This window comes from Carcharodon carcharias, chromosome 2, assembly GCF_017639515.1.
Source record: "Carcharodon carcharias isolate sCarCar2 chromosome 2, sCarCar2.pri, whole genome shotgun sequence".
Taxonomy (NCBI): domain Eukaryota; kingdom Metazoa; phylum Chordata; class Chondrichthyes; order Lamniformes; family Lamnidae; genus Carcharodon; species Carcharodon carcharias.
Window position 1 is genome coordinate 76,914,307 of NC_054468.1, and position 576,716 is coordinate 77,491,022.

The 576,716-nt window shown below is 43.4% G+C and overlaps 1 protein-coding gene across 3 annotated transcripts; it reads right to left on the bottom strand.

The window, feature by feature from the left end:
* Window positions 1-26,703: 26,703 nt before the first annotated feature.
* Window positions 26,704-447,842, bottom strand: ppp2r3a (protein phosphatase 2, regulatory subunit B'', alpha). Of its 3 annotated transcripts, XM_041173201.1 has the most exons (15): window positions 447,525-447,842; window positions 339,395-339,451; window positions 224,127-226,825; window positions 102,994-103,248; window positions 95,393-95,496; window positions 91,836-91,938; window positions 62,131-62,205; window positions 51,039-51,125; window positions 43,287-43,443; window positions 38,733-38,781; window positions 37,454-37,543; window positions 35,623-35,798; window positions 32,181-32,299; window positions 30,533-30,639; window positions 26,704-26,908 (listed from the first exon to the last, which is right to left on the bottom strand). In XM_041173201.1, exons 3-15 carry the CDS (start codon window positions 226,251-226,253, stop codon window positions 26,815-26,817), a joined length of 3,543 nt encoding a protein of 1,180 aa, XP_041029135.1. In that variant the 5' UTR covers window positions 226,254-226,825; window positions 339,395-339,451; window positions 447,525-447,842; the 3' UTR covers window positions 26,704-26,814. The 3 variants fall into 3 exon arrangements, with proteins under 3 accessions (XP_041029135.1, XP_041029145.1, XP_041029155.1); XM_041173211.1 differs by lacking the exons at window positions 339,395-339,451; window positions 447,525-447,842 and adding an exon at window positions 278,749-278,858; XM_041173221.1 differs by lacking the exons at window positions 224,127-226,825; window positions 339,395-339,451; window positions 447,525-447,842 and adding an exon at window positions 137,223-137,650.
* Window positions 447,843-576,716: the final 128,874 nt, after the last annotated feature.

Genomic DNA, 576,716 nt, shown 5'->3' on the forward strand with positions numbered 1-576,716 from the left:
GTTGTGAAGAGGACATAAGGAGGCTACAAAAGGATATAGATAGGTCAGGTGAGTGGGCAAAGTTCTGGCAAATGGAGTACAAGTTGGGAAAATGTGAAATTGTCCATATTGGCAGGAAGGATAAAAAAGCATACTATCTAAATGGTGAGAGATTGCAGAGCTCTGAGATGCAGAGAAATCTGGATGTCCTTGTGCATGAATTGCAAAAGGTTAGTATGCAGGTGCAGCAGGTAATTAGGAAAGCTAACAGAATGTTATTATTTATTATGAGGGGAATTGAATTCGAGGGTAGTGAGGTTATACTTCAGTTATACAGGGGATTGGTAAGACCACATCTGGAGTACTGTGTACAGTAGAGGTCTCCTTATTTAAGGAAGGGTGTAAATGCATTGGAAGCAGTTCAGAGAAGGTTTACCAGACTAATACCTGGAATGGGTGGATTGTCTTATGAGGAAAGGCTGAACAAACTAGGTTTTTATCCCTGGAGTTTAGAAGGCTAAGAAGCAACTTGATTGAAACAAATAAGATCCTGAGGGGATTTAAAAGGGTGGAGGTGGAAAGGATGTTTCCTCTTGTGGGAGTATCTAGAACTGGGGTTCATTGAGGAGTCACCCTTTTAAGACAGATGAGGCGAATATTTTTCTCTGAGGGTCATGAGCCTTCGGAACTCTTCCTCAAGAAGTGGTTGAGGCAGAATCTTTGAATGTCTTTAAGGCAGAGGTAGATAGATTCTTGATAAGCAAGGGCTGAAAGGTTATTGTGGGTAGGCAGGGGTTAAGGTTAAAATCGATCAGCCATGATCTTATTGAATAGCAGAGCAGACTCAAAGGGCTGATGTTCAACTCAACATGTTCTCTCTCTTCTGAGTTCATTGGCCTCTTATCCTCCCTAAATCGCCCCCTCCTTATAAACTCTCCTACCCATATTCACGTCAGCCTCCTGGACCTTGCCATCTCCTATAGTCTTGCTAGTCCCATCGCAATCTGTTGGGAAGGTGTTGATTACAGAACAGTATGTCTTGAGGAAGCCTCGGCCGTCTTCTGTAGGTTAACTGTAAGTCTTTACTAGAACTATTCACACATGTACAGTGAAGGATACGAGTTAGGAGCTGCCTCCATGCTTATGTCCATACATGTGTCCACTCGACACCATACTGACCCTGGGTCTTGGTCATGTGCCTTCTTACGTCACTCTGGGAGCGGTACTGTACACAGCCCCACATTAACTCTATATGTGCCAGACTTATCACTTCCATGTATCACTCACCACCCGTCATCCCCATTCCATGCCCCAACCCTACCTCCTTCTGTATCCATCCCAGGAATTAAACTGTGCCCCAAAGCACTTTCAATTTCACTTTCAAAATCCCAACTATCTAGTCTTTGGCCTCCCATTTGCAACATTTCTGCAGCTACTGATTTACTCATCAGCACCCTCACCTCTTAGTCCCAATAACCATTACTGTCCCTCATCCTGGGCATTACTACTTGTACAGCCCTCATAGTCGCTCCCTTAAGTGTAAGGGATGCAGTCTTGAAATGTTGTGGTGGATAACTGGTTTATCCATCCACTGCCAGATCTGGCTGAACCATTGAAAACACTATCAGGTCCTGTTCTCGTTTGCTAAAACTGATTACTATTCCAGGATCACCCTGAAATGCAAAGATAACCCCTGGCTTCTTTACTGCAAATATCTCCCCTGTCCCATTCACCCTCATCTCCAACAACAAATGCTCATGGACTTCTTTGTCACTAAGATTGAGACAATTTTCTGACCTGCTGCCTTTACCACATACCTCCCTTCCACTAGCCTACCTGGCTAAACTTCCTTCATTGCTCCCCCTGTCCTACTCCTGAAGGTTGTACCTTTCTCTCTCTTCTCTCCTCTTATGCCCTGTCTGAGTTCAGCTTTGTCCCCGAGACCCATGTACTGTTCCCTCAATTCTATTCCCACTAAGTTACTGATCACTCAACTTCCACACCTGGCCCCCATGCTGGCGGCTATTGTTATTGGTTCTCTTTCTTCAGGTGTTGTCCCTCTCTCTTTTCAATCTACCATCCCCTTCTCATAAATACCAATCCTCGACCACGCTCTACGCTCTCAAAGTCCTTTAGCTTATCGTCACCTCCCAAATCCATTCCCATTTTACCAGAACTATTGTGGTTTTTTTTTTATGGAGCCCAGAGGAATGGGAAACGGTGTGTGTGGGGTGACTTAATTGGGCGGGATGTGAAATTTCGATTTCCCATTGGCGGGTTGAGATACAGAGATAGTCAGAGGCATTTTGCAGTGTGGCAAGTTCGTACTCGTAACACATTGGAACGCCATCAATACTTATTAACGTGAAACAGTTTTCAATTAAGTTTTACCCTCAGGATAAATTTAGCGGCATACGAGAATCTCATGGCACCTGGCCCACGATCATTTGTTTGGGTGGGGGGGGCGTGGTGGTTCCAGGCAGGGTTTGAAAGATGGATGATGGGTCTGAAGGGCGGGGTTGGTGCTATCAATGTAGGGCTGCTGAGGGTCAAATTGAGGGTGCTGGGTAATGGAGGGAATAATCACAATCAAAGGGGGTGTTGTATTTCGTACGGGGGCAGGTCCAGAGTCAGGGTCGGATATTCAAAAGTCTCATGGAACAAAAAAAAGCATTGAGGAGGGTAATGGGAGGGTTCAGGGTCAGAGTGGGCATTTGGATGGTCACGGGTGTAGTAACAGGCAGGAAAGATGGAATGTCAGGGAAATGGTGATAGGATCCAGGGTAATGGGAGGACATTCAAGGGTAAGAGACGGAAGAGGAATTGTTATATTGGGTGGGTCAAGGGTGATGGGGACAAGTGTGAGGGTGACAGGAGGAGGGTGGAAGCTATAGGAATGAATTTGGAAGATTACACGAACCATCTTTTCTTGTTCACTTCAAACGCACCTGGAGATGCCAAGATTGCAGATTGAAGTGAGGGGAGGATTGTTTTGGATGGGTAGAGTTAAGGTTGTGCACAATTGGCCCATTAAAGGGACTCCCTAATAATTAGGTAAATGGATACAAACCATGGATGATCATGCTCTCACATGTAAGTTTGCCCTCTTCACACAGTGCCATTACTGCCATAACCATGGGTCTCATCCGATTTCCTTACAATCTCAGGAGCAGGAAGAAAGAATACAAAGAAGGAGAGCTCTTACTGTCTAGCAACGGAGGCCTCAATGTCAACAGCAGGCAGGCTGGCCCGTATGCAAACATCCGGGGTAGGTATCAGCGAAGATGGGCAATGTTGCATCAACGCATCCAGAGGATATTACTGCATTTATAAATTATAAATGGTTTCACTGCTTTAACTTACAACAGGTGTGTGAGAACAGGAGAACAATAATGCACTTCTGTGCTCGTTTTCCAGGGAGCTGTCATATCCTGCACAACTCATGTCTCTCAGAGCTTTTTTAAGGTTAATGGAAGGACCCTTGGTGCCAAGGGCTATCCCCTGTGCACATAGCTGATGATGCCAGTGAGGCATCCCGTGGATGAGGCAGAAGAGCACTACAATCAAGCTCATGTGCCCACCAGAGCTATCATAGAGCACAACACTGGGTTTCGTAAAATGTGCTCCTGCTGCCTTGACCAATCTGGAGGTGCTCTGCATACGCACCCCAGAGTGTGTCACTAATAATAGTAGTCTGCTGGTGTCAATCTGGTGCTGCACCACAGAAAGTTATTGCAAGGGGAATTTCGCAGGGGACATCAGCCCTCTGATGTTAAGGATTTGTCAAAGGCCTTAATCTAAATGAGCTTCTCATGGATGCTAGGACAACCTGATCTAACAAGGTTCACACAATGATGCGACTGCATGACCATTGCTCCGTCTCCTTACCTCCATCGCTTTCCTGGGGTGTATACCTAGCCCTGCCATCCTCCTTTGCCAAACTAGCTTATAAACCTGCATCCTCTAACACTAGAATAGAACGCAGAGCTGAGCTTTGTCACACAGGCTCGTTAGTAAGTGCTGGCACTAAGGACATCTTAGGGACACATGGGCATCCATGTAACAGTCTGCCTTGCCTAATTATACTGATCCAGCACCATCTTTAACTTTGATTTAATTGTACCTATCTCATTTATGTACATAAGCCTATAAGAGTAAAGTGTGCTAATGTCCTCTAGAGTGCATAGATGGGGGAGGCCATTTGTACCTGCATTTTAAGCCATATTCCACAGCTTGATCATCACAGAAGTAACAATTCACATGAACATTCAATAAAGAATGCACAAAAATGAAACTCATCTCATTCAAGAATAATGTCGATGTCCCTATCGCCTCTCTAGCCATCACATTGTGAGAAACATGGGATGTGCCATGATCGTTATGTTTGATACTTATGATAGTCCCCAACACTTCTCAATAATTGTGAATGATTACAGAAAACAAATTATATTGTCATTTTTTTTACAAGTTGGAGAGACATGGATAAATCACCCATGCCACATTAGTGCTCATACTTTTCTCAATTTTCTTTTTCTAAGATTACTTCTAGGTGCAACCCCAACATTAGCTGAGGTGGAAGCAGTTTGCTCATTTGTCCTGATGACTCTGCTGGGTGTCATCTGAAGGCTTGGGGCCTTGAGAGCTTCAGCATACCGAACATACTGGAGGTCTCCTGCACTGGTGCAGAGGCATTCCCCTCGGCCTCACCTGCTGAACTGCTGGGGTCAATGGCGGAGGGATGAGGAGATGCCAATAACTCTGGGGGTATCCTGAAGTGAAGCATCAGATATGAGGAAAGAACTGGGGTGTGGGACAAACTGGATTGGTCTTCAAAACAGCTGGCACAGGCTTGATGGGCTGAATGGCCTCCTTGTGTGCTGTACATGATCCCATGAACAGAAGATGCTGACCACTACAGGAGTGCCCAGGATTGCTTGTCTAAGAGGATTAACTTAACAGGACAAAGTTGCATAGGTCATGCTTGTTCCTTTGAATATAGAAAAGTAAGAGGTTTTATTGAGGTGTTTTAGATGATCAAAGGATTTGATAGGGAAGATAGAGAGAGACTATTACCTATTTGGGAGAGTGTAGAAGAAATGGGACCATAACCTTTTATTTCTTTCGTCTTTCATGGGATGAGGGCAGTGCTGGCAAGGACAACATTTGTTGCCCATCCCTAATTGCCCTTGAACTAAGTGGCTTGCTTGGTAGTTAAGTGTCAGCCACATTGCTGTAGGTTTTAAGTCACATGCAGGTAAGGACAGCAGATTTCCTCCCCTAAAGGGCATTAGTGAACCAGATGAGTTTTTACAACAGTAGATTCATGGTCACCATTACTGAGACTAGCTTTAATTCCAGATTTATTAATTGAATTTAAATTCCACCAGCAGCCATGGTGGGATTTGAATCCATGTATCCAGAGCATTAGCCTGGGTCCCTCTGAATTACTAGTCCTGACATTACCACTACACCACCATCTCCCCTCTTGTAAAATTAGAGATAAGCCTATTAGGAATCATGTCAGGAAGCACTTCTGCACACAAAAGTTTGTGGAAATCTGGAACTCCTTCCATCCAAAAGAAGCTGTTAAGGCTAGGTCGACTGATATTTTTGTTAGGCAGGGTATTAACGGTGAACATAAGAAATGGGAACAATAATAGGCTTTATGGCCTTCAAAACTGCTTCTCCATTTCATAAGACATGGCTGATCTTTTACCTCAAAATAACTGTCCCACCCTATCCTGATCCAAATTGATTTTGTTTAGAGATGCCAACTGTGATTAAATGTATTCCTGGAGGTTTCAACACATAACTTGCACCCACGCGCCAGCCATTATTGAGCCAACACATCCATCCTTGTGAAACACTATTTCTACAACAATTGAAAAGCAAAAAGACTCATTACCAAATTGGATGATGCTTTAATGTCAACCAAACAGCCTTTTTTTCCCCATTTGCAATATTTTTATATCTGGTAAAGAGAAATGTTCAAAGAAAATGACAAAAAAAAATCTTTTTTAGTGTACATCTGATTTTTCTCCAGGGTTGCACACAGCAGTGCCCTGGAGATTGATCGTCATTTCCAGGCTCCAGACCAATCCTGGAGAATTGGCAACCATAATTTAGTTACTGCCCAAAAAATCAACAACTCAGTCTTGAACGTACTTAATGACTAAGCATCCACAGTCCTCCGCGGTAGAGAATTACAAAGATTCCCAATCCTCTGAATGAAGAGATTCCTCCACATTTCAGTCCTAAATGGTTTACTCCTTATTCAGAGACAATAGCTCAAAGCTCTCGGGTGGAATTTTCCAGCAGGCATGATAGGTGGCGCAGACAATATGGCATGATTGGTTTCACAACGGCGGGAAGGCAGGTTGCGATCGTCCGCTCAATCCGCAGACAGGCTGCGTTTCCCACCAACAGTCGTCGGGGAAGTCATTGTAATACATCAGAATATCATTAAAAGGCCATCCTGCCAGGCTTTTGGATTCCAGCCGGATCGTCCCTTCATGTCGGCAGGAAAGCACATCGACGTGTTTCACAACAGCACACAGGCGATGTCCACTTGACGGCCTTCACTGGGGGAACTGGAGATGTGTGATCAGCATCGTTCTGCAGAGCTCACCAGGGTCGCCTGTTGCTTCGCAGGCTTCAGGGAACCGAGGTGAAGTGTTGCCCTGCCACGGAGGCGACTGTTGTGTAGGCGAGGGAAGTGGCCACGCAGTAGGGTCACCTGTATAAACTGACCATTCCTTTGCAACTGAGACAGTTCAGGTGCAGCCACAATGATATGATTGGGGTCAGGGTCCTAGACTGCTTGCCCATGCAAGCAACGAGGAGGCATCAAAGTGTCACCAAGTGCTCCAGACCTTACCAACCCCCAGCTGGCACAGACTGCGAGTCCACCACCACTTTAATGGACTGCACACGTATACAATCACCTCGCCAACGCTGACCATCTAGTAGTCTTTGCTGGAGGTGCTTTCAGCCCTTTGTTATCTCAGCGTCCCGGTTAAGAGTAGTCTCCTGCATGTCACAAGTTGAAAGGGCAGCCATGCAACACACTCATCTGTGGCCATCTGAGGGTGGCCAGCACTCTCCGGGAAGCGTTAAGCGGCTGTCACACAGGCAAGGAAAGTTGCTAAGTACACCAATTCTAACCACGTCTCTCTCTCTCTCTCATACCGCAGGAGGACCACATCAGGATCATGGAGGCTGGTGACCTAGCTGTATGCCTGATGGCCTACAGAGAGCAAAGAAGATAGAGGAGAGAGCGACTGAGGCACCTGGCCGGGCAAATGCAGAAGCAGTAACCTCAGGAAGGAGGGGCTGCTGGGGCTCCCGCACATGCTGCCCAGGAGCGATAGCGAACCGTGACTGGTCAGCGCCTAGCGACACCCAGGATCTATAGACGCCTCCTGTCATTCCTGCAGATGACCGAGAACCTGTGATGCTGACAACTGAGCATGCCTAGGGACCTGGTCGCTCACATCTGCCACTTACTGCAGGACTTGGCACCAAGGTGACATGGAGGGTATCCACTGCCAGTGGCTGTGAAAGTGACTGGTGCTCAATTTTTATGCTAGTGGCTCCTTTCATGGGTCCACAGGTGACCTCTGTGGGATATCACAAGCCACCTCCCACAAATGCATCCATGAGGTCATGGATGCCATCTTCTTGAGGGCACACAACTTTGTGCATTTTGCCCGGGACCGGGACAGCCAGGATGCAAGGGCCATTGGATTTTCCAGATCTCGAGATTCCCACAGGTGCAGGGTGTGAATGACTGCACTCATGTGGTGCTCAGGTCTCCGTTGCTACACAAGGTGGACTACATCAACCGCAAGGGCTTCCACTCACTGAATATGCAGCTGGTATGCGACTACCAGAAATGCATCCTGCAGGCGTGCACACCGTTTCTAGGGAGCGTACATGACTGGTACATTCTCAGTTGGCCACAGGTCCCTGCAGTCTTCCAGGGTCCACAGAAGCTGCAGGGCTGACTCCTCGGGGACAAGGGCTACCCAGAGAGGACATGGCTGATGACACCTGTGCGGCGGCCTCCAACTGCAGCAGAGCAACGATATAACAAGGCTCATGCAGCAGTTTGCAGCTTGAAGATGAGGTTCCAGTGCCTGGACTGTTCTGGTGGAGCCCTGCAATACAGTCCACAGAGGGTGTCACGCAGCATCGTCGTCTGCTGCGCCCTTTACAACCTGCCACTCCAACGGGGAGATGAGCTAGCTGAGGAGGAGATGAAGGTGCTTCATATCTCCTCCAATGAGGAGCACGCTGACGGTGATGAAGGTGAAGAGGTCCTAGGAAGCAATGGCGATGAGGCCCTTACATTGGCCAGACGAGGCAGGCACACTCGGGAGGCCCTCATAGCTGCTAGATTTGTGGAGGATGATGACGACATGCAGTGAGGTGACCCCTTAGACCCTCACATTGCATTTGTGAACGTTTGACTCCAGTCTGGCTTATGGCAATGCAAATACGCTCTGTGAGAATGTTTCTGTCATGGAGAGGCAGTGGAGGTCCTAATAGTCCCTTGATTGCAGGAAGATGATGACGACATGCAGTGAGGACACTCCATAAACCTTCACGTAGCCTCTGGGAATGTCTGACTCCTGTCTGGCTGAGGGCAGCTGGCTAGCACTCCATGATCAGGGTCATATAGAAACACAGCCATGAAACTATAGAAGTTCTTATGCTTTGTCCACCTTCAGTGCCTGAGCTTTTCAGGAGCTGGAGCACAGAATCAGTGGTCACAGATGCTAAAGAGATGGAGGACAACCTTAAAGGTGCTGACAGCACACAGATTGAGACAATTCTGTGGCGCCTGCCCACTACATTCTGGCAGCAATGACTAGTACCGCTGAGGTGCAGGCGTCAGTAATGTGTCCAGGGCGTGTGAGGCCGGACCATCACTTTGGTCTGAAGGCTGCACAGGGCACAGGGAAGAGGCCCTGGACTGAGACACCTGCTTTTATCTTGTGCAGAAAGGTTTCACATTTGAGTGACAAGAACGCTGCCCATCAGAACAAGGAGCCATGGGTAGGGAGACATTCTTGGGAGTTTATTTACAATAGTGAACATTATGTACAAGTGATTAACACCCGTGCCCAGGCTGTGCAACTAATTCTCCGTAACTTTCCTATCCCTGCCGCTACGTCTTGGCGCTCCCCAGACATCCACAACAGAGGTGGAGGCAGCCTGCTGACTGTGACTTTGGCGGACGTCCTCTGGAAGGCCAAGACTTGAAGGGCCCCAACCTGCTTTCGGGGTCATGCTGTGTGGCAGTGACACCCTCATTGGCTTGTGGAGCTGGAACTGCTGAGGTCGCAGGAAGAGGGGAATCGGATGGGCCGGACATTTTCGGAGTCACTGGGATGGATGGCCCTGGGGTGTTCACCTGCTAATCCTCCTCCCTATGAGTGCCCGGGGACCCCAGGCTGACTCCTTGAGGAGCAGGGGTAGCTGGATTGAGATTGAGCTGCCCTGCACCCCTCTTGCGTACACACGGTTGAAGGCTATAAGCGATGGAGTTGAGCCCGTGCAGCAGTGCAGGAGCAATGTCCTGGACCAAGGTCTTCATAGCGGCCACCATCCTATCAGTGTTGATCTTGGTGCATTGGCATGCCGGCGTTATCACCTCAACCTGAAGGCGGACGGACTCCACCATCGTGCCTTGCAATCTGAGAAGTGCAGCAGACATCCCTTCCTGATGTTCCTGAGCTTGCCTTTGCAGCTCCAGCAACTGTGACATGACCGAGTCCAGAGGCTCGTCAGCTGCCTCCGACTCAGCAACGTTCTGGCCTCCAGCAGTCCTCCGAGTGCCAGACACCGGGGAAGCTCCTGCCTCCGCCTGCTGTGGATCAGACAGTGCGATGTGCTCATCAGATTGTGACCCTGAGGCTACTATAAAGCTTGGTCCCACTGAGGTGTGTGCCTCTGCACTGGTGGAGGGTGTGGGTGAGCGCTGTGATGGGAGTTCAGGGAGGGTGCCTCCAGATTCTTCTCCAGAGGTTTCTTCAGCACTTGATTGGAGGCCCTGGGTCATGGACTCTGTCACCTGTTTGGCAGATGTGCCTGTGACAGCAAGGGGAGATAATTAATGCATGGCAGTGACCTGTGAAAGAGGACACATCACTCATGACATGGCTGTCTGATGGATGTTGCACTGCTGGATCCTCAGTTGGTAGAGCAGCGTCAACCTTACCATCAGCACAGGACCGGTCCAGATTGTGGCGGGCTAGCTGAATGGCTCTGTTTTCAAAGTCCGTGAGGACCTTGCTTTCGAACATTCCACCACTGGCCTGTGACCTCTCTCTGTTATCCTGCATGGATAGAGATGGAGAAAGTGTAAGCAAGTTGCCTGCCAGGCAAGATGCTAAGTATGCCTGGCCTGTGTGGGTGGTGAATGGTCCCATGGACGGGATGAGGATAATGACGGTGTGTGTGAGAAAGAGTGAATGGTATTGTCCCTTAAACTGGCAGTGAGTGAGGGCCCTGTGGATGTGTGCTGGGTTTGTGAGTATGTGAGTTGAGAGTGATGAGAAGAGTGACTTAGCCTGGTGGAACAGAGGAGATCATTCATCCTTTGGTGGCACTGGCTGGCTGTCCTCTTCTGAAGGGTGTTGGTGCTGACCAACACTGCCACCACCTCCCTAGCTGGATTGGTCACGTTATTGCCCATCGTGTGTCCAGAGCGGTAGTTCAGGACATCCCAGCAGACCTCCACGGCATCCAGCAGTCGCCCAAGGTACCCATCGTTGAAGCGGGGGGCTGCGGTCTTTTTTCCTTTGCTGGTCATGTTTTTCGTGCAGCAGTGGTGAGCTGGAAGCAATGAGAGCTGGACTTTAAACATGGCACCCAGTGTGATGGAGCGGCGGGGTGATGGCGGGCAGGTGAATTAGAGCCCACCCACCATGGAAACGGCGTGTTTCCCAGGAGTGCATAAATAAGAGGACGGTTTGGGACAATATAGCGTGAAAACCCGCCATCACAGCCAGCGGATAAAACGTCATTTTACCCGCCCATTACCGCACTTAGTGCAAATCTGAGAAAATTCCGCCCCTAGACTCTTCAGCCAAGGGAAGCAGCCTCTCAGCATATACCCTGAGGAGCTAAAAACACAAATTAACGTTGGGATTAATATATGGCTCCAACTCAACCACCAACTGCATGCGTTTTATTGTGATTTGATGACCTCTCTGAATGATATATATATAAATATTTAATTAAATTTGTTATTGAATAGAAAGAACAGAAATACTACCAGATTGATTTGTTTTATAACAAAGATATTGCACTTGGAAATGAAGATAAATATTCATACTGTGAAGCCAACATTTAATTAGAAAAGCTTCTTGAACTGTTGTGTTTTGTATCAAGCAATGGAGCTAAATATTCCTGTTTGAACCATGACACACTGGTTAAACAATACTGTTACATGAATTATTCCTGCAAATTTAAAACTTAATCCATCTTTAGGGGATTTTCCAGGTTCTGACCACATTACAAAGAATTAGAGATACATTTGAAAGATTAATAGTAATTACAGTAACCAAGTGACTTTTGTTCTCATGAACTTGTAAAAAATGGGAATTAATTTAATAGAAATTCCAGTGAAGCATGGTAATACCTTCCCTGGCAAAACTCCCAAGTGGCTACGTCTTTACAACACAATTGACAAGAGGCAGGTGCAATGAGATTTATTTTTAAGCAATTGGAAATTGTTTGAAGATGCAACCCATTAAATAACCAATCAATTTCCTCAATCCTTAGAGGCTTTCATTACTTTTACAAACTTGCAGGATGAATGGGGTAAAGATCCAAATAAATAGTTTTAAAAGTTACTTTATCTAAAGAATATATATTTTAGCAATCCAATTTTTTTAAAGAGAAATCTTACTACAGAATTGGGTAAGAAATTTATAATAAATGTTCTTGATATTCTTTGAGAAATATAATTATCCACGCCAGTACTACCTAGTAGATGTTCATCTGCTTTTTTGTAAATTACTAGAAAATTGACTCGATTTTTAAATTAATTAGTGTTCAATCGTACAAATTGAGTTATAATCAGCTAATGTTTCCCTCCTTCAGAAATTGGCAAATATGACACAAACCTGCTAATTTATGCCAGGGACTAGTTTGAATCCAGATAAGATCATAAATGGTGGAACACAAGTCCACCAGTGTTGTGATGGCCACTTGATGTGACACTGCATGCAATAGAAACTAAACAGTTTGTGTGCCTCTATTTACATCAGGGGAAATAAAAGATTGCACAGAATTATCCATTTTCATGTAAATCCAACATGTCTCTCTCTGCTCCGGTGTAATTTAACTCAGGAATGATATATGGACATAAGAAAAGTAAAGGTTGAGAATAGGTCATTTAGCCTATCAAAGTACATTGTTCTAGTACTTTGAATTTCTTACTAAAGCATGCCCCTATTTTTTCCCATCAATAGCATATTATTTAAAGGGCAATACATGTTTGGATTTTAAGCAGTTAAAAAAACTATCCATACAACATTGGAAAACCCTCTTTGTTTAATATTTATATAAAGCTTTATGCAATTTGTGTGTGACACGAAGGATGCAGCTTGTGTGGGGAGCTGGAGACCTATTAGTAGCTTATGCCTGGAGAGTGTAATCAGATAATTCTTGTTTACATAGCTGGAAGCTTGACCAATCCGAAGAGTACAGAGATAGATCTGTCTAATGCTTTCCTTGTTGCTATGACAACAGCCTGCTGCTGTCAACTCAGGGTTGGCAGGCCAGTGTACAGAATGTTATTAATGGTTAACATTAGCTGTACTTACAGTGTTATAAGTGAAAACAACAGCAATATTTCAAAGCATGTAACAAATGACTTTTATTACTATAAAGCTGGATTACTGCATTAAACAATAAGCTAGTAAAAAAATTTCCCTGTCTGAGAATAATTGTTTATTAATATCTAATTTGCAACTGCAGGACCATATCTCATGGGAGATTTCAATTTAATGAATGCACACATACAGATACATACTTATCCTGTACTTGCTCTGCTGTCAGTTGTCCCTAAAATATAACATAAACATAATCAAAATATTGAGGAAAGGACATTGGAAGCCGAATATAATTTTTGGAGTACCAAGAATTCTAACACGTACCCAAAAAAATAAAGTAAAATATGCTTCATAAAAAGTTCCATACAATGTTGTGTTGTTACATCTAGTATAAATGCATAGTTATTTAACATAAATAGGATAGCATGTTGGAGCCCAAAAATGCTGTAAGACAGAGAGACTGGAGTGAATTCACGCCTGTAATTTATAGTGGAGACTTCCTGATCTCATTCCTGTTGCTATGGTGAAGCATATGTGGTGAATCTATTTTATGTCTTTGCAGGAAATTCAGAGACAGTCACATCTGAGCTGTTTTCATGCAACTCCGAAAAATTAGTTTGAGAGAATGGATGGTAGAAAGTTTCTAATTCATTCGTGTTCCCTTCATTTAAATGGACAAAAGTGTCAAGAAAATGACCCAAACTACCGCTACAATGCTATAATATTTGGACTTACTATATGGTTAGGAAAAAGAAGTGGTAACGGCACCTAGTGTAAATGCATGACATTTTGTTAGTGATAGTACATTAGATATTTTTCTGAGTATTGAAGACTTGTTAATATACATCTTAACGTATGAAAGAACATCTGTTAAAGTATTATTTAAATATAACACTGATATCTTGCTTAGGGGAAAGTTTCTGTAATGCTGAAACATGTTATATCACACCATCATGGGATATGGAAGTGCAGCATAAGTTTCTTGCAGCAGGAACCCCTTTAGTACTCCATTATCAGTGTGAGGGAAAGCACTTGATAAAGAAGCTTTAGGCCTAATAGTTCTAATAGAATTCTTCCAATCACACTATTTGTGCTGGAAGAATTTGATCACATTGGATCGTTTACTCAAATGCCTTCTCTTTTAGGACAATGATAGAGAATTCCAGTGCTGTTAATCTCATAGCTGGACAAACCATGAATAGAACTTCAGAGGCACAAACGCATGAAGTCTGCTGACAGCTACAGATGAAGGAAAGGGAGTGATCACCATAATTGGCCCTCAGGCTGATATTGCAGCATTAGAGTTCAGTTTCTGTTCAATATGAAGATCTTCATTTATATGGACCTTGGATTCAATCCAATCTAGTCCAGTTTACATGTTGATGATGGCAGTGAATTCTTTCATGATTACTGTTTATGGCTGTTAAATAATCTTTAGTGATCTTAAACCTTATTTATACCATATATTACAGCCATGTTAATGTACCTCATAAAAATGGTTAATTCAGTGTAAAAACAAAACTTTAATGATGGTTTAATACTTCTTTGGTAAACAGATTTGAATCACAGGTTCTTGTCCCACTTAGGTAAAAACAAAATACTGCTGATACTGGAAATTTGAAATAAAAACAGAAAATACTGGAAAAAATCAGTAGACCTGGCAACATTTGTGGAGATGTCTCCATAGATGCTGCCAGACTGCTGAGATTTTCCAGCATTTTCTGCTTTTATTCCTTGTCCCACTTATATTGACAGAAATCGGATTTATCTTGAACTTTGTCCTACACTTGGTACTGTGAACGACTGCGCTGCATTTAGAGAAGTTAAGAAAAACCTGAATTGCTTGTGAGAAGGGTCCACACTATTGATAATCTAAACATGCAGAATATTGTCAGTACAAGATACCATTGGAATCCAATCCCGATCCAAATCTGTCCAGATCTGCCAAAAGTTCTGATATGTAGCATGTTAATATATATATTTAATAGTGGTAGATATGCATAGATGTTTAAAATAAATGGGATAACATGGTGAAGCCTGAGGAAGCAGAACTGGATGGTAATGGAGGTGGGGGCTGTAAAGTTTTTTGAGATGGCATCAGGTTGGGCTCCAGCATAAACTGGGTCCCAATTTGATGAGCAACAAGACAGCAAGCCGTGTGGGGACACTACTCGCCTTTCCAGAATGAGCAATGGAGAGGCACTTGAGATTTTTAAGGAGGCAATGAAACTGAATTCTAGGGCCCTTCTGCATTTTACAATGAGTGCACAGTGGGTGGGGTTGTGGCCTCGGCAGCTTTTAAAGGGCAGCAGCTCTTGTTATTGCTGTACTAGGAAGGCTTTTTACTTTCTGTCCTAGAAAGGAGCTGGGGAGACATTGCCTTGGGGTCAAGACCCCTTTTTTGAGATCATTCCCCATGTCAGGGGACTCACCGGGAGGGGTGGAGGTTCCTGTTTGCTGGATCCTAGCAGGCCTTAGCCTTCTCAGGATGTTTGCCAGTGGGATCATTCGGATCAAGGCTCAGGTGCTGATGGCCCTTAAAGTGCTGGCTCAAGCTATTGAGTGGCCAGCCACCCTGTCTGCTGGCCTCTAATTGGCCTGCCAGCGCAAGATTGCAACACAAACCGGAGTTGGTCAGGGAGGGTCTTTGCCACCCTACTTCTGTTTCTGCCTTCCCTTTCCTACTGTGTCCTGGAAAAGCTTGGCCAAATGTCAAAGTGGATTTCTTGTTCTTGCCCTCTTGTTCTCACTCATGTTCCTGATCTCATTCCTGTTATAATGGCTCAATGCTGAGGTGAGGCCAAGAGTCTCCTAGTCAGAGAGCAAAATTAGATTGTCTCTTTTGTCACAGATGCTTTCATACAACTCTTGGAATACAGTTTCACGGATTGATTGGTAAGAGGACCAGTTTGGCCTTTTCTTACCAGGGATGTTGTTGTAGAGAACACAGAAATCAAAGAAAGTGCAAGGTTAGAAAATACTGCAACAAGGCAGATTCTCACCCTAGAGAATCTCTTTCGAATTTTTCTCCTATCTCCCTTCACGCCCAAGCTCATCTTGTCCATGCGACCCATCTCTTTCTCTCTAGATCCTACTCCTACTAAATTATTGACAGCTCAACTTTCCTTTCTTGCTATAGAACTTCCCCCAACCTCCTGCCCCCATCCCTCCTCATCCTTCTTAACCTGTCTGCAGTCTTTGACCTGGTTCACCATGAAATTATGCTCCATTGCCTCTCCACCCTCATTCAGTTGGGTGGGACTGCACTCGCCTGGCTTCATTCTTATCTAGATAGTCATATCCAGACAATGGCTTCTCTTCTGGACCCTGTTAACTTTGCTGTCCCCCAAGGATCTATCCTTGATCCCCTTCTTTTCCTCATCTGTATGCTTCCACTTGGTGACATCATCTGAATACACAGCATCTGTTTTCACATGTACACTGACTTGTACTGGATGAGCAGAAACTTCTTCAGCCAAATATTGGGAGGACAGAATAATTTTGGTCCCCACTCCAAACTCTGCTCCCTAGCTATGGACTCTATCCCTCCCTCGAGTCTCAGATTAAGCTAATCTTTTTGCAACATTGATGTCACATTTGAACCTGAGATGAGCTTAATTTCCACCTCGTATTTGTGCCATCCCTAAGACCTCCCATTTCCACCTTCGATTTCACTTTTGCATAGCTTATCTGCTGCTGAAACCTTCAACAATGCCTTTGTTACTGTAGACTTGATTATTCCAGTACACTCCAATGTTTTATCCTCTACAAATTTGAGATCATTCAAAACTTTGCTGCCTATGCCTTAACTTGCTCACCCATTTCCCCTATGCTCACAGTGGCATATAGTCAAGCACCAGCTCAATTTAAAAATTCTCATCCTTGTTTTCAAATCCATCAAAGACCTCACCACTTCCTATGTCTGTAATCTCCTACAGCTCTACAACCCTTCTAGACCTCTGTGCTCTGCCAGTTATGATCTCTGGAACATTCCCTATTTTAATCCCTCCACCATTGGCTGTCATGCCTTCAGCTGTCTAGACCTTAAGCTCAAAAATTCCCTCCCTAAACTTCTCCACCTCTCCTTCCTTCTTAAGATGCTGCTTAGAACCTATCTCTTTGACTAAGCTTTTGCTGTCTGGCCTAATATCTCCTTATATACTTTGGGTGTCAAATTTATTCTATAACTTAGCCATAAAGTAAAAAATGAAAAAAAGTCACACCAGCAGAGATGAAATTGTCACAATTATTGTATAAATTGATTATTCCAGCTTGATTTGAATTCTCTATGGATTCAGACAGAATGCAACAACAAAAGGAGTTGGGTTGCACCCTAATGTGATCCAGAAACCTGCGAAATGTGGTTAAAGCTGACCCACATAAACTGAACCTAAGAGGACTAATTTTGATTTTTTTTTGAATATGAAAACATCTTTTCCATGATTGAAGTTAAGACAACTACATTAGTTGAATCATGAAACTCAAGAGGACCATGGCACTGTTCAGCATTAGACTCAATTATACAGGTCAGAAGATCTCAGATTTGACTTAGCTGATTCTGGCTAGGGCACCACTGGAGTTACTGTAATTGCCTCACAGTGCTTCAAGCTAGGGGGAGGAAATGGGCCAAGGTTCCTATTCTCATCGCTACCCAAAACAAAGTGTATGCACCAAGGCAGGATTTAGCTCAGCTGTGATGCCTCCTGCTGTCAAATGCAGAAACTTGGAAGATGAAATGGGAAAATTGAGAAAAAGGGTACTAAATTAGAAAAAAACTTATAACCTCTTTAAAGTCTTTATTTAATTTCAAAATTCCAAAGCAAATTCAGCGAATGTAAAGCCATGCTAACACAAGCAACCAGCATATTTCACACCACATGATTATTTTCAGTAATCAAAAAAGCACATCATAACAACAAACACAGCTTCCATGTATGACATTTCTATAATGGTTTTTATCATTAACAGTTATAATACTTTAAAAAAAAAACTTTGAGCAGTTTTTAAATTGCTATACAGTAGCTCACACTTTTCATAGGTGTCCCCGATGTGTTTGCATAGAGCTAGAATTACTGTGGGAAAAAAATGGCAGTTTTTCATCTCAAATCTTCATTCATTTGGTACAGGTTGTGTCACATCTGAATAATGAGTGTTTTAACAATAAAAAACAGAAGACCTATTGCTATAAATAATCAACACGGGAAAAAGTGTTACTCAACTACGCTGGAGCTTTTCATATTTAATATATAAATCTGTCCAGTTTATCATCAAGAATAAATTGAATATTAATCTCAATCTCAAACTCTGAAGTCGCTTTCCATTGCGCTTTTTTATAAAAAGAAAACCCTAACAAGGGAAGGTAGTTATAAATTTACAGATATTCTAATGCTGAGGTTTCTATATTGGCAAACCACACAGAATAGACAAAACAAATTTCACACTTTTTGGCTGACTTTTTTTTACATACTTACAGAGATAATCAAATTCTTCTACACACATGTATACATTAATTATCTAAAATATTAAGGTTATAAATAAGGCACAGTTTCAAAATATTTAGTGTTAACATGAAATAAATGACAATTGCAGAAATGTTGTACCATATTTGTACATTTTACAGAGTTTCATAGACTGTGTGACAGAAAAAAAGAATACAGATGTAGGTTTTCAAATTAGTTTGAAACATATCTCTCAAACTGCAGTGTGTTCAAAGGGCAGACTTGGCTGGCAGTGGAACTTTTTTCTGTAGACGCAACAAGTTGGCTGATTTTGTCAGCTTAGGTGTCTCTCATTGCCACTGCTGCTTTCTTCAAAAACATTCTTTATACTCTTTTAATGTCCCACTTAGAATGAGACAGTTGAGAGGTACAGTCTGAACTGATTAATGGTGTAAGTCAGTGGGAACAAACAAGAAACAGAGCAAAAGGGAGAAATTTCTATTCAGTGCAAAGTGGTACCTTATTTTTAAGAAAGAAATGGATATGAATCTCAGGTCATGTATTTCATATTTGGCTATGTGACTTTCCTCCTATTTAAAAAAAAATGTCCCAAGGGTGGTTCAAACATCCTGGTTTATGGAAGCATAAGGTTCATTAAGGAGTTACAAAAAGATATTACGCTTTCTCTTGGAATTTTACTTGGACATTGGAAGGAAAATGAGGATCAGCGAAGAGCTATGTCGAAGGAGTTCTTGAGTGCAATCTCATCCCAGCTATGGCTTCATTGAACACAAATGCAGGCCCACAGCACTACCAGTGTTAGTGCAATCAAAACTCCCAAATGTGTTTACTTTAGAAACTATAATCCAAGTCACAATCCAAGAAAGCTGCCAGTTCAAGGTGCTACATAATTGGTAATCAAAAGGAAAATAAGTTGTGCTTGGAATCGTAAATCTCCTTGTGCTGCTTTGGTGAGACACTGTGATTGCTGCTTCTGACCTCTTTGAACTGGGGAGGGTTAAAATTACACCCATGATAGTGGGTTCAAGAAGGCACAATTTATTGCAGTGCAGAGTTCAAAGGACAAAGTCTTCAGGGGAAACAGTTTTGCTTAATGGGTATGAGACTGAGGACAGAAAAAAAAGAGGCCTCTTTAAATAAGTTGGTAATTATGCTTTAGCCAATTCTGTTCAAGATCCCAGTTCAAAGACGAAATATTCATTCCGCATCCATACAAGATATTAACCCATAACAATCAAAATTTCAGTGTGCTGGTGTGGGTTCATACCCTGCATGAACTGGTGACCACTTCATCTCACTAGCGATGAGGAGAAAAAAAATGTTTTGTTCATTTTAAATAAGCATACATAAAACCAGGCTGATTTTTATAGTTACCTATCCATGGAAGAATATCAGCACATCTCATCTGTGCTTTCATGTGACTAATTCTCAGTCACAACGGTCAAAATTTGAAAAGATACCTTCTGAATAACATGATTATCACATTCAAATTTTGAGGATTTTTCACAACTAGGTAAAGGTACTTCTGTTATATTACACCTTTTTAAATTTTAAGACTATTTGATTTGGGATCTAATTGAAAAGTTTTCATACTGCTTGCAATTCACTTCAAACAGACAAGTTTTTAATAAGTGACATTGGAACAAAGGTCAACCCCTGCCTGATAGCATGCAACTAAGACCACCATCACTCACTGTGCAGAAAAACCAGTGCATAACCATTTGTGTCTCTATATTTTGGATAACAGAACAAAACAAATCATCTTTTTTGTGCAAGATACTCAAATGTCTCTCTTACTTTCTAGCTTCATGTATTATAATACTGGTTCTAGTCACCTTTTAACAAACAAGCTATTTCTAAGTTCCTTCAAATAATATTTTTAATATTTTACCTGCTAATATTTAGTCATGAAAGGCAATTTAATTATGAACAAATCAGAAGTGTCTACATGGGAGGGAGATTTCCTTTGTCTGCTCGGGATAGCAATTGTAAATGTATTTATAATTTTGTCACACCACTACACAGAGGAAGCCATTTTTCATTGTTACCAAAGTGCAGTAGATGCTTTAACATTGCCAAGCCAATAGTAAACTTCAATTTTATAATAACAGCACTTTTTGCACTTTGACTCTGATGTATATCCAGTAAATAGTGGCTCTATTTTTTTTCCTTTTAAAAATAATTTTAATGAGTTTTTTAATGAACAAAAGGCTGAAAAATGGAAGACTTTTCCACTTCTGGTGCTACTGGCCAAATGCACAGTAACTTCCTCTACATTGTCCCAGCAATGTGCATTAACCTCCAAACTTGCAATAGTAACATGAATTCTTCCAGTTCCTGGACATCATCATTATCACCAAGTGCGCCAAATTGTGAAGCGCTCGTGCTGTAAACACCAACCAATTACAAGCTGCCCAATACTATTTAAAAAGGACCTTTACAGTTGATTTTTAAATAAGCTTTCTGTCCTATTAGTCGCAGTTCAATTTGAACCCATGCTTCAGTGGTGACTGTACAGTATGCTCCTCTCTTGTAATTAATTTCTTATATGTCAATAAATCTGCTGTGATTATGTCAAAATTATTTATTCTACAGTGTAGATGTCATCATCCATCAACTGTATGGTTTGTACTGGTCATTAGTTTCTCCACTGCAAGCTGCTCTCATCCTAAATGAATTGCTAAGCTAAATAAAAACGCCCATGATATTTACAGTACATATTCTAAAAGAAACAGACGCCCTGATTTTTATTTTAAAGCTGTCATCACATTTAGGGGATATACAGACCACTCAAAATTTGTTTTGGGAGCTTCTGATTCCAAATGATTCCTCGTGACTAGATTAATGCACTGTAATCTTTCCCAGAAATCTATTATTCTTTATGTCAAAGTCAGAGGGCCTGAAATTACCCAGCATAAATGCTTTATGCGGTTGTCCAAAACTCCTCCCTCTGTTAATTTAGCGGAGGTATTAATCTACTTATTTTATAAGCACTAAGATGGCAAAGTGAGGTCGTTCATTCCAAAGCATTAATCTTTTGCAGATTAGTATCCCACAGGATTGTTTTAGGGCCAGATATAAATTCTACCACTATCTTGGCGTCTTCGAATATAATTGAGAGTTTCAAAAGTTGGAATTCCTTGGCTTGCAAGGCAATATTGTTCAAGGAAGGTGGAATTTGGAATGTGGTGTGCTCATAGTTTATCCTACATGTGTGAAGTTTACATACAGTAAGTTTGTGTGTATACATGGAAATAAACACAAAAATCTGTGATACAAAGAAAAGTTTGGAGGTTTCAGTCCATCAAACCCATTCTTCCCGCAGACTGTACATGTTCTAAATTGTCATGGGCTTTACCCCTTCCCAATTTAATATCTTGATGGAAAGTTTTATGTAAATACTCCATAATCTCCAAAGGCCAACAAGCATACATCCTGGATCCAGAATTCAACCTTGGCTTCAGATGTAGGGAACCACCACATCATGTGCACCACTTGATATAAATCAGAACTTCCAATCTCAGAGAATATTTGCACACGACTCCCAATTTCAAGGTAAGAGGGCGAGGTGCTCACTGGATGTCATTGAATCTGTAAGAATTAAAGTTGTCAGTGATTTTATGTGTTCATAATCCAAATCTCTGCTCTTGGGTACAGTGTTACTCAAGCACGTGTTTCTTAGTGAACCACTGCTCACTATATTCCTCTCCCCCTTCATGATTAGGTTATACTGACATAGGACCAAATTTGGTTCAATGGGGATCTGCTCTGCAACTGAAGTTAACAGGGTGTCCTTCTTTATAAAATTACTGTAAGAGGGAAATGAATTTTACCAAACTGCAACATATGAAAGAAAATGAGCATAGCATTTTTAACAAAAGCAATTTAGATTTTTTAAGGGAATATCAAAACATCCCAATGCACAGAGCATAAGATATACACATACAGAAATTTACACTCCACCCCATATATTCATACCTGATCAGAATGACCAGATATTGAAATAATTTCTGGAAGTTGAGCTGAACTTTTGTGGTCTTTGACTAAAATGGAAATATACTGTAACCTCTGCGCAACCATCTCTGATACTGCTCTAACCTATTCAGAATTGCAGTAATGCTATAGATATTGTGGTTTCCTATACACGGTAAGTAATTCACTACATGTTAATGTTGGCATCAAACTTTGCCAGCTAGTTAGGTTTTCACATTGTAGTCTGAATAGAAATTTCTGGTTAGATGAAGCAGTAAATTGGAGCACACAAATAGCAAAAACTGACTTGGATTAAACTACTCACACACCCCATCCCCACCAAAATATTCCAGTCCTACCTGGGGAAGCGACATTAAGTAATAAACTATGTATACGGAACAAATGTTTACATTTAATCTGGAAAGGGTCCTTCTACTTCTGCAGCATAAGTTAAAATCTAACCCAATATATGATGTGAATTTGCTGCAAAGGAACTTGTCAGGGGCAGAATTTTATGACCCACTGGTGGGTGCGCGGCCGACTCAATTGGGCTTAAAATAGTGCACAATGACGTCAGGTGAGCGACCCCACATGATCACACACTCGTGCGGTACTTCAGTCGGCGAGTGCGCGCGAGAGTCAGCAGCGCGCCTGCCGACAATTAAGAGGCCTATTAAGGCCATTAAAGTGTCAATTAGTGGTGATTTTTCACTGCCCGTCTAATGTTATGGCTCGCAGGCAGGCGAATCGGCCAGACAGCCTTCGGATTTTTGAGGAAACCTTGTTCAAGTGTAGGATGAGGTTTCCGATATCAATTTAAAAAAAATAAAAATGTTTGGGGCAGAATTTTTGTTATCTGCATGTTTAGGTGAGTGAGTCTGACTTGTGGACATTTTTTCTGCATTTTTACATACTTTTTTCTTGGTTTTAAATTCTTCAGCTCCCTGAGGCAGCTCTCTGCCTTCAGGGAGCTTTCATTGCGCGCTCCACTGTGCCCGAGCTGACATCAGTGCTCGCTCTCTTCCTGCCTCCACCCCGGTAGCAGTGAGCCTTTCAGCGCGCCTTTCACCCTGGCAGCCCATTAGTTGGCCAGCTAGCGTGAAATCGCGGTTGGGGGTTGAATGCGGGCAGCGGGCAGTTTCTCAGTTGCTGTCAGGCCCACCCACCGCACCTTCCCAACAACTTGAAAATCCTGGCCAGGGAGATTTCACTGTGCTGAAATACTGAACTAACCTATGTGGCAAATCTCACAGATAGGCTTCATCAGAAACTAAACCTGCTGAAGCACAAAGTTTAGATACAGCAATCTCATCTTCCTCTGTTTATACAGGAAGTGAACGGTCTCACACAAGACATAAGGCAGCCTTTTAACTAAAATGTTTTTGGACAGTGTCATATCATAAAACGCCCTTTTCTTTGTACAACACGCGCAAATATGGCAACATAGATCATAGGGCAGACTTTGTGGGAAACGGAGGTGGCTATGTTGGGGAATACAAGAGTTGTTCTTTTGAAATTATGTTTTAGTGCTTGTTCCATGGATGCAAAGTGAGGTAATGCTCCACTTCAGAATTGTGTAATCCTTCATTTCAATGGATAGATACCGAGGCAAAGAGTAATTAATTCTGGTGGTCTGCGATGACATTGGCATCAAATCTACTATCAAGCCAGGAAAAAGCAAATTTCAGGGTAAAGGAAAGCTCAATTGTGATTCCTGACAGTAATTACTTTTATTTCTCACCATGTTCATATTACCATCTCTCTGGAGTTCACTTATGTAGTGACATGGGAATGTTATTTTTAAGATGTAGCAAAATAAATATTATGGGATAGATTTTCAACTTGCTGCCCAGACATAAGATTGGCATTGCGGTTTGGTGGTACATGATAAAAACTGCACGTTATTGATTTCCAAAATTATAGGAAATCTAACCCCATGAGCTAAAATTGGCGTGATTGTTTTGGGCTGAGTGATCCTCTGTATATGCAGAACTTTTTGCATATTCAGAAGAGGCACAACGTCTAAGCAGCAACGATATGAAAGCACTGCAGTCTCAGATAGAAAATAGTCTTGAGTGGTATTCATGTTCAGGCAAAGGGAGGATAAAATAGCCTGGAGAAAGAGGAGAGGTTTCTGTCAGGTTATAATCAAGAGTAAGTATGAATAGTCATCAAAGCTGAATGATAAGGAATCTTTAGTATGGGAAGAAATAAGTTGGGGGGTGGGGAGGGGAGTGTGGAGAACTATTCAATCACAAATGGACATTAATGGGTTGATTCTAAAGGATCTGCTGTATACTTCCATTCATATCAGGAATACAGCAATTGATTGAGGCTATACAGGGTTATAGGGAGAACAAAAAGTACAAGTGAGGCATAGTATCAAGCTAACTCAGTGATGTCATATTGATAGTTATGTTTTTTTTTAAAACTAGACAACATCCTAATTATAGGTCTCTCTTCATTTCACTATATTTTTGATAAATGACAGAAGAGAGAACATTTCGAGCTAGAATTAATTTCTATCTAATAGCATTATGCCATTGCCTTCAATCAGTTTTTATACTCTTGCCTGTATACTGTGAAAATACCATTTGGAAATCAAAATGTCTTTCCCTATTTGGTATTGTGTCGTAAAGTTGCTTCTTTCTTCATTGTCATTTATTGAAACAGATGCCCTACATTGGAGTGCGACATAGGCTGCAAAAAAATCTTCAGAGTGTGACACCAAAACGATTTTCTGTTGAAGGAGAAATTGAAAAAAACCACAGGGAGCTGTGAGTTCTTTGAACTGGATTTTGAGTGAAAGATTGGAACCCCCCCATCCCCAATAGGAGCAATTGAAGTGCATCAAAAGTGCAGGCTCAACAGCTCAATATCAGGTGGAAATTTGAATAGAATAACAAATGGAAAAATGCCAAAGATCAGAAATAACAAACTCATGCATGAAACAGAAAACTGACTAGACAAATGAGCCTGCAAAACTGGTTATGATAGCTTAGCTGATATTATCAAAATGTAGAGAACAGAAAAAAAGTTAATTGTATTGATAGAAAAATTTCTATGCGCTTCCCTATATTAACTTTTAATATTAATACCTGCACTCTTCTGGATTAACTGTTTAATATTAGTGACCTAGAATTTGCTTTATTTACAGATTTCCTTTAACATTCAGAAACAGAAGGCATCTTTATATGTTTCCATGCTGAATTAAGCTTCTACATTCTGTGGCTGGCAATTTTTTTTACAATTTTGAGGACTTTGGTCTCTGAAGGGATAAAATTCTTGTTCAAACCTTTAGGGTGAGTGCAGAGTAGATTTCAAATGGCTTTTAAGACCGATTGCAGTAAGATAATAATTACAGACTTTATTGAAAGTTGAAGTGGATTGTTAATGCCACAAAATGCTGAAACTATGTCATCTATTTTTCTTTGTATTTTGCACCTCCAACATGAAATTATGTATTTGACGCTGACCTGAGCCACTTGCTTCTGTAATATGCAGCTGGAAAATGAAAGCTACTTACGTGATTGGCAAAAGGGAACTCTTTAATAAATATTATTTAAACTGCATCTAGTGTTGAAGTAAAGAATGGATCCCCACAGTAACAGCAATTGGAGTGCATCAGAGGTGTAGACTCAACGATCAGGCAAATATTTGAATGGAATAGCAAGTGGAAGCAAGCAGTACAGGTGCCTAACAAGAGTCTAAGGTACAGGCTCAGTCAGGAAGGTCTCTTGGGGATGCTTGTGCATAGTGCAAGCTATTGATTGGCTCTTAGAGAAAAAAATGCATTTTTAAATTTGTAGAAACTACCATAAATGAGAAAATATAGTACATGTAAGGAAAATGGAAAATTAGCCATCTCCTTTATGCCAACCATATCAGAGTTCAGGTTGGTCTAATTCTGTGCACTTCATTACATATTGCCAGAATGATGGAGCTAGCCCTTTGGGGATGTTTTACTATGTTAAAGAGCTTTATAAATGCAAAACGTTTTGGCGTTCCTGCAGACAACCAGCCCATCATTTTATCCAGCTGGGTCTTTAAGTCAGGCTTCTCAGCTCATTCAGCTACACTGTCTTTGGATAGTGAGAGTAAATTTTTAAAAATCACAGCGTGTGAGTACTAATAGGAGGAAAGGAACTTTACCAAGCCTTGATAAGGCACTGAGTAAAGGGCGGTTCATACTGGAAAGAAGATGACCCTGAATGTGAACAAAAAGAAAAATTCAGAGGAATTAGAAAAACAAGCAATAACTAAACATGGACAAATGCAGCAGTGGGCAGCTAGTAGGAATCCATATACATAACACTGCATTTTAAGACATATTGCACAAACAGACAGTATTTTTGATTTTGAATAAATCATTGCACACAGTAAGCATGTACTTCTTTTGTTCTGATATAAAATCTAGCATAATCTCTTCAACAAAAAAAACAAAAAAAGATATAAACAATTTATTTTCTCTACATGTCTGACCGGGTAGTGGTCAGTCCTTAAAGTTGGTGTCTACTGGTCACTCTGACTGTCCAGCAGCTGAGCTAGCTTTGAATTTATGTCGGAAGGTCAGAAATGACAAGTTTGTCCATCTTGTTGCTGAGTTCTGGGGTGGATAGTTCATCTGATTCATAGTCTTCCTCAAATGAGCTGCAAGGAAGAAGCAAAAGAATGTACCAGAATCCAATCAAAACCTACCGCTGTTTAAAAACTGTGATTGTTTTATCAGTCACCACAGAATTAAATAAGGGTCAGTTTTAATCCTGCACACCAGGCAGAAACTGAGCATCGAAATGGATGAAGCAAATTATCTCCCCAATCCCACTTCTTCCCCATGGATTGTAATTTTGACCTGTTCTTTTCACTTAAAGACTTGTGATTTTTTGGAACTCTCTTCTCCAGAGAGCTCCAGATGCTCAATTGTTGAGTAAATTCAAGACAGAGATTAGTAGATTTTTGGGCACCATGGGAATGTAGGGATTTGGGGTTGATGCCTGAAGGTGAAGTTCAGGTAGAAAATCAGCCTTCATTGTTTTGGAAGGCATATCCGACTTGGAGTGCTGAATGGCCTATTCCTGCACATGAGGGCATGTGTTCTCATGATGCCTGCTGCAAGGCAGGGGAGTCCTTCTTCAACGATGTAGATCGGGCTCTTATCATGTCAACTTTAACTCGAGGTCGGTGTGGGGAAGCCAATGTGGCTTTGCTGGGGACCAGCTTGGGGGCACGTGATCCAGGCCCAGAAGAGGCCCGGAAAGGCACTTAATATTTTTGAGTTTCTTTGTGGGCCAGGAGAAGCAAGATGTGTCCTCCGAGCACATGGAAACTTTGGGCCTCTCTTGCCTTAGAAACTCTCCCAGGACACCCTCCCACCTTCCCTTCTAGCAGTTACTTATCACGAACTGTTCTTTCAGCCACCAGCAATGTTATCTTGCTGTGTAAAATCCTGCTCCTACTAACCTGCCAGCAAGCCCTTCCAACCAGGATTAGGCAGGAGGCTGATGGGGTGCACGTGTAAGTGAAGCTCAGGAATTAAAATCTCCAGAGGGCTGGATGGTGTCATGTCTGCAGGACTCCCATCAGGAGTTAAAATCAAAACTAGAATCCTTTGCTTTTTTTTTGAAAAAGAAAAATTCTCTCCTTTCGAGCAGGCACTAACTTTATGCAGTATTGTTCCAAGGGCATTTTTCAGTACATCATCCTAGTAACCATTCATTACATGTATTAGCAGGGTATTTAACCTTGGGGACACTTCTTGTCTTCACCCGATGCAGGGAAATGCTAAACCATATTCATATTTGCTTAAATCACCTTTGATCCACAAGTCTTGCATATATAAATCTTTGTATAGGCCTGCAGGGAATCTGAACTGCAGAGCCCTTGTCCATTTGTCTGTATGCTGGGCTGTAATGGATATTTGTTGCTGACCTGGGAGTGCTTGATGCTGACACTGGGTGTCCAAAATGGGAAGGTTTTGCATTTCCTAGTCCTAACGTCCTTTACCTTGGTGAGCTCAAACAAAATTCAGCTTTGCAGTAAGACATACGTATCATTCTACCCTGCAGGAAGGAAGGCAACATTGATGGGATGAATGGTCTTTCTATTGCTGTAAGATTCTATGATTCTATCATCTTGCTTTCCTCAATGGGCTGTGCCATGTTCTATATCTCTCCCCTCCTCCTATCATTCCCCTCCCCTCTCCTATCCTACCCGTAGTTTCCACACTGGTAGTTTTACAAATTTTTCACATTTTCTCATCTGGTTGAAATTTATGAAATTACACTCGAGTTTATAAACAGGACTAATTACTGTGCTGATTGTAGGGGACCTACAGATCTGCACTATGATGTAGATTCTCTGGGCAGAACATAATGGCCACTAATGAAAGGAATTCAATTTGTTTTTTTCTGATTGAGTAACAAAACCCTCATTATTGAGGAAGGGATTCTGCTTTCGCAATGTCTCTATTTCAACAACAGGTGGCAGCACTCTGACATTAACACTTCGATTCACAGCAGTAACTTGCCTCTGCAACAGCCTTATTATTATATTACATGGTAATCGTAGCACAGAAATATGTTAATCTCTTTATTACTTCGCATCTGCAAACTGAAAGTCAATCTTTGGAATGGTAATTTCAATTTTTATACTTTAAACTGGCTTCCCTAGATTTGTCAATTATGAGTTCTGCAAGTGACCTTAATTAACATTAGGTGGCGCTACTTTTAGTTAAAAACACTAATCTACATAAGGCTAAGTTTTGGTTAAAAATAACCCTATAGTTTAATTCTGAATCACTCTTGACAGTACTATGAAGCGGATATAGGAGCAGAAGCAGGGGCAGGTCAATCACCATTAAAGTGCTAACTTAAGCAACATCATGTTTACAAATGGTCCATTAGTGCACATGCCATGAGATTGGTTCTGATAACACCATTTTGAAAAAGCTTAATGTGACACTATTCTATCAGCCTGTTTTATCTGCTTGTGCACACAATAATTCATGACCCCTGAGCCCATGTTCTGAGTCGTCCAAACAACTGCTGAGCTTCAATTTTTACTGAGATCGTTGCCACAGCATTTGGGGCCATTTCTGGTGATTCCTCCCCAGCATTCCACCTAAACTACAGTAGCTGCAGTTCAACAGCATGGTTGGGCTAAATGTGAAGAAACTGAATAATCATTAGTGATTGTTCCTCCACTTTGCCCTTACCACAATTGTTTTCAAAGGAGTTGTTGTCCTTCAAATTTTCTCCTCATCTGTCCTGCGCACAGACTGCGCTATTTGGTCCAAGTAACCAGGCTCTATATTTGGTCCCTGAGAGTAAGTGCCGGCAGGCTATTTGATCACGGCTAATCCTCTTCTGACAGAAAGTCCATGCAAACTCTCTTTCCACAACAATCACTGGATGTTAATACTTGTTGCTCTTTCCTCACCTAATGGCGTTGAAGCCAAGTTGGTGACCCTAATGCACAAACCAAGGATTAATCCTGAGACTTTCTTGACCTGTCAATCTCAGTTATACCTGAGGCAGTTCACTGAGCCATCAAGATGCTAAAAATACATATTTTTAACAGACTAGTTCGAGTACTATCAAGTGGATATAGTGCTATAGATTTTGCAGATACTGAGTAACATGTAGGTCACATTATCTGTTTTACTTTGGATAATCTTGTTTGAACTAATTTCCTGGCCAATAAAAACAATTATTTATATATAGCATCGAAGTAAACAAATTATTTTTTCTCCAGGTAATATACTGCGTAATCAAAGTGATGAATCCTCTGACTATCAGATATTGTACAAGGTCTTACTGATAGTTATGCTAAATCAGATGCGAGAATTTCTGTGCTCATTTGAACAAAAAGACCTTGATATTTTAACATTTTTGGCTTAATGGACACACAATCTGGGCCCTGAAGGTTCTCAGAGACTCTGTCCCTCTCCTGTCGTTATTTAGGCAGAACATTCCTGAGGAAACTATGTAAATGGCTATCTCTGCACCATTTCCAACAGTATCCACTGTTCTTCCACTGCAGTTATGGAAGGAGACCAACAAAATCCATGCAGGACATCAGGGACCTCGTATGGTTTTTTAAAATTGAGAATCCTTGTGAAGAACCAAGGGGGTTTGATCCACCGTGGTCCTGTTGTTGTAGTCAGGAAACGTGTCCAATCGAAGACCCAAAAACAATGAACTGAGGCCACTGGTGAACTATTAACTATGCTGCATGGTAAAAATAAATGTCTAATGTCACTTTGCAGCTGCTTACCCTTCCTGTAACTGCTCATTGGCTGATTCCTCAGCAACCAAAATCTCATATTCTTCAGCTGCGTACTTGTCCCAGTCGGAAGGCTCTGGACCTTCACTGTCAATATCCTACAAGACACCAAAAACAATGGTCAGCAAGAATGTGGTGACTTCAATCTTCATTTTTTTATATATATTTAAAATGGATTCCTTATCCAAATCTACAAGGCCAAAAATTCACACAAGTCAAATAGCCCTTAAATTACTGAAGTTTTAATCCCACTTGAAATTTCAGATAACTATATCTTTGAATCTTTGAGTTAGAAAAAAGCATGTACACTTTAACCAGCAAGATATAAGACATCATTAACTACGTAGGGGTATAAATTTGACCTGGGTGCTATTGTATTAGTTACTTGTTATACCCTTTGCCCAATATTCAATTCAAGCAATGTCAATGGGTCTGAATATCGGACATGGCGTTTAATGGTTGACCACTGATATTGCCCGTCTGCACCGCCACACACATTGAATTTATACTCCTTAGAGTGAAAGGTATAGGAGAATTTTCTCCGTGTTGAGCGGGCCGGTGTCGGGCGGGCCGGTCTGGAGCGGGTGCAAAGCCGATCGCCACCCACGATCGGTTCTGCGCCACCATTTTAAGGCAGCAATTAAGGCCCACCCAGCTCAGGGCTACCTGTGCGGGCTGGGGAGGAGGGAGAGTCGGGGCCTGTGAACACAGAGCTGCCTCAGGGAGATTAATTTCATTATCAAAATTTGAAAATTGTCACATGAGCTGGGACATGTTTATGAATTTTCTTGAAACATTTTACTGAATTAATAAACCCTTCATGAAACCTCATCCCGCCCGTGGATGAGGTTCCATGAGAAATGCGAAGGCCGCCTGGGCTCTTCACCTGCCCGCCAACCTTAAGGTTGGATGGGCAGCCCTGACAATTACTTCAATTAGATTATTAACAGCCTTAACAAGCCTTTGTCAGTTCGGTGGGCACGAGCCGACTCTGGTGTGCGCCCGCTGAACTGAAGATTGGAATGACGTGCGGTAACATCGGACACATGCCCGACGTCACCGTGTGTCATTTTATGCATCGGTGGACGAGGCCCACCCCCGCACACCGAATAGAAAATTCTGGCCATAGTTTTGAAGGTGTGATGTTTACAGTCCTTTCTTTTCTCTGTTGTTGACAAGCATTTGAAAACTCCATTGTCTCTATTCGAAAAACCTTCCTCAGCAGAAAAGGATTTGATCGAGTTGAATTAAATAGTTAATCAAAATGCTGATCAATTCTAGACAAACAAAATCAATCCATGGTAAAAACAGAGTATATTGCAGGATGTTCTGTATAGTGTTGGTTTATGTTCCACTTGTATCCTCTATTTTTACCCTTTCAATTTTCCAGCTTGTTCCAGGTTCTAATATGTGGTTCTAAGGGTGCATACCCTCCTCTCGATGGATATATTAATATTATAAGATATTTGACTTTGCAGTTTATTTTGAGACTGACACACCCCATCACTGTTAGATTGGCACATTCAGGTCAGAGGCAGCCCTGACACATAGACCCATTAACTCTGCCTTAAACTGAAAGTAAATGTTTCAGCTCCTGTGCTGTTAAACGACACTGCTTGTCTGCCCCATCTTTGATTACCTTTTGTACAGCAAATGGATCCCTCTGCTCGTGGTCCAGATACTTCTCCAAGTTGAAGCAGGTATCATAAAAAATATGAGCCATTCTGCATCGCTTTAGATCCCGCATGGTTATTTTACCTGAAATGAAGAACAGGAATAAAAGTAAATGATGAAGACAAGAACTAAAATTGCAAATGTCATTTCATAGACAAATTATTTGCTGTCACTTCCCAACTTGGTCCTGCCTATTTTAACCTGTTGTTCAGAAATTTGCCAACAAACCAGGTTGCTGAAAATATGGATTTGCTGTGTGTGTATTTGGGTGGAATAATGGGAGGATTTAGGAGGAGAATGTCCTTTATCATGTGTAAACTCTGACAGAAAATGTCAGAAGGCTGTTGAACTAAGGCAATTATCACAGCCGTGCCTATTCTTGGCCTCATCCACTGTCCACATATGCGTCTCCAACATTGCTGATCTTTGGATGGTGGTCAGCAGTAGGGACCATGTTGATTTTTCATTGTAAGCGCGATATCAGCCATCTCAATTTTTCTGCTTCCCTCACTGGCTCTAAGCTACCTTCTTGGAGCATTCCAATTCTCTCACGTCAAACCCTAATGTTGCTACTAATCCTGCTGACAATGGTGGTGCTGATGTCATTTGGTGACCCAACCTCCACACAGTTCTGTTGAAGGGTCATGAGGAGTCGAAACGTCAACTTTGTTCTTCTCCGCCGATGCTGCTAGACCTGCTGAGTTTTTCCAGGTATTTCTGTTTTTGAACAGGATTTCCTTGGTTGACTCATTGGGTAGAATTTTCGGCTCGGTGAGCAGGGACGAGGCCTGCTCACCGAGGCGTAAGGTGACGAGGGGTGATGTCGGGCATGCGTCCTGACGTCACCGTGAGTCATTTAGATTTTCAGTTTGGCCTGTTAAGGCCATTAATTAATTAATTAAGGCTATTGAGAAAGCTGCCCGTCCAACCTTAAGGTTAGCGGGCCAGCGAAGAGCCCAGGCGGCCTTCGCATTTTTCATAGAACCTCATCCACAGGCAGGATGAGGTTTCAAAAAGGGTTTATTAAATTAAATACATTTTTTCATTAAAGTTCATTGACATGCCCCAGCTCATGTGACACTGTCACATGAGGGGACATGTCTTAAATTTTTTTTTTCTTCATTAAAACTTTTAAAACTTAAAACTTATCTCCCTTAGGCCCAAAACACTCCTTCCAAGTGAAATGACGATTTACATGTTTTTTTCAGTTTAGCATACTATATTCGCTGCTCACAATGTGGTCTCCTCTACACCGGGGAGAACAAGTGCAAATTGGGTACCATTTTGCAAAATATCTCTGTTCAGGCTGCAAGCATGACCTTGAGCTTCTGGCCACCTGCCACTTTAATTCTCTGCCCCTCTCTTATTCTGATCTCTCTGCCCTCAGATTCTTCACTGTTCCAATGAAGCTCAACATAAGCTTGAGGAACAGCACCTCAGGTTTCAATTTACAGCCTCTGGACTCAACATTCAGTTCAAAAATTGCAGACCATAACGACTGACCCACTGGGGAGAATTTTCTCCCCGTCGGGGGAGTTGGGCGGGAGCAGCCACGATCGGCTGCACGCCACCATTTTAGGTGGGCGGGCCAATTAAGACCCACCCAGCGTGACGCGCACCCGGAAGCGGGTGGGCAAGGGGAGTAGGCTGAGTCAGGGCCTGCTCTCTTTTGCGCATGTGCACGAAAGTGTGCAGAAATCTCCTTGAGGCAAAGAGCTGCCTCAGGGAGAGTAGTTTGAGTTTCAAAAATTTTAATAAAGAAAAAAAAAGTTAGGACATGTCTCCTCATGTGAAAGTGTCACATGAGCTGGGACATGTCTACGATTTTTAATGAGTCCTTATTTCACTTATAAATCATTCATGAAACCTCATCCCACCTGTGGATGAGGTTTCATGAAAAATGGGAAAGCCGCCTGGGCTCTTTGCCTGCCCGCCAACCTTAAGGTTGGACAGGCAGCTATGTTAAGTGGTTTAATTAGGTTTTAAATGGCCTTAATAGGCCTTTGACAATTCGGCAGGCGCGCAGCCGTCTCTGGTGTGCGCCCACCAAACTGAAGATTGGAATGACATGCAGTGACGTTGGGACGCACACCTGACACCACCGCGCGTCAGTTTGCGTGTTGGTGAGTGGGCCCCGCCCCTGCTAGCCGAGCCAAAGATTCTGGCCATAATTTTGGATGCAGCTGTTGCTGATGATTCTGTTATAAATGGAGTTCTAAAAAGTGGGATCAATGTTACATTTGCAGTCTGTGCTGAAGACAAATTCTTCCTTATTTTCATATCATCTGTTGGTATGGTAAAACAATGGTTACATTAATGGAATAGTAAACCCAGTGGTCGTAAGTTCAGATCCCGCCAAGGTAATTTATGAAATTTTATTGAATAAATATATTAATCAAAAGACCATTGTTGGATTATTGTAAGACTTCAACTGATTCGCAAATACCCTTGAGGGAAAGGAAATTGCGATCCAGTCTGACTCCAGTCCACACCATGTGGTTGATGCCTGTGTCAGTGTCGCCCACATCTCAAATACAAACAAAAAAAGTTGTTCACCTTTCCTCCATCTCTCTCTTTAAGGTGTTGACTCATGAGATTTGTTCCCACAGGTGTTAGCCATCTTCATTTGCTTCATCAAAGCAGCCATTCCTCAGGTGCTTAAATAATAAGTACTAACCATGGGGGAGGTGGGGGAAACTAAGACAAATGGTTGAATCTACACAGAATAAGCTTTCTGGTTATCAATGACCAGTTGTTAAAACATTGATTTAAGAGCAGGCTTACTATCCCAAAAGTTGAGCGCTCTTGACAACTCCCTGAAAGGGCAATATAGTCTTCTCAAAGATACAAAGCAAAAGAGCACAATACTTATCTGCTATAAGGCATGGATATTCTTAGTTCCTCTCCAATGAACTAACATTTAGATTGTTTAGAAATAAAAATTGAACTCAAAAATTATTGTGAGTGGTGTTATCTTCAAGTGCTTGATGTACTTTCAACAAATTCCAATCTCTGCTATTTTAGCAGAGGCAGTAACTTGTTTATTTTAAAATAGCAGAGGCAGAATCAGCATAGTGTGATACAAGGGTAATATATTTTAAAATAGCAGAGAGGTGTGTGATACAAGGGTGCCAAATTTTAAAATAGCAGAGAGCAAGGAGTATGATGCAGGATGCTAATTGTTCATTGCCATTTCCAGGTTAGTCGTTGCCTGTTCTCATAAGAGCTGATTTTGATTTCCAGCATCCCAAGTGGAGGTGGACATCAATAGGGAGCACATCTTGAAAATTGCATATGCACAATCCATGGCTTTTGACCATTAATTTTCTGAAATGTGCTTTCTTGCTCCCTGCTGGAAGAACTGGATTGGGGAATCACTCTTGTAATATGTTACTACATTTATTTACCTTCACATTCCGGTTTCACTAAATCCAACAGCTGACAGAGGAGGTCATGGAATGGCAATGGCTCAATGCCCATTCCTTCCATGCGTTCACATTGTTCTTCATAGAAGTACTCTAGCTCATACATAGAGAGTACTCCATCCCCATCAATGTCCATGGCCCGAAACCAGTACTCCATGCTAAAAAAGGGAACCAAATGCTTATTACTTTACAATTATTATCCATGAAAAATAATAAAAAAGGATAAATTACTGACAATTAGCAAAAAATAACCTTTGCCCTGCTGTGAATCACAATCATATACTTGTCCTGAGCTTCAAACTTTGAGCAAGGAATTGCATTTCTGGCAATTCAAGGTGATTTAATCTTTAGTAAATATTAATTTTTTTTAGGTCGCAACCCCTCACACAATTACTGAAAGTGCTTTGTCTATTTTGTACCAGTCTGTGGTCTTTTAGAAAATGAATGACTAGATGTAAGGCTAAGATGCCCATGACCCCTGGGTGACCGAGGATAACATATTATAAATCACCCCTAAGTCATTTCCTGGTTAACAAAGGGCACTTATAGTGCAATCCTCATTTATTGCTTGATAGAATCTTGCAAAGCAACCTGAGCTTTATTTTGAAAAAGCTGGAGATCACATGTGTTAAAGCGCTGGTAGATCAATTATTAAGAGAAAACACTGCACTTCTCCTGATATAATCTTGTGTATAAAACTTTCAAAATGAAAACCAGAACCATAAATGGCTTGTCCTTACAGAACAAGAACTTTGAATTCCTCCAAAAAGATTCCTGTTGCAGCCACTGATTCTTACCTCTTATAACAGATATTGTAGTTATTGTAGATATTGTAGAAACACTCACTCTATTGATGAAGAACAGGTTTGCTATACCTGCTACACAGATGAAATCTTCTCCCACATGGGCCGCTAATCAGGCACTAAAGGGGAGCCATCAATGAAGTGTTTCATTTTACATTTTCCTTATTGTTAAACCTTCCGCTCTCTGCGTCTCCTGGTTCTCCCTCTCTCTCCCAGTTCCCCCCGACTCCACTCAGCTTGAAAAATTTAAATGTACAGCTGACAGCACTTCATGGGCTGATGGTGGCCAAAATCGTGGCCCCACCAGCTATAATCCTTATGGCTCTTCTCTGCATTGCCTTCATGGATTGAATTTTCTCTTTTGTGTTGGTGACAGTACTCAAGCTGCATTCTGACTGTGGCACTGTACAATTTGGCGCGATACCTTCGGGCTAATCCTCAACTGAATTAGTAGTAAAATATAGCATGCTGTTCACCTTATTTACTGCTGCATCGCAATGATTTAACACCTTAACGAACAAATCTGCTAAACCACCCTCAAATCGGGGAAATAGGGACAGGCAATTCAAGCCTTGCCAGTGATGCCCACATTCTGAGAATGAATAAAATAAGAGAGAGTGGTGGTCTTCAATTTTTCTGCTGACATTAGGTTTCAATTTAATTCATATTTCACACAGGGTGGTGACTCACTGGTTTGCATGCAAGCTTTTCTTCACAGTTACCTGATTTCGGCACAGTATTGGGGAAATGCTGAAGAGGGAGAGAAAACTGTCAAAAGAGCCAAGCAATGGGGCATTACAACAGTATCCAGATTCACATAGCTTACCTGCCCTCTCACCTGGTGAATGGTGAAAGCAGATCTAGAAGAAGGAAGAGTGGATTCTACAGAAGTGCAGCTGTCCACTGCTGACAGGGGCATTTAGATTATGCTGCAGAACAGGGGGTAAGGTTCACGTATAAAGTGACAGAGGGGGTGGAATTGCCGTTCACAATCTCATTAGAAAAACTACCTGGTGGGATTCTTCTTATCTTCTTCAGAAAGCAGAAACCAGACAAAATCAGCATAGCTCATCCGACCTTCTTTCTGTACACAGTTACCCCTGAAAATGGAGGTGTTATATTGACCAGATTAGAGCAGAAAGAATTCTTTTTCAAATGACAAATGGCAAATGGGCTTAACAAAAATACTAAACTCTCCAATGCGTGCAAAGCTAATTGAAGGTCATGTTTCATGACTAGCCAGCAGACCCGCATGCTCTGCCCACATTGTGGTTGGGGAAGGAGAGCCAGATCACTGCCTTGTGTGGACATACTGACTGCCAGGCAAATTGGGCGTCTTTCCCAGTGTTGCCAAAATTTCTCATTTCTATTCTGACGAAGCCCATCACTTTATTTGGGAGGCAGTGGTATGATTTGATTTCCTTTGTCAGTGATAACTTTTAAGTCAGGGCGGTAGGTAGCACAATATTGTAAAACTCTGCCTCTCTTTTTAAAGTCCTCACATAAATCAGTGAAACTGCACTGTGTAAAGCAAGTGTATATATTCTAAATGTATTTGTGTGGAAACTCTTTGTCCATTATTTTAAATAAGTTAACGCCTCTGTTAAAATAAGCATATGAGAAATAGGAGCATGAGTAGGCCATTCAGCCCATTAGTCATGCTATTCTACACAATCATGCTGATCTTCTACCTCAATTCCACCTTTCCCCATTATTCCCATGTCCCGTAATTCCCTTAGTATCCAAAAATGTATCGGTCTCGGTCTTGAATATATTTAATGACAGCACAGCCCTCTGGAGTTGAGATTCACAACCCTTTGAGTGAAGAAATTTCATCTCATCTCAGTCCTAAATGACCAACCCCTTATTCTGAGTCTGTGACCCTCTAGTTCTGGACACTCCAGCCAGGGGAAACCACCTCCCTGCATCTACTCTATCAAGCCCTTTATGAGTTTCATATCCTTCAATGAGATTATCTCTCATTCTTCTAAATTCCAGGGAATATAGTGCCAGTCTACCTCAAACTCTCCTCATAGGACAAACCCTTATCCCAGGAATCAGTCTAGTGAACCTTTGTTGCACTCCCTCCAACACTAGTATATCCTTCCTTAGGTAAATAAAAGAGTTAATGCCTCCCTTCAACTAGAGAGAGGAGTTTGCTACCAGTGTGTTAATCCTAACTGTCTGCTCATATATAAAATACCACTTCACCCCAGAAACATTTCCACTTCTAAATCAATTTTATGGAAAACATTTTCAGTTATATAAAAATTAAGATCTTTGACGTACCTTGTGACTGCTCCAGAGAATATCCTTTCAATAATTCTATTCGAGATAGCTGTGGAGAAAGAAATAAAGTAAAAGTGGAACATCTCATATTCCAAATATGACTCTGCAAGTGAGGATGGATATTAAATACTGAGGCTCTGCACACAGGCTGAGAGATTGAAAAACATCACATTACAACTGCTTTTGCCAACATATGCTACCCAGTGGTTAGTTGGGTGTCGGAAGTTGGAGAGGATAGGCTACAGAACATTCACACCTGCATTGTAAATCTTGTACAGATGCAAGAAAATTTATGTGGGGCTACTCAGTAGAACAGGTTAAAATTGGAATAAATGATTCCTGGTGGTGATTTTAACTGTCCACCCATTGGTTTCTGCTGCTGGGTGGGGTGGGGAATAAGATGAAAATTGCCTCATATGTTACACACATTTGTGATGTAAGCACATCCATAATAATGATAATGTGACCCAATGGGGGTAATATTATTAACAAAGGGCTGAATTTTACGTCCTGTGGGGCAAGCACATACTTGGCCCGATCGGGTGAGCACCCGGGTGCCGTCGCGCACTCGGCCTGATCGGGCGAGCACCCGGGGGCGCCGTCGCGCACTCGGCCCGATCGGGCGAGCACCCGGGGGCGCCATCGCGCACTCGGCCCGATCGGGCGAGCACCCGGGGGCGCCGTCGCGCACTCGTGCAATATTTCACTCGGCAGGCGTGCGCAAAAGTCGGAAATGCACCCGCCGACAATTAAGAGGGCAATTAATGCCGTCCGTTATGAAATAAAATAAAAATAAATATCTGTGGACAGCACCTTCTATCAGCTATATTTTCAGGTGATTGATTGTGATGCACGGACATTTTTTTGCAGCTTTTTAAACCTTCATTTTAGCTTTTTCAGGTCTGCAGCTTCCTGAGGCAGCTGTCTGCCTTCAGGGAGCTTTCTCACAGAGCTCGCCCGCACCTGCGGAAACATCATCACCTGCCCAGTTCCCGCTCCCACCCTGGCAGCGCTGGCTTTTCAGAGTGCGTTTCACATTGGGTGGCCGTTAATTGGCCAGCCAGCGTGAAATCACAGCCGGCGGCCGATTGTAGTCGGGGGCCCTTTCCTGACCACTCCCGGGCCTGCCAATTGCGCACAACCACCAAAAGTAAAATTCAAGCCAAAGTTTTTGTTTTACAGTGAGACACTCTTTACCCCCTTTACTGCAAGACATCTAACTTTGAAGCATAATGATTAAACAGGGACTATGTGATAAATGGAGAACACTGACAGAAAGCCACTGTAAGATCTGTTTGGTCTCTTCAGGTATCACCTGATAACACAGAAGAAAGAACAGAAGGCAAGAGATATAGGTCAATGATCACAATATTTGGGCAAAGCTTTCACGGAGACCTCTGCTAAAAGCCAAAATAAACTGAGTCCAAAATGTTAGTCTTGATGCTGTATCATTAAGATTAAATGTGAGGATTTATGTGAGACAGCCTATGCAATCAAGATCAATTAGAGTCAGAACTGTAACTACTGATTGCTTGATTAATTGCTACTTGTTGAAGTTAAAATGCAATAAAACTGGGAAAGAAAAATCATGTTTCTTTATGTAAAGAAATACAGACTAATGTGGCGATGTTCTATTTTTATTTTTCCTTTATTTGGATACTTTAGACTCAGTCATTATGCTGTAAATTATTTGTCTTTGTATTCTCTTTCGCAAATTTCCTCCAAGAAGAATTTTTTTTTGGATGCACTAAAGACTCAGAGTGATGGTAGGGGCAACTTGATCTTAGTACCATGGATTCTTCTATCTTATGTATTTAGGCACATGGTGAGTAACACATGAATTAGGCTTCTAACCATGGAATAAGCTCGTGTTCTGCCTAGGATGCACCTAATCCCATGACATAGCCCAGAATTACAACAATAAGAGAGGTTTTTTTTATTCATTCATGGAATGTGGGCATCACTGGCTAAGCCAGCATTTATTGCCCATCCCTAATTGCCCTTGAGAAGGTGGTGGTGAGCTGCCTTCTTGAACCTCTGCAGTCCACGTGGTGCAGGTACACCCACTGTGCTGTTAGGGAGGAAGTTCCAGGACCCTGACACAGCGACATTGAAGGAACAGCGATATATTTCCAAGTCAGGATGGGGAGTGGCTTGGAGGGGAACTTCTGGGTGGTGGTGTTCCCACATCTGCTGCTCTTGTCCTTCTAGATGGTAGTGGTCGTGGGTTTGGAATATGCTGTTTAAGGAGGCTTGGTCAGTTCCTGCAGTGCATCTTGTAGGTGCCACTGTGCGTTAATGGTGGAGGGAGTGGATGTTTGTGGATGGGATGCCAATCAAACGGGCTGCTTTGTCCTGGATGGTGTCGAGCTTCTTGAACGTTGTTAGAGCTTCACTCATCCAGGTAAGCAGGGAGTATTCCATCACACTTCTGACTTGTACCTTGTAAGATGGTGGTCAGGGTTTGGGGAGTCAGGAGGTGAGTTACTTGCTGCAGGATTCCTAGCCCCTGACCTGCTCTTTTAGTTCCAGTATTTATATGGCTAGTCCAGTTCAGTTTCTGGTTAATGGTAACCCCCTGGATGTTGATAGTGGGGGATTCAGTGACAGTAATGCCATTAACTATCAAGGGGCGATGGTTGGATTCTCTCTTGTTGAAGATGGTCATTGCCTGATACTTGTGTGGCGCGAAAGTTACTTGCCACTTGTCAGCCCAAGCCTGGATATTATTCAGGTCTTGCTGCATTTGGACATGGACTGCTTCAGTATTTGAGGAGTCGCGAATGGTGCTGAACATTGTGCAATCACCAGAAAACATCCCCACTTCTGACCTTACGATGGAAGGAAGGTCATTGATGAAGCAGCTGAAGATGGTTGTGCTGTGGACACTACCCTGAGGAACTCCTGCAGTGATGTCCTGGAGCTGAGATGACTGACCTCCAACAACCGCAACCATCGTCCTTTGTGCTAAGTATGACTCCAACCAGTGGACAGTTTTCACCCCGATTCCCATTGACTCCAATTTTGCTAGGGCTCCTTGATGCCACACTCGGCCAAATGCTGCCTTGATGTCAAGTGCCGTCACTCTCACCTCAACTCTGGAGCCAGCTCTTTGCCCATGTTTGAACCAAGGCCGTAATGAGATCAGGAACTGAGTGGACCTGGCAGACCCCAAATTGTGTGTCAGTGAGCAGGTAATTGCTAAGTCAGAAGCTTTTATTCCCCGGGTGGAAGAGTCAATTACTAGGGGACATAGATTTAAGGTGAGAGGAGAAAACTATAGAGGAGATGTGTGGGGCACATCTTGGCGGAGTGTCTGGAATTTGCTGCCAAAGGAGGTGGTGGAAGCAGGTACAATAATGGTGTTTAAGAGGTAGCTTGACAAATACATGAATAGGATGGGAATAGAGGGTTACGGACCCCGGAAGTGCAAAATGTTTTAGTTGACGGGCAATATGATCAGCGCAGGCTTGGAGGGCCAAACGGCCTGTTCCTGTGCTGTACTTTTCTTTGTTCTTTGTTCAATTGCCACTTGATAGCACTGTTGAAGACCCCTTCCATCACTTCACTGATGATTGAAAGTGGGCTGAAGGGGCAGTAATTGGCCGGTTTGGATTTGTCCTGCTTTTTGTGTACAGGACATACCTGGGCAATTTTCCACATAACCGGGTAGATGCCAGTGTTTTAGCTGTATTGGAACAGCTTGGCTAGGGACACAGCAAGTTCATGAGCACAAGTCTTCAGTACTATGCCAGAATGTTGTCGGGGCCCATAGTCTTTGCAGTAACCAGTGCCTTCAGCCACTTCTTGATATCACATGGAGTGAATCAAATTGGCTGAAGACTGGCATCTATGATGGAGGGGACCACGAGAGGAGGCTGAGATGGATCATCCACTCGGCACTTCTGGCTGAAGATTGTTGCAAATGCTTACGTCTTATCTTTTGCACTGATGTGCTGGGCTTCCCCATCTTTGAGGATGGGGATATTTATGGAGCCTCCTTCTCCAGTGAGTTGCTTAATTGTCCATCATCATTCACGACTGGATGTAGCAGGACTTCAGAACTTAGATCTGATCAGAATGTTGTGTAATCGCTTAGCTCTGTCTATCGCATGCTCCTTACGCTGTTTGGCATGCAAGTAGTCCTGAGGTAATAATCTAAAAATGGAGGTTACCCGATAATCCAATTATTGTCTAAAAAGTGCTAGTTGGCGGGTAGGATCAAGCTCAGCTGTGATATTGCTCCTGGGTGAAGCCAAGCTGACATCCACTGTCTGACCTCAGACAGAAAGAATGATCTCGGGTGAGGTTCTGATGGGCTGTGTTTGTGTGAGCAGCCACACGCTGAGCACGACTCACTGTCCCCAGCTTTGGAGCAGAGAAAAGGCAAGTCAAATGATTAGAAATAAAATGGAGACTGCAGCAATTAAATTAATCAGTTAACATGTTCCTCAGTGAGATTTAGAAGCAACAGGAAAATACAACATTATTACAGGGAAATTAAAATGTACAAAACTCGTGACACATTGATATATAATTTGTAGAGTTACTCACCATGGTCATTGTGTCTGGCCAAGTCCTTCTGGTCAATGAAGAGGTCATGGTCAGTGTCTAGTTCCCAGAACTTACAGTAAATAACATAGAAATGCTCATAGGAGAAGTAGTCTGTAATTTGGTTTATATCGTCCTCTTCCTCCAGGAGGACAAGAGTCTGAGGAAATCAAGGAGTGATGATTGGCAAGTGTTAGAAAGTAACAGGAACATCTGTTGTGTCAAGCTGATTATTCTCTTGCTATTACATTGGGATCAGATGCTGCATAGCTAGGAAACTAAGTTCTATCAACTAAAAAATGGAATTGATGACAACTGGCAAGACAGACCTGTCTGCTTTTGCTGGACAACCATTTCACAATCTTATTGCTGTTATAATTTTTGGGTCTCTAACTTTTGCTGATTGGTTGTTTTTCATTTCTCATACGTAGGAAAGTATATTGTGAAGAGGACATGAGGAGGTTGCACATGGATATAGACAGGTTGAGTGATTGGGCAAAGATCTGGCAAATGGAGTTTAATGTGGGAAAATGTGAAGTTGTTCACTTTGGCAGGAAGAACAAAAAAGCAGAGTATTACTTAAAAGGAGAATGGCTGCATAATTCTGAGGTGCAGAGGGATCTAGGTGTTCTAGTACGAGTCACAAAAAGTTAGTATGCAGGTAAAGCAAGTAATTAAGAAGGCTAATGGAATGCTATCCTTTATTATGAAATGGATTGAACATAAAAGTAAGAATGTTATGCTTCAGTTATACAGGGCGTTGGTGCCACCGCACCTTGAATACTGTGTGCAGTTTTGGTCTCCTTATTTAAGGAAGATGTAAATGCATTGGAGGTGGTTCAGGGAAGGTATACTAGACTGATACCTGGAATGAGTGGGTTGTCTTATGAGGAAAGGTTGGATAGACTGGAGTTTAGAAGAGTGAGGGGTGATTTGATTGAAGTACATGAGATCCTGAAGTGCCTTGACAAGATGGACGTCGAAAGGATGTTTCCTCTTCTAGGCGAGTTCAGAACTAGGGGGCACTGTTTTTAAATTAGGGGTTGCCCTTTTAGGACAGAGATGAGGAGAGTTTTTTTCTCTCAGAGGGTTGTGCAACTTTGGAATTCTCTGCCTCAGAAGGTGGTGGAAGTGATGTCATTAAATATTTTTAAGGCAGGGGTGGATAGATTTTTGTTAGGCAAGGGAATCAAAGGTTATTGGGAGATCAAAACACAAGAATATTAGCCATGATCTTATTGAATGGCAGAGCAGGCTCGAGAGGCCGAATGGTCTACTCCTGTTCCTATTTTAGATGTTCTTATGTAAACTCACTCATGTCTACCACCTACGCACAGTAGCAGCAATGTGTACCCTCTACAAGATGTACTGCAGGAACTGACCAAGCCTCCTTAGGAAGCACCTTCCAAACCTACGACCACTACCATCTAGAAGGACAAGGGCAGCAGACACGGGGGAACACCACCACATGGAAGTTCCCCTCCAAGCCACTCACCATCCTGACTTGAAACTATATCATTGTTCCGTCACTGTCGCTGTGTCAAAATCCTGGAACTCTCCCTCTACTAACAGCACTGTGGGTGTACCTATGTCACATGGACTGCAGCAGTTCAAGAAGACAGCTCACACCACCTTCTTGAGGGCAATTAGGGATGGGAAATAAATGCAGGCCTAGCCAGCGATGCCCACATCCCATGAATGAATAAACAAAGCTAAGTCTAGTAATTAACAGTGTTATTAACTTTTCACTACATGAAAATTGTTGGTGACTGCCAATCAACCTCTTGCTCAGGGAATGAATAATTAAAAGTATGAAGTCTCATTCTTTCAGATTGTGAATTTTTAGAGATTTTGAAAATGTCAAAATATATGATTTTATATTTTTTTCTTACTTTTCCTTTCTGTTTCTTTTAGTTTTCTCTTAATCCAATCTTTCTTTCAATCCCTCTATTCCTCTTTCTGATTCATAAGATCATAAGAGACAGGAGCGAGAGTAGGCCATTCGACCCTACGAGCCTGTTCTGCCATTCAATAAGATCATGGCTGATACAATTGTAGCCTTAACTCCGCTTTCCTGCCTGCTCCCCATTACCCTTGACTCACTTGTCAATCAAAAATTTGTCTAACTCAGCCTTGAATATATTCAATGATTCAGCTTCCGTTGCTCTCTGTGGAAGAGAATTCCAAAGACTAATGACCCTTTGAGAGAGGAAATTCTCCACATCTCATGCTTAAATGCGAGACCTGTTATTGTGAAACTCTTCCCCCTGGTTCTAGAATCCCCCACGAGGGGAAATAATCTCTCAGCATCTACCCTGTCAAGCTCCCTCAGAACCTTATATGTTTCAAAAAGATCAACTCTCATTCTTCTAAACCCCAATGATTACAGCCTTTCCTCATAACTCAAATCCTGCATCTCAGCAATCAGCTTAGTGAACTTTTTCTGACCGCTTCAAAAGTAAGGATATCCTTCCTTACTAAGCAGACCAAAACTGTACAGCGTACTTTAGGTGTGGCCTCACCAATACCCTGTACATCTGCAGCAAAACTTTTCTACCTCAACACTCTGTCCCCCTTGCAACACTCCATTTGCTTTCTTAATTACTTGCTGTACCTGCATATTAACTTTTTGTGATTCATGTACCAGGACACCCAGATCCCTCTATACTTCAGAATTCCACAATCTCTCTCCATTTAAATATTGGGCCATAACTTCCAGTGTAACTGGGGGGTTATCTCAAAGATGTACTGGGGAATCTGCCTCAGATGTTCCCAGGTAAGCATTGCATGGCAATTGCTCAGGAAGTGTAAACTTCTAATGGGAAATTGCCCTGCACTGGGAACCATCCGAAAAAGCGATCTAAATCGCAAACCTCGGATGGCTCCAACTGTGTTACATCAATAGTTACGCAGAAAAGTTAGAAAGATTAAAAGCACTTCTAGCTTCTGGGACTCCCACTCTCCCCACAGGACTCCCGCCCCCGGGATTCCTCCCAACCTCCCACTGAATTCCACCCAGCCCCAGAACCCACAAGGTCTCCCACACCCACCGCCCCCCCCACCCCCCACCCCGAGTCACCGGCCTGAATTTTTTGTTCGTCAGGCGTGCGCGATCGGCAGGCAGGCCCAGAAGCAGACGGGAAATGGGCCTCCAGCTGCAATCGGCCCTCGACTGCAATTTCACACTGGCTGGCTAATTAATGGCTGCCCAGCGTGAAATGCACACTGAAATGCTGAGCGCTGCTGGGGGTGGGGGCGGGAAGAGGGTGGGCGCCAACCTAACCGAGGGTGCGGGTGAGCGCTTCTAGTGAGCTCACTTAAGGAAGACAGCTGCCTCAGGGAGCTGCAGACCTCCACAGAATACACAGAACAACAAAAATGCTGCAAAATATGTCCATACAGCACAATCAAAATCCTGAAAGCATACTTCACAAAAAAAAAATCCCCAGATACCTCTTTTCTTTTCTCCAGAGATTTCATCCTGGCCTGGATCGAGATTTTCTCAAAAATGTGAATGCGGCATGGCCGATTGGCCCATCTGCCAACAGTAAATGTGGACGGGCCATGTAAAATTGTTGTTAATTGCATTATTAATGCGCTTAATTGCCTGTTTAATTGTTGGCAGGCACCCTTCCGACCGTCATGTGTGCCCTGCAAGTGAAATATCGCGTGCATGCCCAATGATGTCGAGACACTGGCCCGACGTCATCTCATGCTATTTCATGTCCGTTCGGATTGGACACGCGCCTGCCCGCAGGACGTAAAATGTGGCCCCTCTCCCCACAGGACTCTCGACCCGCTCCCCAACCCCACATCGTGGGACTCCTCCCAACCCCAAAACCCCCAGGGGACTCCTCCAAATCCCCGACTACCTCCTCCCATGCATGACCTGACCTGTCCCCCACCCACTGACTGTATGACCTCTCCCCCACTGGCTGTCCAACTCCTCCTCCTGACTGCTTGATCCCTGTCTGCCTGTTTAAACACCACCCCCCCCCCACCTCCAACCCTGGCTGTCCAATTTCCCCTCCCCCCGACTGCCAGCACCCCTACCCCTGACTGTCCGATCCCCTCCATCTCAGCTGTCCGATCCCTCTGTCCCGATTGTCGGTGCCCCCCTGGTAACCCCTGACTGTCTAATCCCCTTCCTCGACTTTTCCGATCCCATTTCTATATTTCCTTAGTTCTGATGAAGAGTCATACGGATTCGAAACGTTAATTGTGTTCCTCTCTGCAGATGCTGTCAGACCTGCTGAGTTTTTCCAGCTATGTTTATTTTTGTTTCCCATTCCTCAACACTCTGATTACCTCCCCCTCTGCTAAAATCTAACCACTTATCTGACAAACCTACCTTCTCCCTGGCTTGAAAGTGGCCAGACCTTTAAGCCAGCAGCTAGTTCCCTAAAAAAGGGGGCTTGGTCGTCTTCCATCCGATTTTGCAGCGCTTGACTGAAGCCCTCAGGAACGCGCTGCCCTGCACGGTTCTCCCCTGGTCTGAGTCGGAAGGTTGGGCGAGACAGGGTTGAGAAGATTTCCAGGTAAGAAAGTGGGAGTGGAGTGACGATCCGACTCTGATTGTCACTCCGCTGAAGTTCAGGCCCAATATTCTGCTTTTCTATTATTCCTGCCAAAGTGAACAACCTTACGTTTTCCTGCATTATACTCCATCTGCCAATTTTTTTGCCCACTCACTTAACGTTTATATATCCATTTGTAGATTCGGTGGGCTGCATTTTAAATGCCCCAGCCAGGCATGTTTTTAGTGAGGGGACATGTAAAATAGGGTAGCTACCCTCCTTCCCAGCCACCCCCGAACTCACCTCCATAAAACGGAGGGGTGGGAGGGTGCTGAAATCAGCAGACCGCCCGTCATATTTAAATAGGTAATCAAGGGTCAATTAGGCGCATTACCAAGCCAATTGACCCTGAAAATACGCTGCCTTTGCCATAAAATGTTTGGCGTGGGCAGTCGGGCAGGAGTGTGCAGCCACTCAGCCCTTGTTTAGTCCACCCACAGCGCATTTTGGCTGAGGGGCGGGCCAGCTCCACGCTGACTTTGATTGCTTGGGGATGTGGGTTGTGGGGGGGGAGGGGGGTTGAGCAGGGGCGAGCCGACCCCCCTCCAATAATTAGCATCCTCCTGAAAACTTGTTTTCCTAACTTTGTTGCACCAGCAAACGTGGCTACAATAAAGTTGTTCCCTTTGTCCTAGTCATTAATATATATCGTAAATAGTTGAGGCCTCAGCACTGATCCCAGTGGCACTCCACTAGTTAGTTTGCCAACCTGAAAATGACCCACTTATCCTGAATCTGTTTCCTGTTCATTAACCAATCCTCTATCCATGTTAATTATATATATCACCCCCAACATCATGAGCTCTTGTGCAGTAACTTTTTATGAGGCCTTATCAAATGCCTTTCGGAAATCCAAATACACTACATCTACGGGGATGCATTATTCATCCTGTTGTTGCATCTTGAAAGAGCTCTAATAAATTTGTCAAAGCAATTTCCACTTCAAACCATGTTGACTCTGCCTGATTGTATTATGATTTTCTAAATGTCATTTCTAAATTCACTCTCCTTTTCAATTTTTCCTTTGTTTATTTCTCAATTCTTAAACTTAATTGGTTAAGGAAATAAAAGGCCAGAATCTTAACACCTTAGTTTTTAAATGCAGGCCAGGAATATATCTGGGACCTGATCCTGATGGCCCTGAGGTCCGCCCATCATCCTGGAGGCAGCCAATTAACAGACCGCCACTGGGAGCCCTGTCCAATTAAGGATGGCAGGTGGGCTTCACCTGCAGATGCCCTTGACGATTTGAAAACTTGGCATAAGCAAGTGTGGCCTCAACTGCCAGGCCATCAGTATGGAGTGGGATCCTTTCCACAGGATGACCTGTGGCCTCCTCTCTAGTCCTCCGGCACTTGGGTCTCTGGAGGTTGTGGGGGGAGGTTGCTGATTAAGGGGGCCTCAATGGCTCTGGCCTGCCACCAGGAGGCCACCTCCAGGCATTCGCTTGGGTTGGGGACCAGTCCGCTGGTACCAAGATTCTGACAGCATCATCAATTTGCCATTAAGTGGGCACTTAATTGCTGATAATTAGCTACCGACCTCTGCAAGGCAGGTGATCAGCGCCATTCAGACCCCACCTCTGGCAAGATTGCTCAGAGGTGGGAACTCATCGGAGAGCTGCCCTCATGCGAGATTTTCTGAAAATCTCTGTCCTCCTGCCTTCAAAGCCACCTCTACATGCATGATAAGATTCTGTCTACAATGTTCATCAAGATTCCAGATGTCCTGTTGCCTCTGTAATCAGCTCGCACTTCCAGCAGTGGGAAAACATTTTCAAACCGAAAACTCTGGGAACAAGTTTGATTAATGGAACTTGCTGTGAGATATCTGGTTCCAGCAGAATCTTGCCCAACTTGTTTTCAATTGGAATTTGAAATATTAGACTGCATCAAGATCTTTAAACTTAATGGGCTGAATCTTCTGGTCAGCGTGTGGGGTCGGGCCCAACATGCCCAGGCGTAAAATGACACGCGATGACATCGGGCATGTGTCCTGATGTCATTGCGCACCATCGCAAGATTTTGTTTGGTGGGCACACGCTGGAGTCGGCTGTGCGTGCGCCAAAACGTCAATGGCCTTTTAAGGTCATTAAGAAAGTAATTAAACTAGTTAAGAACGCTGCCTGTCCAACCTTAAGGTTGGCAGGCAGCCGAAAAGCCCAAGCAGTCTTCGTGTTTTTCAGGAAACCTCATCCATGGGTGAGATGAGGTTTCCTGAAGCTTTTATAAAATCAATAAATTAATTTTCCCACCTTTACAAACATGCCCCAACTCATGCGATACTGTCACATGAAGGGGCATGTTTAAATAAATTTTCACATCATTTACTAAACTCTTTCATTATCTATTCAGCTCCGTGCCTCAGGGAGATTTCTGTGCTCTTTCACGTGCTTGCGCAAATGAGTGCAGGCCCGACTCTCCCTCCTCCCCCCACCCAGATGGATAACACTGAGCGCTACTGGCCACGCATTGCATTGAGCAGGCCTTAATTGGCCTGCCCGTGTAAAATGGCGGCACGCAGCCGATCGCAGGTGGCGATCAGCTCCGCACCCACCCCTGCCCAGCTCGCCCACCGTAGGAAAAATCCAGGCCAATAATCCCACACTAATATGGACAATAATATTGTCCAATGCTGATTTCTGTAGCTAATGACTTTGTTAGCATAGAACGGTATAATATTTCTAATTGTGACCACTCAGAAGTAGCAAAAGGGAACTTAACATTGAGGAAAATTTTCTTCATGACCTATATATCTAGTTATGAATAGGATGCAAAGTCAAAAGGACAAATCTGGACATAGAGGATCAAAAGCTGTATGTTGTTGGAGCCATTGCACTGTCAAAATGTAACTAGGTAAATTATAATATTAGAATTTAATAGTGGAATTACCATTGGGGTTTTGTCTTCATGAATTTATTTTATTTGACAAGACTTAAGTCACTTTGCTCACATGCTTGGATAAATATGGTAGGGCCCATGATTGGGCAATTGTATCTAGCCAGCTAATGTAGTAAATGGCCACTTTTCTAATTTAAAGAATTTGCTAAAGTTATTGGAAGTATCTTGTGGAAGAAAATGTATTGCTACATCTTCTTAACCATGTACTCCTTAAGTACATTTGTAGAATTCTGCATGTTTGACATATTTCTGTAGCCTCTGGCAGAAGATTTACATACTTGCAGGAAGTTGCTCTTCCTCAGCTCTGTCAGAGTTATCTTGCCAGACCAGGATCTGTTGACTGTGTAGAATATTCTCTGTATGACCTATGGAAGTAAACAGTAGGCAAACCATAAATAACCCTCATTACAGAACTGTATACAAATCAGACACTCCTTATTACCAGGAGATAAGGGAAAGGGAAAATTGGCAGCAGAGTTACATGCTGCAGTTTATAGACAGACATCCTATAAAATTGACAGCATAGTCTTGCCAGCCTCAAGCGTCATTCAATATGCCTGGCCTCCAAGGAGAAATTACCATTCTATTTTAAATCACCTCACTATGACTTGTTAACAAACAAAGGGATTAACATTATTCACAATCAAGGAAACGAATGACAAACTACCTACCTAATAAGGAGAGTCATAGGATAGAGATCACCTTGGAGCGCTCTCACTCTTTCCATGACATGTTAATTTGGAAATCCTTAGTACTTACTCATCCATACACAAGTGGTTACTGTTGTCAGCTCTTTTCTTTTTGGAGATAGTCATGTGAATCTGATTTTTTTTGATCTGGGATCTCAAAATCCTTCCCCACCTTCCATTATTGGGGTTGGTGTGTTGTGTCACTGAGGTGGATTTCATTACATTTTATGGGATATTGGGATGCATTCATGACATTTGAATGAAACTAATACAATGGGCAAAGAAGCAACTTTTAATGAGTCTTGTCATTATAAAGGCAAGGGAGAGAGAGGAGAAATCAAGTCATGGAATATTGGCGACCCAAGCTGTGTGGTCAATTCCTTATGACTGGCATACTGGAAAGGGGGCAAGTAGAAAAAAACCTATAGAAACTTCTATCTATAACCAACAGGTGGGAAACTATTTTGCCATATACCATTTAAATATAAGGTTAAAAAAAGGCATAGGAGAAATCAAACCCCAACTATGAATTCTTTTAAAAATTCATTTGCTGGATGTGGCTGGGCCAGCATTTATTGCCCATCCCTAATTGCCCTTGAGAAGATGGTGGTGAGTTGCCTTCTTGAACCGCTGCAGTCCCTGAGGTGTAGGTACATCCACAGTGCTGTTAGGAAGGGAGTTCCAGGAGTTGACAGCGATATGTTTCCAAGTCAGGGTGGTCAGGGTGGTGAATGATTTGGAGGGGAACTTCCAGGTGGTGTTCCCATCTATCTGCTCCCCTTGTCCTTCTAGATGGTAGTAGTCCTGAGTTTGCAAGGTGCTGTCTAAGGAGCCTTGGTGAATTCCTGCAGTGCATCTTGTAGATGGTGCACACTGCTGCTACTTTGCATCCATGTTGGAGGAAGTGAATGTCTGTGGATGGGGTGCCAATCAAGCGGGCTGCTCTGACCTGGATGGTGTCAAGCTTCTTGAATGTTGTTGGAGTTGCACTGATCCAGGCAATTGGGGAGTATTCCATCACACTCCTGACTTGTGCCTTGTAGATGGTGGACAAACTTTGGGGAGTCAGGAGGTGAGTTACCCATCGCATAATTCCTAGACTCTGACCTGCTCTTGTAGCCACAGTATTTATATGGCTAGTCTAGTTCAGTTTCTGGTCAATGGTAACCCCCAGGATGTTAATAGCGGGGGATTCAGTGATGGTAATGCCATTGAACATCAAGGGTGATGGTTGGTTCTCTCTTGTTGGAGATAGTCATTGCCTGACACTTCTGTGGCATGAATGTTACTTACCACTTGTTAGCCCAAGCCTAGACATAGACTGCTTCAGTATCTGAGGGATTGCGAATGGTGCTAACATTGTGCAATCATCAGCGAACATCCCCACTTCTGACCTTATGATGGAAGGAAGGTCATTGATGAAGCAGCTGAAGATGGTTGAGCCAAGGACACTACCCTGAGGAACTCCTGCAGTGATGTCCTGCAGCTGAGATGACTGACCTTCAACAATCACAACCATCTTCCTTTGTGCTAAGTGTGACTCCAACCAGCGGACAGTTTCCCCCCTGATTCCCATTGACTCCAGTTTTGCTAGGGCTCCTTGATGCCACACTCGGTCAAATGCTGCCTTGATGTCAAGGGCAATCACTCTCACCTCACCTCGGGAGTTCAGCTCTTTTGTCCATATTTGAAGCAAGGCTGTAATGAGGTCAGGAGCCGCATGGACCTGGCGGAACCCAAACTGGGCATCAGTGAGCAGGTTATTGCTAAGCAAGTGCCGCTTGATAACACTGTTAATGATCCCTTCCATCACTTTACCGATGATCGAGAGTAGGCTGATGGGACGGTAATTGGCCGGGTTGGATTTGTCCTGCTTTTTGTGTACAGGACAGACCTGGGCAATTTTCCACGTAGCTGGGTAGATGCCAGTGTTGTAGCCGTACTGGAACAGCTTGGCTAGGGACACAGCAAGTTCTGGAGCACAAGTCTTCAATACTATTGCCAGAATATTGTCAGGGCCCATAGCCTTTGCAGTAACCAGTGCCTTCAGTTATTTTTTGATATCTTGTGGAGTAAATCAAGTTGGCTGAAGACTGACATCTGTGATGCTGGGCACCTCCAGAGGAGGCCGAGATGGATCATCCACTCAGCACTTCTGACTGAAGATTATAGCAAATGCTTCAACCTTATCTTTTGTACTGCTGTGCTGGGCTCCTTCATCATTGAGGATGGGAATATTTGTGGAGCCTCCTCCTCCAGTGGGTTGTTTGATTGTCTACCACTATTCACGACTGGATGTGGCAGGACTGCAGAGCTTAAATGGCCCAATCTTCTTCAGCTGCTTCATCAATGACCTTCCTTCCATCATAAGTTCAGAAGTGGGGATGTTCACTGATGATTGCACAATGTTCAGCACCATTCGCGACTCCTCAGATACTGAAGCAGTCCATGTCCAAATGCAGTAAGACCTGGACAATATCCAGACTTGGGCTGACAAGTGGCAAGTAACATTTGCGCCACACAAGTGTCAGGCAATGACCATCTCCAACAAGAGAGAATCCAACCATCGCCCCTTGATGTTCAATGGCATTACCGTCAATGAATCCTCCGCTATCAACATCCTGGGGGTTACCATTGACCAGAAACTGAACTGAACTAGCAATATAAATACAGTGGCTACAAGAGCAGGTCAGAGGCTAGGAATTGTGCGAAGAGTAACTCGCCTCCTGACTCCCCAAATCTTGTCCACCATCTACAAGGCACAAGTCAGGATTGTGATGGAATACTCCCCAATTGCTTGGATGAGTGCAGCTCCTACAACACTGAAGAAGCTGGACACCTTCCAGGACAAAGCAGTCCACTTGACTGGCAACACATTCACAAACATTCACTCCCTCTATCACCGATGCACAGTAGCAGCACAGGAGGTGCACTGCAGAAATTCACCAAGCCTCCTTAGACAGCACCTTCCAAACCCATGACCACTATCGCGTAGAAGGACAAGGGCAGCAGATAGATGGGAACACCGCCACCTGGAAGTTCCCCTCCAAGTCAGTCACCATCCTGACTTGGAAATATATCGCTGTTCCTTCACTGTCGCTGGGTCAAAATCCTGGAACTCCCTTCCTAGCAGCATTGTGGGTGCACCTACACCATATGGACTGCAGTGGTTCAAGAAGGCAGCTCACCACCACCTTCTCAAGGGCAACCCAGGATGGGCAATAAATGCTGGCCCAGCCTGTGAAGCCCCATCCCGTGAATGAATAAAAGAAAAAAAATCTGATCCATTGATTGTGGGATCGCTTGGCCCTGTCTATCACTCCCTGCTTATGCTGTTAGGCAGGCAAGTATTCTTGTGTTACAGCTTCACTAGGTTGACTCCTCATTTTTAGGTATGCCTGTTGCTGCTCCAGGCATTGCCTCCTACACTCTTCATTGAATCAGGATTGATCCTCTGGCTTGATGGTAATGGTAGAATGGAGGATATGCTGGGCCATGAGGTTACAGATTGTGTTTGAGTACAATTCTGCTGCTGCTGATGGCCCACAGCACCTCATGGATGCCCAGTCTTGAGTTGCTAGATCTGTTTGAAATCTATCCCATTTAGCACAGTAGTAGTGCCACACAACACGATGGAGGGTATCCTCAAATAATCTACAGGTTGACCCAGGCCCACACTGGACTGTGGTGAAGTTTGTGTTTGACTCTTCTGTCCAGTAATATCCTCATCACCTACAGGAGTCAAACTGAAATATGTCAGTAACTTTTCCCCCCGCCCGCAAGCTTGCAAAGTTATTCACTTCAAATGTTATGCTGCAATGGCACTCTGTTGTAGCTAAGTTAAAGTGTAGGGGAAGTAAGGTTTGGCAATGCCAATTCATAAATAGTTACACTTGAGTTAATGCCACAGAATGCCATTAATGTGACCTGCATTCATCAATTGTAGTCATCTGGCTGAAAGTTACAGACAGAGACTGAACGTACAACGAACGCACAGCTCAAAAAAGGAATATTATTTATGTTAGGCAGGACTTGGATGAAGTTTAATTTTTAACCTTCAGAGGATCTTGGAAGGGTAGACTACTTAGGAACAATGTTAGTTTAAACAATATGTCACAAACCTGCAGGATAAATCTTCGAATACCAATGTACACAAGGCAGTACCAAATATTTCCCCGATTTAGAACGTGAGAGAAAAATGTCATGGAAAATAATCAGAACAGTGGTAGAGAAAAATTACATTGGTTATCGCACTCTACCAAATTATGTGTCCCAGTTTCTGTGTAACAATAATCAACACTGTACTTTGCTTGACTGTAGTATTTATTTTTGACTGTATATGCCTATTATGGATTTTTTCTTCTATTTTCTCTCCTCTTGCTGGTGCACACACCCGATCAATCTCTATAAAACACTAGTGTCATGAAACTAACATTTTTTTCATAATATTTTTCTGGTTTATTGTAAAGTAGGTTTATGGGGGTAAGTATAGCTGGGTCTGTGTGTGATTTAGTTACATTTGGAGTCAAGTAGGCTGCAAGTTTAAATCATCAGAAGGAAACTAGGCGCTTGACATGCCAATGAGTAGGCATGGATCCCAATCTATTTATAACTAGCCAGGCAAGCAAGGCTAAGGAATTTGTTTATTGTTCCCAAAGCTTACTGACAATATATAGTGACAACATGAAAGTTTTTATATTATGAGGGAGATACAGTTTCAAAGACATATGGAGAGATAGAACTAACATATTAAAAAGAGAGAAACATATATAAAGGAGGATTAAAGGCTATGGGTCACGAGAAGGCTATGTAAGATCTAACGGGAGTGTGTGAAATAGCCTTAATGAAGCCTCCAGCATTTGTGCATAAGTCTCCTGTCTTACAAAACTGAAGCTGGAGAAAAGCCATTTGGAATTCCAGTGTCCAGGGTATTGTTAACTTGCTGAGTTTGTTTAAAATATAAAATCTATTTTTGGGCCTTTGCTGGAAGGGTTGAGAATCAGGGGAAACAAAGTTAAAGTGATTGGCAAATGGACCAAAAGTGACATGAAGAAAAACTACCTTACGCAGTGAGTGGTCATGATCTGGAATGCAATGCCTGAAAGGGTGGTGGAAGCCAGAATCACAGAATCTTAACGGCACAGAAGGAGGCCCACTGTGTCTGCACCAGGACTTCAGATCAGCATTATGAACTAGTGCCATTGCCCTGCCTTTTCCCTGTACCCCTTCACCTTGTTTCTATTTAAATAATCATCTAATGCCCTCGATTGAACCTGCCTCCACCACACTTCCAGGCAGTGCATTTCAGACCCGAGCCACTCGCTGTGTGAAAAAGTTTTTTCTCACATCACATTTGCTTCTTTTGCAAATCACTTTAAATCTGTGCCCTCTCGTTCTTGATCGTTTTATGAGCAGGAAAAGCTTCTCCCCATCTACTCATGATTTTGAAAACCTCTATCAAGTCTCCTCTCAGGCTTCTCCTCTCCAAGGAAAACAGTCCCAACTTCTCCAATCTATCCTCATAGCTGAAGTTTCCCATCCCTGAGACCATTGTTGTGAACCTCTTCTGCACTCTCTCCAATGTGTTCACATCCTTCCTATAAAATGGTGCTCAAAACTATACATAATATTCCAGCTGAGGTCTAGCGAGGGTCTTATACAAATTTAGCATAACCTCCCTGCTCTTGTACTCTATGCCCCTATTAATAAAGCCTATATGCTTTATTAACTGCTCTCTCCACCTGTTCTGCCACCTTCAATGATCTATACACATATACACCAAGTCTTCCTGCTCCTGCACTCCCTTCAAAATTTCACCCCTTATCTTATATCGTCTGTCCATGTTCTTCCTACTAAAATGCATCACCTCACACTTCTTCGCATTCAACTTCATCTGCCACTTATCTGCCCACTCCACCAACTTGTCTATGTCCTCTTGAAGTTCCACACCGTCCTCCTTGCAGTTCACAACACTCTCAAGCTTCGTACCATCTGAAAACTTTGAAATTGTCCCCTGCACATCAAGATCTAGATCTACCAGCTCAATATTCCAGGATATAGGGTCTTCAGGTGAGACAGGGAAGGAGGTAAAAGAGGAGGGTGTATCGCAATATTGAACAAGGAATCAATTACAGCAGTAAGGAGGGATGACATCTTAGAAGGCTCCTCAAATGAAGCCATATGGGTAGAACTTAAAAACAAAAAAGGAGCAATCACATTGCTGGGAGTCTACTATAGGCCCCCAAACAGTCAAAGAGAAATAGAACAGCACATATGTAGGCAAATTTTGGAGAAACATAAAAATAATTGAGTAGTCATTGGGGGATTTCAACTTCCCCAACATTAACTGGATTAGTCATAGTGTGATAGGTTTAGAGCAGAATTCTTAAAATGCATCCAGGAGAGCTTTTTAAGCCAGTACTTAGAAGGTCCTACAAAAGAGGGGGCGGTCCTAGATTTAATTTTAGGGAATGAAGTAGGGCAAGTGGCAGAGGTATCAGTGGGGGAGCATTTTGCAAATTGTGATCATAACTCCGTTAGATTCAAGATTGTTATGGAAAAGGACAAGGATGGGCCAGAAATCAGAGTTCTAAATTGGGGGAAGGCCGATTTTAATAAGATCAGATATGATTTGGCCAGAGTGGACTGGGAGCAGCTACTTTTAGGTAAATCCTCATCAAAGCAGTGGGACTCATTCAAGAAGGAAATAGGGAGAGTACAGGGCCAACATATTCTAGTAAAGATAAAGGGTGGGACCAACAAATCCAGGGAACCTTGGATGTCGAGGGATATACAGGATTGGATAAAGAGAAAAAGGGAGGCTTATGGCAGATACCGAGGGCTCAAAACAGCGGAAGCCCTAGAGGAGTATAGAATGTGTAGGGGGGAACTTAAAAAGGAAATTAGAGCAAAAAGGGGACATGAAAAAACATTGGCAGGTAAAATAAAGGAAAATCTAAAGTTATTTTACAAGTACTTTAAGAATGAGAGGATAACTAGGGAAAGAGTAGGGCCAATTAAGGACCATAGTGGTAATTTGTGTGTGGAGCTGGAAGCTGTAGGTAGGGTTCTAAATGAATACTTTGTGTCGGTGTTCACAATTGAGGAGGACAATGTGGGTATGGAAATCAGGCAGGACTGTGATATAATTAAATAAATTAACATAGAAAGGGAGGAGGTTCTAAGTGGTCTGGCAGGCTCAAAAGTAGATAAATCGCCAGGCCTGGATGAAATGTAAGCCAGGCTGTTGAGTGAGGCAAGGGAGGAGATAGCAGGGGCGCTGGCAATAATTTTCAACACCTCTCTGGCCACAGGAGAGGTGCCAGAGCACTGGAGGACAGCCAATATGATACCATTATTCAAGAAGGGAGGAAGGGATAAACCAGAGAACTACAGGCCAGTCAGTCTGACCTCAGTGGTGGGGAAACTATTGGAAGCAACTCTGAGGAACAGAATTAATCTACACTTGGAGAGGCAGGGATTAATCAAGGACAGTCAGCATGGTTTTGTTAAGGGGGGTTCATGTCTGACCAATTTGATTGAATTTTTTGAAGAGGTGACCAGGTGTGTAAATGAGGGCATTGCATTTTACATAGTCTACTTGGACTTCAGCAAGGCTTTTGATAAGGTCCCGCAAGGGAGACTGATAACAAAGGTGAGAGCCCACAGGATCCAAGGTAATTTGGCAAATTGGGTCCAGAACTGGGCTGAGTGGCAGGACGCAGAGTGATGGTGGAGGGGTGTTTTTGTGACTGAATGCCTGTGTCGAGTGGGGTTCCACAGGGTCCCTTGCTGTCTGATTTATTTAAATGATTTAGACTTGAATGTAGGAGGGTTGATCAGTAAGTTTGCGGATGACACAAAAATTGGTGGGGTGGTAAATAGTGAGGAGGATAGCTTTAGATTACAGGAGGATATAGACGGCAGGTCAGATGGCTGATCAGTGGCAAATGGAATTTAATCTGGATAAGTGTGAGGTGATGCACTTGGGCAGGACAAACATGGCATGGGAATACATGATGAATGGTAGGACCCTGGGAGGTACCAAGGATAAGAGGGGCCTTGGTGTGCATGTCCACTGGTCCCTTAAGGTAGCGGGACAGCTAGATAAGGTGGTTAAGAAGGCATTTGGGATATTTGCCTTTATTAACTGAGGCATAGAATATAAGAGCAGAAAGATTATGCTGGAACTGTATAAAATGCTGGTTAGGCACAGCTAGAGTATTGTGTGCAGTTCTGCATTATAGGAAGAATGTGATTGCACTAGAGAGAGTGCAGAGGAGATTTACCAGGATGTTGCCTGGGCTGGAGAGTTTTAGTTATAAGGAGTGATTGGATAGATTGGGGTTATTTTCCCTGGAGCAGAGGAGATTGAGGGGGGAAATGATTGAGGTGTATAAAATTATGAGGCACATAGATAAGGTAGACAGGAAGGAACTTTTCCCCTTGGTGGAGGGATCAATAACCAGGGGGCATAGATTTAAAGTAAGGGACAGGAGGGTTAGAGGGGATGTGAGGAAGAATTTTTTCACCCAGAGGATGGTGGGAATCTGGAACTCACTGCCTGAAAGGGTGGTAAGTAGTATTTGGATGTGCACTTGCAATGCCATGGCATAAAAGGCAATGGGCCTAATGCTGGAAAATGGGATTGGAATAGTTAGGTACTTGTTTGACCAGTGCAGACTCGATGGACCAAAGGGCCTTTCTCTGTGCTGTAGACCTCTATGACTCAACGACTCTACCTATCAGGAAAAACAAGGGTCCCAATACCGACACCTGCGGAACTCCACTACAAACCTTCCTCCAGCCCAAAAAACATCCATTGACCATTACTCTCTGCTTCCTATCTTTCAGCCAATTTTGTATCCAGAGTGCTACTGTCCCTTTTATTCCATGAGCAATAACTTTTCCCACAGGTCTGTTGTGTGGCACTGTGTCAAATGCCTTTTCAAAGTTCATGTACACCACATCAACAGCATTACTGTCATCGACCTTTTCTGTTACCTCTTCAAAAAACTCCAACAAGTTAGTTAAACATGATTCCCCCTTTAGAAATCCATGCTGGTTCTTCCTTATCAACCATATTTTTTCATATGACTACTAATTCTATCCCGAATAATTGTTTCTACAATCTTGCCCACCACTGAAGTTAAACTGACTGATCTGTAATTGCTGGGCTTATCCTTGCAACCTTTAATGAACAAGGGTGTAATGTTTGCAATCCTCCAGTCCTCTGGCACCTCCCCTGAGTCTAGGGAAGACTGAAAGATTATGGCCGGTGCCCCTGCAATTTTTACTCTCTCTTCGTTCAATGTCCTTGGATGCATCTCATCTGGTCCCGGTGCCTTTTAACTTTAAGTACCGACAGTCTAATCAACACTTCCTTCTAGTGACAGAGTTTCCTCGTCTGTCACCATGGCCTGGGCAGCATCTAGTCAATACATTCAAGCCTTTCAAAAGGGAGATATACAGTACAGGAAGGGGAAAAAATTGCAGGGCTATGTGGGAAGGGTGGGCGTGTTGGAGTGCTTTTGCAGAGAGCCTGCAAAGGCTTGATAGGCCGACTGTCCTTCTATGCTGTGACCATTCCATAATCTCTCATTCCCAAAGGTCTAATGTGGACAGGCTGCTCTCACCAGTACTACCTTTGATTAGTTACTAGGAGGTGCGTGTGTGCAGCCGGATAAAGACTGTTCTACCGTGAAAACTGGAATCTTTGTGGAGTTGGGGGTTGAATTTGTACCCACTTGGTGCCTTTAGATCCACAATGAAACACTAAGTTTAGACTCAAGGAAATGTGTGAACCAAAAGAAAATACATTATAGGTATTTAAATTAAAATGACCACCCCTTTGGAGAGCACACATTGGAAAAGTGAATTATATCAACCCATAAAGTCGATCTCTTTTTAGACATGAAAGGGTCAAAACTCTGGTCGTGTTCCAATCGTGTTATCCAGGGACTTGAGGCTGCTCTCGTAAAATTTTCTGCAGATTTCACAGAAAGAAGTTTCTTTGTTCAGTTTTAAAAGTAACAACATCATGATAAAAGCATTTTTACCAAGTTTGCAAACAAGGGTCATGATGTGATGCAAACCTACTTTAATCATCGTGTAAAACAGCACAATTGAATAACCAGGGCAGTACCATTTAATACATTGTGACCACACAGCATTAAAGGACTTGGAGTAGATTATTCCTCTAAAAGCTCCCCACTGAATCACTAATATTTCTTTCAAATCTTTCTGAGCAATGGCACGGAAGACTTCTTTCAGACTGTTTCCAAAAAATAGACTCACTATATCGTGAAGCGGCAATACAATTAAAAATTAATAATCAGACTATACTTCAGCATGCAGGAACTATTTCTGGTATGAGATTCTAAAAAACAACAGTTCTCAAACCTTTATGGGGAAATTCCCTGCAAATACTGACACACTTTTGGGAACCTAGCTTCTGAAGGTCAATGTCTGATATCCAAAGATACCAAAATATTATCATTGCAGAAAACTATTTTTATTGCCTACAGCAACTGAAATAAATTAAAAACGTAGAGAAAACAGTTGTCAGCGAGGCAGATGTTGACCTTGGGGACATAGATTCCCTAAGGGACTGCCCTTGGGTTCAGGGGCCCCAGCTTGAAACCCATGTTTTTAAAGTGCAGCATATCCAACCTCATCTTACCGTGGTAATGTATCGTGAATGGAATTCTGGCGCATCCTTCAAAAACGTTAGACCTGGATGTGTATCCACGATATCCTGGGTAAGACATTTAAAACATGGAGTTAACCTTAATGCCTGGACATCGACCAACTGGCAAAATCAACATTGCCTTCACTCAGCATTGTGTAGGTAAAGACCCCAGATCATGGAATCACGACATAGGGACAGAAGGAGCAGGAGTCTGCCATTCAGTTACTTGAGCTCACTCTACCGTGGCCGGCCTGCACCTTGAATCCATTTACCTGCCATTGATCCTGATCTCTTGATGCCTTTACTCAACAAAAATCCATTGACCTCAGTTTTGAAAGCTCCAATTAACTAAACACCAAAATGTGGGCACAAGAGTTCCAGATACTACCATTTGTGTGAAAAACTGCTTCCTGATTTCACTCCTGAATAACCTGGCTCTAATTTTAAGGTTATGTCCCTTTGTTCTTGAACTTCCCCACCAGTAAGGATAATTTCTCTTTATCCACCCTATATGACGCCATGTCCAAATGAAAAAGCAGATTGCTGTGGAACAGAAAGCACTTCCTTGATTGAGAGAGAAGTGACAGAAAGAGGAGCATAAACAAGTGAACTTCTGCAAAATTCACTGCAGCATTTCACAGCTAGGGAAGAGACTTTGAGATGTTCTTGTTGAGTTTTGTACATGTGAATATCTCAGAAACGAATATTTTATTGCTGTAAGAACAGGTGAATTAAGTTTCATTGATCAGATCCTACCAGATGATTAGAACAGCAGATGAAATTACTAAATTGCTTCTGGTGACATGTACAGAGAAGCACAAACTTTCTGAATTCATGCTAAGGAGATTGGGAGTTCTTTGGCATTCACCCTTTGTTTGTTTCTACTTCACTTTACCACTCCTTGGTACACGCTGAACCGCATACATCTCCATATTGTGTTTCCAAACTAAAAATTCCAAAATCTTTTTCAGGAAGTATTAGTGCAGTAGAGTAGGAATCAAATCCTGGAAGGTTAAATCTTTGGGGTGGACGCCCTGAAACTAGTTGCTTTGAGATCTGGGGTATAATCGAAGAAAAAATTAAAGGCTGCAAAAAATATTTTCATTCCCTGCCAGGGTTAAATGGCATTTATTGTCTAGGTGCTTCCACCTCTTTTGCCTCAGATGAATATTGGGCATCTTCTGGCATGACAGAGTACTGAATACGGAAGTACATCAATGTGCAGGGATCCCCAGCGTGTTTGCCCTCTTGAGTCAGCGCCGAATCCTATGGCTGGGTCACGTGAGCCGAATGGATATTGGCCACATCACAAAAGACATGCTCTGTGGCAAGCTTGCTTTTGGCACGAGACCAACAGGTTGCCCACATCTGCGAAGCAAGGATGTCTGCAAGCAACACTTAAAGTTAACCAGGATTGGAGTTGATGCATGGGAAGACCTCACTGCTGACTGGAGTGCCTGAAGACAAGCAGGAAAAGTGTGGAAAAAGCAGAGGACAAAAGAAATGACCAGATGGTGAAGTAGGAAAAAACGTCAGTCAACCTCAGACCAAGGCTATTCGTTAGTGCCAGCTGTAGAAGGGGCTGCCACTCATGAATTGGTCTCTTCGGCCACAATAAATGATGTTCAATACAGAATTGGCGGACTCCCTGGGCGCAGACCATCATCTCCCAAGACTGACAGATGCCAATAATTATAGGTGCTTCTAATTGTTGGAGTTTTCAGGAGCCTCAGAATGGAAGAGAAAACTAGTTTTCACTTGTCCTAACAGGTCTGAGCCAGGTGGAAGATTGCTTGGGAAGCCCATTGGTGTTCTCCTCGGATATAACAGGGGTGGTTTATTCCTGTTTTTTTGTGGGAGTAAAATTAAGTGGAGAAGATACATGGGGTTGAAACACAGGGGAATTGAGTTCCACCCTAAGGTGCACCAGTCCTCCAACTCCCCCATAGCTCCTGTGGGACCACCACCCTGCAAAACCGCACCCCCCCCCCCCCCCCCCCCCCCCCCCCCCCCACTAACCCCCAAACTGGAATTTCTAACATTCTTTTATTTTAGTTAACGAGTCTGCAAGGAGACATTGTGTAGAAATTGGATCTTGATGCACCTATTTTCTGGGTGGAAAAGGAACCAACTTTGATGCGCAAAATCCTGCGGCCTACATTAAGGGACATACCATCAGGTCACTGCTGGTGAGTCAAGGGCCCGATATTAATTTTTTCAAATATAACAGCTGTTTGTCTGTGTGTGAGAGGTGAGGTAGCTTGTCTAAATTATTGAAATCTGGGACCCAATTTTGAGGATCCTGGCTGGGGTTCATCTTGAGTGCGGAGCAGGAAATATCAACTTGATTGGTTCCTTTACATCACTCTTAAAGTGCTTGTATTAGGTTATCAGATTGACACTCATGGGTGAATCCAAAATTTGCCTTCAGATCCAGATATGTTTCTGAATGCCCTACTATGACAAATGAAATATTGGATTGTGTTCTATTCTGACAGCTTTTGCAGCACAACTTTATTTTTATTTGTTCGTAAGATGTCAGGGTCTCAAGCAAGGCCAACATTGTTTCCATCCTACTTGTCCTTGAGAAGGTGGTGGTGAACCACTTTCTTGAACTGCTGCAGTTCATCTATTGTGGGTATTCCCACCATACTGCTAGGTAGGAAGTTCTGGGATTTTGACCTACTCCAATAAAAGAACAGAGATATAGTTCAGAGCCAGGATAGTTTATGAGTTGGAGGGAGCTTAAAGCTGGTAGCATTCCCATGTGCCTTGCTGCCCTCATCATTTTAGAGCTTGGAGGTCGCAGAGTTGTAAGATGCTGTCAAAGGAGCCTTGGTGAGTTGCTGCAGAGCATCTTGTAGATGGTATGCAATACTGTGACTGTGTGCTGGTGTTGGATGGAGTGAATGTTTAAGGTGATGATTAGGGTGCCAATCAAGTGGGCTGGTTTGTCATGGATGGTATCAAGCTTGTTGAGTGCTGTTGGAGCTGCACTCATCCAGGCAGGTGGAGAGTATTCCATCACACTCCTGACTTGTGCTTGTAAATGGCAGAAAGACTTTGGGGACTCAGGAAGTGAGCTACTTGCTGCAAATTCCCTGCCTTGATGTCACTGCTCTTGCAGCCACTGTATTTATATGGCAGGTCCAATTAGGACCAACATCCCCTAGATGTTGATGATTGGGGACTCAGCCATGGTTGTGATTGAATGTCAAGGAGATAATGGTTAGACATTCTCTTACTGGAGATGGTCATTGTCTAGTACGTATGTTACTTCCCCTATTCAGCCCAAACTTGAATGTTGTCCAGGTTTTGCTGCATGTGAGTAAGGGGCTACTTCATTATCTGTGCAGTTGTGAAGTGGAACTGAACACTGTGCAATCATCAGCAAACATCCCCATTTCTGACATTGTGATGGTCACCGATGATGTAGCTGAAGATGTTTGGGCCTAGGGCACAATGCCAAAGAACTATGCCCAACCATCTTCAGCTGCCTCATCAATGACCTTCCTTCAATCTTTAAGTCAGAAGTGGGGATGTTCGCTGATGATTGTACAATGTTCAGCACTGCTTGCGACTCCTCAGATATTGGAGCAGGCCATGTACAAATGCAGCAAGACCTGGACAATATCCAGGTTTCGGCTGACAAGTGGCAAGTAACATTCGTGCCACACAAGTGCCAGGCAATGACCATCCCCAACAAGAGAGAATCTAACTATCGCCTCTTGACATTCAATGGCATTACCATCACTGAATCCCCCACTATCAACATCCTGGGGGTTACCATTGACCTGAAAACTGAATGCACTAGCCATATCAATACTGTGACTACAAGAGAAGATCAAAGGCTAGGAATCCTGCGGCGAGTAACTCACGTCCCAACTCCCCAAAGCCTGCCCACCATCTACAAGGCACGAGTCAGGAGTGTGATGAAACACTCTCCACTTTTCTGGATGAGTGCAGCTCCAACAACATTCAAGAAGCTTGACACCATCCAGGACAATGCAGCCCGCTTAATTGGCATCCTATCCACAAATGTTCAGTCCCTCCACCACTGACACACAGTGGCAGCAGTGTGTACCAGCTACAAGATGAACTCACTAAGCCACCTTAGACAGCATTTCCCAAACCCATTACTACCATCTAGAAGGACAAGGGCAGCAGGCACATGGGAACACCACCAACTGGAAGTTCCCCTCCCAGTCACACACCATCCTGACTTTGAACTGTATCGTGTTCCTTCACTGTTGCTGGGGAAAAATCCTGGAACTCTCTCTCTAGCAGCACTGTGGGTGTACCTACACCACATGGGCTGTAGCAGTTCAAGAAGACAGCTCACCTCTACCTTCTCAAGGGCAATTAAGGATGGGCAATAAGTGCTGGCCAAGCTCGCAACACCCACATCCCATGAATGAATAAAAAGAAAACTCCCACAGTGATGTTGTGGGCCTGAGGTGACTGGCTTTCAACAACCACAGCCAGCTTTCTTTGTACTAGGTATGACTCCAGCCAGTGGAGAGTCACCCCCAGGAGGAGGCTGAGATGGATCATCCACTTCGCACTTCTAGATGAAAATGCAAATACATCAGCCTTGCCTTTTGCACTGATGTGCTGGGCTCCACCTTTAATGGATGGGGATGCTTATGGAGCCTCCACCTCATGTTAGTCGTTTGAATGTGCACCGTCATTCATGACTAGATGTGACAGGACTGCGGAGCTTTGATCTGGTCTGTTGCCTGTGGGATCACTTAGAATGTAGAATGCACATAGTCCGATGTTGTAGCTTCACTAAGTTGGCACTTCTTTTATAGGTATACCTGGTGCTGCTTCTGATGTGCTCTTTTTTAACATCCTCATTGAACATAGATAAAAGCAAAATAGTGTGGATGCTGGAAATCTGGAACAAAAACAAAAATTGCTGGAAAAACTCAGCTGGTCTGACAGTATCTGTGAAGTTCTGAAGAAGAGTCATCTGGACTCGAAACATTAACTCTTTCTCTCCACAGATGCTGTCAGACCTGCTGAGTTTTTCCAGCAATTTTTGTTTTTGTCTCATTGAACATAGGTTGGCCCCTTGGCTTAGTGGTACAGGCAGAATGAGGGATATGCTGGGCTTTGATGTTACAGATTGCAGTGAAATATAATTCTGCTGCTGTTGATAGCCCACAGCACCTTCTGTGCTGCTAGATATGGTCTGAACCTATCCCATTTAGCATAGTGGTAAGGTCACACAACATGATAGAGGATGTCCTCAGTGTGATCATGACAATTTTGTAGTTTTAATGGTCACCATTACTGATGCTACTATTTTTTAAATTCTGGATTTATTTAATTAAATAAGTGTTATTCCTCCAGCTGCTGTGGTGGGATTTGAACCTCTAGGTCAGTAGTCCAGCCCTCTGGATTACTAGTTCAGTAATGTAACCACTTTACTACTGTACTCTTAAACAGACTACAAGGACTGTGATAAAATCCTGAAGCTAAAGATAGCAAGCTGGCATGAAAAAACGATGTGACAAGAAATAACAGAACATGGGCTCATATCATAATTCCCCTGTGACCTCTTGATCTCAGGCAAGTTGCTGTTGAGAGTTGTGCTAGTGATCCCAGGGGCTGCACAGCAATGGCTCAGAGGGAAATTCTGGAATGCACAGCTCTTGCTTGCCTCAGTACTGAGGTTTAGAGTATTGGTGGCACAGGCCTAGGATAAGCGCATCCTTCAACTCGGAAATAAGACACGGCCAACAAGTCCCTGGAAAAAGGAAGGCAAGAGGAAAGAAATATCCTGAGGTTGCACTTGCCTAAACTGACCAGCAGGTGTCAGCTGAAATCTAAAGTGAGCAAATTCAGGACAATGAACTGATCTGAATTTAACCCAACGTGAATTATTCAGATTCAGACAAAATTCAGTGCCAACATCCTAATTTTATACTTAACTATGTCAGGTCTCAATTTCCATTTTAATCACAGCAACTTTTCCTCTTTATTTAATGTTTCTGTCAATAACACATGATACAACAATATAGGGATGGGGTGGACTGGAATGTGATAAATATTTTGGTAATTGTGAATGTTTTATTCTAGTTCCAGCAAAAGCTGAACAGCCTCCTCTTTGCAATGTGCTGTAACATGATCAGTGGAAAATTCTACCAGTCCGCAGAGTTTTATTTAACACACTTCACAGCAACATTGTGGAAGATGATCTGTTGTCTGTCGCTGCAGTTAAAGCCCTATTGAAGGACTACTTATAAAAGACCATTTGCTTAACTACATTAAAGCACTCTAGAACCAGTGATAATGGTCTGCTAGCATTAGCAGTCAATCACATGCCTGCCTGTAGCAGTTGCATATTTCTAGCTCCGACGCCATGCCAATTGATGGATATCTAGTCACATTTGTACAAGTCATCAGAAACACCATTCTCAAGTTGACATGCTGAATAATTTACTTGTAAATGTTTTGCAACATATTTAACAGGTGGGGGGATGGTAGTGTTGGGGGAGGGAAGCAGGCAAGTTTTAGCAAAGTAAAATTATGAAGGAGGAGAAAAATGTCAGAGAAACCAAAACAAAAAAAAATTAGCCTGTGTCACTTAATATAAAAGAAACCTTCGAGTGGAATAATGAGGGTCGGACAGCTCAATAAACTACAAGGAAAAACCTTGTGCAGCAATCTGTGCTTCAACAGGTGGAAGAATTTCATATCAGCAGGAATTTTCTTACAGTTTTCACATTTAGCAAAGATATGAGCGCCGGCAGGTGGGCACAGAGCATTTCTCTGACTCTTCTGGCATCCTTCTGTAGGCCCAGGTTTTCTTCCAGCCACATCAGATGGTGGTTGTGGTGGGGGTGGGGGTGGGGCCGATGCTTTACCACTGGAAAACCTTTTGGTGCCATCACTGGTGTGGGGGGGGGAAGCATTCTAACTCTAAATTCCAATTCTAAAACTGACACTTCAGTTCAGTGCTACATTGTTGAAGGTGCTGCCATTCAGGTGGAATATTAAACTCAGCCTTTGTCTCTCTGGGCAGGTGACTGCAAACAATGCAATATTAGAAGAAAAGCAGGGCAGGTCTCCTGGTGAACTGGCCTGAACTTCCTATCAACCAACAAAACTGATTACCTGATCACTGTGGTTTGTAGGTCCTTGCTGTGTATAAATTGGCTGTCATGTTCAAAAGTAACTAATGAGATGTGAAGCGCTTTGGGATGTTCTGAGGCGATAAAAGTGCTACGTCAATGCGAATACTTTCTTTATTACCAGCTCAACCAGCTGAGACAACCTGTTACGCATCAGACTACAACCCATACTGTAACAGTGTATGCATTCTTGAGAGATTGCCCCACTGTGATTAGAAGCTGTATTACAAGGGCCTCCGCTACTAATAGTCATAGTTTCTAAGGATTCTACAGTAAGACTGCAGTCTAGTAAAATTGGTGGACTCCACCACAATCCACACCCATTGCTGGACTGAGATTGATTTTTTTGCATAGATTAACTATAATCCACACCTGGTGGGGCTGAGGGAGGAAGTGAGCTGGCTTTTTTCTCCAAAGTCACCAACACTTGCGTGACCTCACAAGCTCTCTCAAACTCATTATTTGAATCCTCCGGGGTGGATGTAGCTGCGTTAGTGTTTCCAATAATGTCAGGTGCTGGTCTCCCTGTGCTTTTGGAACTGTTAGCTGGTTGAGGTTGTTCAGCTACAAACACAGAGGAGTGACACACGTTACAATGTGCAAGATATGCTTAGAAACAGCGATAACGTTGTTTTTGGGAGTATGCCCACGTAAGAGTTAGTGGGTGAGTAGAGGGAAAGGGCAAAGCAAAAGCAGGATGGTGCTCATTTTGGAGACCTCTGGTTTCAGTCTACCCAACTTCAAAGGCAGCAAAGGACAAAACATTTTTTAGCTTTTCTGCAGTTGGCCCTACTCCCTCTGGTTGTAAACCAGCTTATCCTGTAGGTGGAGGAATTGTTGTTTAGATGTTTAAGCTTCAAGAACACATGCAGCAATATCCAGAATTACCTGGAAAAACTCAGCAGGTCTGGCAGCATCGGCGGAGAAGAAAAGAGTTGACGTTTCGAGTCCTCATGACCCTTCGACAGAACTTGTTCTGTCGAAGGGTCATGAGGACTCGAAACGTCAACTCTTTTCTTCTCCGCCGATGCTGCCAGACCTGCTGAGTTTTTCCAGGTAATTCTGTTTTTGTTTTGGATTTCCAGCATCCGCAGTTTTTTTGTTTTTATGCAGCAATATCCAGTTCATCTTGCAGTTCATTCAATGCATTTGGTAAAAGAGCATGTTTGTTGAAGATGAGTTTTGTTAGCAGGGTGAGAAACTATATTAAAATCTATGTGACATAAAGTTGAGTTATAAATTGCAGCTTGAATGGGTGCAATGCTTCCAGTGGGATTGTGCATGGCAAACATGGAATAAACTTCGGCTCATCCGACGCCTCAACAAGAAACTTTTTCTCTTTCTCTCAAGTGCTAAGGAACGCAAGCTCCAACAACTCATCGACACCAACACCCATCTAGGACCCTCCACCCCTGCCTGTCCCTCCGTCCCCACCCCATCTTCCAATCCCAACCCCAGCCGTGTATTCACTATACCCCCTGACCTTCCCCTCTCCGATGCTGAACGTTCAGTGCTCAGCAAAGGACTTAGTTTCATACCCTTACGCCCTCACCTCAATGAATTTCGGGCTCGGCATGATACTGAACTCTTCTTCCGCCGTCTTCGTCTCCGGGCTCACTTCTTTGGGCAGGAGTCCTCTCCCAGTTCAACGGATCCTTTTACCCATCTTCAATATTCTCCCTCCACCTGGACCCCTCCCTCTGGATTCTTACCTTCTCTCGATCTTTTCATTGAGAACTGTCGGCGCGACATTAGTCGTCTCAATTTCTCTGCTCCTCTCACCCATTCTAACCTGTCTCTCTCTGAACTTACTGCACTCCATTCTCTCAGGTCCAACCCTGACATTGTCATCAAACCCGCTGACAAGGGTGGTGCTGTTGTTGTCTGGCGCACTGACCTCTACCACGCGGAGGCTGAGCGTCAACTCGCAGACACTTCCTCCTACCTCTCCCTGGACCATGACCCCACCACTGAACATCAAGCCATTGTTTCCAGGACTGTCACTGACCTCATCTCCTCTGGGGATCTCCCTCCCACAGCTTCCAACCTGATAGTTGCCCAACCTCGGACGGCCCGCTTCTATCTCCTACCCAAAATCCACAAACAGAACTGCCCCGGTAGACCGATCGTCTCAGCTTGCTCCTGCCCCACAGAACTCATTTCTCGTTATCTTGACTCCCTTCTCTCTCCCCTTGTCCAGTCCCTTCCCACCTACATCCGTGATTCCTCTGACACCTTACGTCACATCAACAATTTCCAGTTCCCTGGCCCCTACCGCTTCCTCTTCACCATGGACGTCCAATCCCTCTACACCTCCATCCCCCACCAGGATGGTCTGAGGGCCCTTAGCTTCTTCCTCGAACAGAGGCCCGAACAATCCCCATCCACCACTACTCTCCTCCGTCTGGCTGAACTTGTTCTCACGCTGAACAATTTCTCCTTCAACTCCTCTCACTTCCTCCAAATAAAAGGTGTGGCTATGGGTACCCGCATGGGCCCCAGCTATGCCTGTCTCTTTATGGGGTATGTGGAACATTCCTTGTTGCAGTCCTACTCCGGCCCCCTTCCACAACTCTTTCTCCGGTACATCGATGATTATTTCGGTGCTGCTTCATGCTCTCGTCAGGACTTGGAAAAATTTATTAATTTTGCTTCCAATCTCCACCCCTCCATCATTTTCACGTGGTCCATCTCTGACACTTCCCTTCCCTTCCTTGACCTCTCTGTCTCAATCTCTGGTGATAGACTGTCCACCAATATCCATTACAAACCCACCGACACCCACAGCTATCTCGACTACAGCTCCTCACACCCCACTTCCTGTAAGGACTCCATCCCATTCTCTCAGTTCCTTCGCCTCCGTCGCATCTGTTCCGATGATGCTACATTCAAAAACAGTTCCTCTGACATGTCCTCCTTCTTCCTTAACCGAGGTTTTCCACCCACGGTCGTTGACAGGGCCCTCAACCGTGTCCGGCCCATCTCCCGCGCATCCGCCCTCACTCCTTCTCCTCCCTCCCAGAAACATGATAGGGTCCCCCTTGTCCTCACTTATCACCCCACCAGCCTCCGCATTCAAAGGATCATCCTCCGCCATTTCCGCCAACTCCAGCATGATGCCACTACCAAACACATCTTCCCTTCACCCCCCTTATCGGCATTCCGTAGGGATCGCTCCCTCCGGGACACCCTGGTCCACTCCTCCATCACCCCCTACTCCTCAACCCCCTCCTATGGCACAACCCCTTGCCCACGCAAAAGATGCAACACCTGCCCCTTCACTTCCTCTCTCCTCACCGTCCAAGGACCCAAACACTCCTTTCAAGTGAAGCAGCATTTCACTTGCATTTCCCCCAACTTAGTCTACTGCATTCGTTGCTCCCAATGTGGTCTCCTCTACATTGGAGAGACCAAACGTAAACTGGGCGACCGCTTTGCAGAACACCTGCGGTCTGTCCGCAAGAATGACCCAAACCTCCCTGTCGCTTGCCATTTTAACACTCCACCCTGCTCTCTTGCCCACATGTCTGTCCTTGGCTTGCTGCATTGTTCCAGTGAAGCCCAACGCAAACTGGAGGAACAACACCTCATCTTCCGACTAGGGACTTTACAGCCTTCCGGACTGAATATTGAATTCAACAACTTTAGGTCGTGAGTCCCCTCCCCCATCCCCACCCCCTTTCTGTTTCCCCCTTCTCTTTTTTTTTTTCCCAATAAATTATAAAGATTTTCCTTTTCCCACCTATTTCCATTATATAAAATAAAAAAAAAAAAACCCACTAGAGCTATACCTTGAGTGCCCTACCATCCATTCTTAATTAGCACATTCGTTTAGATAATATCACCAACTTTATCTTTAACACCTATGTGTTCTATTGTACTATTGTTGTTGACATCTTTTGATATTCTGCTTCTATCACTGCTTGTTTGTCGCTACAACCACACCAACCCCCTCCACCTCTCTGTCTCTCTATCTCTCCGCCCCCCACACACACACCTTAAACCAGCTTATATTTCAGCTCTTTCCTGGACTCGAACTCAAGTTCTGTCGAAGGGTCATGAGGACTCGAAACGTCAACTCTTTTCTTCTCCGCCGATGCTGCCAGACCTGCTGAGTTTTTCCAGGTAATTCTGTTTTTGTTTTGGATTTCCAGCATCCGCAGTTTTTTTGTTTTTATCTCTGTGTTTAATTGACTGCCACTGCTCTTCAAGAAATGCCTACCTCCTTGAAGAAGTTCTGTTCCTCTCTGCGACAAGATTTCCGGATTTCTCTGTTGCCTTGTTCACCTTCATTGCTTTCCATTTCTCTCCTAGTGTTTGACAAGGTGTTTACTAAAACCCGCTTTCACAGCCATATCTCCTTTCTCAGTGACTGTCTCCGTCTCCGACTTACCCCACATGGATTTCAACTGAAATTCCACCCCTCATGTTTCGAACCCACCCAGGATTACAGGTATCTCCGGGACATAAAACGTTTCTCGGACTGCTGTTCCCGTCACATTCTGAAATCCACTCTCAGTGCCATGCGCCGCCATATGAACACACTCGACCTCTCCCTCCAGCAGCACCGCCGTACCCTTTTTCAAAGCTGCGCGTGCCCCCAGTTTCATTTTATCCTTCGGCTCATCCGACGCCTCAACAAGAAACTTTTTCTCTTTCTCTCAAGTGCTAAGGAACGCAAGCTCCAACAACTCATCGACACCAACACCCATCTAGGACCCTCCACCCCTGCCTGTCCCTCCGTCCCCACCCCATCTTCCAATCCCAACCCCAGCCGTGTATTCACTATACCCCCTGACCTTCCCCTCTCCGATGCTGAACGTTCAGTGCTCAGCAAAGGACTTAGTTTCATACCCTTACGCCCTCACCTCAATGAATTTCGGGCTCGGCATGATACTGAACTCTTCTTCCGCCGTCTTCGTCTCCGGGCTCACTTCTTTGGGCAGGAGTCCTCTCCCAGTTCAACGGATCCTTTTACCCATCTTCAATATTCTCCCTCCACCTGGACCCCTCCCTCTGGATTCTTACCTTCTCTCGATCTTTTCATTGAGAACTGTCGGCGCGACATTAGTCGTCTCAATTTCTCTGCTCCTCTCACCCATTCTAACCTGTCTCTCTCTGAACTTACTGCACTCCATTCTCTCAGGTCCAACCCTGACATTGTCATCAAACCCGCTGACAAGGGTGGTGCTGTTGTTGTCTGGCGCACTGACCTCTACCACGCGGAGGCTGAGCGTCAACTCGCAGACACTTCCTCCTACCTCTCCCTGGACCATGACCCCACCACTGAACATCAAGCCATTGTTTCCAGGACTGTCACTGACCTCATCTCCTCTGGGGATCTCCCTCCCACAGCTTCCAACCTGATAGTTGCCCAACCTCGGACGGCCCGCTTCTATCTCCTACCCAAAATCCACAAACAGAACTGCCCCGGTAGACCGATCGTCTCAGCTTGCTCCTGCCCCACAGAACTCATTTCTCGTTATCTTGACTCCCTTCTCTCTCCCCTTGTCCAGTCCCTTCCCACCTACATCCGTGATTCCTCTGACACCTTACGTCACATCAACAATTTCCAGTTCCCTGGCCCCTACCGCTTCCTCTTCACCATGGACGTCCAATCCCTCTACACCTCCATCCCCCACCAGGATGGTCTGAGGGCCCTTAGCTTCTTCCTCGAACAGAGGCCCGAACAATCCCCATCCACCACTACTCTCCTCCGTCTGGCTGAACTTGTTCTCACGCTGAACAATTTCTCCTTCAACTCCTCTCACTTCCTCCAAATAAAAGGTGTGGCTATGGGTACCCGCATGGGCCCCAGCTATGCCTGTCTCTTTATGGGGTATGTGGAACATTCCTTGTTGCAGTCCTACTCCGGCCCCCTTCCACAACTCTTTCTCCGGTACATCGATGATTATTTCGGTGCTGCTTCATGCTCTCGTCAGGACTTGGAAAAATTTATTAATTTTGCTTCCAATCTCCACCCCTCCATCATTTTCACGTGGTCCATCTCTGACACTTCCCTTCCCTTCCTTGACCTCTCTGTCTCAATCTCTGGTGATAGACTGTCCACCAATATCCATTACAAACCCACCGACACCCACAGCTATCTCGACTACAGCTCCTCACACCCCACTTCCTGTAAGGACTCCATCCCATTCTCTCAGTTCCTTCGCCTCCGTCGCATCTGTTCCGATGATGCTACATTCAAAAACAGTTCCTCTGACATGTCCTCCTTCTTCCTTAACCGAGGTTTTCCACCCACGGTCGTTGACAGGGCCCTCAACCGTGTCCGGCCCATCTCCCGCGCATCCGCCCTCACTCCTTCTCCTCCCTCCCAGAAACATGATAGGGTCCCCCTTGTCCTCACTTATCACCCCACCAGCCTCCGCATTCAAAGGATCATCCTCCGCCATTTCCGCCAACTCCAGCATGATGCCACTACCAAACACATCTTCCCTTCACCCCCCTTATCGGCATTCCGTAGGGATCGCTCCCTCCGGGACACCCTGGTCCACTCCTCCATCACCCCCTACTCCTCAACCCCCTCCTATGGCACAACCCCTTGCCCACGCAAAAGATGCAACACCTGCCCCTTCACTTCCTCTCTCCTCACCGTCCAAGGACCCAAACACTCCTTTCAAGTGAAGCAGCATTTCACTTGCATTTCCCCCAACTTAGTCTACTGCATTCGTTGCTCCCAATGTGGTCTCCTCTACATTGGAGAGACCAAACGTAAACTGGGCGACCGCTTTGCAGAACACCTGCGGTCTGTCCGCAAGAATGACCCAAACCTCCCTGTCGCTTGCCATTTTAACACTCCACCCTGCTCTCTTGCCCACATGTCTGTCCTTGGCTTGCTGCATTGTTCCAGTGAAGCCCAACGCAAACTGGAGGAACAACACCTCATCTTCCGACTAGGGACTTTACAGCCTTCCGGACTGAATATTGAATTCAACAACTTTAGGTCGTGAGTCCCCTCCCCCATCCCCACCCCCTTTCTGTTTCCCCCTTCTCTTTTTTTTTTTCCCAATAAATTATAAAGATTTTCCTTTTCCCACCTATTTCCATTATATAAAATAAAAAAAAACCCACTAGAGCTATACCTTGAGTGCCCTACCATCCATTCTTAATTAGCACATTCGTTTAGATAATATCACCAACTTTATCTTTAACACCTATGTGTTCTATTGTACTATTGTTGTTGACATCTTTTGATATTCTGCTTCTATCACTGCTTGTTTGTCGCTACAACCACACCAACCCCCTCCACCTCTCTGTCTCTCTATCTCTCCGCCCCCCACACACACACCTTAAACCAGCTTATATTTCAGCTCTTTCCTGGACTCGAACTCAAGTTCTGTCGAAGGGTCATGAGGACTCGAAACGTCAACTCTTTTCTTCTCCGCCGATGCTGCCAGACCTGCTGAGTTTTTCCAGGTAATTCTGTTTTTGTTTTGGATTTCCAGCATCCGCAGTTTTTTTGTTTTTATCTCTGTGTTTAATTGACTGCCACTGCTCTTCAAGAAATGCCTACCTCCTTGAAGAAGTTCTGTTCCTCTCTGCGACAAGATTTCCGGATTTCTCTGTTGCCTTGTTCACCTTCATTGCTTTCCATTTCTCTCCTAGTGTTTGACAAGGTGTTTACTAAAACCCGCTTTCACAGCCATATCTCCTTTCTCAGTGACTGTCTCCGTCTCCGACTTACCCCACATGGATTTCAACTGAAATTCCACCCCTCATGTTTCGAACCCACCCAGGATTACAGGTATCTCCGGGACATAAAACGTTTCTCGGACTGCTGTTCCCGTCACATTCTGAAATCCACTCTCAGTGCCATGCGCCGCCATATGAACACACTCGACCTCTCCCTCCAGCAGCACCGCCGTACCCTTTTTCAAAGCTGCGCGTGCCCCCAGTTTCATTTTATCCTTCGGCTCATCCGACGCCTCAACAAGAAACTTTTTCTCTTTCTCTCAAGTGCTAAGGAACGCAAGCTCCAACAACTCATCGACACCAACACCCATCTAGGACCCTCCACCCCTGCCTGTCCCTCCGTCCCCACCCCATCTTCCAATCCCAACCCCAGCCGTGTATTCACTATACCCCCTGACCTTCCCCTCTCCGATGCTGAACGTTCAGTGCTCAGCAAAGGACTTAGTTTCATACCCTTACGCCCTCACCTCAATGAATTTCGGGCTCGGCATGATACTGAACTCTTCTTCCGCCGTCTTCGTCTCCGGGCTCACTTCTTTGGGCAGGAGTCCTCTCCCAGTTCAACGGATCCTTTTACCCATCTTCAATATTCTCCCTCCACCTGGACCCCTCCCTCTGGATTCTTACCTTCTCTCGATCTTTTCATTGAGAACTGTCGGCGCGACATTAGTCGTCTCAATTTCTCTGCTCCTCTCACCCATTCTAACCTGTCTCTCTCTGAACTTACTGCACTCCATTCTCTCAGGTCCAACCCTGACATTGTCATCAAACCCGCTGACAAGGGTGGTGCTGTTGTTGTCTGGCGCACTGACCTCTACCACGCGGAGGCTGAGCGTCAACTCGCAGACACTTCCTCCTACCTCTCCCTGGACCATGACCCCACCACTGAACATCAAGCCATTGTTTCCAGGACTGTCACTGACCTCATCTCCTCTGGGGATCTCCCTCCCACAGCTTCCAACCTGATAGTTGCCCAACCTCGGACGGCCCGCTTCTATCTCCTACCCAAAATCCACAAACAGAACTGCCCCGGTAGACCGATCGTCTCAGCTTGCTCCTGCCCCACAGAACTCATTTCTCGTTATCTTGACTCCCTTCTCTCTCCCCTTGTCCAGTCCCTTCCCACCTACATCCGTGATTCCTCTGACACCTTACGTCACATCAACAATTTCCAGTTCCCTGGCCCCTACCGCTTCCTCTTCACCATGGACGTCCAATCCCTCTACACCTCCATCCCCCACCAGGATGGTCTGAGGGCCCTTAGCTTCTTCCTCGAACAGAGGCCCGAACAATCCCCATCCACCACTACTCTCCTCCGTCTGGCTGAACTTGTTCTCACGCTGAACAATTTCTCCTTCAACTCCTCTCACTTCCTCCAAATAAAAGGTGTGGCTATGGGTACCCGCATGGGCCCCAGCTATGCCTGTCTCTTTATGGGGTATGTGGAACATTCCTTGTTGCAGTCCTACTCCGGCCCCCTTCCACAACTCTTTCTCCGGTACATCGATGATTATTTCGGTGCTGCTTCATGCTCTCGTCAGGACTTGGAAAAATTTATTAATTTTGCTTCCAATCTCCACCCCTCCATCATTTTCACGTGGTCCATCTCTGACACTTCCCTTCCCTTCCTGTCTCAATCTCTGGTGATAGACTGTCCACCAATATCCATTACAAACCCACCGACACCCACAGCTATCTCGACTACAGCTCCTCACACCCCACTTCCTGTAAGGACTCCATCCCATTCTCTCAGTTCCTTCGCCTCCGTCGCATCTGTTCCGATGATGCTACATTCAAAAACAGTTCCTCTGACATGTCCTCCTTCTTCCTTAACCGAGGTTTTCCACCCACGGTCGTTGACAGGGCCCTCAACCGTGTCCGGCCCATCTCCCGCGCATCCGCCCTCACTCCTTCTCCTCCCTCCCAGAAACATGATAGGGTCCCCCTTGTCCTCACTTATCACCCCACCAGCCTCCGCATTCAAAGGATCATCCTCCGCCATTTCCGCCAACTCCAGCATGATGCCACTACCAAACACATCTTCCCTTCACCCCCCTTATCGGCATTCCGTAGGGATCGCTCCCTCCGGGACACCCTGGTCCACTCCTCCATCACCCCCTACTCCTCAACCCCCTCCTATGGCACAACCCCTTGCCCACGCAAAAGATGCAACACCTGCCCCTTCACTTCCTCTCTCCTCACCGTCCAAGGACCCAAACACTCCTTTCAAGTGAAGCAGCATTTCACTTGCATTTCCCCCAACTTAGTCTACTGCATTCGTTGCTCCCAATGTGGTCTCCTCTACATTGGAGAGACCAAACGTAAACTGGGCGACCGCTTTGCAGAACACCTGCGGTCTGTCCGCAAGAATGACCCAAACCTCCCTGTCGCTTGCCATTTTAACACTCCACCCTGCTCTCTTGCCCACATGTCTGTCCTTGGCTTGCTGCATTGTTCCAGTGAAGCCCAACGCAAACTGGAGGAACAACACCTCATCTTCCGACTAGGGACTTTACAGCCTTCCGGACTGAATATTGAATTCAACAACTTTAGGTCGTGAGTCCCCTCCCCCATCCCCACCCCCTTTCTGTTTCCCCCTTCTCTTTTTTTTTTTTCCCAATAAATTATAAAGATTTTCCTTTTCCCACCTATTTCCATTATATAAAATAAAAAAAAAAAACCACTAGAGCTATACCTTGAGTGCCCTACCATCCATTCTTAATTAGCACATTCGTTTAGATAATATCACCAACTTTATCTTTAACACCTATGTGTTCTATTGTACTATTGTTGTTGACATCTTTTGATATTCTGCTTCTATCACTGCTTGTTTGTCGCTACAACCACACCAACCCCCTCCACCTCTCTGTCTCTCTATCTCTCCGCCCCCCACACACACACCTTAAACCAGCTTATATTTCAGCTCTTTCCTGGACTCGAACTCAAGTTCTGTCGAAGGGTCATGAGGACTCGAAACGTCAACTCTTTTCTTCTCCGCCGATGCTGCCAGACCTGCTGAGTTTTTCCAGGTAATTCTGTTTTTGTTATGGAATAAACTATCTGGCTATCTGAAGGAGGCAACTATAAAAAATGAGGATTTGTAAGATGCATATAAGACAATAAGACGTAGGAGCAGAAGCAGACCATTCAGCCCCTTGAGTCTGCCCTGCCATTCAATGAGACCATGGCTGATCTGATAATCCTCAACTCCGCTTTCCTGCCTTTTCCCCATAACCCTTGATTCCCTTACTGATTAAAAATCTGTCTAACTCAGTCTTGTATATACCTAAAGACCCAGTCTCTACAGCCCTCTGCGGTAAAGAATTCCGCAGATTCACGACCCTCAGAGAAGAAGTTCCTCCTCATCTGTCTTAAATAGGCAACCCATACTCTGGGATTAAGCTGTCTGGTCCTAGACTCTCCCAAAAGGGGAAACAACCTCTCAGCATCTACCCTGTCAAGCTCCCTGAGAATCTTATATGTTTCAATAAGGTAGCCTCTCATTTTTCTAAACTCCAATGAGAACAGGCTTAACCTACTTAACCTCTCCTCATAAGAAAATCCCTCCATTCTCAGGATCAACCTAGAGCAGCTTTTTCTGGTCGGCGAGCGGGGGCGGAGCCCGCTCATCGACGCGTAAAATGACGCGGGGTAACGTTGAGCATATGTCCCAACTCTCCCTGTGTCATTTAGATTTTCAGTTTGACGGGTGCGCAACCGACTCAGCTGTGCGCCCGCCAACCTGTCATCAGCCTATTAAGGCCATTAAAAAAGTAATTGAAATGATTAATGGATCTGCCAGTCCAACCTTAAGGTTGTCGGGCAGGCAAAGAGCCCAGGCGGCCTTCAGAAAAAGCAGGAAACCTCATCCATGGGCGGGATGAGGTTTCATGAGGGATTTAAAATTTTCGGAATATTTTTAAATAAAAGTAATGGACATGTCAGGAAAATTTTTCCTAACCTTTAAAAATTTTTATAACTTCAACCGATCTCCCTGAGGCGGCACTTTGCCTCAGGGAGATCTGTGCGCTCTTTCACATGCAGGCGCAAAAGAGCTAACTCCCAGCTCAGGGAATCCCTCCCCCCGGCCCGCACAGGTAGTGCTCAGCGCTTCCAAGCAGACATCACACTGGGCAGGCCTTAACTGGCCCGCCCACATAAAATGACGGCGCACCCCCAACTGGGGGCGCCGATCGGGAACCCACCTGCCCGCGCCTGCACCTGCACAACCCCCCTGACGGGGGAAAATGCTGCCTCTTGTGAACCTTCTCTGAACTGCCTCCAATGCCAGCATACCTGTCCTTAGATTAGGGGACCAAAACTGTTCACCTTATTCTAGGTGTGGTCTAAGTAGTGCCTTGCATAGTTTTAGCAAGATGTCCCAATTTTTATACTTCATTCCCTTTGAAATAAAGACCAACATTCCTTTTGCATTCCCTATTACCTGCTGAATTACCTTTGTTGTTAGCTTTTTGGGATTCATGCATGACGACTCTCAAATCCCTCTGTGCTGCAGCTTTCCACAGTCTTTCTCCATTTAAATAATATTCAGCTCCTTTATTCTTCTTGCCAAAGTGCATAACCTCATATTTTCCCACATTATATTCTATCTGCCAAGTTTTTGCCCACTCACTTAACCTGTCTATATCCCTCTGTAGACTCTTTGTGTCATCCTCACCACTTGCCTTCCCACCTATTTTTGTGTCATCCGTAAACTTGGCTATAGTACATTCATTTCCCTCATCCAAGTCATTAATATATATTGTTACTAACTGTGGCCCCCGCACTGATCCCTGTGGCACTCCACTAGTTACAGCTTGCAATCCTGAACATGCCCCCCTTATCCCAACCCTCTGTCTTTTATTAATTAGCCAATCCTCTATCCATGCTAAGATACAATACTATGGGCTCTTATCTTATTAAGTTGCCTTATGTCAGGTACCTTATCAAATGCCTTTTGGAAATCCAAATATATTATACCTACTGGTTCCCCTTTACCTATCCTGCTTGTTACTTCCTCAAAGAATTCTAATAAATTTGTCAGGCATGGTTTCCCCTCCATGAAGCCATGCTGACTCTGTTTGATTATATTATGCATTTCTAAATGCTCTGCTATTACATCCTTTATAATAGACTCTGACATTTTGCCAATGATGGAGGTTAAGCTAACTGGCCTCTGGTTACCTGTCTTTTGTCTCCCTCTCTTTTTGAATAAGGGCAGTTTTCCAATCTTCTGGGACTTTTCCAAAATCTAAGGATTCTTGGGAGATTACTACCAGTGCATCCACTATCTGTGTAGTTACTTCCTTAAATTTCCTAGGATGCAACCCCCATCAGGTCCAGAGCACTTATCGGTCTTTAGCCCCATTAGTTTCCCTAGTACTTTTTCTTTAGTGAAAATGTATTTATTTCCTCCCCCCTCCATTTGCCCCTTGATTATTTAGTATTTTTGGAATGCTATTAGTGTCTTCTACCATGAAGACGGATGCAAAGTATTTATTCAACTCCTCTGCCATTTCCTGGTTCCCCATTATTATTTCCCCAGCCTTGTTCTCTAAGGGGCCTATGTTCACTTTGGCCTCTCCCTCCCTTTTTATATATTTAAAGAAGCTCTTACTTTCTGTTTTTATATTACTTGCTAGTTTACCCTCAAAGTTTTTTTTCTCCCTGTTTACTATTTTTTGGGTCACCTTTCATTGGTTTTTAAAACTTTCCCAATCCTCTGGCTTACCACTAATCTTTGCCACATTGTATGTTTTTCCTTTCAATTTGATTCTATCCTTAACTTCCTTGGTTAACCATAGTTCGTTTATCCCCTTCCTAGATTCCTTCTTCCTCACTGGGATATATCTTTGTTGTGAATCATGAACTATTTTCTTAAATGTTTACCATTGTTCATCAACTGTCTTTTCTGCTAAACTCCTTTCCCAGTCCACTCCAGCCAACTCTCTCCTCATTCCATTGTAATTACCCTGATTTAAGTTTAGCACAGTTGTTTCCAACCCAAGTTTCTCATTCTCAAACTGAATGCTAAATTCAACCATGTTATGGTCACTGTTTCCTCGGGGGTCTTTTACTCTGAGATCATTTATTAAACCTGCCTCATTACACATTACCAGATCCAAAATAGCCCGATCCCTGGTTGGATCTTACTACTGTTCTAGGAAACTGTCCGGAAAACACTCTATGAATTCTTGCTCATGGCTACCACTGCCAATTTGATTTTCCCAATCTACATGAAGATTAAAGTCACCCATGATTAATGTTCTGCCTTTTTTACATGACCTTAGTACCTCCTGATTTATTCTCTGTCCTACAGTATAGCTACTGTCAAGGGGCCTATAGACTACTCCCACCAGTGTCTTCCCTTTGTGACTTCTTACCTCCACTCATATGGATTCTACATCCTGCGATCCAGGATCATTTCTTGCTATCGTACTTATTCCATCTTGTATTAACAAAGCTACCCTGCCACCCTTTCCTTCCTGCCTGTCCTTTCAAAAAGTCACATACCCCTGAATATTTAGTTCCCAGCTTTGATCTCCTTGTAATCATCTCTCCGTAATGGCTATAAGATCATACCTAATAACCTCTATTTATGCCATTAATTCATCTATTTTGTTCCAAATACTATGTTCATTTAAGTAAAGAGCCATTAATTTTGCCTTTTTACCGTTTCTCCCCCCTTTGACCCAATCTGCTGCTTTTATTTATGTTTGTACATCCTGTCCCTTCCTGTCACACTCTGGGTATCATTACCTAAATAGCTGCCCTGCAAGGCTGCCATATTCTTTTGCTTTGTAAGCCTATGCATCCTCTCTCCAGAACCCTCCCCTCTCTATTTAATTTAAAGCCCTCTCTACAGCCCTAGTTATTTGGTTCGCCAGGACACTGGTCCCACCGGAACAGCTCCCTTCTACCCCAGTACTGGTGCTAGTGCCCCATGAACTGAAACCCATTCCTACCACACCAATCTCTGAGCCACGCATTTAACTCCTTGACTTTATTTACCCTATGCCAGTTTGCCTGCGGCTCAGGTAGTAATCCTGAGATTATTGCCTTGGAGGTTCTGCTTTTTAATTTAGCTCGTAACTGTTCAAATTCTTTCAGCAGAACCTCCTTTCTAGTCCTATCAATGTCATTGGTACCAACATGGACAACGTCAACTGGATCCCTCCCCTCCCACCCCAAGTTCCTTTCTACTCCTGAGGAGATGTCCTTAACCTTCCACTGGGAAGGCAACACAGCCTTTGGGACTCACGCTCATGGCTGCAAAGAAGAGTATCTATCCCCCTTATTATACTGTGCCCTACCACAACTATGTTCTTATTTCCTCCCCCCACTTGAATCGCTCCCTGTACCATGGCGCTGTGATCAGTTCGCACATCCTCCCTGCAGTCCCCACTCTATCCATACAGCTTGTAAAAACCTCATAACTGTTGGACAGTTGCAGGGGTTGAGGCTTATCGAATGCTACCTCCTGGGTCCCCATACCTGCTTCACTTGCAATCACACGCTCCTGTCTGTGATCAGAGACCAAATTTGAATGACCTAATCCTGGAGTGAAGTGTGCAGGTAACTTTCCCCTCCCTGATCTGGTGCAATGTCTGCAGCTCAGACTCCAGCTGCTCAACTTGGACTTGAAGTTCCTCGAGCTGCAAACCCTTACTACAGAAGTGTTGCTCTGGATCACCTTGGTGTCCAGCAGTCTCCACATGCTGCAGCAGCAACACATCACTATCGTATTTAATTTATTAATTAATTGCTCTAGTATCCCAGCTCTTTACACTTTAAGAATCACCTGCTCTTTACACTTTATTGTAATTATTTTTTTACACCAGTATCCATTCTATACTTAACAAGCTTTTTTCAATAAAAAGAGCAATAAAAGACTAGAGACCTAAACACAAACTAAAGACCTTACTTTTACTTTAAAGCCTAGAAACACTCACCAATCAGCTCCTCTCCACGCCCTTTTCCCTCTTGTGCTCTTTAATGGACTCTTATCTCTCTCTCTCTGCACTCTTTAATGGCCTTGCGCCTCTCTCTCCATGCTCTTTAGTGGCTTCTTGCCTTTTACTCCCGTGCTCTTTAATGGCCTCTCATCTCTCTCTCTCTCTTTTTCTCTCAGTGCTCTTTAATGGCCTCCCACCTCTCTCTCTCTGCACTCTTTAATGGTCTCTCACCTCCCTCTCCACAGTCTTTACCGGCCTCTCGTTTCCCTCTTTCTCTCTGCAGTCTGTAATCGCCTCTTTCCTCTTTCTCCATGTTCTTTAATGGCCTCTTGCCTCTCTCTCTGCACTTTTTAATGGCCTCTCACCTCTCTCTCTGCATTCTTTAATGGTCTCTTTCCTCTCTCTCCATGCTCTTTAATGGCCCCTTTCCTCTCTCTCTGTGCTCTTTAATGGTCTCTTTCCTCTCTCTCCATGCTCTTTAATGGTCTCTCACCTCTCTCCCTATATTCTTTAATGGTCTCTTGCCTCTCTGTCTGTGCTCTTTAATGGTATCTCCTCTCTCCCCGTGCTCTTTGATGGCTTCTCCCCTCTCTCTCTGCATTCTGTAATGGCCTCTTCCCTCTCTCTCCACGCTCTTTAATATTTTGAATACCTACTTAGCATGGGAAGTGATTGGGTGGCCTTACTTTGGCAGCTTTCCAAAGGTCTCCCATTTTCTTTCTCATTTTGGAGCCATAGGGGAGATTTTCTGATTTAGATAGAAAATCACAGAGTTGAGGTGTGCAATTATCCAAAATGCACTCCGGGGGGTTGCTTAAATGTAAATACTTCCCCCATAGATTCTTGACTAACGAGGGATTCAAAGGTTATCAGGGGTAGGCAGGAATGTGGAGTTGAGTCCACAACTTGATCAGTCATTATCTTCCTGAACGGCGGCGCAGGTTTGAAGGGTCGAATGGCCTATTCCTGCTGCTAATTCATATGTTCATATGCCCTCAGTACAATGGATTCAACCTTTAACCAGGGAGAGCATTTGAAGGCCAAATACAGCAGCCATCCTTTGGTTATATTCAAGCAGCTGTACTTTAGCTTCTGCATCTCTAAACCTTGAGCTTAATAATGCATCTTCTTGAATGCTGTCATCGTGGCCACACTGCTTTCAGTTCACAATGCTTTCTGCTGGCCGAACCAACCAAGTGGGCACTTAAATTCCTGTTGCAGCCCTTTACAAGGCAGCAGCTGTACAGCAAAGGTCTTTCAACTGTCTAAATGCTCCTGCAAGCATACAGATGGGAGTTCATGATTGGTTCAAGCCCAGAAATCCTGGTGGATTGGCTGCATGTAAAATGTCTACTCTCTTCCTATAGCACTAAGCAAAAATAAGATTTATCCAATGGAGACAGATGTCTTTTATTGAGTCCCTTAATTCCAGTTTATGCCTAAATTCGCTCAATTGCTTTATTAGGACACTAGGTGGCACACCTGGCCCAGGTCAGGTGGAACATGACTTAACTCCGCACTGAATAATCAAATGTTAGGAATAAGACTTATCATGAATAAACCTATTTAAATAATTTGCTCTCTGATTAACTTAAAGGATATGGTATAAAAGACGATCCTTGCAAATCAAAATGAATTTCATTTCAAATGAGTTGGTAGAATTGCATACGGCTTTTATTGTGACCATCCTTTGAAGTGTTTACATTATCTCATTTGTTGTGGGAGCATATTGTTTAAACCTCTGAGTTAAGTTCAATTCAAACATTCTTTTCTAATAATTCATGGAAATACTTGCTGCACCTTCTCCTTGACATCATATTCTCACATGTATCTAAACTAACAGACATCAGGTTAGAATCTGAGGCACTACACTTTCAAAAAGGAACAGTCTCTTCAAAAATAGCTACAAAGTATTTGTAATAAAAATAATGTAAGTGTTTTCTGTGTTTTTTTTTCAATCTGCTGCTTCCTTCAGTCTCCTATGCTCTCATGTACGATTTATGGGTTAAAAGTCAGTACTAGCAGGAAGGAAGGTGAACGCATACCCAAGAATTTTCTGTACAGTGAGGTAGCTGGAGACAGAAAACCAGTAGAACGCCCAATGCTCTGGTTGAAAATGCTTGCAAGCATGACTTGAAAGCCCTAAACATTGATTTTCACGCCTGGTAGACACTAGCTTCAGGCAGAGGAAAATGCCAACATCACCTGTGGGCTCGTGTGCGCCACCATCAGGATCGGCAGCCAAAGCAGCTTGACAACAGCCACCAACACTGAGAACAACAACTCACAATGATACCTGAAAAGCACTTCATATGCAGCACTTGTGGCAAAACCTGTCTCTCATGGATTGATCTCTTCAGCCATCAAGTGCACCATATGAAGGTACCCCATCCCCAACAGATTTGATTTGCTGCATGTTCATCATCTTACGTTGATGGAGGGATGCTAACACCTGCAGCACCTGCAAGCTTCCAGTGCCTCATACTGGTGGTCATATTAGATTTTTGAGGCTAGAAAATGCATAATGGAAGGCTACTCAACCACAGGTAGCATCACCTCAAAGCCTGACATTATCCTGTTCAGCCCATGCAGCTCTGATGTCTGCTGCTAGGAGGCTATCCGGTTAATTTTTGCAATAATTTTCCACCCCCAATCTGGTTGACAATGCCTTGTAGAGAATCTCAGGTGTGAGCTCACCTCACACCTCTGTGAGTCAGCGTACTGACACCACAGTATGTTGCTTCTCACAACCTATTATCTTCCCTTATGTGGTTAAAGTTTTTAGAGGCTTAATCAAAACAAACTTTTTCTCCAAAAAGAACAGACTTGTCTTCAACTGGATAAGATTTCTGTGGGAAATCAGTGCAAAGTAAAATTAAAGACATACCATTGGTTCCAATATGGAAGGCTAGTCTCTGTGCTAAGGGTCAACATGGATATGTTTGTCACCGAATGCAGGGTAGTGATTTTGCAAATCTGTGCACCTTTGACATTGCACAAATGCTCAAGGTTGCACTTATTTACGCTCAATTGTAAGACAGTTGACTGTTAACAATTTTGTCAGTTGATAAAAAAAGATTTCTGAGTTATCTCAATAACTTCAAATTATGCTAATCATCTTATAAAAGTATCTTTCAATCACAACCATAAGTCAACTGTAGCCAAAGGCTATAATGTTACCACTTTCTTTGGCTAATGTATATTTCAGCTGAACCCAGCTAAAGTTGGCCAATTAATCACTGTAGGCAGCACTTTGGGCATTTTTGGCTCCTGGCATTCTTTACATAGCCATAGCATGTAAACGAAGTACTTCACAGATCATATTTAATTTGCATCCCAAATGCAACATGATTCCTCAAGAGGTTATAAAGAGAGTTGTTTGAATTAGCTCATGCAGTGGGATTAGAGCTATTAACTCGTTTTCCTGATGCACATGCCAAGCTTTTTTTTATTAAAGCTATATTGATTACGACACTTATCATTCCTGAATGTCAATTTTCCCATTTTGCAGTCCCAAATGTCCTAGGGAAAATAGAAGCAGGCAGCAATTTTATATATAGTTGACTATGAAGTGCATAAAGGGTTTATATTCAACAAGTAGCTCCAACTCAGGATGGAAATCTAAACCAAATTCCTAAACTCAGGTACAAAAATTTGATAATAATAGGTGGAGGTGATAGATTGACTTTAATCTCCTGATGGTAGCATTTTTTAACATTGAAAATTGGATGTAGTTTGGCTATGCCCCTGAGCTTTCACACCTATAGGCTGTCACAAAGGGGTCAATTGAGAATATAGGGAAGTATACAATAAGAAGAGGCATTCAGCTTATCAAACTTAATGTCTCAACAGATTATTGAAAACTTGCCCCATCACCAACTCCTCTCAAGGAGAGCAAATAACAGCACACAGAAACCTAGTATAAAATCCTATAGACTCCTGCATCTTAGAACTGAGAATAACCTTTATGAACGTTCCTCACAGTCCACACATAAATTACAATATACAGGGAAATTTATCTACAATATTGTCAATTTTTAACTCCAACATAAATCTTCAGGATGCAGCTAATTCCAGTTTGTAAATGGTTTCACTAAGATAAAAGTAAAATAGTACGGATGCTGGAAATCTGAAACAAAAACAAAAAGCGCTGGAAAAATTCAACAGGTAAAACAAGCATCTGTGGAGAGAAAGACTGAGTTAATGTTTTGACTCCATATGACTCTTCTTCAGAACTATCACTGGCCTTCTATACAGCTTCACCTGTCCCACCACCCTTAAACAGTATATATTTCACCATTTTTACTTCTCTTTAGATCTGAAGAAGTCATACGGACTCGAAACGTTAATTGTCTTTCTCTCCACAGACGCTCTCAGACCTGCTGAGTTTTTCCAGCACATTTTGTTTTTGTTGCAAATGGTTTCTTTTTGGTGTCAGACACTTAACAGGCAGCATCTGTGGGGACAGAAACAGTGCTAACTTTTCAGGTCAGAACTGACATCAACATGAAACCTTAACCCTATTTCTCTCTCCATGGATGCTGCTGGACCTGCTGAGTGACACAAGCATTTTCTGTTTTTATTTCCTATTCCCAGCATCCACAGCATTTTTCCTTCCCATTGTTTCAGTCGATTTCTCACGTTCAAGACTTTAAGGAGAAGTTGAATCATCGACTTCAACATATAATGAACACAGGTACATAGGTGTAGAAATAGTCCATTTAACACTCTGAACTTGTTCCGCCAATCAATGACATCATGGCTGATCTATGAAATAACTCCATGGACCCACTTTGCCCCATGTCCCTTAATTCCTTTGGTTCATGAATAAGATTTTGAGGGGGCTAGACAGGGTAGATGCTGAGAGGCTGTTTCCCCTGGCTGCAGAGTCTAAAACAAGGGGCCATAGTCTCAGGATAAGGGATCGTTTAGTACCGAGATGAGGAGAAATTTCTTCACTCAGGATTGTGAATCTTTGGACTTCTCTATCCTAGGGACCTGAGGATCCTCAGTCAGTGAGTATATTCAAGGCTGAGATAGATGGAATTTTAGACATTAAGGAAATCAAGGGATATGGTTTTTGGGCAGGAGAGCAGAACTGAGGTCTAAGATCAGCAATGAACGGTGAAGCAGGTTTGAGGGGATCTTTGGTCTATTCCTGTTCCTTTTCTTATGTTCTTAACAGAAATATATCAATCTCAGATTTAAAATTATTAATTGCCTCCTCATCTATTTGCAGAAAAAAGTTCAAAGCTCCTTTGCACAAAGAAGTGTTTCCTAATTTCACTCCTGTCCCCTAGTACTAGATTCCCCAACCAGTGGAAATAGTTGCTTTTCATCACTTCAGCCAGAGTTTTCTGGCTCTGTTGGGATTGGGTGTCATGACAAGCAGGGGGGACTAATATGGAGAAAAGACCAAAAATCAGTTTTACACTGTCATGAAACCAGTTTGCAATTGTCTGCTCCACCCGTCAATGGCAGGCTGCATTTCCCACTGCTGCACATCAGGCATGTCATTTTAATATATTTGCATCTAATTATAAGTGCTGCTCACCAGAATCATCCCCCCACATCAAACTTACCGCCCACTTTGGTGTGACTTCAGGACAGCATGCTTCACGAGTGCCTTTAAAAGGCGTCCACCCGTGCAGTGCCGGGGCAAGGGCTCCAGTGTGGGGTAGGTTAGGGGTGGGGGTGGGCGGGGGAAAGGCAGCACAGACTGAAGGAAATACTCAAGCACATGGTGAGGAGGGGTGGGGGGAGGACGGGGTGGTGAAGGAAGCGTTTACACTGTTCAGCAGCAGCTCCATTAACCTGCATAGAGTTGGGCCTCTGAAGCTTTTCTGCCCACTCAAGTAAAGCAAAAGCATGGAAGTGCAACCAGATGCTCCAGAACATTTCACCCCTCGGGTGGAGACTGCAAATTAATGTGTGTTTTAGGGAGCAGCAGAGCAATTGGCCGACTGGGCAAGTTGTACAATCCCTTTGCAATAGGTGGCTATGGAGCACTCACTGGTGGAGGCTCTCATAGCCCCATGCAATGTCTTTATTAGGGTTTGGATCAGTACCCAATGGTTCAAACTAACAGCACAGCCTTGCAGCGTGGGTTAGGAGAATGCCTGTGCCTGAGCTGAGAGCACAGCATGCAGTCCAGTGGCCAAGGCTGCCGCCAATCAGTCAAGTGGAGTGGGGCGGAGGTGGATGGGGTTTTGGACAGTCAATGAGCGCACTACACATTGACCATCTAAGTGGTGGCCAGCACTTTCCTGAATGTGTGAAGGGGCTTCAGACCCTAACCAAGCGAGGTTCTTAGTACATCTGTGCTAACCCATGCATCCCTCTCTTTGATCCTGCAGGAGTAGAACATCAAGATCACGGAACCTGGTGATTTAGTGGTATGCCTCATGGCTTACAGAGACCAGAGAAGAAAAAAGAAGAGCGGTGGAGTCGCCTGGCTTGGCAAAGGGAGGAGCACCTCCCTCAAGATGAAGGGGCGACAGGGCCTGCTGTGCACATAACTGAAGATCCACACTAGAACCTCATTTTCAAAATGCCTATTCTTTGCTTCACCAAAGTCTGGGTCATGGCATGAGCCTCGTTCTCCTGTGTCTCTGCTGTATTCTGAGGCAGCCACATAGGCATCATCAGCCAAGTCCTCTGTAGGTGGACTTGCCCCTGAGTTAACATTGCGTTCTGTGGTTATGTCCTGTGCCTCTTTAATGGGTGGTTAAAGGCTGGCATTCTGAGTGTATAATGTATTCTAAACCAGTTTCACAGAATAAAAAAAAAATCCTCATAGACATTAATAAATAGATAAGGATTTAGCTTCGTAAAATAGTAGATTGCATTGAAATATTCACTAGAGGAGAAAAGAGTGGGTGCAGACCTGCAGCAGTGGGATAAAGTCTTCCTGCTCTAGGTAGTTACAGCCTGGTTTGGCAAGAAGATAAACAAACTTAGATGCATCATCGTGGCAGCTCTGCAGCACTCTGTGAAAGATACAACCATTGCATTTATTACTTTGGGACAGTAAAAGAACTCACACCATTGTAAAGATAAACAAATGATACTGTCCTAGATTTTTTAAAGTTTAATCTTATACTTATGTCCTCATACTACACCATAAAAATAGTCTATTTCTATCTAATAGGTCCCAGAAGAAATCTTGCATGGCTCTGGGAATGAGCAGGTGTGGGATCTAGTGTGATATCTCTTTTAAGGATCTGACACAGACACGATGGGCTTAATGCCCTCCTTCTGTGCCATGTGATTCTATGATCCCTTCATAATTTTTAAACAGCTCTATCAAATCACCCCATAATCTTGATCCTCTGTTCTGACAAAAACAGCCCTTGTTTTTGGTTTTCCTTTGTGTTTGTATTTTCTCACAGGCTAGTGAATCTGCTCTGTACTTTTGCTGCTCTCTGAGGTAATGATAAATTATATCAATGCAAGTTCTTTCTTATCATCGAATCTTGGCTCTCAATTAACCAAAAAACAAGTTTAACGTTAAGGTGAGGTGAAAAATCGAACCTCATCTGCCTGCTCGGGTGTTTGTGAAAGATCCCATGATAGTATTTCAAAAAAGAGCAGGGGAGTTAACCCCGGTGTCCTAGCCAATATTTATTCCTCGATCATCATTATAAAAAATAGAATATCTGGTTATTATCACATTGCGGTCGGTGGGAATTTGCTGTGTGAATATTGGCTGTTGCGTTTCCTACATTACAACAGTGACTACATTTCAAAAATAAAGTGCTTCATTGAGAGGTCTAGTGGTCATAAAAAACAGTATATAAATGGAAGCCTTTATTTTTCTTTTATTTTTACACAGTTGTCACTTATTGAGGCTATCAGTTAAATTGGTAAAGTTAATATGTAAGGCAAAGCTGCCTACATTGTTCCCTAACGGTATGCCTTAGAGACAACTTCAAAAATCTAACAATCCTCTACTGCACCAGTGTAAATTTTTCCATTTCTCATTTCAGCCTTGTAGCTTTTTTGAATGAGGTTAACAAGAATTATGGCCATTTATTACAATGAAATGGATTTAAGGTACAGTTCCACTCAGTTGGAGCACCTACATCTGTCAGATAGTAAAACCTGTCATCCTATAGGTCCAAAGCAGATTCAAACAAGGTCCCAGAAGTAAAAGAGAAGTTTTATATCCATGGTAGCCTGTCTGTCAAGTGAAATTTGCATTTACACCTCAGTCTGTAAAGGTATATAAAGCAGTTTGACTTATACTAAGTAGCATGGTTTAGAATTTGCTGTGTGCTTCTGAGAGTAGGTTAAACTACTCAAATTGCTATTAGATCTATTTGACCTGTATGAAGGACATGGGAAGGTCATATTACAAGTGCAGTTGACACATCACTGCTTGGTGACAATAGGCTGTAACCAAATTCCCAGAACCTTTTATAGTTGCATTGGGCCAGCGGAAAACATTCATAACAAAGCCAAAAATATGAAAAGGCCATATTGCCCATTGCACCTTATCTGCCTTGTACCTTCCACGCCCCCAGGACACTGACTTTTACAATTAGAGAACACAGCCTGTGTCTCTGCCTCTACTAGCCAATCTGCAAGATTGTTGCAAACATACATAACTTTGAATAAAAATAATTACTTTCTAATGTCAGTGTGAAAATCATTTTGCATTAATTAAAATTTGTGCATTCCTTGACTAATCAAGTAATAACTTTGACAAACTGTAACTTTAAGGTAAAACTTGGAAACAGAAGGTAGAAATGTATACTGAGGGAGGAAGCTCTGAGAAATCCTTTGAAGGAGCTATGTTTGATATTGTATCAACTGGGGTTGGCAGGAAGTCCTAAAGACTAAAAGATAAATCAAAAGAAAAATACAAAAAAAAATCACTGCATAAGGAAAACCTCCAGATTTACTCAGTACAGATTGGCGGTTGAACTGACAAGAGACTTCCAGGATCATAGGACTCAGTACCACCAGTCCTTTGTTCTAGGATGGGGTTCCAATCCAGCCCAAATTGATAGCATGAAAGTCTTTCTCAGACAGCTGTAAGGGTACTGTAAAGCCACATTTAGGGCCAAGGGCAGGGTTAACTAAAAAAAATGAATGTGAATAGTAAAAATCTTTTGTCCACCCCCCACTCCCTTCACTTCATCTCTGGTGGCTGTGCCTTCAACTATCTAAAGCTTGACTTCTGGAACTCACTCCCTCTGCCTCTCTTCCTCTCCACTTCCATTTCTTCCTTGAAGGCTCATCTCAACAACAACAACCTCCATTTATATAGCACCTTTGGCATGTTCCAAGTGTTTCACGGAAGTGTTAGCATACAAAATTTAAGACCAATCCGCATAAGGAGATATTAGGACAGATGACCAAAAGCTTGGTCAAAGAGATAGGTTTTAAGGAGTATATTAAAGGAGGAGACAGAATTATAGAGACACAGAGGGTAAGGGAGGGAATTCCAGAGCTTAGTGCCTAGCTAACTGAAAGCATGGCTGCCAATGGTGGAGTGAGTAAAATCAAGGCACAAGAGGAGCAGGGCAAGTTTTTATTCACCCCTCCTAATATCTCCTTCTTTGTTTTGGAATCCATTTTTGTCTAATTAAGCTTCGGTGGAGCACCTTGGGATGTTTCTCTCTATTAATGACGCTACATAAATGCAAATTGTTGTTAGCCAACATAGCTGTGTTGAAATGATCTTTTCAACATAACTGAATCCTTATTGCAATAACTGAGCCTGCCTTAAAGCTTTGTGGAAAAGACTAGTTTGATGCCCCTCTAGGATAAATCTCTTTTAGGATTATTTGTCTTTTCTAAACAAAATGAAGGCAATTTCATTATATCTCAGTGCAAAAGCACCACCATGTAAAAATGGTAATTTATATTTTATACAACAAAATAAAACTAGTAAAAAATTTATTTGACTAGGTTAGCTGTGGTTCAGGGGTATTACTCTTGCCACGGGTTCAGAAGGTCATGACCTCAAACCCATTCCAGAGAGGGACATGAGCACATAATCCAGATTTACACATCTGTGCAGATGAGTGAGCACTGCGCTGGCCAAAATGCCATATTTCATTAAGCCTCGTCTGCTCTCTCTCAGGTGGGCTTAAATGATCCCCAGGTATTTTTCCAAGAACAGCGGGGTTCTCCTGGTATCCTGGCTTTATTTATCTCTCATTCAAGATCCCAAAACAGATTATTTGGTCATCTATCTCATTGCTGTTTGTGGAACCTTGCTGTGCGCAAATTGGAAGTCGCATTTCTACATTACAACACCTCAAAAAAAAAGCTTAATTAGCTGTAAAGGACTTGGGGATGTCCTGAGGTTGTGAAAGGCACTATAGGTGGTGCTAGTCTTTTCATTGTGTTTGTAGGGGGAAGTGTATGTATCTTTGTACAATTGCTGCTGGTGATTGTAATAGTGAAATGCAGGACACAGTAAATACTCACTTTCTCCACATCGCTACACAAGAGTGCACAGACGCAAATCCTGTCCGCTCCCCACCAGCAGATATGAACATGGGGGCTTTCCAGTATAAAGGACAGCCACATGCCTGGAAAAACAAAATCAAGTTTCAAATATCAATTCCTCATCATGGAGGCCTGCAGGGAACAATTAATCTTTGAATAAAACAGTCACAGCTATACTTAAAACAAAATGGGGCTTCCATTGGGATCCAGCTGATATTGGGTGTGGTAGAATAATGCTTTATTTCCCCAACTGCTCAACATTTTGAAATCTTCACCACATATACTGTCCTCTCACTTCTCTAATTTGGATCCAAATATGGCCCAAACAGTGGATTCTTTACAATGACAAGGTACTTTAAAAAAATACCATTTATTCACCAAGTTAACACAAGGGATTCTGGATTATATATAAGTCTGACATTGACGTGATGGTTTTTATGAAGCTGACTATTCCCAAATGAATATGTAGTGGCAGTAACAAAAGACATGGTACAGGTCTCAGCCCGGAGCTTCAATAAACCATTTCACTTTATTCATAGTTTATTATGATGTCTGGTAGAGAAGGAAGACAAGTTATAGTCAAAAACATAGGACTGCAGTTGAAGAAGATTTATGAAACATTTTGGCTTGTGGTAATACCCCCATTATGCTGTATCACTGGGTCACCTCACACCAATGTCAAGGGTTAAAAAGAAGCTCTTCTTCTAAATATTGCTTGCAATAGATTACTACTTGTTAAATGACAGATTCTGAGGGCAGAATTTTCAGTTCGACATGCGGGGGCAGGCCCTGAATGTCCACATGTAAAATGATGCACAGTGACGTCGAGTGAGCGTCCCAATGTCACCGCGTGCCATCGCGATATTTCACTGGGTGGGTGCATGATGAAGTCCAACACGCGCCTACCATTAATTAACGGGCCAGTTAAACCCCTTTAGTCTTCAATTGACGGCGATTTTTAGGTGCCCGTGCGATCTTTGGGTTGGCACACGGGTACAATAGGCAGGCGGGTAAGAGACTTTTCTATGAACCTCATCCACCGGCGGGATAAGAGGGCTCAGTGGGGTCGTCAATCTGCTTTGTGGAGTATTTATTGGAGAAAGTATTTTAAACTTGCCTGTATGATCTGCAGTAGTTCAGAGCGAATTCCAGCAGCTTTCTGTGTACTTTGAACCTTCAGGTCAGCACTCTGCAGTCAGGAATCTTTTGCAGGCCTGTAGCTTTCAGGAAGCCTCCCCTTAGCCTGGGTATGGGATCTGACATGTCCACTGGAGGAGGAAGGGAGGGCTAGAAGGAGAAGGAGGCCAGGAGTGCACATTTAGCCACCAGGGGAGCCACCTTTGGGAGGACAGGCATATGCACAAGGGGCGTAGGGCCAAGATGTAGTCCAAGGTGGAAGGGGCTGCAGAAGACGCCACTATCCTGCTGCCAGGGTATACAGGCAGCGAAGTAGTTACCTCAATATGTCTGAGGTGCAGTGCCGAAGTAAGCTCCAACTGTCAAGGGAGACAATGAACTATATCTGTCAGATGATAGGGCCTGCCTGAGATCTCCCCTAACTGTGTGGGCGGACACCCCATGCCAGCGACTCTGAGGGTCACAGCTGCCCTTAACTTCTATGCCTGTGGCTCCTTCCAGGGCTTGGTGGGTGATCTTTGCGTTGTCTCCCAATCAGCTGTCCACACTCATATCAAGCTGACGCTCTGTTCAGTCGTGCATTGACCTTCATCCACTTCCGTTGGGACCAGGCAAGCCAGACACAGCGAGCCAAAGGCTTCGCAGCCATTGCTGGCTTCCCCCGCACCCAGGGTGCTATAGACTGTACACATGTGGCCATCAAGGCACCAGCAGGTGAGCCCGTCAACAGGAAGCGCTTCCACTCCATGAACGTGCAGATAGTGTGTGATCACAGGATGCAGATTCTACAAGTTTGTGCTAGGTTCCCAGGCAGCTCCCACGTGCCTACATCCTCAGACACTCCCAGGTGCTGGGGCTCCTCAGTGCTCCGGCTCGGCTGGATGGATGGCTGCTGGGTGACAAGGGCTATCCCCTCAGAAGGTGGCTCATGACGTCATTCCGCTATCCAAAATCAGAAGCTGAGCATCGGTACAATAGGAGCCACGCCTCCACAAGGGCTGTGGTGGAGAGAACCATCGGTCTTCTCAAGATGTGCTTCCGATGCCTGGACCGCTCAGGGGGCGCACTCCAGTACCCTCCAGATCATGTCTCGGTGAGCGTAGTTGCATGCTGCGCTCTCCACAATCTTGCGCTGGAAAGGGGGGACGCAGTGGATGAAGATGTCGATGCAGTGGCTGTGGCTGCACATGATGAGTCCAGCACTGATTCTGAGGATGAACATACACAGGGAAATACTGAAGGGGTAGATGCTGACCTGGGACTACACCAAGGAGGCAGGGACACCCGGGAGGCTTTAATCCAACAAACCTTCAGCTAGCTCCACACAAATGGATCAGCAGGACCAGCCTTGCCTGGTACTTCCATACCCGACACCTAAGTGCAAAATCTGCCAGGTCATATGCAGGAACTAAGGGCCTTGTACATAAATTTGAATGTCCAAACAAACACTCATGACAGTTTTCTTAAACATACACATGCAGAACAAACGAGCCACCCTCAGCCATGGTCACACATCTGAATTTTAATTTTCAAATCAGATGTTTTCCCAATTATTAAACAATACTGTAATCAAGCAAAAAGAAATCCTAAATCCCTAATCTCAGGCCAACACAAAAACACCAGTGAGAAACCCCTGGTGTGCCTAATGTGCCTTATGTTTACGTTTCTGGTGCTACGTCTTGGTGCTGCCACATCACTGGAAGTGGCTTGTGAGACAGCCTGCTGACTCTGCTGTCCTGTTGGTCTCGATGACCTTGGCGGCCGTCCTCTGGCCCGTGGAGCCTGTGCTGGCCCTGCCTGAGAGGGATCTGCCAGTTCCACAGCTGGCATCTCCCCAGTCGCCGCAGCCTCACCGGATGATACGGTCACTGGATGAGGGGCGGAGGAGCTGCCGCCCTCATCCGGAGCGCCCTGAGAGGAGCTTGCAGAGACAACAGACAGCTGCTGCACCAATGTGAGGTTGCTCTGGACCTCCCTGCTCACCGTCGATGGATGGGCAACGAGCTGGGAAGCTTGATGCCTACACCATCTTCCACATTGGCACTGACCAGCTGAGGCCAATGCCAGTGTGAGGGCTTGCTGGTCAGAGTGCATTCCCAGGAAGCCCTGATGGGTCTCCTGGAAGAGCCTCTCCACGAGAGTCATCACTCTCTCCATGGAGGATGCATGGCACTCGGACATGAGGCTCATTGCTTCAGCGAGCATCTGCATAGACTCCTCCACCACGGAGACCAAGTAAAGCATAGCCTCATGTATCTCTCCCAGATGCTCCTGAACACCTGGCTGCATTTCCTGCAGCTGCTGCTTCGTGGACAACTCCAGAACCACATCATCAGGCACCGACTGAGCATGTGCCTGGTCCCCTGCAGTCCTCCGACTGCTGGTGTCATGGGCACTATCTGTCTCTGCCAGCTCCTCCAGCAACTGTGAAGTGCCCTCACTGCTGTGCCCTGGGACACTAGCCGATGTTCCAATTCCCACTGAGGTGCTAGTATCTGCGCTGGTGCCTGCCTCGCAGAAATCGTGTGATGCTGGTGAGACTTGAGGGCCCTCAGGTGTGAGAGGGGGCATCAGCTGCTCCTCCTGCCGGCCATGCTCTAATGGTGATGAAATGAACAACAAGGACAGTGGATCAGTTAGCGGGTACACACTGACAAACTTCATCCCTGTTCCCCTGGCTCATTATGCGCTCAACCTTCCAGAACCTATTGACATGAACATTGGTGGGGTGGTAAATAGTGAGGAGTATAGCCTTACATTATAGAAGGATATAGACGGGCTGGTCAGATGGGCTGATGAGTGCCAAATGGAATTTAATGTGGATAAGTGTGAGGTGATGCACTTGGACAGGACAGACAAGGCACGGGAATACACGATGAATGGTATGACCCTGGGAAGTAACAAGGATCAGAGGAACCTTGGTGTGCATGTCGACTGGTCCCTTAAGGTAGCGGGACAGGTACATAAGGTGTTTAAGAAGCCATATGCCATTTTTGCCTTTATTAGCCGAGGCATAGAATATAGCAGCAGGGAGGTCGTGTTCGAAGTGTAGAAAACTCTGCTTAGGCCACAGCTACAGTACTGCGTGCAGTTCTGAAATGCGCTTTATGGGAGGGATGTGATTGCAGTGGAGGGAGTGCAGAGGACATTTACCAGGATGTTGCCTGGCCTGGAGAGTTTCAGTTATGAGGAGAGATTGTGTAGACTGGGGTTATTTTCCCTGGAGCAGAGGAGATTGAGGGGGGACATGATTGAGGTGTATAGACTTATGAGATAGGGAAGACAGAAAGGAACTTTTCCCCTTGGCGGAGGGATCAATAACCAGGGGGCATAGATTTAAGGTAAGGGGCAGGAGGTTTAGAGGGGATGTGATAAGCAACTTTTGCACACAGAGTGTGGTAGGAATCTGGAACTGACTGCCTGAAAGGGTGGTAGACGCAGAAACCCTCATAACATGTAATAAGTATTTGGATGTGCACTTGTAATACCATGGCATACAAGGCTATGGGCCTAATGCTGGAAAACGGGATTAGAATAGTTAGGTACGTGTTTGACCTGCGCATCCTCGATGGGCCGAAGGGCCTTTTTCTGTGCTGCACACCTCTGACTATCACTCTGTGACCGAGCAATGTTGCAACAGTAACAAATTAAACAATCATCAGTGCTATGGATGTTGGGAGGATATTGCGGATCTCACTGTTGGCCTCAAATACCTGGCCATTCCACCCCAGCCTCACTGACACCGTGGACCTGGGTGTATGGCGCCTCTCCAGTTCAAGGACCTCCTGCTCGAATCTGCTTAAGATGAGGAGGTGTGCCTGGCCGCCTCCATTCCTCGCATGCTATAAGGCATTTTGAGCATTCTTCTCCTGAGAAAGAGAGAACATCATTCATTACGGCAAATTGCATGTGGACTCTGCACACGCATGCCGCACCCCAACCACAGTGGGCCACATCAGGCCTCCAGTGCCTCCTCTCCCTGCTACTGCTGTTCACTCACACAAAGATAGTACGCCTGCTCCCCACACCCCGAACGGCCCCTTGGACACATGCTGCATACATCACTTTAGGAACCACACAGTATTTGCTCCCATAGCAAGGAGGCGCAACTACGTGCAGCGTCGAGGGCAACAGATGATTCTTGGCCACGACACCTTGAGGCTCCCCTTCCACCATCTCATCACCCTGAATAGGACATGTGTTGGAGTTCTGAGTATGCGCCTAGCTGCAGCTCCTGCAGATTGCCCCCAGACTAGTCATGTGTGACTAAGAGCAACACATGGTGTGGGGGAGAACTCATCTCCTCATGAACCACTCAGGCTGATGTAAGCATGGGCACTATCTGCTTGCCCACCCAGTACGAGAAATGCCCAACATGATTCAATGCAGTTACGGCCGTAAGACTTGGTGGGGGGGGGGGGGAGGTGTTGGTGGTGGTGGTGATGTCCTCAAAGGCTAAGGCTACCTGCTGGGTTAAGCGCCCAATGCCAACATGGTACTCACCCTGCCAAAGCCCAAAAAATCGTTGAAGCGCTTACAGCACTGGATCCAGGTGCACCGCACTACGTCGCGAGAGCTCACCACCTCCGCCACCTCCTCCCAGGCATGCTTCGTCATGTGGGGGGGGTCTCCTCCTCCCATCATGAGGGACCAACACCTCCCACCGTGCTGCCTCCTAGAGGAGGGCAGCAAGGCAGTCATCAGTAAAACGAGGGGTGCATTGGCCCCCCGCTGGCCTACCCTTCAGCCTGGCCTGCTCCTGTGGCAGACCCTGCAGCCTGCCCTGCTCCTGTGGCAGACCCTGCAGCTGGCCCTGCTCCTGTGGCAGACCCTGCAGCCTGCCCTGCTCCTGTGGCAGACCCTGCAGCTTGCCCTGCTCCTGTGACAGACCCTGCAGCCTGCCCTGCTCCTGTGACAGACTCTGCACCTGCCCTGCTCCTGTGACAGACCCTGCAGCCTGCCCTGCTCCTGGGGCAGACCCTGCAGCCTGCTCTGCTCCTGGGGCAGACTCTGCAGCCTGCCCTGCTCCTGTGTCAGACTCTGCAGCCTGCCCTGCTCCTGTGACAGACCCTGCAGCCTGCCCTGCTCCTCTGCCCATCCCTCCAATGTGCCCTGCTCACCCGACCCTCTGTGGTGCGCCCTCGAGCTGGTCATTATCACCAGCCTACAGGAGACTGCCAGGCCTCCTTTTAAACAAACTGCTGGGTCGCCATTGGACCCAGCGATCTGTGCATTCCCACCGCTGCCCGCACACTCCCGCTATCCACGGGAGTCAGCAAATACCCTGGGTGGCGATCAGGTCCACGCCCGCCCACGCCCACACCTGCTCTCCCCCCCTCCCTGCAATGGAAACTTCTGCCTTTAAAGTTCATAAAGTCAATATTACTCTCCCCCTTGTTCTGACAAAGAGTCTCGACCCAAACCTACCTTTTCTCTTTTCAGATCACGACAGGCTCATTGTGTACTTGCTGGTTTCACCTTCGCTCACCAATATATAGTAGTTGCTATGTCACAGGTGGAAATTCAGACCCACCTGCACTTGACTCAGATCTCTGTGCTTACTCGTACTATGGTGTCACAATGCTATCAATACTGTTTTGCCTTTGGTGAAAATTAGTGAAACAGGAGTGAGGAGCAAAAACAGTAAATTACTTCCTTCACTATGTGCAATGACTGAAATATAATGGGGCTAACTCAGTTAATAGCACTTACAACTGAATCAGAAGGCTGTGGTTTAATTCTTACTCTGGAAACTTTAGTGCAAAATCTAGGCATTTAATGCTGTCACCTTATCAAAGAGATAAACCATTGGGCACAACATTTGTGAGATTGCAGATGTGACATTGACCTTGGATTGATGTTGCAGCAATTTACAGCACAGATGTAGTGCAATGTCAATGGCAAACATAAGTCCACTTGCCAAACCTGCCACTGCAGCAATATAAGATTTTTTGAAATGTGAGTTTTCATAATTCATTGATCTGCTCTATTAGAGGGGAGAAACTTTCAAAGGGCCAATCAATATTGTAACCCTATCATCATCCCTTTCAGCACAGCTCCCTACAGAGGGAACAGGATAAATTAATTTATCTCCCATTTATATGAAAATATGGTTGAGGTGGGTGGCAAACTGAAGTCCAGTGATGGAAGACTCTTCAATCTGATAAAACAATTTGGCGGAAGGTCGAAATTCCACCTCACAACTAGTACTTAAAATAGTTCCAGTTGGCAATATTTTGCTTTGGAGGCCAGTGACAGTATGCACTGCAGGATTCCTGATGATTTCTATGATCAGTAACCGAGCAATCACAACAATAGCATCACTGCCAGAACTCTAGGTGGAATGGTTACAAGGGAAAAAGTGCATTTTTACAAAAAAAGACAAAGGCTTTTCTTGTCACATACTTAAGCATTATTTATGATGAAAACGTGTTTTCCTCTACCTTTGTGATTTTGCCCATTTCGTATATATCGGCCTTTTCATCCTCAAATTCGGCAAAGGCTGCTTGAACCTTGGCAACAATTTCTTCGTGATTGTTGGTAGCACTTGGAAGTCCTTTAGGGAAGTAGAAGCGTGGAATGTTTATGGATACAGGAGTGCTGACAACAACTTTGTTTGAAGGGGGAGGAGGACTGGGAGTAGTGTTTGTCACAGTGGGGGGTGGAGTTCCAGGTTTTTTTTCTTTATTGCTTTGGACCTGTAAAAGACAACAGAACATGAAACATAAATTATGCACTGGTTCTTTTCAAATGGCACAATAGCCATTGTTTTACATTGCACTAGTTCTTTACAAATGGTGCAACGGGCATTGTTTTACACTACACATACATTAATTTGTATGCTTCCTTAATGATTTAACGGAAAATGCATCAACTAGTGTGGTACCAAGTAACATAGTCAAGGAGGCCTTCCACACTGATGAGCATCGTAGGACACTTCACTGCTTAATCGGCAGAGATAATGACGTATGATTTAGGATTAAGTCAAGCTTCTTCAGTTTTCATTGTACATCAAGCTCAAAATATTTTGTAAATGGTACCTCTTTGAAAGAGTGGACACTTGCAGAGCTGTCTTTTTGGTAACTTCATTGGTTAAATCAAAAATAGCCACACAATCGGATGGTTGTGAAGGAGATGGGAAGCATGGCTCAGGGAAGAACCTGCCCCCGCAAACACATCTTCAAGAGGTCTCTGCCCGCCATGTTTTCATTCAGGGGAGCTGGGGACAAGATAGAGTCGAGCCTGCCACCTCCAAAGGCAGGCCTGGGCAGCAACAGAGGCGGGTAGGTGGCAAGGCTGGTGGGCTAGAAGAGTGGCCTCCATTTACTAGGATATCAGCCCAGTTGTAATCATGACTGTCAGGCCCGCAAGCCATCACACGCCCCATCCAACCCATCACGCCCTCCTATATCTCCGATACGCCTTCCATGCCTCTTGCATATTCTTTCCATTACCCCCCATGCCTCTTCCCTTCCCCCATGCATCTACCATACCTACTCTCCCAGTATCCAACATGTACAGGCATGCATTCATAATAAGGCCATCTGGAAACTGCATCATTAGAAGCTCACACTTGTTCTTTCAAATGGCTTCAATAAGCATGCTTGGTTGAGCTCCAAGAATGACCACACCACTTAGGTCAGCAGGCAATGTTGACACAGCTGCAGAGGGGAGGAAAGCTTTGTTTGACTGACACCTCTATTACCTTGTAATAAGTTATCTTCCTTTGACATGGTTTTTCAATGACTGCATGTGTTTATTTTCACAAAATTAAGAAGTTTAAAGTGAAAAATGCTATTTTAAATTGAAACTATGAATGGCTGGCGTAGATTGGCAACTTTATGATATATAAGAAGGGCAATGTATTTCAAAAGAAAAATTGAGTGGCTAATTATTTTCTGGTTGCTGACTCAGGACTGGGGTTCCCTCATGGTTCACGACTCCTTTAAGGTGCCATGAACCATGTCTTCTAACAGAACAGGCTTGACTGCATCAAAATTGCGGGGGACAGGGTGGAGAGGGGAGGGGATGGTTTGAAATGGCCACCCCCGCAATGGAGCCGGCAAGGAGGGGAGTGCTCTGTAGGCCTGGCTGCCTACATCCTTATCCTGCACTGGCTAAAATTACGGAAAGCAGGAATGGGGACAGGAATCCTGGCATCAGGTCCTACCTGCCATTTTTAAAGGCCTCCCCACTCAGCCCATTTCAGTGAAAATCCGGACCACATACCAACTCTTGGTCTATGCTTACCTAACTGAACTGACTGGGAATAGCAGTTAGACCCCTTTAATTAGTCTCAGGATCCTTGGTTAAGGGGGGAGAAGTGAGTCTGGGCTCTTACTCTGAACTGTTAATTAGTTACTCCTATTGGAAAACGGATATCAAGTGAGGACAACATTGAGCTCGGCTGTGATTGTCAAAAAAACCTCCTGGCACTCACTAAACTGACACAAGATGAATGGGCATTTAGATATCCGAGTCTGCCAGTATCTGTGAAACATTTGGGGCAACAAAAAAAAAGGATTTCAGATAGAGCTGCTAAGATTTCACAGTAGATGCAATGAGAAAGATGTTTAAAATTATATAGATATGTTCTTGTGTAAAAGGAATCCCTCTGTTACTCCCAAATTCTCTACCAATTTTTAATTCACATAATAGGGGAGGGGGGAATCTTTTCTCTGCTTGTATAATGGTGTTATATCTCCATAGCAGACGTTAAAACTGGCAAAAAATTGGAGAGATAAATTGAAGCCACCTGCCTTTTTTTGCCCATTCCAGACTACTCTTGCCCATAAGCACATCCTTGTCCTTGCCTTCCACTCCACCAGCCAACAACAAACCATCCTCCACCATTTCTGCCACCTCCAATGTGATGACATCTCTAAGCACATCTTTCCCTCCCCTCCCCCTTCAACATTCTGAAGCGACTGTTCCCTCCCCGACAACCTGGTCTACTATTCAATCACCCCCTCCATCTTTCCATACTTGTACATGAGATGCAACAACTGCCTTTCACCTACCGCTGCCCCCCCACAACTTCCCACCATCCAGTGCCCCAAACACTCCTTCAAGGTGTAATAATGATTTACTTCAATTTCTTTCAATTTAGCAGTTTCAATATGCTGTTCATGATTGACTCCTCTACAGTGGGGGGACCAAATGCAGTTGGGTGACTGCTTTGTGGAACACCTTCATTCAGTCCACCAGTGTGATCCCAAGCTCCCAATCATTTTCCTGCCATTTCAGTCATCTGCCACACTCATACTCTGACCTCTCAGTCCTCAGCCTGCCACACTGTTCTGATGAGGCTCAGCGCAAGTCTGAGGAGCAGCACCTCATCTTAAAATTACACACTTTACAGCCTTCTAGGCTCAACACTGAGTTCAGCAATTTCAGACCATAATCTCTGTCCCTATATCTTATAGTATAGCAGCTTTTGGCAATGATTCTGCTATTTCCACTTATATCTCCTCAAGACGTATCTTTTGTTTCTCTCTTTGTCTCAATACCGCTTCCGTTTCTGGCAGGAATTGCCCACGTTGGTAAGATGCAACAACTTTATACTGATAACTATTTGCAGGCTTTCTAATTTATTTAATGGAATATATCTTATTATTAACTATTCACATGATTTAGTATACTGCATTTTTATTCTAGTATACTGTACTTTTTTTTTGGTATACTGCACATTGAAACTGCACTGGTATACTGCATATTCATCGTTTATGTGCTAAATAACCAGGCTGGTGATTGGTCTGTAAAATATATTTTATTCTTTCATGGTATTGGGAATTGCTAGCAAGGTCAGCATTTGTTGCCCATCCCTAATTGCCATTAAGAAGGTAATGGTGAGTCATCTTCTTGGACTGCTGCAGTCCATGTTGTGAAGATGGATGTTATTTTAAAAAAAAATATTTTTGCGAACATGGTGGTATTCTGTAAAGAAGGCTGTGAGTGTGTGTGTGAATAATTAAACTAGGGGAAGGTTAATAAAGCTAATTTGTCTGTGGGAGCAGAGAGATGAAAGATAAAAGTGATAGATGCATGCATTTGTAATGAGACGCTATGGTGAAGTTGAATGTGTGAGTAAATAGGTTGGGTTTTAAAATTTTCATTAGATGATAGGCAAGGACTTGACTTTTCAGCTGTTAAATTTCAAAGAGAGTTTAGAAGTGATAAGTGACTTTTACAACTTACAAAAGATTCATAAGTAAACAAGGGAAGGTTATTAAATTTTATTTGACCTGAAAGTGGAAGCAACAGGAAAACTTGAAAGATTTTTATATTTTGGAAAAATTGAGTTCAAAGAGGTGCTTAGAACAATGGAGTCTAAAATCAAAGGGGAGAATTATATTTAAAGAAAAATGTTTAGTTGAGTTGAGTTGGCTGTGTGGGGCAGATGTCCTCAGAGCAGCTCTGCGCTGAGAAAAGTAATGAATTTGAAGCAGCCATCCAGTTTCAAACCAGAAAACCCTTGTTTTCAGAAAGCAGTCCATTTCTGAACTTCCTTCCGTTCCACAAAAGAGTGGAAGAGAGTGAGAAGTTGCGTGGTATACCTTTTACTAAGTGACAGTAGTTTTGCCTTGGGTAATATTACTGGATTTTTATGGTTAAAAATCTATAAGGAAGCTGTACCAAGCAGTTTACTTGTGTGCTCTGACCAAGTGGGTTTTTTGGGGGAATGCTTTGTAAGACTGCTTAACTGTATAATCTTAATCTTGTGCATATAAGTTTTTTTTCTTCTTGTCAATAAATCTTTTAATTTTAGAATATTAGAAGTGTTACTGGATTCTATGCTTCTGGGATTAGTAGTTTTCCCCTTGTTTTAAAAAAAAAATTATGATCAGTAAGAGAAGTTTCTCTCTGGGATCTGGCTTGCTCAGCGAGTAACATTGGCTGCGGTCATAACAATATGGTGTCAGATTTCACACAGATGAAGAGTCCCTCCATCTCGATGATGGCAGAGACACAAATCCAGAAGTCCATTCCCCAAAACCAGTCCCCAACATTTTTGTGGGGGGGGGACAGGTTCTAAATTGCACATCCACGGTTCATAGAGGCAACTACACATGCTAAATTGCAGCTGCCTCAGGCAGATCTGATTTTAGCTGGTGGGCTGTCCAAAGCATGACTTTAGACCTGGTAGGAGAAGGTCTAAAGCTGCTGGAGTTCTTTGGGGAGGAAGGGCACCCTTTTGGAAATGGGACACCTTTGGGAGAGGTAAGGTGCCCATTGGGAGCGCTAAGGTGCTCTTTGGGATTGTTTAAAGTAGACATGAATGTGCATGAAAATACATAAGCTCACTGGAACTGTTAAGCTCATTGGAACTGTCAAGCTGTGAATGGATTTAAGTATTTGGAAAAACTGTCTGTAGTGTTGAAAAAAAAATGCTTGCTATTTCACTCTGTCTGTTGACATAAGCCAAAGGGCCGGCATTACAGGAGTGATGCTGCATAATATATTTCACAGCCTTTCATTATCACAATGGGGTGCCTGTCAGTTCATTATTTGACTGACAGCTCTGAGTGCTTACAAAGTGTTTGAGGTAGGATTAGGAATACAAATGCTTGTTTTTATAAGAGATTTAAAGGAGATTAAATGTAGTGAATTGGTTTTTATCATTGAAAGTGTTTTTCTCTAAAATAGCGAATTCATCAATGTACTTAAGAACTTTATTTAATTGCAGCATGCTCCTGAGGTTTGCCCATGGTGAATACTGGGTGAGCTGGCATTGTAGATGTAAGGGCAAAGAGGGACTGTTGGTCGGGCATGGATTGGCATAGTTGGCATGAAGTTGTCATAGGGGCCAAAAAGGGCCATGCAGTGGGTAGAGGGGCATAAGTTGGCATAGGGACCCATGAGGGTGGATAGAGGAAAATGTGGTGGCATGGAGGGTATGAGGGGCCATGGGGTGGGTGGGGAACATGAGATGGCATGGAGAATGTATGGGGGAGCGGTGGTGAGAGATGAGGGCTGTTTTTTGTCTTATTCATTTTGTCATATCTTCGACAAAGTGCTGGGGCATCGGGGCCAGCCTTCCGCATGGCCTGCCTCCACACCCAGCAGCCTCTGAACTCTTTCAGGGGCACCCGCCATGATTCACATTTTCACTCACCTCCCCCTCCACTGCCCCAACCACACCACCCCCACCCCCACCCCCGGCACCTCACACTCCCCCACCACCACCACCCCCACCTGCCGCCGCCACCCCCCTCCCAGCCACTCCCCGACTGAAAATCCAAACTTCTGGGTTACTTTGTCCTGGGTCAGATTTGCGGAGCCAGGAGTTGTCTGACTCTGCCCTCCTGACTCGGGAGCGAAAATTCAGGCCGTAGGGCTAGAAATATAAAATAGTCATCAATAAATCCAGTAAGGGATTTAGGAGAAACTGCTTTACTCAGCAAATTGTTAGGGTGTGGAACTCACTATTATGTGGGTTAGCTCAGGTTATTAGGATGGATGCATTTAAGAGGAAGCTAGATCAGTGCATGAGGGAGAAAGGAATAGAAGAATATATTGATAGAGTAAGATGAAATAAGGTGTGAGGAGGCTTGTGTGGAACATTAACACTAGCACACCTATTTACTTGTCACTGTGCTTTAAGTATTACACAAGACCAATGTTAAGTTGTATTACATAAGAGTTTAAAGTAACGATAAACTTTATGATTGGCAATCTATTTGTCTTTGTTTGCAAAAGCACAAAGCAATGAAACAAGTCATTACAAATCATCCCATCACTGGTTAATATCACTGCAGTGAAAGTGAGCCATTGCTGTTCTCCCTCCCACTTAAAAAGTTTTGATATGCACTTTCCTAATAAAGATACTGCTTCTTTAATCACAGCTGTAGCATGTAGCATTAACCTGGTTGGAAATCTGAAACTCAGATTGCAGATGATTCAGTTAAAACATTCCATGATTTAAACATAAAGAGTGAAGTTCTCTGGTACCAGTATGGGATAACAATGCAGCAATGGAGGTAGGCGGCTTTGCAAATGATAAATCCTCCTGTTTTGAAAGTGAATGCTTGTATGAGTTCGGTGTTAAATGAGAGCTAAACCCAGAAAAACCCCGGACAGTTCAGCCTGCGCTGCAAACCAGTGTGAGGACTGTGATCCCAGCATCAGGCTGCTGATTGTCCATCCAACCTGGATACTGAGAGATACCCAGAGTAACAATCTACACTGTTTTACTGCACAAAGAACAAAGCTACTGATTTTAGGTTTTCATGGAAGAATGGATGGAAGCACGGAAAATAATATATGGATCTAAAACCCGCTTCATAAAGAAATGGACTCTGTTTATCCAATCATTGGAAATCGATGAGCCCAATGTTAAAAGGGTCAAAAGTCATTCCCATACCCACAGTAAAGAATCCCAGGACTCCACATAATAAAATAATTCAACTTATACAGGCATCGTAAATCAGTGCCCCTGAATATAAGACAACAGAGTAAGCTTTACAGATTCCTTCAAACCTTAACCCTTTGAGAACTTTTAAAATACTGTCACACACCTTTTTTCTTTCATATAGCATCTGCAGAAGTGACTTTCTGTAAATTTCGAAAGACAGACATCATGAAGAATAACTAAGAAAATGCACAGAAACCATCGACAATCCTTGCAATGAAGAGCCAATGTCGCAGCCTGGTGAGATCTTGGGAGCAGAAAATGCTACTGCTGTCCTCAAAGGGTTAAAAATTTAAAACCAAGGCCCTGGACCAGGTACAAGATGAATCCTGGCTGTGAGATTTGAGTTTCCAATTTCCACAAGCCTTGGAACTAAGCGCCTTCTATCTCCTAACACATTACTCACTGCTCCATTCATTGCCTAGGAAAGATTGAACAAAGAAGCTGAGACCCCCCTCCCTTTCCTCTCAGGACCCCAGTGTACCACAAAGATGCCTGCGCTGAAATAAACTTATCTGTACCTAGAAGTAGTTAACTGTAAACAGGAATTGGAATTAAACACGTTGCAACATTCAGCAGAAAAAAACAGTTAAAATAAAAGTGTCAGGCATTTTAGCATTCTCTAATAACACTGCCCTTACCTTTTAAAACTCCAGCTTGGCATGCCTAACCACTACTGCTTTAATCTCTCCTTTGATGTTGTCCTGATCTGTGGATATAATCCTCCAATATACATGCTATTCGGTCCACAGATAAAGGGTAATGTGTTTGAAATGTGACATTTAAAATGTTTAATTGTAAAATGTTGGCATGTGAGTGATGATTTCTCTTCTGGATTTTGCTCCAATTTTGTCTGTTGTAATGAGGGATGGTAGGGTAAGATTTTTAAAGCATTCAAAAGAGAATTTTAATGTGCCCCTGACAAGGTTTCCCAATTTGCTTAAAAAGAAACTGAAACTTGCCTTTCGAGGATTACTTTCAAGGAATTTCACAGTTGGACAAACATAGCGGAGAATTTTCCGCTCATCGGGCAGGCGTGCACCTGACCCAACCGAACTTAAAATGACACACGATGATGTCGGGTGAGCGTACCGATGTCATTGCGCACTCGGGCGATATTTCAGTCGGCACACCTGCCAACAATTAAAAGGCCTATTAAGGCCATTAAAAGGATAACTGACTGGAATTTTTCACTGCCCGTCCAACCCTGCGGTTGGTGGGCAGGCGAAAAGGCCAAAGTGGCCTTTGTATTTTTTAGGAAACCTCATCTAACAGCAATTAAAAATAAAATAAAATTTTTAAAATCTAATTAATAATATGTCCCTGCTAAGGGGACATGTTTTATAACATGTTAGAAATATTTATTTTTAGGGCAGAATTTTCCCCCCATTGGGGGAGGGGAAGTCGAAGAGTGGGCACGCAGAGGCGCGATTCCGATTGGCGCTCCCCCCCGCCATTTTACGTGGACGGGCCAATTAAGGCCCACCCAGCGTGACATCCACATGGAAGCGCTATGCACCCCCTGTGCAGGCGGGGGAGAATCCCTAAACCTGAGAGTGCGTTCTTTTGCGCATGTGCACGATAGAGCGCACTCGTCTCCCTGAGGCTAAGTGCTGCCTCAGGGAGATTGGCTGTACATTAAAAAATATTAAAAATAGAAAAAAAAATTCCCTGACATGTCCCCTCATGTGACACTGTCACATGTGTTGGGACATGTCCATAACCTTTAAGTACACTTCAATTAAATTTTTAAAAACCCACATGAAACCTCATCCCACCCGTGGATGAAGTTTCATGCTTTTTCTAATGCCAGCCAGGGCTCCTGGCCTGCCCGCCAACCTTAAGGTTGGACGGGCATGTCCATTAATTACTTTAATGACTCTGTCAATGGCCTCAATTGGCCATTGACAGGTCGGCAGACGCACAGCTGATTTTGCTGAGCACGCACCTACCTGAAAATTTAAATGGGCGTGATGATGTTAGGAGTTCTGCCTGACATCACCACGTATCATTTTACATGTCGGCGAGCCCGCCCCCCCCCGACTCGCCGACGGGAAAATCCTGGCCTTAATGTTTTAAACTGTTCATCTCCCTGAGGCAGCTATGTGCCTCACAGAGATGCGTGAAACTTGCACTCGCCCTCCCCCAACACCCCAAACACAGGCAGTGCTGCCGCTCGAGTTTCATGCTGGGCGGGCCTTAATTGGCTCGCCAACGTGAAATTGCAGTCTGGCCTCGATTGCGGGCAGTGGTCGGCTTCCTGACCGCCCCTGCCTGCCTCTGCTGAGCCTGCCCAACGAGAGAAAAATCCTCCCCATAAAGTACGTGTCTGGTATTGCTGAACTGTGCTGTAATGGTAGTGAACTGTCCATTTTAGGACCAGGTTTATTATAAATTGATGTTCCTTTTGATATATACTTGTTAAAAAATTCATTTTTTAAAATTCATTCATGGGATGTGGGCTTCACTGGCTGGGCCAGCATTTATTGCCCCTCCCTATTTGCCCTAGAGAAGGTGGTGGTGAGCTGTCTTCTAAGGGATTTATGGGATTTTGACCCAGCAACAGTGAAGGAACGGTGATATGTTTCCAAGTCAGGATGGTGAGTGACTTGTGGCGAACTTCCAGGTGGTGGTATTCCCATGTGCCTGCTGCCCTTGTCCTTCTAGATTGTAGTGGTCATGGGTTTGGAAGGTGCTGTTGAAGGAGCCTGCAGTGCATCTTGTAGATGGTATACACTGCTGCTACTGTGCTTTGGCGGTGGAGTATATCCATTGATGGGTAACACTCATGCAATTTAAACATCCTTCAAATTGTGTGACTGCTCACACAAAGGCCAAAAATTTACTGGCCTTTTGGAGTTGGAGTAGGAAGCTGGAGCGCTGAAGCAGTCATGATGGAAGGTGTCGGGCAGGATTATGCCTGATATCTTTCCGTTGACATGGCAGATTGTGAAAGGCAGGAACAGCAACGATTTGGCTGCCCACCGACCAGAAGTAGGTACCCAATGATCCAATTATTAGATATTAATAGCCATCTCACACGTCCGCTGGCATTTTAGTGCTGTTGACATGCTCTTCCTGCCCCCTCCCTGTGCTCCCCCCCTCCCACCACATGGGGCGACTGCCAGGTACATCGTTGCGGCCTCCCAGCAGCTTCCGGTGATTGGTGGCCCTCCCTTCAATGGTGTTCAATGGCCTATGAGGGGCTCTTCGTTGGAAATGGCTGCCCCATGGCTCCAACACTGCTACTAGAGGGTTCACCCCTTGGATGACTGGGGCCTGCCTGCCTGACCCTGGCACATCCTTCCAGGGCAGCTAACATGGAAGCACCCTCTCCTTCCCCTTGCTGCTTCAGCGGCAGCCCTGCCCTGTCCTGCCGCACCTCTGACTGGGCAGTCTTGGCAGAAGCCTCTTAATTAGCCACCTCCAGTAAAATACTGTACACTTCACAGTCCCACCATTGGCCCACATGGACTCACGACCCGGCTTTTGGTTCCAGAGACAGAACTCACAGCATACCAGTAATATTCCAGCGTTTGTGCATGGAGTGCACTTGTATGAAAGAAACCACAACTGAATCCTACTTCTCCCACTTCTAACCTATAAAGCTCTTATATCCATACTTCAGACGAGGCTTGAAACCAAGGCTCCTCTGCCCTCACAGGTGATGGTAAAGGATCCCATTGCACTATCTCAAGGAAGAGTAGAGGAGCTCTGCTGGGTGTCTGAACCAATCAACATCACTAAAACAAGGATCTGAAGAAGGGTCATACAGACTCGAAACGTCAAATCTGTTTCTCTCTCCACAGATGTTGTCGGGCCTGCTGAGTTTTCCCAGCATTTTCTGTTATTGTTTTTGTATCACTAAAACAGTGTTATTTTGTGGGATTATTGTGTGCTGTGTTGGCAGCTGCGCTTTCTATATTACAACAGCGACTATGCTTTGAAATTACTTCATTTGCTGTAAAACCGGAAGGGGGCGTTCTGAGATTGTGAAAGGTGCACATAAGTGCAAAGTTATTTCTTTCTTTGCACTTGAGAGAGGATTGCCAAAATGTACCACTACATTGTTCTAGATTTACTTATTGTTGCTATTAATTTAGGATTAAATCCCCCCTTTCCCCATTCCCCACCCAATGTATCTGGATGTGGCTATTCAACATGTGTGATGTATTGAAAATGCCTATAATTACAGTGATTGTGCAGCCTCCACATTTGCTGGTTCCTCCAGGATAGCTCAGACTCTTTAAAAATTGTGGCAATTGTTAATATAATGAAATGCTAATAATATAGTTTTGTTCCTTATAGCCTTCATTGAAAAGAAAATCACAAGTGAGAAATTCTTGCCCATAATCCACATGTTAGCAAGATGTCTGTCCATTGTCTTGTTATTATTTATTAACTGATCGTAATGTTTCTGACGGTATTTTGGGATAAATGTGCTTTTTCCTGAGGGTAAGACAGCTCATTATGAACAAACGTACTATAGGCTAAATTCTCTGGCCCCAGCACTAAAATTTGTGAGGTCAGCTTAATTAATTAAGCATAGCCAGCTCCTGGCTTGGACTGAGGCTATCAATAGGAGCTTAATGTTAATGTGGGTTGTTGGGGGAGGGCGGGGTGGTGGAGAGAAATATCATGTAGCTATAACCGTAACTGCTATTTAAAAAGAGCTTCTTAGTTTTGGCTAGGTCCAAAGTTGGATACTAACTGGTTTAGGGTGCAATTCACTTTTAATCTTTGACATTACTTCTGACACATTCATGAGAGAAGTAGAGCAAAGAAGCTTTTTTTTTGTTTTGGGAGCCTCGGGCAGTCTCCCAAGCAGAATCCAGTCTGATTGGTGATGGACATAATGCTCTCTCTGACAGCCAAAGGGCACCGGAACAGATGACGAAGAGGTTTAACAACATGATGTAGTTTGCCAAAGTAGGGCTGGCCAGCATTGCACTAGACTAGATCTAGTAGATGGGCATATTTTGCATGGCAGAGCTTCCTCTTGCCCTGTTAAATAAAGAGTGGTTTAGTATGCTCTCTCCAAGCTTCTCATGCATGCCTGTACTGCATCAGGGTAGACCTTATTGCTGCCATGTGGATTGGAATTGTTGACACAATGCTGTTTGGAAAGATAAGCCCATAAATCAACCTTGCACGCCACCTGCAGATAAGCTAGATAAAGACCAACATTATGGCTCTAACTGGCAATGGAAAAGTCAAGATTGGAAGCAGTGAGTTGTAGGCAGCAGACAAATTAAAATATCTTAGCTCGATGATAAGCACCAAAGTTACATCCAAGAATGGAATCCAGGTTAGATTAGTTAGAGCATAAAGCATAACCAGTGACTTAAGTAGTGTCCAGGAGTCCAAAAGCATCAAAATGAAGCTGAAAGATTGTTTAGTACAGTCACTAGTATGGAGTGCTGCACTCTATGGGCGGAACTTTCCGTGCCTGCTGGCGTCGGGAGTGTTCAGTGTTGTGAGTGGACAATATGGCAAGAAGGCCAAAAATCGGTTTCATGATGTTGTGAAACCAGTTTGTGATCGTCTGTTCAGCCCATCAATGGCATTTCCCACCGTCGGACATTGGGAACCTCATTGTAATACATCTGCATATCATTATAAGGCCAGCCTGCTGGCATCATCCCCCCATGCTGGATCATCTGCCCACATTGACGTGTTTCACAACAGCACATATAAGGCGTACATTTGGCGGGTTGCATTTGAGGGGAACTCGGAGGCGAGTGCACAGTAACGTTGTGCAGCACTCACAAGGGATGCCTGCTGGACTTCAACATTGTGGCAACTTTGGGGAGGGGGCAAGGGCTGCCTTGCTGTTGAGGCGACTTGGGAGAGGGGAAACAAGGGCTGCCCTGCGGTTGAGGTGCATTAGGGGGTTGGGGAAAGGGCTGCCCTGCGGTTGAAGGTAGTGCATGAGCACGTGCAGGGTTGGAGGGAGGCAAGTAGCCACGCATTAGGGAAATCTTGTATAAAGTGACCATTCCTCTGCAGCTGAGACAGTTCAAGTGCAGCCACATTGACACATGTGGAGTCGGGCCTCTAGCTTATCTTCCCACTCAAGCAATGCAGAGGCATGAAAGTGCCACCAAGTGTTACAGCGCTTTTCATCCCTTTGGCACAGAATGCAAACTAACGAGCATTTTAGTGGATTGCAGAACAATTGGATGACTGGGCACGTTGTACAATCTCCTTACTAAAGTTGGCCATGGAGCAGTCATTGGTGGAGGTGCTCACTGCCTTTTGCAAAGCCATCACCCGGTTAGGACCAGTCTCCCCCATGGTTCAAGCTAACAGTGCAGCCTTGCAGTGTGGGTTAGGAGAATGCCTGCACCTGAGCTGAGAGCAAAGCTGCCGCCAATCGGTCAGGTGGAGTGGGGCGGAGGATGGGGTATAGGGCAGCCACATTGTGCACTATACTCTGGCCATCCAAGTGGTAGTCAGCACTCTGGAATGCTTTAAGGGGCCTTCAGATTTAACCAAGAGAGGTTCTTAGGACATCCAAGCTAACCCACGCACCTCTCTTTTTCATCCTGCAGGAGGAGTACATCAGGAGCATGGAGCTTGGTGAACTAGCTGTATACCTTTTGGCATACAGAGAGCAGAGACGATGCAGAAGAGAGCAATGGAGGTACCTGACTGCGCAGAGGGAGGAGCAGCACCCTCTGGATGAAGGGGCGGTAGGGGCTTCTGCACATGCCACCGAGGAGCCACAGCGAGTCGTCACTGGTCAGTACCCGGGGTCTGTAGATGATGCCATTCATTCCTGCAGGTGACCAAGAACCAGTGTCACCAAAGACTGCATATGTCTAGGGAACTGGTCAGTCACTTCTGCCAGCTACTGCAGGATTTGGCGCCACGAGGACATGGAGGGCATCCATTGCCAGTGGATGTGAAAGTGACCATGGTGCTCAATTTCTACATCAGTGGCTCCTTTCAGGGCGCCAAAGGTGGCCTCTGTGGAATATCACAAGCCTCCACCCACAAATGCATCCATGAGGTCACGGATGCCATTTCATGAGGGCACACAACTTTGTGCATTTTGCCTGGGACCAGGACAGCCAGGATCCAAGTGGACTGGATTTTCCCAGGTCTCGGGTTTCCCACAGGTGCAGGGTGCCATCGACTGCACTCACATGGCGCTCAGATCTCTGTTGCAACACATGATCAACTATGTCAGCCGCAAGGGATTCTGAATGTACTGAATGTGCAGCTAATGTGCGACCACCACAAATGCATCCTGCAGGTCTGCACATGGTTTCCAGGGAGTGTCCATGACTCCTACATTCTCAGTCGGTCACAGATCCCTGACGTCTTCCAGGGTCCACAGAGGCTGGACGGTTAGCTTCTCAGGAACAAGGGCTACTCACAGAGGTTGTGGCTGATTACACTGTGCAGCGACCTCAGGCTGCATCAGAGCGAAGATATAATGGGGCTCATGCTGCAACTCACAACTTGGTGGAGCAAACCATCGCGATGCTGAAAATGAGGTTCCGGTGCCTGGACTGGTCTGGTGGGGCCCTGCAATATAGTCCACAGAAGGTGTCACACATCCTCTTCATCTGCTGTGCCGTCTACAACCTGGCACAGCAACAGGGAGAGGAGCTGGCTGAGGAGGAGATGGAAGTCTCCTCCGATGAGGAGGATGTCTACAAGAATGAGGGCGAGTAGGTCCTCCAAGGCGACGATGACGGCAATGAGGCCCTTGCACTGGCCAGATGAGGCAGGCGCACTGTGAGGCCCTCATAGCTGCTATATTTGCGGAGGATGATGACGACATTCAGTGAGGAGACACCATAGATCCTCACAGTGCATCTGTGAACATTTGACTCCTGTCTGGCTCAAAGCAGTACACATACCCTCTGTGATAATGCTTCTGTCATGGAGGTACTTTGGAGAGTTTAATTGTCACTCAATTTCAGCAGGATGATGACAACATGCAGTGAGGACACTCCACAGATCTTCACACAGCCTCTGTGAATGTCTGACTCCTGTCTGGCTGGGGGCAGCTCGCTTGCGCTCTGTGATCAGGGTCATATCATGGAGCCACAGCCATGAAACTTTAAAAGTACCTGATCCTTTGTCCACCTTCAGCAGCTGATCCCTTCAGGAGCTTGGTGTCACCGGTCACAGATGCTGAAGAGATGGGGGCCAACCCCACCTCAAAGGTGCTGAGAGCACACAGAGAGAATGACGGAACTCTGTGATGCCTGCCTACAACATTATGGCAGCAATGACAAGCACCATCAAGGTGCAGGCATTAATAATGTGCCCAGGGAGTGTGAGGCTGGACCATCACTTTGGTCTGAAGGTTGCAGAAAGCACAAGGAAGAGGCCCTGGACTGAGACACCTGACTTTATCTTGTGCAGAAAGGTTTCACATCTGAGTGACACGAACACTGCTTGTCAGAACAAGGAGCCATAGGCAGGGAGACATTGTTGAGGATTTATTTACAATAGTGAACATTATGCACAAGTGATTAACACCCGTCTCCAGGCTGTGCAAATTCTTAAATTCCCTAACACTGCTGCTATGTCTTGGTGCAACCCAGGCATCCACAGCGGAGGTGGAGTCAGCCTTGACTACTATGCCCTGACTGTGTTGACCTTAGTGGGCATTCTCTGGAGGGCCAAGTGTCCTCAGCCCAACCATCTTCAGCTGCTTCATCAATGACCTTCCTTCCATCATAAGGTCAGAAGTGGGGATGTTCGCTGATGACTGCACAATGTTCAGCGCCATTCACAACTCCTCAGATACTGAAGCAGTCCATGTAGAAACACAGCAAGACTTGGACAATATCCAGGCTTGGGCTGACAAGTGGCAAGTAACATCCGTGCCATACAAATGCCAGGCAATGACCATCTCCAACAAGAGAACCTAACGATCACCCCTTGACATTCAATGGCATTACCATCATGGAATCTCCCACTGTCAACATCCTGGGGTTACCATTGACCAGAAACTGAACTGGTTATCCATATAAATACTCTGGCTACAAATACAGGTCAGAGGCAAGGAACCATGCAGTAAGTAACTCACCTCCTGACTCCCCAAAGCCTGCCCACTATCTACAAGGCACAAGTCAGGAGTGTGATGGAATACTCCCCACTTGCCTGGATGAGTGCAGCTCCCACAACACTCAAGAAGCTCAATAATGTCCAGGACAAACCAGTTTGATTAGCACCCCTTCCACAAACATTCACCCTCTCCATCACCGATGAAGTGTGGGAGCAGTGTGTACCATTTACAAGATGCATGGCAGGAATTCACCAAGGTTCCTTTGGCAGCACCTTTCAAATCCACGGTCGCTAACATCTAGAAGGACAAGGGCAGCAGACACATGGGAACACCACCACCTGGATGTTCACCTCCAAGTCACCCACTATTCTGACTTGGAAATATATTACCATTCCTTCACTATCATTGAGTCAAAATCCTGGAGCTCCCTCCCTAACAGCACTGTGGGTGTACCTCACCACACGGGTTACAGCGATTCAAGAAAGGCAGATCCTTACTGGCCAGCTGGATGGCTCTGTTTTCAAAGTCCATGAGGACCTTGATTTCACACATTCCTCCACCGGTCTGTGACCTCTCCCTCTTGTTGTGTGCCAGCTTGTCCTGCATGAATAGAGATGGAGAGAATGTAAGCAGGGTGCTGCCAGACCAGATGATAAGTATGCTTGGCATGTGTGGGTGGTGAGTGGTCCCATGGATGGGATGAGGACAATGAAGGTATGTGTGAGAGAATGGATGGTGATGTCCCTTGAAATGGCAGTGAGTGAGGGCCCTGTGGATGTGTGAAGGGTTAGTGAGTATGTGAGTTGAGAGTGATGAGAAGAGAGACTTACCCTGGTGGAACGGAGAAGATCATTCATCCTCTTGCAGCACTAGGTGGCTGTCGTCTTTTGCAGGCCATTGGCACTGACTACCACTGTCACCACCTCCCCAGCCAGACTGGTGATGTTGCTGCTCATCCCACGGCCAGATCAGGGGTAGAGGACATCATGATGGGCCTCCACTGTGTCCAAAAGCAGTTGAGGGACATGTCATTTCACCGGGGGGGCTGCAGTACTTTTGCCTTTCAGGGCCATGTCTTCCGTGCAGCAGCAGTGGGCTGGAAGCACTGAGAGGTGGGCACTCGGCTGCGCTTCAAAATGGCACCTGGCGTGATGAAGCGGCAAGGTGATGGTGTGGTGGGCAAATGAAAACCCGCCCACCATTGAAATGGTGTGTTTTCCAGGAATGTATAATTCATGTGGCGGGATTGGGATGATATGGCATGAGAAGTCATCACTGCGACCATCAAACTTCATTCTTTCCCACCCGCTAACATACTTTATGCAAATCAGCGATGATTAATTGAAGGAGAAGTTGAGAGTAAGCACAGAAGAGGAAGAAGAAAAATCGGATGCTTGGATAACATTGAGATGTGGACTGAGGGAGGCTTGAAGAAAGCCAGAGAAGAAGCAAGACAATGTCAATGGCCTCACAAGGGCTGTGGTAAAAATGAACAAACAAAGCCAGGATGTAGGATGGGCACTTGGGTCTCACTCTACAGGTGTTCCTCTAACTCCCAACGTCTGAATGCTTGTTCTCTGCATGCATAACTAGAAAGTGTATAACAGAAGGGAGGAAACTTGTACTGGAAAAGACCGTCCTAATTTTAGACCATTTGAATAGTTTATGAACAGGTTATCCTGGAGTCCAAGGACATAATGAGAGTAGACCAGCACGAAGCTTTGGGATATAAAATATATTTCCTATTATTCATCAAAGAAAGTAGTGAGATCCTTAAGGATTTGAGATATTTGTTTTCGAAGATTTATGTTTGGTACAGGCTAAATACTGCAGTCTTCAAAGGGTTAAACATTTTCAGTGGCTTCACACGGACACCGTTTTGTCTTGATGCAAGGGATTTTTTTGGATTAAGCCAGTGTATGGAGTGCAGGATGGTGATTGCTGTAATATACTTTTAAGGAATAGCAGCATGCCATCACTCAAAGGAAGTCTGTCATGTGATCCACCCTCAGTTTCACTTTGGCTTTTGAGCAGAACATAGCACACACAGCTCTGTTGCTGATGTCTTCAAGATTTCTCTTGTATCGAGTTCAAATAAATGAATCCACAACAATCCTTTATGAATGAGTGGTGCCTTTATATCATCATAAAAACATGACAGTGATTTTCCCTCCAATTTTCCATCCTTTCCTGTGGGGGACTGCTTATTCTCTGCTGAGCACCTCCTCAGAACAATATGGCTGAAATTGGAAAATCATTTTTTGACATTGGTTCGTAGAAATCTGGAATTCTTCCAACACTCACATGAACATCAGGCTCAAAATGTTGTGGACACTGGAGCAAATGGAGACTGCAGTCAACAGATATCTGTTACGCAAGGGTATTGGGAGCTAAGGCAGGAAATAGAGGCCAGGCACAGGACAGCCATGGTCTGATTGAATAGTGGAGGAGCTGAAAGGCCCACTTCTGTTTCTATGGGCAGAATTTTTCGCTTGACTTACAGACACGTGCCTGACACGCCTGAGCATAAAATAGCGCGTGATGATATCGGGCGAGCATCCCGACGTCATCCTGCACTCACACGATATTCCGGTCAGTGGGCACGCGCAAGAGGTGGCAGTGTGCCCACCGACAATTAAGAGGCCTATTAAGGCCATTAATGTATTAATTAACCTGGATTTTTCGCTGCCCATCCAATGTTACAGTTAGCAGGCAGGTGAGTCGTCCAGCTGGCCTTTGGAATTTTGAGGAAACCTCATCCAAGGGCGGGATGAGGTTTCCAATATGAATTTTTAAAAAGGTTTGGGCAGAATTGTTATAACCTCTATGTTTAGGTGAGTGTCAGATGTGTGGACATTTTTTTCGCAATTTAAGATCTTTATTTGATGGTTTTAAATTCTTCAGCTCTCTGAGGCAGCTCTCTGCCTTCAGGGAGCTTTCCTTCCACGCTCCCCTGCGCGCCCGCGCTGAGTTCAGTGCTCGCCCTCTTCCCGCCCTCAAACCAGCAGCGCTGAGCCTTTCAGCGCATGTTTCGGGCAGGCTGTCTGTTAATTGGCCAGCCAGTGTGAAATCACGATTAGGGGACGATTGCAGGCGATGGGCAATTTCCCAGCTGCTCCTGGGCCCGCTCACAGCACCCGCCCAAAAACCTCAAAATCAAGCCGTTTATTACCAGCTGCAGAAATATTCCATTCTGTTGAGAATCTGAAGAATTGGGTGGGGATGCGAAGGGATCTGAGAGGAACAAGGAAGAAAGAAAAGCAGGAGAAATGAAAGAAATATCCGAGGAATAAAACAGGCACAGTAGAAAACTAATAAAAACCTAGAGCAGAATTTTCCACTTTGCATGCGGAGGCTGGCCCGACATGCCGGAATGCTAAATGACGCACGATGACATTGGGTGTGCATCCCGATGCCATCGCGAAGTTGCGCGATATTTCATTCGGCCGGTGCATGCCAGAGACGGCTGCGCGCCAGCTGATGGTTGATAGGCCTATTAAGGCCATTAACCAGGTAATTAACCTGAATTTTACACTGCCCGTCCAACCTTACGGTTGGTGGGCAGGCGAAAAGGCCAAGCGGCCTTTATGTTTTTTAGGAAACCTCATCTACAAGCGGGGTGAGGTTTCTTAAACCTTTTACAAATTGAATAAAAACTTTTTTTTGAAAAATAAAAACACGTCCCATCTCATCGTGACACAGTCACATGAGGTGACTTGTTTCATTAAATTGTTATCGTGTTCATTTATTTTGTAAAAAGCGCTTCAATCTCCCTGAAGCAGCTCCAGGCCTCAGGGAGATTGAAGCGCTCTTTCACGTGCATGCTCACTGGACCTGACTTTCCCTCCTCCCCCCACTCACACAGGTAGCGCTCAGTGTTATCGCTCGCGATCCCCGCAGGGTGGGCCTCAATTGGCCCGCCGGCGTGAAATTGTGGTGCGGAGCTGATCACGGGTGGCGGTTTGCTCTGCGACTGCCCCCGCCCACTCCCACTGAGCCTGCCCGACGAATGGAAAATTCTGACACTAAAGAACTGCAGAGACAAGAACCAGCAAGCAGCTGTAGAGACTAAAAGAAGGGAAGCATTGAATGCGTGACAATAAACTGTACATATTTTAAATAGCAAATTTCTATATGTACACAAATCGAAAACAAAGGAGAAAACATTGAAGATGTTGAAGGGAAAATATTATTTTGGCTGCACTGTTTCAAACTGAGCACGTGAGTTTCTCCATTGATATCATTGAAGAGATCCGCATGGGCTTCCGAGGTAGTAGCCTGTGGGAGCCCAGGGGAATCCATGCAGCCTGTGTAGCATTGCTCTAAAGCAGTGTTATGATAATTAATTTTTCCGCCATTATGCCTGTACTTGATATGTTGAAAGTTTGTGCTCACAAGCAGTTAGATCAGAAAAAAATGAATACTACAAGCAAAACACAGGGGTCATTGTGTTCTGGAGAAAGAGTCTGATCAGGATGTGAAAGTGCAATGCTCACAGACCCAGTGTAATTTTTTTTAAAGTCTTAGAAGTATGTATATATACAGGAGCACACGCTAAAATAGATACACCTGAGTTAAAAAGCGCATCCAATCAGAAGTACGAGTATCAATGTATTTTACCTATGAAGAGCAATTCTGGCTGAATGCACTTACGTAGTGATTTTGTGTGGAACGCCTGACTTAATTTTTTTATGTCGAATGTCTTTAAATACCAGCTAACTGTACTCAGCCACTTGTACACCTGCTATTTTGTACTTGTAACCACTGTGTAACTTTGTAACATGATTTATCTAGATTGAAAATGCAATAAAATAATTTAACACTGATCTCAAATTGCAATCAAACTTGACCTGAGAAATGACTGCAGATTGTGCACAGCAACTGTGAGTAAAATGGTCACAATGTAATCCTGCTGATATGGGGCTATGTATAGGACCATGACCCAGTTTTAATTTTAAGACACTGGAGCAACATTGGGTAAGTATTTATCACTGATTCTAAAGTTACCAAGTTAGTGGCTTAAAATTTCTATGAATGTAAATTATTTTACACTTATAAGGATGTGATTGGTTGGTTCTCTTATTTTCCTAGTTCTGAGCTCCTCTGTCTCTTACCTTTGAACAGCCATTTTCTTCTAGAACCATTCATGTTCCACAGTAATGTCTCTGATCAGTCAGAGAACTGGAGCAATTCCCCCATTGACACGGCAACACACAATAGTATCAGCCAGAGCTTGGCTTCTTTTTCTTGTTATTATGTTTGGGCATAAACTGAAATGGAAAGAAGTGCTGGAAAGAAAGAAAATCATTCAGCTCCTCATGCCTATTCAATCCTTCTAGTCTGGGAACTATTGACTCCATGGCTTTTCTCTGGACTGAAGGGTCCATGACTTTTAAGAGGAGAAAACCAGCTTGCATTGCATAATGCAATAGGAAGACACCTTTACAATGGACTGTGAACAATATGCTCCATTACTAATTCCATTCAACTCACTTATTCTCCTGCAAAGTTTCACAGGGTTTGTTTTTTTCCAAATCAAAGCAAATCTTCAGGGCGGTCACCCAGCATTAACCCAATTGCTTTTCTTGACATGATAGGGGCAAAGGCCCCCAGCCTGCACCCACGACTATGGGTCCCCTGGGAACAGCAGATGCAGTTAGTGGAGTGCACAAGAGGAACCTACTTGGTTTCCCTCCATCTTAAAATAATCCATAGTTTGAACAGCACAGGAAGCATTATTATTCCCAACACCAATCAGTTTCTGCAACATTACGAACAATACTAAATATCGCTGGTGCTCTTCTTCTCAACTTCACTCTTTTGCTCTTTTCTAAGTTTTAACTATTCCACCCTGCATGCACTTCCTGCTCTCCACATCCTTACAGTCTCCTGTTCCAATGTATTTTTTTCAAGTCCCTTATAACTGTGAAACTTGATCCTCCTGTTCCAATTTCCATCCTTTTTAAAACCCAAGCTTAGCAAAACTTTGTTGCTGATTTTAGATTTACCTTGTTCTCTGACTTTTTTTTGACATTGCCACTGTCCTGCACCAGGGTCTTTGGGTCCTTCAGCTTGCTTTTTAATTAAAGAAACTTGTGCTTATTCTTAGCACTCTCCATGCTGCTCCTAACCCAAGATTCAAATGGCTCTTTTTGATGTTGTCAATCATTGCGCTATTTACCCTAATATCCATATTGTACCCCATGGCACCAGCGGAGAAAAACCTTTCTAATCTGAATTGGTATTGCCCAATCCATTTCAAAGAGTTATGGAGCTATCTGATCTGCAGGATAAAGATGAGTCTGATCCAAGTGTACCTGACCTTAGTGTGCTTTCAACTGCACAGAGTGCGATGGGGTGAGCACTGTAAGTAATTGTTTTTACAGGTAGCGGGCAATCTGAATTAGAATCTGAAGCAATCTATCATCTCAATGTTCAGCTCTGGAATACCTCTCAGATCCTTACCTTTATAGAAGGATGAGGCTCTCCTGTAGGGCTTATTGGAGCACATGTTTTCCTCTCTCTTCTAGCAATCCGTTTTCTTGTACTAGTTACAATCTGCAGCTGAGATCACTGATACCAGGCCACAGCCAATACAACTCTAAAACTGTGTCCTGGGAGTTAAGTGATGCTACCATGGCTGACCCAACCTCCCAAGGTCAAAGTTGATGGAAAGACAAAAAGTGCACTTAATGGAGGTCCACCCTCAGTAATAACTCAAAGTAAGTCCAGATGACATACGGGGAATTGACTGAGTGATGCTTGGGTCAATCAGTGTCAGAGTTGTGTTAATGAGCAGAGTTAAATCACAAGGATGTTTAGAAGTGTTTTTAGCAATTATAGTATCTGTTGATATAATTCTGCTCGTTCCCACTGTCAAGTTCAGTAACTCCTTCTATGGGTCATGTTGTCCCCTCATGATGTTGGATTTGGGGAGAGGAGGAATCCAGATGAGGTCAGTGTAAAGTTTTCACTTTGTTGATCTGTGCAAGGATTGCAATCATGGCCAGGATTTTCAGCTCGGCAAGCGGGGGTGGGGCCTGCTTGCCAAGGCGTAAAATGACAGGGTGATGTCGGGTGTGCGTCCCGACGTCACCGCGCGTCATTTAGATTTTCATTGCGGCGGCGACCTGTCAAAGGCCATTTGAAAACTAATTAAACCAATAAACTGAGCTGCCCGTCCAACTCAGGCGGACTTTGCATTTTTCATGGAACCTCATCTGCGGGTGGGATGAGGTTTCATGAAGTGTTTATAAATTGAATAAAAATTTTTATAAAAATTCATTGACATGTCCCAGCTCATGTGACACTGTCTTAAATTTTTTTCTTTTCTGTATTTAGCTTTTTAAAACTTAAACTAATTAGAGGTGCCTCAGGGAGATTTCTGTGCCCTTTCGTGCGCATGTGCGAAGGTGTGCAGGCCCTGATACAGGGAACCATCCCCCCCCACCGCCCGCAGAGGGAGTGATCAGCGCTTCTGGGTGCACATTACGCTGGGTGGGCCTTAATAGGCCCACCCACGTAAAATGGCGGTGCGGACGGGGGCGCCGATCGGGTCCGCGCCCACCCCCACGCAACCCAACCCCCCCCCCCAACGGGGGGAAAATTCTCCCCTATGTTTTGCCATGTTATGATATAAATCAAATTGAAATATTAACATTGCCAAATGTGTTACTAAGCACATTTGGAAAGTATGTCAAGAATTTTCCATATAAGGTAACAATCATTTATCATGGCTATGATTACACCCTGAACAGAACAGTTTGTCAAATTAATAAGAGGAATTTGGGTTTTAATGAATGAACAAAAATTAGAGAGTAGAAGAAACTTAACTTGTCACTTAAATGGAAGTAGACAAGAAGGTACAAATTACATTGCACAGTGGACCTGCTTGTATGAAAAAAAGCTCTGCTAACTTAACAAAGGCATTAATAGGGACATAGGAGCAGGTGTAGGCCATTCAGCCCCTCAAGCTTGCTCCACCATTCAACTAAATCACAGCTGATCTTCAACTTCAAAGCCATTTCCCACACTCAAAATATCCCTTGATATTTTAATATGTAGATATTTATCGATCTCTGTCTTGAACATACTCAATGACTGAGCCTGCATAGTCTGCTGGGGTAAAGAATTCCAAAGATTCTCCACACTCTGAGTGAAAAAATTCCTCCTCATCTAAGTCCTAAATGGCCTATCTCTTATTTTGTGTTCCCTGGTTCTAGACCCTCCAGCCAGGGGAAACATCCTTTCTGCATCTACCCTATCAAGCCCTGTAAGAATTTTGTATGTTTCAGTGAGATCACCATTCATTCTTCTAAATTCCAGTGAATATAGGCCTAGTCTCCTCAACCTCTCCTCTCCAATCCCATCATCCCATGAATCAGTCTGATGAACCTTTGTTGCACTACCTATGCGGCAAGTACATTCAGGTAATGAGACCAAAACTGTGCACAATACTCCAGTTGGGGGCTCACAAAGGCTCTATACAACTGCAGCAAGACTTCCTTACTCCTGAGCTCAAATCAATAAAGGCCAACATACCATTTGCCTTCCTACTTGCTTGCTGCACCTACATGTTTGCTTTCAGTGAGTTATGAACAAGGATACTTATCTCCCTTTGGACATCAACACTTGATAATCTCTCACCATTTAAGAAATACTCTCTGGCCTGAATCTTCTGGTTGTTGTGTGGGAGCGGGCCCCCCTCACCGATGCGTAAATTGGTGCTTGGTGACTTTGGGCGTGCATCCCAATGTCACCTCACGTCATTCAGAACTTCAGTTCGGCGGGTGCACACCGGAGTCGGATGTGCATGAACTGTCACAAGCCTAATAAGGCCATTTAAGTCTCAATTAAAATAATTAACAAGGCTGCCTGTCCAATCTTAAGTTTGGCAGGCAGGTGAAGAGCCCAGGCGGCCTTCGCATTTTTCATGGAACCTCATCTACGGGCAGGATGAGGTTTCATGAAGGTTTTTTAAACTTTTATAACATTCTTTAATAAAATTCATAGACATGTCCCAGCTCATGTGGCACTGTCACATGAGGGGACATGTCCGAATAATTCTTCAAAATCTTTTATTAACTTTTTCACAATTAAATTAAATTCCCTGAGGCAGCTCCGTGCATCAGGGAGATTTCTGTGCTCTTTTGCATGCATGTGACTCAGTCTCCTCCCCCAGATCGCATAGGGAGCACTCAGCACTTCCGGGTGCGCGCCACTCTGGGTGGGCCTTAATTGGCCTGCCCACCTAAAATGGCAGCGCCCGCTCAGCCTCCCTGATGGGAGAAAATTCTTCCCTCTATTTCTGTTTTTACTGCAGAAGAGGGTAATATTTCCACCTTATATTCCATCTGCCATGTTCTTGCCGACTCACTTAGCCTTCCTGAATCCCCTTGAAGCCTCTTTTCATCCTCCTTACAACTCATATTCCTGCTCAGTTTTGTGTCATCAGCAAACTTGAAAATATTACAAGTGGACCCACATCCAAATTATTGATATAGAGTGTGAATGGCTGGAGCTCAAGTACTGACCCTGCGGTATCCCACTAGGTACAGTCTGCCATCCTGAGAATGACCCTTTTATTCCTACTCTCTGCTTTTGGCAAAACTAATCTTCAATCCATGCCAGTATATTACCCCCAATCCCATGTCCTCTAATTTTGTTTACTAGCCTCTTGTGTGGGACTATATCAAAAGCCTTCTGAAAATCTAAATACACCACATCCACTTGTTCTCCCTTATCTGCTCTGCTAGTCACATCCTCAAAAACTCTAACAGACTTGTCAAATATGATTTCAAATGCACTTAAATAAATAGGTTCATGTTTTTGTCAAAATAAATGAAGGAATTCCATCTAACGGTGCAAATATGTTCATTTATTAATGTCTATCAGCACAGTTTCAATCTCACATTTGGTGATGATCATAGCTAATTGACCTGAGTTATTTTTTAAAATATGGTTGGAAGGCTGCTGATTTCGGCACCCACCCACCCCGTGTCTTTTCGGGGTGAACTTGGGGGTAGGCGGGAGGGTGGTGGGGTTGGCACCCGTCCTATTTTACGTGCCCCCCTGCCGAAAACACGCCCAGTGGGGGCATGTAAAATGCAGCCAAGGAAAGATGATTAAATATAATTTGTAACAAGGAAAATAGGATCTTGATCTTTGTCTCTGAATTTCATGTCACTTGTGATGCAGACATGTAGCAAATGATGTGGTACATAGGCTAATGAAGCCATATAGAATAGAAGGTTTGATATTTGGTCTGTATGGCATCAGCTGCATCCAACTTACACAGCAGCTGGAGGACCACAGTTGGCTTCAATGTTTCTGGGTTAGATAGGGAGGTGAAAAATAAGCTAAGGTTGTGTGTGTGTGTGTGTGTGTGTGTGTGTATGTGTGTGTGATATGAAACACCCCTTGATCAAATACTACCTTGTTGACAGATTTTACGATCGTAATGCCAATAACCCATTCATTATAAGACCATAAGACATAGGAGCAGAAATTAGGCCATTCGGCCCATCCAGTCTGCTCTGCCATTCAATCATGGCTGATAAGTTTCTCAACCCCATTCTCCCGCCTTCTCCCCGTAACCTTTCATCCCATTACCAATCAAGAACCTATCTATCATGGTCTTAAATACACATAATGACCTGGCCTCCACAGCCTTCTGTGGCAATGAATTCCAAAGATTCACCATTCTCTAGTTATTGAAGTTTCTCCTCATCTCTGTTCCAAAAGGTTTTCCCTTTACTCTGAGGCTGTGCCCTTGGGTCCTAGTCTCTCCTACTAATGGAAACATCTTCCCCACGTCTACTCTATCCAGGCCTTTCAGTATTCTATAAGTTTCAATCAGATCCCCCCTCATCCTTCTAAACTCCATCGAGTATAGACCCAGAGTCCTCAAACGTTCCTCATATGTTAAGCCTTTCATTCCTGGGATTGTTCTCGTGAACCTCCTCTGGACCCTCTCCAGGGCCAGAACATCCTTCCTGAGATATGGGGCCCAAAATTGCTCACAATATTTTAAATGTGGTCTGACCAGAGCCTTATAAAGCCTCAGCAGCACATCCCTGCTTTTATATTCTAGTCCTCTCGAAATAGATGTCAACATTGCATTTGCCTTCCTAACTACTGATTCAACCTGCAAATTAAGAGAATCCTGGACTAGGACTCCCAAGTTCCTTTGCATTCCAGATTTCTGAATTCTCTCCCCATTTAGAAATTATCAATGGATTACTGCTGGTGGGTAGGAGACAATGAGTGTTACATGCTTGATTGACAATCTTGTATTTTTTCTGACATTTATGTATATTTGTATACATAAATGTATATTTGTATGCTAGTTTCAATGTTAGAATTGGGAAATGCAGTCCTTACTTGTTATATGGAAATAAACCATGGACAAGGCCATTTGGCTCAGTCAGTCCATGTCAGTGATTATGCTTCGTGTAAGCAAACAGCCCTAAGCATATGTATCCAACCAGCTCCCACATACCTTTATTCCCAGTTCCTTTATCCACCTGTTCAACTGAACCTTGAATGTTGATATAATTTCTGCCTCAACCACTAATTCTGTTAGTGATTCCACCACCTCACAAATCTGTGTAAAGAAGTTTCTCATGCACTCTCCTCCAAATATTCTACATTTAATCATTTAACTATGACCCCTCATTCTATACTCTACAACTATTGGAAACCATTAGGTTCTGTCTACCCTTTCAGAATTTTTAGCACCCCACTATATCACCTGATAATTTGTGCTGTTCTAACAAAGAAAGTCTTAAAGTTCAAATATTCAAATTTTATTTCCTCTGTTTAGATACTTTTATGAAGAATGCCTACTTGGGTGAGCAATGGTGGGGTGGATTTTAATCCCAGAACTGGTGGGTTTGGGTTGAATGAGATGTAAAACTGTTAAAAATCTGATTCCCAACTCCAAACTGTGCACTTTCTATTTTAAGTGGTGTGTGGCAACCAACCCTCATCCAGGAGGCTGGTTGTCCATTTCAATGTTAAAAGAAGGTTGCCTGCCTCATGTTTAAACACCATTTTAAATTTAACCCTAGCCAGTCAGAGTTCCCATGTCTAGGGAAACCTGATTGTTGCAGAGGGGTAAAAACTGCTGGATCCAAGAGGTAAATGCCTTTCCACTTACCTGCTGGATCCAGCTTATCTACTTCATCTAACCCTATGATCAGACCTCCCTCCTGCTCATTACCAGTTGACCTGATCTGCTTTCTAGCCTCCGATTTTCCTCAATCTCTGATTTTCCCTCTGGTCTCCAATTATTTCCACCCCTCCTCTCCCAGTCATTAATTTTACTGGGTAAAGTTGCCAATGAGCATTTAAGTGGTGGTTTGTCACACAGATGAAACAAAAACATTTTAATGTTATGCCTGCTCCATGTAGATGCACTGAAGATCGTACGTTAGAATCTGGGCTGAGGTACTAAATAACTACTTTGCACCTGTCTTTACGAAGGAAGAAGCCAAATTCATAGAGAAAGTGGAGGTAGTTGAGATATTGGATGGCTAAAAATTGAAAAAGAAGAGGTATTAGAAAGGCTACCTGTACTTAAAATTGATAAATCATTGAGACTGGATGAAATACATCTAAGGATGCAGAAAAAAGCAAGGATGGAAATTGCATAATATTTCACTCTTCCTTAGTTTCGGGTGTGATGCCAGAGGATTAGAGAATTGCACATGTTACACTCTTGATCAGAAAAGGGTATAAGGATAAACCCAGCAATTACAGTTTAACATTGATGCTGGGAAAGCTTTTAGAGACAATAATCTGGGACAAAAGTTACAGTCACTTGGACAAGTGCGGATTAATTAGGGAAAGGTAGCATGGATTTGTTAAAGGCAAATCAAAGCATGCTTTAACAGTCAAGTTTTGAAGAGTTAACAGAGAGGGTTAATAAGGACAATACGGTTGATATGGTCTATTTGGACTTCCGACAGGTGCTTGATTAAGTGCCACTTTATTGACTTGTCAACAAAGTTGAAGCCCATGAAATGAATAAGATAGTGGCAGCATGGATATAAAGTTGGGTGAATGACAGGAAACAAAGACTACTGGTGAATGTTTGTTTTTGGACTAGAGGAAGGTTTATAGTGGGGTGTTTAGGGTTACCAGGATCATGTTTTCTTGATATATTTTAATGATCTAGACCTTGGTGTAAAGGGCACAATTTCAAAATTTGTAGATGACACAAACCTGGAAGCTTTGTGAACTGTGGGGAGGATAATGATAGATTTTAAGAGTATGTAGATAGGCTGGTGGAATGGGCAAACATGCGGCAAATGAAATTCAATGCAGAGTAGTGTGAAGTGGTTGATTTCAGTAGGAAGAATGAGGAGTGGCAAGATAAAATTAAGGACACGGTTCTAAAGTGGATGGAGGAACAAATCATGTGCACAATCATTGAAGGTGGCAGGATGGGTTGGGAAAGTGGTCAAAAAGGCAGACAGGACCCTGGGCTTTATAAATAGAGGCATAAGACAGAAAAGTGAGGAAGTTATGATAAACCTTTATAAAACCCTGATTCAGCCTCAACTCGAGTGGTGTGTTCAATTATGGGCACCACACTTTAGGAAGTCTGTGAGAGGGTGCAGGAAAGATTTAATGTTTTAAGAGCTTCAGTTACATAGATAGATTAGACAAGCTGGGCTTGTTCTCCCTAGAGCAGAAAAGGTTGAGAGGAGATTAGATAGAAGTGTTCAAAATCATGAGGGATCTAGAAGTGGTTAGAGAAAAACTGTTCCCATTTACAGAAGGGTCAAGAGCCAGAGGAGACTGATTTAATAGCAAAAGAACCAAAATCGACATGAGGAAAATCTTCTGAAGTGGTTAGGATCTGGAATTCACTGCCTGAGAGTGTGCAGGAGGCAGATAGGGGCTTTCAAAAGGGAATTGGATGAACACCTGAAGAGAAAAAATTTGCAGGGCTACGGGGAAAGCATATTGGAGAGTGACTCATTGAGTTGCTCTTGAAGAAGGCCCGCATGGACACAACAGGCTGAATGGTCTCCTTCTGTGCTGTAATCATTCTATGATTCTAATCATTGTGAGCAATGTACGTAGTCAGTGCTTTACGCTTATTTGAGGTAAGTTACGCGAGGCTACAGATATTGGTTTATTCTGCCGCTGTCATTTAATTAATAAGATACAGCTGTCTTCTTATATGTCAAATAGCATAATGGAAAAAAATATACATGTGTATGTGGGTGCAAAAACTGTCTGTAGCAGAGTCAAGTAGTTAGGAGGATTCAATAAATACTTTCATCCTAATCTAATTTAGGGATTCTGTTTGGTGCCTCGAAGCTGTGTCTATGGACATATTCAGTTTTAGTTTTGGGCAGAATGCTGGTTCTGCTCTATGTTACTATAAAACTGTCACAGCAACACAATTTGTTTGGACATTAGTCTTTACATTCACCCTTGAGACACATGACATACTTTAATCTATTTGCTTTACCTAAAAGGATGAAGATCTTAACAGCCAATTCACAGTTAGACATGCCAGATGATGTTTATATGAACTGCAGACTGAATATTTGAGGAAACAAGGGACAAATTAGGAATTTCAAATGGTTGTAATGATAGGTAACTGTCCAATTATGCACTAAATTAATCACTGAATGTTTCACCATAGAACTGCAACTAGAGATATACATTTCCCAGTAGGTTGAGACGGACATTTTTTCATCCGCTCATGCCTCAATGGGAAAGTGCATCTGTGGTGCAACACTGAATTGTGCAGAGCAGGAATGGTCTAAAGTTTGATCTCTGCTGTGTGTCGAATTAGCTAATCTCAGTCAGAATGGTCCTGGCAGAAAAGGACAACATTTAAAAAGACAAACAATCAATTGCGCCTCTGCTTCTTAAGATGGAGAAGGAAAAAAAATCAGGCAGTGATTCTGTTACTATTAAAATGTCCCACACAAAGAATCACAGTTGAAGTCCAGTGATGGTTGGTATTAGGGCAACAACAGCAAGGAAAAATTCTGATTTTCCTTCACTAGTGCCATGGAATCATTACTGCCTATCTTAACCCCAAAATCAGCAAGATAAGATCGTGGATTAAACAGCTCATCTGGGGGACAGAATCTCCGGCAGTACTTTCCCGGAAAATTGACATCAATAAAGAGCTCAAATTTGGGAATGTGGCTTGAACCCATAACTTTCTGACCGAGAGGTGAGAATGCTACAAACTAAACCAAGCTGACATTGCTACCTCTACAAAATGGCAATGATTACCTTTTAAAGTATGTTGCAAATAGTCAAAAAAAAGTTATGTTCCTGGTGGCTTCATGGGTACGTTTGTGAGCTGAAACAGAATTGCATCTGTCTGTCTGAGTACCAAACCATTGCACTTGTCACTAGAAGCCATGGAAGTGCAAAATAAAATTAGCTTTAATCACACCATTTAAACTTGTAGCGAGGATGGAGATGGATGATTTAGCAGTAAGCATCTGCTGAATTTAAATTTCAAATAGAATAAAAATTCTGCTTTGTTGAAGATCAAGGTGTACAGCACTGTCATTCATTCTTCATTGCTCCCCTAGTAACCTTGAGCAATTTGCTCTTAATGAGCAGTGATTTTGTTTTACGTCGATTTAGGATTACGTTTATATCAGCAGACCCCTGTTGACCTGACTGGGCCCTAGGTAGATAATAAAGAGCGATTAGGGATAAGAAATGAATTCTGGGGAATGTGCACCAATCTGATTTGCCATACACTGACATGATACATAGGAGTTGCTGGATGAAGAAAGACAAAGATCCACCAACTATTCTAATAGTAATCCTTCCTTTATACCAGACTGAAGCTGGGTGGCAGTAAAATATTGTCTACCTTTCCTTGAACTTAAACTTTGCATTCAGAAGTTCACATTGTATTCAGTGCCCTACCTGCCCCACATTTGGCAAAGCCCATTCAAAAATCCCTCCATTAGACATTCCAAATAGAGTGGAGCACCAACAGATTTAGTCTGTTCCAATTTCCATCTGGAGTGGAACTCCCACTGGATTCAGTCTGTTGTATGTTCCTTATGGAGCTTACAATGGATTTACTGTATTACACATTCTACACTGTATGAAGCCTATACTGGGTTAATTTAGTCAAATTGCAAAGGAGTGAAGCCCAGAAATGATCTGTGGTGTTACACATTCTTTATAGAGTGGGGCGTGCACTGGATTCATTCTGTCACACATTCAATGTGGAATACAGAATATACTGCATTTATGTGTTACACATTGGATTAATGTGACATATTCCATATGGTGTGGCGTCCACACTGGAATTAGTTTGTTGCATACTGCACTCCTATCATGACACACATTATCCAATGTCATTCTATTATTAATTGTGTATCCTACTGCCTCTTCTGGTAGGAGCAGCAATTTTCCACTGTATAGGCAATGCCTCCATGTTGGAAAACCAAATGTTTGAAGGCCCAAACCTAAAGCAAATTTGTGACATTTCAATTTATCAACCTGGCTGAATTCTGGTCACAAATCCAATGATCCTGCTCTTGTGGTCTCTATCTTGTGCATGTCAGCTGTTATATTTGGAAGAGTAAAAGGCTATTTTTGCTCTACTCGTCACTAAGTTGTGTACTAAGCTGAAAGCTCTTATCTGAACATGTTTTTCCATTGTAAAGGAATACTAGTCAGGAGAAAGAAAATTGTTTTCACTAGCAATCTAAGTCCAACTGATGTGGCAGGAACTTACATTTCTGTTCACAGTGATGACTTGACATTTAAGCTTGCAAATGTGAAGTTTTTGAATTAAATTTGTCATGGGGTATGGCAGCATAGTGGTTATTTAATAATCCAGAGGCCTAGACTAAAGATCCAGAGCTGTGAGTTCAAATCCCACAATGGCAACAAGGGGAATTTAAATTTAAGTAAATCTGGTAACAGTAATGGTGACCAAGAGATTCCCAGATTGTTGGAAAACCCATCTGTCCACTAATGCACCTTCAGGGAAGAAAAGCTGCCAGCCTAGCCTATGTGACTCCTGACCCACAGCAACACAGTTGACTATTAACTGCCCTCTGAAATGGCCTAGCATATCAAAACTGCTATAAGGGCAATTAGGGATGGGTACTAAATGTTGGCCCACATGATGCCCACATCCCATATGTTTGAATAAATAAAAAATGACAAATTAACTCCACTGGCAGGAGGGTCAGTAACTAGAGCACACAAATTTACGTAATTAGCAATTAAGAGCCAGAGGAAAGATGAAGTGAATTTCATTTGTGCAGCACATTGATATGATGTGGAACACACTGTTTGAAAGGATGGTGGAAGCTATTCATTAATAACTTTCAAAAGGCAATTAGATATGTACTTGAAAAGATATAACATATATAGGGCAACGGGGAAAGAGCAGAGAAGTGGGACCTGATGCATAGCTCTTTCAATGAGCAGCACAGACATGATGAACCAAATGGCTTCCTTCTGTAAAATATGAATCTGTAATGTTGTTAGTGATATGGAAGAGAAAGCCCCAGCAAATATACAGTAACTTAACAGACAAAAAGTAACAGTAAGGGGTAATATACAGACCACCAGAACTGACTACTGTTGTGTGTCTCTGTTAGAGCAAAATCAGCTTGTAAAACGGTTAAGAAAGTTATATGAAACTTCAAAAGCATAGAGGTAGCTACTGCTGCACATTTGCTTTAAATTTTCAATATATGAAATTAGTTTATTAATTTGCTTTAGATTGCCAGTAACATTGTTGTTTTGATTCCTCTGATCTAGTTTAAACGTGTCAACCTTGGACTGAATGGTTTTACAAAGTGGGATATATGACAACGTAAGTATTTCAATTCACCAAATCTCAATGTACAAGGCAGCATCCATACCAGTGTAAGGAGATACAGAGCCCAACCCTCCCTCCCTCCCTCCCTGCACTATCTAAGGATAAGTCTATATATGGTTAAAGTTAAAACTGACAAAAGAAACTGTAAAATATAGCAATCAAAATACTCTCTCGCCCTCTTTCTGTTCTCAGCCCCCTTTTGAAGGATGAATCAGTCTCAGCATTTTTAACCAGATCCTAGGAGTCTATTTATAAACCCGTTGGTACAAGTGCAAATAACTGTCTTTAAAGGCGTTCATGCACTGATCGCAACCAGCAGAGAGGACACTGTCTAAACAGCAATAGAACTAAGATTCAAGGCATTGAGAACATTTCAAACCTGTGCTTGCTGGAACGATTTCAACCTCTTCTTGAATCGTGATGGCAAAACAAAATCACATCCACGGGCGAGGAAAGCAAACTCCCCTCGTAAGTCGGGGTCCCTCCGCAGAGAAGTTTCCTTGATCATCATCTTGAAAAGCCTTGCTCAGCAATGCTTCTGTGTGTTTGTGTGTGTGTCTTTTTGTAACGTGGTAAATATAGACTGAAAAGCACTCAGGGTCCCAGTTTACAGAGAGGAGTGAGATTATCCTTCTTGAAAGACCACACTGTTTCCTGTATTCTCACAGACTGACAATGTCCATGCATTGTACCTCACCACCGAGGTCAGAGTCCAGTATTGACATTCACTCTAGTCTTGACTCTCAACGTTTAACTGCTGTGTTGTACCCAGCAACATACTCTGCAATGCGATCTGTTTGATCGAAGGGCCTCACGACAATTGATCTGTCTAGGACTGTCCAGTGCATTGTGGGAAAGGAAGAACCCTCTACCAGAAGAGCTAAAGTTAGCACTGGCTGAAGAAGATCCGAGAATACTCTTACCTGCTATGACGCTGTTTACACTAATAGTCTAACTTAAAATGTGAGGCACGGACTTTAAGAAATCACATGGCTTTTTCAGAATGCAAAAAAAAGACTAATCACTGCCCAAGAAGGCATGTGGAACAAATCATCACACAGAGCAGAAGCAGGAAAAGAAAATAGTTTTCCAATAAGTAAAGCAAAGAAAAAGTTATGGAAAAATTGTCAGGGTTGTTTTTCAGTCATAGATTTGACCAGGTGAATCTATTTGATTTCATAGATGTCCTTTTACAAATAGTTGTTTCACTGTAGGAGACTAACATCCTAATGCACCCTGTCTTCCCCCTCCCTCCCTCTTTTGCTCTGCTTCATCCCCAGCCCAGTTTATAAATAACTTCCACACTTGCTGTTGGCACAGTATCCTGACATTTCAGTTCAACTGCAGACCCAGATTACTCCACCAATCAACAGCAGCTGTTTGGAGAATATCAAACACATCAAGATTCCTAACACCAATGTGTTTGGCCCCAGCCATATCCCTCCATCCCCTTCTGCCCCTGCGAGCAGCTTTGTGACATGGAAGCCTGTACATTTGATCTTGGCTTTTGAGAGATATTCACGTAAAGATGAGCAGTAATCTGTTTCCAACACACAGGGATAGACATTCAACTGAGTGCTGTGATGTTGTACTCAATGGAAATTAAAAAGCAGGCAGTTTTTGCAATCAGTGGCTGATCTGCAAGGCCAGCTTTACTCCACTGTGCCAAGTTGAAAGTGTTTTCCTGGATGTTATGCAGACTGCATTTAACAGGTACTTGTCCAACTCCTTTCAATCATGCTTTTCCAAAGATTATTTTAGCATTGGGTTTTCCCGTGCTCCATTTTCAGTTTGAATTACAATGTTCCTGAATAATTTCAAGAATCTGATCTGCTTCCATAACTATTTCTTTATCACTTTGTGATGGGCCCAGTTTACCCGACAGCCACCACACTGGGCTGAACTTAGCAATGGATTTAATTTCTGAATCAATGTGCTGTGATGTATGCACTCAGGCATTACAATCTCACCAAGACTCTTACAAAGTAGGAATAACTGGTATGATTCGGGAGTCAGAGGCAGATAATCAGTTACCCAAAGAATCTCTAGCATGGGCTTTGGACTTACTGACATCCAGTGGTACTGGGAGACCCCACTCCACCCCCATTACTTCTTAAATATAACTGCATGCACACAACGAGTCAAAGCTACGCAGCTGTGATGCAAATTTACTAGAATGGTACCAGAGATGGGGGACTTCCATTTTATGAAGAACCCAGAGGAGCTGGAATTGATTTTAGAGCAGAGAAGGTTCAGGGGAGAGTTAAAAATTATAAGGGTTTTGATGGCATAAATAAGGAGATACTGGCAGCAAAATTCAACTCCTAGTACTTGGTTTTTTGGCGCTACGTGTATTGATTTGCCTCCAAAATGGCACCTGCAGCATGCGCACACTCTTCTGGTGCTAGCTTTGAAAAATGCCATTTTGGTGAAGGCATTAGCAAGCAGACGCAGGGAGTTAAAGAATTTCATGGGCAGTATCTCCTTATCCACTACATCAAAACCTTTCATAACTTCAACACCATTATTAAATCTTCTCTTAACTGTTCTATTCTAGACAGCCAGGTGGTGAAGGATAGAACTGGAGCCAATCTTTAAACATTTTTATATTTATATTTACAGAGGTACACATCACAAAGATGCACCACCTCACCTAGCCACCACACCTTCAGACTGTTCCTATTTATAGGAATAAAAATGAATTATTTTGATCCCAGCTGATGTTACTCCTGGACAAGTCAGATCCCGGGGAGGAACCTGGTTGATAGATCCTAACTTTTATTTTTTATTTAGAAACATGGAGAGTAGCTACTGAACAGAGTCACAAGAGTCAGCTGAAAAACTTTTAACAAAAGAATAAAACATTTATTAAACAAGAAACCATGAACTATATTACAATACTCCTTCACCCACAACTATACCTTTATAGATGTATACAGATTTGTAGGGATAACACAAGTTACAAAAGCTATTTTATACTCTAATGTTCACGTAGTCTATGTAAACCAATAGGCAACCTGTGGTCAGACACATCGCACTCTGAAACCAAGTGACAGATGCCATCCCAAACAGATGCTATGATCTCCCATCAACTCCCCCAGATGTTTGTCATGCCATGAGCCAACCAGTCTCACTGAACTCCGTCTTTCACATGGGGGCTTCCAATCTCCACTCTTCAAGAACTTGCTTTGGAATTTTCTCCCAAACGATGCTTTCTCTCAGGTGCCTTCCACAAGGGTCCACCTCCAGGGTTTCAAACCCTCCTTCTGATGTTCCTTCCTTCCTCAGGAGTGCCACATACATTCAAGCTTTGCCTTCCATGCATTCTCTCTCAGGTACTCAGCCGTGCCAACATAACATCACTGCTTCACATGCCCATAGTAAGGAGTCACTAACCTTTGGCTGCCTCCTTGGATCTTCTGGCTTCTCGCAAGCCCACTTTGCCTTGAGTCTGCTTCCTGCAACTTTCTCTCTTTAATTCAGAGCCTTTCCCTCTGTTCCTTACTTTAACTTCACTGAATAGGATCTTGTTCCAGATTCCTGTCCTTGTCCTTTGACTTAACTTAAAGTCTTCTTGGGGCCTTTCTCTTTTTCCTTTAGGACCTGCTCCCCGCAGTTCCCTCTCCCAGTAGACTGCTGACAATTTGGTATCTCCCTTGAAATCTAGAACTCACTCGACATTCACTGTCACTTTAACTTTGGAGCAACTCACCTAAAGTTCTTAGACTTATTTTCCTCAGCAATCTGCTAGTATGGCTTGCTAGAGAGAGATTGAAACTGCTTCCTTCAATTTAGAGCATAATCACTAACTGAACTCAAACTATTTTCTGTTTCTCTGGGCAGATTGACCTGGTGGCCGGTGGACAGCTGATCGCTGCCGCCGAAATGGACCCCGCCGCCATTTTAAGTGGGCAGGTCAATTAAGGCCTGCCCAGCGGGCCGCCTGACGGGAAGTGTTATTTCCAACTGCCAAAGTGCACTCTTTCATGCATGTGCGCGAAAGAGTGCACATCTCCCTGAGGCAAAGTGCTGCCTCAGGGAGATTGCTGAAAGGCACTGAAACATTAAAAATAGAAAATTAAAAAAATCATTAACATGTCCCCCTCATGTGAAAATGTCACACGAGATGGGACATGTTAACAAAATACACAAAAACTTTATTACAATTGAGGTTTGTAAAAAAAAATCATTTACCCACCTGCCCGTTGGGCCTGCGCGCCGAGCTGAAGTTCACATGGGCCCCTCAAAATCCTGGTCGATTGAAGAGTTAATGGCCTTAACAAGGCCTTTAATTAATGGAGGCGCGTGTCCCACTGCATAGCGCGCCCGTCGACCGAAACATCGCAAGGCTGCGCGCTGACGTTGGGACGCTCGCGTGATGTCAGCGTGTGACATTTTAAGCGCTGATGTGCGGACTCCGCCACCTGCACATCAGTCAGAAAATTCTGCCCTCTGTGTCTGTGGGCCCCCTGTTGCTAGGCAACAGCCCAGTTTTTCTACTTCAAGAGTTATAAAATCTCATTAGACCACAGGTATATAAACAACCCTGTAGACTTGCAGGTAGCATTCTTTAAGGTGAAATTAGACCAGGTTTCGCCCTTTTAACCCACAATAAAATATAAACTTACTTAAGCTTACTTTTAAGCTTAAAACTATAGCTTGTTCCTAATGCCCACAAATACAAATACAACTTACTGAACTATATCTTGTTCCTAACCTGAATCCCCAGTTAATGCCCACTACCTGCATACGATTAAACACAATTAATATACAATTAACATTTAACTTCTCTGCTCCAAAATCAATTCCAGCTTTTCTAGAATCTTAAATTAACTGAAGCCCCCATCCCCGGTACCATTCTAGTAAATTTGCATCACAGCTCCATAGCTTTGACTGACAAATACAACTGTACGTTCACAATGAGGGAACATTGATTTAATACTAGTGCTGCCATTTTGGAGCTCAACACTCAGCTAACAGCTTCCCTTAGCATTGCACAGCTGAACACTCAGCAGCAAGAAGCACTATTAAAAGAGACAATCAGCTACTTTCAGGTTGGTTGCTGATTGATTCCTACTGGCTCTTGGTGTGATTGAAGACATTTTGGATGTTTCTCAGAGTTGTTTAGTGTTGATAAAGTCTATAGGGAGTGATGTAGCACATGCTAAAGGACTTTATCCAGTCTTCAAAGATTCTACAAAAAAAATATTTCTCCCAGACATGTAGGCATTCCCCTTTGAATACAGCATGATTGGGGGCATGAACAGAAGTGACACAGAGCAGGTCAAGCTGCTGGAAGAAGGAGGAGGAGGAGAGGGGTTTTCAGCAGGATGCCACACCTGGATGCCCAGGGAGCAATTCTCTGAGCTGATCCTCAGCAAGAAACAACATGTCAAGTGTGAGATTCACTAAAACCTTCTTCAAAAAATCTGCCATCTGCTGCAGCCACAACTACAGCCTCAGAGCAAGGTGAAGACTGCATTATCAGTGGCCATGAAAGTAACTTTGGCTATGAACTTTTGTGTGTCTAGATTCTTCTAAGCTAGAGCTGGTGATATTTGCAACCTCTTCATGTCTTCCATCCACTGTTGCCTAAGGGAGGTAAATGTATTGAGGAAAACTGAATACATTTCATTCTCCCTCACCACAGAAAAGCAGATGGATTGAGCATGCAGCTTTGTGGGGATTGGAGGCTGGTACATGTGCCATTGACTGTACACATGCCACTTTCCAGGTGTCAAATACAAACTCTGAAATGTACCACAACTGAAAGAGAGTTCACTCCTTCAACATGCAGCTGGTATATAAACACACTCAGTGTTTTAATGCAGGTCAGTGCCTGGAATCTTGGCAGCCATCATGATGTCTTCATGATGTGGCAGGTCTGCTGTGCCATCTGAGCCATCATGACAAACCAACCAGTGGGTGACTACAGGGTGACAAGCACTACCCTTTGGGGCTCATGATTCTGGTGCACAGGCAGCATACATGCAATGAAAGCCATAAAGCCACATGAAACATGATAGCGGAGACTATAGGGATGCTTCAACAATGCTTCCACTGACTTGGCTGCTCTGGAGGAGCCCTACAGTACTTGACAGGGTGTGTCAAGATTTATGATAGTCCTACACAAACTGAACCAAGTTCGTCATCATGAGGGCACAACCCTTGCCACCAGGTGTATGACGACCAGCAGATGAGGTCAAGGAAGAGGAAGGGAGGGAGGGGGCCACCAACACAATTCCTTTCAGGCCGGGTTATCCATGATCGACTCATCTGAGTACAATTCCAGTAAATGCAACTCCAATTCGCCATTCAGCAACAATCCCAAATCTTACTTTGCCTCTGTCACTGGCCATCACAGTGTTTGCTTGGTTACAATGCAAAAGTAAAAGCCACTACAAAGTAAACATTCCAAATCAAATTTATAAGTCAAACCATTCCATACTGCACGCAAATGTCAATTAATCAACTTTGTGTATTCCCTTCCTATCTGTTTTCCAAGTGCCTTTGTCTGTGCTAGTGCTCCCATGCAGACTCTCTCATGCAGGACAAGGTGGAGCATAATTAGAGGCAATTGCAGCAAATGGTGGGGGAAGGGCACAGCGGCAACCAGTGTGTTGTCCTTGAGGCTGAGGAAATGCAGCATACAGCATAGAAGGAGACCATTATGTCCATCGGGCTTGAGTCTTGAAAGAGCTATCCAATTAAAAGAACTAAAGGGGAGATAAGGAAGATTATTTTTTACCAATGAGTTGCTTTGATTGGTAATGCAGTGCCTGAAAGGTGGAAGGACCTTTAATAGGAACATTCTAAAGGAAATTGGATAGATAGGTGAACAGGAAAATAAAAAGGGGCTGTGGTGAAATGGCAAGAGAGCAAGACTAATTGGATAGCTCGTTCGAGGTACAAACCTGATGGACTAAATGGTCTCCCTGTGCTGTCAGATTCTAGGTAAACTGTAGCCTTTATTGTGTCCATGCGTCCATGACATCTTCATCAATCTATCTTTAGCCCCCACCTATCGCTGACCTTCTATCTTGCTTCACCTGGTCCATCATTCTTAAACAATATAAATTCCATTACATTTCTACTTCTCTTTTACTCTAAAGAAGAGTCATATGGACTTGAAATGTTAACTCTTTTTCTCTCTCCACAGATGCTGCCAGACCTGCTGAGATTTTCCAGCATTTTCTGATTTTGTTCTGGCCTTTATTATTTGCACTAGCTGCACTGAGTTGTGGTGACATTTCTCCACTTTGTTGAGGCTCACCTTTGTGGTGCCTAATACCAGGGCCATTAAACAAATCAAATTCAATATTTATTTGGTATGACTCCAGAATTTTTAGGCTATGCTTTGAGGATTATAGTCTACAATTCTGTTTATTTTCCTCAGAGAATGAAAATCAGGAACTTTGCCAATTACCTTCAGTCAGTTAATTGTATATTAACTTATTAATTGTATGCAGGTGATGCACATTAACTGGACGTTTGTTTGAGCCTCCTATTAATAGACATAGATTAAAACTGTGGTTGTTGGGTTGGGAGGCGTATGCTTTTAGTGTGTAACTCTGTGAATAAATATTAAAGTGTTTAAGGGGCTTCAGTTCACCACTGGCTTTATGTAATAGAACACAGTGTCTTTCTGGTATCTGAATGGAATGACAAAGCCTCTGGTCTTATCCAACAGCTTTGATCTGTTTCTCACATCTCTCGTGTTGAGACTGCATGAGTGGAAATTCAAGTTATCAATAATTGGTTTGAAGTCCTTCAACCTTTTGACAGTAAATCACCCTTTTGCAGCACAGCAGAGAAACAATAATGGTGCAGATGTGCTGTTTGTACACTGTTACCATTACCCACATCAAGACTTAACATCCTACATCTGATATCCAGCAGTCCTTTCTGGGAAAGACTCCAGGCTAGGTTCAGTATTTGTTGGGAGAGTGTTGGTTGCAGAATGGTGTCTCTCAATGAAGTCTTCATAGTCTTCAGTATGTTAACTGCAAATCTTTATTAACTACTTGTAACTATATACATATATGCAGTAAAGGGTACAGGCAAGGAGATATCTCCATGTCTAGGTCTTCACATATTTCTGCTCAACACCACACTGAACCTAGGTCGAGGTCATGTGCCTTCTTACATCACTATGTGGACGGTATTGTACTTAGCCCCACATTAACCCTGTATGTACCAGACCCTTATACTACACCTCTCCCAAGTCTTTATCCATTGCATATGAAGTTACACTATTTACTTCATGTCTTACATTGTTATCAGTCTCATGCATTTTCATTGTTGTGACCACATTATTGCTATTACGACATTATCACTACCACAATATTATCAATACCCCATCTTCCCCCTTCAAGCCCTTGAATTTAAAGGTTCAGGCAGTCTGGAGGCCTTATAGCCCTTCCATATTTCATTCACCATTCTGTGGGAGGAGTGGTAGGCTCTGTTAGTTCGGGTTCTTGCTGTTGGGAGGTTGGACTGGCCTAACATCAGTTGTAGGGAAAATGCTAGAGTCTATTATAAAAGATGTGATAACAGGACACTTAGAACATATCAACGGGCTTAGACAAAGTCAACATGGATTTAAGAAAGGGAAATCTGTTTGACAAACCTACTGGAGTTTTTTGAGGACATAGCTAGCAGAATAGATAAGGGAGAACCAGTGGATGTGGTGTATTTGGATTTTCAGAAAGCTTTCGATAAAGACCCACATAAGAAGTTAATGTGCAAAATTAAAGTACATGAGATTGGGGGTATTATATTGGCATGGATTGAGAATTGGTTAACAGACAGAAAACAGGCAGTAGGAATTAATGGGCCTTTTTTGGTGTGGCAGGCAGTGACTTGTGGGATACCTCAGGGATCAGTGCTTGGGCCCCAGCTATTCACAATATATATCAATGACTTGGATGAGGGAACCAAATGTAATATTTCCAAGTTTGCTGACAACACGAAATTGGTGGGAATGTGAGTGGTGAGGAGAATGTTAAGAGGCTTCAAGGTGACTTAGACAAGTTGAGTGAGTGGGCAAATGCATGGCAGATGCAGTGTAATGTGGATAAGTGTGAAGTTATCCATTTCGGTAGGAAAAACAGAATGGCAGAGTATTATTTAAATGGTGATAGATTGGGAAATGTTGATGTACAAAGGCACCTGAGTGTTCTTGTACATCAATCACTGAAAACATGTGCAGCAAACAGTTAAGAAGGCAAATGGTATGTTGGCCTTCATTGCGAGCAGACTTGAATACAGGAGCAAGGATGTCTTATTGCAGCTGATCAGGGCCTTGGTGAGACTACATCTGGGGTATTATGTGCAGCTTGATGTCCTTACCTAAGAAAGGATATAATGGGGGAGTGCACTGAAGGTTCACCAGACTAATTCCTGGGATGGCAGGATTGTTGTATGAGGAGGGATTGGGTTGACTAGGCCTGCTTTCACTGGATGAATGAGGGGGTTCTCATTGAAATATACAGAATTCTGACAGGGAAGGACAGACTGGTTGCGGGTGTGATGCTCCCTCTGGCTGGGGGGTGTCTAGAACAAGGGACCACAGTCTCAGGATACACGGTAGGCCATTTAGGACTGAGCTGAGGAGAAACTTCTTCACTCAGAGGGTGGTGAGCCTGTGGAATTCTCTACCACAGAAGGCTGTGGAGGCCAAGTCACTGAATATATTTAAGAAGGAAATAGATGGATTTCTAAAGTCATTAAGGGGTATGGGGAGAGAGCAGGAGTATGGCATTGAAATAGAGGGTCAGCCATGATCATATTGAATGGTGCAGCAGGCTCGAAAGGCCGAATGACCTACCCCTGCCCCTGCCCCTGCCCCTGTTTTCTATGTTTCTATTTGGCTATGCTTTTATTCTTTTCTTCCATTGCTTCATGTTGAACCGCAGTTGGTCGGTTCACTGACTGCGCTGATCAGTGGTTGCTGCTATTCTGAATTGTTTCTTGCAGGGTGGGCGAGCATTAAATTTGTCTCCTTGGCACTTCTTTCTCTTCTTCCTTCATTGTGTGGGCTGTCATGATGTATATGGATGCTCAGGTTTCAATAATGGAATCTTCATTTACAGCTGTTTCACAATTTTAGCCAATTTTTCAATTGCTTTCATCTTACTCAGTTTTTTTTCGAGCTCATGAGTCTGTTCATTCAGCTTGGCAACTACCCTGGCAAGTTGAGTTTTCTTTGTCTCAGAGTTATCTGCGGACTCTTATACAAGTTTGACAGCTTCACACCTGGACATGACATTCTGTTAGGAGTGTTTCTTGCATGATCATTGACTGCTGTTTAGACTGTTCCAGTTCCTTCATTAAATCCTCAGTTTTTCTTAGGATTCTCCTTGGCTGCTATGAAAGTCTAGATTTGCGCTTCCATACTACACATCTCATCCATCATGTTGTTCAGGTTGGATCAGTGTTCAACAATTCCATCAGTTTTGGTTATTAGTTCTGCATTCAAGCAACTGTTCTGTGTCTTCAGCAATTCCTTCTTCTGTTCCAGGCATTTCTTACGATGTTATTAGAGATGTCTGATGTTTGACGTTCATCAAGTTTAAACTGAAGGTCTATCTTTGTATTTGTGTGTCCAAGTTCATCATTTAAACATTTCAAGACCTTTTTATGTGTTCTGCTTCCTGTGAGCGACACTCCAGTCTCTCATCACTTCTTATTTTCCCTTAACAAACTCATCATTTGTTTGTGAAAGTTGATTCTCAACACTGATCAGTTTTTCCTTGGCAGAGTATAATTCCTCTGTGCTATCCTTCAAGCTCGCATTCTGTAATTGCATTCTGCCAATTTTTTTGAAACACCTCACAGTCTTTAGTGAGAACTTCTACCTTCGCTTGCCATTCTATATTCTTGATTTTTGTCTTTTCATATATTTCTTTGGATATGTAATGTTTTTCCAAAGTTCCCTCCAAATGTGCAACTGTTTCCTTCAGTGCTGCGGTCTCTTGCTTGGACCTCTTGGCTTCCTCCCAGAATACTGAATATTCCCTGAAAACTGGTTCATCAGTTCTTTCAGAGTGGCATAAGATTCATTTTGTTTCACTTTGTAATGTTCCAGAGGAACAAACTCTGACCTGAGGGACCATTGTAGCTTGTGAAGGTCCTTCAACAGGTTTTCCTTTTTGTTGCAAAACTCAATTACTTCAGCATGAGTTTTCTTGTAATTTACCAGCGTCTCATTGAGTTACTTCTGCTATTCTGTCATGCTGTTGCTTAAGGTATTCCTTATTCCATCATGTTGCCGAAGGGTTATGTACTGTTTTTGAATTTGTTTCTGAAGGGCAATTAGCTGTTCTTTCAGCTGTTTATTTTCTTGTTCAACTCTTGTCTTTTCACTCTGCATCTCAGTTTATTGCTTTATCACAACTGATAGTTCTGACACAGCTTTTTCTGAAGTTGTATTTAACACCTTTTTTAACTCCTCGTCTTTTTCCAGGGGCATGTATTGGTTCTTCAAAGAATCTTTCAAGGCCGCAACATTTTTGTGTACGTTTTCTGCCTACTGTTATGCCTAGATGTATTTTCTGGTTGAATTTTCCCAACTCCCACTTTGATTTGCCAACCATGGAATTGAGGGTTGTTATTTCCTCCTGGGACCTTTGTGTCGTATCTTAACTTTGTTTGTTCAGATCTTGAACAGCATGATTAATTGAAGACTTTACTTTATCGTGCGTTTTCAAAGGTATATAAATAACTTGAATCTTGTGCTTCAAATCTTCCAGTTCAGCTTTGATATGAACATTTTCCAACTTGACTTCTGCTTTTTCTTGCTCTATCTGTCACAGGGCTTTTTCCTTGGGGTTTACTACCAGCCACTGGTACAGTTGTGGATACGTGTACAGGTCCTCGAAAATGAATTCATTTGGGACTCCTGGCTCGGCCTTCCCAAAAAGATATATTCCTGGGACTTCCAGAAAGTTCTGTGGCTTGCTGGCGCCCTCATGTGGTTTGTTCAGGTGCTAACTTTCGCTCTTTCATTGCTTTGCTGGGGGTTTTCTATGCCTCTTTTTAAGCTCTGCCGTCTCTTCAACTTGAAATATTGCTCAAAGGTTGTTCATCGTTCCTTGAAGGTGGTTGTGGATCCGTCATGCCTTGCATGAGGATAACATGGGTTAGCAAGATAACTGAACCAGTATAAAAAGACAATAATCAGGGCTTCCTCTGATTTTTTACTGAGACTTGATGTGCTCTAGTAATGTGAAAAGTCAATTCTCAAGGATGCCACATTTCCTGTTGGATTTGGCCCTTGGGTTAGTCCAAATTGAGTTGGAAGTGTTGAATTATGATCTATATTGAAGATTTTTAAAGTGTGGGTACAGTTTTAAGAGTTTACAGGCTTTCAAGATGGTGTTGCCATTCACTGCAATACAAAGGATTTTCCACACTTGCAGGTTCTAGTGGGGTCTGCAAAATGGCGATAGCATGCTTCTTGACAGAAATTTTTTAACTATGGTTGCCTGGGTTGGCTGTTAGCTGACTTCTTTTGTTCAGCGGTTTGCTTTTCTGAGTAATGAGGCATGCAAACTTAAACATAAGCTTGCTGTTTTCCAAGTTGGACAGTCGTGAGGTTCGTGAGAGGTTTCGTTTTTTTTTATGAGTTCGAGAGCCATGTGTTGAGGCTCCAAGTCGGGAATTGGGTTTTAGTGACAGGTTCCCTTCAAACGGCACTTCTGACACTGGGGTTAGTGAAAAGGTTCTCAGTACTAGCTGCAGCCTGGAACTTAAAAGACTTAGCTCATCCTTGCAGGCTCTGTGTCCTGAAGCTGGACTTTCAAGGGAGATTCAATGGAGTCTTTGCTGCGGTAAAAATCTCTGCTTTCAACTGCTAGACTTTTTACTCTGTAGTGTTTTCTGGCAAACTTTCCCAGCATCTTCAGCTTCTGTTGGAACTTCTCTCAGGTCAGAATTTCCATTGCAGCTTTTTCTTTTCCTTAGTCTTTCAACATTTTAGTAAGGTTGAGGGTTTTTGATCCTGGGCTGCTAGCATATTGGGAGAGTGTTGGTTACAGAAGGGCATCTCTTAAAGAAGCCTTTGTAGTCTTCATTAGTTTAACAGCAAGTCTTTATTCACTACTTGTAACTTTATTCATATAAATGGTAAAGTGTACAGGCAAGGAGCTATCCCCATGTCTGGGTCTTTACATGTCTCTGCTCAACATCACACTGACCCTAGGTCTGGGTCATGTGCTTTCCTACATCACTGTGTGGGAGGCACTGTAAACAGTTTCACATTAATCCTGTATGTGCCAGACCTTTATACTATAGTATTCTCTGATTTTTTTTTTCAAACGACATTGTTACAGCAGGAAGCCAAAAAGGCTGAAAGCAAGTTTGGAAAAAAACTCAGTAGCTTGGAAATTTCTGTTGGAAATTGCAGCAAAAAAGCATTTCTCAACAGTATGGGTCTTATTTCTGGTGAGGCACAAGTGAGAAATCTGAACTGTAATGGGTGGACGGAGCCAGTGGCTGCACTGTCCTCTTATGGATAAGCCCCTGGACAATTGCAGATGAATGCTTGATATTGTTTGACATTTCTCGTCTCCAAGCAAAGGATTTCCATATGAGCCTGTTAAACATGTGTCAGTTATTATTGCCAATATTAATTTCTCTTCTCATTTAATTGTATTATTTTATAAATCAGAATAATTCAATTTGGTGGTGGTGTTATTCTGTCAGTCACATCCATATTTGATGCCACATTCATAATTAAACCACCTACAGTGTAGGAACTGCTAGATGAGAAAAAGACCATGGTTATAGAATCATAGGATCATAGAAATTTATGCCACACAAAGTGGAGATTTGGCCCATTGTGTCTGTGCTGGCTGTCAAGGAGCAATTCAGCCTCATCCTCAATTCCATCTCTCGGCCTGTAGTCCTGTAGGTTATGACACTTTAAGTGCATATCCAAGTACCTTTTAAATGTGTTTAGGGATTTTTGCCTCTGCCACTCTTTCAGGCAGTGAGTTCCAGTCCCCCACCACTCCCTGGGTAAAAAAATTCTCCTCAACTCCCCTCTAATTGTTCTGCCAATTACTTTAAATCCACACCCACTGGTTTTGACCCCTCTTTTAAGAAAAATAAATCTTTCCTATCCACTCTATCTAGGCACCTCATAATTTTTTTTTATACACCCCAATTAAATCTCTGCTCATATTCCAAAGAAAATAACCCCAGCCTGTCATGTCTTTCATCATAGCTAAAATATCAACAATCCATCGAATTTGTCTTCTATCATCCCTGTAGTCACATGATGCAATGATAATGGAATTGTTAACGAATCATATGTTCAACTATAGAGGTTTTTCTGATATTGTGTGGACCGAAGGTGGACATGTAACCATGATACATTAGTGAGTTGGGAAGAGGCTGAGGGAAATGCTTTACAACATTTTATTTCATCTTTATTCATTTTCTTAATTTTTTTCACTTCATGCTTTTTACAAAAATATTATTCCCTTTGATAGTCTCATTCCTCACTCTTTGCACATTTTAAAAACTAAAATTATTTTCTTAAAATTGTTCCATTGGAGTAGGCTTACTGTTTGGATCAGCTCCAGGGAAAGTTTTGTCCTTAGCGCTCCCAGCTGCCAACCAGGAGGAAGGGACAAAACAAAATACTTTCATATTGTGCACTTGTGTTTATGCCCTGATTTTGTTACTAAGTGCAATTCAGATTTAGAGTTTCAGTTTGTCTTACTTCAAGTAAAACCCGAGCACCAGATCGGATGGAGTCCAGAATGCTTGTGGAGTCAGTGTAACATTTCTGCAGCACAGGTTGCTATCATAAAGTCCACAGGCCAACATATGTACCCGGCTTCTGTTTCTCAAATTAAATGAAAAGACTAGAAGCCTGTGCAATCCTGATGGACCTTTACCTTGGATGTTATATAATTGACTGATATTTTGTTTCTTTCAGGGGCTTTTTAACATTAACATGATCATCCAATTACTTGTGGAGTTTGTTGCGCAATTCATGCATTTAAATGTAAAGGAATCAGTCCTCATGATGGCTGAGTTATTTCAGTTTACGCATTAAAGACGCCCTGGAAATGTTGCTGTCATAGTTATTCAATGCACTGGCATCTCCTACTATTAAACTTTGAGAGCATCCCTAACAGCTTCTGGTTATGCAACATAGTCTGGTAGTTTATAAGCATCCCTGCTTGCATTGCTGGGGGGATTCTACGGCACTAGAGAGAAGAAACACGCTACACTGGATGAACTAAAAATCTGTCATAGACCAGACGGACTAGAGATTTGAAAAACACATTCTTGGCCTTTATGGGCTGTCTGTGCAGTCAGCTGTACATTTGTACAAAGTGTCTGTGTGTGTCTCTGATCTATAGGTTCAATTCCCAATCAAACTACATACTTACCCACAAACAATTTCAATGGTGCTATTGAAGAATATTCGTGATAGCTCTGGTAAATTACATTCCACTATCACCTCAAATCCTGCTAAGCAGTACATTTCTATAGTAATAGTGGTTTTTGGCTTGCGTAGACTTTTTTTTCACCTTTTTGGCTGCCCTTCAGTCTGTCCACTTTACAGAGGTATCAGTTTTCAGTCTAAAAGCTTCTTTTTAGAAGATGTGCTGCCTGTTGCATGGTTTAATGAGTTCAATAGCTAACCTCTTAATAGGAAAGCTTTTTTAAAGGTAGAAACTGAGGGCACCTGCCAGCCGAAAAGCTCTTCCCATTTATCGATTCTGGGTCAGTGCCTTTTTTTCTCTCTCTCCCCACCCCCTTGAACGTGCTCACAGCTTTTATAAGGGGAGGTGGTGGGGCAGGGGTTTGCAGGATGGGGGGCACTGTGTGGGGAAGAGTGTGGCAGGATCCTTAACATCATTTTCACAACATTGTGGTATTTTTTCTTGGGGCTACAGACCTTGTATGCAGCCTATATATCCAGGTGGGGACCGATGTCACCAATTGGTGGACTGATGTCCTTTTCCACTGCTGACTTATGCCACATGCAAACTGCCAGTGTTGGGTGCCCCTGCCATGCAACTCTTCTTCTTTTTCTTGGGTAGCCCCTTGGGATTGAGAATGACTTTCTCCCACTCCTGTTTGATGAGTTGTGAGATAGCTGATTCGTCCAATGCATGATCTGCAGAGCCACATGCGAGTCAAGTGATGTTTGTAGGGTTGGACAGATGAGTTGTTTGGAGGTCTGTGCAGTCTCTTCAACTCCTCAACTTTGCCTCTGTGTGTTCCCGATAGAGTCTCTCGACGTGTTTGGTGCCTTCCCGAATGAACCTTCTCCATTTTGGTCAGTCACAAGCCAGGGACTCCCATGATTTGGCGGGATGTTTGGCCTCTTCAGTGATGCTTTGAGGACATCCCTGAAGTGGAGCCTTTGCTGCATCAGCGATGCTCGACACCCATGACCCTCGTACCAAAGAAGCTTTAGAGTAAACTCCAATGTAAGGCCGGGGCTTGACATTCTAAGATCTTGGCCTAATTTCCATCCTTCTGGCTTGCCCTCACCAGAGATACAGCAGAAGTGTGTCATAGAGCTGCAGAATTTTGGCATCAGTGTTATTAAAAGAGCACCATTGTCCAGGGAAAATGCCTCCAAGCACACAGTGTGATTAAACTATGTCAAAACACTTGACTTTGTCACTTGGCTGTGACACCATCATAAGAAAAATGACACTTGGCTTCCTTTTTCCTTTTTGCTCTCTAAATAGAAGATTTTACAGAAACTCTTCCATGAAGGCAGTATCCCTTTAAGAGTTAACAATCAAAAAAAGGGCAGATTTGGTCCCCATGAGGAGGAAGCTACAATTCGAAAATATAAAGTGAAAAGGTAGAAGACAATGTTACTTTGGCTTGCTTTATGATGACTAAATTAAGCTGTAGATCAAGAGAAGAGCCTTCCCCTTTAAGGGTTTTAAAACCGGCTGCTGCATCTATAAAAAGCTTCAAGTCATGCTTGGTCTACCTCACAAACTATCATTACTGACGTTAGTTTTAAATTGCAAGCTTCAGCTTCTCCAAGCGTAAAGTAATTTTACTGAAATAACACCGCAAAATGGAGGTTTTTAAATCAGCCGTGTTCGAAATCATTAGACGACAGCTGCTGTGTTTATACTTAGAACAAAGGTCGCACATTACAAACTGACAGACTCTATTTGCTCTGCCAGCCATGCTTAACCAAGGAAGTATTTAAGGAAGTCGAGTGCTGTCTTGTGGTGGGCAGTGCTGACCTCTGATGGGAGACACATAACTTCCTACCGCTTAGTGGCAAGGACATGCACTTTCAACACGGCAGGCTGTTTGCTGGCACTGAGCGGCAAATGTCCTTTACATCTGCTAATGAACTTAAGAGAAGAATGTCAATACTTCCAAAGCTTATGTGTCACACTTTTAAACATGTTTTCAGCCTCCATCTATCCAGCAGCGCTTTTGGCTCATTCTGGCAGCTCTATATGGAGCTTGTTCAATGAGGCATTTCTTTATAAGATCTTTAGGGTTCTTATTTAATTCAGATTGTTTTGAAAAATAAAAGAACTAACATTCACCTTGCACCTCTCATGACATCATAAAGTGCTTCATGGCCAATGAATTACTTTTGAATTTTTGTCACTGCTGTAATGTAGGGAACATAGCAGCCAATTTGTGCACAAGTTCCCACAAACAGCAATGTGATAAATAACTAGGTCACCTGTTTTAGAGGTTGGTTGAGGGATAAGTATTGGCCAGGACACCAGGAAAATCCTCCCTGCTCTTCTTCGAAATATTGTCATAGGATCTTTTATGTCCACCTGAGAGTGGAGACTGGGCCTTGGTTTCATATCTCATCTGAAAACTGGCACCTCCAACACTGCAGCACTCCCTCAGTAACTGTAGTAGAACGCCAGACTAGATTATGGCCTCTCTGGAGTGGGACTTGAACCATTAGGGCTGAATTTTATGATGGCTGAGTGTGGAGGTGGTGGGGTGGGTGGGTGTGTACTGCTCGCTCCCCCCCAGCCCCACCATCCCCAACTCACAGCGATAATGTGCTATGGATGGCCTAAACAAGCCAGACTTCTACCCCCCCAACTGGAGAGGAAGCCCCACCCTACAGATCTGCCATCCAATCAGGTTGGCCAGCAGCTCTAGCAGCTCCAGTAGTGCCAGAAGTCAGTAGTGGGCATTGCTGGGATTGCAAGCAGGCCCACAAAGATCGAGGATGGACAGCAGACCCAGCGAAGTTCTGGGCTTCTTGGGTGGGGATGGATTGGCCACCCTAGGGGTTGGGGGGGTGATGGTCTAAAGGGCTGGGATTTGGAGGCCTGGCAGAGAGGTACAAAGTGCAGGTAACATCTTAAACATTATATGGGAGGCTGCTCCTGATGCACACAGGGCACCCTCGCTCAAAACCCCGAGGGACGTATCCCACTTCCTTCCTGCCATTTCACTCTCCATGACCATGCACTGTCAGTGTATTATGGCAGTAGAGGTAGATTGAGGGGCCTAAGTGGGCAACAATTGGCCACTAAGGGCCTTAAAAGACCTGAGGGCAAGCGGTCTAGTGGGTGTCTTACCCACCCCCCCATATTCTGGGGACCGGGTCGAGTGTGGGTGGAAAGGTGATGGCTTAGCCACCTGTCATATCTTACACGCTCCCCACAACCAAAAACACACTGTAAAATCCAGCCCATAATCTTCTGACTTAGTGGTGCGTGTGTTGCTATTGAGCCAAGCTGATACCCAAGAAAGCATGCCCAATCTGGTGGATATCTTTATAAAATCTTTACTATTTTTATGCAATTCAGATGCTGGATTTGTAAGTGTCTCAAAACCATCAGAATATCCTTCAGATAGCCATTATAGAATGGAATGGGGACATATCAACCCAGTAAGAGAGCACTAGCTTGTCAAACAGTTTCACAAAACATTGACACAGCCCTAGCAAAACCACCAGCTGAGAAACAGACCTGGATTAAAGGCCTTAAATAACATGCAGCTGAAAGGTTGCACTGAAAGTGCACAGGGACATGGGGGAGATCATAAGCTGCAGATATATTTGACCATTTTTATTAGAGAAGAAAATTCAGAAAGTCCACAATTTACAGCAACTTACAAATGCATGAAGGAGTCCAGCAGGGTGTGAGATTTATTTTCCAGCGGTATCTGGGGAATACCCTGCCCCCCTCCCCTTCCCAAAAGGTGTCGATTTTCGATGCTTTATTTAATGTATTTCCCAGCAGTTTGAAGCTAAGAATACTTCTGTCTGTTGTCCGACAGGCTGCAACACTACTTCACAGATAAAGTTCAAGTAATGGGTTAATGCTCTTCTGCTAAAATAACAAACAGAGCAACATGGCATGAATATTTTAAGTGTTCGTCCGCTGGAGTAATTTCTAGCCTGTGTTGCCGAACCTGCTTAAAGAGGCTTAGTTCTACTGCTAGAAATACAAATCAATGCAGATTGCTATCACTAAATAAAGTAAAATGCATACAATGTTTTTTTAGTTGAATTTCATGCCCCAGTGATAGACTCCAGTTTGAAGATGGCAATCTACAAGAGCTACTTGTACCTGTGTAGCGCCTTTAGCATTGACGATCCACTGGAGTATTGTCAGGCAAAATGTTGACACCGAGCCACATAGAAATATTACGATAAATGGCCAAAAGCTTGGTCAAAGAGGTAAATTTTAAGGTGTGCCTTAAAGGAGAAATTAGAGGTGGAGAGGCAGAGAGATTTAGATAGAAAATTCCAGAGCTTAGGGACCAGGCAGCTGAAGCAGGTTGCAAATAATGGCACAATGAAAACTGGGGCTGCGAAAGAGGGCAGAATTGGAGGAGCACCAATATCTTGGAGGGTTGTAGGGCTGGAGGAGGTTACTGAGACAGGGAGGGGTAGACCCTGGAGGATTTGAAAACCTATGTTCCTCATACTTCCCCGATGTTGACTGCTCTAATGAAGGTAATGGGGATTCTATCCCAATTGGTCACTGAGTGAAAAACTTGTCCATATGCAAACTGTCAGCAATTAACCCCGAGATTTTCCTCCAGACTTCTCTCGCTCTGTCAGGATAACTTTGACAGAGACTCCGCTTATGTGCACAAACAGGAATTGCTAGATGATAAAAGACCAATGTGCCCTGGTTCACCTTTTACCATCCTATTAGTTGCATGATGTAATGAAAATGGGGAGAATTTTCTCCCTGTTGGGGGGGTTGTGCGGGAGCGGGCACAGGCATGCGCACAGCAGATTGCCACCCGCAATCAGCTGGGCACCGCCATTTTACGTGGGCTGGCCAATTAAGGCCCATCGAGCATGATGTGCACCCGGAAGCGTTGAGTGCATGCGTGCAAAAGAGTGCAAACATCTCCCTGAAGCACAGAGCTGCCCCAGGGAGATTAGTTTAAGTTTAAAAAAATTTAATAAAGGAGAAAAAATAAATTTAGGACATGTCCCCTCGTGTAGAACTGTCACATGAGCTGGGACATGTCTATGAATTTAATTTAAAATTTTTTCAAACCTTTAGAAACCTTCATGAAACCTCATCCCACCCATGGATAAGGTTCCATGAAAAATGCGAAGGCCGTTTGGGCTCTTCGCCTGCCCACCAACTTTAAGGTTGGATGGGCAGCTCTGTTTATTGTTTTAATTAATAGTTAACTGGCCTTAATAGGCCTTTGACAGTTTGGTGGGCGCACAGCCGACTTCAGTGTGCGCCCGCTGAACTGAAAATCTGAATGATGCGCAGTGACGTTGAGACACACGCCCGATGTCACCATTTTACTCCTCGATGAGTGGGCCCTGCCCCCCCGAGCCAAAGATTCTGCCCAATGAAACTATTGACTAACTAACCATAGCAAGCCATAGCCACCAGTTATTCTACACTAGATCCATACATGAAGTAAGGAAAACCCCAATGGTGGAAGATTTGGGAACTATAGGTCCAAGATCACCAAATTCCTCCCAAACATGTTATACTTACCACATCTCGCATCTCAAATTACCCATATACTGTATCCCAAAATGTTACTTATTAGCATTCTAATAAGTCGATACTAATTCCTTCCATCACATTCTTTAGGCCTGATTTTAACTCAGGGCAACAGAGTATGTTACATGTGGGGTTTGGGGAGGTGGGTGTGTATTGGTTGAGTTCAGTGTTTGTTGGAGAGTGAGGATAGACCTGCATTTATATTGCGTGTTTCATGACCCCGGGGCACCTAAAGTGCTTTACAGATAATTAAGCACTTTTGAAATGTAGTCATTGTTGCATTGTAGGAAACATGGAGACCAATTTGCATACAGCAAATAGCAATGAATTACATGACCAAATAATCTATTTCAGTAATGTCGGGTGAGAGGTTGACCAGGACCCCAAGGAGACCTCTTCAGCTCTTCTTCAGACTGAGAGATGGCACCTCTGATAGTGCAGCACCCCCTCAGTACTTCTGTGGAGTGTCAGCCTAGATTTTGAGCTCTGTTTTTGAACCCATTTTGACTCAGAAGAGAGTATGCTACCAAAGCTGAATGGTGTTTTGAGAGAGGTGTGTGTCTGTGTGTATTGATTGAGTTTGTGCCATTTGAGGAAATGAGTCAACGCACAACCTTGTGCCATAGTCTGCTATTTGATTAGAATCAGTTTCCTTTTAGTGAGAACACTTGCTTCCCTCAATACTTTCCCTCTCAAGGTCTCCTGCAGCTGTCTTCTGCTGCCACACTTTTTCATTCATCTGGAAGAATCAAATGACATGGGATGGATGTCTCCCTCTGGGTCCAAGTGCTGTGTGAAGATTGTATAATGTGATAGTCTGTATGGATGGGATCAGTCCTGCCCATTGTCGCACATGGCCCCGACCCTTCACAAGCCTCCCCAAACAGAATGCTTATGCGCCATCTACAGGTTTGGCTGAAAAATGGCACCAACTCTTGCCAGTTATGCATGAAGATCAATTTAATGTTGCTGGGGCCGCCAAGTTGACATATAGCCAAAACTATTTGATGCTGGCCATTCTGAAGCATTACATCACAGCATCAAATACTAGACAACATATGACTTTTGCAAGGAAAACATTCATTTTTCCATAGATTATCTATTCAATATAATTTGCAGTTATAGATTCTTATATTGTAGAGAAGGAGGTAATTCAGCCCATTGTGCCTGTGCCTGCTCTTTGACAAAGCTGTCTGATTAACGCCACTCTGCTGCTCTTCATCATGGCCTAGCATTTTTTTTGTTGTTGTTCAGTGGTTTAATTCTTTGAAGAAACTGTGTGTGGACTGGTAGGAATTGACAGAAACAGGTACTTGGTGCCCTCTGGCAATGAAAAAACACGAGGTAGCCATCCACACAAACTACAAAGATCATTTGTTTCCAAGACAGTGTCTCAACAATCTTACTTCCCAAGGGAAATCCCACAATGGAACAAACTGCCCAAGGAAATAGTCACAGCCCCATCACTTGAAATCTTCAAGACGTATTTTTAGATTATTTCCACTTAAAAGCTTTCATTATCAGGACTGCCATGCCAGTAGGTCATACCTGACTTAGCTATATAAATGTTGGCAGAATATGGATATTAGTCTGTGATGCCAACACAACTAAAGCAGCAGAAGCAGAGCTTTGCAAGGCACCACACTTTGTCCCAGCCCTCACTGGTCAGAGGCATTTGTCATGAATCTGGCATAAATCTGGGATGAGATTAATACTCTCTAAATAGGAATATCGACTTAAGGTTATTCTAGATCTATTCAGTCTAATATTCAAACAAATATATTTAAAAGCCTCATTACCGTGAATCCCAATTTTAAATTCTTCATTAATCTTAATAATCCACAGTAGCATCTAATAAGAAATCGTCAACATGCATCATGAAGATGCCTGAAAGATTTCCCTCTGATACCAATAAAACATTTCAGAATCAGCTTTTCATTGTGCACAACCTGTTTTCAACAAAATACCACCTCACTGAAAAATACCATACCCTGAGAGCTTCATTCAAGCCATAGGCACATGTGCTTAACTTCCATGGTTTCTTTTCTGCCTCTGCTGCCTCTTTGGATGATTCCAGAAACGATTCTCTCGGAAAGGTACCACCCGGAGAAATGTAGCTTTTATGCAGTTTTAAGTACACTCACATGAGTATGCAGCCAAGAGCTAAAAAAGATTTTCAAGATTACTTTTCCTGCTGTGGGAGAATCCACTCTAAAAGCTGTATCATGTAGTGACTCATCAAAACCCTTAGCAATTAATCAGTTGAACTTTAAAAATTTTATTAAAGGAATGAAAAAATTTTCCATTACTTTTATTTTAAAATTTTCCGAACATTTTAAATCCCTCATGAAACCTCATCCCACCCGTGGTTGAAGTTTCATGCTTTTTCGGAAGGCCGCCTGGGCTCTTTGCCTGCCCACCAACCGTGAGGTTGGACGGGCAGCTCTGACAATGATGTCAATTATGTGATTAATAGGCTTTTGACAGTTCGGTGGGCACGCAGCCAATTCGGCTGTGCGCCCGCCGAACTGAAAATCTAAGTGACGCAGGGTGACTTCAGGAAGCACGCCCGACGTCACCCCATGTCATTTTACGCATCGGCCCTGCACGCCAACCGGAAAATTGTGCCCTAAATTTCAAGCAATTTTTAAAATATCACTTCAATTGGTTTTGGCTAAATGTTTCCTCAGCCTGAATTTTACTGGCCCCTCCCATGAACTGGCTGGGAGGCATGGGGTGTGGGGGCACTGATAAATAGTAGGGAGCCACATCAGGATGGCCCTCCATTGTAGTCCTGCTGATGGGGCATTTTCCCAGTGGTAGAAACAAATGTATATTGTAAGGAACATATCTTTTTGTTTCTGTTGAACTGTTGTAAAAAACATATCTTTTTCTTTCCTGTTGAACTGTAGATTAGAAATACGATGGCTGCAGGTTCAAAGACATGTCCACTGGAACAGGATGAGAGATATATACAATGTTGCAGCCCTGGAACAGTGTGCCATGAAAGACAGGATGGTGTTGGAAAGGAGTCCTGGACCAAGCGAGCTGCCTGACAACAGTATTTTAATTGGCTCCTGACCAGGTGACCAAAGTTTTGTGCAAAGAGCAGGGCAGCAGAAAGCTCCTGGCCTGCAAAGAAAAAACATCTATAATTTCTCTTCCTCATACCTCTATAACCTGCTCTGGCTCTGAGGAAACCCATGTAAAAAGGAAAAGGAGAAAACCACTGTTAGAGACATTGAAAAGCAAGTTCTCAACAAGTGAACTAAATACTGAAAATGTTGGAAGACACCACCCACCGAATCCTGTACTCTGGAATTGGTGCTACTGAACTGTTTTATCCCACCCTTAAAATCCATGTTTTATGTGTCTTATGTGTCTTGTATGTGTTTGCAAAGGGATTTAGGAAAGGGATAGAATTTATGTTATAGCATTAGAAATTAGCATTTCATATTTCTTTCTTTGCCACTGGTTAATGGCAGTTTGTTCAATAAACAGCTATTTTGCTTATTAAGTTTACAAACCTGGTGCTTGGATTCTGTTAACCTAAATTAAACAGTTAGGTAGCATTGGGGCAATCTGATGGTTTGACCAAACTTTATCACATTTGTCGTGGCTTGGGGAACATTGGGGCTTAATATTACAGCACACTACCCCCAGAGAGTCATGACAAAGTTTGGGGGCTCGGGTCTGAGATATTTTGGGACAAAGGACAATGATGATTTGGGTGTAGATTCAATTAGCAATAAAAGCTAAAAGGAAACACCAGGTTTGTACTGTCAAAAACAAGATGGCACTGGAAACTGCTAAAGCTTTCCTGCAAGTGGAAGAGATGTCCCTGATGATTTTATAAGGGATCCTAAAAGCCAGGTTAATTGAGTTGGCAAGTAAATTAAGATAGGATTGCTTGCCAAAGCTAGGAAGGCAGAGATAATCAAAGAGATGGCACAGCCTTTAAAATTGGAAGGAATACCCGAGAGACTGTGTTCTCTAAGGGGCGGTTCAATGGAATGGGTTCAAATTCAGTTGCAAATAAAATAATTGGAACTAGAGGCAGCAGGAAAGGAAAGAGAAATGGAAATGCAAAAACTTGATTGCCAAAGGGAGTTAGAAATGGCAAAGTTAGAAAAGGAGGAAAGAGAAAAAGAGAGAGAATTACAGCTTAAAATGCAGGCAGTTAAAAAAGAGACGCCAGTCGATGATGCAGGACTTATTTCCAAATCAGAATCCAGTGGGGGGATGTTTAAATTTGTACAAGTTCTTGCAAAATTTGAGAAAAGGGATGTTGAAGCATTCTTTATTTCATTTGAGAAGATAGCTAAACAGATGAACTGGCCAAACGGAAACTGGACATTTCCCAATGCAGAGCAAATTGCCAGGTAGAACACAGGAAATTTATGCTTCACTGTCAGAGAAGGTTTCTAGGGGTTATAGAAAAATAGAAACTAGGAGCAGGAGTAGGCTATTCGGCCCTTCAAGCCTGCTCCACCATTCATTATGATCATGGCTGATCATCCAACTCAAAAGCCTGCTCCTGCTTTCTCCCCATATTCTTTGATCTCTTTCACCCCAAGAGCTATATCTAACTCCTTCTTGAAAGCATACAATGTTTTGGTCTCAATTACTTTCTGTGGTAACGAATTCAACAGGCTCACCACTCTCTGGGTGAAGGAATCTCTCCTCATCTCAGTCCTAAATGGTCTACCCCATATCCTCAGACTATGACCCCTGGTTCTGGATTCCCCCACCATCAGGAACATCCTTCCTGCATCTACCCTGTCTAGTCCTGTTAGAATTTTATAGGTTTCTATGAGATCCCCCCTCATTCTTCTGAACTCCAGCGAATATAATCCTAATCGACTTATGATGTGGTGAAAAAGTCTATTTTGAGTGCATATGAGTTGGTCTCTGAAGCATACAGAGAAAAGTTTTGAAATTTAAGGGAACAGCCTGGGCAAACTTACACTGAATTTGAAAGGATTAAGCAAAGTAGTTTTGACAGGTGGATACAAGCATTAGTAGTTGAAAGTACCCATGAAGTTCTCAGAGACACTTTTCTCTTGGAAGAATTTAAAAACTTCCTACCTTCATAATAAGAACCCATGTTGAAGACCAAAGGGTTACAACTGCTAGACAGGCAGCAGTTATGGCTGACGATTATGAGCTGATCCATAAAACGAAAACTTTTTTCCATCAGCCCAAAAATTTGAGAAGGATAGAAAGTGGGAGAGAGAAAGGAAGGCAAGTAGCTAGGGTAAAGAATGGATAGCTGGGAATACCTTGAGATGTCCTACCCAGATCAAGAAGGAAGGTACTGAGGGTAGAGGTGAAACTTGAAGGCCTAAGTGTTTCCTCTGTAATAAAGTGGGACACATTTGTTCAGAATGTTGGAAGTTGCAAGGGAAACCCATGGGACTTATTGGAGTTTGTAAGAGTGAGTCCGAAAAGGGAACTCAAAAAGAAAATGCCATGGATCAAATTGTAGCTTTGACTACAAATAAGGGTTTGGAGGTAAACACTGCTAAGAATTTAGGTGAAGTGAATAAGGTAGATGAGAGATATTAAGGGTTTTTGTCTAAAGATAACCCTATTTTCATCAAATGATGCAGCTAAACTCATAAACAATATTAAGGGACAAGGAGGTCCTCAAACTCTTATACTGGAGAAGGACCTAGTTTTCCCTCCAGGGAGTTCAATGAAAGCTAAAGTATTGATAAACAGGATAAGTAGAGATTATATCTGAGTTCCATTGTACAAAGGGCAACTGAAGTGTGATTTGTTTCTGTATCGGTGGTTGGAGTGTGGGAGTGGTTAAGAAATTACCTGTGGATGGAGTTGATTTACTCCTGGGGAATGATCTGGCAGGAGCGAAAGTTACAGCTTCACCCATAATTACGGAAAGTCCGAGAGAGGCTAAAGAGACAGAACAGTTACAAGAACAAGTTCCTGGTATTTTTCCATCGTGTGTGATGACCAGAGCAATGGCTAAACAAAGTCCATCACCAGAAGTCAAAGTAATACCATGAGCAGATGTTAGAGTAGCCGAAGCTTTCTTTAAGGATGAGGATAATTCAAAGGAAGTGTTTGGCATGTCTTCATTAATTGAGGCTCAAAAAGCAGATCCAGAGTTAAAAAAGTTAACACAGTCAGCTCACACTGAAACTGAGGCGGAAGGAGCTCCGGAGTGCAATTACATTAAAAATGGAGTTCTGATGAGGAAGTGGAGACACCCTCACAGACCTGCTGATGAGGAATGGACAGTTGTTCATCAGATAGTGGTGCCACCCAAATATCGTAAGGAGAAATTGCGAATAGCACATGAAATCCCTATGACAGGACATGTAGGAATACGGAAAACCCAAGCATCGATAAACAGGCATTTTACTTGACCAAGACTTCATAAGGACATAGTGCAATTTTATAAAACATGTCCTATATATCAGGTAATAGGTAAACCTCAACATGTAATCAAGCTAGTACCTTTAATACTCATATCAGCTTTTGAAGAACCATGCAGTTAAATATTAGTAGATTGTGTAGGACCATTACCCAAAACAAAAGCAGCATATCAGTATATCCTTACAATAATGGATATGAGAACCTGATTTCCAGAAACTATTCCTTTAAGGACAAATACAGCTGAGGTGGTAGTAGAAAAGTTAACTCAGTTTTTCACTGGTAAATGGCCTACCATTTGAAATACAAGCTGACCAAGGTTCTAACTTCATGTCTAAAATTTTCCAGAACATAATCAGCAACTAAAGTCTACCGCCTATCACCCACAGACTCAGGGAGCTTTAGAGAGATACAATCAGACTCTCGCAACAATGATTAAGACCTATTGCCATGAATACCCGAAGGATTGGGACAAAGGGTTAGATTTCTTACTATTTGCTATCAGAGATTCTCCCACTGAATCTACTGGATTTAATCCATTTGAATTGATCTATGGTCATGAAATAAGAAGCCCATTAAAAGTGATTATAGAAAAGTTCCTAAACCAGAAAGATGAATCCTCCATGTTGGATGATGTGTCCATGTTTCTAGAAAGACTCACAAGAGCATGTAAAGTAGCACGAGAGCATTTAAAAGATTTCCCAAGCCAAAATGAAAGAATGGGCGGACAAACATGCTACAACTAGAATGTTCCATGCAGGATATGAAGCATTGGTATTATTACCTTTGCAGGATGAATCCCTGAAAGTGAAATTCAGTGGCCTCTACAACATAGTTAGGAGAGTTAGTAAAGTGATAGTAAAGTATCTGATAGATACGCCTGAGCGTAGGAAGAAGAAATGGTGACGTCACATAAACATGTTGAAGCAATATCATTGCAGCGAAGATGATAAGACAGAGCAAGTGTGCCAGGTGGTAGGAGTAGTGGAGAATGACAGAGACAGTAAGGGCAAGGTAGCAGGAGAAGTAGTGCACAGAACGAACCTCCTACATTCCGACAAGATAATATGACAATACTGGGGGGCAGTTAGACACTATGTTCTCATATTTAGAGGAAAGACCATGGGAAGATCTAATAAGGTTACTTAGGAAGTTTGTGCCTAATTTCAGCACAATAGATGTACCTCTCACCAATTTGTTAAGAAAATTGGCAAAAGTAGTTTGGTCAGTAGAATGCCAAGCAGCCTTTGAAAAGCTGAAGACAATCTTAATAAATGAACCAGTGTTGGCCACCCCTGGCTTTACCAATCCTTTTAAAACGGTAATTGATGCCAGCGACTTAGGGGTTGGTGCAATCCTATTACAAGATGATAAATTAGGAATAATGAAGCCGGTGGGGTACTTTTCGAAGAACCAAAATCAATATCAGAGGAAGAACTGCACAATAGAAAAAGAGTCTCTTGCATTGTTGTTGTCCCTCTTCAACACTTTGAAGTTTATGTCTGACACGATAACGAAGAAATACTAATCTACACTGACGTAATCTGCCGGCGTTCAATGAAAAGTTTAAAACCAAAATGTGAGACTGTTTAGATGAAGTCTATTGTTTCAACCATTCAATGTAAGGATTATTCACATTGTCGGTGAAGATAATGTGAACGCGGATGCATTGTCCTGGGTGTAAAATACTAAAAATAAGTTAAAGGGATAAGAAATGCTGAAGATCGTATAAAGTGAAGGAAGGATGAATGAAAGTAAGTCTTGTGATTTGTTGTCCATGTGTCACATACCTTGTGACGAAATGCATTTTTGAAATGGCATTTCCTCTCTTTTAAGGGTGAAGGCATGTAAAAAAACATATATTTTTATTTTCTGTTGAACTGTGGATTAGAATTTCAAGGGCTGCAGGTTGAAAGACATGTTCACTGGAACAGAATGAGAGATATATATAATGGCCAGGATTTTGCCCTCGTTGGGCAGGCTCAGTGGGAGTGGTTGGAAATAAATATATACAATGTTGCAGTCCTGGAACAGTGTGCCATGAAAGACAAGATGGTGCCAGAAAGGAGTCCTGGACCAAGAGAGCTGCCTGACAACAGCATTTTAATTGGCTCCTGACCAGGTGACCAAAGTTTTGTGCGAAGAGCAGGGCAGCAGAAAGCTCCTGGCCTGCAAGGAGAAAACATCTATAATGTCTCAGTTCTGTTGAAGGGTCATGAGGACTTGAAACGTCAACTCTATTCTTCTCCGCCGATGCTGCCAGACCTGCTGAGTTTTTCCAGGTAATTCTGTTTTTGTTTTGGATGTCCAGCATCCGCAGTTTTTTTGTTTTTATTTTTGTTTTTATATTTACTTATTAAGTTTACCAACTTGGTACTCCTATTCTGTTAACCTAAATTAAACAGTTAGGTAGAATTGGGGCAATCTGGTGGTTTGATCAAATTTTTTCACATTTGTTGCGACTCGAGCAGTGGGGCTTGATATTACAGCACACTATCCCCAGTGAGTCGTGACAATATCAGCTAACCACTCCTAGAAGGCGGGCAACTTATTGGCATAATTAAAGACTCACTTAAGGGCCATATTAGAGGTGTCCAGCATTTTGGCGACAGAGGAGTGGCCCCCTGCCTCTTGGGGAGGCCAGCAGCTTAATGGGAGTGGCTTCCCTGTGGCAGCCCCGGTGGCCATTGGAGGCAGAGAATCCATGGCCCAAAGAGGGGGCCCCAGACATGGAAGGAACCCCGACAATCTTCCTGGAGGTCTTCCCCTCTCACCTTGAGCATTGTAAATTTTTCATCTTTATTTAGCTTACTAGCTGGAAGCTAGGCATCTCCTCAATGCCTCGGTAGCAGCCACCTCTACAGGTGGTGCGGATTGTTGTAAGGTTGTTTGATGTCTCACTAAGATGCCTGTTAAACATAAACTGTTTATTAACATCTTATAACTGTACATATCTCTGAGGCACAGCCCTGACTAGGTGCTATCCTCATGGTGGCTTCTCTGGGACTCTCTCTACACACAGTCTACCATCATGTGACTCTTTACATCATAATGTGGGGTGTACTGTTTCTTCAGTCCCGCATTAACCCTTACTAACCCAAACACCCTTATACTGCTCAGATGGAGTTTCAGAGCTGCTGTCTTTGTGATTGGGAGGCTTCCGATCCTTATTTTTGGCAAGTGCAGACTCAGGGCCCACTTTTCACTGTGATGCTGGGGTCCTCATGCCTGCTGTAAAATTCAGGCTTTTGATGCACGTCCCTTTGATTAAAGCAATTCAATGGAGAGAGTGTAGAGTGATGCCAACTTAACTACAACTGGGATGAATAGTGCCGTGTAATGTTAACATACCAGCAAAATAATGTACCCATTTGAAGTGTCCTCATTTGCTATTTTAACTGACCATTAAACAAGTGGATTAAAGTAGTGGGCAGGGGAGTTTCATACAAACATGTAAACACATTTAAATATGAACATCACTTAGTGTTATTTCTGTACAGACTTTAGGGGGAGAATTTTCGGCTCAGTGAACGAGGATGGGGCTCGCTCGCTGAGGTGTAAAATGACTTGGGGTGAGTCCCGATGTCACCGCGCGTCATTTAGATTTTCAGTTCGGCGGGTGTGCCACCGACTCAGCTGCACGTCTGCTGAACTGTCAAAGGCCTATTAATGCCATTAATTAACTAATTAAGGCTATTGAGAAAGCTGCCCATTCAATCTTAAGGTTAGTGGGGAGGCAAAGAGCCCAGGCAGCTTTTGCATTTTTCATGGAACCTTATCCACGGGCAGGATGAGGTTTCATGAAGGGTTTATAAATTAAATACATTTTTTCTTTAAAGTTCATTAACATGTCCCAGCTCATGTGACATTGTCATATGAGGGGACATATCTTAAATTTTTTTTCATTAAAATTTTTAAACCTTAAAACTTATCTCCCTGGGGCAGAGAGGTGCCTAAGGGAGATTTCTGCGCACTTTCGTGTGCATAATTGGGCCTTAATTAGCCCGCCCACATAAAATGGCGGCCCACCCGCGCCTGCCCCCTGCCCAAGCCCCTCCATCCCCGACTGGGGGAAAATTCTCTCCTAGGATCCTGAAGAAAACAGCATTGGATAGTAAATAGAAAAGAACTAGATTTATATTATTGAAAACAATTTTAAAATCAGCTTAGATTTGGTCTTGGGCGGCCCAAGCAATCGTGAATCAACACTGATTTTTGCTTCAGTTGAAAAGGAAAATTAGGCAGGGGTGTAAAACAGGCTGATGACTCACAGTTAGCCAAGATCAGCTTGACTCTCATTAACTCAGTTTCGGATTACAAGCTTCACCTTATACATCTTTTAACAAGTTGCTTAATTGACAGTAAGGTACTAGGTACTAGAGGGTTTAGCGGCCTTAGAAGTGGATATATCCACAGACCCAGATGAGATTATCCCAGGCTGTTGACGGAGGCAAGGGAAGAGATATCAGGGGACCTGGCAGTAATTTTCAAATCCTCTCTGGCCACAGGTGGCACATTGGATCTAAAATTGGCTGTGAGGCAGGAAGCAGAGGGTGATGTTTCTGTGACTGGAAGTTTGTTTCCAGCAGGGCTCGGTGCTGGGGCCCTCGGTGTTTGTGGTGTACATAAATGATTTGGTCTTAAATGTAGGAAGTATGATCAAGAAGTTCATGGATGACACGGAAATTGGTAGGGTGGTAAATAGTGAGGAGGATAGCTGTAAACTGCAGGAGGATATCAATGGACTGCTCAGGTGAGCAGAGCAAATGGAATTCAACCCAGAAAAGTGTGAGGTAATGCACTTGGGGAGGGCTAACAAGGCAAGAGATTGCACTATGAATGGTAGGACCCTGGAAAGTACAGAAGATCAGAGGGACCTTGGTCTGCATATCCACAGGTCCCTGAAGGTAGCAGGGCAACTAGATAAGGTGGTTAAGAAGGCATATGGGATAATCGCATTTATTAACCTGAGGCATAGAACATAAGAGCAAGGAGGTTATGCTGGAACCGTATAAAATGCTGGTTAGGCCACAGCTGGAGTACTGTGTAAAGTTCGGGTACCACATTATAGGAAGGATGTGATTGCACTGGAGAGGGTGCAAAGGAGATTTACTAGGATGCTGCCTGGGCTGGAGGGTCTGAGCTATGAGGAAAGGTTGGATAGGCTGGGGTTGTTTTCCTTGGAGCCACGAAGGTTGAGAGGGTACTTGATAGAGATGTATAAGATTATGAGGGGCATAGATAGGGTGGATAGGAAGGCACTTTTTCATTAGTAGAGGGGTCAATAACCAGGGGCGTAGATTTAAGAGGTAGAAGGCTAATGATGTGATGGAGGAAAGGAAATTAGTGACAGGGGGAGGGGGAAAGATTGGGGAATGCATGAAAAATCGAAGCCAGACCTTGCTGTCCAAATCGAAAGTGAAACGATAGTTGTGTTGGACGAGATCGGGTTGCTGCATGGGAGTACGATCATTGGGTGGGTGGAGATGCAGGTCGGCTCAGATGGACCACTGAACGCGAACCTCAGCGGGCAGTATTCAAAAGGCACAGGACATTGAGATGGGTGTGAAATGTGAAGGATCCGCTCGCAGGGGAGGGTGCTTGCATATACTGGTTAAAAATTCCAAATTCCCATGTAATAGAAATGAAATTTGACTCATTATGAAGTAGTAGTCCTACCTGTAAACAGAACTATGAAATATGCTGCCTAAAACATTGGCAAAAATCAAGTAATACAATCAGAATTTAAGCTGTTCTGTCACTGTAAATCAATGGCTCTGAGCTTTGTCATTGGTGGCTAGAAAAAGCACCACCTATTGGTGAAACTTTCTGCTGCACAGCATTTAATTAAATATTTTGATGTGATTCTACACTATCACCACTGGATGGAGACAGAGATTAGGACTGTGGGCAGAATCGTCCCGGATTTGCACTAAGTACGGTAGCGGCGGGTAAAACGATGGCTGCGATGGCGGGTTTTCACACTGTATCGTCCCAAACCCACCACATTATTTATGCATTCGTGGAAAACACACCGTTTCCATAGTGGGCGGGCTCCAATTCGCCTGCCACACCGTCACCTCACCACTTCATCACGCCAGGCACAACATTTAAAGTTCTGTCGAAGGGTCATGAGGACTCGAAACGTCAACTCTTTTCTTCTCCGTCGATGCTGCCAGACCTGCTGAGTTTTTCCAGGTAATTCTGTTTTTGTTTCACAACATTTAAAGTACAGCCGTGCTCAGTGCTTCCAGCCCAGGGCTACAGCAACGAAGACATGGCCCCAAAAGGCAAGAAGAATTCAGCCCTCGAGCACCCTTTGGATGCCGTGGAGACCCGTTGTGATGTCCTCTATCCACACTCTGGCTACAGGAGGGGCAGCTACATTATCGCTCGGCTTGGTAGGCGATGGCAGTGGTGATCAGTGCCAATGCTGCACAGAAGAGTTGGCCATCCAATGCAGATAGAGGATGAATGATCTCATCTGTGCAGCCAGGGTATGGCAAACATCTCATCACTCTAAACTCACACACTCAAGCCCATCACACATTCACTGGCATCTCACTCACTGCCAGCTCAAGGGACATCACCATCCATTCTCACACACACACCCTCACATCTCCATCTGGCCTCAGTTCCTCTGGAGACTACCTCCTCAGCCCTCACTATCTTGAGGCCACTTGCACAGATCAACATGTGCCCCCACACACACCCTGGGATACCTTCCTTCCCCAGTACAGCTCTCGTCCTGCAGCCTCTTCCCTTGCCTGAGGCCACTTCTCCCCCTTCGTCAAGCAAGCCCTTGCCCTGCAGCCGTTGAAAAGCCATCCACAAATGGCTGATTTGGTAGGCAGGAACCTGCCCGTGACCCCCCCTAAAAATGATGTGGTGCTGTCTGTGAAGCTTGGTGCTGATGACTGCAAGTGCTGACTGAAGCAAGGTAGGCAAACAAACCTTGAAGTCCCGAGTGAAGTGCAGCCTGACAAGTGTACGTTGCTTATGTGCTGTTGTGAAACATGTTGGTGTGTTTTCCCGTTGATGTGGGCGGACGATCCACTGGGAGGTGGACGATTCTGGCAGGCTGGCCTTATAATGATTTGTTGATGTATTACAAGGGGGTTCCCGATGACTGATGGTGGGGAATGCAGCCCACCATGGGCAGGCTGAGCAGACAATCACAAATTGGTTTCACACTGCCGTGAAAACGAACGTGCCATATTGTCCGCTCACGGCACCGAACACCCCCGACGCTGGTGGGCATGGAAAACCCTGGTCTGTGTCAATTAGATTGACACCAGGCAACCCTCATTATCCTATATATTAGCAAATTAAACACAAATATTAAGCTTATTAAATATATAACACATAATGGAGCTTAATACGCCACAGTTATGTGAATGCTTCATGATACTTTATTTGATGCTCTGAGTAAATTAGTCTATTTACTGGATTTCTTATTACATTTTCCATCCATTATCCCAGCTGGGTTTTTCATAGTAACCTTTATCAACTGATGCAGCAAAAAAAAAAAAAATCAGGTATACATATTGATCTTGGGATTTCTTTGCTGTGCCAAATATGAACAATACAGGAAATCTGCATGTAAAATGTCTTTTCTCCATGCCCTTTCCCTCTTCACTGTGTTGTGGATCATCAATGCGGAAAAGTCAAAGGGGAGCAGTCAGCCAGTTCCAAAGCCTTTTCCATTCTATGACCAGGCGCTGGTGGGTATGTGATTGAGGGTGAATCAAGTCTTCTAAATGAAGAAGCACTTATGCCCCTCACATCCAGTATGGCTGATATTGAGACGTCACTGTGTGGGTAATCACTGGCACAGTCCACTTGCACCGTTTTCTATTGCTATTATTCATCAAGCTTCTGATGGGTTTTGAAACCAATTTTAGGTGTGTTAAATTGCATGAAGTGTGATGGGAGGAGGGGTCCAGAAATAATACCTAAATTCAATGTGACGTATGTTCAGACAAAGATTCAAGAGTCAAGTCAGATTATTTTGCTCGGAAATGACTGGATGTTTTTTTTAGATGGATATTGTTGCTCTGGTGACATCTTTTCCAGTCACTTATAGTACCTGTTATCTAAGCACAGCTGAGATACTAGAAAGGAGACTATCTTATGGAAGCATCCTTACTGCCCACCAGTTGTAGATGGAGTTGTTCTGCCACAATGACAGAAGGTTTTGAGCTAGGATTCCCCAGACACTGACCTACATTGGTTTCTGGTCCACACACAACTCCATTTTAAAATTTTCATCCTCATGTTCAAAACCTTTGATATCTTGCCTCTCCCTATCTCTGTAACCTCCTCCAGTTCTATTTCCCTACTTCCTTCACCCACCATTGGCAGTTGTGCCTCTGCTGCCTAGATCCTAATCTCTGGAATTCCCTCCATAAATTTTGTGGGATCCAACAGATTTCATGGACGTTTTTGAACATGTACCTAAAACACCCGTATGGAATTCAGTGGATTCCCTTGACTGTAGCATTCTAGAGACTGTGTATGGAATGCGCAGCCTGTGGAAAAGCATTCAGCCCTATTCATAGACCTGAAGGTACTTGAATGCACTGCATGCATACACATTTTTTGTCTTGTAAGTAAGCAATGTCACTTATCCCACAGCGCAAAAGCAGCCCATTTGCCAACTGGTCTAAGCCAGCATTTATGCTCCACATGAACCGCCTCCCACTCCTCTTCAATTAACCCTATCAGCATATTCTTCTATTCCTTTCCCTTTCATGTGCCTATCTAGCTTCACCTTCAATGCATCTATGGCATTCCCCTCAACTATTCCTTGGTGAGCTCCGCAAAAGATTATTTGGGTGAAGATGTTACTCCTACTGGATTTATTGGTGACTATCTTACAATTACAGCCCCTAGCTTTGGTCTCCTTCACAAATGGAAACATCTTCTCTATCCAACCCTTTCATAAACTTAAAGCCTTCTATAAATCATTCCTTGGCCTTCTCACGGTAAAAGGAGCCCCAGCCTGTTCAGCCTAGTTACTATGGTAATAGTAGTAATGATAGAAAACCAAATTGTTGCTTTATGCTCTGAATTGTGCTCTGAAGAAGGGTTATACAGACTTGTAAAGTTAACTCTGTTTCTCTCTCCACAGATGCTGTCAGGCCTGCAGAGTTTTTACAGCACTTGCTGTTTTTATTTCAAATTGCTGCTTTACTTTGTTAGCACTTTGTGATTCCATAAATTGAAAAATGAGTGATTGAAATGCTTGTATGCAGTAGCTGTCCACATTGAGTGCAAGAATGTACATACTTACACTTAAAAATGATCAAACAAGTTTTTCCACGTTTCTTGCTCTGCCTGGGTGCGATATCCTCACTACCACATTTTAAATCGGCAGAGGGATTACAATTTCTAGTTTAGCTGGTCAGCTCTGGTTCAGTGGTAGAACTCTCGTCTGTGAGTTACAAAGTTATGGCTCAAGCACTCTAGGGCAGTACTGAGAGAGTGCTATCCTGTGAGAGGTGCTGCCTTTTGGTTGATAAGTTAAACAGAGGCCCTATCTACTCTCTCAGGTGGACGTAAAAGATTTTCTAGCACTCTTTCAAAGAAGACTGAGGGAGTCCTCCCCAATGTCCTGGCTAATATTTGTCCCTCAACCAACATTATTAAAACCAATTGCCTGGCCGTTATCCCATTTGTGTTTATTGGATCTTGCTTTATTTTCTATCATGTCGTTGTGCAGGACAGTGTCTGTGCAGAACAAAAACAGAATTACCAGGAAAATCTTAGCAGGTCTGGCAGCATCGGTGGAGAAGAGCAAAGTTGACGTTTCGAGTCCTCATGACCCTTCAACAGAACTGAGTAAAATTAGGAGAGGGGTGAAATATAAGCTGATTTAAGGTGGGGGGGGGGGCGTGTGGGGGGTGGTTGTAGGGACAAGCAAGCAGTGATAGGAGCAAATAATCAAAAGATGTCACAGACAAAAGAACAAAGAGGTGTTGAAGATATTGATATTATCTAAGAGAATGTGCTAATTAAAAATGGATGGCAGGACACACAAGGTACAGCTCTAGTGGGGGTGGGATGAAATGAGACTAACAGGGCTCAAGAGGTATAGATTTAAAAATAATGGAAATAGGTGGGAAAAGAAAAATATATATAAATTATTGGAAAAAACAATAGGGAGGGGGAAGAAACAGAAAGGGGGTGGGGATGGAGGAGGGAGTTCAAGATCTAAAGTTGTTGAATTCAATATTCAGTCTGGAAGGCTGTAAAGTGCCTAGTCGGAAGATGAGGTGCTGTTCCTCCAGTTTGCGTTGGGCTTCACTGGAACAATGCAGCAAACCAAGATGTGGGCAAGAGAGAAGGGTGGAGTGTTAAAATGGCAAGCGACAGGGAGGTTTGGGTCATTCTTGCGGATAGACCGCAGGTGTTCTACAAAGCGGTCACCCAGTTTTCGTTTGGTCTCTCCAATGTAGAAGAAACCGCATTGGGAGCAACGAATGCAGTAGACTAAGTTGGGGGAAATGCAAGTGAAAGGCTGCTTCACTTGAAAGGAGTGTTTGGGCCCTTGGACAGTGAGGAGAGAGGAAGTGAAGGGGCAGGTGTTGCATATTCTGTGTTTGCATCGGGAGGTGCCGTAGGGGGGATTAAGGAGTAGGGGGTGATGGAGGAGTGGACCAGGATGTCCCAGAGGGAACGATCCCTACGGAAGGCCACCGGAGGGGGGGGCGGCGGGTGAAGGGAAGATGTGTTTGGTGGAGGCATCATGCTGGAGTTGGCGGAAATGGCGGAGGATGATCCTTTGAATGCAGAGGCTGGTGGGATGATAAGTGAGGACAAGGGGGACCCTATCATGTTTCTGGGAGGGAGGAGAACGCGTGAGGGCGGATGCGAGGGAGATGGGCCAGACACGGTTGAGGGCCCTGTCAACGACCATGGGTGGAAAACCTTGGTTAAGGAAGAAGGAGGACATGTCAGAGGAACTGTTTTTGAAGGTAGCATCATCAGAACAGATGCGACGGAGGCGAAGGAACTGAGAGAATGGGATGGAGTCCTTACAGGAAGCAGGGTGTGAGGATCTGTAATCGAGGTAGCTGTGGGAGTCGGTAGGCTTGTAATGGATAATGGTGGACGGTCTATCACCAGAAATTGAGACAGAGAGGTCAAGGAAGGGAAGGGAAGTGTCAGAGATGGACCATGTGAAAATGATGGAGGGGTGGAGATTGGAAGCAAAATTAAAAAATTTTTCCAGGTCCCGATGAGAGCATGAAGCAGCACCGAAGTAATCATCGATGTACCGGAGAAAGAGTTGTGGGAGGGGGCTGGAGTAGGACTGGAACAAGGAATATTCCACATACCCCATAAAGAGACAGGCATAGCTGGGGCCCATGCGGGTACCCATAGCCACACCTTTTATTTGGAGGAAGTGAGAGGAGTTAAAGGAGAAATTGTTCAGTGTGAGAATAAGTTCAGCCAGACGGAGGAGAGTAGTGGTGGGTGGGGATTGTTCGGGCCTCTGTTCGAGGAAGAAGCGGAGAGCCCTCAGACCATCCTGGTGGGGGATGGAGGTGTAGAGGGATTGGACGTTCATGGTGAAGAGGAGGCGGTTGGGGCCAGGGAACTGGAAATTGTTGATGTGACGTAAGGTGTCAGAGGAATCACGGATGTAGGTGGGAAGGGACTGGACAAGGGGAGAGAGAAGGGAGTCAAGATAACGAGAAATGAGTTCTGTGGGGCAGGAACAGGCTGACATGATCGGTCTGCCGGGACAGTCCTGTTTGTGGATTTTGGGTAGGAGGTAGAAGCGGGCCGTCCGAGCTTGGGCGACTATCAGGTTGGAAGCTGTGGGGGAAGATCTCCAGAGGAGATGAGGTCAGTGACAGTCCTGGAAACAATGGCTTGATGTTCAGTGGTGTGGTCATGGTCCTGACCTCATCTCCTCTGGAGATCTTCCTCCCACAGCTTCCAACCTGATAGTGGCCCAACCTCGGACAGCCCGCTTCTACCTCCTACCCAAAATCCACAAACAGGACTGTCCCGGCAGATCATTGTGTCAGCCTGTTCCTGCCCCACAGAACTGATTTTTCATTATCTTGACTCCCTTCTCTCTCCCCTTGTCCAGTCCCTTCCCACCTACATCCGTGATTCCTCTGACACCTTACGTCACATCAACAATTTCCAGTTCCCTGGCCCCAACCGCCTCCTCTTCACCATGGACACCCAATCCCTCTACACCTCCATCCCCCACCAGGATGGTCTGAGGGCCCTTAGCTTCTTCCTCGAACAGAGGCCCGAACAATCCCCATCCACCACTACTCTCCTCCGTCTGGCTGAACTTGTTCTCACACTGAACAATTTCTCCTTTAACTCCTCTCACTTCCTCCAAATAAAAGGTGTGGCTATGGGTACCCACATGGGCCCCAGCTATGCCTGTCTCTTTATGGTGTATGTGGAACGTTCCTTGTTCCGGTCCTACTCCGGCCCCCTCCCACAACTCTTTCTCCGGTACATCGATGATTACTTCGGTGCTGCTTCATGCTCTCGTCGGGACTTGGAAAAATTTATTAATTTTGCTTCCAATCTCCACCCCTCCATCATTTTCACATGGCCCAACTCTGACACTTCCCTTCCCTTCCTTGACCTCTCAGTCTCAATTTCTGGTGATAGACTGTCCACCAATATCCATTACAAGCCTACTGACTCCCACAGCTACCTCGACTACAGCTCCTCACACCCCGCTTCCTGTAAGGACTCCATCCCATTCTCTCAGTTCCTTCGCCTCTGTCGCATCTGTTCTGATGATGCTACCTTCAAAAACAGTTCCTCTGACATGTCCTCCTTCTTCCTTAACCAAGGTTTTCCACCCATGGTCGTTGACAGGGCCCTCAACCGTGTCCGGCCCATCTCCCGTGCATCCACCTTCATGCCTTCTCCTCCCTCCCAGAAACAAGATAGGGTCCCCCTTGTCCTCACTTATCACCCCACCAGCCTCCGCATTCAAAGGATCATCCTCCGCCATTTCTGCCAACTCCAGCATGATGCCACCACCAAACACATCTTCCCTTCACCCACCCCCCCGGCGGCATTCCGGGACACTCTGGGACACCCTGGTCCACTCCTCCATCACCCCCTACTCCTCAACACCCACTTATGGCACCTCCCAATGCATACGCAAAAGATTCAACACCTGCCCCTTCACTTCCTCTCTCCTCATCACCCAAGGACCCAAACACTCCTTTCAAGTAAAGCAGCATTTCACTTGCATTTCCCCCAACTTAGTCTACTGCATTCGTTGCTCCCAATGCAGTTTCCTCTACATTGGAGAGACCAAACGCAAACTGGGCGACCACTTTGCAGAACACCTGCGGTCTGTCCGCAAGAATGACCCAAACCTCCCTGTCACTTGCCATTTTAACACTCCACCCTGCTCTCTTGCCCACATGTCTGTCCTTGGCTTGCTGCATTGTTCCAATGAAGATCAACGCAAACTGGAGGAACAGCATCTCATCTTCCGACTAGGCACTTTACAGCCTTCCAGACTGAATATTGAATTCAACAACTTTAGATCTTGAACTCCCCCCTCCATCCCCACCCCCTTTCTGTTTCTTCCCCCTCCCTTTTGTTTTTTCCAATAATTTATATATATTTTTCTTTTCCCACCTATTTCCATTATTTTTAAATCTATACCTCTTGAGCCCTGTTAGTCTCATTTCATCCCACCCCCACTAGAGCTGTACCTTGTGTGTCCTGCCATCCATTCTTAATTAGCACATTCTCTTAGATAATATCAACAACTCCAACACCTCTTTGTTCTTTTGTCTGTGACATCTTTTGATTATCTGCTGCTATCACTGCTTGATTGTCCCTACAACCACCGCCCACCCCGCCCCCCCTTCTCTCCCCCACCCCCACCCACCTTAAACCAGCTTATATTTCACCCCTCTCCTAATTTTACTCAGTTCTGTTGAAGGGTCATGAGGACTCGAAACATCAACTCTTTTCTTCTCCGCCAATACTGCCAGACCTGCTGAGTTTTTCCAGGTAATTCTGTTTTTGTTTTGGATTTCCAGCATCCGCAGTTTTTTGTTTTTATCTCAGTGTGTGCTGCAGGATTTCTTGTTTTTGTGCACAGCTGCTTTGGATAATGACATTTTGCATTGCTACCAAGATGTGGAAAGGTTTTTCAAAATGCTGTGTTTTACAGCCTCCTCAGGAAGAGAATTGCCCAATCCTTCAGTCACCCTGAATATTTAAATTGGGTGATCTCTCTCTGACCATGCAAATTGCAGCATGATTTGCAGCAGAGGTCACTAGTACAATCATTGGACTGCGCATTTTCAGGCCCATTGTGTCTTCAGATCACATTTCCTCCCTACTCGGTACAGACCTTGGCCAATGCCACCCAAAGAGGCCGAATTCAGCTCACCTAGTCTGTAATAAGGCAGCATCACAACCTGCTGCTTAAGGGAGGGGCAAAATAACAAACACACAGGAAGAAAGAAAGAGGAGAGGAGAAAACCTTTGTTGATGCTCCTGTTGAAGTGAAAAAAATTAATTGAATTTGGAAACCAATTTACTGTCTCCATCACATCATACAAGCACAATAGTCTAGATCCTGGAAAGAAACAAAGTAAAACTTGCATTTATACAGCACTTTTTACAACCAAAGCACTTTATGTACAGAGGTACTTTTGAAATGTAGTTACTGTCACTGTTTGCCACATAGTGAGCTCCCATAAAACCAATGTGATAATGGGCAGATAATCTGTTTTTGTGATGCTGATTGATGGAATATAGGCAACTGTCCTGTTTTTCATTGAATTAGCACCTGGGGATATTTTACATCCACCCAAGCAGGCAGATGGGGCCTTGGCTTTATGTCTCATCTGAAAGACGGTGCCTCTGACAGTGCAGCACTCACCCAGTGCTGCACTGGTGTGTCAACAGAGAGCGTTGTGATTCAGAGGTGACCATGCTACCAACTGAACCATGACTGACACGCTGACAGAAAGATAAAATGTTGGAAATATTCAGTTGGTCAGGCAGCATGTGGTGGAGAGAGAAACAGGAGTTGAGAAGGGATATAAAGTCAAATAGAAACCCATTGAGGTGTCAAGTTTATAGCACCTCCCAAAGAAGCTCACAGCAAAGAGCTAAAGCTTCTCCCATGGAGAAGCAGGAGAAACTGTTTGTGTTAAAGACCAATCAGATGCTCTTAAAGGTTCAGTTTATGTACAGAAGAAAAGAACAGAACCGATGAGGTGAAGGTTTAGAGAGAGTTCGTCGAAGGATGCCTTGCTGGTGATAACCGGATTCAGACTTAGGTGGAGTGGAGTGATTGGCAAAGGCCCTTGGAGGATTTGACTTGATGTGGCAAGAAATGGTGAAATTCTGCCAGGGAGCAAAAAAAATCCTGATAAAATAAAACTTTAAGACTGCCCTTGATGCATTTTGTGCCAGTGGCATTTATGGTATTGGTTTAAAGTGAAACTAACTGTTCTGTTTGAAGTAATTTGCCTGCTAATTAATGTTTGACCCATGTTGATTTTAGGTTGTTACAGTAAAAGTTTAAAAAGTGGTATCTTATCCTTTGATTATTTATGTCAGTGTTGTGGGGGATTCCTTTCTTTTGAGAAGTTATCGGTCTCTATAGGGAACATAGTACTACGTTACAACTATGATCACATTGAGTAGTACTTCATTGGCTGTAAACTGCTTTTGGACATCCTGAGGCCATGAAAGGTGCTATATAAATGCAAGTTTTTTCTTCCTTTCCAATGCACTATGCTTAAAACAAGCATTGGACTAGCATGTTCAACGGGAGCTCCAACTTATCATGATACAAAGGGTATCTGCCTGCGAATCCCCGACTTAATGAGCTTGAGGTCCTAGGTTGTGCCATTGCTCAGAGGTGGTAAGCAGAGTTCAAGCGCTTTCCACAATGTGGGAGAAGAAATTAGTGGCAAAGACATTCTGGGGAATTTTCAGCCACTCCAAGCAAATGGTGACAGATCCAATATAAATCAAGGAGCAGTCAATCTCCCTGGATTACCAACTGGGCCCAATGTGTGGCCTGGGCAGATCGGAACATGAAGTGGAAGAAAAAAAAAACCCTGATAAAATAAAATAAAAGTAGATTCAAACTAGCAAGGCTGGAGTACAGTGTGTGGTGCACTCTACTGAAGTTTTCCAATATAGTTTAAACATAAGCACATCTTCGCTAAGTCTCAATGTGTTCCTCATACAGTAAACTGGATTTGTTTCTCATTATTCCAAATCTAATTAAAATCTTTTTTTTTGTACCTTTGTACCTTGAGGCCTTTCAATATGTTGCATTTAATAGGGGTTCATGTTAATTGTTAAGGCTTTTACGCTGAAAGCTAGGCACTATTCATCATCAGCGACCAAACCACAAAACTACAGGAGGAAATTATTATATTCGGAACAGAAAGTTGAAAGCGCTCTTCACAATAAGGTCACAGCCCACATGATCATTGTTAAAAAAACAGATTGGTGAATTAAGACCGCAAAATCATTGCAGATGTGTTTCAGGCTTTCACCACTGGAGTTGGTTGGATTTGTGCCAATCCACAGTGAAACCTGTCTTTTTGAAGGCATCCACAGGCCCTCTCTCGCTTACTCTTGGCAGCAGGAATCTGCTGGAACTCCAGCTTGAACAGGAGAATCCAGACATTTTTCTCCAGGTGACAAATTGCGCCACATAGTCCGCAATGGAGCAGATCCCTCACTCTTATCGAAATGCGTGAACTAGCTGAATCTTTGTGGTTCTCCTAAGGTCATATTAGCTGTCGCTGGCAGTTTAAGGTCAATGGTTTACTCCTTCACATATTGTCAAAGTTGCTCAATGTGACAACATGAATAAAGTAATTGGATTAATATTATTATGCTTAGTGTGATAATTTCTCCATATGATTTTTTTGGATTGATCAACCTGCTCCAATTAACCACATAAATGCAAGCAAGTTTCGCATTTGTGTATTATTGTACTCTTGAGGGCCTATCAAAAGGATACAATTGGCTGTGGCCATGTTCTATAATAGGCTTTAGAGTTTGCTGAGTCAGTATCAGGGCTAAAGTGCCCAGTATCTAAGTTAAAGTGACCAAAGCACTAAGTCCAAAAATCCTAAGCCATTAGCATCTGCGCCACTGGAGAGATGTGACTGGCCTGTCAGTTAGCTAAAAGAACAATTCACAGTCGCAGCTAAGTTGTTGCCAGCATTTCAGCTCGGGCTCAATCCAGAGAACAATTGAAAGGTTATGGCACAGAAAGAGGCCATTCAGTCCATTGTGTCTGTGCTGGCCAAAAAATAAAAAATAAAAAACTAACCGCCCATTCTAATCCGACCTTCCAACGCCTGGTCCGTAGCCTTGCAGGTTACAGTACTTCAGGTGCAGGTCCAGGTACCTTTTGAATGAGTTGAGCCTTTCAGCCTTCACCATCAAACAAGGCAGCAAATTCCAGACACCCACCACCCTCTGGGTGAAGAAGTTTTTCCTCATGTCCGCTGTAATCCTTCTGTCAATCACCTTAAATCTGTGGCCTGGATAATTGACTTCTCCACAAGGGGAAACAGTCTTTCCTGTCTACGCTATCCAGGTCCCTCATAATTTTGTACACCTCAATTAGGTCATCCCTTGGCCTACCCTGTTCTGAGGAAAGCAACCAGCCTATCCAATCTCTCCTCATAGCTGCAATTTTCAAGCCCTGGCAACATTCTTGTAAATCACCTCTGTATTCTGTCCAGAGCAATTATGTCCTTCCTGTAATGTGGCGACCAGAATGTATACAAAATTCCAGCTGTGGCCTAACCGATGTTTTATATAGTTCCAGCGTTACATCCCTGCTTTTGTATTCTATACTTCATCCAATAAAGGAAAGCATTGCATCTGCTTCCTTTACCGCCTTCTCTACCTATCCTGTCACATTCAGGGACCTGTGAACATACACTTCAAGGTCTCTCACTTCCTCAATCCCTCTCAATGTCCTTCTAATTATTGTGTATTCCCTAGTTTTGTTTGCCCTCCCCAAATGAATTACCTCACATTTCTCTGGATTGAATTCCATTTGCCACTTTTCCACCCATGCAACCAAGCCATTGATATCACCTGGCATCGACAGCTTTCCTCTTCACCAGCAACTACTTGCCCATTTTTTGTGCCATCTGCAAATTTCCCAATCATGCCTCCCACATTTAAGCCCAAATCATTAATATATACAACAAATAGCAAAGGCCCTAACACTGAGTCCTGTGGAATACCACTAGAAACCGCTTTCTTATTTTTGCCTAGAGCATGTAATTGAATTTGTCCTTGGAGATTGTGTCATGCAGTTTGTAAAGATTTGCTGCTAGTATTCCAAACCAATTTTTGGGAATGATTTTAATAATGTTATCTTGGGTGGCCTCTTTATTCCAATCATCTCAATCACAGACAAAGCTATTTCTAATTACTTCCTTGTATCCTTCACCACTCACATCCCCCTCCCCTCTGTGTCTGCCTCTGGAAAGAACTCTCTCCCCAAGTTACTTACAACAATACATTCAAACTCCCAACTGTCCAGCCTTTGGTCTTTTGTTCAGCAAAACACTACAAATACCTCAGTCACCCTCTCTCACTTTCATCTTTGATGACCTTTACCCCAGTAAACCCTTAATTCCAAACAGCCTGTACCCCTAGTACAGCCTCCATCTCCATTGCAAGTGGCACAGGCTTGAACATATTGATTTAAGTCATTTATTGCCAGATCTGGCTGGATCACTACAGCCACAATTGGGTCCTGCTCCCCTCGGTCAAGACAACCCCGAAGACAGAATCTCCACTGTAACATATAATCTATGCTGACATCTCAATGAAGTACTGAAAGGGTGTTGTACTGTCGAAGATGCTTTCTTCCAGATACAATGTTAAATTCCAGCTCCCATTGCGGTCTGTCTTGAAACAGGGAATTCTCGGTGTCCTGGATGTTCAACTCATTGCTGATTGTGGAACCTTGCTGTGCACCAGTTAGCTGCGTGTTGGCCTCCAAATAAGTGACTACACTTCCAGGTACTGGCAGTGAAGCACTTTAAGGTATCCTGAGGCCATGAATGGCACTATATAAGTACAAAGATCATTATTGGCTGTTTGCACAACTCTGTCAATTCTCAACCCAACTCTTTTTAAAAAAAGCTAAACTAAGTGCAAAAGTGACCATCTCCCCACCATTTCAAGTTTAAAATAGAATTAATTGACAGACACAGATAGACCACTAATATCTTCATAATCTCTAAAGGTGAATTCATATGTGAAAAATATTACATTAGTCTGCTGAACCCAGCAAAGATATGTCAGATAATAATGGCAAATAAATATTTGGTGTCAGAATTTAACACTGACCTGAGCCTTTTACATGACACTGGATCATATTACAATAAAGTCTAACTATAGCTGCAATAATAACATTTACTAAGTATACATGGGTCATTATGTTATGAAAGGCGTATAACAATATGGCAGTGCAGTATTACAGTGCCTACAGTTGGAAAACCTGGTCAGAGTCCTGAAGATGCAACAATGGTTTACTGTCTTAAAGGTGAAACAAAGTCAAGGAAGAGCTTCATGAACAGTGTTGTTCCATTACAATCAACCCCATCTGAAGCTCACATTGCCTTGTGGTAAGACCGGCTCGCCAGTCTCGAACAACCCCCAGCGATGGAAATTCTGCTGGATGAAAGCCTTCCCCCAGGAGGTAATTGCAACTGGGCAACCTGGACGTGCCTTAATAGACTTAGGACTGGTGTAAGTCGTTCAAAGGTATCACTAAGCAAATGGGGATATACAACCAGCCCGACAACTTGTGAATGTGGAACTGAGCCACAGACTATGCAACATCTCTTGCAATGCTTATCGCTAGAGGAACCCTGCACTGTTGCAGATCTTCCCGAACTCAACAACGCGGCAGAAAAATGTGTCCAGTTCTGGCTGGGCCACGTATAGACTGTCCGTGGATACGATAAGAAGAAGGTGAAACATTTGACAGACTTAGGGTAGAATTTTCCCCCCATTGGGGGGGTTGTGTGGGGGTGGCTGTGGACCCGATCGGCGCCCCCAATCAGGTCTGCGCCGCCATTTTACATGGGCGGGCCTTAATTGACGCACAGCCTTCCGGGTGCACGCCATGCTGGGTGGGCTTTGGCCTGCCGTGTGGCACGGACCCGGAAGCAACGTGCGCTCCCTGTGCGGGTGAGGGGGGGTTCCCTGAGTCGGGAGTGTGCCTTCTCGTGCATGCGTGCGAAAGAGCGCAGAAATCTCCCTGAAGCACAGAGGTGCCTCAGGGAGATTAGTTTCACTTATGAAACAAAAATTTTAAGGACATGTTCCCTCATGTGAAACTGTCACATGAACTGGGACATATCCATTAATTTTATTAAAAACTTTTAAAACACTTTAAAAATGTTCATTAAGGTTGGGTGGGCAGCTCAGTTTATTAGTTTAATTGACATTTAAATGACCTTAATAGGCCTTTGATGCTGCGGTGGGTGCACAGTGCCCTGCTCCCGCTCGCCGAGCCGAAGATTCTGCCCTTAGTGTTAGCAGGGACAAAAATGGACCTAAAAACAGAAAATGCTGGAAATACTCAGCAGATTTGGCAGCATCTGTAAATGTTAAAGTTAATGTTTCAGACCTGTGACCTTTCAGAACTCAGTTCTGATGAAAGGTCAGTGACCAAAACATTAACTCCGTTTCTCTCTCTAGCGATGCTGCCTGACTTGCTGAGTATATCCAGCATTTTTTGTATTTATTTCAGATTTAGAGCATCCACAATATTTTGCTTTTGTATTAAAAAACTGGACAGAGTGACTATCTACTCAGAAACACTTTATACCAAGTCCCTCTGTAAACTATAACAATTTTAGAATCAGCTTGGATGTAAAGATGTCTGATGGCCCTATCTGCTATATGGCTTTCTCCAGAAATTCTCTGTTACATATATCCTAAACCAACAGAATCAACTGCTTATTTCTGTGGAAGTCCTTGTTAGTACAGCATAGAAGTAGTGAGGAAAGGGTATTTAGAAGAGAACTAAACATGCCATCTTCACTTGCATGAAATGCCTCTGGACATACCCACAGCTGAAGATCAAGGCAAGAAACTGAGCAAGTGGGTCAGCTGTCACAAAAGCATCTCTCTGAAAGACTTCCATCTGACAAATTTTGTGTGGAATCGATACTATATCGATTTTAATACCAGTATGATCAAATGTAAAACCTCAGATTTCTTCTTAAGCAACTATCTTGGAGTATCAAGTTAGCAAGACTACCAAGAGAAAATAAAAAGTCACTCACGTGAGTGAGTGGGTTGCTCTACAGGGAGCCAGCATGGACTTGAGCCAAATGGATTCCTTCTGTGCCAAATGACTCTGGCCTGCTCATTGGTGTTACAAGGCAGTAAGTAGTAACAATAATGTTTGTTATTGACAGTGGCAAACCAAGGCACAGAAACAGCAGAAGTCCACAAAGCCTCTAGCTTAAACTCAAATTGAAAGTTCATAAAATATGGCTGTCTGCTACCAATTCTAAGTGCAAATGGATTTAGTCAATGATGAATGAATACATTTATATAAATGATCTATTGTGAGCAATAGCCACATATTTGACCTTAAATAACAATTCTGTGCTTTAGAGTGTTTAACATCCATGAGAAAGAGTCCCTGAGTAGTCAGCTTGTTTTTCACAGGTGTTGCAGAATCTCACAAGAATAAGGATTGGTGAAAGTGATAGCCGCATGTGGAAGCATCTGGTAACATCATTCATAGCCTAATGGACATACAACATTCCAAGACCTGTCAAAACCCAGCAACTATTCAATAAAGTCTATAATCCATCACTATATTGTGCAATACAAGTAAATGCAAAAAGGTTGCTTAATAATTTATACTTTGTGGTTGGATGTAATCTGTTTGACAATGAAGCTGATGTATTTGTACAAACCGGACAACTGAATCATTACCTAAAAAGGGGGCGACAACTTTGACTGTTCATCGGAGAGTTATACTCAGTGGAAAAATGTATGAGGCAGTCAGTGTGCAATGTTATTACATTGATTGATCTACTTATCTTAAATAACACATTTGCTACAAATACCATTGCATGCAATTTCACTCTATTGGTAACAAACACTTATTTCACGCTTCTCTGCCACTTGTCTATTGAAATCAGATTTGACTTTATGTACTTCTATGTTGTCACATCTTGCTAGTCATTTAGTTCCTCTGCCCCAACACCCGTAAGCATAAGTTATAGTGTAGATCACAGCTGGGTTGCATTGAAGATTCACTTTGCCCCTGTCTAGATTGCTGTATGTATCAGTGCACAATTTGCTGGTAGTGTTTATAGTTCAATGAATGCTTATAATAAAAGCCATGCTTTATAATATTTATTAAACCAGACAGAAATAAACATATATTTATTGAAATGGTCCAAGTTATCTATTATATCTTAACGTCTTGTATGCCAAAATTAAATAGTGTTTTTAAATTCGGGTGCAATTATTTTTCACTCAAACACACTTTCAAGATTTGGCATAGTTGTCAATTTTCATAAGGTGCTAATTGGTCTCCCATGGTGTTGCCTACAGATGAGATGATTCTCTCTCGTAACCATTTCTCTTTGTCTCTAATTCTTTCTGATTCCCTCAGTCTTTGTCTTTGTCTCCCATTCATTCCATATACCACTTTTCACTCTGAATGGTTTGCATATTCCCTTCCCTGAGGGTAGGATACTGAGTCATATCACCCTATAGTTCCATATATCACTGTCTCTCTGATCACAGCTGTGTGGACTTGGGGGCCTCTCTTATCTGGTCTGGATGTGTTAGGAATGGCTTAGGTTCCTTGGTGTGAATCAGAATAGAGGCAGACCCAAAGTACAGAGAATGCAGCAGAGTTGAATCTGATGTCGGTCCTCAGGAAGAAATCTGTAGTAGCTAGGGACAGAGTCCTGGCAGTCAACAGCAGAGTCACAGCAGCTAGAGCAGAGCACTGTGCGTAGTTCAAGATAGAATGTGTAGGTGAGCACAGCAAGGCTGGAAGTGGCAGCTGAGGGAGGGGCAGGCTTGACACTATAAGCTTGTCTCTGCTCAATAGCACATAATTCCTTCACATAAGTGTTTTAGAAGTTGGGTCAGGCTATTAAGTACCGTGGTAAAGGATGAATGACTGAATGCTTGTAGAGGAAAGGGCATCAAGGGCTGAAACTATTAATTTTTACATGGGGAAGAATATTGCACTTGCCGGCGGGCGTGAACACAACGCGAATGAGCATAAAATGATTTGCAATAACGTCGGGCGAGCGTCCCAATGTCATTGTGCACTCGCGCAATATTTCGGACAGCGGGCGCGTGTAGGAGTCAGCAACGTGCCCGCCGACACTTAACAGGCCAATTAAGGCCATTAAAGATCTAATTAAATGAATTTTTTCACTGCCCGTCCATCTTTATAGTTGGAGGGCTGGCACAAAGGCCATTTTTTGCGAAACCTCATTCAAGGGCAGGATGAGGTTTTGATCAGTAATTAAAAAAAGAAAATTTCAAACTAATTTCTAACATGTCCCCTCATGCTATTAACATTTTGACTTTATTTTTTATTTTCAAAATTCTTCAGCTTCCTGAGGCAGCTCTGTGCATCAGGAAGCTTTTAATGCATGCACCCCCGCGCATGCGCACACTTCTGCGCTCCTCCCACCCCCACCCAAGCAGCGCTGCAGTGCGCGTTTCATGCTGGCTGGCCGTTAATTGGCCAGTCAGTGTGAAATCGCAGCCGGAGCCCGATCGCGGGCGGCAGTCGGCTTCCTGGCCGTCCTGGGCCCGCCCTCCGAGTCCGCCCAACCACCAAAAAATCCAGGCCATGGTGCTCGTGGATGTCACGAATGATGGGAAGGCATAATGGGGGAAATGTGATTTTTTTTTTGTTTTAAATACGTGAAGGGGTGGGTGATGAATTGTATATCACATAATATTTTCTTGGTACAATAGGATTGAAACAATCACAGAAATTACCAATCAGAAATTACACTAGTTAGAAGGCCTGGCATTTAATTGAATGAAGTTCTGGTTTGTGATCGGTTGAAGGGAGGATTGCCTCTGGTTCTGCAATTCAACTGGTGTAAGTGACATTACAGTACAATACACTATGATACAGTATTCACACAGGCACAAGATTTATAATTAGACATTACACTCATACCGCTGCAGCAACAATGGCATGTGATATCTTTCTTGGGAGCATGGACTTCAAAGGGAATGGTGCCAAATAATGTGAAATTACTTTGAAGACTTGCTTCTGAATTTAAATTGACTTATTTCTTCAGTGCTGTAGTTCAATTTATTATCCTCTTGCTGCTGTATATCCATTATATATTTTACTGATAATTGTGCATTTACAGTAAAAATATTAATCAAGCAACTGAGCTGATTCAGAATTTCCTACGATGTGCTGATATGAGCCCCAGAACTGATATAACTCACCAGTTAATAAAACGAATCCTTACTTGCTTACTTAGTGAGAGTCTTATTCCACACATGACTCAGTTTTAGCAGCCGATCACACGAAAGATTTCATATTCTAATTCTCTGCATGAAAAAGTATTTCTGGCCTCGTCCTTTATGCTTCTAAGTATTAACTCTAAGTTGATGCTGCATTGTTACTGATTCATCAATACATGGAAATAATTTTTCAGTGTTTGGCCCCCAACCCTTTGATGATTTTCATCTCATCTATTAGCCTTCTACACTCTAGTGAAAACTGGCCTTGTTTCTTTAGACGCTCATTGTAACTCTATCACCCAAACCCAGGTATCATCCTAGAGAGTTGCATTTTTTCCTCCTAGTTTGCTAATCTTTCTATAATGTTTGGGGTGGGGTGGGGGGGCGGTGGTGGTGGTTTGGTGGGGGAGCAGGGAGGAAGATTTCCTCTATGCATTATGTTTGGTAAAATTGTTAAACTGTTCATTATAAACAGTTTATAATGAACATCTCCCAGGACGCTTAAATCTGTAATGCAATGCTCCAAATGCGGCCTAACCAGTGTATTCCACAGATTCATCATTACCAGGCTTTTGAATCCAATTTCCTGTGTAAAACTCAGAATCCAATTTGTTGACTCACTTTTTTTGACTTGCAACCCTATCTGCACCTGTACAAAGAGCATCCATTTAATTAGGGATTTTGCCATTTAGGGTACATACCCATTCTTTATTCATGTATTTACCACTTCACATTTGTGGTGTGATGGTAAAAAAATAAGCAAAGGGATGGACACAGTGCCCAATTTCAACACCAGGAACAAAATTAGTCAGAATTCAGCCAAACTCGGAGTGCATTAGAAATACGTCAATCTAACCTAATCAGGATCAGCTAGGTTTTTCCCCCCCCTGTAATTGTTTCCAAAAGGAATTAGCCTAAATGTGTCTGGCCTCATTGCTCAAGAAAGAATTATGTTTGTAAAATGTACAATAACTGAACAATAGCTATGAATGAATACATTGCAAAACGATTGCACATTTATATTCTTTTTCAAATGTTCTGATTGACTTATATTTAATTTTTTGTTTTTAAAAAAATCTGTTTACATACCAGACAGTTAAGGTCTTTCAAAACTTGTTCCTGAGCCTGTGTAGAATTTCAAACCTGTGCTTTGTTGTCTTGTTCCATATTTAGACAGTTTGCCTGTATGAAATAATTTAGACAGTTTCTCCCTGAGGTGCAATGCTCAAGCATTTTCTTGGCTGCTTAATAAGAATGCTCAACAGATGTGGTTTATGACCTTGAATCAAATATGTACAGTTGTGTGATTAGTTTATTTTGGTTTGCCTCTTTCAGCAGATTATAATGCTTTACATTCCTTCTTTCATTCCTTTTTATCCAGTTTCTAAATTCACAGTATGCGCTAACCCTATCAAATACTGCATTTCCCCTTTGAGCATTGATGCAAAGTGACATGTTCCATTCCTTTACGTTTTCCAGTTTGAAAATATTGGAGAGTAATTTTTAGATTTTTGATTGAATTTTTAAATGGTTACGTATTGTTAGTTTCAATTATCTCTAGGCAAAATTCCTCTGCATTTCAAATGCTGATGACATGATGGTAAAGTTTTATCCTTGTCACATGCTGCATCACTTGACCTGGGAGAGGAGGGGAAGGGAGGGAGACCTTTTTGTAATGGTGCCTCCGTATCGAGGGACCTTTCTCAAAAATACTTCCTCTACTCTGCATGAAAGAATGTTTGGAAAAGGCATTGTCACATAGAATCAAAGCCTTTCCAGAGTGACATTTTTAAATTATCTTGGAGAGTTGTTAAGAAAATGACTCTTTGGCTGTTTGTGTATTTCGCAAGGAATCATCTACTCATTTAAAATCTGAGGAGTTTTCCAGCCCCGGCATGGCAGGATCCCCCGGGGGTGATGCTGCGGCCCAGCCAAAGCCCATTGACTTGCGGCAAGACCGGATGATCCCGGCGGTGGGCAGGACCAGAAAATCCCACCCTATGCTCCTGATTTGCTTAGAGAGCTAGGACACTTTGCAAAAGTTTCTAAACCTCTTCTTTGTTTTCCCATCTCTTGGTTCTCTGCCTGAAATGGCTGAGTGAACAATTCAAGCCATGGTCTCTACCCATACATTGTGCATGAAAAGATCATGGTAGATTCAGGATTGACTGCCATTTTGAAGGATGATACTGCACTTTTACAAAGGATTCTGCCTGCAGGATTATGTACTTGCTAAGTATTTCTTGTTTGCTTTAGGCAAAAGGAAAGGTGGAAGAGCAATTGTGATGATGTAATTTAACACGGCTTGTCATTCCACCTTGTGCTGGTAAGTAACCAATTAAGATTTTTGAAACTATGCTTTTGACCAAAGCTGGAGTTTTCCCTGCCCGCTGGCTTTTTGCATGTTTGGTGGCATGAGCGGACAATATGGTGAGAAAGTCAAAAATCGGTTTCATGACATCATGAAACGAGTTTGCGATCAACTGCTCTGCCCGCCGATGGTGCGTTGCATTCTCCGCCATCAGATATCGGGAACCTCATTGTAAAATGTCAGCATATCATTATAAGCCCAGTCCACTGGACTCATCCCTGCCCCCGCTTCCCCCGCTGGACCGTCCGCCCACATCTGTGGGAAAACACGCCGATGTGTTTCACAGCAGCATTTATAAGGCATGCCCTTGGAAGGCTGCACTTCACTCGGGGCTTCGAGGTTTGTTTGCCTATCTTGCTTCAGTCAGCCCTCGCAGTCATCAGCGCCAGGCTTTGCAGGCAGCACCACATCACTTTTAGGGGGGCTCACGGCAGGTCCCTATCTACAAGATCAGCTATGTGTGGATGGCTTTTCAATAGCTGCTGGGCAAGGTCTTGTTTGGGGAAGGGGGAGAAGTGGCTTCAGGCTGCAGCACGAAAGGGTGTATGTGGGGGTACAAGTTGACCTGTGCAAGTGGCCTCAAGATGGTGAGGGCTGAGGAGGCAGCCTCCAGAGGGGATGAGGCCAGATGGACATGTGAAAGTGTGTGTGAGAATGAGCGATGATGAGGCGGTAAGGTGATGGTGTGACACACGAATTGGAGCGTATCTGCCATGGAAATGGCATGTTTCCCGGGAATTCATAAGTAATGCAGTGGGTTTGGGATGATATGTCAGGAAAACCCACCATTGCAGCTGATGGGTAAACCGTTGTTTTACCTGCCTGCTACCGCACTTAGTGCAAATCTTGGACAATTACACCCCAAGGTTTAGTTCACATATCTAAGTACCTCCTAATGTGGCTCAGTGTCAAATCTTGTTTCATAATGCTCCTGTGAAGTGCGTTCCGTTTTGCTACATAAAGGCGCTATAAAAATGTTGTTCATGGGCCTGAACTTCCTCAGAGTGGCAATCCTAGTTTTTTACATTAAATTTTATTTCATCCTGTCTCACCCGACCTTTTGCATCAAGCCAGTGCAGTGCATCCCCATGGCCTAGCATCAAATGCAGCTCTGTCGAAGGGAAGGAGGTCACACCCCCTTTTTTATGGCACTAGCTGCTGTAAGCCAGTTAAGTTTAAAGGTCCAGCCAAGTTTAAATGTCTTAGACAGGCTAGGGAGAAGGTAAGTGTATAAGATAAGTGGGGGTTTTGTCGAGGGGGAGTTTGAGGGGTGAAGGGGGGTTGTGGTCATGTGGGCATTGGGCCTCGGGGGTGATCAGGCTCTGGGGGGATGAGGGGAGTCTGGTTGGGCCTCTGGTTGGGCTTCTGGTGGGGTGGAAGGATTTTGGCTTCTAGGTGGGTCTGGCAAGGCATTCGGGGGGAGCTGGGGTTGAAGGAGGAAGGGTGTCAGGTTGGGCCTCGGTGGGGGGAGGGGTTCGATTCACGTTGGGCCTGGAGGCTGGGTGCCGGCAGTCGGGTCATGTCAGGGTCTGGGGTGGTGGTGTAGGGTTTGAGAGTCAGGTCTGTCATGGGGGTGTTGGGTGGGTGGGAAAGAGTCCCTGTGGAGGTGGGGGCAATGATGTCAGTTTGGGATTTCCCACCAGGTGGAGAAGCCCCTTGAGGGTTGGGGGGGCATCCTGTGGGGTAGTCGGTGGTGGGGGGGTGGGGGTGGGCTGAGACCCCTGGGGGGTTGGGGGTGTCCTGTTGGGGGGGAGTAGCTGGGGGTGGGGGGAATCCCCTGAAGTTTTGGGGGTGGGGGTGAGTCCCGTGGGGAGTTGGTCCGGGTCTCTGCAATAGTTACCCAGAAGATAGAAGTGGTTTTAAATCTTCTAACCTTTTCTGGGTAACTACTGGTGTAACCCAGTCAGAAACATTGGAAGATTGCAATTCAAATCACATTTTCCGATAGTTTCCAGTGTAAAACAGTTGCCCAGGGGAAGTTTGCTCTTCTGGGCAATTGTCGTGCAAACCCCTTACTGTGAACTTGCAAAGGGAATTCCTCAGCACATCTTTGGGGTAACCCCCCGATACAATACCCTGGAGCTTGGAAGTTATGGTCCCATATCTCACTAGCACATATTCACTTTCAGCAACACGATCTCAGAGATGTCAACTTGCTGGATTTAAAAGGAGACATTGGGCCAAATTTTCTTCTGGGTGTGGAGGCACATCTTGGATGCACAAACGACCAAGTTTTTTTTGAAGGAAATTTGATCTTCCTCTGTATTCCCAACTTTATGCCATTTTCCTCTGGCCATTTGTTGGGTTAGGAGTGCATTGTGTGCAAAACACAAGCATCGGCTCTGCTGAGCTCGAGTTTCCATGTTAAATGGGGACAAAAATCAGATTTCCTTCCATACACCATTTTTCCCTGATGGTGCGGAAGCTCATTAAAGACCACCCCACTCCTGCCGCCGTCGCCCCATGTTGAGAGTTCTTGAAGGAAATGGGAAGCCTGATGAGGAATCTAGAACAAACTGTAAGAAAGTGTAAAACAAAAACAGAATTACCTGGAAAAACTCAGCAGGTCTGGCAGCATCGGCGGAGAAGAAAAGAGTTGACGTTTCGAGTCCTCAAAACGTCAACTCTTTTCTTCTCCGCCGATGCTGCCAGACCTGCTGAGTTTTTCCAGGTAATTCTGTTTTTGTTTTGGATTTCCAGCATCCGCAGTTTTTTTGTTTTTTTTTTGTAAGAAAGTGTAAAGTGCTTTCACACCTTCAAATGTCACTATTAGGTGCTGTATTATTATGTAGATGTGTTTTTAATGCAATGATTCATCAGAGGGATCTGTCTTTTAAAGGTAAGTTGACCCTTACACTGACCATCCTTTTCCAACAGAGAAAGCACCATACTGCAGTTACAAATGTTACAAAATGTCCTCTCAGCCTGTGCTGTCATCTTTTCTACTGTAATTTAAATGGCTCTGGTTGATGAAGAAAAATCTGCTGTTGACGCTTGGGGCTGAATTTTATGTGTCTTGGCGGTGGGTGGAGGTCTAACCTCTAAGCGCGTGGATCACCAACTCCCATCACTGCTTTTGAAAGATGTTGGGTAATGTGTGTATTGGCCAGTTAATGGTTGCCCGATGGGAATCTGGCTGCAGTGCCAGGAAAGACTCAATGACCTCTTGAGATCCGCAAGGGTGGGTGTGTCACCATTCTGTAGATGGACATATATGGAAGATTGTGATGTGGGTCCATTATGCAATTGTCTTGTGTGTTGCCCAAGTGTATGAGGCAGCATTATGCAGACATGCCACTCTGCAAGGCAGTGGGGGTTATGGGGGGTGGGGAGGAACTGCAACACCTGTCAGTTGGCAAAGAGCACTGAAAAATATGTGTTGCTGAAAAGGTACATATTGGCCACATATTTGGAGGCATGATTGTAGCACATTTTGTATCAATCCATTTTCCTCTTTGTTTGCAGAAGAGGGGGTACAAAGCCCGAGAGTGGAACAGGAGTGGAGGTGGTATACCAAACTTGGCCATCCTGACACCTATTGAGGACAAGACCCTGGATTGACTGTCAATGATTGAAGCCAGGCTATATGTTTAGGTGAGGTTGAAGGAAGGGCCCAGGGTAATGAGATTCCAAGGCCACTTATTTATAATTCCGCAAATAGTGCTGAAGGGGCCAGGTGTTGGAAACTGGGGAAGCTGGCTGTAAGGTAGCACTCATGGTTTGTGACTTTTGAGGTTTGCAGAATTCTGGGAGGGAGGTTTACCTCTATGTTAAAGGGTCTAGTGTTCAAACACTGGTTATCAATTCCCAATGATTCCGGTGTTTCCAATGAGGAAGTGTGTCCCTGCAAATTCACCCAAAAGGAGGAAGATGCCCCTAATTCTCCTTTTTGTTTTCCCCACAGCTGCAACATCAGAGGCTGCCGGCTATAGCCCTGAGGGACCGACTGTTACCTCTGAGCCTGGAATCACATCCAGGTCCTGGTCCCTCTCAGGAAACCAGGGAGGGCCAAATGGACCTTAATGTGGCAGATGAACATAATGTGGCTGCTGATGCCATTGGGCGGGGGGCGTAACCGCTTAGGGCGCTTCTGATGGGACAGACTCTCCAGTGCCCCTCTGCCACTGGCACGGATGCCTCTGAGTGCTGTGGCGATAGGTGAGCATCCTGTCACTTTGCAGGAGACCCCCAGCACACCAGAGCCCTCACGGCCTCAGGTAACCAGAGGTCAGCTGCCAAAGTCATCCCAGGAGAAGGGACATAAGGGTCAGCATCTGCCTCCAGCACAACTGGCGATGCAGAGGCAGCACTATGCCAGGGAACCTGTAAAAAAATCAAGAAAACCCCACAATAGTCACACATGGGATGCACAAGGGGGCCTTTCTTATCTGTGACATTTGAATATTGTTTTGATTTATTGTGAATATACGTGAGTTTTCTTTTTGCATGATTCTCCGCCTGCATTCGCATTATCTCTGTGCGACATGATGCGTTTGAATTGGATTGTTTAGCTGCTGCTATGGGAGTTTGTGTTCATGCGGGCCCTCTGCTCCACATAATTTGGTGACTCATATTGCCCTTACACAGCCCTGGTGCTCATGACAGGGAGCTAACAGGAGAAGGTGCCAAGGGCCAGGAAGTTTTCATTGAACTGGGGACACTCTACTATTGGAATCTTCTAAGTATCAAAGTATCTCTTATCTCATGGGAATCCAGACATTCCGCAGAGCACCTTGCATAGCTGCCTGGTGCGGCTCATCCTCCTCTTCATTGGACTCATTATGCCTCCACCAATTCCTCCTCTGATAAGGCTTCCCCCCTCCGGAAACTCAGGTTGTGCAATGCAAGTGATGAACATAAGTGACACTCTCACAGGTGTATATTGAAGAGCACCACTTGATCTGTCCAGACACCTGAAACACCTCTCGAGCAGACAACTGGTCTGTCCAATGCTGGCCCTGGTCAATGTGTGGCTCTTATTTTACCTACGCTCAGGCTCTATCCGTGGATTCCTTACAGGAGTCATCAACCTTCTTTTAAAGGGTATTCTTTATTGCCAATGCAACCAGCCATCCAAGGCTTCAGGGCTGGTAAACATCCCCAGTACCCAGGAGTGTCTAAGGAGGTATGTGTTGTGGTTACTTCCCAGTAATGTGTACACACCTGCAGTATTCTTTGATTGCAATCACACACAATCTGAACATTGATGGAATGGTATCTTTTTCTGTTTATGAATGCCCCTGGCTGTCCAGCTGATGCTTTAATGGCTACATGGGTGAATCAATTACCCTTTGTACCCATGGGAAACTAGCCATAGCTGCAAAGTATCTAGCACTTTCTGCTTGACTGGCGCTGTCACATGTTAAAAGTATATACTGATGGGCATGCCTAAACATGGCATCCATAAAAAACTTTAATGCACTGATGGGCAGTAGGCTGGGTGTTCCTACTAATGTCTCCACATGCCACCTGGAATGGCTCTGAGGCTAAGAAGTTCAATGCCACAGTAACTTTAAGACAACAGGCATCTCTGGTGGCCACCCACTCAATTTGAAACTATCTCACCGGAAAGCGTGTCACAGATGGGTATGGCTGTCTCCCTCGGTAGATGCGGGTTTGGAGACACTTTCATTCTGACATTCACAAGTAAGACATCCTGACCTTGTACACTCAGGTGGCAGGATAGGGCCTCTGCCTACCTGCAGCTACTGTCTCCCCTCTGCAGCCCCTCACTCTGCAGCAGGTTCCCACCTTCCTGCTCTTGTTCCTGGCCAGCTGGCCTCCTCCTCTTTTACTTTCCCTTCTCCTCCTTCTCACTGGAGGTGCCTCCAGCAAAATGGACAATTCCGATATCAGACCCTGATTTAAGGCACAAATGGTGCAGTGTTCAGTGTTAATGGGAGCACTTCCTTTCCCTGAGGAAATTCCCTCATGCAGTTGGAAATGTTATGAAAAACAAAACTAACAACACTAGCTATAAGTCTCACAGCTTCAGCAGCAGATCTTCTACTAAAGACAGCCATAGTCCCACTTGCAGCCCTTTTACTGCCTTTTCAACTGTGCATGAGAAAAAGGTATCACCCCACTAACCGTGTTCCCTTGTGCACCCATTGCATTATGGCATGGGTAACATTTAATCCAGCCACTTGGCTTGCCTACCACCTATTATGACCAGCTGACATGATGACGTCAAGCTTATGACCCAACATCATGATGCCGGATTTTACACATGTGTGGGATTGCCCTGTGCCACTTTGAGAATTTAAAATTCAGCCCCTGATAAAAGTCTAACCACTAGCTCCCTTATATTGATTGACAGGCACTCTGCTTTCAAATTGAAATGAGCATCATCCATTCTTTCCTTCCTAGACAATTGTCTATTGTGTTGACAGCTGTGGACATTATCAATGCTTGGCTGGGCTTCAAGTGCTCTGGGATTTCAGCACAGTAATTGTTCCATTCAACTGAGAATGAAAGGACAATGTCAAGAAGTTGTAATAGCAGATTGATCTTTTGATTTAGTTTCTGGTTTGTTGACACTAGGGTCTTGATCTTTGGCTTGGCGAGCGGGGGCGGGGCGTGCTCGCCGAGGTGTAAAATGACGGGTGGTGATGTTGGGCATGTGTCCCAACGGCACAGCGCATCATTCAGGCTTTCTGTTCGGCGGGCATGCAGCCGGTTCGGCTGCGTGCCCACCAAATTTTCAAAGGCCTAATAAGGCTATTTAACTCTCAATTAAAATAATTAACGAAGCTGCCCAATCAACCTTAAGGTTGGCGGGCAGGCAAAGAGCTCAGGCGGCCTTCACATGTTTTATGGAACCTCATTCTCAGCTGGGATGAGCTTTCATGAATGATTTAAAATTTTGACCAAAATTTTTATTGAAATTAATGCATGTGTCCCAGCTCATGTGACAGTTTCACATGAGGGGACATGTCATGAAAATTTTCTCACCACTTTATTAAACTTTTTGGACTTAAAACTAACCTCCCCGAGGCACCTCTGTGTGAAAGAACACACTCCTGACCCAGGCAACCCTCGTCTTACCTGCACAGGGAGTACATAACACTTCCAGGTGTTCGTCACGCTGGGTGGGCCTTAATTGGCCCCCCTACATGAAATGGTGGCACGGACCCGATCGGGGGCGCCAATCGGGTCTGTGCACGCCCCTGCTTCGCCCGCCCGACAGGCAGAAATTTCTGCCCTAGTTAATAGGATTACAAGTATTACAAGTATTTTTTTAACATGGAAGAATGCCATCTTTTCTCATATCACTGATATGGAGGCTTTTATTAGATAGTGAAAGGTTTATTTCTTTCCAAGGAATGTAAAATATTTTCCATTTATATTGCATGGCATCTGAGGACTGTATTAGTGCACATGGGGTGAGTGGCTATGGAGGATACATAGTAGTTGGGCCATAGAAGTGGCATTGGTGATCTGAGGGAGCATTGAGGATACATGGGAACACAGAGGTGTGGTGTGGGTGATCTGAAGGGACATGGGGTGGCATGGGGATGTGGGTGAGGGTGTAAGGAAGATGAGGGCTGAGATTTAGGGGGCCTTTAAACACTGTTGGGAGCTGGTATACTGTGATACCGGGATACTGCCTCTAACTGGCCTGCCTCTGCATTCATACTCCTCGTGCACTCCAACCTGCTCGCAAACTGCATAGTGAACCTGACTCCTGAGTGTGAAAGACAAAAATGGGGTGTGAAGACATAAATGGGCCAAGTGTGCAGTTTGTGAGCCGCGAAGGTGTGCTGGTCGCGTTTTTCTGAGCCAGGGGAAGATTTGGCCCACTAAGTTTTGAGCAAATTTTGGAGGTTCTGAAAACCCATCTCTAACCTCTGCTGCTGATCCCTCCAAAGTTGACAAGGTCAAAAGGTGATCACACAATTTGCCTGGTTATGGAAGGCTAGAACTGCATCTCGCGTGCCTTACCCACAGAAGAAGCTACAACATTTGGCACAGTCCCAGAGCATGTAAGTGAATTGTGTCTTTGCATCGCATCTACACCCCTTGCCACCCCTGGCCCCACCTCCCCAGTGGCCCCTATAAGGAAACTTACATGGCCCCATTGACAAAAGTGGTCATACTAAAATAATGTAAAGAAGTAATCTTCAAGGGTCCAGCCCATAACCCTCGCCTGGAGTTTTTGGTGACCTCAATCATTTTGATAGGTTGCCTGCACACCTGTTTTCATGAGATGCACTTGTGCTGACCCTACACTAGGTGGCGAAATAGGCCAATGATACAGGCCTCAACATTTGGAGCTACTGCCCCAGGCCAACTCCTGTGTAGATGGTCACGTTTGGGCTGGACAGAGGATCAGTCCCCTTCAAGCCATCAGCACATTTTGGCACTAGTTTGGGACCAGTCTGGCTGCAAATTGGGGAGGAAATCACAGTTGCAATCTAAGACCAGTTAGGCTCAGTAGTCCTTTCAGATTAATTCTCGTTTGGCTATTGCAATACATGACCTTTTTAGGTTTAAATGCATCAAATTGGATTGGTAAATGTTAGCATCAGCATCCACCAATTGCAGGGGCCCACAAGTGAGGTTCAAACGGGGTATAGAATGTGAACTAATATGAAGAACATCCTAATATCCTAAAACAACAGACTGGGAAAAAAAACAGCTGATCCATTAAGCTGTTCTGTACCCAAGATGTCTGGAGCATCAAGACTAAACACTTCCTACTCTGCCACCACATTCTTGCCTCAGCCACCCATTGCCCCACCGTCCCCATACCCCTCACTGCCCCAGACCTCATTTAATCTCCTGAGAGAGGCAAAAAAAAACTCCCAGGTCCAATATGGGAAAGAAAGAACTGGAAAATTCCTCTCAGACCCCCTTAGCCTTTCAAAACCGTTCCTGGAGATCACATTGACCATCAACAATCTTAGCAATTTTTATTGACTATGCTATCCATCTAATTTTCCTTTCACAGTTCCAGCAATAATACATGATTTCACAGTGTACAAGTCAAAATACAGGGCCTCACAGATTATAATGATAAAATAACTTGAAGTCAGTTGTTCAGTCTATAAATCTTGGAAACTAAAAAAGTTGGCATTTTTCTGAGTGACCTTTTGTTTTTTGATGCCATACTTGCTTTTGCTGCCAATTCAATAATCATATTACATTGTTCCTAATGATTTTGCATTATTCATTTTCTAATCCTTGGCTAGGAGCCCGGGCTGTTCCAGTCCTCCAATGTGTTGCACCCAGTCAATGATAATGAATAAATAGAAAAAATATACCTGGTTCAGTAGATCTTATTTTTTCAAGCCAAGAAACAAAGCATGAAAAAATAAATGAGTTCAGAAGGGATATTGCTATACAAAATAGCAGTTCAGCCTATAGTTGTTTGGCGTCCTTGACCTTTCCAACTCAAACACTTCACAATATTGTTTTTATGCTTTCAAGGCTGAAAAAAAAATTGTAGCTGGGAGGTCAAACAGAAGTTTTCTGTTTGAATCATACTGCAAGCGCATTTATTTTAGGTTTGAATCCATTGACTTGTATAATTGGGAAAAGCTATTTGGAAAAATTACACCTTAAATCCATCAGTTGCTAATACATTAATTCAGTTAGTTTTAGGCATATTTCTATACTGTGTTTTCATGGTCTTAATGAGGAATTAGCATTATTGCTTTTGTGTGGGAAGAGGTGCAGTAGTGGGGGGTTACACTCTGCACAAAAGGTGATGTTGGATCTTGTGGATCCTTGTCACATGCTTGTTTTAGGTGGTAACTAAGTTGGAACTGTAGATAGAGTTGATCAGCAGACACTTCTTAGGTGGAAAACATAATGTTTATTTACAAAGATACTCAGCAGCAACTTGTGTACTTTCATTTCAAATCCTACCTCCATACTACTGACTACTAACTACAGAGGAAGCCTGCGCTACTTCTTTATTGGTTACTCAAGATCATGTGATCTTTCTTAACAGCATTCTTCTTAAAGGTATATTACACATTAGATAAAACCATAATTATCACATCCCTCCTCCTTTACTTGTTTTTATTTACAAGTATAATTTTCTCAAAATAGCAAAATATTTACATTGGTAAGTAATTTACAAAGTCAGTCTTTCTGGGGGTTTCCTTATGCGTGTACAACATCTCAGCTCTACAACTTCAGATGCTTTGTCAGGAACCTCCTTTTCTGGAGTTGTCTGAATATCAGGTGCTTTGGTGGGCACCTGAAGATCTGTTTCCTCGACTCTTGCAAATACATCAGACACATCAGACATGAATGCACTGGGTTGACTTCTCTCAACAGGAAACGTTGACCTGGTCGTGAACACTGGCGGAATCAATTCTTGGTGATTTGTTTCCCTCTTCCTTAGATAATCCACATGTCTCTATGACTCGGCCTTCCACCTCCACGTGGTAAGATAGAGGTCCAGCCACCGCATTTATTTCAACTTTGTTCCTTTTCCAAAGTTCTTCATGTATACCGTCTCTCCCTCAGTAAATTTCCTCTCATGACTATGCCAATCGTGTCTAGTTTTCTGACTTTCCTAACAGCTTTCCACCTTCCCCCCAAATTTGGCCTTTTAAGCTCAATCTCACCCTGAGACGGCGTTTCATCAATAATTCTGCAGGTGTGGCACCTATTGTTGTGTGAGGTGTAGTCCTCATAATGAGAAAGAAAGTGTGCTAGCTTGGTTGCTAAGGAATATCCAGTTAACTTCTTCATACCTGTTTTGAATGTCTGAACTGCCTTTTTAGCCAGTCCATTTGAAGAAGGGTGGTAATATGCAGTTTTTACATGAGTGATACCTTTGAGGCTGATAAACCGTTGAAACTCAGCACTGGTAAGTGCTGTGCCATTATCAGAAATTACTACTTCTGGTAGTCTGTGAATGGCAAAACTTTGGTGTACTCTCTCAATTGTAGCAGAAGATGTTGGTGACTTCACCTCGTATATATCCACCTATTTTGAATGGGCATCAACAATGAGCAGAAACATTGGGCAGAATTTACCGTTTGCTGGGCGGATGGGCCTGACCCAATCGCAGGCGGGCGTGGAGCCGATCGCTGCCAGCGATTGGGGCCGCACCACCATTTTACGTGGGTGGGCCAATTAAAGCCTGCCCAGTGTGATGTCTGCCGGGAAGCACTATGTGCTCCCAGTGCGGGCGGGGGGAATCCCTAAAATCGAGAGTGCTCTCTTTTGCGCATGCGCACGAAAGAGCGTACATCTCCCTGAGGCTAAGTGCAGCCTGAGGGAGATCGCCTCGACTTTTAAGATGATTAAAAATAGAGAAAAGAAAATTCCCTTACATGTCCCCTCATGTGACAATGTCACATGAGTTGGGACATGCTCATAATTTACAGAACAACTTTATTACAAATTTTAAAACCCTACATGAAACCTCATCCCACCTTGGATGAGGTTTCATGTTTTTTCTATTTACCGCCGGGGCTCTGGCCAACCCACCAACTTTAAGGTTGGAAGGGCATGTCCTTTAATTGGTTAATTGATCCTGTCAATGACCTCAAATGGCCATTGATAGATCGGTGGGCCTGCAGCTGATTTTGCTGCGCCCCGACCTTCTTGAAAATATAAATGAGGCAGGGTGACATCGGGGGTTTCACCCAATGTCATCCCGCGTCATTTTACATGTCGGTGAGCAGGCCCCGCACCGCCCCCCACCCCCCACCCCCGCTCACCGACGGCAAAATTCTGTCCATTGTTCCCATGCAAGGTCTCACTTAGTCAATATGTAATCATACCCAAGGCCTTCCTGGCCACTCCCAAGGGTGTAACAGTTGCTGACATTGCACACAATTCTTCACTAAACTCTCTTTCATAGTTAGCTGCATGCTATGGCCTTCATTCAGGAAATTCCTGGGTGTGCACTGTGTAGTTCAATTAACAGTGGTTCTCTTGTTTTTTGAGGAACTATCATTCGTGCTTCCCACAATAAGATACCATCCTGGCTGGTTATTTCATGTCTTCTGTTGAAGTACGGTTTCATTTAGTCAGATACAGGCACTTGTGATCAACCATGTAGCACTTGTTCTCGTTCTTGAGATAGGACTAAGTCCCGACTTGTCTAGTCTCTGATCTGTTGAGCACATACCGGCAAGGAAACTAAGAAATTTAACAGTAAAACAAGTTCCTGTGGAACTGGGACGTGCTCATCATTTTCTTGTAAAGGCAAATGATTAAGTGCATCGGCGTTTGCAATTTGATTTCCAGGCAAAAGTATACTTTCATGCTGCCAGGATTAAAGCCCATCTCTGTATTCTTGCCGAAGCTATGGCTGGCATAGCCTTATCCTCACTGAACAACCCTAGCAATGGCTTGTGGTCTGAAACAATACTAAAATGATGGCTGTGTACGTACTGCTGAAATTTCTTGACGTCAAAGATGATGGACAGACCTTTATCTACCTGCGAGTAACCCTTTTCCGCTGTGGTGAGCGTTCCTGATATGTATCCTATAGGCCTTTCTGTGTCATCGTCCAACCGATGAGGGAGCACTGCTCTCGTGCAGTAGGGGGATGCGTCACATGTCAGCACCAATTCTTTCCTCTGGTCATAATGTACTAATAGGTTGGATGAGTGCAACAATTGTTTCACCTTTATGAGAGCTTCTTTCCGCCCCTCCCAAGACCAATGTTGGTTTTTTTTGAGTAGATAATGTACGGCTGTCGGTTCTGTAGACAAATTGGGTAAGAACCGCCCATAATAGTTGATCATTTCTAGGAATGATTTGAGCTCTGATGTATTCTTTGGCTCAAGTACCTCTCTTATGGCTCTCACTTTCTCCTCAACTGAGTGGAGGCTGTGTGAATCTACCCGGTGACCCAAATAGATTACCTCCCTTGCTTGGAACGTATACTTTTCTTTTTTTAAACACACTCCAGCCTGCTAAATAAGTCTTAAGGCTTCTTCTAAGTTTGCCAAATGCTATTTTTCAGTGAACCCTGTCACCAAAACATCATCTAAACAGACTACAATAGGGGCAGTCCCTGCAGTAAACTTTCCATTGTTCTCTGGAAGATAGCGTAAACTGAGGAGACACCGAAAGGCAATCGAGTATATTGGTACAACCCTTTGTGTGTATTAATTGTGACAAATTCCCGGGAGGCATTCTCCAACTCTAATTGATATCAAGGTTCATGTCGGTGGTTCCACCTATCAGCTTGGCATACAGATCTTCAATTTTTGGTATGGAGTACCTGTCTAGTTTAGCTACTTTATTGATCATCAGTTTATAGTCTCCACAAATTCGGATACTTTGTTCGTGTTTAAGGACGGGGACCATGGGAACTGCCCATTCTGGGAACTGATCGGGTTGTACAACGCCCAGTTTTTCTGGTCTGTCCAGTTTGGTGTTGACCTTTTCTTGCATTAGGTAAGGTACTGGTCTCGCCTTCAAGAATCAGGGGGTTGCCTCTGGATCCACATGAATTTTTGCTTGTAGCCCCTGGATCTTCCCAAGTTCGTCCTTGAAGACTGTGGCATACTTTCGTAGTAGCTCTGGTAACCTACTTGCTTTCAACTGGAAAATTTCAGCCCATTATAACTTAATCTCCTTTAGCTTGGGATGCATGGCCAACGTCACAGTGTGTCATTTTATGCGTTGGCGAGTGGGGCCCGCTCCCACTCACCGAACTGAAGATTCTGACCTTTATTTATTTATAAAGGTACTCAGCAGCAACTAGATGTCTGCTTTCACTTCAAACCCTATCTCCATACTACTGACTACTAATTACAGAGGTAGCCCTCACTATTCCTCTATTAGTTATTCAAGATCATGTAATTTACCATAACAAACATTCTTCTTAAAGGTATATTACACATTAGATAAAACCATAATTACCACAGGTGAGAACACCAGTGATCTTACATTCAACGTGGTATCTCTGACCAGATTGTTCACGCTTCATCCTTGTCAAATTGTCCTTTCTGGCAGATTTTCAGCAGGAATGTATGATTAGTAGCTGTTGCTCTGCTTTAGCATCCATGTTGTGAGCCTCTGCCACCATGGGAATTAATGAGCTGCTGTGACAGGCGCAGAAAGGATGTGATGCCTTGTCAGCACATTCCTGGTCTCCGAGGGATGCGGCTCTGGTCTGGGTGGATGCCTGTATATGAAAGCTGCACTGTAGCTTCCTTCAGCACTACAAAGGCCCATTTGCCTAAAATTACATGGCTGGATGCAATAATACACAGTATATGAAGAATTCCTTCTGAACACAGGGTGCTCTGAGGCAGTTCTTTTGGTATTGTAACATCTACTTTGACCTATTGGACAGGCAGACAAAGTTTAACATCTCCTTTGATGTACTGCACCTAAACAAAACAGCAGTCCCTCATACTGTCACAGTGTTGGCTTAGATTATGGCCTGAATTTTCCGGTTGGCGGGGGTGGGGTGGAGCGGGAACGGGCGCAGACCCAATTGCCGCCTGCGATTGGGTCTGCACTGCCATTTTATGCGGGCGGGCCAATTAGGGCCCACCCAGTGTATTTCTCGACTCCCGAGGATAGTGGGAGTGGGCTGGCGGCGGCGGGCTTGCACAGATCGCCGTGTCCAATGGCGACCCGGCAGCTTGTTTAAATGAAGGCCTGGCAGCCTTTTCTAGGCTGCTCACAATGGCAAATGCAAGGCCACAGCAGAGGTGAGCAGGCCAGTCTGGAAGGTAGCCAGCGGAGCAGTCCAGGTAGGACCAGTGTGCCCTTCGTTTTTCAGAAGACTGCCTTATTGCCCTCCTCGAGGAGGTGGCCTGTCCTCCCAAAGGTGGGTCCCCTGGAGGCTGAATGTGCACTCCTGGCCTCCTTCCCTTTCTAGCCCTCCCCTTCCTCTTCAGAGGAGCTGCCTCCCGTGGACAGTTCAGCTCCCATACCCAAACTAAGGGAAGGCTTCCTGAAACCTGCAGGCCCAGAAATGATCCCTCATTGCAGAGTGCTGACCTGAAGGTTAAGAGTCCAGAAAAAACAGCTGGGATGCGTTTTGAAGTATTGCAGATCACACAGGCAAGTTTGAAAACCTTTCAAAAATAAATACTTGCGTGCGCACATTCACAACCCCAGTGAGCCCTCTTATCCCGCCCTTGGATGAGGTTAATACAAATGTGCCCTCCCCGCCCGCCCATTGTGCCCGTGTGCCGACCCGAAGATTGCACGGGCGCTGAAAAATCGGTGTTGATTGAACACTCAAGGGCTTTAAGTGGCCCGTTAATTAATGGCAGGTGCGTGTCTGACATCATCGCGCACTTGCCCAGGGAAATATCGCTAGGATGCTTGCCAGACTCCACCGCGCGACATTTTACGTGCGGATGTGCGGGCCCCCCGCATGACAACGGGAAAATTCTGCCCTATGTATTCCAGTCCTGGGTTGGATATTCAGAGGTGAGAGTGCCACCTATTTCTTCAAAGAAAATTTTGTGAAAATTATAAAAATTCAACTGCTATGGAAATTCCACAATATTACTACACAGCTGTCAACCACTAACTTGCAACTTTTTTCAAATAGTGACTTTTTTTTTAACTTCTTCGCTTAAAGAAAATAGGAATCTTATCTTTCAATCCAGTAAAAAAAAATTCCCTCTTAAAATCGGAGTCTGAGCAGAATTTTTATAGGAGTGCAGAGTAGATTGCTTTTATAAGGAAGAATTAAAGGGATCATAGATTGCATGCCGGTTTTGAACTGAATGAAATTCCTGGTGACTATGTGTTCTGTAATGGAGATTTAACTCTGTGATCAGGCCATTAAACATATAGGTGATTTTAGGTAGATTATTAGCTTTTTGACAGCTTCATCAGAGATTGACAATAAAGCAACAAAATTCATTCCTGCGGCTACACCCTAGAGAATGAAATGGTCTGAAGTCGCAAGTAGTTCCTCTCAAGTTGAAAGTAATCTTGTATGAAATGTCGTGTCTTCAAATACTGCTGCAGTCCTAGAAACTTAACAATCTAAGAACAAGCAGTTGTGTATTGTCTCTTAATGTAAGGGATTGTTTGTACAGTTGGCACAAATTCCAAACACATGGAAGCATAGTTCTATTCAGTAGGAGCATAACATCCACTGTTTGGGAATTAACTTTAGACTGTCTGACCTCAGACGCAATAACGGTTGTTCAACACCTTAATGAGCAGGAAATGAGGCCTCTTGAACTCCATAACCATAAGTCATCCAGTAGCCTCAGGGACACCTTATTCATCCAGTTATCCAGATGCATTAGGGACTTGTACACTATGACTGCATAAGTAAGAGAGGTATGCATTACACAGACAAATGTGTTCATCATTTATGAGATACTAAGCAGGGCAGAAAGCACATTGTCTTCCATTAAAATTCCACAAAGCATGCCGGTTAAATTTTATCCCCAACACATAAAAAACTGACAGGAAGTGAGAAAAAGTTTTAGGAAGAAAGGAAGCCCCACTCAAAGTGAGCCACCATGGTGACTGCGGCTTCCCAGCCTAACACAACCAATCTCTCCATTGTCATGTCACAGTACACACCAATGGATGAGCCATCTTCCATCAGTACACTGTTACCATAAGAGAAGCACAGGGGATAACAGGATCAATGAGCAGGCAAAATCCATCTTAAGAGATGAAAAGGCATTTGTAAAATATCTAAAAATTAGTAGCTTCAAGCATCCAAATGTTACATAGAAATATGTATATATTGCACCTGATCACAGGTCATTCAGCCCAACTGGTCTATGCTGGTGTTTACAATCCACATGAGCTTTACCACACTTTAAAGTTCCTCACCCAATCTTCCCCGTTATCCCTCTATTTCCTTCTCTGTCATGTATGTATCCAGCATCAACTTAAAATGCTATTGAATTTAACCACTTCCTGTATAAAGAAATTCCTTCTAATCCTTTACTTGGTCTCTTAGTAGACGTGTTAAACTTATGTTAATGGTTATAACTTTATAATGCATTTATAATATATGCTTTTTCTATGCTCTAAGGTTTATTTTATAATTGCTAATTTTTTTTATCAATATATTTGCCCTCATAGCTGTTATAAGGTTGTTTGGTGTCTCACCAAGCTGATCCAGTACAGCTACAACATTGGCATCTACCCAGCAATGTGGAAAATTGCCCAGGTATCCCCTGTACATGAAAAGCAGGACAAGTCCAACCCAATCAGCTACTGCCCCATCAGTCTACTCTCGATCATCAGTAAAGTGACGGAAGGGGTCATCAACAGTGCTATCACAATAACCTGCTCACTCACGCTCAGTTTGGATTCCGCCAGGACCACTCAGCTCCTGACCTCATTACAGCCTTGGTTCAAATATGAACAAAAGAGCTGAACTCCAGAAGTGAGATGAGAGTGACTGCCCTTGACATCAAGGCAGCAGTTCACCAAGTTTGGCATCAAGCAGTCCTAGCAAAACTGGTGTTAATGGGAATAAGAGGGAAAACTCTCTCCTGGTTAGAGTCATACCTAGCACAAAGGTATGGTTGTGGTTGTTGGAGTTCAATCGTCTCAGCTCCAGGACATCATTGCAGGAGTTCCTCAGGGTAGTGTCCTTGGCCCAGCCATCATCAGCTGCTTCATCAATGACTTTCCATCATAAGGTTAGAAGTGGGGATGTTTGCTGATGATTGCACAATGTTCAGCACTATTCACGGCTCCTCGGATATTGAAGCAGTCCATGTTCAAAAGCAGCAAGACCTGGACAATATCCAGGCTTAGGCTGACAAATGGCAAGTAACATTTGTGCCACACAAGTGCCAGGCAATGACCATCTCCAACAAGAGAGAATCTAACGATTGCCCCTTGACCTTCAGTGGCATTACCATCACTGACAGCCCCACTATCAACATCCTGGGGGTTACCACTCACCAGGAACTGAACTGGACTAGCCATATAAACACTGTGGCTACAAGAGCAGGTCAGAGGCTAAGAACCCTGCAGCGAGTAACTCACTTCCTGACTCCCTGTCTACCATCCACAAGGCACAAGTCAGGAGTGTGATGGAATACTCTCCATTTGCCTGGATGAGTGCAGTTCCAACAACACTCAAGAAGCTTGACACCGTCCAGGACAAAGCAGTCCACTTGACTGGCATCCCATCCACAAACATTCACTCCCTCCACCATCAACGAACAATGGCAGCAGTGTGTACCATCTACAAGACGCACTGCAGAAACTTACCAAGGCTCCTTAGGCAGCACCTTCCAAACCCATGACCACCTACCATCTAGAAGGACAAGGGCAGCAGATACATGGGAACACTACCATCTGCAACTTCCCCTCCAAACCACTCACCATCCTGACTTGGAAACATATCACCGTTCCTTCACTGTCGCTGGGTCAATATCCTGGAACTCCTTTCCGAACAGCACTGTGGGTGTACTTACAACACATGGACTGCAGCGGTTAAAGAAGGCAGCTCTTCTTGAGGGCAGTTAGGGATAGGCAATAAATATTGGCCTAGCCAGTGATGCCCATATCCCATAAAAGAATAGGAAAAAACTAGTCTGCAAGCTTGTATAGTTGAACATAAACCATTTATTGGTAACCCATAACTATATGCATCTTCAAGGTATAGCCCTGCATGGATGCTGTCTTCCTACTGGCTCCTTCCAGGCTCTTCTATACACAGTCTAGCATCATGAGTCTCTCGACAGCACTGCATGGGTGGTACTGTTTTCCCCAGTCCCACATTAACCTTTGCTCTGCCTGAACACCCTCATACAACAATAGCAACCATTGTACTGTACTTCAAATATAGCTTTACACTGTGCCCCAAATTTATTTCATTTAAGCAAACGCATTACTGGCAAAGCCTAATTTCACTCCATAGTATGAACTGCATTTGTGACATATTTTGCTTGCTTCTATGAAGTAGTTTTAACTATCAGCAAAAGATGTCCTAATTCTAAGATCCCTTAAAATATTAATAACAGTTATTTGCACTTGCACTGCATCTTATATGGAGCGTAATAAGATTGACCATAAAAATTTGCCACTGAACCAAACAACAGATAATGAAAAGCCTGATCCAACAGATAATTTTTAGGGAGGGTCCTAAGGAGGAGAAAGAAGTAGACAGACAGAGTTATGGGAAGGGAATCCCAGAGCTTAAGGCTGAATTAATTGAAGATACAATTGACAATGGTGAGAATGCACAAAAGTCCAGGTTTGGAGAAATGCAGAGATATTGGAGGGTTGTAGAGCTGGAGGACATTACAGAATCACAGTATCTTTACAGTGCAGAAGGAGGCCATTTGGCCCATCAAGTCTGCACTGGCTGTCTGAAAGAGCATTCCACCTTATCCCATTCCATTGCCTTATACCCATAATGTTGCACATTATTTATTTTCAGGTAGCAATCCAATTCCCTTTTGAATACCTCAATCAAACATGCCTCCACCGCCCTTTCAGGAAGTTCATTCCAGACTCCAACTAACCTCTGGATGAAAAAAGTTTTCTTCACATCATGTTTACTCCTTTTGCCAATTATTATGAATCTGTGCCCTCTAGTTCTTGATGTCCTCTTGAGTGGGAACAGTTCCTCGCTGTTTACCCTGTCCATACCCCTCAGGATCTTGATTACCTCTATTAAGTCTCCTCTCAGCCTTTTGTTCTCCAAGGAAAAGAAGCCCAACCTCTTGAATCTATCCACATAGTTACAGTTCTTTATCCCTGGAATCATTCTTGTGAATCTCCTCTGTACTCTCTCAAATGCCTCTATATTCTTCCTCAAATATGGTGCCCAGAACTAGACACAGTACTCCAGATGAGGCCTAACTAGTTTCTTATACAATTCAACATGACCTCCTTACTCTTGTACTCAATGCTCCTGTTAAAAAACCCTAAGCTACTATATGCTTTATTAACTGCTCTCTCAACATGACCTGCCACCTTCAATGACCTTTGTACATATTGGCCGAGGTCCCTCTGTTCCTCCACCTACTTTAGAATTTCTCCCTTTATTTTATACGGTCTCACCATATTCTTCCCGCAAAATGAATCACCTCACACTTCTCTGCATTGAACTTCATCTGCCACTTGTCTGCCCAATCCACCAACATGTCTATGTCCTTTTAAAGTTCAAGGCTATCCTAATCACAGTTGACAACATTTCCAATCTTCGTAACATCTGCAAATTTTGAAATCATGCCCTACACACCACAGTCTATGTCTTTAATATATTACAGGGATGGGGAGGAGCAAGGTTGTGGAGGAAATTGAACACAGTGAGGAAAATGTCAAAATTGAGGCATTGGTGAACTGGGAGCCAAATTAGGTCAGCGAGCACAGGGCTGATGGGTGAATGGGCAATGCAGTTTAGAATATGTGCAGCAGAGTTTTGTATGAGTTTGAGTTTACGCCTGTGTAATAAACTTGGAGTGCAGGGCTAGTTTCTTTTAAGAAACAGCAAACTTTATTCACAGGCTCCTGGTGAGACTACATGCCTGTTCCAAAACCAAGGCTTAAAAGCTCCACCCCTAAGATTCCCCGCACTTAGGGCTGACTCATCTATACAGTCACATGACCCCCATAACAGTAAGAAATGGTTTAACTTACAATTATTACAAAATATTAGAAGATGGGAGGCCGGCCATGAAGACATAGTCGAGCATGTAGCTAACAAATGCATGGCTGAGGGTTTCGGCAGCAGTTTAAACAGGAGCAGGAAGATCATTGCTGCAGCATTTGCAAATAATCTGTTGGAATAATTCAACATTCCAACAGCGTCAAGTATCAATTTATTTCATTCCATTACTTTATGTTTATTGATCTAAAGCGCCAAACCCAACACTGCAAATATTGACAATTACAGCAGCATTCAGCTTTTTACAATATTTCTTTTTCCCTAGTTCCAGAACACCATGTTACAATAATTATGTGCTGTACTTTGATTAAAATGCCACTTTCAAAATATCAAGTCAGGAAGAAAGCCTCAATATCTAAGCAAGGGGCCTGTCTCAAGGAAAGAAAAATTAAACTGCTCACGCTTTGTAAACCAGTATGTCAATGTCATGGTGGGTTAAAGCACAGGTCAAAAGACCAATGTCCCTCAGATTATCATGCACGCAACAAACTGCTTGTTAACTACTGAGATTAACACGTCAGGTTTAATCATAGGCACAAGGCACTATAAGAAGCTGCCAGCGTAAGTTTTCATACCTTGCTCATGCCAGAAGCAGATCATATTCTGAGAAGGTATTCCAACACTCAGTAATGACCTCGGGAGATGCACGTTTTGTTTTTCACAGTGGCGACAGTGCGTCTCCAGTGGAATTCTGAACTATGCAGGGTTTCTTCAGCCTCTTTAGCGGGAGCCCATCTATCTTCCATTGCAGGTCAAGTTAGAGAAGCTGTGAAATGGCTTGAAGAGGTGCGTATTGACCATAAAGCTGACTCTTACCTTAGGTGCCTTTATTTTGATTTAAAGAGTACACAAAAAAGTTAAATACCAGGAACTTCTGTCATTATAAAGACCAACATTTGAATTAATTGGTCATTTTATTATAGGTTGGTAAAAAATGTCTGAGCGATATGAGTTTTTATCTTCATTAAGTAATTTGATTGTGCAGACCCAGAAATTGCTGTGCAGACACATTAATGGTGCATTCAAAAACACTTTTAGGAACAGCCTACCTGGCTTTTAACTTTTAATGTTCTCATTAGCATGTGTATTTTGTGTGAGCTACTACCCCATAGAGGCTGACCAATGGAGAAGTCACACTAGCTTAACAGCTGATGACCACCCCCTTCCCCCTCCCCATCAACCAGGAATGGTGGCCTCCCCACCCCAGCACCCCCAAACGCAAGCCTCTCTCTCCACCTGGCTGCCGACCACCCTGCTCCCTCTAGATTCCCAACTAGCCTCAAAAGTCCCTGGCTGTGGTCTCTTTCTCTTAGGGTTTCCTCATGCTTATTTGGTCAGCTGCCAGGCAGAAGGCAGAGGTGAAAGATGTTACTGAGGTTCTACCGTTAAGATTGTCAAGATTTGCAAGTCCAGCTTTACTGGGTACTCCAAACTGTTTTGGCCTCACCTGCATCATCATGTCTGATTTTATATTACAACTTTGGACATACTGATCCAGGAAGCAATGAAAGGTGGACTGGCTTGCATGATCTGTAGGACTCCCACAAAATTAAGGAATAGCAAGATGAGCAAGAGATACCAGGTGAGCCAATGTTATCTCAATGACCCAAGGGATGTGGATTCAAATCTCTCAGGAATGCCTGGGTCCAAATCAAAAAGACATTCTACTGCTTGCTTTCAAACTATTGCAGGTAAATCCTTGATGCAGGGCTGGATGGGCCTTATTGCTGCCCTCAAGTGTGCTCTTTTTCAGATCAAAGAGTGTTATGAGAGAGTGCCCAGCAGTGGGTGCAGAACTGAAGTAGGCGTTCACCTCAGGCAGAGCCAAGAGATTACCCCATGCAGCAGTCCTGAGCAAGTGCCAGAGAGTGGGCACTGCCAACATGTCCACAGTAACAAGTAGCAGCAGAGCAAGTAGCTGAGTTCATCGCAGGGCCACCTAAATCTCACATCGCTCCCAATGGCAACCAGCAGCCTTCCAGCCAGAATACATGGCATCTACAGGGTAATCATTTAAAAATTGACACAGGTTAGGGGATAGAAATTGTACCCAATACACCAGCACTGAAAGGAAGCACTGTGGGAAAGGACACTGACATTATTCACAAGAAACAAAGAAGGTGAATGAATTGATTGCACTTTACTTGAACTTTGTCAACGAAGTTTGTGGAAAATAAGCTAGCAGGGCAGTAGGAAATAGGCATCGATGGTAGCTGAGGGGAGTACAGGCGACAGCATTGTGGAATATGTTCTGAGACACTTTCCTGGTTGCATGTTGAAGGTAGGATTCCTTAAAGGGGCAGCTCAGTCACTAGCTGATGAAATGCTGGTGAGTGCCTATTGCATCGTGTTTAGGCTGACAGCAGTTCCCAGGCTATAATTCCTAAACAACAAAATTGCTGAATAAGTTATAGTCAACTTCATAAGCCAGAGAGGGCTTAAAAGTCCTGATTCTAACAAACAGGTTTCATTTTAAAGGAATTATTTTCCTATTTTTTAAAACAAACTGGATGATGGAGCCAGTGCTTCATTATGACAAATCTACTGTTCACATAATTTGCAAGTTTTTCTTAGTTCTGGGACCACACCTGTTTAAGAATGGAGGAGACATAATGACCAACATAAAATAACTTGAACAAAAACAGAATTACCTGGAAAAACTCAGCAGGGCTGGCAGGATCAGCGGAGAAGAAAAGAGTTGACGTTTCGAGTCCTCATGACCCTTCCACAGAGCTGAGTGAATACTAACTTGTATGGGTTATACATGATTGGAAGTGTTAATCTGTGCTGAGTTTGCTGATTTTAGCTAAAAATGTACAGTTGAGCTTCGAGTGCTGAACTAACAGGTGGAAAAATCAGTTGGGGTTCATACGCCTTTCACTGACCTATGGTCTGAGTTGCTTAGTGCAACTCGTGGGTGACAGATAATGGTTTGGTTATATTGATCTTCAGCTGACACTCACTATTTAGTTTCACAAGTGCTGAAATGGATGGTGAATAAGAGGGTGATTTGGCACCCATTGCGCCATATTCAAGCACAAATCTATACCAATGGAAGAGGGGAAGAAACTGGAGAAAATATGAAAAAATGAAGAAAAGCAACAGTCTAGCCATGGGAAATTACAACATACGTGGGGGAGAAGGTTCCTTTTATTTCATTAGTTTGAGCTTTTTAGTTGTATTAGGGCTTTCACCATTGAGGCTGATAGTGGTCCAAGGTCCCAAATAAATTGATGCAACATCATTCATGCATTAGTAATTAACTGTTAACCATTCACAAAATGAAGTGCCTGGATAATTTGTGAGCAATGAAGTGTTGAATGGTCATCTGGTCAGACTATGTCTGTAGAGATTTAGGGCGTCTCATGATTGTCCAACACATATTAACCATGCATTTTAACTTAGGAGTGTCTAAACAAGGTAATGACAAGTGGAAGTGAGAACATATGTAAAATGCCTCCACAGTTCCCAGGCAACATGTTTGGGATAAGATTTTGGTACAATAGTCCGGAGATAATTTAGATCAGCATTGAGATAGACTTTGGAACTTTTTTTAACAAGTGGAAATATTCAAAAACATATTCTGACAGTTGTTAGAGCTTAATTACAATAAACATTATACTCAAATCAGAAAATCGGTTTGATTTGATAGATCTGCAATAGGGAAAGCAAAGAGTTACTGTGAACCTGTTAACCTGTTAGTTGGTTTATTGTGGGCATTAATGATCGAGTAATGTAAATAGTAAGGAGATCTAGCTATTAAAGGCAAACTCAGTTTAGGTTCTGTTTTTAGATTACCATAGGCCTTCATAGGTTTTAAAAGAATCCCTAGGTTTCACATTAGAATAAACAAACAGGATTCACAACGCTGCAAGTGAGTCCTGCAAATCATCCATATAATTACCTTTCCATCAGCTCACAAGTGGTGTCTTTTAGAGGTACACCATATGCACATCAACATTGAGCACTTTCATTATACTGTACTGAACCCAAACGTGCAGAGTTATTGGGACATAAGACACATTTCAGACATTATATTGTGATAAAATAGAATTCCAGCACATGCTGAAGGATGTCATATAAAAAATGTAAGAACAGCCTTAGGCAATCCAAAAAATAACACATGGCAACTGCAATGAATGTAAACAAAAGTTGACTCACATTCAAATTCAGATCTCAATTGGAAATCACCAAAATACTAAGATCACTGCATTACACATTCATGCCTTCTATATTGACACAGGCTATAGTACACCTACTTCAAATAGATATATCAAAGTTCCAGTGTTTCATTTACTCAGCTGTGCTGCCATTCTATGCTGCTGGCCTCCCTGAGCCAAAAAAGACCCAAAGATGCAACATCACTCTGTCACAACGGGAATTCCTCGACTAACAGCTGTCTTCTTCAGCAACATAAATGGCGTCAGTGGGATTGCTAATAGATCTAATATTAAAGTGCTGCTGAAATGTAAACAGGTCACGCCTTAGCAGAAAGATTGAGTAATGCAAGCAGATTTGTGTGCTCAAATGTCAATAGCAATGCTCATCCTATCAATGATTCTGCTTGAACATTAAGCAACATTAAAAATAAGAAGCCAGTAGCACCTTCCCTATACAAAATATATAGAATATTTTTCATGCAATGTTAACTCATTTCAACTTAATAGCGAATGAGAACCAGATTATGCACTGACTCGCAACAATTCTGGTTATTACCAGTGTTGCTTTAATGGGAAGAGAATATTTAAATTCGGCTGTAATATATGATACTTGTCCTTCCAAATTTGATCAGCAGTTAATCAAAATTAGCACATTTCAGATATAATTGAAAAATGCATGACCTGCTTTTGCCAGAGTCATTGAGAATTTTACAAATTCCAACAACCACTTCCACTTAATGGTCCATCTTTACCAAATAAAATGTCCTAGGGCATGAACTCTCTTGTGTATAAGCTTTAATCTTACTTGTGGTCACATTTATCAGGATGCACTGTCTGGCAGCATGTACTAAATGTAATTGGATTGCTTTCCACCAAATCCACAGGATAACTAGCACATGTGTAATGGTTGTTTGTGACATTTTTGAATTGTTTCAAACCATTGCTGATTTTTTGGCTTTTAATGTTCAGATGGGTTAAATCCTAAATCATGTCAGCATTAAAAACATCACAGTATAATGAGGCCAATAAGTCTAATTGTTTTTTCACCCTCTCATTGTAAAGAAAAATCAGTTCTGTTGAAGGGTCATGAGGACTCGAAACGTCAACTCTTTTCTTCTCCGCCGATGCTGCCAGACCTGCTGAGTTTTTCCAGGTAATTCTGTTTTTGTTTAAGTCTAACTGTTTGTTAACCAGTTGTTTCTCTGTGTTGCAACTACAATACATTATAAACAATTTTGGTCAACTTTGTATGCTTGATAAATACAGGATAATGAGTGCTTGAACATTAAACATGAGTGTCACAAACAAAGGGAATAAACCCCAAGTGATCTATCATCATGCAAACCCTGTAATAGGTTAATATACAAATCTTGAGTTCCTGATTCGTGAAGAACGTTTTATTCTTATTTTGTTGCAGTGATTTTTGAGTAGCAGATGGCAAATTCCAGTAACTGAATTGCACAGAGAAAAAGCTTTATTTTACTTTATGCATCAGAGCATAGCTCACTGAAATACCTCAAAAAGAATTTGTTTCATTACTGTTTGATTTTCAGTGATTCCTATTAGGTAGGCAAATGCACAAGGCTGCACTGTATTATATAAAAGGCTTGTTTCATTGATGCGATTGGCAATACCTGTAGATCATGATAGGCCAAATAGTGGATTCAGCTCATTAATGGTATCATTATGCTACAGATTACACAATTACATTTGCTGTTTCAAGCCCTTCAAAAGAAAGTGAATCAATTGCATTTTAACTTTTACCATAGCCTGCTGCTGGTGACTTCACTTGAATTTTATTGTGTACTTGGTCAATGAAAATTCAATTTTTATTGTGTATTTGGTTAATGAAAATTCAAACTCAAGAGTTGAGTACTGGGGACCTGGTTGCTGGTCAGTGGGAAATTGAAAGTTGACTGAAGGCAGATTGCTAAGGGACTGAGTGTTACCACAGGTTACATGTCCTTCTAAACTTTGCAGCCTGGATTCAATTCAGGATGGAAAAGCTCTCTTCTTCTTCCAATAGATTTGCTGTTAAAAGAAAAAGGCTGGGGTTCCAGGTAAGCTAAATTTGTGGAGGCTCCAATTTGTATTGGAACATAAAGCCACATCAAATTTAGTCATATTAGTGTTAATCTCCCTTTTCAAAGACATTATAACACTTGCATAATATAAGAAATGTTCCAAGGTGCTGCAGAAAGAAAAAATCAGAACCATACAGAGAAAAGGCAAAAACAGATACTGAAATACCAAGGGCCAGATTTTCATTGTTGAGATGGGTATCTAAAATCAGGAATTTTCCCCACCCAGCTATCTCGTCTCCAATGTGGGGGTGCCTGCCTGCTCTATTTTTGTGCTGGGGAGGTGGGTTTGTGATGGAAATGGGCCCGCTGACTTGGAAGGCTCTATGGAGTTGGAATCATGCAATTCGCGTTGCGGTCCCAATAAAAGATCCACCTCTGATGCTATTTTTGGGAGGTGAGACTGATGAAGAGACAGCTGATCCAGTACTATGAAGTAATTTCTGACTCTTGTCATGTGAATAGTGAACTTTTCTCTGCTTGAATGTGATGGTCAACAGGTTTTCAACTGTAGTAGAGTTGACCCAGCATGAGTCTACCCTATGAAAACTGAAATCCCTTGCTGGTTGCTTCCATTTCTTAAGAGATCGTGTACTCAAGGAATTAACTTAATTGCCTACTTAAGGGCCTTAATGCCTCAATTGAAGACTGTCCATGGGCCTTTCCACCACAGACTTAATCAGGGTGGAGGCAGGAAGGTTGTGGGGTCCTCACCTGCCATGTTCCTGCCATGATTAAACGTCCTCTGCCACTGCACTCACCAATGGGGGGGAGGGGCACAAGATTCCATCCTATCTTGCAATACAAACTGGGACTTGATTTCAATTAAATCAATGAAGTTATTTAGTCTTCAACAACAAGAATGAAATCTTGTAATATCCTCCCAAATTTAATGTCCTTCCTCTCAGCTTTTCTGCTTGTTTCATTTGGAAATTAGCAAAAGAGTTGTGAAGAGATATGCTAGATCTGTTAGAGTTTCCAATCTCAGCTGCTTTACGCAGGAGAACCAGATGAAGGTTGGATGCTTTGTACAAAGTGGAACAGAAAATGAACTTGTGCTGTTTCTGTGTGGTGAGAGAGTAATGTTGGCTGCCTGCCTCTTGATATCCTCTTGGCTGCAGAAATGCACCGCTCAGAGAGAACCTTCAGCATGCAGTCTTCATGCAACCTGCTCATAAGCATGATTTCAGTGTGCAGCCAACGTTAAGCGTGCTGTTCCTTGCTGCCCACATTAGCAGTGTGCCAAAAAATGGAACTTCTCCGCAATTCTTAAGCCAGCCTGCACTGCTTTAAGTTAACCTGCACCTCTTCACGGGAAGGTGCATTGTGGCTGGAGCAGGAGCTGACAATGATGTAGAAAATGAATCTAACTTGGGAAAGAGTAATGAAGAGCACAATGGGAGAGCATGCTCCTAGGCTTTTTTGATGCTGCACTGGAGGTCTTGTTGGAGGAAATGAAAAGCCCTTCAGACACATGGTACTGGAAGCAGATAGTCATGGAGGTCAATGCTAGCAGTCGGGCCCTGCCATACTAGTGTGCCAAGAGGCTTCCAGTGCATCACAGCATTCCTGCAGTCTGTTCTTGGACAGATCTGCTCCATAAAGACCCTCTGCAGATATGATCTCCTGCTGAAAGCACTTGTTCCTCCGCCTCATCCCCCATCTTCTAGTAGCTTCTCCTGCTGTGTGTGACCTCTGCTTATTCTCTCAGTCATGCTCAATGCCAAGAGGAAGGACACCAATGTCCGAGCAATGATTATGTGTAGAAGCCTTGATTGTTCTGCAACTGCCACCGTAATCCCTGTAGAGTTTTACAACTTGAAACAAGTGTAGACAGCTCCACATATTTGTAGAATTATACCAACAGCTGGAAAAAAAATCAGCAACCAACTTGCAAGTAGTTGCTGATCCCTTTAAATAGCACTGATGAGGAGAGATCATTTATGCTGCTTAAAGTGTGTTCAACTGTGCAAGAATAAGAAAGGCCATTGGCTGAAGTGTGGAGCTCCAAAATGACAGTACTGACATCGATTTAGCATTGCAGACTACTCGATGGTCTGCCTGCTCTTTATACCGCTGGTGGATGTTAGCTAATGCCTTTACCAATCTGATGTGCGGCGCGATTCATGGCAGAAGTGTGCACTTGTACAGCAGATGCCATTTTGGTCATGCTAACAATGGCACTACTGAGCACAATTTTGCACTCAATCTATCACACAAAAAGAAAGGCAGTATAATTAGGGTGTAATGGATATTGTAAGGCCAAAACTACTGATGAATAACATAGCTCAAGATAAAAATTTCAGCCATCAAGGACAAGTTGCTCCGTATTTGCTGACAGTAAGCATACTTTATTCAGTTCTTTAATCTCCTATTTTTTCTCTCTCTCATTGCCAGCAAACCCAGCTGAGAATTAGTGCATGTTTCTAGCAGTTTAGTTCTTAAGTGTTGAAATCTCAATGTGTATTTTGATAGTTGGCAGAGGAAAGTTCTGTGATTAAAGTGTCAACTTTGTATTTCACTGGGGCAATTTGATATCATTGAACATGCTAAAAATGAGAACCCAAAGAAATGTAAAGTAAAAGATTAAAGGATTATACTACATAATCAGTTGAAATTTACATCAGTCTAAATGTGTTTGAAAGTCTGAAATCCACTAGAATATGATCCTTCAATAAACTGATGGATGATGTCTAAATTTGACTCCTTTTGCAACTATTTACGTAGAGCTTAAAATATTAGAACTGACGGAAATATTTAGCTTAGATTTTACTTTCAACGTTTCTCCCTACAAACATGAGGCACATTAAATCTGTACATAGATTTTCGGTAATATCAACATGAAAAGAGTAAATAATCCTAATAATTTCAGAGTTCTATTGACCTTCTATTGAATGTCATGACAACTCTCGCCTTATACATTCCTTTGAAGTTGTCATAGTACTTATGCTTAAGCCAAACCAAAATATATATCTGCAGCTCTGTATGATGCTCCTTTACCATCTTTACTGGAATTTATTTCATGAATTTAAATTTTAACTTAAACCACAAAAGCAAACAAATCACCAAATTGGGGCAGATTCCGCCCTCTCATTATTTGTCACAAAATCATGAATCTGTGTAATGATTTTGATACAAATTGAACAGTTCTTCCACTAATGCACTTCAGTAATCCTCCAGCAGTTTAATTGCCTGTGTGAGGGATGGCCAGCCTTCACATGGCCATTACATGTAATGGTGTTATAAGTCAGTAAAGAGCTACCGTTGAGTGTAGTAATCTGATGGGTTAATGTGTGCAACAATCTGAATGGGGAGGGGAAGTGGTTTTGCAGGTATGCTATTAACAAAGTGATATTGGCATTTATATGTCTAAAAGGAGATGGTGCAGTGATCACATAATAGTGACAGCACGGTGACAAAAATGACTCTGCTTCCCCTCTAAAAACTTTGGTGAGATGTTTTGATGTGAAAGGGGAATATAAATGCTTCCTTTTTTTTGGCGGCCATTTGTTTCAATCATACAAAATCTTATTTGAAGTCAGGACTGTGGGCCACTGCCTATTGTTGAACTAGAGGTTTAGATTTTGGCATTTGAATGTTGGATGATGTGGATCTGAAGTGTGAGCTAATAATAGTTTTCTTACCAGGTACAACAAAGTTCTGACATGCCTTAGTGCTCATTTCATACCAACATAACAAGCAACCTGATTTTCAAAACCATTATGCTAAAAAGGAGATTTATTGAAAAACATTTAAAAAAATGATTCCTTCATGGGATTTGGGCATTGTTGGCAAGGCCAACATTCATTACCCTTTGCTAGTCATCCTGAGAAGGTGGGCCTTTTACTTGAACCTCATTGAGTGGTTTTTGTATAACTGAGTGGTTTGTAAGGACAGTTAAAAGTCACCCAGCTTGGTGTGGTGTTGACTCACACAAGGCTGAATCTCATATAGGTAGCAGTTTTCCTTCACTGAAGAACATTAGTGACCATCTGAAAGTTACATAACAAAAACAGAATTACCTGGAAAAACTCAGCAGGTCTGGCAGCATCGGCGGAGAAGAAAAGAGTTGACGTTTTGAGTCCTCATGACCCTTCAGCAGAACTGAGTGAATCCAAGGAGAGGGGTGAAATATAAGCTGGTTTAAGGTGGTGGGGGGCGGTGGTGGTTAGGGCACTTTACAGCCTTCTGGACTGAATATTGAATTCAACAACTTTAGATCTTGACCTCCCTCCTCCATCCCCACCCCCTTTCAGTTTCTTCCCCCTTCCTTTTGTTTTTTCCAATAATTTATATAGATTTTTCTTTTCCCACCTATTTCCATTATTTTTAAATCTTTTATGCCCCCCCCACCCCACTAGAGCTATACCTTGAGTGCCCTACCATCCATTCTTAATTAGCACATTCGTTTAGTTAATATCACCAACTTCAACCTCTGTGTTCTTTTGTTCTTTTGTCTGTGACATCTTTTGATTATCTGCTCCTATCACTGCTTGCTTGTCCCTACAACCACACCACCCCCCTCCACTTCTCTCCCCCCACCCAACCCCACCCCACCACCCCCCAAACTTAAACCAGCTTATATTTCACCCCTCTCCCTGGATTCACTCAGTTCTACTGAATGGTAATGAGGACTCGAAATGTCAACTCTTTTCTTCTCCACCGATGCTGCCAGACCTGCTGAGTTTTTCCAGGTAATTCTGTTTTTGTTTTAGATTTCCAGCATCCACAGTTTTTTGTTTTTATCTTTATGAATGTTACATGCCCACTTTTGCTGATACAAGCCTTTGTTTTTTTTTTCAAATTCCTAAACTGCAATAGTGTGATTTGAATTCAAGTTCTTTGAGATTGTCAGTCCAGGCCTCGAAATTACTATTCTAGTAACACAGCAATTACACTGCAGTAGCTGTTTTATATGACAGTGACTTATAGACCTTTGTGCAATAGATAGTTAAGTTTGACATAATTATAATTTCATGCATTTAGTACTTTAGAAAATAATGCAAAAATATGTTTGGTGCACAAAATTCCCCTCTCAAAAGTTTGCATGAGTTTGAGTGGACTATATTTTTCTGACTAATATAACACCTACTGAATATCTCAGCTAAAATTCTACAGTGGTCAGCAATGTGAATACAGAGATCATTTTTTTTTCCATGGAAAAAAGTTATTTCAGTTGTTACAGAGAATTAATTTGCCTTGGCTAGAAACAGAAGAGAAGTTTCAATTTTAAATCATCTGTCTGATGTGGTGATGAGTGTGGGATGATATGGGAGTTCAGGAAGGGTGGCAGCACAAAGCAAATGGTGAAGAGTCAGCAGTTTGTTCATACTGCGCCTGATTATCTTCTGCAGTCAACGGAAAAGGAAATTGGATGAGGTGTAAACCATCCAGTTTACACAACTGCCCATGACTAGTTTCACACCTGCCATGTTAACCACCGCTCAGCACATGCGAACTCATCCTTTTCCCATTTTCTCTGGGGCAATTGTTCAACCGCGATTAAATTCCATTGACGTGTGTTTGAACTGCCCTCCTGTGTCTTTGCACACCTTTTATTTTGAATTAGGCTGAAGAAATAGTCGTATTTCTCAAACATTTTTTGTGCCTGTCAAAATGAAAATGGATACTTTCCAACCCAAATGGCAGAAGAAATCGATCCAAATCTTTCATTTTTAGCACCAAGGTAACATTCTACAATAAACCAGTGGGCTAAACTTCTTCCATTTGTTCCCGTTCCGTGGAACAGCATTGCTCCAGGTCTGAAATGGAAAGAATTCTGGCATATCCCAAGAAGAATGCAGCGTAATCCCTACTTTCCAGATATGGCTACCCCATAAACGACATTGGATAACACCCTACACTCAAGTTTAATGTTCTAGTTGAGAAACACAAAATTGGATAATGTATTCAAGTGAGCTAGCAAGACATCTAATTACCATCAATTCACTACAGAGGGCTAAAATATCATCAGAGAGTGCAATAAAATAAAACAAAGTTTTCCAAAGGAGTGGGTTGTGTACCATAAAAGAAGAATCACACAAAATAGGCCTGAAGTAAAAAAAAAACAGATTGAGGGGACAGGGTCCTTTTAATTTTCCCTTATTGATAATCAGAATTGTTCAAACTTATGTTGATAGCAACTGAATCAGAAGTTATATATCAGAAATCAAATATAATATGTAGAATATGAGTCTTACCTTGATCACCTCTGGTGTCTGTTGAACTGATAAGTGTGAACCGTTATCTTTAGGTACAACTGGCTGTATTGAGTGTGCAGTTTTGCAAGACTCAGAAGCCTGTGATAAAGTGTCTTGGAGTATCCGCATTACTTCTTTCTCTCTTGCCAAGATTCCCTTATTACTCCCACGTTCAACCAGCTCCTGAGCAAAGCCCTCGATACTCTCCAGGATGCGTAAGAGCAGGGCTGCATCATCCTCTTCATTTTTGTTATTTTTATTTACATTGGTTCCTTTTGTGGGAGAAGATAATGGCACAGTTTCTCTGAGTGACACCTCTAAGTGTTTACTTCCTGACTCAGTGGTCAAAAAATTAACTTGTCCTGATCGTTGACTATAATTCTTCAAGTCAATATCATTGTTTCTAGAAGAATCATATTCCTGCCTAGTGTTTATGGTTTGAGAGAAGGATTCCAAATCCATCAGTAACTTTTCAATGTCGTCTTGTTGGGTTGCCTTATCATTTTCTGTTTTAGTTTTTGATCTTGTTATTGATGGTTCTGTGGAATTATGGCTTCTACTTACATTATTGGAGAAGCTCTGAGATTCAGAAGCTGGCTGCACACATAATCTATTTTCACCCATATTATCTCTGATTCCAATTCCATTATCTCCTGCCCTCTTGCAAGTGTCAGCAGGAGAGGCTGGTTTTTGAGGCTGAGGGTTTTTTTCAGCCATTCCAAAATTGAAATAATCATTCCCTCTTGATTCCTGCTTCAAAACCTTATCAACATCACAATCCTCCTGAATATAAAGAAGCTCCATAGGTATCTTAGAAGTACTGTCAATACTCCTGGACAGGAACGAATCTTGAGAGGAACTGCTTTCAGAGCAATTTAGTGGACTTACGTGAGGTAGTACACGGGGACGGTTTATAGCAGTTGAATTATTTTGTTGGATACCATTCTCTTGAAGATGACCATTATATGAAAGACGATAAACATTTTCAATAGGTACCATACTGTTGCCATTGGAAGCTCGATGGACAATTTGAGTATCCACTGGAAGAGGTAGTTTGGTAGATGGGGTTGGTGATGACTGGACAACATCCTCATATCTGGGTGGTTGGTCATTCCCAAATGGTGGATATGGCATTTGCTGCAAACTGTGTAGGCTGTTTACAAGTTCAGCAAGATCATGCTGATTACCTCGTCCAGATAACCCATGTTCAAGTTCGAAAGGTAACTTTTTCAGGTAGCTTGAAAGCCTTGCCATGACATTTCTATAGATTAGATCGGGATTGTTGCTGGCATCATTATCATCCTTATTATGGGACTTGCTCTTAATGCATTGCTTAATTATCTCTGTGCATTTCTTCAGGTCTTCTGAGCATTTCAGTAGAATATCTAGGCAAACCCTAATGTCCTCTCCTGAGTCTGAACTATCTGCTTTGTGTTTGCCCAAAAATTTGGCAATGAAATTATCTTCTGAGAGGTTTTGAAGGTACAATTGTGTGGCATTGCTGATACTTTGTTCATGCAATGTGATAAGGTTTGTCTCTTTTTGCTCAATGGCTGTTTTTTGTGCAAAACCAAAAGGTGGACAGTTCTCATTGCTGCCAATATGGTTATATATTATGTCAAAGTCTGCAGATCTTCTGCTAGTCATATCTGGTTTTACTTTCCTTCCTTTCCTGAAGGTCACATGGCTTGCAGGACACTTCACTTTTTCAAATGAAAACTCTTTAATTTTGCCGCTGGCCAGGTTTATGGCATCACTGGTGATGTCTTTTAGACTGGATAAACCTTGTGTGCCCATTCCCTTTTTGACCCTGGTGACACCAGGCAGAAGCTGATGACTGTCATCAGCAGCAATGTCAGTAGAAGCCGCCAAATTTTCAGCATTTAGAAACTTGTGGGTCAAGTCCTGCGTACCTGCGAACCTTAGGCTGGATGAAGGAAGGGATGAGTGACTCAGCAGCTCTGAACAGATGGCATGGTGGACCACCTTGCAGTCAATGCCAGCAGCATTTGGGAAGGCTTTGCAGGACCCATTACAGTAGTGTACAGTATGCTGGAAACGTTGATCAATTATAATGCTGTTATAACAGTTCACGGTGCTGACAACAAGTCTGTAGGTTGCTGCCATTGCGGGGAATCACAGGGGGAAGTTTTCTCCTGACCGTTTATCATAAGATGACTAATAGTCTCTGGTTTCATTAACCCATTAAATGAATGGCCTTGAGGGTTCCAGCTGTTTCATTCTCAGTAGAAATCTGAATATCCTCAGAACTTTCTGAGAACAAATCAGGTTGTAACTCCAGATGTAGGATCTAAGTGCTTGGCTCTTACAAGCCTTTTGAGGCTTGCAATTGAGACGTGTGGTCAAGCTGCAGCTGCTATTACTGTGTCAGTCAAGGCTTCTCTGGGTCAGAGGATCACATGTCACTTGTCAATGTTATGCTGTTCACTCAGGAAATTGATGCAAAGTTCATTGCAGTCAAGGCATCAGTATCCATTCTCAATAGTTGGGCATATGGCCTAGATGCAGGCCTGTCAAAGCATCTAAACGGCATCACAATCCACAACGAGATATTCAGGCGTGAAGTAATTTTGTTAGGGGATGGAGTTGGCTGTTGAGTTCCAAATGTGTGCAGCAGATGTGCTTCAGAATTCAACAGGCTTGTTCAGTATTAGCCCGTCCTGTTTCTCAAGAACCAACTGGAAGAGAGGGAGAAAGAGAAGCAACAATGTGACTTAAAAAAACATTAACTCATTACATGAGAACTTAAACTGAATTTAGTGTTTCATTATTTAATCATGTCGGTACAAGTCAATCCAGGTCCAATATTAGCGGTGTAGAAATCCATTTATCTTGTGACTATGGTAATTAAAATATAATTATTTGAGTGCACCGATATTGCTGATGAGGGATGGTAGAAATATTTACTTTGCTGTAAGAGAGAAAAAAAACTAAGCAGAGTTATGGTTTCTGAATAACTAATAATAAAGACCATTGCAAAACACATAGTAGCATTGCCCACAAGATTGCGAAACATCAAGGAAAAGATCTCTGTAACCTGCAGATAAAAAGGAATAGCTTTTCATTTCCAATTGGGATTGAGTCATTTCTTCTGATATACAACTACAAATGAAATCACATGAAAACAGCATTGGATAGGGTATGTCAGTACCTACCTGATAGAAGACGAATTTTTACAAAGAGAATAATACAACAAAAAGCCTCATTTTATCATGAGTTTAATTCCTTTTTGAAGTTATTGATAGCGCATCCCCATAGTATCAAAAATGTGAATACATTTTAGTATAAATTCTCAAAGTAGCACGAAGAACATAAGGTTATCTTTCAATTTAGGAATATTTTATGCACTGCATAGGTCAAGCTCAAATTACAGCAGAAACAAAACTTAGCGTTAGGTTAACAGACTATATGCAAGTTGAAAATGCCAAGTAGGTGATTGTCTTGTGGAGACAATGATTTCCAATGTTCCTGGCAATAAATCTGTCTATTCATATGATTAAAATATCTCTAATTCCATTTGTGAGTGATTTGTTGGTGTCTGCAGTAATAAATGATTGAACTGTGTATCTGGAATGGGAAGATTACATTGGTTAAAATTGATTAATAAACAAATGTTCGCAAAAACAATGGATGGAATCATCAGTGTCTGATGGCGTCCGGCGTGTTCGGTGGCATGAGCGAACAATATGATGAAAAGGCCAAAAATCGGTTTCATGATGTTGTGAAACCAGTTTGCAGTCGCCCGCTCCGCCCGCCAATGGCGGGCCAACTTTCCCACCATCGGACATCAGGAACCTGTTTGTAATACATGTGCAGATCATTATAAGGCTAGCCGACTGGAATCTTACCCCCCAGCTGGATCGTCTGCCCATGCCAAGGTGTTTCTCAACAGCATATAAAAGGTGTGCGTTGGCAGGCTGCACTTTGAGGGGAACTCAGAGGTGAGTACACAGCAGTGTTGCGAAGCACTCGTCCAGGTCACCTGTTGGGCTTTAAGATTGAGGCACGTTAGTGGGTGTGGGGAGTGGGGGGTGGGGCAAGGGCTGCCCTACAGTTGAGGTGACTTGTGGGGTGCAGCGGCTGCCCTGCATAGAGGTGCCTTGCAGGGGTGGGGGTGCAATGGCTGCTCTGCGGTTGAGGTGACTTGGGGTGGGGGTGGGGGTGGGGTGGGGGATAAGGTCTGGCCTAGAGTTGGAGGTAGCTCACAAGCTTGTGTGGGATGGGCGGGGTGGTGTGGGTGAGGGAAGCGGCCATGCATTCGGGAAACCTTGTATAAAGTGACCATTCTTCTGCAGCTGAGACAGTTCAGGTGCAGCCACATTGACATGCGTGGAGTTGGGCCTCTAGCTTATCTGTCTACTCAAGCAACGCAGAGGCATCAAGGTGCCACCAAGTGCTCCAGAGCTTTTCAGCCCTTGGGCACAGGCTTCAAATTAATGAGTGTTTTAGTAGACTGCAGAACAGTTGCACGAATGGCACATTGTACAATCTCCTTGCTAAAGCTGGCCATGGTTCAGTCACTGGTGGAAGCGCTCACAGCCCCTACAATGTCATCATCCCAGTTTGGATCAGTCTCGCCCATGGGTCAAGCTAACCATGCAGCCTTGCAGCGCGGATTAGGAGAATGCCTGTGCCTGAGCTGAGAGCACAGCATGCAGTCCAAAGGGCAAAGCTGCTGACAATTGGTCGGGTGGAGTGGGGCGGAGGAGGGTGGGGTTTCGGGCAGCCATGCAGCGCACTAATCTCTGGCAATCCAAGTGGTGGCCAATACTCTCCGGGATGTGTTAAGGGGCCTTGAGACTTAACCAAGACAGGTTCTTAGTACACCCATGCTAATCCACATGTCTCTCTCTTTCACCCTGCAAGAGGAGTACATCAGGATTGTGGAGGCTGGTGACCTAGCTGTGTGCTCATGGCTTAGAGAGAGTGAAGACGACAGAGAAGAGAGTGACCTAGGTGCCTGGCTGCACAGAGGGAGGAGCAGCAGCCTCTCGACAAAGGGGTAGCTGGAGCTCCTGCACACACTGCTGAAGAGCCACAGTGAGCCATTGCTGGTTGGCTAGACCCAGTGTCTATAGACGCCACTTTTCATTTTTGCAGATGACTGAGAACCAGTGTCGCCAAAGATTGTGCATGTCTAGGGAACTGGCCGGTCACATCTGCCAGCTGCTGCAGGATTTGGTGCCACGGGGACATGGAGGGCATCCGCTGCCAGTGGCTGTGAAAGTGACCGTGGTGCTCAATTTCTACACCAGTGGCTACTTTCAGGGCTCCACAGGTGGCCTTTGTGGGATATCACAAGCCTGCACCCACAAATGCGTCCATGAAGTCACGGATGCCATCTTCGCAAGGGCACTCAACTTTGCCCGGGACCAAGACTGCCAGGATGCAAGAGTGATTGGATTTGCCCACATTTCGGGTTTCCCATGGGTGCAGGGTGCCATCGACTGCACTCACATGATGCTCAGGTCTCCATCACAACACAGAGTCAGCTATGTCAACCGCAAAGGATTCCATTTGCTGAATGTGCAGCTGGTGTGCGACCACCACAAATGCATCCTGCAGGTCTGTGCACGGTTTCCAGGGAGTGTGCACGACGCCTACATTCTCAGTCAGTCACAGATCCCTGAAATCTCCACGCTCCACAGAAGCTGCAGGATTGTCTCCTTGGGGACAAGGGCTACCTGCAGAGGCCGTGGCTGATCACAGCCATGCGGCAGCCTCAGACTACAACAGAGCAATGGTATAATGAGGCTCATGCTGCAACCTGCACATTGATGTGGCAGACCATCGAGATGTTGAAGATGAGGTTCTGGTGTCTGAACCGGTCTGGTGGAGCCCTGCAATACTGTCTGCAAAGGGTGTCATGCATCGTTGTCGTCTGCTGCGCCCTTTACAACCTGGTGCTGCAATGGGGAGAGGAGCTGGCTGAGGAGGAGATGGAGGAACTGGAGGTCTCTTTCAATGAGGAGGACGCCGATGGTGATGAGGGTGAGGAGATCCTCATTGGCCGACGATGATGAGGGTGAGGCCCTCGCACTGGTCAGGCGAGGCGGGCACACTTGGGAGGCCCTCATTGCTGCTAGACTTGTGGAGGATGATGACAACATGCAGCGAGGAGATGCCATAGATCTTCACACTGCGTCTATGAACATTTGACTCCAGTCTGGTTTATGGCAGCCTACATACCCACTGTGAGAATGCTCCTGTCTTGGAGATGCAGTGGAGGCCCTAATAGTCGCTCGATTGTGGGAGGATGATGACAACATGCAGTGAGGACACTTCCTCTAAGAATGTCTGACTCCTGTCTGGCTGAGAGCAGCTCTCTTGCACTCTGTGAACAGGGTCATATCATAGAGACACAGCTATGAAACTTTAAAAGCACCTAATCCTCTGTCTGTCTTCAGCAGCTGATCCCTTCAGGAGCATAGCGTCACTGGTCACAGATGCTGAAGAAATGGAGGCCAGCCCCACCTTAACAGTGCTGAGAGCACACAGAGAGAATGAGAGAAATCTATGAGATCTGCCCACAACATTGGCAGCAATGACAAGCGCCGCTGAGGTGCAGGCATCAGTAATGTGTCCAAGGAGCGAGAGGCCAGACAATCACTTTGGTCTGAAGGCTGCACAAAACACAGGGAAGAGGCCCAGGACTGAGACACCTGCCTTTATCTTGTGCAGAAATGTTTCATATCTGAGTGACACGAACACAGCTCATCAGAATAAGGAGCAATAGGCAGGAAGACATTCTTGGGAGTTTATTGACAAAAGCAAGCAGTATGTACAAGTGATTAACACCTGTGCTCAAGCTGTGCAACTAATTCTTAACTTTCCTAACCCTGCCACTATGCCTTGGTGATACCCAGACATCCACAGCTGAGGGGGAAGCAGCTTGTTGACTGCTATGCCCTGTCTGTGGTGATCTTGGTGGGCATCCTCTTGAAGGCCAAGACCTGGAGGGTCCTGGCCTGTTTCTGGTATCCTGCTGCATGGCAGTGGCAGTGGCACCCTCCTCGGCCTGTGGAGCTGGAGCTGCTGAGGTCACAGGAAGAGGGGATTCAGATGGGCCGGACACTGTTGGAGACTGCTGGATGGATGGCCCTGGGGTGGAACCATCTGCTGTGGATCAGACAGTGCAATGTGCTCACCAGATTGTGATCCTAGCCTACTCTGAGGCTAGGCCCCACCAAGGCGTGTGTCTCTGCACTAGTGGAGGGCGTGGATGAGCACTGTGGTGGGACTTCAAGGAGGGTGCCTTCAGATTCCTCTTCAGAGGTTTCTTTGGGGCTTTATTGGAGGCCCTGGGCTGTGGACACAATCAGCTGTTTCAAGATGTGCCTTTGGAAGCAAGGGGGATAATTAGTGCATGGCAGTGGCCTGTGAAAGAGGACACATCACTCACAGCTTGGTTGTCTGATGGATGTTGCACTGCTGGATCCTCACTTGGTAGAGCTGCGCCGACTTCACCATCTGCACAGGACCGGTCCCGGTCATCGCCGGCCAGCTGGATGGCTCTGTTTTCAAAGTCTGTGAGGACGTAGATTTTGGGCATTCTGCCACCAGTCTGCGACCTCTCTCTCTTCTGCATGAATAGAGATGGGGAGAGTGTATGAGGACGCCTGTCAGGCCAAATGAGAAGTGTGCCTGGCCTATGTGGGTAGTGAGTGGTCCCAAGGATGGGATGAGGACAATGAAGGTGTGTGTGTGAGAGAGAATGGCTGGTGATGTCCCTTGCACTGGCAGTGAGTGAGGGCCCTGTGGATGTGCGATGGGTTTGTGAGTGTGTGAGTTGGGAGTGACAAGAAGAGTGACTTATCCTGGCGGAACAGAGGAGATCATTCATCCTCTTTTGGCACTAGGTAGCTGTCCTCTTTTGAAGGATGTTGGCACTGATCACCACTGCCACCTCCTCCCAAGCCTGATTGGTCATGCTGCTGCCCATCCTGCAGCCAGTACAGGGGTAGAGGACATCGTAGTGGGCCTCCATGGCATCCAAAAGATGTTCCAGTGATGCGTCGCTGAACCTGAGAGCTGCAGTTTTTTTGCCTTTTGTGGACATCTCTGCTGCAGTAGTCCTGGGGTGGAAGCACTGAGATGCGTGCATGTGGCTGAACTTAAAATATGGTGGCCGGCGTGATGAAGCGGTGAGGTGATGGCGTGGCGGGTGAATGAAAGTTGCCCATCGTGGAAACGCTGTATTTCTCGGGAATGCATAATTAATGTGGCAGGTTTGGGACGATACGGTGTGAAAATCCACCATTGTGGCCGGCAGGTAAAATGTCGTTTTATCCGCCTGCCACTGCACTTAGTGCAAATCTGGGATGATTCTGCCCTTGTTGCAAACTCCCAATTTGTAATGTATGTGAGTGGATCTATAAAAATCATATTTTGATATCTGAAACAGTACTGAGTAGTCTGGTACCAAAGATATGAGGCTTTGAAATGAATAGACTTTTTGAAGGGAAGCAAGTGTCAAAGAATGTGAATGAGAGACTTGTACTTAAATAGCATGCTCACTACCTAAGGGCATCCTAAAGTGCTTTACAACCAATGAAGTATTTTCGAAGCGTAGTCACTATTGTAGGAAATGCAGCAACCAATTTGCACATAGCAAGCTCCCACTCCCATTATCACGGAGCACTGTGGTACTGACTGGATAATCTTTTTTTAAGCGATGCTGATCGAGGGATAAAAACAGGGAGTAACCCTCCTACTCTTCTTTGAAATAGTGCCATGGGATCTGTTATGTACTCCTGCAAGTGCAAATGGGGTCTCAGTCTAACATCTCATTCAAAAGGCTGCACTTCTGTCAATGCAGTTCCTCAGTACTGCATTGAGGATGATTTTAGTGCTTAAATCTCTGTTGAGGGACTTGAACCCATAAGTTTTTGACTCAGGTGCAAATGCTCACGACTGGGCCATATTGATACTTAGCAGGGAGCTACAGCAGTTAAATGGAGCAGAAGTACAAAGCAGCCATGATCCAATTGAATGACGGGACAGGCTCGAGGGGCTGAATGGCTTACCCCTGTTCCTATTACATTATAATACTCTATACCTAGGATTTGAAACTGAATCTCATTCAAAAATTAGACTGATGCAGCAAGAGAAGTAATTCAGAGTTTGAAATCTTCAATATGTCAATAGAAAATAAAATAGGCTTTATTATGAATTAGACATAACATGCAGCCTATGAGGTATTACAAGTGACACTTCAAAAAGTTAAATGGTCATGAACCAGTTAAAGTGTCCAAGAGGTTCCGAAAAAAATATTGCATTAGTTTTTAATTTTCATGTGGATATAGTACAGCAGCCCTCAAACAGTTCAATAGAATACTATGACTTCACCTCAATCTTTAGATCTCACAATTACCGGAAACGTCTTGTTCAAAAGTGTCAACATATCTCGCTACATGATACAAATGCAACGTGAGCAGTTTTCAGTTACTATAAACAGTATATATGCAGTATGAGAAGGGCTTTTGAGCAAGTCACATACAGCACGTAGAAATCCATTCCATAATGGAGCATACCATGTAGGCATGATAGAGCTAACTTAGATTCAAGCATTTAGGTCACTTTGACAGGAACTGACTCAACCCATTGAACACTTGCAAGAATCTGAATTTCAAAGGATTCTTGGTTCAATTTTATTTCAGGTTTGTATTTTTGTAGAAACTGCATCAACCAGTTTATTAATTTATAATAAGGGAGTCTGAATGGTGATAAACCTAACAGAACAACCAGCTAGTTTGAGAGTGTTTGAATTTTCACCTGGGTATCAGACTTAAACTTGAATTCTAAGTAGTTTATCTCAGCCATACTCATCTGTGGAAAAGAAGAGAAAAAGCAAGGCATTTCCTAATGGAGGGAAAGAAAAATCGGAGGAACATTCCCAAGCTTCCATCGCCATTGGACGAGTCTTGAGAGCAGGCTGACCGCCTACCTTAACACCCAGATTGGTAAATCAGAGATCATGGGCTATCTAGAATGAGAAATGTCATTGTTAAATACTATAGTAGTTGGAATCAGCAGGGTTTGTCTCAAGCTCCTTTCCAGGATTTGAGCACATAATCAAATCTAACATTAGAGTCCTGCCCTGTCTTTGTATGAGATGTAAAATCAAGGCTACATCTGGCCCCTTTGATCGACATAAAAGAATCAAGGCACAATTCGAAGTAGAGCAGAGGAATTCTCCTGGTGTCCTGGTCAAGATCTATTTCTCAAGTAATATCAATAAAATAGACGACCTAGTCATTTTTTTCACTGCAATTGGGAGGACCTTGATGTGTTCAAATTTGCTGCCATATTTCTGTACATTACAAAAGTGAAGACACAAGTACTTCAGTGGTTGTGAATCATTTTGGGATATCCTGGGTCATAAAAGGCACTATATGATTTCTTTGAGAAGAACAAAACTCAGTGAGGAGGTAGAGAACAATACTAAGGTTGATTAATTCTATAGATATTTTATAAAGATTTTATAATGTGAGATGGCATGTATTGGAAATATATTTTGGATTGGGCTTAATGCGGGAAATGAGTGACAGGATAGACAATATTTGCATGAATATGAAGTGAGGGAAGCTAATGGGTGCAAAGAAAGAGAGATACGAATATTGTAAAATACAGTATGAATGTCATAACCAAATTACTTTCCCTGTACATTATTCATTTTTTCCTGCAATTCTAAGTTTTATTTATATTTGCCTGTAAATGTGCACTAAGGATCAAGATATCCCAACTGTTCAATCATTTCCATGCATTGCATTGTTCAATTCATTCAATTGGAGGCAACTAAGCACAAATCCATCGATACAACGTAAGAAAGAAAATCTGTGCTCAGTGGAGCCCTGATTCTGATTTGGAAATACTGGCCTAGATTTTTGTTACCGGGTTGGGTGCGTAGAGTTCATTTCCTGGCTCTGCAATCCTGACACAGGAGATAGAGGCCCGAAAGGTGAGATTTTTTTCCAGGCTTGGGGGTGAGGTTGGGAGATGGGTGGTGGTGGGAGAGGTGAGTTGCATTAGAAGTTGGGTGCGCTGACTCCGGAGCAAAGGTGGGGGCCATGGGTGTGGAAGCGGGGCTGGTCAGAAGGCCTGCCTCTGTGCTCCGCTACTACATTTATGTTATTTAGAAAATGAACAGAACAAAAAAACATCCCTCTAGCCCTCACACCTCACAGTCCCTCACCCCTCCACATATCTCCATTCCCCATCTATGCCAATCTATGTGATTTCATGCTCCTCTACTGACCCAAAATGGCCTCTTATATCGCCTATACCAACCCATATCCCCCACACATCTCCAAGGCTCTTTATAGCCCCTATGCCAACTTAGTGCTATGTCATGACAACCCATGCCCCCACCCACCACACTTTGCCTTTACCCCCTCCATGCCAACTCACTTAATATCCACCATGGGCAAACCTCAGGTGCCATGCTGAAATCAAATAAAGCTATACAGCAATTATATAAAACACTCTCAATGATAAGAAACCATCTGATGCATTGAAATTCCTTCACCTAATCATTTACAAAAACAAACATTTCTATTCTATGACTACTTGGAGCTGTCAATCAAACTGCTCACTTAACAGGCACCCCACTGTGGTAATATTAGGTTGTAAAATCAGTCATGCAGCACAAATCCTATAATGATATAATATATCCTATAATAATATAGCTCTCAGGCTGATATCAACAGACAGAATGAAATATCAAGCACTGATTTTTTAAAATTCCACTCCTTTTTCAAATGTAAAGCCCAGTGGAGTTAAATCTCTTGACAGATTTGACAGTTCCAATGAGTCGATGCATTTTTTGCGCACAATCCTGTCCACTTTTAACAATCCTCAGGGCACCTGACCTGTCCCAATGGGTAACTTACCTCTCCCAAATATTGCCTTACCTTTCCTAATGGTGTCCTGAGACCATATCCAAAGGGGTACCTTACCTCTCCAAAAGGGCACCCTGACACCAAGTGAATCCACAAGATTCAGACCTGTTCTTACCAGGTCTAATCTGCACACTATGGGTTTCAGACACTTACCTCACCAAAATCACATGAGTGGAGGCAGCTGCTGATTTATATGGGCAGCTGCCTTTGCGAACCACAGATGTGTGCTTTAAAACCTATCCCCATTCCTCTCCCCTTCACAAATGGCAGGGACCGGGTTCAGGAGTGGGACTTCTGGATTTGGGCTTCCGCCAGCATTTTCGCCTAAACGGAAAACTTCTCCATCTGCGTGACAATTCGGGTCACTGTTATGTTTTCATGACAGCATCCAACCGATTTAATAAATTCAGCAATTTAACCTGAACAAAACCAACATAAAACATTGTACAGAAACATATTTAAAACAAATTAGATTAATTAGTCTTTTGTTATGTCCTGCTGGCAGGAGATTATTACATGTGGTGTAATGAACTTTAAAAGCAGATAATTGAGTAATGTTTTATCTTGGGACAGGATTTGGTGTTTAAGTGTTTTGTTTGGATCAAGAGTTATGTAGAACAGGAGTGAAAGGGAAGTGGTTTAATAGATTCAAATTGTATTCTTGGATCGAAACTATGCTTGGATCAGGCATGTGTTTATGTGAAGTTGACAGACCTGAGAGTAAACATATCGGTACTGTGTGATTTGCAGCCTGGAAACCATTCAAAATAGAATTCTGGAGCTAGGTAGGGTGTAACTAGGATATTGCTCTTTCATCTCTGAGATTTGGGTTCAAAGTTAACCCAGACTGTTGGGATGAATCATCTCTGGTAGCTTTATGGGTCTTAGCTGAAATGAATCTGGAACGACACTCGATCTTTCTGCAGCACAGGCATTTACCATTCTTCAGACTCTGTGGGTATATGGAGAGAGACATGGATATAGGCAACTAAATTATTATAGTTGCAGGAAATAGTATTTCACTGAAATTACTTTAAAGTGCATTTTTTAGGCAGAATAGAAGAAGCTTACGCAATTCACCCATGAAGCACTTTAGGTGTCAGCTGTGACTCAGTTGGTAGCACTCTTGCCTGTGAGTCAGAAAGTTGTGGATTTAAGTCCCAATCCAGAGACTTAAGCAGAAAAAGCTAGGCTGGCACTGCAGTCCAGGGACAGCTGCACTGTCAAAGGTGCCGTCTTTCAGATGAGAAAAGAAACTGAGGCTCCATCTGCTTTCTTAAGTGAAAGTAAATGTTCCCAAGGCACTATTTTGAAGAAGAGCAGGGTAGTTATTCTGAACATTATTTGTCCCTCAACCAAAATAACTAAAAATACAATTTATTTGGTCTTGAAAGTAGGAAACATCTCCACACACAAAGAGTGATAGAATTTTGGAACTCTATTCTGCAAACAGCAATTGATGCTAGATCAATTGTTAATTTTAAATCTGAGATTGATAAAAAATTGTTAACTAAAGGTATTAAGGGATACACAGCAAAGGCAGGTATATGGAATTAGGTTGCAGATCAGCCATGATCTCACTGAATGGCAGAACAGGCTTGAGTGGCTAATTGTCCTGTTCTATGTTCCTATTATCACATTGCTTTTAACTGGAGCTTGCTGTGTGCAAATTTGCTGCTGCATTTCCTATAACAATGTCTGCACTACACTTGTGAAGTGCTTTGGGTTGTCTGGGGATCATGAAAGGTGTTATATAAATGCAAGTCTTTCTTTTCTTTCACTTTCCTTGGAAGTGCTTGCTGCTTATACTGGGTGCAAAGACCAGAAAATATTTAATTGATTAGTATAGACATTCATTAATTTATTGAGCACAAAACAATTTTGCTTCAAGTAAACACATTATTGCAACCTTTTGTGCCTGTTCCATTTTCAATATCCCTGCAAATGGATCCAGTTTATGCACAAAAAGGAAAGATTAATCAGGTTTCCTGTTTCTGAGCACAATTAGTAATGCCATTAGAAAATGTGTATTTTTGAATATCGTCTGAGACCAAAACTAAGCTTGGCTTTGATAACTATGTAGTTAGGTGGTGGTGAAGTCATCCAGTAGACCCATGGGGACCTGGGTTCAAATCCCACCATGGCAGATGGTGAAATTTGAGTTCATTAAAAAAAAGAACCTGGACTTAAAAGTTGATTGTTGTAAAATTAATACCCCTTCAGGGAAGAAAATCTGCCATCCTTACCTGGTTGGCCTATATGTGATTCCTACACCAATGTGGTTGACTTTGAAGTGGCCTAGCAAACCACTCAGTTATCAAGGGGAATTAGGGATGGGCAATAAATGTTGGCTTAGCTAGTGATTCCCCCCCATCCAATGAATATAAAAAATAGCATCCATTACCTAGGACCATACTTGTTTGAGGGTGGCTGGTACCTCTTAAATTGAACATCGGTAAAAGTGAGCACTTTCATGCAAGGAGGGAGAATATGGAGAGAGAAACTAAGGGTTGGGGTAGGCAGAGAACATTCAATTGACATTAGATTTCTGATAAGGAGATAAAATTAACTTTAGAAATTTATGCATATTATGTATGAGGAAAAAGGTGTAGAAAAAAATGAAGGAAAAGACAGCAAAAAAAAGGAAAGAAGGAATTCTGATTGTGGTAAACAGAAAATTTGATGTCAGTTGATGGGGAATTTTCTGAATGTTCAATTTCTGCTGTTCTTATACAGCACTAATGGAGCACCTCCAAAATCTGTAGCTACTGCTACTGAAAGGAAGTAGTGCAATTGCTTGGAAAGGCAGCTTTCCTGAATGTCTGGACATTATGTTAGCCATAATAAATATCTTAGAAAGATCTGTTTTCCCACGAATGTAGCACTATTAGGAACATCTGCAGTTTGATGTATGTATTCTAGATCTTCAGAATGGAAATGTGCTAAGGAGAAATAGAACATGCACACATGGCAAAAGTAGTAGTCGGTGTTTTTGTAGATCCCATGAGCATACGCTGAATAGCATCAGTGCATTTCAGACTCTGCTTCTCCTAATTTCACTCCTACCTGAATCCTACTGAAATTCCAGTGGATTTGGTCCTGCCTCATTCCAGTGCTGTGCTGGCACCCATGCATGGATTTGGGCCACTGTAAACCGTTGGCAGCAACTCTTGTGATGGCAGGATTTCCTATCCACAGTACAGGAGGGCCACGATCCCTCCAATTAACATTGAGGGGTGGGAGATTCACAGTTTAGTGCAATAATGCCAAATTCAGGTAGCAATGAGACCGAGGCCAGAATTTTCTAGCCCCATTGGCTTCAGGCATCATGGTGGGGGGTCAATATGGTGAGAAGGCCAGCAATCGGTTTCACGCCATTGTGAAACCAATTTGCAATCGTCCGCCCCACCCATCAATGGCGGGCGGCGTTTCCTGACAGCGCACATCTGGAACCTAATTTGAATACTTTAGCATCTTATTGTAAGCTCTACTGGTCGAAATCAACCACCCCCCCACCATGCTGGATCATCCAGGCAAGCTGTCGTGTTTCACGACAGTACATAAGCAACGTGCACCTGGTGAGCCTGCACTTCGCTCAGGACTTCGAAGTTTGTTTGCCTACCTTGCTTTGGGCAGCACTCGCAGTCATCAGCGCCAGGCTTTGCAGGCAGCACCACATCACCTTGAGGAGGGCTCACGGGCAGGTCTCTACCTACCATAGTAGCCCTAAGGCGGGGGTGGCTTTTCAATCTCTGCAAGGCTAGGGCTTGCTTGGTGAAGGGGGAGAAGTGGCCTCAGGCAAGGGAAGAGGCTGCAGGGTGAGGGATGAACTGGGGAAGGGGGGTATCCCAGGGTGTGTTTGGGGGGGCACTTGTTGATCTGTGCAAGTGGGCTCAAGATGGTGAGGACTGAGGAGGAGATGAAGCCAGATGGAGATGTGAGCATGTATATGAGAGAGTGAGTGTTGATGTCTTTGATCTGGCAGTGAGTGAGATGCCAGTGAAGGTGTGATGGCCTTGTGAGTGTGTGAGTTTCAATTGATAAGATGGTGGTCTTATCCTGACAGCACAGATGAGATCATTCATCCATTTTCTGCACTGAATGGCTGACCTCGTGTGCAGCATTGGCACTGACCACCTCTGCCATCGTCTCCCAAGCCCGAGTGGTGCGACTGATGGGCCACCTACAGGCAGAGCAGGGGTAGAGGATATCACAGCGGGCCTCCACGGCATCCAGAAGTTATCCCAGGGATGCAACACCAAATCAGGGGTGGGGTTGGGTGGGTGGTGGGTGGGGGGGTGGTTGCACTCTTCTTGGCTTTTGGAACCATGCCTTCACTGGATCAGTTCTGGGCTGCAAATATTGAGAAGTGTGCACGCAGCTGCAGTTTAAATATGGTGCCCTGCATGAGGAAGCAGTGACGTAATGCGTGGCGGGTAAATCAAAGGCTGCCCACCAGCGGGATGACCTGTTTCTTGTGGTTGCATAATTAATGAGACAGGAAGGGAATGATACGAGGAGGTGGTGGTGTAGTGGTACTATCGCTGGGCTAGTAATCCAGAGACCCAGGGTAATACTCTAGGGACCTGGGTTTGAAACCTGCCATGGCAGACAGTGAAATTTGAATTCAATAAAAATCTGGAATTGAAAGTCTAATGATGACCATGAAACCATTGCCGATAGTTATAAAAACCCATCTGGTTCACTAATGTCCTTTAGGGAAGGAAACCTGCTGTCCTTACCTGGGCTGGCCTACATGTGACTCCAGACCCACAGCAATGTGGTTGACTCTTAAATGCCCCCGCAACTAGGGATGGGTAATAAATGCTGGTCTGGCCACACCCACATCCCATGAATGAGTAAAAAAATATGGTGTGAAAACCTGCCATTGCAGCCGGTGGGTAAAACAACTTTTTTCCCACCTGCTACCACACTTTGTACAAATCTAGGACAATTCCACTCTGAGCTTCTGTTTCGAAGGGAATGGAAGAAAATAAGAGGCAATAAAGGAAAGAGAGAAATGCATAGCAATGAAATGGAGAGAGGAGGGGGAAGAAAATGGGGGCATTGCCTTATGTGGGAAGAGGGAAGGGTTCTTGGGAGTGGAAGAGGAATGAGTGCCGGTATTAACTGAGAGGGAGTATGAAGGGAGACTGCCGCCATGAAATTGGGGGATGGGGTTTGGTGCTAGAATCTCAGAGTAGGGAATAAGGAACATGAAAAAGGGTCTAAAATATGAATGTTTTTTCAATTGCAAACAAATTATTTGATTTTTACAATCTGCTAACATCTGTAACGACGAAAAACTGCATTGGCAACAATCCTGAATTTATTTTCCTCAGCATTGCCTGGAGGTGAAATTTGTTTTGACAAGTTCATTTTCTGTTTAGGCAATCTCTAGTAATCTGTAGTATTAGTGATCCAATGAAAATAATCTAGCAACAAAACAAACAAAGGACTTCACTGGTAACTGAATTTAACAACTTTCCGTAAATTTAGGTAATTTAACAGATGTTAATTTATAATCCCACACTATTAAAGCACTGAGCATAAATCTCTCCAAATAGCAGTTATTTGAAATTATTCCTCAGTTTGGACAGCTTTGTTGGTTATAAAACTATTGAGTAAGTCACTACACAGCTTCAAATGATGTCACACTTTGGATGGAGATATGGTGTAATTCATTTGGCTTCATTCAGTAATCTACAAATCCAAGGCTGTCCCAAGCCTACACAAGTGCTTTCTCACGAAGTGACTGATTCTCAGGCTCTACAAATGTTCCAGCACTTGTCAGTTGAAAAAAGATACTAACTTTGCAACTCTTTGTGTGCAGTTGGGGGGGCGCCTGGCAAATTAATAGAACTCAATATTCAAAGTCCACTTTATTGTCAGATTGTTTTCACATGAGTTGTGAGTTGTTGTGCTTGTACTTAAACATTTAATGTGCATAGGAGAGCTGAGTGGCTTTGTGGGCTGGCCTGGGAATCTATCCATTCACATTTGGATTTGAATTCAGTCCAGAGAAGCTGGAATGGTACTTTCTGACTGTTGCTCTTTCCAATGGATATTAAAGGGGAACTAAACCCAATGTTGAGGTTTGTCCTCTCATTATGTTAATATTTTTCTATTTTGTTTAACTGGTATGGGTTACGTTTTTCCCTTTGCATGAAAGACGATTTAAGATCCTCACCACTTAAACCGATCAATCGGTAGCACTAACCATTTGCCAAGGCCGTTATTGGCAATAACAAAGTTGTTGTTCATGATGAGTTAAATGCATGGATAATTCAGGCAGATGCACATGTTCTGCAAGTAGTCCTCACCTTGCTAAGTTATTATAGTTCTCAGCTATGGAGCCACACATTGAATTCAGCTGAAGAAATACTGGGAACAGTTGTCTGATCTCTGTGGATAGCATCAATATGAAAATATATGGAAGTCTGTGATTCTATGCCTAGTACATCAGTCTGAGCATTGCACAGAACATCACACAATACCCTGGTACAAACTGCACTGGAGAAAAGTACAAGTGGGTCAGAATTATGGAGCACTGAGGGCTAGCAGCACCTCCACTGTATCTGATTAATGCTGTATAAGTCAGGTGCAGTCAGTGACAGGGGAGATTAACAGGCTATAAATGGCACACTATACTACACTAATAGCAGAAAAAACATGTTGGCACCAATAAGCCCACTATAAGTGATGGGCACTTTAATTACTGTTTTCAAATGGCAGTTATGTGCCATTATTGAAATGCAATTTCATTATTGAGATAGAAGGAAAAATAATAACCTCCTTTCAAAAATCAGCCAATCACAATGCAACTATTAGTGGCCCTTTAATAATTTCCATGCAGTTAACAAATCATTTAACTGATATAAATTTTGAAAAATTAATGCATATAATGTTAACCTTTTTGTGAAATTAATAAAACTGAAAAAATAAACTATTAACATAGGAGGGTCTTCACGTTAATAGAACTATCAGGTTTATTAAAATGTATGGCACAGTATCACACAGTTTACACACACAGTCTGTGTGTGCAGTTGCTTCTATATTTCAATGTCTCTCTGCTCTCGTGGTCTCTGAGAAGGACCAAATTGATTTTTTTAAAAATTCTAATTGTTTTTAGAAATATCACACTGAAGGGGAAAAAACATGAGCCCACCCACTACCAAGTGCTATGTTTCTTTTGCAGTGTTTATTTCCTTGTACTTATTTTTGTATAGGGACAATCCTGCACCACAGAGTAAGTACTTTTGGGGCAGAATTTAACCCTTGGTGTGTGGGCTCGGCAGGGGCAGGCGGCGGTGGTCGGGAAGCTGACTGCCACCCGCGATCGGCGGCGCACCGCGATTTCACACTGGTGGGCCAATTAATGCTTGCCCAACATGAAAGGCAGCTGGGGAATCAACGCGAAGGGACGGGCGGGGACAGGGACGGGGTCATGATGTCCGCTGGGTCCAATGGTAACCCGGCGGCCGATTCGAAACCAACCCAGGCAGCCCCTGAAAGGCTGCCACAGAAGGATGCGGAAGTGAAGATGGATCCAGTTGCGTTTGGGCACGGCAGGTGGGAGGGCAGGTCGGTGGGGCAGTCGGCCCTGCGTTTCTCGGATGAGTGCCTAGCAGCCCTCCGGGAGGAGGTGGCAGCCAGGAGGGAAACCCTTGCCCCCAGGGACAGGAGGAGGAGGCCCCCACACCTCACCAAAAAGGCCTGGTGGCATCCAGGGTCAGCAGCCATGATGTGGTGAGGTGCACATGGGTGCAGTGCAGGAAGCACTTTAATGATCTCCTGCGATCGGGAAGCATGAGTACCATGTTGGGATGGGTCACTTTGCAGAACAGTTAAGAGCTGCCCCTCCCCCATGGACCTCAGATGTGTTTGAGTGTAAGTGGCAAATGTCAATGAGGCAGGAGCTGGCCAAGTGGGTGAGCCCAGGCTGCTTGGACTGAGTATCTTGCGGCTCCAGGGTCACGAATTGGCTGAGTCCTGTGAGGTGTTCCTCAGGTGGGATTGACCAGGCTACAATGGCAATGCAGGTAGAGAGTGGACAAATCAATGCTCCTCTATCCTTTCAGGAGAAGACATCCCATAACAATTTCCATGCAGTTAACAAGCTCGTGGACTGGCGGGGGACCCCCACACCTCCCAATCCTCATGCATTACAAGTAGAAGGCCCTGGAGCTCGAGAGGCGCCATTCACCTCGGTCAAGCGACTGCGGTGAGGTTGGGGTGCCAGGTGAGAACGTCAGCTATTGTAATCATTCTAGCATAGTCTCTATATTGATGTGAGCCTTGAACCTGGAGTTCCCATTTATAATGGAAAGATGCGGGCACCCTGATGCATATCTCTGTCTCATCAGGGTGGCAGGCATGCATAATGATAGTGTCATGGCTTAAATCAATGACATGTCCTTCTTCTCCCTTTTAGGCTCACCAGCAGCTGGTCATCATGCGGAGCCTGAAGGCCCACCCCTGACCCAGGAGGAACACCATGCTCACCACACACATGCATTACACCCTCTCTGTCAAGCAGGCACTAGCACAGATACCAGTACCTCGGTGGGCATAAGATCACCTTCTAGCATCTCGGTGCACATTAACGAGGGCACTTCAGACTCACTTGAGGTGCAGGCAGAGCAGAGAGTGCCCAGGGCATCAGCAGTCACAGCACTGCTGGGGACCAGGACAATGTTCAGTCGATGGCTGATGGTGGGCCCCTGAAGTCATCCATTAGGCAGCAGATGCTGGAAGTCCAGCGGGGCATACGGGGGGATCTGGCAGAGATATATGAGGGAATGCGTGCCATGGTGTCCCCTGTGGAGGAGCCGCTGCAGAGCATGACCACTGCATTGACCCTCATGGCCGAGCGCAATGCCTCCTCCATGCAGAGAGTAGTGACTCTCATGTAGAGGGTACTCCAAGGACGCAATCAGGGGTCCCTGGGGATACGCTCGGAGCTGTAAGCCCTCACACTGGCAATTACCTCAGGTGGTTAATGCCAGTGCGGGTGATGGATTGGGCACCCAGTATCCCAGCTAGCTGCCCGTCCATCAATGGTGCACAGGGAGGTCCAATGCAACTTCATGTTGGCACACGAGCTGCCTGTCGCCTCTGCGGGCTCCTCTCAAGGCAGCAGTTCCTCTGCCCCTATGCCAGTGACCATGGCATCTGATGAGGCTGCGGCGACTGAGGAGATGCCAGCCATGGCTCTGGCTGCTTCATCCCAGGCAGGGCCTTCACAGGCCTCATGGCCCAGAGGATGACCGCCAAGGTCATCAAGGCCAACAAGACAGCAGAGTGAGCAGGTTGTCTCCAATGCTGGTGCCAGCAAGGGGGGAGCACCTAGACTTTGCACCTGAAAACGTAAATGTAAAGTACCTTAAGCGCAAGACGAACTTATCACTGGTGATATTTTGTTTCCCCATTTTGGTTTGCATGTTTTCGTAGTGTGATTAAAAACACTGGTTAATGTTCATTTCAGCTATGTTACGCATTCACAAATACATGAGATGTTATTTTGTGCTACTGACCTCTGTATGCTTCATTTGTTCTGTAGGTGTAGGGAAGGTCATTATGTAATGATGGACGTGTGTCTCCTGAAACTTTATTACAAGGGCGCAGAGTGTATGTTGCTGACCAAGGAAATGGTCCTGTCAGCGGTTGAATCTGGAGTCTGCAGCCCTGGCAAGTGGTGGTGGTTCTTATTTGGTAGGCTGGCTGAAGGTTCGTTGGATCAAAGCATCCCGGGTGTCCCTGGAGATTACCCAGGTCATCATCATTCTCCTCACCGTGCTCATCCTTGGATTCACTACTGGACTCATCATCTGTTGCATGTGCAGCTGCGTCAAGATCTTCTTCCTCCACTGCATCCCCTCTTTCCAGCGCCAGATTGTGGAGAGCGCAGCATGCAACCACTATCAGTGAAATATGCTCGGGCGGGGTGTTGTACTCGAGTGTGCCCCCTGAACGGTCCAGGCATCGGATCCTCATCTTGAGAAGACCGATGGCTCTCTCCACCACAGCCCTTGTGGAGGCATGGCTCCTATTATACTGCTGCTCAGCTACTGTTCTCGCATGGCAGAGAGGCGTCATGAGCCACCTTCTGAGGAAATAGCCCTTGTCACCCAGTGGCCACCCATCAAGCTGGGCTGGAGCACTGAAGAGACCCGGCACCTGGGAGTGTCTGAGGATGTAGGCGTTGTGGGAGCTGCCAGGGTACCTTGCACAGACTTGTAGAATCAGCATCCTGTGATCACACACTATCTGCACGTTCATGGAGTGGAAGCCCTTCCTGTTGATGAAGGCACCGTGCTCACCTGCTGGCGCCTTGATGGCCACATGTGTGCAGTCTATTGCACCCTGGACGCGGGGGAAGCCGGCTGTACAGTAATGAATGAAAGTCAATGCACACCTGAACAGAGCATCTGTCACCAGCTTGACGCAACTGTGGACATCTGATTGGGAGACTCCACACAGATCCCCCACTGAACCCTGGAAAGAGCCGGTGGTATAGAAGTTAAGGGCCACTGTGATCTTCAGCGCCACTGGCATAGGGTGTCTACCCACACAGTCAGAGCTGATCTCAGGCCCAATTCCTTGATAGATGGAGATCACTGTCTCCCTTGAGAGATGGAGCCTCCTTTGGGATTGCTATTGAGGTAGCTGCATCGTCACCTGTAAACCTTTGCAGCAGGATAGTGACATCTTCTGTGGCCCCTTCTGCCTTGGATCTCCTGTTGGCCCTTCACCCGCCCCCCCCACTGTGTCTGCGCCTCTCCTCCCACAGGTCACTCCCCTGGAAGCTGCACTGGGACACCTGGCCTCCTCTCCCTTCTGCCCCTCTCTTCCTCAGAGGAGGTGCCTCTAGTAGAGATCACAATCCCCATTACCAGTGTAACAGAAGGCTGTCTGATACCTGGGTGAGCCCATGCAGCCTGAATCCTCCGGGGGCCTGGAACTCACCAATGAGTCCTGAAATGAAACCTAGAAATGCTCAGAGTGCAGCGCTGAAGCGAGATGAAGCTGTCCAATTCACAGAAGGAACCAGCAGCAAGTTTGATCCAAAACTCCTCACTACCCGCATTGACAATGCCACTGACCCTTCTTATCCCACCCGTGGATGAGTTTTTGCTAATTGTGGCCTGCCCACCTGCCCGTTTTACCCGTGCGACGGTGGAAAAATTGCACGGGCTCCATAAAGTCAGAAACAATTAATGTCTGAAGGGCCTTTACTGTCCTCTTAAATAATGTCAGGCGCACCTCCATCTCCATTGTGCGCCCACCTAGCCAAATATCGCACGAGTGGCGCGTTGACATCAGCACGCTCAGCCGACATCATCACACGTTATTTCATACTCAAGCGGGTTGGGCGTGCGCATGCCCGCCGAGCGAAAAATTCTGCCCTTGGTGTTCTCTGCTGCTCATGAGCACAATTCATGCCTGGATACTTTATACATCTATAACTGAAGAAGAAAGGAATACATGAGCCATGGCAGTAGATTAGCTTTACGACTGATTGGCCCAGATTTTGCATTAGTGATAACTGTGAAACTGTCAGCGTTTACCTTCATTACTCCTCTGAAACTGACAGCAACTTCTGGAGTCTACACACACTTAGTTAAACATAGAAATCCAGAGGTTGCTGTCAGTAATTTTATGCTTCTCCAGAAGGTGCACTGTTGAAGTACCTCCTACCCAAATTGTAATCAATTAGAAATCACTGAACTGATGAGAATTTGCCCTTTTACGTTGTTAGTCCCACTTTAAAAACCCTTGAAAAAGTTACACCTTGTTGAACGAAGTCTAGCAAGGCTTTTAATAGTGTATTAAGTTCATGATTTCTGCTGGAAAACTCCCCTGATGCTGGAAAACTAATTTTAAATTTACTGCATGTCAAATTTCTCCATTATGACAAAAAATATATTTTGAAAATAATATTTTTTAAAAGTCTGTTTCAGATATTTTAACTTTACCTTCTACTTCAATCCCATGTATATGGCTCAATCATTTATTTTGCTCTCCATAAAATAGTTTTTAAAAGTGAAGCATAATGACTGCATTTTACTTCCTGGTTTGTTGCCTGTGAGAATGCTTCAATGTGATTCACTGCTTAACCTGCTTGCTGTTGTTGGATGCCTGGAGATCCACTTGACTTGGTTTCAGATTCAGTTGGAAAATCCAAGTCACAGACATCTCTGGATTTTTGTGGGCAGCTTTCTTCAGGGTCAGAGGTTTCACCACTTTTGCAAAAATCCAGGCCATTATCCCTGATTATTCTGTGCCTCCTTACTTAAGCCTCTTCTGACAACTTGTATTTAAATCCCATACTCATGACAAAATACATAAAACTGATGTCACAAGCGGAATGTCTTTGCACAGAAACCTGGAGCCATTGATCACTGTTCTGATAAACATTATTTTCCTGCAGTAAATGAGAACAAGATGCTTTGTAAACCAGAAATATGGGCCAATTTCCCTCCCATACTGGGTCTTAGATGGCTTCCTAGGTCCAAGCAAGTAGTAGACTTTGATGTTCAAATATTATTTATCTGCTGACACAGTGCTTGGAAAATCGAATTTAATTGACCTAAAATAGAGTATAGCAGTCTTTGCAATCATGGTGGACATTTTCTCATAAGTAACTGGGAGAATTTGAAAATTTTATTTGTTCTTGTGATGTAGGTATAACTAGCAAGGTCTACTTATTGTATATCTCTAATCACCCTGAGGGCATTCAGAGTTGACCACAAAATGTGGAACTAGACACTCGGGTTGACCAGACTGGGCAGAGGTGGCAGGTTCCTTCCATTGAAAGGCAGGGGCTGCTTCAAGCCACTTTTGGAGTAGTCTCCAGCAGTTTTTTTAAATGGGCTACTGCTTAGGGAGCTTATTGTCTGATACAAATGGAGGAGTGTGCGCGGCACATGTTCTACCATTCCGTATTTGAAAATTTCCCTATAATTGCCATGGTACAATGATTTGCATTTGCAAGCAGCCTCTTCCCTGTTTTGGGCAGGAGTGCCAAAGGACCATTTACAGGCCTATCTCAAAACCAGATTAGGAGGGTCCAGGGTATCCAAGGAGTGGCCACTGTTTCTCTGCCATTTCTGCTGGCCTGGTGCCTCATAAATGGATGGCCAGAATTTGCAAATTGGTACCAGGACCTCTAAGTTGCTTTTCTGGTACTATAGCAATTACAGTACCTTGGCCATTACTGGAAGGGAGGGATAGATCTAAAAAGTCTCTCCCCATTCCTACATTAAATTAACCAAAACTCAAGAACACATCTAATCTAATTGTACAATATATATTGTATAGTACATCCTTTTAACCTCTAGTTCATTCCTCACTAAGTATTTGTCCAGTTCTATTTTAAAGAAATTTATCAACATAGTAATACTATTAAGTCATGGGATGCTTTCTAAACATTGTATTCTGTTCTTCACTGACAAACAATAAATCAACATGAAAAGAATCCCTTTCTTGCTAAAACTGTTGATGGGCTCCTATGAACATAAAACAAATACGCTTACGTGCAAAGTTCAACTTGAAATTTATTGGAGCTCTCACAAACTGTCAGGATTTAGGGCTCAGATTTATCCCTCTCATTGCAAGGAACAGGCCTGAAATATATTGTCAGTATTTGAGCTATATGAACTGCTTGATATGTTAGCCACAGTACTGTAGTTCCCTGCTATGTTACTGGGGAAAGTGCACAATAAATAGTATCGTCACAGATGTTTAAGCAGAAGAAGCATGATTTGATCTGTAATGAGTGTCATAGTGTTGTGATTGGTCCCTGGGTACAACTACTCCCCCCAATTTCTTATGCTCCCAGATGAGGTACATCAAATTGTTATGCTCCCGGGTGAGGAGGGATGAACTGGCTCCCCTTCTTTATTCAACCCCCTCGGTTGATCGCAACAAGGGTTAATTTAAAAGGATCCCTTCCTTCATGGATGTCTTTTCCCAGTCCAAATGTATTTATGTTTTAAAAGGAGCCAATTTAACCAGAGCTTTTTGAGTCAATGAAAGAGTGAGTTTATTAGTTACTAAAATGCAAGAAAAAAATAATAAAAATGCAACATACAAACACAGATTAGAAATGAGAATTGAGCCCAGAAATAGAAGTTAAAAAAATGTATATAAATCAGTCTTTGGCTTGTCCATGATGAGTAGATGATGAAACATTGTGGCCATTAAGTTAGATGATTCTGGTAGAGCTGACTTTGGGACAGTGAGCAGTTGGTTTGGAGATTCTTGTTTCTGTAGGTTAGCTGAAAGAAGTTGTCCTGTTTCCTTTTCAACAGTGGTTTTACTGACTTCTGACTTGCTCCCAGAAATCAGAGAGAGACTTTTTTTACCTGCAAGTGTAGGGATGCCTAGTTGATGTGCTTCAGCTGTGACTTTCACAGCACGCACTAGCACATTAGAACTAGAACATTGGACTAGCTCACAGAGACTAGGGTTGCAGTTGGCTTGTAACCCCTATCCTTGTGTATTCCTGGAAGGGAAAAACAACACGTCTTTCACCAGAAACTGCTTTCTTTCAGCTCAAATCATGTCCACAGTCTGGGATATAACTCAACAAGAGATGGTTTCTGCTGAGATGGTAATCATTTTTTTGCACTGCATCTCTTCCTTTGAAGCGTCTCTCTCTGAAGGCAGCCTTGACACCTTTTCAGGTGTGACATTCCATTCTCTCTGGACTAGTTGGTCACGTGTAATCACATAGGAACTTTCCAGCAAGTGATTACTTTATAGTCTCAGCCAACTTTTGCTTGTAGAACCTTTTTTTAAAAAAAACATGTCTTTCTTAAAAGCTCAATATGTCCATAAATAATTCAGGGCTATGATCCGTGGCCAAGACAATGGACAAAATGTATGTGCTGTCTTAATCAGTAATCAGTATGTTTTGTATGGGAAGTGGTGTGTCTTTCTTTATCCTTAGAGTGTGTGTTTCAATTGAATAATTCAGCAGCAAGCTTTTGTGAACTTAAAATAAATAATGTTTATTTATTCTCACACATTTACCCCGAATTAACGCAACATCACACACTCGGTCTCACACACACATGCATGCATGCATGTACACACGCGTGCATACACACAGATACACACACACGTGCATACATACAGATACACACACACGTGCATACACACAGATACACACACACACACACACGCACACACACACACAAAGATTTGATACAGATAAAGACAGTGCACCTTTACAGATTACAGTTAATTCAGTCTCTGATTTACAATTTATGGTCTCCCACAAGGCAGGCCTGTGGTTTCTTGAATGGGTTCGATGATTTTAGGTTGAAGTGAGGGTCTTGTAAATTGAAGGATTCACAGCAGGTTGCAAGGTTTCTTGTAGCTGAATATCTAGGAGGTTGGTTCTCAGATGGACTTTGAAACTGGAACAGGTTAAGTGCTTAGGCTGCTTGATAACTTGCAGTTAGTTTCAGAGTTTGGTTCTCAGACTGACTGATGAATGATGGTTCTGATGGATCTGCTGGGTCCTGGGTCATAAAGGTATAGTTCCTGAAACCAGCTTTGATCACATGGCCACTAGGTTAACACTTCATAGGCCCACCCAATCTCGTTTAGATGGGGGAAAGTCATCGTGACACAATGGGAAGTTAATAGTGATCATTGAGTTTCAATCTTCCCTTTTGTCCAGTATGAAACATAGAGGCAGGCAGTCTGGAAACTGCATAATCTGTAGGTGTTGGCCCATCCTTAAACAATGAGATATGTGAATTCCACAAATGGCTGTGAGGTATCCTCACCTAGGTCCATATTTAATTAGGCATTTGTTGGAGACTTGATATTGTCTGTTGTCCAAATGCCAAAAGTCACATGACTTGTGGCAGCCATCTTAACAGCTTGTTTGTGTCCAATTTTTAAATATTGACTTCAAGTTCATCACGTGACATTCCTTTACTAGGGATGAAACTAGGATGTTGGAGAGCTAACTGCTTAATATACAGCCAAGGTGGGCCAGTTTTGTGTTTTGGACCCACAACTACAGGAGCTGAGTTGTGATTGCCCCATAAAGGCATTCCAACCCATAGACTGGATTAGATTCCAAAACCTAGTTGTAACAATGAAACTCCTTGCGCTGTCTGTTGCACTAATTTGTGAAAACAAAACAATTGTCCTCAGGAATTGCCCTTTGCATTATAACAAACTCTACAATGAGCCCCTGATAAACATAACACAGCTGTGAGCAATGTTAAATGCATTCAATATGGTACAAAACATGGAAAATTTTAAGAAACAAAGGGCAGACTTGACTGTTTCAAAAAAAGCACCGGAGTAATGCACACTGTTATTAATGCTCAAATTGGCCAGCAACTTATAGTGAGAGATACCCCATAAATTGCAAATTGCAAAATTGCTGGCCGTTTTGCACCGCTCTGTCATTAACTTCTCCAAAATGGCATCTTGTACTTAACCTCTCATTGATTTTCATGAAGTTACTGCATTTACACATTAATCGTCCTTTAAACTTGCCCTAGAAAGTTAAGTCCAGTAATTGATAGTGTAAGTACCCCAATAATGATATAATAAACATTAATGACTGGACACTATTCCAGTAGAACATTATTCTTAAGGTTTTCCATTATCAGTTTCTTTTGCCCAGAAAGTGAACAATTAGAAATGTGATAACACATTTCTTTAGGATGGGAACTGTTTTCAGAGATTTACAAAAATACCAACTTTTAACATTTTTCTTAACTTTCCCTTTTTAAAAATCTTTCTCCATCCAATATTTCTTTCCTTCCCGTTATTTTTCTTTCTGTAATGTTTAATTCATCCACTTCAATTTGCACCCTTCTACTCAATCATTCATTATTTATTTCTCAACCGTTAAATCCCATCGGATAACAAGATGCCCTGTTTGTCCTGCTGTTCATTTAAGTGTCAGATGCCCTAATGTCCTCATGGTGCTGTTATCTGCTCACACTTCCAGGAGCTTTGTCTAGTCTAATAGATCACATAGTAAGATATCCCAATCCAGCAAAATCTGGCTATACTGTTTCCAATTTATTCTTAGCAGGTCTCAGAAATCACCATTTACTGCTGGAAAAGTGTGGCTTTGGAAATGGAAATTCCCTGAACATGTTGAACACCCAGATCAAAGAAAACTGAGATGACAGCTCAGAAAGGAAGACATTTGTCAATAATATACTATTATTACATTCATTCAATGATCCACTTACACACAGTCTTCTTTGTCTCTACCCTGCTGATAACGCATAACTGAAGCTTGCAGGAAATGTTAGTTTCCTGGGCAGCAGTATTTTGTTTTTTGTTGAACAGAATCCAAAGTAAATTTAGAACTGCAATACTAAGAGCTACAATACAGTTCACCGGTCAGTTTAATTAGACTTGGCTCTATTGCACTGAGAAGCAACACTTTCTTCTTGCTTTCAATGGACAAATCTTGAATATTTCTATATGATAATGTAATGGAGTAGAAACAAGTTCCGATGGAAAGACTTAGGAATAATGTCCTAAGCAAGCCCAAAGTGGAAACATGAAAGCAATAGCGAAGTTAATACCTGGTGGTCTGCCAGCTTAAGGGCCATAAGCTTATGGTGCCATAAGTACCAATTCCTGTCCCAAATGTAACAATGTCATAAAGGTCAATGCTTTGAGGATTGCTATGGCTGTTATCCTTAAGATATTTTATCTAACAAATAACAGTATAAGTTATCTGAGCAATATATCAATGTATTCACTGATTAATTACTAGTAGTACGAAATAAACAAAAACATATATAATTCTGGGCAAGGGGTTGAATGATCTTCAGATATGTTGATATATATATGGACATAAAGGAAATGTGGATTAAGTTCTGATGATGTTGTGTTGACATATTCTCAGCAAGGAATTTTTCAATGCACTCTGATAGCCTTTGGCAACACCTTAGAGATGATTTTGCTGCGAGTTATTTGACATCCGTCAATTAACTATAACAGAATTTGCTGAGTGTCTAATAGATTATTTATGTTTGGATTGGAAAGGAATCAATGGGAAAAAAGCCTGGATAGTTCTGAAGTCTATTAAGGACAGAAATACGTGCAGTGGATTTTGGCAACTTTGTAAATTGCTCCAGAGCTATCTAGTAGTTGAAAATAACTATTCCTAAAATCTGAATAGTGACACTTGAACAAATACAGTCACATGGATATCGTCATATACAGTGCTTCTTGTTTCCATTAAAATCCATAGACATCCCATTATTGACCATGGCCAGGAGTTTTAAGATGGTGGGGTTTCCTTTCCCGCCATTCGAGGAGTCGGTGGAGAACCTATCTCCACTGATGCTGCCTGTCTCCCAGACATTTAATGCTCCAACAAGCGTGAATTAGCTGGAGGCGGGATTTCTGACCCTCACTCAAGCAGTGCTTCTGCCTCAGAGAGCTGCCAGCCAATCTGATTAGTCCCTGCAGCGCCTGAAGCTACTGTGGACAGACTGGGACTGCAGCAGTTCACAGATCCCTGGGGGCCTAAAAGCAGGTAAGTTTTGGTGGCCTCAGAGTGAGGAGGGTAGATAAGGCCCGGGAGGGAGGGCAGAGAGGGATGGTTGTTGGTGGAGAAAGTAGGGGAGGGAGGACCTGGAGGGGCCAGTCCTTTTGGGGGGGACCCAATGTTAAAAGGATGCTGCTGATGAAGGACCCCCCACCCCCCACAACCCCTTCCCGCTTGAGGCCTGAACAGGGTTACTTTTCGGGCTTCTCCCTGCGCTTGAATTCCTCCCACTAGCATGAAGGTTGAGGCTGGGAAATGATCCTTAAGTGGTCAATAATTGGCCACTTAAGTGCCTCAACTGGGGCAAGGGTGGGTGGGCTGGCCGAGGCCTTGCCCGTCCCAGCGTAGAATTGTGGAGAGTTCGGGCAGGTGGGAACCATTTGGTAAGGCCATCCGAGGAATTTTATGGCCACCCCCACCTGTAAACACACTGTCTGGGGAGCATAAAACTCTGCCCCAGGCCTCTGTACTTCAAAACGAAAGCTGCCCCAGGAATATGGGAACAGTTATTACCTGCTCATCAATTACTGTATATTTGAGTTGACTGGATCAGCTTGATGGAAATGAATGTTCCAAGGACTTAGGATACCGACCTTCCAACCTTGAGAAATTATTTTGAATCCAGCCAAAACTGATTGGATGGAAAACTACTGATTTTGCTGACCATAAGAGTCCCTCTTGAAATGAATTCAGACAATCTCAATTCTCGTTGGTATGATTGTGAAACACAATGTTGTCATAGCTTGCTATTAGTTGGCATTAAATTAGCAATATGACACCATGATAGCTGGCCTAAGAAAGTCGTGTTATATTTGTGCAGAGTTGGGATTGAAACAGCTTTGTTGAGACTGTGCAGAAATATATTGGATCTAGTATATGTCCTGTGACATTAGCTGTCATAGAGTGGCCATAAAACTTTGTTAAAATGCAGAACAATCTTTATTTTAAAAAAAGAGAAAAGGAGATGGCTCTCCTGGCACTGGGAGCCAAGCATTTGCAACCAGCTGCCAAACTCACTCTGACTTCGAAATGTCTGTCAGAAGCGTTGACCTTTAGCTGACCTCAGGCCCTATTTACATAGAATACATTGTGTGGCCTTAAAGGGTCACTATTCCAGCTTAGCAGCAGAATAATACATTGCGCATTATATGACTTAAAAAATCTCAGACTCTAACAAAACAGTTTATCATCTCCTTATCACAAGCTATTATTTATTTTTAAAATAAGAAAAATTTGAAAAATGTCAACAGACTTGGATTATTTTTGTGATTACTTTGCCACTAAGCGTATTGAGCATATCACAAGCTAACAAAGAATCTCAAATAACCTATTTAAATATTATTCTATTAATTATGCTAACATTGTTCAGTACATCCTGATATCCAAATATACAAGGTATTTTCCAATTGTTACGCACTTCTGACACAACATACATTGTGTTGCTGCACCTCCCTTATTATAAACCCACTGTTCTTTACCACTGCTGATAATCTGCAGTGACCTCACTCTATATTAATGATGTAAACAGTTTGACCTGTTGCAATTGGCTTTAAATATCATATTTGTTCGAGTGCTACCTTTCCACCAAGTATGATCCATCCCTTTCAGAATATATCTAATACCAATGCATCATTCTTTGGCACTGCAATGAACTTCACTTTCTCATTGTCATGTTAATTTAATATAAATTGTATATTTCTATGAGAAACTTAGAACCAGAAACATGTGTCTAAATATTAACAGCAGTGGGTTGTTTAGGCTGGTAGTGGGTGGTGCAGTTTCAAGCAGGAATTCCAGATGTCTGGGTTTCCCCACAACCTTAGCCAGGGAGGGGCAAGGGTTCAATCCCTGATCCCTGGGGTTTTTGTATGGGGATGGGGGTTTGATGGTGGGAGATGTAGAGCTTTGGGGGAGGGGGGATGTGCAAAAAGGGCAGTTGGAAAACACTCCTACTCCTCGTGGCCCACAAGCAGTGCTATAAAGGCACTTGCCTTCTCCCTGAAGCTACCCTCATGTTCCTTCAGCTGCTGAGCTTTGCAATGTCCAGGGAATGCTGCAGGCTACAGTTGAATGTGCAAAACAGGTTCAGTCAGAGGCTGCCAGCCTCATTAACATATTTAAATTGCCAATCTGCCTCTTTAAGTGGATAGGCTGGCATCCTTTGGCTCACTTCCATTGAACCTGGAAATGGATGGGCTGGGGCTGGATTTGAGATTTATAAAATTTTAACACCTGACCTGACCCAAACCCCAACCCATCCATTTTTGGGTTTTAATATTCATCCATTGCAGTTAACTTTTCCTTATAAAGAACTAGGTATCAGGAATCAGGTTTGCTTTGAATTAGCGGCCAAAAAGGCAATGCTCCATGTCCTTATGGCATTGCAACCAGCCCTTTCTCAATTAATAGAATAGTCTTTTTCTTTACTTATTTTGGCTACGTAAAAGCAATACCATTCCTGAGAATAGTAATCCATCAGGTGTTTGTACCATGTATATGTAGAACCTTTGACTGTCTCCAGCATTTATTGTCATAATTTTCATTGAAGTGGGAGTGTGTGGCTTTTCATTAATACCCATGACTCACCTATTAAGAATTGTTCAATGTAGCAAGTTTACTTAACTTTACATTAATGCACTGACTACTTGAATTTACTTTGTTAAGGTGCTATATAAATGCAAATTGTTCAAATTGCAAAACTTTCTTTTCACAAGTATGATCTATGGGCATCTTTGGAGAACTGGCTTTGGATAGGGGCTGAACATAGGAACATAGGAACAGGAGAAGGCTATTCAGCCTGCTGAGCCTGCTCTGCCATTCAATGTGATTATGGCTAATTGAACACTTCGATGCCTTTATCCCACACTACCCCAAACACCTTTATGCTATTGTTAGTCAGAAATCTATCAATTTCTACCTTAAACAGACTCAATGACTGAGCTTCCATAGCCCTCTGGGGTAGAGAATTCCAAAGATTCACAACCCTCTGAGTAAATAAATTTCTCCTCATCTCGGTCCTAAGTGGCTTCCCCTTTATCTTGAAATTGTGTCCCCTGGTTCTAAACTCCCCAACCAGGGGAAACATCTTACCTGCATCTACCCTGTCTATTCCTTTAAGTATTTTGTAGGTTTCAATGAGGTCACCTCTCATTCTTCGAAACTCTAGATAATACAGGCCCAGTTCCCCCAATCTCTCTTCATAAGACAGTCCTGCCATCCCCAGAACAAGTCTGATGAACCTTCATTGCACTCGCTCTATGGCAATAATATCCTTTCTGAGGTAAACATACTGAACTCACTGTAAGGGAGCTGGAAGCTAAAGTAACATGGATAGTCAAAATGACAAGTTGCCTATTACCCCCTAGGCTAGTGATGTCTACAGATGTTTATTTGAATCTTGTGCATTGTTCAGTAATTCTTTCTGTTATGGTTCCCAAAGATGTCCTTGCCACTTGTTCTTTCAAACAAAAATTAAATATTAGCAAATATGTTGATCAAAGTTAATTCTAATTAATTTTAAATATTTAATTATTTGAAACAGGGTATGGATGTCAAACAGAAAGTAAGCTAGTCTGATGTACCAACATTTCATATTGCACAGGATATCAGGAGAAAACATTGAACTGAACCTCAATGTATTCCCAAAGGAAGAGGAAAGCTGAAAGTAGGTTTTTGGGGAAATGACATATTATGTGTGCCCAAACAGGGGAAAAAATACATTCAGGCGGTGAAAGAAGAAAAATGAAACAAAGACACAGATGGTGAAATTCGCTCGATGAGTGACTCAACCATTAAATGTTACATCCCTCTCCCTTTCTTTCTCTCTCACTCTTTCTTTCTCTGGTGGTTCATCTAAATTCTTCTCTTCTAACTACACTGCAAGAAGCAGCAATCACTAATGTAGAAGAAACAGATGCAGCACCATTCACTCAGACTTCTGGATAAAGCTATGGCATTTCTACCAACATCACTGGGTCAGCCAATATGTTGCACTGTGACAGCCAGACAGTTAGAAAAAGGGCAAAATTTAATGGTGGACTCAAAGAAAACAGGCCACTTACATATCAAACAGAGTCTGTTAAAACATTGCACCAGTCTACAGAGTCTACTTTATAAAAAATCTCCAAAGCAAACAGAACTCAAAACCAAAATAACAGCAACATCTCCAGATAAAAACCTGGCAATTTCTCCAGCAAGGGTTGGAGGACAGTCAGATAATGCACATAAAATCAATCTTAGTCACTTTCAACAGCATGCTCTCCAGATATGATTAGATGGGAAATTACCCAATCAACTCCCCCCCCACCACCCACCACACTTCCTGGGAATAGTTGTGCCACTATATACTGCCAAAATACTAAGAGATGTTTTTACGTGACTTTGCAAGCTGCCAGTGAAAAGATTTATTTGCTACACCTGTACAATTATGCAAAATTGTGATCACATCTCCAAAAAATATGCAATAAAAAAGATTGTGTCAGTAATGGTGACCATCAAACTATCAGATTGGCATAAAAACCCATTTGGTTCACTTTAGGGGAGGAAATCTGACATCTTTACCTTCCTGTCAGGCCTTAATGTGACTCTAGGCTCACAACAGCATGTTTGACTCTTAACTGCCTTCTGAAATGGCCCAGGAAGCTACTCAGTTGTGTTCAAGAAGGTAGCTCCCCACTACTTTCTCAAGGGCAATCAGAGATGGACCATAAATGCTGGCCTAGCCAACAACTCCTGCATCCATGAATGAATAAAAGAAAATCTATGTTTAATTAATCTGTCCAATTAATATTAGTGTTACAAGTAATTTCCTTGGAACCATCAGCTTCCTGTACTACACTGAAAATATTTTAAGGCTGTTGAAAATATCTTTATTATCTTTGCACCTGCAATTTGTAGAAGTGACATAAATGTCTCTATTTCAAAATTGCAGAACTTACAGACCTATATTACTTCTCAAGTGCTCATAAAACAGTAGAAGCCCTAAGGTTCTAGTAGAAACCCTAGGTCTACCTTTATCTGTGCCATAACCTAATCTTGAAAAAATTGTTAGTTGCAGAAAATGCTTATGAAATACATTTGTTTTTGCTGTATAAAAAAAATGTATGCTTGATGGACTGCTGCCAACACAAGTATGGAATGGTAGGATGGGGACTCACAATCATGCTGAGGGACAAGGCGTTAGCTTTCAATCTCTACCTATCTGTCAAAGGGAGATGGCAAGCAGAATGTTAACACTTTCTCCATAGACATGTCTGAGTGCAGAACTTCCTGTCCACCATTTGTACCACTTGCACTATGGACATATGACTCAAATCCTGCATATATTCTCATTTTAGTTTCCTAATATTCCCCCCCCACACTTTGTTTTTCTTCATTGGGTAGTACTCACTCGTAATGAGATTCAATTCCATGAGCCCTCTGATCCCCCAATCTGTATGAAGTTAGGCAGTGAATTTTGCAAGGCTATTAAGTCATTGTAGAAATCAGAAATAACTTCAAGCCTGATCTCATTTGACATCCAAACATGTACTTTCCAACAGGACCTACAGAGTGATCAAGGGCAGGACCTTTGACTGATGTTTTGCTTTTTTGTAGGAAATATTGAAGTCAACTGTAGTGTACTCAGTTTTGCCCTAGCCCAGATCAGCTAATCCAGAACAGACTAGTAATGGATCACTTGAACTCTCATTGCTCAATCTGACACAATGGGCAATACTTTCCCCCCGTAGTGGGGGCGATGTGCAGGAGCGGGAGCGGGCAGACGGGTTCCCGATTGATACCCCCAATTGGGGGCGCACTACCGTTTTACATGGGTGGGCCAATTAAGGCCTGGCCAGCACGATGTCTGCTCGGAAGTGTTGTGCTCTCCCTATGCGGGTAGGGAGGTGGATTCCCTGAGCCGGGAGTGTGATTCTTCATGCATGCGCGTGCAAGAGTGCACAGATCTCCATGAGGCAAAATGCCGCTTCAGGGAGATTGCTGGAGGTTTCAAAAATTTGTGGAAGTGTGGAAAAAAATTTTCTGAGATGTCCCCTCATTTGACACTGTCACATGAGCTGGGACATGTCAATTTCTTTTATTTCAACATTTCATAAACATTTTAAATCCCTCATGAAACCTCATCCCGCCCATGGATGAGGTTTGATGCTTTTTCTAAAGGCTGCCTAGCCTCCTCGCCTGCCTGCCAACCTTATGGTTGGACGGGCAGGTCCATTAATTGGTTTAATTATTTTTTTAAAGGCCTTAAGTGGCCGTTGACAGCTCGGCGCGTGCACAGCCGACTCGGCTGCGCACCCGCCGAACTGAAAATCTAAGTGACGCGGGGTGACGTCTGGACATACGCCTGACATCACCCCGTGTCATTGTACGTGTTGGCGAGCGATCCCCGCCCCCTGTTTACTGACCGGAAGTTGCAGCCCAATGGACTGAATTTTTGGCAGTTCCTCAAAGTCAGAAATGGAGGTGGAGGGACCTGAAAATACTGGCACTGGGTTCCATATCAGTTGCAGGATGTCATTCCTGGTGTCGGATATCTTGGAGGAAGTAACCCAAGAAGGCTGCCCAGCTCCATGAGACAGGCAGGCAATTAGGCTCATTAAAGCATTTGTAAAGGTGATTTTAGGAGATGACTGAGATTTTCTAGCCGGCCTCCAGTTTCCCAATGTGACCGGGTCTGATCAACTGCCAGGAGGCAACCACCCAGTTGGAGCTAGGCTAGGGTGCCAGTACTCCTGGCCGGCCTTCCATGCCTGCCTGGGTGGGGATATAGCCAAAGACCATCCTAGAGAGGTTCTCCCTGCCACAGTGACCTGGCTGCTTTTTGTTCTCTTTAATATATTTATTTAAAGTGGCTGAGAGGACAGCTTCTTGTTACTGTGCCCTCCCAGCTACTTACCTTGCACTCATAATTGGCCAAGGCTCCTTTGACAGCATCTTCCAAAGCTGTAACCTCTATCATCTAGAAGGATAAGGGCAGCAAGTGCATGGGAACACCTCCACCTGCAAGTTCCCCTGTAAGTCACACACCATCCTGACTTGGAAATTTATTGCTGTTCCTTCACTATCGCTGGGTCAAAATCCTGGTGTTCCTTTCCTAAGCGCACTGTAGGTATCCCCTACACCAGATAGAATGCCGCAGTTAAAGAAGACAGCTCTCTGCCATTTTCTCAAGGGATGAGCAACTGGCCTTGCTAGCAAAGTTCACATCCCATGAAAGAATGCAAAAAAACCCCTGGAGATGGATGCTCCTTTGAAGCTGGAAGGTATCCAATTAGTCGTCCAGTTTAGAGAGCCTGCCTCCAGCAGCCTAATTGGACAGGGAACCTGTCTCTATGCCAGCGAAGGACTCACCCACTTGAAAATGGATAACTTTAATCGGTTTTCTCCTGGATGCAGGTTTCCGACTTGAATACAGCCCCAGCTCCTGTTTCTTGTCTTCGTCGCGAAAATTCAATCTTGTCGTAACAGATATGCCCTGGCACCAGAAATGCCATGGGGTAGATTTTCAACTTGCTGCCTTGGTGTAGAACTGGCATTATAGATTGGGCCCCTGTTATAGAAACCAAACAATTTTTATTTTCATCAATAGCATTTTTAATTTTAACACCAGTTTTATATCTGGGCAAAAAGCTGAAAATCAACCGTTGAAAGTGCTAACAGTACAAAGTTACAGCCATACAGCGCCAACAGCAAGGTTACAGTGATTTTTCCATTTAACCTGAATTGGCCCAAACCTTTGCCCATATCAGTGCTAAAAAATGCATTTGCATGCATGTGTCTGGACAAGAAATTTGGAGGGAAAATATGTTTTTTTATCTAGTAATAAATCAGCTGGTATAAACACTCCTTCCTACAGGGGGCAAGAATAACAATGTTGAGGGAAAGGCAGCTCCCCCAGGTTCCCTTCCAAGTCACATATCATCCTGATTTGAATACACATCTTACTTTCCCATAGTCACTGGATCAATATCCTTCAATTCCCAACCTAACACCATTGCAGGACCTCATCACTACAAGGATAGTAGCAGTTCAAAGACAAGGCCCAAAGGCCATCACTACGAGGATGACAATAGGTCAAGGAGAGGTTCCATCACCACTTTCATATGGGCTAGAAATGGAGAATAAATGTGCGATTGCCATTGTTCCCACCTCCTGAGGAAAAAATAATGAATAAAAAACACCTGTACAAGTTGGTCGCCCAGACTTTGAGCTGACACTGACTGGACCTGCTTGTATGCATGCAGTGGCACACAGACTCCTGGCATGAACTGAAACAGGCACGAGTGAGATGGTAAGAGTTAATGAGCTTCACTTAACTCAGATAGGATCTAAACAGTAGGATCGATCACAGTACCTTCCCAGTTTAAACCTCATTTGAAGTGGCAACATCACAATAAAGAACTTAATAAAGATGTCAATTACCTTTTTTAGTAGTCCAGACTAGAAGGGTATGGAATGGCTTTTCCACCATGTATGTCATTTAGTTTTCACAGCCACCTATCTAGTATTAGACATCCCACCCATAAAGCAATTGTTTTCCCTATTGGAATTTGTACGGAATGAATCAGTGCCTGAACAAATTTTTCCTTGAAGCAAACTGTGTCCACTGATTGGCACAGATGGTGGAAAATTTCAGTTATGAGATTATTGTTTTTTCCTGAAAAGTTATTTAATGTGTTACTCACTATGTTTCCCCCTCTTCCCCCACCATGTATCAATTTCCATTGTGGTGACCACAGATCTGGGGATCTCTTCATTTTCCACTTTTAACTATGCACTGACCCGGTCCTGTGAAAACTGAAGGACCCTCATTAACAAACCTGTCGAGGAAGGGGCTATGACATAAACTTTTACACAATCGCACAATGAATTGTTGCCAAGTGTGGTGAACGAATATACTTTAAATAGAAATGATTGGACAAAGGAAACACCTTGATTGCCTCCTGAGTGTCCTACTGCACTTAGGCTAAGTGGCTATATTAATATCTGGTGGTCACTGCAAATAAATATAAATAATTCACAATAGGAAGAAAAAAAGACAAATAAAGTAGCACCCTAAGTAATGTTTCATGAAATGGCATAGTCTTTGTATTGCTCCCAAGATACAAGAACACATCGGAAACATCCTCAATACTCAATTATGCAATTTGGCTTTTAGGAAAACAGGCAGTGCTGCCTCAGACTGACTGTACACTAGGGTCAGCCCTGAACCACTGCCTACTTTCATGTCAGCGCAATATGTTTAACTGATGTTTCCTTTCCATGAGATTAAAATCAATAAAATCAGTGTCAACCTGCGACGTGAAGAATCAATTTTAGAGAGGCACCTCAGCACTGTAAGATGCCGAAGCCGCATTAGAGGGATAGAGAAGCCCAATGAGTTGAGGAGGCAGGCCTCCTGTTTGATTTTGCCCCACTTTCTGCTGCTATTTAAGCCACCTATCTAGGCCCACAGGTAAAGATTTTCTACACCGCGGTATTGGGGGGTTGCTAGTGTCTGCAAACCGAGCTGAAGTCAACAGTAAAGGGGGGGATATTTCTTTATTTAAGTTGCCATTCTTGGAAGATCCTTGGTTGCCAGTGAGGATGATTAATTTGCTGGGCTTTGTAGTAAAGTTCTGCGGAGAGTTCTGTGGTTAAATAGAAAATGTTTTCTCTTTGGATCAGGCAGTTGCTGAATTGAGGCAGAAGGTAAGTTTATACTCGGCATGAACAGCATTCCTGATTTTCTGCCTGCAGAAGGAAGTGCTCTGGGCCAATTTGCCAACACACTAGAAACAGTTTGGAGGTACATTAAACAACTGGGGGGGGGGATATTGGGTCATATGGAGATACATTAATCCATTCAAGGTAAATCTGGGTGACATATACCTTGAAGATTTCTCAAAGAAATTTTCATTTACATTCCTTTATTATCCCTTGTCTCTGAGTGAGCAGGTTGTGGGTTTATGATCCAATCCAGAGATTTGAGTACAAACTCTAGACTGGCACTCCTGTACAGTACTGTTTTTCATATGAAACATTAAACCAAGGCCCTGTCTGCTCTCTCAGGTGGATTTTAGAGATCCCATGGCACTATTTCAAAGAAGAGCAGCGGAACTATCAATGGTATCCTGACCAATATTTATTCCTCAATAAATATACTTAAAAACAGATTACATTAACACATTGCTATTTGGAGGACATTGTAAATTGGCTGTCCAAATATAGTGACTATATTTCAAGAGTAGTTCATTCGCGTTAAAAGTGCTTTGGTATGTCCTACAATTGTGAAAGACTCCATACAAATGCAAGATTTCTTCTTTCTTTCTCTCTTAAATGCAATTTATACCATGTAGAGTAACTTGCAGTAAAGATAGCTATCGCACATGAATTACTGTTGGAAAGCGGACAAAAGCTGCTTTATTTGTTGTTAGAATGTTCAACAGGTAACAATGCTTTAAAAATGTAAACTATTATTTGTTGGTAGCAAAATATTTGGTGGTGGGTTTTGTACAATGGGTCGAAAGCCCTCTTTTCCTTTTTGCTTCAGTTTTATTTCCTACTCTCGAAATTTTATTAAACCAGGAAATTTTGAATCAAAGTATTGTGTGTGATCTTATTTTTGGAATAGCTGGTACATGCACCTACAGGCAATGATTAATGACTCCTTTTGGAGTTTGGGTCCGAATTAAAAGACAGAACCTCAAACGTTCTGTTTCTCTGGGGTGCTAGCTGTACCAAGTGTAAATTGACAGATGGTCAGATTAGAGAATTAAACACATGGCTGAAAAAGTGATGTGGGAAGAAGGGATTTTGATTCATGGGGTTCTGGCACTAGCTGTTCCACTGAGATGGGCTCCACTTAAACAGGAGTGGGATCAGTGCCCTGACAAATTGTACAACTAGTGCTGTTGTTAGGGTTTTAAACGAACAAATGGGCAGGATTGATGTGAAGGATGATTTAGAAGTCCTAAGAGAAAAGTTAAGACAATAGTTCAGTGTAGCAATGCGGGTAAAAGCAGCAGAGTGGGACAAGAAGGGACAGAAAATTTAACGGTAGTAGTACCTCAGCGAGTCAGGTCCATGCAGAGAATAGTAGTTAAAAAAAAAAGAAAAACAATGTATGAAGGATCTGCAATAAAATAGATGAATCAGAGGCACAATGGAGATAAATTAGATAATGTTCCACATAAAAGTTTATTGCACAAGATAAGAGCTCACGGTATGGGGGTAATGTATTAGCATGGATTGATGATTGGTTAACACGCAAAAAACGGAGAGTCGGGATTAATGGGCCTTTTTCAGGTTGGAAAAACGTAACTAGTGGAGTGCCACAAGGATCAGTCTTAGGGCCTTAATTATTTACTGGACTGAATTTTCTGTTTGGCGGGGGGGCGGAGTGGGAGTGGGCACAGACACGATCGCTGCCCGTGATCGGGTCTGCTCCGCCATTTTACGCGGGCGGGTCAATTAAGGCCCGCCCAGCGTACTGCCCGACTCTCGAGGATAGTGGAATGGGTGGGCAGCGGTGGGAGTGCATTGTCCGCCGGGTCCAACGGCGACCTGGCGACCTGTTTATATGAAGCGCTGACAGCCTTTGCCAGGCTGCTCACAATGTCAAATGGAAGGGCTCACCAGAGGGCTTCTGGTGAGCAGGCCAGTCTGGAGGCTAGGCCAGTGGAGCAGGCGAGGGTAGAGGGTAGGGCAGCGGGACAGGCCAGGCCGGAGGGTAGGGCAGGGGGCCAATGTGCCCCTCGAACCTTGGATGACTGCCTTGCTGTCCTCCTCGTGAAGGTGGCAGCATGGCAGGAGATTCTGGTTCCCCAGGTTGGGAGGAGGAGACCCCTCAACGTGACAAAATGTGCCTGGGTGGAGGTGGGAGCTCCCGTGACGTGGTGCGGCGCACCTGGACCCAGTGTCGCAAGCGCTTCAATGACTTGTTGCGCTCTGTAAGGGTGAGTACCATGTTGGCATTGGGCATTTAACCTACCCCCTGCTAACCCTCCCCCACCCCCCCCACCAAGTCCGAGTGTCATGACTGCATTGAGTCATTGACGGCATTTCTCCTTTGCTGGGTGGTCAGCAGATATTGCCCATGCTGAGGTCAGCCTGAGAGGTGATAAAGAGATGGGTTCTGTGCCTGCAGCATGTGGTACACTGAGACCCACATGACTGGTTTGGGGGCAACCTGGAGGAGCTGCACCTAGGTGCTGTGTTTGAACTGCGGGACATGCCAAGTCAGGGTGATGACAAGCTGGGAGGGGAGCTTCAAGGTGACGTGACAACGAACCATCTGCTGTGTTCTGTGCTCCACATGCTTGCGCCTCCTTGCTATGGAAGGATATAACGTGCGGTGCCTAATGTGATGTAGGCAGCATGTGTCCAAGGGGGGTGGTGGGGTGGTGGGGAACAGGCCTAGCATCTTAGTGTGAGTGTTCGACAGCCGCAGGGTGAGGAGGCTCTGGAGCCCTGATACCTCCCACTCTGGTTGGGGTGGGCCGTGCGCAAGGAGAGTCCATGTGTAATTTTCACCAATCAGTGCTCGTCTCTCATTTTCAGGAGAAGAATGCTCATAATGCGGCAGAGTGTGTGAGGACTGGCGGCGGCCAGGCACAGATCACCATTCTTAGCCACTTCAAGCAGGAGGCCCTGGATCTGGAGAGACGCCATGCACCCAGGTCCACTGGTGTTGGTGAGGCTGGGGTGCCACGACCAGGTATTTATACGCAACAGTGAGGTCAGCATTGTTCTCCCAACAGCCATAGCACTGCTGAATGTTAAATGATTTAATTTTGCAACATGGCTTGACCATTGCTTATGGAAGGACGAACACAAAATGATCCGGGGGGCAGGGATGCACATTGACATTGTCTCCACGTTAACTGATCCACTGTCCTTGTTCTTCCTTTCAGCATCATTGGAGCAGGGCTAGCAGGAGGAGCAGCAGAGGCTCCCTCTCACATCCGAGGGCCCTGAAGTCTCACGTGCGTCACACCATCTCTGCCAGGCAGGCACCAGTGCAGATACTAGCACCTCAGTGGGAATTCAAATATTGCCTCGTGTCCCAGGGCACCGTGGTGGAGGAGTCTACACGAACGATTGCCGAAGCAATGAACCTCATGTCCGAGTGCCATGCATCCTCCATTGAGAAAGTGGCGACTCTTGTGGAGAGGCTACTTCAGGAGACCCGTCAGGGCTTCCTGGGGATGCGCTCTGACCAGCGAGCCCTCACATTGGCATTGACCTCAGATGGTCAGTGTCACTGTGTGAGATGGTGTGGGCATCAACTTTCCCAGCTTGGTGCTCATCCATCCATGGTGAACAGGGGGGTCTGAAGCGCCCTCACGTTGGCGCAGCAGCTGCTTGGTGTCTCTGTGGGTACCTCTCAGTGCGCTCCAGATGAGGGTGGCAGCTCCTCTTCCACTCTCCCAGTGACTGTAGCATCCGGTGAGGCTGCCACAACTGGGGAGATGCCAGCTGTGGACCTGGCTCCACGGGCCAGAGGATGACCATCAAGGTCATCGAGGCCAACAGGACAGCAGTGTCAGCTGGCTGTCACAGATGCCACTCAGCGATGGGGTAGCACCAAGGCATAGCACCCGGAAATGAAAACATAAGGCACCTTAGTCACACCATGGGTTTCTCACTGGTGCTTTTGTGTTGGCCCGAGATGAGGTCCTTATGATTTGCTTTGTTTGGTAACATTATTCTCTTTTTTTTGGAATAGGTTGGTTTGCTTGACATAATAAATTCAGATATGTCACCATGGCTGAGCGTGCCTCTTCTGCATGTGGATGGTTTGCAAAGCTGTTATGAGTGCTTTGTGGGACATTCAGCTTTATTAACAAGGTCCTTAGTGATTGTTCCTAACCTGGCAGATTTTGCAATTAGGTGTCGAGCATTGAGCTTACAGCCCAGGCTTGTCCTGGTGGTCAATCTGTAGTGTGCTAGCTGAAGGTTCATTGGATTAAAGCCTCCCAGACGTCCCTGCCTCCCTGGAATATGCCCGGGTCAGCGTCTACCCCCTCAGCATTTCCCTGTGCATACTCATCCTCAGACTCACTGCTGGACTCATCGTGTATAGCCGCAGCCACTGCGTCTACTTCTTCCTTGTCCCCAGTGTCCCCCCTTTCCAGCTCAAGATTGTGGAGAGCGCAGCATGCAACCACAATCAGCGACACACGATCTGGGGGGTATTGGAGCATGCCCCCTGAACGGTCCAGGCATCGGAAGCACATCTTGAGAAGACCAATATTTCTCTCCATCACAGCCCTTGTGGAGGCGTGGCTCCTATTGTAGCGCTACTTAGCCTCTGTTCTTGGATGGCAGAGAGGCATCATGAGCAACCTTCTAATAGCCCTTGTCACCCAGCAGCCATCCATCAAGCCAGGCCAGAGTACTGAAGAGCCCCGGCACCTGGGAGTGTCTGAGGAGGTTAGCATCATGAGAGTGCCTTGGTACCTGGCACAGACTTGTAGAATCAGCATCCTGTGATCACACACTATCTGCACATTCATGGAGTGGAAGCCCTTCCTGTTGATGAAGGCACCGGGCTCACCTGCTGGCGCCTTGTTGGCCACATGTGAACAATCTATTGCACCCTGGACGCGGGGGAAGCCAGCAATGGCCGCGAAGCCTCTGGTTCGCTGTGTCTGGCTTGCCTGGTCCCAACGGTAGTGGATGAAGGTCAATGCACGCCTGAACAGAGCGTCTGTAACCTGCTTGACACAAGTGTGGACACTGCAAAGATCACCACCGACACCTGGAAGGAGCCAGAAGCATAGAAATTGAGGGCAGCTGTGACCTTCAGAGCCACTGGCATGGGGTGTCCACCCACACAGTTAGGGGAGATCTCAGGCCCGATCATCTGACAGATATAGTTGACTGTCTCCCTTGAGAAACAGAGCTTCCTTCGGCACTGCATCTCAGACATATTGAGGTAGCTGCTTCGCCGCCTGTAAACCCTGGATGCAGGATAGTGGCATCTTCTGTGGTCCCTTCCGCCTTGGACTACCTCTTGGCCCTGCGCTCCTGTTGCCTGTGCCTGTCCTCCCAAAGGTGGATCCCCTGGAGGCTGAATGTACACTCCTGGTCTCCTCCACCTTCTAGCCCCTTCTTCCTCCTCAGTGGAGTTGCCTCCAGTGGACAGTTCAGCTCCCATTCCCAGGCTAAGGGAAAGCTTCCTGAAACCTGCAGGCCCGGAAAAGATTCCTCATTGCAGAGTGCTGACCTGAAGGTTAAGAGTCCAGGAAAGGCAGCTGGGATGTGTTTTGAAGTACTGCAGATCACACAGGCAAGTTTCAAAAACTTTCATAAATAAATGCTTGACTGTGCACATTCACGACCCCTGTGAGCCCTCTTATCCCGCTCATGGATGAGGTTAATACAAATGTGTCCTACCCGCCTGCCCATTGTGCCCATGCACCAACCCGAAGATTGCACGGCCAATGAACAATCGGTGTCGATTGGCACCTCAAGGGCCTTAAGTGGCCCGTTAATTAATGGTGGGCACACATCAGACATCATCGCGCACCCGCCCAGCAAAATATCGCGATGGCACGCAGTGATGTCAGAACGTTCGCCCAACATCGCCGTGCGTCATTTTACGAGCGGATGTGCGGGGCCCGGCCCCGCACGACAAAGGGAAAATTCTGCTCGCTAACCATATTAATGACTTGGAGGAGGGAGCAGAGTGTAATGTATCCAAATTTGCTGACGATACAAAAATAGGTGGGAGGGCATGTCGTGATGAGGGCATAAGGAATCTGCAACAGGCTATAGATAGGTTGAGTGAGTGGGCAAAAATTTGTCAGATGGGGTTTAATATAGGAACATGTGAGACCACGCACTTTGTAGGAAAAATCAAAAGGCAGGCTATTATTTAACTAGAGAGAGACTCCAAAAAGGTGCAGCACAGTGGGATCTGGGTGTTCTTTTGCATAATCTTATTGAATGGTGGGGCAGGCTTGAGGAGGTCCGCTCACCCATGAGACAATTGAGGCCCTTAAATGGCTAATGGTCACTTAAGCCCCTCTTCTCACTAGTGCTGGGATTTTACCCCCGGCAAGAGAGGCCCACATCAAGCGTGCAGACCTGGGGGGTTCAATGGTTGGGCTGGTGGACAGTCAATTTAGAAAGTGATTATTTTACAAGCTTCCTGTGTCATTGGAGGCCCCTTCAAGATCTTCCCACTGCCGTGTTTATTCACTCCACCACCGCACCATTACCCCCCCCCCCCCCACCCCCAAACACACTTACCTTGCCACCCTCATTGGGGCCTGCCAGCTTTGACCCAGCAAGACTCCAGATTTACCTTAAAGTCCAGGCTCCATCATAGCACTCTTCTTTGGGACTGGCTGCAGTCCCAGCGGTGGCCACTGCTCCAAGTGGTATTGCTGGGACCAGAGAGCTGCTGGCCATTAAAAAGTTGCAGGGTGCACACCCGATAAAATTCAACCCAGGGTTGGGTATGCAACATTTCAATAAGAGAAACAGAATGGAAAAGAAGGAGGAGTAGCCTTGGCAGTAAAGGATGACATAAGGACATTAGTGAGAAAGGGTCAGGTAGTAGGATCAGTATGAGTAGAGATTAGGAATAACAAGTGTCAGAAAATGCTGAGTAGTTTATCAGCTCCCTAACAACACTTATACTAAGGGACAGAACATTAAACAAGAAATTATTGGAGCTTTCAATGAAGCTAATGTAATAATTGTGGGGGATTTAAATCTTCTTATAGACCGGACCAATCAAATTGGCAAACATGGTGTGGAAGATAAGTTTGTTGGGTGTTTTTGTCACAGTTTCCAGGGACAATATATTGTGGAACCAACTAGAGATAAAACTATTTTAGATCTAGTATCATATAATGAGACAGGGTTAATTGGTAAACTCATAGTAAAAGATTCACTGGGAAATAGTGGTCATAATACAATTGAAGGCCATATTAAGTTTGAAAGTGACATACTTTAATCACAAATAAGAACCTTAAACTTAAGCAGGCCAATTGCAAAAGTATGAGTGGAGAGCTGATTAAGTTTGGTTGGTAAATAGACAAAAAGTATATAAAAAGGACAGTAGCTAAACTAAATATTGATCCCTTAGAAGCAGAGACTGGAAAAATTATCATGGGGAATGAGGAAAAGCCAGAAACATTGGCAAGTATCTTGTACCTGTCTTCACATTGGAACTCATAAATTATATATCAGGTATTGAGAGAAGCCTAACAGCTGATAAGAGTGAAGAAATTAAGGTAATTAATATCAGCAAAGTAAAAGTACTGGAGAAACTCAGAGGACTAAATCTGACAAATCCCCAGGATCTGATGGCTTACATCTCAGAATTCTAAAAGTAGCTGCATAGATGGTGGATCCACTGGCCGTGGATCCAAAATTCCCCAGATTTTAGAACGTTCCAGTGGATTGGAAGTTAGCAAATGTAATACTACTATTCAAGAGAGGAGGGAGAGAGAAAACAGGGAATCTATGGGCCAGTTAGCCTGACATCAGTCATCGAGAAAGTACTAGAATCTGTTATTAAGGAAGTCTTAACAATGCACTTAGAAAATCGTAGTATGATCAAACAAATTCAACTTGGTTTTGTGAAAATGAAATAGTGAGCAGAATTTTTAGGTTGGCGTGTGGGTGTGCGGCCAACCCAATCGAACGCAAAATCGCGTGTGATGATGTCGGGCAAGCGTCCTGACGTCGCCCTGCGCTCACGCAGTATTTCGGTTGACGGGCACGCACGAGTGTTGGAAGTGCACCCGCCGACAAATTAAAGTTGTTAATATTCATGTTGTCCCCGATTTTTCATGGTCCGTCCAACCTTATGGTGGGCGGATGGGTGAATCTGCCAGGTGGGCTTTGCATTTTTGATGAAACCTCATCCAAGGGCGTGATGAGGTTTCCGTGATTAAATTTTTAAAAAAATGTATGGCAGAATGTTCATCGTGTATATGTTCAGGTGACTGATTCTGATGCGTGGACATTTTTTTCCAGGGTTTAAAATCTTTATTTAACTGTTTTGAAAACTTCAGCTCCCGGAGGCAGCTCTCTGCCTTCAGGAAGTTTTCATTCAGCTCTTGCCCGCACTCGCACTCAGGTCATTGCCTACTCTCCTCCCAACCCCCACCCTGGTAGCGCTGCGCATTTCAGCCATGCTTCATGCTGGCTAGCTGTTAATTGGCCAGCCAGTGTAAAATCACAGTCGGGCGCCGATTGCGGGTGGCAGTCCATTCCCCGGCTGCTCCCGGGCCTGCCGATCGTACCCACACACTGACCTAAAAATCCTGCCCAGTGTTGTTGACAAATTATTTGAGTTTTTATAAAATATACTTGGTAGGGTAGATAAAGGGGAACCAACCAGTAGATATGAAAAACTTGGATTTGCAAAAGACACTTGATAATGTACCACACAAAAGGTTAACACGCAAGATAAGGGTTCATGGAGTTGGGGATCATATCTTAGCATGGATAGAGGATTGGTTAATGGACAGGAAGCAAAGAGTGGGGATAAATGGGGCATTTTCAAGTTGGCAGGTTCTAACTAGTGGATTGCCACAAGGATCAGTGTTGGGGCCCCAGTTATTTATAATCTATGAAGAAACAGGGCCAGGATTTTCCCCTGGGTGATTTGGGGGCCTATTTAGGCCATTGACAGGCTATTTAAAGTCATTAAAGACCTGCCCGTCCAACCTTAAGGCTGGCAGGAAGGCCAGGAGCCCCAGTGGGCTTCTGATAATACATGAAACCTCATCCACTGGCGGGATGAAGTTTCATGTCCGTATTGTAAAAAATTAATAAAGTGTATGTATTCTTTATTAACATGTCCCATCTCGTGTGACATCGTCACATGAGGGGGACATGTTAATAATTTTTTAATGTTTCTATTTTTAATGTTTTTGACACTATCAGTATTCTCCCTGAGACAGGACTTTGCCTCAGGGAGAAGTGCACTCTTTCGTGCGCATATGCGAGAGAACACACTTTGACAGCTGGGTATTTGCTCCCCCCTCCGCACAGGAAGCACAAAGTGCTTCCCGTCGAGGATGCTGCTGGGCCCGCCCACTTAAAATGGCGGCAGGCCCCGTTTCAGTGGCGGGGGTCGGCTGCCCGCCTGCCGCCAAGCCGGTGGGGCCCGCCCACCGTCCAAGGGCAAGATTCTGCCCAGGGAATTTGCTGACGATATTGTAGTATTCAATTGTTCAATTGTTTGGTGTTTGATTATGTGTGTCTATTGATTCTTCTCTGTTCTGTGTGCTGCTAGTCAAGTCTGGGTGTAATTACTGAGAAAGATAAACTAAACTAGAGCAAGAAGCTGGAAGCAAGAGGGAGCAGACATTTTAAAACACTGAATGAAAACTCCTGTTCACACATAGAAACTGCTGTCATATCTACGAGGCATAAAACACACTATTGGTGATGAGATGGAGAATAGTTTAAATTCACCAGCCCCAGCACCGTTCCTTCTTTTGCTGGGAGATCCTTGAGATTGATGAGTTTCAGGGTTCAAGACCTACTTGCACCCTATGGGGATGGACAGTCTGGATGTAGCAGCAACCCACAAGAAGTTGATACTCGGAGCAGAAGGCCAGCAAGCAATCAAGCAGCTCACAGAAGACACAGCTACATTTGGAACAGCTGTAAGGGCTCTTGGAAAATACTATAGGCCAAAGACGAGTGTGATGATTGAACCATATGCATTCTGCCAGAGATGCCAGGGAAATGGTGAGTCCATAAAACAATTGCAGTGTTATAGCAATTGGCTTCTACATCTAAATTTGGCACTCCAACTAACTGTGATGAATTGATTGAGAAAACTTCAATTCCACAAATTAGGATACATTTCCCCATGGAAGATTTAACCTTGGAAAAAGCCATGACTTTAGCAGCCCAAATCAAATCGAACATATTAGATTCTTAGGTGTTACATAGAAATGCACCCTCAGACTTAGGGGCAGGGTTTTATGGGGCGGGGCAGAGAAGGGAAGGTGTGTATTGCTCCCGAACTGACTGAGTTTAAAAAAAGCTGCCCTTTAGCGATAAAATGCTGGGGGTGGCCTTAACAAGATGAGTATGGGACTTCTGCCCCTCAGGGACAGGAAGTCTTGACCTCAAGAGTCGTTGGCCAATCTGATTGGCTGGCAGCTCTTGTAGTCCCAGCAGTGCCAGAACCAATTAGTGGCCACTACTGGGACTACAAGAGGAAGGAGTGTCATGGATACTGGACTAGGTAAGACAGGAATTTTTGGGGATCCTAGGGATGGGGGAGGGGGTTGAGGGTTTGGGTTTCAGAGGCTGTGGGGGAAAGCACAAAGGGTGCAGTAATGGTGAACTTAGACTATGCATCGACATTAAGGCAGTCAACAAAGCAATCGTTCCAGACAATTATCCACTTCCTATGATCCAAGAACTATTGGCATCATTTCATGACTCCATAGTATTCACAAAGCTCGACTAGTGACACAGCTATGTTCAGATTCCACTAGCAGAACAAAGGTAATATCTTACAGCTTTTGTTACTCAGGAAGCTGTGTTTCAGTAGCACTGGATGCCCTATGGACCAAGTTTAGCACCTAGCACATTCCAGAAGATTATTTCTTCAATCTTGTCAGATATTGACAGGACACTCAGCCTACTTGGCAACGTCTTTGTCCATGCAGGGGAGAAGACATGTCATGATCAACGGTACGTACTTGACTTGTACAGCACAATTTGATGCCCAACAAAGAGAAATGCACATTCACAGCATCTAAGGTCGACTTTCTAGGTTGTGGAGTGACAGCAAGTGGAGTAAAGTCATCATGCGCTTCCGAACCTGTCTAACATGAAAGAAACTACCAACTTTTCTCAAAATTTCATTCATAAGTACACAGATATCACAGAGCCTCTCTGAAAGCTTCTGCACAATGGCACTGGACAATCGCACAGCAAACAGCATTTGACAAGTTAATTTGACATAGCATCTCCACTCATTCTTGTGCATTTCAACCCACTTGCGGAAATGTGTCACAACAGATGCATTAGGAAATGTGATTGGAGCTACACTCTCACAGTACATTGAAGGAAGTGGACAGTCAATTGCTTACCCATCACACCTGTTGTTGGAAACCGAGTGCAAGTGCTACTGGAAGGCATGAAGCACCATCCTGCATCAACACTTGTGAATATTGACACATCCATCTCTAGGGTAGAAAATTCACTCTCAGCACCGATCACCAAGATATGACTACGTTGTTAGCCACGTCAGGATCTGGTTATCAACCTCTACAAATGGTCAGATCATCTTCATCAGTACAAATTCTAGGTCAAGTATCTTGCAGGTTCACACAATCGAGTAGCTGACATGCTTAGCTGTACAATATCACAGACAGTGTTAGCGATAGCAAAGCAGCTTGCAGCACTGAATACCATGTGATTGTGATGATTTCACACACAACCACCAATCATGCAATGTGAGAGGAGTTGACAGCAGAATCGGTGACAACAGCATACTGCAGAAAGTAAGTTTGCATCTAAAAACCGAGTACCTTTGCAATATAGAGGAAAAACCGGTCCCCAGAGAATTTCTATTTTTTGAAATGTTACACGGAATTTTGAGTTTGACAAGTCGGCAATGTGTGTCAAAGGCACCATTTTTACTAAAGGATGATCAAATATCTATTAAGTTTATAAACAGTATAGCTCCTTTATTGTATCTGTCTCTAAATTTGTTTCCCATTTCTTAATCCGTTTTGTGTTGCTCTCTTTTTCTTTGTCTTCCCACTTTTTTCCCTCTCACTGTTTATCTCTCTATGCCACTCAAGGATCTTTATAATCTGACTGTTCTCTAAACTGGGAGGCTGGGATTTACAAGTAACCACAAATCTACAAAAACCTTCTCTCAACAATTAGCCTCTAGTTGCCCTTGACATATAAGTACTTACACCACTCTTTCACTATCTTCTTTAGACCGATGGGCTAGTCAAAAGTCATCATAATACAGGGTGTGTTGGCTGCATCAACAGTTTCAATAGCTAATAGTTGTACACATATTCTGCTGCCTAAGATCAAGTTCACTAGACAAATCATTGCTAGATATGAGCTAAATTCTCTTGCTAGAAAGGCAGCAATCACATTTGTCCAATTGACTTAGGAAATGTGGAATAATAGTAACTTAATTTTGAACGCTATGATGCAGGTCTACCAAACGTGCATTACGTGCAGCTTAGCAACACCTGGACCACTAATAGCAGGAGAGAAAACTAAACTCTTTCCACACCTATTCTCTTGGCCATGCTCTAAATGTCAAGTGGGAAGATTCAGTTCCTGATATTGAAGGACTTGGGGAAGCTAAATTGGCAAGCCGAATAGCTTTCCTCATACCCAGACCTCCCAGGTGGCTATTGTCTCTATCACATTGAAGGTGGGACATATTCGTAAGGATTTCTCTCATGGAGAACTTGAAAATACTTCAAAGCCACTGGGCCAACCTAGGTTCAAGTTAATGATAGTTGCAAGAAGGATTTGAAAACATCAATACCACAAGCTGGGAAGATCTGGATAACAGCATGCAACACTAGAAAGCTGCGGAGCCAAAAAGGCTTAAAAAAGTGCAGTAGTTGAGAGAGAGGGAAGAGAAGAACGCAAAGAGAAAAATACATCTGGTTTCCTGAGTTAATAGTTGTGGGCTTTATCATCTGGCCTTGTGATTTATACCTGCACCATTGATCGCGAGCATTGTTGTTCAAGAATCGGATATTTCAATGACTCATGATACGGCAGCATTGCAAAGTAACTGACCTTGTCTGGTGCTTACACCTTCGTCTTTCATGATTGACAGCTGCCATATAGTCCGTTCTATTCCAGGAAGCACCTGAGCAATGGCCTTAAAAGGACTGGAATGTTAAACTCAGCTCCATTTCAGCAGCTACATATTGTAACTGCACTCAATCCCAGACTACCTGTATACAGTGGGATTTGGAGATCAGCTTCTTGAACCTGAAATATTCAGATGTAATTCACAATTCTAATGTTCTCTGATATACCCTCCATCCCTCATTTTAGCACTTTAATTGTAGAAAGTTTTTGAAATAAAATGGAGGTAAATACTCCTGATTGCTTTTAAGCCTTTTATGAATCATTTGCAAATTGAGAATGTATTCAATGAGGATGAAAGTGACTGTGTCCTTGTTCCTTGTTTTCAAATTATCAGCCTGACTGCCTGTGCATGTTTGCATGCAGTCTTTAGGACACATTTATGCTTGTGTGATGGAATGAGCATACCACTTTTCTCCCATGCAAACATGGGAGAGTTTATTCAAAAAGATTAGACATGTACAACTCTACCCTACATGCACTGGAATATGGACTAAAAAGAAATACACTTGGCAGTTTGCTAGCAAGGATAATTAAAGGAACTATTCCAGCTAAGTTTACAACCTTATTAACATGTAACAACCAGAGAAAACCTTTCTTCCCAGATCCAATTGAATAATAAGCCACACATTTTGCATGAATATGATGCAGTTTTGTCTTTGCATTGACATAAAATGTGTGGTAGAATTTCAGTGAAAAGATGACCAAATCAACTTTAATCGAATGGCACGAATAAGCCTCAGTGAGGTACTGGCACTTTGTTTCAGCTTCAAATCAGTGATAGTATAATTCCAAGTGCAAGGCAACATTTTAATTCTTCCATCATTGCATGGACTATTTTTAATCTTATATTCAAATATTATTCAAGTGCTGGTGACTGGAATATTTTCTTTGGCCTAGAGACATTGTGGAAACAGCTGTCTAACTCAGGTTTATCAGTCCAACATTAACTCTTCTGGTCTCAATTTGGGATTTAAAATGCACCTTCTCCACCACGCTTTCAATTTACATCTGCACTCATTATTTCCACAGTGAAAAAAGCAGCAATCTTCTCCTCTTTAACTCTGACTGATGTAAAGCTCCGGGTTTACTAGAACTAATTGCACCAATACATTCTAGGATGGGGGTGGGGTGTGGGAGGAATGCAGTTTTGATTTCAATGCCAGTACTAGTTCACCCCTCCTGGAGAGGACTGCTTTGTGATATTCTCCAAATATCATCTGTACCAAACTGGATAAAACATAATGTAAACAAACTATAGCCATCTGTACTATAAATATAATCAGTAAAAATAAAGAACACAGCAAACCTGGCAGACTTGCAACAGGCAACAGTCTTTGGAGGAAGCTGGAAATGAAAGTGAAGAAAACCTTGAATTTTGTGTAAATGCTGACTGTGTAGTCCCATCAAAGAGGAAAAAGATATGTCTTCAAGTGAGATCCAGTGCCCTTTAGAACCTAATGACCTAGAAACCCTGTGCAGACAGGAGCTCATCCAGGAAACAGATGTATAAAATCATTCAGAGTTCCTGTGTCTCCTGGGCATCCAATGATGCAGTCAATTACCGAAGCTCGAGTCACTGACCCCAAAGACAGAAATCTAAACACTTCTGCCTCCACGGACAAATTAGATTCAGATGCTTAATGACTGATTGGAGATGCATTTGCTTTACAAAGAAGACTCCATAAGGGAAATAATTTTTTAAAACTTTGATTTGAGTAGAAATATAAAAATGACAATTGGATTTAAGAAGTTCAGCAAAGATAATAATTAATTTATAGATCGAGCTCAGGGGTAAACTGTGAACTCTTCTGCAGACCAATTAACATGTGTAGCACATTCACATGACCTTAGAGCGAAACTGTGATCAGTGACAACACTGCCAAAACCTTAGGAGGAATGTCACAGATGGAGGTCATAAATAATTAACAAGATGAGCAGAAAACATCCCCTTTGAATTAAGCAGCTACTTTGTCTAGGTGTAGTGAATATATTGATGGTGCGGAGCAGAGAGACATTATTCTCCTGTTAATCATTCAATATTTTGGGGGTGCCATTTTTTTGTCAACATGGAGTAAAATTGGTTGCTGTGAGAATAATTAGTGTACCAATTACATAACATGTGCATGCACACTTAGCTTTGCACATCGGCCAGCCAATTACAAGGAGATTTAAAGTTCCACTTTGGGGTAAATCTGGGACAAGACTTCAAATCTTGACAGCAGACCCAGTTTAAACTGGTGACAGGCAAACTTCACACAAGTATTAGTAAATTCTTTGCGCAATATCTGATCAGCAATCAGGACAGGGAGGCTATCCTACATTAGGTTACTAGAGCGAAGAATACTGCAGGGTGAATTCATGCTGGGATTTTCCTGCTCACCCACTGCAGTTTTGGCAGGTGAGTTGTGGAAAATTCCAGGGAAATAGCCTTCACAACATTCTGCCATTTTTCTGCAGCTCTTCAGTCAAAGTTACAGTGGACATGCAGGAGATTATCCATGGAAATGTATCCCCACCCCCGGGAAAAATTTAAGAGGAAAATTATTGTAATAACGCAGGGGACTTCAGGTTTTTTTTTTCTGGGCAGATGGGCGAGTGTAGGCCAGGTGTTTTTCCTCATCTGTGTTTATCTTGTGAGGAGTGGAAATGGCGGACTTAAACAAAAACTTTAATTGACTGTTGGTCGAGAACAGCTATACATAACTTCTATAGTAATTATAGCGACCTTGTTGAATAAGATGTCTCATGGTGATTTACGTTATTATTTTATATTGGTTGGCAAACACATGAAAAAATTTCCCTACACTTCTTAAAAATAAAATGTATGCTTTGTTTCTCTCTTGCTTATATTGCAATACTACATTCAGGACAACCTTAAAAAGTAGTGAACAAAATTGCAGAGCAATTGCACAAAAAGGGGCTGATTTCCTGCCTCTATCCAGTTTTTTTCCAGGATTAATTGCCATGCTTTTTTTCAATTTTCTCTCTTCATCTGAAGCTAAAGACTCTTGCTGTGATATAATTCCACAAGTATTCAAATACTTCAATCAAGTGGCAATACCTTGGAACCAAGCAATTAATAATTGATCATGGAAAAGTCCCAGCTGAGGCCATCCTATCTTCACCCCATGTCCATGTGTGCACTTCCCAACAGAGTTGCTGTGTAGTGATGAAGAACAGGAGCTCATGGCTAAGCAGGAACAGCAGGAAATGGCCAATGCTCCCATTTTAACCTATTGATAGTGAGAACAGATTTGGTGCACCAGCTGCTGCCTGGATTGAGACCCATGCTTTCCAATCATCATGTATGAACCTAGAAAGTTGATGGGCTATTCAACTTTGGGGGCATCATGGATAATCTTTCCCTCACCCAACCGTTGTTGGAGTTGGATTCGTGGCTAATTTTCAGCCCTCCCTAATCCAGTGACTCAGAGGCCAATTTTAGTGCCTTACCATTGCCCGATGTTGAGTTGAACCAATTCACAATGGACCAGAGATTGAACTTGGGATCCTTCTTTGTTTGGATGGTTAACAGACTCACTTCCTTAAGCAGCAGCGTAATCGGGGAGAGTAGCTATGGTTAATTCTGTCTGGACCTCTGTGCCAAATATTTATTTCTAACTTTCTCATTATAAAACAATATTTCTGCCTTTAGCAGCAGGTATCCAATTGTTCTGGGGGGAATTAATGTGCAATTTGAGTGGACATGATGGAATTCAAAGGAAAGGGGATAAAATATATTTTTGGAGTTTATGGAATTGATGTTATCCAGCATTTAGCACTGACTGAATTCTAGGCACTCATTTCAGAGTAAGTTCATTTACCGTTTCTATATGATTGTGGCTTATAAGTAAGCGAAAGTATTGTGCATATCCGTAAAAATAAACTCTCCATAACTGGCAGACTGCCTAGGGGAAAGTGGAGCGGGAAGGAGGAGAGTCTGAGGCACTGGTACTTCTGTCTGCGAATGCAATCAATTAATAAATCTCTGGCACAATTTAACTCAACTTTGTAGACAGACTTTATTACGTTGAAAGTACGAGATACTGACTTGATGTCATCATACCACATGAATGCTGTCTGCTTGGAACTCTCTGCTGACTGCCTGCCCTCAGTTTAAAGCATTTTACGCTATAGGAGGTCAGCACTAAAGATGCTCATGTCTCCATTCATCAGTGCACTTTACAGTGTAACTAATCCCAGGATCCAGGGATTATTGGCACCAGAGGTGTATTAAAATGCAGATCTATGTTTGCACTGTCAGCATAAGGGTTTTATCTGTGTGTCTGATTTCAGGATTATTTTGGCCATTTATCCTTAGAAAGGAGTGAATTTTTGAGTGTTGCATTTTAAAGCAATTTGAACAGGATTAAAATGGAAGGCCACAGGCTGCAGGTATTTGCATCATGTATGTTAAAGCAAGACTGCTACCCTGACTGAGAATGATATATTCATTCCATCCCAGGGACTCTCAATGAACATTAACACCAGAGGGTGGAACGTCCAGTTTTGCTGAAAGTTCATGAAGTTTGTCTCAATTCAACCTGTTACTACACCCCCCTAAAGTTATCAGCTTTACTGGATGACTCTAAGTGGAGAGAAATCGGAAGTCAATCCCAACTTCCTGCGGGGACAGGAAGAAGGTTAGTTGCCAGGTTTCTTAAAGGGAAACAAAAACATAATTGCTGGAAAAACTCAGCAAGTCCCTTTCTTAAAGGCAAAGCTGTGGAGGAACTTTGCTGAGATGAAGATGTTTGAAATGCTGGAAAGTTGTTTGATAAAATATTAATTAAGTCGATAAGAAGATCTACTAATATGGGGAAGCATGAAGAGTTCTTTTTTAATATCATTTTAACAAAATAAAGTTGCACTGATTGAACAAATTGAATCTGATCACATCAAATTAGTGGCGCAATTGTCTGCTATTTTTCATCCTCCGCCCAACCTTACAGTTGGCGGACGGGCAAATCGGCCAGACAACCTTTACATTTTTCATGAAACCTCATCCAAGGGTGGGATGAGGTTTCTGTTATGAAATAAAATAGAAATAAAAATAAAAATCTGTGGGAGGCATTTTTATCATCCATATTTTCAGGTGCCTGATTGTGATGCTCCGACATTTTTTTCTGCTTTTTAGAACTTTATTGGAACATTTCTGGGTCTGCAGCTCCCTGAGGCAGCTCTCTGCATTCAGGGAGCTTCCCCTCAGTGCTTGCCAGCTCCCGCATTGACGTCATCGCCTGCCCTCCTCCCGCCCACACTCCGGCAGCGCTGAGCTTTTCAGCGTGCACTTCACGTTAGCTGACCGTTAATTGGCCAGCCAGCGTGAAATCACAATCGGGGGCCGATTGTGGTCGGCGGTCTGTTTCCCGGCTGATCCCGGGCCCGCCGAGCTAAAAATTCAGACCATTAAGTGTTTACTTCGTCTATTTCAGGGATATTGAAGAAGAAACGCAGTGCAGCCCTGAATGAATGTACAGATTTGTGGTTGTGGCTTGCACACAAGAGAGTAAGAGAGCACTATTCTTACCTTTACAACACTGGTTGGGTTATTGAACTTCTTTTGGCATTGTAGTCATGTACCGGAAGCTAAAGTACAGGCCTTGACCTCATCTGCAACTCCTTTCCATGGCAGAGGAGTTGGCTGGAGGTCTTTCTACTCCCTGGTAAGGACAGAATCTTGCACCATCTGCCATTGCCTGGAGCAGGACTTTCAATGGAGAATCATGAAACTAAGGGTGTCATTTCTGGATGTCTTTCACCTACCTTCTTCAACCTGGAAAGTTTCTTTGCTGTTTGCAAGCAGAGTGCGCTTCTCCTTTAAGAGGTGCTGGCGGCTTTAAGTGGTGTCAGAGATGCTCGCTATCTTGCCCCCCAAATAGGTGTGCAGGTAGTTGTGGTGCTCGGTGCACATTTGAACCATTTTCACTTAGGTTTCAGCAAAAATTTAAAGTGCTGTCTGGGACCTTGTGAAAATGTGCATGCAGTGTGCCCCACCCTCTGCATTCCAGGTCGGCATGATCGAATTTCAAAGCCAGTTACCATTATATGTGGATCTGCAATGAATTTAACAAATGTCCAGTTGTATTGCAGAGAAAATTAATGTTCCCAATTGCATTGTTAAAACAACCTTTAACTGATTCAAGTCACAGAACTATTGCAATGGGCAGAATTTTCCATTCCGGGACTAAGTCCCATGGTGGGGGCAAAAACCAGGAGTGTTTCCTAGCATGGAGGCCAGTGGGAATTTGCACCATATTGTGTGATGCCGGCCTCAGTAATTATGCAGTCGGGGGCTTTCCTGTCATTTTTTGCTGCAGGGCGGGCTGGAGGGCGCTCCCCCCACCATCAAAGCTCGGTGCCCAGACATCAACTTACCCACCGCTGAAGGAGGTGATGGCCTGCTGGGGGTGCCAGCCCCCAGATTCAGTTATACATCCTTGGAAGTCCTTCTCAACGCAGTGGAGGCCAGGAGGCACCGACCCTACAGGGTCTCTAGAGAGGTCAGTGCCCGGGGCATCCACCAGAGGACTGCCCTGGCATGCTGCAAATGAATGAATGAATGATCTCACCTGCTCCGCCAGGGTAAGTGAACCCTCAACTGCTCACTTTCACATCATTGAATGGTACAGAGGTCATGGCACCATCCATGCAGCCCATGCATAAAAGAGCTACTCAATGTGATAACGTGATGTCTCATAGCCCCTCTGCAGCCCATCTAGTCTGCAGGTGGGGAGGCCACTGCAGGTCCCTGACCCCTCCACACAGAGAGTTCAGATGTTGTCTGGGAGCTAAGGTGAAGGGAAGGGGGTCAGGCGTTGAGAACACCAGCAACCATCATTAATGACATGCCTCTGTCAGCCTTATCCTTCTATCTGCATGGGCTCACTGCTCTGGAGGGTGCTGTCCCAGAACCCTTGTGAACGACCTGCAGTGCATCAAACACGTGGCACACAATATGTAAGACTGGTAACAGGAGAAAGATACCTGAAATCCAATTGCTGTCAACCTTATCCTTTGTTTGTGCAGGAAAAGACGAGGCACAATAGGAGAGAGAGAGAGAGAAGATGGGAGCAGGCTGGCCTGACCACAAGGACCTCACTGACTTTGAGCAGCGGGCAGCCTAGCTGGGCAGGGGAGGAACCAGACCAAGCCTGTGGTGGTGGAGAGGTTGGCAGGTGGGGTCCGCCAGTAAGGATCCATGCACGTCACATAGAAACCTAAGGGTCATACGTTCCTCCATATTGGAGGCAGCTCATGCAGTCACTTGCTCTCTCTCTTCGTTCATTACAGATGCCAGCAGGAAGAGGGCGAGGGAACAAGAGGAAGCCCTGTCTGCCAGTTCATCCAGCCCACAGAGGACCGAGGATATTGGGGAGGAGGAAGAAAGTGCACTTGTAGAGCTGTCACAGCAGTCACCTGCACCATCCACAAGTGCAAAGACACACATCTCAAAGGGTACCAGACAGAGTTCAGACCAGATCTCACATTCTGGTCACTGCACGGACACGTGTCCGCAGCAGGAGAAGGCAGGGTCAGCCAAGCTCACTGGCACCAGAGGACTGCTGGGGTAGAGACATCTGTGACATCCAATTCGGATGACAAGCCTCTGGGATGGGCCCTGCATGGGATGCTGGGGAAGCTGCAAGAGGTGGAGGAACATCAGGCAGAGGTGTTGGATGCCCTTGACATAGAGGCACGTGAGGCAGAGAAATCAGTCCGTTTGCTTTTTGATGGAGTTGTTCCGACACATGTGTGTGCATTGAGGTCTCCATGTGCAGGATGGCAAATGCCATGGAGAAGCTAGTCCAGCAGAAAGTCCAGTTTCTGCCAGAGATGCATGCAGACCTGCACTCCATCGCTATAACCATGGGTGTGCTTTTGCTGTGGCTACACGAGATGGAGATGGGACACTTCGATCTCCCTCCAAGTGCCCCTTCCCCTCAAGGAGTCAGGCAGGGGCCCTCGGGCATCCAACAGGAGGAGGAGCAGCTGTTGGACACACCTGGGACCACCACTCAGGAGTCTGACGGTTTCCAGCCCTTTGGAAACTCCATGCCTGTGACCCCTTCAGCTTCGCCCTCTGTGATCGCGGATGGAGCAGCTGCCTCACAGCAGGACAGCCAAAGTAAGCTGGAGCACCTAGAAGTGGTAATGACCCAAGATTAAGAAGCTTTGATTTCACATGTGGTTGCACGGATGCACAATGATTGTTAAAGTTATGATGCTTTTGTAAATATACTACACTTGCACTTTAATGGTGTCTGATGTGGTTTATGTGGAAGTAGTCCTTAAGCCTGTTCACACCACACAGTCCCCCCTGCCCCCAGCCCCAACGCCATCTTCACAGGGATACCCAAGGCTGGGTCTATGTCCCTTGGAATCATGCATGTGCGGGGAGGCAAGGCATTTACCAGGGCCCTTGCAAGACATGTGCAGTAAGTTTCTTGCACACACTGAGCTTTTGACCATCCCATGCTCATCTGTCCCATTGTAAGCACTACATGCTGGGGTCCCCCTTCAGTTGAGCTGACCTGCATCTCCGCCCACCCTCGATGACCCAACTCCCATGCAGCATTTCAAGATCTCCAGCACGAGGCTCTGTGTAGTTGCGAGCAACCATGTTTGTTGTGACCTTTGACATTCAGTCAAATAACTTTACCCTCCCCCTGTGACCCACATCCTCCCCTCATAACCATTGACACTCCACTCTCAGGTGCAGCATTTAACCTTTCCCACCACGATCCTTCAACCTGCCCCCATCACCCGCCATCCTTTGCAGGTGAATGTCCACGTCCCCTACCTTCCCGAAGAGCTCACCCCCATGACAGCAGATCTGCCCCCTTTCATCCCACCAACACCCAGAATTTGGTTCTTTTTTTGTATTCCTCCAACAACCCAGAGCGCCCCTTCACCTGTCATTGCTGAACCCTCACCCTCCCACACTTCCACTGCCTCCTTTAACCCTCACCATCCCTTCATATCACCAAATTCCTCAGTATGCTCCCCAGGACTAATCAGTTGACACCACAAACCCCTTCCTCTGAACCTCTTTCCATGCTCCCCCCACCCATGCCCATTCACAGCTGCACATCCCGCTGCCCCGTCCATTATCCGGCAACACCCTTCCCCCCTCCTGCTCCATACCACCTCATCCATTCCATGACCTGCAGCATCTCTGTCTTTCCCCTATCAACCCCAGCCTCTAGGCCTCCCCACCCGCCCCCACCTCTTTATTCTTCTCCTCCCCATCTAACTCACCACCCCACACAACCACAGACCCTCACATCCCAATACTTCCTGCAGCCATCCACCTACAGCTTGAAGATCCACCTCCTGGAAGCTGCTGCAGTGAGAAGATTCACATGGTTGATGCTCCACCCACCCACTGCTGCACATGGTGCTCCGGGGTCCATGGTCATGGGAGGCCTCTATGCTGATCTCCACAGACTGCTCTAGGCCTTCTTCAGTTAAGTGCTGACGTTTGCACGCTGCATTGGTCCAGATGTGTTATGGATCGGCGTGAAATCCTTTTGATGGCGCAGATGATTGGGCGGGGTGGGGGTTGGGTGGAAATTCCAGTTGGGCCTTCACCTGTACCCCATTAATGAGATGCAAAATGGTTTCACGTTGGCCTCTGGCAGGAATGGCGACCCACCATGATGGCCAGGAGCGTACATTCCCATCCTCATTTTACACTGGGGAGGGACTGATTTTTTGGCTCCCGTCGCATTGCTCCCCCCCACCCTGCCTGCCATTCAACCTGCCGTGGGGACTGGAAAATTCTACCCCAATATCTTTTTAACCAATTCACTGCCGGCTGCGGTTTAAATATCACTTTTACGGATTCACTGCACCCTTCCCTTGAGGTCTGACTAAAGCTCATGCCCAATTGTGGCAGTGACATTAATTGTACCAATTGGTATCACTGGGAACCAGAAACTGTAATAAGGATGACTCCAAAGGATGACTCCAAACAGGATCTTTAGTTATGAATGAAAGCATTAAAAACAAAGAAAACCTAGGGCAGGAAATCATAGTTTTTTTTACTGCAATAATAGATCCAGTATGCAAGTCCTGCCTTTGAGAACGTAGTGACCTATGTCATCCTCTGCCAACTCTTTCAAATTGTTCTTGTGGCAAAGCACAGACGGCTCCTATGGTTGTCGGTCCACAGGTGTCACTCAGTGATGCACAGTTGGGTGGCTAGGGACCAACAAGGGATGTCAGCAATCCTGCAGGCTGTGTGGAGGAATGTCCTGGAGAAGGGGCTTTGTGGGAGGTCTTTTTCCAAAGTGAGTACTCAGCCAGAGTCTTCGTGTTTTCGACAGAGAGTTTGAGAACAGGCTTCATTGTTTGTTGGGGATCTTTGGAGACTTGCTGAGCCATTAATGAGTGAAAATATCCATCTTGTCAAGGTCGTGGTTGTACAAAACATCTAACATTTTGTGCCAGTAAACAACATCCCTTGGAGACTGCAAAGATCTTGCACATCAAAAATAATAACATCTCTAACTCTTTGCATGTTAAGCAATGAACTAGGTGAAAAATGTATTTTACTACATGAAACTTCTGCAAAATTTGTTTTGCGGACTCTGAAGCAATTATCAAGGTCATCAGTTTATGATAAAAACAAAAACAGAATTACCTGGAAAAACTCAGCAGGTCTGGCAGCATCGGCGGAGAAGAAAAGAGTTGACAGTTCGAGTCCTCATGACCCTTCAACAGAACTGAGTAATATTAGGAGAGGGGTGAAATATAAGCTGGTTTAAGGTGGGGGGGGTGTGGGGAGAGAAGTTGGGGGGGGATGTGGTTGTAGGGACAAGCAAGCAGTGATAGGAACAGATAATCAAAAGATGTCACAGACAAAAGAACAAAGAGGTGTTGAGGGTAGTGATATTATCTAAATGAATGTGCTAATTAAGAATGGATGGCAGGACACACAAGGTACAGCTCTAGTGGGGGTGGGATGGAAAGACTAACAGGGCATAAAAGGTATAGATTTAAAAATAATGGAAATAGGTAGGAAAAGAAAAATCTATATAAATTATTAGAAAAAAACAAAAGGAAGGGGGAAGAAACGGAAAGGGGGTGGGATGGAGGAGGGAGTTCAAGATCTAAAATTGTTGAATTCAGTATTCATTCCGGAAGGCTGTAAAGTGCCTAGTTGGAAGATGAGGTGCTGTTCCTCCAGTTTGTGTTGGGCTTCACTGGAACAGTGCAGCAAGCCAAGGACAGGCATGGGCCCCATACCCGCATGGGCCCCAGCTATGCCTGTCTCATTATGGAGTATGTGGAACATTCCTTGTTCCAGTCCTACTCCGGCCCCATTCCACAATTCTTTCTCCGGTACATCGATGATTACTTCGGTGCTGCTTCATGCTCTCGTTGGGAACTGGAAAACTTTACTAATTTTGCTTCCAATCTCCACCCCTCCATCATTTTCACATGATCCATCTTTGACACTTCCCTTCCCTTCTTTGACCTCTCTGTCTCAATCTCTGGTGATAGACTGTCCACCAATATCCATTACAAGCCTACCGACTCCCATAGCCACCTCAACTACAGCTCCTCACACCCCGCTTCCTGTAAGGACTCCATCCCATTCTCTCAGTTCCTTCGCCTCCGTCGCATCTGTTCCGATGATGCTACCTTCAAAAAAGTTCCTCTGACATGTCCTCCTTCTTCCTTAACTGAGGTTTTCCACCCACGGTCGTTGACAGGGCCTTCAACCGTGTCCGGCCCATCTCCCGTGCATCCGCCCTCACGCCTTCTGCTCCCTCCCAGAAACATGATAGGGTCCCCCTTGTCCTCACTTATCACTCCACCAGACTCCGCATTCAAAGGATCATCCTCCGCTATTTCCGCCAACTCCAGCATGATGCCACCACCAAACACAAATTCCCTTCACCTCCCCGGCGGCATTCCGTAGGGATCGTTCCCTCCGGGACACCCTGGTCCATTCCTCCATCACCCCCTACTCCTCAACCTCCACCTATGGCACCTCCCTATGCCCACGCAAAAGATGCAACACCTGCCCCTTCACTTCTTCTCTCCTCACCATCCAAGGGCCCAAACACTCCTTTCAAGTGAAGCAACATTTCACTTGCACTTCCCCCAACTTAGTCCACTGCATTCGTTGCTCCCAATGCAGTCTCCTCTACATTGGAGAGACCAAACGTAAACTGTGCGATCGCTTTGCAGAACACCTGCGGTCTGTCCGCAAGAATGACCCAAACCTCCCTGTCGCTTGCCATTTTAACACTCTACCCTGCTCTCTTGCCCACATGTCTGTCCTTGGCTTGCTGGATTGTTCCAGTGAAGCCCAGTGCAAACTGGAGGAACAGCATCTCATCTTCCGACTAGGCACTTTACAGCCTTCTGGAATGAATATTGAATTCAACAACTTTAGATCTTGAATTCCCTCCTCCATCCCCACCCCCTTTCCATTTCTTCCCCCTTCCTTTTGTTGTTTCCAATAATTTATATAGATTTTTCTTTTCCCACCTATTTCCATTATTTTTAAATCTATACCTTTTATGCCCTGTTAGTCTTTCCACCCCACCCCCACTAGAGCTGTACCTTGTGTGTCCTGCCATCCATTCTTAATTAGCACATTCATTTAGATAATATCACTACCTTCAACATCTCTTTGTTCTTTTGTCTGTGACATCTTTTGATTATCTGTTCCTATCACTGCTTGCTTGTCCCTACAACCACAACCCCCCCACTTCTCTCCCCCCACACCGCACCCCCCCCCACCCCCCCACCTTAAACCAGTTTATATTTCACCCCTCTCCTTAGATTCACTCAGTTCTGTTGAAGGGTCATGAGGACTCAAATCGTCAACTCTTTCTTTCTCCGCCGATGCTGCCAGACCTGCTGAGTTTTTCCACGTAATTCTGTTTTTGTTTTGGATTTCCAGCATCCGCAGTTTTTTGTTTTTACATCAATTTATGATGATTGAATTCTGTTTCTATAATGAGAGATTGTGAAGGTATCTTGGATTTTTACTGGTATCCTGAGAATGACATATCATGATTTCAATTATTTTTCCATATAATTTTGCAATAGTTTTCTTTCTAGCGTGCTGAGGAGCCCAACCCTCCAGATTGCAAAAAGAATATTTGTGCCTCTGATTACTCGGGCTCCCTTTCCAATTGAATCCTCCCCTTCACTCTCCACCCCGCTGCCCCACCAAATCTCCTCCACCTCCTTACCTGAGTGCCAATGGTCAGCATCTATGATGCCTGATCTTCACAGGATGGCAGTCGGCCAACTGATTCTTTGTGCCCTTTCTGGATGGGCAGCTGGCTGGTGTCATGTTAATGAGGCCCAGGCATTAAATTTGACCTGGTCTCCAACATCAACTCCCAGACAATTATTGCAGTCCAACGCCTTTCTCCTGCTTTTGACCCGGAGTTAAAATCCCTGCTCGAGTAATCAGAAGGCTGCTCAATTGCGAGTTAAGCACAGTGTCTTCACCTAATGATCACACAAGTATTCTTTCAACTGGAGGTGGGGGAGGGGAATCAATGGCTAGTGAATAGATATAGTAATTGTGCCTGATCTTTCTCCTTTCCCTTGCCAGCAATACCAAACTAAATGGAAGATCTTTAACTCTGCTTTCGTTTGAATATGATTTTAATAATAAAAAGAGCTCCAGCTCAGTATTCATGGTCTCTTTTCATTCATGGTGAAGCAATGTTTGTTACAATTACTGACATTTGAGGACAGAAATAAATGGTTAACAACATTTTAGCAGTGCATCCTTTTAGGTCTCAATAAAACAACCATAATTGCCACACCAGTCACATATGTAGGGTTATGTTCTCTATTTGTCATCATGGGCTCACTAGCTGTAAATATAAAGCAGCTAACAATCACACCCAATTGTTGTCTTAAAAACACACACAGAACAACCCAGAATTAAGCATTAAGATGTTTCCTTCATTCTGACATGTACAGGACACAATTAAACGGTATTTTTGCAGTCATTCGTGGTTTCAGCTGAGGCAAGCATTATCTGTCACATACAAGGATTTCAGATAATGAACTCCAGACTTGGTTCATAACTGAGGTTCCGGCTTCAGCTAATATCACTAATATCACGATATCACTCCATGCTGGGTAATTAAATTTGCCCTACAGAAAGTGTTGAAAAGCCTTCCTTGTAATGCCTACGAGAAATTGCAAATGAAATTCTGTGAACATTTCAAACAACCTAGTTCCAGAAGACATTTGTTGTTCAGGGGTCTGTGGTATTCTCCAACAAGGATCAAACTCCCAAGTAGAAAAGGAAAATGACCTTATTTGGTGCTTTTTACCCAACAGGTTTGTGGCAGCTAATTAATATTAATGACTGAAGTGAGTCAGACTGATCAGTAAATAACTGATCACAATGTGTTATTGTTTTATCAACAGTTCTCATTTTCTCAGAGGCGGCAGTCAAGATAAAGTGGGATTCTTTATTTGGCAAATGTGGCTTTTTGTTTTCGCCTCTGCTTTTCTTCAAGCCCCGTGACGTTAATTAATAGCTGCTAGAAAGAAAACAAAGCATTTCCCTCCACCTTCCCTGTGGGAAAGTGGCTAGCCTCCACTCAGCATCTTCCTCAGCAACTCCACGGACATCATTAACTCCCTGTGTGAAGAATCATGGCCAAGGACCTATATTAAAACAGCCCTATAGGGATTCCTAGGTGCTGCCTGTTTAAAAGGGTTTCCTTCTACAGCACAAAACGAATGAGAATTCACAGTCACAGTGTAAATTGAATTAGGCCCATAACTTCTGGTGTCCAGATCGTCAGCGATGGGACACAAGTTGGCAATGCACAACAGACCCCACGGAACTCCTGACGCTCAACACACATTGAAATTGCCCGGGAAGTATCAACTTCCGATGGGCTGACTTCTGCTGCCCAGGAATCCCCATGAATATCTTGGATACTGAGCTCAGGTAGGTGGGACTTACATGGATACTGTCTTGTTTTTTGTTTCAATGATGCACACAGGCCGTCGACATTGTAGCTGAGCTAACTTTATTGATAACACATTTTCCTAACCTAAACACATATCTGCAGTAACTGAATTCTATCAAGACAGGCTCCAACATGTGCTAATTGACCTTCAACTCCCAGGTCAGGTGACACCCTATCGTGTACAGAGTACCGTATAGTATCTAATACTGGAGTCCACTATCACAATCAACTATTATCATGACATACTTACCCAGGAAATGTTACGCTCGTTAACACACGGTCTAACAGTTTATACATGTGAAAAAGAAACACTTGCATTTATATAGAGTCTTTCATGCCTTCAGGTCATCCCAAACTTTTGAAGCATAGTCACTGCTGTCAAGGAGGAAACATCACTGTCAATTTGTGCACAGCATAATTCCACCAATAACAATGTGAGGATAACCTGATCACCTGTTTTTAATTATTTTTTTTTGAGGGAGAACTATTGCAAAGGACACCGGAGAGGGGGCGGGGGAATACCACTACTCTTCTTCAAAGTAGTGCCTGGGATCTTTTAGGCCAGACAAATCCTCAAATAAATGACACATCTGAAAGACATTTGATAGTGAGGCACTCCTTCAGTAATGTACTGAAGTGTCAGCCTAGATTACGTGCTCAAATTTCTGAGGTGGATTTGAATCCACAACCTTCTGATTGAGAGGGGAAAATGCAACCAACTGACACTGTGATAGGAGGCAAAAACAAAATAAAACTTCAGTGACACAGGTCTTCTATCTGACACACTGTTCCTATGGGAGGTACAATTCAAGGTAACTGTGGCTGAACAAAAGCAGACTTGGATCAGATCATGAGAAATGTATAGCTTTAAATGACAGGCATGTGTATGTGTGAGGTATATGTCCCCACAGTGATATTGGCCAACGTAATTCAGTAATGATATGCCTCATCTTATTTACAGTGTAACCCTGGGAAACAATATTGAGAAAATATTGCTAAGGACAAGAGGTTGGGTTAGGGCTGATAGAGATAAACAATTAACTCTGGGAAAGCAAACAGCATTGCTCATCTTTAAACTACTGCAAGGTGGCAGTCTAACTGTTTATTTCTTTCCCTTACTTGCTATCAACTTCTCCTCTCCTCCGAAAGCAACTTATCGCTGAGCTATGTTATTCTATGGCTAATCAACTCCATTCTAGTATCTTACCTTATTGGCATGTTGGTCTTTATTGCAAGGGGATTGCAGGGAGTGGAGAAATAAAGAAGTCCTGCTACAAATGTCCAGGGTTTTGGTGAGACTACATCTGCGTACTGAAGTTTTGGCCTCCACTTTCAAGAAAGGATATACTTGCATTGGAGGTGGGACAGTGAAGGTTCACTAAACTGATCCCGGGGATGAGGGGTTGTCCTATGATGAGAGGCTGAGCAAATTGGGCCAATACTCCCTGGAGTTTAGAAGAATGAGAGGTGATTTCATTGAAGTCTACAAGAATCTGAAGGGGGTTGGTAGGGTGGATGCTGAGAGGTTGTTTCCTCTGGTTGGGGAACCTAAAACATGGGGGCCCTATCTCAGGATAAGGAGCTGATCATTTAGGACTGAGATGAGGAGAAATTACTTTACTGAATGGGTTGTGACTCTTTGGATTTCTCTACCCGAGGGGGTTTTGGATGCTCCATTGTTAAATACATTTAGGCTGAGATAGGCAGGTTTCTGGGCTGGGATTTTCCAGCCGCGTCATGGGTGGGACCCGTCGTGGACGAGGCGACACCCCAGCCAGAAGTCCATTGACTTGCGGCGGTACTGGAAGATCCCGGCGGCGGGCGGGTACGGAAAATCCCACTGTTGGTCTCTCAGGAAATCAAGGGATATGGGGACTGAGCAGGAAAGTAGAGTTGAAACCCAAGGTCAGCCGTGATCATATTAAATGGTGGAGCAGGCTCGACAGGCCACATGGTCTAGTCCTGCTCCTATTTCTTGTGCTCTTGTGATCATTCTACACATTTAAGCCAAATTGGGATCCTATTCTGCCATGGGATCCTGTAAACAAAACGAGAGCTCCAAGATAGAGGCCTGGATTTTCATCCTCGAAGTGGGTAGGGGGAGTTGGGAAAATTCCCGGTTCGGCCCACCTGCCTCGGGAGAAATTGCCCACAATTGCTAGTGGCCAGATGCAGGCTGGAGCCGGGCAAGCCAACCAGGAAGCAGTTTGAAGGTAGCCAAAGGATCTGCTGGTTGTGGAAGCGGGCTGTTTAAAAGGTCCGTTAAGTGCTGTGGGACTTTGTCCCAGTGAAAAAAAAGACAAAGTCTCTCAAGCCCTCACACCTCCTCCATCCTCCAAACACTGTCCATGCCCCATCCATGTCACCGCATGCTCCCCACCTCTATGTCCACTCATGCCCCCTATGCCAAGCTCTGCCCTCCCAAAAAGCTTCTATGTCCTCTCATGTCCCCTATGCTAAGCTCAGGCACTTCCATGTCCATTGATCCACTGTACATTTTCTAGAATCAATGAACACCCCAGTGTCTAGTGGGATGTATAAAAAATACTTTGAAAGAATGTAATTCATTGATAACTTTCTCCTATGAAAAAAGCCTGGTCCAAGCTAATAAAAGTAGCAATCACCCAGGCCCTTTGAAGTTTCAAAAACCACAAAATATAAAACTTGAAACCACCTAACTTGTGTTGCCAAACATTGTGAAATTGACTGCAAAGATCAGAGAGCCTGAGCTTTCAATCAAACAATGTTTCCACTGTGGAGAAGGTGTTCTTGTATTTTAACAGCTGTTCCGACTCTCAGCCAAGCACCCATTATGAGGGCAGGGGAGTGGGACCAGATAAATTGCTCTTGCAGAGAGTGGTTACAGGTCTGGTGGGCCAAATGCCCCCGTTCTGTGCTGCAACCATTTTTTAACAATGGGCTGAGTTAGGAAAGAAGCTGACTAGTGCTAGGTAGATGAGCCCCACAAGTTAAATTACTTGAGGCTTCAATTACAGGCTATTGAAGACATTTTGCACTTGCACCTGCCTCCCATCCCACTCTGTTACAAATTTGTACAAACTTTAATCTGATTGCAGTAGGAGCTGTGTTATATTGTTATATTATTCATAAAAAGCAAGCAGCTAAATGTTATGTGAATATATACCTGGGGTGGCATATTGACTGTCACACTGCAGACATGTGCAGAGTAGCAATGTACCAATCTATTAGTCTACCAGCCACATGGAGAGCAGCAAGAAACACACTTGATGAATCTCCAGTGAAGTGTGATTATTTCTGACTTATGGGAACCAGATGACGTAACAAGCAGGGTTGACGACTTTCCCGGATTGTCCTAGATTCTTCAGAAATGATAATATTAATCTTTTAAAAAAAATCGTGACATTATTTACAAACTCTGATTTTTTTGTTTTGTTGATCTGACAGCCCAGTATCATCCAGTCGGGTAACAAAGAGTTTGTTTGCTTTCCAGTTGGTGTGGGAAGGCGGTGTTCCATGCAAATAGATGTGTCAGGCGATCAATAGTAGGGCGATTAGAGGCAGGAGGTTGTCTGATGAAGCTTCCTGGAATACATCCAACCAGAATTGAGAAGCCTAAGTCAGAATTGTTTACAGCTTTGGCAATCCCATCATGGGGCTGGATTTTCATCACGTAGACGGGAAAAAGAAGCTGGGATTTTTGGGTCAGAAATACGCCTTTGGTGGGAAATTGATTAAAGTTCAGATCTTCATATGGGAAAGCCCTTAACTGATATAGACACCAGTATTCTGTCCACATAGAGCCAGTGGGAGTGGGATTGGAAGAGGGTCAGATGAAGTTTGGACTCAGTTAGAAACCCCATGGCACTGAGGCTGATGGTTGTCCTAAGGGAAAAATCTGCTGATTGTGCCAAAGCCTTCCCCGGCACCATAGCGAAGTGAGATGTCACAGGAGAACTGGAGGCTTGGCACCCATGGCAGGGCTGTCCCTCGTATCATCGATGCCAACTTGGATCTAATGCTGGAGAATGTGAGGGTGTGGAGGAAGGTCCTCTTCCTGGCTTGTCATGTGGCAAGGTCACCTCTCTGTTCAGCATCATCTTTCTCCACCTCCATTTTCCTCTCCTCTCATCTCCTGCTGCTGCTCCTCCCCTGAAAAGCTGTCCCCTTCCAGGGCCTCACTGTCCTCAAGTTCCACACCTCTCTGGAGGGCCAGTTATGGAGAGGGGCCTGGTTGGAATGGATGGGAAGGGCCTGTTTACTTTAGCAGAGAGGGAAGTGACTAGAGGACATAGATTTAAAGTGATTGGGTAGAAGGATTAGAGGGGAGATGAGGAACAGATTTTTCACCCAGAGGGTTATAGGGTCTGGAACTCATTGCCTGATTCTGCTGAACCCCCACCTACCTGAAAATTGAAAAGGGGCGGGGTGATGCCGGGAGTTCTGCCCGGCATCATCCCGTGTCATCTTACACGTCAACCAGCGGGCCCTGCCCCCCACTGGTCGACTGGGAAATCCCCTGGCCTCTATGATTCTACGATACAACAGACCACCACAATGACCAAAACCCTTGCAGGAGGATATTGGAGGGTGACACCTGATTAGTCCAGGTGCCAGAATGGCATCTTCAGAAGCCCAATGGCTTGTTCAACGGTTGTCCTACTGAGCTGATAGCATTGGTTATATTGCCTTTTTCTGGGGGCTCCTTGGAACCCTAGCTCTTTGGTAGTTGGAGTGAAGATATAAGGCAACCTGGATTGCTGGAGGATGAGGTGGTTTTGGTAGCAGCCAGGAAAGCGAGTGTACAAACGGAGGAAACTCTTGTGGTCACAGACCAGTTGAAGACTCAGGGAGTGGAGGCCCTTCCTGTTGATGAATCTGAGTGGGCAGTTACTGGATACCTTGATAGGCACATGGATGCAAACGATGATGGCCTGCATTGGGAGGAATCCAGCAAAGGTGGTAAAACCCATTTCCCTCTGTCCCTATGAGGACACATCTGTCATGAAATGAATGTACTTTCTAGCTCTGGCAAAGATGGCATCATTGACCAACGAGAAGACCGGTGTGCAGCTGCTTGCAAGATGCCACTCAGTTCCCCAGAGGATCCTGGGAATGAGCCAGAAGTGAAAGAATTCAAGGCCACAGTGACTTTGATGCTTATTGGCAAAGTATGGTCACCAGTGTTGTGAGGGTTGAGGTCTCTGACCATTTGCCTGGCAAGTTGCAGTCGCTTGCGACACTGGTTCTTGATTATCTCCAGGTAACTCTATCATCGGTGGTAGATTCTATGTTGAAGGTATAACCTCCATCTGCCTTCCTGCTCTTCTTTCCTCTCCTGTGCCCTCCTGCTGCTTGGGGTTCCATCCTTTCTGCTGAATGAGTTGTCACTTATCGCCTTTGGACCCAAAATCTGACAGTCATGTCCCCATTGTCAGCTGAAGACTTCTTCCTGAGCAGATGGCTGCCCAATTGTGTTTGACAGCCTTGCCCCCTGCTCCTATGCCTGCACGATGCCAGGGCATGGTGACCCCATGCAATACCCAAGTGCTTACTGTCCAGTCTCCCTGTCAACTATGTAACACCAAGGGCTCCTTCTTATCAAATTCAAAATCCATGTTTGCCCCGCTGACCCTCTTATGGGGCTGGGGTAATGCCCTGGGTAGCATTGACTGGCTCTCCACTCTGTACCTGCCTCCCTGAGCTGATCAAGAACTCTCAGCCTTGTACCTCTTAAACTATTCCACACCCCTGCTTCAAAAAGCTTTTCACATACTTTTGAAATAACTTAATTGGCCTTAGTGGGAGGAGAGCTTGATTCCTGTCCTGCCCTGGTGATCATTGCCGGTACCGTGAACTGTACCTTGTAACGAACACACCACCCGGCACAGGTATTTTTGGAACCCACCTGCCTCCATTCCTGACAGAGATCCTGAAAATTTAGCCCATGGCGTATGATGTAAATTTGCTAGAATATCCAAAATGGTGGTAAGACACTTAAGAAGCGTGGGTTTTTTTTTCCACTGGGGCTGAAGAGGTCATTTCCTTTATAAAGGACTCCCCACCTTACTCTTCTTCTCTAAGGCCCTCCTCTTTGCCCAAGTTTTTGATCATGCCTCCTAATATCTCCCTTCTTGGCTCAGCATCCATTTTGTCTGAAGATGTGTCTGTGAAGCATCAATGTAAAAAGTGTTGTAAAAAAGTAAAACAGAGAACAAATTCAAGATTGTTGCAAAAAAGGATTAATGGGAAAATTAGAAAAAAATATTCCTCACACAGTGGAATGGGAATTTTCTGCCACAAACTGTTTCTGATTTAGAGTCCATAAAGTAATTTAAAAGGACATTAGATGGTTTAAAATCAGGAATTATGAAAGGGTAGTGGCGGGGTCTGGGGGACGAGCATGTGTTGGATTACATGCTCGTGTGAAAAAAAGCATTCATACAGATTTGATCAGGCGAGTGGCCTGTTTCTGTGCTGGAACATTGTATGATTCTAGGCAACTCCATTTTATACAAGAGAATACTTATTAATCAATTTTACATCAAATATTAAAACAACAAATTGCGATGTCTTACAGGTAGCATCAAACATATGTGATTTTCCCTGCAAGTTCCCCCCCAGGCCACCAACCATCATGATTTGAAAATATATCGCTGTTCCTTCACTGTTTCTGGTTCAACAGCCTGGAACTCCCTTCCCAGCAGCACTATTGGTATACCTACACCACATGGACTGCAGAGGCTCAAGAAGGCAGCACATCACCATCTTCTGAAGGGCAATTAGGGATGGGCAATAAATGCTGGCCTAGCCAGTGATGCACACATCCCATGAACAAATTTAAAAAATTCACTTCTCTCAGTGTAAACTTATTTCCTTAGTTAAAAAAATATAAATAAATGGCTGCTCTTGGACGCTTTCGTTGGAGAGCTCAACAAATCCTTCTTTGGTTAAACTGTGCTTTTGTTTGTTCAGGCTCCAGAGGATTTATAAGTGTTCGATGAGGATAAATACCTCATGTTAAACGTTAAAACAAATACATTTACCTTCATTTATAGAGTGTCAGCTTCTTTTCTTGAGGCACACAACATCTCATACAATGTCATTACAGTGCAGGCAATCCTCGAGGGGGCAGTGTCTAAACAGAGGCACCAATCTTTTAAAGCTCCAATCCACATATGATTATGAGGTAAGATATTAACCAGCTGGACTGGGACTCCATCAAGTTGAAATTGGTTCAGCTCACTATAGGCTTAAATTTCTCTGTTTTTCAAGTCAGCTCACCTCATAACTAATAAAAAACTTGGAAATGAGCCCAGTTTTCATGAATATTGTGGCCTTTGATTTTGCAGTTTGATAGCTTACAGCACTTTTTGCTGTCAATAGGCTGGTGTTAACCTGCAGAGAATCCAAACAAAAATTCCAAACTATGGCCGGTTCATGTATTCTTATTTCCACCATGGAAGAGTACTGATGGAAGAGATTAGGAATCTGCACCACATTCCTACTGCGAGGAGTATGGATACCAAAGAAATGGGGGAAATTTTTAACTCTTGACACTCAACAGGAATGGACCGGAGAAGTGGCTAAAATGAAGTGGTTCTGTTTCTGCTAATCTCTGATTGTAATGGCACTGTCTCTGGCAGCAGATGAGCAGCTGTGTTAATGACTGTCATCAGAACAACACTTTCATATTGTTAGTATAGAATAAGATTATAACTTTTGTATTGCTGAAAAAAGAGACATGCTGTCAAAGATTTTTGTCTTGCGCCCATCAGGGCAGATTTGCAAGAATATCAAATCTAAAGTGAGCAACAATTCATAATGCATGAGAAGTGGATGCTGATCAGTTGGCAAGAGAACTCTGTTTGGTAGAGGCTTTGCTATGGAGAATGCACCTGGGAACAGTTAACCGCCAAGCTTTTGTTTAAATTTGAACCAGACAGGTTAACTCTGATTGGTCAAGGTATTGCCATGAGGAATGAACCAGCGAATGGCTGTCTCCAAGATTTTGTTTAGTTGAAAAAGGTGCAATGCATCGACATGTTCTTTCTGTTTGCAAAGGACAGGGCCTTGTGTGTGAATATGTGTAGCTTGTAGCATGTGTAAGAGTCTGATCAGCCATCCAATCATGGACAATCTGATTGTTCCTGCCTTCCCCCTCCCCATTAATTCTTGACCTCCTCTACCAGATAGAGGATGGTTTAAATGTAGTATTCAATTGTTCGGTGTTTGATTGTGTGTGCCTGTTGACTGTTCTCTGTGCTGTTAATCAAGTTTGGGTGTGGTTACAGTGAAACTGAAACTAAACTGAAAGAAAGAAGCTGTAAGCATGAGAGCATTGTGAATAAAGCTGCTGTACACATAGAATCTGGTGTGTCACCTCTGCATTTCTCCATGGAATAAAACACAATACTAAGCAATGGTTCTTAAAACCCTCAGCCCCAAACTACCAGCTGGCTCAGAGACGGATCTGGCTAATACCTATTAAAATTCAACCCTTGGCAAAGAATTATCATTCATTTTAACGTGCTATTTTTACTGAAATATGTTTAATTGGGAATGTCAATGACCCCACTGGCCTGTGAATTGTTTCTAAGCCCAGCTGCTTTTGGGAGTGGGAACTGGCTTAATGTCAGTTGAGAGCAGTCATTGCTGGATGGGGAGTAATGGTGGGTTGCGGGGCAGTACTGTAGCATTAACAGTCCCTGTTAATCAAGATTTCACACACAGCTGAGGTTAATAACTTCTAATTCTGCAATTATGCTGTCATCACTAATTGTTTGAGCAACTTCAAAATAAAATAAACATAAATAAACCAGAAGAATGTTAAAGTTAATTGTAACTGTGATTTGGGTTTCAAAAGAGCAATTATATTGAGACTCCTTACTTAAATTCTGATGTAAAATTATAAAGAATCAAGGAAAGGCTGAAGATTCACCCTCATCTCCTGTCAGGACATTTGAGAAAATATGTATCTATTTAAGAATGCAAACATTCTTCACTTCTGAAAACAGAACCAACCAGAAAGCTGGTCACAGATGTGAAGAAACAGTTGACAACAATTTTCATCCTTTAACTTGTTCTGACAGTATCAGGTAGTTTGAAAATGTTTTATTCCTCTTTTTCCCCTTGATAGGCATGGCTAAGGAGACTGTTCAGGTCATAAATCAACCAACCTCCTTCCGAAAGTTTAGCAGACAATTTAGTTTCTTATATATTTGCTTCCAGGGCTTGTGCATTTGTATTTATGTTGGCCCAGATTTTGTGATAGTAACAATGCTTGAAATGTCAGCTTACTCTCATTATCCCTCTGAAACTGTCAGTAACTTCTAGAGTCCACACATCCAGGTAAGCACAGAAATAAAGACATTGATCTTACCCTTCGCCATAGGGCGTGTGTTGAAGTCCCCCCAGTCCATACGTATCCTTTTAACCTGTTAGTCTAGCTATGAAAGCCCTTGAAAAAGTTATGCCCTATGGATTGTTTTTAAAAGTTGTACTAAGTTCATAATTATTGCTGAATTGTCTCATTAGTGCTGAAGGACTAATTGTATATTTGTGGAATGTCAAAATTTCTACATTATGACAAAAAAAACCACGTATTTTTAAAAATAATTTTTTCAATGTTTGTTTATGATGTAATTCAGTTTATTCCTTAATCCTGTGCATTTCTCACAGCCATTTATTCTGCCCCTCCCGAACTATAATTAAAAGTGAAAAAAAATCAGTGCATTTTACTTCCTGTTTTGCTGTCTGTGAGAAATCTTCAATGTGTTTGGCTTCTTCTCCTTCTTGATGGCATAACTGCTTGATGCCTGGAGATTCCCTTGAACTAACATAGGGAAAGAAGATATCCACGCCACAGAGATCAGTGTATAGTTTTCTTCAATGTCAGTGGCGAGTGCCAATGCTTTGCCGCTGATCATGAAATCTGGCTCATTATGTCTTTCTCAGAACATCACAGAGCTACATTTCACAGCCAATGAAATGTAGCTAATATTGTAATATGGGGAAACATGGAAGCCAACTTGCAAATGATCTGCTTTAGTGGCATAGGTTGAGGAATAAATGCAGGCCAGGACAATGGAAGAATCCTTTCTCAAATTGAATTACAGGATTTTGTCCACCTGAGAGGGCAGAAAGAGCCTCAGTTTAACAATAATTTAGCTGTAAAATGGCACTCCCGACAATGCAGCTCTCCCTCAGTGCTGAATTGCTAACCTGGATAATGTGCTCAGGTTTCTAGATTGGAGCTTGGACCAAATACCTTTTGACAAAGTTGAGAGTACTGCCTCTGAGCTAACACATCTAACTTCCTCCAGTCTTTCTTCACAAATCAGACCCCTGAAGCTTGGATTAATCAGCTGATGGTTCTTGAATGTCAATCTTATTTCCTAGCAACCAGAACTGAATGCAATATCCAGCATACATTCTAACTAGATCTTTTTCAATTACATTCTTAGCTATAAAAGCATCATACCTGAAGCATGTGCAGCATCCATTTTGCATTCTAATTTGTCCCCCATTAGATTACTTGTTTACATATTTTGCCCAACTTGTGTTTGTCAGGAATCTTCTCCTGAATGTACCTAGTTATATTGGAGCATGGTTTTACAGGTAACTAGTAACACATCCAAGTGACCATTTCTCATGACAGAGCCTGACTGAGCGTGGCAACAGACTATTGAACCAACAAGCTCAATCTTTCCTCACCCATCATTCACTTAGGAGCAGAGGTGAATTGCACAGGATTTTCACCTGGCTGGCCCAGAATTATGCCCATTGCTGATTGTTCTCTCTACTCCTCCTGAGATTAACTAACCCAGCATAAATGGGAGATCAAACCTGGGACCATTCTTGATATGCGTCATAACACAACAGGCCATTTTCCGTCCAATCATTAAGGATGCTGACTCAGAATACTCTTTATAGTAGTAAATATGCAGATAATTATCGACTCAGGTACCTTCACTGTGTAACTATTGATTTATGCTGTGCATAATCCTATTCTTTGGAAGCTGTAGATGCATGAGTAATTTGTCAGAGCTTTATGGCATAGGTGTGGAATAAGGATGGATGTTCAATCAGCAAATTATTACAAGTCTCAATGTTTACAAAAAAGTCATAGTTTCCAAATAATTAAGGATCCAGTCTTACCTTGGCATATAACTGTGCATCAAAACATGCATTGGAATGATACTTAATAAAATGATAATGCTGAAATAAATAGATGATTTAAATAGGACTGTTGTAGTTAACTGTACTGTGATAAATTAATTCTGATGCTTTTTTAACTAAATAAAATTGAAAGATAGTGGATACTTATAAGTGAATTACAAGACAGTAGTCCAGACAAAAGCGCTCTTGTAAACCATGAGAGAAAAGCTTTTGAAAGTTATGTTCAAGCCCTGAGGATTGAGATCTAATTACTGTATTAAATTTACTTCTAAAAATCTATTTTCATTTATAATATGTACCATATAGCCTTTAAAAAAAATATCCTGTCATACCAGCCCATTTCTATGTGTCGGTGAGCGGGGGTGGGGCCTGCTCGCCGCGCGTAAAATAATGCAGGATAACGTTGGTTGGAACTCCCAATGTCACCCCACGTCATTTCCATTTTCAGGTCAGCGGGAGTGCAGCCGAATCAGCTGTGTGCCCGCCGACCTGTCAATAGCCTATTCAGGCCATATAAAAAGTACTTAACATCATTAGTGGACCTGCCCGTCCAACCTGAGGGTTGGCTGGCAGGCCGGGAGTGCTGGCGGGCTTAAGAAAAGCATGAAACCTCATCCATGGGCGGGATGAGATTTCATGAGGGTTTTAAAATATCTAATAAAGGTTTCAGCCAAGGTGATGGACATGTCCTAACTCATGTGACAGTGTCACATAAGGGAACATGTCAGGGAAATTTTGATATTGTTTCTTTAACATTTTTAAGTTTGGAGCTGATCTCCCTGAGGCAGCACTTAGCTGGGTGGGCCTTAATTGGTCCGCCCACGTAAAATGATTGCGCACACCCAATTGGGGACACCGATCGGAGGTGCGCCTGCCTGCACCCACTCCTGCACTTTCCCCCCAATGGGGGTAAAATTTTTCCCTATAATGTGACCATTTTCTGATATATGTGAATTTCTAAGTAAATACCACAACTCATTGGCTGGAACATATTTGCAATTTCCCAAACTCAAACTCAAAGTACATTGAGTCATTCTACTTAACCTGCAGTCTTGCTATGCTCCCAAATAGATTACAGGATACACAATGGGAAGCAATGTGATGTATATCTCACAAGCAAGTTAAAGAGGATGATATTTACAGGTGTATAATGAAAATTTTTATTACATGTCAAATAACATATTTCTCAATGAATATTCTGTCTCAACTACAGCCAGGATTTTCCCATTGGCCATTTGGGAGCGGGGCCCGCTCGCCGACAGGAAAACAACACGGGATGACATTGGGAGGAACACCCGACGTCATCCCGGTCCCTTTAAATTTTCAAGAAGGCGGGCGGACAGCAAAATTAGCTGTCCGCCCGCCGACCTGTCAATGGCCAATTGAAGCCATTGACAGGGTACTTAAAATAATTAAAGGCCCTGCCCATACAATCTTAAGGCTGACGGGCAGGCCAGGAGCCCCAGTGGGCTTCTGAAAAAACATGAAACCTCATCTACTGGCAGGATGAAGTTTCATGTTCCTTTTTAAAAACTTTAATAAATGTAATGTTATATTTATTAACATGTCCCATCTAGTGTGACATTGTCACATGAGGGGGACATGTTAATAATATTTTTACTTTTCTATTTTTTAAGTTTTTTACACTGTCACTGATCTCCCTGAGACAGCACTTTGTCTCAGGGAGCAGTGCGCTCTTTCATGCGTATTCGCGAAAGAGCACAATTTGACAGCTGGAGATTCCCTCCCCCCTGCACAGGAAACGCATAGCACGTCTTGTTGGGCAGGCCGCTGGGCGGGCCTTAATTAGCCCGCCCACTCAGAATGGCAGCGGGCCCTGTTTTGGCGGTGGGGGTCGGCTGTCCACCCGTCGCCGAGCCGGTGGGGCCCGCTTATGTGTGTGAACTTTACATTGATGATTTAGACCTGATGGTCTTCTGTGAGTCATTAGTAGAACCATTGCATTAGCCGTGTGTACTGACACAAACAAGCCCCCAAAACACTATGACAAAAATATTTGTGTCAGCATAAATGTCACAACATGTGTAATAATAATTATATTTGAGATAAACTAATAGAACTGGAAACATATATGTATTGTATCTCTAGAATACACTCAAAGGCCGTAAGTCAACCAACCACTTGTGTCATGCCTAATATGGTGTTATGTAGGCAGCATCATTCAACCATTTATTTTCTATACACCATTGACTTTCATTGTGTATTCTCTGCAATATTTGCAATACATAAGATGAAGGCTGTCTCATAATGAGGCTGTGTTTCAGTATGTCTTTCATAGGCCATTATCAGTGCCACTGGATCTAGAATGGCCTGCTCTCTTGTTGGCTCCAGAACATGCTGCTCTAAGAAACTGACCCAAAAACACTCTATGAACTCATCTTCCAGCCTACCTTTGCCAATCTGATTAATACAATCTATGTGTAGGTTAAAATTACACATGGTTATCACTGTACCTTTCTCACAAGCCCCATTATTTCTCCCTGTATACGTATCCTACAGTATTGTTACTTTTAGGGGGCCTAGAAACTACTCCCTCAAGGGATTTCCTACTTTACTGCTTGTTGTCTCCGTCCAAACTGATTGTAAATTTTAATCCAAAAACAAAATACTGTAAATGCTAGAAATCTGAAATAAAAACAGAAAAAGCTGGAAAAACTCAGCAGGCTTGACAGCATCTGTGGAGAGAGAATCTGTTTCTCTCTCCACAGATGCTGCCAGGCCTGCTGAGTTTTTCCAGCTTTTTTTGATTCTACATATTGACCTTCAGAGCTAAGGTTATCTCTCTTTATTGTATTATTGTCATCCTAAATTAACTGAGCTACTCCACCACCATTTCCTAGTCAGTGAGAGGCTAATAAAGCTGGAACAGACCTGAAAGAATATTGCATTACACAACAGACACCATATTACAAATGATTTTTTTTTAAAAAAGACAGCGGTTTCAAACTATTTAATACAGATGTCTGGCTGACACTAATAAGTTCCAAAAGATTTTTCACTGCCTACTGCTCACATGGTTATTCTGACTATAACAGCATCTGGAATCTACTATTCTGGGGACTGTGATGATTTTCTATATGTGCAGCTGCTAGAAAACACTTAGGGCCAGTGAGGAACTATTTTACAGTTGTTTCCAATACAACAATCTTCTACCCAAAGGCCTTCCTTAATGCTGGAAGAAAGTTTGAACTTCACACAATTGAGAGGTACATAGCTGACTTGCATGAACTCTGGGAATATGGTCATGGTCAGGCCTGTTACTTACATCATGATGTGATGTAAATGCCTTATTTGCTTTTCCTAGGAAGCTGGAACATTTTGCATTGTTATTATGACTGTTCCCCAGATGAGGTTCTCCAATTTGTTAAATTCCAAAACGGGTGAAGAGGAATGAGCTGGCTCCACTTCTTTATTCAACGCCCTCGGTTAGTCGCAATGAAGGTTAATTTAAAAACGCTTTCCCTGTGGATATCTTTCTCCAGTCCAAATGTATTTACTTTTTAGAAGGAGTCAATTTAACCAGGCTTTCTTGACTCCAAGAAAGAGTAAGTTTATTAGTTACTGAAACATGTGAAAAATAATAAAAATGCAACACACATACATACAGATCAGAAATGAGAAGTTGAGTCCAAATAAAAGTTTAAAAAAATACAAATCAGTCCTTGGCTTGTCTGTGAGGCGTAGCCAGTGTTGTTACGGCCATTAAGATGAGTGATTCCATGAGTGAGTGAGTGAGAGCTAGCTGTGGCAGAATCGCGGTCAGTTGGAGACGTTTGGTTCTGCTGGGTAGCTGAAGAGGTTGTCCTATTTCCTTTAGATTGTGGCTTCTGGTGAGCCTTGTCTCCAGCAGCAGAGAGAGAGAGAGAGACTTTGCCTGCTTCTGCAGGGGTGAATGGTTCTTCACCTTGTACTGTCGCTCACATATTGTCCTATAGCCAGCTTTATAACACATTTTTCTAGTGTATTCCCGGGAGGGGAAATAATCCTGTCTTGTACCTAACGTCCGTCTTCCTTTCTTCTCAGACCATTTTAGACATTCTGAGAAATAAATCAACAGGAGATGAATTTTTGGATGACTGCTGAGATATGGGAATCAGACTCCACTGTCTCCACAAACACAGAAAATTAAAAGTCTATTCTTCTGCATTTTCCATATCTTATTTTCAAGCATCTCTGTTTGAAATAGGCCTTCACACCTTTGAAGTACGACATTCCATGTCCTCACAGGAACAGTCAGTCAACTATAACCCACTTTATTTTCATATTTTTGAATTTGGTCATTATATTATCAGTCATCTTTTCCTCAGTGTCTTTGCTTGTTTTTCTTTTAAAAAACACAAGTCTTCCTTAAAAAATTCAATATGCCCCTAAGTAATTTGTGGCTGTAATCGGCTTTTCATGGGGAGGCGATGGCATAGCAGTATTGTCGCTAGACTAGTAATCCAGAGATCCAGGGTAATGCTCTGGGGACCGGGGTTTGAATCCTGCCACTGTTGGAATTTGAATTCAATAAAAATCTGGAATTAAAAGCCTAATTGATGACGACCATGAAACCATTGTCGATTGTTGTAAAAACCCATCAGGTTCACTAATGCCCTTTAGGGAAGGAAATCTGTTGTCCTTACCTGGTCTGGCCTATATGTGACTCCACATCCACAGCAATGTGGTTGTCTCTTAAATGCCCTCTGAAATAGCCTAGCAAGCCACTCAGTTGTATCAAACTGTTATAAAGTCGCAAAAAAGGAATGAAACCAGATGGCCCACCCGACATCGACCTAGGCATGTGAAACGACAATGGCAATCTCTGCAAAGTCCTCCTTAACAACTTCTGTGGGCGCGTGCCAAAATTGGGAGAACTGTCTCACAGACCAGTCAAACAGCCTGACATAGTCATCCTCATACCTAACAGATAATGTCCCAGACACCACCATCACCATCCCTGGGTATGGCCTGTCCCACTAGCAGGAAACATCCAGTCGAGGTGGCAGCAGAGTGGTATACAGTCAGGAGGGAGTTGCCCTGGGAGTTCTCAACATTGACTCCGGACCCCATGAAGTCTCATGGCATCAGGTCAAACATGGACAAGGAAACCTCCTGCTGATTACCACGCACCACCCTCCCTCAGCTGATGAATCAGTTCTCCTCAGTGTTGAATACTACTTGGAGAAAGTGGTGACTAAGTGGAGTACTAAGGGTGACAAGGGCACAGAATGTACCCTGGGTGGGGGACGCCATTGTCCATCACCAAGAGTGGCTCGGTAGGACAACTATTGACTGAGCTGGCTGAGTCCTAAAGGACATAGCGGCTGGACTGGGTTTGCAGCAGGTGGTGAGGGGACCAACAAGAGGGAAATCATACTTGGCCTCATCCTCACCAACCTGCCTGCCGCAGATGCATTTGTCCATGACGGTATCGGTAGGACTGACCAACGCACAGTCGTTTTGGAGATGTAGTCCCACTTTCACACTGAGAATACCCTCCATCGTGTTGTGTGGCACCACCACCGTGCTAAATGAGAAAGATTCCAAACAGATCTAGCAACTTAAGACTGGGCATCCATGAGGCGCTGTGGGCCATCAGCAGCAGCAAAATTGTACTCAAACACAATCTGTACCCTTATATCCCATGCCACACCATTACCATCAAGCGAGGGGATCAACCCTGGTTCAATGAAGAGTGCAGGAGGGCATGCCAGAAACACCACCAGGCATACCTAAAAATCAGGTGTCAACCTAGAGAAGCTACAACACAGGACTACTTGCATGCCAAACAGCATAAGCAGCAAGTGATAGGCAGAGCTAAGCGGTGCTACAACCAACGAATCAGATATAAGCTCTGCACTTCTGCCACATTCAGTCGTGAATGGTCTTGGACAATTAAACAACTCATTGGAGGAGGAGGCTCCACAAATATCCTCAAGCTAAATGATGGAGGAGCCCAGCACAACAATGTAAAAGATAAGGCTGAAGCTTTTGCAACAATCTTCAGCCAGAAGTGTCGAGTAGATGACCCACCTCGGCCGCCTCCAGAAGTCCGCAGCACCACTAATGCCAATCTTCAGCCAATTCGATTCACTCCACGTGATATCAAAAAACTGCTGAAGGCACTGGATATTGCAAAGGCTATGGGCCCTGACAATATTCTGGCAAAAGTATGAAAGACTTGTGCTCCAGAGCTTGCCGTACCCCTAGCCAAGCTGTTCCAGTACAGCTACAAGACTGGCATCAACCAGGCTACGTGGAAAATTGCCCAGATATGTTCTGTACACAAAAAGCAGGACAAATTAAACCTGGCCAATTATAGCCCCATGAGTCTACTCTCGATCATCAGTAAAATCTTGGAAGGAATCATCAGCAGTGCTATCAAGCGACACTTGCTTAGCAATAACCTGCTCACTAATGCCCAGTTTGGGTTCCTCCAGGGCCACTCAGCTCCTGACCTCATTACAGCCTTGGTTCAATCATGGGCAAAAGAGCTGAACTCCCGAGGTGAGGTGAGAGCGACTGCCCTTGACCTCGATGCCACATTTGACTGAGTGTGTCATCAAGGAGCCCTAGCAAAACTGAAGTCAATGGGAATTGGGGAAAACTCTCCGCTGGTTGGAGTCATACAAAGGAATATGGCTGTGGTTGTTGGAGGTCAGTCAACTCAGCTCCAGGACGTCACTGCAGGAGTTCCTCAGGGTTGTGTCCTAGGCTCAATCATCTTCAGCTGCTTCAAGAATGACCTTCCTTCCATCATTAGGTCCAAATTGGGGATATTCGTTGATGGTTGCACAATGTTCAGCACCATTCGCAACTCCTCAGATACTGAAGCAGTCCATGTCCAAATGCAGCAAGACCTGGACAATATCCAGGCCTGGGCTGACAAGCGGCGAGTAACATTCATGTCACACAAGCATCAAGCAATGACCATCTCCAACAAGAGAGAACCCAATCATCACCTCCTTGTGTTCAATGGCATTACCATTACTGAATCCCCCACTATCAACATCCTGGGGGATACCATTGACCGGAAACTCAACTAGACTAGCCATATAAGTACTGTGGCTACAAGATCAGGTCAGAGGCTGGAATCCTGTGATGATTAACTCACCTCCTGACTCCCCAAAGCCTGTCCACCATCTACAAGGCACAAGTCAGGAGTGTGATGGAACACACCCTAATTGCCTGGATGAGTGCAGCTCCCACAACACTCAAGAAGCTTGACACTGTCCAGGACAAAGCAGCCTGCTTGATTGGCACCACATCCAGAAACGTTCCTTCCCTCCACCACTGATGCACAGTGGCAGCAGTGTGTACCATCTACAAGATGCACTGCAGGAATTCACCAAGCCTCCTTCAACAGCACCTTTCAAACTTATGATCACTGCCATCTAGAAGGACAAGGGCAGCAGATAGATGGGAATACCAGCAACTGGAAGTTCCCCTCCAAGTCGCTCACCATCCTGACTTGGAGAAATATCACCATTACTTCACTGTTGCTGGGTCAAAATCCTGGAGATCCAGGTTCAAGAAGGCAGTTCACCACCGCCTTCTCAAGAGCAACTAGGGAGGGGCAATAAATGCTGGCCCAGCCAGCGAAGTCCACATCCCATGAATGAATTTTAAAAAAATGACAGTTTATGACAATTTTTTCACATGCGACTTTTGATTTAGACTTTCACATAGGGAGTCATAGCCAGGGTAAAATGGAACCGGAGACTGACAGGCAAAAAAACTGTAATGAAACAATGTGTGATCTTTAAGGAAGAGATGCTCCAGACTCAAGTTAGGTACATTCCATCAAGGGTGAAAAGCAAGGGAGCCAAAAACAGAGCTTCTTGGTTGACAAAGGGGATAGGGATTATGATAACAACTGTCAGGGAGCTAAGACCTTACACTATAAATTTTTATAAAGCATATATAAATATATATATGTATAAAAATATATATATCCTCATGGATAATTTCTAAAATTTGAAAAATGGCAAAGCCTTTTAAAGTAGCTGAAGCTATGTCCCTCTGTGACCATGAACAAAAGGGGACATTTGGCAGTATTGAAGAAATTTGCACTTTGTTATCTCTGATGAGACCCTTATTGCCCCTGTGGGCTTCAGCAACCATATTGAAAGGGAACTATATAAAGGCCATCTACATTTCATAAGCCAGGCCTGGCCAACTGGAGCCAATTTGTCTGCTGGGACAAAGGACCCCACAACTTCCCATTCAAGATTTAATGGCTGGACCATTAACAATCTCAGGCATCCAGACAAGGGATACACACCCTTTTTCAAAGCCAAAGTGGAGAGGTGAGAGTCATGTGGCATGACCACCCACCTAGCTGGTGGGACCAGTAAAATTGCCTTGTGGAGCTACAAAACTCAGCCTGCCATCTTTCCATCTAGTTAGCAGCAGCACAGAACAGGGGCTCTGCCCAGTTTTGAGTACTTGCCCCCATCTACACTGTTTTGACTGGAACTTCTGTACCATTGCCTACATGACTGATTCATCTCTATGTGCCTAACTCATTCTGATTGTCAACTTGCCTGGAAAAGTGAATTATCCAGCATCAGTTCAGCCTATGAAGGAATACACCATTGAACTTTGATTCTGGGCTCTGGATTCATGTGACACAATAATTCTTTTCTCTGTGGTTTTTACCTGTAAATCTTTTTCTTTATTCCTCTTTTACTGTATGAGTGAAAAGGAGGTAATGTTGCTAGTCTCCTCCCATGTTTGAGTGTGCACAAATAAACTAACCCTCTGAGTTCATCCTATCACGTTTTTGCTGTGGGGTTATCAATAAAAATTGGATCACACTGAAATTGAAGGCTGGGATAAATGCACCACTTATAAAGGGGGAAGCAAATCAAAACATCTTTCTGTTTACTTTCTGAGTGGTGAGAGGAGAAATCAGGGCTGTTTAAATTAACCCCCCTCCTGTCCATAAGAAAACAAAAAAGGAGGGTGTATGATGCATATCAGGTGAATTCTTCAAGTGAGAACCAAGTCAAATGCAATAGGTTGAGAAGGTGGGTGAAGAGGAAAAGAATTTGGCAAAGAGAGGGTATGAAAATAGATGTATAAAAGGGAGACCAAAAATCTTCTACCAGTATGTAAGTAGTAAGCATGTAGTAAGAGGTGGAGTGGGTCAAAGAGGATGATATATGTTTAGAGGCATAGGGTAAGTCTAGAATATTTAATGAGTTATTTTCTTTGGTGTTTACTAAGGAAGAGGAATCTGACAAAATATCAGTAAAAGTGGAGATAGTGAAGGCAATGGATGGTGTGAAATTTGAAAGGGAGGTGGTAATGGGGAGGCTGGCTATGCATAGACTAGATAAGTCACCTGGTCTGGATGGCTTGCAAAGCAGGTTGCTAAAGAAAATGGGGGCAGAGATAGCAGATGGCTTGCCTTAATCTTTTGATCTTCCCTAGATATGGGGGAAGTGCCTGAGGATTGGCGAATGGCAATGACAAATATTAAAGAAAGGGTATAAGGACAGGCCTAGAAATTATAGGCTAGTTAGTTTAACATCAGTAGTGGGTAAGGTTTTGGAATCCTTAATCAGGGAAAAAAATCAACAGGCACTTGGAGAAGTTTGAGTTAATGAAAGAGAGCCAGTATGGATTTATAAATGTTAATTCATGCTTGACGAATCTAATTGAATTTTTAAATGAAGTAACAGAGAAGGTTGATGAAGGGAATGTGGTGGATGGTGTATATGGATTTTAAGAAAGCATTGCACAAGGTACCATATAAAAGGCTTATTAACAAAATTGAAGCTTATGGAATAGGAGGTTCAGTGTTGAATTGGATGAAAAAATAGCTAAGGACAGAAAGCAGTGAGTCATGGTAGATGTTTTATTTTGGACTAGACAGTGGTAGATAATGGTGTTCCCTAATGTTCAATGCAAGGGTCACTGCATTTTTGCTTTATATAAATGACTTAGAACTTCAGCAAAATTCTGAAATTAACCAATGATACCAAACTTGGGGGAATGTCAAACAGTGAGGACGATACAAATTGCTTGCAACAGGACATATAGGCTAGCAGAATGGGCAGACAAGAGGTAGATGAAATTTAATACAAAGAAGTATGATGCATTTTGGCAGAAGGAATAGGGGGAGGCAATACAGACTTAAAGAGTTAAGTTAAAGAGCACAGTTCTAAAGAGTGTGCAGTGACGGAGGCACCTGGGGTTGCATATTGATCTTTGAAGGTAGCATGGTGAATTGAGAGAATGGTTATCAAAGTATATGGGATCTTGGGCCTCATAAATAGTGTATTGAGTACAATAGCAGGGAAGTTATGCTACCACTCTCTAGTCCAAAATAAAACATCTACCATGCCTCACTGCTTTCTGTCCTTAGCTATTTTTTCATCCAATTCAACATTGAACCTCCTATTCCATAAGCTTCAATTTTGTTAATAAGCCTTTTATAAAGCTATATAAAGCTTTGGTTAGGCCCCAGCTAGAGTATTACTTCCAGTTCTGGTCACCATATTTAAGGAAAGATATGAATGTCCTTGGGAGGATATAGAGGGGATATACCAGAATTGTTCCAGGATTAGCGGTTTTAGTTATAAAAACAAAAAACTGCGGAAGCTGGAAATCCAAAACAAAAACAGAATTACCTGGAAAAACACAGCAGGTCTGACAGCATCGGCGGAGAAGAAAAGAGTTGACGTTTCGAGTCCTCATGATCCTTCGACAGAACTAGGTGAATCCAAGGAAGGGGTGAAATATAAGCACAAATATAAGCTTATATTTCACCCCTTCCTTGGATTCACCTAGTTCTGTCGAAGGGTCATGAGGACTCGAAACGTCAACTCTTTTCTTCTCCGCCGATGCTGCCAGACCTGCTGAGTTTTTCCAGGTAATTCTGTTTTTGTTTTAGTTATAAGGTTGGGTTGGAAAGGCTGTGTTTGTTCTCCTTGAAGCAAAGAAGATTGAGGGGAGATTTGACAGAGGTGTACAAGATTATGACAGGCTTGGATAAGGTAGAGAAGGAAAATACTTCCCATTAGCTGATGGTACAAAGACAAGGAGACACAGATTTAAGGTTTTGGGTGAAAGATGCAGGGGGAACGTGAGGGAGAGTTTTTTTACTCAATGAGTAGTAATGACTTGGAACTCATCTCCCACAGTGATGGTGAAAGCAGAAACAATTAATGATTTCAAAAGGAAATTAGATGGGCACTTAAAGGAAATCAACTGTAGGACTACAAGGATCAAGCTGGTGATTGGGACTGATTGCTCTGAGGGGAGCTGGCATGTGGGCCAAATGGCCTCATTCTGTGCTGTAAATGACTCAGGACTCTAAGACTCTAGATGAGAATGTAGATTTCAATGTAGTAGTGCAATCGAGCAGGGGGGGTGTGTCTGGATGAGGAAACAGGAACTGGAGTAAGCCACAGAGTCCCTCAAGCCTGTTCTGTCATTCAATTCGCTCATGGTTAAGCAGCAGCTTAATTTGTTCTATCTAACTTGGTTCCATTTACCTTAGTACTATTACCTAACAAAGATCTATTATTCTCAGTTTTAAAAAAAAATAATGGAGTAATTTGAGGTGAGAAATGCCTTTAACGAAAAGTGCTGGCCATCGAAGTGACACAAAAACAATAGGGCCCAGCAAGAGTACGAAACTACTGTCACTTTACTGAAAATGAACCCAGACACAGAAAGGCAGATTAAATGAACCCACATGCTTAGGGACTAATATGGAAAAATACTTGGCAAATAGTGACTCATTTCTCATCTGCTGCAACACATTCAAACGTTTTCTGGAGTTAACCTTATAAGGTTTACAAAAACATGTCTGAAACAGATCTCCAGTGACAAAATTAGCATTTTTAAGAGTGATATAACTAGACCTGACCATGTAACTCTGTACAAAAGCAAATACTGTGGATGCTGGAAATCTGAAAGAAAAACAAAAAATGCTAGAAACATTCAATGCATCTGGCAGCAACTCATGGCGAAACAGTTCACATTTAGGTTGATGACCTTTTGTCAGTACTGGTTTGAAGCAAGGTCACTTACTTGAAATATTAACTCAGTTTCTCTCTCCACAGATGCTGCCAGAATTGCTGAGTGTTTCCAAAATCTTCTGATTTTTAAAAAATAGCTATTTTTGTGGGCCTTGATCTCTTTTTTTATATAGTCAACACATGCCTGATAACAATGCAATGAAAAATAATGCAGCCCAGGTAAATATTGACTAGCTTAATTGTGCTCTTATTGCTTTTAGGGATTTTTGGGGGAATGTTGCTGCTGAAATTTGACAACTTAAGGTATGATGTAGGAAGGGAAAGATTGTGGAAAATGAACAAACAATTCAATTTTATTTAGCCCAAGTTCAATGACATGCATTCTATTTAGGCTCTCTAGAATTCCATTTGCAAAGTGATGTCCCAAATTCTATAGCTAGTAGTCCGGGAAGAATTCAAGGTGGCCTTTGTGCTACTTTTAACTCTCAGGCATCTAATCAGTGAAACATGCACTTTACTGAGTGTACGATAGTGCTACTACATCATTATGGGTTGTTATAAAGGAATATCTGTGGTGGGCAGATGAAACACTGTCTAGTGCCAAACAGGCATCCAGTTTTACTCCAGGGTTAAATGAGCAGCAGATGAGATTTACAATTTGCTTAAGTTTAATGGAATCTGAGTATGTGCAATAGGTTCAGTAAACAGGTTGCTTAGAACCAGACCTACATGATAGAATTGGCTCTAGCTCTAAGAGGACTGACATGTATTTGAAAATAGAATGTTCATGTCAGATATGCATAAATATATTTTCCTTTATTCAGACTTTTCTTTTGATATCACGAGAGTAAAGAATAGGATGGATATCTTGCTTTTGCAAGGGCTATATTATTTCTGGTACTGATTCTAACGTCCCCATATACTGCTTGTTTATCTTGTTCAAAAGGTGGAACATGATTATGATCCTCCCAGTGTGTTCAACTACAAATGGAGGAGGAGCTTTACTCTATGGGCAGCCCAACTCAGATGTTTCCTGACAAGAAGCCAATGCAGCAGTCTTCTGGTTGCTGGAAGCCCAACTCCATGATATTAGTATGTGTAATGGTCAAGATTTTCATACTTGTCTTTGAATATAGTAATTAGATTGAAATATAATTTTACAATGTTATGAAATGGCAGATGATGTGTGCCAGGTGGACCAAATCCACGAGGGAAACTTGGTCACGCTATCACAATGGTTTTGCAATTTGTATTTATTTCGAGATGCATGCACTGAATTCAGAAGTAATAAGTCCATCAAGACTTTTAGAGATTTTTAAAAAATTAAATTAACCTACTTGTTAACAAAATAAGAGATGTGAAACACATACATAAGACTACAATTACTACTATAATAACTCCTAAAATTCCTAATTAATCTGACTCCTAGTTACACCCTCATTAAGGCAACAGTCCAAAAATAGATTTTAGATTTTAAACTGATCCAGTAAACTAACACAATACCCTGGACAGTGGAATTCCACATGGCTCTTTTCTAGCTTCAGTTTCGGTAGACAGCAGGCTTATGCACAAATGCATTCATTAAGGCTATTTCACACACTTCTGTTAGATCTCATAGGGCCTTCTCCTGACACATTGCCTCATTCTCCTTTATAAATGTTTCTCTTTTTAATATGTAAATTCTATTGCTTCATATGTCTTTGAAACTGTGTCTTCCTCACAATATAAAAATTTTCATGTTGCTACTATTTATTGTCAGTAACCTTTGAGAAAAACAAATACATTCCATTCCTCAGCCTTGCTTATCTGGTTAGTTGTAAACAGACTAAAATTCCTTTGAAATCCAAATCTTCCTTCAACTATCTAAAAATGCAAATTCCCTTCACACCTTACATACTAAGCCAGCATCCATGTTTACTCATTAGCATGTCAAGCACCTACCTTCTTTTGATGAGTTAAAGCTTGTAGTCTACTTGACTCCAAATGTAATTAAATCACACACAGACAGCCCCAACTATACTTACCCCCATAAACCTACTTCACAATGAACCAGAAAAATATTGGGAAAATTATTAACCTTTCATGACAAAAACGCACATGACAAGTAACAGGGTAGGATAATAATAAATCTGAAGATGTGAACTTAGAATTAGTCCTTACTAATGTTTCATATACTCTTGGTTTGGTTGCTGGCTTCTAGTATGTGTGGCCTATTTTATCTAGAGAGTCTTGGACATATGCATGCGTTCCTCTGTTCCTTGGGGGACATCTTCAAGAGCAAAATGGCATGACACCTTTGCAGAACTGCAGTTAATGTGTGGCCTATCTCATCCAGAGACACTGTAGTCTTAGTTTGGCACTTGCTTTAAACTGGTTTATTAACACTATATATAAGATAGGTTTACAGAGTAAGTAAGTCTCTCCTGAGTACAGAGTGCTCCAACCTTTATCGAGTGTCTAGCACATGATTGCTGATGTCACTGGGACATCAGGGTCTATATTACTTATTAGCATAACTATTCTACTAATCCATTACACTACAACTAGGATTAAATGCACCAGTATGTGCTTCAGTAAGTGCATGTTTCATTGGCTGATAGTTAAATGTAGCACAAAGGTCATATTGAATTTCGCTTGGGATATAAAATTTGGGACATCACATTACAAATAAAGTTTTGGGTGGCCTAAATAGAATGCATGTCATTGAATTGCCCTAAATAAAACAGAATGCTTCGGCTTCTAGCTAAATCGAATGTTCTGAGTTAGCTTTACTTGTCTTAGAGGGGGTGTAATGAAGATTCACCTAACTTTATTTTATCCTTTCATGGGATGTGAGTGTCAATGGCAAAGCCAGCATTTGTTGCTCATCCTTAATTGCTCTTGAGAAGGTGGTGGTGAGATTGATTCCTGGGATGAAAGGGCTGCCCTCTGAGAAAAGATTGAATAGAACATAAGAGCATAACAAATAGGAGCAGGAGTAGACCATACAATTCATTGAATCTTTTTCACCATTCAATACAACCAAAGCTGACCTTGGGTTTCAATTCCACCTTCTCTCCCACTCCCCATGTCCCTTGATTCCCTGAGAGACCAGACATCTGTCTATCTCAGTTCTTAACTACAACCAATTGAGGTGGAGAATTCCAAAGATTCAAAACACTTTAAGCAAAGAATTTTTTCCTCATCTCAGTCCTAAATGATCACTCCCTTATACTGAGGCTGTGTCCCCATATTCTGGATTCCCCAGACAGGGAAACCACTGCTCAGTATCTACCCTGCCAAACCCCTTCAGAATCTTGTATGTTTCAATGAATCACCTCTCATTCTTCTAAACTCCAGAGAATATAGACCCAATTTACTCAGCCTCTCATCATAGGACAACCCCCTCATCCCAGGGATCAAGCTAATGAACTTTGCTGCACTGCCTCCAATGCAATATATCCTTCCTTAAAAATGGCGATCAAAGCTGCACAAAGTATTCCAGGTGCAGTCTCACCAAAGCCCTGAACAATTGTAGCAAGACTTATTTCTCTTGTATTCCAATTCCCTGGAGTTTAGAAGAATGAGCGGTGATCTCATTGAAACATTTAAGCTTCTAAGAGGGCTTAACAAGGTAGATGCTAAGAGGCTGTTTTCCCTGGCTACAGTGTCGTGAATGAGGGGGCATAGTCTCAGAGGGGGTCGCCCATTGAGGACTGAGATGATGAGAAATTTTTCCACTCCGAATTCTGTGCTCCAGAGGGTTGTGGATGCCCAGTTGTTGAGTACATTCAAAGCTGAGGCTGATAGATGTTTGAGGGAATCATGGGATATGGGGATCGGTGTTGGGGTTGGGAGGGGAATGGAGGTGAGATCAAGCATGCATTCCAGATATGGCTTGAGGGGCTATATGGTGTCCTCCTGTTCCTTTTTCTTATATTCTTATGTACTTGATTTTGGTAAAGTGTACACAAACACAGTCATGTATACATACTTCCTCATTTATTAAAGACAAAGCGGAAACTGGAGTGAATGTGACACAACCATATATTTGAAGTTGCATATTCTGTACATCATCTTGTGAAAAATAAAACCTTTTCTATTTTTGATTCCACTGTTCGTGCTTTTTTCCCCCCATTGTTCTTTCTCACTGAAAATGTCATTTGCCTCCCCAAATCTCCTCCTGCAAGATTGTCTGGGCTCAAAGCTCCATTTGGTCCCTGATGGGGCAACCTTATATATGTTGAACAAAGCAGACTACATTGGTTCCCTCAGTTCACTCTCTTCATCTAAAGGCACAACTCCTTTCCCATTGCAAACTAATCAAAAATGGGCTAATGTCACATAGTGTGGACAAGTGAATTTCTCTTTTGGAAATTTTCACAAATGCAAAAATCCCTAGCATGATTTTTTTCTTTTGTAACCATATCAGAAGACTTGTTTCCTAAAAGATCCAGACAATTTTCTTACCTTTAGGGCTGCTATTACATTTTGTGGCGACTAAGGGAGAGGGGGTCTTTGGGGCCATTCACGGGTTTTATTCAAAGTTTAGCATTTTTCATTAATGCCCCTCAAGATAGACGAAGTGCACTGCTGACCAATAGTTCCTGTAGCTCTCTATCATTGGGATTTTCCTCATGCCAAGTTTGGATTTGCCGTAGGCTAATTGATAAGAGATTGATTGCTATGATTATAGTCAGCAACTCCATTATCATTGCAACATGTGACTACCAGGATGTTAGAAGGTGAACTAGGTTGATCTTGATTTTGTTTTCTCTGGCAATTACATGAGTACAGCAGTGATAAATTGAGCATGGGCTTTAATGCAGTGGGCTATAGACTGATGGAGATTGGGTTTACAGCAGTACTTCCCATTGGACAGTTTCCACTCTTGTTTTTGTGGACCTGTGGCAAGTGGAAGGGTTTGCAGACAAAATTAAAACAACCAGAGGGAGGCACACCCTGACTGGTCCTCAGGCATTTCCTTGTTGTTTCTATAAATAAGGGAACATATGCTGCCTTGATGCTAATTCTGATTTACTGAACAAATTACTGTAAATGAGAAAATTGTGCACTTCATATTTGAAGGAGCAGATGAACACTTTACATATGTCTATACAGCTGTTTCCAACTATGCTTTATTCAATTTAGCTTATTGTAACTGCATGAAACTTATAGCACACACCCTTGCCCAAACGCCAATTGCTGTGAAACTGACTACTCAACAGAGCTGTGCAAACTGCATATTCCACTACAACTTGTGCATTTAATCTTTTGTTCAGTAATTTCCACCTTATGCTTATATTACTATATGTGTATGCGTTCATGAGTGTGAGCTTTCCTGTATCAGCTGTATGTGTACAACGTGTACGTACATGAAGGTGTGTTGAATCATTTATAAGTGCAAGTGGATAACTAAGGGTAAGAGAGTCTGTGCCTGACTAAAACGTGAGGAATATGGGCACTCGTAGTTTGGACTTTAAAAAAAATTATGGGCAGGATTTTGCGGTCGTCAAGTGGGTACGGTGGGTGGGCCCGGGATCAGCCGGGAAATGGGCTGCTGCCTACGATCGGCCCCTGACCACAGTTTCACGCTGGCAGGCCAATTAAGGCCCGCCCATCATGAAACGTAGCTCCGCACTGATTGGGAAGGGCCGAGCGGGTGCGGGGACCTATTGGCCGCCAGGCCCAATGGCAACCGGCAGCTGGTTTAAAAACAGCCCAGGCAGCCCCTGGAAGACTGCCACAGAAGGACATCTCCTCTGCATTCTTGAACCAAAGTCATCGAGTCGAGTGTAGCTGGACATGGCAGACAGGCGGGCAGGTCGGATGGGCACTTGGCCCCTCCTGATTTTCGGACGAGTGCCTTGCCATTCTCCTGGAGGAGGTGGCTGCCAGGAGGGAGGAGGAGGCCACTGCGCCTCACAAAAAGAGCATGGGTGGAGTTGGCAGTACTGGTGAGCAGCCACGACATGGGGCAGTGCACATGGTTGCAGTGCCGGAAGTGCGTCAATGACCTGCTGCGCTCAGAAAGGGTGAGTACTGTGTTGGCATGAGTCAGTGTGCAGAAGTGTTAAGGTGTGGCCATCCCGCTGTGTACCTCAGGGGTGTTAGAGTCTGAGTGCCAGCTGTCAATGACATCGGAGATGGCCAAGCGGGTGAGCCCTGGCTGCTTGGACTGAGTGCCTTGTGGCTTGAGGGCCACGACGCGGATACACCCTGGAAGGTGCTCCTCAGCTGGGATTGGCCAGGCTGCAATAGAGCTGCAGGTACAGAGTAAATTAATCAATGCTCCTCTATTCTTTCAGGAGAAGACAAACCACAACCAAACAGAGAGGCCATGTACGGGCGGAGGCCTGATCAACCTCCTCTTGCTCAACAGGTTTGAGCAAGACACCCTCGAGCTCGAGAGCTGGCACACTCCACGTGCAACTGGGCGTGGAGAGGCTGAGGTGTCAGACGAAGAGTACAGTGCACAAGGTGAGACTTTTGGCTTGTGCAACCATTTCATTGTAGCCTCTTCATTAATGTAAGCCTTGAACCTGAAGCCCCCATTGATCATTGAAAGACAATGGCACCATGATGCAGAGCTCCATTGTCTTGCCAGGGTGCCTGGCATGCACAGTGACAGTGTGATGACTTTAACTAATGTCCTTGTTCTCTCTTTAATCTTTGCCAGCTGTCACTGGGTCAAAATCCTTTCCTAACAGCACTGTGGTTGTACCTACACCACATGGACTGCAGCGGTTCAAGAAGGTAGCTCACCACTACCTTCTCAAACGCAACTAGGGATGGGCAATAATGCCCAGCCAGCGAAGCCCACATCCTGTGAATGAATAAAAAAAAAGCAGGTTCTTGATCTGTGGACACCGAAGGTCCAACCCTGACCCTGGAGGACCATGGAGCTTCAGTTACACCTGCATCATGTCCACTCTCTGAAGCAGGCACAAGCGCAGATACCAACCATTCGGTGGGTATTAGATCAGTGGCTAGTATCTCTGTGCATATTGGTGAGGGCACTTCACACTTGCTGGAGGTGCAGGCAGAGGCTGAGTGCACCCAGGGCGCCAGCAGTTGGAGGTCTGCTGGAGACCAGGGCGATGCTCAGTCAATGGCAGATGGTGAGTTTCTAAAGTCGTCCATTAGGCGGCAGGTGCGGGTTGTCCAACAAGATGTGCGGGAGGATCTGGCAGAGATCCATGAGGGTATGCACGCCATGGTCTCTGTTATGGAGGAGTCCATGCGGAGTGTGAGCACTGTGTTGACCCTCATGGCCGAGTGCATGCCTCCTCCATTGATTAGTGGCAACTCTCATGGAGAGGCAGATTCAGGGACAGAACGAGGTGTTGCGCTCAGACTTGCAAGCCCTCATTCAAGCACTGCCCATCCAACAGTGGTGAGTAGGGAGGTCCAGAGAAACCTCACATTGGTGTACGGGCTGCTTGTCATCTCTGCGGGCTCCTCTCAGGGCATTCTGGATGACGGTAGCAGCTCCTCCGCCTCTCTGCCAGTGACTGTCGCATCTGATGAGCCTGCGTTGACTGGCGAGATGTCAGCCATGGCACTGGCTGCTCTCTCCCAGGCGGGTCCAGCACAGGCTCCACTGGCCAGAGGACAACTCCCAAAGTCATCAAGGCCAACAAGACAGCAGAGTCAGCAGGCTGTCTCCAATGTGGCTGTCAGCGAGGGGGGGCCACCAAGACGCAGCACTCGGAAACATAAGTTAAAGGCACCATGAGCACAAGAAGGGCAGTTCACGGGTGATTTTATGTTCATTTATGTTTACTTTACCTATACTGGTCTGGCAATGGAGATTATAGAAGGTAATGTAAATTGTTTAGAATTGTCAACATAAGATAAATTTTGTTTTTGTCATCATGGCCTGAGTATGCTTCACCTTTTTATTTTTTTGGTGCGGGGAATGTCAGTATGCGATGCTGGACGTAAGTGGCTCTGAACTTTATTGCATAGGCACTGTTCTTTGGGTTCAAATGAAAGGGTCATTTCAGACATCCAGGATGGAGGTGGCAGCCCTGCCATGTGGTTGAAGCTGATCTTTGGTAGCCTAGCTGAAGGACCGTTAGATCAAGGCGTCACTGGTGTCCCTGTCTCCCTGGAGGTTACCGAGATCTGCCTCCACACCCTCAGCGTTCTCCTCACTGTGCTCCTCTTCTGACTCACTACTGGATTCATCATCTGTGGCTTGTGCAGCTGCAACAAATCCTCTTCCTTCAGTGGGTCCCCCCTTGCCAGTGCCAGATTGTGGAGGGCGCAGCATGCAACCACTATCTGTGACACCCGCTCTAGGGGTTATTGTAGTGCTCCCTGTGAACGGTCCAGGCATCGGAAGTGCATCTCCCTTGCTACCATTTCCCTTGTTGAGGCATGACTGGTATTTTAACGCTTCTCTGCCTCTGTTCTTGGGTGGTGGAGAGGCGTATTGAGCCACCTCTTAAACGGATAGCCCTTGTCACCCAGCAGCCATCCATCCAATTGGGCTGGGGCACTGAAAAGCCTCGGCACCTGGGAGTGTCCCAGGATGTAAGCATCTTGGGACCTGCCAGGGTACCTTGCACAGACTCGCAGAATCTGCATCCTGTGGTCACACACTATCAGCACGTTCATGAGTGGAATCCCTTCCTGTTGATGAAGGCACCCGGCTGACCCGCTGGCACCTTGATGGCCACATGTGTGCAGTCTATGGCATTCTGGACACGGGGGAACCCAGCAATCGTTGCAAAGCCTCTGGCTTGCTCAGCCTGATTGGCCTTGTCCGTACGGTAAAGAATAAAGGTCAGTACCCACCTGAACAGAGCTTCTGTCACCAGCTTCACGCAACTGTGCACAGCTGATTGGGAGACTCCACAAAGATCCCCCATTGACCCCTGGTAAGAGCCGGTGGCATGGAAGTTGAGGGCCACTGTGACCTTCAGAGCCATTGGCATGGGGTGTCCATTCGCACAGTTGGAGCTGATCTCAGGCCTAATCGTCTGACAAATGGACGTCACTGTCTCCTTGGAGAGGCGGATCCTCCTTCGGCATTGCATCTCAGACATATTGAGGTAGCTGCATCACTGCCTGTAAACCCTGGCAGCAGCACAGTGGTGCCTTCTGCGGTCCCTTCCGCCTTGGATTTCCTGCTGGCCCTGCGTCCCTTGTGCCAGTGCCTCTCCATCCACCGGTCACTCCCCTGGAAGCTGCATAGGGACACCTGGCTTCCTCTCCCTTCTGCCCCTCTCAGCCTTCTCTCCCTTCTGCCCCCCTCTTCCTCCTCAGAGGAGGTGCCACCAGTAGAGACCACAATCCCCATTACCAGGGTAATGGAAGGCTGTCTGATACCTGGAAGGGTCCAGTGGCCTAAACCCTCTGTGGTCCTTGGAGACACCAAGGAGTTCTGAAATGAAGTCTGGGAATGCTAGGAATGAAGCCCCATACAGAGATGAAGCTGCCAAGTACCAATAAATCACCAACAACAAACTATGTACCAAACTCCTCCCTATCACACTGGCAATGCTGCTCACCCCTTTTATCCCGCCTGTGGATGAGGTTTTTGAAAACGTCGGCTGGCCGCCTGCCCATTTTGCCCGTGCGACGAGCATGAAATTGCACCGGCAATGAAAAATCAGCATCAATTGGATTGTTCATGGCCTTAAGTGACCTCTTAATTAATGGCGGGCATGGCTCCGGCACCCATTCGCACCCACTGAGAAAAATATCGCGTGAGTGCGTGGTGACGTGGGGATTCTCACCTGACCATATCGTGCACTATTTTACGCCCAATCGGGTTGGGCGTGCGCCCGCCCAAAGGGTGCAAAATTCTGCCCGATTTGTGGGGTGCTTTATATAAGTCATGAAAAAGTAAGAATTTATATTCATGTTAAAATTCTTATTGTGCAGCTGCACCACCTACTATAAACATGATGAATGTAGAAGCACTTAAGAGATTACCTTGATTGGACATTTGCAAGCAATTCTAGGCAGTGACGCAAACCCCACAATTTTTGGCAAATGCGAAAGCCTGTGGTAAGGTTACACTTTATTAACAAAACAAGATACAGCTTGTAAAACAGACTTTTTGCAGCCTTGGCACAGTCATGAAAAGCTAATTTCTTCCTCTCATGCTGATAGTGGCGCAGAAATGGGCCTAGACTTTGATGTACTAGCATGCAGGAGTTGGCTGGCAAGGCAGATGACAGCCAGAAAGCTTAGAAATTGAAACTGAAATCAATGAAATCAGATTCAAATGATCTAAATTCATGAAGTATGAGATGAGATCAGCATAGGATTAATGCATGAGAAGCATCTTGGGGCCCTATTCTACTCTCACAGCAGCAAGTCCAGCTTTTGTCTGCTATTTTCACCTCAGCCTGATCGTGTACCAAATTCTGGATTTCAGCATTTAACCAATGGGGGTGTTTTCTTACATCAGCAGTAATATAGCAGATGTGTCCTCTAGGGCTGAGGTAACTTGGAATGACAACTTTCTGCTCCAAAACAGGGAAACGATGACTCAATGAAGCCACTGAAAGAAATGCCCAAATTTCTTTACTTTCTCCTCTAGGGAATAGTGAGGCACCCTGGAATGATTTACCATTGTTTTATTTAATATTTGTGGCCTTCGGTAGGCCCTGAATTGGATTCCAGGGTGGAATTTAATCCAGCCCATCACTACACAAACAAGGTAAATTGTGTGGAAGGCCACTCATCAGTCTGCCAGTGGTGGGGAAAACATCCCATAATTAAGCTGGAAGTGGGAAGGGGGAAATGTGTAGAACTCGCCTGCTTGTTGGAGGATGTCAATTAAGCGCATTAATGATCCACTTCACATCAATTACCCCTGAGCCAGTCGGAATTTGGTGGTGGCTTCGGGATTAAATGAAAGTCACAAAGGTCTCCCGTGCCTCCCAAAGGCTGCCCAACAAAGCAGCATCATAGGTGGGGTTCCTCATTCACAAGCACGGCATTGGGAAGGGGACAAAAACAAAAACAGAATTACCTGGAAAAACTCAGCAGGTCTGGCAGCATCGGCGAAGAAGAAAAGAATTGACGTTTTGAGTCCTCATGACCCTTCGACAGAACTTGAGTTCGAGTCCAAGAAAGAGTTGAAATATGGGAAGGGGAAGGGGAAGGGAAATACGGCATTGGGAAGGAGGTCCACTGAAAGCCACCTCTCTGTCCTTGTCTCTGACTCCCCTATCCCACACCATCCCCACCCCCACCCCCACCCCCACCCCCACCCCCCCCCCCCCCCCCCCCCCACCCCCCACCCCACCCCCCCAACTCCAGCGACACTCTCCCCACAACCTTGATCCTGCCCTGTTCACTTGTGCTCAGGGTTCCAGTGACAATCTCTGGTGAAATCCTTAGAGCATTCCTGGCAGCAACCATTGCTCCCAGTGGCCACACAAGCAATAGGGAGCTGCTGGCCTCTGGCCAGCGGTTCCTGGGGCCAGTATTTCTGGGTCCTAAATGCTGGGGAAGGCCTGAAACTGGCCAGTTTAAGTGCCTGCCAGGCACTGAATTGCATTGGGCCTCCCGGTGAAAGTGACGTGGGACTCTCACCGGTTCTCCAACCAGTGAGCAAATTCCCCACTGTCATGCTAAATTCTGGCCCTAAGTCCTGTTGGGCCTAGCAAGAGGTCCACAGGCAGAATTCCTTGAATGCCCCCAGGCTGAAGAATACTTTACAAGGCCAGACTGGTGGATTGCTTCTAAATGGATGTCAGCAGTTCAAGAAGTTAGCTCTGCCACCACCTTCTCAAGGGCAATTAGAGATGGGCAACAAATGCTGGTCTTTTGCCAGCGACATTCAGATCCCATGAAATAATTTTAAAAAGTGCCAGATCTCTCCATGCCCCAGTCCCACCACATGAGTACAATTTGTGTCACTGTAAAAGGGGCAGAAACAAACAGGATCCAGATTCTGCCCCAAGTAGTGGACCCTCCCAGCCAGGAAATTTGCAGTTTCCAAACCAGAATAAAAAACTGACAGTCAGTAATGTTTGCAAAAGAGCATTCATTTCAGTGGAGATTATTCCATTGCATTATGCCAATGTAAATATTAAATAAAGCTAAACTCTGAACAAAATCAGAAATTGGAATCATCACAAATTCACATCAGTTGAAACCTTCATATTATCTCCATATCGGATTTTAATAGTTGTCCTAAAGAGAATATGGACAAACCAGAGGTCCGTCAACTGTGCATATACTAATCTATCAATCTAAATGGTGATTTATGTGCTAATGAGACACAGATTAATACACAATCAAGTGCTAATCTGATCCTTGTTGCTAATTAGTTACTAATTGTGCAAATAATGAAATTTAAGTTACTAATATGCTAATCATTTACTAATTACTAATCAGGTCAAATGCTGATCGGTCACTAATTATTTTTTTATATTATATATAGTTTATGCCAAAACTGTACACATGCTTGGTCATTCAAATCTGACTCCCAAAGTAAAGTCTCTTTGTTGTTTTACATCACTATGGCAATAAGTTGTATACGGCTGGAAGCTGCAGCTCTGTTTTCATTTACAGACAACTGCAGGAAATCCAATAGCAAACCAACCAGCTCAGTATATTTAAAGAGTGACAGTAATTACTGTTTCATATTTGCACTGATCTGTAAACACTATACTGTGTACTACTTGCATTATCTGGGGAGGTGGTGGGGAAGGGGTATTGGTAGTGGTACTGTCACTGGATGAGTAATCCGGAGACCCAGGATTATTCTCTGGGTACCTGGGTTTGAATCCCACCACAGCAGATAGTGAAATATGAATTAAAAGTATAATGATGACTATGAAACCGTTGTCGTAAAAACCCATCTGGTACTCCAATGTCCATTAGGGAAAGGAAATCTGTTGCCCTTACCTGGTCTGGCCTACATGTGACTCCAGACCCACTCTTAAATGCCCTAGCAAGCCACTCAGTTGTATGTAACTGTATGGACCACCCGGCATTGACCTAGGCATCAGAAACGACAATGGCAAACTCAGTCCTGTTGACCCTGAAAAATTGGGAGAGCTGTCTCACAGGCTAGTCAAGCAACAGCCTGACATAGTCATACTCTTGGAACCATATCTTACAGACAATGTCCCAGGCACCACCATCACCATCCCAACAGAGGTGGCGGCACAATGGTATATAGTTGGGAGGGAGCTGCCCGAGGAGTCCTCAATATCAACACTGGACACCATGACGTCTTATGACATTAAATCAAACATTGGCCAGGAAACTTGCTGCCGATTATCACCGCCCCTCAGCTGATGAATCAGTACTGCTCTATGTTGAACACCACTTCGAGGAAGCAGTCAGGGGAGCAATGTCCATCACCAGGAGTGGTTCGATAGCACCACTACTGACCAAGCTGGTTGAGTCCTAAAGGATATAGCTACTAGGCTGGGTCTGTTGGTGGCGGTGAGGGAACCAACAAGGGGGAAAAGCACATTTGACCTCATCCTCACCAACCTGCCTGCTGCAGATGCATCTGTCCATGACAATATTGGTAAGAGTGACCACCATACAGTCCTTGTGGAGACAAGTCCCATCTTCACATTGAGGAAACTCTCCGTTGTATTGCGTGGCACTACCACCGTGCTAAATGGGATAGATTTCAAACAGCTCTAGCCATCCAAGACTGGGCAACTATGAGGTGCTGTGGGCCATCAGCAGCAGCAGAATTGTACTCAAACACGATCTGTAACCTCATGACCTGGCATATCCCCCACTCCACCATTACCATCTAGCCAGGGGATCAGCCCTGGTTCAGTGAAGAGTGAAGGAGGACATGCCAGGAGCAGCACCAGGCATACCTAAAAATCAGGTGTCAACCTGGTGAAGCTACAACACAGGACTACTTGCATGCCAAACAGCATAAGCAGCAGGTGATAGACAAGAACTAAGCAATTCCACAACCAATGGATCAGATCTAAGCTCTGCAGTCCTGTCACAACCAGCCATGAATGGTGGTGGAAAATTAAACATCTCACTGGAGGAGGAGGTTCCATAAATATCCCACCCTCAATGATGCGGAAGTCCAGCATTTCAATGCAAAAGATAAGGCTGAAGCATTTGCTACAATCTTCAGCCATACATACTGAGTGGATGATCCATCTTGGCCTCCTCCAGAGGTCCCCAGCATCACAGATGCCAGTCTTCAGCCAATTCGATTCACTCCACATGATATCAAGAAACTGCTGAAAGCACTGGATACTGCAAAGGGTTTGGGCCCTGACAACATTCTGGCAATAGTACTGAAGATTTGTGCTCCAGAACTTGCCGTGCCCCTAGCTAAGCTGTTTCAGTACAGCTACAAGACTGGCATCAACCTGGCTGTGTGGAAAATTGCCCAGGTATGTTCTGTAAACAAAAAGCAGGACAAATTCAACTCGGCCAATTACCGCCCCATTAGCCTAATCTCAATCATCAGTGAAGTAATGGAAGGGGTCATCAACAGTGGCACTTGCTTAGCAATAATCTGCTCACTGATGCCCAGTTTGGGTTCTGCCAAGGCCACTCAATTCCTGTCCTCATTACAGCTTTGGCTCAAACATAGACAAAATAGCTGAACTCCGAAGGTGAGGTGAGAGTGACTGACCTTCCTTTCTTCACAAGGTCCGAAGTGGGGATGTTCATTGATGGTTGCACAATGTTCAGCACCATCCACAACCCCTCAGATACTGAAGCAGCCCATGTCCAAATGCAGCAAGTCCTGGACAACGTCCAGGCCTGGGCTGACAAGTGGCAAGTAATATTCGTGCTACACAAGTGCCAGGCAATAACCAACTCCAACAAGGGAGAGAATCTAACCATTGCCCCATGACATTCAATAACATCTCTATTGCTGAATCCCCCTCAATCAACATCCTGGGCGTTACCATTGACCAGATACTGAGCTGGACTAGCCATATAAATACTGTAGCTACGAGTGCAGGTCAGAAGCTAGGAATTCTGTGGCGATTAACTCACCTCCTGACTCCCTAAAGCCTGTCCACAATCTACAAGGCACAAGTCAGGAGTATGATGGAACACTCTCCACTTGCCTGGTTGAGTGCAGCTCTAACATTCAAGATGCTTGACACCATCCAGGATAAAGCAGCCCTCTTGATTGGCACCCCATCCACAAGCATTCATTCTCTCCACCACCGACACACAGTGGTAGCAGTGTGTACCATCTTCAAGATGCACTTCAGAAACTCACCAAGGTTCCTTCGACAACACTTTCCAAACCCATGATCACTACCATCTAGAAAGATAAAGACAGCAGGTACATGGGAACACCAATATCTGGAAACTCCCCTCCAAGTTACTCTCCATCCTGACTTGGAAATATATTACCGTTCCTTCACTGTCACTGGGTCAAAATCCTGGAACTCCCTCCCTAACACCACTGTGGGTGTACCTATACAACATGGACTGCAGCGGTTCATGAAGGCAGCTCACCACCACCTTCTTAAGAGCAATTAGAGGTGGTCAATAAATGCTGGCCTTGACAACAAAGCCCACATCCCTTGAATGAATAAAAAATGAAACAGTTCTTGAAAAAATAACAGTGAATAGTTTCAATGTTTTCTGAGATAGAGCGAGGGAATGGGCCTGACTGGATTACATGAGATCCAGCATAGACTCGATGGGCCCAATGGTCTTGTTATGCACCTTATAATGACTGTAATTACACTGAGTGTCACTAAAGTTCAGTAAGTCTCAGTATTTGTGCTGTTGTCACAGTAAAGCTCCCAGCCCCCTCCACCACCACCAAAATATTCCATCCTTTTTGTTCTAAACCTGTAAATGATATGGTTTTGTTGAAAGTGAGGACCAATAGTTTTTTTATGATTGGGCAAGCAGTCCTTGTAATGGTGCTGGAAGCAGGTTCAATGATAAGTGCCCAAAGGGGAATTGAATAAATACCTGGAAAGGAAAATTATGCAGGTTTTTAGGGAAAAAAACAGTGCAGTGATAGCTCTTTCAAAGAGATGGGACGGGCATGTTGAACCTCCTTCTGTGAAGTATATGAACTAGGAGCAGGAGTAGGCAATTCAGCCTCTCAAGCCTGCTCCGTCATTGAATACAATCATGGTTGATCTCATTTCAACATCAACTCCAATTTCCCGCCCTTTCCCCATAAACTTTCAACCTGTTACTAATTAAAAATCTGTCTATCGCCTCCTTAAATTTATTCAGCATCCTGGCATCCACTGCATGCTGAGGTAGTGAATTCCACAGATTCATGACCCTTTGAGAAAAGTAATTCCTCCTAATCTCTGATTTAAATCTACCACCCCTTAGCAAAAATCTATGGCCTCCCGTTCTAGAATGTTTCCATTTTCTCATTACTTTAAATAATGTTGTCAGGAAGATATAATTATTCTCATAATGTTATTGGAATTATTGTAAAATAGTGGTATCTGTGTATATATGTGTCTGTGTATGTGTGTGTGAAGTGTTATTGGATTAGAGGCAGCTGGTTTGAAGGCTTTGATATAAACATGGTAAATGTGGGAGAAGTTCAGAATTGGAGGTGTAAAAGGACATTTGCAATTTTAAATAAACCATACTAGATTGTTTTCAAAGAAGAGGTGAACTATATCACCTAGCCAGGTGAAGTTTAGAAACAGTGGGCAGAATTTTGCTCTTGATGGGCGGGTGCGCCCCACCGGCTTGGTGGCGGGCGGGCAGCCGATCCCCGCCGCCGAAACAGGTCCCGCCACCATTTTCAGTGGGCGGGGCAATTAAGGCATTAAGGCTATGTACTTCCTGTGGTGTGGGGACGGGGGGGGGAACGGGGGTGGGGGGGGGGGGGGGGGGGGGGGTGGGGGGGGGGGGGACGGGGTGGTAGGGATTCTCCAACTGTCAGAGTGCGCTCTTTCATACATGCACGTGAAAGTGTGCACATCTCCCTGAGACAGGGAGATCATTGAAAGTTTTTGAAAGTTGAAAAATAGAAAAATAAAAAAAGTATTAACAACTCCCCTTCATGTGACAATGTCACACGAGATGAGACATGTTAATAAATATCACATAAACTTAATTAAAGTTTTTTAAAACAGACATGCAACCTCATCCCGCCGGTGGATGAGGTTTCATGTTTTTTCAGAAGCCCGCTGGGGCTCCTGGCCTGTCCGCCAACCTTAAGGTTGGACAGGCAGGGTCTTTAATTGGCTTAATTACCCTGTCAATGGCCTCAATTGGCCATTGACCGGTCGGCAGGCAGACAGCTGATCGCGCTGTCCGCCGCCTTCCTGAATATTTAAATGGGGTGGGATGATGGCGGGTGTTCCCCCTGATGTCATCCTGTGTCATTTTCGCATCAGCAAGTGGGCCCTGCCCCCAGTTTGCTGATGGAAAAATTCTGCCCAATGTGTTTACTTTTCCCAAAGATTACTGGTAAAACTTACAGCTATGAGAGATTTTTATTATCAGGAAGGTAAAGTCCAAAGACATAGTGAAACAATGGATATTTACATTCAAAGGGGAAAATATGCACAAAGGAGTGAAGGCTGTGTGTAACGTTAGGCAGTCTAAGATTCAACAAGTGTGAAACATCTTCAGCTTGTAAGTACCAAACTGCTGCCTCCAGGGACTGAAGTTAAGAGAACTCACTTTGAATTTGACTGTTCAGAGTATTGTTTACTTTGCTTGGGCCTTTTAAAATCTATGTGTTTTACTGTTGCCTTAACAAGGGTGTAACTGGGAACTGGGAAAAGGTTTAACTAGGGGATTTAAAAGTTGTTGTAGCAGTAATTTGCAGACATTTGTCTTACAATATTTTCTTTTATTAATAAATGTTTAATTTAGTTTTATAAAAAACCTCTTAAGACTCGGTGGTTTTATTATTACTGAACTCAAAAGCCCACATCTTGAAACATACAAATTGAAAATGAGTTGTGACTGTTGTTTCAAGTTTCCATCTGGGATTTGAACAGCTCAGCATTTATTATCTGCTGTGTCATAACAATATTCAATAGATACATCTCCAGTATGTACCCAAGAGCAGAATACTTTTGCAGAGGTCATGTTCAAGAGTGAAGTTAGGAAACACTTCCATATACAAAGGAGGTTAAAAGTTTGAAACTATTTTCCACAAACTATATTTGATACTAGATCAATTGTAAATTTTAAATCTGAGATTGATAGATCTTTATCGTCCAAAGCTTTTCAGGAATACCGAACAAAGGTGTTATGTGGAGTTAGGTCAGATCAACCATGATTTCATTGAATAGTGGTACAGGTTCGAGGGCCTAAATGGCTTGTTTGTGTTCCTATGTTCCTATGAGAGAGCTTGAATCAGGGATTGGTTTGCTCACTAACCATTATTCACTGAGGTTCATCTCTACAAGATGACAACTTTGGAGTTTCAAATTATTCTTGCAGTGTCTGATTGGAATATCAACTATCCACTGAACACTGCTACAGGCCATGCTTTGCAAATGACCTGCTTTTAGTGAAGGACTTCTATTGTTAAATTTTACACTGGTAATTTGTTAACCTTGTACTTGGGATTTTGTTGAATACATGCCTTGACATATGCATTTTCAGATTTCTAAACTTGAGACTGAAGGCAATCTGTATAGAAACTGGATCTTGTGGCATTGAAAATGAACTGATTATAGTTTGAGTGCAAACGGCTTATGAACTGTCAAGATAATGTGAATTATAACAGTAACAGATATCAGTTTAAGATCGACTGTTAGACACTTAATGCTGAGAGTTGCTATGATGCATAGGGCATAGGCATGACATTTGCAAGGGAGATGAATGGAAAATTGGAAGAATAAGTCGCGTCAGCTGCTCTTGCACATCTGGTGGTGTTGCTGTAGGCCTGGGAATAACACAGCTGCTCGCTCCCATAGCATAGCTATGGCGTATGGTGCCGGGAGAGCTAGTAATATGAGAGATATTGAAATAACACATGGATGTTGCAAACATTACTGATAGTTTGGAGCAAAATTTAATGTGTTTAGTTGCTGAAAAAAAGAGTTATCTTTCACTTTGGTCTGCCCAAATATGGATAAATGTTCTAAACAAGACACTTAAGAAAATCTGATAATTGTATAGCTGCCTGTTAATTGCGAAGTCAATTAGGGGGCAATGGTAGCTACCTGTAATTTTCTGACTCCAGGTCTGAGAACCCAGCATTTCGCTTTTTCTGTCAGTCTTGACTCAGTGATAGCGTTCTTGCTTTTGAAGGTCATGGGTTCAAGCCCCACTCCAGACATATAGGTCTGAATTTTATGTGCCCCTCGCAGGTGTGTTTCCTGCAGGGGCAGGGGACACATAAAAGAGGGCAGTTGCCCATATCCCACCACCTTTCTGCCTATCACCAATCTCTCCCCCATAATATGGGGGGTGGGTGGGCGCCATATTTAAGTGAATCATCAAGGATCAATTAAGTTTGTTATCAAGCCAATTGACCCTGATAATACACTACCCACACCATAAAATGCTTGGCGTGGGCAGTTGGGTGAGAGCGGGAAGTCTGATTTTTTAACTCAGGTGCTTAAAGGCTGGGCAGGAAGAGGGAGGTTGCTCTTCAGGAACTGCCCTTTGCCAATCACAGGTCAAACTCCACCTTCGTTCTTACCCATTCCCTCCCTTAAACCCACCCCTTTCCCCACCTACCACTCTCCCTAATCTACCCTGGACTTACGTGCTCTGGGAATCTATGGGCCTTGATCTTCTTCTTCTCCTCCTGTAGCCCCGGCAGTTGTGGTGCTGCCAAGACTGATGGAGTTGCCAGCCAATTGGATTGGCTGGCAGCTCTAGAGGCTGGGACTTCAGCCCCAGTGAGGGGTGGAAATCCCATTTGGCTCCTTTAGTCTGCCCCGCAGTGTTTTATGGCTACGGGACAGGTTGGCATGGAGCATGTCGACTCCATGCCGACATTATTTCTGGGGAGGCAGGCTGCCCGCAGTCTCCCATCCCTCGCATATTATTTAACCCATGGGATGTAGACATAATCTACACTGACACTTCAGATGATACTGAGGGAGTGCTGCATTGTTGGAGTCGCCATCTTTTGAAATGAGGCATTAAGTTAAGATCCTGCCTGCTCTCTCATATGGGCATAAGATATTCCAGTGCACTGTTCAAGGAAGAGCAGGGAGTTCTTCTGGAGTCCTGCCTAATATTTATCATTGAAACAGTTGACTGCTGTTTGTGCAAAGTGCCTGCCATGCTTCCTTACATTACAACAGTGACTACACCCCAAAAGTACTTAATTGGCTGTAGAGCACTCCAGAACTTCCTGAGATGATCAAAGGCACAAGTACAAATTATTTCCCTTTAATAACATTGTTTTGCCTCTTATATGTTGAGTTGTGACATTTGAGGACTGATTGCAACCCTGCCTGGCAGGCTGAAACTGACAGAGGGTAGGGGGATCGAGGGAATGGGGGAAGGTATGCGTTGGCTCTTAAAATGGACCATGGGATTTGCCTGCACTGTCTTCGCACAGGACCTGAGCAGGCTAAATCAATAACAGCTAGAAACCAACAGGGTTTACCTTTTAAATGCAAATGAGGATCAGCTGTCTGTTATTTTAACTGGGTATTAGTGTGTGGAAACATTGCTGTTTCCCCACCAGGCCTATTGGTCACAAAAGGCCCAGAATAGAAAGTGATTTTTATTTATTTTTTGCTTCTCTCTGGGCCAGTAATATTATTTCTGGCTCGACGGAAAGACCTTAGATCCTGCTGCCCCAGGGTTCCCTCCCTCTTTCCAATAACGATGGCCCTCTGAACCACCTCTAAACCTGAGTGCCAAGAGGCCAGTGGCAGCATCTTGTCACCTGTCATCCTGCTCCTGCTCACTGGTCAGCTTCTACATCTGGAGAGAGAATGACAGGATCTATTCAGATAAGGCCCAGGGGTTTCAGTCTTGTGGACTTCATGCTGCGGATAGGTTAATAATAGGAGTCCATCACTGAAGGAGATTATTGTATGGTAGTGATGAACAGCCAATATCTTGCACTACGGAGCTGCGGATTAGTGGCTGCTGCCTGTGTTTTGTAAGTATTGAATTCCTAATCTCAGTTGTGGGGAGATACCAAAAATAGTCTGGCCCACCGTATGCTGCTGTGAGGGGCATTGGCTGGGAGGCCTTGGAACAGATCAGATGTCCTTCATCTTGGCGGAGGCTGATCCAAGGCAGGTGGAGACTAAGAATAGGAGCACAAAACAAAGTCTAAATCCAAAAAAAAAACCATGGTTTCACCAGTCTCACTGCCTTCTCAAATCAATGTTTGACGATTGTTGGAGGAAATGGAAAAATATGCAGTTCTGCTCAAAAGAGTAGTGACAAAAAATATGTTACAACATGATGAGAGCTTTTTGCATTAAGGGATGGGCCTTTTGTTGCATTGAGAACTTCAGGACACTGTGTATATGACTATTTTATCAAATTATGAGAAAATGTCTCAAAATATTATGAGGTGGAGTTGAATTTCACAGACATGAACACACACCTACAGCTTTGAAAGAAACCTTGACGCATAATTTGCAAAATTATACAGGATTTTTCCAGACTGAAAATAAACTTCAGATAGAAATGTGATGCACGCTTGAGGTGTCCAGTAAAATATGATCCCAGACACTTGAAAACACAGGGCACACCTGTTTAAAATCTCACAGATTTCAATTCTGTGGTTGGAAAACAACTATTGATGTTGACATTTGACCACTAAGGATACGGGAGTCCATCTTAATTACCATGAAATTGGTGTTTACCACTCTCATGTCACAAGATAAATCAAACAGCAATGAGAAATAGCTCTCTTCAGCACAACTATCCAAATGCAACTCTGAATATAATGAAGTATCATATGATCCCTACCACTGGGCTATTCCAAATACGTTAACAGATCTTTCCTTCCCCATAGAAATACATACAAGTTACAACAGGCCATTTGGCTCAACTGTTCTTATTGGAGTTGAATCTTGTTTTTCTCCCTTCAATCTCATCTTCCATATCCTACAGTTATTTTACCCGATTCAAAGTTCTGCATTTTCTGATCATCCTCTCACTCTCTAATAAGCACGTTGCTATCTGTTTGTTTCAGATGAGTTGATCATTATTCCATTTGATAATTTCTTCTCCCGGTTTTCTAACACTTGAATTTGAAAATAGTTATCAAAAGATCCTAAATCTTCCATTTTTTTGGGCTGCAAAGTAATCTAATCTTGGGAATTAAATCTACCTATACAGGTTTAGTAGCATGAGCTGATTTTGCTGCTGAAAGCTTTCACTGGGAGCAGTCTTACCCTTAATGGGGCCGAACTGATTGTGATGCTCTGCATAAGGGGCAGGTAATTGGGGACATAGCAATGTGGAGGGGGAAGGTGATGAAGAATACGAGGAGTTTACTGCCAATTGACGAGGAGTTTACTGCCAACTTATGTTGATACATGTCAACTACCACTCCGAAGATCAGAAGGAGGACCAGAAAGGAAGAACTGACCTCATGCAGTTTGAGATTATCATAGGATTTTCGGAGCAGGACACATCTTTGCCCATCCCTTTGAAAGAACCATCCAATTAATCCCACTCCCTGGCTCTTCCCCTATTGCCCTGCATTTATTTCCTTTTCAAGCACTTATCCAAAGCCCTTTTGAAAGTTGCCATTGAATCTGCTTCCACTGTCCCTTCAAGCAGTCCATTCTGGATCATAACAACTCGCTATGTAAAATAATTCTCAGCTCCTCTCTCGTTCTTATACCAATTATCTTAAATCTTTGCCCTTATTGACTAAACTATCGGTGGAAACGGTTTTTCTTATTTACTCTGTCAAAACTTCTCATAATTTTGAACACCTCTTTTGAATCTCCTGTTAACCTCTGCTCTAAGGACACCAATCCAAGTGTCTTTAGTCTCTCCACATAACTGAAGTCTCACATCCCTGGTATCATTCTGTCAAACCTCTTCTGTGCCCTCTCCAAGACCTTGACACGTTTCCTAAAGTACAATGACCAGAATTGGGCATAATATGCCAGATGAGGCCTAGCTAGTGATTAATAAAGATGTCACACAATAATTAAATACAATTAGAAATGGAATAGGCTTGGAAAAAATGCATTGTCTCCATGGTCTGTGGTGTGAAGATTGGGAATCTAATCAGGTTGAAAAAAAAACTGAAGATAAAAGATGAAAAGTTTTAATATTGAATAGGTTAAAAGCATCACCTTTAATAAATTATTGCAGCTGTTCTTTAAATCTCTCCACATGACTCAAGCAGCATGTCTAAGCTGTCATTGGCAAATATAGACAGCGAACCAATAAGTCCCACATTGGTTTCAAGATATAATCAGTTGTGGTTTCAGGGAATCAGTTTAATCAAAGTTTGATTGAATAAGCTTCAAGATCACAAGATTAATATGATTGAAGGGAGTCATTTGACCCATCTTGGTTCTCTCATCTAGAAAGATCCTACAGCTCTCCCAACACCCCAGTCCTGTTTAAATAATTCCAGCTTTTTTACCTCCGCTGGTGTACTTGGGCATCCAATCCAAGTATTAATCACTCTTTGTATAAAGAAGAATTTCCAGACGTTAGTCCCAAATTTGCATTTTATACATTTAAAACTGCGTTCCCGTTCCTAACTCTTGCAATATAATTTGAAATAATTTTCCAGGTTTATCTTTATTACATTTTGTATGGCTATAAAAAGATGCTACGAGTAATCTAATTTAAACCTGGCAGAATTTGTTTTCTACACAGTCAGGGAAAACAGGCAAGAGGGGCCAACAAAACTGAAGCACACATTAGTTTAACATTAAAAACAGAGCATTTGTACATTATTCGAAGATAAATTAAACATTCAATGTCATACCTTAAATGAGATGGCATTTTGCACAGGTCTAATCCAGTCTTGACACACTTGATTGTTCTGAAGAGAAATCATAAAATAAAACATATGAAGAAACTTATTTTTGTTCAAGATGCTAGCTGTAGCTGAAAGCAAAATAAAAAATATTAGCATATACCTCATGGACCGTTAACCAGTCCCTCAAATGGGATGCGTACTCCTTTTGCATTACTGATGCAACTCAGATGTGGATGTGCCTTAGGCTATCACTTCAGTGTTCCTTACAAATTAAAGTCGCACTTTCTTTATACATTGGACTGTTGAAATTAAAGTATATTTATTTGGGACTACATCACTGTAGAAAGCATAGTGCCACAGGCAGATTACCTTGATGTGCTATAGAAATGCAATGTGGCAGGTGACCTAAATTTGTCCATTGAAGGAAATAAATTTCTTGACTTAGCATGGGCTAATGATGATTTTGATCTCTTTTCCCTCTGTCTGAAAGTCACAGAACCTTGTTAATAAACATCAAGATTAAATACCATTTACACCATTCTTTCACTATATCTGCCTCGTTAAAATTTATTTTTGGTAGCTAATACATACATATTCTGGTTATTTTGCCAGGATTCTACAATTAAATACAATACTATATATATATTATTTAACTCTCCTAATGACTCACCAAGATTATCCATTGACTAGAAAGATCCCCCAGTCTGTGTAGAATTAGCTGATTTTAGCCAGGAGAAAGGTAGGTGTCCTCCTGGGTTAGAAAAATTCTGCTCCAAATTGCTGTCCAATGACTCCAGCTCGCAGATTTGCAAGTGCAGCTATCAGCTGAGGACAGAGTTGTGCTCGGCTTTGATGATCTTGTGGTCAAGGAGCCAACCAAAACTCACTGTCAAGGTTCACATAAATGTAACCAAATGCTGGTTATAATAAACATTGGCTGCTGAGTAGGGTGTTGAAACTGTAACCCAGCAGGGAGTCAGTACTTTTGGAAAAGGAAGGAAGCAAAGGTGGAAAAGTGTTGAGCAAACTATTGAGTTGATCTTGGGTGCCTATGGCGAATGTCTGGCCCATGTGAATCAATTGCCAATAGAAGATCAATGCGCAGAAAGTGAAACAAATCAATCCCCCTAAATTGCAACCAAACATATTTGAAAGATAGCAGAAGTTAGGTTCAAGGATATAACATTGTGGAATGGATGAACACTATTCTTAATTATTATAAAGAATGGCCAATAAGTATCAGTGGAAGTACAACTTTTGGTTAAAAATTAAAAACTACACAAAACTACAGATTTTGGAAGAGCTTCCTTCTACTTTTAGTAATAGAATAGATTAGAATCATAGAATGGTTACAGCACAGAAGGAGGACATTTGGTTGAGCCCATGCTGGCACTCTGCAAGACCAATTTAGCTACTTCCACTCCAATCCTTACTTTGTAGCCCTGCATTTTTTTTTCCCTTCAGGTGTTTATCTAATTCACTTTGAAAGCCATGTTTCATCTCTGGTGGTTCTCCCCTAAAAAGCTTCACCAGAAGTTGGCTTCTGCCAATAGGAACAGTTTCTTGGGATGGGGCATGGTTAAGAGTCACTGCAATACTGGCTTCCATACTGTGTGTGCATCAAAGACCCTGCTGGGTCAGAATTTGCTTCCTTTATTATGGACCTGAATATTGCACTCTATGCAAGTGTATTTGAGTCAGAAGAACAAACTTATTTCAGAACTAATCCTTCTTGATTATTCAATGATATTTGTTCCTCACAAGCACATTGCATACAAACATGGCCACAAACACGTTACATACAAACATGACAACAAACATAACTTGCATTTATATAGCATCTTTACCTAGTGGGGAAGATACACATGAATCTGTGATTCAATAACATTTTTTTTAGGGATTTGAAGAGGAAAGATAGGTTGGTAATAAGACAATAGTTTGCAAAGGCTGAGAAGCTTTTTGAGGAGATGGCAGAGGGACGGGTGGTGGTGGAAGAGGTTGACAGCATTTGAAAAAGAAGGGGCCAGTCTCTGAGGTAATGGGACTGTTTACAATGCCAATTAGCACAGGGGTCAGGAGGGAAGTTGTATGAGCTGTTTAGTGGGGATGGGGGAGATGGGGCTAAATAGAGATAGACAGGGATCAGGGATAGGGTGGAGGGGCTGGTGAAGATTTGGTTTGGTGGGGATGGTTTAGGGGGGAAAACCACCAAAAATGACTGAACACATGGTCCCTATCTTGGTGACAAATAAATCTGTAACCTGGTGACACATGTTGGAGGTGAAGTGGAGGAAGCAGGGAGATCCATTTGAGGAGGTTGTTAGTGGAGAAGAGAAGCTGGGAGTTATGATCATGATCCTAGACTAGTGTCTGATTTTGTCTAGAGAGTCAAGGCCTTGATGTGGTTCAGACAGTTCTGACGAGCAAATCATAAGCCATTTATTATTTAGTTTGTAACCTCTTTACATGAGGGAGCAAAGATAGTTGCCCTTTGAGGGGGATAACCAGAATGGAAGACAGCACAGGATTTGTTTAGAAGGTGTAGATAAGGGACAGTGAAGTAAATCAACAGCTGCAGAGGTAATGTGGAATATGGAGGTTAAGTGGCTGAGATTTGGAAGTGCAGTTTAAATTGACTTGGAGGAGAATGTCTCTGCAAGAATGAGGGTTAGAAAGGAATAGATTGATGCAGTTGGTAAGGGATACAAGAAAGTAGTCAGAGACAACCTTGCTAGTACCAAGACCACAGAAACAGAGACATTGCGGTAGATGGTATGGTTGAGGCCATGTTTGTGCCTAAGGGACAGGCCAAGGAAAATTAGGACTGTGGTGAATTAAAAGTAGAGAGGGGCAAGGGGAGCTGAGGAGGAGATTAAAATCACCAAGAATGAGGGGTTGTTAAGTGTACTAGACTGTCTGAGGCAAGAAGGGAGGACATCTCAGGGTTGGGGCTTGCGTATCATAAAGTCAAGGATTTTAAAGGATAGATGAGACTGATGGAACAGAGTAAAATACTTAACGGAGGAGAAGGTGCTAAAAGTATGAAAGGAGGAACCAAGAAGGTAAGGACCATTCTGCCACAATGCTGGTTTGAATATGGTAGGTGGTGGAAAGTTTAGCTTGACGCAGAGGCTTGGTTAGGGACAGATGTTGCTAACCTTGAGCCAAATTTTAGTCAAAACCAGGAAGTCAATATATTCAGCTACAAGGAATCTAATTTAATATTTTAGTTCTCCAGACTTTTAAGTGTAACTATTTATGAAGATTCCAAAAGCTTCACAGGCCAACTTTTATGACCACTAAAAAATGACAGAGCAACTGTAAATAATTTTTCTAGTAACCATACTGATGCATAGAAATCCTGCTGCTTTAAATCCTTGGAGAACAGCAATAATTTGATGAGGAAGTCACAGTTTGAATTAAATTGAAAGAATACAACTTGCACACAGAACAATATTGCTACAACAGTAGAATTTTGAAAAATTATTTTTTTAATGAGTTATGAGTTGTGGGTTTAAGTGCTACTCCAGAAACTTGAGCATAAAAATCTAGGCTGACACTTCAGTGCAGTGCTGGAGAAATATGCTATCTTTCAGATGAGACATTAAACATTCTAAAAAAGTGAATGATAAAACTTGCTTATTATTTCTTGGTTTGCTGCCTGTGAGAATTCTTCAGTGTGATTGGCTACTTAGCCTAATTGATGCCGTCACTATTATTGGATGCCAGAGATCCTCTATAGCTGGTGCCAGAATCAAGTTAATGTTAGGAAAGGGGAAACTCACACCACAGAGCTTGTTAGATCATTGTGGTCAGCTTTCTTTGAGGTCAACGAGTGCCATCACTTCACCACTGACTTCAAAATCCAGGTCAATATTTCTGCTGCTCTCTTACTTGGACTCTGTCATCATTAAAGAAGACAATGTTGAGTTCACATCTATGTTGGGACCAACACTGCCATGCAAGAGGTAAGAAACAAATTTTAGTTTGGGCCTGTCCTAATCATCCAAGGCCAGCCACCTTTAGATTTAATATCTATCTAAATGTGAGTTTAAAGCTTGGAAACCAAATCTCTAAAATTCATCAGAGCCTGGTTTAAAACATAAAACCACAAAGCTGTGAAACTGTGACATTGTTTAATGCCTTTATCACAATCTTTTGATTATGCGGGCCTGAGCTCTAATCCTTTAAAATGCAACCTCTTTAGATCCAGCCTTTTGAATTGTTCTGTTGGGACTCTGGCCTGCATGTTGGGTTAAACCAGAAAGCAAGCTGACTATCTTCTGAGGCACTTATGATATTACATAGGCTGTGCGCTTAAATATTGTCAATATCACAGGGCCTGATAAATCAAATGGTTTACAAATATTGAAAATCTAAAAGCAAATCAGACTGCACCACATTAGGGGGAATTACAGTGGAGTGAAGGAGCAGAAACCAACTATTATGTAAAAGACCATGAGCCTTCTCCTGCGAACCAGAATCATATAGATTAAATGGCTGCACAAACTCTAAATTACAACATTATTGATATAAATAGCAGTAATGAATGCTTTATGAAGTTTTGTTTTTCAGAATGCATCTGTAAAAAACAAAGTTCTGCAACATGTCTATAATATATGTGGTAAACTGTGCTGCAGAACCCAGGCTACCCATAAGCATTGCCAAAGAAGATCAGTATTGAAGTCTTTCAGATGAGATATGAACCAAGGCCCCATCAGGTGGATGCAAAATATCCCACTATTTTGAAGAACAGGGGCCAGAGTCTTTAGGTTGGCGTGCGGGGGTAGGCCCCGCTCGCCGACATGTAAAATGACACGTGGTGACATTGGGCATGCGTCCTGACGTCACCGCGTGTCATTCCGATTTTCAGTTCAGCAGATGCGCACTGGAGTCGGATCAGCTGCGCGCCCTCCCACGCCCGCTGCTGCTCCTGCTCAGCCTCCCCGAAGGGGAGAAAATTCTCCCCAGGGAGTTTCTTCCTGATGTCCTCGCCAATATTTATCCCACAGCTAACATCACTAAAGCAGGTTATCTGCCTATTATCACATTACATTTGTAGAACATTGCTGTGTACATATTTCCTACATTACAACTGTGATGACACTTCAACAGTACCTAATTGGCTGCAAAGTGCTTTGGGACACCTTGGGCTGAATTTTCTGGCTGACGTGTGGGTGGTGGGGCCCACATGTCAGCGCTTAAAATGTCGCGCGAGTGTCCCGGCGTCAGCGTGCGGCATCGCAATGTTTAGGTCAGCAGGTGCGCTATGCAGCGGGACATGCCCCCGCCATTAATTAAAGGCCTTGTAAAGGCCATTAAGTCACCAACTGGTGATGATTTTGAGGGGCTCATGTGAACTTCGGCTCGGCGCACGTGCTCAACGGGCCGGCGGGCAAGTGATTTTTTAACAAACTCCATCCACAGGCAGGACGAGGTTTGAGTTCAGATTTTAAAAAGTTTAATAAAATTTTTGTGTACTTTATTAACATGTCCCATCTCGTGTGACATTTTCACATGAGGGGGACCTGTTAATGATTTTTTTAGTTTTCTATTTTTCAACTTTCACAACCTTTCAGCGTTCTCTTTGAGGCACCACTGAGCCTCAGGGAGATGTGCGCTTTCTCGTGCTCATGTGCGAAATAGTGCACTCTAGCAGTTGGGGAATCCTCCCCTGCCCGCACAGGAAGTGCATTGTGCTTCCTGTCGGGCGTCATGCTGGGCTGGCCTTAATTGGCCCGCCCACGTAAATTGGTGGTTCGGCAGTGGCAATTGGCTGCCCACCCGCCTGTCAAGAACACAATGCACTATATAAATTCTGGCCTTTCTTTCTGTCATTTTTTTCTTCCTCCCCATCATTTTTAAAGTTATATTAAAATGACCAGAAGTAAGTTGGGCCTTTTAAATTTGGCGCAGTTTGCTATTGTTTTCTTAAATGTTTGCTAGCCATGTTACTTTATCCACAGTGGCTGACATCAGCATAATATTTAGGTGAAAAATTAAATTGCATTTGAACATCTGATTATTAATCATAGAATGCCAAAGCCATAAGAAATTAATAGGATTGACTTTTAGAAATTCCATTAGATTTTGGGGACTTCTGTGGGACACATAATAAGCAGAAAAGAAGTAGAATATCAGGAATATGAGAACTGTATGACCCAATTTTGTTTGAAATGCATTCAAATTTCTAAAAATAAAACAAGCACTTCATCACACTACGATGTCTGTTTGATATGCTGTAAGCCAGCCCCAAAACAAAAGCACATTGTTAACAAAAAATCTTTGTCTGGGGCTGGTTGCCTACTCAACTGCTCTGCTCTCCTAATGCACTTTGGCAGCCAACTTTAATTCATCTCCTGGAGGATAAGTGAAGGCAACGATTAGTATTTGTGTGACAGAACCACATGAGGGTGGTGACTGAGAAGTGAGTCTACATAGAACTGCAAATATGGTAGAATCCAGTTGTACGCAACTGACTGACATGAATAAAAATAGTTGCTAACAAAAAAGCTTGCCGGTCAACATCTCCTATTCGTGTAAATTCCTCTGAGTCTGAGAGTTGTGGATTTTCACAATTTGTCATTTGTAGAATTTTCACAGGTGCATGGTATTCACAAAGCATCGCTTGGCGCAGATTTAACTTTGTTGTAGAATGGAAAGTTCCATATTAATTTGGTGGCAAAACCAGCACAGATCAGCACGTATGTAGCATTTGCAAAGCTCTGCTCCAGACAACACTAGAGACATTTCCCACTAAATCGTTACAAACGGTATCAAAAGTTCCCCTAACATAGCCCTAAGCTCTACTGATGGTGCAGGAATACTATACCCCATAAAGAAAAGATAACATCAGATAGTTTGTTTCTTGGATCTCTTGGATACCAAAGAATTGGAAAACATGCAGATGAATCTCTATGATTAGTTTAAAGAGGGAAAATATCTTTAAATTCCAACTCTTCCTGAAGTCAGAGAAATACCTTTATCTTTGGAAAGCTTCTGTTGATTGATTCCAACATTGCCCATAACAATCAGATTGCATAGTAAGGGTGGAATTTTCTGTGCCTGCTAGTGTCAGGTGTCAAGGCGGGTGTGAGTGGACGATATGGCGGGAATGCCAAAAATCGGTTTCACAACATTGTGAAACCAGTTTGCAATCGTCCACTCTGCCTGTCGATGGCGGGCCGTGTTTCCCACAGTCGGACTTTGGGAACATCATTGCAACACATCTGAATATCATTATAAGGCCAGCCTGCCGGAATCTTCCCTCTACAATGGACCATCAAAGCACGGCGGCATGATTGCACGCTGATGTGTTTCACAACAACATAAATAAGGTGTGCACCTGGCGAGCTGCACTTCATGGGGGAATTGGAGGTGAGTGCACAGTACCATTGCGCAGTGGTCGTGAGGATCGTCTGTTGGACCTCAAGGTTAAGGCATCGCGCATTCAGGCAAGGGTCCTGGAAATTTGCTTTTTCCTGGCAAGCTGACCGTGCGATGCTGGGGGAAGGGCTGCCCAGCGGTTGGGGGGAAGTTGGGGGTGGGGAAAGTACTGCCCTGTGGTTGAGGCAAGTTGTGAGGGGGGGCAAGGGCTGCTCTGTGGATGAGGCGAGTTGTGAGGAGGGCAAGGGCTGCCCTGTGGATGAGGTGAGTTGTGAGGGGGGCAAGGGCTGCCCTGTGGATGAGGCGAGTTGTGAGGAGGGCAAGGGCTGCCCTGTGGTTGAGGTGATTTGTAGGGGAGTGCAAGGGCTGCACTGTGGATGATAGTAGTGCGCAAGCACGTGCGGGATGGGGTTGAGGGAAGCGGCAACACATTAGGGAAACGTTGTATAAAGTGATCATTCCTTCACAGCTGTAACAGTTCAGACACAGCCACATTGACATGCTTGGAGTCGGGCCTCCAGCTTACCTGCCCACTCAGGCAACACAAGGCATGAAAGTGTTACCAAATGCTCCGGAGCTTTTCACCCCTTGGAAACAGACTGCAAACTAATAACGTTTTAGTGGACTGCAGAACAGTTGGATGCCTGCGCATGTTGTACAATCTCCTTGTGAAAGCTGGCCATGGAGCGGTCACTGGCACTCACAGCCCCTTGCAATGTCATCATTCGGGTTTGGACCAGTCTCCCCCACGGTTCAAGCTAACAGTGCAGCCTTGCAGTGTGGTTTAAGAGAATGCCTGAGCCTGAGCTGAGAGCATAGCATGCAGTCCAGTGGGCAAAACTGCTGCCAATAGGTCAGGTGGAGTGGGGTGGGCGGAGGTGGAGTTTTGGGCAGCCATTCAGCACACTAAACTCTGGCCATCCAATTGGTGGACAGCACTGTCTGGGGTATGTTAAGGGGCCTTCAGGCTTAACCAAGAAATGCTCTTAGAACATGCTAATCCATGCATCTCTCTCTTTCATCTTGCAGGAGGAGTACATCAGGAGTATGGAGCCTGGTAACCTAGCTGTATGCCTCATGGCTGACGGAGAGCAGTGATGAAGGAGAAGAGAGTGATGGAGGTGCCTATCTGGGCAGAGGGAGGAGCAGCGACCTCTGGAAGAAGGGGCGACTGCGCTCCCACACACGTCGCTGAAGAGCCACATCAAACCGTTGCTGGTTGGTGCCTAACTAGACTGGTGGTCTATAAACACTACATTTCATCCTTGCAGATGACTGAGAAACAATGTCGATGAAGACTGCGCGTGTCCAGGGAATTTGTTGGTCACATCTGCCACCTGCTGCAGGATATGGCACCACAGGGACATGAAGGGCATTCACTACCAGTGGCCATGAAAGTGACCGCGGCACTCAATTTTTAGGTCAGTGGCTCCTTTTAGGGCTCCACAAGTGACCTCTGTGGGATATCATAAAGCTCCATGCACAAATGCAACCATGAAGTCATGGACGCCACCTTTGGAGGGCACGCAACTTTGTGTATTTCGCCTGGGATCAGGAAAACCAGCAAGCAAGAGCGCTGGGATTTGCCCAGAACTCAGGATTTCCACAGGTGCAGGGTGTGATCGATTACACTCATATGGCGCTGTTATGACATAGCTGATGGTAAATGCTGGGTTGTTCAAATCCCAAAAGGAAACTTGAAACAACTGCCACAACTTGTTTGCAGTTTGTATAAATTTCAAGATTCCTGCCTTAAATTCAGTAATAATAAGACCACCAAGTCTTATAGGTTTTTATAATACTAGATTAAATATTTATTAACAAGAAAAATGATTTAAAATACATCATTAGATCTAATTCCCCATTACACTTTCGTTAAGGCAACAGTGTGACACATAGATTTTAAAAGACCCAGGCAATGAAGCATGATACCCTGAACAAGTCAAATTCAAAGGGAGTTCTCTTTACTTCAGTCCCTGGAGACAGCAGCTTGAGGCATAGATGCTGAAGGCTTTTTCACACTTGTAAGACCTTAAAATGCCTTCCCTTCCAAACAGTCTTCTCTCCTTTATACATATTTTCCTCTTTGAATGCAAATACCCATTGTTTCACTATGTTATAGGACTTTATCTTCCTGATAATAAAACTCTCTTAGAGCACAAAATGTTACCAGTAATCTCTGGGAAAAATAAGCACACTGTTCCTAAACTTCACCTGGCTAAGTGACACATTTCACCCCTCCTTTGAAAACAATCTAGTCTGATTTATTTTAAAATGCAAATGTTCCCTTGACACCTATGTATCTAAACTTCCCCATGTTTACCTAATTAACATTTTAAACCTAACCTTTCTTTTAAGATCAAAGCATCCAGACTAATTCAATTAAGTCTCACAAACACAGACACATAGAGGCACATAGACACATCTGAATATTACTCTATTTTACAATAAATTCCAATAACATTATGATAGTTATTTTATCTTCTTGACATCCCCCTCCATATTGAAAAATGAACTGTCATAATTTAAAAAGATGGCTTTATTTTTGCTAGCCCATCTTTTACTATCTATATACTTACACTATGACATTACCAGATGCATGAATTAACGTAACAATATATATACAAATCCTTCGCATCAACAGAAATAATTCCGGTTCAGAGTTCATGTTTTTAAATGTCCAATTTTCCCTTTAAGATTCAAAGTCTTGACAAAGCATCTGCATCAGATTTTCTCATCCTGCTACATCCATAATCTGTAGATTAAATGGTTGCAGTAATAAACTCCATCTGAATAGCCTTGCACTTCTGTCTCAAAATTTGTCCAGAAACTTTAAAGAATTGTGGTCTGTATAAACAATTGTTTCTGACAAATTGTTTGCCACATAAATTTCAAAATTCTGCAATGCTAACACCAAACCCGAAGTCTCCTTTTTGATCGTTGAGTATCTTCTCTGTTGTGCATTCAACTTCCGTGAAAAATACCCTATTGGTTTTTCAATTCCCAAACTGTTCATTACTTCCTTAAACAGCCATGACATGAAATTTGAACCTTGATCTGATTGTATTTCCTTTGGTAAACTATATCTTGTAAAAAATTTAGTTATCTCTTCCACAATCTTCTTTGTTGCAATGATTCTCAAAGGTATTGCTTCGAGAAATCTGGTAGACACATCCATTATTGTCAGTAAGTACTGATTTCCACTTTCTGTCTTAGGGAAGTGTCCTACACAATCAATCATGACCCTAGTAAAAAGTTCTTCAAATGTTGGAATTGGAATTAAAGGTTTTTGCTTAATCACTGCTTGCAGTTTCCCTATCACCTGACATGTGTAACGTGTTCTACAGAATTTGACTTCATCCCTATGCAATCCAGGCCTTTAAAAATGTTCTTGTATCTTCACCTGTGTCTTTCTAATTCCCCCATTGGAATTTCATGAGTTATCCTCAGAATCTCATTTCTATATCCAAATGGGATAACAACCTGTACCTCCCTCCAGCTTTTATTTGCTGAAACATGATATGGCCTCCATTTTCTCATTAAACTATCACCCTTAAGGTAATAACATTCTGGAATACATTTTGCCTCTGTTTCTGAGTAAGTTGTTTGATATAAATGATGTATTTGTAAATCCTTTTTCGGTAACTCCACTAACCTCCTTGAGCTAAACATTTCAGCTTAATTGTTTTCCAGTCCTTCTTCCTGAACAATGTTTTCAAACACAGTGTCAGCTAATTGGATTTCAATACCTTCTTCCTGCCTTTGAGCTGCCCGTCTTTCTTGTTTCAACCTATGAGTCTGCAAGCTCATTATCACACAATCTGGAAACAATCCAGGATGCTCTCCCTGCAACACTTCTGTTGAGAACACCTCTACAGGCTGCTCAACTATTATAGGCATCACCTGCATTTGTGATCCAGCTATATCATTACCCAAAATAAATTGAACCCCTGCAATGGACAATGTTTCCACTACTCCAACAGTCACTTCTCCTGTTTTCCTCATACTCTTTAAATTTGCCTTCTACAAGGAACCCCGCTTATTATCACCTGTTCCTGAAATATGTCCTCTGAACATCGAATATCACTACCCCACAACATGAAGGATTGATTAGACCTGGTGTCTCTTAAAATTTATCTACCCAACCCTGTATGCATGGAAAGACTTTCCCTTCACATCAAAAATCTTTAAACATCTCTGTAACCTGATCTGCAGAATCTTCCTGGGTAAACTGTGAACACATTCCCACTTCTTTACCTATCAGTGATTCTCCCTGTTTTATCTGTAAACAAACCATTGCTTTTGCCTGTGCCTGAACCTCAGAACCCACAGTACTTTTACTTCCAGAACTTTTCTGCACCCCTGTAATTCCAACAGACCTTCCCTGCAATTTCCAGCACACCGACTTTGTGTATTTACTTTATTACAATAAAAACACCTCAATTTTCAAATGTCACTTTTACCCTCAGCACCTTCCTTTTTATTCTAAGCAAAACTTCCAGTGAATTTTGACCAACTCCTTCTCTTCTCTGACCGCCCACCTTCCTTTCATGTTCCCACTTTTGATCCTTTTCTAATTTAAAGGGTGACAAAAAAAAGTTTAGCTCTATGAGTTAACTCATAATCATTAGCTATCTCTGCTGCTTGCCTTACAGATTCAACTCTCTGTTCCTCCATATGAGTTCTCACTACCAAAGGAATTGAGTATTTAAATTCTTCCAAAAGAATTACTTCTCTAAGAGCTGCATATGTTGCCTCTATTTTTAATGCCTGTGTCCACTGGTCAAAATTACTTTCTTTTACTCTCACAAACTCAGTATAAGTTTGCCCAGGCTGTTTTCTCATATTCTTAAATTTCTGCCTGTAAGCCTCAGGAACCAACTATAAGCATTCAAATAGCTTTTTTTTTTACCACATCCTAATTCACCAATACCTCTTCCGACAGCGAAGCATAAACCTCATGTGCTTTACCCACCAAGCTGGATTGTAACAGCAGTGTACAGTTTTCCAGTGGCCATTTCATCTGTTTAGCTATCTTCTCAAATGAAATAAAGAATGCTTCAATGTCTCTTTCCTCAAACTTTGGAAGAGCTTGTACAAATCTAAACATCTCCCCACTGGGTTCTGATATGGAAATAAGTCCTTCCTCATCTACTGGCGTTTCTTTTTTAACTGCCTGCTTTTTAAGCTGGAACACTCTCTCTCTCTTCTTCTCTTTCCTCAGTTCTAACCTCGCCATCTCTAATTTCTTTCTTGTTTTTTCTCTCTACTACCTTTTTGCCTGTTCCCTTTGAAATACTCTTTCTTTTTTTTTCTGCTGCCTCTAGTTCTCTTTTTTTCATTTGCAACTGGATTTGAGTCCATTCCAATGAACCATCCCTTGGAGAACTCAGTCACTCGGGTATTCCTTCCAATTTCAAATGCTGTGCTATACCTTCGATTATGTCTGATTTCCTCACCCCTGCATTAATCCTAAGCGTAACATATCTGCCAATTCCACTAATTTAGCTTTCTTTACTTTTTGTAAACCAGCCAAAGTTATAAGTTCAACTCCCAAACATGTCTGAGCAGCTGCCAAAGCCCTATTGCAGTCTCACTGCTATAAAAAAAAACCTCACCCCAACACTTAAATTCAAAGTGCTTCTCATACCCATAACCTTAGGATTCACCAACTCCAAAAAAAGTCAAGGAATTTCAAATATATCCTGCAAAGAGCCCTCAATTTTTGTTATGACACAGCCAATGGCAAATGCTGAGCTGTTCAAATCCCAAAGGGAAATTTGAAACAACTGCGATAACTTGTTAGCAGTTTGGTTAAATTTCAAGATTCCTGTCTTGAATTCAGCAGTAATAAGACCACCAAGTTTTTATAGGTTTTTATAAAACTAGATTAAACATTTATTAATAGGAGAAATGGTTTTAAATACATACACAGGTCTACAAATTACTACTATGATAACTTCTAAATCCCCTAACCAATCTAAATCCCAGGTATACTTTCATTAAGGCAACAGTGTGACACATAGATTTTCAAAGGCCCAGGTAACAAAGCATCATGCCCTGAACAAGTCAAATTCAAAGGGAATTCTCTTCACTTCAGTCCCTGGAGACAGCAGCTTGAGGCATTGATGCTGAAGGCTTTTTCACACTTGCAAGATCTTAAACAGACCTCTCTCCTTTATACATATCTTTCTCTTTGAATGCAAATACCCATTGGGCAGGATTTTCCTCCCATCAGGGGGTAAGTTGAAGTGTGGGTGCGCAGAGGTGCACCTCCGATCGGCACCCCCAATTGGGGGCGTGCCGTCATTTTATGTGGGCAGGCCAGTTAAGGCCCGCCCAGCGTGGTGTCTGCACAGAAATGATATGCGGTCCCTGTGCGGGTGGGGGGAGATTCCCTAAACCTGAGAGTGAGCGCTTTCACGTATGCACACAAAAGAGCGCATTCATCTCTCTGAGGCTAAGTGCTGCCTCAGCTGTACATTGGCTGTACATTGAAAAATTTAAAAATAGAGGAAAAAAAATTCTCCGACATGTTCCCCCATGTGACACTGTCACATGAGTTGGGACATGTCCATAACTTTAAAAAAAAATTTAATTAAATTTTTTAAAACCTACATGAAACCTCATCCCGCCCATGGATGAGGTTTCATGGTTTTTCTAATGCTCGCCGGGGCTCCCGGCCTGCCCACCAACATTAAGGCTGGACAGGCAGGTCCATTAATTATTTTAATGACTCTGTCAATGGCCTCAGTTGGCCATTGACAGGTCGGTGGGCACACAACTGATTTTGCTGAGCCCCCATTCATCTAAAAATTTAATTGGGAAACGGTGACTTCACCACATGTCATTTTACGTGTTGGCAAGCGGGCCCCGCCCCCTGCTCGCCGACGGGAAAATCCTGCCCATTGTTTCACTATGTCATTGGACTTTAGCTCCCTGATATAAAACCCACGAACAGCACTAAGTTTTACCAGTAATCTCTGGGAAAAGAAACACACTGTTCCTAAACTTCACCTGGCTACTTGACACATTTCACTCCTCCTTTGTAAACAACCTAGCCTGATTAATTTTAAAATGCAAATGTTCCCTTGACATCTATGTTTCTAAACTTCCCCATGTTTATCTAATTAACATTTCAAACTTAACCTTTCATTTTAGATCAAAGTACCCAGACTAATTCAATTAAATCTCCCACATAGACACATTGACACAAAGACACATCTGGCTATTACTCTATTTTACAATTAATTCCAATAACATTATGAAAACTATTATATCTTCTTGACAGCGCTCAGATCTCCATGGCAACAAGCAGTCAACTATGTCAACCACGAGGGTTTCCACTCACTGAATGTTCAGCTGGTATGCAGCCTTCAGGCCTGTGCACATTTCCCAGTGAGTGTACATGACTCCTACATTCTCAGTCGGTCACAGATCCCTGATGCCTTCCAGGGTCCACAAAGGCTGCAGGGTTGGCTCCTCAGGAACAAGGGCTACCCGCAGAGGACGTTGCTGATGATACCTGTGTGGTGCCCTCAGATTGCAGCAGAGCGAAGGTATAACGAGGCTCATGCTGCAACTCGCAACTTGGTGGAGCAAACCATCAGGATGCTGAAAACGAGGTTCTGGTGCCTGGGCTGGTCTGGTGGAGCCCTGCAATACAGTCCACAGAGGGTGTCATGCATTGTCATCACCTGCTGTGCCCTTTACAGTCTGGCTCTGCAATGGGGAGCGTAGCTGGCTGAGGAGGAGATGGAGGAGCGGGATGTCTCCTCCAAAGAGTAGGACATTGACATTGATGAGGGTGAGGAGGTCCTCATAGGCAGGGATGATGGTGATGAGGTCATTGCACTGGCCAGATGAGGCAGGCATGCTCAGGAGGCCCTCATAACTGCTGGATTTGTGGAGGATGATGACAACATGCAATGAGGAGACACCATAAATTCTCACTTTGCATCTGTGAATATTTGACTCCTGTGGGGCTGATGGCAGCGCACATACCCTCTGTGATAAGGCTCCTGTCATGGAGATGCAGCGTAGGCCCTAATTGCTCCTCGATTCCTGGAGAATGACGATGACATGCAGTGAGGACACTCCATAGATCTTCACATAGCCTCTGTGAATGTTTGACACCTGCCTGGCTGAGGGCAGCTCGCTTGTGTTCTGTGATCAGGGTCATATCATACAGACTCAACCATGAAACTTTAAAAGCCTCTGATCCTTTGTCAGCCTTCAGCAGCTGAGCCCTTCAGGAGCACTGCATCGCTGGTTACAGATGCTGACGAGTTGGGGGCCAGCCCCACGTTAAAGGTGCTGAGAGCACACAGAGAGAATGATGGAACTCTGTGATGCCTGCCCACGACATTCTGGCAGCAGTGACCAGCAGCATCGAGGTGGAGGCATCACTGATGTGTCCAGTAAATTTAAAGCCGGACCATCACTTTGGTCTGAAGGCTATACGCTGCACAGGGGATAGGCCCTGGACTGTGATATCTGCCATTATCTTGCAAGAACCAAGGTTTCACATCTGAGCGACACAACCACTGTTCATCAGAATAAGGAGCCATAGGCAGGGAGACATTCTTGGGAGTTTATTTACAATAGCGAGCAGTATGTACATATGATTAATACCCAGGTCAAAGTTGTGCAATTACATCTTCTTAATCTTCCTCACCCTGCCACTACATCTTGGTTCTCCCCAGGAATAGCGTTGGTGGAGGCAGCCTGCTGACTGCCACGGCCTGTCTGTGATGACCTTGATGGGTGCCCTCTGGAGGGCCGAGACCTGGAGGGCCCCAGCCTGCTTTCAGGGTCCTGCTGTGTGGCAGTGGCTCCTTCCTTGGTCTGTGGATCTGGAGCTGCTGGGGTCACAGGAAGAGGGGATTCAGATGGGCTGGACACAACTGGAAACACCTGGATGGATGGCCCCAGGGTGTGCACCTGCTGATCCTCCTCCCTGTGGGTGCCCGATGGCCCCTGGCCGACTCCACGAAAAGAAGGTGAAGTTGGAGTGAGATTGAGGTGCCCCACACCCATCTCACATATACACTGTTGGAGCCCAACTATGGTTTCAGCAATGGAGTTCAGCCCCCGCAGCAGTGTAGGTGCGATGGCCTGGACCAAGTTCTCCCTGGCGGCTGCTATCCTAACAGTGTTGACCTTGGAGCCTTGGCAATGCCACAGCTATCACCTCAGACTGAAGGCAGCTCCAGCAACTGTGACATGACTGAGTCCAGAGACTCATCATCTGACTCGGACTCAGCAAATTTCTGGCCTCCAACAGTCCTCCGAGTGCTGGAAGCCTGGTAGGTCCCTGACACCACCTGCTGTGGATTGGATGGTGCAATGTGCTCACCAGGTTGTGGCTACTCTAAAGCTCAGTCCCACCGAGGTGTGTGTCTCTGCATTGGTGGAGGGTGTGGGATGAATGCTCTGACGGGACTTCAAAAAGGGTGTCTCCAGATTCTTCTTCCACGGTGTCTTTGGGACTTGATTGGAGGCCCTGGATCCTGGACTCTGTCGTCTGTTTCCCAGATGTGCCTGTGAAAGTGAGGAGAGATAATTAGTGCATGTGAGTGTCCTGCAAAACAGGACACATCACTCACAGCATGGTTGTCTGATGGATGTTGCACTGCTGGATCCTCACTTGGTAGAGCACCACTGACCTCACCTAGCACAGGAATGGTCTAGATCTTTCCCAGCCAGCTGGATGGCTTTGTTTTCAAACTCTGTAAAGACCTTGATGTTGGGCATTCTTCCACCAGTGTGTGATGCCACCCCCTTTCTTGTTATGTGCCAGCTTTTCTTGCGTGAACACAGATAGAGAGAGTGTAAGCAGGACAACTGCCTGGCCAGATGATAAGTATAAAAACAAAAAACTGCGGATGCTGGAAATACAAAACAAAAACAGAATTACCTGGAAAAACTCAGCAGGTCTGGCAGCATTGGCAGAGAAGAAAAGAGTTGACGTTTCGAGTCCTCATGACCCTTCAACAGAACTAGGTGAATCCAAGGATAGGGGGAGAGGGGTGAAATATAAGCTGGTTTAAGGTGGGGGGCGGGGTTGGGTCGGGGGAGAGAAGTGGTGGGGGGTGTGGTTGTAGGGACAAGCAAGCAGTGATAGGAGCAGATAATCAAACGATGTCACAGACAAAAGAACAAAAGAACACAGAGGTGTTGAAGTTGGTGATATTATCTAAATGAATGTGCTAATTAAGAATGGATGGTAGGGCACTCAAGGTATAGCTCTAGTGGGGGTGGGGGGGCATAAAAGATTTAAAAATAATGGAAATAGGTGGGAAAAGAAAAATCTGTATAAATTATTGGAAAAAACAAAAGGAAGGGGGAAGAAACAGAAAGGGAGTGGGGATGGAGGAGGGAGTTCAAGACCTAAATTTGTTGAATTCAATATTCAGTCCGGAAGGCTGTAAAGTGCCTAGTCGGAAGATGAGGTGCTGTTCCTCCAGTTTGCGTTGGGCTTCACTGGAACAATGCAGCAAGCCAAGGACAGACATGTGGGCAAGAGAGCAGGGTGGAGTGTTATAATGGCAAGCGACAGGGAGGTTTGGGTCATTCTTGCGGACAGACTGCAGGTGTTCTACAAAGCGGTCACCCAGTTTACGTTTGGTCTCTCCAATGTAGAGGAGACTGCATTGGGAGCAACGAATGCAGTAGACTAAGTTGGGGGAAATGCAAGTGAAATGCTGCTTCACTTGAAAGGAGTGTTTGGGCCCTTGGATGGTGAGGAGAGAGGAAGTGAAGGGGCAGGTGTTACATCTTTTGTGTGGGCATGGGGAGGTGCCATAGGTGGGGGTTGAGGAGTAGGGGGTGATGGAGGAGTGGACCAGGGTGTCCCGGAGGGAACGATCCCTATGGAATGCTGCCGGGGGGCTGAAGGGAAGATGTGTTTGGTGGTGGCATCACGTTGGAGTTGGCGGAAATGGTGGAGGATGATCCTTTGAATGCGGAGGCTGGTGGGGTGATAAGTGAGGACAAGGGCGACCCTATCATGTTTCTGGGAGGGAGGAGAAGGCGTGAGGGTGGATGCGCGGGAGATGGGCCGGACACAGTTGAGGGCCCTGTCAACAACCGTGGGTGGAAAACCTCGGTTAAGGAAGAAGAAGGACATGTCAGAGGAGCTGTTTTTGAAGGTATCATCATCAGAACAGATGCAATGGAGGTGAAGGAACTGAGAGAATGGGATGAAGTCTTTACAGGAAGCGGGGTATGAGGAGCTGTAGTCGAGGTAGCTGTGGGAGTCAGTAGGCTTGTACTGGATATTGGTGGACAGTCTATCACCAGAGATTGCGACAGAGAGGTCAAAGAAGGGAAGGGAAGTGTCAGAGATGGACCACGTGAAAATTTGAAGCAAAATTAATAAATTTTTCCAAGTCCCGACGAGAGCATGAAGCAGCAGCGAAGTAATCATTGATGTACCGGAAAAAGAGTTGTGGAATGGGGCCAGAGTAGGACTGGAACAAGGAATGTACCCCATAAAGAGACAGGCATAGCTGGGACCCATGCAGGTACCCATAGCCACACCTTTTATTTGGAGGAAGTGAGAGGATTTGAAGGAGAAATTGTTCAGTGTGAGAACAAGTTCAGCCAGACGGAGGAGAGTAGAGGTGGATGGGGATTGTTTGGGCCTCTGTTCGAGGAAGAAGCTAAGGGCCCTCAGACCATCCTGGTGGGGGATGGAGGTGTAGAGGGATTGGACGTCCATGGTGAAGAGGAAGCGGTTGGGGCCAGGGAACTGGAAATTGTTGATGTGACGTTAGGTGTCAGAGGAATCACGGATGTAGGTGGGAAGGGACTGGACAAGGAGAGAAAGAAGGGAGTCAAGATAACGAGAAATGAGTTCCGTAGGGCAGGAGCAAGCTGACACGATCGGTCTACCGGGACAGTTCTGTTTGTGGATATTGGGTAGGAGGTAGAAGCGGGCCGTCCGAGGTTGGGCGACTATCAGGTTGGAAGCTGTGGGAGGAAGATCCCCAGAGGAGATACACACTCAAAACGTTAACTCTCTTTCTCTCCACAGATGCTGTCAGACCTGCTGAGTTTTACCAGCATTTTTTGTTCCTGTTTCAGATTTCCAGCATCTGAAGTATTTTGCCTTTATCTTTGGACTGTGTGAGCTGAGAGTGATGAGAAGAGTAACCTACCTTGGCAAAACAAAGGAGGTCATTCATCCTCTTGCAGCACTGGGTGGCTATCCTCTTTTGCAGATCGTTGGCACTGACCACTGCTGCCACCGCCTCTCAAGTCCGATTGGTAATTTCGCTGTCCCCCCTGCGGCCAGAGTAGGGATAGAGGACATCATGTTCAGCCTCCACGGCATCCAAAAGGTGTTCGAGGCACGTGTCACTAAATTGTAAGCCTACAGTCTTCTTGCCTTTTGAGGCCATGTCTCCTGTGCAGCAGTTCTGGTCTTGAAGCACTGAGATATGTGCATGTGACTGCACTTTAAGTATGATCTCTGGCGTGATGAAGTAGCGAGGTGATGGCATGGTGAGCAAATTGGAGCTTCCCGCCATCGAAATGGTGCATTTTTCCAGGAATGCATGATTAATGAGGTGGGATTGGGACAATATGGTGTCAAAAGCCGCCAATGCAGGTAAAACATTATTTTTTTTCTGCCTGTTTCCACACTCAGTGCAAATCTGGGAGGCTTCTGCCCTATGTTTCTTGTACAGAAAGCACATCATCATACTATTTCCCAATGACATGTCTTAAAACTGTCGATCAAGTTGTTGGCTTCTGTGATAGTTGGTTGCATAAGCAAACTTCTCAGATAATCTGCCTTTAGCAAGGACACCTGTCTGTATTGCAAATCATTTAATTCCATGAAGAAGCCTCTAGTTCATAATGTCAATTATTATGGATTTGATTTTCCAGTCAGGTTTCTCATTAGAAACACCAAACTTTACTTACAGGCTGCTGCAGTAGTTACATGTTTCCATCAAATTCTGCAACTAGAAAAAGAGCTCCAACTCTAAGATTCCCCGCGCTTGGAGCTGATTCATTCACACTGTCTGCAGTACTATACAATGCAATAAGTCTTAAAGCTACAGTCACTATATTCCTTAAAGTTATAATTACTACATTCCGCCCCCTTTAAATTTTTTATACAGTTTGTATTTACAAGAACATCTACCTCCATGACATTACAAATATATATATAGATCATAGAATTATAATTTCAGTCTCTCAGGTGGATTTCTGATCTGGGTTGAACGTCGTAACTCTATCACTTTCGAATCTCTTACAGGATCTCCATTATCTGGAACCACAGCAACATCAGGTACCTCTTTAGGAACAGGCAGTTCAGTGTTATCCACTCAGACAGAGACATCTGGTATGTCTATCCTTGGTTGAACAATTTCAACAGGACCACAGGTTCTACAATGGTTACAGGTAGAACATAATTTTGTTGGAGTATCTCCCTTCTTCTCAAATAATCCACGGGTTTTTGGGTGATCCGGCCCTCCACTTCTATGTGGTATGACAAGGGTCTGGTCACAGAAACTATTACACCAGGTAACAAACTCGATCCACCACCAAAGTATCGTACATAACTGCTTCGCCATCAGTAAATTCTAGCTCACGACTATGCAAATCATGAGTCGCTTTTTGATTCCCTTGACTTTTCTCCACCTTCCCCTCCAAATTGGAAGGTATCAGGCTTAATCTTGTTCGAAGGCATCGCTTCATAAGTAACTCTGAAGGTGTTGAACCTGTAGTAGTGTTGAGGGTTGGGGGGTAGGTTGTAGGGGTGCGGTGGGGGCATGTTGTTCTATAGTGAAGCAGGAAATGTGAAAGTTTAGTCTCCAATGATCCTCCTGATAATTTTTTTATCCCAGCTTTAAAAGTCTGTACTGCTCTCTCAGCTAATCCACCAGATGATGGGTGATATGGTCCCATCCTTACCTGTTTGATACCATTTAGGCTCACAAATCTTTGATCTGCTAGTAAACGCAGTACTGTCATCTGACATGATTACTTCTAGCAACCTATGTATAGAAAAGCTTTGGTGTAACTTTCCTATAATTGCATCTGACATTGGCGGCCTAACCTCATAAAGGTTTAGCCATTCGGAATGTGCGTCAATTATTAGTAGGCATATGTGCATAGAAAAGGACCAACGTAATCTATGAGCAGTCTCACCCAGGGTGTACCAGGCCATTCCCACAGGTATAGTGGCGTCTTAGCAGGTCATTTCTGTAGGTAACAAAAACAGAAAATGCTGGAAAAACTCAGCAGGTCTAACAGCATCTGTGGAGAGAAAAACAGAGTTAATGTTTCGAGTCCGTGTGACTCTTCTTCAGAGCTAAAGAGAAGTAAAAATGTGATGAAATTGATACTGTTTGAGGTGGGTGGAGCAGGTGAAGCTGGATAGAAGGCCAGCGATAGATGGGGGCAAAGGAGAGTTTGACAAAGGTGTCATGAACAAAAGGACAAAGGGAGTGTTAATGGTAGTGGTAAGGACTAAAGGAGGTACTGATAGTGGCATTAAGGTAAGAAAGTAGAATGTGATAATTGCAGGACAAGGGTAGGCACTCTGAAAAGAACAACATGAACAAGTGACAGATGGCAGGGACCTTTTGTTTATGACATCCTTGTCAATCTCTCCTTTGCTTCCACCTATCGCTGGCCTTCTATCCAGCTTCACCTGCTCCACCCCCCCTTAAACAGAATAAATATCACCGCATTTTTACTCCTCTTTAGCTCTGAAGAAGAGTCATACGGACTCTAAACGTTAACTCTGCTTTTCTCTCCACAGATGCTGCTAGGCCGGCTGAGTTTTCCCAGCATTTCTGTTTTGTTTCAGATTTCCAGCATCCGCAGTATTTTGCTTTTAACTTCTGTAGTTTTTGGCATTGTATGCAGTGTTTAACCACCTTCTCAATATCACCGTCCATGCCCGGCCACCAAATGTAACTTCGCATGATCATCTTCATTCTTGAGATTCCTGGATGTGTGCTGTGCAACTCTGCTAAGAGTCATTCCCTTCCTTGTGAAGGTACATATATTCGTATAGTCCATAACAGGATACCATTTTGATTGCTCAATTTATTCCTTCGAGTGAAGAATGGCTTCAATTCATCAGGGACTGACTGGTTCCTGGGACCATCCTTTCAACACTTGGTCTCTCACTATAGACAGGACTGGATCACGATTTGTCCAGTTTTACATCAGTCTCGCACAGATGGGTGAGGAATCCAGGAAATTCATCGCTAATATGATGTCTTGGGAATTGGGCCATGTTCATTGCTCTCCTGCAAAGGAAGGCGGCTTAGGGTATCAGCATTGGCTATATGCATCCCTGGTTGCGCATAAAAGTGTATTTATTTGTAGATAAAATTAGAGCCCATCTTTGAATCCGTGCAGAAGCTATGGGAGGGAACAGACCCGAGAACAGTTTATGGTCAGACACTATCGTAAAGTGTCGGCCATGTGTGTATTGATGGAATTTTTTTAACTCTGAAAATAATCAATAGCCCTTCTGTCTTGATTTGCAAATACCCGTTTTTGGCCATGGAAAGAGTCCTGAACACGTAGCCTATTGGCTTTTCTGATCTGTCATCCATCTTGTGTAATAGTACCACTCCCATGCCACAGGGGACCAGATTAATACCAGTTCCTTTGTCGGGTAGTAATGTACTAACAAGTTTGCGGTGTGCAAGAGTTGTTTAACTTTTGTGAAGGCCTCTTCTTGGGTTGACTTCCAAACCTAATGCTGTTTTTTCTTTAATAATGAGTGTGGAGGGACTAGGACCGTTGATAATTTGGGTAGGTATCAACCATATTAATTAACCATACTTAAGAATGGCTTGAGTTCAGAGACATCTTTATGTGAAGGTGCCTCCTTAATAGCTTTAACTTTTTCTTCTACCAGGTGTAACCCTTGGGCATCCAGCTAGTGACCCAAATAAACGACTTTGCTTGCTTGAAAGGTATACTTTTCTTTTTTTAAGAGTACCCCTGCTTCCAAAAATCATTTCAAGACTTCCCCCAAATAAGCCAAGTGTTCAGCTTCCATGAATCCCATCATTAGGACATCGTTCAGGTAGACCACGACTTGAGGTAGTCCTTGTAGCAAATTCTCCATCGTCCTCTGGAAAATCGCACAGGCTGAAGAAACACTGAAGGGTAGGTGTGTGTATTGATTTAAGCCTTTGTAGGTCTTTATGGTCACAATCTCTCTGGAGGTATCATCCAGTTCCAGCTGCTGATACGCGTGACGCGTATCTCATTTAGTATAAGTTGTTCCTCCTGCTAATTTAGCAGAGAGATCCTCAATCTTGGGGGTAGGGTACTTGTCCAACTTGGCAGCTTTGTTTACTGTTAGCTTATAGTCCTCACAGATCTGGATGGTCTGATCCGAATGGTCTGATCTGGATTTAAGACAGGGACTATAGGTGCTGCTCATCCTGAGACTTGAATCGGCTGTATGACCCCCAGCCTCACTAAGTGGTTCAATTTGGTGGCAACCTTCTCCCTCAGAGCATATGGCACCAGCCTTGCTTGAAAGAAATGAGGGGTAGCTTCTGAGTTAATGTAGATTTTAGCCTTTGGTTCTCCCCAATTCGTCTCGAAAAACCTTGTCATATTTCTTTAGGCACCCTGGCAGTCCTCCTACTCGCAGCTGGAAAATTTCAGGCCAATTTAGTTTAATTTCTTTCGACCAATCATGACCTAGGAGGCTTGGTCCTTCGCCTTCTACTGCCATCACTAGGAGTTGTGCTTATAATAAACAGGTACAGTGATAATACCCTTCACTTGGATAGCTTCGCCAGTATAAGTTTTCAATTTGGATGAAGCCTGCTCCAAATTCAATTGCTGAGTACCCTTGTTTAAATATTTGAAGGTGTGCTCTCCCACATTAGTGTGGGAGCATCAGTGTCCACTTCCATCATCACAGGTTTTCCATTTACCTGCAGAGTAACAGTAATTGGCTCTGACTTACCTACTTTTACAATAAATAGGGAAAAATATCAGAATTGGTGGTTTCTGGTTCTTCCACATTATGTACTTCGATTAATTTAATTTGCTGCCTGGGAGTCTGCCTCAATCTTGCTTTACAATGCTTCAGTAAGTGCTCTCTTTTATGACAAAAATAGCACTCCACCTCTTTAAAACTGTAAGCTTCAGGGGTATGATTGCTTCCACATCGGTAATGATTCATTTTTAGGTTTGCTGTTTCATTTGTTTATTCTAAATATTCAGGTAGTGGAGACTAGCTCCCACATCCCGACTTTTCACGCCACATCCGGCTGTCTGTTCCTGCCCCAATTAGAAATGGTGCCATTTTGTGCACCTTGTATAGCCTGTGCGAATTGTTTGGCGCTTTCAATCGTGAGCGCTTTCTCCAATGCTTTTTTAAAATTGAAGTTTACTTCAGCTAATAATCATCTTGTACACCATGGACCAAATGATCCCTGAGCATATCGCTTAGGGTCTTCCTGAAATCACAGTGTTCAGTCAGTTATTTCAATTTCACCTTGTATGTAGCAATGCTCTCCCCCAGGGCTCTAACCCTCAAATTAAACCTGAACCTCTGCATGGTAACTAAGGGTTTGGATTGAAAGTGTCCTTTAATGAGGTCCACCAATTCACTGACGGTCTTTGAACTGGGGACGTTTGAGGTTGTCAAACCTCGAATTAAATTATAGGCTTTACTCCCACAAACGCTTAGGAGAATTGCTCCCCTCTTTTCCTCCTCCGGTATTTTCGTTTGCCTGGAAATAGAACCCAAGGCGTTCTACATAGTAATACCAATCCTCAGTGGATTGTTCGAAGGGGTCAATCCTGCCAAAAGGTATCATATCTGGTGAGTATATCTTCCTTTTCTCCTGTTTAAACAAGATAATCACAGTCACTGGGCGAGGGACAACACAGGACCCGATTTATCCTCTTCGCCAGTTTATTATGGATTCAATTTTCCTGGCAGGTTTCTCATTAGAAACATTGAACTTTATTTACAGGCTGCGGCAGCAGTTAAATGCTTCCATCAAGCTCTACAACTAGAAGAAGAACACCCACTCTAAGATTCCCTGCACCTAGAGCTGATTTGTTCACACTGTCATGTGATATTATACAACATAATAAGTCTTAAAGCTACAGTCATTACATTTCTTAAAGCTACAATTACTACACCAAGGACATTATTACTTCTTCTTCAATATGTACTTTTAACATAACACTGCAAAGCCTCTTGCTACTGCTTTTCTTCCAGGCAAGGCTTTTCCTAGGTGATGTGTTGATGATCTAGCCAGGTACATTACCTTTCTTCCATATACCTTTCTTGTTATCTGTGGTGACCTATTTTAGTTGAAAGCTTGTGGAATTTCTTGCCAAAGCTTTCCGTGGTCTCTGCATGATCATTTGTCTGCCCACAGTTTCTTCTGATGATCTCGTACGTGAAATTGACCCTTTACAAAAGAGTGAAACTAATTTTTGATAGTAGTGTTAAATGGATGAGACTGAATCAGCAGCTTGTTTTACATTCTGCCTAATTCTCTTTTCCATTGACTTCAGTGGAGGATGAAAGTTGGGCATGACAGAAAATGGGCTGCTGATTTGCTAATGCCTGTTTTGTGTTACCACCAATTTCACAACCGTATTGTCAGTGTTGCATTTTCACTTTTGAGTCTCCAGGTTGTGGGTTCAAGTCCCACTTCATGAATTTTGCACATAATCTGGACTGAAAACTCAGGGCAGAATAGAGAGGAGTGTTCCATTGCTAACAATGCTAAGGAAGAGAATGGGCTGTTTATGGTCAAATGCTTGATTTAGCATCTTGTCCTGTTTAATTCTCCATCGTAAAATTGGGCCTGGTGTGAAAAGGGGCAACTGACTTAAACACCCCTGTTTCCCACTGAGCAGGTTAGATTAAAATTAACCCTGTCTGTTGTATTCTAAATGTGATGCAAAACCAAATGTTTGCCTGTTTAGGTGGAGGCAAAAGATCTCACAGCACTGTTTGAAAAATTCTCATGTCCTGGCCAAAATTCGTCCCTCAACCAACGTCAACAAAATGGATTAATTGGTCATTCATAATTTGCTGTTTGTAGGACCTTGTGTGCAAACTGGCTATTGTGTTTGTTTACAAAACAGTATTTCAGAAACAATTCACTGCTTATAAAGCACTTTGAGATATTCTGACAATATGAAAGGGCTTTATATGGAAGAACCTCTTTCTTAAAAAGACTTGTCCCTTCACAGTCTGATTATCCCTGTGAGGCAACCTTTGGTGTATTTTGTTCCATTTCTTTAAATGCTTGCATTTAGGTTCTCACAAGTGCTCACTTGAATATCGTCATTCAGCATATTAGTGTGTACTTGACATATTTGTGGAAGCACAAAATATTTTTAAGTGTTTAATGAATTGGCATTGAGTATCAAAGTGTTTATAATAAAGAATTTACTGATACTGGAATTGTTAGCGTGTGGATTTGATTTATGACGAGACTGAGAGAAATTATGAATTTATGGAAAATTTAAAGGCATGGTAGACTTTTACACACTACCTCATGTGGAGCATTTAGCATCTGGGGTCAATAAATTACTACTAACTTTCTGTTCTCCTTTCTGCAGGCTTTCATTGGAGACTGAAGTAGAGCTACATGCTGATGGTGAGATATAAATCTGTCTAGCATGTGTGGATGATTTCATACCTCAGGAGCAATGAGCTCATGAGAGACACTTTATATTGCCCAAAAGTAAGTTATAATCTCCAACCATGTGGGATACTGTTTGTATCATGAGTGCTTAGTGTGTCAATTCACCTATAGGCTGCAATAAAAAAAAAGTTTCACTTGGGGTTGTAGCCTATAGCAAATTATCAACTATATTTCTTACCCCAGAGAAGGTCTCAAGTTTGGAATCTATATGTCATCAGCAGCGGCTATCCCTTGATTCGAGGGTGATGCCTACTCAGGGTCGTGAGCTTCTGCCATGGGCCTTCATGTGACTGAACAGGCCGATTCACGACCCACAGATTTTTGGGCACATGGTAGTGGGATCCGGAGTGTAGGATTTGCTTTATTTTCTCTCATAGAATTTAATTAGAATATGTCATATTTTGATTTTTTTCCTTGTCCTTCATATCCCCTCACATTTTGCATCTCTCCCCATTTGAGAGATTGGACAGACGAGTAATTCACAGGCCATCAGCTTACAGTTGACTGGCGGGAAAGGTTTTTAGAATGGCTAAAGTGGGAGACTTGAACAAAGTCCCCATATCTAAGGAGGCTGTTCAAGTCCTTATCTCACACACATGTACAGAATATAAAGAAAAGCTGACCAGCGATCATCCTTCTTTTGCCTCCGTTATGCAACCTCTCTCCCTCTATCATAACCTTTTTATCCTGTTATAGATTATTGATATTGCTAGGGTCAGAACTCTTCCACTCTTATTTTTGCTACGATCAAAATAAACTTCCTTCTTCCAAATACCCCCTTAAATCATTGTTTTCTAAGACCTTAAAACTCGGGAACTCCTTACCTCTGTCTGTCTTTTGTCCCACAAATTCAGGCTTTTAAAGTCCAAGCTCAGGAATATCTGATCACAAATCTTACTTTACCTTCTCTTTTACTCTTTTCAATTTTGGTTACTTAAAAGACCTGATCCTTCATCTTGGTTTTGCAATAAATAAAAATAGAGTGATTCAAAAAAGAATGTTGTCATTACTGAACTTTTGAATAATGTTTTCTGAGTAAAATATATTTTGCATGTCACTGATGTTAACTTCATAAAATAGCTGCAATGTTGGAGGTATCATTTATCAGATGAAATGTTAAGCTGAGGCCCCATTTGTGCTCTCAGGTGGACTTGCCAGTTAAGGGACGTCGCGATTTTAAAATTTCCATCCTTATTTTCAGCCCTACGACCCTCAGAGGTATTCAGTTCTGGCCTCTGGAATATCCCCAATCTTAATTGCTCCACCTTAGCGGCTGTGCCTTCAGCTGCCAAGGACCTAAAATCTGGAATTCCCTTCTTAAACCTCTCATTTCCTTCCTCCTTTAAGATGCTTCTTAAAACCAACTGTTTGACTAAGATTAATATCTCCTTAAGTGCCTCTATGTCAAGCTTTGTTTGACAATGCTCCTGTGAAGTGTTATAGGACCTTTTACTACAATAAAGGCACTAAATAAATACAAGTTGTTGCTGTTGTTTTTGTAAAAGATCTCAATGCATTATTTTGAAGAAGGGCAGAGGAGTTCTTCCTGGTGTCCTGGGAAATCTTTATTCCTCCACAAAAAAAATAACCTAACCATTGATGCTGGAAAGACCTTGCTGTGTGCAAATTGACTGTTGCATTTCCTACATAACATCAGTGACTACACCTCAAATATTCTGCATTAACTTTAAGCTGCTTTTTGACACCCAAGGATGTGAAAGTTGCTATATAAATGCAAATTCTTTCTTTTTCTAACATAAATCACATTCTCTATAATAATTTCTGCTTTGCTTTGATGTCTGATAGTTATGATCATTTTAACTGTCACTAATAAGAGCAAGAACATATGAAATAAAAATCTTTTTAGGCACTACATTTTAGAAAGGATGTCTAAGTGGCTAAAAGGGTTAGATTATGAGGACTGGTTTCAAAGGCTAGGCTTGTATTCCTTTGAATTTAGAAGATTAAGGTATGATCTTGTTATGGACAGGAGAGGAGTTTAATTTAAACAGCCCTGATTTCTCCTTTCACCACCCATCCATAACAGAAAGCTGTTTTGATTTTGATTTCCCCCTTTATAAGCAGTGGCTTATTTCCCAACTCCTCAGTTTTTGTGTGATCCAATTTTTATAATAATCCCACAGCAAACTCGAGATAGGGTAAACTTAGAGGGTTAGTTTATTTGCACAGACTCAAACATGTGAGGTGGGTAACAATGTTGCCTCCTTTTCACTGATACAGTAAAAGAGTGGGATAGAGAAAGAAAGATTTACAGGGCAAAGACAACAGAGCAAAGAATTATTGTTTCATGTGAGTCCAGAGCCTAGAATGAAAATCCAAGGTATATTCCTTCACAGAGGCCGGCAGGCTGAACTGATGCTGGATAATTCACTTTTCCATGAGAATTGACTTCCACGATGAAATAGGCACACAGAATGAATTAGTCTTGTAGGTGATGGTATAGAAGTCCACAAGTTCCAGTAGAAATAGTACAGATGATGGATAGGCATTCGAACCTGGATAGAGCCCATCTTCTCTGCTGCTGCTGGGTAGATGGAAGATATTAGACTGATTTGCAGCTTCACAAGGCAATATTACAGGTCCCACCAGCTGGAGGGGTGGGAGGTTGGGGGGTGGGGGAGGGGGGAGGGGTTAAGTCACACGACTCCCACCTCTCCACTATGGATTTGACAAAAATTGTATATGCCTTTGTCTGGGTTCTTGAATTTGTTAATGTTCCAACCATTAAGAATTTGAAAGGAAGCTTTCGGGGCTCTTTGTCCTAGCAGACTAGTAGACTCCAGTTGGCCAGGCCTGGCTTATGAAATGTAGATGGTCTTTGTATAATTCCCTTTGAATTTGGTCTCAGCAGCCCACGGGGGTAATTAGTGTCTCTTCAGATTAGTTCCTATTGTTCGAAGGTTGCAGCCAGACATGACTTCAGTCATTTTAAAAGGTCATTGTCCCGTTTTAAAATTTTTGGAATTAACCCTGATGATATATATTTATTTCTTTAAAATATAGTGTGAGGTCTTAGCCCGTTACAATCTAATTGAGGTGTATAAATTGATTAAAGTTTTTGATAGGGTTGATATAGAGAAATTATTTCCTCTGATGGGGAGGCTGAGAGGATATAACTTTAAAATTAGAACAAGGCTGTTCAGGAGTGATGTTAGGACTTGTTAGGCCAAATGAAAGTTTCAAAATTGAGATTGATAGATTTTTGTTAAACAAGGGCATTAAATGTTATGGAACCAAAACGGATAGATAAAGATCTAGATCAGCCATGAAATTAACTGCAAAATGGAATAGACTCAAGGGGCTGAATAGTATCTTCCTGTTCGTCTGTCAAGATGTTGAAGAGGTATAAACAAAATTTATCAGAATGGTACCTGAGATTAGGGGATTCAGTGATTTGTAGAGACTAGAAAAGGTGGGATTTTTCTCCTTAGACCAAAGAAGGTTAAAGGGAGATGTAATAGAGGTGTTAAAAGTATGAGGGGTTTTGATAGAATGGACTGGGGAAAGAGCTTCCACTTGTAGGAAGATCTGTAACCAGAGGACACAGATTTAGAAAATTGGGCAAAGAAGCCGGGATAAGTTGAGGAACTTTTTTTTTTACTCAGCACTCTATATTCTGTAATGCGCTGACTGAAAAGCTGGTGAAAGCAAATTTAATAGTAATTTTCAGAAAGGAATTGGAGATATACTTGAAAAGGAAGAATTTGCAAGGTTGTGGGGAAAGAGCAGGTGAGTGGGATGAATAGCTCTTTCAAAAAGCTGACACAGATTACTAAAGTTATAAGAGCGCACCAACCTTCATTGTTACTAAAGTGATATTTCAAACACCTTGGATTCTTTTTGTTGAATTGTTCACTGGCCCTTTGGGTATTTAGCATCTAGCTGTACTTTTGATAAATAAATATTGCTTTTCCTTTGTGTGATGGGCTGAATGGTGTCCTTGGTGCAATATAATACCATGTGGAATTGTCTGTAACTCCATCACGAATAAAGAAAACTACATAAATACCTTCTTGATGACGTCTGTTATCCATAGTATAATATGCACATGACACTACACTACACCTTATACACAGGTTCAAAACATTACTTCCTTAACCCATGCAGGATAGAAAGTCATTAAGCTATTTTCACTTTCCTTTGATCTCAATAGTTCTGGTATAACCAGCTGGGAAGGATAACTTTGCTCTTCCCAGGTGTTCAGACAATAGCACACCTGCACGTGATCTCCTTACTTCAAAGCAATCTTGTGGCTCATTTAAAAGAAAAAGAAATAATCCATTATGAGCAACAAAGAGGGGAACAAGTCTGTTTTTAACTGCTACACTGACTGTATGATTCAGCTCTGGTGCTCAGCAAGCTTTACACCACAACTAATCATTACACTTGTAAAAAGATAAAGCTGCTCTTTCTGCTCTGTGATCAGAGTGTAACAACATACAAATAGCTTTTTAATGAGCAACCTTGAACTCACTGGGTATGGAATAAAAGATTTACAATAAACAAATTCTTATTTCTTGAGTCAGATTACAATTATACAGACTCTTCATACTTATTAGTAGAGTCCTGCACAATGGGTCTTGATCCTTCTCTTAAAATTCTCAATAAATAAGAATCACAAATTTACACAAGATCTTCTGAAGAATATGTTTCTTTTTATTTAGTTATATTTTTTTAAAACTTGATTTCATTTGTTATTTCTCTTCCTTTTCTGCCCCACTTACCTCGCTATACACATTCTTCAATCAAGGGAATGGATAAGCAATCTGCTCAAAAAACTCTGTCCAGCTGCTCAAGAGGCATGTGATCTCTTTGTTCACTGTGGGGGAAGCACTTAATCTTTACTCATAATCTCTTCTAATGGGAGACAAGGTCAAGATTTGGGAGCCGGTGGGGGAGGAATTGCTAATGCTAACTGCAGCCCTGCTACTCCATGGCACAGCAACACTTCCTTAGCCTGGGTGCCACATACTTAACAGAACATATTTAGCAAAGCTGCCACATTTTGTGTGCACATTCCATTTCTTTCTATTAGGTTTCAGCCAGGTTGGCTCTTGTATTTTGTTATTATATCTGATGATGTACAGGATTGTCCCGAATGTCTGACCTGATTTTAACCTCCAAAGCAAAGAGAAAGGCCAAACCAAAGTTGAAACCAGGAAGAATACAAAGGGAAGTAAAGTGAAAAGGAATGAGAAAGGTAGGGAATCAAAGCTTTAACAACGTAGAGTTACCTAGAACTTATAACTCAGAAGCAGGCTATCCAGGCCAACTGGTCATGCCAGTGTTTATGCTCCACATGAGCCCCCTCCCAACGTCTTTAACATAACTTTATCTGATAGATTTTTCCTTCATGTACTTATCCAGCTGCCCCTTAAATGCATCTCTGCTATTTGCCGCAACTACTTCATGTGGTAGAAACCTCTCTCTCAGAAGTTTCTCCTGAATGATTTATTAGTGACTTTCTTACCTTATGTTTGTGCCCCTCACAAGTAGGTAATAATCATTTTTATTTCCTGCAAACTACATTATTTTGCTGTACTTTATTGGTGATTTTCATAAACACATGCACTTTGGATCAAAGTATCTTCGGCATTAAATTGTTTCCATACTTTCCTTGCTGTGTCTAAACCCAGAAAAAATATGTCAGGGATCTACCTAGAAATTACCAGGAAAAGTCTAATGAAGGTCTGGGAACTTTGCATCTCAAAAACTCAATCTTCCTAGAAAAACCTTTCAAAAAAATTCAAAAAAGTTTAAGGGGCAGAGATCAGGCATGCCTGACACCAACTTTGATTCTGTCAACTGGCTCCTGAAAAATGTTCAGGGAACAAGCCAGGAATGTCTGCCCCATCTTTTGTTTAAGAATGTGAGTTTGTCTGTTAGAAATTTAACTCTCTAATCCGACCCCTGCTCTGTTCCATGTTCATTGATCTTAGCCTGGGTTCAGCAAGGGGTGCTGCAAGTGGCCTCTGCACTGCTGGCTAGTGCAAGGGAAATAAATCAGGTTTCCACAGCCTTGCAGAGCATTAACAGGCCAGTACATCAATTGGACGTTGCAATTACCCAGGGACTAATGGCCGATGAGGGTTTTGCAACCACCCTGTTTCGGAATAGCTGTATGAGGTACCATAACATGGAAGGTGTCACTGAATTCTATTCCCAACAAGAGTCATTGCCTTCAGGAAAAGAACCGAAAAACATTAAAGGGGGGAGGATGGTGCTGAGAAATTATACTCAATTTCTCTCTTTCCATGTACTGTGCTGGAGAGTAATAGTTTCATTTACCATGAATAGAAACAGGCGTCAGACAATGATAGGGACTTTCTGTGCCCGCTGGCATCAGACATGTTCGATGGCATGAGTGGACAATATAGCGTGATCGGTTTCACATTGATGTGAAACCAGTTCATGATTGTTTGTTCAGCCTGCCGAAGGCGGGCCGCGTTTCCCACATTGGACATCGGAAACCTCATTGTAATAAATCAGCATATCATTGTTAGGTCAGCCCACTGGAAGCATTGCCTCCACTGGATTGTCCATCCACGCTGGCGGGAAAGCACTGTGATGTGTTTCACAACAGCATATAAAAGACGTGCTTGGTGGGCTACATTTTGAGAGGAACTAGGAGGTGAGTACACAGCAACGATATGCAGCGCTCACTATGATCGCATGTTGGACTTCAAGCTTGAGGAGCTTTGGGGAAATGATCAAGGGCAGCTCTGCCATTAAGGAGACTTGAGGGAGGGGGCAAGGGCTGCCTTACAGTTGAGGCGAATTGTGGGGGGAGTGCAAGGGCAGCCCTGCTATTGAATATAGCGCATAAGCATTTGGGGTGAGGAGTAGGGTGGGCAAGGAGAGCAGCTACGCATTAGAGAAACCTGTTTAAAGTGACCATTCCTCTGCAGCTGAGACAGTTCAGGAGCAGCCACATTGATATGATTGGAGTCAGGCCTCTAGCTTATCTGCCCACACAAGCAAAGCAGAGGCATCAAAGTGCCACCAAGTGTTCCAGAGCTTTTCACCCCTCGGGCACAGATTGTAAAGTAATGAGCATTTTAGTGGACTGCAAATGTTTGGACAACTGCACACATCGTACAATCTCCTTGCTAAAGCTGGCCATGGAGCAGTCACACAGCCCCTTGCAATGTCATCATCCTGGATTGGACCAGCCTCCCCAATGACTCAAGCTAACAGTGCAGCCTTGCAGTGCTGGTTAGGAGAATGCCTGCATTGGAGCTGAGAGCACAGCATGCAGTCCAGTGGGCAAAACTGCTGCCAATTGGTTGGGTGGAGTGGGGCGGAGGTGGTTGGGGTCTCGGCAGCCATGCAATGGCTCTGGCCATCCAACTGACGTGCACCTGGAAGCGCTCAGCACTACCTGTGCAGGCGGGGGGAGAAGGGAGAATCGGGGCCTGTGCTCTTTCACGCATGCACACGAAAAAGCGCAGACATACCTTTGAGGTGTGGAGCTGCCTCAGGGAGATTGAGGAAATTCATAAAAATTTGAGAAATAAAAAAATAAAATTATTCAGACATACCCCACCTCATGTAACAATGTCAGATGACATGTTTATCAATTCACATGAAACAATTTATGAAACTAATAAAGCCTTCATGTAACCTCATCCCACCCGTGGATGAGGTTCCATGAAAAATGGTAAGGCTGCCTGGGCTTAAAGTTGGACGGGCAGCTCTGTTAATTACTTTAATTAGTTGTTAAATGGCCTTAATGGGCCTTTGACAATTTGGCAATCGACTCCGGTGCCCGCCTGCCGAACTGAAGATCGGAATGATGCGCGGTGACGTCGGGACACACACCCAATGTCACCGTGCATCGTTTTACGTGTCAGTGAGTGGGGCCCGCCCCCACACACAGACCAGAAGATTCAGGCTGTGGAGAATTTTTTTCTCTCAGAGGGTTGTGCAACTTTGGAACTCTCTGCCTCAGAAGGTGGAGGAGGCGGGGTCATTGAATATTTTTAAGGCAGAGGTAGATAGATTCTTGTTAGGCAAGGGAATCAAAGGCTATCGGCATTAGATAGGAATGTGGATATCGAAACACAAGAAGATCAGCCATGATCTTATTGAATGGCAGAACAGGCTCAAAGGGCCGAATGGTCTGCTCTTGTTCCTATTTCTTATGTTCTTGTACCTCTCTCCAAAAACCCCATCAACTAACTTGCTTTATAGCAGTCTCCCCAAAACACAACAGCTCTTTTGTATAACTTCCATGCCAACATTATAAAGGAGGTCTGCTGTGACTAAAAGTAATAGTAAATTCTGTCTAGACAACACAACGAAGGCAAAATATAATGTTAGCACTATTTAAGCTCCTAAACAGAAATGTAAAACCAGTGGGAAATTTTAATACAAGAGTATGACTAAAAAATTCTATTGCTCAGTAAACATCCAGTTTTATATTGCTGCATTTTAATTAGTGATATTATTTCTGTAAAGCTTATAACTACTGTTACTTGATATTGCAGTAGGTCTCCTTTTAGGATTTCAGATTTATGGCAGTGGGGGCCAGCTCCCCTGAGCCACACCAAATACATCGAGGTAGGTTTGAACTTTCACCTCCAGAGGGAATACAGGCAACAGCAGATAAAGACCAGCTGGTTCATTAATCCTGTCTCTTACAGTCAATTTGCAACTAAGGCTCATGCTTCCCAATGCTCTCCACCCCACTAGCAGCCATGTCATCCCCTGGAAGAGGCAATTTAAAGAGAACTGGGCTAATTCAAAGGAAAAAGAATTTGGCAAAGTTTCTCTCCAGCCGCAAGGTTCCAGGCAATCACAGTGACTATGAAGTACATAACCCAATACCTCACTTATCCAAAGCAAGAAATCATCCAGCTCATTTTTGTATGCTTGCAGGGAATCTGTACTCAGCTTGTAACTATTCTCAAAGACCCAAAACAAACACCATGTGATATCTAAACAAGTTCAATGCTTTCATCTTTTTTTTACATGGTACGTACTTACAAGATAATTCTCTGACACATGGAAGTTAGATGGGATGACACAACACTTCGAAAGCTATGGATTGTCGGAGGAAATTAAGATTGAGAACTGGGTATTCAGAATTAAGTTGGGACCTAGAGGGTTAAATTCAGAGCACAGATTTCATAAATATGACTTTGTATTCCCTTGAGTTCTGGAGTTAAGGGTAATCTGATCAAGGTGTTTCCAATGTTAAAAGGATTTGATAGGGTTGATATGGAGAAACTATTTCCTCTGTGGGGCAAGTCAAAAACAAGGGAACAGAATCTTATAATTAGAGCTAGGTCATTCAAGAGAGAAATCAAGAAACACTTTCTGCTGATAAATGGTGGTAGAAATTTGGCACTGTCTCCTAATTCTCCCCCAAGGATTGTGGATACTGGGACAACTAGCGCTTTCAAGAGCAAGATAGGTAGATTCTTGTTAGGTAAAGATATCAAGGGATAGGAGTACAGTAAGAAAATGGAGTTGAGGCATAGATCAACCATGGTCAAATTGAATGATGGAGCAGGCTTGAGGAGCTGAATGGCATACTCCTGTTCTTAAGTTACAATGTTTTGTGTTTCTAGGGGAAAAATGGATCATCGTAGCAGATAATCTGATAAAATCTAATTAGAGGATAATTTTCATGCTTTCCTGGTACAAACATTAAGCTTAAATTTCCCCACCGAGTTTATTTTATTTTTCTAAATCTTCCTACTTACGAACGTTAAGTACAAACTTGAGAATTAGGAGAGCGAGTAGGCCACTTGGCCCTTCGAGCCTGCTACACCATTCAATAAGATCATGGCTGATCTTATTGTAACCTCAACTCTACATTCTCACCTACACCCTGATAACCTTTTATCCCCTTGCTTATCAAGAATCTATCTAGCTCTGTCTTAAGAATATTCCAAGACTTTGCTTCCACTGCCTTTTGAGGAAGAAAGTTCCAAAGACTCACAACTCTCTGACAGAAAAATATTTCTCCTCATCTCTGTCTTAAATGGGCACCTCCTTATTTTTAGCGGTCCCTAGTGCTAGATTTTCCAACAAGAGAAAACATCCTCTCCAAATCGATCCTGTCAAGATCGCTTAGGATCTTAAAGATTTCAATTTTGTTTCAATAAAACAATCAGACATTTTAGGATGACTTCACACATAAATGATAAAAACAAAAAACTGCGGATGCTGGAAATCCAAAACAAAAACAGAATTACCTGGAAAAACTCAGCAGGTCTGGCAGCATCGGCGGAGAAGAAAAAAGTTGACGTTTCAAGTCCTCATGACCCTTCAACATCTCATTAGATTAGATTAAAATCTTCAAATTGTTCAACCAGTTTTCAGCAGGAAGGATCTAACTGAGAGATACCATACCCTTGATGCATCATCCAATCCATAAACACACTTGTTTAACTTCCACAGCTTCCCTTCTGTATCACCAACTTCTTTAGGTGGTTTCAAAGACACTTTCTTCTGAAATTTCTCACCCTGCAAAAATATAGCTTTATATCAATTGATTTACATTCCCAGGAATAGGTTGCTTAAAGAGTTAAGAAAATCTTCAAGCTCACTTTTGTTGCAGTTGGGAAGTCCACTCTGGCATCTTGATCACTAAGGGCAGGATTTTCTGCCTGTTGGGCGGGCGGGCCCCGCCGCCATTTTAAGTGGGCTGGACAATTAAGGCCCGCCCAGCGTGACGTCCGGTGGGAAGTACTATGCGTTCCCTGTGCGGGCGGGGGGGATTCCCCAAATGCGAGAGTGTGCTCTTTCGCGCATGTGCATGAAAGATTGCACATCTCCCTGAGGCTGAGTGTTGCCTGAATGAGATTGCTGACAGTTGTATAAACTTTAAAAATAGAAAAATAATAAAATCCTCAACATGTCCCCCTCATGTGACAATGAGATGGGACATGTTAATAAATTTCACTGAAACTTTAGTAAGCTTTTTTAAACCCTACATGAAACCTCATCCTGCCAGTGGATGAGGTTTCATGTTTTTTCAGAAGCCCGCTGGGGCTCCTGGCCTGCCCACCAACCTTAAGGTTGGACAGGCAGGGTCTTTAATTGTTCTAATTATTCTGTCAATGGCCTCAATTGGCCATTGACAGGTTGGCGGGCAGACAGCTGATCTCGCTGTGCCCCCTCCTTCCTGAAAATTTAAATGGGGCGGGATGACGTTGGGGGTTCTGCCCAATGTCATCCCGTGTCATTTTGCCATCAGCGAGCAGGCCCCGCCCCCTGCTCGCTGATGGCAAAATCCCAGTCCTAAGTCTTTCTTGAAAATTCTGAGCCATTAGTCCAGCTTTAGCCTTATACGTGCCATCAGGAAGTACCTTTTCTGTGCATATCCACATGTAAGATAAGGCTGGCTGTCCCCTTTCTGGTATTTCAGTGTATACACCAAATTCTTTCCAACTTTCTAACTCTTTTTGTTTGGCATTCTTTATCAACTTATCTCCTGATTTGTTAGTAGCCACTAAAACTTCTCGACCATAAGGGTTTCTAATTTTAGTGGCATTCCTAGTCTGTTCTATGGCACTTGTTCTTGTCAAACTATGACCTCTACTCGCCCCCCTATCTCCTTCTGGACTACTGCTGCATGATCTCTCCCTCTTACGACCAGAGTCCCTTTCGCAAATCGCTTCTGGGTCCACTTTCAGAACTCATGCTGTGTTTTCTGACCTTCCATATCTCTACCTTATTTTCCCAATCCATGGGTCTTACCTTCTGTCCATAATCTTTCATGTTCAGCCAATGTTTGTATTTGCCGGTGGCTTTTCCTTTTCTCCCTATAATTGTGGCATCCCTCCACTCACTGGCCCCTAACTAACTGGGGTTACTCTAATACTTATTTTGGCTTGTTGCCCTTTGGGATCAATAGCCTTATCCTGCGCTTCAGTGTCATTTTGTTCATATTCAATCAGTCTTTATCTGTCATAATCTGCTCTTCGTAATTGTCCAACAAATGTGTATGTGGAGTGCATGGTGCTTCTATGCTTTCTGTTACTGGTTCACATTCTGTGAATGTAAAATCAGTGCCGATAGTCTTGAGGAATGTACCTTAACTGTTTGATTGCCATGTTGTAAAATTATTGTTTTTCCACACTGCCTATAAGCTTACCTTGGCCTTTCCGTTCTTTATGCACTGTTCTTTTGTAATATACCATGTTCCCTAGATAAAAATTTATATCTGATGGCCTTATGTGGTGCTGTAGGGCTTGCCGAATTTTCTCGGAAACCTCAGCCTTGATAAATGACTTTTCCCCTGCATGCAGGGCATTGAAGTGCTCAGAAAAAATTGAACTATTGTAGTCCCTTCCAAGGCTGGGGGATGACACCACATCACCAAAGGTATTTTTGAATTTCTCCCATAAACTAATTGATAGGGATTGTAGCCCCAGCCATTTGAAGTGAATTCTTTGCATGGACTGCCCACCTCAGGGCAGATATTAGTTTACAGCTCAGTTGGTCAGCTAAGATTTTGTGAAGCATCTCATCAATTACTGCGTGATTTCATTCACAAACCTCATTACTATAGGCACTTTCTGCTGCTGTGTTCATTACTATGACGTTCATGTTTTCACACATACTTTTAAATTTATCGTTGACAAACTTTCCCCACCATTGCCAGTTTAGAATTTTGCCAGTGCTCCCAGTCCCGTTCCTATCTTTTTTCCATTGTCTTTTCTATAACTAGCTTTTTGCCTTTACTAATGTATTACTGTTGACAGGCTGAATCTAGTTGCCATGCCTATGAAGTGTAAGAGAAAAATGTTTTTGTCCTTATCCCATACCTTCAAGTCCATTGTTAAAATTTCCTTAAAGTCTCTCACTCATGGACACTACAGACCGTGATGGGGTTTTCCTATATTTTTTACATATATCACATTTCTCACTGATCTCTTCTATAAGTTTAGTATATTCATCATCCATTACCCCTGCATCCTTCAGTAGAATTTTTAACTTATGGCAAGATAGATGGGCAAACTGTTCATATAGTTTTAAAACAAATGCCTTTTCCCCTTCAAACGCCTACCCCCTGATGTCATCAACACTTCTTTAACATAGCAATTAGAAATGTTAAGCCTTGTTAAGGTGATACATTAATGTCCCGTTTGTGTAAACTGTAAATCTATATATTTCCCAAAAACAATTGCCTTATCGTGTTCCATTCCTAACTTCATTTGAGCCATTTTCATAGATGGTATAGTCGATAGTAAGGGTATTTCACTGGATGTTATACCTGTGCTGATAAAATGACTTGCCTTGGCTATCTTACATGGAATCACCACTCCCTTTAGTGACTTTAATGTTTCATCATCCCCAAATCTGAAGTAAGTAGAACTTTCATATTCCTTAATCTTACTTCAGTCTTTACTATTGAGAGAATCCAGTTAACACTTTAACCAATCACTCCCTATATTGTGGACGTGCATCCACTGTCTAACACAGCACAGTTGAATGAGTCCGCAACTAGAACACCCATTACCAGACTAAAGCTTCTAGTGACAAATACAATTCCTTCTGACTAATCAGTATTGTCATCTTCCCCTTCCGAACCTTTTTTGTCATGTGTCATTTCAAAAACGCCATGTTATGGACTGGATGGGGTTTAATTTAAACAGTCTTGATTTCTTCTTTCACCACCTGTCTGTAAACAGAAAGATGTTTTGATTTTGATTTCCCCCTTTATAAGTGATGATATATTTCTCAACCCCTCGGTTTTGGTGTGATCCAATTTTTAGTAGTAGTCCTACAGCAAACTGGAGAAAGGGTAAACTCAGAGGGTTAGTTTATTTGCACCCACTCAAAATTTGGGAGGGGTTTGTCACGACGTAGCCCCCCTGTGCATTCATACAATAAAAGAGGGATAGAGAAAGAAAGATTTACTGGGCAATGACCACAGAGCAAAGAATTATTGTTTCAGCTGAGTCCAGAGCCCAGAATCGAAAGTTCAATGGTGAATTCCTTCACAGATGTCGGCAGGTTGAACTGATGCTGGATAATTCACTTTTCCAGTAGAGTTGAGTTCCGTGATGAAATAGAAACAGACAGATGAATTAACCTTGTAGGCGAGGGTATAGAAGTTTAGAGGTCCCAGTAGAAACAGTGTAGATGGGGACAGGTATTCAAACCTGGACAGAGCCTGTTTTTTGAGCTGCTGCTTGCTAAATGGAAGATGGCAGACTCTGCTTTGCAGCTCCACAGGGCAATGTTACAGGTTCCTCCTGCTAGGGGGGTCATGTCAAGTGATTCCCACCTCTCCACTTTGGCTTTGACAAAGGTATATATTCCTTTGCCTGGGTTGCTGAGATTGTTGGTGTTCCAACCATCAGGAATTACAAAGGAAAGTAGCAGGGTTCTTTGTCCTAGCAGACAAGTAAACTCCAATGGTCAGGCCTGGTTTATGAAATGTAGGTGGCCTTTGTATAATTCCCTTTGAATTTTGTCTCTGCAGTCCACAGGGTCGTAACCCATGTCCATATAGCCACTTCATTCTTCCAATGGTCATAAGTTTCAGCTCCACAGAATAATAGTGGAAATTCATACCCTGATACTTTACATTTGGTTTCAAACATTCTCCTCTAAAATAACTCCATTTATGATCTTCTGTCTGAAAAGGTATCTTACTTTCCACCTTTAGGCCAACCATCCTCTGATGCCAAAGCCAACTGTATCCATGCTGGTTAGTGAAGCCAAAACCACAACACAGAGCCTTTCCTTGCTGAGAGAGTTTATTGACTTTGGTCAGTGTTAACATTCTTCACATCCCCCCAATGTCCCAGTTATTCCCTATTTATATATGCTCAAATGCCCATCATCTGTTTCCCTTAACAATGTAATTGATGTTAACAAACCTTAACAATGCAATTGACATTAATGAACATTAACCATGCAATTGATAAGATGTTGACACATAACACTCAGCAAAGATACATTCCAGTGAGAAAGAAAGACTCTAGGGGAAGGATGAACCATCCTTGAATAACAAAGGAAATTATAGATAGTATCAAATTGAAAGAAAAAGGATACAATTCTGTGAAGATTTGTGACAGGTCAGAAGATTGGACAGAATTTGAACAAACAGCAAAATCAATTTGCCCCATCTCCCATTGTTAATGGATCCTTTAAAAATATTCCGGGATCCACATCTTTGCCAAAGACTAATCAGCTCTTCCATGGGCCATACTCCATCTGTGTACCAAGTTTCATTGAAATCCATCCATTAGTTTCTGAGATATATTGTTTATAGACAAACAGACAAATAAACAGGGGTGGAAACTATATTCAGTGGCAGGGGTAACAAACTGCTGGATATAATTATATCATGAACCCAAATACTTTGCTTCAGTGTGTCTGGTGACCAGGACGTTAGAAGTTAGTCTAGGATCATTCATTAATTTAGAATTAGAATTGAGAAAGATTAGATATTTGGCTAATTTGAATATGATTACCTAACCATTCATTGATCTTTATGCGCACATGTGTGTGTATTGACTTTCAAGTGTTATATGTAGATGTACAGACTTCCAATGGTATGTAACGCTCATACCCACTTTATGTGTTGAACTTTACAGATAAGCACCAGATAAGCAACTACCTTCAAAAGTCAGAAGGGACATTAACTTCAATTCTTATAATTTTGAGGGAGGAGAGGTAACCCAGATCAAACAGAAACTGGGAGGAGGGATATGTTCCTTTACTGCCTCCTTCTGCCTCAGTGGTATCTTCTATGATCAGTACAGATTTGTACAAGAAGTCCAATGTGACCCAGAACAGGGTCTTTGAAGATGGATACATCTACTTTGTGATTTTTAATGAGTATGCATGTGCATGAGAGGTTCTGAAATTGGAAGCTTTGCTCAGAGAACCTTCCACTCTATTTTTGTGTTTTGTGTTGTGAATTATAGAAGTGGCTGAGAAAATGCCAGAGTACCTCAAACTGAGGATATGCTCAATGCTTAAGTTCCAATCCCTGTAATTTGAGCAGTATTAATTTCATATTTATGATAAGAAAACTTTAGTTGATATTTATTTAATTATGCCATCTGATTACACCACTTACTAGTGGTTTAACCAGGTCATTGAGTAGAACAAGTTATTATTGTGACATTGCCCCTCCGGAAAAAAAATCTTTCTACTGCTATTTTGTTTTACTTTCTGAAGACTTTAACATGTACTTGTTAGGGAGTCAGCAAATACATATCACTTGATTACATTTTAATCAAGTCAAAATGAAACACCAATGTGAAAATATTAATACCAAAAAATTAGTTGGATGAGAAGGGTAACGTGAGAGAGTCCTTGAATTACTATAAGAAAAGAGACAAGGAAGATTATCATGAGAAAAATTATACACTGTGGATACGTAATTCAAAATTCAGCCTTGGCTTAATGGTAACAATCTTGTCTCAGTCAAGCAGTTGTGGATTTGAGCCCCACTCCAGAGGCTTGAGCTCATAATTTAGCTAGGCATAGCAGTATTGTTAGAGATGATGTCTTTCAGTTGAGGTATTAAAATGAGGCTCAATTTGCCTTGGAAGGGAGATATGAAATATCCCGCTGCACTATTTGAAGAAGAGGTGGGGAGTACTCCCCGTGCCCTGGCCAACATTTATCCTTCAACTAACACCTAAAACTTTTCTGTGTGAAAATTGGCTGCTGTGTTTCTTACATTGCAACAGTGACAATATTTCAAAGATACTTTGTTAGTTGTACAACAATTTTGAACATCCTGAAACTGTGAAACGTGCTCTATGAAGTACATGAGTCATAGGAAGTTGTTCGGGTTATGTCTTGAAAGTAATACATCAACAACACATTGAGATGATGATAGGTGCAATGTAAGGTGGAGATACAATGCGCCTGTATAGAGACCAGAAAGTATAGAATGAATTGCTTGTCAACTTTTTTGAGCACATGAAAAAGGATAAAGGCTTTTTGAGAGTTGAGCTGTCAAATATTCCCAAAGATCTAAAGTTTAGAATTGTGTGTCATACATACAAAGTAATTTATCCTCCTGTGATTTCTTATAATGACCTTTCTTTAACCTAATCCATGCAGATACTTGTTGCAGAAGTTGGCAAGTGTTACTGCAGGCTCAAGGCAATTTCCATAAATTAACAACCAACACCCAATACTGGACTTGTTGAATCTTCTGTCAAAGGGAAGATGAACCAATATTCAACTGTTAGCGCCAGCCTGATCTTGGAAAATTTTTAAGCAATTTGAATTTTAACCATACTCAGTCGCATATGGCCTTTGCTGTTTCAGGCCTTGAGCACATAATAAGTTTATTAAGCTCCAACAATGAACGATGAGAGAAACTGCACAATAATAATTCCACATAAGATAAGAATAATTAGAACAAACCAATTTACTCAATTTCTTGTCATCAACCTTTTAAGAAAATCTCTGCATCCCTTGATGATATTTTGATCATTTTTAATGTTGCTATCATTGAATACATAGATGAATATTGTGTAGATGTATGTATCCTTGTTTTGAACTTCAATGTCCGGGATTTTCTAGCCTTGTCATGGCGGGACACACTGCGGGAGATTCGGCAGCTCAGCCAAAAGTCCATTGACTTTTGGCAGGACCGGATGATCCCAGCGGTGAGTGGAGCTGGAAAATCCTGGCCAATATGTTTTTTTATTGTCTACCAGGCTTCTTCCTGGGCCATACTCCTAATCTTTTGAACTTGGCAACTATTCTGCTACTAGTATCCTATTTATATTATACTAGTCGCTTTTTGCTCTATTAAATAGATAAACATTGTAATATTGGAGAAAGATTGAAAAATAAACTGATTAGAGGGGCTAGAGGGGAGAGTAGGGGAATGGAGAGTTCCTTTCCTCAGCTGCCTTTTTGATTTGCTCAGTAACAGTTTTATGCAGCCCAAAGTTGAACTGTTTCCCTTTAAGTGAGCAAAATCATTTGAAGGAATCTCATGAGGGGAAAAATCTTCTCGAGGGCCATCAAAGCATTTGTTGAAAAATGGAAGCAGGAGGTAGAGCTACTTAATCTAAAACAGGACTAATTTCCTTTTCGATACAGCAGCGAAGGATCAAAAGTGGGACATCAAAGAGATTGCTCCTCAAAACAGGCGAAATTGAATCAGAAATGATTTGTTTAACCGTATTCATTTCTCTCCGTGTTTATTATTAATGCCCCTTTAGTAATTTTTAAGCTTTATAAATTGCTTTTATTCCTGATCTTCCCCCTTTGTGGCCTCCTAAGCTATGCAGCATAGACTCAGGCCTAGAAAATAGATAGCTGACGGGACGTTTTTAAGGCATCTTGCCAATGTTTGTTGATATGCTGAAGTATGACCCATTCATCTTTCCTCCCTCCTGTTTGGTAGGACATCATAACCCTGCATAAAGCTGTGCCTTATGGCCCAAAAGAGACTGCCAAGCAACCCACATTGGGGAAACTTATGGATAAATATTCATGAAGTTTCTGATTTGAATCCGGCTGGAATTTTATACACCAAGGGAGTGGGCTGGTAGGCATTGGGGAGGTATAAAATTTTGTGGGATGGTGGGTGTGTGGTGGGGGTCGTTGGTGGTGGGGGTGGGGGGTGGGGGGGGGGGGTGGGGGGGTGTTGGTGGCATGGTAGGTGGCGTGCGGCCCACCTGTCCTTACATCATTTGAGACTCTTACGTGGGCTTTAACTTTACCAGCGACAGCAGTTATTTTAACTGGGGTGGGGGGTGCCCATGCCACATGTTGAAGCTACTGGGTATACCTTGGCAGCAGGCTCGGAAGGGACCCCTCCTGTTTGGGCACCTTGTGCCCAATGGAGCCCCCCCACTCTGCAGCAGCGAGGGCCTTGCCCCTTATTTGAATGCCTGACTAGCCCCAGTGTGGCCGCCCTACGTATCCAGTTATCTGACCTCCAGCACTGTTTCTCGTTGGGTCTGACTGTAGTCCCAGCAACGGTGATTGCTCCTGGTGATTGGCCAACAGCTCTTGGAGCCAGAGCACCCTCCCATATATTGGTGGAAGCCACGAACTCAGGCAGTTAACTGACTGATGACTGTAAAATATGGTCATGGCCTCCCAGCCTGGCAGAGGATGACCCACCCCCAACTTTTTAGCCGGTGGGCAGGACCATTATCTCTGCAAAAAATTCAGATATTTTTTAGTTTCTCGCACTGTATGCTAAGGTTGTTTTCACATTCTGCAGGTTTAGCGGTGGTGCAGAGAGGAGGTTGTTTTTCACCAAAGCTAAGCTTTTAGTTTAATTTGGGTGGTAATGTCTAAACTGATTGTGAAGTGAATTGGAATGAGGTGATCTCCCAGCCAATATTGCTCAGCTTCCTTGTGATGTCAGGTAAGAGCAGGTCCCAATGTCTGCTTCAGAGCTGCACTTACATTCTAACTGCAGTTTTGGTGTGAAACCAAGCTGCTTTGTACTGATACTACAGCTGGAGTCTGAATGCATCTTATATTACCTTGTAGGATAAAAGCAAAATACTGCGGATGCTGGAAATCCAAAACAAAATCAAAAATACCTGGAAAAACTCAGCAGGTCTGGCAGCATCAGCGGAGAGGAACACAGTTAACATTTCGAATCCGAATGACCCTTCAACAGAACTAAGTAAAAATAGAAGAGAGGCCTTGTAGGCCTTGTACATTACCTTGTAGGTGCAACTTTCAATTGGCGAGGTCCATGTATGAAGGCTTAACACAATCGTATGTACATGTGTGTTATTTTTATACAGCTGTTAACCTCTTGAAAACAAATGTCATGTAAATAACGTGATATTAACACAAGGGATCCCCTTGTGGCTTCTCCTAATTGGCCGTCATAACTTTGGCAGATCAGCAAAAACTAGGGTTGCTAACTCACCCACATTGTCTGGGTACCTCATGGAACCACATATTAATCTCCTGAGCCCTGCTGCTAGGAGAAAATAAGCAAGTAGATTTGATGTACAGCGATGCTGCACCAGCGAGATGAGGCTGAATTGGGAAATAGGCACAGGTGAGTTTCTTGTTGTCAAGTTAGGCTGCACTGGAACTTATATGAGTGCTGTAGGCAGCATAGTTCCCAATTAATAACTATATTTTAGATAAAATGGCGACAGCAGCAGCCAAGTACTTGAGGTAACTTTTCTATTCCGGTTCGTTATGTATCATTTCTAAAGTCTATAGCTTAACTGTCATAGAAATATTAAGTAATTGTGGTAGGAAACTGGATGGACTTTTTGTTTTTTTTAATTTATTTGCCCTTGGGTTGTGGGCACCACTGGCTTGGCCAACATTTATTCCCCATCCCTAATTGCCCTTGAGAAGGTGGTGGTGAGCCATCTTCTTAAACTGCTGCAGTCCATGTGGTGTAGGTACACTCACAGTGTTGTTAAGGAGGGAGTTCCAGGATTTTGACCCAGTGACAGTGAAGGAACAGCGATATATTTCCAAGTCAGGATGGTGCATGGCTTGGAAAGGAAATTGCAGGTCGTGGTGTTTCCATGCATCTGCTGCCCTAGTTCTTCTAGGTGGTAAAGGTTGTGGATTTGGAAGGTGCTGTTGAAGGTGCCTTGGTGAGTTGTTTCAGTGTATCCTATGGATAGTACACATTGCTTCCACTGTACATCGGTTGTGGAGGGAGTGAGTGTTGAAGGTGATTGGTGGGGTGCCAATCAACTGGGCTGCTTTTTCCTGGATGTCGAGCTTCTTGAGTGTTGTAGGAGCTGCACTCATCCAGGCAAGTGGGAAGTATTCCATCACACTCCTGACTTGTGCCTTGTAGATGGTGGACAGGCTTTGGGGAGCCAGGAGGTGAGTTACTTGCCTAGACTCTGACCAGCTTTTGTAGCCACAGTATTTATATAACTAGTCCAGTTCATTTCTGGCCAATGGTAAATCCCAGGATGTTGATTGTGGGGGATTTAGCATTAGTAGTGGCATTGAATGTCAAGGGAAGACAATTAGATTCTCTCTTGTTGCTGATGGTCATTGCCTGGCATTTTTGTGGCATGAATGTTATTTGCCGCTCATCAGCCCAAGCCTGGATATTGTCCAGGTCTTGCTGCATTTGCACATGGACTGCTTCAGTATCTGAGGAGTCGCAAATGGTGCTGAACATTGTGCAGTCATCAGCGACCTCCCTGACTGCGGACCTTATGATGGACGGAAGGTCATTGATGAAACAGCTGAAGATGGGTGGGCAGAGGATACTACCCTGAGGAACTCCTGCAGTGATGTCCTGGAGCTGAGATGACTGACCTCCAACAACCACAACTTTGTGCTAGGTATGACTCCAACCAGCGGAGAGTTTTTCCCTTGATTCCCATTGACTCCAGTTTTGCTTGGGCTCCTTGGTGCCACACTCAGTCAAATGCTGCCTTGATGTCAAGGGCAGTCACCTCTGAATATATTTCCCTCTGTCATTCTTCATTGCACACAAGTGTGAAATAGTATTTACATTCGCCAACCTCCCCAGGTTATCTGGGATTATCCAGGAATGAAGGACTAATCTCTTGGACATGCAACCAACAAGAAAAGTACTTTACATGTGTGGTTTGTGCCTGTGTACTCTTGTTGTGTTCTTCTGTTTTTAAAGGAATGCAAAACGGTGCAGTTAAAACCACATTGAAGAGATTAAAGACCCATTTCAGCTCACCCCTCACCTGCTGCCATCTTAACCTCTTTATATCAGGCAACCCATCTGACAAAGGCAGGTGCCTCAGTAATACATGCAAATTGGGTCCTTTACTTTTAAAGGTAAAATTTAAACAGCACTTAGCTTCCAGCAAGGTCAACAGATGATAAACAGGAGCAGTTCCTTTGGCTGAATTTATTCTGCCTTAGCCTGAGCACGCTGAGCCAAATTACAGAGTCTACACCACTGCTAAGGCATCTTGTACAAAGGTTGAGGTGGAATAATGGCTCAGCCAAATGACTGCACTTCCAACAGTGCAGCACGTCTTCAGTACTGTATTAAAGTGTTGTCCTGGATTATGTGTCTCTGGAATGGGACCTGAATCCATGGCTTTCTGACTCAGAGGTGACAGTGCTACCACTGAACCAAAGCTGGCACCAAGGCTGTGATTTTCAATTGCCCACAGAAGCTGGAAAAGGAGCCAGCGTGCTTTGAAAATAAGAATCCCTGATGGCATCTCAGTGTCCAACGCCTTGGGGACGTGCTGGAATTTTCAAAATGAGGGCAGGGGGAGTTGGGAACCTGCTCTCCTTCAGTTAACAGCCTGTTAAACTGCTCAAGGGGTTTTTTAATGGGCCTGAGGGGCAGGGAAGGCAATTATCAATTTGTAACTTGCTGAGCCCAAGCAGTCATTAGTGCATAGCAGTTGGGTTCAATGCATGCAGAAGTTAAATGTTTTATTTATGCTAAGAAGTTTTGGGACCTGGGGAATGTTGCTCAGGATTGTGCACTTTACCTTGTATTTAGCCGTTAGGTCACTTTTCTGCTCAGTGAGGTTCCTGGCCCACTGAGGGACTGCTGCTCTCTCCTGTGCCTGCTTTATCCGGGCATTGATTTCCCAACACAAGATTTAAAATCAAGCCCCATCTGTTTGACTCTATGGATAATTTTATTCAGAACAGTCAGTAACATATTGCACAATACACTATCTATCTATTATATACATTCTAATACCCAATTTGAGTAATAACTGGGGACAGGCTACTTTCCTCCTGATCCTCTCTTTGCACACCTATCTCTTTATAAAAGTGCTGAAGTGTCTTCTTAGACATATAAATATGATAATTTTACCAATCTAAACCATTCTGAAGTAATAATATCAGTAAACTGGAAGAGTGAGGGTCACTAGATTTACCGCATACCACTGAATCAATGGTTAATATGACACAATACTATACCATGCAGAGTAGGGAAGTTCAATATTCAACCCTTACTCTGTGCTGAGTTTAATAATCTGAGCGAGGGCCCTGTGGAGGCATTATGATCCCTGGTCTATTAGTCTCCTGAGGTAATCAGAATGTGTAAGTATCAAATGCTGATTATGTCTTAATGCTGTTCACTTCCATTCTCACTATGTTTAAATCATGCTTGTCTGCAGTGCTGTCAACATGGTCTAATAATGTGCAGCTCAGAGTCCTATTCCTGTGGTCTTTAACATACCAGCACCATCAATAAATTGTGCTGCTAACGAATGGGTGAGATTTTGTGATAGATTTTCTGGATGTATGAGGTTAGAAGTAATTAATTACCTAACTTGTAACCGTTGCCAGATCTCTCTCTTCAACTACCCAGTGGTTTGTTTACAAAAACACATCTATTTCAGGACATCCAATGCTTTGAGTGAAGGTTAAATCTGGAGCAAAATTCACATTTGATCACACTTCTGGATTTCTATTCACACCAATTCCCTGAGTGACTCAACACAGGATGCAGTATCATAACGTAAATGTTGGCAATTCTCAGTACCCTTGTTAAGTGTGCAAGCCGAGAAAATGAATGTCATCAGGCTATTTGATCATGGAGAGAATACAGAGACAAAGCTGAGCCTAAGTCCTGTTCCTAGCTGATACCTACACACTATCCAGTGACAACACCGCAGTGCAATGGTCAGGAGTGAGAAATCTTAGCTTTGCTTTTCACTCTCCTTACCCTAAAAGGCCGAGGCCAGTAATAGTGTCCCAACTGTTACCTCGTTTGAGATCAGCTAACTCAACACAGGCTCACCTGGGACTTTGCTGGCATGTATGACTCATTTCCATGGTGGGATTTATGTGGTTTCTAATGTCAGGAGATCAGTTTCCTAACTGGAGCCATGCAGTCTCTGGTTGATGAGGAACATGCAGTGAAATTACTGAAGTCAAACTTCAGAAATACCCTGTTTTACTTAAATTTGACTTAGATATGTGTTGAAAAACAGTAGATGTAGAAAATGACTCAAACTTCTTTAAAGAGACAGCATTGTAAAGATAAAAGGGTAGAAATTGATACGCATTGCATTGGGTCTTCTGATATAAAATGGGCATGAAGCACACCAACTGAGCAGTTGGATGGCCCACATCCAAACTGCACCAGTGCTGGTCCAATCACTAAACTCATAGATTCCCCTTTCTTTAGCCATCCCAGGCGAGTACCTTTAACAGGAGCTAGACATTTTAAGTGTGTCTGAGATAAAGGGTCTTTTACCTGTTGAATGACCTCATCTAGAGATGCGTCGAAGATGACTGGGGCTGTCTCCTGAGGAGCCAGTGGAGCAGGAGTGTTCCCCTAACCTGTGCCAGTCGTTATCCCACAGCTCCTATTCACCTCATCCCTGTGTCATAACCCACTGCATCTCTCTTCCCCCTCCGCCCATTCCACCTCTCCTGGGACTTCTGGCAGCATGGCAGGGGGCAAATTGAAATCCTTTTTTGGGCGAGCTCCACCTGGAGGTGTGGCCATTGGTGCAGTGCCAAGTCTGGCCTAGGGGATCTGCAGGTACACTTAAACAGATTTAGAAATAAAGATAGGGATAAAGATGTGATTGTCGATGCCTTCATAGCAATCACTATGAATTTATCATTTTTACTTTAGTACTTACAATGAATCAAACTAAGATGTGGCTGAAAGTAAATTTTACATAGTTCTTTCACTTTTGAGGCATGAATTCAAATCTGAGACTGAAGGGGTGGAAGCCTTCTCTTTCCACTGGCTATGAGGGAAACTAGTTGAGTAAATTCAACTCTTTTAATAGAGGATATAGACTGATAGCACAAGTCTGCTCATTATTCAGCATGGATGTTCACAAAAGTTGCAACAATACTTGGAAAATGTAAAAATGCGACAAGATCAGCCATGATCATTTTGAAGAGCCATGTGGTCTACACCTGCTCCTATTTCTTGTGTCTTGTAACGCCACATTGGAGGTGATGTCTATTAGCGATTTGTGGTAAAAGAACTTGTTTACCTTTATCACTAGATATTTTTGGCTTTTTCATGAATACTCTTACCTTCAAAGTTGTTTTCACTTGCTTTAATGTCTAAGGAACAATATTGCAGTTCAGAACTCTAACGCTAAAACTATGGGCGGAATTTTCCGTGCCCACTGGCGTCAGGCATCATGGCGGTTGTGAGCAGACAATATGGTGGGAAGGCCAAAAATTGGTTTCACAATGTCATGAAACCAATTTGCAATCATGCCTGTCAATGGCAGGCCGCGTTTCCCATGGCCGCACGTCGGGAACTTCATTGTAATACATCTGCATATCATTATAAGCCCAACTCGCCAGAGCGAACCCCCATGCTGGATTATCCGGGCACATCACGCCGACCTGCTTCACAACTGAATATAAGCGACGTGCACCTGGCGAGCTGCACTTCGCTCAGGACTTTGAGACTTATTTGCCTACCTTGCTTTGGTCAGCACTCGCAGTCATCAGCGCCAGGCTTCGCAGGCAGCACCACATCCACTTTTAGGGGGCTCATGGCAGGTCTCTACTTACGAGACCAGCCATAAGGCGGGGGTAGCTTTTTGATGGCTGCAGGGATAGGGCTTGCTTGGGGAAAGGGAAGAAGTGGCCTCAGGCAAGGGAAGAGGCTTCAGGGCTAGGGCATTACTTGGGGGGGGGGGGTGGGGGGGGGTGGTATCCCAGGGTGTGTGCGGGGACACAATGGTGATCTGTGCAAGTGGCCTCATAAGGGTGAGGGCTGAGGAGGCAGTCTCCAGAGGAGTCCAGCTGGAGATATGAAGGAATGTGTGAGAGTGAGTGGTGATGTCCCTTGAGCTGACAGAGAGATGCCAGTGAATGTGTGATGGACTTGTGAGTGTGCGAGTTGAGAGTAATGAGAATGTTGCTTTACCCTGGTGGCAGGGATGATATCATTCATTCTCTTTCTGCCCTGGATGGTGAGCCTCTTGTGTGCAGCATTGGCACTGACCACCACTGCCATCACCTCCCAAGCTGGAGTGGTAAGACTGATGGGCCTCCTGCATCCAGAGCAGGGATAGAAGATATCGTGGTGGGCTCCAACAGTGTTCAGAAGGTATCCCAGGGATGCATCACTGAATTGGGGGGGCTGCACTCTTCTTGCCTTTTGGGGTCATGTCTTCTGTGCAGCAATCCTGGGCTAGAAGCACTGAGAGGTATGCACATGGCTACACTTTAAATATAGCACCCAGCATGAGGAAGCGATGAGGTGATGGCACGGTGGGCGAATTGGAGGCCACCCACCAGCAATATGGTGTGTTTCCCAGGAATTTATGATTAATGAGATTGGGACAGTGCAGCGTGAAAACCCACCCTTGCAGCCAACGGGTAAAATGTCCTTTTTCTCACCCGCTACTACACTTAGTACAAATCTGGGATGATTCTGCTCTATGTCATTATAATTACATTATGGTACAGTAGCTATCTGAGTGGTATGTTCCACTAAAAGGATGCTGCTGTCGGTCCTAAGATACATTCTGCTTGTCACAATGTTGTGTATGAATATCAATGCTGGTGTGTTGCCAGATATGTAGGACATGCATCCCAGTGATTGGCTGATCGAATCAACAGCAGGTTCTTCTGGTTGTTCGTAATGGGCAGAGCACAGACTGTATTCAATCAGTCTGTGCTTGCAAAACCCAAAACCAAACGTCTACCATCAGATGTGATTCTCAGATTGGGTGGCACTTGCTGAACAATCCTGAGTGCACCAATAGCCACACTAACAACCAACTTAAGACAATCAGTCGAGTTTATAATGTGGCTCATTTACATTTTCTAGAAACAACATACGTTCATACCGAGGAACCTGTTCTCTGCAAACAAAAAGAACATATTCAATCCTGTGCTTTTCTTATTTACCTGGGAGCTTGGGGAATCTACAGTTCCCAGTTGCTTTCTTCATAGCAGCATCTAGGTCAATCAGCGTTAACTTGCCAACTAATCAGCACCCTTTTCTCCTGTGGTATAAATTGTTGTGATAGTTTGAAATTTGGCATTCTGTCATTTGTCCTGATAAGTGCAGGATGAAAAGCTTCAGCAACATGAAACTCTTTTCAGTAATATTCAAATTACATTTTTACATAGTTTTTAAAATCCTCTCTTCACAAACTGGAGAAGTTGTCTGGCTTGTGTTATTCTCTTAAATAGTTCTAGTCTTACAATCTCACTTTGAGGGCTTCAGATCAAAACCATTGGTTTTAAAAGTGTAGCCTAGTAAGTGACCCCAAAATAGTAACTAGAGATTTGAGAATTGCATAACTCTTCAGTTCACGCCTATAAACTGGGAATTCCATGTGTAAGACAGTCACTAATAAATCCAGTAAGGAATTCAGAAGAAACTTTTCACCAGAGAATGTGGAACTTGTGATAATGATGAGCTAAAACTTAGACAGTTTTTTTGTAGACACAATACTGGGACGAAGTAAGCATTACTCTACACCCTGCCTTACTTTGCTTGACCTGGGAATGTTCAGTGCTGATACCAGTAACAAGAATAGAATTTATGCTCCATTCCTCATGCTTTATCTTGGTAAACACCAAGTTCATTAATAAAAAGTGCTGAAGAAAACTTAGTGCAACAGATTCAGGGTTTCAGCAGCATTGATTTTTCAGTGGTTGTCAAAAATGGTGGTATTAGTGGAATTTTTAGAGCAGCTTGTGGCAGGCGGGGAAATCGGCTCTGTTCCCGCCGGCAACAATGGTTGGTTTTCACGCTGTATCATCCTCGTCTTGCCTCATTAATAATGGATTCCTGTGAAACTCCCTAGTTCGCAGGCTCCGACGTGACCTCATCGCTTCCTCAATGCGGGGCCATATTTAAACATGCACAGTGCATGCTCTTCATGATGCTTGCAGTCAGGAGCATTCTGCTGAAGAGATGGCCCCAAAGGCAAAGAAGAGTGCTGCCCCAAGATTTAGTGATGTCTCACTTGAGCGCCTGCTGGACGCCATGGAGGCCCGCTGCAATGTCCTGTACCCCTGTTTTAGCTGCAGGAAGGGCAGCAATGTGATGATTCCAGCTTGGGAGGTGGTGGCAGCAGTGGTGAGTGCGATTGTAGCCCAACAGAGGTTGGCCACCCAGTGCCGAAAGAGGATGAATGATCTCAGCTGTTCTGCCAGGGAAAGTCAACCATCTCATCATTCTCAACTCTCATGCTCACAAGCCCATCATGCATATACAGGGATCTCACTCATCCTAGCTCAATGGATATCACCATTCACACACACCTTCACATCTCCAACTGGCCCCATCTCCTTTGCGCGTCTTGTTCTCATTCTGTCCATGACTCCACTAACTACCCAGATATGCCAGCCATGCTTCTCAACTACCCTGCCATGCATCATGCTTACACCCTCTCCATTTGTCTTTATGCAGGACAAGATTGCACACAACAGAAGGGAATGGTCCCAGCCAGGCAGTGGTCTGGCAGACATCAACGTCCTGGGCAACTTTGAAAACAGAGCCATCGCGCTGGCCAGTGATGATGTTGACCATTCCTGCGGCAACGGTGAGGTTGGTGGCAAGTACCCAAGTGAGGCTGCTGCACCAGATCACCCCTCTGTCAATGTTACTCTGAGTCCATTGTTCTGTGTGTTATGTGGCTACCATGTGCTAATAATCTCCATTTTCTCTCTGAGGCACATCTGCCATGAACCTGATGCCCCCGGGCTACCAGGACCCCGGTTCCAGTGCTGAGAGCACCTTGGATAAGGACCCTGAGGACAGCACCATTGAAGACCTGTCACGGTGCTCACCCACACCCTCCACCCGTGCAGTGACACACACCTCGGTGGGACTTTGATGTAGAGTGGGCCCGGGATCACAATCTGGTGAGCACAGCACACAATGTGGTCCACAGTAGGCGGAGACAGGGACATCCGACGTCGCTGACACTCGAAGGACTGCTGATGGCAAGGAATCTGCTGAGTCTAACTCAGATGACGAGCCTCCAGACTCGGTCTTCAATCAGTTGTTGTAGCCACAAAGACAATCACGGGAACATCAGGAAAAGATGTCTGGTGCACTCCTCAGGTTGCAAGGGATTATGGAGGAACGCGTCTGCCTTCAGTCCGAGGTGAGCGCGCCGTCATGCCATTGCACCAAGGTCAACACTGGCAGGTTGGTGGCCGCCATGGAGACCTTGGTCCAGGACATCCGTCCTGCAATGCTGTGTGTTGAACTCCATTGTTGAAGACATAGTTGGCCTCCAACAGCATGAATGCAAGGGGGTTGAGGGCAGCTTGATCTCACTTCAGCTTCCCCTTCTCAAGGAGTCAGCCGGGGGCCTCCAGCACCCATAGGGAGGAGGCCCAGCAGCTTGACACCCCGGAGCAATCCACCCAGGTGATTCTGGCAATGTCTGGCAGACCCAAATACCCTCTTCCTGTGGCCCCATTAGCTACAGCTCCACAGGCTGAGGAGGGTGCACCTGGCCCACAGCAGCGCACTCTAAGCAGGCCAGGACCCTCCAGGTCTCGGCTCTCCAGAGGACATCCACCAAGGTCATCACAGATAATAGGGAGTAGCAGTCAGCAGGCTGCCTCCCCCTCCACTGTGGATGTCAGGGATGCACCAAGACATAGCACTGGGGTTAAGAAAACTAAGAAATATTGCCTTGGGTATTTAGAAGATGCATAGAATGCACACAATCGTAAGTAGAATATGGCCCACTCCACATCTCCTCTTGTGTTTGTCTCCTTTTTATTAAGAGCTGTGTTGCAGTCAATGACATGAAAAACCATGGTACCCCCCCATACTTATTGTGGATGTTATGATCAGGGGCATTCGTTTGTGTAGTCTGGTTGCATGTCACTGCATTGTTTGGCTGTTTACATTTCATTTCTAACAGCAGTGATGCGGTGCCCATCATGTTATTTGTTCAAATGCTTTTCAGGGTCATCTCCTTCTCAGCGTTGTCCGTGTGACATAGCGGCAGAGGTGTTCTCCCATGTCATATGCATGACAGAAAGGTGGAGGTGTAGTGTTGAAGGACAGAAATGAAAGGGTGATATGTCCTGGAACTCTATGCACCCTGTCATCTGCCAGAGCTTCCGTGCTATGACCCCATAATGTAAGGGACTGTGCTTTCCTGTCTGGCAGCTGTACTTGTGACTCCCTGACTACATCTAACAAGCTGAGCAATAAATACGAGCACCTTTCCAATTTAAGTTTATGAGGCTCTGGCTCTCTCAGCTAAACTAGTGTCATTGCGCTTGAACCTACAGGCCTGAGTGTCTGTAACCATGGAGGTGTGTGTGTATGTGTGTGTGTTGTCCACACAGCGATCTAATTAATGTACTGGTGCTGCACTGTGCATATCCTCACCCAACCACTGGCCATGGACACTAATGTTGCATGGAAATGGTCACATGTGGTGGGTCATGGATCCATTGAGCATCATCGGGAGCCACCAGTCGTGTCTTCAGACAGTGTTGATGGGAGAAATGGGACATGATGAATATCAAACAGGAACTTCAATGTGCTCCATTTTGGAAACTACGCATCACCCTAAGTGCTTCATGGTGTCAGAGATACTTCAAATTGCCAGGGCCAGCATTGCCCATGAGGGTACAATGTATGTGTGAAAGAGGAAGCATGTTAATGGCTGGCATGCAATTGATTGAATGTTGTCAGTCTCAGGTGGTCCATATCCATAGTAAGCTGACGAGACATGAAGGCCACCATCCCTGAGTGAGAGTGCTGGATGTCAATGGGATTGGGAAGAAGGTGACACAAAGGACTGACTTATGTGCACATGGATTGAGAATTGCTGAACCTTCCTGGATGCCTTGGCCCCAGTCTCACCAATCAGTTGTACCACCAATGTAACTCAATACGTAGCTATGTTGCTGGACATGGATTGCCTGGGGGAGCACTGTCCGATTGAAGGCTGCCATGTATGAGGCCACTCACAATAGTGTCTCAGCTCCTGCGTCATGAAGACTGCCATCGTGAATGGAATGCTGTAGAGATGCTTGACGATTCAGCACCTTCAGACCTTTACTGGCAAGATAGTCTCCTCCAGACAGCGCCTCATCTCAGCAATGAAGCATGCTCCAAAAGCTTCATCAATATTCGAGGATAACGCCAGGGGGAGCCTTTAGGGGAAATACAGACTCTCATTTTGAAGTGCAGAGTTGGAATTGCAATGCTTCACTTCATGTTGGCCCCTCATGCAGGTGACTTTTCCAACAGGGTGCACACTTCATCTTGTCATCCTCCTCCTGGAATCTTGCAGCTACGAGGCCCTCCCTTGCACACCTCCCTCATCTGACCTGTGCTATGGCCTCTTTGTTTGCAGTGTCGGTTTCCTAAAACTCATCGCTGTCATCCCCTTCAAGGTTCTCTTCATCGGAGGAGACATGCAGCTCTTCCACCTTCTCCTCAGCCAAGACCTCTACCCATTGCAGTGCCAGGTTGTGTAGTGCTCAGCAAGCCATGATGAGCTGTGCCACCCTCTGGGGAGTGTACTGAACTGCCCTGTCAGATCTGTTCAGGCATCGTAATTGCATCTTCAGCATTTCTATGGTGTGCTCCATTAACGTCCGGGTAGCAGCATGAGTCTCGTTGTACCTTCTCCCAGCAGGAGTCTGAGGCAGCTGCATGGGTGTCATCAACCATGTCCTTTGTGGGTGCTCTTTGTCCCTGAGGAGCTAGCCCTGGATCCTGTGTGGACCCTCAAAGATCTCCGGGATCTGCAATTTACTCAAGATATATGAGTCATTTTACCCAACCACTACCGCATTGGTGCAATAATCTGGGACGATTCCGCCCTTTGTGTGAGCTACATGGTATGGGTTGAGGGGGAGTGGTGGTGGTGAGTTGTGATAATGAGTAGCAGAGGTTTTGCTGAACTGGCTTAAAAGAATTGAGGAAATTCAATGTGGCGTAAAATGGTTCATTACGTCTGAATTTCCGTCAATCTAGTGCACTGGGTTACAATTTAATTTTCTTCAGCTACTTTAAGTTCATGCTCATACACTGACTTTTCATAAAAGTTTAATCCAAATGAGTAAGTAGAATCAGTGTAAATCTGTTATTTTTGAAAGGAATGCAATGCAAATGGTTTAAATGCTCCATGAATGTGATTACCCCATTCATGGTTTCCAGTTGACATCCACCAGTTCAAGTTGGAGGTTGAGTGAATTCCTCTTCAACACCGTTCTGAGAAAATAAAATTCCTTGGAATGAGAGGAACCCTGTTGTTACCTCTCACTCATTCTGGTTTTGTGTTCCAGACAGAGATTTCTGTCACCATCTCACCCTTGATCCAAACATTTGGGGCAGGATTTTACGTCCCGCAGGTGGGCGCGCGCCCGACCCAATCAGGTGTAAAATGGCGCGGGCGAGTGTCCCGATGTCATCGCGCGCTTGTGTGATATTTCAATCGGCGGGCACATGCAAGAATTGGCAGCGTGCCTGCTGACAATTAAGAGGTCTATTATTAAGGCCGTTAAATCAATTAGTTTAAACATAATTTTCGCTGCCTGTGTAACCTTATGGCTGGCGGGCGGGCGAATTAGCCAGGTGGCCTTTTGATTTTTTAGCACAATTAAATAAAAAATAAATATAAATTTTTGGGCAGAATTTTTATTCTGTTTCATGTTATTGTGAGTTAGTCCAAGGTTGGGACATTTTTTATCAGATTTTGAAAATCTTTATTTTTGATTTTAAAATTGTTCAGCTCCCTGAGGCAGCTCCCTGCCTTCAGGGAGCTTTCAGTGCGCACTCCCCAACGCGTGACTTTTGTGCGCAGACTTTTGTGTTCGCACTCCTCCTGCCCTATCCCAGCTGAGCCTTTCAGCATGCCTTTCATGCTGGCTGGCCATTAATTGGCCAATCAGCGTGAAATTGTGGTCAGGGGCCGATTCCGGGGGGTGGGCCGTTTCTCGGCCTGCTCGATGACCCAAAAATCCTGCCCCATGATATGTTTTGAAAATGCTATTCATTACCCACAGCAGAAAATATTTATATTTTATTTTAATCTGGATTCTCTCTCTTCCCCTCAGCTGAATTTGAGCTAAGGGAATGGACCACCAAAGCGTATTCAAAATTGGACAGTCGGTGATGTGTTAGCGGTGGTTTGGGATGACTTCTGCTAGTTTTCTCTTCCTGTATATGGGCTGAATCTTACCCATGTCAGGCAGGCTGGGCGGGAGTGGGTGCGGAGTTGATCACCTGCACGCTGCCATTTTATGTGGGCAGGCTAATTCCGTAGTTCTCTAGTGCTCAGCGCTAACTGTGTGGGCTGGGGGAGGAGGGAGAGTTCGGGCCTGCGCTCTTTTGCGTATGTGTGCGGAAGAGCACTGAAATCTCCCCTGAGGCACAGAGCTGCTTTGGGGAGATTGAATGGGCAATAAAAGTTTTTAAAAATTCAAGGAAAAAATTATTTAAACATGTCCTCTCATGTGACAGTGCCACATGAGCTGGGACATGTTTGTCAAGTTCACCAAATTTATTTGTTAATTTTATAAAAGCTTCAGGAAACCTCATCCCACCCATGGATGAGGTTCCCTGGAAAACGTGAAGGCCACTTGGGCTCTTTGCCTGCCTGCCAACCTTAAGGTTGGACGAACAGCGGGTGTTAATGATGTTAATGGCTTTCTTAATGGCCTTAATAGGCCTTTCACAGTTCGGCGGGCATGCAACCGCCTCCAGCGTGTGCCTGCCGAACGCAATATCAAAATGAAATGTGATGACGTTGGGATGCACGCCCAACACCATCTCGCGTCATTTTGCGTGTAGGCGTGTCAGGCCTGCCCCCGCACGCCGACAGCAATATCCTGGCCTGTGAGAAGATATGTGGCCTTCATTTGTTTCCACACTGTGATGGATATCTGGAAATTCATTGTTGAAAGTGAAGGAACAAAGTGAAATGCCATAGGTGACAATGTCTTGTTTTTCTTGTATTTAACAGTAACAGTCTTAAAGAGCTGAGACCCCCAAAACCTCCTCCTCCCCTGACCCCACACATTGTCCAATGGAGAATTGTGTTGAGGAAGTTCTCCTTATTGGAAAAGACCAGTATCCTATACACAAATCCAAACAGGGACACTTCAAATTGAATGTTCTAGGTTCTCAACAGCTTCTGTTTTCAGCTGAAAGCATCAATTCCGTGCCATAAGATGCATTAACTTAAGTCTGTTGTTTATGCTGTGAGTAAACCACCCCCTACTGCTCAGTTCAAATGTCTGAGAGGATTCCCAGTCTCTGGGTGAGTGAGCTAAGACTGTGAATTTAACATCACTGATTCTTGCCAAGTATCCAACTGGCAAACCCACTGCACACTGTAAAATTAGTTCCATCTCAATAATATTTTGTTTATCCCACTGTAAATGACTTTTTTTGGATAAACAAGCCTTTGTGTTCAGTGGGACATTTGGGAATTCCACTAAAAACACTTCACAGTTTAGATGAAGCTGGAATGTGTAATGGGAAAAACATTTTCACAATCACAAATAAGCTTATGGCAGCTTTTTCGGTGGAAATAATTACAAATTGTCCACTATCCCACTTATATCAAAGAATCATCATTCGGAACTTGTGATTGCTCCATACTTATATTTTTCTTGTCTCTTTACGTTTCTTTTTCTGCACCAGCACTCTGTAGCTGAAGACTTGCTCACAGACTTCTGTCAAAGGCAGTGCTGAAGGAAGCCCATATAAGGCCCAGTCCAATATTTACAACTCTCTTTGAAGAAGTATTAAACTTCCTCCCCAAACACTCTCACACGGAACGGACCAAGGGCGGGAGTACAGTGTGTAGAAATCCTTAGCACAAACTTGCATCCTTCCATCCAAAGCGGTTTGCTGGAGCACTAGAAGAATATGGCTGAAATTTGGTTTTAATCAGGATGGCCAGCATTTTGTTTCACCCCTCTATATTTCCAACATTGATTTAACTTAAGTTAACCATAGATAGCTGAATGCTCCTACACAGTTATTATTTGGTTTACACAGACATTTATCACAGACTTACATCCTATCCCCAGAAGACCTGCTCCTAATCTGAAACATTGGATTTTATAAATTCCTTGCTTGGTTTCCTTAATTGGGACACCTATGATGACATTTATGGAGATGTTCTGGCTACCACCATCCACTCCTCATGGTCCTAGTGTCCTAAAATAACAACAATGGATGCACCTTTCATTGTAAGTTGGGACTCTGGTTTGTGGGCCATCTCCTTATGCTACGTGAGATTTATCTTAGTTCTTCTGGAAATGATAGGTCCCGTGTTGAAGAGTTGTGTCTGTGGAAGTTAGGTTAAGAATTATTCTGAGTAGGTTAAGAGATGGAATTGTCTGTTGGAGCAGCAACATATAGTACCACAGGATGGGATGACACCATTTCGATCCCTCCATTCCACTTAGGAAGGTGCTAAGCAGAACCTGGGCATCTCCATTTTTGGTTGGAAGAGAGTGAGTAAAGTGGTGGACTGCCCTCCCCATGATTGGTAGCTGTCCATAAACAGCATTGGCTATGGTCTAAGGGTACGGTCATATGTCAGGTCTCAACAAAGATCTTAAAAGAGGAAAAAAGGGATCTGTGAACCCTTTCCTTAGTTAGAAGGTAAATATGTTTGTTTAACTATTTATTATTACTCACCAAGGGATACAACTGAATTCCCACTAAACTTGTTTTAACTTCCAATTTCATCTATCAGTGTCTCCATTTTTACAAATGTGGAAGCATTTAGTTAGGCTTGAATTTGATCAGCGATACTTGTCATACTCAGCAGCCCTGGGAAGGTGTGCATGTGTAAGTTTGCATTACTCCAACCTTCATTTTTCTCATTCTATTGAAAATAATGGTCTCAAAATTCCTGAGAGTCTGCTCCACCTCCAGCTGGCCTAGCTCAGTTAAGCTGAAGACACATTCCAAATCATGGGGACAGCAACAACAACCTGTATTTAAACAGCACCCTTGGCATGTTAAAGCATCCTTTACAAGGTACTTCACAAGAACATTCTCAAATAATGTTTGACACCAAGCTCCGAGTAAGATTCATATTTGCCAGAAATGTAGATGGATAGATATGCAGTTGTTATTCTGCAGGGATGAATCTCCGTTCACTTGCTGTTTTGAGCATCCTTTCTTCTGAAGTTTCTGGGTTAGAGTATTAGTTTGGCAAAAGGGATGAAGCTATACATTTGAAAACTGATATACTTCAAGCCCAGGTCTGACTCCAGAACAAATCTTTTACATTATTGTTCAGTAAAATTTAGTAAGTTTGCACTATTTTGACTGAGAATCCACCTACATTTTCAAATTGATTCCTTAAATAAGCTCAGGTACTCATGTTAGTGTTTCATATACTGGTAGCGTGGTCTATTTCATCTAGAAAGGCTATTGTTTGACTCAGATAGTTACTTCAACCTGGTTTGTTTATACTATGTACACTATATACATGATGAGTTACTAAGTAGGCACATCACTCCTTAGTGCTGCCTATTCTGTCTGCTACACAAAGGGCAGAATTTTCTGCCTGTCGGGCTGACCCAACCTCCGGCGGGCAGGAAACCAATCCCTGCTAGAGAAGCGGGCCCCGCCGCCATTTTACGTGTGCAGGCCAATTAAGGCCCGCCCAGCATGACATCCGGTGGGAAGTGCTATGCGCTTCCTGTGCGGGCGGGGGGGGATTCCCGAAAAGCGAGAGTGTGCTCTTTCGTGCATGCGTACGAAAGAGCGCACATCTCCCTGAGGTTAAGTGCTGCCTCAGGGAGATCGCTTCCACTGTGAAAAAGATGAAAAATAGAAAAAAAAATTCCCTAACACGTCCCCTTCATGAGACAATGTCACATGAGATGGGACATGTTCATAATTTACAGATTAACTTTATTATAATTTTTAAAACCCTGCATGAAACCTCATCCTGCTGCTGGAAGAGGTTTCATGTTTTCTTTATTTGCTACCGGAGCTCCTGGTCTGCCTGCCAACATTAAGGTTGGACCAGCAGGTCCTTTAATTAGTTAATTGATCCTGTCAATGGCCTCAATTGACCATTGACAGGTCGACAGGCCCACAGCTGATTTTGCGGCGCCCCCACTTTCCTGAAAATTTAAATGGACCAGGATGACGTCGGGGGTTCCGCCCAAACGTCATCCCGCGTCATTTTATTTGTTGGGGTGCGGGCCCCGCCCCCTCTCGCCAATGGCAAAATTCTGCCCAAAGTCTCTACCACATGACTGCTGACGTCACTGTTACATCACGGTCTACATTACTCATTGCCACGACTATTCTATTAACCCATTACACTACAGTTATCGCCTCAATCAAAGAATGGTACTTGCTACTGTTTATCTACAATTATTATGGATTCTAAGTCGATATTCGTGCATTGAAAGGTCAAATTAAGGGCTTAGAAAATGGAAGAAATGCAGCAAAAACAAGTTGTACAGTTCGCAATCACTGAAGCTAAATAAGAGAGAATTGGTCAAGTGTGTGGTTAAGAAGGAATTTGAAAATTCCATTGACAAGTATAAACTTATCACAAATTGTTGCAAGAAGAGAATTGTTTAGTTGTATAATTATTTGAAAAGCAAAGCAGTTTCGCAGAATGCAGATCAAACCCAATCTGTCAATGAGAGAGTGAGAGCCTCTTGCTACATACAAACCATATTCTGAATGTATTCTTTTCAAATCAGGATGATACAAAACCAAGGGCTGGATATACTGAAGTGGGGTAGATGGCAGGTAGGCCCACATAATCCTGGGGCAGCCACACATCCCATTCCCACCAACGGGAAAACTGACCCCTCCACCCCCCCTGCCATCAAGACAATGGTGGGAATGGGTTGATGCCGGGAACCCATTCTTGGTAATAAGGCTCATTATTGAGCCACTTAGATGTTATTATCCCTGAGCCCACCAGGATTCAGTGGTGGCTCAGGCATTCTCCCTAATTTGCATGGGTCTCTCATGCCTCTTGAACCCTGTGCAAACCCTGTTGAGTCTGCCAGTGGCCTCTCTGGGGGGACAACTCTTTCAAAGACACTTAGCATCCAAACAAGGAATCTGGCATCTGGAAGAGAGTGCCTGCTGAGTGCCAACCCCTGCCCTAGAATCCAGCTCCCCCTTTCACTGCTCGCTAGTGACCCCATCCTATCCTTACTCACCTGTAATCTGGGTCACTCATCAATCATAGGCCTCTTACCAACAGCTGCCACTGCTACTGGCGGCATTGAGGGGCAAAGGAGAGCTGCCACCCTCCAATTGTTCTGGCAGCAATTGGGGGTTGGGGGGGGTGATGGGCGAGTGGAAATTTTGCCAACGGGGTCCTAAATCCTGGGGGAAGGCTAGCCACTTAACACTTACTTCTGTTGGGCCAGCCCCACCAAAGTGACTTGGGTCACTGCTGGCTCTCCAACCAGTGTGTGGGACCCACGTCGGGTACACTAAATCCAGCCCCAAATCTCAGCTGGCCTTCAGCTACTGCAAAATTCATCTTAGGACAGTTAAACTATCCTAGAATAAAATTTCTGTTCCTCAACTAGGGGCTATTATCAGATTGTATTTGAATTTGGATAAATTCTTCCTTTCTCCCATTTGAAATTCCAATATCTAGTACAGGTGTCTCCAAGGCTGCTCAGTGTTTGTCACTTTTATATGGAAATGCATTTCTCAAAAGGAGTATGCATTTTCAAGGAATTACATTCCTCCCCATATCTATTACAATATTTTAAAAATATTGGCGCAATTTAATTTTGGATTTGATTTTAATTTTGATCAGCAGCTCTTTCTGAGTTGCCTCTGAAGTGGTTACTCTGAATTATAGTTGTCGGCCATATAGCTGCATTAGCTTAAACCTCTTATGAATTATATTAGGTGTGAATCTGTAGCTGAAGGGCAAGAGAACTTGAGGTGCGTTAGCAGAAGGAATGGACTTGTGAATCCGTAGAAAGACTTGAATACAAACATGTCCATCTTGAAAAAGTAACACATCTGATTTTAGGCCATTAAGTTTGTTGAAGAGAATTGGCTCTATTCTTTCTCATGTGGAATTTGCAAGCTTCCTGTGAGAGTGAACAAAGACCGTGATTCTGTCTCACTCAATATAGTTCTCAAATTGATTTTAATCGCAAATAAAACATGTTGAATGATTGCTGCCGAATGAATTATCAGAATATAACCAATTCCAGAGTGTTATTGTAAACTCCAAGGAACAGTTTGAGAGGCCTGTAGACACCACCTGAAACCAAATCAAGCTTGGTACATCACTTTTTGTAAAGTGATGCTTTAAATAATTGTTTTTTGCCAAATAAGAAAAATGTTTAGAAATAAATGTTCTTAGAGACTGTGGCAATGTCCTTCAAAGGGCAGTATTGTGAAGCACAGCCTTTTGTGACGTAAGTATGAAAAATCACATTGTGTTGCGATTGACAAATGGTATTGCATGTTTGGCTCTGGTACAGTACTGGGTTATTTGTTTTTTCAGAATCTGCATCAGTGCATGTGTTCTCATAGTACCAAACAATTTATTTCACAAAGTATCCATTTCTAAAGTGATTTGAATCACTGGTAATGCAGGAAACCTTGTTCCCATTAAAACATTATCTGAATAATTTCCTTCTGCCACAAGCTGCTGAAATACTGATTGGGTACAAGCAAGTAATCAAGCCTATTATTAGTGATAGTCCCATTGAGAGCCATCAGTCAATCAACAGGAGCCCATCTTCTTTATGTCAGAAATCCTGAGAGATGGAATATTTGCCTTGCTTATTTAGTTAAAGAAATTATTTTACATCTAATAATTAGCTTTAATGCATAGCCTTTGGGAGCATAGAGGCAATGTACCATTGGAGTGTCTCTTGTGCATACCTATCTTTGGGTGAACATGTGCCCTTACCACCTGATTAGCAGAGTATCTTAAGTATTTGAGCTGTTCAAGAGCTTGGAGTTACCACTGTTAATTTCCTGACAGGTAACTCTTCACAGCAGGGAAGAGAGATGAACAGCAGGATGGATTTGAAGTTCCAATTGGTGGAACATAGGAATAGATAAGAGACATCCTGAGGGAGAATTGAACAACTGCGTTTCTTTAATGAGAAATGAAGGAAAGGGGGAATGTGTGTTGTGGGGTGGGGAAGTGGGTGGGGAGAGCATACACAAATATAAGCAAGACTTATTCATCAATTACTTGAACTGAACATTGATGAAATATTGAATTCAACATTGGGTCACTTCTTTTGTTTGCACACTATCACAGCGGTTCTGAAGCTGTTAGGATGCATTACAATTCTCAATTTAAATGCTTATATAATAGCGACACAAGACAAGACTTATCAAACCGCACCACCAGGAAATTCCTGTTTTAAGTGAGCACCATCGAACTCATTGTATCTCTGACACATATACAATTACAAAGATTACACGACTGGGTGGCAGAGATGATGACTGTCAGCATTAATATCTTACTCAGCAAGTGAGTCAGTGTGGTCCCGAAGAACTACAGAGGAAAGAGTTTTAGCAACAGCTGAGTGTGTTTGTAAATTATAGGGATGTATGAAAGTATTTACTGGCAATGAAAACCATCAGAGTGTAATAATACCTACAGAGCTCATTAATAGTTGAACTTCCATATCAGTCTCTGCTCTCTGCATTTTGAAAAGTAGATGCTCCAGAAATTAAACACATTTTTACAGAGTGGTGGGTGGGCTGTAGGCGCCAATGGCCATTGTGCTGCAGCTTCTGGGTTCTGGGCTATTCATAAAATTTATAATAGTGCATTACAAAACATAAACAGAATTACCTGGAAAAACTCAGCAGGTCTGGCAGCATCGGCGGAGAAGAAAAGAGTTGATGTTTCGAGTCCTCATGACCCTTCGACAGAACTTGAGTTTGAGTCCAAGAAAGAGTTGAAATATAAGCTGGTTTAAGGTGTGTGTGTGGGGGGCGGAGAGATAGAGAGACAGAGAGGTGGAGGGGGGGTGGGGTGTGGTTGTAGGGACAAACAAGCAGTGATAGAAGCAGATCATCAAAAGATGTCGACGACATAGGTGTTAAAGTTAAAGCTGGTGATATTATCTAAACGAATGTGCTAATTAAGAATGGATGGTAGGGCACTCAAGGTATAGCTCTAGTGGGGGTTTTTTTTATTTTTTTATTTATTTTTTATTTTTTTTATATAATGGAAATAGGTGGGAAAAGGAAAATCTTTATAATTTATTGGAAAAAAAAGGGAAGGGGGAAACAGAAACGGAGCGGGGATGGGGGAGGGAGCTCACGACTTAAAGTTGTTGAATTCAATATTCAGTCCGGAAGGCTGTAAAGTCCCTAGTCGGAAGATGAGGTGTTGTTCCTCCAGTTTGCGTTGGGCTTCACTAGAACAATGCAGCAAGCCATTTTTTTTGTTTTTATCTTGTTTTTATCATTACAAAACATTTCTACTTGAAATTTGCAGAAGGTGCAATAAAATTCAACTTGTCTCCATACAGTATGTTTCACTCTGATGTGCCTCAATACGATTGTAATACTCTTGATATTTACAATATACTTTCCATATCAGTCTTTCTAAGATGGATATATGCACCTATCCCAATGAGATCTGCAACATGTTTTAATCCAATTTTGTCAGTTTGTATGTGAACTAAATACTTTCATTTTCATTCCCTGAGGAAGCCCAAAGCATGGGAATAATTTTTGGCAACACTATTGTTACTTAATAAATAAATTGATCAGTCTAAGGTACAAATAATCTTTAAGATCTTGCTAATTGAAAAAGATAAGGCGCAAATATTATTATTATTTCTTGTTAGTGGTGCAGATTATCATTTCAGTGATCCATGGAAATTTGAAGTGTAATAAAATCACAACTGAAATACATAGGCTTGTGTTTCAGATCAATGTCAAAGTGAGGCTATAGGATAAAGTAATAAAATATTAGAGCATTTCAGCAATCACTCACTGCACAGTCTGTTCTTCCTTCAAGTTTCCAAACTGGTGCAGAAAGGCATTTGGATATCATTCAGTGACACTGAGAATTCATTCTCAAATTGACCCATGCTGTTGACAGGACCACACTGAGGTCCTGAAATAGTGTGGAAAACAGACAGGAACAAATGGCAAGAATTCTTTTGCACTGTCTTGTTCTATTTGTCTCCCAAGTGCCTATATATAAACTATATATATATATAAAAAATTATTTTCCAATATGTTCCGGTAAAAATGATTATTTTCATATGTGCTTCAAAACAGTCACTCTCCAAAGGCATCGAGTCACTTAGACTAACCATGGCCCTGCTGTCACATCAAGTTTATATCACCAGTACATCATCCCTGAAAAACATGTGGGGTTGGGTTGGGTTGGGTGGGGGTTAAAATATTAAAAATCTAAATTCTGACTCCAACCCACCTCCAGGCCATCCACTTCTGATTTTAATGGAGGCAGGTGGGCAGTGGGGTGGGGGTTGGAGGGGTGTGCAGGCTGCCTATCTGCTCCCAGGAGGTGGGCTGGCAATTTGAATATTACATGTAGTCTGTGCACCGCATTTTTATCAATCATTTTCACTTTAACACTGGGTGGGCAAGTTTCCTGGGCCTTGGGAGACCGGAGCTGCAGGAAGGCAAGGGCTATTGGATTTAAGAGTTAAGTGCCTTTTGACTAATGGGATGAATCCAGTGTACCTACATTTCTAACCCCCGAAACCTCCTCTTGATTTTTCTGAGCTCTCCCCGGCGTCCTGAGGTTTCCAAGTTCCCCCATTCCCAATACTCTAGACCTCCCCACTCTGAGGCTTCTAACCTCCTCTGCCACCAGGACTCTATTCTCCCCACAACTCCAGGAAACTCCAGCCACCTTGGATGGGGCTCCTCCCATTCCGGGTTGGAGTCCCAAACTACCTGCATTCTCTTTTCTAGCATTCTCTGCCTGACTGAAAACCAAGCCTATCAATCAGGGTGCGGAACTTGTTCACGATGTTTCACATGTGTCATGGACCTAAAACTTCCCCAGCTTCTGGCTTTCCTGCATGCTACTTGCACCCCTGCTTCTAATGGGTTGAAAGTTAAAATTCCCCCAATGTCTTTGTTGAAAAAGGAAGTTGCTGACAATCAGTATGATCACAATGGATAGACTGGAGAAGGAAAGGCATTGGTCAAATTTCATTGGATATTCTTGAATAGTACTATGTGGAGGTTAAATTGGAACAGCAAGAACCACCAAATATTGAGTTTCCAACCTTAGCTGTGCTGCTGTGAGAACGCTAAGCAAAGTCCAAGGAAAAACTCACAGAGTTGGAGACGAGGATGGAGGGAGAGTCAGCCTATGTCAATCTTCAGTTCCTCCCGAGTAGCTGGTTTCATAGGAAAGTAGCTGAAGACCTGGGACCACGGATAAAAATTGGTACCAACAGCAAGGACAAAAAGCAGAGATATAAGGCAGGATTTTCATGGTCTCAAGAGGGACCAATTAGAGGCAGAACTGGAAAAAATGGCTGCCAAGTGTTTTCTCACTCGGCCACTTTCACGAGGGTAGGGGAGGGATTGGGCCCTGGAACAGGCCTGGTTTTATTGCCAGTGCTGTGGGCTCATTGAAAGCCACCCCAGCTAAGATTTTTTATGGAGGCAGCTGGACTTCAGCAGTTGTCGGGTTTTACATCAACTGCATGGAGGCGTAACCATGGATTGGAGACAGGAAGAGTTTAAAAGGTAAGTAAAATGATTTTGACTCCTTTACAGTTCATCATGAAACTATGTAGCGTGAGTTCTATCTCTGTTCATTAAGTTGAGTTATGACAGTGTTATGATTGGAAGATCTAACTACCCATTAAACAATGGGCAGAATTTTCTCTTCCGTGTTTGGGGGCCAGCCCAGCATGCCGATGCATAAAATGATGTGCGGTGATGTCGGGTGTGCGTCCCGATGTCACTGCACGTCATTCAGATCTTCCGTTCGGCAGGCACGTGCCGGAGGCAGCTGCGCATTCCGCTGAACTGTCAAAGGCCTGTTAAGGACATTAATAAACCAATTTAACTAATTCTCAATGCTGCCAATCCAACCTTAAGGTTGGTGGGCAGGCGAAGAGCCCAAGTGGCCTTCGCGTTTTTCATGAAACCACAGGCGGGATGAGGTTTCAAGAAGGTTTTATTAAATTAGTAACTAGTTTCTACACACTTCATAAACATTCATAGACACTGTCACATGAGGGGACATGTCTAAATAATCTTAATATTATTTTATTTTGAACTTTCAATTTGAACTTAATCTCTGCGCTCTTTCGCATGTGATAAAGCGCAGGCCCCAACTCACCTTCCTACTCCCGCCCGCACAGGTAGCACTAAGCACTACCAGGTGCACGTCACGCTGGGTGGCCTTAATTGACCTGCCCACATAAAATTGTGGCTCGTAGCCGATCGCGGGCAGCGATTGGCTCCGCGCTTGCCTGCACCCACTCCCGATCGGCTGGCCCAACAGGCAGAAGATTCTAAAACAAAAACAGAATTACCTGGAAAAACTCAGCAGGTCTGGCAGCATCGGCGGAGAAGAAAAGATTTGACGTTTCGAGTCCTCATGACCCTTCGACAGAACTTGAGTTCGAGTCCAGAAAAGAGCTGAAATATAAGCTGGTTTAAGGTGTGTGTGTGGGGGGCGGAGAGATAGAGAGACAGAGAGGTGGAGGGGGGGGTTGTGGTTGTAGGGACAAACAAGCAGTGATAGAAGCACTGCTTCTATCACATCTTTTGATGATCTGCTTCTATCACTGCTTGTTTGTCCCTACAACCACACCCCACCCCTCCACCTCTCTGTCTCTCTATCTCTCCGCCCCCCACACACACACTTTAAACCAGCTTATATTTCAGCTCTTTCCTGGACTCGAACTCAAGTTCTGTCGAAGGGTCATGAGGACTCGAAACGTCAACTCTTTTCTTCTCCGCCGATGCTGCCAGACCTGCTGAGTTTTTCCAGGTAATTCTGTTTTTGTTTTGGATTTCCAGCATCCGCAGTTTTTTTGTTTTTAGGCAGAAGATTCTGCCCAATGTGTTTGGCAGACTGTTGCTTCTGCCCTCTAGCAAGCTGTTAAGTAAACAATCAACATTGTAAATGTGTAAAAGTCTTCAAATGAGTTAAAAAAAATGTTTTGTCTGTTGGGTAAACAGGTAGAGTGCATTTCACACTGTTAAAAGTGTAGTCTAGTATAGGAACAATTTGTAAATATTTAACCTTTTCCCATTGCTTTTATATATTCAGGCTAGACATTTGTTGAAATAACAGTTCCAAAATATGTTTACTTGGAGAGTTTTATGGGCTGTTGGCTGAAACCAAGCTGCCTCGTCATTTTACAAGTGTTTACACAGCTGGTTTGAAGGGTCTATTTGTTTATTTAGGGTGGTTTTATGGGCTATTCAATGGCTTCCAACTATTATAAAGAGACGTGATTTTTTTTCATAATGTGAGGTTGACAGGAGGGGATCAGGATGAGAGGCATGAGGAGGTGAGAGTGAGGGGGTGAGCAGGGTGAGGGGATAGAGTGAGGGAATGCTTAAAGTGGTCAGAAGGTTCAACTGTTTATAGATAAGCCACTGATTGCTGCAGAAGCACCCAGCTGAGGTTTCTTTTGTGGGGGGGGGGGGGTGGACAGAGGTTTGCCTTTTAATCTTCCCACTCTGAATTCAGCCCACCTCCATTTTGACCTCAGGCACTATGTCCATCTCCAGGCCACTTAGAATCTGGACCACCAGAAAATCCTGCCTCCTGACAGAGGCAGGAATGGGAGATAGGATTATTTACATCTCATGATTCTCACCTCCAACATGAAAATCCAGGTCATAAAGTGCAAAGGTGTCAACTGCTGCATTTTTATAAATTGCTGATTAACCATGATCTCAGTGAATGGCAGGCAGGCTCCAGGAATGGAAAGGCCTACTCCAGTTCATGGTTCCTACATAACACTTTCATTGCAGTAAAACATCTCAATAAGTTTCGCAGGAGCGTTATCAAACAAAATTGAATATCAACAAGAACTTATATTTATATAGCAGCTTTTACGTAATATCCTAAAGTGCTTCACAGGAGCAATATGAATATGACACTAAGCCACTTATTAGGTCAGATGTCCAAAAGTCTGATTTAAGAGATGGATTTTAGGAGTGTCTTAAAGAAGGAAAGCACAGTAGACAGGCCGTGGTGTGAAGGGAGGGTATTCCAGAGCTTAGGGCTGCGGCAACCGAAGGAAAGGCAAAAACATGGTGCAGTGATTAAAATCAGGGTGCTCAGAAGGCCAGAATTAGTTGAAAGCAGGGTATCTCAGAGGATTATGGGGCTCGATTGTAGAGATAGGGAGGGGTGAGACCATGAAGGGATTTGAAAACAAGGATGAGAATTTTAAATCTAGACGTTGTTTAGGGAGTTGATATGGGAAACAGGACTTGGTGCGAGTTAAGACATGTACAGCAGAGCTTTGGATGACATCAAGTTTATGGAGGGTAGAATGTGGGAGAACAGCCAGGAGTGCATTGGAATAGTTATAGCTAGAGGTAACAAAGACATTAATGAAGGTTTAAGTAACAGATGAACTGCAGCAGGGTAAAGTTGGAAACAGGTGGCCATATGTGAGTATGAGGTCGGGAGCTCATCTCAGAGTCAAATGTGACACCAAGGCTGCAAACAGACTGGTTCATCTCAGACTATTAGCAGAGAGAGGGATGGAGTCGGTAGCTGGGAACAGTAATGGAGCAGGGACCGAAAACAATGGCTTCAGTATTCCCAATATTTAATTGTAGGAAATCACAGCACATCCAGTATCAGATGTTGGACAGCGAGTCTGAGGGGCCAGCATGTAAGTGAAAATTAGGAGGCAGGAGTGGATAAATCCTTGGAGGTAACCAGAGGTCAAGGAATGAAGTTAGTAATAAAACATTAGTCAGGAGAATGAACTGTGGGCTGGGGAAAAGGCACACCATAGTGAACTGAGTGGAAGTGAGTGAATGAGTACCACCATGAATTGAAGGTTGGGGGGAGTGGTGCGGTCAGGGAGAGATGCCAATGTGAACTGTAGGTGAAGAGGTCATAGATAGAACAGTGCCTCAGCTTTTTTGAAGTTGTGGGCAAGCTTTTTGTTTGTTTATCATGCTGTCATCAGTTTATGACAGACTGATTCAGGACAGTCACAAAGTCAGAAGAAAGTTTTACATAGGCAGAAAATCAGGCCATGAGTTTAAAGTGCCTAATGTCTCGAGCTTCCTTGCAAACTCTCTAGAGAACTAAAGCCCCTGAGCTGAAAATCACTGTTGCAGATAATCACAGTAAACATGTTCACATGTCTAATAAATAAAGCAGAAAACAACCATTGAATTGGGTCCTTGAGTATTGCAGCACTTAATGATACACCATCAAGTTGTGATGCTTTATAAAAAAGTGCAGAAGCTGGATTTTACCTTAACCCAATCTCTTCAGAGCTGAAACAAAGCTGAATTTAACTCACTTTTTGCAACTCTTTTGAGTACAAACCTATTTCCATCTGTTTCAGATGAAATTACATTGTTTCATAGTTTGCCATTGTGAAATTTGAACTCTTGATCTTGGGGTTTCAAGCCCAGTACCATAACCACTTGCCTATTTAGGCCAAGCCTTAACTTACTTTTTGTTTGCACAATTTTAGGTTGGTAGTAAAATGGTGGCACAGAACCAATCAAATTAGTAAAGAATCAACACTGATTTGCAATTTGGTTCTGAATCAGTTAAGTTCAGCTCATTTTCTTGTCCATCTATATCATCAAGTGGATTTTATTCCAAGAAAAGTTTGTTCCACCTCATGGATCTTCTAAATTAGAAACTACCACATCTCATTGCTTTAAGTCACAAAGAAAATTAATTGGTAAAAAGTTCCTTTAAAGCAAATTGGATTCCTCAAGAAAGCAAAATTTGCAGCCTCTATAGTTGCTTTGTTTATTTTAGTGGATTGCTATTTAGATACCAGCAGTGCCTGGAGCATGTGTCTGAGCTGATGGCTAAAAGTACTCTGTTAGGCAGTGAGTTAATATTTATTCAATATGTAATGGGAATTAATTACTTTCAAACTAATGATATCAAGGGGGAATTCAATCTAGCCTTTCGAATCCCACCAACTGTGAGAGACAAGAATATTAATTTTGCACTTACAGTTAATTTTCTCAAACTTTCAAGCAGATCATTAGAGTGATGAAAACTCTTCACTGGTTGGTGTCATATTCTAGCACAAAGGGAGATGGTTATCTTTGTTGGAGGCCAATTATCTCGAGTCCTAGGACATTGCTGCAGGAGTTCCTCAGGACAGTGTCGTCGGCCCAGTGGTCATCATCTGCATCATCAATAATCTTTCCTCCATCATAATTTCAGAAGTGGGGACATTTGCTGACGATTGCACAGTGTTTAGCATCATTCACAACTCCTCAGATAATGAAGGAGCCAGTGCCCACATGCAGCAAGACCTGGACAACATTCAGGATTGGGCTGATAAGTGGCAAGTAATATTTGCATCACAGAACGGCATCTCTAAGGCACAAGTCAGGAGTGTGATGGAACATTTGCCTGGATGAGTGCAGCTCAAATACTCAAGAAGCTTGACATCATCCAGGACAAAGCAGCTCACTTGATCAGCACCCCATCCACCACATTAAAAATTTACACCCTCCACCACCACTACATGGCGACTGAAGTGTGTACCATCTCTGCAAGATGCACTGTTGCAACTTGTCAAGCTGCCTTTGACAGCACCTTCCAAACACACAACTTCTATCAGTTAGAAGGGCAAGGGCAGCAGGCACATGGGAACACCATCACCTTCAAACTCCCCTCCAAGTCACACACCATACTGAATTGGAACTTTATTGCTGTTCCTTCACTGTAAATGGATCAAAATCCTGGGACTTCCTTCCTAACAGCACTGTGGGTGCACTTATACCATATAGACTGTAGCTATTCATGAGGATAGCTCACTGCCACCTTCTCAAGAGCAATTGGGGATGGGTAACAAATGCTGCCTTTCCAGCATTGCACACATCCCATGGGTGAAAATTTCGTTATGAACTTAATGAACAATATTGTTATCTTTTCCTTGAAAGCTTGTAAACTTCTTGCCCGTAGAGTGACTTTAATGACTTGTGACCTTAGATAACTGCACCATAGCTCACATTTCTTCCATCCACTTCCATTTTACTCCTTTCTGTTTCAAAGCTATTTTGACTGATACTTTTCTCACCCTTATGTCTCTTCACTGTCTGAGATGAATTTATCCTTGCATACCTTCTACATTAGTTCCAGTTTTCTAAGTAAATCCTTTGCAGAGCATTAATTCCAACAATTGTTTCTTTGTGATGGCATTCACCATACCCACTTTCTATATTGTGCTCTCTCCCATTTTGTTCAGTTTATAGAGACTTGCATACTGTAGTAACCAGTTCTCACAACTGAAATGTGTCTTTTCCCTGATTCTGAGGATTTATTGCATTTTTCTAGCATTTCTGTGTTGATTTTACCAGCTGTTGATTTTCCTCCAATACTTTAGTGATCAGTGCATTTGCATAAAATTTCTTAGCGTGCTTTTTTAATGCTGTTGTTAACTAGCCTATTTTAAATAGGCAAAGCCTGCAGACAAAGGAGTTTAACATGATTAATAACCAATTATAAGAGGAAATTTTACCCACACTTTCCTGTAAACTTTTGTCTAACATGAAGCCCCCTGATTATCTCACCATGCTAGCTGGCATTTGGGTAATCTTTGTCAGACTGCTTCATGCAGCACTGGGTAGATTTGATTCATCGTTCCGTTCTATTTTAGGATTCCCTTCTACTGTTGTTTAGATTTTGGGACACAAGTTGGGCAGTCAGTTTCTCAGTGTTGATTCGAACTGTTGCTTTCATGTTTTTGTGAAGTCACAAAGCATAGTGTCTCCTATTATGGTAACATCACAGGGAATTTAAGGGTGCCCCAGCATTCTCCTATTAAAAGTGCCATCAAGCTTTATTGTTCCTGACAATCAATGGTTGTATGACTGATAATAAGTCATTTCACTTTTTAAAGGTAAAGGTCTTTGAAGCTGCCAAGTATATTCTATTACAAAGGAAATGTTGTGGCCATTGAGGTATATCTATTCTGGCTTTTGTTGTTAAGTTTTCCTCTCTGTCTCATGCTGGGATAAGGTTCCACAGGTGCCACCAGCCTTTCAACACATTACCTAAACATCCATGTTAACCCTTTCACTAATACAGAATTTTCTAATGTAACATCACCATGCTAGCTAACATTCTACATCAAGGTAATCATTGTTAGACTGCTCCACCCAGTACTGTTACATGGTCATAAAAGGTTACTAATTGTTGGGCAGCACCCTAGTTGACCTTGCCCTTACCCGTCATGCCCCCACCATCCCCCACCTGTGTGGTGAGGGTTGGGGAGAAGGGCGTTGAGTAGGAATATAGAGAGTCCAATTGTGAAACTGGTTACTGGGCACAAACCAGAATAGAAATGCATGATGTAACATCCCATTTACTCAATGAATGATCATATCCGGCTGCTGCCTGATCATGTGGTGGAGGCAGGTTCAGCTGAAGCATTCAAAAGGGAAATTAGACTGTTATCTAAAAAGGAAGAAGCGCAGGGCTGTTGGGAGAATGTGGGGCAATGGAACTAGGTGAGTTGCTTATTTGGAGAGCCGGTGCAGCCATGATGGGCCAAATGGCCTCCTTCTGCGCTGTAACAATTCTGTGATTCTCTTAATATCTGAACAAAGCGGACCATATTTTTATGTGAGCTTTGAATGTTTTGGAGTTGAGTAAGTTGTTTCAGGTTGATTCAATGGTTGTTGGCTCCCAAAGTGGAGAAGTACCCTTGGAGATTGCAGCTAGGGTCAGGAGGTTGTGGAATTGCAGCCATGATTTAAATGAAGGGAAGGTCACTGGCAGCAAGTCTGCAAATTCCCGACCGGGAATGCTTTGTACTGGGAGTAGCCTATCACAGGATCAATCCACTTGTCGAATCATTAACTGCACAAGTGATGGTAAAAAGATTTATGCTAATGGTACCACATATTCAAGTAATTGTATAACTGGTGACAGTTTTATTTTTGAGCAGAAGCTGGTGCTGAAAGTAGAGTTTAAAAAAAAAATGCATTTGTATAGAGCCTTTCAAAACCACTGGACTTCTCAAAGCACTTTACAACTAATGAAGTACTTTTGAACTGTCATCATTGTTGTAATGTAGGAAATGCAGCAGCCAAGTTGCACACAGAAAGCTCTCACAAACAGCAATGACTAGATATTCTGGTTTTTTCTGTGATGTTGATTGGGGAATAAATATTGGCCAGGGCACTGGGAATAACTTCTCAGCTCTTTTTTGAAATAGTGCCTTGGAACTTTTACATCTACTTCCAAGGGCAGGAGGGGCCACGGTTTAACATCTCATCCGAAAGACAGCATCTCTGACAGTGCAGCATTCCCTCAGTATTGTGTTAGAGTGTTAGCCTTGAGTTTTGAGCTCAAGTCCTGACAGATAAACAGATTTTATTATTCCTTATTATGAAAAGTGCATTCAAAATTAACAATCCTCCACAACTTATTTCATGGGAAATTAAGCATTGATTGGGATCCACAATCTTTCTACACCAGAAGAGAACATAACCAACAATTGTAGTGCTTGTTTATTTCCAATGAATCTAACATTGCTTTTTGTACAGCTGTACTGTTCAATGTGGCAACAGTCCTGCATTTAAATCTGCATTGAACTGAATAGTACCAAAGAACAAATACATCAATAAAAAGCAAAACCTCCTTCATTCTTCCTTACAAATGCAGGCTGAACTCACAATTTGGAGACATTTTTGAATTTAAATTTGTCTGTGCTGATAGTCCTTCGATGCATTTATTCCGAAGAAATGAAATTGGTTTATGACACAAGCTTACTGGGAGTCAACCGTGACTTATGTTCATAAAAATAAATTAAAAATGTGAGTCGATGCCTCATAATGCTGCTTCTAGGTATTTTGAGGTGTAGCTGCTAAGCTGGCCTGTTTAAGTCCACTGTTCAAATTGAGCCTTTTCTGTGTGAGGAAGCGGTGTAGATAGGCACATCCTGAGCATAGATATAAATATGTTGCTTTTTAAACTTTCTGGAGATTGTTAGCTACTTGGCTCATCTCCTTTGAGAGGCAAAATTATCTGAAGGTGACAGGAATCAATGCCAAATGACTGGCTTCTCTTTTTCTATATTTTTAGAACTTGTTCAGTTGCGATTTTGTGGTGTTACATGCAAAATGACAAGTGAGAGAAATGCTCAATACAGAATAATATGCTAGTTGATTTCTGTGGCCTTGCCATATGCTAGGTCAACAGCACTAAATCTGCAAAGGTTTGGTTCAGTGCAACCACACAAGTTCATATTATGGTAAACAACAATTAGGACCAAAATTGTGTGCTAAACCCAGACTTTCAAATTGGCATGTTTTCTTAGCACAGCATTCATTTGGCACCTGTTTTCATCCTTTGGCCAAAATAGCCCCCAACATTTTTAACATATTGTATGATTGATCTAAAGTGATTCAAAAGGTTCGCACTTGTACTTGCCTTTTGACATTGAGTTCAAATCTAAGAGATCATTTATGGTGGTGTAAGTGTTCCAACTTGAGCAATTTTATACCTTTGAATTCTCAATTTCAGACGTGTCATCGCAAGATCAGCCCATTCCAGAATATCAACTCTACTATCTTCCTCTTTCATCATCTGTCTGTTTCTTTATTGGCTCCACTGTTCTTATATTAACCACCCTTCCTTGGAACCTGTTCCAACCATTTATCATTCTAAAGAGATACTTTCTGACATCTATACTACTTGACAAAGACAGATGATCAGGAACCATAAGTTGTTCTTGCTTAGGACCAAAGAGAAAATCAGACGGTGTAGGTGAGATGATTGCTGCTCATGCTTTTGGTGTATAGAAATGGCAGAGCTATTTGGAGGGGAGTCATTTAAAAATGTTGGGTTACAATCCTTCTTTTGTGAGTGCTTAGGGAGGCTAAATTTGATAGCCTCCGAAAATGGGCACGGGGATTGTAGAGTGTAACACAAGCAGCACACCAACTTCATGCTGAATGCTCATTATAATGAATGCTGCTGCAGCCAGTGCTAACTGCGCTGTTCATTGGCTGCACATCAGATATCATTATTTGCTAATATTGCTTAAAACTAACCTGCAGCTTTGAAAGGGATAGTGCTTAGTGGCTGCTGGAAGTGATGAGATCATTTGGAATAGTGCTGTGCAACAATCATCATTGGCTAACCATGAGAGGATGTGTACCAAGATTGTCCAGTGCTGCACTGGGGGCCTTTGTGGAGCAGCTGGAAAGCAGGAAAGATGTCTCAAACCCGCAATGGGGGAAGGGGAGGTGGTGGCGGCCGGGAAGCCCTCCAAACACACAACGAGGAGGCAGGGAGAACAGATAACTCCAGAGGTCAGCATTAGGAGTTTAACCCTCAGGTCTTGGCTCCAGTGCTACAAGAAGTTCAATGACATTACATGAAAGGTCAGGGTCAGTGAATGCATCCACAAATGCCATATCCTACTAACTACACCACTAGCCTCCAATGCTACTTAATTCATCACACTCCCTTCACTCACCTACCAGCAACTTCTATCAATCAGGGTTCATACCTAACACTCATAGCTTCTCCTCACTCCCTCACACTGTTCACTGCTAGAAGACTCATACCCATTTCTCACAGCTTGCATACAGTGACTGCTATTCAACCATGACAGCCACATCACCCAAACACATTGCATGACACTCAATGACACACAGCCCTCTCTTGTGCAGGAGAAGGTGGCACACAACTGGAGAATGCAGCAAGGAGGTGAGGGGCACCTGCATGACCTGACAAACCTCACAACATCGTTCAGTAATTTAAATATTAGTGTTAAATACAGTCATGTTCCACCCCACAAGTGGTGCTGAACCTCACTCTCAGTGTTGTTTCCATTGTATTACTTTATAAGCACAAATCATTTAAATACATTTGGGTTTAAAATCATGCTGTACCATATTTATAATGAATGCAATGGTGTGTTGGTATAATATTCCTCTGCTTCTATTGAAGATTAATGAATTCATTATTGATATTGCTCAGCGCAATTTTAGCCTCAAGAGAAATTTAAATTAAAATTGTTTAAAAATAAAATCATAAACCCATTTTTAAAATGCATTCTTCTTGCCCTAAGGACAACATTTGAATGCCCCAGGTTTTTAATAATTTATTAAATTTGTTTTAAATTTAGGTGAAATTTCCATCATAATTCCCTGTGGAAAAGGCAAAGGTATGCAACCTTATAGAAAAGCAGACCAAGAATTAAGAATCCACTTATGTACACTTACTTCAAGACTGCATTATTTTTCGTGCCAATGCGAAGTTTTAAATTGGTATCCCCAGCTACACTGTTAATATTATTTTTCCACGATAATTTCCTGTGAACCATTCAGAGGATGGCAGAAGGATTAAACAACCCACTCCCTAAGTGTTGCCATTGTATTGAGCGCTAAATGGTGATTAGCATCATTTGTTCTTCAGTTTCACAATTCAAGTCATGAGGGAAAATTATCATTAGGGGGTCTTAAGACAACATGGCAGAGATTGTAAATTTAGTCTGGACAATTATGTAGTTGAATTCATGGAAATACCACTTTGAAGAACCATCAATCTATAAGTCAAGATTCTCTGAACTTACTACATTCAATCTGTTCTATGCTTCCCTAAAACAGGTTTGAAATCAAGTTTCACACATGACAGCCTTGAGTCACTTACATGAAGTTTGTTGTAATGTGGGTTCTTTAGATGTCTCAATGATGAGATCTTGAGGCTTGTATATTTAAACATGAACCGTTTATTGGTAGTCTTTAACTATTTACAGATCCCAGGTTACTATGTTGCATGGTGCTGTTGCCTCCATGCGGGCTGGTTCCAGAGTGTTCTCTCTTGACTGTTCTCTCAGTCTATTACCATGTGGCTCCATATATCATACAGTGGGCAGCACTATGCTCCAGTCCCATATTAACTCATTCTCTGTTGAGCACCTTTACATTACAGTGGTGTGCAGGCACATCATACAACATTCCCTTTTCTTTTCCAAAGAAAACTTTCCTTTCCAACGGAGTATAATTATTTGTAATACAATCTTTACTTGCTATCCTTGCTCCCATATCTTGAGTCTCTGACTTTATAAATTCGGATACTCTTGAGGCTTGACAATTCTTCCACATCTCAGTCTGTCACATTTAGAGGAATGGTAGTAGTACTCTGTGTTCTGGAACTTGGCCATCTCCATTTGATTCACTTTTTGTGGTCCTTTGAGATGCGTTTCTCTTTATTAACAACTTGTCTGTTTTTATTGGACACTGTGCGTTTGTCCTATTCCTTCCAAAGGGAACGTGCACTCCATTCATTCCTAGAGTGGACACGAATTTTCTTTTTCTGTGGTGTCTGTTGTGTTCTTGCTGGAACTTGACTTTTCACAAATGGAAACTTCAATTACACCTGCTTCACAATTTTAGCCAAATATTTGTTGCTGTTTTATTTTCAAATCTTGCAAATTTTGAAAGCTTATGAAACTTTTCAGTCAGCACAATGGTTCTCAGTACACCTGAGACATCCAGTGCTATTTCTTCTTCTAGTTCCTTGCACTTCAGTGTCGGAGTTACATTTTCCAATCTTATTTCTGTCTTTTATTTTTGTACGAAACTTTGTCCTTGTCCTTCATTTTGGTGTCACTGATGGCCAGGTCCATCTCTGGCGAAGTCTTAACATGTTTTAGTTCTGTGATTGTGCAATTCATGGCTTCATTATCCATTTGAAGATTGCAAAGTTTGATGGCTTTTCCTTTCATGACTCCTCTTTTCCATTCAACTACTTCTTCAGCTCTTCAGTCTGTTTCTTGTAGCTTTTGGCTTCCTCCTGGAATATAGAACATTGCTGAGTCTTCTCTGCCAACTGAATCTTCAGTTTGTTCAGAGTAATGTTAAATTCATTTTCATTCACTTCATAATTTTCCAGAGGAATAAATGTCCTAGGGAATTCTTATAGCGTGTGAAGGTCTGTCAACAGGTTTTCCTTATCTTTGCGAAACTCACTTACTTCATCTTGAGCTTTTGTGTAATTCAATAGAGTCTCCTTGGGTTTCTTCTGCTGTGCTTCCATGCTGCTGCTTAAGACAGTCTTCATTTCTTCATGTTGCTGAATGGTCACACATTCCTTTTGCATTTGACTTTGGGGGACAATCAATTATTTTTATAACTATTTATCTTCTTGTTGACCTCTTGCCAACTTACTCTCTGCTTCAGTGCATTATTTTGTTGCCACTGATAGTTCTAATGCAGCTTTTTCTGAAGTAATATTCAACACTCTTTTTAGCTCCTCATGTTTTTTCATGGCTACATAGTGACTCTTCAAGGAATTTTTCAGGGTTGCAACTTCTTTGCTTGCCTTTTCTGCCTGCAGTTTTGTCTGGCCGTACATCTGATTGTGTTTTCCCAACTACTGCTTTGATTTACCCACTGTGAAATTGAGGATTGTTATTTCCTCCTGAAACCTTTGTGTCGCCTCTGAAATTTGTTTGTTCAGATCTTTAACAGCTTGATTCGTTGAAGACTTCGGTTTATCATGCATTTTCAGAGGTATATACTCAGCTTGAATCTTGTGCTTTAAATCTTCCCGTTCAGCTCTGATGTGAACATTTTCCTGTAGAACAGCTTCCTTTACTTTTTGTACATTTCACTTTTTTTTTGCGTTACTTCAGAAAGCTTTCCTTTATTCATAGCCATCTGCTCACTCTGCACTATCATCTGTCTCCCTCATTCTAGGGTCTTTTGTTGCCCTCATTCTGGGGTCTTTTGTTGCCCTCTCTCTGGGGCCTTTTGTTGTCCTCTCTCTGAAGCCTCTTGTTGCCCTCGGTGCTTTATTGGGAGTTACCCTCTCTCTGGGTTCTCTCGTTGCTGTCCTCAGTGCTTTATTAGGAGTTGTCCTCTCTCTGGAGTCCCTTGTTGCCATTTCCCTCTCTCTGTGGTCTTCTGTTGCCCTTGGCACTTTATTGGGAGTGTGCTAGATCTTCTTCTGTGGTATGCACCCTCTACAGCTTGAAGTTTACATATCTGTCAAAGCCTTTTAATATCTCACCAAATGTTGCTGAGTATTGATCTATCCATTGGCTGTGGAGTACTTCATCAATAAATGAACCAAAGATGAATAAAAACTTAAAAACTTGCACTTCTTCTGATTCCTTACTTAATCTTGTAGTTCTTCTGTAGACTGAAAATTGTCTTCCACAAGACTTACATTCTGGGATCTGCTTTAGCCCTTTCCATAGCACAATGCGTCCGGTTCTTCTAATTTTCTGTCCATGGCTGGTTTTTCTTTTTGTAGTTATTGCTTTAAATGTTGTTACAGCTTTAAGAGCTGTCAGTGCAGAAACCATTTTTTTCTCTCAGGCTGTAGTCGCTAGGATATAGTCGGCTTCCCTCTGTCTTTTTCTTAGAGGCTTGTGTAATTGATAGTGAAGAGCTGTTGTCTCCAGAAAGATATCAATGGTTTTGTTGAGTGGGCAGAAAAGTGCCAACTGGAAGTCAATCTGGAAAAGTGTGAGGTAATGCATTTGAGGAGGGCAAACAAAGCAAGGGAACACTCAATAAATGGGAGCATATTGAGAGGGAATAAAGAAGTGAGAGACGTTGGAGTGCATGTCCACAGGTCCCTGCAGGTCGCAGGACACGTGGATAAAGTGGTAAAGAAAGCATATGGAATGCTTTTCTTTATTGGACGAGGTTTTTAATACAAAAGCAGGGATGTAATGATGGAACTGAATAAAATGCTTGTTTGGTCACAGCTGGAATTTTGTGTACAGTTCTGATCACCACATTACAGGAAGGACATAATTGCTCTGGAGAGATTACAAAGGAGGTTTACAAGAATGTTGCCAGGACTTTAAAATTGCAGCTATGAGGAAAGATTGGATAGGATAGGGTTGTTTTCCTTAGAGCAGAGGAGTCTGAGGGGTGACCTAATTGAGGTGTACAAAATTATGAGGGGCCTAGATAAGGTAGTCAGGAAAGAGCTGTTTCCTCCAGCTGAGGGGTCAATTACCATAGGTCATAGATTTAAGGTGATTGGTAGAAGATTTGAGGGGAAAAACTGAAGAGCTGTAAACCTGCAAGGCTAAGGATCGGGTGCTGAAAAATAGGATTAAAAGGAGCGGCTAGTTTCCTTTTTCTCTTTTTTGGCTGGTGCAAACACAATGGGCTGAATAGTCTCCTTCTGCGCCATCACTTTTCTATGGTTCTATGGTTGTTGCTGGTTAGACTTTTGACTCAAATTTGAAAGAAAAACCTTGCAGGTGGTATATTTTGCAACAAATGTGTCAATGCAGGCACAGCGTGTTCCAATTTTTGGCTGTCAAACTGCATTGGGCAGGAAGCCTGAAACCGCTCTCCTTATTTTAAAATGAGACTGTCCGAAGCTACTTTTTTTCAGTATAGATTGCTTTTAAAACTATGTTTGCAGCATTTTGCTCTGTGCAAGAAGATAGGGACCCAGCTGAAAAGGATAACCTTTCTCTTAAACTCTGCAGGTTTTTCTTTTGCTTTTACTATGCTCTGTAGGCTTCTCTATTTAACTCTGCTAGCCTTTTAAACTTTTTTTACTGCAGCTGTCTTCCAGCTGCACTCTGGGACAAAAGCTGAACCTTTGGGACCACCAACCTATTCTAAAACATAAGAACGGCTATTTTTAAAAGAAATTTTGCTCATCATCTCATGAACTGTGCCATTCAGGTTCTTGCAATTTTCTGTAATTGACTTCCACTCGTTCTGGTGAATTCCTTACTTCCAAGTCTGTAGTGAAACTTCTTCAGCTTTCTCTTCAAGTGCTCTTCTTAGTTGCACATCTCTCTAGTTCGGCTACAGTTGTTTTTAGTGTTTCATACTTCGGGATGCTGTTCTGGGTTCATGCACTTAGCTGCCACCTTTCATAGATGAGGAGGAATTTTTTCTCTCAGAGGGTTGTGCGACTTTGTAACTGCCTCAGAAGCCAGTGGATGCGGGGTCACTGACTATTTTTAAGGCAGAAGTAGATAGATTCTTGTTAGGCAAGGGAATCAAAGGTTAGTGGGGTAGATGGGAATGTAGGACTCGAAACACAACCGGATCAGCCATGATCTTATTGAACGGTGGAGCAAGTTCCAGGGGCCGAATGGCCAAGGTCTGCTCCTATTTTGTGGGCAGGATTTTCTCTTCGGTGTGCGGGGGCAGGCCGCGCACGCTGATGCGTGGAGACATCGGGCGTGCATCCCAATGTCACTTCGCATCATTCTGATCTTCTGTTTGGTGGGCGTGCGCCGGAGTCGGCTGTGCACCCGCCGAACTGTCAAAGGCCTGTTAAGGCCATTAATAAACTAATTTAGATAATTAACAGGGCTGCATGTCCAACCTTAAGGTTGGTGGGCAGATGAAGAGGCCAAGTAGCCTTTGCATTTTTCATGAAACCTCATCCACGGTTGGGATGAGGTTTCATGGAGGTTTTATTAAATTAATAAATAAAATGTTCACATTTCATAAACATGTCCCAGCTCATGTGACACTGTCACATGAGGGGCATATGTACTCAATTTTTAACTTTATTTATTAAAAAATCTAAGTATGTTCTGAATCTGCAGCTCTGTGCTTCAGGGAGATTTCTGCGCTCTTTTGCGTGCAAGTGCGAAAGAGCGCAGGCTCCGACTTTCCCTCTTCCCCACGTCCTCACAGGTAGTGCTGAGCGCTACCCGGCGTGCATCATGCTGGGCAGGCCTTAAGCACAGAGCCCACCCATGTAAAATGGCAGCGCAGAGCCGATCGCGGGCTCCCAGCTGGCCCGCCTGACAGGGAGAAAGTTCGCCCCCATATTTACATTTATATGTATATCACCACGGATTACGATGTCGGATTATCGTACTATCTCTGATGTGATATCTTTTAGGAGCTCCCGCCACTGCCAACGATGTTATAATGTGGTGCCTCAATGATGACATCTTGAGACTTGTATATTTAAACATGAACCATTTATTGGTAGACTTTAACTATTTACAGATCCTGGGTATTGTCTTGCAGGGATTGTTACTTCCATGCAGGCTGGCTCTAGAGTGTTCTCTCTAGACTATTCTCTCAGTCTATTATCATGTGAATCTATATATCATACCGTGGGCAGTGTTTGTCTCCAGTCCCACATTACCCCTTGCTCTGCAGATCCCCTTTACATTGCAGTGGTATGCAGGCACATCAAAAAACAAAGTTATCTCCTATAGTTTTTTTAATCTTTTGGAAGTGGGCTGCAACTAAGACTAAAGACTGTCAAGTATCCTTTAATTGCACGGAGACACCTACACCCATTGGACACAAGTATCTCTGCTGGATATCAATCCAGCTGGTGCTCTGGTCTCTGCTTGCTGGGGTTGTCTTGAAAGGTGCCTGAAACCAAGCCTTCTGATTTGGAGGTGGGAATGCCATCATCCAGGTGTGATTACCCTAATGGATGACACCCCAAAATTTACTGACCATATTCTAGCCTCTATTCCACTGTCTGAAATGGGACTTGAAATTATCTTTTGACCTAGAGAGTCAATACACCTTTAAAAGTTTTTAATGGATGGAACCGAGACGTGTCCATACACAAAGATTGGAGCTCCAGAGTATTTAAATGGCACTACATTTTAAAATTAAAATATCATTGGAAAAATAATGCTTTTATTATTTTTAAATGATGAAAGTGTTGGACACACAAGAAGCTTTCCTCGAAAGTGACAAACTTTCTTGGTAATTAGGGGCTAAACAGCCTTGCAAACCTCCTATAACTGACAGTATGACTATGACATGTGACAACCATCCATTTCCAAGTGAGTGACTTGTACAAAGTGGGTACTGTTTATTATTTATAAAGCCCAAAATATGTTTAGCGCTTGTTCCATGGACATGCATTGTCCAGCTATGCTAACTCCAGGAATCTTTATTATATTGGCGGTTTGTCCATTTGGGAAACTATCCAATGATTGATGATGGTCTAGATGCAGGTTCGCTCAATATTACAGACTCAGCTCCATCATTAGGAATGGAAACCGATGCCTAATAATGTTTTGATCATTTAGAGCCTCATTATGAGCTACCTGCCATTTTTAGACAAGCAGCTTTGCTTAGCTCAGTATAAAAACAAGCTGCGATAATGACTCGAACTTTCAGCTTATCTGAAGTTTTGTCAAGGTTGCCTTGTCCTTGAAGAACTGAAATTCATCCTTTTTGTCATACAGTAAACACAGGCATTGAAACTGTATTACATCAAGCAAATTCTTTGTTCGCTTTCTTCCTTTTTTCCTGCTTGAATTTGGTCTTTATTCCAGGATTGCAGAAAATCTCAATCTCACGCTTCATCTAGAGAACAATGAAAACCTCTGTTTGAGCACCAAATGTATTCAGAGGCACACAACACAGCAGTATGTTGTTTGCTGCAAAAAAGGACTTCAAAATTTCAACTGCCTTTTATGACTATTATAAATACATTGAGAGTGAACAATACTGCTCACAGGGCCTTACTAAAGGCTGACATTCCTTCAGTTATTTGAAAAATGATACCATTGTCAAATTTATTTGCACCATGGATAAAAGGTGATATCTGATGTCAGTAATCAAATAGTGTACTTACCAGGCTGTGCCAAACCTGACAATTTTAATTCAACTCAATGATCTACAGTTATAAATTCATCTTGGATGCCCAATTAACATACTAATAATTTTGCATGCTCCTGGTTGTCCTAAATTAACACTTCAGTGTAGCTTTCCCCTGTTGAGTCTACATCACTGGCTTGGCTTGCCTTTGGTTGGTATAAAGTGGGCACTGATCTGGAATTATGGATCGCTGCCTGTTTTTCCAATTTGGATTTCCTGACACACTCAAAACTTGTGTGAACCCAATTAGAAAATCCAGGCTGACATCTGCATATAGGCCAATGTTAACTGAGCTGGATGCCAAACCAATGGAACATCTAAATAAGCCAGTTTATTTACCAAGTATGAATTCATCTTAGTTTTAGCTGTATAAACTAGATGCCAGTGATTCAAAGTCTTGATCTTTGTGATTATTTAGTGTTTTCATCAACAGGTTTCCTTCTTATAATGAGGGGTGAGATCGAGTGTGGCTGATCATGGCATACTTGACGCAAAATAAGCGCTACTGTGATCTTGCACCCTCGTACTGATACCAAGGCAATAATTGCACCAGTGATTGTGAGCGTATGACCTTGTGGTATTATCAGTTAGATTCCACATAGTGTATTGGGAAGGGTACACCGTGTGGCCTATGGTAATAATAGCCTTGAAAGCCCTATTCCTGTGCAAATCAGGGAAAAATGTACAATGTGGTCCACTTTCCTGAGTAGAATTGAATGAACATTTATCCTTGATATTTGGGATTTACAAATGATGCAGATTGCACCTAAGCTCTGACCCATTCAGCAAGTCGCCTAAAAGAGCATGTGGTCAGCTGAAGCAGGGCACTGCTTTAAGGGGAATGCCAAAAGAACCAAAGGCAACATGAGGCAATGAGTTTGTAGGATCTCCTGAGAGTGTTGGAGGCAGTTTCAATCTCTGATAATTAACTGAAGAGAAAAACTTGGGAAAAGACAGAGGAGTTGGGCTATGTGAGTTGCTCTCACAGACAGCCAGCATGGACAGGATGGGACAAATGACCTCCTTTCTGCTTTGACCATTCTGATTTCCTAAATGGCTTGAACAACCTTTAAAATGGCAACATCTGGCTTGAGATTGATCAGTATGGGTTTGCAGTAGTAAAATTCTACTCATGAACCTTAAGGATTGATGTTGCTACATTGGAACTAATGCATCAGTAATTAAGGGGCAGAAGGCTTGTTCTCATTGGGAAGGTCGAGCACCCTCCACAGAAGTGACTTGTGCAACAAACTTAGCAGTCGAGAGTTGATAGAGTCAATGTTGTCTGTGACACATGCAGGGACCTCAATCCAATATGGATAAAGATAGCAGATCTGAAGAAAACTGCCAAGGCAAAACAAAATCATGGCTTTCTATGCCAAGTAGTTCACCCAAGTATGCATGTCACAGTATTTTCTGATAACCTGTTACTCATTTACTGCTCCAAAACATTCAAATAACTTTACAGCCAATTAAATGCTCAGCATGCATGGCCATATTACAGCAGGAAAACAAATACAAATTGCGACTTGGATCTGAAACTATGTTGTTCTGTTGAAATCTTAAAGGTGCTTCTCACAGCACACCCTTAAGAAGCTAGTTACATGTTCATTTATTGACACACAGGATCAGCCAAAAGATGGACATATGTCTGTCATTTTATGCATTTGTTAAGCTTACAGCATCTCAAGAGTTCCCATACTGCGTGCAAGACAAAATGACACCTAAAAAAAATAAAAGCAGACTTGAATTGGTTGAGGATCTAGAAATGACAAATCCTTGATTTCCTTTTAGCAAGCCATCATTGAGTATGAAAGACAAAACAAAAACAGAATTATCTGGAAAAACTCAGCAGGTCTGGCAGCATTGGCGGAGAAGAAAAGTTGACATTTCGAGTCCTCATGACCCTTCTAGCATCTGCAGTTTTTTGTTTTTATCATTGAGTATGAAAGTGTTGATGGAGTAAGGAAAGAAGAAGCCTCCCTTGAACTGAGGGCCATTACCATTCAATTCCTCCCACATTAATTATCCATTGTTCAGTCAAAGGCACACAGGCGTACACTCAGTGCAGAAATATCGCACACAATGTATTGCAATGCAAGCACTGTTGACAATTAGTTCCTCCTCTTTTTTGGCTTGGGAGAATATCCTGTCAGCACTCCCAATGGTCTTGAGCATTCCAGCATCTACCCTTCATCCCTCTCACCAGCCTCTGCAAGCAGCAGGGCAGCGCAGCCTGAAGAGGTAGCACTAGTCAGCCACAGTAGAGCAGACACCTGCTGGCTTGAGGGCCAGTTCAGTTCCTTCCTTAGCTGTGATGCTGAGGCCTCCATATAAAAAGAGATTGTTGCCTGAGCAGGATTCATTATTCAAATCACTTGTGTCTGTCCAGAATATACTGGGAGCTCTGGCTATCAGTGTGGGTGAATCTTAGCTAACTGGGCTGTCATGAAGAAAGGGTTGTCGCCACTGTAGGATTCATGTGCACGAGACTTAGATGCTGTCTGGAAGCGAGCACCACCATTGCAGAGGTCTGAATTCAACATGACATATCACTCAGGAATTCTCAGGTTATAGGGATTTCGAACTTCAATATATAAGAGGCTCTCTGGTCTGGCTTCAGCATGGTTGGGGAGCAGATTGAGAGAGCTTTGAAGCAGGGCTTCAAGGTTTCATTTCTGCCATCAGGTCTATACCCAGTGTTCAATCCAACTGTTGGCCCGAATGGACTTGATTGCTGTCTCTCAGAGAGACACCAAGTGTCAAAGCCATTCAAGATATTGTAGACATGTCAGAAAGTGGCCAGGGTGTAGTTGGCTTCAACAGCAGCAAATGTGACTGATGGAGTAAGGAAAGAAAAAGCCTCCCTTGAACTCAATTGGTTCCCTCTTTCTGGTTCTGGCACTGGGCATGGACAGAAGCACAACGATAAAACAAGACAGCTATGAATGATCCCTTGTACTTCTTAAAATTCAGCAATGCAGTTGATCCTGGCTGCTCTGTCATGCTGATGGTGAGTGAGAAACAAAACATAGAGGATCAACCCACCTGAATAATGACCCCTTTTAACACATCTGTGGAGAGACAATTGGCTGATACTGCTGCTGCCTTCTGAACTAGTCTGCAAAGTCCTGTATACAAATTGGTGATGGTCACCTTGACAGACACTGCCAGTACAATTCCTGTGTTAAAAGTTGCCTGCAGGTCTTTTTGAAGCAAGTGGCAAAGCTCTGCAACTGTCACCCTGCTGAACCTCAAATCAACTGCATTGTTAACTTTTAAGAAATACAAGGGTGCATTCATAGCCGCTTTGTTGTATCTGTGCTGTGCTTCTGAAGTCACTGCTTTTCAGTTGGTGCCAAGTAACTGTGCCTGAACATGCAGATAAACTGGGTGTGGCCAGACAACTGCTGGTGCCATCCGATATCCTTGGCAGCTATTCTTTGTTTCTCTAATTCCAATGAACAAGTGAGGGGGAAGTATTGAGGGCACTCCCTGTATCTTACCAGTGCCTGTTAGGTGTCAGCTGGGACTCAGTGACAGCATCTTACATCTCAAGGCTATGGGTTCAAGTCCTACTCCATGAGATGTAAGCACACAATCTAGGCAGTTAATTCAATGTGTTACTGAGGGAGTGTTGCATGAGACAAAGTGAGTTTGCTCACTGAGGTGAATGTAAAAGATCCCATAGCACTATTTTGAAGAATAGCAAGAAGGTTCTCCCTAATGTACTAGTTAACATCTATCTCTTAACAAACATCTAAAACACATTATTGGACCATTTGTCTCATTGCTTTTGTGGGAGCTTGCTATGTATAAATTGACTGTCTCGTTTCCTACATTACAACAGCAACTCCATTTCAAAAAGTATTTTATTGGTTGTAAAGTGCTTCAGGACGTACTGAGGTTGTGAAAGGTGCTACATCAATGCAAGCTTTATTCTTTCTGTTATGTTTCAATTCCTCACATATAAGAATCTGGCTGGTCTTTTTTAAAAGGGCTGAGTATAGAGCACAGGGGGACACGTGACCCATGATAAAATAGCAGGCGGCTTTTCTAACTATTAATAATGAGCATATTCGAATTAAGAGAAGGTGAATGAAATGCTGTGAGAATGTATGCTGCCAGTATGAAGCCCATACTGGAGTTTTAAGTGTTGTGCTCAGTGGGTGGGAAATGTTGACCTCAGCATTTCATGACATTGCTGCTTTCATTCATACAACTGCCCTCAGGATAGGCAATAACACTACCAGCAACACCCATACTAAGATGTGCATGCAATCTGCATACTCAACTCAGTGTGCTGATGACTATAATCCCTGATCTTTAGTTTGTGCTATAATGCTTAATAACCAGATACAGCAGCCTTATCTATGCTATTATCATGTGCAAGAGCATTCATAATTTTGGATTAAATCTATTATTAAAAGTTTGACATTTTTCATTTGGATCTGGCAGTGAACTAGTAGTTGAAATTAGGTCCTTCAAAGCCATGTCAAATACTGAATGAACACAAATTCTCATCATTAGCTTATGACATTTACTGTGACTCATGTTCCCATTCTGTTTGCATTGCTTTATACTGATGTGACAATCAGAAAGCAGAGCATTTGACATTATTTCCACTGTATCATTTGGAAATGTAAATTGTATCACATGGGGCAGAATTTTAGAACAGTGAGATTTTACGTTCCCACTGTCGTCAATGGGGTTTATAATGTCTCGCCGCATTTTACAGCCCTGTCCCTGCCAAAATGGGGCCGTAAAATTCTGCCCCGTATCTAAGGCAAATGGAAATTTCAATCACTAGTTTTAAATCATTCTGCATAATCGAACCTAAAGATTTCATTCTTACTTAAAAAAAACTTCATTATTTTAATAAATCCAAGATGGAGATTGCCTTTAAAAATGCTAAATTTCAAACCTTACCTTCGGGTAGCTTATTTTCTGACTGTAAACTAAAGAACTTATATTTTGAAGTTGTAACAAAAATAGGTTGACAGAACATGTCCCCAAACAAATGATACTAAATTAATTTTGCCAAAAATCCATCAATTGGAGTGAAGGCTGCAGCACGTCAGCTATAATCTTCTTCCTCTTGATTTATACATTATCTAGAGTATTGGTCATATAAAAAGGAATCATTTTCTTAACCAATTTTGTTAAATATTTCAGTTGTTAAAGAATAGATGAAATGTTGACATAACAAAACACCTTGATGTCACCCTGGTAAAGATCGCAATGGTTCTCCTGGGTTATCTCCCTCCTCATCTTCACTTACCTTCACAAGATAGAGACAATATAAATGTCATGATTTTAAGACAAGAATCATTTCAAAACATCAATTCAGGTTAAAAGGAAACATGGCTTCCATGTGGCAAAATATAGTGCTGTAATTGCACTGGATTTTTGAGGCCTTTGATAAATTCAAATCCAATCTCCAGAATATGCTGTCTATCCTGGATGATATAACCATTCTGAATTAATTTTAGTGTTAACAACATGAATCTTTGGGCTAGTACCATGGTAGCATTGATTCAGATGAGCAAACATGATTTAAGCCTTGATTTTAAACTGCGGTGTGAATGAAGAATAATGGGTCTGGAATGGGAGGAAAGCATGTGAAGCTATGAGGAGCATTCTTGGAGCATGCTCTTGGTCCACATTTAGATAACTAAAAACAAATGCACTTAGTTTTTAGGTGGCAGCCTCCATTGTTCTCTTTAAAGATCGCAGGTTTGGCTACTGTGAACCTGAGAAAATTAATCACATGATGTTGAAAAGGTGCCTGAGAAAAGTACTCAGTCCCCAATATGCACAGGCAATGAGCCCAAGATTAGTTTTAGAAGGGCACTGTGGGTGCCTACAGGGCACCTTAACCAACATGTCATTCAGTGTGCTTCTGGTGTGGAATGAGCACACACCCCATATTGGATGTTTCATCATCTGAAAAATAGATGCAGCACAAGAGAATGCATAGGAAACTATCTTTTCTTTCTTGCTTTGTCAAAAACTGCAATCCAACGACACAGGTTGTATTGAAATTAATCAAGAAAGCATTGCAGGCATGTTTTTCCACATTGAGGCCAAATGTCCAACTGTTTTGCAGTGCTCCCTCCACAATAATCAGGATAGTGTCCTTTCAACAACCTTTTAGGAGGAAAATATCCAGTTTTTCTCAAAGACAACATTCAAAAGATTTTAACAACAGGATCTATGTAACTTAATTGGAGCTTTTGTGTGGAGTAATGAAAAGGCTCATAGGAAATTGCAGGAAACTACTGTACTGTTATTTAAATAAAACCCATAGACTACATTATTGAGGCCAATTGTGCCAGAAAATCTTGCCTGTCCAACAATATGGTATTAAACTATGTCGAGTTGTGCCACACGTTCTATATACCATGAAGATCAGTATAGGTATTCAATAGGCAATATTGAGTAATGCCCAATATGTTTTACTCCCAATTTTCTTCCTCTTCTCCTAAGAGTAAAGTCCGTCCTGAAGTAATGTTTGCTGAAGCTGGCATCCCTTTGCAAAAGTGACCATTCTTGTGTGTGAGCCTAGGTGACTGTTCCTTTTTGTTCATTCACAGGTGGCGCTGGCAAGGCCAGCATTTACTGCCCACCCATAATTGTCCTTGAGAAGCTGGCATTCTGGCATGCAAGTTGGCTAAGCCAGTGTTTGCAGGTACTTAAAGGCTTGGATTTTCCTCCACCATCCTACACCAAAATCACGTGGGATAGCAATGGAAACAATGAGGGAATGGGATAGTGAGGTCTACCACCACTTTCTTGCCCTTATCTTAATTCCCTGCCTAATGTTTGTCTCTGTTGGGGATTCAGCGCCAATTGTTGTGAAGCCCACAAGTTGATCCTAACTGAGATCACACACTAAACCTGAGATCTTCCTCTCCTTTGTTGAGTCAGTACGAAATCAGGTGACTTCTGTGTCAAATGTCCACTTAACTCATTAATTTATCCCATCTAAAACAATCTCTCTGAATGAATGGAACACAGTGAGTTATTTCTAAAGCCACATAGGTTTACACACATGACAATGATTTCCATTTTTCGTACACAATCAGTGGTCTGCAGGCAGTGGTCCCACCCTCCACCCAAACCCCACAAACAGTCCTATCAGCCTGGAGACTAGGAATGCACTGGTGTTCTCAGGGAATCACACTGGATACTATTACTCTGCCATTTGAGATATTTGGGCAGGCGCATTCTCTGCCCCATGACATCTTCCAGTGGAAAAATCTGGAAAGCGGTAGTGGTGACTGGGGAGTTAGCATGTGTCCATTGTAAAAGCCTCAACATGCACTGTAATAAATTTTACCTAAAAGAGTATTTTGCCTTCATTTACCTGCCTTGTTATCACCTGAAATCCACAGAAAGAGTTTTAATATTTTAAGCTCTGTTGAAATACCTGAAGTGTTATGTATGAACCTGATACTCGTATAGTGGATAATATGCTATTATGTCATGGTAATACCCATTGGCACACTAATCCATTAGCCTGGAATATACAAAAGAAAAATATTGCAGATGCTGATTTAAAACAGGGAAATGCTGCAAATGGTCAACAGGTCAGGCAGCAAGTGTGGAAAGAAACAGAGTTAACATTTCAGGCTGTGATGACCCTTCATCACCACTGAGGAAATATAGAAAAGCAATAGGTTTTGAGAAAGTGAAAAGGGGGAGGGGGAGGAAGAACAGAAGGGAAAGTCTGTGATAGAGTGGAGGGCAGGAGAGATTAAATGACAAAAGGTTTTGTGGTAATGGGTAAAGGGAAGAAGCAAAAGATGTGCCCCGGTGAGGAGCAAATGGCTGGATAACAGCCACCTGAATCCAAAATGAAGGAATGAAGAAAGAAACAAGAAAAACCGACAGCAAAAAAAGAAACAAAATGGAGGCAAATGTTATGACTAAAATTGTTGAATTCACTGTTGAGTCCATAAGGCTGTCCAGGGTCAAGTCGAAAAATGAGATAGAATTCCTCGAGCTTGAGTTGAGCTTTATTTGAACATTGTAGCAGGCCGAGGACAGGAAGGCCAGAGTCAGAGCAAAGTGGAGAATTAAAATGACAAGTGACAGGAAAGTCAGGGTCATACTTGTGATTAATTTTGCCCAAATTTTAGCCTGGAGGGAATGAAGCAGTTCAGGCTGGACACCTGTTTGCATACCACCCCATTTGACTTTGATGCAAAGTATAATTGGATATGGTGTAAAATAATCCAAACCTGCTTTCCTCCAGTCAGGTGGGTTAAGTTAAAATGACTCCAATTGTGTCACCACCTCATTCATTGTAACTTCTTCTGACAAGAGGTCAGCGACATGCACAGTTAATTCTGTCTCACTGTAGATGCTGCCAGACCGGCTGAGTATTCCCAGCTGTTTCTGTTTTTACAACTCTTTCACATTATTATTAGCATAATGAAAATCAAGCTAACTTTCTTTTTCTATCATAAAATTACAAGTTTGTCACTGGGCCAGTACACTAGAACTGTCTACTTATCACCATTATGGAACACCAGCAAAAGGGGCCACAACAGTTGAGGGACCAGGCTCCAAACTACCTTCTCAGGATAACTAAGGTGGGGCTATAAATGCATCCTTGCTGTCACATACATCCCCAGGACAAATACAAAAACAAATTTCCAGCAATGGAATATTTGACTTCCTTTCATCTTAATGACCGTTAAAATGCAGCAAAAGTATAAATTTAAAAGTAAAAACTTATAACAGGGATATAACTTAGTATAGAATTTAATTTTTACCATAAAATTAATCAAGACTATCAACTAAGAAATAATAAATATTTCTGCATTTAAGATGCATTCTTAGTAATCATGAAGTTTTCGGCAGAGAAACTTGAAGGCATCTCTCAGAAAAAATACTGGTCAAGGCAGGCTTGTGATCCCTAATTTTGGCAGCCATTCATTTAAATGGTTAGAAAATCAAGATCTATAGGCCCACAATTTCTCGATCAGCATTCCTGGTGAGCGCTACTCTTCATTGACAGCGCCTGATTGAGGAAACAAATCTTTGAGTAACTCAACAGAAGGGATGAGGGACATTAGTTATATAGAAGGGCTAGAAAAGTTGGGATTGTTGTCCTTCAAACATCAAAGATTAAAGGGAGATTTAAGAGAAATTTGAGAAAATTATGAGGACTTCTGATCGAGCATATACAGAAAAATTATCTCCACTTATAGAAAGGTCAGCAACCAAAGACAAACAGATTTAAGCTAATTGACTAAATAATTGGAAAGGAAATAAGGATTTTTTTTACGCTGAATTATGATGATTTGGATTACTTCATCTGAAAGAATGGCGGAAGCAGATTCAATAATTATAGAGGGAGTTAGATATATATTGAAAAGAAAAGTGTTGCAATGCTATGGGGAAAGAGCTGATGAGTGGGACTAATTGGATAGCCCTTTCAATAAGCCAGAACAGGTACAATGATTCAAATGGCCTCCATCCATGCTGCAAGATTTTATGATTCTCTGATAATGTTCTACAGTTTTTTAGCATTTGCAAATATGTTATGCTATTTAAAATGCTGGTAAAATGTTGAGGTAGTAGTGCAGCAACCTTAATTGCTACTAAATTACGGTAATAATAGAGGTATCCAAGATTTCTGTTGAATTGTTCAGAAGTCTATTGAAGTTGTATTGTTGACAAATGAATGTTGCATCTACATTGTATAATATTCCAGTCTGGAGATTGGTCATGTTTTGCTAGATAACTTTCTGAGATCTACATTTGTGGCCCAGATGCAGAGTGAAATAAACAGAGTGAAATAAACAGGCCAACAGGATTAGATACTGAAGCAGCCCATGTCCAAATGCGGCAAGACCTGGACAATATCCAGACTTGGGCTGACAAGTGGCAAGTAACATTCACGCCACACAGACAATGACCATCACCAACAAGAGAGAATCCAACCATCGCCCCTTGATGTTCAATGGCGTTACCATCACTGAATTCCCCACTGTCAAAATCCTGGGGGTTACCATTAAACAGAAACTGAACTGGACTAGCCATATAAATACTATGGCGACAAGAGCAGGTCAGAGGCTAGGAATCGTGCGATGAGTAACTCACCTCCTGACTTCCCAAAGCCTATCCATCAACTACAAGGCACAAGTCAGGACTGTGGTGGAATACTTCCCACTTGCCTGGATGAGTGCAGCTTCCACAACACTCAGGAAGCTCGAAACCATCCAGAACAAAGCAGTTTGCTTGATCGGCACAGCATCCACAGACATTCACTACCACCACCGTCCATGACCTGTACACAATAACAGCAGTGTGCACCATCTACAAGATGCATTGCAGGAATTCACCGAGGCTCCTTCGACAGCACCTTCCAAACTCATGACCATTACCATCTAAAAGGATAAGGACAGCAGATAGATGGGAATACCACCACCTGGAAGTTCCCACATAAGAGACTGGCATGTAAAATTAAAGTGTATGGGAATGGGGATAGTGTATTGAGATGGATAGAAAACTGGTTGGCAGACAGGAAACAAAGAGTAGGAATAAACGAGCCTTTTTCTGAATGGCAGGCAGTGACTAGTGGGATACCGCAGGGATCGGTGCTGGGACCCCACTTATTCACAATATATATTAATGATTTAGATGAGGGAATTAAGTGTAATAGCTCCAAATTTGCAGATGACACAAAGCTGGGTGGGGGGGTGAGCTGTGAGGAGGATGCAGAGATGGTTCAGTGTGATTTCGACAAGCTGAGTGAGTGGGCAAATGCATGGCAGATGCAGTATAATGTGGATAAATGTGAGGTTATCCATTTTGGTAGCAAAAACAGGAAGGCAGATTATTATCTGAATGGCTATAAATTGAGAGAGGGGAATGTGCAACGAGACCTGGGTGTCCTTGTACACCAGCTGCTGAAGGTAAGCATGCAGGTGTAGCAGGCGGTAAAGAAGGCAAATGGTATGTTGGCCTTCATAGCCAAAGGATTCGAGTACAGGAACAGGGATATCTTGCTGCAATTGTACAGGGCCTTGGTGAGACCACACCTGGAATATTGTGTGCAGTTTTGGTTTCCTTATCTGAGGAAGGATGTACTTGCTATAGAGGGAGTGCAGTGAAGGTTTACCCGACTGATTTCTGGGATGGCGGGACTGACAAATGAGGAGAGATTGAGTCGATTAGGATTATATTCGCTGGAGTTCGGAAGAATGAGGGAGGATCTCATAGAAAGCTATAAAATTCTAACAGGACTAGACAGGGTAGATGTAGGAAGCATGTTCCCGATGGTGGGGTTGTCCAGAACCAGGGGTCACAGTCTGAGGATATGGGGTAGACCATTTAGGACTGAGATGAGGAGAAATTTCTTCACCCAGAGAGTGGTGAGCCTGTGGAATTTGTAACCACAGAAAATAGTTGAGATCAAAACATTGTATGCTTTCAAGAAGGAGTTAGATATAACTCTTGGGGCGAAAGGGATCAAAGAGTATGGGGAGAAAGCGGGAGCAGGTTACTGAGTTGGATGATCAGCCATGATCATACTGAATGGTGGAGCAGGCTCAAAAGGCCGAATAGCCTACTCCTGCTCCTAGTTTCTATGTTCTATGTTTCTATGTTCCCCTCCAAGTCACTCACCATCCTGACTTGTAAATATATCGCTGTTCCTTCACTGTTGCTGGGTTAAAATCCTGGAACTCCCTTCCTTAACAGCACTGTGGGTGTACCCACACCACATGGACTGCAGCAGTTCAAGAAGGCAGCTCACCACCACCTTCTCAAGGGCAACTAAGGATGGGCAATAAATGTTGGCCCAGCCAGTGAAGCCCATATCCCGTGAATGAATTAAAAAAAAAGAGCTTCTGCAGTAATTACATTCCTTTTTGAAACTTCTAAAATTTGCAGATAATCTTTCGAGACATGTAGCAAACTGAAGAAGTGCTAGTCTCATTCATCAGCCCATTGGGTGGAATCGTCCCAGATTTGCACTAAGTGCGGTAGTGGGCAGGAAAATGAATGTTTTACACACTGGCCACAACACTGCCTCATTAATCATGCATTCCCAGGAAACATGCCATTTCCATGACAGGTGGGCTCTCATTCGCCCACCATGCTATCACCTCTCCACTTCCTCATGCTGACCACCATATTTAAAGTGCAGCCACACACCCCACTCTCCAGACTCCTTACCCCCTTGGAACTCCTCCCCCGAGCTCCTCCTCCCCGCGGAATTCTTCTTCCCCCATGGACTCCTTCCCCTTTCCTGACTCTTTTCTCCACCCTTACTTCTCCCTCCGGCCTTACTTCTTTAACCTTTCGGAATCCTTCCCCCCTCCTCCACCCTTATTCCTTCCTCCCCACACCACACCACCCCCCCGCCCCACCCCCCCCACCCCACCCCATCCCCCCACCCCAGGACTCCTTCCTCCCCCTGTAATCCTTCCCCTCTCTGGACTCCTTCCCTTCTCTGGACTCCTTCCCCTGTCCCAACTCCTTCGTTTACAATTTCCTCCCCCCTTATACCTAACTCCCCAGCTGTCGTACTCTCCCCATTACCCCCTCCTCCCCTCCTACCAACCTCACCCCCCAACGCCTTCGTTCTCTCCCCCTCCCAACCTCACGCCCTCACTGACACACATTCCTTTCCCATCGAACCTTGGCCTTCCTCTCCCATCACCCCCTGTACATCTTCCTCTCCCACTTACAGCTGGACCTTCCTCTCCCCCAACCTCGATGATCATCCGTAACAGACCATGGCCAAGACATTGACGTCCCAAAGCAGACCCTCACCTTCCATGAGCTATTTTGTGGCAGGGCCATGTCCATCAGAATCCACCCAGCATGCGATGGAAGTTCCTCCCGGGTCCTGTTGCTGTCGGGCTTCAGCGTCTTCTGCTCCTCAGATGTCCACGATGTGAGCAAAGCCCCGGTAGTAGGTCCTGACTTTTGCATTTCACTCTTGGCAGGACGTGTTCTGCACTGCCCCATTTTCTCACCGCTGTGGGTGGTAAATTTGATGTGGGGGATGATTCCGACAAGCTGGGCTTATAATGAGATATAGATGTATTACAATTAAGTTCCTGATGTCTGACCGTGGGAAATGCGGCCCGCCATTGATTGGCAGAGTGGACGATTGAAAACTAGTTTCATGATGTTGTGAAACCGATTTTTGGCCTTTCCGCTATATTGTCTGCTCACACCATGACACCCAACACCCGCAGGCATGGAAAATTCCACCCACTGTGTCCACCTATTTCTCAGCTAATCTTAATTTTTTCTCTTAACTGCTCTTCTTTAAACGGAATTTATGAGTTTGGCAAATCCGCTGCTAGCTGAAAAAAAGACCATTCCATGGTACACACAATCTATCAACATAGGTAAAAGTGAACTAACATATTGTTGATGCTACTGTGGTATAACATCAACAGTGTAGCTATCCAAATGGTCACTCTATTTCTTTACAATGAATTATTGCTACAATTGGTCATTTATGCATATACATTCTAACAGCTTCGGCCTTAGTGGTTCTTGTCACTCAGCATGTTTAAACAGCTAACCAAACACAAGTAGCTTTAATCTTAGATGTTAGTATAGTAAGGAAACACAAACACGACTGGTCTCTGGTAGCTGCACAGCTTTTGTACAATACAGAGCCCCTTTTCCTCACTTCTGATTGACTGACATATTCCTTACCTATTGACTTGACTGCAGTACCTAACTAACATAATGCACTGAAAAAGATTCATACGGACTCGAAATGTTAACTCTGTTTTTTTTCTCCACAGATGCTATTAGACCTGCTGAGTTTTGCCAGTGGAGAGATATAAAATAATATATCATGCCCTGTATTACTCATACTGAGGCAGCTATATACGCAAGTTATTTCATACATTATTACTACTCATTGAACATTACTGCAGACATGGTCAAGAGACCAACAAACATATTATAGGACAGAGACATTCCATTTTCACTAGAACTTTTGCTGCTTAACCACACATGTTGTACTCAATAAAAAATCAATGCTAAGCTTTCCAAATGTCTCAGTTATTAAATGTAATATTTTACCTATTACAGCGCCAAACAGCTTAGGAAAGTCTCCAGTATTATTACTGATCTGTGCAGAATTAGTCATTCTCCAGCAGGCAGCACAATTTCCTCAGCACCTCAGGGCTATTGAGGGAAAAATCAAATCAGGCATCTCATTCTTCATCAATTAATACTACTGGAAGGCGTATTCAGATGTGCATTGGGTGAGGACAGGATCAGATTAAGCAGGGATTTGCTGTCCAGATTTAAGCATAAAGGGGGGTGTGGGGTGGCTAGGTGATGGATCAGTAGGATTGTACCCAACAAGTCAATGCCAGGAAAGGTTGGACAGAAAAGCCAAATATGCTAAAAAAAAAACACTTACGTTTCCTATGTCAACATTTTTAAGTTGAATCATTTAAGACCAGAATTGCCAAAAATTTTCCTCATTTTGCTTTTATCCAGGCAGGATTCTGAGATGATTTCAGAGAGTGGATTACAGCCAGTTAATTGCTATTCATTTAAGAGGTTTTCAATTAGGGTTATACTCGAACTGCACCACAAGTTGCAAATTTTGATTTCATGTTGGCCCATTCAATCATCCACAGGTTTTCAGTTAAATCTTGGTTGGCACCAGCTATGGATATTGTGAATATCATTGAATAATATCTCCAACAGTGATGTTTTATTTTATGTGTTTGTGGCACATCATTATTTAATGAGTACTGACTTCACAATCACCTTTCAAACTTCTAATCAAGTCTATATTGTTTGGTCTTTTGACAATGTCCAGTAAGATACCTCTGGGCTCTGCAGCAAGCTGAGAGATGCTACCGTTCTGCATACTGATGCTGCTGGGGCAAGGGATTGCACACCTTTGAATAAAATCTATCCAGCAGGCCAGCATCATTCTTCATCACTGTTGGTTAAATGACTATGCAATCAAGGACAGGAAGTTTCTGCTGCAAGCAATTCCTGAGTTAGAGAGGAAGTTTTGACGCCGCAATTTTTCCAACAGTTTTATTAATAAACTTTAAGTTACATGTGAATATAATTCAAAGGCCTGACTATTTGTTTTTACTGACAAGATACACTTAACAGGAACATTTTCTGTCCTCAGTTACATAACTATTTCACAACTTTAACATCCATAATGATAGAAGTTTATTTTGCAAAGTCGGGCAAGCTTCATATAATTCTGTCTACTAGCTACATTACATAATTGACTACACTCCACAAGTATGAAATTGGCTGTAAAGCATTGGGATGTCCTGTGGTCATGGAAGGTGCTATATTAACTGTACGTCTTCTTCAAATTTGACATCACCCAATTCTATGTTATGACTATGGTTTAGGTGTAAATTTTTAACTTGCTGTTCAGCTGTAAAATGGACAGCTGATCAGCAAGACCACTTTTACATCCTGGTGGTCAGTTCGAAAGTTAACCCTTGGTTTTCCTTTGAAGGTTGATTAATTTGAAATCTCTTATTTGTGGCCAGGTTACAACAAGGTCATGTCAAACTGAAAAGCCATTACTGTGATGTTGTCTTGCCACATGCCATCACCAGACCTTACATTTTACAGCACACTTACTCAGCAGACCCAAAGGTAGCGTAATTGTATGTTATTATCCTATGCAAACTGTTCAATAATGTAATGGAAAGTTAAGCGTTCCATTCAGGGATCATGATCCTTAGAAACCTAAATTATAATTTTGTGGAGTGGTGATCTTTAAACCTTAGACTGACCAATTTCAGGGATACCATGAGAAAAGTTGGGTTTCCTAATAGAAATTTCATTTCCATTTATTTCTCCATGTTTTCATAAACCAATGCAACAAAGAAAAACAATATATTCTAATTTGTCCATCTTGGAAATTGCTGTGATAGAGCACAGCTAGTAATTGAAGCCAGCAATCCAGAACATTTTTGCATTAATCTGTGTCCCTTAACAGAGGGAGACTCAAGATATCAGATATTCCACTTCATTTCCTGTGACTGTCAATGATCATTCTGAAGCCAAGTGTCAGGCTACAACATGCAGATAGCTTTAAGTGGGAAGTAGCTACTTCTGAAGTTAGGTTGAGGCTGAGACTTCCACAGCTTATAATCACACCCCCCCCATTTCTCTTTTTCCACACAAATCACTTCCTCACATCCACCCAGCTGATTCCTGCTTGGTTTAAAAATCTAAGACTGTGCCACCCTTGTGCCTTCACTGTTCTTTGTTTTGAGGGAATTAGTTCCCTTAATGCCTCTTTAATTATTGAGCCAATATCATTCTTATGCCCTTCTTTGACTAATTTCCAATGCTTCTTTGGCTTTTTGAACAGGTAGTGACCTAAATGCGGTTCACTTGCAGCGGAATTCAACCCTCAGCCACCCTGTTCATGCCAAAGGCCTGTGCTATGATATTTGGGCAGGCCTGTAAATAGTAGAGTAGCCTGGTCACTTACAACACACATATGGCTGATTATAGATAAAAAGTAAAGTCTTGCACTGGTTTTAAGGTGCTGATTAAAACTCAGGTATTTGCATGCTGAGGGCACATGTACTGAGCATTGAATGGCCTAACCACAGTTTCTTTTTAAATCAGCCCAGGGGACTCAGAGAGTGAGCTCCCACCTCAGCTGACAAAATGACTTCAGTCAACTGTCAACAGCTTTGTGGACCTCTGCTCATTGTCTCTCTCCCTTTCCCCTGGGCTCAACCTGCTTCAGCTCTGTGTTGTATGAGAACTGGCAGCTTTTAAGTGAAGGCCAGATTTAACTCATGCCTCAGACCGACATACCGAGCCATCATTCCTCCGACTTCTGGCATATTTTGGTTCCAAGCTAAGTTTCTAAACAAGGACACTTCCAGGGTAACTAATATCCTTTATTGATTTCCCTTAGATGGCCTGAAATGAAATTAGCTACACTCCCATTGCTTTCTCTTACCATCAGAACGCATTCAGTGACACCAGTAAAGCTGGACACAGTCCTAAACTCACATTTTCTGAAATTTTCAGTTTTTGACAAAGCGCCCTCACCCATAAACATCAACCTGCCTGTTGCCTCTGCCTGAACTGCTAACTGTTGATAGGGTGAGATGAAATATGGTGCAAGGTGGTTCGTCTGGAGCTTAAATGCTGGCATGGACTTGTGGGCTGAATGGCCTGTTTCTGTGCTGTTAAAAACTACTTAATTCTATGTGTTCCAGCATTTTCCACTGCTTGCTTCACTTCTTCTCAACTTCTTTTCTCATTGCCTTTGTAAAATTCACTGTCGTCATTCTTGTGCTAATTCTTTTGCAACCCTTATCACAAATTCCAATGTAAAATCCAGCATGAGAAGTTACACTGCAGAGTGATTGTTTGACAGAATCCAATTAGTGAACCTCACCTAGTATTTTTTGTTGCATTGTATCCTGAGGCACCAAAGTTAAAACTTCCCTGATGCAGGTATGATCTTGCTGAGACTTGATCCCCTGCCAAAAGGACATTTAGTTTTATAATGTCTTTTAAGTCTTTTCCCTTCAAATTAATCTCACAAAGTATTTGAATTAAATAGGAAGAAGCAGGCACTGGTCACAGGCATAGGAGCTTATGGAAAAAGCACAACAGAAGCTCCCTGCACTCTGCTCTGTACCAACCCTGCACTGAGCCAGTGTGATAATGTGAACAGCATTGCCCTAGAGTTATTAATCAAAACAGGCATTCTCTCTATGAAACTACTTTCTTATAACTACAATATGTAATTAATTCCTCTCAGGCATTTCCTCAGAGAGATTCAACAGAATCTAATTACCACGACCTTTGGAGCTCTGCAAGCAGCTCCTCCCACATGCAGTAACTCCCTCCTCACACGTCCTTCAGACACCATTACAACCACTAGGATCTACAGACATACACAAGGATGTGGCACCAGCAGATACAACGCAAATGGCAAAACAGATTGCAACTGAAGGCCAATGTCCCCGACAATTGAAGCATCCTGAACTAGCTTATGTTTTAGAATTAAGAGTGAAGGTATTGGTACATGGTTAATGAGCCAGCCAGGAAAATTTGACACAGATTTAATGCTGATGACATTAATATAAAGGCAAATCTCAGCAGTCTGCAGATAGCCCTTTATTATATGTATTGCACGTGCAATTTATCCCAAAGTGAACTGCAAATCATTTTCTCAATAAACCTAGAAGAATGAAAGTACAATACAATACATTTCTGTGAATGACATTCATTTAAGGCACAAGGGAGAAAATGGAAGTTTCAACAAATAATAAAAGGTAATGTTCCACATGATTGTTAAAGGGGCATTGTCACCATAAAATAATGTTTTGGAAATTGAGTCAGAGCACGTCACCAAAAAGTGTCCTGCTGGTGCCTTTTGATGTGGGGTTCTAAACAAATGGGAAAGTCTTTTAAATGGAGTCAGTGTCCCTTTAAAATCAGATACCGGGGAGTCAGGTAAAGGCTAATACTAGGACTTTAGTAAGGGTTTCAGATAACATTTATAAACTGCTTGGGCAACACTGTTGCTTTTTATGATGCCATCTGAACTCCCTCGATTAAGTTACAGTCTAGTAACTAGGTGTTCAATTATTCTATAAATATATACATAAAAAATTCACTGCACAATATTACTGTGTGCATGCTGTAGGGGAACAAGAACCTGGATCACGTGGATTCTGCTCACTATCCTATATAACATAATTTGCTGCAGCTGAACATCAGCTACACTTGTTTATGGGTTGTTGCTGTAACTATATTGTGTAAATGGAGATAGCTCTCTGCGTGACACAGCAAAAACAGACTCGACAGCACTATGTGTGTTAGTAGGCAGATCCATGCTTAAGGTGACACCAGCGCAAAATCCCTGCATTAGACAAATAACTGGAGCAGACTTAGAAACATACCCATGCATGTGGATAGAATTGTTTTCAAATCAGATCGTCAGACCAACTTCAATACTGTTCATAGCTCAGTACTAAACTTGTTACTACAATACTGTGATAATAGCACTTCGATGTGAAAGAAAACATAGACAGGATTCAACACACAACTACAGTACAATCATGAGCAAAAAGTATAATTAAGATTATTTGATTATATCTTTAGAAATCAGAAAACTAGACACCTCTCTCTCCTCTAACTCTACCATTGAGGTCCTACATCTTCTAACTTCATTTTCTCCATTACCTAAACACAAAACAAGCCTGGAGCAATAGATATAAATGTCATGCCACAGGGAACCCTCTTTAACACAGATTTTCACAAAAGGATTTCTTCATGGGTACAATAAGTACAAGCAAAGCAGCACTGCTGCTCCAATTCATTTTGATAAATCAGTCACCAGCACTCAAGCCTGAGGTAATTATCAAGGAAAATGTGCAGAAAACATAAATAAGCATAGTCCACATACCCTTTAACTTTCAGTGATATTCGTCCTGCTCAGTTGATGGAGGGACCACAGTTTTATAAAAGAGAAAAGACTTGAGACAGCCCCTGCTGTTGTCTCGGGACTTTTACTTTCTTTTCTGGGTGAGGTGTCTGTAAAAAAGGGAGGAACAGACTTCCACTGACAACCTCTGCGAGCCGACTACATAACACTGCTGAAACTCTTTAAGTTATTCCATTCTAACTGTGAGAGTCATTGACAGCAGGCAGATGCCGTAGAGGAGAGCTCTCAGAGGAACTCTGGATTGTGGTGGTGTTGGAGGGGGACCTCTGGGGGAGTTAATGACAGCCAATCGGAGTCTGGAAACTTTGGAGCGACACTGAGAGTAGCACATGACTTGGCTGGAGATACAATTGTACACACTAGGATTTAAAAACCAGTTTAGGCTGATCTATTATAAACATATTCTAAAAATGGCTTTCAGCAGATCAAATCAAAAGCAGTGTGCATGGATGAGGTTTTTTTTTTAACTCTGCGGCAATATGACATCTGCTTTCAGAAAGAATACAAGTAATATGAAGAAAAAAATCTCTTTTGTAAGTCAAGATATGTCAAATAATTTGTAATTTCGCTTGAAATTTTCTTCGCACTTTTCCTGGGCTTAGTGGAAGATGGGACTACTGCTGTTGGCTAGTACCTGGTAACTCAATCCTCAGGTGAAAAGCTAAATGGTGAGTGCCACCAGACCAGTTAAGATGGGGGGTGGGGTGGGGAGAGGTCAGCGGGAGTCCACGCCTCTGACCTGATGTCACCCCATGCATATTTGTCAGTGGATGCCATTCGTCAATGATTTGGAATTAGAATTACGGCTGATTCTATTTTTGATTAACCCAAGAGGCCACACAGCCCTGAAAGAGTAAAAAGACAGACTTGCATTTATACATTGCTTTTCTTGACCTCTGGTTGTCTATCTTCACATCCAGTGAAGTACTTTTGAAGTTTAGTCACTGCTGTAATGTAAGAAACATGGTAGCCAACATGCACTCAGCAAGCTCCCACAAACAGCAATGTAATAGTGACCAGATAATCTGTTTTTTTATGATGTTGATTGAGGGATAAATTGGTCTGGACACCAGGAATAACCCCTGCAGGGTTCAATTTATCAGTGTTTGATTATGTGAGTCTGTTTACTATTGATGCTCACTGTGCTTGATTGTTAAGCCTACGTGTAGACAGAGGGAAATAAGCAAATTGGAGAAGTTCCTGTAAGCTAGATTTGTAAGCATGGAGCAAACATTTTAAGGTACTGGGAATAAAACCTGTTAAATACATATAAGCAGTGTCATCTCTGCTTGGTTCTGAGGTTTAAAATTTACAGCTCTGTTGCTCTTCTTCAAAATGGCACCATGGGACCTCTTACATCCACCTGAGAAGGAAGTATGGGGTTTTGATATCATCTGAAAGATGGCACCTCCCATATTGCAGTGCTTACTGCACTGGATTATCCAGCTAGATTTTTACGTTCAAGCCCTGGAGCAAGACTTGAACATAGAACCTTGTAATTCAGAAGCGAGAGTTCTACCAACTAAGCTACAGCTGACATGTAAAACATTTCCTGGCCAAAAATCAGTAAATTCAGCAAAGACCCTCTGGTTGGATCCGGAACTCTGTTGGTTTGTATGGCTTAGTTTCAAACAAGATAGTGCACTTCGCCACTGAATAACTTGAGGAGCTACTAAATAGGTAGTCCTGAGGCCTCCTTGACCTTGCCACTCCCATCACTCACAGATAAAGGCCACTTTTGATCGCTTCCTGGTATCACTCTCCATCCACATTCCCCTTCCACTTCCCAACCTTACTTTCTCTGTGGCCCTGGTTAAAAGAAATAACTCTCCCAATTCACTTACAACTGCACTTTCAAAATCCTAACTGTCTAGTCTTTGGCCCTCCATTCAACACAACATTTATGCATCTATCAATCTGCTAAACCACATCCTCAGCTCTACCTTTGATCCCCATTAAACCTGTTCTCAGCCCAGTCATTCCCCCTGGCACAGCCCTCACCTCCATTCCCTTAATGTATATTCCCTTGAAGGGGAAAGGTAGGACAAATAAATCCAGAGCACCCTGAACGACGAGAGAGACAGAGGTAAAGATGAAAAGGACGAAGTGCACGTATGACGGATGTCAGGTAGAAAACTCAATGGAGAGTCAGGCTGAATATAGAAGGACCACAGGGGAAGTGAAGAAACTAAAAAGAAAAGCAAGGAGAGAGCATGAAAAGAGGCTGGCAGTGAACATAAAAGAGAATCTCAGGTCTTTTAAAAGCATGTAAATAGTAAAAGAGTGGTAAAAGAAAGAGTAGGGCCGGTTAGGGACAAAAAGGGGACGTGCATGTGGAGGCTGGAGAAATGGCAGAGGTGTTGAACAAGTACTTTGCACCTGTCTTTACAAAGGAAGAAGATGCTACCCAGGCCGAGGTGAGAGAGGAGGTAACTGGCACACTAGAATAACTGATAATTGAGAGGAAGGAAGTGTTGGAAAGGTTATCTTTACTTAAAATAAGTAAGGTACCAGGACCAGATGGGATGCATCCGCGGGCACTGAGGGAAATGAGAGTGGAAATTGCAGAGGCACTAATGATAATCTTCCAGTCTTCCTTAGACACAGGGGAGGTGCCAGAGGACCGGAGAATTGCAGATGTTACACCCTTGTTCAAAAAGGGGTGAAAGGGGTGAAACCTGGCAACTACAAGACCAGTCAGTTTGACCTCAGTGGTAGGGAAACTTCTGGAATCTATAATACGGGATAAAATCAATAGTCACTTAGACAAGTGCCAGATAATTAGGCTATCTTAGGCTATATTAATAGGGGCACTGAGTACAATAGTAAGGAGGGTCATGTTGAACTTGTATAGATAGGCCTCATCTGGAGTACTGCGTCCAGTTCTGGGCCCTATACTTGTGGAAGGATGTGGGCATTGGAGTGAGTACAGAGGAGATTCACAAGAGTGATTCCAGGGATAAAGAACTGTAGCTATGAGGATAGATTGGAGAGGTTGGAGCTGTTTTCCTTGGAGAAAAAAAGGCTGAGAGGAGGCTTGATAGAGGTATTCAAGATTCTGAGGGGTATAGACAGGGCAAATAGTGAGAAACTGTTCCCACTCAAGAGAACATTAAGAACTAGAGGGCACAGATTCAAAATAATTGGCAAAAAGAGTAAATGTGATGTGAGGGAAAATGTTTTCACCCAGAGGGTGGCTGGAGTTTGGAATGAATTTCATGAAAGAGTGGTGGAGGCATGTTTGATCAAGATATTCAAAAGGGAATTGGGCTGCTATCTGAAAAGAAAGAATGTGCAAGGTTACAGGGATAAGGCAGGGGAGTGGGATTAGGTGGAATGCTCTTTCAGAGAGCCAGTGCAGACTAGATGGGCTGACTAGCCTCCTTCTGCATTGTAAAGATTCTGTAGTACTGTTAACTCCAAGGAGCGCAGACTTGAATGGATACAATGGACAGCTGGTTTAGCCATTCACCACCTGACTAGATCACATAAAGCATTATCGAGTCCTGCTTTCATCTGCCAAAGTTGCTCACTATACCAGGGCCATCCTTGTGCAAAAATAAGCCCCAGCTTCTTTGCATTGCTGTAAACTTTCTGCTGAAAACCATCATCCCTCTCTCTTCTCCTCCAACAATGTACTTAGAGCTCATCAACTTCTTTGTTACCAAGATTGGAACAACCTGTCAGCAGACTTTGTGATTTCTCTCTCTTTGCTATCTCAACAGGCCAAACTTCCTGTCAGCTTCCGCTCTGCCAAGACCTGAACTCACATCTTTCTCTAGTTTCTCTCCATCTCTCCTCATGCCCACTCAAAGCTCATCTTGTCCACAAGATCCAATAAACTGCCGACCACCCAACTTCTCTCCCTAGCCCCCATTTTAGTTGATATCATTATTGGTTCATATCTCCTCAGGTACTGTTCTTGTTCTCTTCTTCTTAAAGTACAACCCTTGCAAGCTACTGCCCAAAACTTCTTGAACATTTTATCACCTCCCAAATCCAGGTTCATCTTTCTTAGAACTCCATGTTTGAATACCCGAATTCAGGTTTTTCCCCTGTCACAGTATGAAAATGTCTATTAAAGTAATAAATTGCATCCTATGAGGCTTTAACAAAGATAAATTTGTCCTTGTCCTTTTTGACCTTTCTGCAGCCTTTGACATGATTGAACATACTATTCTCCTCCAACACCTCTTCCCACTGTCCTCCGGCTGGGTGGGGCTGTACTCACCTAGCTGCATTACATGATTACATGAATCTACAGTTCATCTAATCATGGCTAGAAGCTCACCTGTTAAGACCTCTATTCTCCCTTGATGACATCATCCAAAAACACAGTGCCAGTTTGCACATGTATGCTAGTGATGCCTAGTTCTAACTCACCATCACCACGATTGACCCCTTTAAATTTGCCTTAAAATTGTCTGCCATCCAGGACTGAATGAGCAGAAATTTTCTCCAACTAATCATTGGGAAGACTGAAGCTGTTGTCTTTGATCACCATCGTTAACTCTATTTGCTAGACATCAATTCCTAATCCCACTCCATAGTAACTATCTGAGGCTGAAACAGACTACTTGCAACCTTAGTGTCATATTTGGCCTCAAGATATCTTCTGAGCACATATCCACATCATCACTAAGACTGCCTTTTTCCACCTCTGCTACATTGCCCAAATCCATCCCTTCCTTAGCTCATCTGTCTTTGAAACCCTCGTGATGCCTTTGTTACCTCTGGGGCAGGATTTTGCCTTTTGGGTTGGGATCCTAATGTTGGGGTCAAATGGGTGTCACAACCCTGCACTGTGTGGGGAACAGACACCTGAGAGTGATTTTCCCCAATTACTGGATAGAAGGTAGACTAGCTGTTCAACTAAGGATTGCAAGTGCTCTTTCAAAGCTGGAGGGTTTCCTTTTGGCTTCCTTCCAGCTCAGAAGGAGATTGAAGCCTGCAATTCAGGTAAGGAAGAGACAAGGTGCCTCTATTTTGTGCTTTTTCAGTACTGGCGAAATGTCTCTCTCACGGTGCTAAAAGCTTATTTTATTTTCTGTTGAGATATGGAGTTACAGATCACCAGAGGAAATGTTAATGCTGTACTTTGGAGCTACCTTCATGATGTGCAGTGACAATACATGGCATTAGGATTCATTTGGCCATTCCACTGTCTCCCCAGTTAAAGAGCATTATGTGACCTAAAAGAAACATTCTGTCAGAAATGACACAGAAGCTGCTTGAGTTCTGTTCCGAGCAGAGCTTTTGTTTTATTTTGAAAATCTATTGTGTACTAGTGCATTAATGTTGCTACAGCACATCCTACCTATTTGACATTGTTGTTGATTTATTTGAATGGCACTGTAAAAACATGTAAGATAATACTGAAACTCTGCATTCCATTCCTGCACTCCCCAGCCACAACATATCTGTGTGGTTTAAAAACTCTGAATGATCTATAACAGGAGATTTGAGTATTTTCTTTTTTCTAGCGTGTCACTCAATAGCATTGCTATTACACAGGCATGACACTAATGTTATGTGTGGTGGCAAGCAGGGAAGAAACCTTATCCATAATCTTCAGAATTAGAATGGTAAAAGGAAATTAGTTTTAATAAAATCCATCCCTTTGATCCCAAGATCTGACAGTGGAGCATCTTCATAATCTGCAGTCGATCCTACATGCTTCGCACATTATTTAATTCACTTGGTCATCATGACTGCTGACACATCAGCGAGTTCATAAGTTACTGCTGGGGTGGATATTGCTGTTATTGCTGCTGTTAATCAGGGTTGATGGCCTGATGAGATCTGGTTTCGTTCTGCTGATGTTAACAACCCCTATAACTGACTGGAGTTTAATATTCTGGCTAAGTTTCTGATTTTCAGGGTTGGAGTGTCCCTTTTTAAAAGCAGCACCTGTGATCTCTCCCCTTATTTCAAGAACTCTTGACAGGAACTCATTTATCATAAAATTATGAACTTGCAAACATGTCACGTCATGTGTGTAAAATGTAATCTTCCAGTGGAAGAGGCAACAGTAATTTTTCCCTGCCAACAGGAAACAGCAATGCATTCTCAATTCCATGGTAACGGACAGCATACAGCATCAAGTTGTCAGGCACAGTTATTGTCATCTGTGTTGCCAGGCAATACTATAGTCCAGAGTGACAACCAGATCTTAAAACAATCCTTCATCACTCAATCTCCAATACAAAGCAAAAATGAATGCAGATATCAACCACTTACAATCATACAACACTTGACTTCATACCAGTTCACCATAATTTTTAATACTGTAACTGATGCTAATTTTTACATTGTTAGGGTAGATTGATGACTTTGTGCAATAGTGAATCAGTGGCCTGTTTTACATGTCTCCCGATTATTATCTCCATGGATGGATTTGCTTATCATCCATTTCATACAATCAAAGTCAAAAGCTACCCCAATAACCCTACAGCTTAGCATTTCTGTTATGCAGTTTTCACTTGAAAGGTTTATTGGCTGTTTTGTTGGCCTGGAGTGAATTGTGATGTTTGCAACCAATTTTCCCTTGCCATTTTTTTCTCAAAATTGTGCATAACTTTCAAGTACAAATTTGGACCTGTGAGGGGGCTAGTTAAAATGAGATTGTAAAGTGATCTGTGTGACATTTTAAGTGATGCTAACAATTCTAAGGGAAGCATTAGAATATGGGGATAAAAATGACCACTTTGGAAAAGCTCGCCTATTCGTAACTTTGCTCAGGATAGAAGAGGAGCAGATGAAAAAACAATGAGCAAAGTTGAAGCATTAGGAAACCTAAGAAGCAAGCAAGTGATTGTGCTGTCTGAAACCCAACTCCCTGATGAGTGAAGAGGAGGTGGTGCAGTGTTAGGTGGCTGTAAGACAGATGATCCTCTGTGCCACTCCATGGCATCATTTGCATAGGTTGTTGCTCCACATCTGATACCTGATAGGTGTGTCAGCCTTTACGACTATAGTGCCTGGCATCTTGCTGACTGCAGCTAATCAGGGTATTTGATCTGATGATCATTCTGGACAAAAGATTTCTCTCTCCACAGATGTTGTTGCCTACCCACTGAGCATTTTCATAATTTTATGTTTTTATTTCAGGGGTAATAGATTTAAGGTAAAGGGCAAGAGATTTATAGGAGATTTGAAGAAAAATGTTTTTGCCCAAAGGGTGGTTGGAATCTGGAACACACTGCCTGAGGGGGTGGTAGAGGCAGGAACCATCACAACATTTAGAAGTGTTTAAATGAGCACTTTAAATACCATAGCATACAGGGCTATGGGCCAAGTGCTGAGAAATGGGATTGGAATAGATAGGTGCTTGAAGGCAGGCACAAACACAATGGGTTGAAGGGCCTATTTTTGTGCTGGAAACTCTATGACTCTATATTATGAGCTTTTAGCCAACGCTTTTAAAATTGAACACAAACAAACTATTAAAATGGCCGTTGTAAATCATGTCACCTTTGGCATTTTGAGCTTCAAACTGTCCTAAGCCTTGAACAAATACCTAATTAAATATGGATATTCACAGCCATCAGGGGAGTCTGCCCATCCTTTTGTTTAAGGGTAGATCAACAAAAAAGGACTGTAGAATTGCAGCCAACATGACTCTTTGTTTCCCTTCATCCAAACAAGGCTGGGTGAATGTCAAGGTGTTAAACAACAATACATGATGATTGGGAATCAACAAACACACAGCCCTTTGTTTAGAAAAAGGACTTTGAACTTGTGGAAGTCACTTGATGAGGGACCCATTTTTGTTGTCTGCTTTTAAAACCAGAAAGAATCTGCTTGCAGACAAAGAGTTTCACCAAAAGTTACTGAACTAGCTAAAAGTCACCCAAGCAGTCAAGGTCAGAAACAGCAGTACCTTGAAAATGAGAAATCCTTCCAGAGAGAAGAATTTCCCAACCTGTTCTGGTTAAAGTGACCTGGGAACCAACCTCCTAGTAATTCAAGTCTACGAGAAACCTCACAGCCTGTTGAGAATCTCGTCACTTCAACTATAAAGCATCAACTGCATCTGAGAAACTACAGGCCTGCCATGAAAGGCCTCCTCACTCACTTTGAGGAGCGTACCATTGCACTAACTGGTGAGGGCGTGGACTGTGCCTGAGGTGATGGTGAAATTGGCAGCAAATACCCACGTGAGGATCCTGCACCATATCATCCCTCTCTCAATGCCACTGTGAGTGCTGTCTCTCCTGCTTTTGACTGCTGGCATGCACTAATTATCTCTACCTTGGTTCACAGGGAGCTCTGCCAAGTGACTGACACCCTCAGCCAGCCAGACCCTCAGCTCCATCCAGGTCCTCACTGACACCCCCAGCCAAGAGGACACATTCTCCAGTGAAGAGCTGGAAATAAGCAGCTTTGAAGACCCATCATAGCGCTACCCACACCCTCCACCAGCATAGCGACACACCTCAGTGGGACCTAGATCTAGAGCAGGCTTGGGTTCACAATCTGGCATTCACCGCACGTACATGTGTCCGCAGCAGGAGCGGGCATGTTCAGCCGAGCTCCTCAGCACGCAGAAGATTGTTGGGGAAGAGGCATCTGTCAGGTCCAAGTCAGATGAAGATCCTCTGGATTTGGCCTTCCAATTCATCCTGGAGAGTCAGCAGAAGGTGGGGGAATGTCATGCAGAGCTGTTGGAAGCCCTCAACAGAATGGCATGCAAATTGGAGAAATGTGTCCACCTGCTCTCTGATGAAGTGGTGCCCACATATGTGCACATGGAAGCCTCATGAAAAGGATGGTGTACACCATGGAGACCATGATCCAGAAGGACATGGAGATGTGTGCAGAACTGGACCATCCCGGTAGCCATGGGCGAGTTCCTGCAGTAGCAACGTGAGAGGAAAATGCGGCACCTTGACATCCCTCCAGGTGCACATTCCCCTCAAGGAGTCTGGTTGGGGCCCTTGGGCACCCGAAGGGAGGAGGAGGCAGCTGGACACCCATGGGTCATCCATTCAGGAATCTCAGAGGCTGTCTGTTGCCTCTGAGTCCCCTTTGCCTGTGACCCCCTCAACCTCATAATGTGTCACTGCAGAGATAGCAGCTGGCCCACAGGAGGACAGCCAAAGCAAACCAGGGCCCTCAAGGCCTTGGCTCTCCAAAGGGCGCACATGGAAATCATCAGAGGCAACTATTGCACAGGTTGTCTCCACCCCTGTTGTGGATGTCAGGGCAGCACCTAGAAGAAGTGATAGGCCTAGAAAAGTTAAGACTTTCTGATCACAAGTGGTTGCCCGGGCGAACATATTTTGTCAATTTATAATCTGCGAATATATTCACTTTCACTGAATAACATATAATGTTGTCTTTCAGCTTCATTTACAAATTTCATGAGTCCTTTCCCTACATTTCCCCCCACTCACAGTTGAGCTGCATGTAGCTGGACCAGGAGTGATTATGGGGGGAGAAGTGGTGTGTGTTGTCAGTTGTCCATCTGAGCTGACCTACATCTCCGCTCACCCACTGATCACACTCCCATGCAGCACTTGTGCCCGTCCAACATGCGGCTCCGCTCACTTTTGATTTGCACAAGCATGTCAATTGATAAGTTTTGATTACTTATCCCATCCTTTCCTTTCCCCCATCACAGTTCACCCCCCACCACCCCCCCCACAATCATCACCTTCCACCTCTCCATCGTTACCCTACAGCCTAAACCCTTGTCATTCCAGGATGTCCAGGTGAATGTGTACATTTCCCTACCTTCCTGAAAGTCCCAACCCCGTCCACATAGACCTTTCTGACCTCCTTCTTCTCACCCCCAGGGTCCGTGTTTGCCTCCGATTCTCCATCAACCACCCTCGCCGCCGCTTCTACAGGTGCCGACGCACCCTCACCCTCCCACCCTACTGGCTCTCTCTGTCCCCTCTCACACTCACCATTCCCTTCTATCATACCCACCCTGAGTTCACTCCATAGGAGGCAGTCATTGCCTCCACAGACCCCTCCCTTGCATGCTCACCTGGACATTCTACATCACCCCCAACACCTTCCTCCACTCTTACTCCTCCTTCCACCCCTACTCCTTCCTCCCCCGGGACAACTTTCCCCTTCCAAACTCCCCCATCCACCTTCCCCCCTCTGGACACCTTCCCCCCTCCAAACTCTCTCCTTCCCTTGGACACCTACCTCCCTCCTAGCCCCCTCCCTCACACCTACCTCCCCACTTGCACCATTCTCCCCAGTTATGCCCTCCTCCCCCATACTCCATCCTTCCCCCTCCCAACCACATCCCCTGACAGCTTTGCTCCCTCCCTCCCAACCTCACTCCTCTCGACACCCATGTTTCCCCCGCCTCCAACCAAAACCGTCCCCCAACCAGTACACCTTCCTCTCCCGCTCACGCCTAGGCCTTTCTCTGCCCATCCCCTTTGCCAATTTTCCATACCAGCCCATGAAGTTCCAAAGCAGGCCCAAAGCATCAATGGAGACCATGGAAGATGGTACAGGCCCATGGCAAAGTCTGTGAAAGTCCGAAGCCTCAACAAAGTCGAAGCAGCTGCATGGAGACCTCCCACCTTCTGTGACCTGCTCTGCGCTGAAGCCATGTGTATGAAGATCCATCCAGAATGCAATGCACGTGTTCCTCCAGGGTCCGGTAGCTATAGGCCTCCAGCACCTGATACTCCTCGGATGTCCGTGACCTGACCAAGACCCTATAGGTAAGTACTGACTTCTGCACATCACACATGTCCAGACATGTTCTGGGCCAGCATGCTTTCCAGCCAGCGTAACAATAAATCGGGCGCGGGGGGACAATTCCGGTTGGGCCTTACTTTGCGTCCCATCAACAGGAAGTATATTGGGTTCACAGTGGCCTCCAACGGGAGCGTGATCCATCATGGTGGACACTATTAGATGAGCCTGTTGTTATTTCACCGCAGAGCAGGTCACAGACGGTGGGAGGTCTCCATGCAGCTGCTTCGACTTTGTTGAGGCTTTGGACTTTCACAGACTTTGCCATGGGCCTGCACCATCTTCCATGGTCTCCATTGATGCTTTGGGCCTGCTTTGGAACTTCATGGGCTGGTATGGAAAATTGGCAAAGGGGATGGGCAGAGAAAGGCCTAGGCGTGAGCGGGAGAGGAACCGATTTCTGTTCCTCCCACCGAATTCTCACCTTCCGCCTGCCATGGTGCCTTCCGCCAACAGGAGTGGACGATTCTGGCCAACAGAAATGAAAATCAAGTCGTTTCTAACACAGGTGGCCAGTTTTACATTTGTTGGCATGTCACAAACTTACCCCATATTCCTGGCCACTGCATTGTATTTGTAAACTTTGAAAGAATAAGCATCTAGAAAATACCCTGACAAGCATATTGCATTCTCGACTTTCAGGACACCAGTAGATTTTCTTCCAAGATTATTCAACTATTTCTTCCATTCGCTTGTGTTGCCTTGACACTTGAAAATCATTAAGTACCTTGCTAAGAAGCGTTAGTATGAAGAATTGAATGAATTGTGATGAAATCTATATTTTTTGGATCTTTTTGTCTGTGTATGTTAGGTATGAAGCCATGGTAATTTCGCACCCGTGGAGATGACCTCTGGTTGACTGGGGATTGTAACATCTAAAGCACAGAATGTTTCCAGCTTGGATACATCAAATTCTGCTTAAGAATAGTGGTGGAACCCTGTTGGGGGATGTTAACAGGTCACGGATCAGTTCAAGGGACAGTCTAGTTGGGAGCAGAGAGAAAGATTGGCTCCACGCAGCTAAAGTACTGGGGCAGAATTTTCCGGTCGGTGTGCGGGACCGGGCCCGACACGCTGATGCGTAAAATGATGCCTGCGTCCTGATGTCATCGCACGCCATGGTGATATTTCGTTGGGCGGGCATGCACCGGAGTCGGCTGTGCGCCCGCCAAAATGTAAACAGCCCATTAAGGCCATTAAAAAATTAATTGAAGCACTTGTGAACGCTCCCCGCACAACCTTAAGTTTGGTGGACAGGCAAAAAAGCCAAGTGGCCTTCAAGTTTTTCAGGAAACCTCATCCCGGTTCCTGAAGCTTTTATTAAATAAATACATTTCCACAAATATAAAAACATGTCCCAGCTCATGTGACAAAGTCACTTGAGGGGACATATTTAAATGAATTTTTAAACCTTTTATTTAATAATTTTAATCTCGATTCAATCTCGTTGAGGCAGTTCTGTGCATGCACGAAAGAGTGCTGGCCCCAACTCTCCCTCCTCCCCCCGCCCGCACAGGTAGCACTACCGGCTGCGTATTACACTGGCTGGGCCTTAATTGGCCCGCCCGCATAAAATGGCAGCGCGGAACCGATTGCGGGCGGTGATCAGCTCCGCGCCCGCCCCCGACCACTCCCGTCTAGCCCGCCCGACATAGGAAAAACCTTGCCCCTGCTGTTAGCTCCATGCTGCTGAGGGGAATGGGGCTCAGGGAACCCCCAGGAGCCATTGCAAGCTCTGTATTGCTGAGAATTAGGGCTCAGGGAGGTGCAGGGCCTGTGGTGTTTGGCTCAGAGCAGCTAGAGTGCTGGGATCTTGACACTGATTTGTTCATAGCTCCTTGAAGCTGGCAGTTGGAGCAAAGAAAATCCTAAGCAGCAGTTGTCTGCTAGAGAGCTGGTATTGTGCCGCTGATTAGATTCTGGAGTGCAGCCTTATGAATTCAATAGGACACAGTGTCGAGAGAAGGGATTGAGCAACTGGAAGGCAAGAAATTGTTGGGGAATTCTGAGTTGGAGTTGCTTTTGAGGGGAGTCAGAGGCTAGATGCTTGAAAGATAGGAACTGAAATCCCATGTGAGGAAGACAAGAGTTTTAAAGAATTTTTGTGACTTAGAGTGATGACGGACGTCTGGCTGAGTTACTGAGAACATTTAGAGGACCTGTCTTGGATTATGTCTGCTATTTAATGTGCAGTTTGTGACCACAATTTGCCTGGTAATTCATGTTTATCGCATGTTGATTCTGGATGTTAGAGCATAAGATAGTGTTGACTGTTTGCCTTGCTGAATTTTGTACAGTAAAAGTTCTTCTATTTATTTAAAACCATGAAATTTTATGACTTTATTCTCTTATGAAGTAAGTGAAATTTCAAATTTTGTCTACTTTAACACCAAAAAACATTACTGGTCCTTAACAGGACTGTAACCAAGTTTGGGGACCTGGTATGGGATCGTAGCAGAATATATCTGTGTAATGTCGCTTGTTAATCCATATAATTAACAAAGGTAACATTTTTACAGAGTTTGGAGTTGTGCATCGAGCAATCTTACATTTCAACAATTAATTAAGGTGTTGTGAATCTACTACTGTTTTATTCTCGGTTTCAAAAGATGTTACTGAGGGGTGCCACAATACGACCAACTACATTGCGCAATGGGCTGCAGATTCTGCTGCAAACTCATCCCCACTATGGGGAAAGATTCGACACAGATCAGATGGCAGATGCTTCCCTTCAGAGGGGAACAGGAAATTGAAGGGTAATTCGCCTTGAACTACTCTTAAATATTAATGGCCAGCTTCAGGGAACTGACAGAAGCCTAGATGTAAGTCACATGAAGCTTTAGAAATAAATTTTTCATTTCTTACTTGGATGGAATTGAACTTTTTACTACACTAAGAATCAAAGGCCAGCAGTAGATTGGTTGTTCCCTTCACCAGTAGCATATAAAGTAGATGCAGCATGATTCATTCACCATGAATGAGTGACAGGGTTGAACATAAAATTCTTTGACCTTGTGCCTGGTTTTGCGTATCCAAATGCCAACCTTATTTGCTTGAATTATTTATGAGTGCAGTGTGATGGCTGATACAAATGCTGCAAAGTGGAAGGATACAGGCTCAGGACATCACTCTATTGACACCCAAGACCTAAGTGGGCTGACAAAAAGGGACATGGAAAATAAATGTGAGATGCCCACCAAAGTGACAAAGACCACCATCCACCTTGGGTTGAGGGAAGGTTAAGGAGGGAGATGCGCCTGAAAGTGGAGAAAGAAACGTGGGAGGAAAAGAAATTGGTGCCCTGAGATGTGGTCTGGAGAATGGTGTGTGTGGACAAGCTAATCGTCAAAGCAAAAATATAACCAGAAAATGGTGACACAAATGCATATGCGCATAAAGAATGGACTCACAGGCTTTCCAAAAGGCTCAGAGGATAAATACAGCATGCAGTGTGGTACTAATCCTTACAGGCCAGCAACTCTCAGATTTGATCCTTGTGTCTTAACAGTAAGCTGTGCAGAGATTTGAATAGGAATGCCTATTTCATTTGCCCGCATTATAAGGAGCCACTAGCTCTATGAAATAGCAGACAGAGGAATTGAATAGGAATGTAATAAATTTGAATATTAATATGCAAACAGCAGAAGTTCAAGGCCTTTCAGTCTGTGCTGAATTATCAAGGAAAACATCAGCCCACATTCCTGCTCCCCCTAGCAGTGCTCTGAAAAACAGCGGAGATAACTGGAAAGGTGTAACGACCTACAAGGCATTAATGTCAACAAGTTTGTTTTTCACTTTGAAAATTAGCTTTGCTGTGTCCGGAAGCTGGGACAAAAATCTAAAATGTGTACTTAAATATTTTCCACCTATTGTTTTTATTAAAAAGAAATCTGATTCTAAACCTCATGTAAAACATGTAGTTGTCATTTCCCTGAGCTTGCCAAGCTCCAGTGTAGCAAACACCCTGGGGGATTAGGAAAATATTATCTTCCCATCAATGTCTCTCCATCATTTCCTTCCAATTTCGTAAAGTGAAATCCCAGGATGTCTTGCTATGGCCCAATTCACTATCTCCTCTCTTTAAAGGAGAGGTTTAATCAAAACCTCGAGGTGCCCTGTAAGGTCATGGTGAATGAAGACTTCGCCAGATGTTCACTGCTGTAACCTGGGTATGTAGGAAGACATACACACCACATATTGACTGGACAGGACAAGAAATGACCATTGCATATTTTAGTGACTTTCACTGTGACCATGTCATGCCAAGCTTGAATAGAAAATACCAGCACTTATTTCTCAAGTGGTTGCAAATATATTAGAAGAGAAATATGTAACATGAAATGCCTGAGTCATACACCACAGAAACATTTTCACACCCACTTATCAGTCAGCAATTCCGCCCTTTACAATAGTTGAAATGATTCCTTGTATGTAAAGTCAAACTTCAATATTAAATAGTGCTTTTAGTTACCTTTCTTTTAGATAAGGGTCAAACTGCTTCGTACTTGTAGAAGATTAAGGGGTGATCTAAGTTAGATGCTGGGGCTGGTTAAAGGAATTAATAGGGTAGATAGAGAAAAACTACATTTCCTCTGGTGGGGGAGCCCAAGACATGGGGGCATAATTTTAAAATTAAAGCTACAAAAGCTGGTTGCAATCTGGAATTCTCCATCAATAAAGCTGTTGACATTAGGTCAATTAAAAATTTCAAAACTGAGATTGATAGATTTTTGCTAGGCAAAGGTATTAAGGGATATGGAACCGAGTCAGCTAATTGGGTTTAAGATACAGGCATACCCCAGAATAGTACAGTCAAGGTACCAAAAGTACTTGAAGATCAATAGCTTGAAGTAATCTCATTTGTCCTAGCGGGCAGAATCTTCTGTTTGGTGAGCGGGGGGGGGGGCAGCGCTTGCTGACACGTAAAATGACACGGGGTGACATTGGGTGTGCGTCCCAACGTCTCCTCGCGTCATTTAGATTTTCAGTTCAGCGGTTGCGCAACTGAATTGGCTGCGCGCCCGCTGAACTATTAAAGGCCTATTAAGCCTTAATAAAGTAATTAACATGATTAATGGACCTGCCCATCAACCTTAAGGTTGGCCGGCAGGCCAGGAGCCCAGGCTTCTGAAAAAATATGAAACCTCATCCACAGATGGAATGAGGTTTCATGAGGGTATTAAAATTTTTATAAAATGTTTAAGGAAAAGAAATTGACATGCCCTAGCTCATGGGACAGTGGCACATGAGTGGACATGTCAGTAATTTTTTCCCCTTCTTTATTGAAATTTTCAAACCAGAGCCAATCTCCCAGGGGCAGCATTTTGCTTCAGGGAGATCTGTGCGCTCTTTCACCTGCATGCGTGAAAGAGTACACTCCCGGTTCAGGGAATCCCCCCCCAACCCCCTGCACAGTGCTTCCTGGTGGACGTAATGCCAGGCGGGCCTTAACTGGCCCACTCACGTAAAATGGCAGCACGCCCCCAATGGGGGGCGCTGATCAGGAACCTGCCCGCTTATGCCTGCTCCTGCACATCCCCCCTAACTGGAGGAAATTGTTGCCCAGAATTCTAGAATACAATCCCATTAAACTCTACTTAAATGCTTGCCTATTCCTGTTGGTGAAAGTTCAATTTTCTTATTGTTATAGAGCACTGCAGGACTTCTATACTTAATCTTATTGCCATGGAAACCCTATTGTAGTCTAAATGCTATGTAGTAAAATAATTCCTTCCATTGTGCATATGTGTGTGTGTTTGTGCATGTGTGTGCATATTCCCATTGTTCTGTTCCTCTTGATAGGATTGGAATGTACAGAGTAATAAGTCATCGACTGACCATATAGAAAATTTTCTCTGTGCAAATCTTGTATTTTTGATAAATTATTTCCTCTTACAATTTAGAGGTAAGAGTTGGCATGATCATCTTATGTTATGAGCAGTTAAGGTATGATGTCAAATCCAGGCTGCAAGTGTGCTGTGAGGTTTGAAGTTAGCTGCTGCGATGCCATTTCTGAGCACTTTAGCCAAGTTGTAAATGGGGCTGTCTGTGAAGGGGGCACTGTGATTCAAGAAGACTGGCATAGCGTAGCGTCGTAACATGGGAAAATTATTTTAGTCTAGGAAGCAAATAACATTTCTTAATTTACAGTGACGGGCTTCTATTGTAGTAAATTTGTGACTGTCCCATTACAAAACCCAATAATGGAATATTCCTTTCAAGGACTTAGTCAGAAATTTCTAACAATTGATTTAAAAGTCAAGGGGGAAGAATTATTTGATGAAATGGGTTAAATCAGCTTATAGAGAATACAACTCTGATTTTGCTGCAAATAGAGGCAGAGAGAAAAATCATCCCTTTATATTTTCATTGTGGAAATGATGGTAAACAATGTGACCACTGACCAGCCTGAAATTCCTGAAGTAGCCCATTCTTTTTCATGCGCAGATTTTTTTCTTAATCTTGTAAATTAACAGTAGTCTTTTAATCAAATGGAAAATGCTGCAAATGCTGGAGATCTGAAAAAGAAACAGAAAAGATTGGAAAGACAGAACAGGTCAATAAGCATCTGTGGAGGGCACCTCTGATGTGCTATGTGCCTCCAGGCTGTGGAGAGAAATGCAGACTAATCTGCTGTTTGTTTCCAGTTTATTTCTTCTAGTGGCCTTTTAAGGCAGCCTGAGGCAATGCTATCTTTTTATTGCTGCTGCTTCTTATGCAAGAAGCAGGCTATGCATTTAGATTGGCTTATTTGAAGTGTTCAATCTTCAATATTATAGAGTGTGCATCACTTAATAGTCTCCTGTGGTGAACTGGACACCTAATAGAATTGCTTCACGTGAACTGCAGCACTAGTCTATGTAGAGGAAAACATATGTTGTCATTTGCATTTTGAAAACAAGTTACTGTGCCTCCTTTCTTTTTTATCTTATAGCATCCACAAAACTGACTTTCTGATTATATCCAGTGCTACATTTAGAATATTGGCTATAAATTCCCTTGGTCTGATATTGCCCAATGTATGCACTGCCAGAAAAAAAAAATAAACTTCCTATTCAAAATCTTGTTCACAAGGAAAGCCTCACAGATCTTGAAAATAAAAGCAGTTACTTATTAGCATCGGTTAAATTGCTAAATCAAGTTACATCTCCAGTTGCAGTCACTGATTTGTGCATATAAGATCCCACAAACAGCAATGAAATGAATCAAGTTTAGTAATGTTGGTTGAGGGCTAAATCTTGGGTCAGGAACAGAAAAACATTAGAAATAGGAACAGGAGTAGGCCATTCGGCCCCTCGAGCCTGCTCCATCATTCATTAAGATCATGGACGATCTGCTTGTGTTTCGAATTCCACATTCCCATCTAACCCCAATAACCTTTGATTCCCTTGCCTAACAAGAATCTATCTACCTCTGCCTTAAAAATATTCAATGACCCCGCCTGTATCGCCTTCTAAGGCAGAGGGTGCCAAAATTGCACAACCCCCTGAGAGAAAAAAAATTCTCCTCATCTCTGTCCTAAAAGGGTGACCATAAATTTGAAAACAGTGCCCCCTAGTTCTGGACTCACCCACAAGAGGAAACATCCTTTCCACGTTCACCTTGTCAAGACTGTTCAGGATCTTATATACTTCAATCATATCACCCCTCACTCTTCTAAACTCCAGTGGAAACAAGCACAGTCTGTCCAATCTTTCCTCATAAGACAACCCACTTATCCCAGGTATCAATCTAGTAAACCTCCTCTGAACCACTGTCAAAGCATTTACAACCTTACTTAAATAAGGAGACCAAAACTACACATAGTATTCGAGATACGGTCTCTGTGTAATGCTCTGTATAACTGAAGCATAACATCCTTACTTTTATGTTCAATTCCTCTCATAATTATGGATAGTATTCCATTAGTCTCCTTAATTACTTGCTGCACCTGCATACTAACTTTTTTGTGATTCATATACTGGAATACCTAGATCCCTCTGCACCTCAGAATTCTGCTTTCATTCTTCATTTAATACTCTGCTTTTTTATTCTTCCTGCCAAAGTGAACAACTTCACATTTTCCCACATAATACTCCATCTGCCAGATTTTTGCCACTCACGCAATCTATCTATATCTGTCTACAACCTCCTTATGTTCTCTTCACAACATACTTTACTACCTATCTTTGTGTCATATGCAAATTTAGCTACAATGCCATTGTTCCCCTCACCTAAGTCATAGATGTAAATTGTAAAAAGTTGAGGGCCCAGCACAAACCCCTGTGGGACTCTACTCATCACACCCTGCCAATCAGAAAAAGACCCATTTATGCATACTCTCTGATTTCTGTCAGCCAGCCTATCTTCTATCCATGCTAATATGTTACCCCTACACCATGAGTTTTTATTTTCTGTAATAACCTTTGATGTGGCACCTTATCAAATGCCTTCTGAAAACCCAAGTACAGACACCACGGAGAAATCTTTTGCTTTTGTTTGAACTAATGTTGTGGAATCTTTTACATCAGCCTGAGAGTGCAGACAAAGCCTTGGCTTAATGTCACATGCAAAAAACAGCTGCTCCAACAGTCTGGCACTCCCTCCCTTCTGCACTGAAGTATCAGCCTAGATTTAATGTTCAAGTCTCTGAAATGGAACTTGAACTTATAACTTGATGACTTAGAGATACGAGTGATCCCACTAAGCTACAGTTAACACGTGAAGTAGTTTCACCCAGAGCTTAAAACAATCGTGGACTCGGTTGCAAAGGAAATCGAACAGTACAAATGGATTGAAGATGGGTGTGATTCTAGTCAAAGAAATTGAGGAATATGGTGTGATAGTAGGTAATACTGTTGACTTTAAAAAAGTAATGGGTTATTGGTTCTAACAGCTGTTTCCTGTTTCTAAATGATTTTCCGTTCTCATCATATTCTCCGAGCGATCATGTTCTTGATCTTGAAATTGTTGCAGCAGGACATAAATTAATGAAAAGTGGTGAAATAACATACTGCTTTATTGTCCCTGTGAAGGAAAATATACTTATATTTGCTGCAAATGTTTGATGAAAACAGCTTTCGTTTGTTTTTGGCAGATAATCAGCTTGAATCAAGATTCACTGTTGGATATTTCATTGGAGAATTGCTATGCAATTTCTCACCACAAGGGGATTGTACTCTTCTTTCCAGCTGTATGTTTGGATGACATCACAATAGCTTGCCATCAAATTTGTTTACCACTTACACCACTCCTTACTTTTAGAATTCAATTTTCTGTGAGGTAACATGTGATTATTCAGTTAATGTAGAGAGGAATTGCACCATAAGGAGTTGCAGAGCCCTAGGTTTGATGCCCAGTCTGTGATGTGGTAGCTGATCTCCGTCAATTTCAATGGCCCTGAGAGACGGAGAGGAAAAAAAATCAGTCAAGATTCCCATTTATTCTCACTACTCTGACCATGCTGTTAAATGTAGATGTACAAAATATAGGTTGAGGGCAGGATCAGTTTGACTGTGAAATCACTCCATTCTCTTAGAACACACCAACAAACATGAGACATTGTCAGACATAAAAACTACCCTCTTGGATGGAGTACTGGGTGACAGCCAGTGATTTTGGAAGCGTACCTACAGCAGGGAAGGGAAATAAAAAAATTAACTTGTGTGACCTACAATGGCACACAACATGACTACAAAGGACAAGCTCCCTAGACCTACTTTACAGCTTTACTGTATCTGACAACTGCTCCAGTTTACAAATGCCATTATTTCAACATTTGTAGATTTGCTCTAAGTTCCTAATTATTATGTTTTCAGAAAGGGCTTGCACTCATTGCATTGGCTTTGAGGTCTGTTACAGTTTAGTGATCTTCTGTAACGTGTACTTTACTTTCTTCCAGCTAGCTCATCTCAAAGGCAGAATCAGAAAAATGAGGGCTGAGAAAGCACAATAAGTTTCTGGTAATTGAGCTTTTATTTTAACTTAATTGTAATGAGTTAGGATACCATAATGTGACTGAATTCACAAGCAGCATCTCAACTGGTTGCTAATTTATTTCGATTAATGTACATGATGGACACATTGTCATAAATTTTTATAGCAATGAAAAGTCCAGCCTCTGCTTCAGGTTCATTTTTATTTGCTGCTACTTTAACACACACCAGTGATTATGACGTATCAGCAGTGTTTCAATGACTTGCTTCAATATATCCACCGACCTTGGGGTGTAGACCTGTTCTAAGATGATCGCAGATCAGCATAGGACTGATAGGGATTAAAGCTGTGCATCCAAGTTACTTTAGTATGAAAAATCACAAAACTCCATCAAAATATAAATGAAGAAAAGAAGAACTTTGAAATGATCATAAGAGAACTGCCATGCATTTAGTAAAAAATAAATCAGTCAAAGGTTCTGTGTTGTCAAAGAAATCCTGTGGTTTATTACTTCAGTTGAACTCTCTATCCCTCTGCCTCATTACTCACTCATAACCACCTCTAGCCATATGTTTTGTATGTTTAATCGTACTGTCTTAAATCTAAAAGAGATAAAAAGAACTTTGAACAGACTTCAGTTTGTCACATAGTATCATCAAAATAAAGGCTGACCACATCCTTGTTCCAGCATTTCCCATCAACTTTAATTCTAAATATACGTGGCTTTATGTTTTAATTATTACGTCCCTATTTGTTGTTCAAAAGATGCCAGCCTTATTCGGTTACATGTACTTTCAATGACTCAAACTTGACTTCAACAGAAAATGAAAACAAGCTCCTGCTACTATCAGCTATCTCTAGCCCTGAAATCTTTATCTGGGAGGAGAGTTCAGTGCTTACTCTGATAGTAGTTGTCAGTAGTTGTTATGGATTGCAATGTGCACCACTTTTCATTTGTCCCCCACATTTTTCCCCAACATCTCATCTCATCCCCTCAATCTCACTGTTTTCAGACTGCCAGAGAGAATTGAACAATTTAGCTGGTTTCAAGCTAAGGGCAGATGCTGAGCTGAGGCTGATGGATTGCATTATCTGTAAATCTTATTATTCTGTTAACAGGAAAATAAGTCGTTGGCTGCAGTTACATGCAACTACTGGTCTCAGACTGATGTGCATAGTGTAATGCATAATTTTACTGCTCACCACATGTCGCTGTAGGTTAGCCACAAAGGAGCTATTTGCTTATGTATTTTGGTACATGTAAAGCTCTTCACTTCTGACGTCTAATTTTTAATATCAGGAAACATCTACTGAGAATTTAAAAAGATTCCATTCACAGTTTTAACAAATCTCAGATCTCAAGTGATCCAACTATCTGCTTTGAGTTTTAAAATGCCTCTTCCCAGTTTGGAGTTATAATGTGGCTGGTGCAATTCAAACCAGTGTTACGAAAGCATAATCATTTTCATAACATTTTTCTGGTTTGTTGTAAAGTAGGCTTATGGGTTGTGAGTGTAGATGGTTCTGTCTGTGTATTTAATTACATTTGGAGTTGGATAGACTGTAAGCTTGAAATTATCAAAGGAAGCTAGGTGTAGAAATATACTTGAAATGCTAATGAGTGCTGTCTTACCATGTAAGGTGTGAAGGGAGTTTGCATTTTTAGATAAGTGAAGGGAGTGTTTGGATTTCAAAGCGATGTTAGTCTGTTTACAGCCAGATAAGCAAGGCTAAGGAGCGTGTTTATTTTTCCCAAAGGTTACCGAAGATATTGGCAATATGAAAGTTTTTATATTTTGAGAATGGTACAGTTCCAAAAAGATATGGAACAATGGAATTTACATATTAAAGAGAGAGAAATATATATAAAGGAGAATGAAAGGCCAGGTTGGGGGCCATGTAAGATCCAACATGAGTGTGTGAAACAACTTTGAAGAAGCCTCCAGCCATTTGTGCATAAGTCTGCTGTGTCCAGTTAACTGAAGCTGGAGAAAACCATTTGAAATTCCACTGTCAAGTGGGTTTTGTGTTAACTTGCTGGCTTGTTTTTTTTTAATCTAAAATCTATATTGGACTGTTGTCTTAAAGGGGTGTGTAACTGGGAGTTAGGTTAATTAGGACTTTTAGGATTTGTTATAGTATTAAGTAATTATAGTCTTCTGTATTTGCTTGAAGTCTTTTATTTTGTTAATAAATTTTATAGTTTAAATTTTAAAATCTCTAAAGGCTGAGTGGGCTCATTACTTCTGAATTCAGTGTACACATCTTCTCATAATAAATACAAATTGCAAAACTGTTGAGATAGCGTGGCCAAGTTTCCCTTGTGGATTTGGTCCCCCTGGCACAGATCATCTGCCACGTCATAACACAGCAAGAGACAACCTCTGGGACAGGATCTCTGTGACATGAATGAAGCATTTTTCTGTAACTGCTGGATTATTTATTGAATTTTTTCTTGCAGGATATAGTACAAATTGGGTAAAAGTCATGTACCATTCACTAATTTTTCAAGGGGTGCAAATGTAACTTCAAATGCATTGTTTATATCTTTCTCCTTTGGTATATTTCTGTTCAATCTATCAGTTTGTCACCTTTGTCATTACAGACAGGCTGATTGATGCCTTTGAAGTAAAATGTAAGTGGTCATGATTTTTGTGTGCAAAATCCACATGGAAATATTTAGATGTTAATTAAGCAAAATAGTCCAATTGGATTGGTTTAAAAAACAAGCACCTAGGGCAGAGTTCTCTGCCTACTGGGCAGGCGGGCCCGACCCAATATCCGGCAGGTGGGGAGCCGATCCCCGCTGGAGAAGCGGGCCCCGCCGCCGTTTTACGTGGGTGGGCCAATTAAGGCCCACCCAGCGTGATGTCTGCCGGGAAGTGCTATGTGCTTCCTGTGCGGGTGGGGGGTATTCCCCAAAAGCGAGAGTGCGCTCTTTCGTGCATGCATATAAAAGAGCGCACATCTCCCTGAGGCTGCCTCAGGGAGACCACTGACAGTTTTAAAAATGTTAAAAATAGAAAAAAAATCCTTAACATGTACCCCTCATGGGACATGTTCATAAATTAGACTAAAACTTTATTAAACTTTTAAAATCCCTACATGAAACCCCATCCCGCTGGTGGATGAGGTTTCCTGTTTTATCTATTCCCTGCTGGGGCTCCTGGCCTGCCCACCAACCTTAAGGTTGGACGGGCAGGTCCTTTAATGGTTTCAATGATCCTTTCAATGGCCTCAATTGGCCATTGACAGGTTGGCGGGCCCACAGCTGATTTTGCTGCGCCCCTGCCTTCCTGAAAATTTAAATGGTGCGGATTGACGTCGGTGGCAAATAGAAAAAACATGAAACGTCATCCACAGGTGGGATGAAATTTCATGCAGGGTGTTAAAAATCTTAATAAAGTTAATCTGTAAATGATGAACATGTCCCAAGGGGGACATGTTAGGGAATTTTTCTTCTATTTTTGTTACTGTTCAAAGTGGAAGCAATCTCCCTGAGGCAGCACTTAACCTCAGGGAGATGTGCACTCTTTCGTGCGCATGTGCGAAAGTGCACACTCTCACTCTTAGGGAATTTCCCTCGTCCGCACAGGAAGCGCATAGTGCTTCCCACTGTACGTCACGCTGGGCGGGTCTTAATTGGCCTGCCCATGTAAAATGGTGGTGCAGTTCACTTTGCCGCTGGAGATTGGGTTGGGCCCACCCGCCCGACAGACAGAAAATTCTGCCCAGTGTCTTTTTCGCATTCCTTGTGGTTCCTCAAGCAAACCTTCAGCCTTCCCCAGCCTGTCCTGACTTCTTCTGATCTCTTTTCCTGATCACTTACCTCAACTCCTGCAGACCCGATTGCACTTCCCACCGCCACCAGCTGATCACAGCCTTTCCCTTCTTTCCATTATCTCATCTACCCAGCGTGCAGCCTCCAGTCAATTTGTCCAGCTGCCAAGCAGGAAATGGGACAAAAGAATGATAAGTTCCTGCTCTTAAATCCCCTGGATGTCCAGGTCCCCTCACTAGATTCTTCCGACACTTTGCACCTCCCTGCCTCCATTGGATCCATGGTTTTCATGCATTAATAAAATCCTATTACCATAGGATGAATGAACTGGTTTGTGATGCACTAAGAGTTAAATTTATTCAGGCATAAGCTACTGAAAATCATATTGCCTGGAATCATCTTGTCTGGGAGTATTAAGGCTGTTTTGGCAATAACTGTAATAATTATGCACGGCTACCATCTGACAGTTGGAATACTATTTATTGATTTTTCCCATGGTAATTTAAAACTGATGGTAAATTAAACCATCCAATAATACATTAAATATTACAAATCAAACATGAGAACAAAAGGTTTTTTTAGGATAGGAAATACCACTCAACAAGAATATTTCTTTGATTTCAAAGTTACCTATTCAGCTTTTAATCATCTTCCTAAATCCCTTCTCTCTCTAGAAATATGTTGAGGTAGAAATTGGCATGTTTTGAAGAAGCTCTGAAGAAGAGTCATATGGACTCGAAATGGTATCTCTGTTTTTTTCTCCACATATGCTGTTAGACCTGCTGAGTTCTTCCAGCATTTTCTGTTGTTGGCATGTGTTGTACCTGTTTTTCTGGTGTAAAATGGATGCAAGGCATTCCAGGGTAGCGTTTCAATAGACCGTGCTTAATCTGCACAGGCATTGATCCCTGTCAAAGGCCTGTTTTGTAGGCATCCTCGGTGGAGCCCCTTATTAGGAGTCTAACAATTGTTAACCTACCCCTTTTTATAAAAAATTGACTCCCAAGGCCACCAAAACAAGGTAAGTAATGAAATGTTTTGATAAAAAGAAAGCCATTCTTGTGGAGCAAGGAAAACATTCCACTACTCTAGTTCAGTAGAGGAAGTTATATTGAGTTTGGAACACCCTTGCATTTTTGGAGGACGTAGCAGAACAGGGGTTCCACAGTTTCTGTAGTGTAGAATCTTTTGCTGTTTCTCCTTGTAGCATTGCACAAAATGTACCAGATCAATCTGGAGAACATTTTCAAGTTTGATGGCAATCTGCTAAGTTGGCTTCTACCTAATCTCACCATCATAACCTTGAATCTTTAACAATAGATATTGCAATCTTGGTGGTGCACTGGTCAATGGTTTTCACCGAATCATTTTCAGTGGCTCATGGTAATCCCCCACCACAAATCTTTTGCCAAAGTGATAGCTATGAAAATGCTTGATTCCAAACACTAAAGCTAATGTTTCCCACTCAATACTGAAGTAATTGCTTTGAATTATGGGCAGAAATTTTGAAGCAAATGCAATCGCTTTGCCTTTTTGTAGTATGCCAGCTCCTTGACATTTTTGTGAGGCGTCTATCTCTCTAGGATGATGAAATCGCAATGCTGAGCTTCTGATAATGACTGTTTCAGTGCTTTGAAGAGATGTTGGTGGTCTCCGTGCCACAGGAATGATACATCCTTTCCCAACAATTCCTGTAGTGATGAAGATTTTTTGAGCAAAATTGGGAATGTCCGGAGACAAGAAATTAAAGAGACCTAGATATCTTTAGATTGTCTTTATCCTGAGGAGTTGACATAGTTTTAATATCCTCTATTTTACTTGGATTGGGATTTTTGCCAGCACTGGAATAAATAGAATGAAAGAAATTGATCTGCTGCACGTTGATGCCATATTTCAGACTGTTGAACAACAATTCTTCAATACTTGCATCAATAAATGCAGATTATGGCCATGTTCTTGCTTTGTTCTTCCCACAATAGCTATGTCATCACTGATACAGATGCATCCTGGCACAGTGCATGGAATGCAACCCATGTGAGCTTGAAAGAGATCCTGGCTAACAGATAGCTAAAAGGGAGTCATTGAAAACATCAATGTCTGAATGGGGTATGAAATGTAGTAAGCTCTTGTGACTTTTCCGTGGGATATACTGAACAGTAACCATGCTTGGCTTCAAGCTTCATGAAGAATTTTGCAACTGCAAATCTTGGATTTAACTCTGCTATGTGGGTATTTTGGAAGGACAACATTTCAAAGCTGCTTTTAAATGTTGCGGATCGAGGCATATTCTCAATGATCCATCCTTCTTTATGACACGTGATCAAGCTGCACCAATCTAAGTGCTCTTGTAATCTTCTAATGACCCTGTCTTTCTCCATTATGTCTGGTCCGACCTTCAATTTGTCTTGTATGTGGATGCTGCACTTATGTGCTGGACCAATTAGTGGACTTGCATTCTCCTGCAAGTATAATGTAGCAGCTCCCCTGAAACTGTCAATTTAATCAAAACGTTCTAGATATTTTGATGTTAGGTCATGAACTGGGGTGATAAGAGTAGTTTCTGAGATTGATCTGCCTTGTGATATCTGACTGATTCCATGGATTGTCACTAGTATGAAGTCACAACATGCCGGTAGGCCTGCAATCGCTGGGCCTTTAGTTTCCAAGATGTAGAAAATCTGTGTCACCCAGGAGAATTTATTTTACTTGCACTATGGATCTTGCTCATAGATTTAGTGAACTTCACAGCAATAGGTTTCACCATGGCCCTCCATGACTGTAGATACATGCCTTTCAAAATTCATGGAAGTAGCATGTTGGCAATTGCCTCTGTGTCAGTCTTGACCAATAATAAATGGTTGCCAACTTTCTTAGGACAAATAATTTGAATCCCCGGACGATGTGATGGCACCTAGGTTTTCCACGAGATTGATGGTGTGAAACATGTGTTCACTACTCTCTGTCTCATCATGGACACCATCATCATTTTCGGATTTGTCAATCTCCTCATTTATATGTTTCTGATGTGATACCAAACAATTATTCTTTTGCTTGAAGGTACCCATTGTGTACAGTCTGTTTGGATCAGTGCACAAATCTTTGTTGCTGCATCAGTCCTTGCTCTAGTGCACTGCTGATGCCAATGGCCCTTTCTGCCACATGCCTTGCAGAATTGATGGAAAGGTGGACATTTCTTAATGCATGCCGAAGGCCACATCTTCCACGTGTTTTGCTATGTTTGAGTTTCCTAGTGAGTGTGTCAATAATTGGGGTTGTGCTTAGGACCTGCAAGCTTTGTCAACCTGTAAGGATCACTTCATAGTTATGTCCATCCTTGAGTAGCTCTTTGATGCTATATGTTTTGGGCTTGTTTAGCAGATCTTTCTGGAGTGCTTCCATGTGAGTGGATGTGATCACCAACTCCACAATTCTGTCTGCTAGCTCAGCATTTGAAAAATCACAGTATGTACCCTCTTCTCTGCATCTGCTGACAAAGTGGTCTATGGATCCTGTAGGCTGTTGTCGAAATGACATGAACTCTAATTGATGAATATGGAAGTTTAACCTGATTCTGATCCCGTCTTCCAATGTAGTCCATATTTTTGGGGATCCTATAGCTCTTCTGTTAATCCTAACATGTTATGCTTGTGTTGATCTTTATTCCCAATTGCTAGGCAAATTTTTATGGCTTGCTTGCCCAGTTCAGACACACCTAAATCAAGAAACCATAGCTCTGTATGCTATTTAAACATTTTGAATTCGCATAGTAGGTCAGCTTCACCCTAATTCAGACGAAGGAATTTTGTGGACATTCTGACAATATCCCTTTGACCTTCCTTCTTCAGTAGTACCTGGGATGAGTGTCACTTTAGCTGCTTTTGAACACTTTCCAAAGTTCCACCCATGAAGACGAGCTGTGGTGGGAGCGCATCATGGAATAGTGGCGCCTTTACTTTTTATTCAATTTATTGTTCTGCATCTCTTGAAGCCACCCATTTTAATTGCAACCTTCCCTGGCCCGATTTTTATGACTTTTTTTTTGTTTGACTCTCCATTGCTCATTATCGATTCGGCCCACACCCTGCTCGCTCGCCTTTCCCGACTGAGCTAACCCAGTGCTGGTCCTCTCAATGTGCTGTCCCACTCAGAACTGACAGTCTCTGCGCTGCAATCTCACCACAATGGATCTGTCTGCTTACAAGCTCTTTGCAATCCAGTTCTGAAGAAGTGTCATATTGGACTTGAAATGCTAGCTCTGTTTCTCTCTCCACAGATGCTGCCAGACCTGTTGAGTTTTTCCAATATTTTCTCCAATTGTCAGTGGGTGTTGTGGAAGGCTGCTTGCAATGGTGTTCCACAGGGCTCAGTGCTGGATCCCTTTCTTTTGGTGGTGTATATATCAATGATTAGATGTAAATACAGGGGACTTAATTAAGCAGTTTGAGATGTGGCTGATAGTGAGGAGAAAAGCTGTAGACTGCAGAAAGATATCAATGGGCTGGTCATTTGGACAGAAAAGTGGCAAATAGAAGTTAAACTATAGGATATGTGTATGACAAAAACCAAGTTAATAGATTAGAGAAAGGCTGGTTTTGATTCTGAAAATAGAACTTGGGAAAATAAAATGAGCAACTATAATGGGGGGAGGGGGAACGATGGTGTAGGGGTAATGTCACTGGCCAAGTAATCCAGAGGCCCAGGCTAATGTTCAAATCCCATCACAGCAACTAGAGGAATTTCATTATTTATAAAATATGGAATTGAAATCTAATTTTAGTTTCATGGTGACCATTATTATGGTTGTAAAAAGCCACCTGGTTCACTAATGGAGATCAGTCACCTTTACCTAGTCTGGCCAACATGTGGCTGCAGTTCCATGGCAATGTAGTTGACTGTTAGCTGCCCTCTGAAATGGCCCATCAAGCCCGTCAGTTCAAGGCAATTAAGGATGAGAAACACATGCTGGCCTTGTCAGTGATGCCCATATGTAAAGAATGAAAAATGAACAATAACGTAGGGCAATGGGAAACAATTAAAACCGCGTTCGACAGAGTGTCGGGAAAATACATTCCGCTAAAAGGAAAGAACAAGCTAAAACCTTGTGGGACTCCATAACGAATAAAGACTAAAAAAACAGCTGAGGGTTAGGAACGTATGTAAGTGGTGGTGGAGTGAATGATAAGAGAGAATATGGAGAGAAGGCAAAAAATTTCAGTTCGGATGGTTTGTATCTACATATTTTAAAATAATCTAGGGAAGAGATAGCAGAGGCATCAGTACACATATTTATTAATTCATTAAAAAAGTTATAGTGCTAGAGGACTGATGGATAGTTAATAACATTCTGACGTTTAAGAAGGGAGACAAGACATAGCAAATGTCACCCCACTATTTGAGAAGGGAGGGAGAGAGAAAAGATGGAAAAAAGACCTGTTAGCCTTACATCAGTAGGAGGCAAAATGCTAGAATCTATTACAAAGGGCATGATAAATGGATACTTGGATAATCATAATCTGATTGGGCATAGTCAGCACGGATTTGCGAATGGGAAATCATTTTTGACAAATTTGTTGGAGTTTTTGAAGATGTTACTAACAAAAGTGATAAAGGAGAGTCAATGGACATAGCATACGTGGATTCTCAGAAGGCTTTTGATAAAGTCCCCCACAGGAGGTTGCTTAGCAAAATAAAAGCACATGGGATAAGAGGCAATATACTGGCATGGATTAAGGATTGTCTAACAGGCAGAAAACAGAGCATAGGAATAAATGGGTCATTCTCCCATTGACAGGCTGTGATTATTGGGGTACTTGGGCCCCAGCTGTTCACAATACATATCAATGATTGCAATGTGGGGACCAAATGTAATATTTCTAAGTTCACGGATGATACAAAACTAGGCGGGAATGTATGTTGTGAGGAAGATGTAAAGCGGCTGCAGGAGGATTTAGATAGACTTAGTGAATAGGCAAGAACATGGCAGGTGGAGTATAATGTGGAAAAATGTGAGATTATCCACTTTGATAGAAGGAACCAATATGCAGAGTATTTCCTAAATGATAAGAGATTAAAAAGTGTAGGGGTACAAATGGACCTGGGTGTCCTTGTCCATAAGTCACTGAAAGCTAACATGCAGGAAGGCTAATGGAATGTTAGCCTTTATCGCAAGAAGATTTGAATACAGGAGTTGTGAAGTCTTGCTTCAATTGTTTAGAAGCTTGGTTAGATTGCACCTGGAGTACTGTGTGCAGTTTTGGTCCCCTTACCTCAGAAAGGATATTATTGGCATGGAGGGAGTGTAATGAAGGTTCTCCAGACTTGTTCCGGGGATGGCGGGACTGTCCTATGAAGAGGCATTGAGGAAACTGGGCCTGTATTCTCTAGAGTTTCGAAGAATGAGAGGTGATCTCATTGAAACCTACAAAATACTTAAAGGAATAGACAGGCTAGATGCAGGTAAGATGTTTCCCCTGGTTGGGGAGTTTAGAACCGGGGCACACAATTTCAAAGTAAAGAGGAAGCCACTTAGGACCAAGATAAGGAGAAATTTCTTTATTCAACGAGTTGTGAATCTTTGGAGTTCTCTACGCCAGAGGACCGTAGAAGATCAGTCATTAACTATGTTTAAGGTAGAGATTGATAGATTTCTGATTAACAATAACATAAAGGGTTATGGGGATAGTGTGGGTAAAAGGCATTGAAGTGTTCAATCAGCCATGATCGTATTGAATAGTAGAACAGGCTTGATGGGCTGAATGGTCTTCTCCTGTTCCTATGTTCCTAACATGTCCAGAGAATTATAGAGCAGTTACCTTAAAGTCAGTGGTGAGAAAAATAATGGAATATTTACTAAAGAGAATAGAAGAACATCTAGAAATGAGAAATATAATAATGAATAGTCAACGTGGATTTCAAAAGGGAAAATCTTCTTGACCAACCTTGAATTTTTTGAAGTGGTAACAGAGAGTAGACAATGGTGATGTTATCTATCTGGATTTTCAAATGGCCTTTGATTAGGTGCCCTTACCAGACTAATAAACAAGGCCAGAGAATGTGGAGTCAGGGGACAAGTGGCAGAATGGATTGCTAGCTGGCTTCAAGACAAAAAGCAGAGAGTGGAAGTAAAGGGAAGTTATTCAGGATGACATAAGATTGGAAGTGGTGTTTCACAAGGATGAGTGCTGGGACCACTGATGCTCACAATTTACATTAACTATTTGAGAATTGGCATCAAAATTACAATTTCAAAATTTGCAAATGAAACCAAATTGGGGGGCATAGTAAATACTGAGGAGGACTGCAATGAACTATAGGAGGGCACTAGTAAACTTGCAGAATGGGAAAATTGGCAAATGAAGATCAACACAGTTAAATGCGTGGTAGTATCTTTGGGCAGGAAGAATAGGGAGGTCACTTATTACTTGGAAGATGCAAGTCTATATGGGATGGAGGAACAAAGGGATCTCAGAGTATAAATACACCACGCACTAAAAGTTGCACCACAGGTTAACAAGGCCATAAAAATAACAAGCAAAAGGTTTTATTTCTAGGGGAATAGAATTAAAAAGGGAAGTAATGCTGAAAGTGTATCAAAACTTAGACCACAGGTCACCATCTTAGAAAAATGATTTAGAGGCACTGGAGATAGTGCGGAGAAGTTTTACAAAGATGACATCAGAAATGCGTGGGTATACATATCTGGAAAGGATTGACATCCTGGTTCTCCTTTCTCTTGTAAAAAGAAGGCTGTGGACTAACCTATTAGAAGTCTTTGGGCAGAATTTCCACCCCCCCCCCCCTCCCCAGTTGGGGGAAAAGTTGAAGAGCGGGCATGCAGAGGCGTGCCTCTGATCGGCCCCCCTGATTGGGGTGTGCTGCCATTTTACGTGGGTGGACCAATTAAGGCCAACCCAGAATGACGTCTGCACGGAAGCGCTATGCGCTCCCTGTGCGGGTGGGCGGGGGATTCCCTGAGCTGAGAGTGCGCTCTTTCGCACATGTGCATGAAAGAGCGCATTCATCTCCCTGAGGCTAAGTGCAGCCTCAGGGAGATCGGCTGTATATTTAAAAATCTGAAAAATAGAGGAAAAAAAGATTTCCCTGACATGTCCCCTCATGTGACACTGTCACATGAATTGGGACATGTCCATAACTTTTAAAAACACTTTAATTAATTTTTTAAAAAGCTACATGAACCATCATTCCGCTGGTGGATGAGGTTTCATGCTTTCTCTAATTCCTGCCAAGTCCATTAATTACTTTAATGACTCTGTCTATGGCCTCAAATGGCCATTGAAAGGTCGGTGGCTGCACAGCTGATTTTGCTGAGCCCCCGCCTACCTGAAAATTTAAATGGGGCGCGGTGACGTTGGGAGTTCCGCCCGACATCACCGTGTGTCATTTTATGTATTGGAGAGTGGGCCCTGCACCCCGCTCACCGACTGGAAAATCCTGGCCTTTAAAATTTTGAAAGGTTTTGATAGAGTGGATACAGAGAGAATGTTTCCTCTTGTGAGGAACAGCATAACTAGCGGCCACTAATATAAGCTAGCCCCCAAGAAATCCAGTATAGATTTCAGGAGAAACTCCGTTATGCAAAGGGTAGTAAGAATGTGGAACTTGCTACTACAAGGAGTGGTTGAAGTGAATAGTATTGATGCACTTAAGGGGAGGCTAGACAAGCCTAAGAGGGAGAAGGGGATAGATGGATATGAGGGTAGATTTAGAAGTGAAAAGGTGTGAGGAGGCTTGAGTAGAGCATGGGCTGGTTGGGCAAATGGCCTGATTCTATGCCATATGTCCTATGCAATTAATGTAATTGGGGAGGGCAAACAAGGCAAGGGGGTACACAATAAATAGAAAGATAATGAGAGGTAAAGAAGGATCTTAAAATGCATGTCCATAGACCCTATAGGGAGCAGGACAGGTAGATAGTGTGATTAAGAAGACATATGTAATACTCTCCTTTGTTAGCTGAGGAAGGGAACATAAGAGCTTGGAGGGGATTCTAGAACTGTGTTAAACACTAATTAGGCCACAGCTAGAGTAGTGTGTACAGTTCTGGTCACCACATTACAGGATGGATGTGATTGTATGAGGAATGTACAGAGGAGATTTACAAGGATGTTGCCGGAAAATTTCAGCAACGAGGAAAGATTGGATAAATTGGGGTTCTTTTCTTTGGAACACAAGAGGCTAATGGGAGATAGTTAAGTTGTATAAAATTATGAGGGGCCTAGATAGAATGGATAGGAAGAATCTACTTCCATTAGCAGAGAGAACAATAGCAAGGGGTGTAGATTAAAAGTAATTGGCAGAAGAATTAGAGTGGAATTGATTGAAGAGGATGTTTTTTACCCAGAGGTTGCTAGGTTTATGGAACTGATTGCCTGAAGGGTGGTAGACGCCGAAACCCTCATCAGGCTTCAATATGCACTTGAAGTGTCATTACCTCTAGGACTATTGATCAAGAGCTGCAAAGTGAGTTTAGCTCTTTTTTTGCTGATACAGACATGATGGGCCAAATACCCTTTGGCTCTGCCATCAACTTTTTATGTTTCAATGTTTCTAGGAGGAGGATTTTTCCCTCATCGGGCAGGCTCAGCAGGGGTGGTCATGAACCCGGCCACTGCCCGCAATCGAGGCCAGACTGCAATTTTATGCCGGCGAGCCAATTAAGGCCTGCCCGGTGTGAAACATGAGTGGCAGTGCTCAGCGCTCAGCACTGCCTGTGTGAGTTGGGGGGGGTTGGAAGAGGGCGAGCGTGAGCTTCGCACATGTAACTGGGTGTGTGCTGGTAAATTTCCCGGAGACACAGAGCTGCATGAACATTTAAAACATCAAAAATAAAGATTTTTAAAGTATTATAAAACATGTCCCCTCATGCTCATGTGACTCTGTCACATGAGCAGGGACATGTTATAAATGAAATTTAAAAATTTTAATTTTATTTTTATTTGCTGTTGGAAGCCTCATCCTGCCCGTGGATGAGGTTTCCTAAAAAATACAAAGGCCGCTTGGCCTTTTCGCCTGCCCACCAAGTTGGATGGGCGGTGAAAGATTTGTTCCAATAACCTTTTTAATGGCCTTAATTGTTGGCGGTCACGCTGCCAACTACGGCGCATGCCCGCCGACTGAAATATCGCGCGAGTGTGCGATGACTTTGGGATGCTTGCTTGACATCATCGCCCGTCATTTTACGCTCAGCCGGAACAGGTGCACACCAGCCCAACGAGCTAAAAATTCTACCCTAGCTGGACCTAGATGTTTAAGGAAAGTCGCAATTGCAGCAAGCTAATTTAACACCTCATCTGTAGTAACCTGCAGGAGAATGACAGGGCATTACAATTACACAAAGTGGCAGATTTGCTCATGTCCAAGAAACCATGTGACCATATGTACTTCCTTCATTAATGCTATTATGCACCTCAACAAACAAGGGTTCTTCCGACAGGTTCATGTGAAGTTCATCTTGACAGCTGTCACAATGCCATTATGTTAAAGCATTCCACCTTGATGCATAACGACAAACCTCTGTATGGATGGGAGATAAAGGTTATTCTCTTTGGCTATACCTAATTACACACACGTTTTGCAGAGTACCAATTGTATGCTATAATAACATGGTCCGATGCGTCAGAGTAATAGGGCTTTTAGAACTGTGTTTCAGATGTCTGGATTGATCTGATGGCCAGTCAGGTTCTCAAGGACTTAATCACTATGAAACCCAATATAGACAAAGCCCCAATTCACAATGAAATCTAAAGCCAGGATCATGGCAATTTTGATTGAAAGAATTATAGACTCACAGAGGTAGACTTGGGCTGGAATTTTACATCCCATCACAGCGGAGATGGGGCATTAAAATGCGGCGAGCTATTATAAATTCCATTGGCTTTGGTGGGAACATAAAATCCCGCTGCTGTAAAATTCCACTGTTGGACTTTATGTGATAGTGTGAAATGGGTGATAGAAATTTTTATTGATAAGCTACCCTCATCCCAAACATCCTAGTGCTTATTTCTTCCAGCACAACCCAAGTCAGTTGTCCTTCTTGACAGTGAAAAGATGACTGGTTGAGTGGGAGCAGGGGATTTGGCAGGAGAAAGTAACTTGCAAAAATATGGAAGGAAAATAAGAAAATATCACAGTAAATGTAAACATATGTCTGATCTGAATTCAATTCAGCCAAAAGATGAAATTTCCATGTACTATTCCCATTTTCTTTTATTTTATCAGCTGAAGCCCAAATCTAAGTCGTTTGAGAAATCAAATGTTAACCCTAACATAAGTGTTAATCCTAATACAAGTATAGGAGCACAAAGAATGAAACATACTATTTGGATGTAGTCGCTTGGTAGCACAGAGCTTGAATATTGCTGAATAGAGAGACATGTTGCCAAAATTTTTCATCTTGCACTCATCAGGACAAATGCAAGAATGCCACATTTCAAACAAACACGACAATTGTTTGAAAAAAGTGCCGATTGGTTGACATGCCGACTCTTGCCAAGGAATTTGAAACTTGGCATTCTTGCATTTGTCCTGATGATTCAATGACAAAAAGTTTCAGCAACTTGTCTCTCTTTATCAGTTATATTTGAATATAATATATAGAGCTACATTTATTTTCAAAAGCTGTTACAGAGGAAAAAGTAGCTTTGAAACAAAATTAAACTAAGTGAAACTGACAATTGAAGTAGCAGAGTTAGATTGATTAAAGAATAACATTTCTAAGCAAAATGCTGTGTATGCTTAACTGGATCTAATTGAACAGTAAAATGTACTATTATAATCCTTGTAGAGGCCAATAACTTTGAAAAAGATACTTGAATTCTCAGTGACCATCTTAAAGGAACTGCACAACAAGATTTCAAGTTGTAAGACTTTTACTGTAACAAGCAAACTAAAAGAAACATCACTTAACATTACTTAGTAAGCAACTAGTATCGAAACAACATAAAAGATGACCTTTATTACTGGTTTAATGTGACTGAAAAACCCATGCTGCATATATATACTTTCCAGCACACTCTTGGACATAATTATAGTCTTTAAAGGACACAGTCCACAGTTGCTCTCAGCTATCAATGGGTTCATGTCTCCCCATTTCGCTGAGGTGTAATGTCGAGTGACTGTTGCAAGGCATTTCCCTCAGCTTTCGGAGAATTCCTGGAGTGGCTACCAGCAGTAAAGCCCACTCCAGCAATTTCTCCTCTTGGCCTTGTGAGACTTTTTAGAGGGCCATAGGATGCACCTATTTTATCAGAGACCATCCTCCTTCCTGCATTTTGCCTGGTAGTTCACAGAAAGACAGTGCAATCCTTTCTGCTGACCACATTAGCTGCAGTTCTTTGTCTCCATGAAAGACCTCTCCCTCTCTCTTTCTGTCCAAAAACAAACTCTGAGATGGAAAGTCTCTCTACAGTTAGTCCAGTTGCTTTTGCTTTTGTTCAGGTGTGTGAACATTTTGCTCTTGGTGAGTCTCACCCTGGGCACACCTATCCCCACAATAACCAAACCACCCAGGCTTGTTGCTGGGCGAAATTCGGAACAGATCACATTTCTCTCTTCACTACCCCATTTTACCTTGAACTAAAGAGCCAGTTCCAAAACATAATCATCTTATAAAATCTTGCATTCATAACAGTACCTACATTTTCTTAATGGCTTTTGCACATGCTGCAAATGAAGTAATTTTTATTGTGTGGTTGCGCTGGGGATAAGTGTAATCCTAGAAATTAAGCACAACCAAACATTGGCTGCTTCAGTCAAGGTTTACGTGAAATGTTGAAAGAAATTCAAAGTCAATGGACAAGCAATACTGGAAACAGTCAGCTAACTTTCACTTGGACAGTTCCATCATCAACTTCCAGGATATCTATGTTTTCAATCTTGGTTCTCTAAACAGGGTTGAGATCATTTCAGTTCCAACTGATCTAAAAGTCTCAATGGAGTCTCACTTACCTGTGCTTTACCAGAGAGAAATATTGAACTAGATTTAATCCTGGTTGTAAAACAACCAGTGAACAGCTCAGTGCTGATTGGATGTCGTAACTTACTGTGCTAAAAGTGAGCTGTTGCATGTCATAAAATGTTGTATACTGCCAGTAGTAGTTTAAAACATTTACTGACAGTATTAACACTGCCAAGCACCAGTCAGTCTTTCTCTCATAACGGTTTGGTACATACATAGTTACTGTGGTGGAAATGTCACACGGGGCTGCTGGAAGAAAGAGCCAATGAATTGCATTAACATTCTGTAGAATGTGAATAAAAAATCAAAGAAGTCATTGCTGGCTATGGGCATATTGAAAAGGTTGTAATAATTGTGGTTATCGTAGATCAAAGGAAAAGCTTACTAAACAAAAGCAGCAACTCCCTACTGATCCAATTAAATAGAACTACAGGCAGCCCTTCAAACTCAGATGCATCTTCCCCATAAGCAACCTATTGATCTAAATAGATGTTTGCCTGTTGAAACTCATTTCAAGTAAGCAAATGTGGTAATTATGTTATTTAGTGTGCAATATACCTACAAGAATAATGCTTGTTAAGGAAGATCACATGATCTTTAGTACACAGTGGGATAGTAGCCTGGGCTACCTTAGTAGTTAGTAGTGTAGATATAGTTTGAAGTGAAAGTACACATGTAGTTTCTGCTGAGTACCTTTGTAAATAAACTAAAAGTTTCCATCTAAGAAGTGTCTGCTGATCAAATCCATCAATAGTATCAACCCGGCCACCACTCAACAAACTGGTGATGAGGATAAAACAAGTTTAACAGAAGAAATCAACTGAAATGACATCGGTACTGTACCTCGCACAGTAATTGTAAGTAGAAGTTCCGTTAGAATCAAAGAAGTAATTCCCTCTCAAAATGCCACAATTCGGAAGAATTGATTCTTTTGATCTGGTCATGGACGATCGGTCTTGTTACATTGAACGCTGCATGTTCTTTTTCCAAGCGAACGAGATTATGGGGAAGAGAACGGGCAAGCAATCCTTTTAAGTACATGTGGGAATAAAATATATGGCTTGATTTGAAATTTGACAGCACTCAGTGACCCAGAATCGAAAAATTTTGATGAATTAGTGGACATAGTGAAGGATCATTATCAACCAAAGCCCTCAGTAACGATGCAAATGTTCAAGTTTAACTTGAGAAATAGAGCCCCAGGGGAGACAGTTGCATGCTATGTGGTAAGTTTGAAGCAGTTAACGGAAAATTGTCAGTTGGGTACACCTCTAATTGACATGCACAGAGATCATTCAGTGTGTAGTTTGAATGAGGGCACGATTCAAAAGACATTATTGTTCAAAGTGAATTTGGATTTCAAGAAGGCACTAGAGATAGCGCTGGCCATGGAAAGCAGAGCAAGAGATTCAAAAGCCACACAGGGCACGCAAAATGGCGCTGTCCTCCACATCGGTTGGGAAACCTCAAAACCCCAACCAAAAAGGGTGTGAAAATGCAAGACTCTGCTGAGAAGCAGGAAACAGTCTCCACTAGCCGGAAAATGAAAAAAAAATGACTTAGCAGCGAAAACAAAGAATAATTTCAATAGAGGTGGAAACAAGTGGTCTTTTAACAATTGGCAATTTAGAAAAGTTGAATGTTATTATCGTCACAGAAATGGACATGTAATGAGACAGCACAAGGAAAGATTCAAACAGGCTTTTAAACAAAAGAAAAAACCCAGTGAGATCTACAATGTAGAAGAGCCTAAAACAACAAATGCAGATGTTTACTCGTTGTTTAATCTGAAGGTTGGAAAGACAGAACCAATATTTGTAACAGTAAAAGTAAACCGCAGACCTGTTGGAATGGAAGTGGACACAGGAGCTTCTATTACAGTAATTGGGGAACATACTTTCAGATAACTAAACATTGGGAGACATCAATTACATTTAGAAGAAACAGCTGCCCAATGAAAAACAAACACAGGTGAAGACATTCAAGTCAGAAGCATAAGTATAGTAACTGTCCATTATGGAAGCCAATCAGCAAAGCTACTCTTGATGGTGGTAGCAGGCAAGGGGCCAAGCTTCCTGGGGCAAAACTGGCTAAAGGAGATTAAGTTAGAATGGGCTGAAATTTTCCAATTGAGAGCAAGACCAGAGCTACTTCGAAAGTACACCACAAATTTCAAGGATAAACTTGGGAAAATCCAGGGGCTGCAGGCAAAAATTCATGTGGATCCGGAGGCAACCCCCCCGATTCATGAAGGCGAAACCAGTACCTTATGCACTGCAAGAAAATGTCGACACCAAACTGGACAGACTAGAAAAACTGGGCATTTTACAACCTTTGCAGTTCCCAGAATGGGCAGCACACATAGTTCCCGTCCTTAAACACGACCAAAGCATCCGAATTTGTGGAGATTACAAATTGACGGTTGATAAAGTAGCTAAGCTATACAGACACCCCATACCAAAAATCGAAGACCTGCATGCCAAGCTGGCAGCTGGAACCACCTACATGAAGCTTGACATAAGACCATAAGACCATAAGACATAGGAGCAGAAATTAGGCCATTTGGCCCATCGAGTCTCCTCCGCCATTCAATCATGACTGATAAGTTTCTCAATCCCATTCTCCCACCTTCTCCCCGTAACCTTTGATCCCCTTACCAATCAAGAACCTATCTATCTCAGTCTTAAATACACTCAATGACCTGGCCTCCACAGCCTTCTGTGGCAATGAATTCCATAGATTCACTACTCTCTGGCTAAAGAAGTTTCTCCTCATCTCTGTTCTAAAAGGTCTTCCCTTTACTCTGAGGCTGTGCTCTCGGGTCCTAGTCTCTCCTACTAAGGGAAACATCTTCCCCATGTCCACTTTATCCAGAGATAAAAACAAAAAAACTGCGGATGCTGGAAATCCAAAACAAAAACAGAATTACCTGGAAAAACTCAGCTGAGTTTTTCCAGGTAATTCTGTTTTTGTTTTCCACTTTATCCAGGCCTTTCAGTATTCTGTAAGTTTCAATCAGATCCCCCCCTCATCCTTCTAAACTCCATTGAGTATAGACCCAGAGTCCTCAAACGTTCCTTATATGTTCCTGGGATCGTTCTCTTGAACCTCCTCTGGACCCTCTCCAGGGCCAGAACATCCTTCCTGCGATAGGGGACCCAAAATTGCTCACAATATTCTAAATGTGGTCGAACCAGAGCCTTATAAAGCCTCAGCAGCACATCCCTGCTTTTATATAGTAGTCCTCTCGAAATAAATGCCAACATCGCATTTGCCTTCCTAACTACTGACTCAACCTGCAAGTTAATCTTAAGAGAATCCTGGACTAGGACTCCCAAGTCCCTTTGCACTCCAGATTTCTGAATTCTCTCCCCATTTAGAAAATAGTCTATGCCTCTATTCTTCCTACCAAAGTGCATGACCTCACACTTCCCCACGTTGTATTCCACTTCTTTGCCCATTCTCCTAACCTGTCCAAATCCTTCTGCAGCCTCCCTGCCTCCTCAATACTACCTGTCCCTCCACCTATCTTCGTATCATCTGCAAACTTAGCCAGGATGCCCTCAGTTCCTTCATCCAGATCACTAATGTATAAAGTGAAAAGTTGTGGTCCCAACACTGACCCCTGCGGAACTCCACTAGTCACCAGCTGCCATCCTGAGAAGGACCCTCTTATTCCCACTCTCTGCCTCCTGCCAGACAGCCAATCTTCTATCCATGCTAGTACCTTCCCTCTAACACCATGGGCTCTTATCTTTCTAAGCAGCCTCCTGTGTAGCACCTTGTCAAAGGCCTTCTGGAAGACCAAGTAGATAACATCCATTGGCTCTCCTTTGTCTAACCTACTCATTACCTCCTCAAAGAATTCTAACAGATTTGTCAGGCATGACCTCCCCTTGATGAAACCATGCTGACTTTGCCCTATTTTAACATGCAATTCTAAGTATTCTGAAATCTCATCCTTAATAATGGACCACAAAATCTTACCAACGACCGAGGTCAGGCTAATCAGCCTGTAATTTCCCATCTTTTGCCTCACTCCCTTCTTAAACAGGGGGGTTACATTAGCGATTTTCCAGTCCTCTGGGACCCTCCCTGACTCCAGTGATTTCTGAAAGATTACCACTAACGCCTCCACTGTCTCTTCAGCTATCTCCTTCAGAACTCTGGGGTGTAATCCGTCTAGTCCAGGTGATTTATCCACCTTCAGATCATTCAGTTTTCCTAGCACCTTCTCCTTTGTAATGGCCACCATACTCACCTCTGCCCCCCGACTCTCTTGAATTTTGGGGATGTTACTTGTGTCTTCCACCGTGAAGACTGATGCAAAGTACCTATTCAGTTCTTCTGCCATTTCCTTGTTCCCCACTACTACTTCTCCAGCGTCATTTTCCAATGGCCCAATGTCCACTTTTGCCTCTCTCTTACCCTTTAAATAAATATATATATATATATATATATATATAAAAAACTCTTGAAATCTTCTTTTATATTACTGGCTAGTTTACCCTCATATTTAATCTTCTCCCTCCTTATTTCTTTTTTATTTGTCCTCTGTTGGTCGTTGTAGGCTTCCCAATCCCCTGTTTTCCCACTGCTCTTCGCCGCATTGTATGCTTCCTCTTTAGCTTTTATGCTGACCCTGACTTCCCTTGTCAGCCATGGTTGCCTCGTCCTCCCTTTAGTATGCTTCTTCTTCCTAGGGATGAACTTTTGCTGTGTCTCCCAAATTACTCCCAGAAACTCCTGCCAATGCTGTTCCACTGTCTTTCTTGCAAGGCTCATCACCCACACATATTCTACATCATCTGACCCTACATCATTTCTTGCTATCGATTTAATTTCATTTCTTACTAACAAAGCAACCCCACCCCCTCTGCCAACCTGCCTATCTTTTCGATAGGATGTATATCCTTGAGTATTTAGCTCCCAGTCCTGATCCCCTTACAGCCATGACTCTGTGATGCCCACCACACCATACCTGCCAATTTCAATCTGCGCCACAAGCTCCTTTACCTTATTTCGTATACTGCAAGCATTCAGATAAAACACCTTCAGTCCTGTATTTCCTGTCCCCTTTCCCATTGTCATCCCTTTATCTGATGTGCTTGAAGTTAGATTCCTAGTCCTTTCCAAACACTGTCCTATTTTGTGTTCTGGAGACTTTAAAGCCTCTCCTGGGCTCTTCCTTCTTTTCAGTTTTTTCATAATTTTCCATGAAGTTGAATCCACCCCCCCACCCCCCCCATCCCCCCCATCCCCCGCAACCCCCCCCTCCCCCTCCACCCACCCGCCCAACCCCAACCCCACCCCACACGCTAACCTGCTGCTTTGTTTCCCATTAGTCATACTTCTTGGAGTTTTACCCTTCCCTCACCCCCCGACTTTCTAGTTTAAAGTCCTGTTGACCAGCCTATTCACCCTTTTCGCTAGAACATTGGTCCCAGATCGGTTCAGGTGAAGACCGTCCATGAATCATGCTTATCAACAACAAGAGTTAGAGAATGCCTCCCAGGAATTTGTCACAATTAATACACATAAAAGGGTTGTACCTGATTGCCTTTCGACACCTCCTCAGCTTGCACCATCTTCCAGAGAACAATGGAAAGTTTACTGTAGGGACTGCCCCGTGTTATAGTCTATTTAGACAATGTGTTGGTGACAGGATTCACTGATAAAGAGCATTTGGCAAACTTAGAAAAACATACATGGGTGAAGACATTCAAGTCAGAAGCATAAGTATAGGAACTGTCCATTATGGAAGCCAATCAGCAAAGCTACCCTTGATGGCAATAGCCTGGGGCAAAACTGGCTAAAGGAGATTAAATCAGAATGGGCTCTAAACCTGCACCAAACAACACCTCAGAGCTCAAATCATTCCTAGGAATGATCAACTACTATGGGTAGCTCTTACCCAATTTGTCAATGGTGCTGGCCCCCCTGCATTCTCTACTCAAAAGGAACCAAAGTTGGTCTTGGGAGGCACCCGAGAAAGAAGCTATCATAAAGGTGACACGATTGTTGCACCTGTCCAATCTATTAATGCATTATGACCAGACAAAACAATTGGTGCTGACATGTGACGCATACCCCTATGGAGTGGAGATGTGTCCTCCCATCGGATGCATGGTGGCATGGAACGACCTATAGGATACATATCAAGAACACTCACCACAGTGGAAGAGGGATACTCACAGAAAGAAAAAGAAGGCCTGACAATCATCTTTGGTGTCAAGAAATTTCACCAGTACGTACACGGGCGTCATTTTACAATTGTTTCAATTTGCTGGAATTGTTCAGCGAGGACAAGGCTATATCACCAATAGCCTCAGCAAGAACACGATGATGGGCTTTAAACCTGGCATCATATGTGTACACTTTCGTACATGGGCCTGGAAATCAAATCACAAACTCTGATGCGCTTAGTCGTTTGCCTTTACAAGAAAATAATGAGGACGTCCCAGTTCCACATGAACTTTTTGTTAAATTTCTTAGATTCCTCATCAGAATGCTCTTGGTGGATCAGATACTTGACAAGTCGGGGCCCAGTCCTATCTCAAGTATGAGAGAGAACAAGTCTTACATGGTTGGTCACAAGAGCCTGTATCTGATGAAAGAATACCGCACTTTAACAGAAGACATGAAATGACCAGCCAGGATGACAGCTTATTGTGGGGAGCACGAGTGATAGTTCCTTCAAAGGGAAGGGAGCCACTTTTAACTGAACTACACAGTGCCCGTCCAGGAATTTCCTGAATAAAGACCATAGCATGCAGCTACTTATGGTGGCCTGAGATGGATGGTGAAATAGAGAGTTTAGTGAAGAATTGTGTGCAATGTCAGCAACTGCAAAAGTTACCTTCAACATCTCCATTACACCCTTAGGAGCGGCCATGTAGACCATGGATGTGATTTCACATTGACCATGTGGGACCTTTCATGAGAATAATGTTTCTGCTCATTGTCGATGCCCATTCAAAATGGATTGACATACATGAGGTGAAGTCATCAAGGTCGACTGCTACAATTGAGAAGCTACACCAAAGTTTTGCCATCAACGGACTACCAGAAGTAGTTGTTTCTGATAATGGCACTGCATTTACGAGTGTTGAGTTTCAATGGTTTATTAGCTTCAACAGTATCACTCACGTAAAAACTTCACCTTACGACCCTTCCTCAAATGGATTGGCTGAAAGGGTGGTTCAAGTATTCAAGGCAGTCATGAAAATGCTAACTGGTGATTCCTTAGCAACCAAGCTAGCATGCTTTCTTTTCCATTACAGGACTACCTCTCACACAACAGATGTCACACCTGTGGAGTTATTGTTGAAACGCCGTTTCAGGACGAGATTGAGCTTAATAATGCCGAATTTGGATGGGAAGGTGGAAAGGAGTCAGGGAAGTCAGAAAACTAGACACGACTGACATAACCATGAGAGGAAAGTTACCATGGGAGAGACAGTCTACATGAAGAACTTTGGAGAAGGACCAAAGTAGTTATCGGGAGAAATAAGTGTAGTGACTGGACCTCTATCTTACCACGTGGAGGTGGAAGGCCGAGTCATACAGAGACATGTGGATTATCTAAGGAAGAGAGAAACAAATCATCAAGAATTGATTCTACCAGTGTTAACGACCGGGTTAGTTTTTCCTGTTGAGGATACTCAGCTCAGGACAGTCATGTCTGATGTTCCGGTAAGAGTTGAAGATACAGAACTGCAGGTACCCATCGAAGCACCTGATGTTCAGGTAACGCCAGAAAAGGAGGTTCCTGACAAAGCATCTGAAGTTGTAGAGCTGAGATGCTCTACAAGCATAAGGAAACCCCCAGAAAAACTGAGCTTGTAAATTACTTACCAGTGTAAAAATGTTGCTGTCTTGAGCAAATTGTACTTATAAATATAAGATGTATATCCGAGTAAAGGGGTAGGGATATGGTAATTATGGTTTTATTTAGTGTGTAATACACCTTAAAGAATAATGCTTGTTAAGGAAGATCACATGATCTTTAGTACCCAATAGGAGGGTAGTGCGGGCTACCTCTGTACTTAGTAGTGTAGTTTGTAGTATAGTTTGTAGTGTAGTAGTGTAGTAGTTTGAAGTGAAAGCACACGTGTAGTTACTGCTGAGTGCCTTTGTAAATAAACTAAAAGTTTCCACCTAAGAAGTGCCTGCTGTTCAACTTCATCAATAATACCAACACCGCCACCACTCACAACAACAAGAGAAAGTTGCAGTTTAGAACAAACCCTGAACAGATGAGGTAATTTGTCTTTATTGATGTCCGTGTGTGTTCTGACCTGCACATGGTAACAGTGCTGTGGCTTTTTGATTTGTGGGCTTTGGACTTCTGTTTGTCAGTACAGGTTGTGGATCTCCTTAACTGAAAAAAGCATTCTGATTAAAAAACATGGGCCTACTATATTTCAACCATATCACTACATACGATGGACAAGCTGCAATTCTGCTGCAAGTAAAAGTAGGAAACCACTGCAAAGAAATCTGCAAAATAAAGCAAAATAACAACAAATAAATAATTCATATACTGTATTGTGCCTAAAACCTGAGCCCCCAAAAGCCAAGTTTGCCTGAATTTAACATGGGTAATAACAGGAACAAGAGAATCCAACTTTTTGACAATCGTACCTCAAATTAATTTCGGTTTCTATTCAAATGCAGATTCACCATACACATGGAATTGTACTCTCATCCTTGGATTTCAAATATTGCTTTTTTTTCAACCCGTGCAGCTGTGAGATCTTGACTACCTCCATATGTACACTTGTGGTTTCTTTTTTAAAATTACTGTAGCAGTTTATTTACTTAAAGAAGAGTTGGCCTACGTGGCTTGATGCTCAAAGGCGCCCACCTGGGGGGTTGATCAAGCCGAGCAGAATGAAATGCTCGATCTTTGGTCTTCACTGAACTGTATGCTGACAGGGGATGTCAGAAGAAGCATGTTAGTTTTGAGCAGCACAAGCTGAAGCACAGCAATGATGAACTGTAAAGAACTTGACTGAATATTGCTGATAATTCAAGTCATTTGTCCAATGTTCAATGCATTATGTCAATTCTTCCCTTGCAGAGGAAAAAGATGTGCACGCTGAGGTCAAGTACCGAATGATAGAAATCAGTGATCTTTCAGCACTAGGATGGAAGGAATTTTCCCATCTTATAATTGGATTTACCTGCCAATTCCCCAAAAACCTATTTTCCATTAGGTGATCTAATGGGCAGCAACAGTTTGGTGTCTGTCCCAATTATATTAATTCAGAACAATACAGCAGAGAATTAATCCAGTTCCAGGTGCCTCTCCTTGAAAATTCTGTAAGGCCCCATCACCCGAACTTCCAGCTATTTTTTTCTAGGGCTCTGTTCCACTTAAAAGTGGAAGCTAGGAGTCTAATTCTCAACAGACAGTACTGTCATGAGGAATCATGCTGACCACAATGATTCATTAACCTAATGATAGTTTTTCAAATCCAGCCAACACTTTGCTATTTAGTTAAGTGTCCCTTTTGGACTCCATATCGGTAGTATTACAAATTTCAGCTATTCATAAACGCCTCTGCATTGTTGACATTGAATTATTTAAATCAGGTGTAATGTGGGCTTCTTGCCAACACCTTTTCTCATGCAAACAGTTTGACAAAGTTTCCAAAGGCTCACCAGGCTCTCATGGAATTTGAGAATTTACTGCATAGAAGCTGGAATTTTGACTTCTCGTTGTAATGCTGCTGCTAGCTCTTCAACTGGACCTATCAACTTCATCCCATTTCCTTGCTCCTGAATTTATCCTTCCTTGTCAAACACCTATTCAACTCTCTTTTTTAAAACATGATGTATGGTCTCTGTCTCCAAGACTACTTGATGAGGGTTGAAAAGCCTACCTATAACTTACTGATGCTTAAAGTAGAAGACAGCAGCCAAATGGAATCCTTCCTCACCACCCTTCTCATTCATCAGTTCCTAAACTCTAAACGTATACAGTGTTTTCCATAGTTTCTCTGAAGATAATAGCCCAGAAATTAATGCTGACTTTAAACCATTTATAGAATTGGAATAATGACAGAAGAATGATGTACGAATACCTTAAACAATCATCAGCTGAGACTACTGACAGTTTTTTCTAGGCTAATGAGTTGTAAAGTTATGGGGAGTGAGCTATATGATTACATTGAGGTTGAGTTAATTTAGTTTTCAGGCTTAGCTACAGAAGGAGTAAGATGTGATGAGGTTAGTGCCAGTCTGAGTTTCTGGGCTCAGCCTCATTTACATATTATGAGTGTGTTGCAGGTTTAACCATGACCTGGGATTGGCAGTTTGCTCATTAGGGCCAGCAAGTGGCAGGCCTGCAGCACCATAAATTATTGTTATAAACTTTCTGCACAAAAATAGAAACAAGCATGCCAAGATGACAAGGGGAAAGTGATGAAATGGCCAAGCACCTCAGCTTCAAGGCAGATGGGGAGATCTTATTGAACTGGATTTGGGACATGAGGGATTCCCTCAGATGGATGTAGTGTTAATGGAAAGTTGGAGAAGATACTTGGCAGAAAGTTGGCAACCAAGCCAATGTCAGCAGTGTATACCCCACACCGACTGCACTGCAGGAAGAAATTTAATGATCTCACCAGGTATGAAATTCTACTTGCAGCTCTCATTGTTTCCACTCCTCATTGCCTTTTGTCAGTCTATCATTTCCTGGGATGCTTCAGTTGTTGACCATTAGGCAGCAGGAAACTTTGCTTTACTTCCTTATTGCTTTGCTTTATACATTGAAAGGCTGCTCACCATGCAACTTCTTCCATTTAATGTAACTGCACAATGCTTGTTCCTATCATTTCACACTGTGGTTAGAAGGAAATTACATGGTGAAGGATGAAAGCACTTTTGGCAGCATCATTTATTAATCCTTTCTATTCTAATTGCAGGGAAATGCTACCTAAAACAAGAGGGAGAGAGGCCACATAGGAGGAGGACTCATTAAACATTTGCCCCTCTTAAAAAGTATATGCTATAAATCATGGGCAGAGACAGTGTAAAGGAACCAGAAGATGTGGAAGTTGGAGACCTGGCACCTTCATTTATTCTAATCCTGCTGAAAAGTATTCATTATGCATGATTTAAACAATGACTTTGAATGAATGCTCTGGGTGATCCAAAGGGCACATGTGGGTGGAGGGTATGGCAGGGACAAAGGAAGAAAAGGAATCAGTTAGAAGAACAGTTCATTTCTGTTCTTTGTTGAAGAGGACAAAGATGCGAATTTCAGGGGACATTTTTTAAAAGGATACTTTCTGAGTGTGATAGATCGCTGGATATATTGGACATTGTGTCTAGGAGCTTTCATCACATGGTAGCTAGTGTGCAGCATTCCCCAAATGGCACAAGTGGAGGTGCTAATGTATGGCATCAAAATTCTGCAGACCGCTATGGAATATGTGGTCACTTCAGACTAACTGCAGCTGAATTTCCTTCGACAAAGGCTGTGGAGGCAGCATTAGCATTTCTCATAAATTCTCACACTCCGATTCACAATCCTCTATACCTTGAACTGGTTAGGAAATTGTATAACTAGTGGTCCCACTCAATATTATGGTGACCTTGAGTCTGCTATCATGCAGATCAGTAGCAATGTTGAGGTAAAGCTTTAGCAGGGGCAGGTATAAAATGGGCATGAACGATACTGTTGTTGCTCTGAGACATAGGAACATGAGTAGACCATTCAATTATTCAATCTGTATCTTAACTCCATCTCTCCACTCTGGATGATAAAAGCACTGTAGCCTTGTAGCCACCTCAAACAATGCTTTCATACATGCCAGAACTGTGCAGGGTCTGACTGCCTCTATAGATGGGCTTTCTCAGACCTGTGCTTATGAGAAACTGTAGCCAACTAGCTACGCTGCTGAAGCCACTGGTGAAGTACCTTACTAAAGTATTGGATTAGGCACTTAAAATATTGCAGTCAGACACTAAGGGGTGTTCGACTTCAGATAGACAGGCAGTGGAGGATAGAACTGGAGCTCAATCTTTGCACGCTTACTAGGTTTTATTTACAGAGACACACATTACCAGCATGCACCTCTGAACCCAACAACTGTAGTTTCGATCTGTGCCTATTTTGAGGAGCACAAGTGAATCCCAATTAGTGCCCACCACCTAAATACAGTTAAACACTCAGCTAATTAGCAAGGGCTAAACATTCAAGTGCAAAACAATCACAAGGCAGCAATGTAAGGCAAAAAAGAAAGGAACTGGAACTTCATTTGGATTAAGCTGAGTATATGTTCCTGTCAAGAATTTGTAAATTAGAAGTTGAGCTGAAATGTATGTTTAGCAGTTTTGGAGTAGATGCCACATGTGTAGATGTTGCATATTTTCAGGGACTGGGTAAGATGATTGGCTAGACTATTAATGATCCCTTATCATCCTCCATTATTGAAGGACTCATTAATCGGATCTTGACAGATGCTCTTGTCATCTGAAAACTTTTGCTCCCCTGTAGGTTTCTCAACATCTTTGATACTTTAAGTCCTTCCTTTAAGTAGGTCAAAGGCACTCACCCTTTTCAAACCCCATTCATGGCACAACTAAGCCATGTAGCCTACATAAAATCTACAATTGGGCTGTAATAGAATAAGTGCCTACTACCAACAAGGCATCATAATCATTGTTTCAAGATTCCTGTCATGTGTTTGACGATTGCTTCCATGGTAGCATGGACCTCCTTATAACTCTGTTCAACAGGTGCTCATGACATTATAAGCCAGGTCTGCAGTAGATAGCCTTGGAACGCCAAGGAACCATTTTTGCACTCATTTACTCAGGTTGAATAATGGGTGAATAGTTGAAGATAAATGTGTCATAGGATCTCACGGAGTATAGGGTAGTAAGCTGCATGATCCAAAGCAGATTGTCACAGGCTAGCTGCAGATTGTTGGAGTGAAATCCTTTGAAATTCATGAAGATTGCCATTGTAGAAGAATACTATAATGCACATGCAATCTATAACTCCCTGGATGTTAGGAAATTCTGTAATCTGCACCACTACCAAGGCCACCTTCTACTGTTTCTGAATGCCCTTGAAAAAAGTAATAAAAGTGACAGGAATTGCAAGCAAGATTCCAATCACCTCTTTTCTATTTGTATAGGCTGCAGTTTAGCTAATATTATTGAAGTTCTTTGTGACAGTGTGGAAAGATCCAGGGCTAAAAAAGAAAAGGTTTAATGGTGCAGTGATCTTTACTGCAAAAGGACATGTCCAGGAGTTTGGCTGTAGGCCATCTTGCAGCAGGTAACATGTATCCCTCACCACCTCCATAGAGGATCATGCTTTGTTCTTCAATTATCTTGCAGAGAGGTTCAGTGTAACTGATGAAAATTGTCAGAGGTCCCAATGTCATAATTTTGCCCTAATTTAACTGAATTTATGAAGATTGCCTGCTTCAAATGGCAGCTTCTATAGTCAAAACCCATAGAATAGGTAAAAAGTGTAAGGACTGATATCTGCATAAATTAACTGTCTGCTGCACTCCAATTTACACCCAAAAATAGTGCATTGGACATTTAAGTTGGTAACACTACCCCAATCACTAAAGTAGTGTGTGTTTACCGTTTCAGTTATAGGTTGTATTGCTCAAAGAGGGGGACTTGCTTAATGTAATAATATTTTTAGCCTAACCAATTCATCATTCTCCATTTCATCCAGTAAATATGATAGTCAGGTGAGAGGCTAGGAACCATGCGATGAGTAACTCACCTCCTGACTCCCCACCATCTACAAGGCACAAGTCAGGAGTGTGATGGAATACTCTCTACTTGCCTGTTTGTGTGCAGCTCCCACAACACACAAGAAGCTTGATGCTGTCCAGGACAAAGCAGCCCGCTTGATTGCACCACATCCACAAACATTCACCCCTTCCACCACTGACGTACAGTAGCAGCAGTATGTACCATCTACAAGATGCACTACAGAAATTCACCAAGGCTCCTTCGACAGCACCTTCCAAACCCAATACCACTACCACTTAGAAGGACAAGGGCAGCAGGTAGATGGGAATACCACTCCCACTGGAAGTTCCCCTCCAAGTCACTCACCATCCTTCACTGTTGTTGGGTCAAAATCCTGGAACTCCCTTCCTAACAGCACTGTGGGTATACCTACAGCACATGGACTTCAGCAGTTCAAGAAGGCAGTTCACCACCACCTTCTCAAGGGCAACTAGTGATGGGCAATGAATGCTGGCCCAGCCAGTGAAGCCCACATCCTGTGAATGAATTTAAAAAAATAGAATGGTATAGACTATGAAGTACTGTTTGAAAAAGACATTACATTAGTACCAGTTTTGTAAGAAATATATAGCTTACCTTGTGGTTTTAAAGCCTAGAGTATTAAAATGTTAAAATGGGAACATATGGCCTGCCTGCTACAGGTCATAAAACTCAATTGATATGTGAATATTTAAATATGAGCCTTCTTAAGCGTGACTTTTGGACCTTAGCATAGAACAGAGTCCTTGCCATCTTGGAGAATTGAAAAAAAATTCTATTTTGGGGCAGAAGAAAATGTACCTGAAAATTAACTATATTGAAGGCAGATTTTCACAAATTTGACCAAGTTAGATTTTGGGAATAAAAAGATCTTGGAGACATTTTGCTGCCATGTTGATAGAGTTTTCCTTTTACTTAGGTCCTTATTTTAATTGCAGATGGGTTTTAAGGTGGGTGGTGAGGTGCGTTAGGAAGACACCTGCAACTGCAGAAATCAGGCCTGGGCTTTTTTAACTCTGGGAAGTTGGTGGGAGCATGTGATGGTGGACCTTGTGCTAAGGAAGGGAGGAGTCCAGGTCAATGCAGGCCTGAGCTGTCATTGGGAGGCTTGGTGGAGCACTCCTGATTTTGATCCACAAAGTAAAGAACATGTAATTTTCTTGGTCTTCTCTGGAGCTGATTGCCTGCTGGGAAAGCTTCCCTGCTCGTGCTTGAATTAAAGTGCATTTGGGCTTTGAAGGTACCATCAGGACCCAGCAAGAAATTGTAAAGAAGGACCCCACCAACTTTGGGCATGTGTCCTTGCTGCCTGCTAAGGAGGCCAGGTAAATATTGCAGATGGTAGCAGTCTGGCAAGTAGGTAACTAAAGGGATTTTGACTGCTTACCCGTTCAGCTTCTGCTGGGTGACTAGGGTTGCATTCACACCCTTAATGAATGTAGCTGTCAGTAAGTGATAGTTAACTCTCAATTTGCTTTCCTTGTTTGATAGGGCAGAGTTCTGGGTGGTGGTATCACCTGATAGAAAGATTCACATGTAGAAAAAGTGGTCTGTAACATTTGTTCAATGATATTTTATGTGAAACTGTTAGTTTGACACCAAATGTTTGGGGTATAATTTAATTTGTTCTTGTTTAGTTGGCATGAATATGATTTCCTCTAGGATTTGCAGCGCTTGGAGTACTGTGCAGTTTTTTTGGAGGATTAGCCATTTCCATTGGCAATCAGTAAATTTTCCAGGATCAAACTTTGGAAGGAAGTAATCACCCAGTGCCTGTACTGCTGACTGTGGTTGAGTTCCTGAGGCCAGGGTTTTTCAATAATTTTGGAACCTGATTGGTTCTCAGGTGCTTATGCCACTCTTGGGTCACCCACCTTGTGTGATGGGTGACCCAAGAAGGGGAATGGCTGTGACATTTCCTTAGTATGCAGCCAGTTCAAGCAGGAAATTTAAACTGGAATACAATTTAAATCTTTTGTGTTGCATAATGCATGATCAATTGCACTAGGTAAGTGTTGTAGGGTATTGTTATAGCTTGGTAGGTCTGAGGAAGTCTTCATAGTCATACATATGTTAATTGTAAGTCTTTATTGACTCTTGGAACTATTTACAAATATACGGTAAAGGTACAAGCTAGGAACTGTCTTTGTGCCTGCTGGTACACATGGCTCTGTCCAACACTCAACTGACTCAGTGCTGGCCATGTGCTCTCTTATATCACTGTGTGGGCGGTACAAACTCAGTCCCACATTAACCCTATGTAAGCCCGACCCTTATGCTATAGTAAGGACAGTCCTTTCGGTTTTAGGTCCTTCCTGTACTGCCTTAGAAAAATCCATAGACATTCCTAGATCCCAGTATCGCTGTTACATAAATGATGGGATACACATTATATTCTGCATTCTCCTCATTTGTGGCTCCTTTCAATATGCCCACCAAAATTTGTACAGACACAGTGGACTGGATGTTAAGTTGCTTGGTGAGAGTGAGAGTGGGGAGGAGAACAATTCCAGTAGAGTGCAGGAAAACCAGAAGTAGGTACAGTGCCTCTGTCAGTAGTTTTTCAACCCAGCCACTGCATTAACAAATTATTTCCAGGCTTCCCGACCTGTTAGGTTGAGTGAACGTGTTGACAACCAGCATGAGTCAACTTCAACTCCAGTATTTAAGGAACATAAAACAAGAAAGTGACAGAATGGAGGACTCATACTCAAAGGCTGCACCTCATCTTCATGATAACTCCCTAGATGTAATATTGGGGTTGGACGAGCCCACAGGGAGTTACTATTCTCTACTGACAGGAGGAATAAGCCTGCTAGTGAAACCAAGAAGCATTACAGGGGGTAGCGGAGGAAGCCAGCAGCAGGAGTGTGGTGCCACACTCTTGGATTCAAAGCTGGGAGAGGTTTAATGACTTAGGCTACTCATGTACTTCTCTGTTTATGCACCTCCACATATCTCCATCTGCTTATTCATTGCTGACACTTAGGGTGAATCGTTCCAGGTTTGCACTGTGTGCAGTAGTGGCTGGGAAAAAGGATGTTTTACCCGCCGGCCGCAATGGCGGCTTTTCATGTCATATTTTCCCATTCTCAGTGCATCCCGCCTCCTTAATAATGTATTCCTGCCAAACACGCTGGGTCGCTGGCTGGGCAGTCTCAGAGTCACCCGCCCTGCCATCACTTTGGGCCTTCAGCAATCCAGGCACCATATTTCAAGGACTAGTACTTTCGAAGGCATTGGAAGGTGCTGAAAACTCATGGCTGCCAAATTTAGCGATGCGTCCCTTGAGCGCTTACTGGATATAGTGGAGGCCTGCCACGAATTTCCCCACTCCCCTGTCTGGGCGAAGACCAGCAAGCAAGGTGACAAATCCATCATGGGAGGTGGTGGCAGTGGTGGTCAGCACTAACGCTCTGCAAAAGAGGACAGCCACTCAGTGCTAATAGAGGGTGAATGACCCCCTCCGTTCCACAAGCGTAAGTCACTCTTCTCATCATTCTCAACTCGCACACTCACGAGCCCACCACACATCCACAGGCATCTCACTCACTGCCAGTTCAAGAAACGTCACCATTAACTCTCACACACACCTTCATCTGCCCTGTGGATTGTGTCCTCAACCCGTCCAAGGCACCATTCACCACCCACACATGCCAGGCATCATTCACACCTGGCTTGGCAGGTATCCTGCTTACACTCTCCATTTGTATTCATGCAGGACAGGCTGGCACACAACAAAAGGGAGAGGTTGCAGACTGCTGGAGGAATGCCTGACATCAGGGTCCTAACAGACTTTGAAAATAGAGTCATCCAGCTAGTTGCATTGATCTGGACCATTTCTGATGGTGAGGTCAGCAGTGCTCAACCAAGTGAGGATCTAGCAGTGCAACAACCATCAGACAACCATGCTGTGAGTCAGTTCCCCTGCCCCACAGTCTCCTGCCATGCACTAATTATCTCTCCTTGCTTTCGCAGACACACCTGGGAAGCAGCTGAGGGAGTCCATGACCCAGGTCCTTGAAGAATCTGATGACACCCTCATTGAAGTCCCGTCACAGCCCTAACCCACACCCTCCACCAACTCCGAGACATGTACCTCGATGGGACCTTGCTCTAGAGCAGCCTCAGGATCACAATCTGGTGAACACACTGCACTGTATGATCCACAGCAGGCAGTGGCAGGGACTTCCTAGATTCTGACATTTGGAGGCCTGCTGGAGGCCAGAAATTTGCTGAGTCTGAGTCAGATGAGGAGCCTCTGGAGAGGGCTGAACCTCAGTTGCTGGAGCTACAAAGGCAAGTTCAGGAATATCAGGAATGGATGTCCACTACACTCCTCAGATTGCAAGGCACGATGGAGGAGTCGATCCACTTTCATTCTGAGGTGATAGCGCTGGCATGCCAACAGGTCAACACTAATAGGACGGTGGCTGCCATGGAGATCTTGGTCCAGTACAATGGTCCTGCACTTCTGCACAAGCTGAAGTCCATCACTGACACCATAGTTGGCCTCCAACAGTGTCGACGTGAGAAGGGTGCATGGTAGCTCGATCTCATCCCAGCTTTCCCTTCTCCCCAAGGAGTCAGACAGAGGCCCTCAGGCACCCATAGGGAGGAGGATCAGCAAGTGCACATCTTGGGGCCATCAACCCAGCTGACCCTGGGAGTGTCCAGCCCATTCAAATTCGCTCTTTCTGTGACCCCAGCAGCTCCAGCTCCACAGGCCAAGGAGGGCCACTGCCACACAGCAGGACACCGAATTCTGGGGGCCCTCCAGGTCTTGCCTCTCCAGAGGACGCCTATCAAGGTTATCACAGACAGGGCATAGCAGTCAGCAGGCTGCATCCACCTCCACTGCGGATGTCGGGAGAGCACCAAGACGTAGCGGCAGGTTAAGGGGGTTAAGAAAATGTAATTTCACTGTGCGGGCACAGACGCTATTCACTTGTATATAATGTTGGCTATTGTAAATAACCTCCCAACAATGTTACCCTATCTATGGATCCTTATTATGATGAACAGTGTATGCATCAGTCTGAAGTGGAAACTTGGTTCCTACACAAAATGGAGGCAGGTATCTCAGTCCAGGGCCTCCTCCCTGTGCTTCGTACAACCTGCCCAGCACACTGATGATGCACCTTCACAGTCACTGGACATATCAGTCATGCCTGTGCCTCAGTGGGCTTATCATTGCTGCCAGAATGTCCTGGGCTAGGGTCACAGAGTCCCTCAATCTCTCTATGTGCTTTTAGCTGGCCTTCCCAATCTCATCAGCATCTGTGCCCGGTGCCAGTCTGGTCCTGAAGGGTTCAGCTCACGAAGGATGCCATAGGATGAGGAGAAATTAAAATTTCCCTGCTGCATCTTCATGATATGACCCTGTTCACAGAGCATGAGTGAGCTGCCATCAGCCAGACAGGAGTCAGACATTCACAAATGCTATGTGAGGATCTATGGACTGTCCCCACTGCATGTCATCATCATCCTCCTGGAATGTAGAGACTATGGGCATCCACTGTGTCTCCATGACAGGAGCCTTATTACTGAGGGTACGTGGACTGCCATCAGCCAGACAGGAGTCAAACATTCACAGATGCAATGTGAGGACCGATGGTGTCTCCTCACTGCATGTCATCATCATCCTCCATGAATCTCGCAGCTATGAGTGCCTCCCAAGCGCACCTGGATAATGCAATGGCGTCATCACTGTCATCCGCTCCTTTGAGCATCTCCTCACCCTCATCCCTGTTGACATCCTCCTCATTGGAGGAGACGACCAGCTCCTCCATCTCCTCCTCAGCCATCTTCTCTCCATGTTGGAGCGCCAGATTGTAAAGAGCGCAGCAGGTGTCGATGATGTGTGACACCCTCTGTGGACTATATTGCAGGGCTCCACCAGACCAGTCCAGGCACCAGAACCTCATTTTCAACATCCCAATGATTTGCTCCACCAAGGTGAGAGTTGCAGCATGAGTTTCATTATACCTTCACTCTGCTGCAGTCTGAGGCTGCCACACAGGTGTCATCAGCCACGTCCTCTGTGAGTAGCCTTTGTCCCTGAGGATCCAACCCTGCAGCCTTTGTGGACCTTGGAAGATGTTAAGGATCTGTGACTGACTGAGAATGTAGGAGTCTTGGACTCCCTGGGAATTGTGCGCAGACCTGCAGGATGTCTTTGCGATGGTCGCAAACCAACTGAACATTCAGCGAATGCAAGCCCTTGCAGCTGATGTAGATGACTGCTTGTTGCCACAGAGATCTAAGCACCATGTGAGTGCAGTCAATGGCACCCTGAACTTGTGGGAAACCTGAAATCTGGGCAAATCCCAGCGGTCTTGTTCCCTGGCTTTCCTGCTCCTGGGTGAAATGCACAAAGTTATGGTTTCCCTGACCTCTTGGATGCACTGTGTGTGGAGGCTTGCAAGATCCTGCACAGGTCACCTGTGGATCCCTGGAAGGAGCCACGTGTAAAAATTGAGCACTGCGGTCACTTTCATGGCCACGGGCAGTGGATGCGCCTCATGTTCCCGTGGTGCCAAATCCTGCAACAGGTGACATATGTGACCAACTAGTTCCATGGGCACGCGCAGTCTTTGGCAACACTGGTTCTGGGTCATTTGCTGGAATGACAAGCACCATCTGTATACCCTGGGTCCAGCTAGGTGCCGACTTGCGATGGCTTGCTGTGACTCTTCAGCAGCATGCTGAACATTTAAACATGTTAAACAGATACACTCTTCTCCTTGAGGCTGCTGCTCCTCCCACTGTCCAGCCAGGCACCTCCGTCACTCTCTTCTCCTTCATCTCCACTCCCTGTAAGCCATGAGGCACACATGTAGATCACCAGGCTCCATGGTCCTGATGTGCTCCTCCTGCAGGATGGAAGAGAGAGACTCGCGAGTTAGCATTGGTCTTCTAGGGACTTCTCAAGGTTACATGTGTGGCTCTGGCTCCTTCTCAAGGCCCCTTAACGCATTCAAGAGAGGGCTGGCCACCATTTGGATGGCAGGGATTAGTGCGCTGCATGGCTGTCTGAAACCCCACTCACCTCCACCCCACTCCACCCGACCAATTGTCAGCACCTTTGCCACTGGACTCCATGCTGTGCTCTCATCTCAGGCACAGGCATTCTCCTAACCCGCACTGCAAGGCTGCACTGTTAGCTTGAGCCAAGGGGAGACTGGTCCAACCATGAACATTGCAAGGAGCTGTGAGACCTCCACCAGTGGCTGTTCCAATGCCAGCTTTAACAAGGAGATTGTACAACTTGCCCAGATGTCCAATTGTTCTGCAGCCCTCTAAAACACTCATTACTTTGCAATTTGTGCTCGAGGGGTGCAAAGTTCAGAAACGTTTGGAGGCACTTTGATGCCTCTGAATTGCTTGAGTGGGCAGATAAGCTAGATGCTGACTCCAATCATCTCAATGTGGCTGTGCCTGAACTGTTTCAGATGTGGAGGAATGGTCACTTTATACAGGTTTACCTAATGCATGGCCGCATCCCTCCCTCCACCTCTTGCATGTGCTTGTGCACTACCATCAGGCCGTGCTGACTTGCCCCAACTACAGTGCAGCTCTTGCCTCGGCACTGCACTGCCAGCCAGCTGGGAGAAAGCAACTTGCCTGTGCCCTCGCCTGAATGTGCGGCGCCTCTTCCTTGAAGTCGAATGCGTGACCCCTGTGAGTGACCACTGCGCAATGTTATTGTGCGCTGACCTCCTGGTTCCTCTGGAAGTTCAGCTCGCCAGGTGCAAGCTTTGTAAATGCTGTTGTGAATCATGTCATTCTGAGGTAATGATGATGTGGGAGGTAAGTTCGACATTGAGGAATGATTCCAGCGGGCAGGCAAGATGCTGAGATGCAAATACATTAAAATTAGGTTCCCAACGTTGGATGGTGGGAAAGTGCTTGGCTGGTGGAGTGGACGATTACAAACTGATTTCATGGTGGCGTGAAACTGATTTTTGGCCTTCTCTTCATATTGTCCACTCAAGCTCTTCGTGACACTTGACGCCACTGGGGCAGAAAATTCTAGCCTTAACCTCATCTTTATACACTGTCATGCCTCTCCCTTAGAGTCACCCTCAACAAATGCTCTTCATCCGTCCATTCAACACATGCCATTACTCTGACTGATAGTTCTCTTCTCACTATCTTTGCAAGAGAAAAGAACACAGAACAAGAAGGAGAGACAGAGAACTGGAGGTGACCCTCTAGCAATCTCTCAACTGACAGCTGCAATGAAGGAGGTTCTGGACATCAGTGGAGTTTTGGTATGCCTGATGTAGAGCTGGAAACCTCCCAACTACCTGCTGACAGAATTAAATATCGGACAGCCACATGGCAGACAACACCCACTCATGTTGATTCGATGCGAGCAGCAAGTGAACTATGATTATGTGCAAAATGATCACTTAAAACATTCTTACCATGACTATTCAATCTCCCACAGGGCCTTTAAGTGTCCCACAGGATGTGGTCCAAGAAGACAATAGGATTCATGCGGACCACGCACCAGATCAAATATCTTTCAGGTTAAATCAATTAAACCAAATCAACAAAATGAGGACAAATCAAGCACAGCCCCTAATTCAGGTCAGCTGTAAAACTAAAGACAAAATTTAAAGGAAACTTACAACTTCAAACCAAAATGTGATTAAAAGTGTCAATAAAGCACCCCAGTCCCCACGGTGCCCACCGAGCACAAAAGGCCTCAAGGATGCCAGCAGACACCGCGTGCTCCCTCTCCAAAGACACCCGGCTGCGAACGTAGCCGCGGAAGAGGGACAATCGGGCGGGGCTTCCCCGTCGATTTTCACACCGATATGGAACCTGTAAACCAAATGTATTTGTGTGTGTAGCATATTAGCAATGTGACCCTTGATTACCTATTTGAATATGGTGGACGGGCTGCCAATTTTGTCACCTGATTGTTCATGGATTGAATGACTTACGAGATCAATTTAGAGAGTAGTTAAGAGTCAGCCAGACTCCTGTGGTTCTGGAGTCATATTGAGGATAGGCTGCAGCTGCAGATTTTAAATTTTATAGCATCATTACTGAAACTAGCTTTCAGGCTAGTTGAATTTGAAATAGAATTTATTGAATCAATTAAATTTGAAAGTCAACCAGCTGCCATGATGGATTTGAACCCATGTTCTTAGAGAATTAGCCTGGTCCTCTGAATCACTAGTCCAGTGCCATTTCCACTATGCCACCATCTCTGCCTTATGTAATACTGGTCTTCTGACATGTGTAGGAAGCTTATCCTCTCCCTGTTGACCCTGTGGTATCAGTACTCCTTCCTGAAAGCTGCAACTCTCTGCTCATCTAGTTTCTCCTGTAGAGCAGCAGGCCTGTGAGGAGCATGCTGTAACTGCCCCTGCTGCTTGTGATACTATGGGTGCTGCTGGTTAGTTTGGATCTTATTTGAAGCCCAAAATAAAACAGCATAAGTGACACCCATGCTGGTATGATAGATCGGAAGTCTAAGTTTCAAATTGCAGCGAGAAGTACAATATTCAAAGTAGCCTCCCACCACAAGTATTGTGAACAAAGCCTGTCAGGCAATTGGCCAAAAAGCAGCTGTGAAGTTTCAATACTTATCTTCCTGTCATGTGTTCAGAAACTTAACTGTGTTCTTGCCTTGCTTTAACGCACAAGTTCCAGGAAGCCCAGGAAACCCATGCTCTCACAATTAAATTCCACAAACCATATTAATATCACTGCAAATAAGTGGTTAACATATTGAGATTAATAACCCACTCCTCCTGAGGAGATCCTCATATGCAGCCCAACACACTGCAATTAAATATAGAAGTTGATGGGTTGGAGCAGGTTTCCTGATGAGCTGTCAATTTCTACACTTTCGCCACCATTACCCCCTCCCAAACGCATGTGCTCTTGCGAGTTAAATTTCACCACATTTGTTTCCAATAGGAAATCACATGCTAACATCAGGTAGCATGGGGATATAGTAGAATGGCCCCCATGTTGCTTCTTCATTGCTGCCTACTGCTGTTTCACCAGAGAGCCAATGCAGTTGCAGAGAGAAACCTGTTTGATATAGAATATTGTGGAATGTAATAATAGGCTTGGGCTAGCCAATTAGGACTTGACAGTCTTCCATGGGTCATTGGAGCTTGTTTGAAAATTATGTTCGCTTGGAGCTGATCTTTGACCTCCATTGTGACAACAATAACATCTTATTATTTTGGGATTAAGTATGCGGTCTCCATTCTTGCTGTTTTGGTAGTTCTATCTCCTCCATCTACCAAAACATTCTTGCTTTTTTGCCAAGGCCGCAGTACATTTTTCATTAAATTTGGATTGTGATACAATGTGCCTACATAGCTGCTTGAATAGGGTATTGTATTGTGTGATATTAAATATACTTGTTTGGTCTGAATCCAGACCAGTAGATGAAATGGCAACCTGAAATAATAACTTCCTGCTTGAGATTACTCTCACACATTGTATTTGACATTCTATTCAAAACACCAAAGAAAAGCTGCTCAGATGCAATCCAGGTACTGGACAGACATGTCACCTGACGAGTGCTTTCGGATGATCTTGTGAGCTGGTAAATATTAGCTTAAAATAGGTGTTACCTTTTGTCAAAGAATAAGTTGTCTGGATAGGGTCATTAGCAATTGTGAAGTGGACTGTAACATGGCCATTGTAATGCCTGTCTTTGAATCTTAGACAATCCTCACTTTGCCAATTGAAGTCATTCAATGAGAGGAACAGTGCTCTGGAGGCTAATAATTGAATAGTGTCATTAGCATCCAGCTCTGAAGAAGAGTCATACAGACTCGAAACGTTAACTCTGTTTCTCCCTCCACAGATGCTGTCAGACCTGCTGAGTTTTTCCAGCATTTTCTGTTTTTATTTCAGATTTCCAGCATGTGCAGTATTTTGCTTTTGTTTTGTGATTAGCATCAACAGGTAAGTAGAAGTGATCTTAGATGATGAACAAGAAACTATTGTGAAGGGCCCTCCCTCCCTTTGCAAAGTAATCCCGTCCAAAGGATTCCATGGTATTTGGTTTCCAATTATTTCTACATGAGGTTTACAAAATGGAAGAAAGCACAATTCTAATACAGATTCTAATCAGACCAGATGGCTATAATCTTTCTCACTAGCTGATTGATTCACAGATAGCTCAAGAATCAGGGTTCTCAGATCTTGCAACTTCAGTGAGAAATGACAAACTGCCTTGTATAATATTCTTGGTCTCGTGCCAATACACAATATTCACAGAGACTGCTGAGGTAAAGAAAATATTGGCTGGAATGTTACAAAACAAAAACAAAAATACCTGGAAAAACTCAGCAGGCTGGCAGCATCTGCGGAGAGGAGAACAGTTAACGTTTCGAGGTCGGAATGTTACTCTTGGCAGGCGGGCGCGATCGGCGAGCCTGCGACCAGTTGGGAAATGGGCTGCTGCCCGCGATCCGCCCCTGGCCAGTTAAGGGCCCCCCAGCACGAAGCTTGTCTTCCCAATGGTCGGAAAGGGCCGGGCCGGGGGCTGTCGGTTGAGGGTGCCCGGGGTCCCATCAGTTGGAGGACCACTGGAGACCAGGGTGATGCTGAGTCGACGGCAGACGATCCGCCTCTGGAGTCATCTATTAGGCGGCAGATGCTGGATGTCCAGCAGGATACGCGGGAGGATCTGGCGGAGATCCATGAGGGTATGTGTGCCATGGTCTCTGTTGTGGAGGTGTCCATGTGGAGCATGAGCACTGCGTTGACCTTCATGGTCGGGGGCAGTGCCTCCTCCATTGAGACAGTGGTGACTCTCATGGAGCGGTAGCTCCAGGAACAGAATCGGGGGCTCCTGGAATTGCTGTCAGAGCTGCAAGCCTCACACAGGCAATGACCTCAGGTGGTCAGTGCCAATGTGAGAAATGGATGAGGTTTAAAAACAGCACAGGCAGTACCTTAAAGGCTTCCAGGGAAGAACATATTTGCAGCATTCTGAACACCAAAGTTATGGCCTCACGTGTGGCTGGAGACACCAGGTGGGAGGGCAGGTCTGATGGGCACTTGGCCGCACCCCCCCCCCCTCAGTTTTTGGACGAGTGCCTTGCGGTCCTCCTGGAGGAAGTGGCTGCCAGGAGGGTCACCCTTGTCCCCAAAGATGGAAGGAGGAGGCCACTGCACCTAACAAAAAGAGCTTTGGAGGAGGTGGCAGCGCAAGTCAGCAGCTATGACATTGTGCGGCGCACATGGGTGCAGTGCTGCAAAATGTTTACCTGCTGACCTGCTGTGCTCGGGAAGGGTGAGTACCATGTTGGCATGGATCAGTGTGTTGAAGTGTTAAGGTCTTCTTGTCCCCTTGGAGTTGAGGTGTGTTAGAATCTGAGTACCAACTGTCAATGATGCCAGAACTGGCCAAGGGGGTGAGCCCTGGCTGCTTGGACTGAGTGCCTTGTGGCTCGAGGGCCACAACTCGGATGTGCCCTGTAAGGTGTTGCTCAGGTGGGGTTAGCAAGGCTGCAATGGCGCTGCAGGTAGAGAGTGGACTAATCAGTACTCCTCTGTCCTTTCAGGAGAAAACAGCCCATAACAACATTGAGAGGTTGCGGACAGGCGGAGACCCCGCTAACTTTCTCATCCTATCCAGATTCGAGCAGGGTGCCTTGGAGCTGGAGAGGAACCTCATACCTCGGTCAACCGGATGCAGAGAGGCTGGGGTGTCAGACGAAGGTAAGGGTGCAGTGCACAGAAGTGAGAGCTCCGGATGGTGCAAACATTCTTGCATAGTCTCATCATTGATGGGAGTCTCAAAACTGGATTCCCCATTGATCATTGAAAAATGAGGGCACCATGATGCAGATCTCCATTGGCCCAACAGTGTTCCTGGCATGCACAGTGACAGTGTGATGACTTAAACTGATGACAAGTTGTTGTTCTCCCTTATATTTGCCAGCATGCACTCAATCGCAGGACCCTGTAGAGCCACCCCTCATGCCAGAGGACCACCGGGCTTCACATGCACCTGTGTCACACCCATTCTCTGAACCAGGCACCAGTGCAGATACCAGCACCTAGGTGGGTGTTAGATCCTCAGCTAGAATATTGGTGCACAGCGGTGAGAGCACTTCACACTTGCTTGAGGAGCAGGCAGAGGCTGACAGTGCCCAAGGCGCCGGCAGTCGGAGGACTGCTGGAGACCAAGATAAAGCTGAGTTGAAGGCAGATGAGAAGACTCTGGAGTCGTACATTAGGTGCAGATGCTGAATGTCCAGCGGGATGTGCAGGAGGATCTGGCAGAGATCCACGAGGGTATGCTTGTCATGGTCTCTGTTATGGAAGAGTCCATGCGGAGCATGAACACTGCATTGACCCTCATGGCCAAGCGCACTGCCCCCTCCATTGAGAGAGTTGCGGCTTTCATGGAGAGGCAGCTACAGGGACAGAATCGGGGGCTCCTGGGATTGCGCTTGGACCTGCAAGCCCTCACACAGGCAATGACCTCAGGTGGTCAGTGCCAATGTGGGAGATGGATAAGGCATCCAGTAACCCAGCTAGGTGCCCGTCCAGCAATGGCAAGCTGGGACGTACAGATCAAACTCACGTTGGCATACAAGATGCTTGTCATCTCTACGGGCTCCTCTCAGTGTGCTCTGGATGATGGCAGCAGCTCCTCTGCTGATCTTCCAGTGACCGTGGCATCTGATGAGGCTGCAGTGACTGGGGCGCTGCCACCCGTGGCACTGGCTGCTCCCTCTCAGGCTGGGTCAGCACAGGCTCCACAGGCTAGAGGATGCCCGCCAACGTCATCAAGGGCAACGAGACACCAGAGTCAGCAGGCTGTCTCCAACGCTGCTGTCAGCGATGGGGGCACCAAGACATAGCACTCGCAAATGTAAGTTTATGACATCATGAGCACAAGAGGGACTGATCACAGATGATTTTCTATTTTGTAATGTTTTGTTTATATTTACTGGCCTGGGAATGAAGACCAGAGAAGGTCATATAAATTTTTTTGTATTGTCAAAATAAGATAAATTTTATTTTTGTCGTAATGGCCTGAGTATGCTTCGCCTTTTTATTTTATGCAGGATATGCTGGTATGTAATGCTTGAGGTGAGTGCCTCTAAACTTTATTGCACAGGCACTGGGTGTTCTATGGGTTCAAATGAAAGAGTCATTTTAGACATCCGGGATGGAGGCGGCAGCCCTGGCATGAGGTGGAAGCAGATCTTTGGCAGCCTAGCTGAAGGAACGATGGATCAAGGTGTCCCTGGTGCCCCTGCCTCTCTGAAGGATATCGAGGTCTGCCTCCATGCCCTTAGTGTTCTCCTCATTTTGCTCCTCTTCTGACTCACTAGTGGATTCATCCTCAGTGACCTGTGGAGCTCCGTCAAGATCCTCTTCCTCCAGTGGGCCCCCCCTTGCCATTGCCAGATTGTGGACAGTGCAGCATGCAACCATGATCAATGACACCCGCTCTTGGGGATATGTAGTGCTCACCCTGTACAGTCCAGGCATCGGAAGCGCGTCTTCAGAACACCAATGGTCCTTTCTATCACTGCCCTATTGAGGATGCATGACTCCTATTATGGTGCTGCTTTGCCTCTGTTCTTGGGTGGAGGAGAGGTGTCATAAGCCACCTTTTCAATGGACAGCAGCCATCCATCCAGTTGAGCTGGAGCACTGAAGAACCTCGGCACCTGGGACTGTCTCAGGATATAAGCGTCATTGGAGCTGCCAGGGTACCTTGCACACATTTGCAGAATCTGCGTCCTGTGGTCATACACTATCTGCACATTCATGGAATGGAATCCCTTCCTGTTGACAAAGGCACCCGGCTGACCCGCTGGCACCTTGATGACCACATTTGTGCAGCCGTTTGCACCATGGTCGCGGAGGAACCCAGCAATCACTGCAAAGCCTCTGGCTCATGCACCCTGGCTGGCCTCGTCCATACGGTAAAGAATAAAGGTCAGTACCCGCCTGAACAGAGCTTCTGTCACCAGAATTGTGGGTAGCTGATTGGGAGACACAACATAAATCCCCCATTGGCCCCTGGAAAGAGCCAGAGGCATAGAAGTTGACCTTCAGAGCCACTGGTAGGGGATTTCCACCCACACAGTCGGAGGTGACCTCAGGCTCAATCATCTGATAAATGGAGGTCACGGTCTCCCTTGAGAGGCGGAGCCTCCTTCGGCACTGCACCTCAGAAATATTGAGGTAGCTGCCTCACTGCCTGTAAACCTTGGCAGCAGGATAGTGGCATCTTCTGTGGCCCCTTCCATCTTGGACTATCTGCTGGCCCAGCACTCCTTGTGCCTGCACCTCCCCTCCCAAAGGTCCCTCCCCTGGAAGCTATGCTGGGACACCAGGCCTCCTGCCCCTCTCTTCCTCCTCAGAGGAGGTGCCTCCAGCGGAGTCCACAATCCCCATTACCAGGGTAACAGAAGACTGTCAGATATCTGAAAGGGTCACACAGTCAAAATCTTCTGGGGGCCTTGGAGATACCAATGAGTCATGGAATTAAGCCTAGAAGTGCTAAGAGTGAAACTCAGAATGGAGATCAAGCTGTCCAGTTCAAGTAAGCAACCAGCAGCAAACTATCTCTTAAATTCCTCACTACTCATACTGGCGATGCTGCTGACCCTTTTTATCCCATCCTTGGATGAGGTTTTGCAAAATGTGGCTGTCCGCCTGTCCGTTTTGCCCGTGTAATGAGCGCTAAATCACACGGGCAGCGTAAAATCGGGTCCAGTTGGGTTTTTAATGGCCTTAAATGGCCTTTCAATTGATGGTGGGCGTGGCTCCGACAATCGTGTGTGCCTGCCAACCTGAAGATCGCGCGCTTGTGGGATGTTTTTAGGAAGTTTGCCCAATGTTTTCTCACTCTATTTTATGCCTGATTGGGTCGGGCGTGCACCTGTGATGCGTAAAATTCTGCATATTAATTTTATTGGAACATTTCTTACTTAAAGCTACATCTCAACATGAGATCTACAAAACAGAGGAAGCTCATGGGACATTGCATCACTTCCTGTGATGATGTATACTGTATCTCATTAGCATATCAAACAGTTAGAATTAACCCCTTAAACTACACCTTGAAATCCACACAAGCTTGTATAATATCTTACAAGTTTACAATTGATGCGCTGATACAGCTGCTGTTGTTAAACTGTGTGAAGTCAGAGAATATCCCAGAGCAAATAGGATTCTTGCTTACAGTACATGATGTTTTATGAGGCTGGGATCTGAAACCTAGTCTAGGAAACTGAGGACATCTTTATATACTTTGCTTCCAGTCCACAACACCTACTCCCTGAAAATATTCTCCATAAATAACTAGTTTAACAGTTTATGATGGAAAATTTCCATATTGTCTGGTCAGAGGTCATGTTCATGCAGTGCTATGGATTTCACCTGTTTGCTGGCTCCAGGCTGATGCCCTTTAAAGGACTAGTTAGACCAATGTTCATGCAAAGCATATGATTGCATTTCAGGTGTTACTACAATGTCCATATACGTTTGTATTTAAGTACAACATTGCACACAAAGCATAACAAGAGAACAGTTCATGTTTTTTCTTGTCACTAATTGTTTTGCTTCTCCCTACCTCAATAGTATCTGGCATTTTATCTGAATTGGCATCAGCTTAGACCAGGACACACAATATGATGCTTTGCTGTACAAATATAAATGTTGACACACAGGCCTGGATTTTCTGTGCGAGCGGACAATATGGTAAGAAGGCCAAAAATCTGCTTCATGACATCATGAAACCAGTTTGTGATCATCCACCCTGCCTGTCGATGGCAGGCCACGTTTTCCACCATCAGATGTTGTGAACCTCATTGTAATATATCTGCATATCATTATAAAGCCAGCCTGCCAGAATTGTTCCCGCCCCTCGCTAGCTCCTCCAGTCCAATGGGCAAAACTGCCGCCAATCGGTTGGGTGGAGTGGGACAGAGGTGTTGGGGTCTCGGGCAGTCATGCAGCACTCTAATCTCTGGCCATCCAAATGGTGGACAGCACTTTCCAGGATGCGTTAAGGGGCCTTCAGGTTTAACCAAGACTGGTTCTTAGTACACTCACGCTAGCCCAGTCATTTCTCTCTTTCATCCTGCAGGAGGAGTGAATCAGGAGCATGGAGCCTGGTGACCTAACTGTATGCCTCATGACATATAGAGAGCAAAGATGACAGAGAAGAGAGCGACTGAGGTGCCTGGCTGCTCAGAGGGAGGAACAGCACCCTCTGGAAGAAGGTGCGGCTGTGGTTGCCACACATGCTGCTGAAGAGCCATAGCAAGCCGTCGCTGGTTGGCGCCTAGCTAGGTCCAGGATCTATAGACTCCACTTTTCATTCCTGCAAATTACCAAGAAACAGTGTCGCCGAAGATTGCGCATGTCCAGGGAACTGGTCAGTCACATCTGCCACCTGCTGCAAGATTTGGCGCCATGGGGACATGGAGGGCATCCACTGCCAGTGGCTGTGAAAGTGACCGCGGTGCTCAATTTCTATGCCAGTGGCTCCTTTCAGGGCTCCACAGGTGACCTCTGTGGGATATCACAAGCCTCCACCCACAAATGCATCCATGAGGTCATGGATGCCATTTCATGAGGGCACACAACTTTGTGTATTTGTGCGGGACCAAGAGAGGTGGGAGGCAAGAGCGATTGGATTTGCCTAGATCCTGGACTTCCCACAGGCGCAGGGTGTGATTGACAGCACTCACATGGCGCTCAGGTCTCCGTCGCAACACATGGTCAACTGTGTCAAGAGCAAGGGGTTCCACTCGCTGAATCTGCAGCTCGTGTGTAACCACTACAAAAGCATCTGCAGCTCTATGCATGGTTTCCAGGGAGTGTCCACAACTCCTACATTCTTAGTCAGTCACAGACCCTTGAAGTTTTTCACAGCCCAGAGAAGATGCAGAGATGGTCCTTGGGGACAAGGGGCCGTGGCTGATGACACCCGTGCGGCAGCTTCAGACTGCAGCAGAGCGATGGTATAATGAGGCTCATGCTGCAACTTGCAATTTGGTGGAGCAGACCATCGAGATGCTGAAAATGAGGTTCCAGTGCCTGGACCGGTCTGGTGGAACCTTGCAATATAGTCAGTCCACAGATGGTGTCATGCATCATCGTCACCTGTTGCACCCTTTACAACCTGGCGCTGCAATGGGGAGAGGAGCTGGCCGAGGAGGAGATGGAGGAGCTGGAGGTCTCCTCTGATGAGGAGGATGCCGACGGGGATGAGGGTGAGGAGGACGTCGAAGGCGACAATGATGGGGATGAGGCCCTCATGCTGACCAGACAAGGCAGGCACACTCGGGAGGCCCTCATAGCTGCTAGACTTGTGGAGGATGATGATGACATGCAGTGAGGAGACACCATAGATCCTCATATTGCATCTATGAACATTTGACTCCAGCCTGGCTTATGGCAACACAGGTACCCTCTGTGATAATGCTCCTTCATGGAGACCCAGTGGGGGCCCTAATAGTTGCTCAATTGCAGGAGGATGATGACGACATGCAGTGAGGACACTCCATAGATCTTCAAATAGCCTCTGAGAATGTCTGACTCCTGTCTGGCTAAGGGCAGCTCACTTGCGCTCTGTGATCAGGGTCATTTCATAGAGATGCAGCTGTGAAACTTTAAAAGCATCTGGTCCTTCCTCCACCTTCAGCACCTGACCCCTTCAGGAGTACAGAGTCACTAATCATAGATGCTGAAGAGAAGGGGGCCAGGCACACCTTAAAGGTGCTGAGAGCACACAGAGAGAATGATGGAACTCTGACGCCTGACACGACATTCTGGCAGCAAAGACAACCACCGTCGAGGTGCAGGTATCATTAATGTGTATATGGAGCATGAAGCTGAATGATCACTTTGGTCTGAAGGCTGCACAGAGCACAGGGAAGAGGCCCTGGACTGAGACACCTGCCTTTATCTTGTGCAGAAAGGTTTCACATCTGAGTGAAATGAACACTGCTCAGCAGATCAAGGAGCCATTGGCAGGGAAACATTCTTGGGAGTTTGTTGACAATAGTGAACATTAGGTACAAGTGATTAACACCCGTCCCCAGGCGTGCAACTACATATTCTTAACTTTTCTAACCCTTCTGCTACGTCTTGGTGCTCCCTGGCCATCCACAGTGGAGGTGGAGGCAGCCTGCTGACTGCTACACGATGTCTGTGATGACTTTGGCGGGTGTCCTCTAGAGGGCCGAGACCTGGAGGGCCCCGGCCTGCTTTTGGATCCTTCTGTGTAGCTTTGGCACCCTCCACGGCCTGTGGAACTGGAGCTAATGAGGTCACAGGAAGAGGGGATTCAGATGGGCCAGACACTACCGGAATCACCTGGATGGATGGCCGGTGGGTGATACACCTCCTATCCTCCTCCCTATGGGTACCAAAGGGCCCCTGGCTGTCTCCTTGAGGAGAAGAAGTAGCTGGAGTGAGATTGAGTTTCCCGGCACCACTCTCATGTATGCACTGTTGGAGGCCAACTATGGTGTCAGCGATGGAGTTCAGACCGTGCAGCAGTGCAGGAGCGACATCCTGGATCAAGGTCTCCATGGCGGCCGCCATCCGACCAGTGTTGATCCCGGTGTATTGACATGCCGGTGCTATCACCTCAGACTGAAGGTGGACCGTGTCCTCCATCGTGCCTTGCAGCCTGAGGAGTGCAGCGGACATCCCTTCCTGATGTTCCTGAGCTTGCCATTGCAGCTCCAGCAACTGTGACATGACCAAGTCCAGAGGCTCCTCATCTGACTTGGACTCAGCAAATTTCTGGCCTCCAGCAGCCCTCCAAGTGCCAGACACCTGGGAAGTCCCTGCCGCCATCTGCTGTGGATCAGAAAGTGCGATGCTCTCACCAGATTGTGATCCTGAGGCTACTGTAAAGCTAGGTCCCACCGAGGTGTGTGTCTCTGCGCTGGTGGAGGGTGTGGGTAAGCGCTGTGATGGGACTTCAAGGAGGGCACCTCCAGATTTCTCTTCAGTGGTTTCTTGGGGGCTTGTTTGGAGGCCCTGGGTCGTGAACTCTGTCGGCTGTTTCCCGGATTTGCCTGCAGAAGCAAGGAGAGATAATTAGTGCTTGGCAGTGGCCTGTGAAAGAGCACACATCACTCACAGCATGGTTGTCTGATGGATGTTGCACTGCTGGATCTCATTTGGTACAACAGCGCCAACCCCACCGTCAGCACAGGATTATTACTGACCAGCTGGATGGCTCTGTTTTCAAAGTCCGTGAGGACCTTGATTTCAGGCATTCCTCCACCAGTCTGTGACCTCTCCCTGTTGTTTTGTGCCAGCTTGCCCTGCATGATTAGAAATGGAGAGAGCATAAGCAGGATGCCTGCCAGGCCAGATGATAAGTATGCCTGGCATGTGTGGGTGGTGAGTGGTCCCATGAACGGGATGAAGCTAATGAAGGTGTGTGTGAAGAATGAATTGTAGTGCGTAAGGTTCCTGTGGATGTGTGATGGGTTTGTGAGTGTGTGAATTGAGAGTGATGAGAAGAGTGACTACCCCTCGCGGAATGGAGAAGATCATTCATCCTCTTGCAGCACTGCGTGGCTGTCCTCTTTTGATGGGCATTGGCGCTGACCACTGCTGCCACTGCCTCCCAAGCCTGGCTGGTCACACTGCTGCCCATCCTGTGGGCAAGAGCAGGAGCAGAGGACATCGTGGCAGGCCTCCACTGCACCCATAGGGTGTTCCAGTGACCTGTAGTCTTTTTGCCTTTCATGGACATCATTCTTGCAGTAGTCCTGGGCAGGAACCACTAAGTTGTGTGCATGCGGCTGCATGTTAAATATGGCGCTGGCATGATAAAGCAGCCAGTTGATGGCGTGGCAGATGAATGAGAGCCCACCCACAATGGGAACGATGTGTTTCCTGGGAATGTATAATTAATGCAGCGGGTTTGGGATGATGGCCTGAAAAGCCACCGTTGCAGCTGATGGGTCAAGTGTCATTTTAGCCTCCCGCCACCGCACTTCGTGCAAATCTGGTACAATTCCGCCCACTTTGTGATGATTTCTACCCTCTTGTAGATCAGAGGGCACAGAAACTGAATCTCTTTGACAAACTGATTGGATTTGACATAACAGACTTCTCTGCAAAAATAACTAATCACGCAGGAAGTAAAACAAAACACATCACCCCTGTAGCATGGCATTAAATCCAATTTGTGTGTCACATGAAATGTAGACAAAAGCCTGCTCCACTGCCAGTTCTGGTGTAGTTACCACTTGCTATCAGGCACAGTATCAATCTACATTAGTGTTGTACCAACATGGTGGCAACGAATAGACAAGGAAACTCTTCAAACCTTCCTGCTCTTACAGAAAGGAACACTATTTTTTGTGTTGGTTCCATTGTCCCGAGGGAACTTATTTCTGAGAATGATTCAAGCGTACACAAAGGAACATATTCCCTTGGATTAAAAGCACCGCTAGCTGCTTGTGCTTGACTTTGTACGCAAAATTCCTGATGGAAACTGGAAGATGTGCAATGTACCCATTGTGAAAAGAAATACTTTTTTTTGGGAATTAGACTAAGAAGCTGAAAAATGATTTTAGAGGAATGGTTAGGTACAGAATGGATCTTAACGAGCCACAAATTCCAGATGGCATTGTCTGAGTGGGGACAGGAACTGAGCTGTTTTCAGTGAGATTAATTTTTGTTTGCAGTTTTGTATGCTTGACGTTCAAACTCAACCAACAAAGTTCAACACTGAAGCACTTGATTCAGCTAACCTTGCATTATTTTTCTTGTTAATACTGCTCCTGGAAGCATGGAGTGTGTCTTTATTACTGAGGGGAAGGGAGGGGAAAGGGAATTTACAACCACTTTTAAGATAAACCCAGAGAGATTTATTGCAGAAGCTATGTTTCCTATGTGTTTAGATAAGGAACACTACATTATTCAAACAAGCAACACAAGCCGTACATTCATTTTGCTCCTTTTCATTCTTCATTTAACATATTATCGCTTGTTGTGATCATCATGGATTGCTTACAGGGTTCTTGAAAGTGGTTAAGTTTCCAGATCAAAGACTTTTGCTGAATCAACATTTCAACCAGAAGCTGCCAATTTAGTTGTTTGGTTTGTCAGAGATGCTTTAAAAAAACATGCTTTGAAAGTTCAAGGATTTCTTCAAAGACTTCCTTGTACAAATTTCAAGCCTGTTATTAATTAACTACTACTTAAGGACAATATAATCAAACTTTAACAGCTAGGCATCCGATAAACTTAGTGACCTGTTAAGAAAGTATAATGGTTTGTTTCAGAACCTCTCCCTATTCCACTCTTGGAAGCCATTTTGTCCTATTATAGTCTCCTCTAAATGAGACAGCAAAGAAACAATTGAGACTCTATCTTCTGTCAGTGCAGCTCCTCTGTTGGCCATTAAATTTACCCATGTGATAGCTTTACGGATTGTGAGTCAGCACTTGGCCTATCCTTCCTTTCTTTTGGAAAGTGTGCCCTTTCTTCACATGAACAGTCTGGCTGAGATTTAGAGCTCATCCTGTGGGGACTTTAAGCAGGAAAGAGTGGAGAATCTGTACTGGGAATCAAGTGGCCAAATAGCCTCAGTGAACAATGCCACATAGCTGCATAAAGGAAGATTTCTCCTGATCTTTTGCTGCAGTTATGACAATTGACCAGGGAACATCCAAAGAATATTCCAGTGCCAGTTTTTAATTGACCAGTTATGTGGAGGTTGAAATCCTAGGATGGCTTGACTTCCTGAGGTAACATTTGCCCTTGTAATGAACCTAACTGTACCAGATCTAGTAGCGATTGGGCATATAAGAGTTCCATGCGTAATCATGTGTTGGAGCAGATCTTAGAGGTGATAAAGTGGGTGTAGGATGTATTGCATCCCATAGCAAACAGCTTTACCTCATGTCAACCAAGCACAGTGTTATGCTGGAACTGAATATACATTTTGCATTTCAGAAATCTGCCATTTATTGTACATCCCTAGTTGATTTTGAGAAGGCTGTGATGGGCCTTCTTGAACCTCTGAAGTCCATGTGGTGAAGGTACTCCCACCATGCTGTTGGTTAGGGGTTTCCAAGATTTTGACCCAGTAATGATTCCTTAGGATTCCTTTGACCCAAGGAATGCAATATATTTCCAAGTCAGGATGCTGTGTGACTTGTAGGGAAACCTGGAGGGAATGGTTCCCATGCACCTGCTGCCCTTTTGTTTCTAGGTTGGTTTGGGAGGTACTGCTAAAGGAGACTTGGTAAGTTGCTGCAGTGGATCCTATAGATAATATATGCAGCCATATTTTACTGGTGGTGCAGGATGAGGATGTTTAATTGAATGGCCGGGCTACCGATCAAGAGGACTTTTATTTCAGATGTTGTGCTCTGTATTGTTAAAAAACAAAGATGTCCTTTTAAATGATTCAATGCTTTAAAAGGGGTAACATTAATTTTCATCATTATACATTTTTGGCAATAATGAACTTGAGCAAATATGATTGTGCCTTTATTTTGACAAATTGAAATTTGTTTTGATAAGATAAAACCAAATGCTAAAATGGACCTTGATGCAATAAATTCTAAGCAACGATATTGCTTTTAATTCATTGTTTCCACAAGATTATGGGATGTAGAATTATAGTTGATTTTTTAAAGTGTAGCTAAAAATATTTATTATTTGTACAATTTCCTTGTAATCAACTATATATTACTGTCTATATTCTAGTAACCAATACCTTTAATCCCTTCAGATCTGTGATGTCAGTTTAACACAACAACCCACAAGAGTTTAAGAAAGTGATTCTTGAAATAAAAGAAAACAAAAGAAAAATACTGTGGATGCAGGAAATCTGAGATTAAAAACAGAAAATGCTAGAAATACACTGCAGGCCAGTTCTGTGGAGAGTTAACACTTCATCTCAATTAGCTCTGATGGAAGGTTATTGACCTGAAACTGTACTTTCTCCACAGATGCTGTCTGACCTGCTGAGTTTTTCCAGCATTTCCTGTTTTTATACTTGAAGTAACAGCATTGAAATGAAGAAAAAAACGCTTTAGAGATGGTTACACCATTTCAAAAATTGTAAACTCTCTCCTACTCCCAAACCTTGCTTGAGGGATATTAAGATTAAGATCATTTTATCTACCAGCCAATGAACTGTTAACATACAAGAATGATACAAAACTTGTGGAAGAATTTCTTATCTATTTTTTCTATCTCACAAGGCTTCCAGCCCCAGAGCTAGGTCTGAAATTGGTAAGATGCACTAACTATATATAAAAAATGTCCCATGTGTGCTACAAGTAACAGGCTGTCAGAAATGAGAGTTCTGTGGTACAGTCAGTACCAGCAAGAGTCCAAAATCAGTGGGCCAGCTTAATCCTTAATGTCATGCTTCCTGTTGAGCAGTCTATTCTCCAAATCTTGGCAGAGCTGGATGAAAATCAGAAAACTGGGAGTAACCCATTTTTATCGTTAACACCAAGCAGTAGATAAAACAAATGTAAGCAGAAGGATCCAGTCCCAGGCACCAACGATGTGCAGATCACAGCCATCCAGCTGGAAAATATGTTCCAATAGCATCTGGAACCTTTGCGAGGCCCTTTCCTTCTATTTACTCAAAACTCTTAGTTGATGGAGCCGGAAATATGTCAGAAAATAATGTAGAAACATTTATAAATCTAGCAGGCAGACTTGGGTGTGAAAAATTCAGTGAGACCAGAATCAGGCATAGAAATCAGTAATAACAGCCCAAGGCACTTCACAGAAGAGTTACCAAACAAACTTCAATACTGAACAATACATGGAAATATCGAGAGGTTATTAATTATATATCATTTGTGTTTAATTGTACATGGTTGATTGACATTGACTGAGGAGTCACTTGTGATGAAAAGGAAAAGAGTGAAATTGTTGTTGTGTAAGGAGGTGCATGTCTATAAATAAATATTCATAAAAAGTGTGTAAAGATAGGTCCCTGTTCTATTCACTTGACCACCTGGCTTTCAGAAGTATAACATGGTAGAGAGGATGGTTACCAAAAGATGATGGTCGGAAACTAAGAAAAAAAATCTGACAGAAATCTAAAATCCTATTGGCCAATGTACAGAATGGCAGAAGGCAAGTGTACATTGTTGGGTTATGATTTCCCTCCGTTGTTCTTGGAGTCTGAACCACACGACCAGTATAAGAATGAAGTTTATGTGGACATAGGTTAAATCCCTACCAAAGAGGAAGCAAGGTATGGCCTTGGCATTATCAATTTCTACAAGAGATAAGGTCAGGAATAAAGTATTTTAAGAGATGGATGTCTGTCAATTGGATAGTATTGAAGGTTTGGACCTTCAATTAGAATACTTGGATGAAATCTAAAAGAAAGTTAATATGTTAAATGCCTATGAGACCTGGTCAGATTTTGATAGATATTAGAAAACAGATAGTCATTCCATAGAAGAATATGTCATGCATTTTAACAGATTGTATAAATGATTGACAAAATTTAATTTTGGGATCCCTGGATTGGTTCTAGTGTTTAAATTACTGGATTGTGCTAAGGTGTGTCATGTGGGGAGTGGTTCTAACTGGTATTCAGTTCTTGGAGAGGGAGACCCCCTGTTGGATCTGATGTCTGCTTCCTTAAAAAGATTCCTGGGGAAACAAACATTTCCTTCAGCCTTCATGGAACAAATTCGACATCCTGTGGTGACAACAAAGAATAGAAGACTCAGTGATTGCCAGAATTGGAAATAGTTCAGATATTGGATGCAGGCATCAATACATTTGAAGGATTGAAGATAGGCAGAATGAAGACGAAAGCATGTTTAGCAGATTTGGCTTTTACAGCAGTAGACTAAATTCGAACAATAATAGGTTCATGAATCATGAATGCCCAAGGAACAGTTAAAAGATTCTTCAAGTGCTGAGCTGCCCAAAATGGAGAAGCAGGCTCCTTGAAATGACGCACGACAAAGAAAATTCTGAAGAAGACGATGAAGACAATGATGAATCTGAACAAATTATACTGGTCACAAGGAGTTTTAGTCCTGTGATGAATGTATTAGCTGCAGACTCCTTTAATGAGATCTGTTAGACAGTATTTGGAGTTCAATGGTATATGGGACAGGTTGGTTACGATTCACTATGTAGTGAAACTCAATGAAAGAGTAATGACTATAAAAGTACTAATTGCTTTAGGTTTGGTGATGACAACTCATTGAAGTCACTAAGGAGAGTTATAATTCCATGTGAAATGGCTGGAATAAACCACTTTATAAGCACTGATGTAGTCTATTGTGAAATATCTATTCTGTTGAGCAAACCTTCTATGAAAAAGGCACAAATGAAACTTGACATGGCGCATGATAAGGCAATTATTTTTAGAAAATCAGTTCACTTGCAGTCTACCCAATCAAGACATTATTGGATCCCCTTTAAGAAAACCTGATGTTTCTTATTACGCTGTTGGACACGTACTAATGGCATCAGGTGACAAGAATCAGAGAGAAAAAACACAAATTGTCTTAAACTTACGTAGACAGTTTGCTCACCCCACTTGTCAAAGGGACACCTGTGAAGTTTCTGAATGATAATAGAATCAAATTTGCCAGTAGTGAGTATGAAGATATGAACATCATGTCATGAATACTGCAGCTGAAAGCCCTATCAGCAATGGACTTTGTGAAAGGAATTATGCAGTTACCAATGAAATGCTGTATAAAATTATGATCAAACAAACTGCAAGTAGACAACAGCTCGAGTGAAATGCCTGAGGTGGTGGCTGCAGTGAGGGGCACTGCATCGTGCAAGGCTTCAAAGCAGTCACTGACTAAAGTCACCAAGAAGCTGCCCAAGAAGCGGAGGAAATCTTGCAAGCAGAGCTATTCCACTTACGTGTACAGGGTGCTGACCCAGGTCCACCTTCCACCAGGATCCCGTCCAAGGTCATGAGTGTTATGATTTCCTTCGTTGTCGACATTTTCGAGTGCATCACCTCCGAGGTTTCGCACCTCATTCACTACAACAATCGCCACACCACCTCGGCCAGGGAGATCCAGAGCACCATCTGCCTCATGCTGCCAGGGGAACTGGCTAAACGCGCTGTCTCCGAAGGCATCTAAGCAGTTACTAAATACACCAACTCCGTTTGGGTCGATCATTCTAAATGTTATTATAAAAACAACTCTAGCAAAGACAACTCATACAAAGAATTCACTCCAGATGGTTAGAGGATATAATTGCTATCATTTCATCAATGGGCAAAATCCCAAATTGCCTTCTGTGCTATGCAGAAGTCCTACTGCTGTAGAAACTACTACAATGAATTCCACTTTCTCTGCATATTGAATCCTTTACATGCAGGGAAATTAGTTTTTATCAAGGTTGAGGTCTTTGATTTGGAAAACCCCGAGGCACTCATACCTGTTGACAGTGCAAAGCCCTCCTCCCCAATATCTGTGGGCTAGTGCCAAAATTTGGAGAGCTGTCTCACAGACTAGCTAAGCAACAGCCTGACATAGTCATCTTCATGGAATCAGATCTTATAGATAACATCCCAGACACCACCAACACCCTTCTTAGGTCTGGCAGGACAGACCCAGCAGTGGTGGCAGCACGGTGGTTGGGAGGGAGTCACCCTGGGAGTCCCCAACATCGACTTTGGACCCTATGAAGAATCATGACATCAGACATCAAGTCAAACATTGGCAAGGAAACCTCGTTGATTACCACATACAGCATCACCCATCACCCCGCCCCCACCACTTTAGCAGGGTGGCAAGGATGCAGAAAGTACTCTGGGTGGGGGACGTAAATGTCCATGACCAAGAGTGGCTCGGTAGCACCACTACTGGCCGAGCTGGCCGAGTCTGAAATGACACAACTGCTAGACTGGGTTTGTGGCAGGTGGTGAGGGAACCAACAAGAGGGAAAAACATACTTGGCCTCATCCTCACCAACCTGCCTGTCGCAGATGCATCTGTCCATGACAGTATCAGCAGGAGCGACCACTGCACAGTCATTGCGGAGATGAAGACCTGCCTTCACATTGAGGATACCCTCCATCATGTGTGGTACTATCACCATGCTAAATGGGATAGATTTTGAACAGATCTAGCAACTCAAAATTGCACTTTCAAGAGGTGCTGTGGGCCATCATCAGCAGCAGAATTGTACTCAAACACAATCTGTAACCTCATGGCCCGGCATACACCCACTCTACCATTACCATCAAGCCAAGGACCAACTCTGGTTCAATCAGGAGTGCAGGAGGGCATGCCAGGAGCAGCACCAGGCAATCCTAAAAATGAGGTGTCAATCTGGTGAAGCTATAACACAGGGATACTTGCATGCCAAACAGCATAACCTGCAAGTGATAGACAGAGCTAAGCAATTCCACAACCAACGGATCTGCAGTCCTACCACATCCAGTCGTGAATGGTGGTGGACAATTAAACAATTCACTAGAAGAAGAGGTTTCACAAATTTCCCTATCTTCAATGCTGGTGGGGCCCAGATAAAGAACTACAGTGTGTCAGCAATTAAAGAATAATCTCCATTAAGTGAAAGTTCAACTCCTGGTTATGTTTGCAATTAGTCACATTTAGGGCAAAAAGCAACAATTTATAGAAGAGTAAGGTTTAATGTGTTCGTAATGAGTAAAACATGGCAATGTATGGCAAGCATTTTTTTTGTCTTTCATTAAACCAAGACCTTACTGGTCACTAAGAAATCCTTGTGGTTCTCTGAATTTAACACTGGGAGACAAACCAAGTGTATATAATCTTTTTCTAGGTATTTTTGTTTTTGTTCTAGATTTCCAGCATCCGTAGTATTTTGCTTGTATATAACCTTAATTGTTCAGAACTCACACCTAGTCTTAATGCCAGTCTATCAAATGCTATTATTTTGACACCTTTAGAAGGATTAATGTTACATACAGAGGTACTTTTAAAGCCTAGTACTAATTTATGTGTTTTATCAATGAAACAAAAGTCTTTCCTCTTTCTCCTCTATGTGTGGAACGTAACTCTGTTCAAAGTTAAATGTTTTGTACAAATTTGCATTCCAAAACAGGCCAATGACACTAGCAGGGATGTCAATCACCTTTGACTACTCTGCAGCACTTAGAATGTTGATGGAGGCGTGGATCTTGAACACTGACTGATTTTCTTGCATTCCCTCTTCAATCCTACAAAGCATAAGCTAGATCAGTATCGGGGTGGTGAGGTACTGACAGCATCAGAGGGCTGAATGGTAATTCTCAAGAAAGAGTTTCTAATTTTGGCCATCACCTTTTCTCTTTCATGGTCTATTATTTCTGGTGGGTCTGCTGAGATTGAGTGCTGGATCATTATTATCCCTTTAGAATACTTCATGGAAGAGGGGGCATCAGCCCCCATTAATGATTGCACTCGCATTTTGAAGCACTCTTATATCTTGTCCTTTCCCAGTTTAGTGGCAAGTTCCTTTTGTAAGCTGGAAATACCACTGCGCAACCCACCCTACATATACAATCAAACCCAACTCAGGAAAATGAGTTGAGTTCATTGTGATGATAAGCCATCAGCAGAAGCCCCACCGTGCCCCATTTCTGGTGGTAAGACCATCCTAGAGGAAAATTCAAGTCTTAAAGTGTCAGACAGCTAGTTACACTGCAGGTTTAAGATCAGAACACCTACTGAAACTTTGGAGGTAAATGAGCAGAAGCTCTAGAGAAGGAGAAAGAGCATCAACAACAGTAAAAAATTCTTTGTCATTATTAGAATTATATAATAATCTTAATATGCTTGAGATGCTTCACAGGGATGTAATCAGGAAAAACTGATGCCAAATTAAAGAAGGACATTTTGGGAAGTGTTATTAAAAGCTTGGTTAAATAAATTGTCTTGAAGAAAGATCTTAAAGGAAGAAAGGAAATTGAAGTGGAGGGTTTGGGGGAGGGAATTTCACAGCATGGCTGCCTGTCAGCTAAAAATAGTCTTCAATATTTGGGTGAAGGGAGAGGCATTTCAGGGGAACAGGAGGACTTAGAAGGCTGGAGGAGGTTACAGGGATAGAGAGGTGGGAGGGAGGCCAAAGGAGCATTTGGGATAGTGAAGTCAGAAGGTGACAAAAATATGGTTAGAAGTTTCAGTAAGAGATGGATTAAGGCAGGAACTAAGGCAGGTGATTGCTTTTGAGGTGGAAATTGGAAATCTCTGTGATGGGCTAGAAGCTCAGCTTGGGATGAAATCAAATGCGGAGGTTGCAAGCAGTTGGGTGAAACCTGAGACAGCGGGCGGAATTTTCCGTGCCTGCTGGTGCTGGGAACTTCACTGCGATACATTTGCACATCATAAGCCCAGCCTGCCAGAATCATCCTTCACGCTGGATCGTCCGCTATTTTGGTGGGAAAACACGCCGGTGCAGAACATGTCTTGACAAGTGTGACATGTAGAAGTCAAGAGCTACCATCAGGGCCTTGCTCACATTGCAGACATCCAAGGAGCAGAAGATGCTGGAGCCCGACAGCAACAGGACCCTGGAGGAACGTCCATCGCATGCTGGGTGGATTCTGACATGGCTCTGCTCACAGAGGTGAAAAATCACCATTAAGAGTCTGCTTACAATGGATGATGGTCGAGGGTGTAGAGAGGGAGGTCCAGCTGTGTTTGGGAGAGGAAGATGTACCGGGATGGGGGTGAGAGATGAAGGTCCAGTTTCGACTGGGAAAGGAAGGTGTGTCGGGGGAGGGGTGAGATTGTGGGGGGTGGGGCCGAAGTTGTTGGGGGCATGATGTTGGAGGGTGAACGAAGGTGTCGGGGGGTGAGCTTAGGAGGGGAAAACAAAGGTGTTGATGGGGTAATGTTGTGGGGGGGGGAGCAGGAAACAGAAGTGTTGATGGGGTGAGGTTGGGAGGAGGAAACAAAGGTGGCATGGGGGGTGATGTTGGGAAAAGATGGAGAAGTATGGGGGATGGGGGTAATTGGGGAGAAGTTGGCAATTGGGGAGGTAGGTGTAAGGGGGGAAGAAGGTGTAAGGGAAGGAGTTTGAAGGAGAGAAGGACTTTGGATGGAGGAAGGAGTTCCAAGTGGGGCAAGAGTTCATGGGAAGGAACGTCCCCAAAAGAAAAGTTATGGCTGGTAGGTGACGGTGGGGAGGTGGAAAGTGAGTCAGGGGGGTCTATAGTGATGGGGGAAAGGAAATGGGTGACTGTGGGAGGGGAAAGGATGGGGAAGCACACAAAAAATGTTAGCCACACCATGCTAGCTAAATCAAAAGTGAAACGAGAGTCGTGGTTGGCAAAAACAGGTGCTGTGAGGGGTGTGATCAGTAGGTGGGTGGAGATGCAAGTCAGCTCGGATGGACAACTGAAAGTGCACCCCAGCAGGCAGCACTGAAAATGCTCAGGACATTGAGATGAATGTGATAGGGGAAGGATCTGTGTGCCTGGGAGGGTGCTTGCATGAGGCTCCGAAAGGCCCTGCCACACAAACACACACACACACACACACATACACACACACAAAATTCTCTTTCCAGAATCACTCATGGGCCAGCAGCATGCAGATGAACTGCTAGTGGGGGGGATGCAGGTGGAACACTCGCAAAGCTTGTCAATAAAGCTGAAAGACACCATTACACAATATTCAGTGAAAGTAAATATATTTTCAAATTGTGAAGTGACAAAATATGTTCACTCGTGCAACCAACTATGATTAGAATTTCTTAACTCTTGAATGCCTTAGACTTCTAGGTGTTGCCCTGACATCCACATCAGGGTTGGAGACAGCCTGTTCACTGACTTCTGCATGGGTCGTCTGGAAAGCTGTGGCATTGGAGGCCCCAGCTTTCTTTGGCAGTCCTCCTGTGGGCCAGCTGGTCCCTCTGTGGTGACAGAGGACGAGGTTGAGGGGATCACAGGCAAAGGTGACTCAGAGGGAGAGGCAAGGATACAAAGCTTGTGATCTGGCGGAAGACAATGCCTTCAGTCTTCCCATTGTTTAATTGAAGGAAGTTGTGCTTTTTCAAAGAGTGTATTATTTAAGCAGTCTGACAAAACAGACCAGTGTGACGGGTTGTTAAAAGTAAGGTAAAGCAAGATTGAAACTTTGATTTATTCAAGTTCCTTAAATCAAGTCAATATATCTTTTACAAAATTATCCTTCCCACGCATCTGAGTCCTTTGCTCCTAATATATACTAGTATAAATACCTTAGTTTGATGTTTCTCTTTAAATTCTACACATATTTTAAATCTCCTGTCAGGTGGTCTGAGTGGAGGAGAGCTGATAGATAATGTCACTAACATATTGCCACACTCTGCATGCTGACGATCTGTGCTCATCAAAAATGTGCCCATGACTTTGCTTGCTAATACTTGCAAAGCCTCCTTGCTGAAACTTGATTTGTGTTGCTCATCTCAAGCTTTTTTTTGCTACTATTCCATATTCCACTGTTAGAGTTCCAGAATTTTACATTGGTCAACTGACTTATTAGCAACTATACAAGTGTGTGAAAAAAATCACTACTGTAAGTGTTACTTTTCATTGCCACTTACAGAATCATCTCTCACGGTCACACTTAGGAATGTGGCATGCCTGGGAAAGTTTGTTCACAGACCTGTTAAAAGTTTACAAAAATCCTTAGTGTTTGTTTTGTTTGAACAAACTAAACAATGTTGAAATAAAAACAAAAAACTGCGGATGCTGGAAATCCAAAACAAAAACAGAATTACCTGAAAAAACTCAGCAGGTCTGGCAGCATCGGCAGAAAAGAAAAGAGTTGACGTTTCGAGTCCTCAAGACCCTTCAGCAGAACTGGGTGAATCCAAGGAGAGGGGTGAAATATAAGCTGGTTTAAGGTGGCCGGGCTGGGGGGTGGGGCGGTGGTTGGGTGGGGGGAGAGAAGTGGAGGGGGGTGGTGTGGTTGTAGGGACAAGCAAGCAGGTTAACCAATGTTGAAGGAGTTTCCACAATCTCAAGCTTTCAATGGGGAGTTGCACTTGCAGGGAATGTGCCTTTCATGGCCTCAAGCTATCCCAAAGTGCTTTACAGCCAAGAAAGTACCTTTAATGTGCAGTAGGGAAAACTGGCCAATCAAAATGTGCACAGCAGGACCCCATAAGCAGCAATGTGAGAATGATAATTTGTTTTTTGGTATTGGTTGGGGGACAACTGTTGACCTGACATTGGAAAGAACTCACCACCTCTTCTTTAAATGAGTGTTGTTGAATCCTTACCTTTACCTAAGTGAGCAGATGGACTTTGGTTTAATGCCTCATTAGAAAGATGGCACCTCTGACAATGCAGCAATCTTTCAGGAATGCACTGGAGCATCATCCAAAGATTATTGGCTCAGTTCCCTGAAGTTGAACATGAACACACAACTTTTTGACTTGGTTGATATTATGGAACATTGCAGCCCTGAATCTTTTTCTGTACTCATTAGGAACTCAGCATTTTACTAGAATTGTGGGATTGGATGACCAGCCTTTGTATCCAATGAAGATCTTCATCAATCTGCATGGGTGGTCTGACTGATTTGTGGGAAGCAGGTTTGGTGCACAGTCTGTGGTAGTCTAGTGACACATATCCATATTCTCCATTTATTGGATGGGTGCTTATGATCTCTGGTTGGCCTGGGATCACACTTATGCTAGCCAATTGAACTGGAGTAGGCTCTGACTTCATATGTCTTTGAATATTTTGGATTCAAGGACACATAAATTGACATTCTCACTAAACAGTATTGTGGACATTTATGTTGCTGGGTATTTGATGGCTTTCTTGAACAGAAAACAAAAGATACAGGCAGAGTTTCTGGTTTGCATGCAGTGATTGAGGAGCACATTGTACCCAAAGTTGCGCCCACTTTGAAAAATGCTTTATTCCCTGAGTTTACACTCAAACTCATTTGCATTTTGGTGATTGCAAATTCTGCCATGAGCCAGCACAATGAAGCAGCGTTTTAGAAAATGTTTCTTTAAACCGCTTTAAAAAATATTCTTTAAAAAAGCAAGATTTGCATTTATATAGTACCTTTCACAAGCCCTGGATGTCCCATAGTGCTTTACAATCTATGAAGTATTTTTGAAGTGTAGCCACTGTTGTAATGTTGGAAGTGCAGGAACCAATTTGAACATTACAAGCTCCCCCAAGCAGCAATGTGATAATGACCAAGAAACTTTTTTTTTGTGATGTTGACTGAGGAACAAATATTGGCAAGGCCTGACTTAATCATCTTTGAAATAGTGCGTTGGGATCTTTTACATGCAACCAAGAGAGCAGATGGGGCTTCAGTTTAACATATCATGTTTAACTTTTCTTCTGAAAGACAGCACCTCCAACATTGCATCACTCCCACATGTCAACCTAGAATGTTATGCTCAAATCCTGGAGTGGGACTTGAATCCATAAACTTTTGATTCAGAGGTAGAGATGGCTCAATGATGAGTGCAGGAGGGCATGCCAGAGCAGCACCAGGCATACCTAAAAAAGAGGTGTCAACCTGGTGATGCTACAACACAGAACTACTTGCATCCTGGGAAAGTGGAAGCAGAGCTAGACAAGGCAAGTGACACCACAACCAATGGATCAGATCTAAGTTTGCAGTCCTGCCACATCCAGTTGTGAGTAACGGTGGACAATTAAACAACTAATGGAGGAGGACGCTCCACAAATATCCCCATTCTCAATGATGGGGGAACACAGCACATCAGTGCAAAAGGCCAGGCTGCAGAATTTGCAGCTATCTTCAGCCAGAAGTACTCAATGAATGATTAATCTTGGCCTCCTCCTGAGGTCCCCAGCATCACAGATGCCAGTCTTCAGTCAATTCAATGCATTCCACGTGATATCAAGAAGGGCTCAAGGCACTAGATAGTGCAAAGGCTATGGGCCCTGATAATATTCCGGCAATGGTACTGAAGACTTGTGCTCTAGAACTTGCCGCACCCCTGGCCAAGCTGTTCCAGTACAGTTACAATACTGGCATCTACCTGGTAATGTGGAAAATTGCCCAGGTATGTTCTGTCTACAAAAGGCAGGACAAATCCAACCCGGTCAATTACCACCCCATCAGCCAACTCGGGAACATCAGCAAAAGAATGCAAGGAGTTATCAACAGTGCCATCAAGTGGCACTTGCTCAGCAAAGGCCTCATGACTGACGCTCAGTTTGGGTTCCACTAGGGCCACTCAGCTATTGATCTCATTGCAGTTTTGGCCCAAACATGGACATGGACATGAACTTAAGAGGTGAGGTGATGGTGGCTGCCCTTGATATCAAGGCAACATTTGACAGAGTATGACATCAAGGAGTCCTCATAAATCTGGAGCCAATGGGAATCAGGGGAAGAAATCTCCAATGGTTCGAATTACATTTAGCACAAAGAAAGATGGTTTTGGTTGCCTGTGAAATTCAGAATCCTATAATGTCCATAGGACCTGATGCAATGGGGAGATGATGGCATTGTAGTATTGTCGCTGGATGAGTAATCCAGAGACCTAAGGTAATGATCTGGGGACCTGGGTTCGAATCCTGCCATAGCAGATAGTGGAATTTGAATTCAATAAAAATCTGGAATTAAAAGTCTAATGATGACAATGAAACCACTGAAATAAAAACCCATCTGGCTTACCTGTGGCTCCAGATCCAGAGCAATGTGTTTGACTCTTAAATGCCCTCTGAAATGGCCTAGCATCTGTATCAAATGACTCCAAAGCCCCAAAAAAGGGACAAAACTGGATGGACCATCTGACATTGACCTAGACATCAGAAATGACAATGGCAAAGTCCTCCTTGCCAACATTTGGAGAGCTGTCTCAAAGACTAGTCAAGCAACATCCTCACGGAATCATGTCTTACAGATAATACCCCAGTCACCACCATCACTATCTCTGGATATGCCCTGTACCATTGGCAGGACAGACCCAGCAGAGGTGGTGGCACAGTGGTATACAGTCAGGTGGGAGTTGCCCTGGGAGTCCCCTACATCATTTCTGGGGCCAATGAAGTCTCATGGACAAGGAAACCTCCTGCTGATCGCCAAGTGTTGAACACCGCTTGGAGGAAGCACTTCTGGTGCAGAATGCACTCCGGTTGGGGGACTTCAATGTCCATTACCAAGAGTGGCTAGGTAGTGCCATTGCTGGCTGAGTTCTGAAGGACATAGCTGCTAGACTTGGTCTGCAGCCAACAAGAGGGAAAAACATACTTGATCTCATCCTCACTAATCTGCTGCAGATGCATCTGTCCATAGCAGTATCAGTAGGAGTGACCACCGCAAAGTCATTGTGGAGATGAAGTCCCACCTTCACTTTGAGGATACCCTCCATCATGTTGAGTGGCACCACCACCCCTTGCTAAATGGGACAGATTTCGAACAAATCTAGCAACTCAAGGCTGGGCATACATGAGACGCTGTGGGCCAGCAGCAGCAGAATTGTAATCGCACACAATCTGAAACCTCATGGCCTGGCATATCCACACTCCACCATTACCAAACAGAGTACCAAATAGCACAAGCAACAAGTGATAGACAGAGTTAAGCAATTCTACAACCAATGGATCAGGCCTAAGCTCTGCATTGTTGCCACACCCAGTTGTGAATGATGGTGGACAATTAACCAACTCACTGGAGGAGGAGGCTCCACAAATATCTCCATCCTGAATAATGGGGGAACCCAGCACTTCAATAGAAAAGATAAGGCTGAAGTATTGGCTACAATCTTCTACTAGAAGTGCCGAGTGGATGATCCATTTCAGCTCCTCAGGAGGTCCCCAGCATCACAGATGCCAGTCTTCAGCCAATTCAATTCACTCCACGCGATACCAAGAAATGGTTGAAGGCACTAGATAGTGCAAAGGCTATGGGCCCTGACAATAGTACTGGAGACTTGTGCTCCAGAACTTGCTGCGCCCTTAGCCAAGCTGTTCCAGTACAGCTACAACACTGGCATCTACCCAGCTATATGGAAAATTGTCCAGGTATGTACTGTACACAAAAAGCAGGACAAATCCAACCCAGTCAATTAGTCTGCCCCATCAGTCTACTCTCGATCATCAGTAAAGAAATGGAAGGGGTAATCAACAGTGCTATCAAGCGGCACTTGCTTGGCAATAAGTTTTTCACTGAGGCCCAGTTTGGGTTCCACCAGGGCCACTCAGCTCCTGACCTCCTTACAGCCTTAGTTCAACCATGGCCAAAAGAGCTGAACTCCTGAGGTGTGGTGACCAAGTGTAGCATCAAGGAGTCCTAGCAAAACTGGAGTCAATAGAAATCACAGGCAAAACTCTCTACTGGTTGGAGTCATACCTAGCACAAAGGAAGATGGGTGTGATTGTGGGAGGTCAGTCATCTCAGCTCCAGGACATTGCTGCAAGAGTTCCTCAGGGTAGGTTGCCCTTTGACCTACCTGGACCACCTGGGCTTCACGGACAAGTCTCCGGATTTATTATCCTCCCCAGTTGCTGTGTGGGTAGGTCACTGAAAATGGTTCAGGTCTCTGACTCCTTCCCAAACGTGGCGCTACTGTTCTTGACTCTTGCTCAATAGGCGCAATCAAATAATTATTTGGTAGTACAAAACTTGAGTATTGCTGAAAAAAGGAGACTTTTTTTGTCGAAGATTTTTGTCTTGCCCATATTAGGACAATTCATAAGAAAATACCAATGTCAGGGGAAACAACATAGTTTTGCTGTATGGGAACAGACTACTGATTGGTTGGCAAGTGGACTCCAACTGGTAGAGGCGTTGCCATGAAGAAAATAAGTGTCAGCCATTCGCTGGGTCATTCCCCAGGGCAATTTCTTGACCAATCAGAGTCAAGGTGTCTGGTTTAAATTTTAAACAATGCTTGGCAGTTAACTGTTAGTCACAATCAATTGTTGCATTATCCATGGAAATGCCTCTACTACTCAGAGACCATTTGCCAACCAATCAGCACACTCTTCACATACAGTATAATATGGTGTTTACCCTGACATTGGTATTTTCTTGTGAATTGCCCTAATGATTGTAAGATGAAAAGCTTCTACAAAAATTGTCTCTCTTTTCAGTAATATTCAAGAAGCAATTACTTCAAAACCAATACTGCTATTTTCAACATGTTACTTTTGCTCCAACATTATTTTTCCCTTTTTTTGACTTTAAACAGCATTGAGATGTCAATCATGGGTAATTGAGAAAGCACAGAGGTACCAGCTGGCAGAGGTCATGTGTTGTCACACCTGTCCCATCTCCTTCTCTCACATTTTTCTATTATAACACTGACTACACTTTTAAAATACCTCATTGACTGTAAAGCACTTCTGAATCCTGTGAGGCAGTAAAAGGTGCTATTTAAAGGGAAGTCTGTATTTTCTTTCTCCTGAACCATCCTATTGAAAAAATACAAAAGCTATCACCAAACAGATTGAAGTCATCTATTATTACTAACTGCTTCCACTGCTCTAACATTTTATTAATCCCACTTCCTCCTACACCTTTAAGACTGTCTCTGCAATTAATAACTCCCCAAAATAGAAAGCATTGTAGCTCAACATGTCAGGTCCTATGTTTATTTGACAGTCAACTAGGATGAATAGAGCCTCATAGTTAACTCTGTTAATAAAGGAGGCAGATATTTTAGGAAACTGTAACTCCCATTGCCCAATAGTACAAACTGATGACAGATTTTTCTCTTGTAAAGTGCTTCCCATTGTAATTGAGTTTGACCTGCCTGCTCTATTATAGACTAAATAAAAGGCAAGTCAACAGTGATAAGTATATCTGAATAAGCCTTCAACTCCTTTGGTCTTTGAGGATGGTTTATCCCCTGTTTACTATAGTTTGACATTGTTCTTCTAATCTTGGCTGTTTCTCTAATAAAGACGAATTTTCCTAGCTACTGGTCGCATAAATGTTAGGCTGCACTAACAAAATTCAAGTCAGTGTTCATGGAAGCTCATTGTCATTCAGAGATAAGGTCTAACGAAGACATGTTCTTTATGTAAAAACAGCTAAACCACAAAGCCTAAAAGAAATAAAAACAAAAAAACTGCGGTTGCTGGAAATCCAAAACAAAAACAAAAACAGAATTACCTGGAAAAACTCAGCAGGTCTGGCAGCATCGGCGGAGAAGAAAAGAGTTGACGTTTCGAGTCCTCATGACCCTTCGACAGAACTTCTGTCGAAGGGTCATGAGGGCTCGAAACGTCAAGCCTAAAAGAAAGCCTGTCGATGAGGAAATAAACAGCTGCAAGTTATTTTCATTGTGCTGGCATATGTGAATGGTACAGCAAAGGTTTTTCAAAGGCTATCCCATATTTCAATGCAAGTTGTGCAATGCAGCATTTGGCAAGTGTAATAAAAAAGATTTTTTTCCTCTCCCTTTTCCCTTGTTCTGTTTCTTTTTAAAATGCTATTCATTTTAAAAATCTTCATTATATAAAGTTTTTTTCCAAAAATATGAAATGATTGGAAATATGTATTTCTGCATCATTCCAATTTTAAATTAATGCTTGGAGATGAATAGCTGAGTGCACTGTCTAACAATGATGGGGTATAAAGGGAATTAAATTAAAATTTAACTAAGAGCTTGATTCTGAAGAGCTGTTGAGCTGAGCCTGGAGGAGGGAGACGAACAGTTGAATGTCTGATTGAATATAATTTATTACGTCCACTGTCATTCACAATGCATTTAGGACACCAGAAATAATGCTTCTATTTCTAAACTGTCTGACTGGGTTAAAGACAGGATTAGTATAGGACTATTTTCACTACAGCTGTCTCCTCTGTTCTGTCTGGCATCTGGCATTTTGTAAATTGTACACTACATTCAATCACATAACTGTTAATGTCTCTGGTTACCAAAAATGATGGTTTTGGCAATTTATAATTTAAAGATTTCCAGTGGCTCTGTATCTATTAAAGTGACATTACTATGGGAATAATAGTTGTGTCTTGTCTTTCTCCTGCTCAAGGGCAAAATCAGTATAGAGCAGGATAGGATAAGATTAAAAACAGAAAATGCTGGAAATACTCAGCAGGCCAGGCAGCATCTGTGGAGAGAGAAACAGAGTTAACGTTTCAGGCCGATGTCTTTTTATCAGCAGTTAAAAAAGTTAGAGATGCAACAGCTTTTAAGCAAGTACAGAGGGCAGCAAAAGGGAGGAGGGAAGGAAAATGTAAAAGGGAAGTTAAAGAAATACCACCCATCTTATCTTGTCCCCATTCTTCATAGCCCCAAACAATCCCTCCAGGAGAAGCTGGGATTATGGCCAGAATTCTATGTTGTTTGACCGTGCACACGCCAAACCCGACAGAGCATGAAATCACACGAGAAGACATAAGGTGTGTGTCCCGCGCACTTGTGCGATACTTTGCTCAGCGGGGGCACGTGGCAGTTGGAAGCGCGCCCGCCGACAATTAAGCGGGCAATTAAGCACTTTAAGGAGTCAGTTAAAAGGATTTTACGTGCCCTGTCCACTTTTGCAGTTTGTGGATGGGGCAATCGGCCTTGTGGGCTTCACATTTTTGCTACAACCTTGATCCAGGGTGGAATGAAATGTCCGGGGTGAAATATGATTAAAAAAAATGCCTGGGGACTGAGGTTTTTTGAGTTCTGCTGTCAGGTGCTTGAATGTGCTGCATAGACACAGTTTGCTACGTTTTCTCCTTCCCAGGTCTGCAGCTCCCTGAGGCAGCTTCGCAGCAGCTGTCTGCCTTCAGGGAGCTCATTAGAAGCGCCCACTCGCACCCTCGCTTTTCTATGTACCTGCCCTTTACCCGCCCCCTCTGGCAGTGATGAGCCTTTCTCAGTGCGCGTTTCACATTGGCTGCCCGTTAACTGGCCAGCCAGTGTGAAATTGCGTTTGGTGGTCAATGGTGGCCAGAAGTGCATTTCTCATGTACTTGCAGGCCCACTGATTGCCTACGCTTGACGAGCGCAAGATTCCGGCCTATGTGTACTTCTTTCAATTTAAAATACCAAACTTGCTGTCACAATGTAGTCTCCTTTATACTGGGAAGACCAAATGCTGATTGAGTGACTACTTTGAAGATCATCTCCAGTCAGTTTGCAAGCATGACCCCAAACTTCCACTCACCTGCCACTTTAATTCTGTGCCCCACCCCCACTCTGACATCAGTCTTGGTATCCTACACTGTTCCAATGAAGCACAATGTAGGTTTCAGAAATAGCTCCCCATCTCTTGACCAGGTACTTTATAGCCTTTCAGACTCAACACTGTTCAACAATTTCAGATCATAACCACTGCACCAATTTCTTTTGGATAGCAACTGATAGCAATGATTCTGCTTTTCCCATTTACACCTCCCCTTGACCTATCCTTTGTTCCTTTACTTGTTCCATCACCATCTCCTTTTGTCTTGCACCATCAGCTATTTTGCCATTTCATCTTTCCTGCCTTCATCCTATCATAGAGTTTCCCTTTGTTCTTTTCTTCCCCTCTTTCCTCACCTCTGTATTTGCTTAAAACGTGTTAAATCTCTACTGTGGCCCAATTCTGATGGTAGTTCATTGACCTGAGATGTTAACTCTGTTTCTCTCTCCGCAGATGTTGCTTGAGTATTTCCAGGGTTTTCTGTTTTCCTTTTGGATTTCCAACATTCACAGTATTTTAGCTTAGAGTAGATAGTAATGGCCTTTAAATTGGACTAATGTAGAAATTCTCTTTATTTCTCTATAGATTTCTCTGTGCTTTATTTCTCTGTAGATATTACACAGAGAAAATGCATTTTGAAAAATAATGTAAATGTTTTAGGTTTGGTATGGCTTGAGCATGGTGGCCATTTGAAAAGTTGGAGGAATGGGCACAACATGCTACAAGTCATAATGTCATCATTTTAAAAGTCCCTGACGGTCTCTTGACTTTTAGGACCATTTCAGTGATGGCATTTTCTGGTTGTGTGACTCATTGGATACAGTCAGGAGGCTTAGGTGTCTGGCAACAAGCATGAGAGACTATCATTTGCCGTTGTGATTCGATCTCATTGTTTTTATGCCAAAGTCACCTTTTTAAAACTTTCTTAGTCCTTTAACATTACCTGCCATTGTTAAAGTGGCAGCTGCTGGGATTTTTCTGACTTTTTAGATTTTCCAGTGTCTTTGTTTTGTATTGCATCTAAAATTCTATTTTTATTCTTCCGGAATGACTCTATCTGTTTACTTCTTGTCACGTTATTCCTGCTAGTGTTTGGCACATGTTTTTTGTTTGTCCACAATGCTTTCTCAATCTTGTTGACAACTGCTATTTCATTCTCAGCAAGTAAATTGTTCAGTGTGAGAATTCTTTTCCATTCCTATGGCAGACTTGGATTTGGTGAAGGAATCATAGTATCAGGCCAGTCAGCTCATAGTGCTTGTGCTAATTCTTTGAAGGAACTATCTAATTAGTTCCACTCCCCTACTTTTTCCTGATGGCCCTGCAAATTTTTGCTTTTTGAGTATTTATCCAATTTCCTTTTGAAAGTTACTACTGAATCTACTTCTGCCACCCTTTCAGGTCGTGCATTATGGATGAGTTCCTGTGAAGGGAAGAAAGACAAATGTGATTACACCCAAGGTATTTGGCTGCAACTCACCACTGTCCCAGAAACTATCAAAATTTCCATGGGAATTCTCCAGTGGGAGGCTGGTGGAACACAGGTGGGTAAAAATGGCCATTTGTACTATATTTCCATGGTAGCCATCAATCTTCTTCTAAGGTTAAGGAAGGGGATCAGGAGAATTCCACAGGAATTTGAGGCCTCCACATTTACACCTCAGTATCCCTACTTACATATATCTGAATGGACCTGTTTTATACATTTCATGATGCAGGCTCTCAGTGAGCATTATTGTCTCCTTCAATTCAGCCTGCAGTGAAGTTCTCCTCAGCTTGCAGGGATGTTCCATCTCTATCCAAGGCTGTGCAGGTTACTAAACCATTCTATTTCCATTGAAATAAGATGGTAGCATCCCCAGGCATGGAATCTTTAGTTGTATGATGTTGTAGCCAGAAGACTCCAGAGCAACGGGGACAGACGGCGATGCAGAGTGAGCTGACGGATCTGTATGAAAACAAGCTATCTGAGGTAACTCTAAAGAAGCAAAACATGCAAAACATAAATGAAGCTGTTCTACAGGAAAATGTTTGCATCAGAGCTGAACTGGAAGATTTGGAATGCAAGATTCAAGCTGAGTATATACCGCTGAAAATGTACAAAAAACACAAGTCTTCAATGAACCAAGCTGTTTGAGATCTGAACAAACAAATTTCAGAGACAACATAAAGGTACCAGGAGGAGATAATGATCCTCAATTCCACAGCTGGCAAATCAAAGCAGGAGTTGGGAAAACTCTACCAGGTATATAGCCAGGCAAAACATCATGCAGAAAAGGCAAGCAAGGAAGTTGTGACCCTGAAGGAGTCCTTGAAAACCCCAATGTAGCCAAGGAAAAACATGAGGAGCTAAGAAGGACATTGAATATTACTTCAGAAAAAGCTGAGTTGAAACTACCAGTAGCAATGAAATGATGCACTGAAGCCCAGAGGCAAGAGGTAAACAAGAAAATGAACAGTTGAAAGAACAGTTGATTGTCCTTCAAGATCAGGTGCAAAAGGAATGCTTATAATCATTCAGCAACATGAAGAAATAAAGACTGTCTTAAACTGCAGAACGGGAGCACAACAGAAGAAACTCGAGGAGACTCCGTTGAATTACAGAAAAGGGAAAAGGGAAAAGGAAAACCTGTTGAAAGACCTACACATGTTACAATAATCCCTCAAGACAAAGTTTATTCTTCTCGTGAATTACAAAGAGAAACAAAATGAATTTTACGTCACTCTGAACAAACTGAGGAACCAGTTGGCAGAGAATACTCAGCAATGTTCTGTTTAAAGAGGAAGCCAAAAGCTAGAAAATGCAGTCTGAAGAGCTGAAGAAGCAGTTGACTGGAAAAGAGAAGGCATTGAACTGTAATCACAAACAAACAGGTATGGCAGATGTTGCTACAGTAATATACATGTAAAAAATAATTGTTTTCCTGAACACTGGTATGTGTTTAACAAAAATATCATCATTTGACAAGAAATCATGAAAAGAACAATATTTTTCTTCTCCCTTGCTACATACTTTCAATTAACCTATCTGACTTCTTTCTCTTTCTGTCTGGATATCTCCTTCCATTTCCATTAGCTTGATTCTGTTCTAGCAAAATTTTGACTGTGTCAAACCTGAACTTTGACTTTGACTACAAACTCCATTTAATGGTTGAGACTGTGACACTGATTGATTAGTTTTAATCAAGGACCCTGATGTGCTTTGCTCTACCGATGCATTCTGTGATACCGCAAACTTTCAGTTGCTTTGTGACTTTCACTCTCTTACTGACTTTCACTTTGGCCTGTAGAAGCAACTTGGATTATTTGAGGTTTCTCCTGTTCTCCCTTTGTCAGATTTTCTCTTTCAAGCAAATGATCTACACGATACTGACGGAGTTTCATTCCAATCTTCACTGGATATGTGAATGCACCTAGTCTCCTCACAGCAACTCCAATCACATACTTCTCCTTATCACCTAGTGGTTTTTCACCATGACCCCCTGACCAGTGCTGAACTCGCGAAGTTTCATGCCTGGTGTATCAGGACTCATCTTCACTTTGTCTTGCTTTTCTCTTACTTTGCTCTTACATCAGGCTTAAGCAAACATTGTACCGGGTGAGGGTTTAAACACTGACTTGTAAGGCAAGCAATCAGTTATAGATGTTGTGATTATTCTGTAAGAAAACAGAAAATTGTCTAGCCTGTGTCTAAGAAAAACAAAGAAATTACTGCCTGGCTTGTCACCTAGCAAATAATTCTACAAAAACCTCTTTACAATCCATAAATTCATTTTTGTAGCACCATTTGATGCTGGGTGATATGGTGGTGTTAGAACAAAAACAGAATTACCGGGAAAAACTCAGCAAGTCTGGCAGCATCGGCGGAGAAGAAAAGAGTTGACGTTTCGAGTCCTCATGACCCATCAACAGAACCCAGGAGAGAAATGGAAAGCAATTAAGGTGAACAAGGCAAAAGAGAGATACGGAAATCTTGTCGCAGAGACGAACAAAACTTCTTTAAGGTAGGCATTTCTTGAAGAACTGTAGCAGTCAATTAAATACAGAGATAAAAACAAAAAACTGCAGATGCAGGAAATCCAAAACAAAAACAGAATTACCTGGAAAAACTCAGCAGGTCTGGCAGCAGGTCTGGTTCTGTTGAAGGGTCATGAGGACTCGAAACGTCAACTCTTTTCTTCTCCGCCGATGCTGCCTGACCTGCTGAGTTTTTCCAGGTAATTCTGTTTTTGTTTTGGATTTCCAGCATGGTGGTGTTAGAGTTTGTTTGACTCCATTCTTATTTAGAAATATCTCAAGCTTTTCTGATGTAAACTATATGCCTTTATCTGACACTGACACTCTGGCAACGCATTACAAATGACAAACCAATATCTCAAAACCCCAGTAGTTTCGGCACTTGTGGTATTGGGAACAGACTCAACATTTGTCCACTTGCCAAAGCTACCGAAAAAATAAGGCACTCTTTCCCTTCCTTTCAAAGAAATTGACTTATACTCAGTCCCATCATTTGCTTGTGTTTGACCATGGAATGGAAGGAACTTTGAATCATTTCTCATTCTGAGACACATTATACAACTTTTCACCAGCTCTTCACTTCTAACTGTGTATAAGGCACAAGCCTAGCCTTGAAAAATGTCAGCTGTACATTGCATTTTATTTTGACTTCAGCCTTATGATGCCTAATTTTTTCATTTGGCCCTCTATGCTTAAAGGCCATTTTATGTCCTGTTAGCACCTTCTCAACGTCTGACGTACTCTTACTGATCCCTACTGTAAATAACGTGGTTCAGTTTGATCATATCTTCTTAAATCAACTTCTTCTCATCAGGGAGACTTTTGTTTCTTCCTACTACTACCAATGATAAGTAATAGGATATATCACTGTATTCCATTCTAACGCTACCTTCACCTAACACTGGAATACTGTTATTGGAATAACTAGTTAATTTCACACCAGTATTTCATAATGGATTGTGGCTTAAGGACTTCTTGTACTCTCCTTCTGCGATAAGACACTACTGCAGCTGTAACAACGATGAAGTAAGTTGTAAAGCTCCGACTTTCATTTTTACTGTGGGCTCTGGAATTATATCTCCAGTCCTGTTGCTGTGATCGTCCATGTGCTTTTTTATTTGTTCTCTTACTGAGCACAATTATTAATCTCCCTGCTCGATAATATCAATGCCTGTTTCATATCTATCACATGCGCATTCAAGGATTTCCATGCTACTGAACCAGCTTCAGGTCATCCAAGGCCTCAACCTGGTGCATGGTTGTGGCTCGGTGTTTTACTGTAACCTGGAGCACTATTATTTCCTCTTCTCCTACATGCCATCTGAACCTGATCAACTTTCCCACAGTCATAGCACTTTGATTGGAAAAAGGGGCATTGGGTTGGTGGCTACATGGTAACAATAGCATCTACATTTCTGACTTTGAGACAGTGAGCGTGGCTGCTGTGTCCTGGGTCCCAATGAAGTATGCCAGACCTTCCCTGCCAGCTCAGAAAAAAAACATTTCCTTATAATTTGCAACCATCTTTTTCTGCCATTTCAACTGGCTGTGGCCTCATCATCTGCCTCCTTCCATGTCAGCCTTTCCTCCAGAGCTTGTCCCTTGGAAGAATCCACTAAATTACCAATGGCAGGAGCACTGCGTGACCCTTGGATGGCCGATAGTAAAAATATAAATAAACATCGGGCCACCTGATGCCCTGTTGAAAATGAAGGCAGTTAGACAGCTGCTTTCCTCAGACACCCTAATGTTTACTAACACTTGTAGAATGCGCCAGAATGTCAGCTGCATTTATTTTTGCAGTTCAAATATTTGATACGTGTCCTAGTCACCCATCCTGATTTGGCTCAAGACTTTGTGGTTCCATATTTTGTATCCTCCTACTGATCTATGGAAGCCCTGGGCTAAAACAAAAATGATGAAAATTAATTGACTAGTTCTGAGAGAATTATGCACGGAATAGTGCTTCACTGCTTTAATCTCCTCGCAAATATAGATCTGCCAATTCATCTTTCACTCTCCTATTCCCTCTAGGTCAGTATATTTAGTGCGATTCAAACACAAGCTCAGCCCAATTGGTCTATAATTTTAATAGCATGTCGACACAGGATTGTGATATACCAAATTCTGCGCTGTAAATATACCCAGTAAAAGAATTGGCCTCCAGGAAAGCTAGGAAAGCTAACACTTTGGGGATTAAAGAAGTACATACTGTTTATTCTGTTGTAACACTTTAGGTGAGAGTATTCTTCATGCATAAGCTGCAGTCTATCTGGTGCAGGCATACCCATAATGCTTCTGGGAAGGGAGTTTCAAGATTTTAACTCAGTGACAATGGAAGAACAGTTTCAAGTCAGCATGGCTTGGAGGGGAACTTCCAGGTGGCGGTGGTTCCCATGCGTCTGCTGCCCTGCTTGTCCTCCTAGATAGTGGAAGTCATGATTTTGGAAGGTGCTGTCAAAGGAGCCTTGGTGAGTTGCTGCAGTGTATCTTGTATTTAATACACACTGCTGCCACTGGGCGTTGGGGAATAAATTTTTAAGTTTTGGAAGGGGTGCTATGCAAGTGGACTGCTTTGTCCTGGAAGGTATGAACTTTGTTTTTTTAATTTGTTCATGGGGTGTGGGCATCGCTGGCTAGGCCAAAATTCATTTCCCATCCCTAATTTAAGAGTCAACCACATTGTTGCGGGTCTAGAGCTATGTGTAGATTGCAGATTTCCTTCCCTAAAGGACAATTAGTGAACCAGGTGGGTTTTTATGACAGTTGGCAATGATTTCATGGTCATCATCAGACTTTGAATTCCAGACCTTTATTGAATTCAAATTCCATCATCTGCCGTGGTGGGATTCGAACCTGTGTCCCCAGGGCATCAGCCTGGGTCTTCTGGAATACTAGACAGTGACAATACCATCACCTCCCTGAACTGTGGATCGGACGTCACGTAAGCCAGAGCAGGTAAGGATGGCAGATTTCCTCCCCTAAAGGGATATTAGTGGACCAAGTGGGTTTTTATGACAATTGTTGGCATAGTTGTTTTATGGAATGAAACTGTCCAGTGTTGCGGCAGAAAACCAAGATTGCTACAAAAATACCTCAATGCCAAAATTACCAGTTTCCAGTGATTTTGACAGTGGCAAAAACATGAATTCACATTATGCTACATCAGCAACATGAATGAAACAACCATGAATTTCAGTATGACTAGCAACCAAACTGTAGGTTGGGAAGATTCAAAAACAGTTCCGATGAAAACCACAAGACAACTTTGACAGTGGTACTAGCCTGCTTGGCTGATGGAACAAAATTAAACCTGTGGTAATTATCAAACATGAAGCAATGCTGATAATCAAGTTCCCCCCAGGACTTATTTGCATGTCCATGGTTGGATGAGGAGAAAGTGAGGTTGTGGATCAATAATGAGTGGAGTAGATGTCCTGGTAGCCTACACAAAGAACATGGCTTAATGGTGGGGGACGTATTCAGATCCAATGTAACCAAAGAGAATAGAGGTACCAGTGAAGAAATGACACCCACATTGCAGTTATATTAGGGGTCTAATGCCTGTACTTCAACATTTAGGAGTGTGCCTCAACAAACCATTCAAGGATCATATTCTTGCAAAATGGAATCTCCCCTTGCCTGAGGCCACTTCTCCCCCTTCGCCAAGCAAGCTCTAGTCCTGCAGCCATTGAAAAGCAACCCACATATGGCTGATCTGGTAGGTAGAGACCTGCCTGTGAGCCCCTCTAAAAGTGATGTGGTGCTGTCTGTGAAGCCCATGGATGAACTTTCCTAAAAAAAATCCCAAGTGACTGTGAGTGCTGACCGAAGCAAGGTAGGCAAACAAACCATGAATTCCCAAGTGAAGTGCAGCCCACCAAGTGCATGTTGCTTAGGTGCTGTCGTGAAACATGTCAACATGGGCAGAAGATCCAGTAGGCGGGGGAGGGGCTGGTGGTTGGAGAGAGTCCAGCAGTCAGGCCTAATAGTGACATGCTGATATATTACAATGAGGTTCCTGACGTCCAATGGCGGAGAACGTGGCCCGCCATCGGCAGGCTGAGTGGACGATCTCTAACTGGTTTCATGCCATTATGAAACAGAGTGCGCCATATTGTCCACTCACGCCACCGAACACGTCCGATGCCAGTGGACATGGAAAATCCTGGCCCCTATGTTCTTTATTTAACCTCTGTAATTCTGGGATAAAACTTTAATTCTGGGATAAATCTTTTATTGGATATTGATTATATTGTCCCCAGCCATCAGAGTCATTCCTGTTTTAGAAGTGGGTGTAGTATATAACATCTACAAGATTTTGTTTTATTCGGGGGGGAAGGGGTTTGGAGACATGGGCCAGAATTTTGCCAATGTCAGGTGGGCTTGGTGGGGGCAAGCGGGAGCGGTCGGGAAGCTGACCACCGGCCGCGATCAGGCTGCGATTTCATGCTAGCAGACCAATTAAGGCCTGCCCAGTGTGAAACACTTGCAGCCGTGCTCAGCACTGTCTGTGTTGTGGGTGGGGTGGAGGGGAGTAGGGCAAGCACGCTAGTTTGCGTGTGTGTGCGGATGCGCATAGGAAAAGCTGCCAGAGACGCAGAGCTGCCTCAGGGAGATGAGGACTTTTGAAAATTAAAAATGAAAAAAATTAAATTGTTGAAAAACATGCCCCCTCATTTGACTGTCAGATGAGCAGAACATGTTATTAATGAAATGTTTACATTTTTATTTAATTTTTAACTATTTGAAACGTCATCTCGCCCATGGATGAACTTTCCTAAAAAAAATCCCAAGGCCGCTTGGCCTTTTTGCCTGCCCGCCAACCATAAGGCTGGATAGGCAGTGAAAAATTTAATTAAATTATTACTTTAATTGCCTAATAGGCCTGCTAATTGTCGGTGGGCGTGCTGACGACCCCCGTGCAAGCCCGCCAACCAAAATATTGCGCATCATTTTATGTTTGTTCAGGTTGGGCGTCTGTCTGTCTGCCCGATAAGCTAAAAATTCTGGCCATGCTCATGGGAAATGTTGATTTGATTACTTTCTTTGGTGTATTTTACAGCTTTTTGGACTAGTTTTAAATATATGTAAATACTACTTCATATGAGAAAATATATCCCACTGAGTAGGATAGAAGATTACTGTATTGTTGAATCGTGTCATTTGTGAATCTATTACCTGTATCCTTATTTTGACTCTGAGAAAACACATTCAGCCCACCGTGTCTACCAGCTGAAAAAGAACTAATCGGCCTAATACCACTTTCTGACTCTTGGTCCATAATCCTATAAATTGTAGCACTTTCAATGCTTATCCAAGATTTTTAAAAATATGATGAGAGTTTCTCAATCTAACACCCTTTCAATTCCATTCTATTCCTTCCGCTAGTTACTGTAAGTCTATGTCCCCTGGTTATTGACCACACTGCTGAGGGAAATAGATTCTTCCTATCCGCTTTATCTAGTTCCCATGCAATTTTATATGCCTCAATTTTATCTCCCTGCAGCCACCTCTATTCCAAAAAAAACAACCCAAGCCCATCCAATCTTCTCTCATATCTAAAATTCTCCATTCTTGACAATATCCTTGTAAATCTCCCCTGTACCCTCTCTAGTATGATCACATCCTTCCTGTAATGAAGTGACAAGAACTGCACATGTACTCTAGCTGTGGTCTAAGTAGTGTTTTATATAGTTCCAGCATAACCTCCTTGTTCTTAAATTCCAAACCTTGGCTAATGAAGGAAAACATCCCATATGCCTTCTTAACTATTTTATCTATCTGTCCTGCTACCTTCAGATTCTTTTTTTTCTATGCTATTGTGTATTTTGAGCTGAGAAATTCCATTCAGTGCCATTGGCGAACAAACACATAACGTACTCATATATTTCTTCGAATTTTATTTTTAGGCAGGCATTCTTTTTAAATGTGTTAATGCCTCCGTTAAAGACATTCTACCTACCACGCAAATGAGTAATGTGGTACATGAATTTCAGTGCCAGTGCAATGCCAAATGTCCAAACAACTGGTGGATCACATCAAATAGCACATCTCTTTGGCTTTTGCAATAGGCAGAGTACTGACCACAGTGCAATCAGCCCATGCTCACAACACCCAGAACATAATGTATAAGGTTAGGTGTGATCCCATGTTTGGACAGCACTTGCTGAGGAATCCCAAGTGTGCTAAAAATTACATTAACAATCAATTTAAGCTTATCAGTTGGACTTGCAAGCTCACTTATGCTTGCTAGAATCTACATATATTCACACATGCGTTCTGTCCTCAGCAGGAAGAAAGAGCATGTCTAGGCATTGTGCCTTTTTGAACTAAACAAAAGAGTGAGGGGCAACACCTTGAACAATCAGAGCCAACTTGCCAACCAATCAGCACCCCTTTCTCAGGCAGTATAAATTGTTACTCCTGTTGAAGTTTGGCATTCTTGTATCTGTCCTGATGAGTGCAAGACAAAAAAAATGACAGCATATATTTTATTGAGCATTCAGCAAATGTGCTGGGAAACTCTCCTGTCATGTTTAGTACTGTGATTTAAATGTACAGAGTGTTCTGACTGTGAAAGTAAACTTGCCCTGCTGTTGAAAGTTAAAGAACTCTAACCACCTGTTCCCCTACATTGATTGGCAGGCAATCTGCTTTGAAATGGGGATATAATACCACCTGTTCTTTCAGTTTCAGGATCTGGAACTTCAAGCTAATGTTTTGAGTGCTGTGGCCATTATGACTACTTGGCTGAGTTCCAAAAGCCAATGGAATACTTAGCTTAACAGGTGGTCTACTTGCACAGCTGCTCAGGGGGATGCTTGATAGTTTTAAGAGGTTGTAATAACATAAGCTTGATGTGGTTTCTGACTACATCATTGTTTGTTTATACAACCTAATGGTCACTTAAATGATTTAACATTTTTTCCACAGAGTTGCAGGTTATTTCATTTGCAGTATCATTGACAGATATTTGAATAAGAGTTTTATTTGATCTTACAGGTTTACTTTTCTTACACTTGCATTAACAATAATTCCCATTGCCATTGCATGGCTCCTGAGGACTGTACATAACGCATATTGGGTAAGTGACTGTGGGGAATCTGAGGGGACATGAAGGGGACATTGGATGGTATGGAGGATCTGAGAGAGCATGGAGGGTGTTAACAGGATCCAAGGTAGTTGGTGAAGCAGAAACCAAGATACAGAGCTTTTCTTTATTGATGGAGTTTATTGAATTTGTTCAGTCTCATATCTCTCCTTATACAAACCCAATGTCCCAGCTATCCCCTATTTATATGTGCTCAAAGTGCTTAAATAAACAATGCCCTTCATCTGTGTGTCCTAATATACCTTTGACAGAGGGGTTGTGGGGGTGGCCGAGGTTCAGGGAGCATGTAAATGATATTGGGAGCTGCATTGCTGTCTCCAAGAATGGGACTTCTAACCAGATCAGCTCCACACCTGCATTCCTTCCACACCATTGTGGCTTACAAACTGCACCACGAACCCAAACAATGAAAAATAAAAATCCCGGGAAACGTCAGTCATGTGTTGCATTTATGTTTTGGAAGATGTGAAAGGGACTCGCATTGTGCACACCTGACATGAAAATCCAGCCCCGAATTTCCTGTGTTGCATTATGACAAAATGCATCATCTAATGAACAAAGAACAAGAGATCTGCTGCTAAGTAAAATATATCCTCCAGCTTTTACTCATTATTTTATGCTTCTGTCTATTAAGGTAACTTTATAGGCAGGATTTTCGGGTCGTCAGGTGGGCCCGGGAGTGGCCGGGAAATGGCCTGCCGCCCATGATTGGCCCCCGACCGCTACTTCACGCTGGCTGGCCAATTAACGGCAGCCAAATTAAAAGGTGCTTTGAGAAGCTCAGCACTGCCAGGGTTGGGGCGGGAGGAGGGCATGTGCAAAAGCCTGCATGCACGCGGGGGGAGCGCGCACTGAAGGATTTGAAAATCGAGAATAAAGATTTTGAAAATCTGAAAGAAATGACCCCGCATGGGATTCGCTCAAATAATAAAAGCTCTGCCCAGAGATTTTGATTTTTTTATTTGATTGTGGAAATCTCATCTCGCCCATGGATGAGGTTTCCTAAAAAATCCAAAGGCTGCCTGGCCGAGTTGCCCACTTGCCAACCGTAAAGTTGAGCGGGCAGTGAAAAATACATATTAATTAATTAATTAATGGCCTTCACAGAATCAGAATCAGAATCACACAGTGCACAAAGGGCCCTTTGGCCCATTGACTCTGCACCTTAATAGGCCTCTTAATTGTTGGTGGGCTCACTGCCGACTCTTGCGTGTATCCGCCGACCAAAATGTCATGCGAGTGCGCTATGATGTCAGGATGCTCGCCCGACGTCCATCTCTATTTCACGGTCGGGTGTATCCGGCATGTGGCTGCACATTGAGTGGAAAATCCTGCCCTATGTGAAATCATTCCCCCATTGCTGCACAGACACTTATTACACTGTTAAACACTAAACTGCTTATCCGTAAATGCAAATTATGCACATTGGGTTGAATTTCATTGTTTACTGTATTAGTTCATGGTGCAGTTGTATACAATCCAATCCAAGCAAGCAAATAGAGTGACACTAATATGTAGCACAGAATGAATGTAGGCCAACATAAGTAGAGCAGAATGCTTGTTATGTTTATAATGCATCCAACATTTCCATTCTTATGTATTAGAGCACATTTATCTACATTGCTGCCTGTCATCATTAATCACTATTACTTTAATATATGACATGATTCCTTTGCATCAAAACAATTCACTGATCCGCTTTTCTAAATTCGTTTACTTTTGAAATTTGCAAATTGAGATCTAAATTACCTGAGAATAAGGTTGACCGTGTTTCGTAATGGTTTCTCTTTATTATATGTTCAGAATAATATATACACTGTTTACTGGGTTATCATACGTTGGAGTCCATTGTTTTTCAATTAAACATCTTTTCATATTCGGTCAGAGGATCACACAATTTACTTTCTAGTAAAGCTTTTGGATTGGATTTCTGGCACATGCTACTTTTAGAAGCTTTGTGGTATCATACTAGTTATTACACTCAGGGATATTTTACCAAAATCATTAACCAATGTAAAATAAATTGGCCAATAATTCTGTTAAAATAGCGCAAGGGCTGTTAAAACAAATTGACACAATGGAATTCCTAATCTTTTTCAAGAAACATTCCTTCAATCATGTATTCAAAAATAACTCATCAACCTTAAGGGGAAAAGAGATAAAGGGTGAAAATAAGTTTAAAAAAAACTGCAAACTCCATAGGTGATGACAATAGATGTTTCACCCTGCAATAGGCTGTTAGCTTTTTGGGAGCTGACAACCTAAGCGGCTTATTTACTCTTATTTACCTTTGAAACCTAGTCTTGGAAATGGTGACCACGAAATTATCATCGATGGTCATAAAAACCCACCTGGTTCACTAACGCCCTTTTAGTAAGGAAATCTGCCATCCTTACCTGGTCTAGCCGACCCGTGACTCCAGACCCCTGCAATGTGGCTGACTCTTAACTGCCCTCTGAAATGGCCTAGCAATTCACTCCCTTGTGCCAAACTGCTACAGAAATGGACTGCTGCAGTTCAAGAAGACTACTCGCTGCCATCTTTTCAAGGGCAATTAGGGTTGGGAACAAATGCTGGCTTTGCCAGTGATGCTCAATGCTCAACGAAAGAATTTTAAAGAACAGTTCTGATGTCATCATAACCCTATGAGCAATGTTCCCTGCAAGCGGCATGGCTACGTGGCCACACAGCAATCAGTAATGTGCCACACAAGGAATAAACAGGCCATGCACAAACAATGTTCTCCTTAAGTTGTGCACATGTATGCCATATGTCAAATTTAAAGGGACTTCACAGAGCAACAAGTCAGTCACACACAGCAACAGAAGTTAGAGGAAAAGTGTGTGGAAGCATTGTAATTCATTCTGAGCTATTCATTTAGACATAGGGCAGAATCTTGCTGCTGGCGAGCAGGGGGTGGGGCCCGCTCGTCGACACATAAAATGATGCGGAATGACGTTGGGCAGAATCCCTGAGGTCACTCTGCCCCATTTAAATTTTCAGGAAGGCAGGGGTGCAGCCAAATCAGCTGTGCGCCCGCCGACCTGTCAATGGCCAATTGAGGCCATTAACAGGATCATTTAAACAATTAAAGGACCTGCCCGTCCAACCTTAAGGTTGGTGGGCAAGCCAGGAGCCCAGGCGGCAGATAGATAAAACATGAAACCTCATCCACGGGTGGGATGAGGTTTCATGTAGGGTTTTAAAAAGTTTATTAAACTTATTATGTGAATTATGAACATGTCCCATCTCATGTGTCATTGTCACATGAGGGGGACATGTTAGGGAATTTTTTTTTATTTTTCATAGTTTTAAAAGTGTAAGCAATCTCCTTGAGGCAGCACTTTGCCTCAGGGAGATGTGTGCTTTATCGTGTGCAAGCGCAAAAGAGCACACTCTTGTTTTTGGGGAAATCCCCCCCTCGCCTGCACAGGAAGTGCATAGCGCTTCCCGCTGGGTGTCACACTGGGCGGGCCTTAATTGGCACACCCACTTAAAATGGCGGCGGGGCCTGCTTCTCTGGCAGGGATCGGCTCCCCGCCCACCAGAGAATGGGTCGAGCCCGCCCGCCTGACAGGCAGAAAATTCTGCCCATAATGTATTTGTAGTCGTTGGTTCAAAAAGGCTATTGTTGTAAATTGCACACACTTATGTCACCTTTGATATCAGCACTGGAAATTCCCATGGGGTTTCTACCACGCTGACATTTTCCACCCCCTCCCCCTTCATAGCTTCAGCAAAAACCTCCTTTACACAATTCCTGCTAAAGTTAGGATGACAGTTGGGAAGAAGCCTCAAGGAAACTCCAGTTACAGTTATCTATGTGATACTATATCTAGGATAGCATATAGCCAAGGCTCTTCGCAATGGCAACAGCTTGTATTTATGTCTCAAAGCACTTCGCAGGGGCATAATCCAAACAAAATGGACGCTGAAGCAAAGAGGATGTCAATGGGCATGATTAAGAGGCTGATTTTAGAAAGATCTTGAAGAATGAGAGGGAGGTTGAGAGACAATAGGCTTAGGGAGGGAATTCCAGAACCTGGGCCCTACGCAGCTGAAACATCAGCCTGTAATGCTAGGCAAAGGAAGGGTAATGTTGAATGAGATGCTGAAGTTTGGAGGGAGTTGTTTGTAGTAAAGGACGAGGTTATACTGACAAGGGATGTAAGATCATGAAGGGATTGAAAGACAAGGATAAAATTTTAAAATTGAGACCCTTTACCTGTGGACTGCAAATGCACCAGCTGTTTGATTGTAAAATCAAGTAATTATCACAATCTTCCTTCCACTTATTACTATTAACTTCTCCAACAGGAGGTCACCTGGTAACAACATTCAAAATGTATAGTTTTAATACCCTGATACTTTTCACTTTGAAATCCCTCCTAACTTGCAAATATTTTAAATGAATTGCTCACTGTCAAAAACATTTTGGAGTTTAAAGAGAATTCTTTAAAATTGACATTGGTACAGTTTTAAATATTTGGGCTGTTTTCAGTCTTTTAACATTTAATGTTAAACCTATAGCAGGTGAACTAGTAACAGAGGGCAGCAGAGTAACGTCAAGGGTAAACAGTGAGGAGAAAATGGAGGAAAATGAAAATGAAACAAACAGAAAGTGCAGCAATGTGGCATCATTGCTTGTATAAGGTTTTCAGAGTAGAAATTGTCCAATATATTCACTGCACAATAGCACTTTAAATTTAGAAGCTGGGGATAATTGGGAAAAATTGTTTCTTGCTGTCACCCCATACCTGCACCCACCCTCGTTTAGTCAGCACAAGATAAAACACAGGGGTCAGAAAGGCTAGCTGAAAGATTCTTTGAACACTTTTCAACTTGGGTTGTTTAATATATGCAAGGTTGAAGATCTTTAATGTTCTACAGAATTTTTCCTCAGTAAAAATTAAGGTGTTTTTGGTTCAAAATTCAATCACTCTGATTCCTGGGCACAGGGGCTACAATCTGTGGCATACCAATGGTCATATGACACAAAATTAGTTTATCTACCTTAGCTGTGTATAGCCAATGCCCCTGTGCTTCCAGTGCTGGTCTCCGTTCCCTGATGCTGCCAGCAAGCTTTGCACACTGCATGTGGCACTGGCAGCGTTGTTTGCTGATCATGTAATCAGGCAGCCTGTTTTTTTTTCTTAAAGGCAGGCTGCCTCTTCATAAAGGGATGGTGGAAAAATTGATTGGTGCAATGGAAATTCTTGAAAAATGAACTCTGGGGCACACAGAGGAAGCCAGAATGAAGCATACAGCACCAGAGGCATTAGTGATGGAGGTGGGCAGGAGGAGAGACACCATGGTCCCACAGTGGGGTGGGGGGTAGTGGGCAAGGGATCATCAAGAACCGCCCTCAGAAGGAAGTGGGAGCAGATGGCCAAGAATGTCACCTTCCAGAGTCCAGACTTGAAGACCTGGCAGCAATGCCACAAGAAGTCTAATGAACTCACATGGGTGGTCAATGCCAGTGAAAGCGTCATCACATGACATCACCTACCCACCGCTAGACCAGCCTCTCACATTGCTCAGTACATCACACCCTTATCACTAACCCAGCAGGACTCCCTGGCATTCAGGACTCACAGCTATCATCCAGGTACACAACCTTACCCCCACACACATGCCAATGCTGCCAGTCTTATACCTGCCTCTCGCTGCCTACACATATCTCCAGCAATTCAGCTATAGCAGTCATATTATCCAAACACAGTGCTACACAATCACTGACATTCTAGTCTCTCTCTTTCTTTTACAGGACAAGGTGGTACACAATAGGTGGGAACAGAGAAGAGCTGATCCAACAGGGGACAATGGCTGCACCTCCTGAACTCTACAGAGGAGATACTTCTCCTCAACATGAGGTCGATTGTGATGGAATCCGCAGCATCTGACATCATTGAGAAAATTGAGGATGAAGAATCTTCCTGCCTTATGCCCCTTGTCAACTCCCAGCCCACCCTCATCCTGCTATCTGCCATGATGAGCCAGCTGCTGATGGTGCGACATCACATTCCCACTCCACGCCCTTCCCTCGTCAACCTTCCCCTTCTGAGTTCCTGCTATTAGACTAACCACCTGCACATCCACAGCAACCTCAGGAGGAAGGGCTGCAAGAACATCACTGCACTGATGAAGAGGCCCCATCACTTGGCCTTTGCCAATGTTGGTGACATTCGCAGCCACCAACACTGATACTGGCACTGCACTTACCTTGGAGGAAAGTATAGAGTTGGGGTTAGGACATGGTGAGTCACTGGACATGGGTGGGGAGTAGTCCTGCCCCAGGTAAAGGATGGTTCATCTGCCATCTCACTGGAAGGCATAGTGGCAGACAAGTACTGCTGCAGAGGATTAAATTGAGGACCTTGATGGGGTGGTATACAGAAGAATGCTGAATGGGCATTCACACCAAGATGTGGGGGTGCATTGGCTGGTATGCCAGACAGCCTTCTATCAAGGAGCATGAATAACTCTGCAGCTCCATCTTGGCAGAGGGCGTGGTGCAGAAGTTGCCCTCTCCACCACCTCTGCTCCATCTCTTTGTCATTCTGTGGATCCAGAGGTACTGTCACTGCTGCCCCCATAATGTTGCTGCATTTATGTAAACAGATCATCTACAATGCTATCCCAATGAAAATGTAGCAACATTCTGTGGCAAATGTACAAAAATACCTCCACAAATGCTCAAGAATACTTTAAGACATTACCCAGTAGAAAAAGTTCCATAAATTTAACAGCTGCATTCTGGGTGCCTGGTCACTGAAATAACTTTACTGCAGAGCCCATCCTGCTGCTTCATGCTTTCTCATCACTGAAAAACATAAGCGTTGCCAGGACCTCCATTACCCAATTTTGGCTTCCTGGGGTCATATCAGCCAGTTGAGCTGTGTGAAGTCGGGATAACGCTGTTATCATGTGTTTGGGCATGCTCAGCCAAGACCGCCCACATCAGTGAGGAGTGTCACACAGGCCATGCAGTTAGCAGCTCAAAGGACTGCCTTCTCCAGGAAAGCAAGGTAGGTCTGCATAGTGTCGCTTTCTCACCCCTTGTGTTTTGTTTGACAGCTGTTAGGTATTGTTAAACGCCAACTGGTTCAGTAATATTATTTTTGGGAAGAAACCTGGCACCCATCTCTGGTCTTACAATTGTAATAAAGGAACATCTGTAATTATGGGTGACTTTAAAATGCATATAGATTGGGCAAATTAAATTAGTAACAATACCATAGAGGAGGAATTCCTGGCGTGTATACAGGATATTTTTCTGGACCAATACATTGAGGAACCAATGAGAGAACAGGCCATCCTCGGCTGGGAATTGTGTAATGAGAAAGGAATGATTGGCAATCTAGTTGTGCGAGGCCCCTTGAGGATGAGCGACCATAATATGATAGAATTCTTCATCAAGATGGAGAGTGACGTAGTTGATGCTGAGACTTGGGTCCTGAATCTTAATAAAGGAAACTAGGATGGTATGAGGCGCGAGTTGGCTATGAAAGAATGGGAAACGTTACTTAAAGGAATGACAGTGGATAGGCAATGGCAAACAAAGAGTGCATAGGTGAACTGCAACAATTGTTTATTCCTGTCTGGCGCAAAAGTAAGATAGGAAAGGTGGCCAAACCATGGCTTACAAGGGAAATTAGAGATAGTATTAGATGCAATGAAGAGGCATATAAATAGGTCGGACAAAACAACAGACCTGAGGATTGGGAGCAGTTTAGAATTCAGCAAAGGAGGACCAAGGGATTGATTAAGAAGGGGAAAATAGAGTACGAGAGTAAGCTTGCAGGGAACATAAAAACTGACTGTAAAAGTTTCTATAGGTATGTGAAGAGAAAAAGATTGGTGAAGACAAATGTAGATCCCTTACAGTCAGAAACAGGGGAATTTATTATGGGGAACAAAGAAATGGCTGACCAACTAAATACATACTTTGGTTCTGTCTTCACAAAGGAGAACACTAATAACATACCAGAAATGTTGGGGAACATAGGGTTTAGTGAGAGGGAGAAAATGAAAGAAATCAGTATTAGTAGGGAAATGGTGTTGGGGAAATTGATGGGATTGAAGGCCAATAAATCCTCAGGGCACGATAATCTACATCCCTGAGTACTTAAGGAAGTGACCCTAGAAATAATGGATGCATTGGTGGTCATCTTCCGAGATTCTATAGACCCTGGAAAAGTTCCTACAGATTGGAGGGTAGCTAATGTAACCCCACTATTTAAAAAGGGAGGCAGAGAGAAAACAGGGAATTATAGACTAGTCAGCCTGACCGTCAGTAGTAGGGAAAATTCTAGAGTCCATTATAAAAGATTTAATAGCAGAGTACGTGGAAGACAGTGGCAGAATCGGACAGAGTCAACATGGATTTATGAAAGGGAAATCATGCTTGACGAATCTACTGGAAATTTTCGAGGATGTAACTAGTAGAGTTGATGAGGGGGAGCCAGTAGCTGTGGCTTATTTGGACTTTCAGAAAGCTTTCGACAAAGTCCCACATAAGAGATTGGTATGTAAAATTAAAGCATATGGGATTGGGGATAATATATTGAGATGGATAGAAAACTGGTTGGCAGACAGGAAACAAAGAGTAGGAATAAACGGGTCTTTTACCAAATGGCAGGCAGTGACTAGTGGGGTACCACAGGGATCGGCACAGGGACCCCAGTTATTCACAATATATATTAATGATTTAGATGAGGGAATTAAATGCAATATCTCCAAATTTGCTGATGACACAAAGCTGGGTGGGAGGGTGAGCTGTGAGGAGGATGCAGAGATGCTTAAATGTGATTTGGACAAGCTGAGTCAAGCAAATGCATGGCAGATGCAGTATAATGTGGATAAATGTGAGGTTATCCATTTTGGTAGCAAAAACATGAAGGCAGACCTGAATGGCTATTAATTGAGAGAGGGGATTGTGCAACGAGAACTGGGTGTCCTTGTACACCAGCCACTGAAGGTAAGCATGCAGGTGCAGGAGGCTGTAAAGAAGGCAAATTGTATGTTGGTCTTCATAGCCAGAGGATTCGAGTACAGGAGCAGGGATGTCTTGCTGCAATTATACAGGGCCTTGGTGAGACCACATCTGGAATATTGTGTACAGTTTTGGTCTCCTTATCTGAGGAAGGATGATCTTGCTATAGAGGGAGTGCAGTGAAGGTTTACCCGACCGATTCCTGAGATGGCGGGATTGCCATATGAGAAGAGGTTGAGTCGATTAGGATTATGTTCGCTGGAGTTCAGAAGAATGAGTGGGGATCTCATAGAAACCTATAAAGTTTGAACAGGATTAGACAGGGTAGATGCAGGAAGGATGTTCCCGAAGGTGAGGGAGTCCAGAACCAGGGGTCACAGTCTGAGAATATGGGGTAGACCATTTAGGACTGAGATGAGGAGAAATTTCTTCACCCAGAGAGAGGGAATCTGTGGAATTCGTTGCCACAGAAAGTAGTTGAGACCAAAACACTGTATGGTTTCAAGAAGGAGTTAGATATAGCTTTTGGGGCAAAAGGGGTCAAAGGGTATGGGGAGAAAGCAGGAGCAGGCTATTGAGTTGGATGATCAGCCATGATCATTATGAACGACAGAGCAGGCTCGAAGGGCCGAATGGCCTACTCCTGCTCCTAGTTTCTATGTTTCTATGTTTCTATAAGTGACTCCTGTCCCACACTAAGGTGGTTGATTCTTAACTGTCCTCTAAAGAGTCTAGCAAGCCATTCAATTTTATCAAACTGCTACAAAGAATAACATCTGCAGTGGCTCAATGAAGTCCCAGCACCATCTTTTCAGGACAACAAGGGGTGGACAATAAACTCTGACCTTGCCAGGAACACCGACATTCTCAGAATTAATGCTAAAAAGCTTGAGGGAAATACTATGAGAGTGAAGATACAGTTGAGTGTTTAAGGTTCAAGCTGTGGTGCCATGCACATGGGATTGAGAGGCTGCTTTAGACCCCTAGAAGTTCTGGGTTGTCACAAACTTCCCATCACCACTTGATACAAAACATATCCATCCATAAGCTAATGGTAAGTACATGTATATTAAAAATGTGGGAGAGTGTTCAAAAATCAGGTTGTTATCCTAAAATGAGGAGGGTGGGCTTCAAAGTTGTGTTAGGAATAGTTAGCCTCATAAATCAATCCCATGAGGTTCATTAATCTGGACAGCGTGTAAATGGATCTGAGTGCATTTTCCTCTGTACACTATCTCTCTTTAAGCCTCGTACACATGATTGCTAACATGAATTAATAAATGTAGAAATTCCAATTTGTTTACCAGGTCATAAAAAGAAAACCCACAGTTGAATGCGACCTGTGATACTGCAGCTGGTGGTTTCCTTCACACATTTAATGTCACAGGTTTCAGCACTGTGGGAGATTTCTGTACAGTAAGGTACTTGTCAACGTTTGACATTTATTGGGGGAACTCCACCAATTGAGTGTCAGGTGTCGACGCAGTTGGTAGTACATCGCCTCTGAATCAGAAGGCCCTGGGTTCAGATTCTACGCCAGAGGCCTGAGCACAAAATCTAGGCTAACATTCCAGTGCAGTCCTGCAGGAGTGCTGCACTGCATGCTGTTTTTGGATGAGACTTTAAGCTGCCCTCTCAGGTGGACGTCTATGGAACTACATCAAAAAAGTGTAGGAGAGTTCTCCCCGGTTCCTAGCCAATATTTATCCCTTAACCAATACCTGAAAATAGATTATCTTATTATTATTTCACTGCTGTTTTGAGATCTTGCTTTGCGTAAATTGGCTGCAGTGTTTCCTACTTTATAGCACTTCACAAAGTACTCCAATGGTTGTAAAACATTTTGAGATCTCCTGTTGTGAAAGATGCTATATAAATAGAAGTTTTTCTTTCTTAACTCCACTGCTATTTATAAACAGAAGAATTGATAATGTGATATGGGTGAGTGCCTTACGTGACAAGTGGACAATGTAATACAGTCCTATCATTTATAGTGGTGAGTTGGTGTTAGTGTGATTTGCCTGCTATAAACTCTAGCACCTGGCCCAAAATTGCAGTGCAGCATAATTTTCCAACTCCACCTTGTTTATGCGGGAGTCATCCACGTTCTAAAGAAGGGGAGTCAGGGCAATACAACTTGCACCATTACAATGAGGAAGTGCTTGTAAATCCTGTCAGTCACTCATATACTATTTCAGCACAGCCTGGCCCAACTAGTTGGAATCTCTGTGTACATTACTGTATTGAAGCAAACAATTCTGACACACCAGGAAAATAGTTAGCAGTAGAAGCTAAATGACATTTAATAAATGCTTCTTTTAAAATGGTAAACAAAGAGAATTTGGGGCCAGGATGTTACATTGGTCGGGTGGGCTCAGCGGGAGCGGGAGGGGGCAGTCAGGAAGCAGACTGCCGCCCGCGATTGGCTCGGCACCGCCATTTTACACGGGCAGGCCAATTAAGGCCCACCCGGCGTAATACGCGAGAGCGGCATCAGCGAGAAGGGGCGGGCAGGGGCGGGAGCTCAATGTCCACCAGGCCCAATGGTGAGCCGGTGGCCGATTGAAAAGCAACCACGGCAGCAATGTGAAGGCTGCCAGTGACTCGGGGGACCCTCGCTATGGAGAACCTCAGTGCCAAACACGGCAGTCGGGAGGACAAGTCGGTGGGGCAGTCGGCCCCACATTTTTCAGACGAGTGTCTTGCTGCCCTCCCGGGGGAGGCACGCCGAAATATACTTGTCCTCAGGGATGGGAGGAGGAGGCCACCCCATCTCATCAAAAATCCCTGGGAGGAGGTGGCATCCAGGGTGAGCTCCCATGATGTGGTGAGGTGCGCTGTGTGTGGTGCCGTAAGCGCTTCAACGATCTCCTGAAGGCTGAGTACCATGCTGGCATTGGTCACTTAGTTAGCACAGCAGTTAGGAGCGCCCCCCACCACCCACCACACCCCCCACCCCCCCCACCCCTGGACCTCAGAGTTTTTAGAGTGTGAAGCATCTTGGCAAGGGGGTGTGCCCTGGCTGGTTGGGATGAGTGTTTTGTGGCTTGAGGGTTACAAATCGGCTGAGCGCTGCGAGGTGTTCCTCAGGCGGGGTTGGCCAGGCTGCAATGGCAATGCAGGTACAGAGTGGACTATTCAGTGCTCCTCTCTCCTTTCAGGAGAAGACATCCCACAACAATGCAGAGAGATTGCAGACTGGCGGAGGACTGTCCCACCCTCTAATCTTGAGTAGATACGAGCAGGGGGAACCGGAGCTGGAGAGGCGCCTTGCGCCTAGATCAACTGGCCATGGTGAGGGTGGGGTGCCACTGGGAGGTAAGAGTGCAGTGCGCTGAGGTCAGAATGTCTGTCATAGCAACCATTCCACTGTTGTCTCTATATTGATGTGAGCCTCCAGCATGGCATCCTCATTGATAATGGGAGGATGATAGCACCCTGATCCGGGTGCCTGACACGCACATTAACAGTGTAAAGACTTCAACGAATTACATGTCTTGTTCTTCCTTTCAGGTTCACCAGAAGCCCGTCGGGATGAGAAGCCTGAAGGCCCACCGCTCACCCCAGAGGACACAGGGAATATAAACGTGCCAGCGTTACACCCTTTCAGCCAGGCAGGCCACCAGCACAGGTACCAGCAACTCAGTGGGCATTAGATCGTCAGGTAGTATCTCGGTGCACAACGGTGAGGGCACTTCACACTCGCTTGCGGTGCAGGTGGAGACAGAGAGTGCCCAGGGCGTTGGCAGTTGGAGCATTGCTGGGGAGGGGAACATGCTTAGTCGTGGCTGATGATGTTCTTCTGGTCACCCCTGAGGCAGCAGATGCTGGAAGTCCAGCAGGGTGTGTGGGAAGATCTGGCAGAGATACATGAGGGAATGCGTGACATGGTCCCTGTTGTGGAGGAGCATGAGTAATGCAATGACCCTCATGGCCAAGTGCACTGCCTCCTCCATGGAAAGAGTGGCAACTCTCATGGGGAGGTTCCTTCAGGAGCTGAATCAGGGCTTCCTGGAGATGCGCTCGGACCTGCAAGCCCACACAGTGGCTTTGACCTCAGATGGTCACTGTCAGTGTAGGAGATGGATTGGGCACCCGATATCCCAGCTAGATGCCTGTCCATCAGTGGTGGACAGGAAGGTCCAAAGCAACATGACGTTGGCACATGAGCTGCTTGTTGCCCCTGTGGGCTCCTCTCAGGGCGCTCCAGATGATGGCAGCAGCTCCTCCGCCCCTCTGCCTGTGACCATGACATCAGATGAGGTTGTGATGACTGGGGAGATGCCAGTCGTGCCATTGGCTGCTCCCTCCCAGGTGGGGCCAGCACAGGCTCCACGGGCTAGAGGATTCCGGCCACGGTCATCAAGGTCAACAGGACAGCAGAGTGAGCAAGCTCTCTCCAATGATGGTGCCGGCGAGGGGGGAGCACTTAGACTAGATGTAGCGCCCGCAAACGAAAACTTAAAGCACCTTAAGCACAACTCGGGATTATTACTGGTGATATTTTTTACCCCCACCTTTATGTTAATTGTTATTAGGTGTGATGGAGAACACCTTTCCTTTTAATTTGTTTTATGTATGCCAGGCACCACATCATTAAATGTGTTTGTGTTCAACAAGCCTCTGGGTGCTTCATTAGTTCTGCAGGTGAAGGGCAACCCATGATGTTATGAGTGACTTGTTTGTCATTGGCTTTATTGAAATGGCACATAGTGCATGTTGTTCACCAAGCAAATGTTCCTTTCAGGTATCAAATATGGAGCCTGCAGCCAAGGCATGTGGTGGTTGTTCTTCTTTGGTAGGCTAGCTGGTGTCCCTACCTGCCTGATGGTTGCCCAGTCCAGGGTCTATTTCCTCAGCGTTCTCCTGAGTGTGCTCGTCCTCGGACTCACGGTTGGTCTCAAGGTCTGTTGCCAGAGCAGCTGTGTCAACATCTTCTTCATCTACTGTGCCCCCCCTTTCCAGTGCCAGATTGTGGAGAGCATAGCATGTAATCACTATCAGTGACACACGATCTGTGGGGTATTGTAGTGCACCTCCTGAATGGTCCAGGCCCTTGTGGAGGCATTGTAGCGCTGCTTGGCCTCTGTTCTTGGATGGTGGAGAGGCGTCATGAGCCACCTTCTGAGGGGATAGCCCTTGTCACCCAGCAGCCATCCATCCAGCTGGGCTGGAGCACTGAAGAGCCCCGGCACCTGGGAGTTTCTCAGGATGTAAGTGTCATGGAAGGTTCCTGTGAACCTTGCACAGACTTGTATAATCTGCATCCCATGGTCACACACTATCTGCATTTTCATGGAGTGGAATCCCTTCCTGTTGGTGAAGGCACCGGGCTCACCTGCTGGTGCCTTGATGGCCACATGTGTGCAGCCTATAGCACCCTGGACACGGGAGAAGCCAGCAATCGCTGCAAAGCCTCTGGCTCACTCTGTCTTGCTGGCCTCATCGACGGTATTGAACGAAGGTCAATGCACGCTTGAATAGAACATTTGTCACTAGCTTGACACAGCTATGGACAGCTGATTGGGAAACTCCACAAAGATCACCCACCTACCCCTGGAAAGAACCAGAGGCATAAAGGTTGAGGGCCACCGTGATCTTCAGAGCCCCTGGCATGTGGTGTTTACCCACACTGTTGGAGCTGATCTCAGGGTCGATCATCTGACAGATGGAGTTTATGGTCTCCCTTGAGAGACAAAGCCTCCTTCAGCATTGCACCTCAGACATATTGAGGTTGCTTCATCGCCGCCTGTAAACCCTGGCAGCAGGCGTGTCATCTTCTGCGGCCCCTTCCGCCTTGGACTTCCTGCTGGCCCTGCGCCCTTGTGTCTGCACCTCTCCTCACACAGGTTGCTGCCCTGGAAGCTGAATAGGGACACCTGGCCTCCTCCCCCTTCTGGCCCTCTCTTCCTCCCCAGAGGAGGTGCCTCCAGCGAAGACCACAATTCCCATTCCCAGGGTAAGGGAAGGCTGTCTGATACCTGGAAGGCCCCAAGTGTTAATAACTCCTCCGGGATCCTGAACTGAAGCTGTTATTTCTATCAAAGCAACTCTGAAGGGAAATGAAGTTGTTCTGTTCACAAAAGCAAGCAGGAGCAAGTTATAATCTAAATAATTAACAACTCGCATTACTGACCCCACTCACCCATCTTATCCTGCCCGTGGATGAGGTTTTTAAAAATGTGGCCTACCCGCCTGCCCATTGCGCCTGTATGACTCCCTGAAAATCACAAGGGCTGCGTTAAATCACAGACAATTAGCGTTTCAAGAGCTTTAACTAGCCCACTTATTAATGGTGGGTGCATCTCTGTCCTCATAGTGCGCCCACCTAGCGAAATATCGCGACGGTACCTGGTGATGTCGGATGCACGCTCGACGTCATTGTGCGTCATTTTACGTTCTAGCGTGTTGGGCCTGTGCCCACAAGCCAAATGAGAAATTCTGGCCCAGGCAATCACACTTTAATGAAGGGCAAAAAAATCATATTGAATTGCCTGAAATGGCTGGCATGCTTAATAAGTTGTGAGTAACACCTTTGCCATTGACTCTATGTTGATGGGGAAGGGTTCTGGGAAATTTTCTGTAAGGGACTTGGTTGCCATAGGTGTTGATGCTAAAATTGTGGGGATTATGCCACTCTTCATAGGATGGTGCAGTGCCAGCTGTGGCTTATTTGGTAGCAGTCTTGCCACTGAGTCAGCAGATTGAGGGTTAAAGTCCCACTCCAGGCTCTTCAGAACAAAAGCCTAGGCTGACACTGCAGTACTGAGGGAGAGCTGCACTGTTGGAGGTGCCATCCTTTGGATGAAATGGTAAACTGAGACTTCATCTGCCCTGTCAGGTGGATGTAAAGGATTCTATGACAATATTTCAAATAAGAGCAGGAGAATTATGCATGGCATCCTGGCCGATATTTATCCCTCAATCAAAACAGATTATTTGGACAGTATCATGTTGCTGTTTGTGGGAACTTGCTGTGAGCAATTTGGCTGCTGCACTTCCTATATTATAAGTAGCTACACTTCAAAAGTGCTTTATTGGATGTAAAGTGCTTGGGCATAACTGAAGGTCATGAAAGGCTCTATATAAATGCAAAACATCAGGAATGGTTGTTCTTGCGACCCAGCCCACACTGTAGCTGCTGTCACATGTGCAACTGTCGCTATGCCTTTCTAGTCTGCAGGCAGCAGGCAGTAGGAGCATCATTGAGCGATTAAAGAGCTGCTTTAAAATTTTTGAAGACCACAAAGATCTGTGCCGAAACTACCTGGTTTTCTTGTACCTCGTTTTGGCAAAACCTTGAAAGGTTGCCAGCAGTGAGCTCTGGAGCTGTCAGTTCTTTGTGGAGCAACTTCCTGCACAGCCTGACTAGCCCAATTGGTAGTTAATGGAACTTTTAATCCCAGCAACATGATCTCGGGCCCTGCATTGAGTAATGATTTTTTTATTTGAGAAGGTAATAAATTGTACTGAATTAACTGAGCAAGAAACTTTTGGACAAGGTAGTCCACCATCTACAAGGCACAAGTCAGGAATGTGGTGAAATACCCTCCACTTGCCTAGATGAGTACAGCTCCAATAACACTCAAGAATTTTGATTCCATCCAAGACAAAGCAATCCGCTTGTTTGGCACCCCATCCACAAACACTCACTCCCTCCACCACTGACGCACAGTAGCAGCAGTGTGTACCATCTACAAGATGCACTGCAGGAACTCACCAAGGCTCCTTAGACAGCACCTTCCAAACACATGACCACTATCATCTAGAAGGACAAGGGCAGCAGACACATGGGAACACTACCACTTGGAAGTTCCCCTCCAAGCTACTCACCACCCTGACTTGGAAAGATATCGCCGTTCCTTCACTGTTGCTGGGTCAAAATCCTGGCACTCCCTCCCTAACAGCACTGTGGGTGTACCTACACCATACGTACAAGATGGCAGCTCACCATCACCTTCTCAAAGGCAACAAGGGATGGGCAATAAATGCTGGCCTAGCCAGCAATGCCCACATTCCATGAATGGATAAGAAAAAGTTTGGGCACAGTTTTTTTGGCAGAAATGATTTGTTCCATTATGAACTCTTCTAGTTGACAGATTCATTGGGAGGCATCTGGATTTAGCAACTAGGGGATCAATTATTGTTGCTGACACTGGCACTGCTTTCTCATTGACATTTTGCCCTCTTACTGTGTTATGGTTTGGCTATCCTGGTCTTTATTTTCAGACATACTTTTAGGGTGGAACATGCAGTAGATGCAATACTGTAACTCCTATCATTGTAATTGCAACTGTGCATGTGCAGAAAGTCCTCCCCCTAGTGCCGTAGCACAAATTGAGGCAACCTTCTTTTTACAGTAACCTTGTGATTCTGGCACTGGACTAGCGATCCAGATGCCAAATGTTTCCACAAATTGTAAAATTTGCTTGTGAGGAGGTTGAAAGGGGGAGAGATGCTATGTTTCCACAGGGGTCCAGGAGGCCCTCAAGGTACACCCCTGAGAAGGAAATGGCAGCAGGTGACCAAGGGTCAGTTCCCGAAGTTTCGCCCAAGTATCTGGCTGTAGTTCCAGAAAAATTTCAATGATCTCACATGGCTGATCAAAGTTCGTAAATGCATCTTCAAAGGGCATCTCTCACCCAACACACCTCCAACCTCACAACACTGCTCAGTTCATCATTGTTCACCCATCAGCAATTAGAACTCGTGCTTGACATCCAGATGCACCACCTCATCTTACACATTTGCTAATATTGCCAGCCACACACCCACCTCTCACTGATTCTGCATACCTCCAGCTATTCAGCTTAGCAGGCATATCACCTAAACACATTGCAACACAATCACTGACATTCTTTCCTCACTCTTGCAGGGAGTAACAGATAACCAGTGGGGAACAGACATAACTAATCTGTTGAGCACTTAGGAGGAAACAGTGCTCTGCATCATGGGGGCTGCTGTGGCTGTCAAGATGATTGAGGTGATGATATACTCCTGCCTTATGCCCCTTCCCAAATCCCACCCTCATCCTGCTCTCTGGCGTGAAGTGCAAGCTACAGCTGGCGCTGCCATAGATCATTTACTTTGAACAGCACCACCACCCCCCCCCAACACTTCCCTCACCCTAACTTTTCCCTTCTATATTTCTGTTTTCAGATGCCTAAAATTTGCCAGCTGCTCAGCCACTGTTGTCTCATGGGGAAGGGTGAGAGCAACAGCAGGCCTATGATGAAGAAACATCATCATTTGACCTGACACTCACAGGCACTGTGTGTACCTTCGAGGGTAGTACAGAGTCAGACTTAGCACATGGTGAGTTATGGGGCATAAGTGAGCTGAAACCAGGCCAGGAGAAAGGATAGTGCATGTACCAATTCACTGGAGGGTGAGGTTGCAGACAAGTTCTGCAGCAGAGGGCTTAGATGAGAAGTTTAATGGGGCAGTGAACAGATGAATGCTGATGAACCTGCCTTTGCTATTGTATTTTTGGAAGACTTCAAGAGAGAAAGAGAGGGAGAGAGAGAGGGAGACAAGATTGGATTTTCCTCTGCTTCACATTGGGTTTTCTTGTGTTATTTTGTGCAGGGAGAGGCAGTAAATAGAGCTAAATGCCTGCACCTTTTACGCTGATCCAACTGTTTTTCCACAGTTGAGAAATTAGTTTGGGCCATGTTTGAAGCACCAAATTGGTGCAGGGAATGGCCCTTACAGCCCAAGATGAGGGGTTCGAGTATCATGATAAAATTGGTACACAGGGCTCATGGTGAGCTGCCGGGATCAGTTGCCCCATCATGGGCAGTTTGGCTGACTGGAGAATTCAATTTCAGGCTCCTAATCTCAATGGTGGTAGTGACTCTCAATTAAGTTCCAGGGTGGCAGAATTGGTGGGGGAGGGTGGTGGGGAGTAGTGGTGGCGGGGTGCAATTGAACTCAAGTTTTCCTGACTCTACATCAATTTAAAGGAATTGCACTTATGTTTTTGGTGGTGGCTACTAGCTGGACAGGACCCACACCCAGAAAACTTGAATGGCAAAGACCTGACATCCGCTCCACACTATTTGGCAAAAAGGTCCTTAAATAGGTGTTTGGCCCCTCATTAGCAGATACAAGGGGCCTAATGTCTGTATTAGGTGGCTGCCCTGTTGCCTGAAAAATGATCCAAAAGTTGAGTTGGAATCTATTATCTATGTCCTTGGGTCATAAGATGTTGGACTGGAAATTTGTCTCACTGCAACGTTATCCATCTGCAAAATGGGCACAGCAATGTCCAATTTCTCTTCCATATTTCCAAACTCAGCTGAAACACTTGACCTTTTTTGGAAAGGCGCATTCAAGTAAGAGGTGGTAAGTGCTTACTTGCTTTTCATTACTGACTCACCTACTGAGTCAGCTGCCTTGCTAAGTGTTACTGAAATGGCAGAAGTGGGCTTGAAGAGGCCAACAGCTGTCTTTCATGGCTTATCCAAAGCTTGCTTTCCTCATCTAATTCTGACAGTCCCAGCTGGAATTGTATTGTTTGTAATATCATGATTGGGCACAGCAACTTGTAGATTGCTCTTCCATACTTTATGTGAGAGCTTCATTTTAATATTAAAATAAGGGGATAATGAGCGTAAGTCTTATTGCCTGTGATTTCTTGGAGTTTAAAATGTCCACCTTGACCAAGACTAAGGGGAAGTTCCATGAACAAAAGAACTCATAAAGAGATGCAGACATTTTTTTAATGCTATTTTGTTTTTTGCAATGGAATTTGAAACTGCTCCATTATGTTAATCTTCCTTTGCTTTTTGATTTTAACTTTCTCAAGTTTTGCTTTTTGTTTGTTTTATTGGAACACATTCAGAATGTTTATGCGGCAAGAAAAAAATCATTGCTGTTTGCAATATTACCAGGAGGTTCATTGTCATTGAAGGATTTATAAGGGTTCAGCTGAATGAGAAAGTAGTAAGTGGCTTGAAAAGAGGCCTCTTCTGATGCTCAGCCTGACTGAGGGAGCAACAAACTGTTTGGCTGCATGCTACAGAGTCCCGTTGGTTGACAGGATGATTTAAAGTTAATGCATGATTCGGGTTGTTTTAAAGCACCTTCATTGTTTCAGTGGTGCAGGGTGAAAGAAGGAATGCCAGCACCAGATCATATCTGCAGGTCTTGACAATGATATATTGAATCACATGGGTGCTCTTTCATCGTTTTCCCCATTGAATAGCAATAAGAGCCAGCTTCCAAACCTTGAAGGATCTTTGATTGCAAACATGTGGCCATCTTCCAGCAGCTTCCTGCTCCTCCTCTGCCACAACCAATTGGTTCGCTTCACTTGTAGGCTGTGAGCTGGCCACTTCTACTTCCTCAAGCTCATTAATGTTTCAAGTCCAATGTGACTCTTCTTCGGACTTCTTCAGAGTCATATTGGACTTGAAACATCAACTCTGTTTCTCTCTTTACAGATGCTGTCAGACCTGCTGAGTTTTTTCAGCACTTCCTATTTTTATTTCACATTTCCAGCATCTGCAGTATTTTGCTTTTATTTCATTAAATCCCTCTTTTGGAATATGTGTATCTGTGTTTGTGTCTGGAAACATTAGTGAAATATGTTGCCTTAGTTCTTTCACTCTGTTTCTTTAGCCTAGCAATGATAAACGAAAGACAAACGTTAACGTTCCCATCGCAAGATGCTAACTGAATATGATGTCTGTGTTGTGAGCTTGTCTGTGTGGCAGTAAGATGTAGGAACTGTCCCTGATCAGCAGCATCATTTTGCCCTATTCTTATATGCAAGGTAGTACTGTGGTATCCAACAGGGAATATAAAGTTTCTCCCAGTTTAGCTCTCTTCCCTGTATTCTGTGCCATTTATCATGCGAACGTAGAAGTAGTTATCAGCTGTTAATAAGGTTAAGGAGTACATTCACAATGACAGGCATACACTCAACCAGCAGTCCAGTAAATAACCATTCATCATGCAGTGAGGTTATGTTACAATGATTTTATGAATGAAGTAAGTGTGCTCAGAAATTCAATTGTAGGTTTCAACTTGAAAATGTATGTGGCCAAAGGAGCATGGGCTTGAAAACAATGAAAGATCTGGGATGATCTGACTGCTGGCATATGGCTAGCAGCAAATGAACAACAGATTGATAGGAAGCATTTTATACAATGTATGCTCATACAATCTATTTGCAAATGGCTCTAATAGACAGTCTGACCTTGGAAGCTGTGCCATCTTCTTCTACGTCTCCCAGATGATATGGGAAGTGCATGATACATGAACCCTGATTACCTGCTTCTGTCAGGTATGCTGCACTGCTGTCCTCTGGGGATGGATCCCTGGAGCACAGATAAGACAATACACCCTGCAGTTTTTGAATGCAACATCACTTCCACTTCAACAACATCAAAAAGATGATTTGCTGGTTTTGTCATGCTATGGGCTGGATTTTACTAGCCCTCTAGAGACGGGCTGAGGTGGAGGGGCTTGTACAATGGTGAGGGACGCTAGAGGGGGTGCAGTGCCCATTGTTTCCCTGTCACAGTGGCATTTTACCAGTGGCAGTTGGGCCCAAGACTTTGTTCCCAGTCTCCACATTTAATTTAGTTATATCATTTTTGCACTAGCTATTTTGTGTCATTCCATAAAGCCTTTGAAAAAGCTTAAAGACTTATAGCCTTTGTAAAGACCACAGTGATGTTTTCCCCATGTATGTGATCACTTACTTTAAAATTTCTGCGCCTGTCACTTAATTGTTGCGCAATTTTACGTCCCCTTCTTACACCCCAAAACCATCATCGGTGAGTTTACTTAGAATGATTAATTAGAGCCAACTGCAGAGAATCCCGAGGGAAGCTGACAAGGACTAAGCTCATCATGATCCAGTCCCATTGTGGCTTTGCGACCAGAAAATTTACAATTTCTATGTGCAATTTTTGTGGAATCCTCCTAAAAAGGCTCCATGCTGGGCAAGTGCACTTTTGGCGTGTTTGGGCATAACATAACATAACATCATTACTCTCAGGAGAATAGAGGGGGACAAAAAGCAGGAAACCTGATCAGTCTTATTGCTTCCTACCTTAATAAAATCCCTTCCTGATTTTTATTAGGTTACATTCCTCTTGTAGCAATCATTGCCAGTGTGTACAAAACCTTCAAGAATAGTCAATCACCATAGTAGTCTGTTGGATGTACATTTACATATTTAAAGGGGGAGTGTTGTCATTGTCTTGTAAAACAGTGGGCGGTTCTTTAATCTGGGGAACAAATGCAAAAACAAAATACAGCTGAAGCTGGAAATCCGAAATAAAAGCAGAAAATGCTGAAGATATGCAGCAGATCAGGCAACTACCTATGGAGAGAAAACCAGAGCCAATGCTTCAGGTCTGGTCTGAGGGCAACAGGTTTGAATCACCATCTCTGTTTTTCTCTCCACAGGTGCTGGCTGACCATTTGAGTATTTCCAGCCTTTTCTGTTAATATTACTTTAAATTGTGGACTTGGAATGATAGCTTTAAATATTACAATGCCAAATGCAATCACCACTAAAAAAGTTAACATATTTAATCTTAGTTTTAATATGACATTAGATTAAAGAAATAAAAACTTGCATTTATAACTTGCATAAGTGCTTTTTATAAACTTACAACATCTCAAATAGCTTTACAATTAATTATGTACTTTTAAGAGTGGAGTCGCTGTTTTAATGTGGGAGACAGAACAGCTAATTTGCACACAGTAAGTTCCACAAGCATCAATGTGATAATGACTGATAATAAAAACAGATAATCTGATAGAAACAGATAATCTATTTTTAGTGACTTTAGTTGAGGGATAAATTTTGGCTAAGACACTCCTTTGCTTTTCTTAGAAATCGTGCCATGGAATCGTTTCCTGATAGGGCAAACAGGACCTTGGTTTAACATCTCAACTGAAAGATGCCATCTCCAACAATGCATCTCTCCCTCATTGTTGCTTTGGAACGCCTGCTGAGATATGCGCATAAATTCTGGAAAGGGGCTTGAACCTGCAGTCTTCTGACTCAGATGTAAAAGCGGTATCACTGAGCCACAGAAATGTTCAAACCACTTTGTTGAAGCTCATGTTACAGAAGATTTGTTGCTTTACAACCTTGCAATGGCTATGGTTACGTGGCATCAGAGTTCTTGAAACAGCTGTCCCTGACTGTTAATGGTTGAGGTTATCTGTAATTTTCTCTTTAACATCATTTTTATTCACTTCTGCAGCAGAAACGATAAGGAATGAGATTCTGGAAAGCGTTTTGCACTGACCACTAGGAATAAATCTATAACCATCCAATGTGTAGGACAATCGTATCCATTAACTCCTCATTAAAATTTTAAAAAATCATTGTAAATGTAAAATTGAATTTTAAAATGGAAGCCTGTAAGCTTTGTGTGATGTAACTGTCTTGTAGATAAAATGTGTCCAGCAAAGAGACTTTTTCCTTGACAGTTAAATGTGTACAAAAGGGCAGAACAATTTTACTTTGCCTTTCTGACATAGCCAACATGAACATGTTAATACAGATTCTCTTTTAAATACCTTTGGAGCAGTCTGTGATGAAATGTATCAGTATGGACCACTACTCTTGGATTAAGAGGTGATGAGTAAGCCCCGTCTTGTTCCCAAGGAAAGTGCTCGATTTCAAATCAAGTTGTTCAAATCAATAGCTTTTTCACCTTGACAACTGAAAGACCCCAAAATAATGAAAGCAAACTTTGACTTAGTCAGCACAGATTAAAGGCAGATTTATGTTCATGGTAAAGTAATAAATAACACGGATAAATAACTGCATGTTATTAAATAACAGCAGGAGTTCCATTTCCTCATTCCAAGGTGACGGGCTGTTTACTACCTCTGATATATCCGCTTGCTGGACAGTTGCTGAGATTAATACATACACAATGCCAATTTTCATTTGGCTATTCAAGTTGAACCACTGGGACGAGTAAAAACTATCCAGCTGAATGAACAGCATAACTTTAACGAATGTGATGACTCCTTGAAATGAGGCCGTACTGATCAGATAGGCAAAAATAGCTGGCATTTAACAAGTAGTTCAAATCAAAATAATTCGCTCAGAATCCATTCCATTATATTTGTCTAAAGTCCCACTTACCCACCATTTTAACACATTTGTGTCAAACCAAACACTGCGGTGAAATCATTGTTGAGCCTTGCTAAGTGCTATGAGTCACATTTTTATGGGCAGGATTTTTAATTTGGTGGGCGCGCGCGATCGGTGGGGCCGGGAGCAGCTGGGGAACAGACCACCAACCGTGGAAAGGCACACTGAAATGCTCAGCACAGCCGGGGTGGGGGTGGGAGGAGGGTGGGCGCTGACATGGGCACGGAGGAGCACACAGAACGAAAGCTCCCTGACGGCAGAGGGATGTCTCAGGGAGTTGAAAATTTTAAAAGCACTGAATAAGGATTTTAAAATGCAGTTAAAAATGTCCACACATCAGAATCAGTTACCTGAACATATAGATGATGAAAATTCTGTCAAAACATTTTTTAAAAAATTAACATCGGAAATCTCATCCTGCCCTTGGATGAGGTTTGATGAAAAATGCGAAGTCTGTCTGGCAGAAAAAATCAGTCAATTGGAACTTTAATGGGCTTAATTGCCCTCTTAATTGTCGGCTGGTGCACTTCCGACTTTTGCATGCGCAATATCGCACAAGCATAGGATGATGTCAGGATGCTTGCCCGACATCATCTCACGCTATTTTAAGCTCAAGCAGGGTCGGGTGCATGCCCTCACGCCAAGCTAAATATTCTGCCCATGTGAGTTTCATAAGTCACAAATATTGTACAAAAGTACCATTTGTTTTTCTTAAAGTTGCAAGGATTTTAAAATTTTTTTCCCCCTATTCCCTTCATCCTCACCTCTCAGAACACATGTGAGAAGCAGAAGAACGTTTTTGGCACCAAGATGAATATGGTCTCCTCACTCTGACAGATCCTCAGACCTGGATTCAAATAGAGCTAACAGAGGGAATGGAGACCTATGTCCTGATATTGTACTTGGCCAGGCATTACATAGAAATGCAGTCACTTCACATTTGGAATGTGAAATAGTTCTGACAAAGAGGATTTAAGCCAGGCATTATTCTGACCAGTATCATAACCCACCAATATCAAATGACTGTTAAAGGCGTTTGTCAGATTTAAGCCTAATTAAACAGCTTGCATTTAAATGGATTGGGCAGGATCTTACCCTTGACGGGGAAGCCAACCACCGCCTGCGATCAGCTTCGTGCCGCGATTTTACATTGGTGGGCCAGTTAAGGCCCGCCCAGTGTGGAATGTGAGCAGCAACGCTCAGCGCTGCCTGTGCGGGTGAGGGGAGGAGCGTGAGCGGGTCTAGTGCGATCTTTGCGCATGTGCGTGGAAGAGCTCTTCACTCTCCCTGAGGCACGGAGCTGTCTCAGGGAGATGAAGCGCTGATTTAAAACAAAAATAAAGGAAATAAAATTGTCATAATACATGTCCGTTCATATGACTGTCACATGAGCAGGGACATGTTTTTAATGCAAAAATAAAATTTTTATTTGATGTTTATTTGCTTTAGAAAACCTCATACCGCCTGTGAATGAGGTTTCCTAAAAAATGTAAGGCTGCTTGGCTTTTTCGCCTGCCCGCCAACTGTTAGGTTGGATGGGCAGCATAAATTTGAATTTAATTAGCTTCTTAATGGCCTTAATAGGCCTTTTAATTGTTGGTGGGCGCGCAGCCAACTCTGGGGAGC

Excerpts from the sequence above, each read along its gene's own strand:
- ppp2r3a (XM_041173201.1), bottom strand. The coding sequence starts at position 226,253 with ATGGCAGCAACCTACAGACTTGTTGTCAGCACCGTGAACTGTTATAAC. Across the intron at positions 35,799-37,453 it reads GATAAGAAGAATCCCACCAG|CATGGAGTACTGGTTTCGGG; the intron begins GTAGTTTTTCTA and ends TCCCTTTTTTAG. Across the intron at positions 26,909-30,532 it reads AATGAGCAGTTACAGGAAGG|CTCATTTGAGGAAGACTATG; the intron begins GTAAGCAGCTGC and ends TCTTCCTTGCAG.